The sequence below is a fragment of the Meleagris gallopavo genome, chromosome 8 (assembly GCF_905368555.1).
Source record: "Meleagris gallopavo chromosome 8, MGAL_WU_HG_1.1, whole genome shotgun sequence".
NCBI lineage: Eukaryota > Metazoa > Chordata > Aves > Galliformes > Phasianidae > Meleagris > Meleagris gallopavo.
Window position 1 is genome coordinate 8,173,342 of NC_139411.1, and position 422,985 is coordinate 8,596,326.

The 422,985-nt window shown below is 43.0% G+C and overlaps 5 protein-coding genes and 2 long non-coding RNA genes across 28 annotated transcripts; 5 read left to right on the top strand and 2 right to left on the bottom strand.

Annotated features, from left to right (window-relative positions):
* The first annotated feature begins 32,139 nt into the window (after window positions 1–32,139).
* On the top strand, window positions 32,140–140,639 carry ARID5B (AT-rich interaction domain 5B). 2 transcript variants are annotated; one of them, XM_085229319.1, is made up of 10 exons: window positions 32,140–32,299; window positions 32,533–32,793; window positions 41,287–41,512; window positions 72,187–72,417; window positions 103,055–103,167; window positions 109,262–109,466; window positions 111,747–111,799; window positions 119,138–119,235; window positions 130,546–130,744; window positions 134,827–140,639. In XM_085229319.1, the coding sequence occupies exons 1-10, from the start codon at window positions 32,279–32,281 to the stop codon at window positions 136,972–136,974; spliced, it is 3,555 nt and encodes a 1,184-aa protein (XP_085085445.1). In that variant the 5' UTR covers window positions 32,140–32,278; the 3' UTR covers window positions 136,975–140,639. The 2 variants fall into 2 exon arrangements, with proteins under 2 accessions (XP_085085445.1, XP_085085446.1); XM_085229320.1 differs by lacking the exon at window positions 32,140–32,299 and having other exon boundaries at window positions 32,458–32,793.
* Window positions 140,640–140,779: 140 nt separating this feature from the next.
* LOC104911910 (uncharacterized) lies at window positions 140,780–175,688 on the top strand. 2 transcript variants are annotated; one of them, XR_014884686.1, is made up of 6 exons: window positions 140,780–141,054; window positions 142,463–142,655; window positions 152,689–152,823; window positions 153,145–153,244; window positions 154,140–154,289; window positions 159,949–160,089. It is a non-coding gene; the product is annotated as an uncharacterized LOC104911910 (long non-coding RNA). The 2 variants fall into 2 exon arrangements; XR_014884685.1 differs by lacking the exon at window positions 159,949–160,089 and adding an exon at window positions 174,339–175,688 and having other exon boundaries at window positions 140,785–141,054.
* Window positions 155,868–345,675, bottom strand: RTKN2 (rhotekin 2). Of its 18 annotated transcripts, none has more exons than XM_085229327.1 (19): window positions 345,249–345,524; window positions 344,738–344,892; window positions 343,857–343,966; window positions 333,904–334,070; window positions 298,327–298,495; window positions 292,788–292,952; window positions 291,009–291,184; window positions 279,828–279,924; window positions 189,129–189,328; window positions 186,772–186,830; window positions 182,440–182,493; window positions 181,410–181,527; window positions 179,559–179,759; window positions 175,029–175,123; window positions 173,345–173,451; window positions 172,263–172,394; window positions 164,742–164,907; window positions 162,681–162,788; window positions 155,868–161,139 (listed from the first exon to the last, which is right to left on the bottom strand). In XM_085229327.1, the coding sequence occupies exons 9-19, from the start codon at window positions 189,305–189,307 to the stop codon at window positions 160,604–160,606; spliced, it is 1,755 nt and encodes a 584-aa protein (XP_085085453.1). In that variant the 5' UTR covers window positions 189,308–189,328; window positions 279,828–279,924; window positions 291,009–291,184; window positions 292,788–292,952; window positions 298,327–298,495; window positions 333,904–334,070; window positions 343,857–343,966; window positions 344,738–344,892; window positions 345,249–345,524; the 3' UTR covers window positions 155,868–160,603. The 18 variants fall into 18 exon arrangements, with proteins under 18 accessions (XP_085085453.1, XP_085085456.1, XP_085085452.1 ...); XM_085229330.1 differs by lacking the exon at window positions 298,327–298,495 and adding an exon at window positions 331,289–331,395; XM_085229326.1 differs by lacking the exons at window positions 298,327–298,495; window positions 333,904–334,070 and adding an exon at window positions 198,335–198,439.
* On the top strand, window positions 206,186–222,889 carry ZNF365 (zinc finger protein 365). Its single transcript, XM_010714250.4, has 4 exons — window positions 206,186–207,186; window positions 215,258–215,438; window positions 218,711–218,748; window positions 220,628–222,889. The coding sequence occupies exons 1-4, from the start codon at window positions 206,489–206,491 to the stop codon at window positions 220,872–220,874; spliced, it is 1,164 nt and encodes a 387-aa protein (XP_010712552.2). The 5' UTR covers window positions 206,186–206,488; the 3' UTR covers window positions 220,875–222,889.
* Window positions 345,676–346,008: 333 nt separating the features above from the next.
* On the top strand, window positions 346,009–347,224 carry ADO (2-aminoethanethiol dioxygenase). The gene has a single exon (XM_085229348.1). It carries the CDS (start codon window positions 346,374–346,376, stop codon window positions 347,088–347,090), a length of 717 nt encoding a protein of 238 aa, XP_085085474.1. The 5' UTR covers window positions 346,009–346,373; the 3' UTR covers window positions 347,091–347,224.
* A 1,748-nt stretch (window positions 347,225–348,972) lies between these two features.
* Window positions 348,973–353,572, bottom strand: EGR2 (early growth response 2). Of its 2 annotated transcripts, XR_014884684.1 has the most exons (3): window positions 352,722–353,572; window positions 349,566–352,486; window positions 348,973–349,461 (listed from the first exon to the last, which is right to left on the bottom strand). XR_014884684.1 is itself a non-coding variant. In XM_085229346.1 (2 exons), the coding sequence occupies exons 1-2, from the start codon at window positions 352,897–352,899 to the stop codon at window positions 351,270–351,272; spliced, it is 1,395 nt and encodes a 464-aa protein (XP_085085472.1). In that variant the 5' UTR covers window positions 352,900–353,572; the 3' UTR covers window positions 348,973–351,269. The 2 variants fall into 2 exon arrangements, 1 of the variants encoding a protein (XP_085085472.1); XM_085229346.1 differs by having other exon boundaries at window positions 348,973–352,486.
* Window positions 353,573–356,483: 2,911 nt separating this feature from the next.
* Window positions 356,484–386,009, top strand: LOC146543853 (uncharacterized). 2 transcript variants are annotated; one of them, XR_014884687.1, is made up of 4 exons: window positions 356,484–356,798; window positions 362,216–362,334; window positions 365,701–365,846; window positions 385,617–386,009. It is a non-coding gene; the product is annotated as an uncharacterized LOC146543853 (long non-coding RNA). The 2 variants fall into 2 exon arrangements; XR_014884688.1 differs by having other exon boundaries at window positions 365,777–365,846.
* The last annotated feature ends 36,976 nt before the right edge of the window (window positions 386,010–422,985 follow it).

Below are 422,985 nucleotides of genomic sequence, written 5' to 3' on the forward strand. Positions count from 1 at the left end.
GAGTGTAGTACTTCTCTGCTCATGGAAAAAATAGGCTATTGGGGTTGTGTCGATGTGGGATGCTGGTGTGGATGATGATTCAAGGCAAGAGGTTCTGGAAGTGCTTTGAAGAATCCTCTTGATGAGCCAGTACCTGCAGTGACTGCAAAGAAGGCCTCAGGATTTTGTGTCCCTCCACTGAGGTTGGTCTGTGAAAAAATCAGATTTGTAATTGAGCTCTATTTTGACCTTTTCTGAACATGTATCATACAACTTTTTCTTAAAATTAGAGCTTTTAAATTCCAGCCAAAGCAATTTTCATGTCTAAATAGTCTGTTTTTATGATTGCACTCATCATAGTGTAAGAATGGTCATGTTTAGAGAGAGCGGGATCCAAATCTCACAGGCTCCTTCCTTTGTCATTGTTTAGGAGAGATGCTTAGAGAAGGCTATGGGAATGGGGCACCCTCAGAGTGAGGGAGCCTGGCATGCCCTTCTGTTGATCAGTGCTTCAGAAACTTGTAGAACCGAAGCATGCACCCAGTCCAAACCGTGGTTTGAGTCAAGTGACATTTTCTTCATTAATTTGCCTAGTCTTTTTCTGAACCCAGTTGTACTTCTGGCCACCATACTATTCCATAGCAGCAGGTTCCACATTTTAATGTTTGTAATGATTAACATGAGCCTTAATGGATTAAAGAGGCTTGAGATTACTTGTCCCAGAGGCTGTCCAGTTCCTCAGTTTTATCAGTCACTTTTCTGTGTGCAGGTGGTCTGGGCAGTGAGCCGCAAAGTTGGTGATGCTTCGTGTACCCAAGGAGCAGCCAAGATCCAGGTAAGAGTAAGCGTGCATTGCTCTCTGCTAGGCTGAGCTTAAATTTCTGCCACTAGCCCTGGTACTTTTTACATTTCTTCTTGTGCCATACCTAACCCAGATTATAATCTTCCTGATCAGAGATGCATCATTCAATCTTTATCTGTGTGTTAATAGACATACATGGCCCTACCTGAACAGAGAAATACAGAGAGAGGAAAAACCACTGTGTTTGGTCTGTCAGGCGGACACTGGATATTTTGCTACCCTAATCATCGAAGTCACAAGTTCCTTTGGAGCATATAAGTCATGAACTACCATGCAGCTCCAAGGGGAAAATCTTGCCCTTTGATTGTTTTCCAAAGAAATGTTCTCAATTTCTTTTCTGCCAAATTCACATTACAGATCATACTAGCAAATTTTCCCAAGCCTTATTGACCTCCTCCCTCCTTCACAGTAGTAAAAGAAATTTCACTCATCACTGAGAGATATTGAAGATTGCTAAATTTTGCTGATTTAGGAACTGAGTGAATGAAACAAGCAGACAAAAATGTAGATCCTGCCTTGCAGAATGCTCTTAGCTCTGTTGGTAAGAATAGAGTTTGTGATGTTTCTGCTATTTCACAGTACGTTAGTAACTCGCCTGCTAAGGTGTTATTAAATAGGAGGTCTGGGACACTTTCTTATCTCAAGGCCAGAACTGTTCCTACTGCACTGAGATTTGAAAAGGTCTTTTTTTTTTTCCCCCCCCTCTCTCATCCCTTCTATCAGTAAACCTGGGCTTGGTTTTACCAAATCAATATGAAAGCGATGCTTACTGTGCTGCATTGAGCTGTGTCTTTCATTTTGATTGGAGTTGAGTTCTCGGTGTTCACTGCTCCTAAATCATTTGTAAGCAGCTGAGCATGTCTGCCAAGTCTTTAGTCTGAGTAAGGATTTGGGATTTGTTTTCTGAATGAGCAAGGTAAGGCAAAGCAAGCTGTACCATACTTCCTTACAATTCACATTCATAGTATGTATAATTGTCATGTGACAATTTTGCCACTAACACAGTTTTTCACATTTTGTATAAAAGCAGGGTTCAGATTTTGTGTTATTTTTGCTTTGAGATCATTCCACTTTTTTTTCTTTTTTGAGATGTCGCATTTCAATTTAACAAATTGCTGGTTCGGGCAGCTTCAGTGCCCCAGAAGTCATTTCCAATGATGTACTGTAAAAGCAGGACTGAAACAGATCTCTTGACTACATTTCAAAGACCTACCTTTGGATTACAGGATTGCAGATGAGACTTTAGTTCTGCAGAGAGATACTCATTTGCCACCAAATACATCTGCTTTTCTTTTTTTCTTCTACTCCAATTTTTTGTGAGTGATATGGATACAGAGGCTGATAGTCTATGGAAGCAGTTGAATTAATTATCCAATTGAATTCAGTTGCTGTCAGTACCAATACTTCTGTGAAATGATTGTATAGGGCAATATGAAGATATGTCTCAGTCGTATGTAACACCTTTTGGATATTGCCTCTCATAAAGAATGGGACTAATTTTTTAAGACCTTAATCTCCAGGCTTACTTCTAACTGTGGCAGAATACTTCTTGATCTCAATGGGCATATTAACCTTGGCACGACTCAAGTGTAATAGGGGCATGCTTGGGCTTGGGCAGCAGCAGCCTGCCATGGGCTGGGTGCAGGAAGGCATGGCCCAGCGCTCAGGAACTGGAGAACTGGTCTGAGCCCTTGCTCACCTCCACTGCATCGCTGCCTGCACCCTCACTGTGTGTGACAGGCAGGCGTACTTCCACATGGCGGTGGATCTCACATCCACAGAGGGATTTCTCTGTGTAAATACAGCACTTTGAGCATGAGGCCGTCGGTCTCAAAGCAGGAATGTGGATCTGTTTGCAAATCCTTGTGCCGTGCTCCTATCAGGTTAAGCATGTATGTATTTTACCTTATTGAGAAACATTGTGATTTAGATGGATGCACATTATTCCTCAGCTCTCTGTCAACAATCAAAAATAAGCTTTTGAATTTATTAGTTTGTTGTCTTACACATATCTTAAATCATTATCATATAATAAGAACTCTCTGTGGTGTATTGTCAATAAAACCTAATATTGAGAAGATTACTGATCATCTAGTGCAAATGGAGAGCACTGTAAATGATTTAGAGAATATGTGTCAAACGTTAAAGCTATCTAATACCTCCTAAAGTAGGTTGATACTCATAAATCTAAGATAAACGACCTGTAAAACCACTTAAGAAGAAATAATACGCATTTAATCAGGTCCCAAAGAAAAGGCTAGGTAGAAGAGAAATTCATAATTCAGTTCTAATTCGGTACGTTGTTGATAGGAAATGCAAACCCACGTTTGATAAGTAATTCTGGTTACCTAAAACTATAATTGTAATAGCACTAAATTATGATCTCACTGAAGAAAAAGAAAAGACCAAAGGGCATCTCTTTTATGGTTTAGTGAGCTCTCATTTTTCCAGATTCAGCACTGTGTGTATCAGATGGAGATAAAGGAGGTATTCATTAGAATTACCGTTTTGCTAGATCACAGACGGGGCAGTGTGCTGGATTGGTTTCTCTTGGTTTGGCTGTTCCTGCTCACAGGTAGCAGAATGGAAAGGCTCATTTAACACTTCTTCCTGGGAGGAGCAAGGCTTTTATTAGGGACAGGCTGCTTAAAATGATCATGGAACAAACTCCATGTTGTTGCATAGCTGAGTTTTCACTTACATAAACTTGGTCTAGTGATTTCAGTGTATTTTCTGTACTTAAATCCTGAAAAAAATTATTTCCCTTTCTACTTTTTCTCTTCAGATCCCTCTTAAAGGTGAATAAGTGTAGGTAATGGAAAAATTAGGTCATGATTTTCATTTCCAAACTTCTGATACTCCATTTCTCAGGCAGAAATCTTCTATTTTGTTCAGTAGGTTTTTAAGTCCACTTCTTAATTCTTGTTCATCCTCTTGGCTTTACAACTGCTCAGAGCTACGCATCACTGCCAGCATTTATTAGACTTTGACGCAAAGCTTTTCTTGAAGCAATTGCAATAGTATATTTAGCCATGGAGAAATCTTTTCAAAGAGAAGTGTGCTGTGACTCATGTGACTCTGCTGTTGCTCTGTTGACCTGAGCAGACTTACTCATCGTTTACATAGTGGCAGACAAGATTAGATTCTGGCTCGATGCCTTATTTTCTTTGATCCAATAAATGTGCAACTTGAAAATGCCTTTTACTCCAATTCTCCTTTTCTTTTTTTTTTTTTCCTTCCTTTTTACCTCCCTTTTTTCTTATTGTTGGACAAAATAGATACGCAACTTCTTTTCCCTTTTAAAAAATAAGAACACACATACTGCTTGGATTGAAATTAGTGAATGAAATGCAAACGCGTTTAATCCATTTATAACTCATACTGCAAAAATAACCAGGGAATAACATAGTTGTGGCCAGGCTGTGTTACTACCTGCTTTATTCTTGGTTGCTCTCTCAGAGGGGTAAACATACTCATGAGCCATTGCTGTGCGGTGGCTGTAGTCACGTCGTGTTGTACAGTGGTGTTTGAAATGGTTGTTTTTGTAATAGGAATGCAACCTTGGTAGTAAATTTCTGTTAGCTCTGAATTTTTGAGATACTGAAGCCTGTCTGAAAGAAAGCTTGTTGATTTACTTTCTGCTTTCCTTTCAGCTGGTATAAAGCTACAGTCGTTTCACTAAAATACCAACTAAACTGAGCATACGTTCAAGATGGATCATTTCAGATCCATCTGAAATCTGTCAGTCTTGAGAACATTTCCCTTCCATTTCCTGAGAATACCAGGGAATAATTGATTTTGCTACTCCGAAGCAGAGCAGCTGTTGTGTGTATAAGTTGTGTGTGAGCTGTGTGTGCTATGTTAGTTATTAGCTGAAAAAAATCAGAAGCAGCACCTGGACTGACTGTACCTGGTGTTTGGTTGTTAGAGGATCATGGTGTCCGGCTGTCAGAAGAAAGCAGGGAGCATTCAGACATGAACAAGTCTTCCTTTGAGAACTGGAAGCTGAAGCCTTCATCAGATAAATGGTTTGTGAAGGGAACAGTTGCTTGGAGATGATCCAGTTTTATTTTGATGTCAGTGCTTTTTAAAGTCAATGTTTTGGGTTGTTTATTTTTTAAAACAAATATTGAGGGATGATAGAAGATGATGCCAGGTAACCATTATTTTGTGGTAGTTGTCGACAAGTCTGGGAGATGAGGATAGCTCATACCAACTGGAAATGGAAAGCCTCTGGAATTCAATTAGGTATCAAAAGTTTGCACTGTAGAAGCTCAGCGGGCAGCTAAACGAGCAAACAGGACTGGAGGGCACATCTGTGACTTATGTTGGCTGTAGAACCTCCATCAAGGGGGCACCAGAAGGGCTGGTGCTGGCTGAGAATCTGCCCTCCTCCTCACCCAGGTTAGAGATGGGAGAGACCCTCGTTATTCACTTTATAAGCACCCAAATCACTCACACAAGCACACATACCTCTGTTATAATTAAATTAAAATCTCACTAATTTGGAGGCATACCTATCATGTTCTCTTCTAGGAAGAAGCCATTATTTCTTCTTTTCTTCTCTTTTGCTTGAATCCCAAGCTATCAATGGCTTTCAAAGAAAAAGGAGTTTTTCCTTAGAAAAAAGTCTATTCAAATTATTCATGATTTATATCAAGAAGGGATCTTTCCTCTTTCAACTAGCAAAAAAGAGGGAGTTTGATCTTTCTCAAAATCATTTGAGAATCTTGTACATTTCTTTCCAAAGCTAAAACTTTCTTACAAAGCTTTGGATATTCACCAGAATAATGACTATTACATAATTGAAGCTCAATACAATACCATGGGGCTAATAAATGGTCTCCTGGTTCTATAGAAAATGTAACAAATCATAATAGCACTTATTGGGACTAGGCCAGGCACAAATGACAAAGCTGCTTTTGAAAGCGAGTTCTGGCCAGAAATACTCTTGGACCAAAATCATTCTCTTGACTGTCAGGGGTACATTTACTCCCTTTAATTTTCAGCCCAGATTTTATGTTGATCCTGCAACACTGAATAAAATCAAGCCCAATAGAGCTGCTACTGCAGCTGCTCCAGATGTATATGTGAAGAAGGGCATTTAGGACAAGTCTGTTTCCCTGAATGTGTTATTTTGAAATTATGCAGATTATATGAAAAATAGCTTGATATGTCCTTATTGTGCCTTTTTAAAGGAAGAAAAGGATGCTACACTATTAAGTAGTTTATTAATGTTTCTGATCACAGTTCTTCTACTTAGAAAATAATTGTTCTATTGTGTGCTGCGAAGCTGCCTGTAAATAACTGGCAGTGGAGTATACTGCTTTGTGTGCTCCATAGAGAAAATATCAAATTCTATTGATTAATCAAAAAGAACTTTCTTTGATGGAAGGAAACCTTTGCAAACTTGATTAAAAATATTGAATCAACCATGAGCAATCAAAGTTCATAATCTGAGCTTCTGCTCTATTTTCTTGCTTAAGCTGGCTGCTGTATATACCTTCAAAAACCTCATAGAACAGAACTGAGATGTCTTCTGTAACAAACAAACAACAGCAGAACAGTGTATTCCAAAACCTCCGCCTTGATTTGTCTCTTGCTGCAGCTCTGCTGTTTTCATTGGAGTCACTCAGTGTTTCCACTGGAGAGACTGGTAACAAGAATCAAACCTCAGACTTCTTTTCAGTGAGTAATCCAGAAGCATCCTCACATCCTCTGTCATTTGAGAGAGAGTTTTCCCTCTGTTCTGATCAGAGTTAAGAGGAAAACAGAACTCAAACAGATGGGACTACCAGATCTTTATCTTGTTATCAACACAGAAATCATGGGCCGTATTTGAAATATTATGTGTAAAGCCATCATTCCATTTGAAATGAGAATCTAGTGGAAGTTAGCAAAGAAAGTTTGTATTTAGCAGCAAGAAAAACGTAGTATTATGTTTCCAGATATTTTGATGGAAAGAAAAAAAAAAAAAAAGGAAAGAATAATGGAAAATATATAGGCAAAGGGTGAACAAGAGGAACTGAAAAAACTGATCATGGTGCAGTAACCTGATGTTACTTTTGGATAGATCACAATGTAGAGTAAGCTCAGACTAAGCATTCATCAAGCACAAAGTGAGAGAAGATGTCTTCTGCGGCCACAAGGGCTCAGATGTGCAAACTGAAGTCAGACCTTGGGCAGGCAGTTCTCCCAGGAAGCTACTGAGGGCAGCCACAGCAGAAAATGTGGGGACTCGCTAGGCACCCTCTGCACTCTTGTTTCGCGGTGCCTTTCTGTATTATCTCCTCCCTGTCCATGCTCCAAGCAGAGGTAGCAGCACAGAGATGATGGCCATGCATCTGTCAGCACACAGCCCAGTCTCACATGGGGATTCTCACAGCTGTGTTGGACAAGGAGATGGAGTGGGCAAGGTGATAGCTTCCAGCTGGATGGTGAGATGCAGAGCAGAGCAGGGACACAAGTGTGTGAGAACCCAGCTGAGGCTGTCAAAAGGGAGTAATTCATAAATTCTTTAGAATAGCACCCCTAACCCAATCGGAAGAGAAAAAACACTGAAAGGGGTGTGTGGGTGTCTGCCAGTAAAGCCTCTGTCTCCAGTCGAGTCCTCCTTTGTTCTGGAAATAAAACCTGTTCTTGGGAGCTGAGACATTTTCAGCGAAGACCCTGCTCAGTCCCCAGCCAGAGTAATGCAGAAGCTCCACAACCAATTCGTTGATTGGATTGGAAGAGAACATATTATTTAGAAAGCAGCCTTCGTACATGCTGTCCATCACGTCCTATATAACACTGCTTATCCTAAACACTCCATTTTGGTAAGTCAACACATTAAAAAGAAGAAAAGACGCTTTATTAAGAAACAAACAAAAAACAGTTCTGTAGAGTGACAGATGAATGTTGTGACAGATAAATACAAATTGTAAAGCCTTAACATTATTTTCTGATGGAGAAAGGCTTCTAAATACAAATTCAAAACAAAAAAATGGCAGAGGAGAATCTCTGACAATGCCTTACACAGAATCATTTATTAGGCCTCTGTAAGTGATCATTTACATGAAACTTGCATTTCATCTAGTACTCAGCTCTTTCCTTTTATCTTCTGGCTCCGTGTGTTTGTGGGGAGCTGTGGTCCCACGTGCTGTCTCATCTCCCTGCCTTTACTGAGAGAGCAGTAGGGCCTTTTGGGTTGAAACACAGGGAAACAGTCTGTAGGATACAGCATTGTCTGGGGTGCACAGAAATACTGGCTTCATTACACTGCATGGCTGTAACTTTTTCAGATGTTAGCAGTGGCATGTGGACTAAATACATACAATATTTACCTATGCTGCTATTACTAGAGCACCTAAACAAAGTAATGCTGAATTAGTCCCACGAATCTGTGGCATCACTGAAGTTATTGCACTGTAAATTCAGCTTCATATCCTGAATGTCTGCTGAGATGCTGCACACCTGAGATGTAAAGCCATCTCTTGCCCACTCCAAGGGGTGACCCGCTCAGAGAAGTTGGCCTGGCTTATAGTTCTGTCCTCTCTCATGAGAATGTGGCTTGCTGTTTCTCCAGGCTGTGTTGACACCTTCTGACACATAGGGGTTGCGAGCAGAGGTATAACCCTAGCTTTGGAGATCTCCAAAAATCTGAGTGCTTCTTTCTGTATGTATCCCCCTGTGGCATGTGCCCAGCTGCCCTGCCAGTCTGCACCTCTGATTTCAGTGAGTGACAAGCAAAGGCATTTCAAATTGAAAGGATGTATTTAAATACTGTCAAGAACAGCAGATAAAATGACCTCAAACAATCCCGCATAAAGTCCTTTGTGATTTTCAAAGCACTTTCCCAGCTTGACACCTTTGCTTTTTCATATCCAATATAAAATTCAAAATGTTTTATTCCAATGCAGTCCATGAATATATAATATAAATATATCAAACTTCACACTGCCTTTTTTGTGCTGCTGCTTTGAAAAAGGACCTGAAGTAAACTCAGCATAAAGATCAAGAAAATTATTGAGATAATCCTACTTCTCAAACTTTTGTTCCCCTTTGTCTTGCTCACGTTGAGAACAACTTCTGTCCAGCAGGCATGCATACAGGAGTGAGGAGCTGCCTGGACCCAGAGGGCTGAGAGGACTGCAGCACAGAGCTGTCTGTGGATACGTTTGCTGAGGCATTTCAGGTATCTCTAGCATTGGGTACACACACATACAGACTGGCTTTCCATTACCTCCCCGAAAATCTCATCCTGCTGTCACTGCATTGCTCCTTCCCATGATTACTTTTCTTTACATGCACAGCTGCTGCCATACAGCAATTCTTTCCAATGCCTTGCCAAGCCAGAGGTTGCCCTTACACAGCCTCCCAAGGAGCAGTACCTGCTCCACTTTCCTTTGGTCCTTCCAGGCTCTGTATTGCTCCACTGTTTTGACCCTCAAAACCACTTCATCCATTATTTTTGCTGTTGCTTATGTTGTTAATGCTACTGAAGAGCTTAGATCCACAGTACTGCTGCTCTCCTACCTGGTGAATGCTACTGCCACTCACTATTTTACAAAGTTTCTTCTCTGTACATGGAAACAGCGCAATGATTTCTGCACTGTGCACAACTTGGCAAAATCGATCCTGTTTGTCAGGGGAAGGGGGGGAAGAGCTGAACTGAATAAAAGTCTCTCAGAAGAACATCTGGGTTTGAACAGTTTGGAACAATGAGAGGTGCCAGTAAGGGAGGCAGTGGCTGGCAATGCCTAGTGGTTTCCTGACACCACTTCTCTGGGATACAGGTAAGTAGAAATGGCTGTTGTGGTTATAGGCCTGGAAGGCTGGTATCTAATTTCTGCTTTCTTTTCTGCTAATTGCAGTGATTAAATGACTTTGAAATTACCTCAGAGTAACTGAGTACAGGTTTGGGGCCTGTGTGTACACAGAAATTGAAGTAAATCAGTTTGGAGATGTTTGGAATAGGCATAGCTGGCAGCATGTGGCGGAGTACATAGTTGGATGAATTTGCATCTTATTGAGTGTGTAAGAAAAAGTCTTAAGTTATGACTGGGAGAAGCCAAGCCAGGAACAATAAGCTTGTCTGGAGAATTCTGGTATTAGAAACTAAAGTATACGGAACCCTGTCCAAGGTAAATATTGATGTGACTCAAGATGAACTAGTAAAACATCTAATGAAGCTGAAAATAAGGCATCTGGGATAGATGTTTATTGTTAAAAATGAAACGTTTGAGCAAAAGTTGCACAGTGATGGTGGAGGTTATTCATAGGGAAGTCAAGCTGGGGAAACAGCATCTTCTGAAAAAAACTGACTCCAGTTATTTGTGAAACATGGAAAAAATTAGAATTGTAACAGAGCTAAAAATGTCAGTGAACTGCAAACCGTCATTACGGACATTCAGAGTGGATTTTGGAGACTGAATCATACCAAGGGACAAATTATTCAGGTGTCCAGAATAACTCTATTGACTTTGACAGATTTCTCAGTATTTGCCTTTGTGTAATTGAGAGTTTACTCCCTTATGCCATGTGAGGACTGTATATTAAGAGAGTTTGAGAAAAAATACTGACTTTCATTCATTCCAGTGTCATTCTCTTGATGATAAAGAATAAGTCACATTAACTTCATGAGGCATTTCAGGAACATGTTAGGAGTTTTTCCCTTTTATGCAGCAGGAAAAAGCCTTGCACAGTGCTGTGAAAATAATCAGAAAAGCCCCATTAAACTGGAAATGGGAATAAATTGTGCTGCTGTATGAGAGGCCTTACTCACATGTAAGTCTATGGTGTTATCGGAATGCTCTGTTGTAAAATGCACTGAGCCAGGTTGTGGTGAGCCAACATTACCTTCGTGTATTTACTCATGGTGGAGATACTGGGGAAGAGATACCAGAAATTGAAACTGTTTGCTTAGGAGTGTTCTGTAAACCAGCTTTATTCTACTTCAGTAATGCAAGGCTAATGCATCAGCACTGATAACATACAAAAGATACACTTGATCTGTTCACGTGCAGCATGCCTATAGTTGTACTGGTATTGCTACATTATATGTATATAGAAATTCAGTAAACTGTCCAGTGATTACATTACACACATGCAGCTGTTGTCTCTGAGGTGGCTTAGAACTGCAGTACAAAGACACCATATATCCTGCCCAAAGGCGCAGGATCGTGGGGCAGGAGGAACAGAGGCAGGACAGGAGAAGCAGCAGCAAGGGATGCCCAGGGAAGACAGTGATAAGGAGAGCCGCTGTGCTAGGGTGGTGCGTCCACACTTGTTTCTTGGCAGTTTCTGATGAGTGCAGGAAATCAGCAATTGTAGCATGTGGCTCTGCTCCACCTCTCAACACCTTTATGCTAGGAAGAGGTGAGTGCTGAGTTCGCTTTTTCCTCCGAACCATCTTTTGGAAAGCTGAGGTCCAAAGCAAGTTAAGACTTCAGACCTCATTGTCAGCTTCTTGGACTGGATTTAGAAAATCCACAGACAACCCATCCACATCTTTCATCTCCTGTTTATTGATAAGGTTTCCTTTGGCTAGTCTTGCTTTTGTGGCTGTGATCAAATCACAATTACCGGTAGATTTTATTACTAACATAAACAAATAGCAGGTTATGTTGTTATTCTCCTGAGCTTCAAAGCTGAAGCTGGGCATGAGTAGAATCTACCAGTACTGAAGTGCAATTGAAATACAAAGGGGATGTTGGTAATATGAAACATATGTTGCTTTTGTAGAGCACCAGTTAAATGCTCTCTGCAGAGTACCTCAGTATGTTAAACAACCAGCAACCTCAGACAAAATTACACTAGAATCTCAAATGCTTTGAGATGCTACATGACAGAGCAGTGACATCCAAAGGGTGCTTCTTCCCAGCACTGCGTGCACCAGAGGGGGATGTTGAGACAAGTGGCAGATATATGCAGTACTGTTGGCTTTGCTCTCTGAAACTCATGTTCAGCAAAGGTCTACTCTGGGCATAGCAAGAAGGATTTTACTGACATAAACATAGTTTAAAAAAAAAATGAAAGCTTTTTTTGTTTGTTTGATTGTTATTTACCCCCCCATTATTTTATCAAGGTTTTTTTGCTTGTTGCTGATGAGCTCACTACCAGAAATGCAGAGCTGCTATCTAAAAGATGTGTAACAAACCAGATACATGCAATGCCTTAGGAGCGGTAGGATGAGATTTTTCACTCTGCTTCTTCCCCTTTAAAAGCCAGCCAATATAATTGTTTTGTCATTATAACATTTGGTGTTATTCCCATATGTACAGATTGCAACGTCTGCAAGTTTTAAAAATTAATATAAAGCTCCATAGTTGTATAAGCCTTCCTTAATTTAACGGTCCTAAACAAGTAAGTTTGCTTTGATGCAAACCAAGACGTAGCCAGGTGATACAGCGCCCTGCTTGGACCAAGCAGCCGCTGAGTGGGGCCGGTGTGCTCATGTCCATGTAGCTGCTACTGTCACTGCAGCACGTGCTCTGGAAGTAGAGAGGCTGTAGTGCAAAGTTCTGCTCGCCAGCACCTGAGCTGGCAGCTCTCATGCACAAGTTTCAGGTACTGAAGAGCATCAGCATAACTGGCATTAAGGCAAACAAGAACAAAAGGTCTGGGCCATACAAAGATACTTCAGTAGTCACTGCTGATGTGTTCCAAGGAGGAAATCAGCAATCTTTTTTTCTTGAATTCCTGTATTTCTAAGCTTGGTTTCATTTTCTTTCATTTGAATGGTTTGAAAAGAACCCCATCTGTGGATGTGCACTTGACTTTGCAAGCATCTTACCGAAACCCACAGAAGGACCCAGTCACTGTAGATGCAGAGGTGTGGCAAACATGGCTCAGCATTTCCAGGCTTATTGAAACATAAACCTTGCTACCACCAAACGTCACCAAGCATCCGGCAAGCAGTTTGAGAAATGTTTCTGCTTTTCCTACTAGCTTATAAAGCTTTCTGACTGCAGCATACTTCAGCATAAGAGAAACAAGAAAATTCAGGCCCTACATGTCATGTGTTCAGTAATGGAGGACTGGAGCAGCAAGAGACAGGTGCTTTTCCAAGCAGAATGAAAGATCTGAGCAGCTGATTCATGGTGAAGCAGCATGCTTTCAGCTGGGAAGGTTTACTGTAGCTAAACCTCCTGCCATCCCTCTCACTGATAGCTCAGATGAATCAGCATCTTGCTATTTTTATCTTAGCTGTACCAATAGAGTAATATTGTTCTGTCAGTGCTATTTATACATCATCACATGCCTGACTACTCCAGGCTGTGCTTTTTTTTTCCAGTCTTAGATGATGTCATCATGAAGTAGGCATTTGTATTGAACAAAATCTTTCTTCAGAGTAGCAACAAATAAAGCTTATGGCAGAGTACCACACTAGGAGCCACTGAAATACTGGGATAAGCTCCCCAGTTTAAGGCAGCTCCGAGATGGGCCTTTGGTGCTTCCTGGGAAGTGGCTTGTGAGGAAGTCCTGCAGCTCTCAGTGCCCACCTGGCCTTTGAAACAGAGGCGTGTTAGGAGTGGAGTGCTCTGGAGCCTGGGAGTGCTCTGCAGGAGGACTTGCTAACGGTGTCATTATTCAGGGGAGGAAGAAAGGAAAGCGAGCTCCTCCAAAAAGATTTCCTACTGAAGCTATTCTTCATCTTTTTAGTTATCCACAAACAGAGAAAGAGTTCCTCATCTCTCTTTTCCTGCTTGAAGATGCACATCCACCTTAAACATTTTTGCCCTCTGGTGAGATTTTCACAATGGGTCTGTGCAGGCTTGGCCAGCTCTGAAGCTTACAGCCTTGCCCTGTGTGTCCTTCTGAAACCCATTGTAAGAAGCAGTGAAAGATCTACAAATGATTTGCAATGGAAGAATTTGACGTCCTCAGTTGATTGCCTTTTTGTTTGCAGTGTTTCAGAGAGCCAGGAACATCTCTGTTCCTATTCCCTAGTTCATCAAATGCATTTCCAGATGTTTGTCATCATTCCATAAGGCCAGCAACATGTCAACATCAACAGCTGTGTTCTTCTGATCTGCTACTTGTATCTGAGCTCTGAGCTGTAACTGCTGAATCAGTGCAGCTCAGGCAAATTGTACATAGCGTTTTCCTAGAAGTTGTTCCCCGGGAACTCTGTATGTCCTCCTGCCAAGCAATGACAAACATATCGCTGGGTCACAGTTGGAGGCAAAGGAAACAAAGTGTTACCCCCATGTTTGTGGTATGATGATGCTAACGAGGTTTATTTCAGAACTACTGAATGGTTGAGCACAATTGCCACTACTCCTGAGATGGAGCTGGAGCAATATTACACTGTGGTTATTGGCTTCCCTTGATTTGCAAACCTCATTGGAAAACAGAGGCTCAGACTCACGTGTGGAAAGCCAAGGCCTTCTGGCAGCAAGGCTGGGTTGTTCTCAGAGTGCCTTCACAGACTGTCCTGCTGTTCCGCAAGCACACAGGGAATGGCCTCTCCTAGGCAGGAGAGCTCTGGGGAAAAGCAACAAAGTGACCTCTGCACCACAAGCAGTGGACACTGCTAGGTTGGGAATGGCTCTTCCAACTGTTCTCATGTTTTAAGCTCCTTCAACGATTCCTTTCCACAGTCCTCTTCCAAAGTCTGGCTCTGCAGAAAACACATCAGCATCTGATAAAGGCTCAAAACAGAAACAGGATGGTATATATAGAAATTAAGTAAATTAGGAAGAGGTGCCAAAGCAGTGAAGCTCTAATGATAGCAGTGGCTGTGTGTACACGTGTGATGCAGCTTCCAGCACTCACCAGTGCCAGGCTGCCAGGCAGTATTCTTAGAAACGTATGCATCTGCTGTGTCACTGGCACTGCTCAGCCTTGGACAGGCTTCTGCACCTTCTTGCAGGCTCTTCAGGAAGCTTTGGTTCATGCAGATTTTGTGCCAAAGCTTGCACGATGCCCAACCAGGCCTGCAACAGCCTCACTGTGCCCAGATACAGCTGGTCAGTACAGCCAGCAATTCCCCTCCAGCCAGATCTTGTGGAAATTGAGGATCTACCTCTGTTGTCAGTTCAGCCAGGATACTGTATGTTTTGTTTCTCTCCTGAACCAAATGAAACCTAGGCCAAATTCCCAGCTGGTAAAAATCAACATGAGTAAGGTGAAGTAATTTGTACCACCTGATGGTCTTTGTTAGAGCCAAAGCTGGAGAGACAGAGCACGACATTTGCTGCTTATTCATTATTGATGCTGTTTTTCCATAAGGCCATTGATCACAAGTGAACAGGAGATAAATGGGTGAGAGCCATTCCCTGTAAGCAGCGTAGCAATGGTGGGCTTCAGGTTGAGATCCTTCCTGAAATGGGAGGTGGTTTTATGCTGTTTCTGCCCTGATAGCCCTGAGCCTCTTGCTCTGGCTCCAGCTCTCTCTTTACCTGGGAGGACAGCCTGCAGCCAGCGAGGGAGCATAGCCCTGGAGCTATGTGGAAGTCACCCATTCTGCCCTCTGTGAGCCTAGTTTTTCACTTCCAGTTCTCCTCATCCTGCAAATTAGGACCTGCATAGCTTTTAGAAGCATAGATTTTAGAAGATCTTAGACATGAGAAAAGGATAAGGTTCAGTAGGCATAGTGGTGATGGGTTGATGGTTGGACTCGATGATCTTAGAGGACTTTTCCAACCTTAATGATTCTATGATATGGAGTGAGGGGAAGAGGAATGAACCAATATGTTGCTACTGGACTGTTCAGCGTACACATCTGTTTTAGCACCTGCACCTTAGAGGGAGGAAATCTAGAAAGGGAGATTTAGTGGGTCTTTGTTTGATGCTGCCCTGCTTCCATCTGTGCTGATGCTGATCACAGAATCATAGAATGGTTTGGGTTGGAAGGGACCTTTAAGATCATCTCGTTCCAACCCCCCTGCTATAGGCAGGGACACCTCCCACTAGATCACCTCATCCTGAATGTTTGTTGCCTTCTGCTGTGTGCTGATGCCCCTCCTTGCCCTTGTGGGTACGTGATGGGGGAGCTCTGAGGCAAGGCAGAGATAATACCTGCTCTTCTCTGAAGAACAGTTGCTCTTCTCTGAAAAGCTGTTGGTCTCCTGAAATACAGGGCAACAGCCAAGTATGAGCACAGGGAAACCAAATATCTTATTTGATACCACAAAAAATAGTGACTCTGGAGCAGTGTTTTAGGGAAAGGTAGTGTTTCTGGTTAAACCAACCAATGTACTCCAAAAAAAAAAAAAAAAAAAAAAAAGGGTGAGCTTTTAGGCACGTGGTTCTGTGTAATTAAATGGAGCACCCTGAATGAATGGACCTAGAGTAAGAGAAGCAAAAGTAAAAACAGCCTTCTGTCAGCACGCTAATTTGGAGCCTCAGGTCTCAACAACTAAATGTCCTGTTTTGTTTCTGTACAAAATAGAAATAACAGCAGAAATCCCTGGGAAGGGGCACAGCTCAGTGCAATGGGCCTGACTGCATACACTCCCTTAGTGTGCTTCTGTGGCAGGTGAGGTGCTCCTGTGTGCATCAGGAGGTGTTTCTGTCATAAGAACCACCATCTTCTTTAGTGCTGTAGTGCAGCAGCAGGAACTGTCCCCATGACAGGGAAGAGACTTGGGGCAGCTTCACATTGGCTGAGTCTGCTGCCTTTGCAGGAGAGCCTAGCTGCAAAGCCTGCAATAGGGATGAGGCAGCTGAACTGGAGCTATTGGAGTTGTGAAGATGGGGTGCTTACATTACTTGAGATGTTACCTCCACAAGTGGTACTTGAACATTATAAATATCTATGTAACATGCATAATGGTTGATTTCATTGTCACACCACACACTGGAAACATCATTAATGCAGTGCTGTAGACAGGAGTTAGTCCAAATTAAAGGCAGGAAATTCCAAGTTACTGTTCTTATGGAAACTGTGACAGCTGAATTATATGGGCTTGTTAAGGAACTAAAGATAACCCCATTCAGAATAGATAAAACTATTACGTATGCACGAGGAAACTGAATTACAATTGTAGTGAGAGCAAGAAGTCTGAATATCTTGACTGTTGTGTGCAGTAAATGGGAACTCCACCATGCTGTCTTATTAAGTTGGCACTTTTTATTTAGGGACAAATCTTGACATTCTTCACCTAAAAACTCCACTGACGCTCATGAAGAGTTTGCAATCCAGAAGGATCTAGACATGGAGCTGCATGCTTGGTTCATACAGGTAGGATGAACTTGATTTTTGTCACAGTCTTTTGGCAGATGTACCTACAGAATGCATTGTGAGTTTTCTTCAGATTGAACAGGAGCAGACTGTGCAACTGTACCAGTGTCAGCACTGGGATTCATTTATTGCTGATCATAGTTTCTTTTTCTGGGACAAAAACCATGGCAAGATTCTGGAATATAAGAGCAATCTGGCAATGTCCATGGCACAGCCTCAAGGGCCGAGTACCCTTCCCCACCACATCATGCCCATGCTCACAGCTAGGTGCTCATGGGCTGTGAACAGCTTCCCTGCAGCTCTTGGGATGCCCATTGGGATGAAGGCCCCCAGCATATCTAGCTGCCATCAGCCATGCTGCACCATTGCAGCTCTCAGGCCGTTGGCTTGGTGGAGAATCTAGGGGGAGCACTTTGGCCTGAGGAGAGCATCCCCAGATGACTTCGCTGTTACATTGCTTTGGAGACCACTGGAAGACCCAATGGTTTGGCATCTGCTGCTCTGCCCAATATCCATCTCAAATGAACGATCTGGCAGCCACTAACCCTGTCTGATGGAAGCTTGAGGTAGGGATGCTATTTTCCAAATAGTGACTGAAGAATGATCAGCTGAAATGCTCACGTTTTTATCAGGTGTTTTTACTCTTAATCTGGAGGAGCAGTCACTCCGTTGGGCTTCTGCTCTGGGCTTGGCCTCAGCTCTGGCAGAAGATAGAGGCTGGATTTTCAATGGTGGCTACAGGAGAAGTTTTTCTGCGATTTTATTGCAACACCACTGCTTTACCACTAGTTCTGCTCTTCCAAGACAGTAATCGTTCCAAGTTTTGTTGCCATAACGTTACATGCGTGGAAGTTGAGACATTTTGCTTCTGCTTGGTTTTAATCAGGCTCGCTTGAAATGTCATATTTAAATGAGACTCGAGGAAATCTCATCCATAGACTGTCAGCAGTAGCTGCGCACAGAGCTTGGCACAAGGCACTCGGGACTACCTGAGATCCCTAATTGCCACCCATAAATATCAAAATATCAGCATGTGCATGGAAGGTGAATGCAAAGGATGGAAAGTAGTTTTACTCTGTGCTGTAGCATGATTCACGCTTTTAAGATCAAGATTAAAAGTCTCTGTTAGATTCCAAACTATGATTTTATTTTCATTTACATCAAAGGATTTAAAACCCTTCAAAAGGCAGCGTTTTAAAAATAACTTAAAACATACTGTCTGGCAACATGAGCTCAGCACAGAAGCAGCCAGGCTCTCCTCATATAAATCAAACAAGTGAAAAATCAGAATTAAAAAGATACCTTGTCCTGAATTTAACTCTGACAGCTTCTATCATATTGTTTCAGGAAAAAAGACTTCATGAAGCACGTGCCCTTGCAGCCAGGACACAGCCCTGGTGATAAGCCCTATGTATCAGTGAAACCGTGCTCCATGAACACCCGTGCAAAGGTTCAGAGCCCTGATTTGAATTTTTGGGCTTGTTTGTGTTTCAAAAGCAAAGCCACTGAACTGCATCTTGAAAAACATACTCCAGCGCAGGCTTCCTCCAAACACAGCCAAGGTTTGATCAAAAGGTTCTCAGGTCTGCGGCCCTTCTGACAAACCTGATGAATATTTGCACTTACAAAGTAAACCCCAAACCAAGGGAATTTGCATGGGCTCGCCATGGAGATTTCTTTTTTCCAGCTCTTGTGAAAATCCTATCTCTGCCCTGGGACTGGGCTTTGGCGGCCGGCGTTCTGCTATTTGTATTGATATACCTGCCAGCAGGCACAAAAAACAAATACCTACACCCAGACAAAAATACCTGACTGTGTTTGTAAAGCCCAAATAAGAAGCCATGTTGTGTTTCAGTTTGATGGCAATGCCCGTCCGTATGGATCAGGTCACGCGGTGTTCGCTTGTCCAAAACACTGAGATAATCCCTTCTGCACAGAGAAATACGTTTTAATTACGGAGCAATAAATACGGTGTCTCTTTTTGCTGGTTGCGTTTTCTATCAGCAGACAAAAGCTGACATTCGTTTCGCTGATAGCCTGATGTTCCCCCACCGCCGCTGCCGAATTTCCCTAGCCCAAGGAAATTGAAAGGATCAGAGCACATCTGATGTTCCATTAATTTAAAGCAGCTGCCAGGACTTGCATATTGTAGCAGCTTTAAAGTGATTGAATTTGGATTATTTCAAACTCTGCAAAGTCCTGCCTCGCCCGGCTGAGGCATATCGAGTGACAACATAAAATATGAGCCCGGCCGAGGGATATCTGCGAGCACACACGTTCTCCCCGCGCACGCAGCCCTGCAACAGGCGGATCGGAGGCGGTGGAACACGCAGCGCCGGGACAGTTGCGGTCGCTCTGCGGCAGCAGCGCAGCGAGGTGGGGACACCTGGCGTCCATCGCCGAGGGGACGCGGGCCGGGGCTGTGCCAGGTGCAGTGCCTTTGGGACTGGCGGCCACGCAGCATCGTGCGTACCTTGTGAAGGGAAGGTGGGAATTCAGCTCCAAAGGAAACGTCGGGGCTGCCAAGGCCCGTTTAGTCATAAACCCGCAGCATTATCGCCATCCATCACTGCCCTGCTTTCAGTGACCATGCAGAAGGAGAGGCTTCCAGCTGTTGGGGTGGCTGCGGCTGTCAGAGCGGTGGGGCTCCCAGATGCAGGACAGCGCTCGGTGCGCTTTGGTAGAGCCCTGCCTGAAAAACCCAAAAATCATCTGAATGAATCACAAAACATATGTTATGTTTTGCTGTAAAAGCCGTGGAGTTTGTGCAGCGCTCCATTATGGGGACTGCTCGGCTTTTCATGCATTCCTAAATTACCATGTAATCTAAAACCTTGTTTTCAGCTGCTCTATATTGGAAAGTCCCTCGCAATAATCAAGATGATTACAGACTGGTGCGGAGAACAAAACGTGTTTGTGTTATTGCAAATACAAATGCAGTTTATCAGAAATTTTACCTTTTCAAGGGAAAAAATAAAAATAATAATAAACTCTTTTTCCCTTGCTGGAAATATTTTAAGCGTGGAATTAATTTTGGCTGCTCTGCAACTTAAAAGCACATGGATACTCGGTGTAAAAATATGCTCCTTTCCTGTAGGGACTTGACTCTAATTGGTGTGCCAAAACTATCTCACAGAGATTTCATTGTCTTATCTACTTACATCATCTTAATGCGATTTTATTTTACTTTGTCAAAGTCATATTAATGTAAATGTGTTCTTGATAGCAAACAGAGTTCTTTTTTATGCTAAACGGGATTCAGCTGCCTCCAATAAAACAGCTTGCAATCCATTAGGCTATAACTGTAATATAGTTATTTTGTTTCCCAAATAAAGACTGTGTCAGAAAGCTGTATGAGGATTTTTGTCTTGTTTTTCCACAATAATTGCTTGGGTGGGGTCACATTCTGATCTTTAAATGAATAGTATCGCTTGGAACAAACACTTCATATATCTTTTATCTTCCCCTCGCAATACAGTTCTGAGTTTTCTTTGAAAATGCAAAGCTACTTTTCTAGATAAGTCATCAAAATGTTTCCAAAGTATTTTAACTGCCAGATTAACTATATCTTGAATACAAAGATAGATGGCTTACATTCTTTATGCAGAAATCCTGCCAATGCATAGCAACTAGCTACAAATTAATTTCTTTTGCAACAGAGAAGGAAAAAAAAAAAAAAAAAACTGCTTTGCTATGCAAAGCTCAAAAAGGTAAATAGATATTTAAAAAGAAAATAAGGTTACTCATTCTGAAAGGGTAATCTGTAAGCAAAGAACAGAGGATTAAACATATACTTGCTCTCTTTACAGAGTCTGTGTTCCAGCCTTCTCTTAATGTATTCAGCTAATTAAGGATTGCAGTGACCTTGTGGCAGATTTTGAAATCTAGGATATTTATTTTATTCTATTTTTTTAATGCCACCTCCCCCACAGAGCTTAATACAATCTGTTTCAGGTCAAAGTCTGTTTATGTCAGCAATGTTCGTACTACACAACTAAAATGTTTTAATGCATTTATCAACTGGAAAATATTGCAAACATTTCATTTCCTTTGATACAGACACAAAAAACCCTCTGCCTTCATTGCAAATTCTTGTTCGTATGAATCACTCTGAGTAATATTTGCTTTAACTTTCGTGTGGTTCTACAAACAGCCTTTATATGGCTGGACTTCAAAGCTGGTAGAAATAAAGGTTAGAAATGTGATAGGAGCAATCTATTATTAGGCATGAAACATTAAACCACTTTTAGTTATAAGCCTTAAAACCTGAATAATCTGGGTTTGTAACTTGCTGCATATTTATTGTGCTTGTAGTTACTTTGGTCGTGTAGTGTGGAGGGGCTGTTTTGAACAGAAATATTTTCCATAGGAATATGAACCACAATTGGGTTTAATTTTTCCTAATATTTAATTTAGAGAAACTGCAGTATTATAACAGACTTCTCAGATGTCAGAGCTGAAATAGCCTGCTCGCTGCTTCTTGCAGTGTAAAATTAATCTCTTGCAGCACGCTGACCCGAAAGGCAGGTTTTAGGAAAATAGGCACGGGGTGGGGGAAGGGGGATGGGAAGAAAGATAAAATCTCGTTCTTCAAATAGCAGGGAGGAAAAACATAACACAGAGGAATGTCACAGCCTGCCACTGACATCAAATGACAAAAAATGACTCAAATGCATGCGTGTGTGAGAAGTTTCTTTGGCCAAAAAAATAAAAAAAACCAAAACCCCAAAAAAAACAACCCCCGATGAGCTTTCTCTGTAGCTGCCTACCCAGCTGGAATGTTAATTGTTAAAATCCACGCTGTGGCGTTTCTTGTAAGCAAGAGTTGTGGCCAATACACATCATGTTTGCCTCTTCCCTCCCCTTTGTATATTTGCAGCACAAGGAACGTAGTGCTGCTCTGAAGGGAGTCAGATGGCGCAGGCAGATTTCTATAGGTTTGGGGAACTTAAAGTGCTCATCTCATAGGAGTGGGTAGGAACAAAACTTCACATTGGTAACATTTTGTTCTTGATTACATTTGTGTACTAATACTGTAGATTAAAAATAAGTCCAACAGTCAAAAACACGGAACAGTTCAAGCCAAACAGGTCAGCCAGAAATAAACTATCATTTGAAATTCAGAATGTAAAATCCTCATGAGCCTGGGAAAACACAAGGGCCTGGGCCTGGCCCTGCCAGAGCCAGTGGGAATTTTACCGTCAGTAACATGAGCATCATTCCTTTCCTCTGTTGGTTTCTCCAGGTCCTGCAGTGCTTGTTGCAGCACCCGCTGATACTGGAGGTGCCCTGTGCAGTAGTAGTGGGGCAGTCCCACAGCCTGGAAACAAGACGCAGCTCTCATCACCATCAACATCTCAGCCATGTGAGAAACAGGCCCAAGACATCATGCAAAGTGAGTGGTAGATATTAAGTGTGTGGAAGGCAGTGTACCCAGGCTCCCTCATTTTCCCATCAGGGCCACAGGTTTTTGAAGGATTTGGTGGCTTCCTTCACAACTGTTTGTGGGGTGGTCCATGGGGGAAGCAAGGGCAAGAGCCTGGGCATCACCTGTGCTGGGAGCAAAGGAGAGGTCCCTTGCACCTGTAGAGCGATGGACCACGGGCCCCCTTGGTAACAGCCTTTGGAGGGACCACAACAGTTACCTATTGTGTAGGGCTGGCAATGGTGCACTCAGAGGCCATTTGCTATTTATGTTTTGGTCAGTGACAGGACCGGGCCACACCTACGTATCTCATTCATGTAAAAAAAGCATCAAGAACACTGTAGTCTCCACCTTTCCTTCTCCCATGTTTCTCCAGCACTCCTGGTCCTGAGCCAGCCTGGTTTAATAGGTTACACTGCAAACACTGGGACCGTGGTACTTTGCAAGGTTGCACATTCACAGGAAGCATATGTGCACAAAGCCATAACGGTTGCAGAATAAGGAGCAACAGCCCTGGCAAGCAACTGTGAGAGATGTTGATATTGCTGGGGAAGGTGAAAACGTAATTGAAACCGTTTATTTTAGGGGCATGCAGGATTGAACGAGGAGACAGTTTCTGAGCAACAAATATCAGTAATTCGCTTGTCCTGGTCTTACAGACTTTTAATTTGCTCTACAAATTTGGTTAGTTGGAGAACATGTAAACACCAAGAACAGTACGTGGCAATCCATTAAACATTAACTTACTGTAGACTTAAAAAAAAACAACGCAAAAAACTCTCTTATGATATTAAAACCATAAGGGGAAGAGATGCCAGGCTGGTGAATGAAGCCAGCTGACTGCTGAGAAGAGGCTATGGTTTTGCACTATAGCTTTGCCGTTTTCCGTAATCTGAGTCACTGAGATATTTTTAGGCACAGTAACAACTTCCATGGTCAAGTAATTTTTCACTTGAATTTTCCTCAAATAATGCCGTCCTCCTGGCCTCCAAATTCCTTTATTCAGCAAGGCAACATGCTGCCCTCCACGCCCCGAGGAAGAAGGGGAGCCATGGAGGGCCCTGATGATTTGGAACACATGGTGGAATGAGATAGATCTCAGCATCAGATTGGCAGGATATTTCCCTTTCTTCAAAGGTCTGCAAAGCTAGCAAGCTTTTCTTTGATATCTTTCCAAATGGATTTATCAGCATTGGGGCATACATTTGTTTAGATTGTTCCTGTAGGGTGGGACTTTCAAAGGAGGAAAAGAGTGCCAAGTGCCAAATTCTCACCAAGTTCTCCATAAAGATTTCCTTAGTTTCCTTTGAAAATCCTAGCTGTGCTCCCCATCATTCTGTGCATCTCTGCTGGAAAGCTGCCCATGGTACCCTATGCAATGTGGGCATAATGGATACAGGAAAGATTGTGACATTTGAAAACACAGGAGGAAGAGCTGGCTCTAGGAAGAGGAAATGCATGAAAACGTGGAGGTTGGATAGGAAACAAGGAGGGAAGTGGAGACCAAATTCCCTGGGCCCATCTTTTTCTTTTTTTATCCTCCTTCTGTTTATTATTTTTCTCGTGTCTTCTGCTCTCAGTGCCTTCCTATCGCATTTTCTCTTCTGTCATTAAGCCTATGCTATCTTTTAGAATCACCGCTGTGGTACTCACGATGTCATAAAAACAACAAAAAAAGGAATAGAGGAAGAAGATAGCAGGAACTAATCCACTGGGACAGTTGGTTGTTTTTTTTAGTGACCTACAGTATGAGGCCAGAGCATCTAGCCACAAAGATGTCTGCTAGTTGACAGGCACTGCCTGATTCTGCTGTTGTTTTACTTTGATTTCAGTGTCCATACAGTGCAGCTGAGCATGGCTATATTCCTGGCACTTTTCAACGTGGTACTGCAGGTGTGCTTCTTCCCCCTTGAAGACACTACATGAGAGCATGGGGTATTTCACAGATGCGTCTAAAGTAAGAGGTGAGTGTACATTGTGTATTGAGAGTACAGAGAGAATCTCAACTCCAAAGAAAACTTGAATCATGCATTGGACCAGGTAGAGGTGACATGATGGTGCCAGGCATAAGTCTAGTCCTCTTCTGGGCCCCTAGAGAGAAAATGATGACCACTGTGTTAGGGGAAGGCTGCAGGGAGGTTAGAGATTTGGCAACTGGCCATTTTGTGTACTTTTCATAAAACGGTAGCTAAGATCTCATTAAATTCAATGCACTACCTCAGAAGAAAGAAAGAGATGTATAGGGGTTTGTATGGAAACATCTGGACTAGTAGGTACCAAATAACACATACTGATAGCCAACCAAGGCTGCCAGAGCTACTTGTCCTCCTGCCTGGGGAAAGGGCCTGCTGCCTGGAATTTTTATTTTGTGGCTAAGGAGATACAGAGGTGACTTTGGATATGTTATAGGTGCGTTAATGATTTGTGAGCTAAAGCGGGATTCATGGGTCTTCCTGTTTGTTCATAGACTGAGAAGATCCATGTTCTTTAATAGCACATTTGCAGTCATGCATCTTGCTGCCTTTTAAAACAGTTGGTACCTAGAGATTGCTGAAAGCCTTTGTGTGTCTTAAAACTGCTTTGTCCTGACTGCCTTTTGGTTTCCAGAGAGAATGTAACATGTTGATTTTGTCCCCGCATCCCCATGGCAAATAAAAGCAGTTCCAGGTTGGCCTTATGTCATGCGCTGAGTAATCCTCAGCACATCCCTTCTCGTCTCACATGGATCCAAGGATTAGACATTGGCTCCCTGATTCAGAGGGGCTGGGCAGAGACCTGCCTGGTGCTTTTGAGAGGGAAGAGGAGGGGGAATGCTGGGGCAACAGCACAGGGGCCTTGTCCCTCATGGAGAACGAGGGGGCAAAAGGGGCACCATGGGGGGAGCTCTGAGAGAGTTCCCGGCTTTCCACCAGGGGTGCTGGGCAGGGCCACATGTGGCCTGGGAGGTCCTCAGAACTTGGCACAGGATTTGTGTTTTGGAAGGCACTTTGTTAGGCACCCCTCAGGTGTAAGATCTTGGAAATCAGTTTCCTTTTGATTTATTTCAAACATGCAGCTACCAAGAATAATAGACAGGGACCTTTCCTATGTGTTTTGGAGTTCTACTAAAACACGCAACTCTGAAAAGCCCTTTGCCACGCGCAATCAAATCAGCATTGCAAATCTCTCTGAACATGGCATGCTGGCACTGGTCTCCAGATTGCATGTAGCGCATTTGCGGTTTGGTAGTCTTCATTCAAAATGTTGGCTGAAGAATTTTTATCTTCAGATTTATTTTTACAGTTTATGGTCGAAAGATTTCAGCTCTGGGCAGTCCTTCCCATAGCTTTTAGCAGTGACACTTGCCGTTGTGTTTCACATAATTAAACAGTCAACAATACTTAATGAAGAAATAAATAACATCAATAAAGTAGTAAATAATTATATGCAGGCAAACACCAAAGACATTATCCATCAGGCAACAGCTGTGAGCATTAGTTTTGATTAATCAATAATGTTATACAATAGGAGGAGGAATGCTGGCCAGACCTCTGGGGGAATCACCTACGCTTTTCTGAACAGCAAGCTTTGTTATTTTAAGCAGAAATTTCATCAGAATCCTTAATTAAATGTAACAGCCAAGAGCTCCTCCATGAGCAATATACCCCACTTTTCAAAGCACACCGAGCAGTAGGAGTTTAACCAAGACCGAACTGGGGCCTTGCCTGGTAGTAGGGAGAGATCTCTTGATGGGCTTGTGTCAGGGGAGATGCTCATGGCACCGCTGTGATGAGGGAATGCGCCGCCTGGCAGAGTGCTGCATGGCTCCGGGTGAGCTGCCCAGCAGAGGAGCACCTCTACTGCCTGTGAGAATGAGTGGGTGCTGCTGCTGCTGCTTCCTAAAGGCAGGGCTGGTCACTACGAAGTCCTCATCCCTGGTTGGCTCATTCTGAGAGCAAGCATGCATTCAATATTTTCTTTCAAAATGTAAATAGGGGTGAAATTTTGCACCCAAGCTGCTGCTCCATTGGAACTAAGAATGGATGGGTTCCTTCTGAAGTCAGAAAATCATAGAAACATAAAAGCCTGGTTCATCTTTGGCCAGGCCTCCTGCACCACACTTGCAGGGGAAATGGATGTCCTTCTGGGCACGTTCCTCCTCCCAAGCCTCCAGCACCGAGCCCATCAGTTCTACAGCACCGCTGACTCAGCACACAGCACCAAGAGTTTTGCTTAGAGGTTCCAATCCCACCAGTCAGTATGACTGTGACTTTTTTCCCCCCTTTAAACAAATGAAAAGCTTAAAAAAATGCAAACCTTTCAGAAAGACTGATCAAGACATTAGATCTCAGCACAGATAACAGGCACAAGATTTTATAGCCCTTAACCCATAAAAAAGGAAAAGAAGAGAAGGGACAGGAAGGATTTCTGGCCTGTTGGGGCACATTTCCTGAGCCCATGCTCACATCTTGTTGGCTTTTTCCCTATGAAGCCGATCACTGATTTCTTCTTGGCATCTGAATAAACAACAGGACCGCATTGCTCCCACTGTAAATCAAGCAGTGGCAATACCTTCCACCAGCAGGAAGGTGAGTAGGAACAAAAGAGAGCAAAGCAAAGGGCTTTGGCTGCTTTGGAAGCAGTGAAAGAACCGGTGTGCAAACCCACCTCTGAAGGGTTACTGTAATTCTGTGCAATGGCAGAAGCACCTACAGACTTCCCCAGCATGAGGCACCTGGAGCAGCTGAGCTAGGAGCGACACATTTATGAGAAGTGAGAAGAGGGGAAGCCCTCAGCACTTGTTTGAGAAATGGAGGTACACAGAAGACAACAGAGAAAGCGTGTGCTCCACTGATATACCAAAACACTTCACAAACTTAAATCTTGGAGCCTCATTTGCAAAACCAAATCAGAGGGAGGAGCAAGAAAATCTTTTTTTTTTTTTTTTCATGATAATTGCTGATAGCGCAACAAAACCCAAAGGGCTTCCTTACCCACTTCTAGACGTGCAGGCACTAATAAACTTCTGTGATAACATTAATATTCCTGATAGTCTCTATGGGCTCATTCTCCCTACTAGAATCTCATTACAATCTCTGAACCTGAAGTAAATTTGTGGGCGTTTAAAAGGTGTAGCCTTTAAATGGTGGTGTTGCTGCCGTTCACAGCACATCTTACTGCTGCTCATGATGGCTTCTGAGGAGTCCAAGAGCAGGGGCTCAGGAGCCCGAACATAGGTCAGAGCTCACATTTCAGAGCTCTGTGCTGCACGCTGCAAGGACAGCAGCTCTGGGCTCCTCAAGGTCCCCATGACCCAGCTGCGCCAAGCAGCCACAGGTCCCCTAAGAATGCACTGGATTTGCTGCAAGGGGACTAGTAAACTTGGTTGTTCTGGAAAAACTAGCAATGTTAGCATGGATACCCTACACGTCCCTTGTCAAAGCACCTGTGTTCGTGGTAGTGCTGGCTACAGTTCTGGATCTGTCCTTTTTAATAAACGTGAATCCAGTTTGATCCCACACAAATGATATAAGTGAAATGAAGGGAAAAGTGCTCGTGGTTCCCCTTAAAGACCAGAAAAGATAAGATATGATTAGGGATATCCTCCTTCACCAGTGAAATTTCTTGGGCTTACTTATCTCAGTGTTGTGCAAAGCCCGTTTAGTTGAACACCCCCCACAGTACCTCTTGCAAATCCAGAGGCAGAGGTCACACAGATACATTTCTCTGTGGACTGCAGGGCTGTTGGGGATGGATCTAATGTATTTCCTGCAAGATAAAACCTCAGGTCCATGGTTTTGAATAACGAATACAGTGTAGGTAGCCTACCAAATCCATGGTATTTCCTTTCCCTGTAAGGCAGGAAAGCATATCAATATGCCAAAGGTATTTTTTGTCTTTGTTTCTTTTTTTCCCAAGTTTTTGGTTAAATTCTTTCATAGTTCTCCCCCACTAGCTTCAGGGACAGTATTTATGGCAGGTATTAATTTGTTCAAAGAGAGATACTTAAAAAACACGCAGAAAGAGAAAGCTGTAAGATATGGATCTCTCTCCAGAAATCAGTGCATTAATAACAGATAATGCATACTGACATGACTTGAAAACAAATTCTTTTTCCTATAGGTTGAACTATTAAGTACCTTTTTTTTTTTTCCTTAATTGGAAGAAAGCCTGTGCAGGCTTTTTTTACAAGCAGACAAAATTTGTGTCTCATGAATGGCATCAGATCAGAAGAGAAGGAGGTGGCACTCAAGGAACTCTCTGCAGTCCTGTGACAGCCCTCTGCAGCTGCCCCCAGGGCCATAACACCACTGCGCATCGCTGCCACCGACTGCACTTTCATTCTGGGCATAGAGGGCAGAAGTTTTTGGAGGAATGCAATTTTCAGAGCCCTTTCTATCGAAAAGCTAGATAAAGCACCTCTCAAAATCATCACTCAAATGTGGCGTACATTTTCCTGTGAATTTTCAGTAGAACTCTTTCCAGTGATTTCCAAAACAAGTTAGATTATGCATAGTACCTTTTTGGTATGTAGCATTGCCTTCTCGGTATTACAGCCAAGCTTCCTTTTAAAGGCATATGCATGAGATTATGCAATCGTAGTATTCCGGATACCCAGAGCAATTAAAATAAATCAGAGTAGGTATAATGAAGATGAGCCAAAGCATCTGTTTCTCAAGAGGATTTGAAAAAAAAAAAAGATCTCATCCGCAGAGGCCTGGATCCATCATGGTTAGACCTCGGGGATGCTCGTACTTCAACAATGCATGCAGGGCTCACTTGAGCAGAGAAGGGAGGAGCTGGAGGTGAGGTAAAGACCCTAGTATGGCAGATAGCTGCGCTCTTTGGAATAACCCAGCATGTTATCCGCGGGGCTGCTGGGCATTGGGCAAAGCAAAGATGTCCTGAAAGTAACTTCAATATCAAAGGAGGGCAGGAAGATGTGAGCCTGGGGTATCCCTCACCTGGATTGGGCTGTGGTCTCCCTGCCCAGCTCCCCCAGCACTGGCCTGTCCTCCGCAGAGTGACGATTCATTAAAACCAAAGGCAGAAGACACACCGTGCTGGCTGAGGCATGCTGAGTGGAAGGAGGTCAGCTCACGTATTGAGATCAATGTAGGTCTGGCACACTGAGAGCCACAACTTGCTTGGGCTGCCGTGGGCAAACACAGGCTGGCATTCTCTGGACAGTATTTACGACGGCAGCTCCCCCATGTGAGGATGTGTGTGTGTATAGGCTGTTTTCACTGAAAGCAGCTGAGGTAAATGATCTGACAGGAGATGGATGTGGGATGTGTGCGCATGACCCGTGCAGCATTATAAAGCACAGCACATCTGAAGCCCATTCCTTTCCGAGCTTTACGATTAAAAAATAAACAGTTGGGTTGCACGGAGGACTGTTTCCACTGGAGAGATGCTACTCAGGATAAAGGCAGCTTTGCATGCGGATGGACTGGCACCTTGCTGCAGGACCACAGTGAGGAGGGACAACCGGGATGGGCACTGAAGTGTCCAGCCATGGGGCTCTGCAGCCCAGCTCTTCCTCCATTACACGGGCAGAAGGCTGCCACAAGCCATGGTCCATCAGACCTGAAAGACTGCTCTGTCACCGCGCTCCTCAGGCTGCGAGCAGAGTGATGGCATCGTGGTGACGCAGCCCACTTGTGTGTGCATTACACACGTGTAATGTCATTAGGGTGATAACATGGCTGTTTCTGTTAGCTCGGTGGTATTAATAAGGTACAACAGAGTTATTTGACACCATTTGCAGTCCCACATGCATTTTCATATTGCCTTCAGATGTAATTCAGGGACTTGATTTGTATAAGTTATGGCTCTGATGTCACTTGTATTCTTGCTGTAATAGGTCCCTCCGGAGCCAAATTCATCAGACTCAATTAATGACATCTGAGAGGTGCATCTCGGCCAGCAGCCGGGCACGCACTGCCCCAGCCCCCCCAGCCCTGCTCTGCGCAGAGCCGGCCCTGAGCAGCCCCACTGCCCACGGTGCCCCAGCCACTGCAGAGCCTGGCAGGGAGAGCCCTGAGTGGCAAACACCGAGCTGGAATACAGCAAATGCTGCTGCCTGCCCCTGGCCCCTGTGCATGCAAACATGAGGTTTGAGATTGGATCACAGTTGGGTTCCGTTCCAAGTATGAAAATGGGTTTAGAAGACTTCAGTTCAAATTGCTTCACGTCTCCCAACATTCTTAGCCACAAGTATTTTTAATTGTAAGGCACGAAAATGAAGTTATTTAATGAACTGATGCTTTAAATGCTTTGGGGTTCAGCTTTGTTGATTAGGAGCAGTCTTATTTTGGTTTTTATGTATTCATTTCCAGCCTCTGCTCTGTCTGATCCCGATCCCGTTTTCTCTGTAACCCACGATGTGCTGCCATGGGTGCAGCATTACGGCTGCTCACTGACCCTGCGCACCGGCTGCCTTCTTCCCTCTCCCCACTGAAAACAGCCCTTATGAGAAGCTTCAGCACAAGGTATGTTCCAAGGCGAGTGCAGAAACATGACGGCATTTTACACATTTCTTTTGGCTGGAGAAAAGTTAGAAAATATGCATATGAAGTTACCCAGCGCCCACAGAACAAAATCCAACTTTTGATTATATGCGGAATTTCAATTTCTGCTATAAACAAGGCGAGGATTTACTTTATTTCGGCTCGGGGAGGGGCGAAACTCGCGTAGAGCCGATGGCAGAGCGGTGACGGAGGCGGTGCCGCCCCGCAGTGTCCGAGCGCCGCGGTAGCACCGCAACGTCCCGGCGCGTGGTTATCAGCCGCGGTCTGGGGCAGGAGCGGAGGGATTGGGGTGCGAGATGGAAACCGCCGCTGGCGTGCGTGCTGTGTGAAGGAGCGGCCCTACCCACAGAGATAGCGCAAATGAACAAACAGAAGCCCGCGCGTGCCCACCGCATCGGCGCACCGCGAGTCCCGCACCGCACACCCGTGTGGCCCCGCGGTGCCGCCCCGCCCCGCACTTGTTGCTGCCCCGCGCGGCGCTGACGTCACCGCTGCCGTCATTACGGGGCACTGGATTATTTATTTATTTACCCATTCATTTATTCACCCCAGTTATTTATTTATTTATTTATTTATGTATTACTCCCCCCCCCTCCTCCCGTCCCCTCGGCTTTTCGCGGCGTTGAGGCCGGAGCGGCTCCGAACCCCCCGCGATGTTCCCCGCTTTTTTGCCGCGTCCCCTTACGGCGCGGGAGCATCACCGCGCGGGTGTTTATATAACCGCCCCCCGCCGCCGCCCTCCCGCGACCCCGCGCATCCCGCATCGGGGGGCTTGCGGGTGCTGGGGGGTGGGAGGGAGAGCGCAGAGCCCGGTCCTGCACCCCGCGCCCGGAGCGGGCCGCCCCGCCGGGCCGAGCAGCGCCCCTCGCGCCGCAGGAAATGGGCTTTATATTAGACATATACGCGCAGGTCCTGTCAGATCCGCAGCGCTCCCGCCCGTCCTTTCGGGCCCCCAAAAATCGGGGGGCGCCGCCGTCGCCCCTCTCTCCGCGCAGCCGCCCCTCCGCCGCCCCACCGCGCCTCGCCGCCGCCCCCCCGCATTTTTGTCGGCGCGGAGCCGGGCGGCGGGGGCCGGGCGGCGCGGGGCGGCGGCGCCGGCGGGGCGCGGCGGGGCGGCGGAGGGGCGGCGAGGCGGGGGGCGCGCGGCGGGGGGGCGGCGCGGGGCGCGCGGCGGGGCGGGGGGCGGCGGCGGCGGCGGGGCGGCGCGGGGGCGGCGGCGACGGGGGGCGGCGGGCGGCGGGGCCGGCTTCGCCCTGCCAGGACCTGCCGGGCTCCATTCACGCCAACAAGTTTGGGAGAATGTTGAGTTCAATCGCGCCGGAGCCGCGATGGAGCGCAGCGCACTGCAGGTACCGCGCGGCCCCGCCGCCGCCGCCGCCGCCGCCGCGCAGCCCCGCGCGGCCCCGCCCCGCCCCCGCCCCGCGCTCACCGCCGCCGCTGCCGCCGCGGAGGCTCCGCGCCGCTGCGCGCCCCCCGCCCGCCTGCGCCCCCCGCGCCCGCCCCCGCGCGCCCCCCCCCCCGCGCGGCGCTGCGCGGCGCGGAGCCGGCGCTGATGCCGCCGCCGTGTTGTTGTTCCCCGCAGTGGGTCGGCGCCCCGTGCGGCTCGCACGGCCCCTACGTCTTCTACCGGGCGTTCCGCTTCCAGCGCCGCGGCGGCGGCCGGGCGCGGGTCCTCTCCCTCGGCGACTTCTTCTTCGTGCGGTGCCGCGCGGAGGAGCCCGCCTGCATCGCGGAGCTGCAGCTGCTCTGGGAGGAGCGCACCAGCCGGCAACTTCTCTCCAGCGCCAAACTTTACTTTCTCCCCGAGGACACCCCGCAGGGCCGGACCAGCGACCACGGCGAGGTGGGAACCGCGGCGCCGGCCCCGGCCCACCTGCGTGCGGGGCTGCATGCGGGGCGGCGGGACGGGACGGGGGGCGACGGCGGGCGGGGGGCGCGGTGCCCGGGGCTGCGCGTGTGCGGGAGGTGGAGGGGCGCGCGGCTGTCACGCTCCGCGCGGTGGGAGCGCCCCGGGATGGGTCCCTGCGGGGCGGTGCGGGAGCGCCCGGCGCCCGGCTGTGCGCGTCGGTACGTGCGAACGCCGCCGGTGCCGCGCGGCGCGTGCCGCCGGGCTCGGGCGGGTGGTACCCGCGCCGCTCAGCCCCGCGCGGACGGTTCCCCGCTCGGAGCGCGGCACCGGGCGGACCCGCGTCCCGCGATCTCGGGGCCGAGCCGCACGCGGAGAGGGGCAGAAACTTTGCGCGGCGCCGTCCCGGCTCCGCGCCCCCGTCCGCGAGCGGAGCGCTGCGGCGGGGCCGGGCAGGGCCTGGAGGGGGCAACAGAGCGCCCCGCGAGCCGCCGCGCTCCCCGCGTCCGTTGCCCGCTGTGTGACAGCCCCGAGCGGGCCGGGCGGGCGGAGGGTGCGGGCTGGCGGGGGGGGAATTTGCGCTGCCGTAGGGTTACGGGGAGGCGCGTGGCCGCTGCCGCTCGGGAACGTCCGGTGGCACCGGTCGCCGGAGCCCATCGGCTATGCGTGGACGTGGACGTAGAGGCCGCTTTCGTTACACCGGATTTAAGCGCAGCCCCCGGCGCCACCGGCACCCGGCACGGCCCCGGAGCAGGGCCGTACGAACTGCGTAGCCGCGGTGCCACCGCGGTGCCCGTCCCACCGCGGAGTGACCTGCGGAGGGCTCAGCTGCCGCGGTGGGAACTTCGCTGCTGCTTTAAGGCCCGGGGCCGGGAGCTGCCCGAGGATGCTCGGGGTCGGGGCCCCGCCCGGGGCCCACAGTGTGGGGATGGGGCTGCACCCTCGGTCAACAGCCCCCTGCCCCGCGGGGCCGCAGAGGGATAGACCCCGGCAGAAGGGCTTCCAGGGCGAAGCGCCCGTCACGTTTTGTGTTGTCGTGTTGTAAAGCTGTTGGCATTCATTAGGCAGGGCTGAAAATACATGTTGAAGGCAGCTCTCATCAAATCCAGGGCGGCATTGGCTGCGAGGCGCAGTTCCTAAAAAGCCCCAGCCGGCGCTGGCCCGGTGCATTCGGTGCCATGTGACGCTCTGCGTCGCCCCGCGCCGTCACTGCCGCTGCCCCCGCCCCGCTGGGCCGCCCGCGGGAGCCCGCCCGGCGCCCATTCATCAGGGCCCGAGTTTACTACGAGCTCGTGTTGGTCGCAGCTGCGCTCCCAAACCGGGCTCTGATGCAATGCTTTTCGCCTTGCGAATAATCCTTACTCATGCAAGTAATTTACATGAGCAAGCATTGCTCATGCGGAGGAGAGGAGAGAGCTGGTTTCCTGTAATTATTTCCCTCGCAGTATTTTGCATTTTCAGACTAATTGGGGAAAAAAAACACTCTATGCGTGCATGCCATCTAGAACTGCCGGAGAGATTCTCCCAGGGAGCAGAGGTGCTGCAGGTTCATCCTTGGTTCCCTCCCTGTGGTGAGGGTCTCGGCAGGACTGCATGGGTGGGAGCTGCCCAGTCCTAGCATGTGCCCCACGCTTGTCCCCATCAGCATGGCAGTGATGACTTGGCTCACGGCCACTAAAGGGTGCCCTGAAAATCATGCTCATAGCGTCAGCCTCTGCTGTACACTCGCTCGGATTAATTCAGCTTTGAAAAATCAGGCACACCGTCATAGCGGTGCTGGAGAAATGGTATTTGTCATAGAATGCTGCGGGTTTGGTAACTGCACATCCACTGTGCATATTTTTACCTCTCACCACCAGCAGTGTATGCTGGCAGGGAAAGAGGGCAGCAGTGTCAGGGAGGAGCACATGTTGCTCGCCATTAGCCACAGCTGGGTGCGATGGGCCACTCGAGGCAGAACCCTCCCAGCACGTTTCTGTGTTCCTCTCTTCATTTCCCAGTTTGGGCTGTGGAAACCCTGCTCCCTGAAGTGGCTGTTCCAGTCCGATCTGTGGCACTGAGCATTAAACTCTTGTCTTCAGAGAGTAATGGGCCTCACATGGTACACCCTCAAGCGTGTTGAGATAGTGCGCAGGCTGGAAAATAAAAATGTTCTAATTGTGTCTTTTAAATAAGCATAGGAGTGAATTAATTAGACTATATTTTGTCTTTAGTTGCTTAGTTACACAATAGTATTCCTAAGCACAAGTAAGATAAATTGGCTCTTTTTGTGCCGCTTGTCCCTTAATCATAATTACTGTATTGCTCAGGAGAGCTACACATACATACATTCTGCATTTTTAATAATATTGCAGCAATATGCGTACAATATAGAAGTACCCTCTGATTCATGCGCCCTACGCCTCTGTGCAGGAAGAAGTTCTGCTGTTATGGGAGCAATATTTGCATCAGTTGCTCAGAGATGCAGTTCTGGGAAATACATAATTGAAATATTCTTGCAGTGCTTGTTCTGGCCCTTTCATTCGCATTCAAAATAACAATGCCTTAAGTCTCGGAACAGTCATCCAGTCTTGATTTAAGAGCTTTTTGCTTTGTGTGTGTGTGTGTGTGGGTTCACGCCCAGATTTAACCCTGCCGAGGCAGGATGCGTGCGTGATGCGTGGCGTCACACCAAGTTGAGCTTTTTATTTTTAGCTAAAAAGTCAGGAGGTCAGATGAACATCAGCATTTGATGGCATTAATCCAGTGACCTTAGTGCTTGGCAGGCGTCCATGTTTCTACGTGAAGGTGCCAGGGTTATGCAGATAATAAAATAGTTTGTTTTCACTTACTAGATATTCTAATCTTCCTTTGCAAAGTGCAGCCTGAGTTTCATGGGCTGAGGAGTGCTCCTGGGGGCCGAAACTTTGATTTTTTTCAGAGTTGTTGAGCGTTAGCTGCTAATGATGGGCAGATTGATACAGATACGGAACAATGGAAGATTCTGGCAAGAAACCCACTAGACATGCTCAGTGGATGTATGTGAAAATTGGCTCCATTGTTCTGCTGCATGAAAAGCAAGTAAATTATTTACAGATATTTGCTAATTAAAGCACATATTGTTTTACCAGTACAATAGAACACAATATAACAAAAGACAAAAGAATAAGCTTGCATAATTTAAACCTGCTAATGCAATGTACTCCCTGTTAAGAAAAATATAATTATGTAATCTACAAGGAAAGCTCTTCGTACTGTAACTGTAGTAGGCAAAATTAGGAATGAATTGCTTGTCAACTTGCCTGAACTGAAACAACTCTTCGAGGTCCGCAAGCTATCTGATGGGAAAACATTTTGACTGAAGCCTATTCTCTCTTTGGTCAGGACTTCTATCTGCAGTGACAGATATAAATTCAATTTGAACCTCTGCTCAGGAGCAGCGGGAGGGAAGAAAAAGAAATAGAGGAGGAGGCAGGCAGTGGAAATGCCAGGTCTGGCTGCTCGCAGCCATTGCCCTGAGGACTCCATCACCACCTGGTTTCTGGACCAGGTGGACCAGAACCCCACATCACATCCTGTTGTGGTGCAGTGTGCCTGCCCCAGGACGCTCTGCAGGTCTCACTTTGGAAATACTGAGCTACACAAACACACAGGGGATTGCAGCTTGTGGGGCTTCAGTTGGGCCCTCTGTTTTGATCTCTTCTGTTTGGTCTTGGGCACCAGTGGGTGGGACCCAGCATTCATCATCAATGGGATCTTCAGGCAGCCTGGTAGGGCTGCGCACAGTCTGGGAAAACAGTGCAGGAGGCTGGAGAAATACCTGTCACCTGTTTAATGAGATCATTACAGCCCTTTAAAGTAGTTAGCAAAAGATTAACAGACAAGACTGTTTCGGCCTCTTCCAAATTCTCCTATGTACCAGGTGGATTCCTGGATCACACAGACCTCCCTTTTCTGTCTCTCCCTGGGGTCTGTGAGTGCAGAGTGCTTGCTGGTCACCGTGGGTCCCTGCACACCAGCACCTCCAGAGCTGCCAGCCCAGCATCCAGCAGGACGCTTCCATCTAGCCTGGGCACGGGGATACATTACTACCTGAGGCACTCGGACCAGGGAAAGGGGAAAGGAAAGTTTAACCTGCCCAAGCTACACATGGGATCTTCCCATGCATCTTTCTGTGACAGTGATCCCATCTGTGGAAAAGGAGTAACCATTTGTGCCTGGCAGAAAGCATAGTGCCAGGACCCTGGGGCAAGCAGTGGGGTTGTGCGAGTTACATAAAGGATGTTTTCACCTAAATTGTGGAAAACTTAAAACAAAAACAAAACAAAACAAAAAACCTGAAATAATAAGGGGCCATTATGTCCCAATGAAATACGCAGTTCTATTATCTGCAGTGAATGCAGCCTGTAAGACTCACACTGTATTTTTTTTTGCTCCTGTGGACGAATGTGTTTTCATCAGCAATGTACTGGGTTGTAAAATATGCATCCCCAGCTATCTGCTGTGCTAAAAGTTTCTGTAAAAAGGCTGGAGATGTTTTCCAAAGCAAATCATACTGATCAGATAAATGACATGCGGTGTCTCCTGTAATTATTGGCAAGAGTTTTTATAGTGCGTCTCTCCTTTCTCTCCAGGCCACGTATTTGATGTTAGGAGACAGCCAAGCAGGTGTTCGGATCACTCTTGCCCTCCAGAATTCCTTAAATGACCTCTGGAAGCGCTGGAGTGAAAACAGTCTCAGCACGTCAAAATTTTGAGATATCTCAGTTGCCGTAATTCTTTTAAGGCTGCTCTGGCGTCTCTAAAGTACAAATCTTGCCTCATTATTGGAAGTGAGTGAGAAGTTGTGATGTAGCATATGCGGGTGTGGGGTTGAGATGTGCAACCCCCCCTGCAGTGCCCTGTGACTCCCTGCCTTGTAAGAGTTAATATTTCTTCTAAAAAATAATTATCCGCTTTAAGCTCTTCTAACTACCTGACCTCTTTCATTGAATGTAAGTATTCCAGCCATCTGCTGAGTCAGGCAATACAGCGGTCTGTGCTTGCAGGAGGCCGTGATGGTTGCTTAGACAACAGTGACATAATATTTAAGCATAACGGCTCTCAAGAAGATACTGTCCCTTTCTCCCTGTATTTCTTCTCTGAAAACGCTGATCTGATTGCATCGTTCAGGAACAAGGGAAGGATGAGGAGGGTTTGCATTAGCACCTTTTCTTAACCGTCACTCCATTTTCCACTTGAGAAGTGGAAGTATTCTGCTTTGCTCAGGAGCCTTGTAAGATACGCTGCAATGGCAGGCTGACTAGATGCTTGCTTTTATGGAAACAGAGGGAAAAGTGCTTATTTCTGTAGTCAGTATTTATTTCATGATTAAACAACTATGTGGCTAGGAATGGGGTTTCCATTGCTACCAATGTCTGTAAGGGGCACCCAAGATAAGTCCCACTCTTGAGTAGAGCTAGAATCATCACTCGCCATTTCCTCTAGTAAATCTCATTTTGGGGTAGCAGGAAGAAAGTGCAATTAAAGACTTTTCAGGCAATGGAGACCTCACAAACATATCCCTTCAGAGCACAGCTAATACATGAGTTGATTTTTCTTTATATATATATATATATATATATATGCATTGGATGCGGCGTGGGTGGTTTTTCATGTTTACACAGAGATATAATTATGAATGACATGAAGGCTATACAGCAGATTTCTTTAATCTTCTAAAGGTTTGTTAGTCATGTGTCACTGCGTACTTGGTTTTTATTTATTCAACATCTGTATGCCTTTGTCGTCTCATTGGAAGGGTTCCTCTAGACAGACTGCAGAGGTGGGTGCGCAGCTGTTTGAGTCGGATGGTGAGGGAGGGACATGGCTGGGTGAGCTACGTGCCATTCCCAGTTCACGTCTGAACACAGCGCTCAGGAGGGCTGCGTAAGTGATGTGGAAAGGTAGCAAGATGTGTAGACACGGCAAGGGGTTGCAGCAGTGAGTGCTCTGTTGCGGCAGGTAATCTCTTGTGTTAGCAAAGCACCTGAGGAAAATGGCCTGCCCTGGAGCTGCCTGGGCCTCACACAAGCAGGAGGACCACGCCAGTGGCTTCAGCATCAGGAGCAGCTCAGTGTTAGGGGTTTTGATGTGGGTGATCTGTAGCCTCACAGAGGGCACAGGGCAGGCCCTGCTGGCCAGCAGCCTGGGGCGCAGGCCGCCATTATGGCCACCTGAGGCCTGGCCACAAGACCTGAGGCCGGAGGCCAGCTGCTTTTCCCAGGTGTCCCTGCCCATCTGAGGCCGTAGGGATGGAGCTGCCACAGCCAGGGCCCAGCCATCCTTGTGGACATGGCTGTGGCAAGGTGATGGGGCAGCGTGTCCTCCAGCCTTGTTGTGAGTTCTTCATGCTGTGCGCAGACACCCAGCGCCATTTTGTGATGGGCGACCACCCCGGCACCCTTCAGCATTGGACTTCGTTTCTCTCCTTTGTGCACATCACATGCATGTGTGTGAAGGTTGTATTCTCAAAAACAAGTTTATTCATTGATGATGTAATAGTGATTGTACTTTTCTTTTGGTTAATAAATTGTCTGCTCAGCTTACTTTGTATGCCAGCCAGTATTAGTCATACCAGTTCTTGGAAAGGATGTGAAGAAACTAGTAATTGAAATCATAATCATTCGATCATGAGAGCTATTTGGAAAATAATATTTTAACCAAAAACATGTCCGATCTCCAGGTTTTTATTAAAAGTGCTGCTATGTAGATGCCTCTGGTGTTGAGCGTTCAGCATGGTGCGGTGGCTGTACGCAGCGTCCTGAAGGTGGGCTTATCCACAGGCTGCCTGGACCGTCTGCAGGCAGGCTAAGATAGATACATATGTATGTTTTTCATCCTGACATTTACTAGTCACCATGTAATAGCTATAAAATACACAGCAACTAAGCTTTTTTTTTCCTTAATTTCAAGGGAACGGTGTAATGAAATTGGGTGAAACCATCCATTGAAATTGTACTTTGTAGTACACAACGCTTGTTTACAAAGTATTGACGTCTGTCATAAACAAAGATTTAAAGCATCACCGCTATTGTTTGTTGTTCAGAGGAAGCTCTTATGCTTTGCAGTGATAAAAAGGAAAGATTTTATTACAAGCTTGCTTAGCATGCCTTTCGTTTCTGACCAAATACATGTTATTGCAGTAAATGTAATGAAGGCGCCTGCTTATGAAGGAATTTGGTATTATATGAGGGAGAGTGGAATATCAGGTCTGCTTTTTTAAGAGATCCTTCATGTTTTGTTTTGTGTTATGTCTAACTTATCACAATACAGCTTTTTTTGTTCTTCCTTTTTTTTTTTATTTTTTATTTTTCTATTGAACAGTATTTTATTTCCTGAGGAATTTGTTCAGTGGGGAAAAAAAACACACGCAAAGAGAATCAATCATGCTTTTCTCTTTGTTTAATAAATGAAAGCATTTCTCTCCCCTTTGCAAATACTTCTGTTTATTTGGGGGAAAATTGGATTCTGGTTTATTTATTTCAAGAACCTGTAACCTTACTTAGCAGTAGAAATGTGCAGAGTGCAAGGTGTGGTGGGCAGCCAGCTCTCATTACAACATAAATTATTTCTGCTATTTTAACTACAAAAATCTGGAGTGTATCTTCCTGGATATTTATGTATATATGTTTGTTTATTTTTTGAGGCTTTATGGAGCCAGTGCTTACTACAGTCAGCTTTAAAACATTCTGCTTATTCATCGCGACTGAGAGGAGTTGATTGTTTCCTGGAAGGATAAAATTCAGCAATTAGAGCTGTTTAATTCAAGTATATGTTCTGGAGGCTAAACTAGGTTTAAGTGCTTTTCTTAGAATGTATGTTTAAGAAGGGAAAAAAATTACAGTTCTCTTCTGATCTTGAAAAGGGTTTTCAGAAACATGAGAATGTGCAAGTTTCTTTTGGTGGGAAGCACATAACATTTATGTAGTATTTCTTTTGGGATTACATCACAGTTTTATTTAATTTTTAGGACAAAAGTTAAATTCAGTATTTGTGTATAAGCCAAGGGAAAATGTACCATAAACACAAGAATTTTCTGGTGAGTCAGAGTTCCAAGAATCTGAGATTTACTTAGTCCATTTATTTCAGGACTAGCTATAACCATTAGTCATCCAGCCATGAATTTTTACATTTGCAGCTAATTGCACCTAAAAAACAAACTTTCCCTCAAGGCTTTCGGTTATACAGAATGTGCTTTGGCAACCTGTATTTCACATGCCTTTTAGGATCATTGCCCTGGTCTTAGAAATTCTCTTTACATTGTATTTGCTTTGCGTAAACAACTAATATTTCCTACTAGGTGGTAGCAGGAATGATGAAGTATGAGATATTCTGCATCACAGGAAAATCAATCTGCCAACAACAGGACAGACTTTTCCAACAGCCTGTTGGGGGTGGTTGGCGTTAAGAGTTTATCAGCCACTGCGGAGCCCTGCATGACATGTATTCTTATTTGACTGCTTCTTGCAGGATGAAGTTATTGCTGTTTCAGAGAAAGTCACTGTGAAGCTTGAAGACTTGGCAAAATGGGCCCAGTCCGATTTCTCCAAGTGGAAGTGTGGTTTCCGGGCTGAGCCGGTTAAACCGATGGATGTGGGAAAGAATGGGCAGAAGGAGGCCTTGATGAGATACAGACAATCCACGCTCAATAGCGGCTTGAACTTCAAAGACATCCTGAAGGAGAAGGCTGACCTTGGTAAGTGTCCCTTGCTTTCTGCCCTGGGGAGGGCCTGTGTTTGACTTGCTTCAGTGGCAGATGAGCCCAGTCCTGCCTAACTGTTGCCAGTTCCCAAGGTATGTCTGCACTTTGGGCAGAGGTGTGGTGGTGAGGTGTCCCAGCTGGATGGGTAGGAGTGGTGGTGAGCTCACTGCAGGCTTGCTCACTCTGCATCTTGGCTTCCTGGAGATGAACGTGATGTAACTCTGTGCTACCTGTCTACTCTATAGAATTATAGCTTAACCATAAGGCTCAAATCCTGAAGACAGAAGCACAATAGATCGTCAAGGGTTTTCCCTGGGGCCATGCAGGCCTTGGGATCAGGTGAAAATTGTGCACAGTGGGAAAAGGAATTTGCCACATCTTCGGTAGGCCTCCTCCACATGGAAGTGGAGACTGAAGGCCTTTCAGTTTTTATGTCTCACCTTTTTGGAAGCTCAAGGTTCTCGCCTGCTTCTAGTGCTTATCCTGTCTCTGCAGGATCAGCTTTGAGTCTGGTTTGGTAGGGAAATGTCCACTATTTCCTTGGAGACTATGCTGTAACCTGGTGAGTTTTCTTGTGAGTCTGGTGTGTTTTGTTGTAATCTTCAATATTGCTGTACAGCTTAGGCCTCCTGTGAGTGCCCTTCTGTTCTCTGGATGTGGTTTGCACTTGGCAGACATGTTTTCTTTTTCTGGCTGTTGCTATGGAGAGAGGTGCTACCTCTGATACTTTGGATGGTTGCAAACAGGATTGCAGCTCTGGGACTGCTTTTGTATCTCTGTGATGATCAGACCTTCGAAATTGTGGTGGGGGCCCAGGGTCCAACAGGGTTTCCTGTTGGTAAACGTGCCTTTTTGTGGTGTTAGGACTTTAGATGCGTAATAGCTGTCATCTCAGGAATGTTTCTCTGCTGTACCAAACTTTTAACAAATGTTCCAAGTTTAAAGACAAATTCAGATGAGTTGGAAGGTAAGAAACTAAAAGTTAAGGCTGTTGCATGTGAGGAAATGCTTTTGAAACTACGTGAATAGGAGATATACGGGGCCAGATTCAGTATCTTACTAGCACTACTGTGTTGGCACCAAAGCCAAGTTACACTGTGCTGAAGATTTGTCTTGGAGGATTTATCTTCTGCATCTTGTTTTTCTGATCTTACCAGACGGTGAAGTGATTTTGTCGATCTTACATTCACCTTTAGATGTGTAGGCTGGAAGATTAAAGTACAACTGGAAGTTGATCATATTTTTCATTACTTCTCCAACAAACAAACAAACAAACAAAAGACCTATGAAATTCTTTCTCTTTTCCTTGGCTTTTGTGTGTGGTTTCTTCTAGTTTATGATTACATGCAGTGGTTTTCTCTGCTATTGCCCTGACATCTGCTTTACACACTGCACTTATTTGTGTTTGTTTGTTGTGTTAAAAGAAATTTAATGCTTCTCAGACAGAACTGTTGTGGGTTAATATTTTCTTGGTTTTGTCTTTAACAATCAAGAAGACCCTTGTGGTAAGTTGCGAAATTGCTGTTATCTACCCTAGGAGCCAAAGAAAATTATCTTTAAGCCTAAAGCTTATAGTTGCATGTTAAGCCTTTGAAAGTAGGGGTTATACTTTAAATGCTTATGGAATCTAAAGTATATGCTATAATTTTGTTAACCTATGTTCTGATGTTGCTTATTTTTGGTCAGTGGCTCTGGCTATATTGTTAGGCCTTTTTTTTTTTTTTTTTAAGTAGAAAAGGGTATTTTGGCTAATGTTTGACTGTGATCACTGTTTTCTTCATCACATCCTATCACTCCTATCATCACAGGTTGATAGGAGTAGTGAAGCCAAGGGTTCAGTAAGACTTGCAGCGTCAGGCATGTTGATAGAGAATGATCTAGCCTGTGAAATGCAATCCAAGAAACTTCTTAAATCTAATAATAAGGATATTTTTAACTGCTGGAAAAACTCAAGAATTTAAGGATATTTTGCTTCCCAGATCTGAGAAAAACTCAGAACAGTGATCTTCACTGTGAAGCAGCCCTGCATCCTGAAAGCTGCCTGTGAGCTCTGGTGTTACCCCACCAGTGAAGAACATTTACTTCTCATTCTGTGTGGTCAGTAGGTTTAATTCTGTGCTCTGAGAATTGCCATCTCTCCCGCTCTGGGTAAAGGCAGTAACATAATGCTCAGCATCCAGGGCATGGGGATTTCAGCTGCCTGTGTTGTATGTTCTCTGCTGTCAAAATGTTGGCTTTACTGCCTGTTAGGGCATGTGCCTGCAGACCTTTTCCAATACTGAACATCTTGCCAGTGTAGCAGTGCTCAGCTGCAGTGATCGAAGCTTTACTAGCAGTAACTTATGCATGAGGTCACCTGCACAACGCAGTGGGGTAGCTGTTGTCTGAATGGAGTGCTGTAAACTGTGAGTGAGTGTGGTAAGCTGTTGTGTGAAGGTCCCTCAGGTGTGAGAGTCAACACAGTCACCTTAGCAAAGTCAATCAGCCCAAGTGGAGTGGTCACCTCCTGCAATGGAGGTCACTGGCTGCAGTGGGGTCAATGGCTTCCCACTACCGCAGTTCTGTTCCCTTTCTGGTCAGGCTCTCTGTGCTGTGCCCATTCAGATGTTTTGCAGAGAGGTCCTTCACGATGCTGCAGTGGGGCGGCATCGTATGGAAGGTCTGAAGGCAACAGATCTGTTCTTGTGCTAATCTGGCAGGCCATACACAAAGCTGCTGGTGACACCCGTGTTTAACCCTGGCTGTAGACAAGGAAGCTGCTGAACCAGGTGTTGAAAAGGTATAGATAAACAGAGTGATCTTCTGGACCCCTTTTTTTTCCTATGAAATAGCATGTTTCCATTACAGAAAAATCCTATAAAATTAAGTTGATTCTGAAAGTTTTCTTAGTAGATGTTTTTGGACCAAGCTGTAGAGGAAATTATATCCCTATTAAAGTCTTTAAAAAAAATTTTACACAAGAAACAAAATCAGTTTCATGTAGTACCGAGAAGTGGTGAAGGGTGAAATAACCTGTATGAAATGAAAACATGACTGATACGGAACCAAGGGAGTGGCACTGTGAGAAGGTACTTAATTAAACACATTACTGGGGAGCAGGGCAGCTTTACACAATAGCCAGGCAAAGTGGGACCTTGGTGTATGAGCTCTACATTGTATGGTATGCTGTGTGGCACTTGCTTAGAGAAAAATTAGGTGACAACTGGTTAATCCACAACCCAGAGAAGCTGTGCACCTATAACTCAAAGTTGATCCTAATTCAAATTATGTAGCTGCGTCTCAATTTCTTAATTTCTTCTCTTATCTTTTTACTTTCCTTCTTTCCTAGTCTGTTTTTCCCTCATCTCTTTTTTCTTCTCTTTTTTCTATTTTCCTTCCTTCTTTTTTCTCTTTCTCCTTTTCTCCTTTTTTTTTTTTTTTTTTCCCCAGAAATGTTTTTCTCTGTAAAATGCCATTGTTTTATCACTAGTGAATTATGCAGAACTTTTCCTTAGGACTGAGTTAAATAAAGCAGATCTGTAATGGCTTTTTTTGTGAGCTTCAACATTTCAACCTGAGAAATTATTTTTAAGAATTATTTCTGCATTTTGAGCTATTTATGTTATACATTCTGTCCCTTTCTACAAATATGTCAATATTGAATGCTAGCAGTTTATGTCTTAAGTCTATTCATAGCTTTCTGAATATTTCTTTCAAATGTTGGGAAAAATAAAGAAAAACAATGCAGCATATAAAAATAGAGTTGCTCAGGAATGTATTATTCATAATGAACATGAGAACCTGTTTTTCCAGAAGAATTGGTCTGATTAAATCATTCACTACTAAGGTTGCTAGTTATTTATTTTTGTCTTCAGAATCATTTAGGGGATTTTTCTTTGTAATAAATGGACTTGTATATCCATATTTGGTAAACCAGTGGGAAGTAACCAAGTGAGGGATTATTTCATTTTACAAAATTTTTAGCAACTAAGCAATGTAAACGCTATCAGTTAAATATGGCAAAGTTGCATATTTGTATTCCTTGGGCTATAGTTTGACAAAAATTCAAATTATTTTATATAACACTGCTTCTTACAGACTTCCTTTAAGTGAAGTATGAAAGCTGCAGTGTAAGCTTTATTGGCCTATAAATATGTCATTATAGTTGGACTACATTTATGTGCTTTGGATTGTTGTTTAAGCCAAGAAAATATGTCTATACAGGTTGACTTTTCATTGAAACCCTTTGAGGCATACAACAGAATGTATTTTAGGCCAAGGTTATTAAAACAGCATTTTCATTTTTGCTGCAGACTCATTGTCAATTATGCTGCCACAAACTGTCTGTGGATAGGCAGTTATGAATGGTTTCGTCTCTAAATGTGTCTTTAGAAAAAGAAATAAAAGATAGAGGAGTCAGAGCTGAAATTGAGAGTAGAGACGGAGGGCAAATGGCTGGGTTTAGTGCTGGCGGGCCCCGCCGGCTTGGGCTGGGCTGGGCTGCAGTGGCTGTGCGGGATGGGGAGGTGGGAGCTGCACGGCCCCAGCTGTGTCACTGTGAGCCAGCGTTGGGCATTCCTGTGGGGCATGAGTCTGTCCTGACAGAGCTCTGGGTTTGGTCCTCATGCTGCTGTCACCTCTCTTTATTTGTCTTCTGTGATGCTTTATCATGCCAGTATGGATGATTGAAATTGGCACGCTGTGGGCTATCCTGTTCCTGTACTGGCGGCATTAGTGATGGGGATGAGCAAGTTCTGGTGCTTACTAAGGGGGTTTTGTGCAGTCTTCGTGTGTTAGTTTGCGTCCAGTGAGGGAGAACCAAAGGGAACAGTACGTGACCTTCTGATTTCACTTACCATTGTAATTGGCACGTCTTCTCCAGATGAAGACTGTCAGGACATAATATAGGCAATCTATAGTATTATTGGTACTGATAATCTACAGCCGAGCTGCATTCAGACACTCTTGGAGATTTCCTTGTTCATTGTCAGGTGCTGCTGAATTTAGGCTTGCCTGACTTAACTGGATGCAATAATTTCTGACCGGCTGATGATTGACCATTCGAAGTGCAGCTATTTTGCATATTTGATGCTTAAGTCATGCCTCCAACTCTCTTTCCTGCTTCTTCTGCTTTGTTTGTCTGCTCTTTTTGCTCTTCTTTTTGCCTTCTTGCCCCTGTTGTCCTGGCTGAATCCCATTTGATTTTGATCAAGCTCCTGTAAGTGTCCCATTATCCCATTTTCCCCTCTCTGCCTTTGCACACTCTATGTTGGCTTTTGTCTCCTGGGTCAGAGTGACCTCTCTTATTCATTTTCACCAGCCCAAATGATAGAGCTCTTTTGCTGCAGATGAGGCAATTAGTTGGCTTGGTGTTGTGCTCCATGCAGCCTGGTGGAAGAAGATGGCTCCTGGGGAAGGGATCATGCCTAGCACATGCCAGCAGTGCTGCTGCAAATCAAGAGCACCTGCAGGCTATGGGCAGTGCTAGGAGTGCTTGGCAGGGGTGTGATGAGTGGAGGCCTTGCTCTGCTCATGTGCCTCCCTTTGCTTTAGTTGCCATTTACCTTCAGTGTTGTTTGGCATTAGGAATAACCTGTGGTGCTGAGCAGACAGACAACTTTGGCCTTGCACAAAGAGGGTGAGATAAATGTTTATTTTTTACTCGTTAACCAGTTGGATGAAGATAACTGATAGGCTGCTGGCTGCTTTCTGAATGCTGGCAGGTGCTGCTGTTGGAAGGCCAAGTGTACTCCTAAGAGTCCCATGATAAGAGCTCACTTTCATTTTGGGTGGCCCTGTAGCATCTTTGGGCCCCCCTCCCCACGTGCTCCCTGTCTCCCCAGCCCTTGCTGCCCTCGGAGGGGTTGACAGGGTCCCTGGGTCTGAGCTTTCTGGTCCTTCTGTGACCGCACAACACTGAGACGATTTAAGTGCTGTTCATTCCTCCCTCCTCTGGGGGCAGCCTGCTTCATTACAGGGGAAGTGTATGAGGGTACCATGAACGTTTCAATACATGGTGCTAGCTATGGAAGATTTTCTTTTGCCACTGGCTTGTGTTGAACCTCATCCACTTGTGGCTCTTGAAAGGAATTCTAGCACCATGTATTTCAAACTCGAAGTGTGTTTTATCAGTGAGATAAAATTTGGATTTCTTTTCAGATCTTGACCTGACTTTGAACTCCTATGAAAGGGGGCTGGGGGCAGCTCGGAGTGGAGGAGGTGGTGTTTTGGTCATTGAAATGCAGAAGTCGTGCCGAGAAAAAGCAGAATCCCATGTAACTTTTTTCTGTGTAGCCCCCAAATGGCAGCCCTCACCCCACGCTTCCTGCAGCAGGAGCAGGCTGACACGGTTATCAGGCTGTGCTGATAGTGGCTGTCACTGTGTCAGCATTTTCAGTGATGTACTGGAATGACGGGGCACTTTGTCAGTGTTGTGGAGCACAGCCATCTGCAACTGCACTTTGGTTTGGAAGTGGAATGGAAGAAATTGCTGCTGTGGGACAGCGGTGGGGGAAGAGTTAAATTTCAGTGCCTTGCAAAGCTGGAGGAATTGCCCCGCGTTCTGCTGAGGCTGAAGATGCAGCAGTTTGCCCCATTAATAAGGGCTTGGTGCAGCTTCTCCATGGAACAGCAGAGGCCTGCACAACTGCAGAATAAGTAGATAAAAAATAAAAGGCCATTCACAGGCACTGTAAAGGCAGCCATTGTGGGACTGTGTCCCTTTAAAAATGTTTGACAGCTTTTTTTTATTTTTGTCTGTTTTTAGCACCGAGATTGACCTTGCCAGGCTGTGTAATAACCCACATGTGTCTGCTCTCCAGGATTTTTTCCCTTCTAGTCACTGTTGGATCTTGCATTTAATTCTTACTGACCATGAGGTTTTGTTCCAGTAACTGGAAACGTGTGCCTCTCGGTGAAGCGCTGCCGTGCTTTGCATCTGACTATATCTCAGAGTCTGCCTTCTTTTTTTTTTTTTCCACTTTTCATTTTGGAGGGTGCTGTTTTCCTCCCCAGCCTTCTCTCTGACTTCCGTCCCTGCCCTTATTGTTTCTGAATCCCAGAGGGCCGCAGTTTGGGATTTGCATTGTTTGAGTCCCTGCATGTGCCGTGCCCAGTGCCATGGAGGGAGGTGATTAGCGCTCTCCTCCTGGTGCCATGTCTGCTGGTTGGATTGCAGGTCTGACATCTACAGAGTGCTTTGATATGGTCTTGTGGGACAGAGGACATCCTCTTCTTCCCTCCTGGCTCTTCTCTTGGGCTGTAATTCTGCTGTGCCATAGCCAGGGAAGTAAAGCCTCACATTTGCCTTGACTTTGTGCACCCCATTCATTGAGGGGTCCTCACCCCACCGTGAAGTGCTTCCCTTGCTGCCTGTGCTGCCGTGCTGAGATGCTCTGGCCCTTCCACGGGCACTGCTACACCCAGCAGTGCTGGAAGGCCATCCTGTGCTGGGAGGGAGAGGACAGCCAGGCTTCATTCAGCTCCTTTTTACACAGGGGAAGAGGGCAGCTCTGGCATCCTTGCTCTACTTCAACCCAGTTTGAAGACTCTTAGTGTCAATACTGTGACTGCATAGTGCTTGTGATTAAGTTGGTTCATGCTCGCCTTTGCTGGCATGGCAGTGCGTGTGGGTGAGGCCACTGATAGCTGAGGGTTCCTGAGCAGGAAGGGGTTAAGCCCAGCATGTGTGTTAACAGGAGTGCACTTTGTGGGCATGGGAGGCAGAGAAAGCTGGTGTTTAGAAAACGTGTAACTGGGTAGGTTTTACATGGAAAAGCATTGCGGCATCACCTTTGTTTACTTGGTTCAGTACAATCTGTACCATGTGAAATAAGTTCCTCCTTAATTTTATTGCTAATCGTAATTTGCTTGTAAAAACGAATCATCGGCGCTGTAAACCTTGAGCTCGGGTCTTTCTTTCTCTGTTACATTGTGAAGGACAAATACTTAACACTATAAAGAAGCTTCTGTTAGTGATAGATAATGCGTATTATTTTAGCAGGAGTATATTTTAGCAGCCTGTGAAAAATCAAGGTGAATTTTTCCATATGCACACTGCTGCATAATTGATAGATGTGGAAGCTGAATTTCAAAATAAGCTTCTAGCAGAGCACACATTTGATTTTCCTAAACATTTAAATATATGTATCACACCCTCATTTTAAGATGCTGGTTAATGACTTTATGAGCATGTTGGCAGCCAGAGCATTACATGTGGTTTGAGAAATGTGTCTGGATATGCTCTGTAAGCAGTATTGTTCTGACAGTGTACTAAAGGCCATCTTCAATTTGACTGTGCTCCACTTTGTTATGCTGTGAGAGAAGATAATTCAGCGGAGCATTGTGCTGTCGGCTGGAGACGCCACTCTTCAGAATACAAATATTACTAAGGATAAATGAATCATTAAAAGAACAGTGGCGTAAAATATCTGATGAATGAACTCCAGGAGCCTCCGCTGAAATAAATTTAACATTCACGGACAGTACCATAATATGTGAAATAATAGCGTCAGTTCTACATTCAGTTGCCAAAAACATTTATGGACCTGGAATAATTTTGAATTGCAGGGCTATAAATACATGGAGGGGATTTGGTGATATCATAATAAGCCACGAGAAAGATACTAGTCTGGTTTCTAATGTTACCAGAACCTTGAGGTGTATTTACAGCCTTGTTCACACTCCTGCAGTTTTAGTGAGCGATCCTTCTCTCACAGCATGTTTGCCATTCCCATTAGTGCCAGGAGGAGTTACACATGTGTGCCACGAGTGGAATGGATCCCTCTGTGTTGTACAATCCAAGGATCCTATAACAGATTGGAAATTAAAAAAAAAAGAAGTGGGAAACATTCCCTCTCGTCCTCCTCCAGGTCCCTCACGTCCCGTTCTGGTCCTGTGAATGAGACCGGTGAAGGGAAATAGGTAAAGTACGACAAGGTAGCCAATGTGTTTCCAAACACTTTAGACACAGCTGCATCATTTTTCCACTTTTTATTACTGAGAAATGAAACAACCGAAGCCCAGATGTTCCAGTCCCAGGTTTCTTTAAAGTGTGGGCTCATATATTTTAAAAGTATGTTGTAAATGCTCAGGAAGGCTGGGACTGTCAGCCCGTCTGTGGAAAAGAGGTTTCGCTGTTCTGATGCCAGATCTGGGGCTGATAAGAGCGGTTAATTAGGAGCTGGGGCCCAGTCCTGACACGGTACGCCAAGAGCATGTTCAGCTTTCAGCATGTCCTGTGTCGCCTGTTTGTAATGAAGCCTGGTGTCCCCTGCCTTCCTGAACCGGGGCGGTGACAGGGCCTCCACAGGTACTTAGTGTCTGCTCACACATCCCAATATTAGATGGGCTGCAGCCCTGTTCCACAGGACCCTTCCCCTCCCCGTGCCTTCCTCCAGCCAGCTGTGTAGTGTTGCTAACCTCAGCCTTCTGGTAAGTCATCAGCAAAATATGCATGTTCAACATAGGGCAAAGCAAGTCTGCTCAGTAATTCCACATTCCTTAGTATTGCAGGAGGTCTCTCTACTGACCAAGCTATGGTTTCTGCTCATCCTTTGTGCAGACTGATGCTTCTGGCCTTGCATCTAGACCTTCTTTGGTGCGTTCCAGCTGATGGAACGCACTCAGCTGATGTCCCTCAGCATAGTTCCTGCTCTGCATTCTGTGTCTTGGTGTGCTAGTCCCCCTGACAGCTGCAGATGGGTCAAGACTTGGCGATGCAGCCTGGGCTTTCCACTCTTGCCAGCTGGTGAAGCAAAGCAAAGATAATAACAGGACCAAAAACATGACAACAGTGTGGTGGTCATCAGCAGGATAGAGTCCTTGTCAGCCTCGACGGTGATATGTAGGCTGTGGCATGTGTCAACAATAGGTCCTCACCCAGCTACTCACTGAGCCTGTGTGCATTTCCAGCACCCCCGGTTCATTGCCTTGTCTGTCCTTCTTGGACTCAAGCGTGTTCTTGCTGTGGCAGGGTCACGGGATTATTGATTATTTGGGTTTTAGTTAATTACTGATGACTTCAATTTGTTATTCTTAGCAGAATCTGGTGAGCTCTCTTGGCGAACCTAGTAGACAGTGTGTAATGCTGTCTTTATGCATGTTTTTCTCTTCAATTACTTTAAAACCACAGTTTCCACTTTTCTTTCACACAGAGTATTTCCAGATTAAAAGCTTTATGGGATAAAAATTAAATGATAAGGTGCTATAAAAGTCTACATCAAGAATCTCAAATGTTTCAGCTCCATTTTTCAATTTTCTTACTCCCTAAGTGACCCAATATATGTCAGTATATACATTTCCAATTTGGTTACATGGAGAAAATAGCTGAAAAAATCCTTGTGTGCTTGTGTTCTTAATCCCTTCTTCAGAAACTTACAAAAGTGGCCCCATAAGTTCTGTGGTATAGAGTAAAAAAATGAAGCAAAACGCAACCAAATAATTTTGGCAGTTGAAATGGAGAAACTAAAAATAATTTAATCTGCAGTGTGAACATAGTTTCGTATTTATGCTAGCATCTGGCCTCAGGAATTGAATACTCCATTCTTTAAATAGCTCCACTCTGGCTCTTGAATGCTTTGTGACTAGAACATTACCCTACAGTCATACACCTTGTTTACATATTTCTGTTAAAAGGCAAAAGAACTTACAGTACTTCAGTACAGCAGTACGATCTCCCCCTCCTCCCTCACCCTGGAAAAAGAAAGTTTAAAAAAAAAAGCAAAAATGAAAGAGTGGTCTGAAAATGCATTTTAAATTTAGTTCCCTCGCTTTGCTGCCGGGTACATATTTTACCATCATTTGTATAAAAAGTGGAAGAAAATATTTCCAAAGAAAACGTGTGCCATTTCAGCTGTCCAACAGTAGTCAAACAGAAATTTATGTACACTTTGTTTTTATGTTTGGTTTTAATTTGGCAAATGTCTTTGTCTTTAAAAATATTTTGCCTGGAGGCAGTGGATCTTTTTTTTTTACCCATGTGGTAGAAAGAAGGAGTGGGCTCCTACAACGGAAGTATATTAAAATAACGAAATAAACAGGTAAACACTATAAATGGGTGGCTAATGATTAGCTTCTCACGGTCTATAGGGACAAAGTATCTTTTTATAGTTTTATGACCCGTGCCCAGCCTGACTTCAGGAGGAATTGTATTTTCAGAATTATATATTTGAAACTTCAGCAAAGCTTTACAAATTTAGTAGATCCCTATTTAGTGTCTGTTGGTGAGTATAAGTCCAGCCTAATATTCCTGCTGCTATATTTTCATTCACATGTCTTGAGGTGAACCTAGAAGCAGAAGAGAAAATATCCCATTTTTAAACCTTATCCAGAATCCATTTGTATGAGTCACTAAAACAAAATCATAGTGGTTTGGCTAAAAAAGGCTTCATTTCCAAAGGGAGCGTTCATTAAAACACTGGCATGTTTCCCACAATGTTTCTCAAATGTGTTTTCTTTGTTGTCTCTGTGCTATTGCAAAACATGAAACATGGGGTCCTGTGCTTTGTGCCAGGCAGGCTCCTGGTGGTGCAGTGGGCTGGGCTGCTCAAGCAGCAGTGCTCAGCCCCTAGAGCCCTGCTGCCAGCTGCCTCCCTGCCCCCTGCCTCGTTGTGGAGGAAAGCCTTCCAGCTCAGGTGGAGAAGAGCTCTGGGCTGCCTGGTGTAGTGGTTGGCGACCCTGCCCGTGGCAGGGAGGTTGAAACTAGATGCTCTTTGTGGTCCTTTTCAATCCAGGCTGTTCTATGATTCTATGAGATGATTCTATGAAGAGTTGAAGGAGCGCTTCTTTTTCCTGACATAATTATTCAGGGCTGTACCTTGGGCTTGGGCTTGGTTCTGTGATGATCAGTAGGAAAACAATTATAACAGTGTGAGTGGCAGGACGGTGTGTATCCTCATGAGTATTTTTGGGACAGAGAGAGTTGCTTTGTTTCTCCTACCCAGCTATTATATTCCTCAACAGGAATAGAGCTGCTGGGATCATCATACCACTCAGTGCTGGGGAAGTCAGTGCCATTTTCTGCAGGTTTCAGGCTGGCTGGGGACACATGAGAAGCTTGGTGCTGAGGCAGTGCTCCATTGTGGTCTCCAGCTGTGGCTCCGTGGGGGACAGGAAGAGGTGAGGCAGCGTGGAGAGCCGGGGGGAGCACCGCCTGGGGCAGCGTGGGGAAGGTCGTGCGCTCAGTTTTGCCTGTGTTTAGAACTGGGTCCTCTGGCTTGTGTACAGTGACTGAATGGCCCAGGATTTTGCCTTCGGTGATTTCAGATGCCATGCAATTCCAAGGCACGCAACATGTGATTTATTGGGTAAAGCCTATTTAATATCTTAAAAGCATAGGGTAGGAGATCAGATGTGAACGTAACAGCCTTAAAATATATTCCCTGACAACATACTTAAGAACGTTTGGGTCTAAATGAAATTTACAGGAAATGAGGCCAATTTCGTCCCTGCTATTTTGAAGGTGGGGAGTGCAGGAGAAAAGGAAAGAGCGTGGACAAGAATTTGTGTGTTTGATAACATAAGTCCAGCATATTTGCACAAATGGAGTAGGAGCATTTTTCACCTGTTGTGGCAGAAACGGTAGTGGTTGTTTCTCTGCCTCATTGGCAGGCTTTTAACTGATCATACATTCACGAATACATATAAATGAATATGAAAAGTCTTTTCCTCATTTCTGGCCAACCATGCAGGGTGTTTGTACGCATCAGTATCTCATGGCTTCCTCTGTCAGCCTGGGGAAGCACAAGATGAAGAAAAGCTGCTACTCTGTTAGACCCTTCTGCCCCTCGTCACCTTGCAAAGTCAGCCTAGCAGTAACAAGTGGTTTACCTGCTTTTTATCTGGAGAATGCTTGGTGAGTATTGTCTCTAGAAGGAGGGACCCTCAAGGAAAGGGAAGAACAGTAGCTACTAGGAGGGTTTCTAATCAAACTAAGGACTAGCCATTGTCTTCCACTGCACAAGACTGTGACAACAGTACGTAGAAATTACATTGTTAGGGCTCCGAAAACATTTTGAGTCCAAAAGTGTCATTCATAAATACTGGGTATGTGATAAATTTCTTACTTAAATCATGGAGCACTTTTTTGGCAGAAGGTATTTTTTGTTGGGAATGTGACAGAGATTTTGCAAAGTTTTCATTGGGCAAGTAGAAGACTTGGAAAAAGATGTGGTTTAGTTTTATCTTAATAGTGGTTTTGTTGCTTGTGCTTCATATGGTCATCGTATTTCCATTGTATTTCAAGCTGTTGGGAAATGAAGTCCTGGGCACACGTTGTGCTGAGTGTCATAGGTAGGACAAGGCCAGAAAGAGTGCTTGTGTACCTGTATCTGAGCTCATCTATACAGCTTGTTGCCAAAACTTGGTGGTGCTAAAACTTCACTCCAAATCTGTGTTTGAGATGACTTCAGACCCTTTTAGATTGGTGTGCCTACCTACCTTTGGAAAGCGTAGTTGGCATCAGAAGGAAGGTAATTGCCAGAATCCTTTCCAGGATCAAAAAGTTGAGATGACAGTCACTGCTAGGCCATTTGAACCTCAGCCATCCTGCCACAGTGTGTCTGTCCTGATGTGGCTTTAGGTGTTACTGGCTGAATGCTGTACCATTCCCATTGAGCTCGGAGACCTGCAGCAGCACGGCTTGGCTCAATGTCCTGTAGCAGGAGCCCAAAGAGCAGCAAGGCAGAGCAGCTTCTCTGCAGTATCATCGCATGGACTTGGCTGCAAGGTCAGGCGGCAAGCCTGGAGAGTGTTTTTGCAATCACCGTGTAACTGACAGAGATAAAGCTTATCTGTCCTATCAAGTGAAAAGGTGTGGCTTGGCAGTCACAGTGAGGTCCCCGCTGTGACACATGCTGCCTTCATTGAGTAAAGAACAATTATTTGCCCTTCTTATTGCAGCTTTTCCAGATTTTACTCTGGACACATCTGTCCCAAGTTCTCAAAGCTCTCTGCTATTTCAGGCTTGAATTGCTGGTGGCTGTGGTGTCCCCAGGCTGTCCTAGTACCAGCACAGGAAAAGGCAGCACGTGGGCCAGGAGTGAAATGCTCTGTGCATCTCAGAGATCCCCATCTCACTTAGGTCTGGCATTAATGTGTGCTGCAGTTCAATGAGCTGATGACCACGAACCCCGTAGTTCCCAGGAGATAAACAACTGCTCTTGTGCATGTTCCCTTCTCCCTGGGTGCCATGGGTATCTGTGCATCAGTGTTGCACTGACAGGACTGACTAGACAAGGAAAACGTTATGGGCCATTAAACAAACAAGAAACCCCAACTTTCATTTTATTGAAGGTACATACAAATCTCATCAGTTTCCTTCTTTACAGCTAGTTGACTCGAGGATCTGTGTGAAAGATCAGGTTGCTAGCTCACAGAAGTTAGCTGGCTTCAAGCAGCTGCGGACTGGTTTTCTCATGCCACCAGCCTGTTGCACTCCCAGAAAGTGAAAGTTTTAAGCCTGACCTGAGTCTGATTTCTTGCACACGAGATCATTTTGCTGCCCGTGGCCTAGAAACCAACAATGAATGTATAAATTGCAGGCCGGAAGAAAATTCTGAATTGACTGTAAGGTGAATGGAAGTTAAATAATTCCCTGAACTTCAACTGAGAAAAGAAGAAAAGATCACTGAATTCTGAAACAGACTTCAATATAGACAAAGAAAATGTTATTTTAGTATAGATTAAACTTCTGACTAAGATATAGAGGGATTATTGTGTCTGTTTCAGATGTAATTTCATGCCTGAGAATTTACATTGAAGGAAAACTGGTCTGGAACACATTAGTAAGGGCCCTGTTTTGCTGTCAGTTTAATTAAATGGAAACTGCTGGCAAGGAGACTGGAGTGGGTTTATAGAAGCAATACTATTTTGAATGTTGGAACAGGAAACTGTTAGGTCTTCCAGTTTGTAAGGGACGCAAAAATGAAACCTGTGATTCATTCTTGTTTACAAACTCCCCGGCTAATATACAATAACCTTAGTGATAAATTAACTGCAATTACACATTATATGTCGAGGGCTTCACAATGGCTGCAGACTTTGTAGTTACGAAAACCGTGACCTTTGACGGAAAGGTTAGAACATGAAGTTTTTCCAAACAGCGAGTAGATCTTCGAAAGTATTCACTTTTCCTTTCCTGTTTCATGTGAGTAGATTGACAAGATGTGCAGTGGGTGTTCTGTTTGCTTGCCACAAGATTGTTGTCAGGCAGAAACCCCCCAAAACAAAAAAGCCCGCCCTTCGGGAACATTGATTTATCTGTTAACTGTGTCTGGCAAGCTGCCTTTTGGCTTTGATTTCAGAGAGAAACATATTTGGTTACTTTAATAGGCAAAAGCACTGAACCTGACTTGTAGGGAAAAAAATTGTTTTCTTTCCCTTTTCAGTTCTGTTTACCGTATTCTGACATTCTGCATTGTAACTGTACGACGATTCCAAGTTGGAGTAAAGGAAAGTAGGGCTGGATCTCAGACTCCATCAGCCTCATTTTTAGAGAGCCAGCTTTTCTGGGTGACTCAGTGGGACTGAAAATGAATGTTTATGCTGCTTAATAGCCACTCTGTGACACTGGCTCTGATGATATCAAATGTTTTTTTTTGTTTTCAAAAATTGTTATTTATACATCTTTTTATTTACATTTGTTTTTCTTTTAGAAGTTTTTCCTGAGGTTATGAGTTGTTTTACCTCCTGCCCCCAGATCTTCTGTTCGTTCTTTTTTGCTTCTTGTGGATGTATTTAAAGAGAACGGGGTTCTCTTCCTCTTACTTTGGAAATTCAGATCTTACCTACTTTCAGTTGTATTTCCAATTCTTGATGTCCCAGCACGTGAGAGTGCAAGCTGAGTATTTGACAGTGAGGTTTTTAATCACCTTCCAGTCACTGTGTCATATTTATTGTGTGTGCTTACTTGTCTGTGATGGAAGTGTGAGTAGGTGTGCATATACAACAAGCGTGTGTGTTGCTGAGCTCTGCTAGTCAGAAAGTGCTTGGCTAAGGGAGCATCTTTGTGAAAGACTGTGCGTTCTTCACAGAAGTATCAAAAGTAACAAAGTACATTGTTTGAGATCTGTGGAGATCACAAGAAAAATAAAGATAGTGAGGGATTTAAATGCAGCAAGAAGAACAGAACAGGAAAGATTATGGAGATCTCCATCCCTGTGAATTCGATGTTGTTTTTCAGTGAAGCTGTGGGAGGAATCCATGTTTTAATATTAACTTCAGTCATGCTGTAGCCCAGTGTCTCCAGTGAGCCTGAAATTCGGCATGGCTGGCAGGGGGGCAGGGATGAGATTTGGAGAGCCCTTGTGTAATGTGAGGTACTGGGAGGGAAGAAGGGCCACAGCCTGCTTCAGGGATTTTGCCTCTTGAAGAACCAAGGCGCAGTCTGTCTTGATCTGTGGCTGCTATGGGAAAGCTGTGGGGCATTGAGCTGCTTTGGGTGCCTGTCCAGGCTTTGTGGAGAGAAAGGCTTGCCTGGCTGGAGTGGTGGTGAGAGCTAAGGCCACCAAACCTCTCTGATCTCTAGAAAGTGCAGTGAGAGTCTCTACCAGCTAGTTTATTTTAATTTTTCTTTTTCTGCTCTGCTTCATGACAGTACTTCAAATAATTATGCTGATTTATGATTACAGGTATTTTAAAGCTGTAGCATGCTGTAACAAAGTGATGCCAGCTTATTGTTTCTGGCCCTATGCAATTATACAATTGAGTTTAGGCATGTAATAATGTTATAACCGAAATATCCATCATGATGGATTGAATTTCACGAAGTACAATACAAGAATATTTATAGCTCCATTCTTAAAGCCGCTTTTGGGTCAGAATATGCCTCCTTGGTACAGCCTTTAAAGACTTGGAAAAGCCTAAAACTTTTCTCAGTCTGGCCCCAAAGCTACCACAGCGCCGTGCCTACAAGGGGGAGTGTGCGTGTAGCTGATGGTAAACAGAATATGATAGAATAGAGTAATTATTTCCGCTAGAAAATGAGGATCCGGCATTATTTGTACAGTAACACAAAGTCATTATTTGGCTATGCCGCTGTAATGAAACAATAAAGATCATGCTTAATGTAAGTATCGTCTCCCGAGAGACTTCTTGTTCTCTTTCTAGCATTTTGGCTATTAAAACGCATTTAGATTGCTGGGTCTCATTTCCCACTGCTTTGCAGAGAGCAGAGTGGGCAGAGCCTCCCCTCCTCCCGGCTCTGTTTGAATGTAGACCTTTGGCATTCCAGAAATCTGACCTTGTTTGTAGGGAATGGCTCACTTTTCTATAATGTAATATGAAGCACTCTTGTGTTTTGATTCCATGAAGTAGAGAGTTTAATGTTCCAGCTTGCCGTGATAAGGATACGATCTGGCCAAGATAGAAACACTAAAGGAAATTAGCTATTGTACTGTTCTTTAACATATTGTTTGTGTAGCAGTTTCATTTAGAATAATTTTGAATAATCTTGGAGTACCTTTTAAAAAGAGATTTTCTTTTGTTTCTTTCTTGGCCCGGATAAAAAGTGCGGCTTTAAGATATTTCTCCTAAAATAAATTTCAGGCCGCCTCATTTATAGTCAGCATGCCTTGATTACTTGCAGACATACTGGAAATTTACATGCGCTTTTCTCCATTATAAAACACTGATCTGTTCAGATCATTAGCTCCCTCATGACTAGCGCTTGGCAGCAAGCCAAGGCAGGCTAAATCTGGAGCTGTAAATCGTGAGTTGAAATAGCAGAAAGTGGATTTGTAACTTAAAAAGTGTAAACAGTTTGGAAAATGAAGTAATTTTAGAGTATGATTGATTGCCTTAAGATTGCACTTTAAATTAGCCTAGGGTCTCCAATGCAGATATGTGCACTAACTGCTTATTATGTATTTTCACTTTTCTTCGGAACAATTGCGTTGTTGGTAGGCTTCTAAACAATGTATGCTTCTCCTAGAGTGACCTTTGAGGAAATGAATAGTTTTATTGTGTGTCCATTACTTTGCCTGGAACAACATTTTTGAGTTATTAATTTGCCGTGGTCTATAAATAAAGGAATCAAAATGCAAAGCAGCTGCGTTATACTGCATGTAGTTCATCAGCCTTGTGCTTAAACATCACCATTTAAGATTGATAATGCACCGCATAAATAATTTTTTTCCCTCTGGTAAATTAGTAATGTTTTGCATAGCCAATAGTTGCTGGAGATTGGTTCTTGAGCACCGGGGAAGCAAAAATTAAGGGTTTTTTTTTTAAGCTGAAGTGATGAGTGACTGCTGTGGGTGCTGACACTGTGCGTTCCTTTTCCCAGGGACTTACCTGTATGCATCCTGTGGAGCTCTGTCTGTGTTAACTCATGGCTACACTAGAAATTAAGAACCTAAAACCATTTATCTGACATCAGTGGTAGTCACAAGTCACAATAAACAGCCCCCAGTGCTTGAATAGAGTATGTAGCAAAAACTCCTACGTTTTTGTATCAGAGTGTTTTTCATCTCGCCTTGCCCTAGATTTGATGTCTGGCACTCAGTAGATACCAGGCTCTGTTTCATCATTCTTCTGGAAGCTCCCCTCCCAGAGAGTGTTTTTTCCAGGCTGCCACCCCTCTCTCTGATGTTCCTTCCCCTCTCAGTCCACATTTGAAGTGAAGATTTTGCCTTTGCGTCAGTGAAGGAGCACTAGTGAGTGGTCCGAGCCCAGGTCTGGGAGCCAGGCCTGCTGACACTGAAGCTCTGTGACTCATTTGGTGGCCTTAAGCAAGTCGGAACATTTCTAGAGAGGTTATTTCATATGTAAAACAGAAGAATAATACTTATCTATCTACCTGCCTCATAGGAATGCCCTGAGGACTAATTAGCGTCCATTAAGAGCTTTGAAACAGACACTGCTATCTATTATTAGAGCACACTCCAGACTAGCAGATACTATGTTGGGATTGTTTCCTACTTAGAGCCTTCATCTCTGCTGGGTGTCGGACCAGAGCCCGTCGGGAGCAGAGCACGAGCCGCTGGTGCTTTTGGGAACGTTGGCAGCCCTGTGCGGGCCCTTCCTGGGCAGATTCACTGGAACTTCTGCTCTCGCTGAAAACTTGGAAAGAGTCTGCCTAGAGAAAGGAGTGGGAGGATACTTATTCGTTCTACTCAGCTCATAGGCATAACTTATCCTGAAATCCTTTCTCACCCTGCCTCCACCTGAGGCCTCTTCAGATAATTCAGGTAGCGTGGCTTCTCTCCCTCGCCAGGAGTTGCTTCCTGGACCTACAGGAGGGGAAGAGAGATGCAGTGCTAGTTCCCAGGAGGAGCACGGGCTGGGCTGGGCTGGGCTGGCAGGTTCTCATCGCAGGCAGCCTTGCTTGTTCAGGAGGCTATTCCACTTTCTTGAGGAGCAGATCCTTCTCTTTGTCTGTTCCTTCTCTCCACCTCTAGGTAACAACTCCCCTGCAAAGTCCTTAAAATGAAAATCTGATCTGGGGCTGGGGCATCAAACCATGCAGGTGTATGTCTGCTGACGGTTGGGAGCCTTTCCACTACCAAGCGAGGAGGGTGCTCATCCGACCAGCAGCTCCTTTTGTTCTCGAGTCCATCTTCTCTCACCATAAGCTTTTCTACCTCTCTTCAGGTGCCTTAATAACCTAGTTCAAAGGGCCCAGCCCTCTTCCCACTGAAGCCCACAAGCCGGCTCTTTCTTTCAGTGAGACTAGGACTCCATCCAGGTTGACTTGAGAGAACCTTAATTTCTCTCTGTTTGCTCCTCACATGTCTCTCAGGCCATGAGTAATGTGCAAGGAGACGGGAAAACCTGTGTGAAATTTTCCAAGGGAATTTTCTATGTTTTAATAACATTAATGAAATTACTTAACACTTCATCAGATTTTGCAGCTTATGGAGTTGGGATTTCGATAGCTCCCTGCTTGGGTACTCTGACTTCTCAGGTATTCCTGAAGGTGTTCCCCCAGAAATGGGGCTAAATGTTTTTAGGAGCGTTTGGTCCGAGGATGGCTGTTGAGCCTTGTGGAGACCTCTTTGGCCCAATGTCTGTAGGCACTGAGGTGGGAGATGAGGCTGTGCAAGGTGCTGGGAAGCATGGGGACGCAGCTACGTCAGCGACCAGGAGCCAGGCAGCTCCCCATCAGCCTTTCCCAACGCTGACCCTTGTGCTGATCTGCCCTGGTTGCGTGGCAGTGAGGTTATCCTGATGACAGGTACATATTGCATTGTGATGAGATAAAGGACTGTGAATTCTTGGAAAAAATACATGGAGGTAGCATTTTTTGTAACCACAGTGTGGTTTTTTTCTAAGAAACAGCAGCATGCTAATTCAAATTCTGTGCCGCTCTCGGGTTTAGGCATCATTACACCACAGATGATAACTTAAGTTTATCTGTAAAATTCTTTAACTGTGTTTTTTTGTTTCCCAGCTTGACTTCTTTTGCTCTTCTTGCCTTTGATTGACTTCCAAAAAAGTTATTAACATGTTGCAAAACAAATACAAGGGGCTGCTGAAGCTTATTAAAAATGGTTTCTTTTGTTCATATCTGGCAGTTGACAAATTGTCTTGTGCTCTATCTTACCTGCTCCAGTGTGAAAGGTTACGTGAGAAAATGGCTGCAAATAAATTGCCATTGAATGTTGTCGAAGACTAAGCATACTGCTTCTCTATTAAAGACCTCTTTTAAAGCTCGCTATTCAGGCTCCCCCCTGCATGTCTCTCTAACACTTGTCTGTTATATTATGTTTGGCACAGAAGGAAACATTAAATAGAAAAGAAACGTCTGACTGTGGTGTTTCTAGACCCTATTATCCCTCTGTCAAATGTCCATATGAGAAGGGTACAATTTTTATCCATATTGACGATGATTTCTGAGGATTTTACTAACTGTCTTCGGAGGGAATTGCTAGAAACAAACGAAATTGGAAAGCACATTTTTGCAGCTTTGGAAATCTTACTTAAATCAGTGTAATGAGACGCAGTCAGTAAAATGTAATTATTCTCACTTCTCCATGTGTCAAAGAAATCAGCAGTATGGTTAGGGAGCGGAGGGTTACAGTGAGCTTGTTATTTTTATATGGAGCCAGATACCGCTTGTGTGTAGTACATGGTAAATAGTAGATAATGCAGTTTTTATGTGTACTAAATACCCGGCAAGAATTAACAGGGTTGTTACTTCATTAAGGGTTTCAAAGAGGGCATAAATGTCAGAAGCAGAGCTGCACTCTTTAAATCACCGGACCCGTTCCGCCCTCCGCCCCATGTGTCATGGCCCTGGGACCGGCAGTCTGCCGCTGCTGTTCTGAGAAGGGCAGAGCTCTTCTGAGTTTGGAGGATGATGGTGGAAGGCGCTGCGTGGAACATGGAGAAAAGGCTTTTGAGCTATGCATTTGGGGGCAATGGAAAAATGAAGGCGATGGATTATGCCCGTGGGATGGATGGTGTGACAGTCCCATAGGAGTTGGGCTGTGTCATGCACTTCTCTCATTTCTGTGTGAATGGTGCGTGAGGGAGGAGAGAGGAGATGACAGGAGATCTGTTACTCTGATACTAAGCCCAGGAACTTAGCTTAACTCTTAGTGGAATTCCTATGTCTTTCAATTTTACGTTCTTTAACATTTTCCCAAGCAAGGATGGATCTGCTGTGGACCACTTCACCTCCTCAGCACAGAAGGCAAGGAACAGAACACTAGTTTAGAAATCATCAGTCTGGAAAGTATCATCAGAGAAGAATATTCTTTCTTGAGCACTGGCTTAGGGAACCTGTTACTGCCTTTGTTTTGTTGTTCCAGTGGTTAATTATCATCCCTGTAAAACAGTGGGTGCCTCTTTTGCAAGTGGCTCCAGTTGCCCATTTCTCTGCAAGTGTAGAGTTTTTCTGTCCACAGTGTTTTCTCCGCACAGTGCTGTGCTTCAGAAGGAGCCCAGGACACATAGCTGTCATAGAAAAGATGAAGAGAAGGTGTAGGAGAAGTCCCTGGTTGTAAACCTGCTCATGAGAACTCTTCAGGGAGTGTGGAGCTGCAGCCATAGCGGCAGTGCAGTACTTGTGCTTGTTGTACTGTCTTGCTTGAGTATTTTCAGAAGCAGGTTTGCATGTAAGTACTGAAGCGTAGTACAGTGGTATGTTGGATGGTGTTCAGAGATTGCTGAAAACGGTGCATTAAATAGCACTTTGAATTGCAAAGTGCTGGTTCAGTTTTGTCTATGAGAATGATAACACTTATTATCTGATTGTTCCCTGTGCAAATCTCACCTCAGGAAAATTAAATTATGTTTGAATGCAGCTAAAGGAACGTATATCATTATTTCCTTTCGTTGTTAGAAGGGATTTTTACTGTTTGTTTGTTAAAACTGAAGCAGCTGCCATATTTGGTTCTTCGATGATTTAAAAGCAAAAAGGGAGGCAGAGCCATTTACAGTACAGTTGGCTTGTTTAATGTGATTTAATTCCTCTTCTTGGCTTCGTCATGTTACCAAATTATGTTTTGAGCTCCCCTCCCCTTTTTAATTCTTTCTTCTTTTTGTTATCAGCAGAATTGAAGCTGCTTATCAGTAACCACGACAACCAGGATAAATACTTGTTTTAAAGCTGATGCACATTCAACCTGAATGGTCCACATGACCCGGAACATTCAAGAGGACAGGCAGCATGTGCTCCCTTCTATAACCAATCTCCCCCTTCCCCCTTCTCCATCTGCTTTAGAAAGCTAATAGGGCAGTGTAAAACCATCAGAGCCATTTTCCATAGTGATCTGTGGTTGTTTGGCCACGGGCTGACCTGCTCATGTGCCCTGAGGAACCAGTAGGGAGGGCGATGTGGGTGATGAGGAAGAGAGAGGTTCTCAGGGCCCAGCCCTGACCTCAGCCATGTTCCTGGCACTGTTCCCCTCCTCCTCCAGCTGCTGTCATTGCACTCGTCTGTGGCTCAGCACCACGAACCTCTGTGCAGGGGTGATCCTGGCCGGGCAGCAGCGCAGGATGCTCCTGGCCTGAAGGAGTGGCTGAGGTGGGCGAGCAGGGCAGAGGGGAGCAGCGGCAGAGATGCCTCAGCACAGAGCTTCACCTGGTCCTTGCCCTGTTCCTGTGGAGGCAGGAGGCTGGGACGGTCACTTCCCTTTCGAGGAAACTTAGGAAAACTCTCCTTACCCAGAAATCCTTGCCAGTGAGGACTTCTGCTGGCTGTTTGCTGTCTCCATTGCTCTCTAAGTTGCTTGATGTTGTGGAATAAATCCTTTAAGCTCTCTCTGTCTCAGTTTCTCTCCCTGTGTAATGGGGATAATAATTTTTACTCATCTCCATAAAGCAGTCTGAGGGCTGTGGATGGAAGGGTTATATAAAACTGGAAATGATGATTGTCAGTCACTTTTCTTTGGAGCCTGGAAACACCTCATAAACCTGCTTCCTATGGCACAGGAGGGCCCAGGGAGTGCAGAGCAGGAGCCACAGTTATGCGGAGCTGAGTATTGCATCAGGGTATGGAAGAGGGCACTGGACATCCGTCTGGAAACTTTATTAAATTTCTCTTGTCTTCTTCAAAGTCAGACTTAGGGTTTAAACTCAAAGTGATTTGATGGGATAAATATTATGGAAGATTTAATTATATGGACCTACTTTCAGTCATTGATGAACATGCCCTGTTTTGTCCCCACTAAGCAGGACTAGAACAAATCCAGTCCAAATCACTGACTGTAAAATGTTCTTCAATCATGTGCTTTACATACACATGAGATGTTGCTGTCTTTTTCTTTTGTGTTTTTTTTTTTAATTAATGACTGCATTGCTGTCGGGTGGAACAGTAGTTAAAATCTCCAGTAGGTTTGTAAGTCTTCTCTTTCAAATGTTACACTAATCTTAGGAATTCTCTGAACGACTGCTGCTCTTCTGGCTCTGTGACAGAAAACAGAGAGCTGGGGAAGTGGCACAAAATTCTCAGAATTAGCTCTGACTCCTCCTTACAAGGGAAGAAATATCTGATATATGCAGGAAGACTGCCTCTGGTATTCTTTGTATTGGCAAAATAGCTTTTGCCTCTTGATCAATATGAAAGCAAAATCAGGCAGGCAGACGTCCATGTAAGAATTACAGGCAACTTGTTAACATCATCATTATCTGGTAAACATAAATGTAATCACTGTGTTCCATATCCTGCAACACGTTGCCTTTGTTCTTGATTGCATTAGCATTCAAATAGAGGGGGGTTCTCAAAGCAAGCGGAGTGGGTCCTGCTAACAAAACAGTATCTCTGTTGTGTCAATAATTTACTCAGGGTGTTTTAAACCCAAAAACACAGATTTTCAGTCCTGTGTCACAGGGTTAAATCATTACTGTATTTGTCTTTATCTGTGAGAGAAATATGATTCTCAGATTAATATTTTTAGATTTGTAACTAATTAGCCAGCCAAGGCACACTAAGTGGCATTGCTAGAGTGAACAGGGACTGTGGGGATGAAAAGACAGGTGACTTGGAGGAGCTGCATTTGGTAAGTCCTCCTGATCCCCAAGGAAAGAGGAACTCAGTGTGCCAGAGCACTCGGGAGTGGTTTTTTTGGTGGATTCCTGCTGCAGCTCTTAGCCTTGCCTTTATGCAGAGGATTAGATGTGTGAAGCGAGCAGGGGGCCTGCCATAATGCAGTCTTGGAGGTTATTTCTTTGGGGAACAGTCCTATCACTCAGAGGAGTACCCAGGGAAGTAGGTGACAGTTGGCATTGCTTCTCAGCCACATGCAGAATCTGGGCAATTATAGGGCTTATTTGGCAGGTTTGAGACTGGAGGGTGATCTGCAAAAGTGTTCTCGTTTTGAAATTTACCTTAAAGGTTTTTAAGTCATAAAGACAGAGTTTCTTCTTCCTTCTTGTATTCTTGCAGTGTTCTGCTAATTCTATTGCTCTTGGATTTTTTGAGGGAACTGAGTTGTGCAGTAAGCTTGGTCTGCCTGCTGGCAAGCTGTGTGGTGGCCTTTGGGGATGTTAGTAGAACAGGCATGCTTGAGATTCTCCTATCCGACCTGCTGCTGTTGCTTTTAGCTGTGCACAGGTTGAATACGAGGGAAAATTTATTGTTAGAGGGTGGTAATGCATTGAAACAGGCTGCACAGAAAGGTGGAGGACTTTGAAGAAAAGGGTAGGTATGGCTCTTAGAGATGTGGTTCAGTGGGCATGGTGGTAATGGGTTGATGGTTTGACTAGATAATCTTAGAGGCCTTCTTCAACTTGAATGATTTTATGTTTCTGTGATCCTCATCTCATCTCCCTGTGTTCTCATGCTCGTCCTGCAGGATGTCGTAGCCAAAGGAGTGGAATGAGGGAAGGAGAACTGGGTCTGTCTTAAGTGCTGAAGAGCAGAAGTCTTCAATCACAGATGATCTCAGCATTTTTATGTCTTGGTGGTGAATATGCCTCCTGGGAGGGGATGTTCTAGCATGCATTTGAACCATTGCTTTGGCATAGGGCAGCTGTGTTGGTGGCATTCATGTCAATCATTCCATCTGCAGGCCCAGTCTCTGGACTGAGCTAGTCATCGTCAATGACAAGGCAGTAGTAACTCCAGAGAGTGAAAAGATCTGAGCCTTACCACATAACAAGTTGTAAAGAGATCTGTTTGACTGTGGAGGGATCTGCATGTTGGTGGTACGCTAAAACTCTGTTATGGAATAAAACATGTCCGTATGGAATGAAATGCAGCCCCTCACATGTGCTCCAGTGTGTTGCTGAAGCCCCAGCCTAACCCCGGGCTTTGCGGGCAGCGAGCACTGCTCTGAGTGGGCAGGGGACCACTTGGGAGCCCTGGCTGTCGTCATTCAGTACTGCTAGCCCTTGCCATCCCAGTGCCTCCACGTAGCCAGATGCGCCGTCCCTCCCTCCCTACCTGCTGCATAGCGATGGTATGGCCACGCCATGCATGCAAGCATGGCAAACTAATTATGATCTGTGCGTCCTGTGGGATGCCCCCTTAGTAGTGGAGCTAATGGAAGACGGCAGAGCGGCTCATACTGCGAGCAGGAGGAAGGCTGATGGACACCACGCTGCTGCTGCTGCCTTCATTTTTGCTCTGCATTCCAAATAACTCCCCTGCTCAATTTGCTACCCACACAGCAAAGCATTGTCCCATTTTATCTGGTTCCCTTGATACTTCCATTGCTTATCGTATGAAGATCTGTGTTAACATTTATCAAAACAAATGGCAAGCCTGGGACCTTTTAAGTAGTTTTTTTAGTTAATAAAACCAATCTTCTACTTCTGTTATGTTAAAAGTACATTATCTTTTTATTACAAACTCTCTGCAGCTCAGTCTGTTTTCCTTCTTGGCAATTTCATGACTGCTCTGCTTGATCGCTGTATGGAGAATTACAAAATCATTAAGGGTGGGGCTTTACCAGCTGACTTACAGTACAAGCCATTTCTCAAAATAACCACAACACTGCAACGCTGATGTGTAATTTACGTCACAGTGTGTTTTTATGAAATAGTTTGCGGCTTGTTCATTTAGATTTAGAACTGAGTATCTCTTCTCTCGCTTTTTAATCACGAGCTTTCTTTTTCTTTTTTTTTTTTTTTACTTTTTAATATTTTCCACTCCTCGGCTTGGCTGGCCTCCAATTTAACAGCTACAGTCAAGAGGAAAAAAAAAAAAAAGATTTTTTTTTTTTTTTTTTTCCTTTCGCCTGCAGTTTAACTGCAAGTGTGTTTTCCTCTTTGATGTATACAATTGTGCTAACTGCCTTGGAAGAGATGGTAGATCTGGGGCAGAATAAATCGCACCGGGTAAAGCAGAGGGTTTATAAAATAGATGCAAAAGTTTGGAATTTCAAACCATAGCAAGCAAATGACGCTATTTAGTCTCCTGCTCTAGTACATTTCCTTTTTAAAAATGACTTTCTGTATAATGTCTTGTAATTAGAACAGGAAATCATTGAGTAACTGGAAGAAGAATAAGAGCACTTAAACTGAAAAGAAAATTACCTTCTGAGAAATTATATTCACAATTTTTTTTTTCCTCTAAATTTTTTTCTTCACGCTGCGGTGTTGGTAATGGTAGTAACAGATGTACCTACTCTTATCTGCATCATTGTTCTGCTGATTTTTTCTGGGAAAAGAAAGATGGTTTTCAGTAACACAAAAAATGAATGGACAGAAAATGGGAAATGCCTAATTACAAAAAATATTCCGTGTCACAACAGAGTAGCAATTAAATTGAAACTTCAATATAATTATCAATAACAGTCGAGCCTGGAGCCGTGCCAGGCGCGTAAAGTTGCTGCTCAGCCTTTATGTGGTTGCTAGGAGCACGGCGAAAAGTATAAAGCTTCGAGAAAGGAATGTCTAATGTAATAAAGTAACAGAAGGTAGCATAAATCATTGTGAGAGCAGTTCGTATTGGCATTATTTTACTTAAATTGGGTTGAAACTAGACATTTAGTCTTACAAGAGGCACAAATTCATATTTCTTCTGAAGAAATAACTCTCTGCTTTCTGAGAAGGAGTGGAGTGTGTGCTTTCCTAACGGAGCCGAATACATATTTGGAGCCTTCTAAGCAGAAATCTTTAAATGTTTGTTTCTGTTGGCATCCAAATGCATTTGCACTAATACGATTAAAGGAACTAAAGGGCAAAATACTTGGCAGATTTTGCAGTTGAGGTAATTAGGTACAGGAAGGAACATGCATAGTTTTTCCATCAAGCTCTATAAAATCATGGTGTGAAGGTCTTTCTAAAGAAAAAAAAAAAAAACAACTAGCTGATGTTGGGAGTAGATTATGGCGGTTAGCAATAACATTGTAGTCTGATGTTTCCGAAACAAGCAAACAAAAAGGAGTTACATTTCTGTATTTCACTGTTCTTTCTGTAAATAGTTCTGGCTCTGGATGGATTTGTTAGGAATGCATGCTTTTAGCAGGCTCTTTTTCTTTCGGGGCTTTTAATTGTCTTGCATTACATATTAAAAATGGTTGTACTGATTTGAAAAGTCAGTTCTTGCATAGATTCATTGTGTTTGGCATTTCATGCATCTCTTACTTACAAAGACAACTTGAAGAACATGTAATCCAACATAAATGCCAGGCTGTGCCAAATCCCGGCTCTCTTTACCCCTCACAAAGGGAACTGTTGGATTACATCTGTGCATATATAGGCAGTGCTTGTAACGCAGGGGCGGAACCATGTGCTGTAATTACAGTTGCTCTGTTTCCAGCTCTGAAATATATAAGTAAATGAAAAATTGACATTGGAGGGGGGTTATTAAAACAAGTAATTACGGTATAAGCATAGGATTAGAGTCATTTCAGTGAAATCTTACAAGCAGCATACTGTAGGTATTATCTTTTACCTTGTTTTCTCTACTGAAGCTACAGAGTGAGACACAGAAATAAAGCACCGTGGTTTGCTAAAACCTCAGCCAAATGTTTTTAGAAATCATGTTATTTTTCTGGATTTTAATGAAATGCAATCAACATTTCAGTCCCCCTAACAGTAAACTCCTTCTGATCATGTTTACCAAAAATATTCAGCAATATACACTAAGTCCACTGCTAAATGACGTGTTAGATTGTGCTAGAAGAGAAATACTTCTTTGGGCTTGTATTTTATTAGGGATTGGTCTACTTTGATTTCTCATTTCTTGTGTGGGTGTGGCTGAGAAAAAAAGTCTTTGTTCCAGGAGCACTGTTTGTCTTTCACTAAGCAAATCTTCAGTTTATTCAGTCTTTATTCATTCTTAGAGCTTTCTGTTGAACACAGAGTGAGCGAATAAGGAGAGGAAAAAATGCATCATGAAGTACTCAGTGTTGCACAAGCATGGGTAAAAGTGATCCAATGAAAAATTGCGTGACTTTAATTTATGCTGTGGGTTTGAGTTAAGATGCTGGTCTGCAGGGTTAGGAAGTTTGTGTAATTCTGTGCAGAGTCTTAGAGAAATTTGTCTAGAAAGTAATGGTTTACTACAAAGGCTTATGGAACATACGTTTATGTGCACCCTGTTTAAAAAGCTGACCACATCCTGGCTTGAGAAAAGCGTTGTCAGATCAACAGATTCAGCTCACCGCTATCTACACAGAGGTATAAAGTAGTAATAACGGTCAGGCAGGCATATATGAAACTCTCAGAGGAGCTAAAGGATGGATCGTGTTCTTGTTAATTCCTAGAACGGTTTTCCTGATCTGATTTTAGGGTTTGCTGATAAAGAAGAGACTGGCCTAATCGCAGGAGCAGTTGTCCCGTTGTTTTGGAGGCTCATGGGACACTTACTGAGATTGAGGCATGGCCACATCCTTGTGGCTGAGCAGAGATGTTAGAGCCAGAAATTTCTCAGAGAAGTAACGTAAATGTTGTTTACCACAATGTATTACTCTTACTTTGGTACACAAGTAGTTTCATCTTCCCACCTACCTCAGGGCTGTGGGCAAAGTTCTGCATTCAGGTGCTGTGCCCATAAAAGCAGGGCTTCCCCAGCCCCTTGGCTGTGCTGAGGTTTTTGCAGCGTCGCATTTGTCTACGGTGGTGACATTCTGGACAATCTGTCTGCTTCCAGAGACTTCTGAAAATGTAGGCTTTTGTGTGTCAACATTTCCATTGCCTCACGCAAATCAAGACGAGCTGTGCCTTTGTATTTAGCTGGAAAGAGCTGATCTGACATTTCTTTCAATATCTGAAGTGATTTTTACTTTAAGGCTAAGAAAGATGATTTCAGTATTAGTAATGGGATTAAATATTAGATCTTTTGTCTCCGTCAGAAGAAGTAGCTGAGTTATTCAGTAATCAGGATAAGCAGAAAATGTAAGCTGCACTCTTTTGCTTTGTCTTCATTGGCATGCAGGGGAAGGCATGTTCAGCTGCCCCACCTGAGGAGATAAATGAGCATAAAAAGAAGTGCTGTTAAGTACTGGCTGCATACCTGCAAATGACTAATTTCTCATGTTTGCATCTCTGGATTTTTGCTGTTAGGTTTCCTGCTGGTTGTCATGTGATGAAACTTGATTGTGATAGTTCAGCATCCGCCACCTTTATGCCCAATATCATGTAAAACTCAGGGGAACGGAAAGAAGTGCGCTCAGGACTGCTTTACATTTTGAGTGTACCTTTCAACAGTATGAGCTGCTCGGAAATTCATTTGCTCGCTGCCCTCTGTAGGTTTTTTATTGCTGCATTTGCAGTTAATATGAGGAAAGTTCACTCCACCTGTTGCGCCGCTTTGCACCACTGTGCGGGTCGGAGCAGCTCTGCTCCTGTCCGTGGCCCTTTGGTGGTTGCCAGTATCAGGCGCTTCAGAAGAGCCTTAGTTGCTCTGCTGTCTGGGGCTCACGTGTTATTATTTTTAAAAGGTGTTAGGTAGTGTCAACATGAGTTCAGTGGGGCTGTATAGAGAGCTGAGTGAAAATGGCAGATAATATTTCTATCAAAGCAGCCAAGTTGGCAAAGGATGGTGAGCACTTTGATTCAGGCAATTGGCCAGCTTGTTCAGAGTGGGGTTTCCTTAGTCAGGTGGAGTCCCTTGTGGGGAAGCATGACAGAACTGGACAGGAAGCCAGAGAAGAAGCTGTTCCAATAAGTGTTTTTAAATATTTCTATTTTTAACCTTTCTTTCAAAAACAACCATGTTATAAAAGATGGGTCTTGAAGATAGTGAACTTGGGGCCCTGGGTTTTCCGAGCTGCTTGACAACAGCTTTGTCCTATATTTTTTCTGATGTAATAAGAGTAATTCTCTCTTTTTTTTTTTTTTTCTTCTTCTTCCAGGTGAGGATGATGAAGATTCAAACCTGCTAATTCTCAGCTACCCACAGTACTGTCGCTATCGTTCCATGTTAAAGCGCATTCAGGACAAGCCTTCTTCAATACTAACAGACCAGTTTGTTTTAGCCCTGGGTGGCATAGCAGTAACAAGCAAGAACCCCCAAATCTTCTACTGTCGGGATACATTTGATCATCCAACCCTTATAGAAAATGAAAGTATATGTGATGAGTTTGGTAAGTCACTTCACAGCTATTTTCTTTTCACATGACATTTTTCTTCTTCTTAGGTGTCCACCAATTTTCAAGGGGGAAATGTGATTCCTTTAAAGTGAATCAATGCTATTTACTGTTTGAAGTTTTAAGTACCAAATGTGCTCTTTCCTCTGAGTCTGAAGGCTTCTAGCTACTGCTGATCTCACATTTGCAGCTTGAGTTTATCACAATCAAAGATAATGTTACATGGATAGAGTATGTAGCACAGTCACTCAGTACAAGTGAAAGGATCCCTTGTCTGGATTTGGAATTTATTTACCTTAACCATTAGCCTGTGGCCTGTGTCTTTGCAGAAGCTTTACAATGTGTGTTGTTTTGTTAAAGCCATTGTTGGTGCTGTATGCTAATAAATGCAAAACAGGAAAACTCCGTTCACATCCCATTCCTGCTGCAGAGCACTCATCAACCGTGTATCTGCTCTATGGGTCTTGAACAAACGTCTGCTACAGACTGTGTGTTTCTGGCCTTCCCGAAAGATGTTTTTTTTCAGCAGGAGTTTCAACTAGGAGTTTGATTTTCCATGTGCAGAGGCAGTTCTGAGAGGTGATCTCTTAATTCAAAAGGTATAGAGAATACCATGCCACTCCAGGGGAGTCTGCAGCACCTCACAGTTTGGGGAGAGGGGGCTGCAAGACGAAACTCCAATAGCTGCCATGTAATTTAATGCTTCGGTTTTGTTTTGCTTCGCGTTGTTGAGTCAACCCAAGTGCAGGGTTTGTACTGGTGAAATGTGTCAGAATGCATATTCTGCACACACACAGCTCAGCTCTAGTAATGGGTCCAGTGTAATTTCTTTAGTAAAGTGCCTATGCTGTGAGAATCAAGTTTTATTACCCTTACTACTAGGTGGATGAGCACCGCGAATCATGCTGGCGAAATCTCTTTGTGTAGCGGTGGGCTGCACCTTTGCTGTGGGCTCCGTACATCTCTGCGAGGAAGTTCTGTGGTCTTTTAGACAATTTTTTAAATGTGTTTAATCCATAATAATGGGAGCAAGAGGGAAGGCGCTCAGCAGTGCCTGTATTGGGAGAGTAACATCCCGCTTTGTCCTAACCCTAGCATGTTGGTTACTGGTTTTGTGCTCAGTCAGGCCTTTGTTGTGGTGGCACAGAGGAGCGCCAGCTCAGCAGGTTGGGCTGAGGCATTTCAGTGGTGTGGAAGTGCTCCTTTACCGTGCATAGAGTAGCTCCAGGCAGGTAGGAGAGAGCTGTCCTCCTGTACTGTTGTCACTGGAGCACGCTGCTACTGTGAAGAGTTTTAATTTTGTGGTGTTGAGCTATTACAAAATTAGGTCCAAATTGTCAAGTCCTCTTACATTCACACCAAACATTACAGGCTTTCAATTATGGTTATAAATGTTGGTTCCTCTTGAGGATGGGGAGGTGGAAAAAATGAATGAAATATCCGGGAAATTTGGTCCAATACCACAGTAGTATCATGTTGAGTTTTATTTACTCTGAGCTTTAGCTTAGAATATAAAGTTCAGTTTTAATTGACTACCCTTCTCATATAGGAAAGGTTATTTTAGGCTTGAAGGCGTTTGATGAGCATACCATCTGTTTTCTGCAGAGTATTTTATTCAGGGTCATTCCTTGATTACAGGTTTGTTGAAATAGTTGGATCCATAATGTAAGTGTATCATGGAATATTAGTAATAGATGAATCAAAAAGATGTGGAGTGATACAGAAACTATGCTCAGTGAACCATAGCAAGTGCTTTGTTCAGTCTCTGAAAGCTAACTATGCCATTCTCTTGACCTTTGCGAGGCAATTATCTCATTATCAAACCAGAGCCACAGAAATCTTTGCCATAGAAATTAATAATGTGTATTTAAAATATAGTTTGGTTTAAAAAGCAGATTTTCTGAATGCCTATTAAAAAATAAAAAATTGACTATTCTTTAAAAATATTTTTTACAAAAATAATGGATGTAAAATTTGCAAGCCCTACTGTGCTAGGAAGGAAAAACTAGCCAGTGTATGGTTCCATCACTATATTGCAGAGTGTACGGTGTCAATTATACTACCTTTGTTGAAGGCAATAGGCAAAGTGCCATTTTATCCCCTTCTTTGCTGGCAGGACAATGAAATGTACAACAGTTCATTATACAAACAGTTTATGTTGATATCATGCAGATTGATGTCACATGTGGAAAGTGATGACTGCTAGAGCTAAACAGAGGCAGGGTGGTATAGTAGATAAATGGATTACTCTAAGGCACTGGTATTTATCAGTCAAATCTGAGGGAGAGACCAGATTATAGAAATGTGGCTAAAATTCCAGCAAGAGAATCCAGACCCACTTAATTTTGAGAGGCTTGGCTATTTCTTTACTTGCAAATGAAAGAAGTGTGCAGAAAGATGAAGACGGGACCATGTGTGTTTCCCCATCGCCTGGAATTCCTCAAAATCCAAAGCAAACATAAAATTTGGGGTAGTGTGGATGAAAAACAGCTTTGTGAGATCCCAAGACTTCTGACGAGGATGCAGGGCTCCTTCAGAAACTGCTGGGTGAAGTGCCGCACCCTTTCTGAGCACTGTCACAGCATGCAAGAGATGCAGCTAATAGCAAGGGGACACCAGAAAAACCTCTACAAAGATCCCCATTCACTGTGGTGTGTAGTTGTTGTTCTTGTTAGGCAGTTTTAATGGAGAAAAGTGTTTTTCCAGGAAGTATTATCCCTGATTTTATTACACCTTTCTAACAAAAACATTTTGTTCTGCTCTGATTCCTTCTCATCTCTCCACCCTTTTTCCCCATTCTGAGGTTAACAAAAAAATAAATAAAGCAGGAAACGATCAAGTTTTGTTGACAGAAGTTCAGGTGGAAACTTCTGGGTTTTTGATGTGAGATTTTTGTCTCCTTAAATTGGAAAGGCCTGTAGATGCTGTGCATCAGCTCCCTCCAACATGGCTGGAGGAGATGGCGTGAGGTGTTCCAGGCCTAGCTGCTGCAGGCCATCCTGTGTGGATGGCCACTGTCCATCATGGAGCTCCAGCTGTGCCTCCAGCGTGAGCTGCCACCACAAATACCTGCCAAGGGGGCTGGCACCTTGGAGTCTCTGCCGGCATCTGCGCAGTCATGGTTTCTCTTCAACTCCATGTCATTGCTACAGACAGTTGTCAAAGTTGTTGGAGTTAGCAGCCCCTGGGGCTGCTGCTGTGGAATAACTTTTGTAAATACATTTAATTTACTAGCATTTGCTGTGTGATCTGTGTGAACTGAGGCTGTTTAGTCTACGGAAAAGGAGGCTGAGGGGAGACCTTATTGCTCTCTTCCAATATCTGAAAGGTGCTTACAGCGAGAGCGGTCTCTTACAGCGAGAGAGAGTTGGTCTCTTCTCACTGGTGACAGGTGACAGGACGAGGGGAAATGGCCTCAAGTGGCGCCAGGGCAAGTTTAGGTTGGATATCAGGAAATACTTCTTTACTGAAAGGGTTGTTAAGCAGTGGAATAGGCTCCCCAAGGAGGTGGTTGAGTCACCATCCCTGGATGTGCTTAAACCATTTGGATCTGGTGCTCAGGGACATGATTTAGCGGAGGGTTGTTAGAGTTAGGGTAGTATGGTTGGGTTGTGGTTGGACTCAATGATCTTTAAGGTCTTTTCCAACCTGAGCAATTCTATGATTCTATGATTCTATCATACATGCTGCAAGAGCAAAGGAATGAAAAAACAGGGGTTCTGATAGTTTTCGTTATAGATCAAAGAGACTAGCTGGAGACCAAGCTGCATGTGCGGTATCCAGAAGATGTGTTTGAGGACTCTGGGCCAGAAATCAGTGTGCAAAGTAGTTGCTACAACAGCATGCAACCTTTCAGTGCTTGCCTACCTGACTTGATCTTCTACCAGGCCTGCACCTACTCTGCTGCAAGAAAAGACTTCCAGGGCTCATTGGTGAGCGTGGCTTCTTTCCTCAGCCAGCTGTGGGCTGCATTGCAGAAGGCACATCAGCCCCTACTGTGCACAGCTGTGTCCCTTGGCACAGTCTCCACAGGCCTGGGACTGCACGGTGCTGCAGGAGCACGAGAGTCAGGTGAAGGTGGGTTTCTGTAGCTCCATCACCTTTTCCGGGTGAAAACCAACGCAGAAAGATTTGTCACAGTGCTTTGCTGAATGAATATTGTAAATCCTGCCCACAATGGATGAACCAGAAGCTTGTTGTCCATTTTGTGTGCATGGGTTTGATTGCTGTACAAACAAGAGTGTGAGGGAAAACACATACCTTCCTTCTTCTCATTTTTTTAAAAATACATTTGGTAAATTTTTTATCATTCTGGCTTACTTTTGTAGCAAGCTGGGTCCAGTGTGCCATTAATAAAGCTATTTGGTCCCTGAGGTGCTGTAAACACATGTTGGCCCCTGAAAGAAGGTTAAAAGTTTTATTCTTTCCTGTAAAGGCTAATTTTTTGTAAAACAATTCATACCAAAAAGTGAGAGAACTGCATCCTGCTGTTGTATTAATATCATTTTTTCTTCTGAAAGAATTAAACTTCTGCATTTTATTATAAGAGCAATGCAGAAAGAATCTTCTCTTTACATAAGTGATGCATTGAGGTGTTGCAGTCCCCACTATCCTTCTCTCCCCCTTCCTCCCGAAAAGCTAACAACATGTTGCTTGCATGGGGAAAAACCATCTACATTCAAAACAAAGCAAAAACAACTGTACCTTGACCAGCTCAGATCTCTCTGCTGAGCAATACAGAAAGCAGATCATCTCATTGCTGGGAATGAGTTGGAGTGAGGAATGACTTTCCTAACCTCTGGGGTTTTCTGGGATATTTTCAGGACTTACCTACTTTCTTGTCATAGGCCATGGAAACAGGGCTGCAAAGAAGAGAGGACTGTTTAGAGATAGGTCAAATACCACAGACAACATGTAGGATGGGAGCTGATGGCTTCAAGATATGGAGTGGTGTGGTACCTTTACTCCTGGAGCAGCTGAAATTTTGTCCTTGCTCTCATTATGCATCTGAACTATGAGTTTGTGACTCATAGTTAAAATACGTGGTTTAGGGGGTAAAAGATAACAAAACAAAACCAAAACAGGGAATGAAACTTAAAAGAAAGGAAAGGAAAGAAAAAAGAAAGAATGTTTCCAGTTTTACTGTTGATGACGCTCTTTATTTGTGTGAGTCAAAATAATCACCCTTAAGAATGAATGTTTGGAGTTTTTTATGTTTTTCAGCAGAAGTAAAATGTCAGCATTTCTGCTGTTGACAGTTTTGGTTACTTCCAAGGTAATGTATATCAGTGTAACTCAGCAAGGCCAGTAGGAGCTTCCTCTGATTCTGGGTCTTAGAATCTCAGTTCTTCTAAATCTTCTCCTATCCCATTAGGGATCACTTGTCCAGAAGGTAGGCACACTAATATTCTTACCTCTTCAAGATTTCCTTAGTCTGTATCCATCTGCTGCTTGAAATCTCAGCTGAATGTCTTTGTCAGTGTAGCTCATAACTACATTTTAACAATCAAGAATAGGTCCCAAGTTAATTTAGCCAAAATTGGTATCTGCTTGATGTGGCAAGCTTTCATTCTTCGTAAGAACGGAGCAAGCTCAAATTTAATCTCCAAAACTGGCTAGAAGGAGTGTTTTATCACTCGTACGTTTATAGTAACTTAACGAGTCATAGGGATATTTAATCAGCTGGTATTAGCTGTGATTAACTACAAGATTCCCATGAGTGTGCCATCAGTCCCCCACCTTTCGATATCAGCATCCAGCATGAAGTAGTGCAGGCAGCTCAACAATGGAAGAGCCTTTTTTTTCCTTTTCTTTTTTAATTCTGCATTTTTGGAATGTTGTATGTCTTGTGCACAGAGGGGTCTCCTATCCTTTGCATCTCCTAGGCAGATGGACACCCAGCTGGGACGGGGCAAAGGCTCAAGCTGGTTGGGCACTGCGCCGGCTGAATCTCATCCTGTGTGACATCCACACTGTAATGGTGGAAATGGAAGCTTGCTTTTTCTCCCTTTAAAAAGCACTCAAAAGCTCTAAAATCCTCTTTTTACCTCTACGCTTTCTTCAGTGGCTTTTTTTTTTTTTTTTTTTTTTTTTTGGTTTTTAAATAGATGCATGCAGGCTATCTTAACATAAAAATTGTATTAGAGTGGGACCACTGTTGATGCTCCTCTGATAAGAGTGGAACATTGAAGCAGTTACAAATGTGATGGGAAGAGCATGGAGACTTTCTTTTAGCATGTTGCTGGGGCCTCTTTAGATGGAGCTTTGTGGTGGCATCTCCAGGAATCTGAAAAACATGCAGAACTTTTCCTACACCCTGGGTAGTGTGGCTTAGCTAAATATTTCAAATTTTAACTCTCTCAAAACAAAAACAGGACGTAGCTGGAGGGGAAGTAGTGATTAATGTATAATAATGCTATATACAATGTAGATAGATAAATGTACATTTCCTCCCCCTCACGCCCCACCTCTGCAAACATAAGCTTTTAGCCTGAAAAAGAAAATCTGGAAATGTTCTGGATTCTGGTCAGACCTCTTTCTTATTTTGTTAATTCAACTGTAGAGTGAGATATTAATGGTCCCCAGATGTTGTTTATAATGATTGATTTTTCAGTTGTGAAAAAATACTTGCAGTTTTTTTAAACAATTGATATTTTCTAGTGTGCTCTGCAGCATTTGAATAAAATGTCTGAAGGCAGAGCTGTTTATATGCTCAACATAATTGCTTCTGTTAAGTGATTTCTTCATTCTTAACATTTTTAGCTCTAATTGCTTTTCCCCCATACATCTAAAAATAAATATTTGCAAGTTTTGCATTCTGTCACTCATTGAAATGCATAAAATATTTGTATACTCAAAGCAAAAAGCACCGATAGGGGGTCACATTCTGTCTCACTGAGAGTGGTGTAAATCCAGAATGACTCCCTTCACTTCAGCAAACGTTAGTCAGGTTTTCACCAGTTAACTAAGGGCAGAATCTCACCCAATGTTAACAGCGAGCTGCTAAGTGAGCATAAGTAATGTGTGGTAAAGTAAGATAAAATGCCTTCCTGTCTGTAAGAACTTCAAAACAAATGCTGTTTTATTTTTACTTTTTGTGTGTGTGTGTGTGTGTGTGTGTGTGTGTGTGTGCATTTTTAGTAGCAACCACAGCTGTAACCAGGATAAATACTAAGATAGACTATTTCTCACTCCATAAAACCAGAGTCAGAACTCCTGTAAGGCCTGCTTCTGCGGCACAGCTGGGGTGCTCAGTGCTGCTCCATCCCTGCAGGCAGCAGACATGGGACGTTGGGCAAGGGGGTACCTCTTCCTCCTCCCCCACCTTCTGCTGCAGCTGCTGGGGCCAGGCATGGCCAGAGGCTTGGCCTGGGGTCTTGGGCAGCACTGACATGGCTCAGGGTGATCCGTGGCAGAGCAATGGTGCTCCTACTTCCAGTCCAGTGCTTTTACGTGGAAGGCTCCTTTCCTTTTCTGTGTTTTGGTTGAGTAGTGGGCACATGACACTGTACTGGGGGGGTTGCGTGTTTCCTTAGTCTGAGCTCGGCAGAGGATGAATGCATCCTTGCAGCAAAACAGGTTTAGGGAGTGTGCCACTTTTCTGTGCGTGATCAATGTGAACTATCATGTGGGCTTTGCTATGTGTTGCATGCGCCCTCTTTCTTGGTGGCCATTCACCAACTGGTGGTAGATGTCAGCTGTGTGGCTAGTTTTATATTTCCCTCATCAAAATCACTTTTTGCCCTTACATCAAAAAGCAGCCCGAGCCGAATTCATCACAAGCATGAGCGTGATGTCGGAGGTGTGCAGTTGCAATGCTGGAACCGTCTTCTTCTCGTTATTATCATTTTGAACAAGCACTCGTGAGAGCATCCTCACGTGAGTGTTCTGTGCCCCAGTGCCCAGGGGCCATGGGACTGCGCTGCGGGGCTGGGTGTAGAGCAATAGGCCCGCCTTCCTGCCCTGCGAGCAGAAGGAGAAGTGGTTTGTGTCAGAATATGGTCACATTCTTCTGATTAAACCCGCTCAAAAAAGACAACATTGTAATATTTTCCAGCGACTGTTTATCATGAATTACGTCAGCCTCGGTTTAAATTGCTATTATTTCTCCTTAATGCTTCTTGGTGCCTGCATAATTTACAGCATTGGCAGCTGCGGGACTATGAAATAACCTTTCACAACCACCATACAATAGTAAAGAACATGAAGTTTTTGTTGTTAATTATTATGGGTCTCCTTTAACTTTTTTACAAAGTGACATAAAATATTGTTGAGGTATTTATGGTTAAAGCTACTTTTACATGGATCTATTTTGCTTCTGGCTAGTTCTTAACTAAAGCAGTCATTTGTGGTTATTATGCCTTGGGAGATATTATGTCAGAACTGGTTTAGGAGTATTATTATGTATCACATGTCATATATTACATGTCAGCACTTGAGGCTGTCTTTCAATAAAAACAAATGTAATTTCAGTTAATGGTCTTTTAGGTATAGGCCATTTGTAAACTTACCTGAGTTCATTTGAAGGTATACTAAAAAGCTTTGTTCTCTCGGAGTGCACTTGAGTAATTTCATTTTGGCTATGGATGGAATTTCCAAAATATTTGTCATTATTTCAGTCGGAGGGTACTGCCTCTAGAAAGCAAACAGTTTCCCAATCCCCAAGTTAATGTACACATTTAAGGAGCTGTAACTGTTACTCATTACTTTGTTTACTTTTCCCCCTTTGAGCTCCTGCTTCCTGGGTTCCCCAGTGTGGGGCTGGGGCAGTATCCCAGGCAACTAAGCCACCTAATGATGATGCTGTGTGGCACTGCCCAAATGAATAGCTTCTATGTCCAGAGATAATCCGTGGGAGAAGGGTGGCAGAAATTAAAGGTTGCAGGCAAGTTTTAAGTTTCCTTGAAGTTGCATTTCAAATCTAGAAAATGCAAACTTAGACAAAGCAAACTTTGAATCAGTATGTCATTCCCCGTGGTCCCAAATACTATGCATATTTTCCAGTACTTATTTGAAGCAAGAGATGAGGCGTACAGGGTGTGCCAGAATTATTACAAAGAGTGAAAACACATGAATGACTCATGTGAACTTCTTGTTGTTTTTATTTCTTTAGCATCTAATTAGTTAATTACTACTACACCAAAGGAAAAAAAAAAAAAAAAACTAACAAAAAGAGATGTGATTCCTCTCCCCCACCTATGTTTGAGCACCATAAAAATGATCAAAGCCTGTGTTTGTCCCTAGTTCCATTTTACGCCATGGGGCCACCGGTTTTGGTGGCTTCACTTTTGGGAATGGAAATCCTGCTGGGCAAAAAATGAGTCTCTGTCCCCGCACGGACAGGCAGGCGGATGGTGCCAGGGTGCCAGTGTGAAATTAGAACGGGAAGAAAAGAGCAGGGGGAGCATCTCGTGTGCTACTGGGTTGGAATTTAATAAGAGAGACATAAAATGGAGTGGAATTTGCCTGGACACTGCAGGATTTTTTAATATTAGGCACCATGCTTGATTTCCCTGGAAATGAGTGAGCAATCTGAATTTAGAGTTGTTTGGCGAGGGGAGAGTGCGTTTCTTTTTCTTTTTTAATCAAAGGCATTTCAGCAGCCGATCCAAGTGAAAAGGGGATCTATCATTACGTAAGAATGTAGCAAACTTTCCCGTTTAATGAATGAATATTAGGTATTTCTGAAGCAGATAAAAGATGGTAAAAGAGAGAGACAGAGCTGACGTCTTAGAGATTTTAATAAAGATTGAAGTTAGTAGTGAAAAGGTCAAAGTGCCATTTGTTGAGCCCCTGCTTCTGGCACGGTTTCAAAGCTTGCAGTGCTGACTGTGGGGCTGTGATGTGTGTTAATGAACAGTTGTGGCACTTAACTGAGATCATGGGTTGGTCACATGAATATATATAAAAGATAGGAGCGGAGATTTTTTCCCCCTTTTCGCTGCAGTTTGTCTGCTGGAAGGACTGAACAATTAGAAGAAATGTTTGAAATGTTTGAACACCATATAAGTCCCCTAGTCCGTAAGGAAAATGAGCTAGGAATAATAGAATACTGCTATAGTTAAATATAGTTATTCAAAATTGTTTTTAGCTACAGATGTTATGCCATTTTAGAAACTTAGACTAAATAATGTCAGATCTTGTTTGCTTTTTTAGTATGTTACTCGTTTATTGGGAAATTCAGAATTTAAAACAGCTGGGAAAGGGTTTGGTGTTCACTAAGTAATCTTTAAAATGTGTACATTTCAGTGTTACTCTTATAGAGCTGTTTAAAAATGACTGAATTGTATATTATAGTTATAAAGTTCTGTAAACATGCTCCACCGTGTAAATGACAGGGAAACGTGAAATGGGAAAACGAGATAATTCTGCAGCCAAATTTTATGTGTTACAGACTTGATAAAACAGCAAATGGGTTTCTCAGTTTAAACAATTTGCAACTTCCAGGAACGTGCGTGGAGGTTACAAACACTGTGTATAAAATAGCAGCAGAAAATAACGTTCGTTCTTCTCTGGTTCTCCCTTTGATGTTTATGTCAAGACGAAGGAGTTAATTTATCTAAGAGTTTCTCTGCGTGAGTTGGACTGTACAAAAGCAATCATGTAGAAATAATAGACTACCATTGGAAGTGCTGTACTATTGCAGTTTTAATAGCTCTTCAGTTCTGCTCAACAATTAGTCCATACATTTTATAGCTGTGTCTTTAAGAAACTGGCACACTCAGCAAAATCAGAGTAATTGGGAGATGATGCAATGTGGAGAGAAATCAGAGGAAGAAAATTAATTGAAAAATAGTGTTTTCTTTGTTTTTTGTTTGCTTTCTTTGGAAATTTTAAACACTGCAGTAGTAATTACCGGTTGGTGAGATTCCTGCAGAATGTAAGTTCCACGTGGCTGCATTTTTGTGAATTTATTTTTGTTTGTTTTTAAATTAAACTACAAAAGAGGCAAGCTAAGGCATTAGGAAGTTTTGCTTTGCTTTTCTCTTTGTGAAATTGAGTGAGGGCATTAATTGTGATCAGGAGGAGTCTTTTGGTTTTCTTCCACTCTACTGACCAGTGCTGTTGTAGGAAGTTCTCAGTACCTGTCAGCATCTTTGAAAAGTGATGAGATAGATCATGGAGAATATATGAATTAGTTCATATTTTCAGAGCTACTGAACTGAAGGGACTGCAGCAGTCTCTCTGTTCCCACGTCCACTGGAGAAAGTGCTGCTCTTTGCTAAAAGGTGTATGAGCACCCATCTTTCAGGGGTAGACAGTGGATTCTGGGACTTTCTTCAGATGGCTTTTTTTTTTCATGTATCACTACTCAGTAAGGAGGCAATTAAAAAAATGATAGTACCTCGCTCCAAAAAAAAAAAAATGTTGCTTATTTGTAGGTTTCTCATCAGCAATTAGGACTTTGTAATGCTTTTTAATGGATTTATTGTCCATTATGAAGCGAAGGCCAGTGAAGCAGTGAGAATTTACATTTCAGCTTAAATTTGGGCCTGGATAATATACATAGTTGTGTCTTGGTCTTTTAGTGATCAAACAAGCATTTCCTTGTGCCTTAGAGCTGCTTTGTTGGTCTTAATGCCATGAATTACTGAAGGGCAATGGCAGATAACCAGTTGGCTAGAATAGGAGGGCAAACCTGCTTCTTAGCTGAATAAGCAGGGGAACAGTGAGAAGAAATAGAGAGGTGTTACTGCTGCTGCATATAACACTAGAGGAAATCATTATCAGAGCCTCTAAGAGCTAACATTTTGGTTAGTCATTCAAATGATTATGGCTTTCTACAAAAGGACGATACTACTTCATGGGATAACTGCACTGCTAATGCTCCATTGCATTATTCTGTAGAATCACAGAATGGCTTGAGTTGGAAGAGACCCTAAAGCCCATCCAGTTCCAACCCCTTGCCATGGGCAGGGTTGCAATCCTCCAGATCAGGCTGCTGCAGGCCCCATCCAGCCTGGCCTTGGGACCTCAGGGGATGGGGCACCCACAGCTTCTCTGGGCAGCCAGATCTGTGACTGCAGAGGCCTCTCTAATTTGGTGAACAGGCACATAGTAGGACCGAGTCCTACAGAGAAGGAACAGGTAAATTGATGATGAAACTAAGGCACAATTATCTAGCAGTGAGGGGTAATTACCCAGGGGAACAGCTTAGCTAGAGGTAACATAGATTCCTTATTACTTCAAGCTTTTAAATCAAGGCTGCTTTCCAAACAACATGATCTCAGACAAGAGATACTGTCTTCATCCAGCAGTCACTCTGAAGTTGTATAGGCAGAAAGTAAACAAGACAATAATATCCTACTGTTTTCTTCTGGCATTGAAAACCATTACTGTATTAATATTAAATCACTTGTAGCATCTGGGTCAGCAGAGGTTAGGTTGTGTTGGACTGTTGCACATTCATTATTACGCAGTAAACCAAACCTTCCAAAAATGTGCTTCTTTGCTCTCAGCACCAGCCCGGGTGCTGTGAGCAGTGCCCGTCTCAGAGCATCAACCCTTGCTGCAGTCTTGGGAGCTCTGCCTGTTCTCCAGTGGGAAGCCCAGCTCAGGAAGGATCTGCCCCATTTTAGATCACTTAAATGATTGCTGCCAGGGGCTTGCTCTTCAGCTGAAGTGTAACTGGAAAATGTAACTTGATAGCATCTCATTTAAATATACTGTTACAACTACAAGATCTTGTACAGACTTAACCAACTCCATGAGTTTTCCCTGATGGGTCCTTTACAGACATCTTCAGTCACCTTACCTCTTTCTGTAGTAGCTTTAAAGAGCACATTAATTAAAAAACAGGTGTTTGTAACAAGTGAGTAATAGAAGAGGAGGAATTCATTTGAAATCAGCAGTTTCAGCCCTCAGAAAGGGTAAGAGAATATGTGAAAAGGCTAATGGTGATCATCCTGCTAACATGAATGACGTTCCCAGGCACTGCTGCTGCTCCAGCAGAGAAAGATGGTGTGACCTCCATCTCTATGACCACCCTCCTATGTTTCCCATGGGATCTGCAACTGCAGAAGAAGCTGGCCTCCCACTGAAAGCAAGTCTTGGCTATGAGTTACCGGGTTTACTTTCAGGAGGTGTTGATTCTCCTCCCCACTTCATTCATTAAATAAAACACTTCATCTTTCAAATCTTGCTAACCTCAGGTGAACTTTGGAACTCTGTTTAGGTGATCCTGTGTCCTTTACATGCTTCCACAGAAGTAGAGCACAAGTTTGAAAATCAGGCTGAAGATTATTCCTAGGGTATTTAGGACCCATTTGCTCAGAATACCATGTACAAATTCAGCAGTACCGTTGCCCCCGTTCCTTTATATATCCTGATTTTGCAATGAACCATAATCATTTGACCAATTTACCAAAAAAAAAAAAAAAAAAAAGATGGCTCTTCATGGGTTTTTTTGGTGTTGGTGGTTTTGAAAGGCACCCTGTAATTAGGCTGAATATATGTACATTGTGAATGTTTAGTTACGATAGAGATGGGTTTATTGTAAAACAAAAAAAGGGAAAATTACCTAGCTGCAAATCCTAGCAGTTGTTTAGTTTAGAAGTTTAAGTCAATTTATGGAAGTCTGTGTTTACTGTCTTCAGAACTTGATCATGACATTGGAATGTATTTTGGAAAAAAAAGACCCTATAAAATGAAATCCACATTTACGGGTAGGGAGCACAGAGCACTTAGGATCAGGAGTGAGACTAGAGTGTCTCTTTGAAGTGCAGCAAAGAGCAAAGCTTGCCAGTGCCATTTTGGGTTTGGAAGGCCGTGAACTGATACGCTCAGGAAGTTGTAACAGAGGACGGACCCAACACCATTAATTTCATGGTGAAAATGTGGACTGTGATATCCCAATGACAGCAGTATGGAGATAAAACTAGATCTGAAGCACTTAATTTAAAATAAAACTTTATTATAAAAGTCAGTTCTCCTAAGATGTTGCTTTTGTGCTGCGCTGTGAGTAATCGCCATGACTCATCTCGCCTCTGACATGCTGCAGCCATCAACATTCCCAGCCACGAGTGTTGCCCTTTATAAAGGAAATATCCTATTTTTGGTATGGCAGTGTCCTCAGTTTTAAAGAATTTTCCTCTTTTAAAGCGCTCAGACAATTAATGCCTCATGCATGTATTCAACAATAGTTGCCTAGCAACCCTCAGAACTATTTGAGAGAGCAAAGAGAGCTGAGATGAATGAACCTCAGCAGCTCCCATGCAGGTGAGCCAGAGAAGGCACATGGCTGTGCTGCCTCTTGGGGCTCTGCATGTGCCCATGGGGAGGAGCAGCCCCAGAGCAGCATTGCAGGCTCCAGCTGGAGCCTTGGTCAGGGGCAGAGATGGGGCTAGGAGGGTGGTCCTGTGGCCAGGTGCAGTTACAGGAGGGAGCAGTTTGTTGGCCTTCTTCATTTTGGAAGCCTATGCCAAAACAAGATGGATAAAGTAGTTAAAATAAATAATAGAAAACAAATGAATTCTGCTTAATTGCTGAGAAAAATTTTGTCGTCTTGTATTGCACTCCACCTGCAGCTAGAGTAGAATGCTACTTAGCTTATGGAGATTTCCAGGCCAAGGTCTAAATGCAGGACATTGATGTGTGACACTTAGCTCTGGCTCTTCTCTGGTGCTGCCACCTGATTCCTACTTTTTCCTTTTTGGTGTAACTTCGATCTCACGTGAAGTTTGTCTCACTCTTCTGGAAGATGCCATTTGAAGAAGATAGAAGTCTTTCCCCCACTATTTCTCTGCAGCCACCATGCTTCTGTTTCCACATTTTGATCTTTTTTTTTTTTTTTTCCCAACAAAAAGATTGCAATTAAATGGTTGGTGGGGCTGTAATGCCTTAACTGTATCAAGCTGAGTTGAAATTCGGCTTTGGAGACCCCTCTCAGCAGCGGGGCTGCAGGCGAGCACTATGGCAATGCTGGTGTGCGCCCATCCTGTGCCCATCCCCATCTCCACACCCCCATTCATGAGGAAAACAATGAAATTCTGGCATTTTCCTGTTGGATAGAAATTGTATTTTTGGCCATCTCAACTTCAAAAGTAAAGGTTAAGAGAAAGATTGTGATCTCTGTGGTGTAATTTAGATCAGAATATGGCATTGAAGCTTTTTGGTGTTTTCTCCAACACCCCATGACTTGTGTGCCTCTTGGCTGCCGACTCTGCTTTTGGTATGTATTGCTGTTATTTGCATGTGGAAGTGCCTCAGGAGCCCCACATAAAACACTGGTTCACTAGTTTTAGTGGCTTTTTTAGATTAGACGTTAAAATGTTGAAATCAAAATATGTAGGGGGTGGTAGGGAGGTAGCAGACACACAATGGTAATCTAAATAATGTGATTTTGGGGGTTGCTATCTTGTGACTTAGAGCTAAAAAACAATCACTTACATATCTTAGATGTCTGAGGCTTTCACTCTTTCTGATAATAAAAGGCATTTATTTCTGGCCTTGATGGCAGATGAGATTTCAAACTTAAAATATGCCATGATCCTATAGTCTGGTAGTGCTTTCTGGCACTGGTCAGTGACTAAATATAGCCATTTTTGAACTGCTATGATAAACCTGGAAGTAATGTTCAGCAGAAAATTCTCAGACAATTCCATAGACAAATGTGGAATATGAAATGACTTTTCTGGATTGCATCTGGTTTGTACTGTATATGCTTTTGTGCCCTGTTCTCTCTCATGCCCGCATTTTCCAACTGCTGTCGTAAAAAATGTTTTGTGGTACAGCTAAAAGTTAACTGAAGCATCTCCATGATTCTTGTTGGTTCATGCTAAAGCAACAAATAACATAAAGAGTTTTAAATCCCAGCTCTTTCACGCATTCCTTTTGGCTTTGTAAACCATTTTGCCTTGTTTTTATGAAAAGAAGATGCATTTACTGAAAAAAAAAAAAGGAAAAAAAAAAAAAAAAAAAGAACATGTGTTTCCCAAAATTGCCTTCAAATGAATATTGTCCAGGAACATGCAGATTCTTGCATTGTTATTGGATTAGTGGTATTCATCTATCATGCATAATGGGGCAGGTGATATGTATAGAGGGAAGACAGTCTAACATCTCATTTTCAAAAAGATTTTTGTTTTTTTCTTGATAAACCCTTCCCTTCCTTTTCCCTTTCCCCTTCCTCACTTCCCTTCCCCCCTTTCCTCTTTCCTCCTTCCCTTTATTTTCTTGTTCACGTACATTTCTGCCAGGCTATGTTTAATTTCAAAATGGTGTCTTTGCTAGAAAGATAATCAAATCTAATGTCTTCCACAACCTCTTCATATGCATGACTGCGTAAAGCTTGTGTAACAGTTTATTATTATAAAATTAGTATAGCATAGCATAGAGCAAACTGGGCCCCTGGCCAGATGAACTAGACAATGAATAGTTATATAAGGTTCTGAAGCACATGTATTAGAACACAAGCGCCCTGTATTTTTTTCTCAATTGTCTGCTGTTTGTTAATGTTTCCCTTTCAATGTGATTGCATCTCAATTTAATAGCACTTGCCATTTCAGGGTTTACTGTGCCAGCACTCACATGGTTACATCCCCTCTGTGCTGCAAAGCCTGCGTCTATATTAAAACCAAACTAGGCAAGGTTAGCTAATGGGTACTTTGAGAGATATGCACTTATAGAATTAAGTGATGTATGTAATTGTTAATTTTGTGTTAACAAGTTTGAAAAATGTGTTTCACCAATAATTGTAATGCTCCGTTCTGTGCAAAGTGTGACATTTTAATTCTTGTTGAACAGTTTCCTACCTCTGCTCTGTGTTTTCATGGCAGGGTATTATTTTGCAATCAAGATAAAAGCATTATTTATTAAAGTTCTAAAATATTACATTACTGGAAGTTTTAAGCTGCAGATCAATCTCCTGTTTCATAAAAGCATTTCATTGATTTTTTTTTTTAATTGGCCTTTGAATTAAACTTAAGTTCCACATTATGGATTGCATATGATTCCAGAACCAGGGTGTTTTTTTTTTTAGTGGAGACATTACAGTGTTTTAAAGGAAGTAACGTACCTGTCACAGAACTGTGGGAAAGGCTTGCATTTGGCATATGCATCTTTGGTGCTGTCAGCTCCCAGCCTGCTGCATTTTTGGCACAGGGAGCCAATTGACTTGGGCTGTGGGAAACCTACATTCAGCACTGTCAGTCCTTGTGTCTTTTTCCGCGTGTCCAAAAGAGCTTCTGTTACAGATTCTGCATCTTTGGGAGCTGAGTAGCAGCAGTGTGATATTTCAGGGGCATTGGGCAGCCTGGCTGCAGCAAGGGGCCGCTCAGCCCTTGCCACCAGGAGGAGCAACTGGTGCTGGTGCCACTTCTTTTTCTGTGTGCAATCCCAAGGGCCCCAGGAGCCTGGCTCCCGTGCTCCCCTTTCCTTCCATTCTCCTGTATCTCCGCTTCTCATTTCACTTCTTGCCCCTTTTGCCTCCAGCCTGCCCCGTTGCTGTCTGTGCCAGTGTAACTCCATTGCCCTTAGCAGCCCTTGGGTGGATCATCCATGCCACTGCAGGCTGGACACGCACCCAGCCGTCATTTGCAGAGATATAGTTCTACCATCCCGTGTAGGCCTGCCCACAGAATTGCAGAAGGTGAGGCTCACCTCACCCCATGTGCCCAATGGCTTGGCCCAGTGGTGAGGGAGAGTCGTCATGTCTACCAGTAAGTATAAAGAAAGGATATGGTGGGAAGGGCATAATAGGCTCAAAACACAGTAAAAATAGTAAAGGAAACAGTTTGTGCCTAATTTGAAACCAGCTGATCTCCATGGTGATTTCAACAAATGTGTGCTGTGCTCGGCTGTTTTGTGGAGACAAAGGTTAGAAATAGGAGCATGTACACCTGGTCACAAGTAAAAGGGCTGGCACCTTCCCATCCTCTGTGTGGTCATGTGGAGGTCCCCAGGGGATACAAGGAATGCCCTCACGAACAGCCATTGGGTTGGGGTGTCTGCCTTCCTGGTGCATCTCTGGAAAACCGGGCTTTATGAACTACCTTGAATCTTATATTTCAGCAGTGCTGTTCTGTGGAGAGTCTGTTGGGCTGTGGCTTCAGACAGAAATAGCATGGTAAAAACTTCAGAAAGGAGGCGGTAAACGTGAAACCTTAGATAAATAATAGGACTAATATACTTGCCACAGTAAATAATAGTACTGCAACTCCCCAAAGGTCTTGAGTGACACTGTCTCAAAGTAATTCCTTATGTGAAATAGAAGCCTGAGATAAAATTTCTGCCTTAAGTTACAGATATTTGAGACAGAGGGAAAAGGGAGTACATTAATCCTTACCAAAGAAGAAATTCCTGTTCGTGGTAGCCTGGAATACTATCATGTGATGAGTCAGAAAATTAATATTGTTCACGTCTGCAGAGGTCAAACACGAACAGTATGAATTGTTCATGGACCCTGAGCTTTGGTGTGCAGATGGGTCAGATGGCATTTGCTAACAGTCCCCTCTGCTGGGGCTGAGGGCATGGAGAGCTTCTGACTGCAGGAGCTTCTCCTCTTAAAACAAGGATTTTAGAGGGAAAGGAGCTACGCTTTTGAAATCCTTAGTCATAATGAAAAGATCTCCAGAGGCAGCTGATGAAGACATTCGCGTGTGTTACACTGCACCAAGATTTAGTTTCTTGAGTAAATATTGACTAGTTTAACCTTTGCTTCTCCTTAGTCAATATTTATCTCTTGGGACAATGAATCTTCATATTCACCTCTGCTGAAGCCCAGATCTACTTAATAATGTACTTGGAAATCTCTGAGAGGTGCTGGTTTGTCTTGAAGATACTTTATCTGTTTGGAATTAGATACACAGAAGCTTTGGCCATTCGTGTCACTCTGTCAGGTTTCCTAAACAAAGCTAAGTCGGGTCACGTCTGGGCGAGAGGCTTCTAGGAAAAACCCAGATCGCTGCAGTCAGCATGGGCACGGGGCGGTCCTGTTGTTGGAAGTGGGATGAGGATTCCTGGGTGATGCGAAAGCCCCTCCAGATGCTATTGGGAGGAGAAGAGTAACTGAGATTAGAACATAAAATTCTTGCCATGTATTTCATGCGGCAGTGAACTGAAGTTTTTGAGCTTTCTGAACCTCGTGCAGCCTTCCAGGAGCCTAATCCCGCTAAACACGTGGGAGGATTGTGCAGAATGGAGGAGCTGGAGCCCTTCCAGGTCTGTGCTTCCGTGGTTGCGGCAGTGGGAAGGGCGGTACGTCACACGTACCTGGCTGTACAAACCCAATTGCTTATCTTCTCAGAGGTTTGCTTTGCCTTTTCCCCGATTATGTTTTACATTGCCATATGTACTTCTTGTGATATTTCATTCTCATCAAATTAGGAAGAGAAAGCCTGATAATTAACTTAGGATATATAGCAACTGAAGCAATGTTTGTCATTTTTACTGTGCAATCAGTCACTGATATTACAGGTGGCCTGTGAGGCTCCGAACCAAATCAGACTTGTTTTTGTAATCTTATAACTATCGGAGGTATTTGTTTGGGGAAAGGGCATTGAGAAAGATGAGAATTTTAAAGTTGCACAATTGCAGCTGGAAATAAACAGAGCGGCAGCGTCACGCATGTCTGAAGAGCGTGCTGCTTAGTTTTATAGTAACAGTATTTTAAGAATGCTGACGGTACACAGGAAAACAGTGAATAATGCCTATTGCAAAACCCCGTTGGTCTGGTACAGTCAGAACGCTGAGGCTTAATCGGCCTGGATTGCTGGGAGGAAAACAGGACATTAAGGGGAAAAAAAAAGCCTGCTGAAGCAGGAGTGATTTATCAAAGCAGCATTCGAATAAAATGAGGGCTTGGCATCCTGACTTGGGATAGGCTGCAAAACGCATTTCTGTTTTCGTGAAGGTTTTTTTCCTGATCTGCCTGATCGACTTGTTTTAATGCCGGGGTTATTTACATTGCAGGGATGGGCCTCTACTATGCAGGAAATTGTCCAAGCCCCTACAGCTGTATTTTAAATTGAAATGATTTTTTTTTTATGAAGTGATTGTGCAGACTTAATTTAGTAATCTATTATTAAATTTATAGTTCCAGGCTGCATAAAGCCTTTATATAGAACGAAAAGGGGCGCATACAAAGATCTACGCTATATATACACCTGGTTCCGTATAGTAAATCTCCGACATATGTTGTCCATTTCCAGAAACAAATAAACCGCCGCTTTTGAAAACTCGGCTCCGTTTCCATATTAGGGAATGCGCGGGTCCCGGTGCCCGCAGCTCCGCGCAGGGCTCGCGGCGCTGCCGCTCCCGCCTATTTTTAGCCATGAATGAACGCGGCGGGGCGGCGGGCGGGGAGCCGAGCGGCGCCGGGCCGGGCCGGACGGGCTGGCGGGCGGGCGACGCTAGAGGGCAATGACGGCTGCGCTCGGGCCGCAGCAGCCCGGTGAGGGGCTCCTCGCCCCGCCGGCTCCGTGCGCGTCGCCCCCAGCTTCCGCCGCAGCGGGTAAGCGGCCAAATAGAGTCGTTCCGAAGGAAAGTACGGCGGGGCGGCTCAGAAGGCTGCTTTTGCCCAAATAAGGCTATATCGTAGACCCCGTCTGTTCGATAGCGATCGGCTGCCGGTCAGGGCCCGGTCAGTGCAGCGCCGTGTCAGAGCCCTGCCGCGTGCTGATGGGTCACTCAACCTTCTGGCTGTGTTTTCTTAGTGCTGGAGCCTGGCACGGGCCGTGGAGCGGAGGCGGGCTCGGTTCTGCACGTGTCGGGGCAGTTACGTCGAGTTGCCCAGGTTCGCGCTCACTGAACGTGGCCGAACAATGCTACCAGCAGGGCGTTACAGCCACGGACTTCCATCCTCTGGTGGCCGTGGAGATGCCGCTTTTGTGAGTGCAAAGTTACCAGAGTTACTACCACCACGCCTTACTGGAGGAAGCTGCCCGCTTTCCCCTAGCCTGGTGTGGTGGGCAGCAGCCCAGCCCAGCCTGCCCAGCTCCTCGTCCCAGAGGAGGTGGCAGCCCCAGGAGCTGTGTGAGAATGAGGACGGGACACAGCTCAGGCGGGATGTGCTGCAGTGAGTGTGGTGTCAGGGAGGGATGGTGCTCCGCAGTTGCTGCTTGTCACTTTGCTAACATCTTCATATGGGGTGGTTATGCCTAACCAGTTACGATTGCAGTGTGATGATAAAGTGCAAAGAAAAAAACAGTGTAGGATTCTTACACTAAAAAAAAAAAAGTGATCTTGATCTCTGATATAACCCACTACAAATCAGAAATGAGAGAGATTCGAATAATATATTTGTAATTTTCATTTTGGTGCTATTGGATGATCATAGCTTCCTGCTTGCTGTTGTCATTCCCCTAAGCAAGCTCTCTGGAAACGATCCATTTTATGCTTTCTGTCTGAATTTCTGCCTATTTGGATTCACCCCAGTGAATCCCACTCTCCACCAGTCAGTTACCCATCTCATCTGCCTATCTACATGGACGTGATCGGCTGCTCAGCCATTGTATTGCCGAGGTATGTAGGTCACGTCTCCATTGGGTACTGCTGACTCTGCTAGACAGCAATTTAACAAACGCTTTTGCAGGGGAGAAAGGGAAATATTGCTAGGGAAGCCTTCTTAACGTTTGCTGTGAGCTTTTATTTGCCTTCTATTTTCTAATGCACTCTAATGGGAAGTCTACTCTGTGTGTTCTGCTGAGTTCTGATGAGATTGGCTGACTTGCATGGGTTTGCTTTGCGCTTTCCCTTCTTGCTGCTGTTTCTGTACTGCTTTTGTCTTGTCTGTTACACAGTCTGCTTGTGCCTTCTCAACTCTTCCCTTTTTTTTTTCCGTTTTTTTTTTTAACCCAGGCTTGCATATTGTTGCAAAGCTCCTACAGAAGCCAGGCCCCCCCCACACCAGTCACAGCCTCCCAACATAGTCTCTAGAGTAGGGACCACAGGTTTCTGAGGTACTGCAGACCTTGAGGAACCCGTGGACAGCCCCAGTGTTGCTGCCTGAGCGCAGTGTTTCACCTTCAATCAGATGGAGTTGTGCTGGCTCTGCGAATTCAATGCTTAGCACCACCTCAACCTCAGAGACCTGAATAGCCCCTGTGAGGTCATCGGAGGTCTTGGCACGCTCCTAGTCTTTGCAAGTTAGGCTTGTGCTTTGCTGAATCAAGGCTGTGGCTCTTCAAGCTCCTTGTCCTGAACAGCACAGTACTCTACTGTATTCTAAGAGTTTCTCACCAAAAGAACCTTGAGTCATCTGATCTGGTATGAACCAAATAGTGGCTCATCAGCCAAAATTACCAGTGAATGCTTTCATCCAGCCCACCACCTTTTTTCTAAAGGAGAAGAGAAGCAGCTGTTGGAGCGAGGAGCACAGCCAGACAGCTGGACTCTGGCTCCTGCAGCCAGCTCAGCTCCCGCAGCACCGAGGCTGTTGTGGCAGTGCTGGGACTTGGCCAGGGTCGGCACCCAGTTCCAGCCCTCTGTGTGCCCGGTTCTCTTCTGCTGTGCCCGCCAGCACATGGCTGGCTCAGGCCTTCCTGGAAGGTCTGACAGTTGAATGTGTGCATGCCTGGTGTGCTGGCCTCAGCTCTTGTATATGTCAATGCCAGTGCCTCAGTGCGCTTCACTGCGCCTCATACATCCTGAGTACTTGCCTTTATCTCCTTCAAGGCACTTACATTACCTGGTTAAGTCATTTCTCAGTCATTTTGCTGAAACGCAGCACAGGCTGAGCTCTTGGGCTAGCTCCAGGAGGCAGGCTTTGTGCCATAGTGTCTGCTACCGTGGCACACTGGGCTGCATTTTGGGGTGGCCCGTGAAGTGCCAGTTGGGATTGAGCTTTCAGGTTTATGCTGGAGTAGTGCTAGGCATAGTTGGTTATGTTTGGCTTGGTTTTCCCACTGAATTTCTTGTGTGAATTAGCCTGCGTTAGCGTTGTACCAGGCCTGGCTGGTGTCATGGTGAATGTTACTGTCAGGGACCTCGTATTTATTTCACTGAAGAAAATGCTGAACATCATCAAGTCTAACAGCAACCCCTGTGGAATCCTAGCAGGAATATTTTCCTTTGTTAGAAATTCCCCACTGATGCCTGTGTTTAGATCTATCACTTAGCCAGTTTCTAATCTATTTAATTTTTGCTTGACTAAAATTATGTAGTGTTATTTTTTAATCAGAGTATTATCTAGCATTAAATCAACAGCCTTGCCAAAGTGCAGGTGAGTTCCCTGCATGCTGCTGGTTTCTCTAATCAAGTTTGCAGTTTCAAAGTATAAAATAAGGTGCTTTATTTGTTTTCTTTTTTGTTGCTTTAAGATCTAGTTTATGTAAAACTGAGTCAGTTGACTCGCTTTAATTATATTCTTTTGCAAGCATATCATCTGGCTTCTCTGCAAATATGGAACAAATATTTACCAAACACCTCTGCCTCCTTCTGAATCATTAATAACAATTCTGTCATCTGTAGCCAGTAATAGGCCTACCCTGGATTTTTTTAAATTATTGTTATTTTGATTTGCTCTGAGGACTACATGCATGTCGGACATTTGTCAGGCATAGATTTTTCTCTAAAATCTTCATCTTCCCTTTTCAATTTACTGTATTTTGTAACAGCTAATATATGCATAAAATTTGGCAAAGAAATATACCCTTTTCTGATTTTTTTTAAATCCAAATTAGTCAGCAGGACAAAACAAAGCCCTTACAGCAGAAGTCTTAATTAAGTTCCAGCCATGCTGAAATAAAGAAAACAAGACCAAGCCTCATCCTGAATCTTGTCACTGTCTTCCATGGAAACTAAAAACATTTTGGTTTTGGCACAATTAGCCAGCCTGATATTTGCAATACCTCTAAATTCTCTATTAAAAACAATACTGCTCTGACCCATAATCTGTGAAAAATACCACCTTTTTGCTTTTTTTTAGAGATTGTCTGGTCAAGAGGGGGGTCAAAACAACAGTCTGCAGCAAGTTGTATGTCTCCACATTAATCCACACAAGGAAGTGTCTGTTTCAGTTATTTCCAAATGAGGAATGTTTTCTTTAGAGAGGTAGCAAATTGATTTTCCCCACATGGAGCATGGGCTATCTCATTTCCAAAACAAAACTTCCAGGAATGGCTCCACAAGTCCTCCCTTTCTGCGTGTGAGTTAGAAAGTGGTGTGGATACTCTGTGCTCCTCACATGGTTGTTTGCTGTGTTGCTCCAGCATTTCCAGGTCAAGTCGGACATGTTAGGTGATAAATCCACAAAGCGTATCAATTGTGGAAAGGAATAAACAAATGTTTGTGTTTAGAAAAGGCTTCAAAAAATTCGGTTTAGTATTCAAATTGTTTTATGAACAGCTTGAGTAGGCAAGAGGCGTGTGTTTGTGGGGCCTTCAGAGGACAAGAATGTTAGCTGTTGGTAGATGCTCATTGCTTGCTGTCATAGATGTACTTACGAGAGAGTTTCTCCATATTTGATTGATAGTGTTGTTTTCTAAACAAAGGTCTAGGCTCTCTGATCCTTTATTTTTCAGCCACTGTAATTTTTGATTCTTTGATGCAGTATCAGGTTGTTTGCAGCTTGCGTCTCCCACCAGCTGTTCTCCATACCTGGGCTATTCATGCTCCAGGCCCTCTGGTTTGGATGCAGTTTCCAGGAAGCAGGAGCTTTTCCATAAACTTTGAGGGGTGAAAGGGAAATGAATGAAACACAGAGTCCTGAAATCAGGTTGCAGAAAAGGGCTTGAGGTGAAGAAAACAGAGACAGAGATGAAGAAATCCAGGAATCAGCTGAGACTCCAGAACAATATGCAAGATTAACTAGCCTTTGAGCAGTTTTTGAGGTTGTGCTTAAATCTAGCAATACGTATATTTGAACTTTCAGATACTGCAGAATGCCAGAAGCCCCCTAGAGGGATAAGTGTTAAAACCATTAAAACTGTTAACTTTCTGTTCATTACATTTTAAAAGGTGCAACATGCAAGCATGTTTTTCAGGCAAGAGCTAACTTTTGCCAAGCTGCTCTAGGGAAGTCCTCAGCAACCAGCTTTTTGCCACTTTCCAGCACACATGATTGGTTCATGGATGGTCTGGATGGCCCTTCTTCTCACCTTGACTTTGATGACCAGACTTCTCTGTATGGCACCTCCTTCTTTTGTTCAGCACTCAAATCACGACTAGCTCTATGATCTGACACTGCTCTTTTCACCTGAGTGGGAAAGTCTCCTAGTCTGTTCTGTATCTGCTGATGGTTTTGCAGCTGAAAGGAGAGAGAGAAAAGAGGGTGAGAGCTGCAAGGTATTTGAAGGACTGGCACAGTGCAAAAGGATTCTGCAAGTACACGGTCTGCTAGGTGTCCTGCACCTTGCAGAAGGAGAGGAAGCGAGACTGTTGATTAGAAGGTACGCTGCAGGTAGTGACTGGTGAGCACGTTTCTGTTCTGTATCCAGTATCACAGTGCCTCCCTGTTCATTAACTTCTTCCACCCTCCAGTGCTCTACCATAATCTTCGCTCTGTGATTGTCTCTCTCCAGTGCACCTGCATCCGTCACGTATTGGGCTGATCTGATTGTACGACCCACCTTACATGCATACCCACATCTTTCCCTGGCACTTTGCTCATGACTGTGAACAGTTTTGCAAGCTCATTTTCTTTTATGCTGTCATACTCTTGCAGTTGGGAAAGGCAGTCATGCCCTTTCCCTTTGTCCTTCCACAGGAGAGAAATGTGGTCACAGCAACAGTGGCAGCCAGAATTTGGCAGTGTAAGCTCTTTAGGCTGTTAGCAATGCTGAGCACCTATCCTGGTAAACTCCTCAGTATAATACAATGACCCTTTCCTCTCTCTTTTTCTCTCACTTTTGAAGTGTTTCTGAGAAGCGGGAGTGTCAGTAAACAAGAATCAAAAGTCATATCTGGGAATAGTTTCTCAGGTCAGAGAGACCTGGAAAAGCTGAGAACTTTGATCCTAGCTGTTACAACTGCATAGATGTTCTCTGGAGTAAGTAATGTGTAGTGAGCAAGAAAAAGGTACATGTTTCAGGCATGAGTACAGGACTGTTTACTTACATGGTTTGCTGAGCAGCCAGCAAGGTCCAAGGTTATTTTGGACTCGGCATGAGTAAGTGATCCAGGTATGACAAATGAGGTAATGCATTCCAAGCTCATTAAAGCCTCTTGGCTACATCACCAGTTTTGACAGAGTGCCAACATAGCTTGACCTCAGCTATATGAAGGCCACTATTTTTTTAACACCCTCCCTATAACAACACATCTTTAACATCAGTCAAAAAAAGTGTATCTAGAAAAGCGTATTATGGAGGAGACTGAGCTCATTTGGCTTCCAATGAAAATCAGATGCTTGAAAAGAAAAGGATAGCTCCACTAACCTGCTGGGTTACCCCAAGACCATGGTCGCTGTCAGTTGACTTACTTGTGCATCCCAGGATGTCCATGCACACATGGTACTTTGCGTTCTCAGCATGGGCATGGCTCAAGTAAGAGCCCCCTGACTTGATAACAGGGAAGATGGTATCTTCACCTGCATCAATCTGGGGATGCAAGTGGAAGGAAAAGCTAATGTATTTACTGGCTTTTTATGATGGTTTACACTCTTCCACCGTAGTTGGTGTTCAGTCCCAGCTGAGCTTTGCAGCTGACACAGATCTCATTCTCTGCCTTCCTGGAACTTGGCATTCCGTGTTTGACCCAGAGCTGGGAGTTGCGCTAGTCAGGGAGGCTTGGCAATGCTCCTGTCTCCTGCATCCTGCAGAAGACATCCTTTAGAGCTGGGGAGCTGAAGGTGGTAGTAGCAGAAGAGAAGTAGTGACAGGCATGGGAAGAGTATAATGTGAAGCTAGAGTATCTCTCGCTGGTGAGGAGGGCTGGTGGCACATCACCAGTATCTCCAGCTCTGCTGCTCCCTCTCCACTGGCATAGCCATAAGCTATTCCTGCTTTTTTTTTTTTCTGCCCAGCTACTGTGTCCTGCTCAGTTAACATTTCATGGCTTTCCCACATCCTTCCTGTCATATAGCAAGCAGTGTCACTACCTGTTCCCAGACAGCACCCAGGACCCAGTCAGATACAGAAGAAGAAACAACATTCCTGTCTCTGGGCAGGTTCCTATAAATAATTTTCTTTTCCCTGAGATGGCTGTAAGATATATTGTAGAACGGGAAGAGTGGTTGAGATACGCTTGTCAACATGGCTCATGTAGCTGATGATATTCATGGCGTATCCATTTCACGCACATTCACTTAATTGGGTGCACAAGTCTTTTACCAAATAATAGCTGAAAAACAAAGCCCAGTGCACATGCATGCTGGTTAACGACCACACGTTTGGTTCTTTGTAGTTGAATTAGCAATTTGTTCACCTTGAATTCGTGTTGTTGGGACAGCAGTGCGGTGGGCTCCGAGCAGCAGGCTTGTGGAGTGCCACCAGGCTGGTGCGCTGCTCAGGGAAGGAAAGCAACCCACTGACACAGAGCAGGCATTGGAGGAGTGCTAAGTGGTCACTGAGCCCTTCTGGGAGCTCTGCAGCACTATGGGCATTCTCTCCTACTCTGGTGATGTGCGACTGGGTGTGTTTTGCCTGCTCACACCTGGGGTGTTTGCCAGGACTTGCAGTGAAGTGGCTTTCCCTTCTGTGTTCTGGATTGCTCTCTTGGCTACAGATTTTGCAATGAAGATAACTTCATGCTTGCTGCCATTTTCCATGTGAGCCCGCCCTTTGGGATGGCTGGCAAGTGCGGGATGAGCTCAGCTCATCTCTGGAGTTTTCTCATCTGTGAGATGCATCAGGAAGTACAAAGAAAGAAAGGAAAAAAATCACAAATTGGCAAAAGGGAACACGTCAAATGTGCAGGAAGAAAAGTACAGTGTTGGAACTGGGAGTGTATTGTCTCCCTCGTAGGCCTGTTCCAGGCTTTTCCACTGAAGGGGTGGCAAAGAAAAGCAAACATTTTTCTGTACTTATTTATTCATTTTTTTACATTAGTTCGCATTGCTTTAGTTCTCACCTTCTGGGAACGTACGAGTTATCAGTTCTCACTGGCACAAGTGCTTTCAGAAAGTGAATTTGAAAGCCATATGCACAAACATGTAAAGAAGTTGAGTTGTTACAGATGTTCTCAGGTATTCCTGCCAGAAGTCCCTCTCCAGCAAGAAAGGAGGAGAAGCCAGTGCATGTTCACTTTGCTGTCCGGTCCGTGTTGAACATGCAGTTCTATCAGGAATGCTGACTGAAAGCTGCAGCGTGTTCATAAAGTTGCTTTAAGATCATTACGAATAGCAAATTCAGGAAATCTGCAGCGTGCTCATGAATATGTCATAAATGAAACAAAAATGAAAAAAAAATTAAAACAAGTGTGTGCCTTGTGAATTATTCGTTCAATCCTTGTCATATTTCCTTGCTCAACAGAACAAAATGCATCTGACTGAAATATAAATAATCTTCGAATAATGCATCTATTTAGAATGATTTAGGGAGCAAATGTTAATGGATTTGTTTCAAGTGTGGCTGGAGCTATTGCAAATGTTTTCTTCGATGGGGCAGTGGCAAGAGCTTTCTCTTTTGGTGCTGGTTCCCGTGGCACTTTCTGGTTCTGGTGCCCCGATGTGACGTGAGGGCGGTGACAGAGCCCAGCAGTGTGGTGCTGAGGGGCCACAGGAGGCCCCAACGCAAACAGTGTTTGTGTCCATGCTCGGTGTACCTGGAGTTCGGTAACAAATGCCTTTCTGCTTTTAGAGCTTTTAGCAAAGCGTGAGGAGTGCTTTATAGTGTGGTACAGCACAGTGCCAAAACTTGGCATAACAAGTGTGTTTGGAAAACACTGAGCCTTGAACTGGCTTCTTCAGTTAAAAAAAGAAAAAAGAGAAGAAAGGAAGAAAGAAAAAGTAATCCTCATCCATGCATGTTTGGCCCGTGCTGTAGCACCTCCGTGCTTGAGTGCTGAGGCTGGGCTGTGTCGGGGCCCATCCAGCTGAAGGCCAAGCACTGCTGGTATGTGAGCCAGCGTGTAGCACGTGGAGGAAGCACGGCTGTCTTCTGAGCACCCTGCCCAGCACGGCACAAGCACTGGTACTGCTGGCGTGGCCTGGGCACGGGCGGCATGTGGCAACTTGCACCCTGAGCCCCAAGCCCTGGCTCTGGCACGGAGCGGAGCGATGGCACGGCTGGGGCAGGGTGCAGCCCGGCATGGCTGTGCTCGTGGGGACAGATAGAAATGGGGCAGATGTTTGTCGGCCACAATGGGTAATCACTGCTTTATCTCTTTGTTTGATTCTGCTTGCTAGCCTCAGATGACATTTTCCAAATTGCTTTCTGCAGTACTTTTCAGTAAGCAGAATGTGCTTGGCTGCAGATAGATGGAGATATTTCTGAAGGACGATAAAGGCGGTTTTATACATGCACAAGTGGGGACTTGCACACATCCTCATACCTGCACTCACTATGTGCTGGTGCTGGGGAAGGAACAGGATCTGTCCGTCGGACTTCTGGTGGTAAACCCAAGGCTTCTGTTTTTCTCTGAGCAGACCAAATAGGGCACTGTTACTTGAGCTATAAAATCAAATTAGCACCCTTTATTGTGTTTGCAAACTAATTAAAATGTAAAATGTCCTGAAACCACTGACTTACTGTGTGACAAATGTAAGATTAGAAACAATTAGAAGGCACTCAAGAGGTTTGTGGTGTTTAGATTTCTGACATTGTTCTAATCATCCCTTTAAGTAATGAAAACAATGGTTACCTAGAAATTAAAGGTTTAAGGGAAATTATCTTCTTCAGTACAGTCATTAGTTAATGATTGTTTATCATTTTCAATGTTGCCAGAGTAGTTGGAGGCTGATTTCTAAATCCGAAAGCAGGCAGGACACGTAATAACGAGCAAACATCTGCTTCATCTCCTATTTCTATATGTGATCATAATTTATATCATAATATCGTTATTGAAAGATGAGCCTGGTATTTTTTACGAAGATCCATTTCCCACAGCATGGCCAGGATTTAGTCACTGTGTTATTTCAGAGCCGTTTTATCTTAAGAATTGGACAAAACTGAAAGTGATTCATGTTAATTTATACGTGTGGTATGTAACCCTTATGAAACAATCAATCACTTATTTCAGTACTTGTCAACTTCTAGAGCTAGTTATGTTTTTTGATCCGTTTCAGGACTCAGGGGTAATTTTATTTTTTTTTAAACTTTTTTAGAAGAACTTTGACAAGAATGACAGAATATATAAACATTTCTTGGAGCTGTAAGGAATTTTAATATTTCAGAACACTTCTAAAAACAGATGTTTCCCAAAGTTGGACGTAGTGGTTAGTACTCTTACTTGAAGATTAACAATAATAAATGCAGCAGCTCATTAATGCAAAGTTACCTATTAATATTCTACTTTGTTCTTTTTTGTACCATGGAGAAATATTTGTGCTTTCTCTCCGAGTCCTTCAGAGACCAGTGTTTGACTTTGTATTAATTAGTTATGTGAAAGTAAAATAGATTAGCCTTGGGGAATATGATATAGAAATGTATAGTGTGTCAAGATGTAACCCGTGGAGGACGGGAATCTCATAATAAGCATTTACTGTAGACAGATGTGTACATTTCTGTGACTGATTGTGGTGGAATTATTTATGATGCTTTCAGCTGTTAAGAATCCAGTATAAGACAGTGTACTCAAATTGTTCTCCATTAATTTTCAGCACCAAATCTTAAAGGCAGACCACGCAAAAAGAAGCCTTGCCCACAGAGAAGAGATTCATTAAATGGCATTAAGGATTCCAACAATAATTCTGAAAGCAAAGCTGTTGCCAAGGTAAATCACTTGATAATATTCCTTTCAGTACATTCTCCTTTTTTAGGTACGGCCCTGCCTTTGTTTCCCAGCATGTTGTTTCCAAATTAGAATGTAATTTATTTTCTTGGAGAGATAAATGTATTTTTTTTCAACAGTTTTATTCTTTACTTTAAATCTCGGCTGTGGTGGAAGTTACCAGGGCCTATAATCGCCTAACAACCTAATGCTATCAGCTTGTTGGTAACTGGTAGTGTTTAAGCTTTCTTGGCACCCGCTGTTAGTTTTCACATTCTGTGACACACAAACATAGTTTGTGACAGTATCTTCAAATTAAAAATAAACCAGGGAGCAGCTCACCCTGTTACAATGCACTTCTAAATATAAATTTGAAGATAAACAGAGTATGAAACAAGAGCTGCTTAAATAATGGTTTCTAAGAAGCACGCACAAATGAGATTACTCTGATGTTAAGATCTTGACTTTAAAAAAAGGGGGGGTTGAGGGGTGAAGAAGAAATTCAGTGCAAATGCTAAAAAAAAAAAAAAAAAAAGGACAGATTCTTTAATACTTCACGTTGAGCTGCATATTCATTCCAGAATCTGTTTTAAAGAGTCTTCTTTATTTGCTATAGTGCTTAGCCCGTGCTGAAAGTAAAAATTGGATCCTTGCTTTGTGTTTATGGGCATATCTCTTAGTTATTTTGGGTTTGTGTCTTTTACTTAAAAATGAAGTTTTTGTAGTGTAATTTACGTCCTATTTTCTCTGTTCTATGTGTGGTTTTAAATAGGAATTTGATTTTCTCTTAAAATAAAAGCAGCACAAATGTCTCCTTTCAAGATGATTTAATTTGAAACTGTAAGATGCAAAGATGGAAAATTACTTAGAGCAATACTTCTTGATTTTTATCTCTGTCAGAACTTTGTCACTGTTGATACTTTTGAGCCCCTGCTAACCATATTTGCATAGCCTGAATGTTTCACCCAACTCCTTGTGAGCCCATTGTTTCACTAAATTAGATGGATGTGTATCTGGAAAATGCTCCCATTGTTGTGACCATCTCTTTAGGAAATACAGTGAATCTATAGATCCATTTACTTTCGTATTGTTATAGGCAGTGAATGTCCTGGGAGATTAGGAGGTTAAAGAGGTCAAGTGGAAGTGTTCTGCTCTGGGTTTCTCATAGGAAGGCAAATTAAATTCCACCTCCTCCTCCTCCCTAGGAGTTCGGTTAAAATTGTGCCTTCTGTTGATGACGATAAAAGAGGCTGAAGTTCATGATGAAGCTCTGCCCTTAAGTTACTGTTTCTCTTCTCTTTGTGCCCTATTGTGCTCAGTTGGAGGCTGTACTATCGTGTTAGACAGGCGTGGTAAAAGGCGATGAAGCCTGGTGTGCTGAGTTGCAGGGTCCTGCCAGATTCTATAGAGTTTGCCTGAATGTTTTTGCTCTGCAGAAGAATGTGCAAAATCTGCAGCGTGAAAATGTCTCAATTTGCCTTAATTCCCCCACCCCCAGCCGTTTCTCATGTTAAAATATTACTAGCAAAATGCAGCATGTGCTGTATTGTCAAAGCACCCTGCTCTTTGGCACCTGATGCATAGGTACTAGATAATTAAAAACAACAGCAACACTTCATACCAAATTATTTACCCTCTCTGTTTATATTTGGGTTCACCCTCCTAGTCAAATGAGAGGATATTTTAGATAAGAAGTAATTCTGTCTATTTATCTAGTCATACTGTGCTCATCATTGTGCAGATATTAATAGCATTAATTATCTTGGCCAGCTTAATTTCATTATAAATAATAGACGTGCTCATGATATAATGTCCTTGCATGTAGTCACACTGACTTCACTCTGGCTCTTCACATCAATCTGTGTTGCAGAGTTGTGGAAATGCTTCAGTAAGAGGGGGGCAGTGAATCAAAAACCCTCCAAAGCAGATGCACTACACTTTTAGAGACCCTGCCAGTGGGTTCCTGGGGACAGTGGAAGTGTATGGGCAGGGGATGGAGGCCCACCTGCTGTCCTCTCCTTGTGGGAACACTGAGCTATGAAGTCATCAGCTTAGGCTCCATCTGATTTTCTTCTCTAGCCTTGCTCCAGATCTGATGAATGCTGACAGCGGGTCCGTAAAAAGCAGAGCTGAAAACTGCTAGAGTAAGTGGGACAAAGCCACTTGTGCTAGGTGCCAAAAAGTTTCGGTGATGGTCCTGGCCTTGTTCCAGCTAAAATCCCTTTCAAACAGAAGTTGTGCAGCTTTCATCCTCAGTTGATGGCACCCAGCATCTGACTGCAGCCCGACTTGAGCACAGTGGGCAGACGGCTGTGACGGAGACACAGGGACTGTAGGGTTTGGGCAGGGAAGGAGCAGAGATGGTGCCGAGACCAACACAGACCGCACGTTTGTATTGACTTGCTGCGTTCTGTGTTCTCAGCTGCCACTGACTAAAAATTGGTGGAAGGGGACAGACCTGCAGTCTGGGGCCTCCAAGTGCTGCTAGACAGTGGCATAGTCATGTGCCACCTCTTGCTTGTAATCTGGTGTCTGGGTGCTGCATCCTCCTCTTACCTATTGGGGAGGATCCTGGGGAGCTCCCTCATGCTGGAACATTTGGTGAGGCAGGCTTGGCTCTGCTGGAGGGCACCTGGAGGCTGTCATACTGCTCATGTCAGCACTGCTGGACCAGCTTGTGTGACCCACAGGCCCCAGCGCGACCCTCGCTGTACCTGCAAACATTTCTTACTCGGTGCTCCCAACAAGCATTCCCAAAGTGTGTAGAAGTGCACTGGAAGGCCTTGAAGAACTGGCTGATACGACTGTTCTGAATAGCTGAAAGGATTAACTTGTTACACATGGAAATTGTCCCCAAATGAATCTACTCATTACATCTCCTAGTGCAAATGCTAAAGTAAATCTCTCACTTCATTTATATGGCAAGATCTGGGAAATTAGTTTAAAAGTTGCCAGGATTTGCTTTTCCTGCGGCCACAGGTGGCCTGGCATGCTCTCAGACATGAAGATTTATTCTGAGAGCCTCAGACTTTATCTGATTGAAGCTCTAAAATACAGCTCTGTAGTGGTCTGCTGTGTGTGTGACCTCTGGCAGGAGAAAACAAACCCCTGCTGCACCCATAATGCTCACTGGCTGCCTGATCCTGGCTCGTACACCTCTGCCTGAGCATGCAGGCAGATGTGGCCAGATGTTTCCAGAGCCCACCGCAGCACGCCCCAGCCTCCATGCTGCAGCTCTGGACTGCCTTACAGGACCTTAGTCCTCGGCTTCGTTCTGGGTGTGTTGTGCACAACGAAGCTGCAGCGAAAGAGCTTTACCTCCTCTGGAAATGGAACTCCCTCTTTACAAGAAGTTCATTCTGCTTTCTGACTGGACCAGACAAGAGAACGAGGCCAAGCAAAATGCTGCATTTTGTACCACAGCTTTGCCCTTTAGGGAGATTCAGAATTGCATTTCGAGAGAGGGAATTGATTTCTGGTCCGTGGTGGAAATCTAGCAGAGTTCTGACTGCAGCGCATTTATACTGGATTTACACCAGTGCTATCCAGAGTGATGCTTGGCCCTTTTGTTTCTGATTAATCAGAGGTCACAGCACTCATTCATGTCTCCTGTCACCTGGGGGAAGTGCCAGAAATGAGTCTTTGCCTCCAACATGTGCAGGTGAAATATTTCAGTTGCATCAGAGCTCCTCTGAACCTGGCACTGCTTGGAGGCCTTTCCTTGCATTTTGGCACCTTTGAGGTCCACAGGTGCTTTGACCTCTCTTCTCTGTGTGCTGGAAAGAAGGACATTATGTGTAGCGTGGAGTTTCTCACTCCCAGTGGCTTTTTTTATGTGATCCTTACTTTGTTTCCTTTTGTCTCTTTGGGAGTAACATCCCTTACCATTAGTTTGCTTTCAGAGAAGTGAGCTTTCATTTGATTTAGCGTTTGTGCCCAGGCTGTCTTTGCAAGTGTAGTTGAATTGTCTGGTTTCAAATATTAAAACACAATACAAAGGTTGAGATTGACTGGCAGACAAACTGACTGACTGACTAACTGACTGACTTTACCAAGCAAGAGTGCTTCAAAACTTGAGAAGCTGTTCTCAGGTCCAGTGAATTTACTCCACGTGTTAGCTTGCACATACTTGCAGTTCAAATTAAAAATCCTATATTTAATGAAATTATGGGTTTGCACTGGAAGTGTTAACCCAGTCTTTGGTATAGCACTGAACATTCTGACAATATAATCTAAACTTTATACGGGAAGCTATTAAACAGTTTTGCAAGGAGCCAAAGTAAAAAAGTCAAGGGATTACAGCTCTGAACTGAAAAGTGAAGTGATGAAATCCAAAGTTCAGTTAGTAGGAAAAAATTCCCCTTAACTTCATTGAGTTTTGGATGAAACCCAGGATCTTTACCAAAGTTCAATCAGTGAGCATATCTATTACTAAAAGGCAAAGCATGGTGTCTTGTGCCATAGGAAGACAGTATCTCTTTGTAACATGCAACCAGAGACTATTGAGCAATACGGGAAACAAACTTGAGGAGGAAGGGATGAGGAAAAACTGTGCAGGAAGCCACTTTCCAGTACCTGGTGTGTTTCCTGGGCAGAGCAGGCATGTACCCTGCAGTGTTCTACAGGGAGAGCTTTCAGTGGCATCGAGTATCTTGGAAAAGTGCCACCACTTCTCCCCTCTAGCATTGCCTTGCCCAGTGTCTGTAGAAAACTGCGGAGATAGCTGACCTTAAACCAGTGCTTTTTGCAGAGTTAATATCTTGGAGCAATGCAGAAGAAAAGATTTTGTTTTCCTTGAGCCTGAATACAAGGTATTTATACTGAGATAAAATAAGCATATAGTTGTTCCAGTGGTATGTTTGTTGTTTGGCCACAGCACTTACCTCCAAAATGTCAAGAAGTGCCCACAAAGCACCTGGTTGGAAGCAGAAGGAGGATCAGTATTTTGCTTGACCATAATTCCCCTCTTGCTCTTCAAGATATGCTGCTCCCTCTGCTCTCCTCTCAAGATACCCAGTGCTGGCTCTTGGTACTCACTCTGGAGCACAAAGGACATCTCTTGGTTCAGGTGTGGAGCTGCAGAAGGCTCTTTGCAGCACTTGCAAGCAGTGACAGGACATTGCAAACCCAAAAGACAGCCTGTTAGCACTTCCATTGCCTTGCAGTGGGCAGCTTCTCGCTGGACATGCACTGGTCCCACCTTGGACAACGGAGAGTTTTGAAACATCAGTTTGCAGGGTTCCGCTCCTTTGGTTTTGCTTCACATAAATTATGGCAGTGCTCAAAGTGTAATTTGATTGATTCCATGTGAGGATTATCTCCAGGATGAACTGCAAGATGAAACCAGTTCCTAGGTTTGAATACTGATGAGAGGTTAAAGTGGTTGCAATATGTTGTCTTTCTCACTGACAAGTCAGCTGGGAAGGCCAGTGGGGGCTGTGGGACTCACGTGCACTAGGGCTGTGGGAGCCTAGTGGGACAGGCTGCTGTAACCAGTCTCTTCTTTCTGCTCAGTACCTGGGGCTGTGCTTAACTTCAAGCCCTTTTGACTTAAGTCTGTGCTACAGCAGAACCTCCGCTCATGTGCACGGAGGGTTCTGCCTGGGTAAGGCCTGCCAAGGTCTGCGTCTATTTTGGTGGGCCAGAGGAGAGAAAAATGAGTCTTTTCCGAGCTGGCTGCTGAGCGTTCCTGGAAGGGGCTGAGCACCCTCAACTCCAAGGGTTGTCTGCGGGAGTTGACAATGCTCAGTGTCAGTCCTGGAACAAAGGTTATTATTAGACTTGCTAATGGCAAGTGTATGTGAGAGATGGGAGCTGTCTGTGACATAGCAATGTATAGTCATAAAAATGCAGATCTGGAGAGCATTACCAATGGGTTATAATGATTTAAAGATGTGGCTATTTAAAAATGTTGTGACTAAGATTCAGAACAAGACATTTAGCTCTAAAAATAGCTTCCTTTGTTTCCCCTCAAACACAATTGCATGGTTTGGCCTCCTTTTTTTCAGCAATCCATTCTGCCAGGAGTGGGTATTTGTTCTTTAAGTGAAAATTAAAGGTTACCCAGATCTGATATGACATCTTCTTTTTTTCCCAGGTAAAATGTGAGGCTAAGTCAGCTTTGCCCAAACCCAAGAGTAACAACAGCAACTGTAAAAAAGGCTCAAGTGAGGATAAATCAAAGATTGCCGTAGGTGAAGAATGCAGAGCTGATGAGCAGGCTTTCCTTGTGGCACTTTATAAATATATGAAAGAAAGGAAAACACCAATTGAACGAATACCCTATTTAGGTTTTAAGCAGAGTAAGTATCCTTTTTCTCACTTTCTTGTTGATATTTTAGAATGGTTTGGCTTCTCTGGAGAAAGTATTTGCACACAGAGCCTGTTTTAAAGCCTTATGGATGGGGGGACCGTGCTTATATCTACACATTTTCCAGTCCAGGCATTTTACTGTCATATACCTAGATTTGCATCTCTTCCTTCTTGGGGTAGTTGCTGCTGGATATTTATAGGTTTAAATCCGCTGATTATGACTAGAAATAGGCATGTTGAAAACTCTTTAGTTTTCTGTTTTGTAAATCTGCAGCATCTGTAATGCCTTTCTTCTGAGTTAATAACATGACGTATGTTTATTGTGCCCAGATGTTCTTTATGAAAGGACAAATATTAAAGGAGGACATTTAAAGGTGGTCAAGAAAGGCACAAAAGGGATCAGATTTTTCAGCCCAGAAATGTGTTTATAGTTAATAAATTACTGACTTTGGAGAATATAAAACCAGACTGTATCTGTTTAATACAGAATGCAGTGTTTAAAATTGCTTTGGCATGTACAGTTTGTAGTGCCACAATCTGTGAAGCAATTGTAGGTGGAGAAGATACAGTTGTAACTAAATTCTATATAAATATTGCAGTGCAGTGTAGAGTTTCCAACAAAAGCTGTAGAAGGGGGTATTTTTTTTCCTTATCTATAGGCTGATTGATACTTTTTTTCCTTAAAGGGAGGACTCTATGGATTGAAATATTATTTACTCTAATTTATCTCGCAGATTAAAACCATGTGTTATTTTGATGAAGAATGTCAAACCTGTGTGTTTTACATAACAATTTACATACCTAATAGCAATTGGCACTGATTGCAACAGGCCTCCAGCAGCCATTATAAACTTATATAACTCCGAATGATTACAATGTTTGTCTGAAAACTGGCTGCTTGAAATGGAAGTAAAATTAATGTACTATGAACAGCTTCGTTGCATTATGCATTGATTCAGATTAAATCAAGGCCTAAGCAAAGCTCTTGATAGCTTTGAAGCAATACAAGGTTCAATGAGGCTTTCAGAACGTTTTGTGTTGAAGAGAGGATTTTCCTCCCCCCCCCTCCCCATTTTATTCTGTGCTCCCTCGCACATGGGGGCAAGGTGGGCTTGAAAGACAAGTTTAGGCATTATTTCTAAAATTCCCCATACAAGGTAAGGCCCTCTCCTAACATATAGCTGAAATACACTGAAAGTTGCCTGTCATTCATTATAAATTAGGGGCCTGATCCAGTAAATACTTAAATGCCAAGAGTAAGTACACTGAGAAGAGCAGAAATGTTTGCAGGACAGGGCTCTGTATTTGTCCAGCAAGACTTGTGCAAACATTGCCAATATAAATAGGTTAGTGGGAATGAGCAGTGTATACCCTGCATCAGAGCATCCCCCCGTGGAAGAGGAGATCCTGTCCTCCGTGTTCTGAAGCATTATTGCTGAGTCTGGCCTGAAGTGAAAACAGCGTGTCTTTTGGGAGCCACTGCTTCCTGGAGGAACAGTGCACTGACTTTACATAAAGCTGTGACATCAGTTTTTCTGCTGCCAATTAGCATAAAACAAAATAAGGCCAGCATGAGAAGTGAGAGGGAAGAAATTATGCAGGATGCAACAAGCATCTCCCAGCACTCCTTTTGAAGGAGTTACCTCTGTTCCTTTTACCCCACAGCCATGGGCAAGGCATGACCACGTAATTACTATGGTAATTTCATTTGTGCTCCCCCCGGGTTCATTTACACAGGATCCATTAGAACGCAGCTTATTGCTTATTGATTATGGAGGCCATTATCTGAGCTGCAGTAAATATTGGATATTGTTGCTTAATCGATAGGCTTTCTCTGTGAGCTAGTGTGTGGCTCATGCTTGCTTGCTAATAAAATCAGTATTAAACAAATAATTAAAAGCAACATTCTCCCCAATGAGTAATTTTTATTATCAAAGTTATGGAAACATGCTACAGTCTCATTGTAACTGTGCTTCTTATCAGCAAAGTCAAATGAGCCCATTACCTTTGTCTCAGTGTATTTTTCCAGTCCTGTTAAGGAATCTAAGTATGTTCTCTTATATGTAATTAAATATATATATATAGTACAGGCTAATATTTACTTTTCAGATTATGTAAATATCTCTTTGGAAAATGTTTCACAGGAGATTTTTCAGGGGCTGTGAGCTTTTTTTTTTTTTCTGCTTTTTAAAGAACTGTTTAATTTACATTTCTTTGAAATATGTTGGTTAATGCAATGCTTATCTAAATACTTATTGTCCCTCTAACAGTTAACCTTTGGACTATGTTTCAAGCTGCTCAAAAACTGGGAGGATATGAAACAGTAAGTGTTTAAGTAACTTAAATGAAATAATTGTGCAATCTGACTTTTCCCTGTTAGGATTAAAAAAAAAAAAAGATGTAAAAGCAAACAATCATTTGCTGCATTTTAAGCTAGCTGTACACATTGTGGGTTTATTGGGCCGTTTTTGGAAACAATCCCAATTAGTTCCAGGTTTGGCAAAATTGTAAACTTGTCGTAAAAGCTACAAGTGGAAAACATATGTAACTCTTCCCTGTCAAGGAAATTAGTTGGGTCTGTAATTTTTTCCCATGTTGAGAAAGGGCTATTATTGTACAACAAGCCAAGATTGCATAAAAGAAATTTCACTTGGCAACATCCCTGACATCTGTTCATGTCTAATATGGGAAATGTATTAAAGGCTTTCAAAAGTAATCAGCATTGTCCATTAAGGAATAGTATGCTGCAGTATCTTCTCTTATTCCAAGTGTAAAAGAACTTTATTAGACAAGGGTCAGTACCACATAAACAGGAAGTTATCAAAGTAATTCAGAAAAGTCTCTGACATTTTTTATCAGCTAACCATATCTCACAAGAGCAGTTTATTTTTAGCTTGCAGGAAAATTTGGAGGCCATGGATTTTACAGCATGTATTTTAAACCAATAAAATATTATAGCAACAAACTTAGATTAAAATCTTGAAAAGAGAAGAAAGAGCTGCATTAATATGGCACATAGAGATGACATCTGTAATAAAAGCCAATTGACATAGGAAGATGTCGTCATTGGAAATATTTTCTTTGCACACAATGATCAGATTAAGTTGTTCAGTTCCTGCCGCAGTTGGATGAAAGAAATTATTTTTGCTTTGTTTACGAAGTAATCTGGGACATATCTGTGCTGTAGAGAACTGACAAGAAGAAATGCACTATCAGGAGACTGAAAGTCACTTGAAGCAGAATACAGAACTCACTGTTTTCTTTCCCTACAATAAAGCATATTGTTCTGTAAATTAACAACCCGAGTTTATTAGCATGGGTGTAGCTAGGATTTTGTGAAACTCGGAATCTGACATTCTCAACAAAAACACGTGCTTGATTTGGCTTATGTTATTTCTATATCTTTCATTAACCAGCACATACCATACTTATGTACAGGAGCGTGCGTAGGTATGCTAAGGAGTATATATGCATGAATTGCTACCGTAGATACATCGTTCCAGAAATGATGAGCCAACAGTAATTGCTGTGAGTTGTAAAGCACAATGAAAGCAAGGGCTAAAATCTTGATCTTGATCCAGAGCCCGAGAGAAGGCTGAAAGGGGAATGAGGTGTTTGGAGCACTCAGGAAGGTAGCAGCATTTCAGATCTGCTTGGTGAGACTGAGGACAGAAGGGCTGCCAAAGTGGGGGCTTGCTGGAGAACGCTGAGTTCTAGTGCCAGAATGAGAGAGGGCAGGAGGATCTAGAGATGGTGAAGAAGGTGAAGCTCAGTGCCTGAGGGAGCAGGAACAGGAGGATGAGTTTCTGAACAAGATGTCAGAGAGCCAGGTTTACCGACAACAGCGGTCTATGTGAGAAGAAACGTGAGAGGATCAGAGGGGAAAGTTCACACACATCAGACTCATACAGGGTAGCATCAGTCCATCCTTCTTTCGGAGGGATTCTCTCCTGTCCTGGAGATATCCTTGATGATAGATGTTCCCAGTTGGTTAGGGGAATTTGCCACCTTTGATGAAAACAGCAGTAGGAGCTCAAGCTCTCTAACATACCTGGGAGCCCAGCATTGATTTGTGAGCATCTCTGTTGAAGTGATGGGCTTTTTCTACAGCTGTGAGTGGTTTCTGTACTCTTTCTGCAAAAGAGCTGAAGTTGGGAGGACCATGCTGACATGAATTGGGTTGTACATGGAGGCTGTTTGATGTCATCCTTTCCTGTTAACATCTCACCCTCAATATGGATGTGCTTTTGCTTTGTATTACCTGAATGTCCATTTACCTGAATGTTAGACAGTTAGCTGCTGCAAAACTTAGACCTGTGCATGCTCATTTTTTTTAGAAATTTATAGCTGGCTTGTATTCATTGAGCTTGCTGAACTGCATTTGTCTGTATATATTTCTTTATGGTGAGCATCAGTGAGACTCTTGTGTTTGATTTGAGTTTCATTCTTCAATAAGGCAACAGATGACTGGGATAATGTGGACCTCAGTTCCAGAATCTTAGGCAGGTTTCCGTAGTCCCATATTTAACATTTCACTCAAGTGCTGTAGTTCAGTAACAGTGAGATTCTACCACTCTCACAAACAGCTGTGATTGTGATTCATTTGCACTATTTTTGATGAGAAATTATGTGCAGAGCAAAGGCTTTCTTCAGTTTTAGGGTGACAGAAGCCTACCATGATTAGCATATTTATCTCTATGGACTAGACCCTGCCATCTGGCTTGGATGAGTCTCTTATAATGGTTTCATCATCTTTACCTTCTTTTTAAAATTTCACATGTCTGGTTTATGCATTCAGCTTTTTCTCTTGGAAGTACTGTAAATAAAAGAATTCTTACAAGTAGATGTTTGTCTTCAGCATGCAGCAGCTGCTTTCTGAGCCGGCAGTGAATTATGGACTGGTTAAAATCACATATTGGAACTTAGAGTGGTTAGGTGACAAGTTTCTTAGAAGTGAGTATAGAAACTTCCCTAGTTATAGCAGTTTATAACCTCATGTTTGGCAGAACAGTGCTACTTGGCCCATTTTCAGTTTCAACCCCTGCCCTGTCCACACTGTATGTGTACAGATGCCATTAGGAGATTTTAAAAATGAGAATCAAGCAGAGGCTATATACAGTGTTTTTCAGCTTCTGCTGAAAAACATTCACAGAACAATGTATGGCCTGTTGTTTAAGGATCTAAAAGCGAATGAAACTTGCCAGAAATTGCATTTGAAGTGCAGAGAATAATTTTCTAAACTGTCTGTCTTTCCTTATGTTTCAGATACTGGAATGAATCTGGTAGCAGAGACTATTAGCTGTACATACAGGATATTTAGTAGTGTCAAGTCATCATTGTGTGTCATATGTTTCTATTTAGTGGCTCTCCAGTTAGACAGCTTGTGAGAGTCATTTCTTATTTCTCCATTATCTGTTTGGTTACTAATTCTTAGTTAGTTGTCCTCCATAGCAGTGTAATATCAGAACAATATGTTGGACATAGTACAGCCTTAATAAAATTAGGATCCCATGCAAATTGGTCTAACCCCTTTACAGACAAAACTGTCTCTTTTGAATTGGTGGGATCATGTTTCTCTCCAGTGAAGTAGATGAAATAAGCATCTTTATTGCTCGTAGTAAGAGAGTGCATTGGAAAGCACTCTCTGCAGCAAGCCCTCACAGTATGAATGATTTAAAATGTCCCCAAATCCTTGGAAGAAAAGTCACATTCCAGGGGGCTCAGCTGCAGTGGCGTTTAACAACCATGGACTGGAATTTTGTCAGTCACCCTAAGTCAAGAGAGTAAAAGATGCAGATGTTCAGAGATGGGAAACTTCCAGGAATTATTTCAAGAGTTGTCTTTGGCAAGTCCTGAGGTGGCTTCTTTCCTTCTAAGCCAGCACAGGAGGAATGCCTTGGCATATTGTAAAAGACTGTTGTGCTGACTGGGCTTAACCTGCAGATGTCTTAGAAAGATAAAGAGTAAAAAGAAAATTGGATGGATCTTAACCGTTAAGTTTCACTGAAGGTCAGTGAGATCCCATTTAGCTGTTGCCTTCTGGAAGCAACAATAAATTGCTTTAGTTTTTAGAAATTAATGATTGATGCATACAAAAGTTCTGTGTCTGGGCAGGCCCAAAGGAACTGATATCTCAGTGGAATGCAAAACTCCTAATTGCCAGAGCTCTGTTCTGAAGAGCCTTACGAAGATCGTGTACCATGACCAGAAAACCCCCATTCAATTTGGAGCAAGAAGCTGGGATTGGCAGTGGAGAAGATCATACATTCCTCAAAGCAGAAGATGCCATTAAAAGCGTTTATATAAGCAGTCCTCTACTTTAATAGATAAGATCATTGCTTTAATTTGGTTGCTTTTGAGTACCACTCACAGCCTAATACTGTGCTTACAGGAAAAAGATCCAAATCTGCTCTCGGGTCCCCGCACTGAGCAGTCTCTTGCTTAACTCCAGATTCTGCTGACAGGGAAAGATGGCATGCAGGTTTTCAACGCCCCTGAATCCCAGTGGCCATGGTCTAGGACTGTGGAGCTGTAGGTTGGAGCAAACTGTGGGAAGGGTCCGCAAACCAGAAGACCACTGTATATAAAACGGAAGCCAGCATTGGGGTGGAAAGCTGTCAGAGATTAGACTGGCCTTTGCAATTGCCTTGATGGGTAGATGAGCCTGGAACATCCTGTGCTCTTAGTATTGTGGCAGACACTAAGAGAGATGTATATACTGGTGGGAGCAGAGAAAAACAAATTGGAGAACTAAAGCAGTAAAGAACTTTGTCCTCTGTACGTTGTCTACTGCAACAGGTCAAGTGAAGTCAGGAAACTGAAAGTGAATTTACTAGAAGTGTGAAAGGAAAGTGCTTAGGAAATAGTTGTTAAAGCTTTTGCATAATGTTAGTTGTCTTACTTTACTAAAGCTCCATGCCCCTAAAAATGACACTTGTGAATGAGTTTACAGGAAATTCTCTGCTCACCTAACTAAAACATTTTAATATTTTTGCACTTTTCTGTTACCTGCCTTTCTGTTTCTCATGTGCCCCAGTCGTGGGCGTGTTACTAACAAGGACTACATATGAACCAGTTCAGAGTAGAAAACCACTGTGAAAAAGCAACCAAGGCAGGTATTTTGGTACAAACAGTAACCATAAGTAAAGCATTGCCAAGCACTGCTCTTTCCTGGCTCCCCAAGAAGTTCATCATCACTGAAGGTGGGTGGGAGAGACTTCAATGAGAAAAGCAAGCAGTCCTTAATTTGAACATGGCCAGCATGAGCATCCAGCTTCAGCAGCGCTGCCCTGCATGGCAGTTGTGAGGTTTCCACAACGCTGCATTTTGTTCAGATTGTTTAAGGATGCAATGTATCACTTACTTTAGTCCTTTGAAGTTTATTAAGCATAAAAGCTAAACTTTCCAGGGCAGGGGAAAACTCATCTACAGGCTTGGTTAGAATAACAGTTATTTCAGGGAATGTCAAATTTACACGTGGGAGGGCACAACTCTGCTAATTGCCAAGGAGTTCTGATCCTCTGCAGAGGCGGAATTGGATAAAGCTGTGCAAATGTTTGTGTAAATACTATTATTTTTAGCAGCCTAGAGGAGATGGACACCAATAAAGGTCCAGTGACTTCAGTGGGATTCCCTTTTCACCTTAAGGAAAGTTGTGTTTGCTATTGTTCCAGCTTGAGTATCAACTTTGGATTCGGCTCATAGTTAATGAGACTTTGGTTCTGAGGCTGCTATGTTCCTTTTGAAAATGGACACTGTGCTTCATAGTAGCATGGGCATGTTTAAAAAGGGGACTTGCTGTCGTTCTCTTGCTGACTAATCCTTTGCTTTCATTCAGAGATTCTGCCACAGCCCCACTGTACTTAGCCAAAGATGAAGTCCTGGCCCAAAGCCTTGCAAGCCAGCTGAGCTGGGCTTGCTTGGAGGACATAGCACAGCTCACAGCGTAGCTTTGAGCGTTTTTTTTCCCTTAGCCTGTGAGGCTGCCAGGTTACATTTGATAAAAGGCCTCTTGCAACAGCCCCTGGCGGACCTTTGATTTTGGGGATCTATCAAAAGGCAAGGGTTTTCTGGCCATGCCTTATTCTTTTGCCTGTCCCGACGACAATAACAAAAGTGTGGGAGGCAGGACCAGAGGTAGCTTTCCATCCAAGCTTTCCTTTACAGCCTGGGACTTGATCCAGTGCTTTTTGACCTTTCAGGTTGCAGAAGGAGCATCCTTTAATATTCCCAGAAGTTACAGCTCATTATTCCTGTTTCTCGACCCCTTCAGCAAAAATAATAGACTGAAGTGTGGATAGCTTGGAGAAGATATGTTGTAAGGACTTGAATAGATTCAAAATGAACTTTTTTCTTCAGATGAGTGTTTAGTTTTATTTCATTAATTTATTTGTGCCAAATTTATCTGCACTACTAAATACTAGTAGTGAGTTGGAGCTGGTACTGATGTTTTCTGAGAACTGCACAAGCAGTGAACTTGGAGGAAAACTGTATCAATACCAAATGCTAAGTCTCCAGCCAGCCTTTTGGCTTCAGAGAATGATTTCAGCAAAGGAAGGATTTTCCTTTTATGTAGAGCTAGAAAGAAATACCTCTTACCCTGTAATATTTAATGATGGTAGCTATCTCCTCTTGTCTAGATTAAAATTACAGGCCTCAGATTGCAAGTTGTAATATTTGTTTTCTTCTGATTGCTGCCTTTAGCTCCTCAGTAAATGCCATTGACTACTCTGTGGGTAACTCCAAAGAAGCCTCCAGGGCTGAATATATTAAAATCCACAGCATTCCACAGAAAATGACAAAATTCTCCCCAAATTGCCCCCACAATTTTCCACTGGCCTTCTTTATGAGCTGCAGGCAAAAGAGGGTGATCTATTGTGCTTGTCCTATTCCTGTTTTTCTTCCTGTTTTAAATATAGCAGAATATATAAAATAATAAAGTGGTATTCAGAAACAATTCTTTTGCCAGGTCTTCCATCTGTTATTCTGTATAATCCTAATTTCTGTACAAAAAACAGAGCCATGGTATGCAACTCAATATGTTACAAGATGTTTATTTTCATCAGAATAGTCCAATAAAATACATAGCTCAAATATTAAGATGGGAGTATGTTAAGATTTCACTACTATTTGATCTATATATTTTACTGACATAAATGGATAAAAATAAACAGCTTGTAACCTATAGAGTTACAGACTATGCTTTTGTGGATTTACAGAATTCTGTGGTGGATTTGGGTTTTGCAGCAGATTTATTTTCTCTAATTCAGTTAAAATAACTACGTAATCATTATTTGTGCTGAGTACGGGTCTAGCTTCATTTTCATAATTCACCGTGGGATTTGTCTGCATAACTTCTTATGGTTAATGACCCTATATTGATTGAGATTCTCTTTTGTGAGGCTGGATTGCTTGTGACTTGATAATGAATCAGTCAGATCTCTCCATTTTAGAGCGAGAGAAAATAGGCGTAGTGTTAACTTACCAAAAAAAAACCCCAACACCCAGAGCTTTGTGTGCTCTATATATTCTGTAGGGGCTTTTATTGTTCTTGTAGTACATACTGTTCTGGAAGTGTCACACATGCATTTGTTGTTGTGAACTCAAACGCTGTAGAATCTGTAAAGATGCAAGATTAAATTTTCCATTGCCATTTTTACAGATAACAGCCCGTCGACAATGGAAACATATTTATGATGAATTAGGTGGTAACCCTGGAAGCACAAGTGCTGCTACATGTACTCGCAGACATTATGAAAGGTAAGATAACGAATCTGAAATGCTTGTTTAATAATGAAAAAATTAATTTGGAGAACCTTCAAAGCGTTTTATAAAGAACTAGAGAAAGAGAGAGAGAGAGGTTTCTTAAAGATACAGTAAATTTTCCCCCAACAGTTTAGCCAGATAATCCATTGTAATTTAAACCACAATATATGTCTCCAGTGGCTAAATACATAAAAGAAGCATCTATTTTCTTTGGGACATATCTTAATTTTTATAACAGATTTCCGGGTAAAGAAGCTGAAAAATTGAGCAAAAAATGAAAATTGAGAAATGAGCTAATTGATGCAGACACTTGTCTTCTGTTGGTTTTTAGGAATACCAATTAAGCAAATTGTGGTTGTGATCAAAATAATGGGGCGGCCCACAATGCAGGGTGCTGTTAATGTTGTAGGTCATGCAGAGCACTGCATTCCTCTTCTTCACTGCATTCCTTCCCTCCTCCCTGCCTGCAAGCTGCTGCCAAACACTCTTTCTCTGCAGCCATTGTTGCCGGTCAGAACTGTTGATTTCTTATTCTTTCCATGTAGATAATAACTTCCAGGGCTTGTGAAGCCAGCATGCACTGAATAAAATACTGGAGCTGGAATGTTGTTTTGGTTTACTTAGATTTTTAGAAGCAACCCTTTCCTTTCTTTTCTTTGTTTTTCTTTTTTCTGTAGACAAGAAAATTTTAGTGCAATCTCTGCAATTTCAGGCTCAAGTAAGGAAAGTCCAATATCTTGTTCCAGAGTGTAAACAAGTTATGGTGCTGGGCTCAGGAAAAGGCTGGTCTTGCTGTGCACAGAGCTGTGCGTGTTGAGCAATTTCTCACCCTTTTTTCGTGTTTTATGTGTTGGCCACTCTGAGGGAGATGCTGCTCACACCATGGTGAAAAAGGCTCATTGCCGTCCTTTACTGGTGGCAGCTGTGGCATGAGGGCCTGGGTGCACCAAGAAGTTCCATCTAATGCACTATAACAGAATTTGGAGCCAAACAGTGGGGCAGATTGTGTGAGTTGCTATACACGTCAGATGGGGTTTCCTCTGCCATTGCGTTGCTGACAGATGTTATAGATTGCCCTAACTGACTCATCAGATTGTCTGGACTCGGCTCTTCCCCTCCCTCATTACAGCTCCAAGAGGCTCAGGTCTTCCTCTTGCACCCAGGCCAGCTGATTGGGTTAAAGATGGCAGCCTGAGCTTTCCTTGGCCAGGTGTACCTTGCAGAACCCTGTTGTTGTTTTTTTTGGTCAGAGGAGACCCAGGCATGCTGAGAGTTTCAGGCTCTACGGGTTCAGGGCACGCAGGGAGCAAGTGTTCCCAGGCTTGGTGCTGAAATTCAAGATTCACTGAGAGAACAGTTCCTCGCTAGCTATGGAAAAATAAATGAGCCATTCACAAATACATGATGAACCCGCCTCTCTTTCTTCTACTTTCGTGCTAGTGGTTCATTATTTTACATGCAAAACCCTGGAATTGTGCTCTTCTTCTCATTGATGCGCAGAGACTCCTTCCCATGACTTACTCAGCAGTTACTTAGGGATACGCTACAAAGTACCACAATCTGTTGTGCTGACTATAAAAGCTGAGCAGATTCATCATGCCTTCAAGGTACCACAGCCTTTCCAAAGCCAGTTCTGCTTGCCGGGAATATGAGGGAGGAGACAGCTTTAGCTGATGGTTGAGATGAGTCTTAAGACATCAAAGTGCTCAAATGTGAGCCCTTGGGTTCCAGAGCCAGGACGTAATTCTGACATGAGGCAGGACCTATTGTTCAGGTCTCTGCGGCAGGCTGTCAAAAGATGGCAGCTGAAGAAAAGGTCTTGTAGGATTTTTAGATCAGTTCTGAGCTGGCATAAGATGTGCTTTACCAAATCTGGTCTGAAAGACTAAAACTCATATAGAAAAAACCTCAGTGACTGATCCAATCTCTAGATTTCTGATGTTAGACCCTCTTTTTCCACCACGGGAAAGCTGTATTGAGCCTCAGATTTAGAAAAGAAGTAAATGAAATTGTCATGGTTTGTTTCAGTTGGTAATTCTAACCACAGCACCTGTAAATGTAATGTTCATTTATAGCCAAAGCACTCAGATGACATTTAATCTAAAACTAGAACTGCAATGCAGGAATACACATTAATGATTCAGGACGCGCATACATTTTCTAACTTGAAGGTGAGCTGTAAAGCTAAACTGGAAATTGAATTAAGCTGGGAAGTAAATGTTGAACAAACCTCATGATTTTTCCTTTCTGGATCCCAGTGGCCTTTCCTTTCTTACTGGAGGCAGAACACGCAGCTCCCTGGTGTCGCTGGTGCTGCTGTTTGCGTCAGCCCTGCTATCCGTCTCCACAACTAGATGCCAAGGGCACCATGCTGTGGTAACTAGGTTTTCTCAAGTTGGTGGAGAGGCTACCAGCTGTTTGTACTGGCTTGAGCATACCAAGGCTGCATTGACAGCAGTGACCTTCCAGTGACAGCATTAGGATACTGAAGAGTGTAATGCACGTGGCTCTCACGTGGCCTCACAGACTCTCCTCCCAGCACCCGCTGCAGGCTGGGTTTTCACACCCTGTGCCTGTTCAAAGAAAAGAGAAAAAAAGAGTCAGAAACTGTACCAAGGTGGCAAGCACTAAAAACAAGCCAAAGTATAGGAGTGCTGGTGTGGTCGAGGGCAGGCAGCACTCTGCTCCCCAACACACATCACGGCAGGAGAGGCTGCGATGCCTGCCCCTGCTGGGCCCTGGGTGGCAGGCAGCTTGGGGAGGTGATGGCCTTGTTCCTCCTGCAAAGGGGAGATTCTGCATGCCATATCAACTGATTCATTTCAAGCAGTACGGTTTGCGTTTCCAGTAACTGTTTTCATTTTAAAACAAGGCAAGGTAGTAAGTGTTTCAGTAAGTGTTATTCGTGCATTAGTTAGACAACTTTTGTTTTATTAATGAGTGTAATAATGAAAGTGCAGGTTGCTGAGTAGAAGTAATGGGTGTTTTTATTTAAAGCGTAGCAGGTATCATGTAATGCCAGTGAATGTGTTATTGTCACTGTAGGCATGGCTGGTCCGAACCTGCCTCAGATTGGGTTGTTTCAGGTAGGCCCCAGCACTTCATAAAATGTCTTTGTCAGCCTGGTTTCCCTTCCAAACCTATCCATCTCTGTCAGTTTTTAATATTAGTACCAGGCTCTTGGCTATAGTCCATTAGTACTGTACTTAATTGCTCATGTTACAGATGATTACCAATATAAAAAGCATTAGTGTTTTCCCATTGTGGGGCTGCTGCTCTCTCTGTGGTTCGGGCTGTGCAGAGCTGAGGAGTTGTTGTTGTTTTGGTCATTACTGTTTGTGCAGGCAGTTCCCCTGCTGTCTGTGTCAGCTGCATTGGCCTGTGCCTTCCTGAGGAGTGTGAGCCCTTGTCAGTGCCCCATCTCCCTGTTATCAGCAAGCCCTCAGAAACGGCCGTTCTTCTGCGAAGCGCTCTGCTCCCCACCGCCTTCCTCTCCTAATGCAGATGTGGGTTTCACATGCAGGGGTTGAGGTTTCTTTCGCTTTTACACAGAACACATGATCATCAGCTTTAATTACCCTGTGTAAACGATAGGCTGTATTTCTGCAGCACCAGTGACGTTGCTCTTAGGGATTTTTCATAAATATTACACCTCCACCCCCTCAAAAAAAAAGAAAGAAAGAAAGAAAAAAAAAACAACACAAAAACCACCACCAACTTGCTATTTCGCAAGGTATAAAAAGTTCCAAATAAAATGCGAGCAATTGCATGTTGGGGCCTTTTTGCGCCTCACAGCCTGGCTGTTTTTCATCTCGGTTTCCTCCAAAGCAAGCCCTGTCCAGCAGCTACGGACAGATGTGCAGGGCTGGGGCACCTGCTGTGAAGCAGTGTGCAACATTGCCCCTCAGCTGTGCAGTGGCCGAATGTGTTGTGTTGGAAGATGCCATGGCCAGCAGTGAGTAGCCCCTGAGGGCTGTGGCCTGTCTGGGTGCTGCAGAGCCACGGAGGAGCTGGGCTGTGCCATGCCCTACTGTACCATGGGGTGGCTCACGGCCTGACCCTTGTGAGCCACCAGAGCCTTGGCCGTCCAGCTGTCCTGGTCAGACCCAGGTGGCAGGGGTCCATGGCAGGACTTATATCCCTGCAAATTCGGATAGCCAAACAGGCAGCGTGCTCTGAAGCCCTGGCTGCCAGGACACTGCAGGGATCAGGTGGTGGAGAGGGGACCTCGGTGGGCGGTGAGGCTTTGCAGCCCTGCATGGTGGTTGTGCCATGCTCTGGGGACAGACTACTGGGGTCTGTGGCCCCTGGGCTCCTGCAGTGCATGCTGCACATCTGTCCCCTTCCAGCAGACTGAAAACAGTGAGATACAGTGTCCAACTTGGAGTCCATTCTGACATTTTTCAGTCTTAATCATACACGTAAATATTATGTATTATCAGAAACACAAGGCAGGTCAAAATAAGTCCCTTATATGGTTTCCCTTTAAGAACCATGAAATTTCTCTACCCTAAGGATATTGTGAAGTAATTCAATATGCAAGGAGAGTCCTCCATTTCTTACAAATGCTGCTTAGTTTTGTTAAAGCGTTTGGATAATTTTGGTAAAGTTTAAGCATTTTGGTGGAGCTTTGTAGGAAATAGCAGCTGGTCATTTAGGAGGGGAGAAAAAATAGGAGCCTTTTCGAGCATATAAGTGAAAATGCTTATGGTAGTCTTCTAATATATGTTGTAATTTACCTGAGGTTTTGGTTTACATTGCTAAGTGTGAAAACATCCTCAGGCAAAAGTTAATCAAGTGTTATGTCACCTGTAAACTACAGCTAGCTCTTTGTTTGACCCAAAAAAACTTGCCAAGCAGTAGTTTTTTCTTATAATATCAAATTGTTTTATTTTTGTCTTCACCTCACTTTCCTGCCCCCCTCCCACTAGTAGTAGTAACAGACTCCCAGAAAACTTTTAAAGTTTCAAACTGTCTCAGTAGTTTTCCATCAAGCATGAATTTAAGCCTGAAGACAGATGAGGTATCGTAGTCCTCTTTTTCTTTTCCTATTTTTTTCGAGGTTTTTTTTTTTGTTGTTGTTTTGGTTATTTTTTTGATAAATAACAAGAGGTTTCTACTTGAGATTTTCTGCCCTCGGGGCTTTATCATTAAGATTAAATAACTGCACTCTCAAGCATACCACTGAACAAACATCTTTTCAATTATGTGAGTAACAGATGCTTTAACAAAGGAACTATTGAAAATTCAGAAAGCTTCCCCCCTCCCCAAAATTTAAAAAGTATCAGATGACAGAGGAATGTAATTGTTTACCATTAAAAAACAGATCCTTAACTGTCCATTCAGAACATCTGAGAATACGCTGTTTTTTCAAAATTTCTTCAGAACTGGTTTTCCAGCGTGTAGACTTAGTGGCCAGTACTAGAGTCATTGGGTGAGCACATCAGATGATCAAGTATTCTCTTCCAGAGACTGCAGGCTGATGGTCTATCTCCCTTGTGGGGAACTGTTTCCCCCGCCATATCTTCCTTTCCACCTGGGGTCTTGCCCCAACAAGGCTTGTGATTTTTGTAGAGTGATCTGGGGAAGCTTCTCTGTCCTCATCACCCTTCACTGTGCACTAAATCTGGGATGGTTGCTTGTTTCCCCTCACTGAGCCATAGGATGGAGAGTGTCTGAGCTTGCACCGCCTGACAGTGCAGCTAAATCAACAGCTGTAGTAATGTCACTAATTTCTAGTTTACCTAAAACAAAGTGCCTTTGAATTCTCTCACAGCAGTGCAGTTCCCACCTTTCAGCAGCGAGCTGTTCTCATTACCCACCAGCACTCCCAGTGGGCTGTGAGGAAAGTTGTTGATGAAAGGATGAAAGAGCCATTTCTTTAAGGAAGGAAAGTTCTTTGGGAACAAAATCGAACTCAAACATATTTTGCCTTTGCTGATAAAATACATACCAGTTTTGTACTTCAGACATATGCAAATAGTCCTATTGCTATTGTATTCTGCATGAAAGCATGCAAGGCTTGCTTTCGTAACCCCTGGATTGTACAATGCAGCACGGGGAAATCAGGCTTGATTTCCTCATTGTGTTTTATATTCCCATTTCAGAAAACAGGCTGAGATCTTAAGAGCTTGGGTTATTCCTCCTCCCCTGTTCTCTACTGGAAACTGGTCACTGATGCCCAGAGAGCTGCCTAACACTCCTGTCAGTCCTCACCAGCTGACTGCTGCTGAAGGTGACTTGTTTCCTGTGACAGCATTGCTCCAAGATTTATTCCTTTTAAAGGATAACGGTGTAAAAAAGACAAGCTTTCTTTTGGGATCAGAGCTAGGGTGTTCCTGCTGGTCCCTTAAAACAATCAAATGCTTTGCCGTTGGGTTTCCAGGAAGAGAATGAGCTTCTGCAACTGAGGTTATCAATGGGGGCCCTCTGCCCTGGGACTGCCTGCCTCTGCATGAGGACTGTTGCTGGAGTTGCCCCAGCTCAGTGCCGCTTTTCTTGGCTCCATGCTCACAGGGCTGATGATGGCTCTGCCTTGCTGCTCTCAAGGACCTAACAGAAAGATCCCTTAGTGAACCTGGCAGAACAGTCGTCTTGTCCCCAGCTGTGCCTTCAGGGGAAGGAGTCAAGACCCACTCACCTGTGACTTAGTATGTCCTGGAGGGAAGTGTTTTCCAATCTCTTACCAGCAAGGTGATTTGTTGCCTGTCCCTTCTCAGTGTTTCTGAAACGGAGCATTTACTGTTCTCATGATTTACATTAGCATCTAAACCTTGCATAATCTCACTAATCCCCTGGCCCCCAGATAACCACTGGCAGTGAGTTCCATGGGTTAACCGATGGTTGTGTTCATTCGGTAGAGCAGATTTAAGTCTTTTTCCATTCTCATTGCAAACAACTTCCTTAACCTTCTTGCCTGGAATGGAAAAGGGGCAGCGTCTCCCAAGTAATGGGCTCTGGTATTTTATGTGCTTCCAAGATTATTCTTGTGGCTGAGAGGCTCCCTTGCGCACTGTTTTGTGTTGGGCTTGGAGCCCTTGAGAAAGCAAGATGATGTCAATGGGAGGCATGTTGGAATATTTTATTCTGCCAGAAAGAAAACAAAAATAAACACTGAAACAAACGGTATAAAAATACTGTAGGGGTTGTGTTGAACTGCCTCCTGCCCTCCTTCCCCCAGTGCAGCCCATGGACAGAGCACTGTGTCACGGGCATATGGTTTCTCCCTGGCCGGAGCACCCCGTAATATCCACGCACAGTGGGGAGAATTAGAGAGGAAACTGGCAGCCTTAACATTTAATTTCCTTCCTCTTTCTGGGTTGGTCAGATCCTTTGCATTATTCTAACTACTTTTTTTTATCATGTCTATAAATAGATGTGCTCTCATGTGTTACCTGAAGCAGAGTTGGGCCAAAAAAGTCATTCATTCTTTATAATCAATGCATGAAAATGTAGTGGTTATTGGCTCAGATTAGATCTTGTATTGTTATTTCTGTAGCTGGGGGAAAAAAAATGTTGACTAATAAAGATTAAGGACTTTTTTTTTCTTTTTATGAAATGCTAATGATGAAGACATGTTTGATATACTGTGAAATACATTTCTCTAATGTGAAGTTTCTGCTTTTTGTTGGGAAAGATATTCAGTCTCTGGAGGATTTTAGAATTTGTAAATATAAAATTATCTGCTTCAGTGTTTTTTAAAAAAACGTTGGCAGAAAGCCAGATTACTTACATTACTGTAATAGATTTGCTGACCTCTGACATCTGCTGCAGAGAAGTACATTGAATTTTTCATAATATCAGATGATGCAGATCTGAAAACTCAGTACACTGCACCATTATTTAATTCAGGACTTAGTAAAGCAAAATCTTTTTTTGAGTAGCAGTTTATACGTGATTAAACTTAATATTGCCGATTGTAATAAATCAGGATTAGTATAGTACTGATTTGTTAATCTAACTTGTATTGATTTTAAGTTGTCTTTATTTAAAAAAAAAAAAAGGCTCGCTTTTCACAGCGACTGAATTTAATAAGAAGCTCTGTGATAGCAAAGACTCCCCTACTGTTTCTGCTCTTGGCTGGAAAATGTTATTCTTGTATTATTCCAGGAAAAAAAAAAAAAACAAAAAAAACCCCTCATGCTGCTAAAAATCTGCTGCCTGTGGAAAGATTTTTTAATACACTAGTGCTTACATATTCTATTTATGTTAATTGACTTATAAATAATACATTTTATTAATCTTAATATTGGAGTCTTGATCATGATAAAGACCCTTTTATTTGGTCTCCTCGCAGGCTTTACAAGTAAATATTCTTTCGACCACAGAACGGCCCCCCTTTCCTCCTCCATGAGTACTTTGATACTCCCCCCACCGCCGAAGACAGCCCCGTCCAAAGCGCTGACAGTGCGGGTGTTGTTTCTGAGCAGAGCACGTTTGAGGTGTCGAGGCGCATTTTTGTGAGCCCCGTCTTTCCTTTCCTTGTGCAAAGATTGATTAAATCTTACCTGCGCTGCAAATATTTGACAAAAATCCTGCGTTCGTTTCAGACATGTCACATTCTGCTAAGCTATTTGGATAATAGCAGATCACATTCTTCCTGCGTTGGGCAATATTGACCTTAACTTGGCTGTGCAGCGAGCGGTAATGGCATGTGAGCCGGAGCTCTAACCGTTCTGAGAGCTGCCTTAGCTTTATTACTCCTGTGCTATAAAAGCTTCTAATAATCAAATGATAAGATCATATCCTGTGGGTAATTGTGTTGTACCATGACAGGATAACTGAAAAAACACTCAGTGAAAATTGTAACCAGCGGAAGTCTCAACACGCAGAGCGTTCTCGTGCGGTTGGGCTCCGTGTGCCGCCTTGCGTGGGATCCCCCGTGCCCCCCGCACCCACAGCGCTCCGTGCGCCAGGCGGTGTGCTGGGAGCGAGGCGGAGAGCTCCTCCAACAAGCCATCCTTGTGTTTTGGTTCCGTTTTACCTTAGTCATGCCTGCTTCCAGATACAAGAAACATTTAATTCCAGATTTCCTGCTGCTGGCTCCAGGCCTTTGACCGGCGATGTGAAATGTATTTTTACTGCTGTCGTACTGCCAACTGCTGAGCTCAGTGAAAAATAACTAAAATGAAAATGTTGTACTCCCACGTGAACTCAGGATAAGAAAAGGAAATTTTAAGGCACAGTTGCTAATTAGCACCAAAGCTAATGAGTTCTGGTGAGGTGCACCACAAGGAGGAGGAGCTCTGGGAGGCCGACTGGGAGGCGTGCAAGTGCTCGCCATTGCTGCAGCCCAGACCCAGCTGTGCCTGGAGCCCCACATGTGCCATCTTTGCAGCAAGGCCCACCACTGGGCCACAACCACTTGCCCTCCTTGCAGCAAGGCACACCAGTGGGCCATGGCGCCTGCTTGCACAGCACTTGGACGCTCTGAGGGCCTGTTGAGGGGAGGTGGGGATTTGTAACGGGCAACGTGTTCCTATGGAAACAAAACAAAGCCAAACAGTCGCCTCGCAGCGCTAACAAGTATTGTCATAAAACGTGTTTTTATTAAAAGCGAGTTTAAATATTTAACACATGGCAGAGCGACATCAGTGTTGCCCTGTGTGAAGCCCAGCCTCGCCTCGAGTCAAGTCCGAAGCGCTCTGTGCAGCACAGGGAGATATCCAGTGCTTGCACGAATATTTGTGCTTTGTGAGTGAAATTCAGCAGCCTCAAGTATGAACAAGATTATTTTTTTCTGATTCTGCTTAGTTATGCTTTTTATTATATAAACATTAACTGTAATATTACAGTGGGAAACAGGTATTTGGCAACTACATATTATTTTGCTAAGTTTGCATAGAGGGAGCAGTTTCCAGTTTTAGCAGCTGTAACATGTTTAAACTCAGTTTGTAATGGGATCTGAAGATGAATATTCCCTGTGGGCTCTGCTTAGCTTCATTACTGGAGCCCTGCCAAATTCAGGGCTAGAAAGTATTATTCACGCCTCTTTGCACATACCATGTCAGAGCATGCTCAGTTAATGAATTTTGTTTCTAATATAGCATAAATTAGGTTTATATTTTAACATAATTTATGTTGTATTTTATTAAAATGTAAAATATTATGATCACAAGCAATCTAATTTCTGCTCTCTTAAGCCCAAACTGTGTTTGAACATCTAAGTATGTAAATCAAAATTGCATGCTTAGGAGCTGATTCTAGGATAACAAACGAATATCTGAACCAAAGAGGTTTCTGCCTTGGAGTCCTAGATTAAAGATAATTAAGGATTCCTGGTATTTGAACAGATTTATGTTGTTTATAAGCAAAGTACATTTTCCTCGCAGAGTCAACTTGTCTTAAAAAAAAAAAAAAACAAATTATGTTTGCTGTATTAAAGTTCATATTTTTAAAGTCTCAGTCTTGTATTAATCCCACAGTGAGTCATTAATCATACCAAATGCATTATAAAAACTTTAATCACTGAAGTTGAAACTGAGATTGTAATGCAATCCATCCCTTTTAATTATATCAGTTATTTTTCCTTTCAGATGAAGAATAGCAAAGGGAAAACAGATAGATTAAAACTCAGAGTGTTTGATGCTTTTGGGGGAGGATATTTTCTGTTTGTGTTTCTTTCTATTCTTTAAAGCGATTTTGTACGCTTCGTGGAGGAAGGTTCCACTGCTCAAAATTCTTTCACTTTTAACTCTTTAAAAGAAAAGACTCATTTGGGAAGGCAGGGACCGTGGTGACTGTCACCCTTTGAGGGTGTGTTTGGAAGGGTCAGGTTGGGCTGGCACTGCACCACGCTGTGTGCTGTGCCTGCTGTTGCAGGTTTCCGTACTCGGATGTCTTCCACCCAGTTTCTGGCATTTATCCTTGTACTCGGGGGAACCTCCAGCCTGGAAATTGTATAGCTGTTATCAGGTTGGCTGTGGCTTTGGAGGTGTTTCCTTGGGGTTTGCTGCATGCTTTTAAGGTAGGGAGAAAAAATAAAAGTAAATGGTTGTGTGTTTTTTTAATCAGTCTAAAACATAGTGGCTCTTATCCTCATCTGTACAAATTGGTGTGGCTGCGTGAACCACTACAGCCTTACTGACAACTGATACACGCCAACTCCACTCAATTTATGCCACACGGTAATCTTGCCAAATAAATTGATTTATCATACTTGGATTTGTAGATACAGAGTTTACAGTGATGCTTTTATGCCACGGAAGAAAATAGATTTATTAAGTAAACTGCTCACAGTAGATACATTTTATTCTTTGCTAGAAAAGCAAAACCTGATCAATTATTTGTTCCTTAATCCCCTAGATTAATCCTGCCGTATGAAAGATTTATTAAAGGAGAGGAAGATAAGCCACTGCCTCCAGTGAAACCTCGAAAACAGGATAACAGTTCCCAGGAGGGCGATGCGAAAACAAAAGTGTCTGGAACAAAACGCATCAAAAATGAAAACCAAAAGAGCAAGAAGGAGAAAGATAATGCACAGAAACCCCAAGATGCATCTGAGGTTGGTTGCTTCCCTGCTTTTCAACTTTTCAATTAAAAATGTGCAGTTTTAATCAATCAAAATTCAGTGATAAAATACATAATTTAAACTGGAGAATCCCGAGCAGTTGGCCTTTGAGTTTGCTCAGCAGTAGAAATTCAGTTGGTGTGGTACTGTCTCTGTTGTGATTTTGCAGGGTTACAAACAGCCACCAGTTAGCTCCGTATTGCTTAGGAGTGATGGCAGAAGACCAAGCTCTAGATACAACGAGTATCATTTCTGCTCATTGTGTTACACAGTGGTCACCACGAAAAGATCAGCATCTGCCAAAAGGAAACCACACAACTACCACAGTTATTTCCTAATCTTAAGTATAGGGTGCGGGAGCCTCTAATATTGCTGATAATGTTGTGGTAACTGGGTATAGCTGGTCTTTATAGTAGTAACATCTGGATTAGCCCTTCTGCACTTACAGATGTATGCACATATCCATCAGAAAACATATCACTCCTCAGGATTTTTATCACTAAATTTCTCTTTAGACTCAAAGGTCAAATTTTGAGCAAACACCTGCCAAGCTTTAACTGAGACTGAAGTCTCTCATGTACCACAGATGGTTTTCAGCAGAGATGCTGCTAACCTGCTTCACGTGGGCAGATCCTGGTTTCCACATAGAATCACATTATGTGTGCTCATGGGACAGCTCCAATTTTGTGTTCACAGCCCATGAAAGATAGATCTTTAGAGTGGAATTCATACTTGTCTGCAGATTAAGGGTAAGTTTCATGTGTTGCTTAGTGCTATAAAACCAATGGGCATTTTGCTCCAGTGTTTCTTAAGCATGTCTTTTGCCCATTTGAGCCACTCTAACTATGTCCTCTTGCACCTTGCGTAAGTGAGACCTTGAAGCTCCTTGCACACAACTAAATACATAAGATGTTGCTTTTTCTGTCTCAGTCTGCCAGATCGCAGCAGCCTTCAAGGTGTTGCAGTGAAAGTAAGTATTTAAAGAATGTTGAAACACATGACATGCCCGGCAGAGTACGGCTGCTCCCTTGCCTTCATTGCTGTCTGGCAGGTACATAAGTCCTGTTTCTAAACCAGTTTGAAATCAGTATTGAGTCAACTACCAACAACCCTCCTCCTTGTTGCTTAAAAAAATCACAGAACCAGTAAGCATGGATGCATTTGAGAATTTGCATGTTGTTTCAAGAACAGAATATTCTGATTTTCATGTCCCACTACCATTTTAAGTTGTGCTTACAGTGAAGAATGTCACCTAAGGTCTAAACCGGAATTTGTTTTCAATTGCCTTGATCAACAGCATCTTTAATGTCAAATGTAAGAGCACTCTACAGAGAGGGATTTTTATTTTCCCCTGCACTGTAATTTTAAAGCAGAGAACACTGCTGGGGGAAAACTCCTCTGCTTCTGATTGCAAATACCTGAAGTGCATATAACCTCCTTAAGTCAGTGGAACATTGCAACACAAATTGCCCAAAGCAAGGAAATGCAAAGCTAAGGCTTGTGCTCCCTTCCCCTGTCATTCCTTTGTGCCCACTTGTTTACTCTGGGGTCTTAGATCAGCAAGATAACTTACATACTGTTGGTACTGCCACAGTTAAGCACAGCATAACAAGCCAGCAACAGAGCATCAGCCTTAACTTTGAATTTCCTTGCTTTTGTTGTTCCCTATCTCAAACTTCCTGCTGCTTAAACTGCAGTTATTTTTGTATGTGGTTTGCAGGAAGAGTTCTTAGAGCTGCAGTTATCGGAAGCATAAGGAGCCGAGCTGAGACAATAAAAATACACAAATGTGGCAGTTTCCCACTGTAAAATAGTACCTTTTAAAGAAGAATGAATCTCTCATCTCTAGGGTGGATGATGGTTCCTGCTCCTGTTTAATCAGGGCAGGCAATTAAAAACTGCATCCTTCACACAGGTCACTGTATGGATGGTTGCACGAAGCAGAGAAGTGAGGAGGCCTGTAGGGGTGGACACTTCCCCCCTGCGTGGGTGCTCATCAGTGCTCCTCTGCAGATGGAGCTCTGTGCCTAAGGCATCATCCAGTCTTTCAGGGTGGAGCAGCCTCCAATCTGCTGTGGCCTGCTGGAAGGCCTCACACAGAATCATAGAGTGGCCTGGGCTGAAAAAGGCCTCAAAGATCATCTAGTTTCAACCCCTCTGCTATGTGCAGGGTCGCCAACCAGCAGACCAGGCTGCCCAGAGCCACATCCAGCCTGGCCTTGATTGCCTCCAGGGATGGGGCATTCACAACCTCCTTGGGCAACCTATTCCAGTGCATCACCACCCTCTGAGTGAAAAACTTCCTCCTAATATCTCAACCTAAACCTTCCCTGTCTTAGTTTAAAACCATTCCCTCTCACCCAGCACAGATTCCGTAGTTGTTGCAGGCCTCCTGCCAGACAGCAGTGGCAGCGTGTTGTTCACAGGGAGCCTTTATCATTGCGTGTGGATGTGTAGGCATGGCCTCAGCCAAGCCACCATTTACACCATTCCTGCATGTGGCTTCAGAGCAGGCCGTAGCTATGGGCTAACGGATAACCAAGCTACAGAAGAGCAGTCTTCTCTATTGCACGTTCAAATCACGCAGCACAAGAAATATGCAGGGAGAGAGAATATAACTTTAATTTATTACGATTGCTTTTGTCTTTGTGCTCTTCTCTCTTTTCCTGCCATTGCAATGACATCGTCTCTGTAACAAGATACCAGACAAAATGCTATTAGCCTTAGAATGCACATTTCCCCACAATAGCTGAAACTTCAATCAAAATGTTGCTTAACAGAAACAAAGAGCAGAATGTGCAGTTATTAAATATCATTTCTCTTTTTTTTTCATCCCTGCTTTGCTCATCTGTGTGGTATTTTCCTGTAATTTTATAAGCTCAAGAGACTTAGGGATAGTACTTTGTAAAGGACCTAATGATGGTATTTGGACTGCAAAAGACAGCTATTAGTTTAAAAAGAAGAAGTTACGATGACTAATGGACACTGCAACTAATAGACCAGCCAAATACACAGGAATATTTAAAAGCAGCTGTGAAGAAATAAATCTCTGAGATGATTAGATTTGTTAGGACTTTCTCTGGTCCCTCACTCCTGTGATAGACTGTAGAGCAGCATTTAGATAATAACTTTCTTGATGTGTCTTATCTTTACAACTAAGAAAGAAAGAAAACAATAATAATAAAGGGTTCACACAATGCTGCTGTTTTATGACTGTCTTATACCTTGACGTGTCAGAAGAGAATGAGAGCAGTTTTGAAAAAGGCTGTCAGTCAACTGGATCACAGATGGGACGCTCTGATGACCTCTGTGGGTCACAGTTCAGCCAGCAACATAATGGGATGAATAGTGTGAATTGTGAACACAAGCTATATTAATGGTGAAGCAGAAAGAGCTGCAGTCCCGTTGACGGTAACATATAAAAGCTATGTTTGTAATAGCGTGCACACGCACTTACGGAATGTTGACAACTTCATTTTAATCCGTTAATAAAAAAATGTGTGTCCTAGTTAAGCTGCAGCAGTGATTTGCTGCCTACAATAGGGATTCCTAGTATGCCATTTCTGTCATTTTCACACTTTAATGCAGAACTGGGTGTGAATGATCTCCTCTGTGATCACTGAATTTTAAGAACAATGCTAGAGAGCCTGCATTTTCAGCTTCATGTAAGAAAAAATGTTTGGATGTGTGTAGTTCTCATAGGTGAAGTTGGCTAGTGCGAAAAATCTTAATAGCCTTTTTGTTTGTGTTACAAAATCTGCTCTCCTGCATTTGCCTAATTAATTTTAAAAGACTAACCTCAGCGTTTAGTGGTGAAGCCACTGGTGCCTCTAGTCAGGCTACAAACATCTGCTGCTTTGAAATGCCTTATTATGACACTGGCAGCAATACTGTATTTCTAGGAGGTATGTTTCTTTGTTTGACTCCAATACCTGGTATTCAAGCTCTTGCATTCCAACAAGGTGATTGACAAGTACATCTCTAGCAGTAGCAAGCAGTGTACTGTATATGTTCTTCTGAACAGTCTGCCAAAATGTACAGCATTCTCACAACTGTCTATTGAATCATTTTATTAGGTTTCATCAGAACAAGAGAAGGATCAAGAATCAGCAGACCAGAAAAATTTCACAGAACATCCTATAGTAGGAGAGACGAAACAACCTAGTCAAGGCCCTCCACCTCTTTTGCCAGAGACAGCTCAGCCACTGCCAGTGGAAAAGACAGACATGACAGAAAACAGTTCAAGCAGTGAGAAAACCAAGGAGGAAGTTCCTCATTCGTCATCTTTCTCAAGTATATCTGTGCCCCCGGATGAAGATACCATGCTGGATACCACTGTCACAAAACGACTGCACTCCTCAGCAGATACTCTGGAAGACACAAAGCCAGAACGAAGGATACACAAAGCTTTTACTGAGAGCTTAGAAAACGAACCTTCAGAAATGCCCTTCTCGACTTTCCCAGTCCAGCTGCCCACTCAAAGTGATATGGAAGATGATAAATTGCCAGAGATGGCTGATTACATTGCAAACTGCACAGTGAAAGTAGATCAGCTGGGAAACGAAGATATCCACAACGCACTGAAGCAAGCACCCAAAGTACTGGTGGTCCAGAACTTTGACATGTTCAAGGAGAAAGAGCTGCCTGGGTCCATGAGCGACGACTCCTCTTTTGGTTACACACCACTACTCTACTCAAAGGGTAATCCAGGCATTATGTCACCCCTGGCAAAGAAAAAGCTGCTGTCACAGGTCAGTGGGGCAACCTTATCATGTAGCTATCCTTACGGTTCTCCTCCACCTTTGATTAGCAAAAAGAAATTGAACAGCAGAGATGAACTGTCATCAAGCCTATCACAAGGTCCCCACGTCCTTAATTCTGATCCCATAGCAATTAATAGGCCATCAGTCATACAACACGTGCAGAGTTTTAAATCCAAGGAAGAAAGGAAATCAATTAATGATGTTTTTAAACATGACATGCTAAATAAAGTGGATCCTCAGCGCTGTGATTTTTCACAACATCACCTAAGTTCTCTTGCTGAGTCGTACGTACCGAAGACAGATATGCAGGACTGCAAAGATAAAATGAATGAGAAAAGGGCACTGCAGCACTCCCGTGTGCCCAGTTTCTTGGCAGATTTTTATTCATCACCTCATCTGCACAACCTTTATAGGCACACGGAACACCACCTTAATAATGAACAGACATCAAAGTACCTCCCCCGGGACATGTTCAGAGAGTCTGAAAATATTTCTACTTTTACTCAACACAAACACCAAGAAAAACTAAATTTAAATTATCACCCATCTTTGCATCAGCAAGAAAAAAAGGCGGCAGTGGAAGCCTCCTCAGATGATCAGCCAACAGATTTGAGTCTTCCAAAGAGCATACACAAACAGACTGCAAAGGCTCCTGGCTCCAGTCTCTCTCATTCATCTATGGCCCAGCAAGAAGGCAAAGGTATCTCCCTGTTCCAGGCTGCGAGCAGCCAGGCGGTGAGCCTAGACTGTAACCCCAAAGCTTGCCGCGTGTCCCCCATGGCCATGACTGCCCCTAAAAAACACAGTGAGTTACTCCACAGGTCTGGGAAGCAGGCACAGAGGCTGGAGAACCTGAGGAAGATGGAGGGGATGGTGCATCCTATCATTGGCTGCAGAATGAGCCCTCAAAACATCGGAGCTGCTCGGCCTTTGAAGCGAGGCCTGGAGGAATTGGACAAAGTCATTTCAGAAAAAAAAGTCCGAGCTGTCTCTCCTCTGCACTTACCAAAGGAGACCTCAGTGAAAGAAAAGGTTCCCGATGTGGAGGGGGAAGGCAGCAAGTCGCTACACAGCCTGCATTCAGGCAGCGTTCTGGAGAGCCACAAATTTCCCCTCTCAGCCCCAATCTTCCCAGGCTTGTATCCAGGAACCCTGTGCACAGGGCTGAACAATCGCCTCCCGCCTGGGTATTCCCATCCTTTACAGTACTTGAAAAATCAGACCGTGCTCTCCCCACTAATGCAACCTTTGGCTCTCCATTCCCTCATGGTGCAGAGACAATTCCTCACATCCCCTGCAAATTCTCAGCAACTGTATAGACACTTAGCTGCAGCAACACCTGTAGGAAGCTCGTACGGTGACCTTTTGCATAACAGCATTTATCCGTTAGCTGCTATAAACCCTCAAGCTGCATTCCCACCTTCCCAGCTGTCCTCTGTACATCCCAGCACAAAACTGTAAATCCCCTCACTCACAAAAAAAAAAGTCTGAGGAGAACAGTTCAGTTAGCGACATTCCTCCCGCTGTGATGATATCTTGCAGATCTGTATTGCTGTAAGCCAGGATGCCGTCATATCCCACGTGGCGGAAAGCTTTGGATTGTGATCGAGACAGGACTACTTCTTTAATTCTGGCTCCATGCCAGTCCCCTCTCCCCTCACCCCTGCCCTGGCAAAACAACAACAACACACACACTCAAAAATTCTTTGGATTTTGCATATGTGTTTTCTGAAAGTACTTGTGTATGGTAAGAGCAAATGTTCAAAGGGAGCCGTGGAAATGCAGGCCCAGTCCTGAGCTCACTGAAATGAGAGGCGACGTTTGCATTTGCTTTTCATTGAGCCGAGGACCAGAGGTCGAGTGTTGCTGCAAACGAGTCGAGGACTCGAGATGAACTTGGCAAGGAGAAGAGGGCCGAGAACCCACACGATCGGTGGATGTGCTGTTTTGGGTAACTTTTCCTGACTTTTAAAGATTCAATCAATGCAATGTATAGTAAAACGGCAATAGATTTTTCATTTTAACACTATTAGAACAGAAGGGTAAACACTGATTAATTTGACTGTACATATCCACTTCATAAACTACCAATGTCACATTTGGTCACCATAATTTATATAGTTTTGTTTGTCCGATATATTCTGTACTCTTTATGTTTGTTTCTTGTTTTGTTTTTTGGGTTTTTTTCTTTTTTGTTTTCTTTTCTTGATTATTTTTTTAAATTAAACAATATCATTTTACCTGCAACTTTTTTAAAAGGCTGTGGCTGTCCTAATTTTTTTATGTTTTAATTTTTCCAGCTTCTTCATACTTCTGAGCAGTGTTTTTTTTTCATTTTTGTGGTAATGTTTACTGTTTACAAACTGAAGCAACTGGTTCAGATTCATCTTAATGGATATAAACATACTATAGGTAATATTATGGTGCAAGGGTGCAAACAAGGTTCCTTTCCCTATGGTCCGACCCTGCAGGTGCTGAGCACTTCCCACTCTCTTCATGTTGTTGTGGTGGCTCGTGCTGCTTTTCCCTCCCGCTGAGCTTTGCTTTCCCATATTGTGGTCCGTGAATTTGTCAATAAGTCGCACTTAGCTTACCTAGGCTGTGAAACCCTCCTGTGTACCAGAGAACCAATCTGGAAAACTAAACCTCACTGACACAAGATGGCAGATGGCAGAGGAGTCCAGAAGACAGATTTATGATTTGCAAGAATGGCAAGAATTTCAGCAAATTAGGACAGGAGTTTGTGCTGGTTTGAACTGGGGGTGTGCAGGTCCTATGCCATGGGCAGGGCTTGGTGGGATGGGTAGGGGTCATGCAGCAGATGAGCAGATGCCCTGCCATTGGGCACAGCTGGCACTTGAGGTGGCAAAGGAGCCATGTGACTGTTGGGATGGTCCTGGCACCACCATGGGGACCACATCCCTCCCTGGGCATCTGCCAGAAAGTGAGAGCCGAGCACAGGCTGGGTTTGGTAATGAAAGAGCTATCCTGTGGCTGCATGTTCACACTGAAGGACGTCACCACCATGTAGCTGAGTGTAGACATTGATAGAGGAGTGTGGCTTAGAGGCTTTTTACAATGTGAAAATTGGTTGCGATTCAGACCATCTCAGTTTACTGTTCAGAGACAGCATAATTGATGTGAAAACAAACATGGAAACTACTAAGAAACACTTTGCATGCTAGGCATGTCATTAAATTTTCCCGTGATACGAAGCCAAATACAATATATAATGTATCATAGTTAATATCCAAAGGTGGAATCCAGAATAATATACTCGTCTACTGTTAAAGATCCAGCTTCTTCAATTCAATACTTTATATTCCTGTGGTAAAACTATATTTAATTGATCAATAAACAGACTAGTAGAACTTAGAACATGGATGTGCCACTGCAGAGCATCCTGCTGCTCCACGGATCTTACAGGAACAGAACCGCAGGCTCAGCTGGGCAGAGGCCATAATGTCGAGGACATCTCTAGTAAAGTTGCACTAGGTCTGAATTGTGAGAATCAGGGGTTTGGGGATGGGTGGGAGGAAGGAGGGCAGGGGGACGAGGAGAGAATATGAGAATCTACAGCAAACACAAATTGGAGTATGTTTGGCAAAGCAAGCATTTCTCTTTCTTGTTTTGGTTAAATCTGTGTCCTGAGTTCGTGCATTTGTTTATGCAGTGTCCGCTTTCCCTTTGGTTACGTCAGGTTGGAGTTTGGTCGTAGCCTTTGTGAAGCAGAGCAAACGCGGAGCAGGGCTGGGGAGGAGAGCGGGGAGGGAGGGCCTTGTCTCCCCGGAAGGAGACCTGCCCAGACCCCTCCTAGGAGGGAGGCTTGTGTGTGCTGGGTGAGACATTGGGACAAATGAGAAGAAATGGTAGCATAAGGCCCCAGCAGAAGGGGTGCGTTGTTTGTTTAAGAACTCTTAAGATAAATCTTGGAAGTCTTTCAAAAGGCTGTTGAATTCTCCATTGGCTGAAAGACTTTTTTTTTAATGTCTTAAATGGGACTTTGTTTGTATTGTTTGAGTTCAAGGGACTTTATTATTGAATGAAATTGCACAAGCCTCTCTTTGTGCAATCAAACCATTGTTATTGATAGGTTTGTAAAGGAAACTGTGGAATCTAATTGGCAATAGAGTCATAAACCTATTTACCAAGAACCAGTTGCAAGAAATGTTGCAAGCCGAACGCACTATGTCCAGCATTCATTAGGGATGCTAAAGGTTGTGAGATGATGAGGTAACGGCCCAGCAGCTGCAGCTCATGTGCCTTCTGGCTGTGGGCTGGGCCTGCCTTCACCAAGTGGATCCACAGTAGCACCTGGCTGTCAGTGCAGCACACTCCCAGCAAGGGAGTAGGTGAGTGAGTGAGGACATTTTGCAAGTTGGCCTGGCTGCATGAGCCATTTCCCTGGTGTGCCAGGGCCTGGGAAGTCGCCTGTTGCGGCTCAGGACAAGCTGGCTTGGCAGCATGTGGTGGCTGCGGGCCAGGAGGGCTGTGCCACCTATGCTGCTGTGCTCCCAGGGCTGCCAGGATGCTCCTTCCCACACTGTCCTCCTGTGCAGTGCTCACCCAGTCATCACGATTTTAGTGAGAAACAGGAATTCCTGCCGTGGTGCAAGGCCCGCAACGTGAGAACTGTTACATGAGCACTTAACAGTGGTGTTTGCTGTAAATGTGGTCGATACTTCACTTGTTCTCTTCCTCTTCCCGCCCTCCTCCCCCGGACCCATAGTTTTAAATATGTTCTAATAATGGCAGCATACTCTACTAGCTGTTTATACTTTTTTAACTTTCTTTTGTTGTAAATATTGTATACTTTTTGTGATTCAAGTTATGTAGCCTATATGCTCTGTAAGGTGATGATTTGTATATATAAAAATGGCCCAGTAATATTATATAGTTTCCCATTTAAAAGGTTATTGAGTAACCTTTGTGTTAGTTTAAACACTACCAGAAATAAAGCTGAGCCAACTATAAACACTCAATTTTTGTATGTTTTCCAAATTGTACTTATTAATGCTTTTGATACTGTATTATGTGCCAATAGTTTCCCAATCACATAGCAGGCAAAAGATATTTTGTACTTTTTGATCCACTGTAATATTTAATAAAAAATGTTACTATCTGTTCCCTTTTGTGTTTGATTAATAATTCTGTAAACAGCCCTTATCACCACGGATTACATATTATCCCATCTGACCTTTCAGCCCTCTTATATTGGTTTTTCTAGAGAAAATATTCCCGCCTGCAAATGATTAGATTAAAGAAATGGAAGTTTGCAATTTCCTAGAGGAGGAAGAGACAAGATCTCCAGTTCCCCTCTATTTTCGCAGTGTGCTCACATTAAAGCGTGGCTCGGTCAGGCTGACTGCAGGAACAGCTTTGGATGGGACAACGTTCATACCTTCTCCAGAAAATTTGTTCCATTTGTATTTCAGAGCAGAGCTTTTTCCCCACTGGTGTGGCAAGCTCAAACTCATGGCTGAAAATCACACTCTGCCTTCTCAGCTCCACCACGAAGATTTTGCAGCTGGATGCTAACTGGTGAGTTTGTTGATGACAGTAAACAATCACTGAGTGAAATTGATTAGCATTCTATTCCTTACTGGGTCCAACACCCCCCTTAACATGGCGGTCCTTGGAGAAAGCTGTGATGCAGCAAGCTTTGAGCTCTGGGTTACTCCTGTCCTCCACAGCAGGAAAAATAATTTCCTTGGCTGTATTTCAGGAACGTGTGGTTATTGCCTGGCACACAGCAGGGGAAGATGTGCCCTGCAGGCCTGGGTAGAAGCAGTCCGGTCCCCAGAGGGCAGCAGGCAAAGTCACCCAGGTGGTGGAACCAAGGACCAGACCAGTGCTAACATCCCCTGCAGGGGACACAGCACCACTCCAGGGCTCAGCTGTCCCTCACAGTGACTCGCAGTTAGTGCTGGGTTTGTCAGCCTCACCTCTGCTCAGCACAGCTCTCACTAACACAGCTGGAGTCCACCCCAACCAGGCTGAAGAACAGCAGCTCCCTGATGCTAGTTTCCAGGAAAACGTTTTATGACGTTTCTGCTGCTGGGAGGAGCAGGCAGGTGAGGTTGGCTGGCAGCACACTCCTGCAGGCCTTCCAGGAATACCAAGCACCTTTCTGGAGCTAGGGCAAGCAGCCTGTGTCTCCACAGCCCCGTTTTGGTGGGCTCACTTGCTGCTAGAGCTTCCACTGCCTTTCAGTTGCTCTTCAATTCATCCTTTAAAGGATTATTAATAATAATAAGTATAAAAAATGTGACATGCTCCATCTAGTGTCTTACCTCAGCCATGAGCCTGAATTGCCATGGGATGGGCGATGTTGGTGCAGTAGGGACATCCCCCCCCCAGCCACTTGGGTACAGGCACTGGGGCAGTGGCACTGTCACAGTCACATCCCCACAGCCTCCTGCTATGTGCCAAGACGGGTTATAAACCTGCACTGTAATGTGGGAGCAGTACTGGGGCAAGAATGCACTTGAAGGACCTGGAAGAGTGTTCTTCAGTGCATACAGTTAATTTGAGAATGGATTATAAAACAAAATATTTCCCCTCTTCTGGAGACAGAGCAGCTCCACAGGTGCGTTATTGTCAGTAACGAGCACTGCAGTATGTAGCAGCTGAGGTGAGCCACTGCCCCACACAGCTGCGGGCCGGCATCTCATCTCACATCATGGCCACGGGCTGAGGGGCAGCATGCATGGAGCTGTCTTCAAGGAAGGAAAAAAGGTAGGCCAGGGAGCAAAAACCAGCCATTTTCCTTCAATTTGTTCTGAAATGTAGTTAGGAAAAAAAATCCCTTCAGTGGTGTCTCAGATGACCCTCAGAGCAGGGGTGTAGGGTGGGCGCTAAGTGTGCCTGCCGAACCCTCACGGCTGCCCCCTAGCTGAGGTGAGAGGACGTGCCCCAGCCACCCTGTGCCACCTGTCTGTGTCCTCAGCTGACGTTAGGCCTTGAGACGGCGCTGTCAAGGGATGCGGTGCTGTGCTGGGCTGTGCGGCCGTGTTGTGAGACGGCGCCAGGTTGTGAGACGGCGCCATGTTGTCGAGGGACGCCATGTTGTCGGGGGACGCCATGTTGTGAGGCGGCGCCGTGTTGTCGGGGGACGCCATGAGGCGGTGCCGCATTGTGAGGTGAGTCTGTGAGGCGATGGTGTGTTGTGAGGCAGTGCCGTGTTGTGGGGTGACTCTGTGAGGCATCACCGTGTTGTGGGGGTGACGCTGTGGGGGGACGCCATGTGGTGGGGTGACGCTGTGAGGCGGCGCCGTGTTGTAAGGAGATGCTGCAAAATGTCTTACACGAGCAGCAAGGGAGTCTTTCGCCACGTTAGTGCCGAAGTTGTCTATCTGCTCTTTAAAGCAGCAGGGCAGTACCATGGGCTTCCTGGGCCTTGCAGCCCAGCGCACATCTCCAGGCTCCCGAGCCCTGCTGATGCACACGCCCGTGGCTGCCCGCTCCCACATTTCTCCCTGGCGCCTGGGCTACTCCAGCACGAGGTTCCCAAGCGCTGTGTTCCCCTCTTAGCAAGTCTTTTCATGGCAGTATGTTTGCTTGCGAGGTCCCCAAAACACAGCCGGCAGAGAAAGCTCCCCCTTCTCCCACAATGTCTGTGGAGCTCTCAAATGAGGAATAAAGCCATTTGTTTCTAATTATATTTGGCACTCACACAGAGAATTTAGGACTAAAGCACGCTATTTTTTTTGCTCCTGATTAAAGTACTTGACCTCATAAGCAAAAGGCAAAGATTTCAACACACACCCGCAAGTAGGCTAGAAACAAACTGCAGAGAAAAGACCAAAAAAATGCTTTGCTTAGATACACAAAATAATTCATTATGAAACAAAAGGCAGAATATTTAGTGCGTAGCTTGAGCTTGCCTAGGGCTCATCTAACCACCCAATTACTGCTTCTGAAGCAGAGCGCATTTACTCCAATCTAACGCAAACACGATGAGGACCCACATGCTCCACTGAGTCTGCAGCACATGCGTGATTGACCGAAGCCCTGTTGCTGCCTGCAGAAGGAAAGCATCTCTGTGCTGGCAGGAGAGCTGTGGTGGAAGCCAGTGGCAATGGGCATGGGAGCTGCTTTATTGTCATAGGTTTTTCCTGTGTTGCTTGGGTGAAATAGTTCCTGCCCATCAAAACCTGGGGGAGGTAAACTGGTGGGGGTGTGTTTTCTGTACGTATATAAACTGTGGGACTGTTTTGCAGTTATTTAGGCCTCCTGAGCTCAGGAGCTCAGGAAAAGCCTCACATTTGCACAGTGCTTTCCCTTAAGCCCCATCACAGTGTCAGGTGCAGTGTTGCTCATCCCAGGGCATGATGGCCTGTTCCATCTCCTTTGCCCATCCATCTGGTTCCTGTGCTGGGCAGCAGGATGCCCAGTTCAGGAGCAGTCCCACACAAACCAGCCAGCTCCTCTGTGTCCGTGCAGCCAGCTCAGCTTTCAGCTCCCGTGTTTGCTGTTTGCCTGCTTGCTAACAGCACAGAGATGTGTCGCAACTGCAGAACAGTCAGCTGGCTCCCAACCAAGAGAAATAGCACTGATCTTGATGGCACTTTTTAAAATAGCAGAGAAACCAGCTCAAACAGAAATTAACTACCCTGCGAGGTTCTGTGGTCCATAAAATTCTTCCCCAGGCTCCACGGTTTTAAAATAACATGAAAGAAATACTTTCCATAAAATGTAGTTAACTAGCATACAGATTTTTTTTTTAGTCGTAATTCTGAAAGTCATACCCAAACAAAATAGTTATACAAGCATTAAATTATACGTTAAAGAAGGCCGATAAAGACAGTGAATTACAGAGTTACCGTGCGAGATTTCAGATATACAGATAGTAAGCATTATTAACATTTTTATTGAAGGTGACCTACAAAAGAAGTACAAAAAAATCAGTGCCACTGCTGATTTCTTGTAACGCAGGAAAACACGAATCTGTAGCAGCTCAAGCCCAGCGGCCAGCCAGTGCCCATCAGGTCTGCCTTCCTCCCTATCCTTTTCACAAGTATCAATGAGAGAGCAGAGGATGGCTTTCTGGGCCTGCAAAGTGCCACTCTTTGTCTGGGAAACTCCTTTGAAGAACTTAAAGTGGATGTTTTTCTCAGTGGTCACCTGGAACAGTAAGATGGTGAGTTTGTTGTGGAGGGATTTTTTTCTCCGTGCTTTACAGAGCAAGCAAATGTGGAAACAAGCTATGCAGGCTGCGGCAGGTCACTTTTTGGTGGGCTGGCTTCTCGTGATGGGTTTGTTCTGCCATTTCTGAATGTGTAGGCTCCTCGACACCTCTCTGAGCTGTGCTGAGGGTGCTTCCCCGTGCGCTTACCAGTCTGTAAGGCTACACTTGCACTGCAGCTCACCTGCAGTAGGTATGAGGTGTCCCCCTCTTGCAGCTGCCTGAGCACTTTCCTAGTGTCAATGCAACCTGCTCACCTTTGAGCTGTTGCCCAGCCCTGGGGCTGCAACCATATTATGTGGTTAGTGCTAGTTTCAAAATTTCTCTGGAGGAAACTGATGGACAAATTGAAATGCACAGACACACACAGAAATACACCATGACTGCATACGTCGCAGTTCCGCAGGAAGTCAGTCTTAGAAAATTTGGGTGGCCAAGCACAGCAGCTTTGTCCTGCACTATTGCTTTGTCCTGCAGCAGCCAGGCTTTGCTGCTGCATGCTGCCACCCTCCCAGCTGCATCCCCACACCCCTGCAGTGTTAGAGGAACTGTAGCTAGATGACAACTGAATTGCTGATGGAGAAAGCAATCGATAGGGAGTGGAAAATATTGATTTACATATGGCACTAACGCACAGGGAAGAGGATGTGTGTGCTCAGTGCTGCATGCATGGAAAAGAGCCCTGCACCTTGGCTTACGCCAGCTGGATGATGGGAAAAACCATTTTCTAAACATCTCATAAACAAGAAAGTGAGACCAACACAAAATAATGCAAAAAAGGCAATTTATGTTGACCTTTCAAACACTGAAGACCCAGCATTTGCCTTCAGGGAAATGAGGTGAAAAAGCCCGTATGTGTCTTTGCAAAGGAGTGGTGCAGCCGTGAGTGGCATCAGTCCTTCCTGTCTGCCCTACAAACAGAGCAGCAGTGTCCTATCAGAGGCATACCCAATTTCAGACAGGCCTGCCGAGGGCTGAGGATGGCTCTGTACCAGTTTTGTAGCAGTGTCTTTGTGCAGTGTGCAGTATTTGAGCTTTAACTTCAGGTGATAGAGGGACTCCAGATTTTCAGCTGCAGTCTGTTATTCTCTGCCATCAGTATCTGCTTTGTGTTGAGCGATAAATTTCAGACACTGTCATTAGTGTTTGTTTTCATCAGAATTTTTTCAATTACATCATTTCCAGATTGTCATCAGAATCTCCCAAGTATTTCTAATACCAAGATGGGCTCCCGCATAGACAGACTTGATGACAGCTCATTAAAGGTACTTTCCTCTCTCCAAGGCGGTTCTAAGAGGCTATTCCATCGCTGTGTGTGAAGGATGTGGGCTGTGGGCAGTATGGTATGGTAGCACACTCTGTAGCAGCCAGCAGTCCTGGCTCAGACTTCAAGTGTGCCCCCATGCCCTACATAGGCTGCTGCAGCTGTTTCCTCTGCCTTCTTCTCAGCTGTAGGCAGGAGACAGTCATTTTCATAAGGAAGTCATAGATCTCAGCATTTCTAGTCGTAGTATCAAAATCAAATATCAAAAAATCAAAATCTCTGTTGGGTTTTGAGTCAAGTAAGGCCCTGCACAGGAGCAAATCTCTGGTGCAGTTCTGCCCTGTGCAGCGGCAGTGTGTGCCCTGTGCAGCTATGGGTGGAGGTAACCTCTGTGCAGAGCATAAAGTGAAACCCGAAAGTGAAGACATCATTTTTGCTGAGACACATCAGTCTTTTGGTACTTAGAAGAAGTTCCACCTATCAGCAGAACCAGAACGTGCTGCTGTCGTTCTGTGCCTGAGCATCCAGCTGCTCTTCCATTACAGGCTTCTTGTCTCAGCACCTTATAATCTCACAGTAAAATTCTGTTTCTTGCTGAAGAAGGAGAGGGAGGATGTATGGAAAAGAAGTGCTGCACATTGCTTTTTTCCCTTATGGCAGCTTTTGTGCCAGGCAAAGCAGATCATTCCTTCAGCTACAGTTTTGTCTAATATGAAAGAAAGGAGGCAGTGGATTGCATTTTGTCACTTGAAACTATATTGCAACCTGACCAAATATTATTCAATAGCTGATATAAAACAAATTTGAAATAAATAAGGCCTGACAACAATCTACTACATTATGAGCTTATCTTGGTGAGATCAGTCACATCCGTGTCAGTGTGGACAGACTCCATCCAAACCAAATTCCTGACAAGGCTGCTGCCAGTGCTGATCCTTTTACACTTGTGCTAAACAACCATAAGGAGCAAAAGAGAGAGCCTGTCCTGTGGCAGTAAAGAAATTGGCATCTGAAGTAGGAATGGGAAGGCAGAGTGGCTAATTCATAAAGATATTATGTATGCCAACAAGATAAGGATTTTTGTTTCTAGTAACTTAAAATATGCCATGCAGTGCATCCTGATTTCACTCTGCTGTGTATGGCCAGAACATGTGGGCAGACCTGCATTCCCTTCTCGCCATGTTAATTTCTGCTGGCTTCCTTTGGCTGCATGTTTGTTTGTGTAGCTCCCCAGTAGCTGAGGCAGGATGATTCTGCTCAGAAGGAGCAGCTGTTCCTCATTGAGCACGGTGTTAAGCTACTTTTACAGTGGGATTGATGGAGGCAGAAGGAGGTCAAATGATTTACCCAAGTTCAGGCAGAGGGCCACTGAACAGCTCGCCTATAGCATCTATTGATTGCCCGTTCTGCCTACGCATTCTGTAGGAAACATGAATGAAAAGACTGGAAGCAGCAAGACAGAGACCAGCAGTTCCCAACACCTTCCAGCTGTGGCTTTCTGGATGGGCCCTGTGTAGCAAATATCCCTAGGAGGATAGCAGAAGCTGCAAGGTGTTAAATTAGGCTGGATCTCCTTGTGAATGACACAAAGGACTTATATCTGCACGCTGAGTATTTCTATCAAGAGTCAAGGTGAAATAGAGCCTTGTGCCAGCCAGTGAGGCTATGTTCCTGCCCTGCATTCCCACTACGATGGCCTGTGCCATGCCGGGCTCTGCCACTTCTGCTCTTCCAGACTGCTCTGGAGTCTGGAGTGGTTGCCTTTGGAGATGTGCTTAATTTTTCTTACTATTTTTCTTTCCAAAAACAACGTTTTTGTGTTTTTTTTTAATATTTCACTGCACTACTGTATGCACAGCTGCTTTGCTGCCTCATAGGAAGATCAACACATTCTCCATAGTTGTAGTCTGAGCAGCACAGCAAGATGCTGGTAGCCTCCGGATGCTGAGGAAGAGAGGGACAACCAAGAGCACAGACAGCAAGGTCATAGTAATAAATTGTGGTGAAATGCTTCGACAATGGAAAATAACTTGGCCCGGCTCCATCAGCAGTGACGATTTCTTTGCAGCGGTCACAACTTCCCCACACAGACATACTCTTGCAAAGTTTGTGGCTAGTACCAGTGAGAACTATCTAGCAGGTTTGTAGCTGGAAAGTCTCTTCTGTTCTTTTCTGGTGGCATCAGAGGCCAATCCTGTGCACCAAAAAATAAGTGCTCTCCGATTTTCCTGTTTGTTTGGCTTATCCTTCTCAGAAAGCCCTGTTGTGCTGTCCTAGCCAGCCAAGCAGCCTCTGAGTGTGCCACTGGCAGCACCTGAATAGATGGACACCAGAACTGGACTCTGTTTGCAAGAGGTAAGGTATTTCTGTGCTCAGGTATTAGATCTGTCCATCTCTGCCTGCTACAACCAAATCTTCTAGCATTACCCTGCAACACACCCTGTGAGAGAGCCTGTGATCCACCCTGCCCAAAGAGAGCTTGTGCTGTATAGAGAGATGATCATGTCACAGCTGTACCTAGGGCATCATGCGTTCTCTCAGCTGACACTTCCCAGGTTAACCAGTTTTTAACACTTGCACCCATCTACAATGTGTTCCACAGCAGGCAACATGGTGCTAAAGCTACATGTTCCAATGAGCCTTAATTTCAAGCAGACAGGGGCACCCTCAGTGCAGCTCAAGAGCCCAGTGAAGCTTCGGGGCTGCAGGGAGCACTGCTGAATGTGATCTGTTTGACTTTCCTGGTAGAACTTTGATTTATCCAAATATCAGCTTGAGTGTAGTGAGGAAAGAGAATTTTGACCAAGCCGTGGCTTTGGGTTTTGCTTTTTATTTCACTGTTTATCTAGTTCTCTGTATTTAGAAATAAATCTAAATAAGTATAAAGCCTAGAGCAGGCTTCCCTGATTTGGCTATTCAACAACCTGCCGAGCTGCAGCTGGGTGTGTGGAGGTACCTACCCCTCTAGCACTCCCTCCATGGCTCACTCATGCAGCTGAAAAGCCCCAGCTAACTCGCCTGCCTGCTGCGTGTCCTTCCTGCGGCAGTCCTGGGTTGCTGCTCCATGGGGAGCCTGCTGGGTCTGGGGTCCCAGCGTCAGCACACCTTGCCTCCAGCACACAGGCGGCATCGGCCCAACCATGGCAGTATTCATTAATGGACGTGCAGCATGCTGCAGCTTCTGTCATCCTGGGCTGAGTGAATGGGAGCCATCTTTTCTCTTTCACTGAGGTTTGTTGTTATTCTTAATTTTGTTTGCTTTTTTTTTTTTCTTTTTTTCTTTTTTTTCTCATTAACCGTGGTCTTGTTTAGAACTTTCCTCTCTCCGATGGGAGAGAATTAAAACACTGTTTGGCAGTGTGGATGAACCACACCAGCTGCATGCTAACCAGCATGAGAGCACTTTGCAGGCAGTGTGTAAGCACTGCAGCCATCCAATCCAGCTCTCAGCAAGCGGCCTTAGAGGAAAACACCTGCATCCACTCCTTGAGTGTAGTGCAGCTACTTGGTTGGGTGACCTGGTACTAGTCTGGGTTAAGCTGGTTTTGGGAATGTTTCTGCAAGCCTTGTCATGTTAGGTCACCTGCATCACCTGCCTCCAGCTGCTGGAATTGTGTGGTCACTGTATTTTATGTATATGATTGTATGATGATATGGTTTTATGTATTTATACATGTTTATGCGTATGGTTAAGTGATGAGTTGGCTTATCTGCATGCTTTTAGAAGGACTGGCACTTTGAAACCCTCTCTTTTAGGAACTGGGCTTGGCAGAAAGATGTATTCTTAGCAAAGAGGAGTTGTACTTAAAAACTTGCTTTACTAGCAAGTGCGTAGTAGCCTGTAGGGCATCAAGTGCTTAGGAAAAGCATTGATGCTGTCAGGTTGAGTTTTGCCTCCCTCTCGCCTCCAAAAAGCAAACAGAAAGGAGCAAAGTTTGCTCTACAAGCAGCAACAACTCCACAGGCTCTGTCTGTGTGCAGCAGCGAGGTAGCCCTGGCCTGGCCCTGCCCGTCATTGTGTGCCTTGTACCTTTTTTGCTGGTAGGTAGGTGGTTAATTACTTGAAAATTCATGCTGAAGTCTTATTTTTCATATGTGACTTAGTAATTAAATTCCTCCAGTTGGTATTACAGAATGTAAGTAACAACGACATAATTTTAAAATAATAGTCAAATCTGACAGTTTAGAGTAATTTCACTTTATGTTGGAGTCGAATGCTAAGAGAGTGCACAGAAAGCAGAAGGCAGCTGCCTCAAATAGTTTGAAATTAGCATGTGGTAACCAACAACTATTATTATTGTATTACTGCTGTAATTCCCAAATGGAGAATTAAATTTCTACAATAGATACAGCTTTTAACCAAAAAAAAAAAAAAAAAAAAAGGAAAAAAAAAGTGTGCTTTTTTTTTTCTTCTTTTTTTTTTTCTGGGAAGGAGCACTCTTTTAATAAATGATAGAACTGAAAGTACATTTCCCAAACGAAGGGAAGAAAAAAAAACAGCCTTGCAGGAGTCCTCATCACAGGGCTTCAGCTTCTCAGCAGCTGCTACTGTAAGGTTGCTTGAGCTTTGTTCAAAAGGACAGGCAGAAAGGTAGATTTAATATTTAAAGATAAGAATAAGCAAATTAATTCACTTTCTGAGCTTTAATGTACATCACTGTAACTGCGTTTAGCTTGGAATTCAGCATTTGCTTGCCAAGAATGAGAGGTTCTGTTTCTGCCACAAAATACTGAGCTGGAGCCCTCTGCTTTGCAGTGTCCTCCTTCTCAGCATGCATCTCACCAGGAGTGATAGGGAGGGCGGCAGGGCTGATGGTTGGTTGTCAGATGTCACAAGCTCATGGAGCTTATGGCTGGATGGTAAGTCTTGACCCTAATTCTAACGGGCTTTTACTTCTGCATATCAGTTATGCAGTAGGGCCAGCTCAGGCATGGGGACCTGTGCACTAACCTGATCTCCCATATCGACTTTAAAGTCACTCAGACAATCAGTGCATCTTTAATTTGAAATGCTTGATGGCTAATCTCTTGTTTTCTTTAATTAATGATCTATAGTTAACCATTATGAATGGTAAATAGCGTATTTCAGCATTGACAGCAAGATTTCCTATGGGAAAATCTTCTCCTATAGCTTTAATTTAAATATGCACTTTCACATAGCACTTACCAAATCCTTACCTTCGTGCTATTCTGTGATTACGGGTCCATTAACTAATCACATTTGACAAGTTGTTTATTGAGGAGAGCAACTATTTTACATCTCTTGCCTGGGAAAGAAAATACTCTAACAAACAATTATTCAGCAGCTGCAATCATGGAACATTGAATTAATTGCTTTGAAGATCACAGTCAAGAAGATCTTGATAAAATCAAAGAAAATGTGGTTTGACAGAATGCATGAATGGGAATGTTGGAGGGGAATCTGGCTTTGTCAGCCACAGCCGTGTTCCAGGGGAGTACAAAATGAGCCTCGAGACACCTCGAGACACGGGGCTGGGCAGAGAAGGGAGCCGTGGAAAAGCTTGTTTGCTTTAGTTTATCAGAACCAGAATTTATATCTGATTTGATGGCAGGATGCGAATGCTGCTTAAAGGGCAAGCAGACGAGCACGATCAGACCTTAAAATCACTATAGAGGCTGATACGAGGATATTTCTTACACGTAAACCTCTGTGGGCTACTTTTCCTGCCGTACGACAAATTAAGTAGGGGTACTGTGAGGCTGGGTGTTTGCAGAGCACTTCAGACTGTTTGCGTTGGAGCGGGACACAAGGCAGAGCAAGTGGTGTGCCTGGGATGTATGGGTGTGCAGGGATGCTCTGAGTGGACAGAAGGGAGTACGTCTGACTGCGTGCCCAGCACACCACCTCTGGCTTGAGCTCTCAAGGGGTACTTTGTGGAATATGGCCAGAGAAAATAATGGGATTGCTGCCCCAGTTTCGCTCAAGTACTGGGATCAGAAGCTCTGATCTCTCTTCAGCTCCTGTGCCTGTGGGGTGACACAGGAAAGGTGTTTGCCTATATAACTGCTGCTCTTGCAGTGTCTCAGACAAGGCAGATCCAAACTGCTCCATGGCTAAAAGAAGCCATCCTTTGGCTGCCACATCAGCACACGCTTCAGAAGCCAGCTGAAGGTGCAGTATGTTTCTGCCAGTAAAGATTGACTCCTACAGGACACCAAAAGGGAAGGAGAGCTCAAAGGTTCAAAACTTTTGTTGTAAGGGGCTTCAAAACAGAAGTATGAGGATGGAACAGGATAGTCTTTGAATACTGTCACTACAGCAAGCTGAAAAAGTTGCTCAGTAGGCTGAAAGGCAGTGAAAATGTCAGATGGCTTTTCTGAAAACATCCTGTTTGGGTTGCTGTGGGTCATGCGGAACTCATACAGTCATCTTTCCAAATCTGCCTTGTTCCTATGTTAAAAATACTTTTATTCAGTTAAATGCTGTAGAAATGAAAACTTCAATTCTTTCTCCTTTTAAAGCTTTCCTCTACCCTAAGTCATTTTTGGAGTCTGAGGAGGGGCAGGGAAGAAAGTTGGAGGAAGTTTGAGATGCAAGTGGAGCCCAGAGCTGCAGAGCAGGGTAGTAGCCCTAACTTAGAAGCAGCAGAGGCAACAGCAGTCACATGATGTGTAACTCCCACAGTATTCTTCTAACACGGACTGCTTTGTGCTAGCTCTTTCTAGGAAATAATGAATTTACTTTTTTTTTTTTTTTTTTTAGTTTGAAATAAGTGGAAAACACAAGCCTGTTGGACGTGGGGTTATGCTGAAACAGTACAGCAGGAGTCCAAATGGGAGAGGAAATCTTTGCATGATCAGTGCCACCAGGAGATAAATAAGCAGTGGGAACCAGGAGGTGAGTGCAGCTGCAGTTGAATGTCCCAGGCCACGAGGGTTGAAGCTCTCAAGTGCTGGGGAAGAGCTGTAGTGGGAGCACTGGCATTCCAGCTGTGCTCCATCAAAGCCTTGCTAATGCAGGGAAATGCTAGCAGTGACAGTGACAGTCCAGCCACCAGCCCCTCAGTTACACAGCCACTGCACACTCCCAGTTCAGGAGAGCCTGTGCATGTGACGCTATTTCAGTCTTGATGATGGAACATCACACTGCCACACCAAATGTAGCATCGCTAAGGAATGCCTCAGAAAGTGTGATGGAAGCTATTGTGTCAATTTACAGGAGGAGGCTCTGAGGAGCTGTGACCTTGCACTGCTCTTGCTCTATGTGGCCAACTGCCTGAACTGAACAAATATCCTTGGAACGCCGTACTCTGATTCAAGTAAGATTCTTTTTCTTGAGTAACCCTTTGGCTGTCCTCAGTGCTTGAATAGCAGATAGATGGAGCCTGACAATAATTGGAGGTATTTTTTAATTGTTTTTGCAGATAGAGGTGACAGAATTTGCCCTGCTTAAGAAAAAATGTAGAAAAAGGCAAGTAAATAAAACTTGCTGAAGTTTGTATTAATCAGTCTAGTGAGCTGTAAGAGTAACAGTGAACAGAGCTGTTCTGTTTTATTCCTACAAAAAAATGTAAATAGTGGGCTATGCAGTAATGCTTGGAAATTAACCAACTTTACTTACCAAGAAATTATACCATTACTGTAATGGGTAAATAGAAAAGTGTGCATTGGTCTATAGGCGTAACTGGCAACAGCAGGCACTGGGATAATACTGAGTTAGACTGAGAAAAGCAGACTGGTTTTCATTGAAGAGTAACAGCCAATCAGATATTTTTAAGACTTTCTCATGAGGTCACAAACAAATTGTTATGTATTAAACATACAAACTCTTAGTAAAATAATAAAAATTGCTAGAACTCTTGTACTCCTCACCAGCCAAATGGATGCTGGCAATTGTAGGGGCTCTTTCTGCATTGCAAGGGGGAGAATTGCTCTGGGTGCCTGCAGCCAGCAATAGATACATTGTGACATGACTGATTTGCAGCAGGAGTAACTGGGGGCCCAACAGAGGCCTTAACAGAAAATCACCCAAAGGTAACTTCTTCATCCAAAGGGTGCCACGCTCTCTGACTGTGAAATTCCTGTTTGAATTGTCCCTCCTGAATCCCTAGGCAAACCTGCAGCAATTAAATTCAGATCAATGTGAGAAAAGATGTCCACATCATGCTCATTCCCATCTCTTTCTTCTCCACGTTATGTGCTTCCTTGGAGCAGCCAAGAGAAAATGCATTCCCACGGTATCATCAAAGGAGCTGCATCCAGCACCAGATTTTCCTACCGACCAGACCAACAGGCCGAGTCTGGCAGCCCTGTACACCAGCTCTCGTGACTCCAGCTGATACATTCACATCATGAGAAGGCCCAGTAAGTCGCTTTCTTTTTATTTTAAATACTCTCAATTCTTGTGTACAGCCGTGAAGGACTAAAGAATAATGATCACGCAAAAACAAAGGAAGTACAGCAGCTGCTACCATCTGAAAAACAAATATTGTATGGACAAAGCATCTTACGTGTGACAGTTTTGCTTTCATATTTTTCTGAACGTTGAGAAATTTGAAAGTCAGATTTTAAGTTCATTAGAGCAGAGCTAGGAAACCCTTTTCTTTCCTAAGGTCTTTATTTAAGAACTATTGATTCCAACCATAGATCAGTGGAAACATTTGTTTTTCACTAAGGTGGAAAGAGCAGCTAAGGCATAGACAATAATTTGCGTAACATGGTGTTCCTGTAGCCCAAGAGTACCCCTGAGCTAAAGCGTGTTAAGCTCTTGGCACCAAATAATCAAAATATAACCAAATAATAATCAAAACCAAATTTTGAAACATACACTAATTAGAAAATTGAACATATAACCCAAAGAAAGATGGAAAGGACTGGTGCCATTTGCCTTCAGGGTAAAGAAAATGTGAAGTTCTTGGTATATTTGCTACGACCTTCGTACCTAATGATGAAACAAACCCCAACCACAGGTAAGAGATTCTTACAGACTCTTTCCCTCTCAGAAAGAAAATGTACAAATTTTAAAGTATGAAAAGAAAATCCTCTATTTTTGGTACTCTCTTGTCACCATGTGAAAGTTACAGAAATCTGAAGGCAAGCCACAATGGAGTGAAAGATGCTTCACTAGTTATGAATTTTCTCCCTTTGGGAAGGTATATTAAGAACACTTAGAAAGCTTTCTTGATATAAACATGTTGAAAAATTGCTTTTTCACTATGAAAAGCATTTTAATGTCTCACAAACAGATTTTTCTGTGAATCTATAAATACACATATGGAAAGATAATATAACCAATATAACCATTTGGTGCTGGTATGTGAAAAGATCATATCTTATTTTTCTATCATTGCTTAAAGCAAACTGCAGCATTAGCTGTACAACAATCTTCATTAAAACGCTCAACTGCATTTGGCTTGCCTCACAAAATTATCAATCATACTTTATTTTTTTCACAGATCTATAAATCAGTCAAATAGTCTACAATTAAAACAATCTAATAACTCCCTCTATGTTTATTACAGTTCTTTTATGATAATTAAAAGTATACCTCACTTGAGCAGCAGGTAGCTTTAAGCAAGCAGAGTTGCTCTGAGCTCTGTCCAGCAAGAACAGGAGTCACTGTAAGATTGCCCAAAGCAAGGGGAAAAAAAAGGCTGGTGTTTGTGATGTTGGTGGCTCACACACAAATCTCCTGGATACACTGTAATACTAGTTGAGCAAGTAATACACACTGCCAAATGCTTTTTCCTCTCCTCCTTCTGTTAATAAAACCAAGAGCAATGCTGTTTGCTGCTGCCCGCACTAGAGGAGGCCAAGCTCAGTAGGCAGGGTCTGATGTGAGCTCTTTGAAGGTAGCCATAGGTCCTCTGATTTGACAGCAGCCACCAGCTACGGGGAAAAGTTTCATGTAATTTAGGGCTGAAGGAAATTACACTGAAACTCTTTTTTTCTAAAAGCATCTTTAATTTCAATCCAAATACAGTACGTTTGCAGCACAACATTAGAATTCCTGTTCCAACATTTCATAATACATTAGTTTCCTGTAATTAATTACAAATCAATTCTGAATACTAGGACAGTATTTTTAGATATGTAAAAAGTACCATAAAAATAACTACTTACAACCGTTACTACAGAAAAAAAAAATTACAAATGTAAAAATGTAAACATTTAGGCTAAAGTCTTTAAAATTGCAAAACCAAGCGAACAGCACAAAACACAAGGTACCATCTAAAGTGACTAAATCAAATCTTTGTACAGGCAGCGCTGCAGAAGTTGTTTGTGCTACGTGAAATTCACATTCAGGTTTGGACTAGATTTAAGCTCTGCTTCCTAACAGAAAGGTTGGCTGTTGTCTTCACAATACTTCAAGGCTGCAATCCCACTACTTAATTGCTTTTAAGCAGAAATTAATTAATTCCAGCAAAGGAGAACAAGCAGGACAAATTTCAGAGCAAGCTTGCTGTGTTCTTTACAAAAGCAGCATATCAGTGCAGCTCAGAAGCAGCAAATGAACAAGATGCACAAAGCTACCAGCATCTTTGCTGCACGACAGTAGGCAGGTGGGGCAGTTCACTAGCAGTGCAGTGTCTCTGCAAGAATCCTGTTTTTCTGCAGACTCCACCACAAGGCAGCAGTGCACTGGTTTGCTTGCACAACTGTGAGAGGCAAATAACTGGGCTGCAAGGGCCAGGAGAAGCCACAGGTCTCATGCTGTCTTACCCAACCTCAGCCCAGCAGGAGGCTGCCTGACTTCTCTACACCCTTTGTGAATTAGTTCCTATTTCTGCACTGTTTCTAGATGCTAATCAAATGACTCAGCTATTGAGTTCCTCTGCTGAATATTTGCCCTTGTTACAGTCAGGCACACTTGAGGCAAAAAACAATGGAGAAGTTCTAATTCCTGAACGAGTCTTTTAATGATTAGAAGGGGACTGATGTCTTAGTGAAATATTTTAATTTGTCACTGCATGGAAAAGCCAAAAAAATGTAAGTTTTCCTCACAGATATATCTTGTAATTATACTCCTAAAATTTGCTGGCTTTATTACTTTTATTTATGTTCTTTTGAGTAGACAAAAGCAGAGTACAAATCTCTTCCCTAGAACTGACTTTATTGTATTGCTGAGATCAACGTTCACTGGTAGCCTGCAGTTTTTAATCAGTGAAAGCAGCCTGCTGAACAGAAGATGAGAAGGCAGTAATAAAAGGCAACACATAAGGGAAAAAAAAAAAAGAAAAAACACTAAGTCAGTACAATAAATATTAAAACCTGAAGTCAACTGATGCTTCATAACAGGGATTATACAGTGGTTGCTTAAAATAGCAGAAACTGCATTCGGTAGCAGAAACATTTCCAGCTGTAGGAGCCTAAACATGTAATTAGTTTAACAAGTCTCAGCAGTGTCATGACATTTTGCAGGACTGCAAGAACAATATTGTTGTGCAGAAAGAGGATGATCAGGGTAATTAATGGCCTCGTTTGCTTACGGTGATCAGGGCAGCACACTGAAATGGATGGTATGAGACTAACTCAAGGATAGATTGTAATGTCAATCAACACAGCCTCACAGAGAAGAGGTCTCAAACAACGGGCTGCATTTTTGTAAGCTGAGCTTACAAAAACACCTGCACTGGAGTGTTATCCTTAGGACCCCAGGGCACCTGGCACACACCAGACGAACATGTCATTTCTTTAAAATACCCGTCACAGATAAAGATCAATATAGACTGTTGTGCTGAAAACAGATAACTAATTTCAAAATGCAGTATTAATAGGGAATCAGCAGGATGCATAGAGGCTTGCCCTGAATTTCCATCTTATTCAGTTTTTAAAGGCACTTGGAAAAAAGAGACATAAACTCAATGGCCTGTTTGCTTTTCCCCACCCCCATTCATGTCACTGATCTAATAAAAACTTATCACCTCTCTCTACAAACCTTGCCTTGCATTCAATTTTAAAAATCAATGATCTGGAAGAAACTGTAAAAATCACTTGCAATAAATTTGCAAAGGACATGCAGGCTACTGGAGTAGTAAAGAATGGGGACAGGTCACTCATACACAGCAATCTGGATCGCTTCATAAGCGGTATTTTAAGGCTGGTAAAATACAGTGTATACTTCCAAGAAAAAATAAGTTAGGATAATAGGGGGATGAAGTACCACATTCCAGAAAGAGACTCTGAAGAGGACCTGAAACGTACAAGTCAGCATCCAAGGTAATGCTTCTGCAAAAAGAAGGATAATGTGATTTTTGCGGAAATAGAGTAGGGAGGTATTTATCAAAGTAAGAAGATCACATTATGTCTGTGTAGTCCTGCTGGATCACTGTTGACACGTAGCATCTAATTCAGAGGTCACACAAAAATATTTAAATATGTGAGAAGTACAGAGAAGAACGTGAAGATTAATTAGTCTTGGATAACATTCATTTCCATAGGAAAGTTAAGGAATTCAGTATATCTCATCAGAGAAAAGGTTAAAAGGGACATAATCATGATTTATAGCTACACACAAGCAATTAGAAAAGCTGATACTACAGAGATCAATATAAGCAATCAAAGGCATAAAAAGACCAAAATAACTTAAGGTGGAGCTAGAAATGCAAATAGAAAAATCAAGTGAAAAACGTACCTGGGATAATTAACTACTGCAACAGGAGGGATGGGTGAATGCTCGTCGCTTGAAGAATTTAATATTAAATGCCTGCCTAAAATATGTATGTTGTAGTTCAAAACAAAGCTCCTGAATTTAACAGGAAAACTGCTCATTGAAATTCAATGGCCTGTTGAATTTAAAAATGAATTCTCGTTATGTTGCCTTCTTGCCTCATATATTCAAGAGATTTATTTTGAAGTATAGCAGCTAAGTGGAAGGGGGTTACCACAAAAAAAGATATTCTTTCTTTTCATAGGAGAGTTACATTTAATGCTAGATTTAAAGCTAAATAATCTGCAGCTGCACCTTTTTTCCCCCCTCTATGTTTATTTTTTCCTATTTCTTGTTCAGAATTGCACAGTCCACTTAGTGACTGTGTCTAATTTACATAATCATGTCGTTATTCTTCAGTTTTTCTGTTCCTATTTATAAACCATTCACAAACCATCCACTTAAGTAACAGCATGATTTGTTGTAAGAATTATTGTGGCTGTTTCCAAGGGAAAATGGAATGTGATTAAATGAAGAACGAACAATGACATTTCTTAAACAGAGAGTTCTAATCCCACAAAGGGATTTGTAAATGAAACCTGCCCATCAAATTCCATCCTAAACAGCCAATGAACTACTAAGGAAATGCAGCAGATATCTTTACAACTTTATAGCCAAGAGCTTAGCAGAAGACAAAAAATAGATAAACAAACTAACCAACCATGCACACAGTATCTTCCAGAGAAATAGTAAGGCTCCCAAAGCCATCTGTACTTTCAAAAAAAAAAAAAAAAAAAAAATTAATGACGTGTATGTATACAGTTGCTGATAAAGACTCAACACAAGTCTGAATACTAAGGCTCTAGAGGAAAATCTGCAAGCAGACCTTTGCTCCTGGCTAAATTCCAGCTTCTGAGAGAAATGCATCAAGCAAGGAAAGGGCTGGATATTTAAGCTGTGGATCCAGGAAAAAGGAATCTTTTCTGCATGAAATAGATTTTTTGCAGGTGCCACAGGAACCATAATAACCCACGCTTCTTATAAAAAATTAGTGAACAGTGATATAAGAACATCAGAGTTCAATATTTTCAAGTGAAGAATTTGTTCTCTTATTTCAAAAATGAGTGGGGAAATAAAAAACCTATTTGTTTACCAATAATGCCATCACCTTTACAAAAAGCTGTCTACAAGGAACAGCTGAGAAGTACCATGAAGGAGGAGTGATGCGACAGAGCTTCATTCATCAAAAAAAAAAAAAAAAAGATTTAAAAAAAAAAATCCCTAATAGGTATTCATTGGCAGAACTGCTTTGACATGTTTGTATTAGTCCAAAAGTAAACCATACTGATGGATTCCATTCCTGTTCGTATGCAGACAGACACAGTCCATTGAGACGTGCATGCACCACAGAGGACCACAGAGATCCTGTTAAATTGGTGGAACTGCTTCAGAAACTCATCCAGAGCCATTCAGAAGTGTGCAGTAACTGTTCACAGCACATTATCTTATAAGCAGCGGTTCTTAAACATTGAGGGAGATATGAGAATATTTCAGGTGAACCCAAGCACAAAGCCCAAAAAAATCAGTTCTGGGAGACTGGTGTTGAATATGTGAAATTCCCCATTGAATTAGTTTAAGGATCTGCAGATGGGATCAGCAGAGGGACTGGGAGAAGCCCACAGTAAAATCCCTGCAGCACAGACTCTGAGATACCCTAAATGCTGACAGTTTTTCAAGGGAAAAGTACTGAAACATTGTTTCAAAAATAGCATCATTATTTGAGATAGAGATAAACCCTTCCTCATTATTTGTGTAATTATTCAGATGTTAGCAATAACAAGTAAATTAATAATGCAGCTAGTAGTAGTGTTCTAGATAAAAGACCAAAAACAGAGAAACAAACCAACCAACCAACAAGACTTTAGCCTCAATACTTAGAAACTACATGGCAATACCAATTTTCACTCAAAAGTTACGTATAAGGCTGAAGAACTTACTTAAAATTCCAGGGAATTTTCTAAGCCAGTAATTAAGTCTGTGGCTGTAACCGTGATCTAGGGTCTAGCACTTCTGTGATGTGTTTCCGTCTAGGGGATGGTACTGGTTTGCTTTCAGACTCTGTCTTAGTAACCAAAGAAATGGGATTCCTATGGTCAGCCAAACTGTTTTTCCTACAAGGACAGATTCTGCGAGGAGCAGCAGCGGGAGTCTGCAATTGTTGTGTTTCCATAGATAACGCTGAATCTAAAGAATTACAAGATGTACCATCAGGCCTCTCCCAGTTCTCCTTGTCCTGTTCCTCTGTGTTCCCACGTGCTTTTGCATTGTACGCTGGTTTATCAGAGGGTGGAGGCGGAGCTCTTCTTTTCTTCCCTCTGCCATCATTAGGACTTGCAATATGCATATTTTTCTGAACAACCATCTCATGAGATCCATCAAAGAGTGAAGCCCATAAGGAAGATGCAGGCTCTTTTTGCTGGCAAAGCAGGAACTCACCATCACTCTCTTCAATTTTTCTTTGTATGATATCAGCTAAGCCCTCATGTTTCACTGGAGAATCAATGCCTGTAATTTTAAGGGACAGCAATTAACTCAGATTAAAATGCTACCCATGACTTTACTCCTCTCTATTTTATTACTGTTCAGAATACAAAACTATTAACCATGTCTCATGAAACCTGGACTGCTATTAAGTGTATTAATGGAAGAAATGGAAAAGATTACATATGCTTTCATAAGAGAAAGCTGGGGGATAGAACTGTTTTCATGACAGCTGGTGTTGAGAGAACAGGGTAGAAAATTGATCCTTCTTTCCAAGTAAAAGCTGGAAAAAAAAATTACAAAAATATATAGACATACATACATACATATCTACACACACACAGACACAATCTACATAATAGATATATTTTGCTGTACAGCACTTTGAAATTTTCATTTTACACAAGGTGCGTGGAAAAATCTATGACTAAATATTCCTGTGCCTCCGGCCTGCAGAAAATTGAACGTCTTTACATATACCATTTTTCTTTATGTGCTTTAAGATTCTCTTGCCCCATTTCTGATCTCTCATATTGAATTTTCTAGGTAGACCGCAATAATGCTAGCCTTTAAAACAGAAGCAATATCTTTTCTATTTCAGGTCGCACGTTAAGGATTTTAAAAACAATTTTAAACACAGGATTTTACCTATGAATACTGTCAATAAGCAGAAAAACACTGGTAAATTAAGCATGAAGCAGAGTTTGTGTTCTGCTCCACACTGATATATTTGAGCATCAGCAGAATTATACTACAGCTTTACCTTCATGGAACTTCTATATAGTTGATTTACTGCCTTCCTGCTCTGTGTTCATAGCTGAGGTAGTGTTGTGACTGCTCGGTGCTCCGATGCACAGGAGCTCGATGACCCACTCAAAATGGCATTTTGAGCATCTTCACAATTCCAATCTCAAGCAGCAAGCAGTCAAGCATTTATAGTCATACAGTGTTTTTCACCCATTACTGTATTAGATCCATTAAAACAGTGACCTACTTTTTCTAGTCTGTAAATATTATTTCTGTAATGAAACTATTAAAATAATCCTGCTGCAAACTATTTTGCTCTGCAAAAGTAAGTCTTAAATACAAGCTAGGTATGTTCTGAGCATATTTTTCAACATTATTAAGAAAAAATCGTAGGCAAGTTAAGTTAGGTAAGCTTTTAAGTAGTGTTAAAAAGAGCAAATTTTTATTTAATTTTTTATTTTTTTAATAATTTCAATTAGTTAGATGAGATTATTTTGCCTTTACATTCCTTGAGCTTTATACTACTCCCACAGTAAGCATTTATTTCTAGTGGTGGCTTTGTTCCTCATGTTCAGGTCTCCCTATTTACAGTTCAGATCACAAATTTTTTGTTTCAAGGTTAAATAAATAAATAAATAAATGGCGCAATTACAAATTCAGATTTAACATGAACTCCTTGGTATGCAATTATGTTGCTCTTTCATTGTCTGAATTGCCCTTGAAAAAATCAGCGTTTCAACATTAACACCAGAAGCCATCTCAATGCAGACAATGTTGTTTCTGTTACCCTGCGACTTGAAAAGACAAATCCCACTTACTCATATCATGGTAGACAGAGGTCGCTTCTTTAGTCAAGAACAAAGGTGGTTTCCGTGGTGACATAATCTCAATTTTCATAAGTTCTTCACAACAGTGTTTCCACTGGCCTGAGAGAGAAAAGAGAACAGCGATTGGAACTTAAGCACTTCAGCTTGAAAAAACTGAAGTTGTTAAGTTTCCTAACACAGCCTATCTCCAAAGCAATACCAAACAGTAAGCACCTAGTCTTACTTAGCAGGAGAGCTCAGGATGCACTTTCAGTATTTTCAACTCTTAATTAATTATGACTTTTAGCACAGAAGTTGTGAGCTACCACCTTTAACTGAAGCATCCCAACAGTACTCTTATACCATAATGATTAAATATCACAGTTTGCCTTCTAACTCCCAAGCCCGGTATAAATTCATCAGAAAAAAAATCATAACTTATCAACGTACTGCAAGCTGGGTGTTACACAACCGCTATAGTAAAGGAACAGTTTTGTCTTTCGTAGAGGGTAACTTGCCTTTTATCTGCTAGTAGACAAGAAAACCTCTTTTACTATTAATAGATTTTGACCTTAAGGAAAACAAGGCACAGTAAAATTACTTTGTTCATTCCAATCATTCCAAGTTTTCCAAGCACATTAATTTTAAGAGATTTTTTAGAACCACTGAAGCAAAAAAAAAAAAAAAAAAAAAAAAGGCATTTAAAGGCTAAGTGACCCATTTTTTCTGAACCTAAGGAAAATGTCTTTAAAAAAATCCATCGGTATTCTATCTATAATGAATAAGTAGTAGTTCTTTTACCCCACTCCACAGCTAATTTAAAGAAGATGTCCTAGTTTGTGCTTGGTGTTTTCATTAATTGATAAAACCTCTTCTTGTAGCTCAGAGAAAAAGGAGTAGATCTACAAACTACAACACCCACATAAGAAAAGCTCAGTTCACTGATTTGTTCGGTGTGGCCTCTGATTAAACACTAGTATTTCATCAATTGAGCTGGTTCTGTTTTCTGCCCTGGTGAAAATGACTATCAGGATCCAACTGTATTTTGTCACTGACAGCATAATAACTGTCAGGTGTTCTCTGCTCCTAGTAAACCTGTGAGTCAAACTACTAAAGCAGAGGAAAAAACGAAGACAATCTATATCATTCCTATAGTTAACACATGGTGTTAAACAAGAACCATGGAATGCTACCTGAAAACCATTTTGCTGTCTTACATGAGAAGAAACTCATTTCTTCTTGTAAGAACAGCTTTGTTACAGAGGTTACCGAAGTCAGTAAGACAGCTTACTGGAGAAAGAAACAACAACAAACCCAAACCACTGAAGATCTTCAAACATTTTAGCATGAAAAATAAAAAATTCAGGGTACCAATTTACCTCACTTACATCAAGTTACAGCTGTCATCAGTTTCCAATAGGCAGTGTGTATTTGCTTGAATGGATTGGACTGTGGCTAGGTGAGCACATTCCCTTGTGGCAAGGGGTACCATACCAAAACCTGAGAATTACCAGCAAAATCAATCCCTAACATAGCAAACTGCAACTTAATTAATACATAATACTGCTGGGTAAGGAATATACATGTTTCTGCTCGCAAGGACTGGCTGAATCTGAATCCTTGCCAAGGCCCCAGATGGATCCTGCATCCTCACTACTTCCCACTAAGGATTCCAGGCCCAAAGGTTTCAGTCTTGCAGAATCTCACAAAACCAACAAACCTGATAAGGGTGTGCAAGCAGAAGCAGCCCCACTCAGCTACAGTGGAGGAAGAGATAGTGAGAGTTTATTAGTCCTTCAAAAATAATTTAGAATGCTGCTAACAGAGGCCAAGTTACTTTGGATTTGTGGACACATTCTATTTATTGTTTCCTGCAAAAAGCCAGACTGAACGTGCGGATATTTGTCTTCCAATAGCTATGACCACCACCTAATATTATTCCAAAGAACATTTTTCTTCCCATCGCTGCAAACAAAGGATTATGAGGCAATTGTGATTCAAGTTGTTCAAAGATTCCTTTGATGTTACATAACATCCTTCAGGAAGGGCACAATGCTAGCACTGCTTGCTTACTTAGATCATAGAAGTGCTGCCAGAAAGCCTCCATCCACTTCTGAAGCTCTTCCCTACTGTCAGTAGCAAAAAGTTGAGTTGCAGCCTCTCCAGGCAGGGGGTTGATAACAGAAAAGCCATTGGTTCTTCTTTTGGAGTCTTTATCCACAGGTCGAATTCTGGTTTCCTAAAAATGACAAACTGTGGTAATGAGTTATTGCTTCAGCTCAACACTTGTAAGACTATGGCCAGTGACAGCATAATGGGAGTATAATTTGGCCTTTTTATCTAATTCAGATTAATCTCCAATTAAAAAAAAAGGAAAAAAGGAACTAAGGTCAGGAATTGCTTATAAAAGTATTTTCTCATATAACAATTTAAATGATACAATACATGAAAAAAACAAAAAAGAATGGAACAGAATTACTGCAATTCTGAATTACAGAATGTACATTCTGTGTTTCCCCTCCCAGTGCTTTCACCAGCTGTTCTCATGCATCACTCTACACAGTTGTTGGGTGAAAAACCTAGAAAATAGCAAGCACCTCTTTTTCTTAAAAATCTTCATCTAGACAATCACTTTTTCACGGTTAGGTCTCCTCCTACACATCTTTCAATTTTTTTATTCTTATTGAATGCATATATTTTACTTGAATTTCAGAGACTCAGGACATTCAGGGCAAAGGCAACTGCAGCAGGAAATGTATTCAGATACTCATCATGTCTCCATTTAAAGGAGCATTTGTAGAAGTTGTCAAGAGTGCTAAGAAAGTTCAGGATGGCCTAAGTTGCATCAAGGAAGGCTCATATTGGATATGAGGAAAAATATCTTCTCAGAAAGAGTGGTGCAGTATTGGCACAGACTACCCACAGAGGCAGTGGGCTCACCAGCCCTGTGGTGTTCAAGAAAGTTGTGGAGGTGGCACTTGAGGACGTGGTGGAGATGGGCTCATGATTGGACTTGATCTTAGAATCATTAAGGTTGGAAAATGCCTCTATCATTTTAAGCTATTCATACAGTTCCACTGAACAAGTTTCACAGAATCACAGAATGGCCAGGGTTGGAAGGGACCTCAAGGATCATGAATCTCCAACTCCCCTGCCACAGGCAGGGCCACCAACTTCCACATTTAATACTAGACCAGGCTGTCTAGGGCCCCATCCAACCTGGCCTTTAACACCTCCAGGGACGGGGCATCCACAACCTCTCTGGGCAGCCTGTGCCAGCACCTCACCACTCTCTCTGCAAAGAACTTCCCCCTGACTTCCAACCTAAATCTTCCCTCCCTCAACTTGAAACCATTTCCAACATGAAAAAAAGTTTTGCTGTAATATCAAACATTTGTCATTTCAGAATTTAGTTTTGCCTTATTTAGGGCAATATAAATAATTAAAAACACTGACAAATATAGCATAAATCATTCAGAACTAATGAATCGTTACTTCAAACGTTCAACTAATATCAGAAATATGCAGCAGTACTGTTACAGCCAAGGTTGTTCAGGGACATAGTTCAACTGATTTTATCACCCGAACTACATGCTATGAAAATAAAACTGTATCTGGTTTCTTTGTTATGCCCTTACTAACATAAAAAGTAGCATTTGCCATTGAATGAAAAAAAAAAAAAAAACAGGTTTCATGTGTAAGACACTGAAAAATGTTAGAAGTCTCACAAAATACAACAGAAGTTTTTTCCAGAAAATAACTAGTCAACACTGCTGTTTGCAACAACATGGTGAACAAATGAGAGTAATTAACACCACTTTGTTTACAAAAATAGAAGCAGAACGTCTGCAATATCTCTGCATATACACTTCCACCTGGCCAAGCAAGCGAAGACCTGTTACAACACTAGCACATCCAGGAGAGCAGCCTCAGCCCAAATCTTGATGGGGTGATGAGTTCCAGCACCAAGGAACCGGGCAGCACTTTACTGGCTGGAGCCTGGCTGGAAAGGGGGCTGCCTAACATACACTGAGAACATGCAGAGGCCTTGTGCCATGCAAGGGTGTCCCCTGGCATGGGGAGCACTGTGCATTAGGAAGGAAGCTGACAGCTAAAGCCAGTGCTGTGTTCCGCAGCTGGATAGGCAGCAAATCTAATCTCTGAGTAGTTTCAGGACACACCTTAAAATACAGTGGGGACAGATCAGCCACCTTCCTTACTACAGCTTTCAACCAGATGTCAGACTTGCACTGCAGATGTCAAATAGAAACCAACAGAAATTAAGTTGAGACACGAGAACCCATGGGGATAGGTCTAGTTCTGATCGTCAGAAAACAAAAGTTATTCTCAAGAATATTCCCCACATTTTCAGTGCATTACTTCAGTAACTGTTTGAAATCCTAACAGCTGCTTGTAGCATTCTGATGGATATGCTCATTTAAATTCTTCTGTCTAAAAATAGGAGATGAAGTAATTCATCCATAAGTGCTCTATATCCCATTAACTCAGGTAACCATAGATACCAGCAAAAAATTAAATCAAATAGATTAACATTTGACAGGTAAGAACTTCAAGCATACCATACACACAAGTTTATTTAATGATGTTTGCTCCAGGTTTTATCCCATAACTACGTTATTATTCAAAGGAGATAAATCCTCAAGCAACAATCTGTACCTGATGTTTGAATATTTAAAGAGTGATACAAGATGCCATTACAGTAATGGGCTGATGAATATGCCAAGCTTGGGTAAATTACACCACAAGCCCACTTCTTCTTAAAAATAAAAAATAAAAAGTAAACTGCCTTAAAGTACCACGTTATACATAGCACTGCTCCACATTCCCCGATCTCACAGACTGTGGAACCAATTCCATTACACCCCTGTAAAGCCCAGAACAACCAGCCAACTGGAGTAAGAAAAACTGAGCTGAACCCAGAGGAAACTCAGAGGACTCCTTTGGAGAGGCTGAGGCCAGTTGTACATCCTTACTATGTGCAAAAGATTAATTTTCTTTGAAAATGGGGAAAATGTCTTTTTCTTTTCGCTAAAAGAATATGTCTAAATAAATATGAGTCTTCATTTATATCTGTATGAAAACTGCTAAATCACGGCCTGAACCTCCGATTGAGGTTTGCCACCTGAGGCGAGCAATGAGTCAGCCACGGGAGCACAGGTGAAGGCAATTCACCTGTGCTGCTGGAAGGGGTGGAGCCTGGCTCCACCTCTCCTAGACCCATTTAAGAGCTGACTGCCAGGGGGAAGGATCTCTTCTGGAGATCCACTCTGCTGGAGTTTCACAAGCGAGCCTAGGATATGCGTAAGCATCCTGTCTTTTCTGCTTTGGTGTAATAACTGCATAGCCAAGCTCTCCGGTATGTCTCATAACTATAATATCTGTACGTTCATTGATTGTACAATATCTTTCTCCTTCAAATCAAAAATTCTTTTTGCCTGATACAGCTTATCTGGAAAGCTCATCTGCTAAGCAGAGTTAAACAAAAACAAAACAAAAAAAGAGAGAAGCATTTTATTGCTGAGGCAGCCCCTTACTGCTGAGCTAGATCTGAAGCACTGAGGAGCAGAGTTTATAAAGATAATTTTAAGACATCAATACAAATTGCAGTTCTTGAGAAAAATATTGAAAAGTCAAAAATCCAGTTCTATGTATCTGTTCTAAGATGAAACAAACCAAATTGCATATAACAGTCTTCCTTTGTGATTTTACTACCAAAAAACAAGGCAAGAAATAAAAACAATAAGAACAATAAAAATTGGAAACAAAATACAATTGTTGGCTCCTACTGTAATTTGTTGTTTGTTTTAAGGCAAGCAGGGAAGTTTGATAAATGTAAAACTATGGTTTTCTAAAATATGAGTGCAAGTCTGAATCTACCATGTTAGCTATGTTTCCTCCTTTCATCTCCATCATTTTGTAAGCTTGTATCACCATAACATTCACGCGCTTGCAGGATGGTAAGTATAATATGGAAGAGTAACGTTAGGATCACTGCATCATCATGGCTGTCTTCAATTTAGTGCAGCAACTTAAAGGCAGGATAAGGGGGAGATGGGATTGTATGACCAACCAGCAGACTGAGGAGCACCAGGGAGCTATAAAGCATGGCTTCCTAGTGACTCAATTTGAGCATGTGTGTTACAAGGTCCACCATGTTCTATCCAGGCACTGTATCTGCTTTCCCTACCCGTACCCACCATCTTTTTCAAGCAATTGCAAAAGCAAGTTGAGTAACACAACAGAAGATGCCAGATATCTGGGGGCATTTAACTAATTTATGTCCTTATATATTTTCACCTGTGAAGGGTCACCTAAACCAGCCAGTAGGACATAAGTACAATACACAGAACACTGATTTTCAGGTCTGCTCTTGCTTCACCAGTGCTGGAGTTGCCTGACAGAGGTAGTGAATATTGCTTGCTCCCTAAATGTTCACATTGCCAAGAACACGATACCCTTCTGTTCCAGTCCCAAGATGAACTTCCTAGTTTCCCAAAAATACTGCAGGATCCCCTATGAAGTTATGCTGCCAGAGCCATCGCTACATTTTCCCATGAGTTTTCTCTACTTGACCTAGCCCAAAATATGTTCCAACAAGAACTTAGCAACTGAAGGCTGCAAACATTTGTTCCTCATCCTGCTCACCACCACAGCTAGTACAAGCACAGAGAGAGCTCTGGGCCTGCTGCACCGCGTGGCACCAGACCAAACATCGTGCTGGCAAAATATGCCAGGAAGGAAATCATGATAACTACGTTCTATGTTATGCAGAAACCATGTCCCAGAATTCCTGAAGCTTCCCTCATACAATGCACAAAGAAAGTTCTATAATTTATGAAGAGGATACAGTAGGGTACGTATTCAGGATACTGAACAATAAGTGTGAAGTGCTGGCACATACACCAATTTGCTAAACTATCAAGTGTAGGCAAAGCCTTTATCATTCACTTCAAAGAAAACAAAGAAACAAAAAAAAAAATTAGGAATTGGTCCATTAGGAATATTCCTTGTTCAGGTTGGATTCCAGCTAATTTTCTTTGTTAGAGAAAATACAATTTCTCTACTTAGTTGTGCAATATAATATGTTATAATCACACTTAGCTGGAACAATAATAGTAACACTTGCATAATAGGAACTGCAGAACTGTTATTGCTCAACAGTGGTAGCAGTGAAGTCATTTGAAGTTAAAGTAATGACTCTGGTGGTCTTAATGGCTTCTTCAAGTCTCAATTCAAAGGAAAGGGAAATAAGACTATCAGTATGATTATTTTCCAGATTTCCTCATAAATCCATATGACTTCATTACTTTCCAAAAAGCATCTTTCAATTACACGGAGAGGATCAGCTTCACATTACAAGTAACAATACCAGATGCAACCAGAAGAGATTTTAGTTGGAACATACAGTTTTCAGTCTCAACTTTGATTTTGAAATTGCTATTTCAGTAACAAGACATAGCAGATAAGCCCATGCGATTAGCTCATTTTCATTTATGTCACAAGTTTCACAACAAAAGAATCAAAAAATCCACAACCGTTATATTATTTTCAAGAGAAACTGTTTAAGTAGTAAAGCATCCAAATATGTTTTACATTGCTTTGTTTTCTTTCTGGCTTCAATTTAAATTAAAGAAGGATTCACGGTCATATTTTCCAACAGTTTGATACTTTGGCAAAATGGTGTAATACACATGATTTATGTACATTGTGTACATTACCTGTAAAGATAAACTGCCAACATACAGACAGACTCCTGTTAAAAGCTGGATTTTAGAATCTAAGTGTGCTGGTAATTTGGAGAAGCAAAAACCCTTAGGAGAATATGGTTATTTGAAAAGGAAAAGCAAAGTAAGGAAAAAGACCAAAACAGCAACCCCTAAGGAAAGAATAGATAGAGATTCTGACAGACAATTTTCAAAAATACTCCCTTCACATTTTAAAATATGGATGTAGTCGCTCTGTGTTTCACTAAACCTTACCATTTCCTCACAGAGATTGTGAACAACTGGAAAATACAGTTTCAGTGAAGTTCAACTGACGCAATTAAAAGTGACTGAAGAGGTTGCAGCTAAAACTGTTCAAGTATTTATCACGTCAAAGCATTTTTTTTTTTTTTTTTTTACAAGTAAATAAGTAAACTCGAAGAAAAAAAATGGCTTTGTTAGAATACAGGACACTAGGAGAAGTCTGTTTTTAGTTAAGGAATCAATTTAAATCTTAGCACATGAAATGTTAGCGCATGAAAGCAGGTTACGCTGTTATCTCTAGCTTAAATGTTTTGTTAATATACAAGAATTACTCAAGGTGAAAACGCAATCATATTTTTCAGAAACTTTAAAGCCAGCAAGAGCTGATACTGCTGTTGTCAGAAGCAGTTCTTTGTTACTTTATGGCCCTATACATCACCGGTCTCGCCCTAGCTCCTTCCTTGTACCACACGAGCACTCGTGTGGTCATGTAGGGATCTAGATAAAAGACTGCATTAAGGAGAAGCATGGTTGAAGCCAGCCGTCCTCCTCCTCCCCCCAAGATAAGCTAATTTTAACTCACTTCAGTTCCCTAGTCCAGCTCATCAGTCAGCTGCCCTGCTGCTTGCCCAGCATGAAGCAGCACAGCAGCCAGAGCAAGCAACTGGGTGGGGGGAATGCTTCTTTGAGCTAGTGCTGGCATCAAGCAGCCACAGAAGTACAACACCAGAATCCAGATCAACCCATGCTTAACAGTTTCCAAATGTTTCTGTCTGCTTATGAAAGATGAACCCAGCTAGGCCAATTGCAAACAACATTAAATTCCTCTGCTCATCCTTATGTGATACTAACTCTTGATGACTGCGCAAAAACAGCTTTTAAAAGCATCTGTTCACTCTAATGCTCTCCATTCTAGAAGGTCCTTCCAATAACATTCATAAATTTAACACGTAAATAGTTGTTTAAAATTAAATACTTAGAGCATCTTTAGTCAAATAGCAGAATTTTAATGTTAAGTTTTAAATCCAAACTTTGCCTATCAGACTATGAAAAACACAAGTAATACCATTACAGAGAACAGAACTTCCAAAGTTAACTGTGCCCTGTACAAAACCAGTATTAAGAAAAGCAGCTTATTTTAAGACACTAAAATATTTTGAGCAGTTTTCCAATTCTCCCTCTAATTAAGACTGTGGAAGAATAAAATGAAACAACAAAAAGCTTTTGTTAAAATTTCACCTTACTGAGGACAAAAGCCTCCCGGAATGTTGCTAAAGGACTGCAGGGAATGGAACAGTCATATAACAAGTCACGTTTTTCCTAAAGAAAACAGCATCCTTTTTACCTATATGTTAACCAGTTTAGTGCAACAGAAGGAACTTACATCTGCTGTAAGAAATGTAACACCCTTGCAAAAAATTTCAGTGACTGGAAATTTTGCTGCAACATTTCCCACTGACACACTACCTACAGAGCTTTTTGCATACAAGCAGCTTAGTGCCCAAATGTATGTGTAAAACAAAAATAACCTCCCTCACAATAATAATTAAGAACAAAAACACCAAAATACAAGCAAGCAGAAAAACCTACATATGATCATTTTTACCTTATTGATGGAAACTGTCAATGCTGGCTCCACTTTAGCCTCAATTTCTTCTGGTGAGTAATAACAAGAGAGCTTTCCACCTCTCAGTATGCAATACAGCCTCCTCCAGCTTGTCAGATTTCCTATCATTTGCTAAGGGGAAGAAGTAGTCAGAAATTGCCAGACACAAGCTACAAATTAAGAGCATATTGTGAGGTATATACACCAATCAGCCCGCGTGATCAAAACTTCTCCACACTGTATCAATTCTTTCCTAAAAGAAAGACCTTCTGTTGCAAGAACACTTCAGAATCAATGTTTTTTGAAATGTTACCAATACTTTTAAATGTCTTTTGGCATTTTACAGTTTTCCCAGATTCACTGTCTTATGACACAATACAGAATCTGCCGTTTCACACAGAACTAGTGTCTACAGTAAGGACAAAACCCACCTTTATTAGCTACATTAATTAAGCAACAGAAGAAATAAAAAGAGTATTTAACATTGGAAGCATGTGGTACATTCAAAGATATTTGTCTAGAATCTCCATGTTCTCAAAATAATTTTCTGAGCAGCATTCATAAATACATTTTAATTTCATGATGAGACCAGAGCCTACAATGTGGCACTCCTGCCTGATGGCCCTCTGCTCACACCTTCTTGTTTGCCTAGTTGTGCAGTGAATCAAAATAGAGAAGTAAACTGAGCTCACAGTAATTGCTTTTGGAGGGATGAGTTTAACTGCTGCTCCCCACTCAGTTCACCATGCTAAGAGAATGAGTGGTATATATGAGGGTAAAAGCCAAGAGACCGTTAGGACTGCTGCTATTAACTACTGGGCTAAACAGATTCTGAAACAACTCAACCTGTATCTAGCAGCCCAAATAGTTTTATTGATAAGTACACCAAGAAGACGTTTATTTATTGATTCTTAGCCACTGACGATACTGTTTGTAAACAGTAACTATGAGATGTCCTCCCTCGCTCTAGGCAGAACAGGTAAGAAGAAACCACTCTGGGAAAAACAGAAATGTTTTAACAGTGAACTGTTGGTGACTGCTACCAGAAGAGCATCTAAACACAAGCAAGACTTTTTTTTTACCTGTTGATTCAGAAATCCCGTCATCATATCCCTAGCCATGCAGGAAGGCTGAGCAACTAAACGGCAGCACATGTTTCCATACAGGGGGAGCCAAAAAGAAGATTCCTCTGGGGGAAAAGACCAGACAGGAGAAAAAAGAAAAAAAGAAAAAAAGAAGAAAAAAAAAAAAAAAAGAGGGAAGAAGGGAAGAAGGAAAGGTTAAAAAAAAAAAAAAAAAAAGGGCAGAGTTCTGAATACTTTCCATAAATAAATTAGAAGTTTAACTTCTAATACTCATCTTTACTTTCAGATCATGAATATGAGTAAGCATTCTTTACATGTAAGGAAAGAGATCTCGTCCTGTAGGATTAAAGTAAAACTGATTCTTAGTCTTCAGTAAGTTTTTTATTAAAAATCATCAGAAGTTTTAAAAGAATTTAAATAAAAAAAGAAATACTGTTCTGCAAGAACAAGTTATTCTTAAAACAAACAAACAAACAAAACCCTCTAAATCTCACTTCACAGCTTTGGAAGAAAATCACTTTGGCTACCTCATCTAAGTAGGATCCCTAAGCCCTTCCCATCATGGCATGACTTCTTACATGTAAGCATTTTGCTTCAGATTGGTTTTTAAGACTTAGAATTTGTAGCTATCTTGTCTTGCACACTAAAAAAAGCATTCATGATTCCAAGAAATTAGCAACAAAATACTTATCTTTGTCATGCAAAAAACATGCTCTTCTGTAATTAGAAGCAGGTAATGCAACGTTCCATTGACATTACTCTGTCTTTAGTTGTGGTTTAGAAATGCTTGTAATGAAACAAAATATCCAGGTATGTCACTCCTCACCAGAATGTGTTACGCAAATTAATGAAAGAAAAGAATTTGAAGTAGAAAATAGTATCAAAGATACACAGAATTATTCTAAGCTGTTGAGAAACAAATGCCCCATAAATCTTCAAATCTGTACTTATTCAGAATAATGAAGTGTAAATAATTAAATTTTCTTTTCAGGTCAAGTTTACCTATGTAAAAAAATGAAGTTACCAGAAGTGAGTGAAATACAAAGTCACACGTCTTAATTTAACGAGGTGGATTGAAGGGTGGATTGCAGGAAGGACGATGGTTTTGGAAAACAATGGATGAAGTACAAAGAACTGTACTTGTGTTTCTTGAAATATCACCTTCAGTTGCAGCATAATCACCAAGCTAGCATCCTTATCAACTACTACCAGCAGGCTGTGCTGTCCCAGAGCTGAAATACAGCAATCAAGGCAAATCGCAAGCACACGTTTTTGTCCGGTGTCTAGTTCAAATTAAGTTGCTTTTTTTTTTTTTTTTTTTAAATACACTTTTGTTCTGACTACAGAGGAAAAAGCTGTTCTTTGCTCCAATACCCTCCTTTAGTTGTGAGAAAGGGGGAAATAATTTGTATATATGAGTACAACTCACTTAAGATCAAGATGCAAATAACAGAAGAAACTCCCAAATGAATTGAATTTTCCTCTGGACTTGAAATTGTACTCAACTTATAGTTTACTCAGCTGTGTATAGATGCTTGTTTTAGAACAGTTAAATATTTTGTTTAAGTTGTTCTATATTAAGTATCAAGAAAAATAATCTCTTTAAACTCTTTAGTTTACAAGAGAAATGCAAAATGTTACTGGGTTTTTATTTCCTTAAATTGGTACCATATGTACTTACCATTTCCTGTAATGGTAAGGTTGTGGGTCCTGAAACTGTCCTTGGCACTCTCCAGCCCCAAAGTGGTATATGCTAGCAAACCGTACTTTGCTCCACTAAATGTGAAAGACAAGGCATGTTTTAAGTCATTTCTGCTTTGTATTGCATAGACAGTAATTAGAGGGAGCCTATGGATGCCCGAGATAGCACATCTGCTTACAGGGACATGCCAAGATGCAAGGCAGCAGCTGTCCGTGGCCACAGGCTGCCACCCCCAGCCCCTTCCCACAGAACTGCTCCCCAGCATGCTCAGCTGATTCCCACATCCTCACCTCCTGCCTCCACCCTGCGCAGCACCTCCGGTTCCCTCCCACCCCATGACTTCCAGGCCAATGCTACAGAGCGCCATCAGCTCAGTCCCTCCAGCTATCTATCTGCACTGGCAACCCCAGACGTAAGGCCTGTGCTTTCCAAGCCTCCTGCAGCCCAAGGACACTAAAAGCATCTCTCTTCTCTACTCAGACCCAAGTAGCTTTCGATATTTGATAGGTTTGCAGCTTTTGACCCTAGACCTAACTCAAAAATGAGTGCAAAAATGTATACTATAGGCAACAGAAAAACAGATCATGAACTTGATCTGAAAACACAAGTTTCAAAATTAAAATCTTTATACTGCTTTTCCAGGCTGCTCTGCTCTTTTGCTTTGACTGTAGACTTCATAAAAGTTGGTCACACACACACACACACACACACACACAAGTATCCAATAGTTTGTTTCTTTGCATATAGAAAAAGAAATCTGTAGAAATCCTACAGCCAGTTTTGCAGCACAAAGGACTCTTTCACTTATTGTGCTTACAGGTATCAGTGTTGTATCTTTGGTTTAGATTTTGCCTAGGGGGGGAAAAAAGCTGGAAAAAAAAAAAAATCACATTTGCAATTCAGCACAGTGCATGTGGAATGCAGCTCTTGGAATAAACCAGTATAAATTTGGTACATGTTTAACCTTTTTCCCCAAATACTCTTAAGACTAAGTAACAGATTTACAGTCTAGCAATGCAGTAAGAATTCCACCTGGCTAATGGCAGTTTAAACAAAGTTCACACGAAAACAAACCACTTAGAATCACTAATTGCTTTCTCTAGCAGAATTGAGCATAAAATCCTTTAAAAACCTTCTGTACAGCATAAGATATCTTAGTGGTATAGAAGATGTTAAGACACTACTGAATTGACATCACCAGAAAATAAGTACTAATACTTTCCAAGTGTGAATTTTTCTAATAGCAGAGGGCGCAGTTTTAAAATCAGATGCCTATCCAGCTCTGACCCTAATGAAAGAGAGGAGACAGAAGATTAGCAGGGAGGTCTGTTACACATCTAATTCAAAGCAATAAATAGAAAAGTAAATATGATATAGCACTTTGGGCAAAGAACCACCTCTGTAAGACATTTAGAGGGGAATGCGAACAAAAACTCATCAACATTTGTGTATATTCCCTGTAGACCGTTCCCTAACAAAAGATTCCCCGCTGATTATGTTTTGCTATTCAGTTAAGCATTACCACTCTATTTAAATGGTACAAAGTAGTTCAGTTTCTTCTCACGGATAAAACTTCTGTGCTGATTTAGTTATTTTTTCTAAAGCATGACTAATTACCACAACAACCTTGCCAAGAAAACAGCTACTTCACTTTTAAAATATGCTTCCCAGTAATACTTTCTTTCTAAAACAGAACAGTCATCCCTTTTAGCCAACTTCAATATAATTCAGAAAAGTTATCTGCATCTATATTTTATATTTAACAAGCTAATCAGGATTACTGAGTATGTTTTGCCCGTACATGTGACAGAATTAGCTGACTGCCTTAAATGGCAGCTTCTCTGAATAACAAAGAACAATCTGCCCACTGCAGCTCATACAGCGTGGGGAAGGCTCACAGTTCGACCTGTGGCCCATCCAGTGGCAGGAGCACTGACGTTGGAATGCAGACACTGGGGGGAAATGTAACTGTCAGTAGTTACCCCTGTCACCCCTCCTATCAATGCATATTGGATTCATACAGCTCAGATTCCCGAAGCTGTTCCCGAATATTTATGTTGGAAATCCCTATCTTATTTCACTCATCCAGATGCACAGAGTGGAGGTTGTGCAAGTCAAAACACCTTCCAGTTGCATTTTATATAATGAAAGGTAAAAACAAAAATAATCATCAGGCCTAAAAAAAACCAGCAATAAAAATGAGGCCATTAGATTAGAATGTGTACTTCTAGCAAAATTTCAGTGTGAATTTCCAAACACAGGATACAGAAGCCATATCCCCAGCTCAGCAGAGGGCAAATACATGAAAGGCCCCAGCAAGTCCCCCACATAGGCCAGTACTGCCAGTTAACAGAACGTGCACGTCTCCAAAGTGCAACTTCTGGAAATCAGTACTATACCTGCACTAAATGTCCTTCTCCTGTGACAAATGCAATACTAATAATAACAACAACAGAAAAAATGAAGTGGGCAAAAGACTGCATAAAAAATGAAAAAAGATAATTAAGAGCAGACAGTATCAGTATAGCTGATATTAACAAATAAAGCAACCATTCAAAACAATTTGTCATCAAGCTTTTATGAGAAGTTATGAAGCTGACAGGGAGCCTTCTAACTTCTAAGCTAAGAAATTTGGCACAGGAGGATCACAGAATTTTTGGAAAAGGGACAACTTCATCCCACGTGTGCTCTGAGAGAAAACAGCCAATACAAATGGAATCTACAGAGGAAAAGTGTTCATAAAATACAGCAAGTTCCCTTTTTATTGTTGTGGTTTAATTTCACAGACTGGACTGGTGTAATTCTTTGAGAACACTTGAAAGATGCAATCTCCTCACCTCTAAGGGCTACATTACCATGGTCTTAATAATATAAATCTCAAGGGGAGGCTATATTTAAAAAAGAAAAAAAGACAACTTATTTTCAGCCTGTAGTAAGACACTTGTTCCCAATAATCTTTTTTAATCACCTAGCAAAGCCATTAGTAAACACATCACTAGTAATTCAATTTTGGTAAGAAATTAACAGCCACGGTGAGATGATGACTTATGGTAGGGAAAAAAAAATAAAAATTACCTTCAAATGGAAGAAAGTAAAATACAACAAATTATAGTTGAGAAACCTAAAGCAAAACCCAAGCGATGGGGCAATAGTGAGGACTGCCTACTGATTCTTCTTGCTTAAAAGACAGGTGATCTATATTCAAGTGAGCATGGCCAACAAATAAGCCTGTGGTTGTATCTGAAGCCAACCGTACCTTATGGCAGCGTGTCATCAGCCAGCCAGAGCTTGAGGGAAGCATATCCACCTGACATGATGCATATTGAAAAACACTGCCATTAGGTGGAAGGTACTCTAATGTTAGCAGTAAAACTGCCTTGCTCTGTGGCTAAGACATCTTGGATGTGTGTTTTTCATTGAAATACTAATATTAGCGTATGGCAATATTAGCTCAACAAAGATAAACTATGATTTCATGTTCCCTTTTATAATCCAGGCAAATAGACACACAAAACAAGACTAAGACTTTTTCTCAAAATGTGGCAAAAATTATACACGGATTCTCTGCTGCTGAGCCATCAGGGGGAAAAAAAAAAAAAAAAAAAGCAATATTTAAAGTAATTTAAGTAATATTTACTTTCTTAAAAAAATAAAAATTAAAAAAATCAATTTTGCAGTAGTTACAGTTTAGGTACTTGGGCTGCTTAAATCACAATGAAATTAAAGTAGTTGGGAAATATTAGTAGGCAGTTCACTTCATTAAAAATACATGAAAGACTTAAGATCGTTTTTAAAAGGAAACACAGGTGAATTACTGAGAAAAGCATTTATTTCTATGAAAATGGAAAATCATAAGTCATTTCAAAATGTTCTGTGCTGAAGTCAATTAAGGAAACTCCTGTTAAGCAGCAAGTAATTGTAAAATGCCCCAGCCAGTCCAGAGACTTGCTGAAAAGCCAGAAAACAGAACAGCCCCCACGTACACAACACAGCACAACAGCCCTATCAATTTCATTAGGGGAAATGCTATAAGAGGGGCTTCCCCTGCCCACACACCTGTTTGTTACTTCACAGAACCTGCACCTTTTAGAAAGGTCTACCATTCTGAAAAGCAAAACTGCCTGGGTGCAAAATTGATGCATGGAGTGAATGGGATAGGGGAAGAGGAGGGGTAGATGGAGGGCCACAGACACATCACACAAGCTTGATTTTCTCTAGAGATCAAACTGAAGTATTTCTGAGTTGCAAATAACTGTGGATTTACCAGCTGTGTAGAAGAAAGACAGTCTACTCATGTGTTTAAAGATCAGAACTGGGCCCCAAGGCTGAGCTACATAGCTGGAATTCACACCTACTTTCTCATTTCCTATTTAAAATGTAAATTCTTTTCCACCTGGTTAAGTACATAAATAATCACGTTCTTGGCTATTTTCCAAATATTGACAATGTATTTGGGCTATTTCTATTAAAATGAATAATAAAACTAGAATACCCATATGTGTATCTTACTGGATGACAGGGTCAGGGAGCAAAATGGAGTCAGTGCCGTCTTCTTCCAGCGTAGCTTTGAGTTTCTTCCCTGTAGCTTTGCTGAAGGATGTTTTAAGCTTCTTTACTAGCTTCTTAGGGGTGTTTGCAACATATAAAGACTCCTCTGTGCAGCAACTATACACTTCAACCTTCACCTGGAAATCTGGTCCTGCTTCATCACTGAAGGGGGTGGGGAGAAAGTTTCACAGCATTTGTTAGTGAATTGAGCACCTAGCCAAGGAATGCAGTTGCTACAATATATTTATTAAATAGCATATATTGCTAATCAAGGGAAGGAATTACATCAGATTCAGGGAAAGACATACATTAAAATGGAATTAAAGGCTAGAGTACACAGTGGAAATTTAGTGTTGAAGTCACGAGATGGATGTTATAATTAAACCATAAACAATTGCAAACAGGAAATTCAACGTTTAGCTTAAAAACTGGAGAAAAAACCCACACCGCTCATGTGATGGAAATACACAGGCAAGACATACAAGCACACTTCAATCTGCCCTCTACTGTTATGCAGAAATAACACGACTGAAAACCTATCGTGCCTGTGATCCCAAATCAGACTGAACTGTCGCACCCATCCCCTTATTATTAGTAGAAAAGCAAATCCTACCTCACTCACAAGCAACAAATTTGTCATTCATAGTATCTATCTACCTGCTGCTGCGTTCTTCTGCCCACTCCCTGTTGTCTCTCTTCAGTTCTACTAGCTCTCAACGTTCTCAAGCTGAGTCATCAAACTAGAAGCCTAACCTCATCTTTCTGGTACAAATCCTTCACTACATATTCATAAGGAAATTATCCCAAAAGCTTTTAAAGAATTTCTTCTTTATCTGTGGGCACACAAGGGAATTTTGAGTGCTTTTGCTGCATTATTTTACAGAAAATCATAATGGTAAATTCTCCAAGAACAGATATATCTTTCAAGAAGCAGATTTAAATTCTTGCCCTTACTCTAAACTTAAGCAAGTGTTAAGAAAGAAAGTTTGATTTACAGATCTAAGCTCTCTCAACTACTCACTTTTTAAGATCTTGATTTAAAGTTTTCAGTAGTTCTAGATTTCCAGTCAGTCTTCCTCAGGAGACTGAATCTAAATTGCTAATATAAAAAATAAAGCAGCACACACACACACATAAAAAAAAACAACCAACACAACCCTCACAGAAATAATAAAGTGTCTCTCAAGACTCTTAAAAATTTATAAAGCAACAGAAAAGTATATGTGAACACCTTTCTATTCTTTTCTAGGTTATATTTAAAGATAAATGAATAATTTCCTGTCTAGTATTGAGGGTTGTAGTGTAGCATATGCTCATATGAGCATAACAGAACATGAGGTGTGGAAGATAAATGTCTGATTTCAAGAGAACAGTGACTTTGGGGAACATCAAAAGAGACCATAGCCTGCTCTACAGAGTAATAGTTAAAACACTGGGTGTAACACCCAGGCCTACAGAAGTGCATTTTTATAGTGCTTCCAGTCTTTAGCATTGATGTACTTTTGTCCTTGAGTTACAAGCTGATCTCTTTATTTAAAGAAAAATGTTTCAGCATGGCAAAAAAAAACCTGAAGGAAATAGTTAAATGATGTATCTACCACCGTGATCATCGTGTACATAAAAAAAAAAAAACACCCACAACCTTCCAGAGAGAGGGATCACCAACCACTGAAATCAACAGAAATGTTACAGATTCCTTTCGCCCACAGAAAAGTTTAGAGGACCTCAGCCAATCATATTCATAATCATACCAACTTTCAAAAGAAAACAGGGATATTTGTACTTCATGCAACACAGATAAGTTATACTCACAATATGGTTACGTTTTCAAAACAGATATCTGTTATTGCTTTATCCACAATTGCCACCTCTGTATCAAAAACCTCAGCTCCCATTCTGAACAAACAAAACACTGCATAGCGCTGTGATTCTGGGGAGAGTCAAAGAAGTGCTTTATTAGCATATTACACGTCACAATACTTAATGCCCCCAATAAACAACATAGAAGGAATGGTAATTTGAGCCTCTACAGAGCTGCCCTCAAATTATTCCCACCCTAAATTTCACATTATGGGATTTTACAATTGAACTTCCAAAGCTAGTGCGTAGGTTCGACATTCACACACCAACCTTCTCTCAACTTCTTCTTTTTTTTTTTTTTTTTTGCAAGATAACCTATGGCAGTTTGTGCTAACAGCATCAGAAATGTTAGTAGAAATGTAATTTTGTTTAATAAAATTGATTTAAGGCAAAAAGAGAATTGATCCAACATCTATATCACTTTATGAATGTACTATATAGGATTAGACCATTTTGCCAGCCTTAGCCCCTCTGACCCTATTGAAAATCAAACTGAAATCAATGCCAGGTGACAGCTGGAACAGATTTAGGGTTAATCTCCATGACATAGCAAAATGCATGTACTTGAAGACTATCCAATAATCCACTCAAAAGCAATAGAGAACTTTCATTTAAATTTCTCACTACAAACAGCCTTCAATATTACTCTCCTGAGCGTAGAGGAGAGAGAGAACATCATGTTTAATTGGAAGTTTCTCAGCTATTTAGTTAATAATGTTATCCTTACTCTTCCTCTGGAGGTTCACCTCTGGAAAGACAAGATTTTAAACATACTGCCATATGACTTTGAACTTTCTCAACTTGCTACAGTTGACAACTTCAAGTTAAGAGGTACCATGCAACATAGTAACTTGTACATACAACACAGGTCTACTGAAAGATCCAAAAAACAGATTAAGATCAGTACAGACTTCTCCATCCAGTTTTCAATTTACAGACTTAACTAATTGCTTATCATAGCAGTTCATTAGATCCTACGTACTTTCTTTATTGTTGAAGTGATCAGAGCCTTTCCACATTAATGGTATTCGAATATCTAAAGGGGAAAAAAAACAGGGAAATTAAGTTATAGGTAATACTGTACAACAGAGTGCAAAATCAAATACAATTTATTTTTTTTCATGTTGATCTGGAGACAGTAGGGCCATCTACACAACGAACAGTAGGACTATTTCAGTTTTATTACCAATGTCATATTCATCAATAATTTCTATTTGAAATGTCATTTTCTTTTATAAATTTTGCTAGAATAAAGACTTCTTTAAATCTCATTTGAAAGGATCTAAAAATAACATTTCAGAGTGGCTGTTTAACATAGTTACGAGAGGTATTTTAGTCCACGATCATGCAAAGACATAAGCTGAAACTCTGCTCGTCTGGTGCTGGAAACCACTCATCCAACTGCCAGAAGAAAAACTTCCTGTTTTAATGGAAAGATTGAGATACTTGTACTGCAAACACTGAAGTCTTGTTTTACTAACCACAGAGAAAATATTATTTGTAATCATGTTCCTAGTTAGAATTGTCTTAGTTGACATTAGAAAACTGCAGTTTGTTTGCTTACATTAAAAATATGTCTACATCAGGATCATAGTAGAGAGGCAATTACAGAACCATTAATTTAAGTCATCTGTCACTTTAACATAAGGAAAGTATCTTCTTCAACAAGCTATCCAATTTACCTACCCACTCCTGTACAGAATGGTTTTAAACTGAAACAGGGGAGGTTTAGGTTAGATATTAGGAGGAAGTTTTTCACCCAGAGGGTGGTGATGCACTGGAACAGGTTGCCAAAGGAGGTTGTGGATACCCGATGCCCCATCCCTGGAGGCATTCAAGGACAGGCTGGATGTGGCTCTGGGCAGCCTGGTCTGCTGGTTGGTGACCCTGCACATAGCAGGGAGGTTCAAACTAGATGATCACTGTGGTCCTTCTCAACCCAGGCCATTCTATGATTCTATGATATTTTTCCCCAGCTTTGAGAGCACAGGTTTAGACAAAGTTCCTTACTGGTCCCTTCTTGAAAGATAAATGCAGTGAGGCCTCAATAAATCCAAAGCTGGTTCCCAAATATACAATGCTGTATAAAAGCACATGCAATATATTAAATGACACAGGATGGCAGCAGTGAACAGCAACACCTCAGTTGTCCACTGATAAAAATCTTTAATATTGTTATGCGGGAGCTTTGCTGACTCCTGTGTTTATCTTCACAGAAGGCGAATGGAAAAATCCACATACAGTATGCAAAACAGTAGTGCTATTTTGGCAACGGATTATTCGTCAGGTATTCCTGCTGGGTTTTATGCACGCAACTAGTTGACTTAAGTAAAGCTACGTAAATGTAGTCCTTCTATTTCATAAGTAATATTAAATAAAATGTTTTAATTTAAGCTAATTTTGATTGTATTATGAACATCTCATTATAGATTAAATTTCAATTATGAAAATTACAAACACATCTAATTTTGAAAATGTTCACAGTATCTAATGACTTTTCAACAATAAACTGTTAGTATGTAGCATTAGACTGCCACAACTTCCTAAAAACAAAACAAAACTCCAAAAAATGCATTACCCTCCTCTGAAACTGCCTTTCTAAAGATGTATTTGCATAGCAAGCATTTTTTAAAGCCTTAAATATTTTTAGAATAGGGAAATAGATAAAAAATGCTTTCCTTAAAACAGATGCATAAGTCTCGTGAACTCCACATACATATATGTAGATGTAATAAGTATAAACATACGTCAGAAAAAGTACTGAACTTTTCCTTCCTAAAACATAAAAGGTCTTAAATTTGCATAAATGTGACAGTAAAGAAATTCAAGAAAAACCATTTTGCATCCTTGTTTATAGCAAACCTCAAACGACAATTTTAAGGCTCTTGATAGTTCTTGTTAGCAGTTAGATTAGTAGAATTAACATCACTTTTTTATCCCGCACTCAATATTATACTAACTGAAAAATCTACACCTTAGTGAAAAAACCACCAGCATGTAGGTAGACAATTGCATCTACAAGTTTCAGATGATACTTGTAAATCAGTTTTCCATTCATTCTTGGATTGAAAAAGCTGCAATTTATCAAAACCAACGATCAATTTTCACACTTCTTAATTTCAGTTACAATTAGCTGTAAAGCCCCATGGATTAAAATTGGATACATTCAAGCACTACAGTTAATTACTCTTAAAGAGAACGATTCCTTTTGACATTCATTAGAACTCCATGGAATAACTTTAAATTACGATTATGCTTTTTGATCAACATTGAATGGGCTGCCTTTTGACAAAGTAAATGATTGGTAAGACACAAACATCATAATTTATTCACAGACATGGGGGATAAGTATGAAAATTTTAGTCTTAGGGAATGTATTCCGCTTAGTATCTGACATACTGATAGTTGCTTCCTGTAGAGTATGCTCTTCAGTGCTCTTGCAAAGCTGCTCCTGACCTTTTGGTGTTGGCCACACGGTCACTCTTTGTTTTGCTAACAGCCTAAGCTTCTAACCTACACTAACCATGTGACACTAATATACGTGCATGGATTACTTCCCCTAAAAAAAAAAAAAAATCTATTCTCTATCATCAATTCTCAAATTTAATGCCCAGACACATTATTACCACCAACGCCTCATCTCCAACTTCTCCCAGCCAATTCAATTCTGTCTGTTGCAATTCAAGCTGTTTGTGCTCACAACTGCTCTCTCAGCAGGGCAGGCACACAAACATGCACGTGGTGGGCAGCTCCAATTGCAAATCCATGGAGGGCCACTACACAAAAGAGAAGAAGTGCAGTACGTTCAATTTGCTACAGAAATAATGGGGAAGACAGGGAATGATGAATTATGGAACACTACAGCTGCTGAAGCAGACAGAACCTGATCTGGCATGCTCACCAGGCACAAGATGAAGAGTCATAAGACAACGCAAGGAGGAAGCAGGGAGGTGTGTGTGCCATGCCAGCATCTCCCAGCTGGAAATCGTGCCCAGAGGCTCCTGCCGTTGCCAAATGCACAATCCCTTCTCATGTACCCTAGTTCTCTGCTTTCCAGACATGGAGTGGAAAACAAGGAGTTAATAGATGATCTTTAAAAGACATAAATCTCTAAGCAGAAATCACTTAGGTTTCTCTGATATAAGCTGTACCTAACCAGGGTCCCTGACTTGTAAAGAGGGATGAGGCATGGCAGCATCCCAGCACTCACAGACTCATGCTCAGAAAGAGGTAGCCGATACTCTTCACCACAATCCATGCTGTGTTCCTCAGGATCACAATCTCCAATTTAAGGACCACCATATTAGTAACACAACAAAATAATTAAAAGATCATACACACATAACAACAAGAATCCTCTTGTACCATCAAAACTAGCTAAACAGTTCACTTCCAAACAATTATGTAATTCTGATGTTCTGAAGATAACAGAAGTGTATTATCTTAAAAGCCTTCACAGCAGATAACTATAAATCTAGTGACAGGTACAACCACAGCACAGAAAGGCAGACAGATGCCTTCATCCTACTACCATAAGGAAGACACATAGACCTACACTCTGCAACAGCTGTGCTGGCAGAAAACATTACTGTACCATGTGATCATCACTCTTCTTCCACTAGAGGTTACCTTTCTTAAAGATATGTCAAAACATGCAGAATCAACTTAAACACTTCAAAGTAGGGAGCCCTTCTACACTGTTTTATCTTCAATGCAGCAGGTCATGGAGCACAAAAAGATCTGTTAGCCAAGCTACCAGAGCAAACATAATGAGTAACACAGCACAGATAAACAAAGTGATAAACTCATAGCGCAGAAGTCTGTTAACAGGCTAGGAAACTGTGTACCATCCTGCCAGAAATCACTAGTAAATGTTCTTTATTTGCATTGAAGCCATACTGCTGTACATTTATTGCAGGAGTTACCCACACTAACTAAAGAATATTTGCATAGGGGCTACAATTTTGTCCTTAGTTCATTAGGTCGTTACAAATTTGGGGCTGGGGAGGGCAGTTCAGCACATTCAGTTCATTTACACTTAGCTTTGAAATGTATTGAGTGTTCAATGATTGAAAATAAAAAGCGCTTCCCACTGTGAAAGCCCCTGACAGAAAATTAGAAATGTGAGGTAGTATCTTTATAAGCAAGTCTGTGACTTCAAAGCATAAGACACCTTCAAGTGCAAGAGGATTTATGCCCCCAGAATCACAATATAACTTTAAAAAAAATATCATCATGTTTGTGTAATTTTTTTACTACAAGCTACTACCCTGCCAATTCGCTGCTAGAGTGAAGCAACAACCCAGCCACTTACCTGAAAGAGCAACTTTTGCTCTACATGCCATCCGGTCCTTTGTCCCAGCGTCTGACAACCTGCCAAAATAGGAAAAAAGAAAAAAAAAGTCTGAGATCTGTGCATTTAGATCTCTGTAACTCAACCTTTTAAGCATTAAAAAACATCAGGGGTACCATATAATAGCTCATTTCAAAGTATTTTCTTTAAAGTTAAATTCGGTCTCTCTAGTTTAAGATACGAGTCATTAGATTCTCGAAGATAATACGGAAGGAAGGTACACCATCAATTTTCTTAATGCCCTAGAAGATTTTATTCCAAAGCTTATTTAACCTGTGCATTAGAAGTCAATTCATCTTTGATGTCTTTTCCAGCTCCAACAGAATCAAATACATTATTAACTATTCTCCTTCTGTACACACAAATGAACAAGCAGCTTCATTTATTGGTTCTATTGTTGGTTACAGAGAAATGCGTCCTCCTTTATTAACAGAGTCCAATTACAAAACGTTGTGTTGTTAGAATTGTGATTCTACACACAGGCTAGAACGGCTAGAGTGTAAATCTCAGTCTGAACCTTAAATTGAATCAAAATAATCTATTGATAATGACTAACAGAAATCCTTCTGTCAGCCATTGCTCAAAGTGCCTAGCCGAATTAGGTTCTAGTCACTACCTATCATGACTTCTTCAGATCGCAGATGTAAGTAGGAAGGACAATATTTACTTGAAATCCCAAAGCACTTCCAGAATTTTCTCTCTCAGACATCATCATCTTCTCTGGATTAAGTTTTAATAAAATTCCAGTACTCTATAAGTACAAAAGAAAGAACTGCAAGTGTACTATCAAGTGCACAATCAAAGATAAGATCTGAATGGTAGACAAATGACCCTATGACATGTATCTGTTCTAATGATCTTTGCTGACAACTGAAAGGACCCCGTAAAGACACAGCTCTAAGCTGAGCGAATTAAACAACACAGCCAACTTTAAGAAAACTCCACCAGGACTGTTTAGATTGGAGGAGGCACAGGAGAGACCTTACTGCCCTCCACAAATACCTGAAAGTAGGCTGTTGCAAAGTGGAGGTCGGCCTCTTCTCCCAAGTAATGACAGGACAAGAGGGAACGGCCTCGAACTGTGCCAGGGGAGGTTCAGGATAGGTAACAGGAAAAACAACTTCTCTGAAAGAGTGGCCAGGCTCTGGAACAGGCTGCCCTAGGGAGTGGTGGAGTCACTGCCCCCAGAGGCATTAAAGAACCGTGTAGATGTGCTACTAAGGGACATGGTTTAGTGGGCAATATTGGTGGTAGGTGGATGATTGGACAGGATGGATGATCTTGGAAGTCTTTTCCAAACTAAATGATTCTAAGTATCTGTGCCACGTTATAGACATGTGTCATCCTGTGGTCACAGACATCAAGACCAAGAGTTGTGTAAATCAGCACACATATATATTTCATGTCACTCCATCATTAAAGATATAAATAAAAGACAAATCACTATAAAGATCATCACTTCATAAGAAAAAGCAACACAACTGCAATATTTATACAAAGCACGATGCTAGCTTTCAAAATCAGCTTTCATGATCATAGTTGACAGTCAGAAAATGCAATTCTCTCCTTTAAAAAATTTATTCTGTAATAAAACATTTCTGAAAGCAAGAAACTAGCAGGTTATTCCTATGGATACAATTCACTGAAGCTAAGTATGTACTTGAGGAGTTTCTACACTGAACTGCAGTATAGTTATTTCATTAAAGCAATAACCTGAATGCAGTTGTGTCTCTGCTCCACGATCCATAATGTTGCCTCCAAAATCTATTCCATTGCAGAAAAAATAAAAAACTTATCCAAATAAACAGTGTATACTTTTGTTCATTCAAGAAATATAACATGAGAATATTGGTAATTAAACAGACTTTCCCTAGTATTCATGAAGTTGTACTTTTACTCTTTTGATGTAGTTAACAAAGTGACCAGCAGAGGGTACCAATCAGCCATGATAATTCTGTCATTAAAGAGACCTTATGAATAGAAAGAACAAAAAAATAGATGCACGTATTTTGATTGGGATAATTTTGTCTTGTTCCTTAAGAACAGGTCAGACACTTTTTTATATGCTATAGGTAATCAAGAAAATATGTCTATGACATTAGATGATATTCATAAGCTGAATTTGCTTAATGTCAATGATAAAATCTGTCCAGAAAAAGACGACTTATATTTAATTTTCTAAAATAAAAGGAAGATATTGAAATGGTCTTATAAAGCACTGACTTACAGCAACAACGTGCATGTGCACTGTGGAAGACAATTCACACACACAAAAACCCACTTTGTAATGGTCAGTTTGAATTAGAGTTTTTACTCACCACCTTCCAGTTCTGCATGAGACAGGCTCTTCCATTTGGTTCTGCAGCTCTGTCCTGTATGCATGTATCCGTGCATTGCAGACCATCAGGTTTTTAACTGCTTGCAAAAGCTGGTCTTTCTGCGTGCTCACTGAAAGCAGTTTACGGATGCCTTCCCGTATGCGGATTTCAAAGTTCATCTTTTCTTGGATGCTGTGTTCCTAGATATGCAAAACAACAAAGACTACACATAAATCCAACTGACAGTATCCTGACTTTTTAAGGAGTCCTATTTATTATACAGTTGGGATCCAAAGCCCTAGTTAAATTATATGCAGCCATTACAGTTATTACTAAACACAAAACAATTCTCTCTTTACACACAAAAGAGAATATTATCAAACTGATTTGATATATACATTATGCAAGCAGATTTCAAACCACGTGCTAACATAGTTCACCACAGCATCTGAAAGTTACTAAAAAGTATGTGGTCCAATGTATCATTTACAGGGTGACAGTATATGGCCCTCCCATATGGTCACTGTGAGGCCTAACTGAACAAACCTTACAGAATAACTTTTTTTTCAGTGATTTCAAGTAAAATAATCTTAATGCTCAGGACTATCATATCTATAATTTATTTCAAAATATCTGAAATATTCTACATCTGAAATTTTGTCTTATTACTTCTTTGGCTACCTTGAAAAGGGTTGAAAAACATGATTTTTCACTTCTGGTTGACATGATTTGGGTAACAACTAGATGTGAAGAAAAGGAGAATATCCCAATGTTTGATTGTCTCAGGTTGTGAACTGGAGATCAGATGGTTCTTGTGTCATGCTGAAGTTACAACTATATCTTGCCTGATGGCACACTCGTGCACCCAATGATTATTCATTCCAAAGTATGATTTGTCCATCAGTCACTGCATCACTTTTTCTGAAGGAGTATTTTTAATGTATTATAACATCATCTGCGAAATCAACTTCTTCCTGTTTCATGAAATGTTTATAAATTTGCATTGTTCTTCACTTGCCATTTCAAACAGCTCTACCCATACTGACCCAGAAGGTGAATGGCCACTGATTGCTTGCTGCCTCCAAAGGTGTGCTAGACATCGTGCAATAACTGTTTCCTCATGATGTGCCCTGACCAAGCACAATATTTCTGGCACATAAAAAACGACACATTATCACAGTACTACTGTACCCAGTACTTCTGGGTTTGCAAACACATTGCAGATCAGTGATAAGGTTTTTTTTGACACTGGGGAATTGTTCCAGCTACCTCCAGAATTGAAAACATCATCTATTTTCAGCCATATAGTGCTTATACATTTGAAGTCAAAACAAGTGCTCTGGGGATAGATCTATAAGCAATCGCCTGAAATTGGTACAATAATTTGAATTTGCAAGTTCAGTATTCCAGCTGGTAGAAAAGTACTGGCAACTGGCTCTAACCAGAACAGAAATAGAAGGGAATTAATTTCCCAACAACCCGAGTACCAGAGAAATCCACAACCCATGAAAGGGGTGAGGTAGATTTTCTACTTGATTGGGACTTGCTGTCATTAGCTGCCTTTGACATGAGAAAGCAACCCTTTATAGCAGTCACAAGCAGCAGGTGGAAGCTCACTGCACAGCCACCAGCCATTCCTTCCTGTCTTTGCAGGAATGGCTTTTATTGCTTTTGAAGGCCTGATGCCATCATCTAAAGAGACTTAATGTTTCAGCTGTTCTTCCATCTGCTCACAGAACATTTCTCTTCGCAAACCACCCCCATTTGCCAACCCTAAAGGAAAAGCAGCTCTGGTCCATAAGCCACATTCAGCACAGCACAGCCCAAGCTGTAATGCTCTATATTTCTAGCCACTTCAGAACCCTTCTGCAGTCTAGGCCTCTTGTTCTATTTACCAACCCTTCTGCTAGAGACAGCAGTTTCATTCTTGTTCAAATGGGACCAAGTGCCATACAGAAGCTTCTTCTCCCACACCTCAACACAGCAAGTCACTAAGCCTTCATACATAAGCACAGTTTCCTGTTTTCCTCAAGTAACAAAGGAAGTGTTTGTGTTTCCCCCCCGAGATGCTAAAGATCTCAGGCTTGTGTAATTCAGCAAAAGCAGGACAAAGATATGTTCCACTGAATTTGATTGTGCTTAAGACAATTAAGAGGCATGCTGAGAACACAATGATGACCAAGACACCACCACAAGGCACAACACTACAGAAAAGTAGAGGACTCTCCATCTGTGCCCCCAGGAGAAACAGTCGTGATGTGCATAGGTTACTTCAGCCTAGGCTCTCCAGCACCTGTGAACTATTTGGTGGTGAATGCCTTCCAAAGCTATCATCATTTTGGTGGAAGCTCTACTGGAATTCTCTACAACTGACAAAGGAAGACCTAGAAAGGCACCAGCAGACCATTCATTTTCATAGAATTGTGAGCTGGAAGGAACCCTTAAAGGTGATCAGGTCTAACTCCCCTGCAATGAACAGGGACACCTACAGCTCCATCAGGTTGCTCAGAGCCTGGTCCAGTTTGATCTTGAACATCTCGAGGGATGGGGCATCCGCAATCTCTCTCGGCAACCTGTGCATGCACCTCCTCCCTTATCGTAAAAAATTTCTTCCTTAAATCCAATCTAAAACTCCCCTCCTTTAGTTTGAAACCATTCCCCCTTGAACTATCACAACACCCCTGCTAAAGGGTCTGTCCTCTTCTTTCTTATGGCCCCATGTTAGATACTGAAAGGCTGCTCTCAAGTCTACCCAGAGCCTTCTCTTCTGCAGGCTGTACAGCCCCAACTCTCTCAGCCTGTCCTCCTAGGGGAGGTGTTTCATCCCTTGTATGATTTTTGTGGCTCTCCTCTGGACACGCTCCAACACGTTCATGTCTCTCAAGTACTGAGGACTCAGTACTAGGCCCCACCTGGAGTACTGTGTCCAGGTCTGGAGCCCCCAGTACAAGAAAGACAAAGCTGTATGAGAGAGTCCAGAGGAGCACCACAAAGATGATCAGGGGACTGGAGCACCTGCCCTACAAAAACAGGCTGAGGGAGCTGGGCTTGTTCACCCTGGAGAAAAGAAGGCTGCAGGGTGACCTCATTGCAGCCTTTCAGTACCTAAAGGAAGCCTACAAACAGGAGGGGAATCAACTCTTTGAATGGGTAGATAACAGCAGGACAAGGGGAAATGGTTTGAAGTTGAGGGAGGGAAGATTTAGGTTGGATGTCAGGGGGAAGTTCTTTGCAGAGAGAATGGTGAGGTGCTGGCACAGGCTGCCCAGAGAGGTTGTGGACATCCTGTCCCTGGAGGTGTTCAAGGCCAGGTTGGATGGGGCCATGGGCAGCCTGATCTAGTATTAAATGTGGAGGTTGGTGGCCCTGCATGTGGCAGGAGGCTTGGAGATTCATGATCCTTGAGGTCCCTTCCAACCCTGGCTGTTCTGCGATTCTGTGACTCCACATGTGGATGCAGTACTCCAGGTGAGGCCTCTCCAGCACAAAGCAGAGGGGCAGGATCACCTCCCTCACCCTGCTAGCCACGCTTCTTCTGATACAGCCCAGAATATGGCTGGCTTTCTGGGCTGCAAGGCCATGTTGCTGGCTCCTGTCCAGCTTGTCATCCACGAGTACCCCCACGTCCTTTTGGCAGGGTTGTGCTTTATCCTTTCATACCCCAGCTTGTACTGGCAGTGGGGGTTGCCGCTACCCAGGTGCAAGACCTTGCACTGAGATTTGTTGCAGCTCATCAGGTTCACCTGGGCCCCCTGCTCAGGCCTGTCCAGGTCTCTGAATGGCACCCGTCCCTCAGGGGTTGAGCAGATCACACCACATAGCTTGGTGTCATCTGGGAACGCACTGGATCCCAGAGTTGCTGTTGGTGATGAAGATGTTAAAGAGCACTGCCCCGTCTCCGTTCTCGTTCCAGAAGGAGAAGCAAATAGTTTACAGCAATGTTTTACTCCGAGTCCAACTTTGCACCGCCCAGAAAGGCTGAGCAAGGCCCGCGCCTGCCCCTAAGAAACCAACACTCGTTCCTTGAGCCTAAGCTAACGCACCAGACGTCACGAAGCCGAAACCCATCGCGCAAATCTCCCAAACGCACAGCGGTCTCCCCGCGGGCACGGCAGGCGGGCTGCCGCGGCAGCACGCGGACGGGAACACGCGTGACGCCCCGCAGCTCCCGACCCGCCCCGCTCCATCCCGCCCTTCCTCAGCGGCCCGGCGTGGTGCCCGCGCCTCACCCGCTCCGCGCCCGCAGCTCCTGACCCGCACCGCTGCATCCTCCTCGGCAGCGCCGCCGTTCAAAACTCCCGCCCTCCGCAACGGCCGCCCCGCCGCCCCGCCCCGCGCGTCCCGAGCAACGGCTGTGGCGGGACGGCCTCCCCGCGCCGCGTGCTCTGACGCCCCGGCGGCTCACGGCGCCGCACAGCCCGCCGCTCTGCAAAACGGCTCGCGTGGTTGCTGTGAAAGCACCGCGAAGGACACGCTGTGCCCCAGCTCATTTCAGGTCATCACCTGAAGCCGGTTTTTTTTGTGTGTGTTTTTTTATTTTTTTTTTTTTTGTACCGACAGCTCCCCGCAATCTGTGGCAGCTTTCCAAGAAGTGTAGATGCTAATTAAAATGATTTTGCAGTACAGTCTGTTCAGCAAATCCTCGCCTTAATAAGTCCCAGAATGTGACTGCTAATAGCGCAAGAAGCCGTGCCTGCAGCCCGTGCATATCTCTACAGACACTGAGCTGAATTGGGACCCTTAAGAAAGCAGTGGGAGTTACACGAGTGGCACTCGGCCCTAATTAACGCCAACAGTCCCCCAAGCTGGGTGCCTATCTGTTCCTGCACTGGTCCTGCTTTGCATTTGCTTACTAGAGGCATTGGTTTTTCTCCTTATAAAATCAAGCCTCGTGATTCATTTGATCTGCCAGATGCTCGATTTAAAAAATAATAGAATCACAGAATTGCTCAGGTTGGAAAAGACCTTAAAGATCATCGAGTCCAACCACAACCCAACCATACTACCCTAACTCTAACAACCCTCTGCTAAATCATGTCCATGAGCACCACATCCAAACGGTTTTTAAACACGTCCAGGGATGGTGACTCAACCACCTCCCTGGGAGGACTATTCCACTGCTTAATAACCCTTCTGTAAAGAAGTTTTTCCTGATATCCAACCTAAACTTGCCCTGGTGCAACTTGAGGCCATTTTCCTGGCTGCGTGTGTCGGGACACCCTCCCTGCACACAGAACCCACAATCAAGGGTGCCCTAATGCTGCTCTCACACCGACCTCAAGCAAAGATGGCTTTGTGCCATCTGCATTACCTGGAGACTCGGGAGCCAGCTGGCCGCTATTCTGCTCCCACAGTTTCAAAGTAACTCCAGCAGATAGCAATGGAAGCCCTGTCGCTGTGTTCTCCTCTCCAGATCACGCTGAAGGGCTCCAACACCGGAGGGCACAACGCGCAGAACTAGGCAAATCCCGACGCCCCAGCTGGGGCTGCGCCCCGAGCAGAGCAGTCCGGAGCGGGCGGGGCGAGCAAAACACAGCCTGCCTCCTGGGGTTGCTCAAGAGAAGGACTTTTTCAGCTGAATCCCGCTTTCACACATCCTTTATTTGCCATTCTATTTGCATTGCAAAGCATTTAGGTTCCTTCTAGCATAAGGGAAACCGGATAGCAGAGGAAAGATCATTGTCTGCCTAAATCACCCCTCCTCTTGAGCGTATTATCATCAGCATATTATTTTAAATGTTAGGCCCATCATTTTGGTTTAGCAGGTACAAAATGTCTACACCTACTCTCGGCAGCACTGCAATATTTTTCTTTATTTCTTGGTTCCCACAGCTTGCTACACCTACTCCTTGAATATCATCAGAGCGTGCCAGTAGAAATTATTCAATTCCTATTTAGATTTCACCTAGATGGAAATATAGGAAGATTTGTACTGGATGCCTGGAAAAGAATTTGCAAGGCTTTTAATAACTGGTTTCTACTGAGTTCTTTTTAAACTGAAAAGCAAACCACTGGTTAACCAGGCAGAAACTCTGGAGGTGTTTACCTGCACGTTTACTGGAGACAGGGCTAACCTAAAAGGCACAGCTGTTACTCCTGTTAATTCGTTCCCTCATTTCAGCCAGCTGAGGTTACTTAAAGTCTTCCCAATGATTTATCTGGACAGAAAGCCAACATTTAGTTCTACGAAACAACTTAAACAAGGTTACTACCTTATTGTCTTGCATTTCTGCTTCATTTTTACTCGTTAATGTGATAATTTTCACATTGTCCGGCCAACAGCAATAAGTTACCACCTAACCCCCTGCTAAGCTTTCACAAAAGCAAAGTTTGAAGGCTGCATTTCACCTGAGCAGTCTGAAAGCAGGCATCTTCTCTAGGGCAGTCATAGAGTCAGCCAATGAACATATCATCCTAAAATGTGCAAGTGCGTAAATTATCCATACCTTTCTCTGGCAATTAGACACAGAGGCCAAAGTAGCTAGCATAAGCACTTATTTCAGGTTTACACAGATTAGGTTTATCTTGAAAGCTTCTTTATCTTCTGTTCTAATTTCATTTTTAAACGTTTTGCAGCCCTCATTCTGCTCCTCTCGTGTTCCAAATGGCACTGGGGTTACCTCTCTGTGTGATGCTTTTCTGTAATATTTATGGCACCATTAACAAAACATAGATCCAAGGTGCCACAGTGAACTATTTTGGTGAAAACTTCATATTCCCATTGGATTTCCAAAAGAAACAGTAAAAGGCTGAAAAAGAACAAGGAATTGGTTTTCCTTTTTTCCAGATAAGAGTCCAGAAACCATCTCTGCCCAGTATTCCTTAAGTCAGTCCCATCTTGAAGTGCCTCCCTACTAAAATACTTGAGCCTCTTAAAGACACCATATGTGGGATAAATGCACTCCAAGTATGTTTTGTAGCAGAAATCACAAGTTGCAAAAAATCTACTGCCACGTGAATTTGGAAAACAATTTCTGAGTTCAAACCTGAGAACACTAAAAGCTAAATGACACCATGTGACTTCAAAACTGCCGTTTTGCAGTTTCGTGATCCTCTATGTTTTCAAGATGCTCATGCACAAACAAGTTATGAAGCATGGTTAGCTGAGGTAGACCACTCCCAGGTACTCCTCTGTTTCTGCCTAGGAGACCCACGGCACTGGTTTTGAAGTTGATTCAGCTGTAGTCTTCATGCAAGTGGCAAAGTCATGTTCCTCAGAAGCGTCCTGTTGGACAATGATCCTCACAGGTGGTTGGCAGCTTCAACTAGAAGCCTTCCTCCAGCTGAGAAGACGCTGAATGTGGGCACAGTGTCTAATAAAGCATAAGTTTAGCAGCCTTTCCTTACTTTTACTAATTTATGCCTCCTTTTCAGTATGATTTCCTATCTTCACAGAATTTGAAGCACGTAAATTATCTTTAATTCCTTTCAAACTCAATGTCGGTTGAAACTGATTACTTGGATCCATTGCTAATATGGGGACTTTTACATGCACACACAACTGTGGTCATAGTAAACTCAGAGAGGTCCTTTCTAAGAGATTCTGTGCTGTCACTTCCATATGATACCCAGGTTTCTTTGTTGGGCATACAGTCCTGCTTTGATTTCTGATGTATTTACTGCACGTGACATTTGGTGTGTAAAATGCCCTCTCTGTGACAGCTGCATCCAAACGTTGGCTGGGCAGCCTGCTGGTGAAGTCACCACTTTGTGCTACAGGAGAATCTCACACAGCATTTCATGTTCCACTTTTAGCATCAAGTTTGTTATGATTTTTCCATCTTGCATGTGCAAGTGAAAAGTCACTGGATCATTTAAACAGTTTGTCATGTCAAATTTGAAACAGAGAATAAGTGCTATGAGAATATTGCAAATCTAAAGATAAATTCCAATATGAGAAAATCGTGACAGAAAGCACTTCTTTCCCTTTGTTACCCACAGAACTACCATCTATTTCTGGGAGAACAGTTGTAAGCCGCTTCTGACAATAATCTCGCAGTAAAAAGGAGAGATTCTCCATCTAGTTCAATAGCAGGGCTGTTGTCTGAAGGTGCATACAAGCTGAGTATTTGCAGATGGTCTTCTATTTTTTTTTTAACACAATTTAGAGAATCTCTGAAGTCCACAACACAAAGCAAACGGTCTCTGCTTGAAGTGAGTTTGTCATTTGGTCTGATTTTTTCCAAGTGCCAGAGTACAGGCATCTTAGGAGCAAGCAATGGCAGAGCTATGTGATGTTGAGGCTGAGCAACATCAGGTACCAGGTGGGCAGCCACAGGCGTTGGAGTTCCCTCAGTGCTGCAGTACTGCTACAGCAGTAACTAGGCACTATCCCTTAGGCACGTTTTGAGCCAACAGCTGCCATCCCAAATAACTGAGGCAAAACAGCCCATTTGGAAGGCCCAGCAAAACCACAGCAAATCAGCACTATTTCTTTGCATTTCATACATTTCTAGATTGCTTTGATCCTGTCTCAGGGAGGATATTTAAAGGGACATGGATAGGAACCTAAGTTTACTACAAGTGTTTACTTTATCCTAAGCAGTGTTTCTCATCTATTGTTCTGTAACACTTCCTGCTACAAAACTCTCATTTCTTCTGCTCTTTTCTAACTCTTCATTGGGTACTGGCTACTTTCATCAAACTGATCAGGCCAACAAAGGGCCAAGACAGGAAGGATTAAGGCAAATGCTATTTCAAGCATGAAAACAACTCAGTTAAAACCAAAGAAACAAACATTACTACCAACATACATTTTAAAAGGCACATAACAACTGTTTGTTGGTGGAAATTTCTATCACAAGTTCTAAACCTCTGGTCCTCAAGGAAAACATCACTTGCAGTTATGTCCTATTTCTTAATGAGATGGAGCACAAGAAACCACTGAGCGATCATCTGCTCAGATGCTTATATGAAAGAAATAAACAAGGGAATTTAAATGTTTAGAAGCACCAGTTTCCCATTCCAAGTGTTCCCGGTTCCTTGTCTCCACCAAACTTCCTCCTAAACCCAAGTATTTTCTCCTGCCACCAACAGCTGGAGACAAGGTAGTGCTCTCCTTCAGCTGTACTGAAGAGTTAAGAGGCCAGACAGAGAAGGGAGAGGCTGTGCTCATTCTGTTCGTTTTTCCGAGTTTTCTTTGGGCAGTCTGGAGAGGGTGTTTCCCTCTCCCTTGTAGACTGTCACAGCAGTGTGAAATAACTTACCTCCACAAGACCTCAAAAGAGACATAATAGGAAGTATTTGTCACGTCACACACTGCAGATTCTGGGACTCATTTCAGGGACATAAGGCTCTTCTGAGGGACAAGCCTAGGATCAGAGACACAGCCTTTTATACAGGTGACGATTTTTTGTTGAATCGCTCAACAGTTAGATCAAAATTGTCCATTTTCACATAAGAGGGACTAAAACTTATTTTTCCTAGGTAGAGAGATCTACGGACAGACTGCAAAAGCAAACGAGGTCTTATTAATTCCTCACAGCCAAAGAGAGGGCAGGATGTCTTCTTCAAGTCCACTATGATTTTTTTTTTCTGTTACTTCAGCTTCCTTTGAAGTCAACCGAGAGGAAGGGAATGGAACTGGACAGTATCTATGCTCTCCCCAATGTGAGATGGAAACATTTCTTGCTAATAATGGCATTATTTGTCTAACAAGACAACCCATTTTTATTCAGTGTTATGAAAAAGCAGAGGTTGAATAGCAAATACGAGTACTGTATTTCACCTGAGGTTGGTTTGTCAGAGATTTCTATCATCCTTTTAGCCATTTTACGGCCTGTTAAATGAGCTGAGATAACATTTCGTGTCTCTGTTAGTATTTTAAATTGCAAATAATGGTAACAATAAAGAGCACCTCACATTTTTACAGACAATTTAATTGAGAAGAATAAAAATTACTAGTTATGCTTAGATGCATGTATGAGCTACACATGCATATATTTAATTACTTATTTTAAAAAGCAATATGAGTTGTAGGAAGCCATTTCTAGCACTTGATCCTGCATTTGTACAGTATCAACGAAGTGGAATCACATGGTTTAAAGAAAACCTAACAAACAGGATAAGGTTTCAAGAGGGAATGGGAAGCTGAGAACATGCCCTTACTCAGTTCTGAAACACTCATGTGAGTCTAACGTACAAATTAGTCAATGACCCAGGTGACAAAATCAAGCCCCATTTGGATGGGAGCAGTTTGTGTTCTGTTTCTGCTCTGTGCAGGGGTACCTGTGGCTACAAATGATATACCTGCCACCTGGGTGCAAGAAGTCTGAGGAAAAGATACAAAGCCCCATGCTGCACAACTCCATTTTTTTCCTTTAGTCAGGACATATTCAGTTTCCAGTCTCACACTGCACTAGAAGCATTGAATCACACAGCCTTCAGAACCTACTATCTCAGAGAGAAGTTATGTGAAAACATCTGTTTTCAGCAATCTTGTTTTATATCAGCTGTCACATCCTTCAAATTATGTGTTCTCACGTTTTCATTGCAGATGTGGCAGTGGCAGGAGCACAGCATTTTCCAGAGCTGTCTTTTATTTATGCAGTTTTGCAGTTTTTTCCAGGGATTGTTATCTTGCATAATTGGCCAGAGCACCATGCTGCCTGCTGCCTGCTTGCTACCTGCACCTATCTTTAGACCTCAGAAGTTCCTTGCACTTTTTAGCCCCAATCAATGAGGGCATCATCAACCTCAGAGCCTTCCTTTGAAAAGAATCTGCATAAAAACATCAGCTAAACCTGCTCGAGTGCCCCTGGTCTGTGCCTTCAAAGTGGTAAATACTAAAGATGACACCTCATGTTGTTCAGAGCATTGTGGATTTAGGATCCACTAAGGGTAGTATTCATTATAACAAAAAAACTGTCCTTTGAAGGACAATGAATGCAGACCTAATTTTGCACACGCAAGACTTTATTTATACAAAAACCCTTTGGCACAAATCACTGGATCTAAAAAACAGCCAGTTTCTACAGTGAATCAGGACTCCCACAGTTCATACCAGCTAGAGAAGAGCAGGGCTGCAATGAGACAAACGACACATTGCCCTTATGCTAGCCCCATGTGCCCAGGTGAATTTCACTCCATGTGTCTAACGGAGGTCTATCATTAACATACACAGTCCACTGTGGAAGAGGCAAAGGATTTCAGAGTGGCTGTGCAGCCATGTTGCTCTTCTCACTCACGGCCTGAGAAGGTACTTGACTATGACACAAGTACTCACGCTGCTCACAAAGCCAAAACAGCAGAGAGAATGTTCTTCCATTGCACTCACGCTTAGGAACTACTAAGTGCTCTCAACTTTCCTTTTTTCTTTTATGCCCACCCCTCCACTGCAAATCACATCCACTTTCTCTACATCATACAGGAAGGCTGTTGGCTTACATGAGTTGTTCTAAAAGCCCCATCGATTCCACCACTCAGTGTCCTGCTCACACAGCAGCCTGCAGACTACCTGTCCATCTGCCAGGGCAGCAGCTGGCCCCCCCAGACCTTCTTGTGTAATGCAAACTAGAAAATGAACTGTATGAAAACCCAAAAAGAGGAGTAAGGAGGAAAGAACACAAAACAAAACTGTCCCTGAGCATCCAATAAAATCAATAGACTTTCAGATTGTATTAAAAGTGCAGGCCTGAATTACCTTCTGCATTTCTATGTGATGTTTGATGTCTATCTTAGCAGACCAGGTGGAGGCATTGCCTGTTTGACTCAAGTGTTCGTTGTCAGCTTGTTCTGCTTTGTTTGCACATTCTGTTGACTTAGACTGTTCTGTTAAAACAACGTTCTGTTGATTTAAGACAGATTCCTGACAATTCTGATGTGAGCTGCTATCATATGGCCTTTAATGGATCCTTTGCCCATAAGAGGTGAAACAGTTCTGTAACATTCCTCCTGGAGAAATGCAATTTTCTCTTCCTTGGCATGTTCTCTGTAACAGGGGTACATATCTGATACAGATGCATCAGCACAGCGTTGGCACCCGCCAGGACAGTTTCCTACTTCTTGTTTGTATGCAGATAAAAACGCCCTGATTTCATCTTCCACAGCACAAGGGATCCTTACGCAAGGCTGAAAACAAGAGCCATCCCTGAACATAGCCACTCACCATGCTTCCTCTCCACACTGACAAAGAAGAAGGGAATGCCGCTGCTGTAAAAGCGACTGACTCCCACCTCCCTGACAACAGGCCTTGCTGCAGAAGGCAAAGAGCCCCCAGAGCAGATGGCAGGGATGCGGCAGAGGAGGGGAAGACAAAGTGCAGACCCACTGCTTCCCACAAGGCCTAGATATGGCAGAGGACTGAATTTGAAATTTCAATATTGTTCTTTTTATGTCTCTGCTTATGTAAATGAAAAAGACTTTAAAAATCGCAACACATAGGATTACTCACCAGACAAGCTAATTAAGTATTGATAGCAATTATCAGGCCTTTTTAAGACCTTTTTGGACACTTTTTTAAGTCAGGAAATAGGTGTGATTTATTTCACATGGAAGGCACTTGTATGAGCTTTTAAAAGCAATACTCCTTACCATCCTGTGTCCATTGCAGAAAGAACACCAGCAGAATGAAATAGCCTGAACTTCTACTTTGATGGTGTGCTTTGTACTTTCTCCCCTTTGAAGAAAACATCTGTATTTTAATAAGTCCCAATGAGGGAAAGGCTTTCTGTAGGGTGAAATGTTCCTTTAAAGCTATCCTGGCATGTTTTTTTACTGTATTTCACTCTGCATTTTTTTTTTTTTAGTGGGACAGCTTCATCCAAAAAGGACCCCTTCCTGCAGCAGACTGCATCTCACTTTGGAAGAGCCCTGGGAACAGCAGTTACTCCCCACCTCTTGGCTCTGTTCCATTATCTCATCACTCAATTCATAAATCTGCTGTCTAATCCTACAGTTACAGCCTGGACTGTACCTCCCTGGCTGTACAGAGCTGGCTTAAGTAAGGCAACTTAGCTGTGGCCACATTCCTACTGAAGTGCCCCCACTGTCACCAGCAATGCTGCGACTCTGCACTGCCGCTATCCATCCCCGTACCGGACCTGGAGGTCTCAGTGATGTTGCCAAAGGGCCGCTGCCTTGCAGAGCATCTCAAAAGGGCGACAGTGTGGGGAGCAGAGAGAGACAGCTCTGTTACAGGTCTGCACTCATTCTGGTGCTCATTCACAACTTACAGCTCAGACTGTCACTCCCCTAGGAAAAGGCAGTGGAAACTTCAGATGTTCCTGTCCCTGAGGGCCTCCTACCCAGGGCTATGGAGCCCTGGCACTTCAGCCTGCAGCAGAGCAGCCTTCATACAGCACAGAGGCAGGAGCAAGCATGGGGCTGCTACCAAAGCAGCTCACACTGCCCACTGGAACACATCTGACATAGCCCAGGTTGGGAGTCCCCATTTTTATATGGAAAGAGAAGCCTCAACAGGGAAAGTAATTTGCAAAAAAGAGGGCTGCATCAAGAACACAGCCAGGAGTGGGCACCCAGCCTAGCTCTGCCTTTACATTTTGCCAGCTTTTGAGCCCATACAACTCTTCCCCTTTATAATGAGCGCATTAAACCTAGCATAGCAACCCAGTTTCAAGAAGTTCCTCCAGCTCTTCCTTTCTCTGGAGGTGTTAGTTATATTTAATTTCATCTTCTAGCTAACCAAAGTAACTTTTTTTGAGGAATACTTAAAATGGCTGAAAGGCAGGCCATGCCCGCTGCTGACACTCCTCAATCTTCTCCTCTCTTTTGGAAAATATGCCTGCAGCCATCTCACCACATCACAGCCAAACCACCGTGAAGTGACAGCTCTCATCAGGTATGGGAAAAGCAGTGCAAATCAACCCACATGAAGACTGCACTGCTCTTCTAACCAGAAAAGCATGTAACAGTACAAGTGGAAAAGAGTAAATTTGAACAACTTCAAGCTCCAGAGAGGGCTGGCCTACAAGATCTCCAAGAAGCTCCAAAAGTCTGCTGGAAGCTGATGTCAACCTTGGCCCAACAAACTGCAAGAGCAGCCACACAATGTGCAGCCTCTGTTGTGACAGCAAAACTCATCTGAAAATGCAGACTTCGCTTTAAAAAAAAAATCAAAAGAAAGTAAATTGACATTCAGTGATTAGATCTAAGGCTTGCCTAAAAGAATAGCAACAGGCTAGCCAGCACTGGGTAGCCACAAAAAGCCAATGCGTATGTTCCTCTTCCTTTTGGTTCAGTGTTGCTGTAACTACTGTGCTGTTCAATTATTCCACCATAAATGCAGTGCAGGAAGTCTTTTTTCTGCTAGGTGAGTGTGGGTGCCTGTGAAGCAACATAAACTCTGTTGTATGTCTGATCCACTTTGAATTTATCTGCACACAAAGCTAACAAGAATCCCAGTCTGAGGCACCACTATTGTAAGAATCACTGAAGTATCTCCTACGGGTTTCTAAGGTCTTTCCTTAAATTTTATTCCTACTTTTCAATTAAAAAAGAGAGGAAATGATAAATACTAAATGCGGGTAAGTTTCAGCATCTCCAAGTAACATGTGCACGCACAGTTCATGCCCAAACACTGAGAAAAGCATTGCGCTTTCCAGCATCCAAATGAGGGGAAGTGGAAAGGTGCACCTATTTCACACACAGATTTACAGCGCAGTGAGGGGATATGGCAGTTGCCAGAGCCCAACTCAAAATCCCACCTGTATGCAGCAATAAAGCATGTGCATTTGTGTGAATGTATCTACATACCTACACATCGTTCAATAAAATGTCCATAACAGGAACTCAGTACAGATTCCTATCTTCTGCAATCCGGCTGGAGCAAACAGGGAGAGTGGGCATCATGAGCAGAGACTAATCTCTCTGACACTCCTCTTCAAAGCCAACCAGTGAACAAACAAGGGAGAGCAGAGGCTGATGAATGCAGCCAAATTGTTAGTAGTGAATCCAGCTCTACGCCACAAGAAAAAAACCCCTGCAAACATTTCAGCCCTGTGAGTCTGAAGGGGGAAGTGGCTACAAATAAAACAGAAGTGACTCACCTATTCTCCTCGTCTAGGATGGGAAAAAAACTGGAAGATAAACAACATGTGTAGCTATTGCAAAGCAAACTGGCTTCTCTCAGCCCCCTTCAGTAAAGTGGAATTGTCCACCAAACAAAATTTACTTCTCTTCTGAAGTATGATTTACATAGGAAGAGGTCTGCTTATCAGTTTTCACTCAAAATCAGCAGCTATGAGACCAGGCATGGCAAGTACAGATCATTGCCTGAAAAAGCTGAATATTGTGAATGTTTTCCACATTGCACCAGGCAGGCTGGGACATGCTGGCTTCACCTGAATAACGTTTATCCTTCTGGAAGTCTTATTGCAAAGTGCTTAAAGATATCTTGAAAGAAAGAGATGCATACAAATAAACAGGATAATGCCTCCCAGCACCTGGCAAAGTGTCAGAGGTGACTCATACATTATGGCTGTGTACATTTGAGGTTTGTGTGAGCGACAGTGTTGGGTTCTACCCACTCCAGATTTAAATCACAGGGGATGAAGCTCAGATGTGTAATGGATGATGTATGTTCTCCACAGTAGAACACGCACTTACTGTTAGAGCAAAGTGAGATTGCTCCTCAATGACTCCTAAAAAACAACTGAACTGCACATCCAGATGGGATCACCCAGGAGATGATGAATAGAATCCCAATCCAGCAAAACAAACACCTACAGTACAAGTTAACTCTGAGAAATCTTGGATGGAGAATTACTGGGTACTTCGGATGTAACTGATCCAGGCCACGTAGTTCAGCCTGCAGCTGACCTGGCTCCCTCACAGCCATCCATGTTTGCTATCCACAGGACCACAAGGGCTCACATTATAATAAGTGCTGCCAAGCATGGATGGGGCCCCAGGCAGCAGCCCATCAGGATGTGTACCTCACTTCCATCTGCATCTCTCAGCATCAGCACTGACCTGGAGAAGTAGTGCAAGATGGAGACAACAGAGGATATAATGGAGCAAGAGACAGTAGCTGAGAAAATCACAGAATCATAGAATCGTAGGGGTTGGAAGGGACCACCAGAGATCATCGAGTCCAATCCCCCTGCCAAAGCAGGTTCCCTACACCAGGTGAAAAGGGTGCCAAAGCAGGGTAACAACTGTGTGTTTGATCCTGCTGAAGTTCTCTTCCAACAAAGAAACAGTCCCCTTCTGGTGCAGGTGGATCTTGGTGTGCTGCGGTGAGCGTGACTGTAAGCTATCCCCTCTGGGCGTCCCTCCTCGTGCTTCTGTACCGCATAAAGACAAACTGAGCAGCCACAGCCAGTCAAGGTGATACAGGGCACAGCTGAGCAAGAAGTTGCAGCCGCACCGGTAGCCCACACACTTCAGAGATCATCTGAAGCACTGCAACGCTATATGAGGAGCTTCCTTTGATGTGCCATCTGGTGAATCATTTACTGGGAGTGTCTTATCACATCAAAGGCACCTATCAATGCAGTGGATTTCTCCGTGTTTAGGACTGCCTGCACACTGCACTCAAGGAAGAAATATATTAGCACAGAATTAAACTTCACCACGCTGCTCTCCCCCACAGTAATAAAAAAAAATATATCTGCATCATATCGCCCTAGGCAGCAGGTTTCAGAAGAGTATTTCAACACTAATCCAAAAAGGCTGTGACTTTACCACCAGCTTTGTTCGTGTTTTCAATGATTTATTACAACAGGCATGCATCTGTGGCATAAAACATCAGCGGAGAAGCATATCCACCGACTGCGGGGCAGCACGCCCAGGCAATCCTTCCTTCTTGGAATGAGAAAACCACCAGTGTCCGCTGCCTCGAGCCTGAGAGTGAGTGAAGGCACCTTTACAGGAACGGTCTTTCTGGCTACTAAACCTATGTCGGAAACGACCACAAGGCCAGACGCAGTCGCATCGAGCGCAAGCCCAGGCCGGGCAGCCCGTACCGCACGGCGGCTCCGTCCCGTTCCGCGCAGTCCCGATCACGGCTCACGGCCCGCAGACCCCCGTAGCCCGGCGCTGCCCAGCACCGCGCGCCCGAGCCCCGCAGTCTCCGCCCGCCCCTCTCCGCCCCTCCCCGCCCCGTGGCGGCGGGCGGCCGCGAGTGCGTGCGGCGGCGCTCGGCTGATTTACGGCTCTGCCGCAAACGGCTCCCGGCGGCGGCCCCGGCTCCGAGCCGGCTGAGCGCGGCCGCGGCGGCCACCTCGCGGCCGGGACGGGGCCGGGCCCCGCAGCCGCTCCGCAGGGCCGGGCCGGCGGCGCCGGGGCCCCGCGGCCGCGTTCCTCGGGGCCGACGGGAGGCGGCGCGGCCGCGAGCCGGAAAGTTTGGCGAGTTCGCCCCGCGCCCGGGGCCGCTTCCTGCCGCCGCGGGCCGGCCAGGGATGCAACAAGACGCGGCGGAGCAGAGCGGCTTCCCCTGGCAGGACGCGCTCGGCGATGCCAGCCTCCGCCTCCCGTTCCGCTGCCCGCGCTGCGGCGAGCGCGGCCGGTTTCGGAGCCTATCGGCGCTGAGGGCGCACCTGGAGTACGGCCACGGCTACGAGGAGCGGAGCGCCCCGCCCGAAGGCGGCCCGCCGTCCCCGCGGAAGGGCGCGGGCCCGGCCTCGCCTCCGGAGCCCTGCGGCCCCGGCGGCGCCGCGCGGTACGCGCCCCGTACCGGCTTCTGCGACGCCTCGAGCGGCGGCTCCGAGGGCCGGCGGGCGCTGGAGGCCGAGCGGGGGCCGGTCTGCTGCCTGGCCGGCTATGCGCCCGCCGGCTCGCGGCTCCCCTCGCCCGTCCTGCCCGCCGCCGACTCCAAGGCCTCGTTCGAGGCGCACGTCAGGGAGAAGTTCAACAGGATGGTGGAGGCCGTGGACAAAACGATCGAGAAGCGGATCGACAAGCTTACCAAAGAGCTGGCCCAGAAAACGGCGGAGCTGCTGGAGGTGCGGGCGGCCTTCGTGCAGCTCTCCCAGAAGAAGCAGGAGGTGCAGCGGCGGGAGCGCGCCCTGAGCCGGCAGGTGGACGTGGCGGTGGAGATGATCGCGGCCTTGAAGCAGCGGCTCACCGAGTCCGAGGAGGAGCTGCACCGCAAGGAGGAGTAAGTGGGGAGCCCTGCGAGCGGGCCCGGACGCCCTGGGGAGCAGCGAGGGAAGGTTCGGTCTCTCGCTGGCTGTAGAAGGGCCTGGCGGTCAGCAGCAGCCAAAGGTGGTGTTTCTAGAGCCACGGTCCCGGTGCCTGTAGGGCAGGTAGGCACGGCTGAAGCGGGTGGCTTCCGCACCTGGGAGGCATGGCCACTGACTTTGGCATTGGCTAGTGCCTGCGATGTGACCCTGCTGTAGTGGGGTTGAAGCATGCGAGCTGTCATCAGCACGCAGTCTGATTTATGCTGACGCCTCTAATCCATTCTGTTTTATGGGAGAGATGCTTGGATAAGCGCTGTACGAAACATGTAGCAAAACCAAGTAGCATCGTTTCCCTGAAGTTGTTTCACCACACAGGGGTGCCATGCAGGGAGCTGGCCTGTGCAGCAGCAAAGCCATGCTGGAGGCAGTGCTGAACTGAACAGCAAATTACAAAACTGGAGTCGGTGGCAGGACCAGGAACCAGCTGCCAGTCATTCTGACTAACCTGGTTCATCTAAAAAATGTGTTTGGGGTGCAGCCATTAAAAGTGTAGTGATAGCCGATACATTATTTATACATGATCTACTTAGTTTATGCAGCGCTTGATGAAGCCTTTGAGGCTTTTTGGAGCAACACAGCTTATTTTAGAGGAATGCAAATTAAGACTCTTGGTAATGGAATGCCTCTAGACCAGTTTACCAGCTTACAAAGAGAGATGCTAGTTGCCATGACGCTGATCTTGGGAGAAATAAGGAAGGTGGTGTAGGAGTTCAGTGTAGGAAGTTTGGATGGCTTTCATCGCTCCTTCCTGCAGCTTAATCTAAGGATTAGAAAGGAAAGGTGCTGATGGCTCCTGTATCTATAGGAGTCATAACAGAGAGTCCATGCCACAGATCACCTAGGAGAGTGGACAGCAAAGGTGGTGGGATTCAAACCCATCTTCCTTGAGGGGATATTCAGCAGTACCACTGATTTTCATGATCTGAAAGAACAGGTGGTCTTCACAGACAGTACATCTCAAGAACTCAAGATGAAGATAAAGATAATAGTGGTATTGAGAGAGGGATTTCAAAGTATGCAGAAGATGACTGTGAAGATGACTGTCTTAAGTAGTTCTGATATTCCCATCTAGCCAAGTTCCCCTTATAGGCTCACAGCATGATTCACCCTACTTGTTCTAGAGAAGTATCCCAGTGTGAAATTGCTCCATGGAGGTCCTTCTGCAGACTAGAGAGGGACCTCAGGTAAGCAGCCATATTTTAGGCTGGAATGCTGAACTTCACATACCCAAAGTTAAGTTATATATTAACTTATATATTAAGTTATATATTATATATATATATACACCCAAACTAAACACAAGGTATGCTGAAAAATGCATGACTTGTGCTTTCCAAGAAAAACATGCTTCTTGAGACAAAGCAAGAAGCATTCAGTGGTGCTGCAGAAGACAAGAACCCTGGAAAAAGAGCAAGTGGGGAAATGCAGGTACAATGAGCATGATATGAGGGGAATGACAAAGTAATTTCTGAGACCTGTCTATATATTCATTCCTTTCTGTTTTCAAAAATTTAATTACTCAGTGTGCCAAAAAGACCTTCTCCTTCAAAAAGGAGGATCTGAACTTTGATTCCTGGAAGAAGTCCAGATGATTAGAAAGCCAAACAGGACAGCTTAATGGAAACTGCAGAAGCAGGAGTTCTTGTTGCAGACTGTGAAAAGTCAAAGGCACCCCTTAGGGACTGCTCTGATACTTGCTGACCTTCAAAAATAAATGCTTTCAGCAGTTTCTTTAGACTTTTTTTTTTTTTTTCCCTATAAGCAGCCTAGTAAATATGGATAACTTTTCTCAGAAGTAGTACTGATGTTGAACCGCTGTAACTGAGAATTTATTCCTCTTTCCTCTTTGTAGAAGGAAAAGAAAATAACTTTCTCCCAGAAACATCTCTGTATCATGCTTTTCGTAAGGAAGAAAACCAGTATTTGATTTCAAAGATTGTCCCAGTTACCGGATATCATGGAATAGGCTAGATGCAAAAACCATAAGTCAGTTATTATTATCCACTTTTAGATCTCAGAGACTGAACTTTGGCTACTCTAAATCAGTCTGGGGGTAAAGGAAAATACATTTATCCACAAAGGGAAAGAAATTTTAACTCAAATCTTAGATAAGATCACAAAACAACTTTTGTGGAGGCTTTTCTAGAGGAAAAAGTTGACAACTGGTAAGGGGTAGGACAGGTGTGGGTACCACACTAAGTAACTAATACATTGTTAAAGCAGTATTATCTAAACACAGAAAAGTCTTGCAGCAGATGCTGTAGTCTCATCAAACTTAGAACGTTGAAAGGCCAAAGCTGCTTTTTTTCCTCCCTTTTTTAATTGTTCTTATCTGGGAGGGAGTGAAAATGAAAACTAGATCTTTTAGAGAAGCAGGCACAGCTACCAAAGTTCCAGTTCACCAACCTGCCTCAGTTGAACCCTGGGCAGTTCTGATGAAATGGCTACAGGATCAAGCCTTTAGAAACATGCAAACAAATGATTTAACTTAAAAAGGTGCCCCGAGAGGGGAAACTCAGTGTCTGACAAATGAGTGTGCAAATCAGCATGACTACTGGGATCTTAATGCTGAAACACAGAAGTTTTCCAAAAGGGATAAGGTTGTGTTGAATAAGACACCAAAAAAAACAAAACAAAACAAAAAAAAACAAACAACAAAACCACCATTCAAACTAAAAGCAGCTACAAACTCCTCCTGTAGAGGACAGCTGGAGGCTTGTTTCTGGAAGTGGTGTAAAAACAGTGAAACATTCAGTGGTGACTTAATTTCACTTTGTCTCTTAACAAGGGCATACATACAGTAAGTTGACATCTCTGACGGTACTTTCTTTAACTGGTCTAATACATTTGTTTTAAGACTATCTGGTCATGCCTCTGCTCTGGTCCAGCCTGCAATAAAAGGGCTATTTCAGGGTAGCTGTTGTGGTGATTACTTTTGCTATTGCCTTCCCCTAAAATTTGTGATTAATGAAACTTTGTGTAAATAACATTTTGACAGTGAGTTTTAGAGTTAGCTCTTAAAGACCACTGCACCTGATGCTTTCTCTAAAATATCAGCTTTCCTTTACGTACAAGCTTCAGTTGTACAATAAAAGTTCAGCTTTTTGCTTTAAGAATATGACCACAGCTAGATGTCGTTCTTCAACCCTTGGTTTCAAGGCATCCTGCTCCCTCTTCCCCACCTCCTTTCATCTTCCCACTCAGGAGATTACTTCCCCCTCCCTTGCTTGTTCTGGCTCAAGTGTCCCACAAAATGGGTCTGTGAATTAAAGCATTTTAATCTTCACAGCGTCACCCCAATAAGTTCAGGGCTCAGATCTAGACCACAACCCAGTGAATGGGTGCAACTGATAGGACAGTAACTCTCTGAGAGGAGGAGGTGTGAACCTCTTAAATCAGATGTGCTGATATTGGTGCAGGAATGTGAAACCACAGCCTAATGAGTAACAGATGCCAGCCTTCAGGCAGTAATGCCAATGGGATGATGGATCAGGTCAGCAGCATTGATACTTCATGAATGTATATGCTTTAAATATTTTCACAATGAAAACTTGCTTTGGTAGGAACTCTGTTGTCCTCAGGTACAATAACAAAAGGATTTGTTTCTCTGTCCACTTTAGGCAGAGATATTCAAAGTATCCGAATTCTGTAAAGGGATTTGATTCTTGGGCATGGAGTTGGCATAGAGCCTAGTGCTTGTCCGCCCACAGAGCAGTTGCAGGTGTCAGAGTTGCTGTAAATAGTCCCAGGACCAGTGTTATCTATCTGTAGGAGGGTTTGGTTGCAATGTGTGAAACCATTATCCCTTACTGTCAGTTGTTAAGGAGCTGGAGGTGCCCCAGGCTCTGCATCTACTTTGGGTATCACATGTTTATCTGCAAACACTAAGGGTAGCAGCAGAGTCCACGTGCCAACAACTGCCCTGGTAACACAAACCCCAAACTCAATAGTTTGTTGTTCTCTCTTGCTTTACTCACCCTAGGAAGGAGCACTCATTCCTCCTAAAAGATTTTGTCTGAGGGAGGTTGCAGCTCCTGAGACAAAGGAGGAAACTGCCCCTTCTCCCTGCTGCCTGGTCATAGCCCTTCAACAAATATTATGCTATACAATGTATGCTAATGTAAGCCTTGCAAACTATAGGCAAACAGACTCAATCACTCTGCTGCCTGCTACAGAAATTTACGTACATTCAAACTGCAGCATCATCTACTCCACTTGGAAAATGTTGTGGCAGGATCTAGACCTTACAGAGCTCTTAAAACAAGGGCTGGGATGCGGTGGAACGAAAAGAGGTTGGAGGCTGACAGAGTGGAGGAAAGTGAAGGAGCAGAGGAGAGTGGGAAAGAGGTGTCACTGAGGACAGAACGGTTCCAGGAGAGCTAATAGCTCTGCATAACCTTTCCTTAATACAGCAGTGGTGCTGCAGATGTACAACAGTCAGCCTAGGGTAGCAGAGACTTCCAAACAGAAAGGCCAGTGCTTCAAGTCTGAAAATGATCAGAGGACTGGAGCATCCCTCTGAGCAAGAAAGGTTGAGGGAGTTGGATTTGTTGAGCTCAGAAATTGCAGCCTTCTAGTACTTCAGAGGAACTTATAAACAAAAGGGAGACTGCCATCCTACAGTCCGATAGTGATAGGACAAGAAGTGACTTTAAACTAAAAAAGAGGAGGGTTAGGTTAGGTGTTAGATGTTCACTCAGAGGGTGGTGAGGCAGTGGAACAGATTGCCCAGAGAAGCTGTGGGTGCCCCATTCCTGAAGGCATCAAGGCCAGGTTGGAAGGGGCCCTGGACAATCTGGTCTAGCAGTTGGTCTAATGGTCAGCAACTGTGCCCATGGCAGGGCATTGGAACTTGACGATATTTAAGATCTCTTCAACTTAAGCCTTTATTTGATTCTAATGAAAGAGTAAAAGATGGATATCATTATGCAACATTCCCCCCCAAATTTGGCAGAAGCCTGGAAAAGTAAATTGAAAGTAAATTAAATAGTAAAAGCACAAAGTCATCACAGCTATTAGAAATAGATACTGGAAATAAAACAGAAGTTAAGAAAAGGTCTGCACAAACTACAAGAGACAATAAAGGCAATTAAGCTGATAAACAGTGGCTGCAGAGAAACTGAGTTCTTTGGAGTATTTCCCTATTGATCATGATGGGAGGAGTATAAAAATTCTTCCTTCAAGTAACCAAGGCACAGCAGTGGCGCAAAGTGAACTCTGAGAAAGAGGTCTTGGAGCTGGTAGACCTACCAGCAGTCACTCCCAGGGGCTTCTGCGAGGTTGGAATGAAAACAAAGAAAGTAGCTGAAATAAGAAAGGTGCTGCTTACAAGGACAAGACATGAGACTGAGCTCTAGTGGGTGGGCATTTTCTGGTTCCTGTCTTTATAAAAAGAACTTACAGAGTAGTTGTGCCATTTCAGCACAAAGGAAAATCTTTAGATGAAAGTTCTTATTACGATTCGTAGATTGTATTGGGGAAGCTGAACAGAGGAAAATGATGGAAATGAGACTATTGCTGCTAATAACAGTTCCTATAAATAATGACTTGTAGGATGCCAAGGATTACCTTGAATAGTCTAGAAAGTAAGGCAGGTGCTCAGGAATTTATCAAGTCTGTATGTCTGTTCTCTTGATTGTGATCTCAATCTTTCCCTTATTCCCTTATGGCACAGCTTATTAACTACGTATTTATGGAAAGGAAAATTTGTGAGTAACCTACTCATGCCATGGAGCAGGAGACTAATGAGTGCTTTTTAATTACTTTTGCTGACACAATTACAAATATTAGCATTCATGAAACTATCAGCCTTTTAAAAGCAAGTGCCAGGTCCTCAAATGTTTGTGGTAGAGGCTGGCTGCGTGGCCTGGTGGGGACGTCCCAGAGGTGTCCCAGGCTGGCAGGTTCCTGCTCAGCCCTAGTCAAAAGGCCGGCGGCCTTGCAGACCACGCACAGGTCTCCACCCTAATAAATTTCTCTCTTTTGAGCTTCCCTTCAGCTGCAAAGAGGAGTCTGTTGGAGTGCCATCAGTTGCATAAATCCAGAGTGGAATTGCAGTGCTGTAAATGAGATGATAATAAAGCCTTAAAGATGACCACTGTGAGTTTAGATGAGCTTTTTCCTAAGCATTCTTTGATGGCTTTTTATTACCAGGTCACTCTGAACAAGCACAATCGCAGCCCTAGAACTAGAAAGCATTGGCAGAGTTTGATGAACAGGCACCTCTCAGTTTCTTAGACCAGATTTTGTGGGTAAGTTAATATAAACTAACATTCATAGATGTTCTCATCCAAAAAAATGTGCTGGTTTATAGCTCACTCCTACCACTAGATCATCCACATATACAACTCATGGATGCTCTCTGCTGTGGTGCAGATTGATGAAGCTTGAATTCTAAATGGAATGGCAGGTTTGCATAGCTGACCACTTGTACTTCACAAGGCAAGAACAGCACACTGTTAAAATAATTGTTTACAATAATGCTGAGTTAATCTTTGATGAAATGCAGAGACGCTTTAGATTTATTATAAACAAACAAAGCTCTGTGTACAATCAATGGATGTACAGATGTTATAGTTATGAGATGTACCGGAGAGCTTGGCTATGCAGTTATTACACCAAAGCAGGAAAGATAGGGTGCTTACTCATATCCTGGGCTCACTTGTGAAACTCCAGCAGAGTGGATCTCCAGAAGAGATCCTTCCCACTGGGTAGTCAGCTCTTAAATGGGTCTAGGAGAGGTGGAGCCAGGCTCCACCCCTTCCTGCAGCAGGAAGGTGAATTGCCTTCACCTGTGCTCCCGTGGCTGACTCATTGCTCGCCTCAGGTGGTCAATCAGAGGTTCAGGCCATGATTCAGCAGTTCCCATACACTCTGAAAGGCTATTACTGCTATAAAACATTTCCTAGTTTAAGCTTAAAATGCTTTTTATCTCAGGTGCTGCAATTCAAATGAACATGAAGTAATTATGCTCTTTTTAATTTGACAAGCATTGGTTCTCCCAACTCCCACATCCTAAGTTCTGTACAAAGCAAAAATGAACATGGCTTCATTGGCAGACCAGGAGCTGTTTATCTAGACTTTATTAACTGGGGAAATCCTGCATGTCCACGTTTGCCATTTTTTATAATATGTAGCTCACTGCAACCAAATGTCTCCCACTCTGAACTCCTGAAAGAAGAGGCCCAAATGGCAGCCTATGTATTACCAGTATGCAGAGCACTTCAAAATGAACTCTGTTTCTGCACACAGCTGAAATCTTTCTGAGTCAGCAGTGCTACCTGTTGCTTCCAGTTGTGTTACCAGACAAGAAATATTTCTAAACTCCTGACCTAAAACTTGGTCTTCTCACACACATACTCCTTACCTGATCATCTCTAGATTCTCTCTTAATCTCCTATGCTCCCACTAGCTCCAAATCCCAACACGGGACTCAGAAGTACTTGCAGGATTGGAGCCAAAATGGAGCTCAATGGTCACAAGAGCTCTTTTAGGTTAGGAACTAGCACAGCAGCTACATTAAACTTCCATTGTAAGATTATGATGAACCAGGAAGATTTCATACACTTCTCTTCATGTTTCAGATCAGATAGGCACATTTCTAAATATGAAAGGAGAAGGTGGATCTGTTTTTCAGATAGGTATCCAGAGGATACGAGAGGTTATTGGTGATGCTTAATGATAACAATATTTCTGTCGGGTGGCCTGCAGACCAACAAGACTGTTTTCAAGAGATCTAATAACGGGACAGAAACACCCAAACCCACTGGCTATAAACTTGAATTCAGCATTGAGGGTTCCAAATCTTCACTCAGTGTCTGAAAAAAATACTGAAATCCCTTAATAAAGGAGAAGGACAGTAATTAGTCATCATGGGAAATCACCATGAAGAAACTTGGGAAGTATCAGTAATTCTTTGACAGCAGCAAGACCATCACCCCTCCCATTATTTACATCTTGCCTCTATGCAATATTTTTGTCTTACAGAGAAGTTGTTTCTTTCAACCACTTCCTTGAAGAAGCAGCAGAAAAAGAAGTGAGGGGAAAAGCCAGACTCCAGCACTTCATCGAGAACCTGTTGCAGCGTGTGGATCTGGCAGAAAGGCAGCTAGAGTATTACCAAAATCAGCAGATTGCGTGCAACCACACGGGTGGCAGTGACCACGTGGTAAGCCAGAAGAGTTCTTTCATTACTTGTCACCCACCACTCAGGGGAAAGTGCTCAGCTTTGACTGTGAGTAAGCTAATTGCTACTCCAGACAGGTTTGGATTTGTACAACATTTCTTTAGACTTATGTTTATTTATGTTTTAAATGCCACATCACGTATTTGTCATGCCACGCGTGGAGCATGTGTTAAGCAGTAAAAGGTGAGTTTCAAATAATTCTGTACCTCATAATTGAAACCCAAAAAGTCTCACTCGCGTGAATTTTGTTTGCTACTTAGAGCTCTGATGATCTGATGGGTGGTGTAGAACACAATCTCGAGTTGTAACCTAAATGTAACCAGATCATAGGATAGTGAACAAAGGCAGCAGACAGATGAGAACTCCAGCTTTGTGCCCTTACAGCTGCAGTCAGCTACTGATATCACAGAATCACAGAATCGTAGGGGTTGGAAGGGACCTCCAGAGATCATCGAGTCCAGCTCCCCTGCCAAAGCAGGTTCTCTACACCAAGTCACACAAGTAGGTGTCCAGGCGGGTCTTGAATATCTCCAGAGAAGGAGACTCCACAACCTCCCTGTGCAGCCCGTTCCAGTGCTCCATCACCCTCACCGTAAAGAAGTTCTTACGCACATTTGTGCGGAACTTCCTATGCTGCAGTTTCTGGCTGTTCCCCCCTTGTCCTGTCTCCACAAACTGCTAAAGAGTCTGGCCTTGCCACTCTGCCCCCCATACCTTAGATATTTATAGACCTGGATCAGGTTCCCCCTTCGGTCTTCTTTTCTCAAGGCTAAACAGACCCAGTTCACCTAACCTTTCTTCATAGGGGAGATGCTCCAGGCCCTTCACCATCTTTGTGGCCCTCTGCTGGACTCTTTCCAAGAGATCCCTGTCTTTTTTGTACTGGGGAGCCCAGAACTGGACACAGTACTCCAGATGAGGCTTTACCAGAGCAGAGTAGAGTGGGAGGATCACCTCCCTCAACCTGCTGGCCACGCTCTTTTTAATGCACCGCAGAATGCCACTGGTACATGAGGGATGGAAAGAACAGCGATAACTGTAAATGCTGCTGCTACACAAACCCACACAAAACAAGGCTGGTGCTTCCTTCCTCCTTACTGATACTGATGCTGCAACTGGCTGCTCGTGGATCCTTGTGGCCATACAGCAGAAAAATTAACCTGGCAGAACAACTAACCTGGTAAAGGGTGGGAAAAGTAAAAGTGGTGACAAGGCACTGTGCCACGTGTAAACCACAGTGCCATTGGTGATCAAACATACCGCATTCCTTGCCCTTGCTGTGGTTTCCTGCAGAACCAGCTGTGGGACTTTGATTAATGGGGTAAGACTGGAAGCAAAGAACTGGGAATGAAAAGCAGGGTAGGTTTTGCCCTGGCTTGGGGTGGCCACATGGGTAGACTTACTGGCCAGGGACCACTTTCTGAACTCTTCTCAGATCTGCAGCAGTGTGGAAAAGGTTGAGGGAACAACATATAGAAGTTCATCCCATAGTTCATCCCATCTTGACTCCACTGAAGCCAGACTTTATTTCCTTTTGAACAAAGAAAGAAACAGAGAGGATGAGAGCATCCAGAGATGGGAAAGAGAGAAGACAGTGATGAAATATTCACCAGATTGTTATTTTTTTCCAACTTGGGCTATTTGGCTTTGCTGGAATCACTTTCCCTTGCATCACATACTGACAGTTTTTTGGAGATCCCTGAAGATTTTCAGGAAGGAGGTGGATTCAGCTTGCTTTCCTGTCAGAAGACTTGTAAGAAGAGTGAGCAGATTCCCTGTCAGACTTCACAGACAAGAAACCACTGCTGTCTGAACATTGCTTTTAAGAATAACTATTTCTGGAAAAGTTCTCATTATTACTACTAAAACTCAGTATTTTCCTTACAATGCATCATATTTATGTGGCTTCTACAGTGAATTTCAAATCCAGTGAATACCCCACATTATCTGTGTTAAATAGTCACTGCCCCATGGAGGTGAGATGAGAGACATTTGATCATGCACTGCATATAAACAGGCACGTAGTGGTGAAAAGCAGAGGTTCCCCTAGCCACCTGGAAGACAAAGACCTATAGGCAAGAACCAAATAAATGTAGGTGTGCTGAAACGTTGCATAAGACATCTCAGGGAGTATCTGTGTGAATGTTGAGGGGGCTGCAGAGGTGGTCCTCAGTATTAAATCTCCCATATTCTTGATGTTTACCGGCATCCCTGGCTCAGCAGCGTTCCCTGGGGAAGGCAGTGATTTTTAAGGCAGCTGACCTGCTTTCTGAGTGACTTCAGCATTCCTTTAAGGTCACCCATCCAAATATTGACCAGCCTGACCTTCACGAGGTAATTACAGAAAAGCACACCATGGGATGGCTCCAGACTCCTATCCAAGACAGATGACAGCAAAGTCAGGCTGGGCACAAGTCCATCTGCAAAGTGTGGACAATACCAGGCACACAGGGAACATTTGCTTGGCTCAGTAACTTCATTAAATGATACTCAAAGGCTCAGTGTAGTGACACTGACGAGAGATCAACACAAAGGAGCCAGGCATTACCCAGACTGCTTTAGGCTAAGCTGGCACTAAATGCTTCCTTTCCTGACCCCCAGTGAAAGAGAGGCTAGATAAAGTGATACCAAGCTCTCAACCAAACTCTTGTAAGAAACAAAGCCCTGCAAAGTTGTGCCAGCACTGCAGCTATACTGTCCCTACTTCATATTGAGATTTGGGTTGGGAAGGGTGAGAAACATTTGTGTTCTTGCCCTCCAGCCTTGAGTGCAGCAGCCAAGAGCTCTCTTGCTTGGTAGCTGAAGTATCCTAGCTGTTCATGTAAAGGAAATGTTATCGCTGCAAAATTAAGGGCTCTGAGAGAAAATTAATTTAATACAGCTTATTCAAGCACTGTCCCTTGTTAATTATCTTCAACACAATAATTACTTTTTATTGTTCCATACTGTAATCTAATGTGAAACGTCTCTGTTCAGCCCACACTTGCTTAGCAGTTTACTGTGATTATCATTGTGATAAAAATAGCAGGGAGAAATTCCAACCACAAAGTTTTAAAAACTAAATAAGGTGGAGCAATATTAATCTGTAAAAAGGTTTTTTTCTAAAGTTTCTTTCTTGAATATTCTTCTAGAACTAAAAGAAGGTGGGAATAGAAATGGGATTTTGAAGACTACATTACATGTATTTTACCCCCACATCTTAGCTACTTGATAATTTGCTATTAATAAATTTTCTGTTTCTGTTTTCCTTGCAGTTTACAGACATTTCATTAAATAAGAAACCCAGATGCCTGTACGTATATCTTCTTATTCTTTTCTTACCTAAAGACGTAACATGGTGTGCTTACATTGTTGCTTTTGCATTTCAAATTGAATCAAAAGCCTGAATCAGGTTGGGTTTGATCAGATTCTGTACCTGAGGGTGGTCCATTATTACGTGATGTAATAGAAAAATAACAAATCACTGCTAAATCAGAATAAAATGAAATATTTTTAAAGGAAAAAAGAATGATTTTATGTAAAGTAAATGACTTTCCCATTGGACTCTACTAGCCTATTGCAACACTACAGTTCTGGAATCTGTTTGGTAAACACAGACCAAGCTTCAGCTGAAAATATCTTTAACATTCTGTAGGTAGGAGAGAGACAGTTGTCATTTCCTAACTGACAGTAACACTGTCAACTTAAAGATCACATGTAAACAGGCAAGTGTCCTCAGAAAATATGGGTGCTAACAACATCTCAAGTTACTCATGCATCTGTTCTGGGAGCAGCAGAACTAATCTGGGCTGTTTTCGTAAGGTATGGCTGACTTTGTATTTTCTTTTCAGGCCTGTAGATGCTACTGTAATCAAGGAAGATAGAAAGGAAGATAGACTTCCACTTGAGAAGTCTTTGGTCTAAATGTAATGCATTTTAGTAAAATCCATTAATTGCTGACAAATAGTAGGAGTTCAAAGGCATGTGTGAAACTGTTGAGAGGTTTCTGTTTAACTACTCATAAAGTTCTCCTTTCAAAAGAGTTAGGTTGGACAATACATTACTGATATCTGTTGCTGTAAATCTGGTACACCAGGAAAATGGCAGGGGGAGAACAAAGAGTGAGGTTGTGCATCCTTAAGGGAGAGGCTGTCACTGTGGTGCTCACAAGCTGCAGCTTTTTCCAAAACTGGCTTTGTCAGTGTGCAATATTGTTTAACTCCCAGGACAATTAATACCTGATAGGTGGTTTCCAGACATGGCAAACTAACGAAAATAGCCCTGTGGGAATCTTAAGAGGCAGCACATCTGCTCTTCTCGTTGATCGTAGCAGCTGGTGCCTACATCCATGGTACTGCTGTTACACTACATGTACCTGTTGTAAAACATTTTGAGATGATGTTAAAAGGGACTGTAATGTTCTTAGTTGAACTGTGGTTTAAAGATAAAATCACAGAGCAGAGGGCATGGCTTGACTTGCACAGCACCACACATTTAACGGCCCGAGCTCATCAGTTTCATCATCTCCTACTGGGTCTGAACCATCACAGAGAGAATAAAGAATTCAGCTTACTTTGGCCTTTAAAATTTTGTACCCATCTTCACACCAATTTTTTTATTCTCCTTTCCTCTTCTCCCCTTTCATATTGCAGCCTAAAGCAAATCTAAAGAGCTTGGAGCTGGGTGGCCAGCAAAGAGGCAGTTGAGTTTCCTGAGCTACAGAGGTATCCTGGGGCTTGGCCCAGGCAATGCTCAGATCCCACTAGCAGACCCCACAGTTCTTGCACCAGCTTTCTGCTGTCATTGGAGCCAGCGTGGTCTTCCAAAGACTGCAGGGACATCTGTTCTTTGCAGAGGGTTGCTTTGAATGTTAACATCCCTTTAGTTAAAGAGGATGTAGACCTGAGCAAGATGACAGTACTCCAGTATCAGCAGAATCATATCCTGAATGCTAGTCTACATGAAGATACATGAGGGGTCCACTAGTAACGTGTGGGAGCTCTTGTAGTGAGAGATGCTTTTGAGTATTGAGAAATGTAGTTTATATTGCAATTGTTTTTAACTTTCAGTCTGGCCTCGTAAAACAAGGCTGTTTTCTGCCTTCAAAATTATATGGGCTTGGGACATTCTGGACACCTTTCACATTGGAAGATTGAGTAGTAATTATTGTTAATCGTTATTATTAATTTCAGGAGCCGAGGAAGTCAGCACACTTCATATAACATCCCTGACACAAAGCCTCATTCCTTTCAAAAAGGAAGAGGCTTGCTGAAAAAAGCAAAGGAAGAGAAAACCAGCTTGCAGCCAGTCAGATGCTTCTACGAACCTGTTGATTGCCCAAGAGAAATATGGAGAGCACAAAAGAAGAGTGAACCAGTCTGCTCTGCCCGGAAATTGAGCGCAAAGTCCAAGATGGGTAAAAAGACCAAACAGCTATAGGAGCAGCTAAAGATACACAGTAACACAGGAGCTTGGCTTCGGCAGAACAAATACTGAATGAAGTTAATCATCCCACTTTTTCCTATCCGTCTGGCCACACCGGACATATCAAATAAAATATAAAGGAATATATACAATATGGCATATTTATATTATTTAGTAACGCCATTCCTTCTTTAGGCACTAAAAGAGAAGGGACATTTTATTCAGTTTACACTGAGGGTTTTCTATCTATTTATTTATTTATAGAGCTTATTTTAAATGACTGCAGTTATCTTGCGGGGCAATACTGTGGCTGTATGTTTAATTATTTTAGTGCCAGCATGTGGCTTGGTAATTTATTTTCCATCTATGCTGTTGCTGAAGTTCAGAAGAATCCGTTTAATCGGCACCCAAATAATCACTCTTCCAGCTTAGACAGGTATAAGATCAATGATTAACTGCTACCTGCGCAGGCATACTTAGATGCAAAAAGCTTACCTGAGTTGCTTGGTGGCTGTTAACAGCAGCAGATTGCTACCCTGCCTGTTGGGCACTTCTGTAGAGCTGGCAGTGCAGCCCTCACTCACAGGGAGCGCACTGAGCCCGGGCAGCAGCTGGCAGCAAGCAGCAGCAGCTGGAGGACAGCGAGTGGCAGACCAGAGCAGTACCCTGCATTGCATGGCACCTTGCGTGAGGCTGCGCCTGGTGTGGGGCACGAGAGGGCTGGAGCAGCTGTGATCATAAACCCTTCAGATCTTTGTCTCCATGAAGAATCCTTCCAAGGATAATAGATTCTGGAATTTCAACTGCAAACCCAAGAGTGAGGAAGACTGCAGGATGGGAATACCTGTGTTTACAGTGGTTTGTGCCAATTAAAAGGATCCTTATTTATCAGAGTATATATCAAGATGATTTTTCCATGTGTACAGTTTTTTGGTAACATGAACCCTCATACCATGTTTACAAATAGGAACATCCTGTCCATGTTACCAATGGGATTTGTTTTCTCAAGAAAAAGAATAGGTGGGACAAGTCTGCATAATTTATTTTTAAAAGCTCATATAACAGATGTAAATTGTTTTTGTGGAAGGTGATTTTTACAGTACGTGTCTAGAGATTTGTGAAAAATGTTTTTCATTTTTATAACTGACTGTAAGCAGAAATGAGTTTTAAAAGACAGCGTGTCGCTATGATTACTGCTGCAATAAGCACCTGAGCTGCAATATTTTTAGAGCAGATGACCAATCTGTTAGCTCGGATCAGGTAACTACAGATGTCATACATCTGTCAGTGCACAGAGCTCCCAGAAAGTAGCAGAGTGAAGAAAGAGTATTATTCCTCACTTCTATTTTAAATGGTGTTTGTGGAACAATCAGATATATGTTTAAAGATTCTCAACATCGTTTTGATAGAAAGTCACAGTGTGAAACAAATTCAGGTATTTTGTTTGCAATGACATTTTAATATTTAACTCTGTCACAAGGCCACACTTGGCCTTATTCTAACCATTGTGGTGGAAAGGATTTGTCAGTTGTGTTGCATGGGTTTTGGTCAGGTCATGCGTAATGAGAACATTCTTAGGCAAACCACATCACAGAAACTACCTTTGATTTCTTCTGCTTCCACTTTATACAGACATGAAAACAACACTTTTTTGAGGATAATGAAAGTGTTCCTTAGAAAGTAAATATGTTATTCCATTCCTTGATTCACTTCACACTGAAAGTGTTATTTTTACACGCCTATCTACTCTGTTTGTCACCAAAGTTAAGTGCAACTACTAGTTCACTAATGAGATATTTATTTTATTATTTATTGCGCCAAAATCTTGACTGTAAGTTGTCCTTTTTTGGGGGGAAGAGAAAAAAGAGAGTAAAAGAAGTTGCATGTTCTTAAACTTTTCAAATCCTAATTTATAGTTACTTGCTGAACAGATGTGGGCTAGTTAATTGGAGAGAAATTGGATTGCACTGTAACTCCAGATAAAAGTTTTTAGGATATAAACATTCTAATAAAGTTATATTTCTCAGTTACGGTGTTGTTTAACTTTGTGAAAATACAGTGTTTTTAAAAAAGCCTATCCAATAGCAGAGAAAAAAAGGTAGCAAAGAATAGTCCCCTTTGGACTTGGGCCTGCTCCTTGCACAAAGGGAAATTCAGTAGGAGCTGGATGTCTAGTTCCCAAACATTTTTAGAATACCTTGTCAATAACTAAGGCCACCTCAGAGCAGTATGTTGTGCAGGCTGGGCCCTTACAGGTGACCTTTGCTTAGAACAAAATGTTCTAACACATAACGTTATCAGCCAGGGAAACAAAGAGACTAATTGAAAACCAGACCTCTAATGAGAGCTCTTCACGCACGATTCTGAGATGCTCCTGCCAGCCAAAGAGAGTGCATTTTTGAAGCACTTGATGGTATCTGTCCCCTCTCCCCCCATCTCAGTAGTAAAAACAACCTTCTCCTGCCACAGCAGATCTAAAGACATTTGTTTTGTTTTCAAGAGTTACTGGAAATATTCAGCTAGATATTTGTACTCAGTGGGATGGCCACCAATTAGAGCAGTTACCAAGTCAAACAAATTAGCACTTGCATTATCTCTAATAATCTCTTCCAATGCAACCAGCTCTTACAGTCTCCTTGAGTGAAGTCCCACTATTCTCTCTCTTTATTCTGCGTCACCAAATAGTTGCTTCTATTTGTTCTTACATCAGGCTAATGCTGATTATTTCCATACATCCTATCTGAAGTGGTTGGAGTGGACTATTTTAGTGCTTTCTGCAGCAGGCATGGGCATCTTTTTTTTCTTTTTTTTTTTTTTTTTTAAGAAATAATAATCTCAGAAATGATTTTATGACATGAAACATGCAACAAACTCTTAAAAATAGATCCTGTTGTGACATGAACAAAATGTCCTTTCCCATTTTGCTGCTAATGCCACCCTCTAGCCAGCCGCATTTCGTAGCCTGGTCTCTTGAATTACCAGCTGAGTGTCTCTCCAAGGAGACACAAGCAGCCCAGGGTCTGCCCTTCTCCCTTGTGAGAAGTGCTGTGCAGGCACCTGTTGGGCAGAAGCACGCGCCAGCCTCGGTCCTGCCCGCAGCCAGGCTGCCCAGTGGCATCTGAGCCAAGCCACGCGGGGCCACCCCCGGCCAGGGGCCCTGTGCAGGGACCAGCCTGGGGCATAAGGAACCCGAATAACCCTCAGCTTAAAGGACCTGAACCCACTTCTGCACAAAGCAGCTCCTCAGTACATCTATGCCTGCCCCCATAGCTCCTCACTTCCCAAGGCTGCTCAGGCTTCTACCAGCAGTGCAAATGGTCTGGGACGAGAGGTGCAGGGGAATGCTGAAAAACTGCTGCATGCAGCATGTTCTGAAAACAGGCTTTAAAGGCACTGAGGATCTTCCTCAAAGGGCAGTGTTGGGGGTGGTACCCCTGTCTTCACCCGTCCTGTGGCCAAGGAAATGTTTCAGCCGTGCTGGGAGCTAAAGGACCCACGAGAGGGGCAGGGGCAGCCAGGTCCATCCACAAAGCACTGTGCCGACACACTCCTACAGGCTTCACATGCTGGCAAATAATTAGAATCGCCATCCCAGTTATAATGAAGGAGCTGTAACTCCTTTGTCAGTTCATTTAATTGCCATGGTGACCACACAACCACTAAGAACAGGCTTTATCACAGCCTTGCCCTACTTAAAGAAAAATTTGTTGGAAGCCATCACCTGTGTTTCAGCAGAGCCACCTCTCTGCGGAGGGCAGCTGAGGGCAGCGGGCGGAAGGCAAAGCCAGGTCCCAGCGAGGTGGGCAGAGCAATGGCTGAAGGACAGACAGGAGTTCATGTTTCCAGAACCATAGGTGAGGACAATGAAGAGGAAGATACAACTGGTGCAGTCAAAACAGATTAACGCGGCACATGCTAAAGAAGGAGGGAGCAGGGAGCCCAACAAGGCACATCATGAAAGCACTTACAAGAATGGGTTTTATTTTTTATTTTTTATACCTATTTTATTATTTATACCTAAAATGTTCCTTTTGTTGCAAGTAGGTGAAAACCTGCATTATGGATACACATCTTCCTGGGATGTTCTGGGATTGTTTTGCATGTGAACCAGGGTGGTGTAGAAAGCCCATCCACCTCCTGGGCAAAAGCTGACACCTTCCCATTTATCTGTGCGAGCAGTTGAGGTGCCTGAGAGGCACCCGTGGGGTTCATGTGCCAGGAGGGACGGCCCCATTGTCGTACAAGCCGGTGTGAGTTCAGAGTGAGCCCAACACACGTGAGCTTAGGCTGAAAATTCCCTTTTCGGGGAAAAAACTTGAACGGGTCAGCTAAGTTGGCAGGCGAACGGAGGGGGAGCCCCCGGCCGCTAGGTGGTGATGGCTGACAACGAATCGGCGCCGCACGCCGTGCCGGGCTCTGCCCCGCGCTGGGTTCGCTCGCTCCGCTCAGGCTGGGTACCGGGTAACGGAGGCCTTACCAAAGAGGTGCTGGTGTCGTTTAATTAAGAAAGCTAAAAATGCTTATTGAAGAGGAGACCAATGAGCGAAGTGTTACTAGTGGTCACATGCAGTGAAAGCATCAGCTGTGGCAGTCTCACCACCGCACAAACAGAACAAATGATCCACACTTCTTCTGCAGGGAGAGCCAGCCCTGTATGCTACCCATTGGCCGCTGGCAAAAAGCAGCGTTTTGCACTCTGACAGCTAAAGGCTGAGGAAGGGCGTGGTGGTGACACACCAGGATTTTAAGGCGCAGAGAGAAAAACACCGGTTTTCCTCTCCCCAGGCATACCGCCTCGGCAGCACCAGGTGCTGGGACGAAGTCCTTGGGCTGTGGGTACCCACATGCTGCTCTGCACCCCCTCCCTGCTCCCTTGTGTGCTTGCAGCCCCTGCCCCCCTGCTGAGCGCCTCAGTCTGCTTCTTCCTGACCCCAATTAAGAGACTTTATTCTTATTATAGAAATTAAGTCTGCTTGGAATAAAAAGGCAATTTTCTGTTATAAAATGATGACTTTCTGAAAGACATAAGAGGACTAATGCACTCGGCGACAGCTAACGACTACATGCCAAATGGCCCTTTGCTTTTAGCACGCACCCACCTGCTCCTTCATGGCCCGCTGTGCGGATCTGTGCCGAGGAACTCCCTGGCCAGCGAGGAGATGTTCTGGTACAGAGCTGTGGGGATGTGCCCAGGGTGCCAGGCTCTGCCCCAGGGAAGAAGGGCATGGGCAAAAGGATGGCAGCTGCAGGAGGGGACTTCCTTGTGGTCCCTGCTTGGGGGCTGCTGCACTGCCCATCCCGAAGCAGAACAATTCAAGCTATGGCGACTTGCAGCCAAGCAAGAGACACGGGAATCTGTGGACATGTTACATCCATCACTGTCACATTTACCAGTGCAATACACATATGGTCCTGATGAACTCTGCTGCCCCAAGAAAATTTCAGGAAGCTTTTAAGGTTGCAAATACGTATTTAAAAGGTGGCAGTTTTTCTCCCAGACCATGCTAGATGTCCTAACTATGTCAGTCCAGCTGACAGAGCACCACTTCCATGCTGGCAGTGACTCCCCCTCTCCCAAGTGGCTCCCCACCCCAACAAGCAGCACTCAGGAGCTGATAGCATGGGAGAAGTGCCCCACAGTAACATGAGAGCACACCCACAGACCTGCCACTCGCAGAGCAATCCGCAAGCAGAACTTTGTTTCTAGGAAGCAATGGTCAGTTCAGATAACAAGAAATCAGTACAAATCCAGTATTCAAACAAACACCAGCTCTGAATAGCTGACCCACTTTGTACATAATCTCGGTACAAAATCTTGACTATGAAATTTGAGGCAGGTTGGTTCCAGTTGGTCAACTTGGAAATGAAGAACATGTTCAAATGGGGGTTAGAGGAAAGCTTTCTTCCAGATTTACCTTCAGGCCAGTCTGCCTTGATTCTGACAGCGATATAGTGACTGCAATCTTCTGCAAGCATCCTGTTTAGATTATCTACAGTTTGGTTTGCCACGGAAGTACATGCTGTTGACAGATACAGCTCAAACCTAGCTTCTGAGCACCGTGCTATGAGTATGGTGCCACAAAAACAGCATCGCAGAGCTCTGCTGCGAGCCCTTCCCACCGGTGCGGATATTTATGGGGTAGTGCAGCTCCTGAAAATGGCATTGAGAAAGGCAGGCATACCATGCCAGGATATGTATGGGGTAGTGTGCAGCTCCTGAAAATGGCACTGACAAAGGCAGGCATACCATGCCAGGATACACACATCTTGTAACTAAAACCCCAAAGTATTTCTTATCCAATCAACCCACAGTATCTCTGGGCTGCAAGTCAAACCATGCTACCCAGCAAGTGTGCACAGCAGTTACACATCAGTGTGGGTTGTCCCGCTTGTGCGAGGAGCTGCAGCAAACATGGCTGCTTGCTACCGAGATGTGCTGCGTGCAGCATTTGCAAATGGAGCCATCCATTACCCCTCTCAGCTCCAGCTCCAAAGAAATGTACCACGAGACCACAAGTTGTCAGCACACTTAACCTTCACCCTTGCACTGAAGATTCAATTCAGAATCTACCTCAAAGTTGTAATCAGCAACAGCGCTCATGCTGTATGTAGAGAAACTTTGATTTCTAGTAACACACAAAAAAAGAAAGCTGTGAGCAAAGCCATAGAGTCACTGCAGCAGAACAGCACGCCTCTTTTACAAGTGTGTAATTTCTGGTTGGTAGCGAACTGAAGAGAGGCAATACAAGCAGACAACTGCCAGGTAACACAAGAGAAAACTACACACAGGATACGAGTCTAACGCTCAGGATGCCTGTGGACATGAACAACATAATTGTGTCACTAATTGTAGCTCCTGATGAAAATGGCAGCGGGGTTCTTGGGAATTGGACTGACTCACATAACTTGTTATTTTAAGTAAATACCATAATTGGCATGAAAATCCAGCAAATAAAATATGAAAAACAGTATGAACTACCAGTCTTTTATGGGATGGAAAGAATTATCCACAGCTATCCAAGGGCTAGTTTGGCTTTCATACACTTGTATATTAACATGAGTCACTTGACATCATCTTGCCTCCACCTCATTGCAAACACAGAGGTTTTGTTAGTGGCATTTAAGCAAACAGCAGGTATTCCATTGTGTGGAATGGAAAGAAATAGTAGCCTTTTGCTTAAAAGGAGGGAGAATTTCGACTCATATTGATACAAGACAAACAGGGTGAAGAAGAGTATGTCAGCAACTGTATGGAAATGAAATACTACAGGGGAGAGCTACGGATTATATCTCCATTTCCAACAACAGAAGCAACCAGTCCTGATCCTGCCAGCAGACCACAGTCCGTCCCATTCACAATACTCTGCGTAGCTCTGCAGGGAACAAGGTGGTTCCTGACAGCGGGATGCTCCCATAGGCTTGGCAAGCTTCATGACACATATGGAAATGACTGAGCAGCTGCCCTGACTTTGTGCTCCATGCCCTGATAGAGCTCCAGGGAGCTCAGCTGCCACCACGAGCTTGCTGTGATGGGGCACCTCCAGTCTCAGCTTCATTTTCCACACTCTAAAAAGCAGAATAACCATTGCTCCTTTGAACACCAAGCCCTCTTGATAGAGGTTGCTACAATTGCAGTTACTATTGCAGGACATCCAATAAACCTTACTGTCCTGTTGATGGAGTGTCTAGGTAAGTGGCTTGTCCATTATTACAGATAAACTGAGATACCAAGACACTAACATAATAAATTAGCATCAGAATGGAAAAAATGGGCAAGTTGTTTTCAGTTTCCTTCCTTAGCAGATACCAAACGCACATGGGAGTATGGAGGGCCCATTCTAGTGGCTGCATTAGATTTAAAATGTGCTAATTCATTTTAAGAAATTTCTAAAACCTCTCCATTAAACCCCATGTGAATCTTCAACTTCTAAAACTGACATCGATGCCAGGGCTCTGCAGACCTGCCAAGAGCTGGCAGCTAGCCGGCTGCTTCCTTTGCCGAAGAGGATTTACTCTCAATAATGTTGGCTGGAGGAGGGAGACCTAATTCTGTTTCTGGCTGTGCTGGTATAAAACCGGAGCAATGCTCTCTGCAAAAGACAAATGCAATGGTGTAAAGGGATTGCAGTGGGAGAGAACCTGGCTCAGAGGATCTGCTGGTCTATTTCTTTCAAGGACACACATGTTTGGAAACTGCTGGGAATACCAAGGTGGCTACAAAGATTTCCAGTGGAAAAGTAGCATTGCTTTCAATAATCTTAGCTGCTGTGAATAAATGCAATGAGGATACAGTTAAGTCTGCTTAATAGTCACCCAAAAAGGCTGTTTGCAGTCTGTAAACCAATATGCCCCTAAGTGTTATGGGTAGCACGCAACTGCTTTAGCAGCAGAACAGGCAAAATATATTGCAAGCTGAAATTCCCTTTTTTCTCTCTAAGCAGAGCTCTACCAAGCACTTACAATGGAGCCACTGCCATAGGAAAATGCCTCTCAGGTGTTTATTTGCATTGCGTTGGTTCTCAATTGGTTTGTTTTTACAGAAGGGAGGTATTTCTCTTTAGGCAAATGCACAGAAGCACGTTCCAAGTTAGCTGCACAGTTACATTACACTGTGAGGCCACTCCAAAAGCCTGCTCTGGGTGCACCCACAGCACATGGAGCAGCTGGTGGTGGTGGCTGGAGGAAGCACTTCATGCACTTGTGTCTCTCCCCAGCGCCTTGCTGCTGGCCTTGAGAAGGGACCCAGGCTGAAGGCAGCGGGGCCATCCCACCACAGCTGTGCTGGCCCCGACAACCGGAGAGACCACCACGAGGACAGAGCAGGACGTGAGACCTTCTGTTCCCTGCCCCGATTGCTTCCACTATCAGGAAATTAATAAAAATGAACACAATACAGGAATACACAAAGGACTACAAATGTCCTCTTTGTTGTATCTGATTTGGACCTGGAGTGTTTCCCAGCTTTGGTCTAGCCACTCGATAATCTGAAGCGGGGAATGCTACATAAATTACTCATTATTCCCACCAGATGAGCTGTCAAAGGCTGCGGAAGAGAGTTCATGTGCACTTCACCTCTCTGGTTACTCTGTACTCTTCCTTACTTTCCCCTCTGTTGTCAAACACTTCTGTCTCCAGGCACAGAAGGGGAGAAGAAGAGAGTGGAGAAACCCTCCACTAAGTGTCTTTGAGTTCTACTTCTGAACAAAAAAGCAGAAGGGTGCCATAAAAGCTGAAGCAGTTCTGCTCGTCACCAAGCAGCCTCCTCAGCCTCACTGCACACTTGGTGTTCCCAGTGGCACATCTGCAAAGCCCACACGAGAAATACAGATAGAGCTCCCCTGCTGCCAGAGGTGATCCTCGAGGAGAGCTAAGGTAGCTCTGGCAGTGTGTTTCTATTTATTTTCAAAGCAAATCACAACTGTCAGAGCACTGCACATACACTGTGTGTGACTGCTGCATGGCAGCAGCCAGTCTGCACAGCACACCCAGCAGCTCCAGCCTGCAGCTCTCTGTCCAGAGCTTTACCACCACTAAAAGAGTCTCTCACTTCTATTCTCCTCAATTAATCATCATCTTTTGACACCTCCAATCAGTCTCCAGAAGTTGTATTTCTGTCCGTCACCCACCCTAAGTGTGTCCTGTTTGTTGTTGCTCCCACATTACAGACTGCAAGCGGCAGAGAGCTGTTGGTCCCCAAAGCATGTTTCCACTCATGGCTCTGCCCCAAACACTGGGAAGCACTTGGAGCCCTGAAAAGGGAAGCCCAGAAAAAAGCCAAATGTCATTTCAAGTTTGTGAAAGCTTCCTGTCATCACTCTTGGGCCACGCCAAAAGCCCGGAGCGAGCTGTGCCTGGGGTTAGGAGAGATGAAGTTCACAACCCTGTGCCTCAAGTCACTCTTGTGTGCACCACCGACCACTCTGGCACTGCACAGCATGCTGTGTTTGCACACTGTGTGCCAGCAGGCCCTGAGGCCTTGACAAAGAGTGCTGGGCACAGTCCCGCACCACGGCACCCAGGACCCACCCAGCACTGCACCACCTAGGCACTGGAGCACCGAGGGGATGTTCAGCTCCAGAGAAGACCCACTATTCATCCCATCAGCACAACCAAAATGTCCAGGTGACAGCTGGAGCTGTGCCATGCAGCCTTCCTCAGTGCAGAAGCAGTGCAAAATGCAGACACCTGTTCTCATGGACTCCTCTGCGAGCTGGCTGGATGCTTGACAGCTCCAGACCATGCAGAACAGAGGAAAAATGGAGATGGGAAGGCCCTGCAGAGGTCATTGAATCCAGCCCTCATCCCTTAGGCAGGATCAATTTTCCTCTCATCATTCTTGGCACGTAGGAATAGAAAGAAACTGAGAAACCAAACTGTGTGGAACTGGGGTAGGCAAAGTGTAACTGTGAAAGCACTCTGCTTGGGAATTGGACTCAACACACTTATTCAAAAACACTGAGCCACAAAAACAGTATCAGAAAATCAACTTCGACTCTTTTTTGAAAACAAACAAATCTGGAAGCTTTAAAATTCAGGATATGTGTTAAGAACTATTTCATAATCCTTAGTCACCTACATAGTCACCCAACGCGGAAACGCATCATATCACACCCTAATATGCAGTATGCAAATATTTTTTGTAATCTAGCGCTAATGATACCAAATATTATTAATATCTAATTTGGCACACTATTGCAAAAATAATATTTAACAACGCATTAGCTGTAGTTGTACCAAGTGATGTATTTAGCTAATTGTATGCAATTAAGTTAGAATTAAAAGGGGATGTTTCATTATCTTCCCCACTTTTCGCCAAAAATCTAAGCAGGAAATCCAATAAATGAAAGCTGCTGGAAAATCCCACGAAGCATCAAGCACTGGAAGATGAATATGGCACAAGGCATCATGTGCTGTTCTTCCAACTACACTAAAAACCCCATCAAGGCTTAGAGCCACTGCATCACTATAGCCTGAAATGCAAAGGAAAAATCACACACAGAAGAAGACATGGCTGTGTCTGAACAGCACAGGGAACACAGATACAATCCCGCATTTGACTCTGTATAACTTTTCTCTGTATCACACATGTACTCCTTGTGCTTTCATCAAACCTGGCAACACAGGTGGGCAAAAGCCTAAATGTTACAAAAGGCTGCATGCTGTGTTAGGGGCTTGCTCTTTGCTTCAGCACAGCGATGAACAGTTTGAGAACATTAAATGCTGGGATGTGCAGGAGAGGAGGGCTGGGAACTCCCCCCTCACAGCTCCTCGCTGCAGTGAGGTACTAAAAGGATTTCTTTGTCGGCTTTGCTCCAACTTTGCACTTGCAGTACTTGCAGCTCAGTAACAAGGACTTCGTGCGTACAAATTTGGCCACTTAGAAAATATGCAAACAAGGTATCTGCACTCACACACAGACTGAAATACAGCTGCTCACACAGCACTGTGTCTTCGTTTTTCCCTCTGCTTTGGGAGCAGCACAGGCCCCTTAGAATGCAAGCATAGGAAGGTTGGGCTCTACGTTCCCTTTTTTCCTCCCAGGCCAGCCCTGGCCCAGCTCCCACGACAGCCACATGTGCTATCAGTGCTAGAAGCAGAGCTGGATTGACCTGACACGCTACACATTTAACATCACTAGTCTTAGCATAGCACTTTGGCAACACGTCAAGACTTTCCTGAAGACTCCAGCTGCTGTTTCTCCTGTTTCACTTAACACTCACGCAAACAAAAAGTTTTGGTGACACATTTTGGCTTCTGTATGCACATGGCTCTTTCCTTCAGTGCTTTGGAGTGATTCACGTCCACCCCTTCCCTTGGTCCAATGTGCTGAAGAAGCTGAGTTTGCTGGTATTTGGGTCCCACTGCCTGCCCCAGTAACTTCCCCAGGCATGAGGAGCAGCAGATGTCACAACCTACAAGCTGCCTGCCTGCTGCTGGCTGCTATTTCCAGCCTAAACTCATTGAAGACATTCTCCAGGTACACACTCACAGCCTGTCAGAGAAATGGGGTGTGATGGGGAAGTAGGGGCAGAGGCAAACCAATGCCCATCCCTGTCCTCACCTGCTGAGGCAGACTGCTTGGGCCTGTATGACTCACAGTGCTGAAAACCAAGTAAGTCTGGGGACAACCTCTGTGTTGAGCTGCACCCCGCAGTGCAGTGACCTGCCTGTGGCAGAGGGAAGCCCCCACTCACCAAGGCCCTGGCACTTGGCACCCCCTGCTCCCCTGGCACATTCCTCAGCACCCTGCCACCGAATGGTGGCAACTCAGTGAAGCGCTGCCACAATTTAAATAGTGATTTGCATTTCATTAACAATGACAACATTTATTTTAATGGAGTTAAATCAGAGTAGCATTTAATTTAATCTTAACAAGATAGTTATTAAGCTAACCAAATATCAATTGATCGTTGAAGAAACCACATTGTGAAACAAATACGTTGAGAAATAAATCTTGCTGCCAGGCCATTAATGCAAAACCACATAAATAATAAACGTCTAATTAGGTTCTCTCTTAATGAAGAGCTCCAACTGTTCGCTCTCTGGGAGGACCGCCGCCTCCTGACGTTGTTACGTGAGATAGATGCTGGCACTGAGCATTACGGTGACTGACAAAAACCAGCAGGTGCCTCCCAAGGGACCCTGGTCCCTGCATGACACTGACCCAGTCTCACACTACCTCTCCATCCCTGCTCAGGAACCCAGGGCTCCCCATCCCAGCCAGGGCACCAGGAGCAGGGCACACATCCACCTTGCTGGCACTGCCTTCCCATGCCCCAGCACAGTGGGCGGTACTGCTCTGCAAATCACCCTGGGCTGGAGGGGCAGGAACAGCCTGCTACAACAGATACTAACATTTCCTTTTCCAGTATGGCTAAGGATGTGTGATTTTAGTCCATTTGTACGTGTGGGTATCGTTTTCAAGGGTTTGTTTGTTTGCTTATTTAAACACAGATCTCTTACAGGGAGTTATTTTCATAGCTTTCCTGACCATCTGCTCTGTCCAGCTGCATAAAACAGACCAAAAAATTTCACCCAGGCAACTTGGAACTGAGCCTGAAACTTCTACTTACAGCATATTATATTACAGGCAGTCTTGATTTAAAGACTTTAAGTGATGGAAGATCCACTGAATCCCTCCACAAGTCGCTCTGATGGTTAACTATGCCCACCATGAAAAATGTGCACCTTTTCCTGAGCCCGAATTTGTCTGGCTTTAATGTTTATTCACAGCCTGTTCCTATGCCTTTTTGTGCCAGGTTAAAAAATCGCCAGCAATCAGAAATAAATTATTTAGTCCTGAAGCTACCAGAAGATTAAGGTATAAACAAATTGAGAGCAGACCACAGCCATTTGTCCACACAGACAACTTCTAGGCAGAGCTCAACAGCCCCAACCCTGGCTGCTGGTGTGGGAGAGGACAAAGGCTCCGCTCCTCTCTACCGGCATTGTTTTTGGAGGGACACTGCAGCAATTTCAGGGAAACGAGGTCAAAAAGCTGGTTTACTAAAGCATGAGTGTGCCTCCAGTAGAAATTTCCCTCTTCTGTTTAGAATAATCCATACCTTCTATAACTGCTAACATTATGGTAAACAACACGGCTTCACCAAGGGCAAGTCATGCCTGACAAACTTGGTGGCATTTTATGATGGAGTTACAGCATGGAGTGGATAAAGGAAGAGCAATTGATGTCATCTACCTGGACTCGTGCAAAGTGTTTGACGCTGTCCTGCATGACATCCTGGTCGCCAAGTTGGAGAAAAATAGATTAGATGGATGGACCACTTGCTGGATAAGGAATTGGCTGGATAGTTGCACTCAGAATGTTGCAGTCAACAGCTCAATGTCCAAGTGGAGACTGGTGATGAGTGACGTTGCTCAGGTATCGGTGCTGAGACCAGTGCTATTTAACATCTTTGTAGGTGACATGGACAGTGGGATCAAGTGGACCCTTGGCAAGTTTGCAGACAACACCAAGCTGAGTGGTGCAGTTGACATGCTAGAGGGAAGGGATGCCATCCAGAGGGAACTGAACAGGCTTGACATGTGGGCCCATGCCAACCTCATGAAGCTCAACAAGGCCAAGTGCAGGGTCCTGCATCTGGGTCAGGCAATCCCAAGCACAGATACAGGTTGAGCAGAGAATGGCTTGAGAGCAGCCCTGAGAAGAAAGATTTGGGAGTCAGCCGATGGAAGATTCAAAATGAGCCAGCTATGTGCACCTGCAGCCTAGAAGGCCAACCACATCTTGGATGGCATCAAGAGAAGTGTGACCAGCAAATCAAAGAAAGTGATTCTACCCCTCTATTCTGCTCTTGTGAGATGCCACCTGGAATACTGTGTCAAGCCCTGGGGCCCCCAACACCAGAAGGACATGGAGCTGTTAGAGTGGATCCAGAGGAGTGCCACAAAGATGATCAGAGGACTGGGGCACCTCTCCTATGAGGACACACTGAGAGAGCTGGGGCTCTTCAGCCTGGAGAAGAGAAGGCTCTGGGGAGACACGAAGAGGGCCTACAGGAAAGCTGGGGAGGGACACTGTAGAAGGGCATGTAGCAACAGAACAAGGGGAAATGGCTTCAAACTGGAAGAGGGTAGATTTAGACTAGATATTAGGAAGAAACTCTTTACTGTGAGGGTGGTGAGACAGTGGAACAGGTGAGATTGTGGATGCCCCCTCCCTGGAAGCATTCAAAGGCAGGCAGATGGGACTTCAAGCAACCTGGTCTAGAGGGAGGTGTCCCTGCCTATAGCAGGGAGGACGGGGGATTAGAACTAGATGATCTTAAAGTTCTTTCCAACCCAAATCATTCTATGATTCTATGATCATGTTGAGGCAGTAACTGTAGCTGTTCCACACCAAGGCACAAAGCCTCAGCTGTAATCATGCGTCTACCAGTGTGAGACAACCTCACCATAGGGTCAAAAGCTGACAGGAGAATTCTGGGGCTAGCTTGGTACAGCTTTGCTTTACAGCATTGCAGCAGCGAAGCCCTGCAGCCCAGCACAACCATGCCCCAGCTATGCCACCCAAGCCAGGCTGCCCCTGCCTCTTCTCACAGCACTGAGCAGCAGCAGCAGGGCTGCCGGCTACACACATCCTTAATCACAATAAAAGCAGCAGCCAGGGTTTGTTGGTGTTAAGTTACACTGATCAGAAGCTGTGATTTCTTAGAGGGAAGCAGGTGTTTTGGAATATGATCTATTTTTTCAGGAGGATGTGATAAATACTTTTGAACTAATTATTTTGTGCCAAATCATCCTGCTTTAAGGCAGATAGTCTCCAAGGAGGATTTCACCCCAAACTTTAGGCTCAGCGATGACCCTAGGGCAGGATGGGTGATGCAGCAAGGCAGCCATCCTGCAACAGCTCACTCCCCACCAGAGCTGCAGTCTCACGCACAGGCAACATGTGGCCACCTACACTTGTCTTTCCCTTGCTGTTTTCCAAATGGGAATGGGATGAAATGGGATGAAAGTTAAGCAAATAAGAAGAAAATGTTCTGGACTTTGTGCAGTATAAATAGCTGCTGATCACCGGCTGAAATGGCCCAGGGATGCATGTGGGCACAGAGGTGTTGCAGGCTGGGAGAAATGTGTGCCAAGGAGCAGGCAAACCCGTGTCAATCCGTTCACAAGGAGATGTGGTGTTCGTTAGACTACCTGTGACCTCTGAGATGACCAGCACCCAACGGGTTACAGCAGGGAGAGCCCGCAGTGCAAACACTGCCAGCATGTCCCTCATTCACAAAAGAGTCAATAATTAACTTCCTCTAATTAGGTGCCACTCCCATTCCACCTCTGTGTTTGGGGTTTTGAAGGGGCCGAGCTGGCAGCCTGCAGCTTTAACAAAGCAATCTCTGCTCCGCAGGACGAGGTGGGACCAGACCAGCTCTACCCACCCTTTGGCCCTCGTGGTGATGGCAGGTGAAAAATTCACTTCCGCTGTTTACTGTCCTGTGATAAATTTTCAATAAAGAAGAACAATAGGGGTTTTTTTTTCCCCTTCCTGTAACAGCAATTTAAAAAATCACCTACAAATCCTCTCCCAGTTCCTTGCCACACCCCTGAAAGCCCCGTCACCAGTGCCCATCAGCATAGGAGGGACAGGCAGGAAGGGAGGAGGGCTCCATCCCTTGCAGGCATGCTTCACCACTACACAGAGCTGCCACACCAAACCCATTCTCCCTCTGAAGATGTATTTCTATGTTTCCACTCGACTATGCTACTATTTTTTCCAGTGGCAACTCTAAAGACTGTGTAGGAGGGACAAGATAGAAAGCTTAAGAGGATCAGATCGCAGGCCCCCGAGGGAACAACTGAAGAAAAGGGTAGATGTGACACCTAGGGACGTTGTTTAGAGGGTATGGTGTGACGGGTTGATGGTTAGACTAGGGGATGTTAATGGTCTTTCCAAGCTTTTTGTTTCTGTGATTCAATCTCCCGCTGCTCTGCAGCTCACAGCTGCCCAGGAGCTCCACGGCAGCTCAGCTGTGCCTTCTGCCACCAGCAGCCCTTTGACATGCAGTAGCTTGTGGTATGTGCTGCAAGAAACTCTGCAAGCTGAGGGTACTGTATTGGGGCTTAGCAATCATCTTCTTTTTCCAGGTCTCCCTTTCAAGGTTTCCTAAAAGTTGCTTGGCACAGCATTTCATTTGCCAGGTATAACCAGTTTGGAAGAAAAAAAGGAGAAAAGAAAAGAAAAGCACAGCAAGTGTGCAACAATGTTACTGTGAGCTCAGATGTTAAATGAATTAATTTGATTCATTCTTAAATTTAATTGGCAAGATTTAATGGTTCACATTGAAAGCATGAATAACTATTTTGTTCAATGAATGACTATAGTTTAGTGACTCTTGATGTCAGTGTATTTTGCCCAGGGTAAAACTTGCTATATGAATTATTCACTGCTGGGTGGAATGAATGGGCCATGCTCGTAAAAAGAATGCCAACTGTGGTTATTTGACATGACAGGGCACACTTGATGCTGACAAAGGACAATAGTTAATTTACAGTGTGGTACTGGGGCTCAGTCACTCTCCTTAAGATCTTTATAGAAAGCATGGCACTTTTTGTCATGTACTCCACATTAAGATGGATTCTGTGTGCCAGAAAACACTGAAGCATAGCTCACTTTTAAAAATGTTCACTAGTTTAAAAGCAAAAACAAAACAAAACAAAACAAAACAAAAAAAACCCCTACCTTCCTGTCTTGTTTGGCTGAAACATTGCTCCAAAGAAAATGTGTTTAAGAGCAACTTAAAAATAAATGGAGGAACGCATCTATATATCACTGAAGCATCTTGTCATAGATGCAATAATTGATAGCTATGAGAACCTCTCCTTGATATGAAAGGATCTGGCAGTCTTGCACACAACAGGATCTTGGTCTGGGAACAACAGCACTTGCACCTAAGCTTTTATTTCCAAGACTGGGAGAGAACAGAGCAGGCAAAGTTTCTGCACTAAAGTATTCACAATGAGCAACCAGAGCAGGACATTTTCCCAGCCTTCTTAAAAAGCTGTTGTTTTAATGCAAGCCATTTGTAATCTGGAAAGACAGAACGCAATTCAGCCTGATCTGACAAATGGGCCACAAAAGTTTACTTACGCATAATAATGATACATTCATCTTTACTTTACACTTCCCAACTGCATGCTTATTGCAAACATCTGTGTTGCTGAAACGACTGGCAGTACAACTCATTTATATGGTTTAAAAACAGTGATAGATGAAAGCAGGAGGGGGAGGGCTGCGAGGCTCTGTTTCCTCCAGAGTTTCACAAACAAATATTTGGTTTCATCTTGGAGCTTTTTTTTGTGAATGGGCTGAGTCACTGCCCTGGCGTGTACAGAAATAACTGTAGAGTAACTTCCAAACCTGCAACCCAGCACAGATTCCACGTCTTCAAGCCCTGAGGTGATAACACACCTCATACCTGGAAAAAAAGCTGAAGGAAAGACCACCAAAAGGCAGCTGTTTCTCTCCCACCATGCACCATGCACTGAGAGCAGAGCCGTACCCTTCTGTTCCCTGGATCCGCAGCTCCCAGGCATGTTCCCCATCCCACATGTCCCCTACAGCACCTCAGCTCTCAATGCCAGCCTCAGATCCAAGCATCCTCTTGCCTCATGTCCAGCTGACAGGCTTTCTGTAGATTGCAGCATGCTGGGGATGGTGCTTACCCCTGAAACAAGCCTGCCAGATGGCCACACTTCCACCCCTCTGGACTCCGGATGGTTTGGCACAAATATTGCTACACAGTGCTGCACAAAACAGTGCAGCAAGAACTGAAAGGCAGTTTGCATGGCTAACAGTGAAAGGGGCCATTTCTCTGTGGAACTCTGACCCGCTTGGTATTACGTAGATTTGTTTCTGTGCCTGTGCCCAGATCTCACTTCCGTTTCACAGCAGCACACTAAGCATTGAATTTCTGCACTGCCATTTGGCAAGTGTATAACATTCCTGGGGATTTTGGATGCAGGTTAGCGTCCCAGCAAGGCTCCTCTCCTCAGACACCAAGATACATTATCTGACTGCCTTCATTTATGGCACAACATTGTAAACTCTTCGTAGTCACAAAGAATATTGCAGTGAGCCTCCAGCCAAGCTGACTGGGACATGTATTTCAAGCCCCACGCTCCCAGTAACGGAAAATGCAAGCTATGCAACTTAAAAGAAAAATCTCCCCTACTTACAGATCCCCCCACCCACGTGAGCTGCTCCTGGTCCTGCAGGGGCCTGCCTGCCTGCCACACACCTCCAGCTGCAGGAGAGAGGAGGGAAGGGGGAGGCAGGAGTGGGAGAGGGGAACAGCTCACAGAAGGAAGAATAGGTAAAAAGAATGCAAAGTGTAAATAAAACAAGCAGTCTGCTTTCCTTCCCTGGTTAATTTTGGTCCCCACATTCATTTAAAAAAAAAAAAAAAAAAAAAAAAGCCAGAACTATACAGCAAAGCATGAGATTGCATTAGGAGGAAGATCTGAATGAAATGCTGTCTCCCTGATGCTTTCCTGTGAGTATGCTCTGCTATCACAGGCCACTTGTAGGAGAGCAGAGGGAGAGCAGCTCGCAGTGCTTATGCAATGGTGTGACTGCAGGGTGCCCGAGAAGAGCCAACTCCTCTCTAGTCCTTTCAGAAAGAAGAGCCTGTGCTTCTCAAGCCTCCAATTGAGAAGTCATTAATTCGAGGTACGTTTTCCAAACCGTCCTACTTTATTTTGCAGGCTGACTGTTGCAGACTCACAAATTTTTCTCTTTCAGTACATTTTGGCTGTTTATTTTGTGTAGACATTGGTCCAATTTCAGATTATTTTGTCTGGAATGCCTGCAGAATTCAGCTTGTGAGGCTGTCACAAGGCAAAGCCAGGCATTTCTAAGGGAAGTGCTTCTTGACACCGAGGACATTTTACAGAGATCTGTACCCTGGTGTGTGCATATTATCTGCAAAGACTGACTGCAAGCCACAGGCCTGGATGTTGTTTGTTACAGTTTCTACCAGGCCTACAATCTGCCATGTGCAGAAAATCCATTTCTTTGGGGGAAAAAAAGAGAGCTACAGAGCTTTCTTTGCTGTCCCTCTGATTGCAGGTGTATTACCAGTTAATACAATCATATCATAAAATACAAAGACGGCAGTAATAGGACATGTTACAAACTAGTGATGCAGCAGGCTTCTGGATTGCTAAGCAGTAACTCAACAGCACTTTCTTGAAGCAGAAGCACAACGAACTCTGCCATTCCCTGCTGTTTCTCCCACTATCCCACAGAGCACGTCCTTAGACAAAACGTGGAGAAGGCATAAGAAGCACACCTTGCCATCTGTGCACATGCAATCACTAGTCAGCTGAGGGCCACCCAGGAAGAGAAAAACCCAGCTGCTACCTTACTTCACAGCCCATGGGGCCATTGCTTGGATTGGATTTTTTGGAAGGACACGAGTTACGTTCATCCCATAATTTAAACTGTATTCATTGCATTGCACAGGAACAACATCCCTTTCATACACGGATTCAATAGGTCTGCGCAGTAAGAGAATCAAGCCAGATTTCATACTTCTTAAGAAGCTCACTACACTGACTGGCAGAGCACGCTCAGATCTGTTTACCAGCTGCCTCACAGCAGCATGAGGTGTCTGTAAGTAACCGCAGCAGCGCTCACCGCACCGGTGTAATTGCGTGTGGTGCTCCTGGCAGCAGGAGCTGGTGCTGCTGACTTTAGCTCACAGCTCATCTACATGGAGATCCACATTCAGTTGCACACTTCTAGAGCATGTCCAGGTCCTCTGTATGGCATCTCTTCCTTCTGTTGTATTAACTGCACTGTTCAGCTTACTGCCATCAGCAAACTTGCTGAAGGTGCACTTGATCCCACTGTCTATCTTATCAATAAAGGTGATGAAGAGCGCTGATCACAAGATGAGCCACTGGGGGACACCTGGTGACTGGCCTCCAGCTGGACACAGAGCCACTGACCACAACCCTCTGGTTAAGACCATACAGCCAATTTTGTATCCACCAAGCAGTACCATCTCACTCCAATTTAGAGACAACAATGTGGTGCAGGACCATATCAAAAGCCTGAGGATGTCCCTCAGCATCCCCTCCTGGCTTCAGCAGTTGCTGAGTGAAGCTGTCAGGGACAGCCTCTTTTACTTCCTTATCAGTACAGGGATACCCATTTGGTTCAGATAAACCCAGGGGCTGGCCTGTCACTGGACACCTTGGGAAGCAACCCTCCTGTTCAGCTTATTAGGAAGTGAGCAGGGACACTAGGGGAGGTACCAATGCAAAGGTCTGTAACATGCCTGCATGTGTGCACACACACATGAAGTGTGAATTCCTGTCCCCCAGATTTGCTGATTCACTTGGCCTCTAAGAGGTGACAGCACTGGGAGAGCTGCGGCTTCTCACAAATTCCCTGCCTTTCCTACCTTGCTCCCAGCTGTCCCAGGCCCCTCGGTCATCCCCTCATGCCTCTGTCCCATCTCCCATGCATCTGCCTGGAGCACCAATGCCAAAACAAACACACAAGATACAGCAACATTTCTCAGACTGTTACAGAACCTATTTTAACAGATGACTGATGTCTCTGGAGTAATGTGTGTGGGAAACAGAGATACACTTCACACTTATAGGAAGCTTTGAAAATGTGATACTTCTAGGAATATAAATGACACGGGCTTAAGCATGTTAAGGAGTCTGTTTCCACCCTGCGTCATTTACTTGCACTGTATTTCAGCAATGCCCATCTCTACAATAAGTACTTAGATGGCTACCTGAAGAAATCTTCAATTATGTTCATGAATATTGATAGACCCTGGCTGCTGATTACAGGATTTTATTTATGCAGGCAAAGGACAGTTTGTTGTTGTTCACATCCACAGAAAATATTTCAGCTTTAAGCATCAGTGGGTGCAGTTGTACATCACATACTTAGTGTGGCCTCTGTGTCCAATGGCTATGTCTGAGCACCAGGAACCTCCCTCAGACAGATCTATAGGCTAGTTTTCTGCTATATTTCCTTTAACAGGAAGTGAGCCATCAGCTGTAGAAGAGACATTTGCAAGTGTGAAAGCAAATGAAACTGCGGGGGAGGAAGAAGGGAGGACAAAGAGTGCTTTACGGAAGGTGTCAGGAAAATACCCTTACTAGATAGGATTCTCTCAACAAAACAATTCATGCAGAAAGGACGCATCAGGGAGGATATGCATAGTGCTGTGATCTTCAGGAGTGGAGCTTAGAGATTATGTGGATTTGGGCTGTTTGCAAATATCATGCAACACACTCTTCCAAAGCTCTATATTTCAACAGACACCCTCTCATCAAGATAACATCTCCATTTGGTGAAATCTAATAAGTTAGTACTTGTCATTTGTCACTGGTGTTCAGAAGCCACGACAGTATTTGGTTAAATAAGTGCTGTTTATTTCCATAAATGCTTCTGTCCACTACTGCCTCTTTCAGAGCAGAACTCAAGGTCTGCAAGTGCAGACACTCATCTCTGCCATGCCCTGCATTCATGCAGGGAGGCCACTATACTGAGCAGCTACCCAAAAGAGTACACTTCTGGAGAAATCCAGAAGACAAAAAGCAGCCCGTGTTGCTCTCTCCTATAAAGAAGGGACACAGTGTATGAGAAGAGGTTTAATGTCATGCAGATTGAGAACTGCAGAAGGTGGGAAAAAGCATTCTCTAACAGACATATTCCTGAAGCTGCTGCAGCAAACTTCTCCACATGCAGAGCTTGCCGTCGGGGCAACTCGCAGCCTGCAGGGAAAGAGGGCTGGCCTGCTCACATGCCAAGATGAACACCGGGCAGGAAAACAGGCTGTGCCAAGGATCCACAGCTGGGATGTGCACATCAGCCCCACGGAGACCAACATATACACTGAGGATGCTGCACATGAGCATTCCTGCTCTAATTCACAAGTGTAAATATCCACCTGTGTGCAGATTCAGGACCTTTGCAATTTTTTCCCCAACTGCATAGAAACTGCTATGACTGTAGTGCAGGTGAGGGATTTGGGGCAGTTTCCCACATTGCCCTCCTGCAGGTCTGAGAGCAGCACTTGCTCAGAGACGTGACTGGTCCAGAGACCACGGGCTCGCTGCCCTGAGATTCATTGAGCAGAAGGGGCCTCTGATAACTACTCGTAAGTTCTTTATTCTAATGTTTCAATTGCTGCTAATGCTGCTTCTCATGAGCTTAAATGTACCTTTATATAATGGTGAATTAGAGTTCACCCAGATTTTACTACAGGTTAGTTTGTAACATATGGGAGTCATTGAAAACTAATCTGAATAATTACTGATTTTATTACTTTTTTGTCCAAATTACTAAAAATTGTTCATACTTTCAAGGGAGCATTTACCTGTGTGTTTCTTACTAAGCCCAGCTCAATCAAGATTCAACAAGAATTATGCCACTGTCAGGACATTTAAAATCAATGGGTTGTTACAAGTATTGAGAGCTTTTAATTTGTATTCTTCTCATTACAATGTTCACTTGTTTAACCCCATTTTTGTTACACTCCTTCTGACCTGTTGCTGAGCTGTCAGAACTGGAATTTGTAGTAAAATGGATTTAATGCTGTATGGCAAGCTATTCAAGCAACACTGGTCTTGATTTTCAGATCAAGTATTTGCTCATATTTTGCCAACTTCCCCTTGCAGAAGGATAATCCGCATGCTCTCTGGCCAATGTGTTGGTTGGAGTCACACACAGAGAAGCTGCCCAGCAGGAAGCAGTCTTCCTGGGCTCAGCTGATTGCCTGAACCAAGACCATTACTCCTGCATTGTTAAACTGAGGTCTCTTTGCCAATACTGCTGCCTTTTTGTAATCAAATGGAAAAAGAAAAAAGAAAAAAGAAAAAAAAAAAGAATGGTGAGGCTTGGATTCTACCAATGATTTGACTGAGCCACAAGCAAATCAAAGAGGAAGATGAAAAGAATTCCTGGGGAAGTATTTATAAACCCACAGGACTGAATGACAGCATCCAAGATTGCTAACAGAGCTAATAGAAGCAAATGCGATACCTTGAGCAGTGATTTTTGAAAGTTCATGGAGAACAGATGAGGTGCCAGAGGATTTCAGAGCAACAAAATACAGCACTCAACTGAGTTATAAAAAGGGGCATCCAGGAATTTACTAACCAATTCATTTAACTTCAATAGCAAGTAAACTATGGAAGGAGTCATAAAGGAGCCATTATGAGAACTTAGAGCAGTCCAGAATCGTAAATAATTGGGTGGGAAAGGGCTTTAAGAGGTCATCTACTAATCTCATCAGAAATCTCGTAACAGTAAACATTCAGCAAAATATGGTACTCGGATATGCACACGTCAGCTGGTCTTCCTACACATCCGAGGAGAGAAACCAGCCTTTATTTTGGGGGGAACATTCCTTGTGAAAAGCCCATTTTATACTAGGGAATTTATTATCTTTTCTTCATGGTTTTGTCTCATTATTGAGCTAAAATCCCCAGAGGTGACAGGAGAAATTACAGCAGCTGGCACAGAAAAAGAAAGCTGTTAACGCTGATGATCTTCGTTTTCAAATTAATATATTCTCGATAGAGAACCAGGTGACCTATCATCTAAGGGGTCAACTCTGATAACATGGGCAGGCAAAGGGGACAGCAGGGCTGGGAAGGGAGGGAGCTGTGGCAAAGGGAAGTCATAAAAGCAAGCTTCTCCTGCTGAAAAGCGTAGCACAGGTGATGAGGGCATAAGATGCCACTTAATTTAGGGTTTAAGGAAGCTCTTCACCCATTAATCAGAAGCTTCTAACACCTTTACTTCCACCTGCACTTCTGTGATTTCTCATTGCACTGTCATGTTAAATGATGATGCTTCTGTCTCGAGTCCTGTCCCAGTCAGGGCCAGACAACCTCCAGAGGTTCCCCCCAGCCTCAGCCCCGCCACGATTCTGACATGGAGCTAGCAGAGAAGTTCAGGAAACGCAGGGAACTTCAGAGCGACTCGGATCAGATTAGAAAACCACAATGGGTCTCCTGGTGCTCCCCAGAAGGCCGACCTGTAACTTGACCCCCAGCAGAAAACCACTCATCCTGCAGCACTGAGTGCAGGTGCACCTTAACAGCTTCACCTCTGAAGTGAAATCCCACTCCTTTCCTCCCGCTCACACACAGCTGCTAGAGCGAGCTCTGGAGCAAGCCAGACAAGTTCTGAATTTTGAATAAACTGTTCTGCAACTGCTAAACTTAACGAGGACTTTGGGCTAGCCACATGCATGTGTATTTTCTCTCTAAATGCAAAATGACACGAGGCCATTTTGAAAGGAATGAAAAAAAAGAACAGAAGTTTACTCACCATTAGATATAGATAGTAATAACCAAAAGCAATAACCAAACCATGTGAGCGAATTGAATACAGACAAACCACTATGCTAAATAAGAGAGGAACACCAATTATGTGCAGGAGAGCTCTTATTATATGGCATTCTGATTACCTTAAATTATATTTTTTAACAGACATCCGTTTTTATTTTTGCTTCTAAAACTGGTGAAGTTCCTTTCAAGTATTGACGTCAGCTAGCCTCATCAATTGTTCCTTTAATAGCTCAACTACCACTACAGCCACAAATGCCATGAAAGAGCTAAGTACTCTCTGCACAAAGGGGATGCAGCTTTGCCGTTTCGCAGTGCCTATGCACGGCCTGGTCTCTCACAGCATCGTAATTGATATCGATTTTGTGTGGTAGAGGTCCCTCCTTCCACGCGCGCTGGTCTTTATTTTCACAGAAGAAAGGAAGTTAAAGCCATCATGAGCCATCTTGAAAATAAATCTAATTTTTTCCCTCTTAAAAAAACGTAGTGAATTTAGCACTCATCAGATGTGCTGGATCGAGTCCCTGGCAGAACACCAGTAGGACAGTCAGCCACCACAGAGGTCTGCCCACGCTGATGGCTGCACTTCTGGGGTCCCTCTTTGGGCCAGCCGGGCAGCACAGCAGTGACTGCTCACCATCATCACAGCCCTCACTGATCCCAGAGATCAGATGCTGTGAGCTGAGAGCACCACAACCCAGCTCAGTCCAGAACAGAGCCTACTGGTTCCTTTGGCCATCAGCCAACAACACGACAGGTCACATCTCATCCCACTGTGCCCCGTCCTTCCATTATTTCCTGTCTGGTCTTCCCTTTATGTTTTGATTTCTAATTACTATGAAAGCTTCATCCTCTCTCACAGGAGTTCTGGATTGCACTATTTATTTATCATCGCTATTATTTTAAGAAATTCACAACTCGGACATTCATGTTGGGGGGGAGTGGATGCTACCATGAACGTCTGCAGGGGGTTGAATGGAAAACTTCAGGCTGTGCCAGGTTAAACAAGGAAGGTCAAGAGAGCTGCAAAGGCCAGCTGAGTCCACGGGAGCACATGAACTTCTGAGGAAGACAAGAAAAATCTTTTGAAAACACTGCCATGACACTTCTGCTTCCTTCCTGTTTATCTGATGAACTCAGCTGGGGATTTACTTCCAGGTGTGAGGAAGGTTTCTGCCTACAGGCAGTTTCACTTGAGACCACAGAGGAAGCGCTGAAGGCTAATGGTGAGCTGGCCTCTTTCGGAGCCCCCAGTGCCACCAGTGTGGCTCACTACAGCCTCGCAGCAGTGCACATCCTAGCAGCTTCCCAAAGCCCTTCACAATGCTTCCAACCCACTCAGCACAGATGCTGCTGAAATTTTAGCCCCTGGGCTTCAGTCCTCTTCCGCTCATCTTTACTGAAGTTTTCACTGCTCACAGGTTTCAAGTGCCCTTTGGTGCTTTTTATTATAGGTAATGTGTTCATTTAGGACAAGTACCTTCCATGTGCACAGGGATACTGGTTTCAGCTAGCTGATGGACACATCGGTGTTTGAGGCTCAGATGACAGCCAAATGTTTCTGAAGGCCTGTGGAAACGTGCTCTCCCATAAGATGTCCGGTACTTTTTGTTGCAGTCTGGGCTAAAAATATTACAAGTATAACTCAGAATTCTGTCATTCCCACTGCCCATGGGAGCAGGATGTGCAGAGGCGAGGATCAGCAGACATGAGAAGTTCATTCAGGAGTCTGTCTTTACATTCTTAACATGACCCCAGACACTGTGAGCCCTCCACTCAGCTTTGACCGGAAAGTTTAACTTTTTCCTGACCCCTCTTCTGGGCTAACGGGAAGCACGAGTCAGAGCCCGGCCATCACCTCAGTCCTGCTTTTCTGCCGTTCTGACAGCCCCTACGTTCCTGGACCAGGAGTGGTGACAATGTCCATAATTTGGCTGCGCTTTCCTAAAACTTCTGCCTACAAAGTTGAGCAGAAGGCTGCAGCAGGCTGAGATGCCTCAACTGGTCCTCTGACAGACCAAAGCCAGGGCAAACGGGCGTTCCCAGCTGCACCTGGTGGAACCGATACAGACTGTTCATTCATGTTTTCCAAGGATCTGTCTGCTTAGGTCAGGATATTAACCAAGCCCATCTCCTCTGAAGAGGATACGAAGCAAGACTCTGCACACATTCTTTCTGCTCATTTTTCTCAATCTAAAATTAAAAGCTCTTCTTTCTGAAGCCTGAAATCTTCCTGATAACCCTGAAGACCTAAACCAAGTGGCAGAATGATTTGGAATGAGATGATGACCGTGTATTTAAGATGGAGAAGATACAGAGATTTCATTTCCTACAAATTAATTCTCTACAAGCTGTGTAAACTTTCTTTAGTATAAATAAAGTCTTTATAGACAAAGATGCTTGGGTTTTTCCCCCCCTTTGAATTATTTAGAGAAAAAATAGGAATGTGATTTGCCATCTCTGCGCTACAGCCGGGACTCACTAAGTTGAGAGCTGTTCTTGTTGCCTTCTGTAGCAACTTCTGCAAGTGCCTAGCCATGAAACAAGTGTAAATAAACCTGCAAAGAAACAACTTTGCAAAGCCGGATAATACCAAGCAGTGTCAAGTTTCTACAACAGATTGACACCAGTCCCCAGTACAAATGCCTCGATCTCACTACAGACGGGCCATGTGCCTCACTGCAGCACTGTTTGTACCATTAGCGGGGCTGTGCCTCAGAGCTTGGGACATCCTCTTTGGAGATGAAGCACAAGCAGGGGCAGAGATAACTGTAAGGCCCAGGAGGGCTTGGCATGCCACCAGGAGAAGGAAGCACCTCAAACCAGCTCCAGTGGCGATGCAGCTGGTAGCTTGTCTGGGAGCAGGGGCAAGCTCACCGGGGCTATAAAAACATGGCGACACTGGGCTAGAAAACATGATTAGAGGGAAGGATCCCTTCCTCTGAGGGCCCTGGGAGACAAGAACTTTATTGTTCAACCTGTGTTTTCTACTTCAAAAGGCACCCTGCTGGAGCCTGTTTACTACTTAGAACAGTGCCAGGGAGTCCCTAGGAGTCTCCTTGTGTGCTTGCTTTCAGGAAACATGTAGGGTGTCTACCAAGGGGCCTGACTCAGCCTTATTAGAAATTGCATTGCCAAACAGACAAACAAGTCATTACAAACAAGTAAAAAAAAACCATGAGAAAGCAGCAGTGTCATCCTTTAAAAATAGTCCAGAGCACTTAATTCCCTCTCATATTCAACTGTACATAGGACCAATTAGAAATGCTATTTGCCGTTATTTGTTCTCCTTCATAGCATTAATTCACATCAGTACATTGCATATCATTTAAGAGGAAGAGTGCTTTCATACATCAGAGGACTTTTTGTCTCAGTAATGCCCTATTCCAAAAAATGAACCCAAAAGATTTAAAATAAACGTTAGTGATCACACAATTGTATAATTGTTTGAGTTGGAAGGGACCCTTAAAGGTCATCTGGTCCAACTCCCGTGCAATGAACAGGGGCAGGTTGCTCAGAGCCTAGTCCAGCCTGACACTGAATGTCTCCAGGGATGAGGCATCCACCACATCTCTGAGCAACCTGTGCCAGCATCTCACCTCCCTTATCATAAAAACTTCTTCCTTATACTCAATCTAAATCTCCCTTCCTTTAATTTGACACTATTTCCCTTGACCTAACACAACACACTCTGCTAAAGGGCCTGCCCTTACTTTCTTATGGCCCCCTGTTAGAGATTGAAAGGTCTCCCCAGAACCTTCACTTCTACAGGCTGAATAGCCCTAGCTCTCTCAGCCTGTCCTAGGGGAGGCGTTCCATCTCTTGGTGCACTTTTGTGGCCCTCCTCTGGATGCGCTCCAACATGTTCACATCTCTCCTGTACTGAGGACTCCACATCTGGATGCAGGTCTCACAACACAGGAGGGCAGGATCACCTCCCTCGCCCTGCTGGCCATGCTTCATTGGATGCAGTCCAGGATACGGTTGGCTTTCTGGGCTGCGAGGGCACATTGCTGGCTCGTGTCCAGCTTGCCATCCACCAGTACCTGTGATATTTACATATCATTCAAAAATAATAATAATAATAATAATAAATAAAAAAAAATTTAAAAACCACTCCATACCCAAATACAGTATTTCCCTACAGAAGTAGTAATCACCTCCTCCAAACAATGTTATTTAGGTCAAATAGAGGAAAAAAAAAAAAAAACAGCAGTGCTCATAGCCCCCCCAGTATGGGCCCAACTGCTTTGTTCCAGTACTCTGGAACAGCCCCTAGGTAGAGTTCATAGCATGTTGCAGGAGCTGAGTGCTTGAGGCTGGGGCCAGTAGCCATAGGACTGCCTGCTCCTGGACCTGCAGTACCTCCGGAGCACTTAGGGACACGATTTGGAGAGCCGTTGTCTCAGTGGCAACTTGTACAGGAGACAGTTTGCATCAAGAATAAAATAATCGGGATGTATTTTGTCAATACCAAAATCTACATTTGCTCTGAAATAACCTTGCTGGAAAATATTAGATTACCCAACTCTCTTCCTGTTAGTAATGTGTCTCTAATGTGTGACAGCCTCACACAACAGCAAGGCTGCCTCTTTTGTACACTGCTGCTCAGGACATCCACCAACAGCCCACAGATGAGGTGGCAGTTCACAGCTCTGCTCTTTATTTTGCTTCCTCTCTCTTCCCTGGCTGCAACACTTGGTCAGACACTAACTGTGGTCTCACTTCTCACCAGCAGTGACAATAGATGCTTCAATACTGTTAGTGCTTCAGTTCATAAAGCCAAATATGTATTGGAATCTGATTTCTCAGTTTTCTTTATTAGATACTTTATCATTTGGTCTCTCTTTTCCAACTTGATTTGTTACTACAACAACGCAATTACGCTCTCAAACAAGACTGTAGTGTAAGACTCTTGTCTGTTAAACCACAGCCCCCTGACAGACAAGGCTCAGCAGATGCTAATGTGGCCAGTGACAACAGATTTGTTATGGGTGACACTCAGGGCAGGCAGTGACCATGCCTGTGCCTCAGCCAGCGCAGCACTGCCTGTCTCACAGCCAGAGCTGCAAGAAATTGGGCAGCTTCCAAATGTTCCAAACTATCTATTTGTTTGATGGTGTCTAAACTCAGCCAGAGGGTTTGCGAGCTTCAAAGAAACACATAATTTCCTGTTTAAAACAAGATTAAATGCTGCTACACCAGCCACAGCAGCATTGCCTCGATGCCGCCACTCATTTCTCATAATGTAACCACTACACTTGCACTTCCTTTGCACCAGGGTCCCTTTGCTAAGTACCCCTCTCCATAACCAACAGCGATGCACAATCCCAAAATCCAAGCCCTGGGCAGCCCCATGTGGTGGCTCCTCAGCTCACTCAGACACGAGGCACAATGTTGGTTTGCGGCCGCCTGGCATCGGGTGCTCTCAGTGCTCAGGCTGCTGTTGGGCCCAGCTGCCTGGTGGGCAGCGCTGCATGTTAGGGGAGAGGCTCCTCGGCCCCAGAGTCAGGCTGGCCAGGAGGAGAGGCTGCTGCTGGCTGCTCGCCAGCACATATTGCACTGCCTTCAGTATTACGCTCCCGCTGTGCGTCCTGCTCCGCATGGAAGAAACGTGCCGGAGGAAATGAACAGGATTTTGCTTTTAAAGGTATTGCGTCAGGTACGTTAACAGCTCTACCATACATGTTACACAGCTCTTCAGAGAGTGCTTGGGTTTCATTTCTGCTGTAATTGTATCAGCATCTTGCTTGGAGCTCTCTTTGGCTTTCCTACCCCTTAATTTACTTTTCTTTGCAGTCATGTGCTGAGCTGTCTCCTGTGCTCCACTGCCTGCTGAGCCACAGCAAGCACATCACACCAAAGCCTCTTAGTGAGTCACCTATGGCTCTTGTTTGCTGTTTGCACTTGTGCAGCAAATGCCAACTCTGTGTTTAGGACCTATTACTTTAATGATCATTCTCTTTCAGCCCTAGCAGTTGCTGAGCACAGAGATAGTAAAATTGAAGACTTCTGTGGTGGAAAAGCAGTCATTTGTCAGGTTTTAACAAAACCTCTGCCACAGAGATGGCTTGCAGAAAGCGAGGAACTGCTGCCTAGTTATTATAATGGAGCAAAGTGAACATAAACCAGCTGCCATCCAAGCAGCAGCGAGTCATTAAGTGGGACAGCAAGAGGTACCAGATCAGCCTCCCAGTACAGGCAACTAGGGGAATGCTGCTCAGCAATTCATTAATGGCATTATTTATTCTGTGTTATTTATTAGTGGGATACGTGAACTTGACAGTGATCCATAAATGACAAGGAGCTAAGAAGTGTATTGAGTACTGGAGCTATACATCATAAATAGAGGATTTAACAAGTTGGAGATGTGTCAGAATGATGGGGTTTGGGCTGCACTGGGAGCAAGGAGCAAAGCCAGTGCCAGTCGAGCTCACATACCAGAAGCAGGAGAGAGAGGAGGCGGTGGCCACAGCCTGTGGGTGCACTGACTGCAAGAGGACAGTTCTTGGCTGGAGATGCACAGCACCAAGGCAACTGCAGGTCCGTGGGCTCAGGGCAGACTGCTGTGCAGCCACATAGCTCCTGGCTGGGACTGCTGTGGCCTCAGGGAATGGGACATGGGCTTCCTGTGCCCTCACCACAGCCACCGTGCTGCATGCCCTAAGCCCACCTCCTGAGGTTGTAACTCTTCCAGCTCTCCACAGCACTGCTACTGGCAAAGATGCAGCTTTCTAACTTGGGCATTACTCCATACTTTCCAGCCTTAAATCCAGGCACAATCAGTCTCTTAAGAGTAATTATTGACCCCACAGGCACATTACAACTGCCTTTATTCCCTCTGAAGCGATTATGAGCAAATAGTATGTTTTAAACATCAGGGTTATGTCCACACATCAGCTAAGTGACATTTAAACAATTTTGCTGGTACCTATGTAGAGATACCTTTTTCAGCACCGGCCTTTTTCTAACTCAGGTGCAGAGAAGGAGGCAGGCAGTGCAGCTCCCTGGGTCCCCATCGGGCTGGGGGCAATGCAGGGGCTCCCTGGCAGTGCTCCTGCCGCTGGCTCACCTCCTGTCTGCCCACATCGGTCTGCATGGAGGTGCACGCACTGCCAGAAAGGAAAATACTGTAGGTACTTCAGGTCTTGAAGCAACTTCTTGCCTGGGACATTGCCTACGTATACTTCAAGAACTTTGATATGACGCTAGCTAAAGCAGCCTGCACCAACAGTAGATTTAGCTTCACTTTAAGCGTCTCATAATTGGAAGGAATTCATGCTTAGGCGTACAGTTTAAAGACAGCTGGGACATGCAAGGCATGCCATGATACCTGGAGGAGGAAATCACACCAAACGGAAAATTCAGGACACCTTTAAGATAGCTCAAGTAAGGGGGCTACGACTGGCTGCCCCACTATCACTAATCATCCTTACAAATCTATACCTACAAGGATCTTGGCTGAAACTGGGGCAGCTGTCACAAACAGATCACATTCACCCTCCATTTAAATGCTTTGAGAGCCCTGGGTGTCAAGATAGTAAGACAAAAAGCTCCCAGAAGCCGGGCTGTGGCACAAAACCAGCCATCCTGGGGAGGGGGGAAGAGTTATTAAAAGTTAATTGCTCCAGGGAGCTAGCAGATGTTAAATACAGTAATTAATTCAGGCTGAAATGGGAGAGCCCTGTCATCGGACAGCAGCAGTCCATGAGCAGGGGATGGCCAAGGCCTTACGAGGTGCCTGTGAAAACACTTTTCATCAGGAAAAAATGTAGAACTAAAGAACAGGCGAGAATGCCAAGCAAGAAAGGAGGCTGCCTCTAAATGTATTTGCAACAAAGATCACTTCTTTGGAAAGAGACATAGTCCTAGCTGTAACAACTGCAGCAAGAGGTTTAGCGCTGAAATTTTATAAAACAGATGAACCTGAAAAGAAAGCAAGTTGGGAGCATCTCTAGACTAGAGATCCTTGGTGCTACTCCCCAGAGGACCACAGAAGGCAGCCAAGGAACCTGCAGCCCACCAGGGTCATTCCACAGAGCTCTGCCCTCCCACCAGCAGCACTCAAGAGGCACAATTCCATAGACACCGAATGCAGAGCGGCCAACCACAGAGAGTGGTGTGAGAGCACCCAGGACCTGCTCCAAATAGCAGGCGGGGAAACATCTGGGAATAGATCCCCTGTGGGTTCATAAGGGCAAATTCACATTAACAAAAGATCTCAAGAGGATCTCATGGAAGAAATAAGGGCCCCTCCCCCCTCGATTCTGGCAGTTTCCAGATGGGAAACTGAAATGAAACTTTTTTTGAAATGTTCGGAAACCTTTTGAACCTCATTAGTTTTCATTTCATGTGGCTCTGCACAGAAAAAGTATATAAACCTGCAGCTCTTTTAGATGAAATGATGTAACATTCAGATTATATCGATCGGAGCAGAGAGGGGAGCATTCATCTCAGTAATATTTTAACAAAAGAAGTCATTTTATGCAGTCTTCACAATGCTTTCTTATTTCAGAGGTCATGGGAGCTGCATAACACCAGGTCTTCACAGCCCCAGAAACCAAATTACTTAATTTTGAGGAAACAATACCTGTATGCAATTAGACTCTTAACTTTACTCATGTGAGCAGTCTGAATTAGTGCGCAGAGAATACTTGCAGGCACACACATGTGCACATTTTGGCAGGGTCCGGTTCTTAATCATGTTAATCTTGAAGCATTGCTTTCTTTATTTTCAGCAGCAAACGTAGCAAAACTATAACTACACCATCCTCTTCGAAAATCCTGTAAAATCAATTTTAGGGACTTCAAGGAAATCAAAGGAAATGTGATAAAATGCTCCCACTTAAATAAAATTTTATTTCCTTTCCAGTAACATATAATATTTAACTAAGAGTTTTAATAAATTCAGTAAAATACGAGCATATTATTAACCTCTTCAAAATGACAATTTACTGTAAAGTCATTACCATTCTGTTCACTCATGTCTGGCCTCTTTGTTTCAAGTCTGTTTTCCCAGCTTACAATATCAGGTCAACAGACTCTAACATAAATGAGTAATGTGTCTGGAATTTTTCCTTGCAACACCAAACCTCAGAGCAAGCAAAGCTAATAGGGCCACGCTGTGAACGGGACGGGAAGAGGCTTCAGCTGCACCTCCTCCGTCCATTCTCCATCCCCTTCCCACTTTCCCTTCAAGAGGCTCATCCACAGGCTTGTGTCTGTCCCTGACTTCATTTCCTCCTCTTGCAGCTCTCACATAGCAGCTGCACTTTTGGAAGTCCAGAAACATGCTTTCTCAGGGTGTAGCAGACAAAAACATTGCAATGCTTCCCACGTCCTCTTTCAAAACCTGCAGTAATGACCTGGGAATCTCAAGGAAAGCTAGTTACTGCAAAGTGGGACAGTGACGATCTACTCGGATAAAAGTGGTTGTGGTCATTTCTTGGGCACTGCCCAAGGTAACTCGGTGCAATCAGGGTGTGCCCTGCTGTTCGCTATCTGCTCTAGCTGGAAATAAAAGCCTGGCAAACAGCAGAGTTTTATTGACAGTGCTGGAAGTGTCATGGAATTGGAGAGGAACGTAGATTTCTTTCCTCAGCACTTGAAATTTCTACAGCCTTCAAGTCTGGGGAAGTAGGGTGTCCTTCTGAAGCTTTCTGTCAATAAATCTAGTGTTTTATACGGATATTAGCAAATAAAAACCAAGTTGTGTGAAAAATGTCAGTTCTATTTTTGCCAACAAAAATATAACAGGAAATTGTATGCTTAACATATGTGGAGAACTGCAAAACTGAACCACAGATATGTAACCGCTATTATTAAGATTGGTAAATACGGCTGTGGAGGTGAAATGGATAATGCTGCCGGGTATTTTCTTTAATATGAATTCCAGCTATGGTGTCACTTTGCATATGGAGGCAAAGAGAAGACCCTCACAACTTCAGGAAAGAGAATTTTATTCTTACATTTGAGCAGGTATTTCACTTTATCTAGTCCCTTATATTGCAGTGATGGGAAAACCGGTGTACTGCGGTATCCAAACTAAACAAATGACTTCCTGAATACACTAATTTCAGAAATGCACCAATAGCTTTGATAGAAAGGACATAAAAGACAAATGTCTTACAGACCAAAAACAAAAACGAAAAATCAAGTCAAGCTGCTCAGCCATGAGTTATTTTAAACCATGTCTGGAATTGGAATGAACTGAAGCCTATCAAGCCCCAGGTCTGAATCATGCGAGCAGGTCTCCTTTGGGATGCCCTGGAAAGCCCCATACACAAGCTGTGGCTGTGCTGAGCAGTGAGTCAGCCAAGCGTTCTGCAGCAGGCATGTGGCTCCCTGGGGCCACTGTGCCAGAAAGGAGGTACAATGGCCACCTCAAGCACGTCCACATGTCCTCTCCTCTGTCATCTCAGCCACAACACGAGCGGGAAGGCTGCAAAACACAGCCACCAATACTTTTTATTTATTGGAAGATAAGGGGATTGAAAATTCACTGTTTGCTCTTAAAAAGCACTTGTTTCTGTCAATAAGACTTGGCATGACACAGAGAATTTCTCCAAAAGCTACAGATTTCCAAGCAAAGAAACACTTGTGGCAAACCCATGCCTTCAGGCTGCACCCTTAAAAGGAAAAAAGGGGAATGGAAGCAGGAGGTATCAAAAGTCACCGGTGAGGACTTTGGCTCCAAATCCCCACTCCTGTACCATCGTGCAGGGATGGAGCAATGCTGAACCACAGCAGAGGGACACTGCGGTGGGGAGCTGGTAACAGGATGGCAGCCACTCCTTGAAGCCTCTGATCTCTGCTACTTGGCTTTAGGCTCACACTCACATAAAAGAACTTATTTCTAAGCTGACAAAAGACCCAGCAGCTCACCAGCCACCACATTTGCTCAGGTGCCAATTGCAGACGTGCACAAACGGAAGTAACTGATCAACTCCAGCAAATTCCAGCTGCCATACTTTGACATTTGCCACCACAATCCACAGGCATGTATAGTTGCTCCTGCCAATAACAGCACAAGAACTATTTAGTCCCTGAGCCTGGGACAAGGCCACGGCTGCTTCAGTGAGGCCGCAGGTAGCCACATGTGGCTGGGAAGGGGCCCCTCTCCTCCAAACATGGGAGAGGGCTCCTGGCGTGCTCCAGGCTGAGGGCTACTGATCCAATTCTTTTCAGATGGGTGATGTGTGACTCAGAGGCAGGAGGCTATTTTCAGGGACGGCTTCAGCCAGCTCCAGATGGATGCACAACAGCCCACTGCTTCCAGCACCCACAGCAACTCTGGCAGCCCTGCTGCCGACAGAGCAGCATGCAGCGCAGCTTTGGCCAACGCAACACAGGCAGAGGCTGCTGCGCAGCGTGCCCAGCGCTCACCTCAATCTGAGGGCCCCCCATTGCACAGGTCATCGTCAGCAACGCAAGAATGCCTTGGATGGGTGCTGGTTTTCACCTCCCTCCCCTCTCGTCAGCCATTCCTGGAGCCTCTCCCAAGCCACCGTGTTAGCAAGCAGAGCACCGTCCAGCACCGACCGTCTGATGTCCTCTGAGTCAGCCACAGCCGACGAGCCGCAGCTGGCCTGGAATCACTCCAAAGGCTTTTCGCTTAACTTTTGTTGCACAATGTCATCTAAATAACCAGTCCCATCCGATTTGTTTCCTTCATGGGTTTAAGGAAATCGTATTTCACATCGTGAGGTCTCAAGTTAGGGAAACATCTTAAGGTCAGTGTCCAAAACCAATTCAGACAGCAATACAAATAAACATCGATTGGAAAGAGAGACACGCAGTCAGGAAAAAACCCTTTTGCGACTAGACTATCGCTTTCAGTAGCATCACACTCTGGAATTTAAGTTTCATCTGCTTCTATGAAAAATATGAAGGAAGTAGTGTATAACCAAGGAATGAATTCCTCCCTAACTGTGCAATGTTTTCCTTCCTGCAAATTTGTCAAGGCAGTCTTTCAGCAAAACTGGCTTAAAGAAATTCAGAGTTTTGGGAGTGAGACTGTGTCATTAAACCTCCTAAGGTGTGCACTGATAACATGTCTGGAAGTCAGCTGTGACAGAGATTGCATCAAAAGCAGCCCAATACCATACCTTTCTCATTCATTTTAATTTTGCCGTGACAGAGCACTTCTTTGGGAAAGCTGGCATATTTAAAGCAGTTCTACCTTTCAACTTTTATAAGTGCAGCATGGTCTTAATATGGCCCTATTCCCAATGGCTTAAAATTTAAATAAAATTTCCAGTGACATGGAATTTTGCATTAAAATCACCTCTATCCAAGAGATAGCAAAACCTTACTTAAGACGCTCACAGAGCACGGAGCTACTTCCCACTCAACCAGCTTGTCTGCTCTGTTGCAGGGGACCTGAGTGACTGCCATCCAATATTGTCTTTTTGGTGCATGTTACACTTCTTTTTTGAGATTCCTCTCTGGAAAGTCTGCTAAATCAATAGACTGATTTTGCTCCTAATACTTGAGTTCATGGTCTGGGAAAACTGCATTATGCCACTTGCCAGGTGAGAACCCAGGCTGGTGCAGGCTACCTGCCTGCCTGCCCCCTCTTACTCTGCTGACTCATGTCAAAGCTCTCCTGTTGGCTGCCCCAGAGGAGGAGCAGGTACTGTCCTTTCCCCACGGTTACACCACTGCTGGTCCCCAGCACAAGGTTTCCATCCAAAACAGAGCTTCCATGGGTGACCGGGCAGAGAAGAAAGGCTAACAGCATATCATCCTACCTGGGAGTTTCAGAAACCAGCAGATTCCACACCAGGGTGGGAAGTGAGCTTCCAGTCTGACTGCTCCTCTTATTTGCTTGTTTTAGGGGCTATGCTGTCTGCAAACAGCGAAGAACTCCTTCCCTGGGCAGCAACATGCTGCCAAATGCCACAGACTGCAGTAGGGCACAAACATTGCCTGGCTCGCTCCACCCCCAGGCACGAGCAAGAAGTCTATTCAATACCTCACAGTAAACATCAAAATCTTTCATACCTCAAAGGCATAATTCAAGTAAGGAAAACAAATTTACCTCTTCATTGAAAATCCTACTTTGGGCATAGCCGACTGAATACATTTCCAAATAAATGGAGAGGAGAAACTCGCAAAGAAAGAGAAGTGCTAATTTGCCTGTGCCTGAATCAAAGCAGTTGCTAGTTGCAGCCATAGGGGCAGCAGCACGCATGGAAGAGCATGGAAGTGCATTGTTCAACAGAGCTCCAATTGTAAGGATAAAAGCCTGCACATGGTGAAAATGAGGTACAAAATCTTACATTCTCATCCTTATTAGCACAGTGGGACAATAATATCAGAGGTGTTAAGTGGCAGCTGTGTTTGCTCATGCCTGTTGTACAGAGCAGCAAAGACCATTCAGATTTAGAAAGCTATCAGGCACCAGGTCGCTTTTCACTGAGGTCGGGTCCTATGGCCATCATGTAGTATGTGGTAATACACGCTGTTCAAAAGCCCTGAAAAGCTTTTCCTATTGGACTTTACCCTTGAAGAAGCTCATTATGATTTCTAGAGACCAAATTCAGTCCTAAGACAAGAGGCGAGGCCGGCAAAGTCACTGCTGCTTGAAGCAGTAGGTTCCTTGTGTGCAGAGCAGTTGGTATGTGCAGGAAAGTATGGCTCACATCCTCAGGTCACACAAAGCATTGGTGTACACTGCCAAGCTGGGACCTCAATTGCCAACACCAGTAATAAGGGGAGAAACAGTTTTTAAGAGGTTTGTGGAGTCCCTTCCAAGAAGCATAGGCTTTCAGAACCTTACCATCTAAAAGCTCCAACAGATCTAGGAGGATCCACTGCAGTCAGTGGAGACGAGCACAGTCATCTCTTGGGAGACTCTCCCAAGGGCTGACCCCATGTGTTATCCCTCTGGATGAACCACTTTTTGGACAGCCAGACATGAACTTATCATTTTTACATACACAACAAGACCAGATTTTAACAATGTGTAAAAATAATAAGAAATAACCATGTTCAGTGACCAGCCCCAATAGTAATCAATTACACTGACCGTGGCTTTTCTTCTTCCAACCATTTGCAGCTGAAGTGTGACCACTGAGAGAAGTAAGTAGTAAACTGGTAGATGCTACAGTGGTCATGCTCATCATAAACTACTATTCTTATAGCAAAACCCTTTCATCCTGTTTATTACATTGTCTTCTGTCTTTAACAAGGCAATCTACAGTGTTCCTTGGAGGAACTGAGCTCTTTCAGTGCTCCTATAATCCATGTGTGCTCACCATATTGTGGGTAGGCTATTTTGACTAAGGGCCCTTACACTTTGTTTTCTTGCTCTGCTTCTTGCAGAAGACAAGGTGCGTAGAATGTCTTTTACCAGTCACAATATAGCATAACTTCCCAAGGTAGAGGAAATTGTTACCAAATTGACAAGTCCCTGCATCAGTGTCAGGACAAAATCTGACTCCAGAGTTTTAGAAACCCCAGGTAGGACAAGGACCTTGATGGACACTGTGGACTCCAATGTGCCAGGATCAGAGTGATTCGCTGTACGGACCGCTGACACCCCACAGTCAGCCACGCTCACCCTGACCAGTCACTGCTCTCCTGAGAGCTGGACTGGAACCTTTACTCTCTTCTCCACATATTGGCTGGAGGAGGAATGTTTTCAATCAGGATGGGATGGGAAAAATTAAGAGCCTTTTAGGAATAGCATATCCTCAGTTTCCAGAAGCTGTCTAGGTCAGACCAAAGTCTAGCCAGCTTGTGCGCTCATCTCCAGTATTTACACTGACAGTAGGAACAAGCCTGGAACAGCTGGAAATAATTACATCTGTGACCCTCTCAATAAAGCCATGTAAGGCTTCCATTCACGCTTCCGTATAAACACATCCATACTAAACTTATTTCGCTATGGCTAATTCATATCCAATTGAATTCTTTTAAAAGGTGTGCTTCACAATATCTGTTATCTGAAAGCTTCCCTTATATGGGGGAAACATCTGTCTTCTCTGCAGCAGGTTGCACATGAAGGTTTTCTGCCCCCCCCACACACACCAGCCCCATCCCAGAGACAACAGCATAAAACAAGGGGTCCCAAAGGCAGCAGCCGGGTGCCACTAGCAGGGACTCCCACCCCGGTCACACTCTTCTCCTCCTACTCCCACTCTTCCAAATGAGATCTCAAGTCTGCTTCCTGCAGCCTGTGCCCAAACCACAATTCAGCCCCCAGTTGCATTCCCCACACTGGATCTCTGCCTCCCCCCAGCCCTCCCCACCACATCTCTGCTCCCACGAATCACCTCCCGTACCCACACTGCCCAGGGCAGGATGCCTACGCTCCATGCAGAGCCTACCCAGTCCAGCACCCAGCTCTGAGCCTGCATCCCCAGTCAGGCAGCCTAAGTCCCATTCCACGTAGGATGGAGCTGCAGGCAGCCTCTGTGGCTCATTCCAACCTGGAGGCTTAGAAGAAGCTGCGTGCCTCTACACCTTATATGATTTAAGCACCACTACGACCCAGGCCTGACATCCACTCACTCACTCTCATCCTCCTTCACTACTCTAGCAGTACAAAGCAAGCCAAAGGTCATGAATTCTCTCAGTATGAGTGGATCTCAGCTGACATGAAAACAATTACCAGCTCCTCAGAGCAACACTGGCACAGGGCACACACAGCAAGGTGGTTTAGGAACAGAAACATGAAAGAAAACAGAAACCAGCAACCCTGCTGGCACAACAGAAGGCATCAAAGCAGAATCTTCTCGTATTTACAGACTCATGCAGTTTATGGGCACAACCAAATGTTTCAATGAGAAAAAGAATAAATAGTGGATTTGATGATTTATAATCCTTGACAGTCACTGAAGGAATGACTGGACCATGACAGCACAGTCATGTTCTCACTCTTCTGCCCTGAAGTTCAGTGTCTTTTCTTCCTCTTGCTGCTGGACTCCTAAAGCTCTTACATGGAACAAAGCTTCAAACAAAAACTGATAAAAATACAGAGTTGAACAGTGGAATAGCCTTGGACTTGGAGTCAGCAACTGGATCGCTCACATTCTGCTGTGCTCTTTGATGAGCTGACGACCAACACTCATGCAAGTGTTATTTTTGCCCTTTCATGATGCAAGCTTAAGTAATGAAAATGGAAACAGCACACAAACCAACTCTGGTTATTCTGATGACTGAATTGAAAAGCTTTCCTCTGAGGGATCTGATAATTGAGAAAGCAGACTAGAAAAAAAGTGGCATAAAATATTACTGTAATCTCTCCGAGACTAGAAAATGTATTACATTGACTAATAAGCAACAGGAAGAAACTTTACATTTCCCTTCACGCTTACATTTCCAGTCATAGAGTTACAGAAGAAAAGATTAGGAGGTCGCTTTATTTCTGGAGTTTCAATGGGGAAGACAGCAACCACAAGAATTTAGAGAGCTTGAATGCAAGGGTAAAATACAGGCAGTACACAGGAAAAGGTATCAGCTTGCAAGTGGCAGAAGGAGAGATCAAAATCAGTGACACTGGTGTTCACTACCTGGTGAAAGCTCACTGTAAATTTTTTGCTCCCCTTCACAGATGGACATACCTGGTGAAGGAGCTGTGTAGGAGAGCTCCATAACACACAGCACACACCTGCTGGGCTCTCCCTTTGACCGTTGGCTCTCTGAATCAACCCCTGCCTCTTTGCAAGGCCCAAACCACAGTTCGATATTAGTCAGAAATACAAATCTCTTAAGACAGCATGTATGTTACCAAAATATAACTAGAAGAACAACTAAAAAGTGTCTCAGCAAAGCAGTTCATTCCAGGAGCAGTGCACGGTACCAAAATAGCAGGATGCAGAACCACAAAAGCCAACAAAAGTATTTGTTTAATCAGGGAGAAATACCATCATGACAGTTTGTGAGCCTGTATCACCCCTGCTCTGGCTGCAGCTGCTCCCAATGAGGCATTCAGCACCAAACCCCAGCAGAGACAGCATGAAGCCCACAGTAGACAGGCAAGTGTGTCACAGACAAGGATTGCTGTGCTGGCTACTTTCAGCCCATCTTGTGTGCTCAGTGTGAATTCCTTTCAAGTGGTATGTGCCAGACTTCCCTCAGATTACGAGGAGAAGGGGAAAGAGGGAAAAATTAGCTGGTGAACAACTTTTAAAGAAAATGGTATTAATTCCATGCAATAGACTGAAAAGAATAAACATCAGCATTGTCATGTGTCTGTGTGGTGAAAGCAGCTTCTTTAGAGTGCCTATTTGAATCAAAACACACATCTAGTTTCAGTATTAGTGAAAGGGACAACTGATGTGTTACTCACTAGACTATTCTGGTGTTTTATTACTGATACTGAGATTTTACATGTCAGTGCTGCACTGTTTGGTCCTGCTGCTCACGAGGTTTGAACTCTTGGATGCGTTACATGGGAGGCTGCTGAGTTTTAATGGTTTATAAGCCATTACTAGCCAAAATAAACGGTTGACAGACCAATGTTATTTGGCTTGACACTGTCATAAGCATCGTAGGCAAGCGTGGTCCAAAGGAAATACAGAAGGCTGTAAAACTGATCAGAGAAGAGGCAGAGAACAGTCAACAGCAGTGCACAGATGAGAGGGAAGAATGCACTGTGTGATACTGGGCCCTGTAGCAAGGCCTTTGCATTAAAGACAGGCAAATAGGTTTGGACCTCACAGCTTCTTTTTTTTTTTTTGGCACCTGTTTTCCACCTCTGGAGTCAGTGGCTTCACAGCACTATGGGCAAACACAGCACTGACACAAACAGGCAGAGCCAGGAGCCCACTCTGCTCCTCAGGTCCCCCTCCAGGGCACACCATGCTGCTCCTGCCCATCCCACTCCCATTTCTAGGGCTGGGCACTGCACCTGATGAAATATGGAAATGACAGGACAGAATCCTGGAAACAGAGAGGATAAATAAAAGGCCAGGAAGTACGAACAAGGGAGAATGGAAAGAAGATAGGATTATTCCTAAAGATGAGAAGGCTAAGGAACACATGAAAGCAGTTGTTGTATACATAAAGGCTGCAGCATGGAGGAAAGGAAGAACGTACTTTCTAATGTCCATAACACATATAAAAGCATAGGAAGTGGTGGGCTTATTGCACAGCAGGGAAGGTCTGGTTCAGACATGAGATAAACCCTCCCAGTGCTGATGAGGAAGAAGAGCCTCAGATAACATCAAGAGGCTGTGAACTTTGCAGCATCCAAGACCACTTCAAGCAAGCACCCTTCAAAGCCAAGAGGGAGCACTGATTTCTGGGCCCCTTCAATTCCACAACTGCACAGAAGTGTTTCTCCTGGCCTCTGGTGAGCCACATTAGGCTGGATCTCATCTTAGGGCAGTTATCCAGAGCCCACCTGCTGCTATCGCTGCCCTCACCAATTCAAGAGGTATTTGCAATGGTATCTTCCTTTGTAGAGAATAATACAGAAATTAGTGAAATGGAAAACTGCAAATAACAGTTCCAGCATGCACTGGGAAAGACTAAATGTTCTTCTAATGTTATAGGAAACTATCATACAAAAATGGATATCTTTTCAAAAGGTAAAGAAATAGTGCCCTTAATGGCAAAGGTGGTTCTTATCTGCTTGGTCAGCTCACCACTTGTTACCCTGAATTACCATCTAGTTCAGCCTCAATACTGCACATTGGAGTGGTTTGTTTTGCTTTGGTCTTCAATCACAATAGCTCATCTCCTGAGAACCCAACAGCTCTCCCAGAGCAGCAGTATGCACAGAGCATGTCTGTGCCATCCCAAGAGAGATGGCAGTGCTCCTCAGGCACCCATTCCTGCCTCCCAGCAGGGTGGATTAACAGCGTATGGATGCCCATGGCTAAAGCAGACGAGACATGACCTTTCCCAGGGGATGCAATCATCCATCTGTGGGTATTTTCTCAGCCTATCAAAACACCATGTTTTGATTAGGCTACACCATTCACTTTTGTAGGATGCAGAGGGTGAATGCCAGCACCAGCACTCGCCCCATGAGAAACAACTCAGCTCTCAAAATTTACTTTTTCTAGTGAATCTGCCCATAAACTTGAGGTTTTTTAATATCCAAAAGTGCCTAGATTTTTCTCATGTAGTTCACTTCATGTATTTTAAATAAACTCTGAACTTGTACTTGCCAAAGGAATAAATACATCCTTGTTTTCATTCATATTTTAGTTCTTTGGATTTATTTTAGAATTATTTGCATAATGATTTAGCAGGAGATAAATACAGGTAATAGGAAAAACACTGAACATATTAAACACGTCTTGCACAGAGACATTTACCTTAGACAGTTTGTTATGCTGAAAAAAGTGAAAGCTGAATCACAACCTCTTCCAGCATTATCTTCTACACGCTCATCACTTACAACACCTAAACACTTCATTTTCCCACTAAAAATGACTGAACTGTTCTGCTGTCAACAAGGCTGGAAGTGGGACAGCGAGTGGCACTGGAGCCTGACAGCACCCTGTTCCACTGCAAGAGGCTCACTGACCACCTCCCTCCACACGATACATCAGTGCCTCTCATAACAGCAGCAACCTGTCACGCTGCACAGACTCAGGACTGTCCAGCATGTAGAAAAGAACATTTAGCTGGAGCCACAAGACAGAGCCACCCATGGCACTCTGTCACACTGGAGCTAAACAATGTTGTGGGTTTTGTTTGTTTGTTTGTTTTGTTTTTCTTTTTTATAAAGTCATCTCAAGTGCATCAACACCACCCTAAGGTGCAGCTAAGAGAAACAGGCAGGCCCAGCCCCTTGGGATACTTAATTCCATTTGTCCATCCAGAAATGGTTCCATCTACAGCATGGTCTTAGCTTCAGCTTTTTTTTTTTTTTAAGCAGAAATGTATCATATTTGAAAAATGAAAGGTAAGTAACACAACGAAGCTGTGTTAATATTAAAAAGAGTTGTGCATCAGCAGTTCATATTGAATGGATATCGGCATTATGTTCGCTGGTGCTAGGATACCATGGTGATGGGCCCTGAAGAATTACCAAAAATAGATTAAATGCATGTGGCAAGTGATAATCAGCACAAAATGTTTTCCATACAGTAAAAAATGCTGCAGGAAAGCAGAATAATACATTCCATAAATCATCTCAACAGATCATCAACCTTCCATGCACACTGCTCACGGATCTGAATGCATAGTTGAAGATGAACTCTAAACCCCAAATTGCCAAGAAACCAAAATTGGCACTAGCATCTGCACCTCAAAAAATTCAAACCTGAGAGACTGGCAGAAGATCTGCTGTTGCTAGCAAAAATGTATAAAAGGAGCTGAGAGGTTTGGATTTAAAGTAAGAGACATTAATCACTGGGTAACACCTACCACAGTAACCGTGCCTTTCCAGGCTGCTGGAGTCTCATCCCTTTTCGTACTGAGTCAATCAAAATATTAAAAATGTCATTCTTTGAAGCTGTGCTGAGCCAGGCTGCTTCTTCGATGCTGTAGAAAACAAATCACTCGAAAGTCTCAGCAGAGCGGCCCACTGATGCTGCAGGATGCTCTAAAGACTTGAGTAAGTGCCTGTAGCTCTTGTCTGGGGATGACAGGAGGCAGCGCACCCCACCTTCTCATTAACCACACCACTCTGCGTTACCACAGAGCGCGTGACATCAAAGGCCACACGCTTCAGACACAGCACTGCTATATCCTCACAGCTGTCAGCAGCACTTGACTCAACACATCCTTTTTTTTTTTTTTTTTTGCATGTTTCCCTATTTGTTTACAAAAGCAATAGCTACATAAAGCCGTATAGAGAATTCATTAATTGGGATGATTCACCTCTGCCAAGGTGACTTGCTGTACATACACACATACTTAGGTCACTGCTCCAGATGTTGGACTACCAATCAACCCAAAGGGACTGGAGTCTCAGAAGCAGCACTTCTCAGGCCTCCCATGTTTTTGGGTCGCCCAGTACCAGGCAGACTGAGGGAGAGGGACAGCAGGCCCCACAGAATGCTGTGGGAAAGGAAGGGCTGGCCTTGGGCACAGCCAAGTACACAGTGATGCTCCAGGGACATTCAGAAGGCAAACACTGGAAAAAGAGATGGTCAAAGGGGCAGCTTGGGGCAGGAGCAGGTCCCAAATTTCCATGGCTTTGGAGCTGGGGTCAATACAAAACATTCATGGTCTTTCAACCAGAGCAGTTCCTTGAAGAGAGTAAAATAGAAGAGTTCTCACGAGGCCAGTAGGATATATATATATATTTTTTAAACAAGAGTCATAGAGAGATCTAATTGCAAAGCCTGTTACTAGGTGACACACCAAGTCCTGACAAACTGTACTGGATGATATTTTGATATATCGGTCTATGCAGCAAACTGTGCCAATAATCCACCTTCCATCATCTCCACTCCTCTGCTTTCCTCTGAGGAAACAAGGCCTCAAGAGCCCATTAGCTGAAAGAAATCTTCTGAAAACCAACAGGTTAAGAACTCAAACCTCCTTGGACAGGCAGGCTTTTCTGTAGCAAATTAAGAAAACATCCAAAACTGCAGAGAGGGTGTCTCCAAAATTATTTCCCCTGCTGCTAATGAGCAGGACAGGCTGAAGGATTTGCAGGAAAGAAAACAACAACAACAAAAAAAACCACACAGTGAAAGAAACAGGAAATTACGACATTCTGCTAAAATGATGATTCAGAGCATACCTCATGCATCTTTTGGAGCACTTGATGGACAAGCATCTCCATTCTCCATGCAATACAGCCCTTTGCTTAAGCACTTCAACTATCAGCCAGACATATTTACTTTTTAAGCAGTTAAAACTCAAAAGCTCATTAGGATAACAGCAGAAAGCTTCCGCATGGTTCATGGATCCCACCTGGTGCTAGGGATGCAACAAATCAGGCTCTCGCTTGATGCGCAAGGGACATGGGGCTCAGTGGTGCCTCTTCCATCAGCTCCACCTCCCCGCTGAGCTGGAAGGGCAGCAAGAATCCCCAGGACTGATACTGCAACTTCCATACTCCAGGAACCTTGTGCAAGCCCACTTTCACTAACAGATCTCCTTTTCTCCTTCTCTTGCACAGATGGAGAAGATAAGAAAAAGCATAGGTCTCATCACCTTTCATGAGAGCATTGGATTTAAACCAAGTGCAAAGTTTCACTGCTAGCTGCTGCTCCTCAGCCACCATCATCCCTTCTGATGGAACATAGTGCTCGGCAACAGCAGTACATGGCCATGCTAACAATAAGACCCAAAGGGAGCGACTGAGTTATGCTCTGAAACTCCCCAGCACATGCACCTAATACGCTCAACACAGTGCTTACGAGAGCAAATTGCTGCAATTTTTGTTACCACAAACACTGCTCTGAAATGATGGGAGTAGTTTCACTTTGTCAGCCTTCAGAAGCATAGGAAAATTCACATAAGTTCTGGTATCCACATTAAAATTTGAATTCGGAAACAGCAGTATGAAGAAAACATTTTCTGAAATTAACATGAATAATACCCGCAACCACATACTATTAACTGAAACTTCAGGTGAAGTGGAAGGGCGGCCTGTAGCAGTTTAGTTTCTGGGTTATTGCTACTACTCAGCTCGACCTGACCTGCTCCCTCTCAAAGCATAGCATCCCTTGGGAGCTCTCCAGGACTGTCCCTCAACACATCTATCTTCTTCACATGGGTTTGAGAGGCTCTCTGTGAGCTGGTAAACTCCTCATTAGCAAAAACAAAGCTCTCTGAGGACAAGGCTTGCTTCTGAGGAAGAAAAGGGAAAAGAATCACACCATGAAGGACTTGTGTGGGAAATCCCACTACTGACTTCCCAGCAGCTGCTTCTCTGTTGTGCAGAGCAGCTTATCAGAGACCCAAAATTTGAGGTTTCTACTTCTTCTAGCACATCAGGTCCCTCAAAACACAGGGACCTAAAGACAATCAGACTTCTCAGGCGCAGCTGCCGTGCAAACGAGCAGGAGACGGATGTCATCCATCGGGCGATCTGACTCCGGCCCGTCTCCGGCTGAAGCGAACGCGCACGGCGAACCACGGCGCCTGGCGGGCCGGGCGGTGGGAGTCACGGCCGGGCTCTGGGGAGCCGCTCGGCCCCGCGCTGGGCTCGGCCCGCTCGCAGGCAGCCGACAGAGGGCGCCGGTGTCCCGGGGAGAGCGGCGGGACGGGGCTGCCCCCGGCCGCCGGAGCCCCGCGCTCCCAGGGCCGCAGAAGCGCGGAGGGCGCGAGGCGTTTTGCGGCCAGGCGGAGAGCCGGCCGGCTCAGGTGTGCTCACAGCGCCCAGGTGGAAAGGATGACTGCTGCGGGAACAGTGGTACTGATGGGAAAGCGGGAGGCAGAGAAGCGGCTTTGCTTTTTTTAAAAACTACATATATACACAAAGCTCTGAAGGACTACGCTCTCACAGAAAATGTCACATGCTGTAAAAAGACTTAAGTACACATCCAAGATGTGTAGGAAAGGACAGAGAAGCGATTTTCAAAGCGCAGTGCTTTGCTGTTTGTTTATCTCCAGTCGGCAGGCATGGCAAGCGGCCCTTCAGAAGCTCGCCTCAGCCTCGGCTGGGCTGCCCCAGCACGGCTCCTGCCTCGGGACTTCCCGCACACACTCCCGGGTGGAAGCAGGGATCCCGCAATAGGACGGCCAGCAGGGTTTGAGTAGCGTGGCTTTTCTGACAGACTGGTCTCTTCAGTTTCACACGAGGCAAGCTAACTGTTTCCTACTTCATGCAGCTCTGAAAAGCATTCCTCTTTTGCCAGAACAACTACTCACAAGTTTCCTCGAGCGTAACTAAAAAGCTGATTTTTGAAGTCCTGCAAGCTAAAGAGAAGCCTGGCACCCATACTCTGCTCTGGTGCTGTTCTGAATGTAGGTCACAGACAGGACTACATCTCCCCATCAGCAGGTGCTGCACAGCAGAGCTGAGGGCTGGCAGCGGCAGCCTGCAAGGGCTTTCTCATTTTATTTTTATACCAAAAAGCATCTTTAGACTACAGCTTAAACAAAACCCTGTGATGACTTCCAAGTGAGTTGGCCTAAAATACATGGATAACATGGTGCTCAGAGCAGAGCCAGCTTTGTAACCCAGCTTCAGAAATCAGGATTCATGAGGGTTTCTGCGCCCCCAGCAGAAGCTCTAGAACCAAAATCACCTGTCTCCCAACCCCCCTGCCCAAGACATATTGCTGGTTTGAGCCTAGATTAGGGCCAGGGCCAGAGATTTCTGGAGAAGAACCAGAGCTATGGCAGAGTTCACATGGCCTGCTAGAGAAGTGGAAGATGGGCATCAACAGATCTTCCCCTTCAGCTTCTGTCCTTAAACACATTTATGCTGCATCATCTACATTAGCATGAGGCTTCCCCAAAAAACAGCAGCTGCAAGAGTTATGACCAGCTTTGAATCAGAAGATTCAAGCATCCCAATCTTCATTTTGGACTCCACACATCTCAGGAGAAAATTCAAGTTCCTGGTAGCAAGCAATAGATCACCCACACATGTGGAACTGCTCCTGAGCACCACGTGTCCTGAGGAGGGAACCTCAGAGCACATGTCCTGAGGAGGGAACCTCAGAGCAGCACCAGCAGCTCCACACACCAGTGGCCTTTGCAGAGCACGTGCACTTACCAGCCTGTGGATCTGCCACCATCAGGTGGAAGTTAAAGGATCATACAAAGCTCAAGAAGGTCTTCAAGGGACCAAAATGTTTTCCATTTAATTTTGGTCTGAGATTATCTCATCTGTTGTCAGTCTCCAAAACACACCACTTGGATGCATGCAGCAGAGCCACAATTATAACTCACTCCTTAGAATGTAGCACCTTTCTTGATCCTAGCTGCCCTGACCCTGAGCCAGAGCTGCGGGCTGGGCCAGGCACCATGGCCTTCAGCTCCACCAGGGGCTGCAGAAGTGGAAGGGATTCACTCCAGGCCCCTGGAAAGGTGTCGGGACTTGGTGACAGCAGTAAGCATCACTTGCTGTTTCTTGGCCTCATGTCATAGGGAACCTGTGACAACAAGGCCACCGGGCAGAATTAAAACCACTCCCATGCAAGTGGGGTTTGATGTTGTCTTAATAGAACATTTGTCATCCCAACTGTGGAAGACTCAAAGGTAAAGAAGTGCCTTCAAAGGCTAGGCTACTGCCAGTCCTACAGACAGCTTTTACTCCAAGGTATAAACCATACTCAGCCAAGATCATATGAAATCCATCAACCTCAGCTGGTAACAGTGTTCGTTATAGCAGCATAAGCTCAGCAAGATAACTGCAGAGGAAGGGAGAAGTACCAGTGAAAAAGCCACAGAGTGAATGAGCTCAGTATTTCCCAGGCATTATCAGCAGGCCTAGGCAGGAACGAAAAGGAAAGTAAGATTTGCTCAGGGACGTATGCAGAAGGGAAGTCTGATGGATAAAAGGGCTGAAAGGAACAGAAAAGGCAGGAGCAGGTTGATCTGTAAAAAGAAAAGGTGCAAGAGGAAGGGCAAGAACCAGGACTATATCTGTCACTCGTCTCTCTCCGCCCACTCAGAGAGGCTTCAAAAGAGATCTGGAAAGAGAGAGGAAAAAAAACTGACAGATATTACTGTTCCAGCCACTGAGTCATGGCAGGAAACTACTGATACTGTAAACTAGTACTATAAGGTCAGACGCTATTTGAGTTTTACCAAGGCTCATTGCAAGGGGAACAATTATTCAGTGCTGAGGATTTGTCCCTTTTGTAATTACTGGAGTTACTGTGAAACTGTTTCATCAAGCTTTGTTTAAAAAAAAAAAAAATATCTGCCTTTATTTGAAAACATTTCAGATGTTCTCTTCTTCCTCTTCCTACATCTTTGTTTTTATTGCTACAGATGCTTAAGAGAAAGACATGGAGAAAGCAGAAGCAGCCTCCAGTCCTGAGGGTGCTATGGGTGCTTGGGCTATTCCAGCTCTTGCAACTGTTATGCCACAGAAAAATTGTTCTACTATCATCTTCTTATCCTTCCATCAAAGGAGTCACTGAGAGTTGCAACCATCTACGTGGCCTTTTCAGATAGTCAACATCAGATTTGCCAGTGTAGTACACATGCGGTGGGTGGAATTACTTGGCACAGCCATCCTAATTCCCACAGAAACACAGCAAAGAGGTGAAATGGATGTTTTTGCTGCTGGAGGCAAGGCACACTGAACTCAAAAGGGCTCATCAGCCTCCTCACAGCCCTGAGATGAGCACCCTTATGCTCCCCGCCTTGTCAAAAATCAGCAGGCCCAGCCACATCTGTCTTTTTTATTCCTTACCAAAAGCCAAGTGCTGAAAGCATCGCAGGATTCCCAGTTGCCAACCCCAGGCATATGCTGACCATCAAGGCAAATCACACAGTTGAGCTGATGAACTGTTCTGGAAAGGTGAAGTGCCACCTAGACCCACTGTGCTAAAGAAACAGCAGTTACTGGGGTTCAGAAATGACATGAGAAGAGGTGAGACAGCATGGGACATAGATACTCGAGGAATTGCTAGCTGTGCCCAACTCTTTGTTAACTAAAGATTTTTATTCACTTCAGTTTTGTTCCATTGCCCAGGGATGGCCACTACCCAGCCCAGCAGGCCCTGCCAGGAGGCTCCTGCCTTATTTCAGGGGTTAAGGCATAATGGGATGATTGCACGCATCTGCTTGCACTAACACATCATGCTAGCAACTTTCCATCTCAGTCATCTTAAGCTAATTACTTCCATAAGTCCTGAGGGTCTCTCTCCAGCTTATCTGAGTCACAGCACCAAGCCTGAATCAGCCTCGGTTAAGTACAGTTCAGGAGAAGTTCACATTCTCCAGAATAGCCCAGCACAAGTAATGCCTGCCAAATGAAGGAAGCGAGTCATACCAGTGAAAGACATCAGTGACCTCTGCAAGCAATTCCTTTCTTGCTCTGCTGAGAACACAAAGCACAGCCAGGCTTGCTACACAAGACAGGTGGGAAGGGCATTTAATCCAGTGGCACACTGAACAAGGGCTGCAAGGCAGCTGTAGGGCTGAAGGCAATGATTGCACCTCATGCCAAACACAGAGGCATTGGAGTTGAACCAAGTGCTGATGAACAAGAAGTGTTCACTCCCTTTTCCTGACAGTAGCTTTAAAGGCTGCTTTCTGTTGTAAGAAATAAAATCATTTGTGACATTATAGAAAAATAGTCAGAGGCCACAAGCAATGCACCACAATAACATAAAGCGTGGCAGATCTTCAAAGCACTTCTGTTAGAGATCATTATCCAAACTAAAAATAAATCTATTCCTTTCTCATCTGGGCTTACAGGTACTGACGATGAAAATGACATGATGATGGTTTCCAGCAGAGGGGCAATATTTGTCTCAGTTTCCACACCAAAAAGCAGCCACGGAAAAGAGCAAAGAATATAATGACTCAGTATCACAGGGCGGAGACTAATTAGCAGCAGATCAGGAGCAAGCAGTGGTCTCTGGAAGAAGGTGCTTTCATAAGCGAGCACGATCTTACTCATCTCCTGTCCTGATCAACTGCAGAGGTTCCATGAAACAAACGCTAACTAAGGCTGCCTCACTGTCACACACAAAATGATAAAAACTTTGGTTTCTTTTGTTCTGATTTTTGTTTGTTTCTTTGAAGTGCTTCTTTAAGACCCTTCCCGTGCTTTACTTCCAGCATCCCAATCACCCTGGCAGAAGGAGGTCCCACAGTAACCCAGATCTCCCTGTACAGCACAAGTGCTTATCAGTCAGTGCCTCGGTCAGCTCTCAGTTCGCTGAGGACAGACAAATTAAGAATGAGGGCAGCACCATCCCTTCACTCAATGCCAATAAGCTACAGGGCTATTTCAGCTATTGCTTCTTTCAAGACACGATACAGCACTCAGTGATTTCTGGACAGTCAGGGAACTGACAGCACCTACCTCTTTCCTTCTTCAAAGACACCACTAAAACATTTTACCTAATTAGCTACCACATTACTCCATCAGCAAGGTGAATTTTATTCCTGATGCTACAAACCTGTCACCACTGCGGGTTTATCAGAGAAGTACACTGTGACTACACAGGAAGATTATTCACATCTTATAAATGATCTAGTTGATTTGTCTAGGAATATATTGGAATATGCTGGCAAAACTAAGATTTGAATTTGGGCCTTCTGGGACTCCTGCCTGTCCTTACTGAGACTTACTGGACTGCCCTCTAGTAGAAACTCTTCCTTCTGAAAAATATATTGCTTACTGATGGAGGCTTAAATTCTCAAAAGCCCGAGAATTGATTTGTTTTTATCTAAAATAGCAAGCATATTTTTCAGAGACTGATGTTCACCCATTCATACTGGCAATTAGCATTTATCTTTAGCTTTGAGAGCTGATGGAAAGCATTGACTGTATGAATTCTGCACTCCTCAGGATAAAATCTAAGGTGAGGGAAGCAGGGCTCCTCCCACTGTACTCTGCTCCCAGGTGTGCATCAGGTTTTTCCTGCATTTTGTCCTGCTGCTGAGCAGCACCAAAACAAGACATGTGCTTTTCACTTCAGGATGCTATCAATAAATTAAATACCAACAATGCCAGCTATCACAGAGAGCACCTTTAGCACTCATACCAAAGCAGTTTCTAGATCTACAGTTCAGGAGTTCTTCCTGAAAGACGACTGGAAGAGGCAGGAAAATGAACAGGCAGCACACATGTATTTGGAGAGGTGGGCAACAAACCTCCGCAGGTGTCATTTCATCCTTTCACTCATAGAGCCTGGAGCTGAGAGGGCCTGGTTTGGCCCCGGCACATCTAGGGCTGCAGGAGAGTCTGTCAGGATGCTCTACGAACCAGAAATGCTGGGCTGCCTGACAAGCCCCGACCTCCTGGCTGACATGCACCCAGCACCACAGGGGTTGGGAGGCACTCCGTTCCATGATAACCCATCTGAACTCTACTGATTTGCAAATGTAAAATGAAGACGGGCAAATGCAAGACCTATAAAGCATTTTGAAGGGTCTTAACAATCACCTGGTTATTTGGTGACCAGGAGTTTGACAAGCAAAGGTGATAGATGCCACCCACTCACTACAGCTGAGGTCTGAACCATGCCATCAGTGTGACACAATGATGAGGCCCTCCGGCTCTCTCCTGCCTTGCCGGCCTGTCATTAGAGCATTTCCTCAAGGCAGCAAGAACACTGGCATGCTGTAAATCCTTCTCTCCTAGGCAACAAGCTGATTGACTTTAGTTTCTACATTTCTTTGTTTTATTCATTCATTCTAGACTGTATAACTGGTAGCTTCATCCATGAGGTTTTCTAGTTTTGCAGCTTACGACTGTTTGAAACAGCCAAAGTGATCTAGGAACTTGAATCAGCATGTCAGCCTAAGTGTTCCTGCAGCTGTGGCTGGGCAGGCTTTTGTCAGCCTACAAAAGACATGAACAGCACTTACTCTAACACAGCATGGTTTGGGTAACCCTCAGGAGTGCTCACACGAGCTGAGAGTACAATCCACAGTGAACTAAACTTAATGCCTGGCCCTCAGTTTCATATGCCTCCACAGCCTGTAAGGGCACATCAGCACTTGGGCAGTGACACAAGCAGGAGGCAGCAGTCACACATATAGGACATGCCCTACCACACAGCCCTTGCCTCTCCCCTCAGAGGACAGCACTGGTGAGAAGTACCTGAGAGCAGCTCAGGGTCCAGTCAGCCCCATCTCCAGGCAGGCCTGGCAGAACTGCACACACTGAGCACTGCACTGTGCAGAAGTGACTGTATGAACATTGCTCTCACTGTTGCCTCAGCCTGTCATCCAGACATGAAATCTGCCTGCTAACTCTCAAACATTGCCTCCAGTGGAAGAGAACTTCCCCACAGTCACAAATTACTGTCCTTGTGAACCATGGCTACAGAAATTACTATGGAGAAAAACACTATAGTATAGAGAAAGTACCATAATGCACACAGAGAGACATTTTGTGTGTTTCATCATCAGAAATAACAAGAGACATGACACAAGGGCCCAAGCAGCTTTCATGGATCTCACGACCTCCCTCAGCCCAACACAGCCAGCCACACAGCAGCCCACACACCTCCAAGCTCCTCACTGTCCTTATGCATGACAGCTCCAGCAGCCTTGAATCTACATGTGTAACTCTCATATACTACCTTCAATTATGTACAAAAAGACCAATTCATTATACTGTTTTAACTAAGGTTTTTTCCTATCTGCTGGCAAGATCTGGTTTTCCCATACATGTGAGAAGTTTTCCAAAGTGGAAAAAAATATTTTTCCTGAAGACTGCCCAAGTTACTGAGCTTGCAACGAGGGATACAGTAGCTAGAGTGTAACTAAGAGGACTGAGCTGTGCCTGCTTTCGGGGAGGCACAAGGAGTCCTTGTGAGGTGTCAGCAGATGGTTGTGCCCTGGAGGTATTTCATCTGTAGGAAACAGCTGGAAGAAACATAGGGAAAGGGGCAACTGCCTGAACAAATCACCTGACACAATTTAACCACCTGAGGGCACCTGCAGCATCTGCCTGGGACTCATAATGGCAAAGGACATTTGCAAGACCAGTGCTCTTCTGCAGCGCCAGCTGCACAGGCATCAAATGGCACTGGCTCACTGCACTTCCGTGCCTGAATCACTCTTCAGGAAACTGGGCTAAGAGCAATTGGAAGAGCTGGCAACTGCAAGGACTCAACTTACTTACTCTCCTGTCTGCAGTGTTACAATCTCACATTAAGGTCTGACACGGGAATATCATAATCTGACCGTTACCAAGAAGATAGTAAAATAAAGGGCAACGACACACCCTCTTTGCTCTGTTTACAAATGTCATGGTCATATGAGACACCAGTCAACCACATCAGGAGACTAAAACTAAACCACAATAAGCTATGTTGATAAATATTTATTTCAAAACACCATGGCCTTTTGCATGACTAATGTTAATGTGATTTCAGACTGAGAAGAAAACAACCAACACCGAGTGCAAGATAACCATATTGAGAGTAGTGAAACAGGTACCTACCAACCTGTTTTTTCTTCTCTGACTTAAAACCATAACCGAGTCTATCAGTCGCTGCTATCCTTGCCTTTAATATACTGTTGACTACTAATGCAGGATAACTATAATGCCTTCAGGTATCATCTACTGCAGCCATTTGCAAGCAGTAGGATTCATCTTCTCAGGACAGCGTAGGCTGGTTTCACACACTAAACAGAGCTCATATCATCCAGGCATTAGAAAATGTCTGCTTGGAGTTTTAAGAGAACTGTATTCCAAGTTAGATGATTATCAACAGTATCTGCTACTGAACAGCTGTTAATTAGTCAGTGCCACTCTCTCCAGCAAGGAGAAGTTACTGCAAAGACAGAATTCATAGGGGAAAAAAAAAAGTCCCAAAAGCCCCAATAAAGATTGCAGCCCTTTGTGGCCTATACCGTGCTTGTCACAGGGCAGGGAGAGGGAATCAGCCTATCACAGCATGTTGCAATCGCCACGGAAATGTCTTGCTCTTCTTGCTTCCTCTCCACCCTTGTTTGGAGAGTTAAGGTAAGGTGGGAAAAACAGCCGCAGCACTTGGGGCATCCTGCCTGGACACCCAGCACTACAGCAGCAATGCTCCTGCAGCTTGCTCTGTTGTTCTTTAGCTGTTTTCTTTAACTACCAGTTCTCTAACTGTTATGAATTAGGTGAAGAAAACCCATCAGAAATCATAAGCTGTTCCTGTAGTAGGTATAGGAGCTGCACAACAGACAATACAGCTAAGGATCTACTGAGGCAAATGGCTCTGAACTGAAAGAATTTGAAGATGTGACTTGACTTGGGGGGAGAGAGGTACATCTAACATTCACTGCTCTACAGAAGCCTACAGGACAACTGTTCTGACACTTCTCTCTGTACAACACAAGCTCCGAGTGTAAAAGCATAGCATCCATGTGAGTTTAATGGACTGGAAGGCCCACAGAAAGAAGCACAAAAGCCCCAGGAGGGCTGGAGTTTACATTTAGCTCTTTTATCTCCGTACACAGCCTGGACCCCAATTACCAAAGCATATAAGCAGCTTTATAGGAATTGCTCATCCATCGTTGTCCCAGAAGTAACTAAAAGGAAACTGCATGGCTGGGTATTTCTCCAACTCCGCAGTGAGCACAGAACCATACAGTGCAGGACGCTTGATAAAGCAGCATGCTTCAAATGAGACACCTGCCTTCTCCTGGTTGATGTACCCAGCATGTCCAAGGGCAACAGTCTACACTGCTCGCTGTGAACAGCTGGTGCACCAGCTCCTCTCTTCTACCTCCTCCAAACAGCACAGGCCCAGGTGCTGAAGACACTGCTACTTGTAGCAATAACCTCCACACCAGTAGCCACATGTATCTGAAGAGCCGTAGTGAAGGACTTGCACTCCAAGCTCATTATGGCCTCACTACTCCTTAAATGGCAAGGATTTTTCTAGAAGCACCAAGCGTGCAGGTCTATAAACTATTTTAGATATCACAGATCACAACACCAGCATCATGCGCACTCATCCCAATGCACTCAGCTCAGCAATTCACCAAACACACTTGGAATTTGAAGGGCCAACAGGGAAACAGTGCTAATGCTGACAGCCTGAACTTTAGCTGTCCCGTGATAAGAAGAGCTATAGAAAGTAAAACATCTCAATGCACACATTCATTCCACTTGTCTGTCATGAATATGCCTAACTTGCAATAATCTCCAAGTTTTTTTTCTCTAGAACTCGCATGACAGAAAAAATGTATTTCTGGTGAAAAATAATATACACAGCCAAGCACTGTGTGCATCATTCACATTCAGTGGAAAAGCATTCAGTGCAGTGGGAAAGAGTCATCTTATAAATGTTGCAAAACCCATAAACAGATAAGTTACATTCAATTCCTAATTATACGAAATGCACATAAAAATGAGACCTCCCACCAAGATGGCAGAAAGGTCAAACTAAAGGAGAGAGAAAGGACAGTCACAGATAATTGTGTACCTACTGCCTGAGAGCTGCCACAAGCAGACATTGCAGAGATACCCCCCATACCAGGACTTTGCCACATTCACAAATAAATTTCTCTTTCTTTGACAAAACCAGCCATTTTGGAAAGACTCTGATAGGCAGCCAGCAGGACAGTGTGATATTCCTGTGCTCTGCTAGCTTTTGATTATCAGAGAACATTTCCCTTATACAAGATGCATAATAGAAGCGAGCATGTATAGCAAGGCAAAATTCAAGCAAAACCACCAGCAGCATTTCAGGAAAAAAATTTCTTTCCAAGTATATGTTTGCTCTGCTAGTAATGATATGAGTTCAGAAGCTAGCAGTGCAGCATGAAGTGTTACCTCAAGAAATACACATATTTTCCACATTTGCACCGTGTGTAGAACATTGCTAAAAGCTCATGGACTTTACAAATTGCCTTAGCAGTCCTGCAGTGTAAATCTGTGGTTGAATCCAGAATAACTGAAGTCATCGGTTAGAAGGAGGGCAGTAGACTCTAATCCATGTGGTGGAAGAGCTATTTCAAAATGTGAGCTCAATCACATCCTCTTTGTTATCTACTCACCAACATTCAATATAGCCTTCATGTACCTGCGCAAAGTCTTAGATAGCTCCAAGAAGCATATAGTATACACTTCATCTTAAAAGAAAGGCTTCTTCTGAAAACCAGCTATAACAGTTAGTACATTAACACTGACAACTATATCTGCTTTCAGCCCTGGAACACATTTCTACTCAGAGCTCCCAGACAATGCAAAGGCTGAAGGAAGATCACCATCATTCCAGAACAGAAAACAGCAGGAATTAGTTATACAAGCTCCTAGACTTGAGGTTCTGGACTTCAAGTCTCACTTTCCCAAAAACACAGCAGAAATGAAGACACACTGGAATCTTGACTCCAGCATCTCACAACCATAATCTGTCTCCAGTACTTTCCAGGGTGGCAGATCTGCCTAGTCCCATCTACCGCTTCTGCCAGCCCCATCTCATCACACTTCCAAAACAAAATCAATTCCGTCCAGTGAACCTGCAGAACCCTTAAATAATGAAAAAGATTGTACCTGAATACAGCACAGAACTCAAAGTACCATCAAGCAGTTAACACAAGCAGAAAGCTCCTGCTCAGCTTCACGCTTTCCACATCACCAACATCATTAATCTCTGAGCTTACCTGTAGCAGCCATACAGTTGAGAGTTTGCAGTGAATTCATAGTCATCCAGACATTTCCATCACATGGGTAGCAAGTCTGAGTGCTGTTAACTTCTTTCTGGAAGCAAAGGGGAAAAAAAGACTCGTGAGCATTTACTGAACACAAGTTAACACATTTTCATTAATAACTAGGGGAAGGGAACAGAAAAATGAGAAAGAAAGCTTCAAATCATTTCAATGATCCTCAAGCCCATATATTTGCACGTGTAAGGGTAACATAAGGATACTATACCAACAGCTGTGGTCAGACCAAAGTCAGTAGAGAGACTACATGTCCACATGTGCAAAAGCTCGAGGAACTGCACTGTTGGAGCCAAATGCTTTGCTGCTGATACTCAATATGACATGGAAAACACCTGATCCAATTCTGATTTAGCTATTTCAATAGGCCTTTACAGTCAGCTCAGTAGTACGTAAAAAAAAAACAAAACTCCCATAATTTAGTGAGGAACAAAACATACTCCAGCTTTTCTTTTTCACAGGTTGCTTTATGGAGAAGCAGCTCTGGAGCAGATGCTTTCAGTAGTACGTGTGGTTTGGTTTTACTTTCAGACTCCCATGTACTAAAAGCAGCACCTGATCCACTCCAGCTCCTGCACAGACACTGCACACACAGCTGAGGCAGAGCTGCCCGGCAGCTGCTCCTGGCTCAGGCTGGTTGGTGCAGCCCTGGAAGAGCCCCTCTGCAAAACGCACCACTGACACAGTAACAAAACAATCGCAACTCAGCACCCCACAAGCCTACTGCTAAACTGCCCTTAGTAAACATTTTCATTTCTCTCAGCCTCCCCTTATCCCCCAAGAGACTACCCTCAGCCTTTTGGAGGCAGAAAGATCACAAATTCTGCTTATGTCCAAGCTTAGAAGTCCTTTTCCCCTCTGCACACTAGTGACCTTGCACTGGAAACCACAGATCCTGGGGGGCTATTTCAGCTCTGTTAAACTTAATGGCTCCTCAGCACGCTTCCTGCAAAGAGCAGCACAGCTCAGGGCAACACGCAGCTGTGTTTGTACAGCTAAACCGTGTACCTAAACTCCTCAAGGCAGATAGGGAAAAAGGGTGACCAACGCCACCTTAATATAAAGGAACTCCAATACCGTCGAGGTTTTAAAGCAGACATTCCCAAAAAAATCTCTGAGGAGAGTCACAAATCACGCACCAGCGTGACCTCCAACCGCGCCCGCCCTGAGGCGCAGCCTCACCACGCGCACCTCCTCGCGCCCCAGCCGGGGGGCTCCCAGCCCGCGGAACCGTTTGTAGCCGCGGCCCGCCCGCCGGGCCGAGTTGACCAATCGCGTCGCAGAACGGGAAAGGCGGCTCCCTATGGCTGCAGGAGGGAGGTCCCGTGCCCGTCCGCCGCGGAGCTGCCCGTGCTGGGCGTGGCGAGCGAGGTGGGCGCTGAGTGCGGGCAAGCTTCTGCTAGGTGTTGGAGGGGAGGCACAGAGCGTGCGTTGCCTGCAAAATGGCTGCTTCACCCTGCTTAAAGAAGCAGGAGACCTTGCTGGGAACGTTTCAGCTCCACCTAAGCGCCCACAGGGAGAAATCCGTGTGAAAAAATGAGAACGGGAGCTGCAGGAAGGCGGGGCCCCGGTCCCGTGCCCTCGGGGTGCTTCCCTCCCTCCCGCCCGCAGAGGCACCGGGGAGACCTCGCGGCAAAAATAGCTCCGTGTAAGATAAACGGGCGTGCTGCGGCTGTCTGGTGGCTGCTGGTAAAAGCCGTGGTGATGTTACAGAAAGCGGTGGTGAAAAAGGGGAACCGAGAGCCTCCAAGGAGCGGTGGGAAAGCTCGCCGCCCGCAGAGGAAACACCGAGAGCGGGCGGTGCCAGCGGGATGCGGGCGTGCGGCGGCACGGCCCAGAGGAGCCGGGACGGCCCCGGGCTGCAGCCACGAACATCGGGGCCGCGCGGGGATGGGCGGCGTTTTGGCTTAGCCCAGGAGCGGAGCCCAGCCTAGGGACGGTCCGATCCCGAGTGCGGTCGCAGCACGGAGACCATCTCTCACTTAGGAGAATAAATTCTATGGGGCTCCAACTCCTGCTTGTTTGCTCAAGTCGAACGGAGTAACTATAAACTAAGAATAAATACTAATTAACCGGAATCTTTCTTTGTGTCGTGATCTGAACCAGACACCGTGTCTATCTTTAACTTCATGCTGCTTTGAGATGCACCCTCTGTCTGCAGCAGGTAAAAATAAGATCCCTTTCTTCGATAAAGTTAATCACAGACCTCACTGTAGGACAGCATTTCTTGGCAGAGCTGTGTTATCTCTAAGTGCTGTGTCCTCACCAGCATTTGAGCAAACATGCGTTCTGCGTCTCCAGTGCAACTGCTTTCATGATCAAGGATCATTTAATCCCGTAACTTTCCTTGTCCTGACGGAAGAAGAGGGGAAGGTGAACTCACTCTTGAGTGAGAACATCTTTTTCAGTACATGCGACGGTTGTACCAAGGCTTTCTATAAGATACAGCTGAAGGCTGCTGAGATTTTTCCCTTCAAAGCTGGGGACAGCAGGGCAGAAGTTCTAAATTATCTTATGTTGAGCTACATGAAATCAATAGTGCTTTATACAGATTTTAATATCACAGAGAGAATAATAGAACAGGATTTAAAATGATTTTTTTTTCCTAAGTATATACATTTTCCAAGCTCTCTTGTTTTTAATTTTTCTTTTGTTGCATATAGCTTCAGTATTTTCTAAATATCTGTTGAAAGCTCTTATAACAAAATGTATTTTTTGTTACAATTGTTGGTGATTATGCAGGCAATATGCATAAAGAGGGGAAACTCTGTGCATGTTTACACTGTATAACAAGATCTTCCATAAATGCAGCTACATTCTCTTGTAGAAAAATAACTAATTTGAGGAAAATACGTTCAAATTACAAAAACCAGATAAAGAGAAATTTAGCAGCTCTTATCAAGAGCTATGCAAACTCCAATTCTGCCCAGTTCCACCTCTCAAGCACCTTCTGACACAACACAGTCTTGTACCCACTATGTAGGTAGCCGATATCAGTGACAGAATTTTCACATCACTTCAGCTGGGCCTCACTGTAACTCTGCAGGGCTGCGCAGGAATAAACAAAGAGAGAAAGTCTGCCCAATGATGTGGATACAGAAATTTTTAACAAGCCTGTAGGTGAAATCACAAAATAAAGTCTCCACCAGTTAAAAGTTGCACGAACACTACTTGAATGGTATAACAGTACGATTTGTTTGTACAGCATGAACGTCATCTGTATATAGCAGCTCAGCGAGCCCAAAGCTGGGTCTGGCAGTGCCATCTACCCAGGTAATGGTGCACCTGTCTGTCCCCAGGGCCTCCTGGTCTGCAGGACACACACCTCACGGCAAGGCCCAGACCTTGCCCACCCACTTGTTGCACGGCCATTTGAGGAGCTGCTTAGGTGTCAATTCAGGTGCACTGCTTTGCAACAGGCACCTCTGAAGCAGAGAGGATTGGGTGCCCTATGCACCTGACTTTGAGTGCCACAGCTGCCAGCACCTACAGCTGCCCCTTGAGAGGGTGGCCAGGCAAGGGAGATGGGCTGTGTGTGTCCCCAGAAGTCACCTCTTCTGCTTCTAAAGGAAAGATGGAGGAGAGAATACTCTTTCCACACAGCCAGAAAGCTTCAGAAAACTAATCCGTAATAATTTTGGTTTGTTAGCTCTTGACTGGAAATGAGAGGAAACTGTATAGCTGTGAAGAACTGGACCAATGATAATAGTTTTTTGTCCTCCTAGAGAAAAGCTCAAAAATGAAAGAACCACAGTTCCGTCCCCCTGAGAAGCAGGAACAGGTATTTGATAGCTAAAACTATTGGGGATGAAATACACTCCAGCCTCTTGGTAAGCCTAGCCACCACCTTCCTCCTCTCTGTACCTTCCAAAAGTGGCTGTGATTCTAAGGTCGTATGGCACTAAGCTGGCAGAGAAAAGCACAAGGGACAACCAGAAGTTGCATAATTCCTTCCCAAGCTGATGGGAAGGAAATGCTTTTGAGCATCCCACTAAAATGAATGCCAAAACGGTTCTTAAACTTTATTTCTTATTTTATTTAGGGTATTGGACAGATGGCTGCTGTCAGTAGGAAACACTGACCAGTATTTAGGCTACCTAAATAGAGTCCCAAGTGCTTGTGTATATTTTAGGCACATAAAGCAGCTCTCTGGTTAAGAATCCTGTCCTTGAACTGAAAAGTCATGTCTTTTGGTGCAGTCTCATAGCCAAAACTGCCATTGCAACAAAGGTCCAGGCATCTCCTTTCCTAGGTGTGGGTGGTTTCAACTCCTGAAGTGGTTATAAGAAGCAGTGCCCCATAGAACACGAAGCTTAGGAGGATGAGTAATATCTGAAGTGTGGAGGCAGTGAGAGATGACCCGCATATTATGTGCTTTTTATTTAATAATTTATAAATAAATATCAGCTTTCCCCAAACTGTCCCTCAACCCAGCAATTATATGTTGGCTGATTTCTTGTTAGTGCTGTTCTTTTCTAATAACAAACTGTTCCCAAAGCCTCACATACAGAGAGTTAGACAATCAAAGCACTGTGTGTGACTTTCCAGTTAATTCATTCAGTTAGCTGCAATTAAAACAATACAATTCAAAGCCTTGTGTGTTTCCCTGCAAAAATACGAAACTTTAGTCGTTACTATTAATATATACAACCTACAAGAAAGAGTTAACAGAGCCCCTTTGTCTTCCCTGCTGTAGTAATTTTTTTATCCTTTTCTGTAGACGTCCCAGCAGTCATTAATATTTCTTTCAGTCGCTGTTCTTCAAAAGACACACGCTTTTCATTCAATTGCACAGAAAGAAATGGAATTCAGTGGGCCACATTCCCTCTGTGGTCAGATCCATTCACTACAGCTGCCTGGGGGGGAAGCTAGGTGGAGGGGTATCGTCAAGAGGAAAACTGAACTTCGAAGGGAAGAGGTCACCATTTTTGCAGGTGCCAATCCAAATTTTGCTCAGATTTCACCTAGAAGTTTTACATAAATATTTCTGGGAAAGCACTGTCTTAATAAATACTGATTGCTGCTCATGCATTTAATACAAGTGGCATAAGTTTTAGCACCAATGTAGAGCCATTTTTGTTTTATTGGGCTTCACAAATTAAATTTGATGACAATCTAATTCATATTACACCAATTTCAGAGGTGCAAAAGGTAACAGAAGCTATATCCTGCCCCATGCTTCCGCATTCAGGTATACTAATAGAGCATCTGTGACTGTCTCCCACACTATCAAGCTCCTTAAACACTGGACAGATTTCCATATACCAAGAGACTGAGCATATAGTGTTCAAAAAGAGGTAACATCTCTACAGCTGAGGCTGCACTATGTTTGCCCAAGTCTCACAGTGTTTCCAGAGCTTCTACAAGCAAGGTGCAACACTTGCTTGGTCACAACACTGTCCTGAACAGAAGACTATATTCCTGACACACTATTATTCGGTATCTTAATTCAGTGTTTAAGCGCTAATTTTTGATAGAGGTTTTCATTCAACCTACTTCTGCAACAGAATGGCAAGCCACTAATTTTAATCTATAATTTTAATTATTATGAACATTTAATTTAAGCTTGGTTACTCAAAAAAAAAGTATTCTGCCTATTTCAGTAAGATGGTATGAAATTTATTCATATGTTTACTAGATTGTGTGAAGTTGTAGTGGAGGAATATGTTCTGAGAATTTGTGAACACAGTCCCCCAGGAAAAAGTAACACTAAAATGTGTGTCAGAACAGACTCTTGAAGTCTGATCCAAAAAGAATTCACAGTTTACTCAGTACTCACCTTTATTCTTTCCTTGGAAAAGAAAGTAAGATAGTACTGGAACTATTCTCCAGTTCCAATACTCAACAGCATGAAAAATGGGATTGCAAAGCAAAGAACCAAACCCAGCATTTCTTTTCCAGAAAGGTGAAAATATGCCAAGCCCAGTTCCAATTACAGAAATACTTTCCAGTATTTTCTTTCCTTCCAGTTACTGCAGTTCTACAAAGATGTTATTTGGTGACAGATGACAGGGAAGGCAATTCAGTGAACAAGATACCTATTCCAAAGATCTACTGATTAAAGGAAAGGCTAGTATCTTACTCCTCATACTGCTGACATGACCACAGGCTTGAAGAATCTTGCAATCTGTATATAATTTGAGTGAAGGAAGTCCAGTTGAAAGACTACATCTCTAACTGTTGATGAATGTTTCCAGCAACAGTTTAACAGCAACAACAGAAAAATTTCTCTGCTTGGAAGAGGTTTTTTTCCAAATGTGTTCTCTTAGCTTAAGTTGCTATAAGAGATAGCACTAGGCAGATAGCAACTGTATGTGTTCTATAATAAGTATACTTTTCATAAGGCATTTCAAGGCAAATAGATTACTAACACATTTTAAAAGTTAAACTGTGTATACCAAGGATCACATTATTGCAGTGAGCTATATACAGCAAGGCACTGTCCATGAAATCAAAGAGATAATTTATATCACATTAATACACTGACATTATTGCCTGACCTATAAATACTGATAATATTTTCATTATCATCTACATTTAACATTCTTTTTCCTTTCAAGTGCTCTTATGTCTAATACCTGAAAACATGTGATACAGTTCCACAGAGTAAGTCCAGAAATCACATGAACGAAATTCTTTATTGGTTTCTCTCAATGACTTTCAGATTAAATCTGCTCATTTTATAAATGCAGTAAAGGTTTTTGTTAAGTGTCTAGTCTAAAAACACATGGTTGAAGTTAGTAGGTTTTTTTCAATCCAGCAACAAAGGACCTTGCAACTAAAACAAAGTTAATAACTGTTGATGACACACATGCTAGAAGAAAAAAAACAAAAACAAAACAAACAAAAAAACCCACCAGTGCCTCACTCCTTAGTATCAGAAGAAGAAAATCATACTTCAGAACTGAAAGAAAATTATGGAGTACATAGAAGGAACAGGTTTGTAAACGAAACTATCAACCTTTCACCTACTCACCTTTCAGGCATTGGCTTCATTAAACTCCCAAGTATCAGTGCAAGAATGAGTATAAATACCAGAATGCCAAGGTAAGAAACACACAGACTTTGTAAATCTGTTCACAGTAGTGTTCCAGATTGGTGCTAAAATAAGAGTTATGAGCTACATTCATTTCGAGTAAATGTAAGAATATCTATACTCAGCCCAGGCCTTCTTTAGTCATCATCTATTTGTGAAGAATGGAAGGAATTATTGCTTCTCTAGAAGAGAATTCATCTTTCTCAGTTACAGAATGTGAAAGTGAACAAACTGGCCTTTCTCCAGTTCAAATCAAGGAGAGTTGCATGTATGAATCCCTGAGACTGAGATCTGTTCAGCCTCATGACCACACTTTTCTACACTGTAGGCTCCCAGGTCAAGAGCAGTTGACCGAGCCTCCAGAACAAGAATGGTTTCACAATAAAATATTCTACCCAACAGATGTCAGTGGCACTAACTTACCATCTCACCTTGTAACAAAACCTTATTTCCTTAAAGTTTGCTAGAAGATGTGATTTAAACCAGTCACACCAGGAGAGTAATAGAAAGTTACGGTGACCTTTCAGTCTCACGCACCTTGAATTTGTTATGAGTGGATAAGCGTTCTCCTGGCCTTCTAGATCAGGGAAATGAAGAAAGGCAAAAGAAACGTTGGAGTACTCCAGAACCTCAGCATAGAATCATAGAATGGTTTGGGTTGGAAGAGACCACCAATACAGTAGAGAATTTCTTCTTTATATCTAATCTAAATATACCTGCTTTTAGTTTAAAATCTTTATCTTTCATCCTATCACTGTCTGCCCTTGTAGAAAGTCTATCTTTCTTATAAGCCTCCTTTAAGAAAAGCTGCAGTAAGGTTTCCCTGGAGCCTTCTCTTCTCCAGGCTGAACAACCCAGCCCTCTCAGGCTTTTTTCATAGGAGAGGCTTTCGAGCCCTCTGATCATTTTTGTGGCCCTCCTCTGGATCCACCCTAACAGGCCCTTGTGTTTCTTGTGATGGGGGTCTGAGAGCTGGATGTGGTACTGCAGGTGGGTTCTCATGAGGAAAAGAGGAAGAGAAAGCATCTCCATCTAGGCTCCCATTCAAGTATTTCTGCCCTCGGTTATTGACACTAAACAAGCTCATGGATGCACTGAATAGTAACGCATTATCAGCAGCTAATAACATTAAACTAAGCTAGACAGTATTGCTATACTGAATAAAATAGATTCCTCCCTCGAACAGCAAAGACAATAGCATACAAAACAGCGGTGATACAGACCTTTAGCTAGGAACACAAATTGGCAGGCCTTGGCAGGAGTGTGTAAATTCTGCGGTTTGGTCCTGGAGGTTGTGGCTTCAGCCCCAGGTCCCAACTCCCTACCACAAACCACCAGAGACTGCTCACAGTAAATACAAGGCCAACTTCTCTTCAGCAAGGTTCCATCATATTCAAATATTATCATGCTAAGGAGCTTTTAGCTTAAACATCGTTCCACAGGCATGGCTACTGAACACAAGCAATAGGTAGGCATGAACTGGTCTGAGCATGAGCTGGCTGAGACCCATTCAGCTTGACAGCCAGGAAAAACGTTTTGAGTGCCTCATCTCCACATGAAGCCTGTCTTGTTGGACAGCCATTTGGGAACACAGCTCAGCTGCTTTCGCTGAATCAGACAGAGAGGTCTGCAGATGATGATACTGCCTGGATTCCAGGAGCATCCTGGGGACCCTAATCGTGGTCCAATGCCATGCTCCACTGGTACTTCCCATGTACTTGGCAAAAGGTCTGCATACCAGGAGTGTCTGCTTGCAGTGGTACTAGCAGAGCAGCAAGTGCTTTCGAACCACGCCATGCTCTGTGGTGGGATTTCCAACATCCAAACGTTATTGACTCAGCCCCTTTCTGAACACTGGGAATAAGGCCAACCTGCACTGGCATGAGTGGTCAACGCTGCCCAGCATGTTGACACTGGAATAGAGAGATGAAAGTCACACGTGGGGCAGCCCCTGCTTTGCATTTTGGTGCAGATGTACACAGAGAAAGGAGCGGAGGCAGAGCTGAGACGGTGGGAAACTTGGCGAGAAGGAGGGCGTCTGTTACTTGAAATCACTCTAAAGCACATTACAAATCTGTTAAATCATTGTGGGTTACCCTGTATTTCAGAGTAAATTAGTAACTTTTCAGAGGGAGTGAAGAAACTACCACTCTACTTTTAAATAATGAAAATGCTAAAAAACCTACACTTAACAGCTCTAAAACTGCAGCAAGTCACCCACCAACACCCACTCCTCTTGTCAGCAGGCTTTTTTCAGCTTTGCCTATTATTTGTGTGAAGTGAGAGATGTTTAATATTTGCTGCCCTTATCTGCTCAACTTTAAAGACCCTCTAATGTTACAGTATGTACCTGGGCCACTGACCTCTTTCCCCACAGCACTTTGATCTAAGTAACAAACACAGAGTTTCCAAAATCATTTGGATTCACTGGCTCTGAGTGCATAGCTGTAAAAAATCTGCTTTAAGATTAACATCCAATTTTATTCATGCCTGAGGCTTCACCACAGCATCTATTTTTGTAAGATTAACAGCAAGATCCCAGTTCTCCAGAAATGTAAAGAGTAACAGCCAGTTGTAAAAGAAATCTGATATTTCCTAATTTGTCCTGCTCACATTCAGGAAGGCATATTTTCCAAGACCTTCCAATGACGGGTGTAATTTCTACTTGCATTTTTGTACTCACAACATGAAGCATGTATATTAATCCTTCTGCCTCCCATTCACTGACATGCATTTCTGATGAAATTGTGAGTGCCAAAACACACTAGCGCAAATCTCACATGTGCAAAGTATCCCCTGAAAGACAGCTTTTACTCTGGAGGAGTTAAGGAACAGTCATCTTCCTGTATCTTGCACAGAAGCATCTTGGATCATCTAACTTGAAAATGCAAGTACATAAAAGGAGCACTTAATATTCCAGCTAATCCATTTTAAATTAATATACATGCAAACATTTCTTTTTAAATTGGAATCTGAGGACAAATTGGGGGCCATTTTTAACTTTAACAGCAGAATAAAAATTGCTTTAAATAGTGCCTTTGGTATCTGTCAATTAGAGCTATTGCACTGCTGTCAACTTGCGCTCCCTTAGTTCCAGCTTTGCTCCATCCTACACAGATCCGTACAAATCAGTTGTCTCTTCCAAACATTCACTAACCACTGGAAAGTGAAATTAATAAAGTGTGAGAAAAGCTGACTCATAAAGCTGACACTCCTGTGCCCAACAACTCTGGGTTTCTCCCCTCCAGCTAGCTATTTGAGATAGACAGGCAAAGTGGTAAGAGATTATCAAATTGCAACTGTCACTCCTGACAAAATGCATCTGAATGCTGGAAGGAATTTTAGGTTTTAAGCTAAAGCACCATCCCAAAGAGTTCCTCAGAGCCTGTCAATATCTGTACCTTGGATGGAAAGCTACCACTGAGTGCAGTGCGTCCAACATATAGAACCTGCCATGAAATGAAGTTCTTCGTAAGAAAGCTCATCTCAGTCTTGGTTGGTAACAATAACAAGGAGACAAGATGAGACCATCAGTCTCAATTGTGAAGACAATGTTTTCCTCCCATATTATTCTATCTGTCATGTTCCCTTCAGGTTCCAAAGGAATCCCTGTCTCATACATCATTATTTCCCACAAAGCTTGAAAGCCTTCAAGGGGGGCTTCTTCCTGCCCACTGTACCAGCCTTGATGTCTGAGTACCTTCAGAACAGTGACAGAGGCTTCCACCAGCAATAAAGGGGAACATCTGCATACCAATTAAACTGCTGAGCTCTGAAGAGTTAAAAAAAGAAAAAAAAGGAGAAAAAAGCCTTGAAAGTAAATCTGAGCCAAGTTCTAATTAATGCCCTAGGCCCCGATTCACCACAGCACTTAGGCATGTAGTTAACTTTAAGCACGTACTAAGTTCCATTGAAGTCAAAACACAGCATCGAAGAGGCAAACTACATTAGCACAATTTAATACTCTTCGGGGTAATTAATCAGCCATAAAAATTAACTGTGAGAGTGGCATTCCTTATTTTCCTTGCTGTGATAGTTACAGATAAAAATGCTTGGATGTGGCTGGAATAAGCAAAAAGCAATACCTTGTTTAGCTGTCTTGGGCTGCTAAGTCTTACAGTTGTAAAGACCAGTCCCAGAGAGCAGGTAGAGGAGCTGAGTTCTCTACACATTACAGTCTTGCAGTCTAATGTACGTATCATCTACCTGGCAGAGGCACGCAGGCACTAAAGACACAGTTCTTGTCCTGGGGAGCAGTAATCTAAGAAATGAAAAGAATTGGCAACAGATCAGCAAACCATCAGGCAATGGATGGCACATCAGAGACAGTTTTATTTTTCTCTATAAAGAAGTGTTTATTCACTGCTGTGCATCAATGTTATTTGTGATCAGAAGTGGCAAGGAAAGGAAGCAAGGAGGGTTGGGTAAAGCAGGGAAGCAGAGAGCACATGCAAGTTTGTGACTACTGGTGATGTTACCAAGAGAGGCAGTCAGGCAGAGCTATGGAGAGGGCAGCAGTGCTGATGTTTAACGGGTAGGTAGACTGAAGTCTGGTCCAGACCTAAATGTGAGCAAAGGCTTAACTCTCTTCAATTTCAGTGGAGTAGGACTGAATCCTGCAAAAAGGGAGCTCACAGCACTATCTCCAAATAGCTGAATAGTTCCAGGTACATCCAGACTTTTACTCCACCTAGTAAATACAGCACAGTGCATGGCTGCCAAAACTGCACCACAATGTGCAGGCTACGTTTGGACTGAACAAGGTCTTCAAGGTCAGTATAACTGATTTTTGAGCTCCTGCTGACTTCACAAAGGCATGTGTACAACAAACCATTCTGTAAACCAGGATGCAAGGAGAAAAAGTAATCCAAAAACCAAGGAAAGTTTCCTGAAGTATCACTAAGGTTGCACATGGACCTATGAAAGCTAGGAAAGTAAGAGCAGGGGACATAAACTCCTGACTGACAATACTTCTTTGTCTCATGCAGTATGAAAACAAAAAGAATAAAAACAAGCCCCAAAAATTAGAATGCCATGAGCCTAAAACAAAGTACCAGCGTGACTTTGCAGATTAATTTTGAATTTCCTTGCTTTCATTGGTTTAAGAGCCCTATTGTTACTCTCTTGTTTCTTTAATTGCAGACACTAAAAATTCTTTTATCTCTCAAAGTCCTTCAAGTCTGTTATATAAATATGTAATTAAAGCCTCTTTCAACTGGGTATAATTTACTCTATAGTTTACAACAGCTGCACTAGAGCTATTACAGTTTATCATTTAAAAGTCTAATTAAGGGCTTCTTAATTAGTGGATCCTTCAGTCACTAGACTGTGACTATGTAAAAGATGCTTGGCAGCTATCGCATGTTACAAATCTGCATGAAATGTTTGCCTGAAAACAGGGTATGTGCAAGTCCAGAAGCACATTAACTGTCCCAATAGGTCAGCACATCCTAATGCGCAAACCTCCACATTAAGGCTATGCTCTCATCTCCAAGTGCAAAGCTTGTTTGCAGACATCCTTTCCCCTCGTGCACATGTTGTGGGGAACCACTCCAGTGTCCAGCGCAGGGGCCAGACTGGGAGGCCATCCACAGTGGCTCAGTGCCTCCTGCTGCACCTCGCACACCTTCCCACGATTTGCTCTGCCACCCAGCTATAACTTCCAGCCCAAGCTGAAAGCTGATTCTGTTCCCTGGGCTCCTCATACAAACTCCTGAATGCAGGACAATCAAGCCTGGAAAGGACTACTCTCCACCTTTTCCTGCACCCTTTCCCACAGCATCTCTAGAGCAGTTGCCAGCTTAGCTGAGTTGAGCTGCTGTGCCAGTCCTCTCTGATGTGGCAAATATCGTGTTCAAACACACCCGAGAGGATGGGGCTGTGCCTGCTGGCTGCTCACGCTGGTTCTCACATGGCTTGTCAAGTGCTTTCTTCAGTGAATGCCATGTCTTGCTGTTGCCACGCTCTCCTCAGCAGCTGTGCCGCATTCAGTGGGAAGCTCCTCTGCGGTGCCCAGAGTACTCACATCACTAGGAGGAGGAAGGGAGATCCAGTTACTGCCTCTCACTTATAACCACCAACACACATTTCTCATTAATCACCACTAAATTAGCAGTCAGTCACTGAGATCTTAAGTGCAATCTCTGCCCAGGGATGGTACTGGAACTCCGTCATCCTTCACCTCTGGGTGGCACAGTGTGGGGGAGCAGTCAGTAGAGCTATAGTTCATCTTTACAGGAATCGCTCACTGGAACGAGCTCATACCAGCTCAGAGCTCTCAGAACCTACTGCTCAGTGAGCAAGAGCTGGTCCAGATTGTACTCTGGAGCACTGATGGGCTTTTTACGTTTTCACCTCCTTGTAACACAGAAGATCTGCTACAGAGGGTCAGATTTGGGGCCTGCAGTCTACAAGAGCATTGCTTTAAACAATACAGTGACAAAGGATGAGTTCTTATTGACTGCAGGATAATATAAATCAGCTATTGAAAACCTGTATCATTAGCACTATTGCTTTCCAGTGGTAGATAGCTGCAGTAACGGATTGGCCTCTCCATCTCATCCTCCCACTGGAAAACAACATACACAGGACCAATCAATAACCTGATCTGTAAACGTGTCAGGTGCAAATATCTCCCTTTCTCAGAGGTTTTAAAGACTGGATACTTTTGCAAAATTTAGGCCAGGCAACAAATTGCTTTGGATAAATTGTTATGGTTATGGTGGAGCACAGCATTACCAGATCCACCCACATTGTTACACAGAAGTTTTAAATAGACAGGGAATAAATTTATTACATGCATTCATTACTTTATGGGGTCAATAGCTCAAGATGCTCCTCTGCAATAGGAAAAGTTCCATTTGAAAAGCACTTTTTCTGGTATCCATGTTGTTCAAAAGCCTGTCTTCGACAGGAAATAACTAGATTATTTCAGCATGGGGGATTGCCACTAATTTCTATAACTGAAATCCTAAAATCAAAACCAAAATCCACTGTCATTGCTGGGGCAGGATTTCCTCCTGTTGTATAACAACATATTACCCACTTAATTTAGTGTTGCCAAATCTGAAATCAATGAAAACTTCACACGTCACGGCCTCTTTCTGCACATAGACCCAAGGAAAGGTTACAGAGTGGTGTATGTGCCTTCCCTATGCAAAGGTGGAATCACTTTTACTCCATCAGCATCATTAAAGCATCCACACACATTTCTTCCCCGACTCTGCTCTCATTTGCACAGTCACAGAAGGGATATATTTAAGACTCTAAAGCAGGTCAGAAGGAAGCTGAAGCACAGTTATGGCCTGTAGGGATAGCCAGGGACCCAGGAGGCAGCAGCTGTGCACTGAGTTGCTGTGGCACTCTGACTCGTGGCAGCCATTCTGAAAACTTGGACTTTCTGAAAGGTGAGCTGCCACCTTTGGAGAACCCTTTTTGCAAGCAGCCTACAGAGTCAACTGGGAACTTTACAGGGACAGCGTATTTTTTTGAGCTGACTTTCCTAGAAAACATTGTTCTCCTAATTCCTGGAAGCTCTGAAATCCTTAAACAACCTTTTAAACTGGTCCCTGTTGTACAACACTTAAACTACTCAGCCCACAGGGCACCGATGCCCATTTTCTTCAGTATGGAAGTTCAGTGGTATCCAGAGTGATGCTATTGAAAAGGTTTTCTCAGAATTCATTTCTCATTGACTTTTGTGACACAAAAGCATGGATAGCCCTTCAGAAGAGGAAAAGGCCATAATAGTGGAGTGGCTATGCTCAGGTGGCTAACGCCATATAGAGGAGGAAAGGCTGGAGAGAATTGCTGCCACAAGTGCTGAAAACAGAGGAGAAAATAACATTCTGCTTCAAGGCTAGCAGCTGACTTGCCCCAGCCCAAGGGCTGCTGCCCAATCCCTTGGGCTGGAGCACCTGTTGCAGCCCTATAAGGCTGAAGAGGGGAGATTTATATCACAACTGTATTTACTTTGCACCAAAAGAGCCCACAAGCCCTTTGATCCTTATGGATTTGAAAGATCTGGTGAATCAGGGGCAAATTTGGTGCGTTCCAGGATGCACTCAAATGGGGAGACTCCCTATGAAGAAAGAAATGAACCCCTCTGGCAATCAAGAGACCTCTTTTTGACGGGGGCAGGATCATGGATCATCATTTTATTCAGTCCTCAGCCATTCCACTCCCTGTTTTTGGGGGGTTGATAAATGAAAACACACCAGAAGAGCTCAGTATCTTTCAAAACATCTCCATTTCACCAACCTGTTCCAACCTCCATCACAGATCTTTCCTTGTCAGCAACTGTACCACCATGATATACCTCTACCCACGCACAAATGCACTGGTTTAAGGTATGCACTGGAATCTCTGTTGAAGGAACAAGCAATCATCCCAGAGACTGACACAGCTGCTATTTGCATGTAAAAGAGGAAAAGAAGGTGCATGACTGAGCCCAAATTAGCATGAGCAAAGCCTCCCACCACATTTGCAAACTACAGCTTGCACAGTGGTGCTAATAGAGGTGCACATTTTCTTCACAAAGAAAGATTTCTACCTCAGCTATATGGAAACTTACCTAACAGTGGTTCACAGAATTTAAGATCACATGAACTTCCAAATCCCTTTTTCTCTAAAATGTATAGAGTGCTTGAAAAAGAGGAACACGGTGGATGTAGAGTGAGCTGGAGATGCCCAGGTTTAATTTTGTCTCCGCTTCCAGCTTAATTCCTCAAGCTAGCTACAGCAATGAGAGCAATATTTTCTAAGGCCTCCATCATTGTACCCCTACATTTTTGAACATCTAGAAATATTCACAGTGCTCAGCACACTGAAAAATTAAAACAAACAGGACTGATGCAGATCAAACTCTCCATGTCTCACTTCTGTCCTTTGGGAAATGAGGACTACTAATTTCTTTTTCACAATCGGTTCTTTCAAAGGGATGCTGTGGGGAATCATTTATGTCTAGAAAATCTTGCTGAAGACACACACTTCATTAAGTGTAAGATCTCTGGATTTTAGCAAAATCTATGGCTCTTCCCATGGCTGTGTACACACGCACACAAACATCCATGCCTTTGCACATACCTACAGAACCATAAGCAGATAAGTGGCCTCAGCAGACTATTTGAAGCAGAGCACTTTTATTAAGAACTGTCCCCCAAACCGAGCTGCACTTTGAGCTCTCGTAGCTGAGAAGTTACAGACTCTCTTTACTTTATCATCATACTTTTATGGAAGCTGTTGGAACAGTTTGGTGCCTCCGCTATTTCCGCTATAGCTTTAGCTCCTCTGAGAGACTAGAAAGAATAGTAAATGCAGATGTTAATGGTAATAAAAATCAAAGCTAAGCTCTACATGAAGAGAAATAAATTCCAAAATGAAAAATTCGATTATACAGTACCTGTCTCCTGTCTTGACTTTCTCATTATACGTAGAAATTAACCCTGTCATTAAGTACTTTGATCAGGCTGTACATAAACAGCTTATAACGGCATGAAATCTACCACAGCAAATAGGCAAATGAGCAAGGGGAGAAATACTGACATTTGGGGCTGCTGTCAGACATCAAGTGCTCCTGCTCCCTCAGGGCCAAACTGCTAGAGTAAATGGGGTTACTCCAAGGATGAATTGCTCCCTCCTGGATTGTGCTAGTTCTAGAAAGTTTCAGTAATAATATCTAAGAGGCTATCATTTGGAGATTAGTAGCATCTTCTCAAGATCTTTGAGAGATGTTTAAATGTGGCTGTGGTAGCTGCTCTTAGGCTAAAACTCAGCATGGAAATTCCGAGCCATGACAGAACTGAAGCAGTACGTGGTCAAACTGGTGCAGGTTTCCATTGCTCAGAAATGAGGCATGGCATCATTTCATGTACTCCAGGTCCAAACATTTGTCACTTAATTTTGGACTATTTCCAGGCACAAACACATATCATAAACAAGTTTTCTGGGCAATTTAGTTTATTTTCTGGTTTCTTTGTTTGTCAGGATTCTGGAGCAGAAATTGCCTTCTTCTGGGACACATTTAATTCAGTGTAACTCTACTTACTTTTGTTACTACCTAGATTTCTTGCACAAATAGATTGTCACACCATTAGAGGTGGTCAGGCCAACAGGGTCTCTTTCTAGCTCTGCCACTGGCCTGCCGTAAGTCCCTTACCGTCTGTGAGCCCTGGTTTCAAGTAGTCATGTCTGCAGTCCGTTCTTCCCACTTCTTTTCTCAGAAGACCCTCAGGGTGGAGCTTGAGGGAGGGTGGCCAGGTACAACCTCTGCCCCAGAGCACCACCTGGGGGTACTCCATTTTGTTTAGAAAGTACAGCTGGGCTGCTCCTCTCTGTTCTCCTGACTGAGCCACTATGGGGCTTCTGGTCATTTGCCACGTACAACAGACACAGATGTAACGGAGAAATCCTGACCCATAGAGGAAAACAGTTTCCCACCATACTCAGTTCCAGACCGAAACAGCTCAGATAAAATATCATGGATGCTTTGTAGCTTCTAAGCATACTGTTCTCACTCTATAAACATGCCAGTTAGGTGCATATAAAAATGATCCCTTCCAGATCCACAAATACTCAGGTACTCCTTTCTGTAGACAACTGTGCAAAGAATACAATAATGCTACCCATATATATGGCTACATACAAGGCAAATAATAGTACTATTTGGGATGGAAATGGAGGCTTTGACCCAAGCTACAGTGGGCAGGAGTCAGGGAGCATGATAAAGGTCTGTAAAGGTGAAAGGATGAGCAGTCACTTGATAGCTGAGCAGAAGTGGGAGGGCTTGTAGTAGATGGGATGGTAGGAAGGAAAGGCACTCACAGCAGACAGCTGGCAGGGGATGGAGCTAGCTGGAGGCAGCATTTTTACATCTGGCTTTCATGTACTAGACCAAACTCCTTTAACACATGTGTAGTCCCTTGTAATAAAGCAAGAGACATTTCTTTTGAATTTGCAGTTACTGCTCAAATTCAATTATTTAAGTACTGCCAGGTATTTTGCCTGCACTAAAAGTTGCAGAAAGAGTGTACCTGAAACTTCTGGCAAATCTAGAAGTGCCTAATTATCTAGGCTGCAAACACACATTACGAATACTAACTACCAAATCATCATCATTTGACACTTTTACAATATATCAGCTTCCTTTCTAAAAATAATTCACTATTAATAGCACTTTTATGTAGCTAGCAGCAAACCAGGGATCTCTCACAGATCCCATCCCTGAACAATGCATTCATGCATCTCCAAATTTAGCAAGGAAATCAAATTTCAACTTTAAGTTTTCCGGTGATTACTCTTCCATTGACCTGCTCAGCAGTCTGTTTGCTCCTGCTGAACCCAGTGACTGAATCTTGCCTTCACTGGCACGCTGCAGTGTACAGAACAATTTAAGGACTGACTTACCTGTAAGTGTATGTGCTGCTTTGGTGATCAGTGGAACCACTTAAATGCACAGTCAAGGATGCTGTAAACGTCCCTCTGGTAGCTTGTGCCAGCACCTGGGAATGCTCCCTGGTACAGCTTTGGAGCTGCTCTAGAATAACTCACAGGTAATGCACCAAAACATATCAGCCTGGAAAAGTGTAAACAAGAGGAGCAGAAGCAGCTACAGTGGAACCGCTTTTCAAAACACATTTAATAGCTATTAGGAGGCAAGGCTGGCACCTCATTTTAGGCCTAAAACCAAACTTGGGAAAAAAGGCAGTTGCTCAGGAACCCTAGATGAGTAGCAGGCACTCACTGAGGGTATGTGAAGAAGCTGGCGTACCTACATGACTTTCAGGGGATGGTGAGAATTGTAGTTAAAATAAATGAAGCTTTATTAAAGGTTTGCTTTCGCTAAACCTTTCTTCCTGCTGTTAAACTGGATTTAAAGCAGTGTGATAACTTTATTTCACTAATTAAAAAATTCCAGCCAAGAAGAACAGCTTGTGTCTAAGTGCAACTGGATCTGCCAGGTATGAATGTCATACTGCTCCAGAGCAGGAAACGCACTAAGCCCCTCCTGGCAGAAGGTGAGGCCTGGGCCAAACAGAGACGCTCATGTACAACTGTGATAGTCAGCACCTGCAAGTGTCATTGATGCCAATGGTAATGGTTGGTGCGCAGCACCACTGATGCTTTGTCTCTGTTAGAATGATTTCTTAATCATGAACTCATTGATTACATTATCAGTGTAACAAAGCCAAGCCCTTGCAGTGAACTTGCTTTCAGCCCTCCCACTTGAAGTGGGGTACAGACGTGCGCTCCCCTGTATGAGATGATGTATGGACTCCAACCACACATCTGAGAAGCTGATATCTCACAGTACACCCTCAGCATTCCCTTCAGGGAAAACTTCTCCAGACAGCTGCAGATTTAGTACAGGTCACACCCAGAGAACATCGCTTTGATAAGTCCAGGCTTTCCTGTCTGAAGGCTGGGGCTAGAAGAATATAGGCTTACAGAAAAGCATGCTAAATGCAACTGCCTTCAGGAGGCAATAAATGTCAGGAAAGCAGTACACGAAGTATTTCCAAGCAGAACAATAGCATAAAGCTCCTTAGAACAAGGTCTGACTCCCTTGCATGTTTTCAGACCTCAAAGATGTAAAGGCGTGAGGCATGGGTACCTACAACATCCATTCTCATTAGCCATTGTCCTACTGCTCAGTCACTGCTCTCCACTGCTAAAGAACCAGAAAGTCATGGAGAAATATTTCTTTCCCATGTGCTCTCCAAAGACTCAATAATAAAACAAGTAGAAAGAAAAACAGTATCACCTTCAGAGTCTGTCCCTATTACAAAGTTCCTCACTTTATGAAAAGCAACATGGTGTAGCTGCTACAGCTACTTCCATGTACAGCCATTCTTGCTGAGGTATCTTCTCAAAGATTCAGGAATCAGTTGGAGATGGGGTCTGGCTGCCCTCTCATTTTCTCAGTAGTCCATTTTTGCATTCAAATTTTGTGATTTGTTGACTTCTGATTGCTGGCTAGGAAGAACTGATAGTGACATGGCACAGGTTTCTTTTCAAAATAAGACAATCTTGCATTTTGCAAGTCTCTCTTGGTACTCTTCTGCACCAGAGACTTCATTGCTAGTAACTTGAGGCAGTGACTGTAACTGAACAGTGCTCTGTTGAATTTCTTGGAGTGGCAGTGATTTACACCCAAAGATCCTGCACACCATTCCAGCCATTACTTTGTATATTGTGCACTCTCCTCCCCAGTAAGATTAGGTATTATGACTTGGAGAACAGAGTCGCTATGAACAAAGATGGTATTAAAAGAGGGATGCTTGCTTGCAAGGTGTAAAAATGATTCCTGGCTTGGGCACTTGGTTCTCAAGTAAACAGCCTGAGGAGGCTGTCGAGGGAGAAAAGCAGAAACTGATAATTCCTTTCTGCAGAATGGGATAAGAAAGAACTGTGCCTCTAGAAAGGGCTCGCTTGATAAGACTCTTCTTTCATTTCCAACTGCTATAATAAGCTGAACACGCCTAAAAGAACAGCTCTCAAAATCCTCTTGGATTACTCAAGAAGCACATATTAATAAGTTGTATCAAATCACAGAATCATGGAATGGTTTGGGTTGGAAGGGACCTTCAAGGTCATCTAGTTCCACCCCCCTGCTATAGGCAGGGACACCTCTCTCTAGACCAGGTTGCTCAAAGTCCCATCCAGCCAGGCCTTGAATGTCTCCAGGGAAGGGACACCCAGAGCTTCTCTGAGCAACCTGTTCCAATGTCTCACCACCCTCATAGTAAAGAATTTCTTCCTAATATCTAGTCTAAATCTACCCTTTTCCAGTTTAAAGCCACTGACTATGATTGCGGTCTTTTTTACTAATTGCATTTCCCAAAATCACAGCCACAAATGACTGGAATTATGACAGTAACAGACTCAAAAACAACACTGGAACAAATACTGTCAGCAGCCATGAGCCTCAGTTGGGTGAGAGAGCTTACAGCATGAGCCTGTCCTGTCCAGCCACTGCTGCAGCCAGCACTTGCTCCTACAGAGCATCACATTACTGCAGTTGACAACTTTCCCCTCAGCTGCTATTTAAATCTGGCTGTAGGCAAAGGAGACTAAATGAATCATTAAGAAAAGTAACTCCACGTGCCATGATTGCTGGTGGTCACTTTGATGAGGTTTTTTGTTGGTTAGATTTCCTCTGAATCAGGAATCTGAATAGTAGAGACTATTTCCCAGCAGAGAGGAAGTTTGTCTCTGTTACCCAGCAGCAGTTAAAAGGCTGCAGGTATGAAAGGAGCAGCTGTCCAGATAACACTGCAGTATTTAACTGGTAATTAATACAGAAGAAAATAAGTCTTGGAACAACTCCACTTTCCCTGTTTTACCATCATCACAAATCAAAAGCACATTCAGGTAACTTTTGTCATTGACTCCAAGTAAAATGGGAACTAAAGTATTTGCTGATCTGAAATTGTTCATGCTTAGCTTTTAAAATGCTCCTCAGAAAGCACCTGACAAGCAAACTTGAACAAAACTGCTTTTCGGGAAATCAGCGGAATGTTTTTTGAGTAACTGGTAGAACAGAGGTACCCACAATTTTCCTAGGAAATACATGAAAATGAATTAAATAGCTCCAGGAGCAGATGACCACTGCAGCCAGGTTCCTTATTCAGCTGTGCCCAGAGGCTGGATTCCTTGGTACCAAGGGGGCACAAGCCGTGACTGACATTTCCCTGCAATTGTGAGTGTCATGACATCTCTCTTCTCTCCACAGCCACTCTTCTCCTGGGCCTATCTGTCCTACGTGCAAGCACTTAATTCACTGATATTGGTCAGAAAGGTATTTCCATCCTTCTGCCAAATTTTGATGAAACGTGAGGATATTCAAAGTTACATAGAAGAAAGGGCACACTTGCTCTGGTGGCAGGATTTTAGCAGTGTGTTTAGAACTCCCCAAACTCTTCAGCACCTGTTTGGTTGTTCACCTGAAGAAGAACTTCATCACGCCTCCACAGTACTGAGTGTTCTGGCGTGAGGTCCCATAAAAAGGAGCAGGTTCCCACAAATCCAAGGCCCAGCCATGTACTACAAGCCATTGGGTAGGAACAACCTTTCTCTGCCAAGGGAGGCCCTCCTCCCAGTGCAGAATGGATCAAAAGCAAGGCACAGGGCACTTTCATATGGACAAAGGCAGAGATGACATTCTCATCCATCCTTTTATGCATCATGCAAAACCCAGCTACTTGTGAGAAGAGTAGACTCTATCCAGCAGCCCACTGTCTCCCTCCTGGCAGCTAAGCTTTTCTAGTATGGCAAACACATAAAATGAGATTTCAGTGTGGGCAAACGGGAGGCCATACACAAGTCTAGAAGTAAGGGAGTTTATTTCTTACTGACCAACTTGATAGCAGAAGTGCCATGGTCATTCTTTCTAATTTCAGGGTCCCTTTAAATAAAGTTCCACTTCAGAAGCCAAGCATGAAAGGAGAAGAATGAAAACTCTTTGATAGATAAGATATTACAAGAGACTGGCAGAATCTTGGTAGGAGAATGAAATAACACTCTGGATACTGTCATTGAAAACAATAATGAAAGAGTACACCATTTTCTTAACTGAAGTACTATCAAATCTATGTTACTGCCGCACAACATATTTTTCCTCCAAAGGTGCCAATTTCAAGCTATGACTATTGATCTCTACCTAACAGTCAAAATTAACTGCACTACAAAGGAAAAGTGGCACCAAATCGTTTGAGAACATCAAACAGTAAAAAGCCAATGGGGTCATATCAAGGTCAGAATTTGATGAGTAGGGTGTCAGAAATTTAATCCATTTTGTCTAATATAATGTATAGAGCCAGTATTGTTGGTTGTTGGTTTTTTTTTTCCTTTCTTTTCTGTAATTTTTTAAGCCAGCTTCTCTGAAAAAATATCACAAAACCAGACCTCAACTTTTTCATGAACTTTTTTCCATGACTGGAGAGAGAAAAGATTAAATGGACTGAAACACAGATGGCAATTATGCCTCTGTTTATTTCCTAATGAGTCACAAGATTATTTTTTGCCTTCTGCCACATCATTTCAGAATACAAGAAAACCTTATCTGAAGGAGACTTGAAGAGACGAAATAACACTGTTAAAAATCCCAGTCTAACAAGATTCTTATTGCATTAAAAAACCCAAAACAAAACAAAGAAAAAAAACCTTTAACCATGAGTAAAGTTCCATTCACTTAAAGTCACATTCAGAAATGGTGGGGAAATTTTACCATCAAATAGTGAACACAGTATCCATCCAATTCAACAGCGGTCTCATTACAAAATATTCAAAAACTCTTATAGTGACATGCTGCATTTATATTTCAGCATTTGGAGGATATTATGTTCAGAACTTTGGTTAGAAAAGGCTTCCCCTTTGCCTCCTCACCAGGTTCTACAATGTCCATTCGCTCTAGCAACCCTATTTGAGTCCATATTCCCCCTCAATGCCCAGAATATTCCACAGCCTCAGAAACTCGACTGAACTCACACTCAAATGAAACCTGGATCCAGACAGCCTGGCTACCTCCCATGCTAGAGGCACTGCAGCTATGAGCACCCTGACCAATCGCTGGTTGGCCTTTCAAGCTTGGCTGTGGTCACTTTCTTTTAAAACCCATTTTGAGTAATTGATTTGACTGTGATAACACTGTCTGCTTCTCATATCACAGTTTAGTAATTAGCATACTCATGATAGGAAGCAGAGTTTATATATTCATCAGGTCAAACCTATGTCTCTCACCTCCACAGGAGATGCTTTAACCACAGGGCTTTGGATAGGGGATTCCCCTCTTATCCTACTGAAATTGGGCAAGAAATATTCTGGCTTTGATGGTAAAAAGGTTGAACATTCAGCCCAGTGATTTGGAAACACAGCAGGAAGAGGTGAATCCTTTGAGGGCTCTTTCTATGTTTTTGTCAATAACTCGGGGTAGATAATAAGGATTTGGATCTTGTCAGGAAGAGTTCGATTGTGACCTCGTGCTTCCTATTGGAACACAAAATATGCAAAAGAGGATCCATTTTAATAGGAGAGCAAGACAAATGCTCCTCTCTGAAATAGCACAGCCTCTGTGCAGGAACGCACTGACTTTCTGAAGTAGTAGGTACAGGTACCTCTCCTCAGGACATGTGTGGTGCTTCAGAAACACATTTGCCCTCAGGATATTTCTTTCTTCTGGCTCTAGAAGACTTCCATTTCAGCACCTGGGGAGTCTTCACATTTATCTATCTCAAGGAACTTCAAAGATACGTACAACTGGTGTGGCCAACATAGGACAGAGATAGGTTGGATAATTTGTTACCTAAAAATCTTCTAACAACTTGGCAAGGCTGTTTTGGAATGCAATGAATAGAACAGATTTTGGAATGGTGTGCAATAGAGAACTGGTTTTAGAGAAACGCTGGGTTCCTATCAAAATGACCCTTTTCATCTCAACTGCCTGCTTTGCCTAAAAAAGGGAGCAGAAATTTCCAAAATCCAATAAGCATTTCAACTTTCCAGTGACTTACTCGAGTTACGGCCTGGATGTTACATCTTTTGCAGACCAATTCCTGCATCTGGACTTCAATTCCAACACGCATTATTGCCAGAGGTTCCCATGATGTATCACAACAGTGCAAGAAGACAGAAAGCTATCCTTCACATTAAAAAAAATACTTTTTAAGGAAAAATACCGTTTAAGGAAAAATCATAAGAAGGTTTGGGTTAGAAGGGAACTCAGAGATCACCTTGTTCCAACTCACCTGCCATTGGCAGAGACCCCACTATGGGAAAGAGAATGGATTTTCACCTGGAAGACTTAACTTATTTAAGTCTTAATTATAATAAGACTTAATTATATGAATGAGAGGTGGGAACTAGTCACTTTTATCTTGCTCTTTTTCCCCTAAAAAATCTGCCTTTTTTCACAGGAAATAAAATATTTCCAATCCATTCTAAATACCTAAGTATTCTCAGGCTATGTTCCTAAAGAAATGAGATCTAGTTGTCAACACTGTGTGTCTATTTATCTGTCTGTACTCAGCTCTGCATCCCTTCACTTTGTGTCCCATCAGTGCCTTTAGAAACTACCTGATACAGGGAAGGGAGCAGGAGCAGAGGGTGCCGGGTGGGAAGAGTAAACATAAAAATCCTTAGTTCTGTCCTGTCATTTTGCAGCCAAGATATATTTGTACATGGCAGGTCAGTGTCTGAGATTTGATAGGAAATACTGCCAAATGATAGTGTTTCTTTTCCTTAAAAACAAACAAACAAACAAAAACCAGTTGCAACAGCTTATTATTAGGAGTAGTATCACATGTGAAACTTTCAGTTTCACTACTTACTTATGTGACGTATATACCAAATGGAGAGGGATCTTACTAAAACCTTCCAGGATGACTACCCTCATGCTAGTCAGTCTAGACATATTTTAGCAAATACAAAAATGTGATTATAAGGAGCTGCTTTTCTGACTCAAATAAACAGAAAAAAAAAAAAAAAAAGAAAAAAAAAAACCTACTTGGAAAAAAAAAGCAACAGGTGAACATTAAAACATAAAAACAAGCATATTTTGAGATGGTGAAATGCTACAATATAGATTATTGAGGTAAAGCCACTGAAATTCCAGGCACTTTTTCACATGTATTTAAAGCATCTATTAAAATATATATTTGTCTTAAGAAAAGGTTTCTATATAATCATAAGTAAGAACCTAAGTTAGCTTTCTAAATTAGAATGGAAACCAGTCTCATTGACTTCTGCATAGTATTTAGTTTTCTATATTTCTAACTACTCAGTTATTGGGTTTTTATTGTCTGCTTAACTACTTAGCCTACATTATGCCTCGTTTTAAAAATGTTTCATTTAAGTGAGTTGAAAATCGCTGATTTCTGAAACTTTACTGCATAGCTTGGAAAAAGGATCACAGAGTATGTGGCACAGCCCTAGGGAGAGATATTTGAGTTAAATTATATACATTTGTCTGTCCAAGAAAAGATTTTCTATTTGTTTTGAATATATATATACATACATGAATACATTTAGTCCTTTTTCCCAATTCCTGGTAATTCTCCTGGCTTAGTTTTAACATATATATTCCACAGAAAAGGTAAAGGTTACTGGAGTATTAATTTTACTTCTGTATGATACTGTATGTTTTCAATTAGGCTCACTCCCACAGCCATTTCCATATCTAGCCACTTGCTCTTATTTCTTGATAAGTGATAGCCCTTATCAGGAAGTCGGGGGCGAGTCTGTTACTGCTTTGAGTAAACAGCCTAAAGGTCATTTTAGATGGTGGCTTTTGACGCTCTTGGTTCAATAGCCACCCACTAAGGTTGTCATCAGTAAGTTTAAGTTAACCTCATGGAAAAATAACCTTTCAGTGGGTCCTCTTGTCTGTACAGCAGAGCAACCCACCGTAGGCACTTAACAGTGGAACAAGGAAAATCCTATTAAGTTCATCTCAAGACTCTTGACAGAGGCATTTGGTCTGGGTCATGATCCAAGTGCTCTAGGTTTTCTCTGAGGTCTGCCAAGGTTATGGCGAAGTATTTGAGTTAATGGGGTCTTTCAGTCACAGTGTGTCCACATGGGTGCCACAGTTCTCCTAGCAAGTGCTCAAGGACCTCTTTAATGAGACTTCCCATCCCAGAAAGAAAACACAGGAAAGAAAAACATCCTTGCTACATGGACACAGATGATATCTGCAGGCATGGCTATGTACACTAGAATATGAAGGCAGAAAGCCCATGGTTAACACTGTACCCCCACCCAAGCTAGGCTTCTTCAGGTTTTGTTTCTTTTCTGCAGGTCCTGCAAGTAGTAATCAGAAGCAAGAACACTTTTGCCAAAATAGATGCCTCAAGTGCTGGAGGGTGTTGCCAGCACAAACAGCCAGTGAGCCTCCATGAGTGAAAGGTTGCTACACCAGTGACACATCTGGCCACCTTTTCCTACACACCTCTCCAGCATGAAAGCAGGAAGAACCCATTAAAAAGACCTAAAGATACTATCATCCTGCAAAAGAAGTATTGCATGACTAGGCCTAAGATCTAGAGTAAAGGCCAAAGTACCCACAGGGTTGATACAGCAAATACGCCTTGCAATGATCCCTCTACAGAACTCATGCATCTCCCTCAAGCATGACCACCATCCCAGGTAAAATCCAAATTTTTATCCAAAATAATACCTAAGACTCTTTCAAGAAATTTCTCATAAAGAAAGACTATTATCTTCTCAAAATTAGATACCTCAGGCACCAATTTATGCATCTGAAAATAAGCATTTCAGAGGTAGTAGAAGAGAAGTTACAGCAAGGTACCTCAGACTCTCTCCATATTCTCCAGAGGAAAAACAGTCACTTCAGTAACGGAGGCACTATGCTGGAAGACATGGTCTGTGTCCACTTTACAGAAGCAGAGAAAGTACAGCACAACCAAAACCTCCTTGTCCAGATGGAGAAAGGTAAGTCTGAGTTCCTCCTGATACACCAGTGTTGACTGTTAGTTAAAAATGGATTTAATAAAGCAAGGGGGCAGGTTGTGCTGATAAACTATCTCCACTTTCCAATTATGAGAGGTACAGGCTAGTACATATGTTCATAAACTTCTACATGAAGTGCACCACGTATCATCTTTACTTCTGTGAAGCTAAAAAAAAAAACAAAGAAAAAAAAAAAGAAAAAAAAAACAACAGAACCCTGAAGAACAGATGAGGGAAGATAGCAAAAACATGCATATTCCATAAAGATGTTGCTCCCTTTTCAGAGTCAGGCACCCAGACTACTGCACCCACCAACCCCTTCACTTCATGACATGCACAAGACAGTAGCCACCAGAATATCCTGTTCTTCCTTCAGCATGCTTTGTGGAATTTAGCTGCTGTAACTGTGGCCTCCAGCACCTCTCTCACTTCCAGCATGGGCTTTTCTGCTGCCTCTAGAGAGGAAATTCCTGTTTTTTACAAGTCATTCCTAGCACAACAATTCACTGTGGGTGGCATCACCATGTAGGGACTAATAGATAAAAAGCATGGAGAACAGATCCCATTGCAGGACAGATCCCATTGGTACTGCTCTCTTTCCCTCTCTCTTCTCCATGGCAAATAGAGCTCAAGGCTCCAGAGGCCTGGCCTACAGAAAAGCTGTCAAGCCCAATTTCCATTGAGCCTGACACGATATTGTATAGACACAGGGCTCCATTTTCTAGCATATAATTTTCACTGTGCACTAAACAGACAAGAGAGTGTGAAAACTCCCTTTTTTGGGTTTGACATTATCATACATACAAGAAAGCCATCTGTAGTTTTCAGCTTCAGTTTTTGCTCCAAGTTGGGATCTAACAGTTACTTTTCCCAATGTGTTCCTAGTTCAGTCTACTCCCTACTCCAGCTGCTTGCCTGCCTCTGCAAGCAACATCTGATTTCCAGCACAAAAGCGCCTGAGTGCTTATAATCCCAGAAGACGTGCTGTATCACAAAGCAGGGTCCTTGAGTCCAACACTTAACCAAAAAGGGTATCTACATGATAACTGCGCAGCCCCAGCACTGCTGCATCTAAACAGTAGAATAGCACAGCTGGGACTTCACGACAGTCCACTATCACAACCTGTCATATCTTTTTAGTAAAAAGAATCTGGATAATGAAAATATAGGCTGTATTTAAGCAATAATACCTTGTAGCATGTCTAGCAATGTCAAGTGTTTTGAGGAAGGGGTTGTGCCTCTGGCTCTTGCCCTCACAAGTCAATTCCCAAGAGTCAAAATAACTGCCTTAAAAGTCATAATTGCTATTCTCAACAGTAAAACAGATATTTTTCTTCTAATGTACCTTTTACCATGCTGTAAAGTTAAACATGGCTTGCATGTTACCATGGATATAATTTCACATTTATAAGATTGGTCTTCCTGGCAGCTAAATGTCTGCACAGAAACAAATAGAAGAGCAGGATTATATTTGGCATTTTGCTCCATTTGTGATAACAGCTAACTAGTTGTTTTGTTTGTTTTTTCTATCAACAAACTTCTGATTTTACTGGAGTTTCTGTAGGAACAGAGTTCATCTCACTGGCATGGAACACATTATGACTGATTCTCCAGTTAGTGTGAGCAGAGCACTGAACTCAGTGGCACTGCAAGAACCAGGGCCATAGTATCAAGGCCCAGCATGTTTACATATTTGCCATGGCTGCCAGAAGACAGCACATAAAAACATGCTTAATCTCTGCTTGGTGAAGAGTCCACTCCAAACGCAGAGTGCAGAGGTTGAGTTGGAACTTTTATTCAAAGAAAGATTGTGATGGATTCTTAAATTCAGGCACAGTGAAGTTAGGTTTTCACTTGAGGAGAGAGACAGTTTTATTCAGTGGGGTCCTAGAAAACTTTGCCCAGGAAAATGGAAATACTACATTCATATTAACTTGAAATCAGCTGCATTCAAGAAGAGAAGCTAACCGAGTGAGAACAAACTGCAGATTGATAGAAAGGTGAATGCTGCCAGCTCAGAAATCTCAGTGCCTCTTTCTCTCCCAAACTTAATTGCTTGTGCCTGTATCTACTTTAAAAAAAATTGTACATATTCCTAGCCCTAGTGAACAATTTCTGTGGCAAAAGTTACCTTTTCTTCAGTAGGACAAAATTTCACTCTGCAGTGAATAAACCCAGGAATAGCTTTTGGCTGTTGGTTGGTAACAACTCAGATGCTATTGCTAGACCTGAAAATAAGATGGAATTGCACAGACCAATCTGGGGATTACACCACATTATGCCCCTCCAAATCACGCAGCCAGAGTGTTTACCTGTGTCTGTATGTTGCTGTCATGAAAAATTCAGTACCTATTTCAGCATCAGATACATATCAGTTAAGCTTGACTTCAGCTTTTGAAGTGGGTGGAGAGCATCACCACCCCTTTCCTGTACTGAAGTCTGCAACAAAATTGCATTTTACTCACAAACAGATCTGTGGTTCTGTTATGTTGACTTTTTTAAAAAATAATCTCATTGGATAGACAGCACCAGCAAGTTTCTCCACTCGGTGGAGTGTCTTCACAGCCCTCCCACACAGTGAAAATGACTCAGACAAAACTACTAAATTAAGGGCATTGGTATTCTATGTGTTACGCTGGTGTTCATACAAGTAATGCCTTAAACAGTAAATTTCTGAATTAAGCGTTCAGGCAATCTTCTCCGTGCTGCATCTGCCACTGAAACAGAACTGCAACGAAGGTGGGCTGAGAAGGAGGCTATTTGGATCATGGTTTGGGTTGTGTTTTGGCTAGAGCTAAATGTGAATTTCAGTGAGGTTTTATTGCGTGTATATATATGCGTGTATCTATTGAACTAATACCATGATATTTGATCTTAATTGATAAGATTGTGCAAAATAAGCTGCCTTGGGAGATTCCCTTCGTCTCAGGCAAGAGACTGAAGGCTTTGACTCACAAACGGGGATGATTTCTCTTGGGATGACTACGCTGATTCCCACTTCTCAACATTCATCTCACCCATCTGCCTGAGGTTCCCCTACTGCAAGTATGGCTTGTGAAACAGCTGCTGAACTGCTAGTTGCAATTCCACGCAGTCAATTAAATTGGCACTTGTATAATTCAATATAAAAGTACATAAAACTACTGCAATTTCATAATTTGCAAATCACACTGTACCTTGCAAGCAAATGAGCCATCCCTGCAGCAAGGGCAAAGTCCTCTGTAAGAAAGCAGAGATGGAGAAATAAAGGCAAGAAGTTTTATGGCTGTCACTCAGAAACCAAGGCTTTGCAGTGAGGCCAGCCTTGTGGTCACAAAATGGACAGAAAGTCCCTGGCCACAAGGTAAGCAGAAGCAAGAAAAAGGAAGGAAAGGGAGAAGGAAGAGGATAGCTAAAGCACCTTCTCAGTTAGGACAGCCTTTCCTCTTTACTTGCCAAAAATTGCCAATGAATTTGTGAGATCAAAGTTAGGCCAGAGCAGAGCCAAGAGAACATGCTTTTTTTGGCTGACCACAATTCCTGCTGAAGCCAGCAAGAATTTTATGTGGGTATCTCAGGGAAGGATATAGAAGTACTGACTCATCTATTGATGAACTCTGGCTCTTTTTCTGTTTGTCAGTGGTCTGCAAAAGGGCATGGTTTTCTTAAATGCTTTTGTTTTTGAAACTGCTGTATAACCTTTACAAATATAGCTCATGATCTGTTACTCAATTAAAACCATGCATTGCCTAGGAGTGACCTGAACTGCTCACTTTCATTACATGCTCTTTCTTCATTCCTCACCATTGGAACATAAATCTTTAATAAAATTAAGTCGCAAGAAGAGACTCACAGATAATGTGTTGCAGTCTCTAGAAATGCTTACACTGGATGATTTGCACTATTTTTACCTGGAGCATCCGGAATCCTTGTCTGAAGTTCTGCAGACCAGAAAAAAATACTTCTCTTCCTTGGGGACAATGCAAAACATGTTTTGTATGTACACCTGCTCTAATGCACATTTCCACAGTTCAGTGCTTACCTTTGCCCTTATTCCACCTGAGAAGCAGGGGTCTTACAAGTCCTCCCAAAGTACTAACTTAAAAATCCATCCCTAGAGGAGATGTGAGGCAATTATTCAGTCTCTTCCCTTGCTCTGAGGCAGAATAAGTAACTTAGACCATATCTGAAAAATACCCGACATACTTGTTCTTATAAAAGTTCAGTCAAGAAGATTCCACTTTATCCTTAAGCGACCCGCGCCATGATTTTATTACTTGTGCAATTTTTCCCAGTTCTCAAACCTTGTCTATTTACCTCATCGCCTCATTAGGATATTTGTCCAACCAGGCAACTTTGACTGGGTGAAACTACCCAGTCTTACTATCTAGATTTAAATTTGTAATCTAGTCAGAGAATATAACAAAGATCAACAGATAGAAGTTGAGATAACAAGAATGTCTATATAATATCATAGAGTCATAAAGTGGCTAGATTTGAAAGGGACTTTAAAGATCATCTAGTTCCAACCCCCAGCCGTGGGGTTGAATATCTACTGTTATCTACCGCTCATTCTTTTTTCCTTAGCTAGCTGACCAATAAACTGGGAAATCTCATTATTTTAATATTAGTTATTCCTAGCAATTAGATGTGTTATTACTTTACAATCTAATTCTGTATAGACAATCTGACAGTATATTCCACCATCTGTCAAGGAATACAAATTGCGTTCTTAAGTAGATTTTCAGTTTTACTAACATTCCCCTCTTTAGACCCGCAGGTAAGCCATCCTTACTAAAACTAAAATAACTTCCTAGTAACTTCTACACCGTGATACATAATGCCCTCTAGGTATTTCAAGACTGTGGGACGCTGAGGTATTTGCCAGGCTGCATTCCCAACCATTACCTAGCTGAAGTGCCCACTGCCACCAAGGCTTGGCTACAAAGTGCATACTTCCAACTGCTCAAGAACTTCTTTTCATTCTTCCCAGAGAAGTGGCTTAAATTATACCCACCCATCAAAGAGACTGCTCTTTTTCTAACTTAGGTCTGTCACATTCATTCATCAACTTCAGAAGAAGTATGGATAATCTTCAATTATATTACAAACACTTCATTTCTCCAAGCCCATCCTTCTAGAATGAGCTGTGCTGGTACCCCAGTCCTATGACTTACCCCTGCAAATTTCTAACAGGCCAATTAAGTATTTGATTTGGTTCTATGCTAGAAGCTTAGGCTCCGTACACATTTCTCACATTTGTATTTGCATTGTCCTCTTAACCTTCCAAAGATACTACTGTAATCTTTTCCCTGTTGACTTTCAAATGTTGTTACTCTAAGTGTTTTGTAATTTTTACTTATCTAGGTAACTTTTGCACTGGCTTCTTTCAAAGTGAGCACAGAGCTGCCTTCTCACTAGGCTGATGAATGGTGCAGACTCCTATTTCTTCATCACTTGAATGCCACCTCTCCCCAGCAGGCCTGTGTAAGAACATCTGCTGTTATGTGGAAGGGGGGATTCTCTCCTGTCAACACTGAGAAATTCACACCCTCACCTTCAAACTCTGACATTAGCAAGTGCCAAAATATTTCATTTCCACGATTTGACGAAAAATGAAATGTTTTGGTAATCTTGAATTGAAACATTTCATTTCAATGGGTTGAACCAAAGCAGAACATTTTATTTCGACCCAATTTGACAAACGATGCGTCTTATCCATCCAGAATGAGGCTTTCTGACCAAGCTTTTTCCCATGATCCACCAGTAGTGCAGGTAAGAATACAGACTGCATTATGCTGTTGGTTAGGTAATAGAGAGCTGGGGGTGGCTGTAAGAGATAATCAGAATACAAAGTCACCTGTCCCAAAAACACCACAGCAGTTCAGGTAGATCGTTTAGGCTTAATGTTAAGCAACAAGCTGCAATCTATCTCAACAAACTGTTTTGAAATGGGTCATATTGACTCAAAGCAAAATATTTCAGTAATACCTTCCTTATAAGTCCTTAAATCACAACTTCACAGAAACTTTGCATAAAAGTCACTTCAACACCAAGTATTTTTTTAACATAATATAATTAGCAACTGTAGAAATAGATCACTCATCATGAGTTGCTGCGCAAGAAGACCAGAATACTGATTCATACATGCTTCACATACATTGAATTGCTCTAGGAACCCAGGACTTCTATATCTTCTTCATACCATGACAGTACAAAAGAAGGTCTTTTCTGTCCAACAACTTGCACATGATGGGAAATGATGCCAATCATGAGAATTACCAGAGAATTCTTTCGCAGAAATTAGATGGCAGCAGTCACAATGACATTAGTCATTCACTCCTCAATCTGAGAAGGAACCAAAATGATCACTCATTGACTCTAGAGGCTGCAAGAGACATGAGGGAAGTGTACTATTTCCCATTCTTATTGAAATCATCATCATACAAAGTGACCAAAGCTGCTATTTTCTGCTCCTGTTCTAGGAGGGTAGTGGTTACTCTTAGTACAGGTTTCAAGAGATTAATCTTGACCTCACTTAATTGCACCATTCTCCTTCTCCTGAACTTGTATGATCAAAATATGACCAAGAAGGCAAATGAGACTAGAAAATGCTAAGCAGTAAGAAATATATACAGCCTGATATCATCAATCTCTGCAGCTTCTATGGATGAGCTGACTGAGATGTGACTGCTGGATAACAATGACGGCACCAGAGTGGTATACAGTGGTATACTGCGCCTCCAAATACCAGTAGGAAAATCAAGAAAAGCATGATAACTAATACCTGACATGTGAAAGCACGCTCACAAGGAATTCTTTCAAAAAGTTGATAGTGAAGCATCAGGAGTGGTTATCTGCAGAAGGTTCAGAGTGGAGGTCTTTAAGAACAGATCCAGAAATGACACTGGAATGAAGAGCTAGATTGTGCTGTAGCAGTCAATCTAACAAACCATGCAGTGTTTGTGCGGCTGAGATCAGTGAGTTATGTATCACATGCTTCAGTAAGCTGAAGAGAAGTCCACGAAGAACTGATAGGCAGGAGAGATTGACTAGAACTTTTTTTTTTTTTCACACAAGATGATGGTTGGGACACAGACAGGAACCAGAGTACTCAGATGCCCTGGTCAGGACAGACACCGTTGTACATGATGCTGTCCAAATGTGAGAGGCACCCCTGAAATGCTCAATAGCTACACACACCTCCAAGGCACAGGCTGGCCAGCTCTGGATAGATAAGCTCTTGAAGTCCCTTCCAACACTTTGCTATTGAAAGACAAAAGCAGCAAAAAAGAGGATGAAATTTCAGAAACATCAACACTTTTGATAGAGGAGAAAACAGATCAAGCTAATTGCAAAGTAATATTGTAATAAATAGAATACAAATATTCCACTCAGTGGCTTAGGAAGTCCATAGGTCCCCAACACACCTGAGGAAACACTGACAAGGATTTTCATGGCAATTACTCCCCTGGGGTGATATTTTGGTTCACTGCCCAATTAGAGTTTGCTGTTGAAAGACTTCATGGGATAGAACTTTAGCTAGAGTAAATAAACAGTGTCACTGGTTTCTGGAAGCATGGCAGTTCTAAGCAGGAGAGGATTCTGCCACTCTTCTGCCACTTGTATCAGACTGGCAAGGAGGCTTTCTCAAGGGAGCTATATCTGACAGCTTCACAACGAAGCGAGATGTTATGAAAAACAGCATGAAAATCCAACTCAACAAACACATTTGATACTGACTTTAGAAGTCATGCTAACAGATGGTACCAAATCCATGTGTCAAAGATCACAATTACTTCTTTACATTTCCTATTTTATGTCATGTTTTTTTTTGTTGGTGGTGGTGGTGCTTTTTTTTTTTCTTTTTACTTTTGTACAACCCCAGAGAAACAGAATATAAGATCTGGAGCTAATTAAACTATAATATACTAAAAGAAGATTTGGCTGTGCTGAGAATTCTGGAGTGTGGTACAGCAAGACACTCCTCTGTAAGCACTGAGATACCTCCGCGTGATTCCTCATAATTACGAAATGATTCAGCTTATCTCTAGAATTAGTCCTAGATCTGAATGACAACACTACAGATACTGTAGTGCATGCTTGAGTTACATAAATCAGATAATCTAAGACAATATTTACATATGCATAAAAAGATGAGGAACAGGACTACTGAAATAATATCTGTGCTGCAGTTGTTACACATTAAATTACAACAGACAGCCGTACTGAATTCAGCTTCATTCTCTTAAGAAGATGATATCTAAAGCCCCCTGACTTATCTTTCACATTATGCATGAGAAATAACATGACCACGGTGGAAGAGGACTCACAGGAGCCCTCTTTTTTTTTTTTTTTTTTTTTTTCAGAGAAAAGAGATCTTGCATAAACTGTAAAGATAACAAGTAACTATGCTCCAGTGCTTGCTGATAACAAAATGCCTGTTTGCACCGTGCTAGCCAGGAACATAAACGGTCCCTTTAGCTCTGATGGGGGGCCCACTTTGCCCAGTGTGAAAAAGCAACAGTGATCTAAAAAGTATAGGTGTGTCCCACAGGAAGGAGAACAAACTTTCAGTCCAGAGTATATTCATACAAGTACATTTTTATTTCCAACAAGAAAAGTGCTTCAATAAGGAAAACTCCAGCCTGTAGCTGACCTAGATACACTGCTGGTGTAAAAAAGCCAGGAGTGAGGCTTCTGACAGATGAATCCGAGTTCACCTGAGTTCCACCTTGTACTAGATACTGATATTTCCATTCTAGCTGTCTAAATACATCCTGCCCAAACTAAAATTGCCTTTGCAGTCTTGGCAAAAGGGAATCTCTGTCTGTGCCTCGTCATGCAAGCAATGCTCACTGAAGATGTGGCAAAGAAGAGCATTGGGTATGCTTAAGCATCTGCCATGTATCAATTTCCCTGTGGGCAAAAGCTGCCATTAAAATATTTGGAGCACTCTAGGTGAAAATGAACATAAAGAGTGCCTGAACTTTGCTAACTGGAAATTGAACTTATACTTCCCTGGCTTTGAGCAAGAAAAACACATCTCTTTTAGCCTGAAGTTAATACCTAGCCAAGGCTAGTCATCTGAGCTCTCCTCATCACCAACAGAGAAGGACAATATCCCTATATGATTCACTGCCTTACATACCAGATGAATCACTCTGGCTATCTTCACTGAATAGAGAGAGAGAGAATGCAAGCGAGTCCAAACATTTTGCTTGGACTAGGTTCCTAGTCTACAGACAGTTCACGTAGGATGAGATACATCCTATCTAGATGGTCTTCTTTTTGAAGTGTCTTAATGGTCAAGATAAATGAAAAAGAAAAAAAATCCCTTTAAATTCTTGACACAGTAACCATATAAAACTAAGATGAAAGAAGTAATCAAGCAACACTAATATTAATGACCATAAAAGCACAGGTGTTCCACATGATACTCACATGTGCTAAAACAGCTTACCTGTGTGTGGAAATGTGTATCATATACACTCAGTGAGGCCACTGCCAAATATCATGCTGTGCACATTTTCAAAACAGAGAGGAAGAAAAGTAGCCACTGACCCAAGGTCTTGGATATCAAGTAATGAAATTTCTCCTGTGATCTGGCATGCTGCATGAAACTTTCTGTCTAGAATAACACCTGTAACCTTGCCCTTTCAATGCAGCTTTGATTTATTTCCTTGGCAGCACAGATGCGGAAGGGGCAGGGAAGAACATGGCTCAGCCAGTGTCAAAACAGCTAGACTCCCTTCTGCTAGTTTTCAAGTTCTTGAAAGGGGCACAGCACAAAAGAGACTGCTGGGGTACTCCTGGCAACAACAGCATTGACAGGAAGCAGAAATGACCAAGAGAGCCATATCATTATGCAGAGGTACAACATTTGCACCTACGGACCTTGTGCTATAGTGATCTTTCCCATTTTGCACTGTGAGTTTCTGCCACCTCTATGAGAGGGCAGTTCAAGCACCAGTGGAACAGGTTCAGGGACTGAATCAAGTTTGACTGGCTCTGAAACGTTCAGCTGTGCGGTGTGACATAGCCCTTTATCTCCTTGGGGGGAAAGGGATTTTCTGCATTTTCATTCTGAGCACATAAAGCAGGTAGCTAGACGAAATATGGCACAGTCAGCCTCTGAAAAACCTTATGGTAGGTGGTAGGTGTGAAGACTGCAAGAGACACACGTCACTCTTCATTTAACACTTTTGATCGCTAATTCATTGATTGTTCCCCTCTGAAAAAAATTTCTCAATATCTTTTTTTAAACAGAAATTTTGACGAGAGTTATTGGAATATCTTTAAGCATAGACTTGGCACATGGACTGCAGAAGTAGTGAGATACCAGTCTGGCTGAGCTTGTACCTACCCTGTGGCTGAGGGAGAACAACAAATGCCTGTCAGCTATAGTTGGAAAGATGAAGCATCTCCATTTGAGTCGAATCACTGTGCCAGTGCCAGCCAATGACTGCTCCACTAGGCACTTCATGCTGAGGAGAATATCCCTCACCAAACAACTTGTAAAAGAAGATCAGCCACATTCAAGTAGAAGTCACTAACTGAAATTGGCTTGTTACACAACATAAAGTGAACATTTTAAGAGAATACTTAAAGCAGTTTGTCCTGTACAACTCCTTATAGGATCCTATTTCCAAGACTCATAAATTACCCAGGCTGTCTGGAACAAGTTCTATATGTGATACAGATAGATACACTACAGAGCAAGAGCAGCAGGAGGACAGTCTCTTCCCTATAAGTATTACATAAATAATAAACATCAGTGCACAAAAGTTTGGAGAATATAAAGTACATGCAACGTTTGTGGCCTATGTTTGCACACCCATCAACTGACTTTCTTTTCTTGGTCTGCAACTGACGTTGTGATGTTCATTCAAATCACAGACTGGCTTCAAATACAAAGTTATCTTTCCAATGAAATTTTTCAATTGATAATATACTCCCCACAATTAAATTAACTAAACTTCTAACTACTCTACAACTTAGCTTTATTACATGCAAAACTGTATAAGTATAGTAATAGAATGGTAGGAAAAAGAAAACATTATTTATTTAACATAAACATTGATTTTAATAATGGACAGCAAATGCCAAAGTCAAAAAAATCACAGTGCTCAGGCAATGAAATGTTCCATTCCATGATATTCGTTTATTAATTTAGCAAACAGGAAGTTTGGGCTGCATTTGAAGAGGAAATCAACTACATTTTTCTCTAGAAAGGGAATGCATAAGACTGCTCAAGTTACCACAAAAGTAAATTTACTAAAAGTAGTGCCGTAGATTAAGTAGTTAGGCACAAAGAAGAATTAAATCTCTTCAGAATTTATTGATTTATGATACCACGTCAAGTTTGGGACATAAATATTTATTATCTCGCAGTTCTATTCCTTCAACACTTAGATCAATTTTATCCATGTCTTTCTAACAACAGGGTATTCAGCTAAGTCCACACAGCTAACAGTGAGAATACCCTGTTACCTTATCTCCCCACTGAGAAAAGCACTGAGAAGCAGGGAGCACATTTTATGTTATGTTATATCTATAATTTTATAAATTATTCCATACACAGTTGACACTGCAACACTGCTGACATACACCTGCACGACAAACTACTAGATTAAACTCCTGGAGTTGTCTAATAAATCTAAATGAAACTGCCAAAAAGTAGATGGGGGCAGTGTTTCTACATTTGCTCAGATCTGCTGAAGGGAATGTTTCCTTGTCTTGCAGAGATGGTCAGTCAGTTTTAGCTCTTTTTTACCAGATAGTAGGCCGTAGTTTTCATGCAATTGGCAGCAAGCATGAAAACTATCTACACTAGTAGCTCAGAACCCAGTACTACTGCTACCAACCTTCAATATCTAATTACACTGAACTTTCTGAATGATCAGGACAACCAGCTTATAAAAAAACAAGACAGATGCTTAAAAGAACAAAGGCATCTATTAAACACGTGACTTGCATTAATACTAGGACAGTGGTGCTTGCATATGTGTTAGACACTTACATAAATCATTGTTCTCTCCAGTGAATACAAACACATCATCCAAAAGAAGAGTGAATAATACATAGTGTGAACACATAGGACTTTGTGGTTGTTGTGGGTATTAGAACACTACAAAGTGCAAAATTCTATTTTTTGAAATATATTTGGAATACTCCGAGAAATTGAACTCTAAGAAATATGAAAAAAATCATAAACACATAAATACAGTTTAGCACAGCACTAATTCAGCATGGCATCTCTAGAGAAATCATTACTTCAGTTCATTGGTGAAAACGGTCTTCACCAGGCATGCATTTGAACAAAAAAATAAACAAAAATCACTTGTATTGAACTCATCCAGCGAACAAAGCAGGCTGAATACAAAGAGATTTCCAGCTGCATGACTGCCATGTGCAGGACTGAATTTCCCCAGAGGGCACCACATCATAGGGCAGCAATCTGCCAGGAGGGTATCAGTGCCAAGGGCTTCTGCTACAGTACAACTGGGCAATCATACATGCTTTTGCAAACACTGGCGAATGATGAGTAGAAGAGGAGGGAATGAAAGTGTCTCATGGGCTTTTCATGTCTCACCCTTACTACGTACAGGTTTTGATAAGTGCTTTGAAGAGGCAAAGCAGGGAATGTTTGTTCTGATGCTGTCCTTCACGGGCAAGGTACTTTCTCCCTCTGTTATGCATCTGCTTTATCACTAAGTTCTTCCTGCCAACAATCAAGTTTTCCTAAATACTAGAAGCAGATAGGTAACTTTGAAGGTTTAAGTCCCTATGTTCTTTTACTCTTCTAGCTGGACATCAGCACTGACCATTTCTTCACTCATGCACAGCATAAACAATTGGCGTTTTCAGTGCAAGACTATAATCTGACCTAAGCCAAGACTTGAGCCAAACCTCCTAAGAGAAAGAGAAAAAGGAGAAGAAATACATCTTCTCCTTTTTTTTTTTTTTTTTAATTCTTTATACAGAATATTATCAAACAGGCCAATATACAGTCCGGCTCACAAAAGTAATTTCTTGAAAGCATATTGGTGGAGTGTTTGTTTCCTTCTCCTTTCAGGCTGAAAAGGAAATTTTTCTGTGAGTTTACTGTAATGGTGTGTTTGTCTCTATCAGAAGCAGTCTGACCTCTCCAGCCACAAGACAAAATACCAGCAGCCCACTCTGTCACTAGTTCACTATTAGGAAATTACATGGGAGGAAAAACACAACACAAAATTCACAGGAAAGAAAAAAAAAGGAAAAAAAAAAAAAAAAAAGACATCAGCAGGGGTAGGAGTGAATGAACAGCTTAATAATGAAGCCAGTAAAAAGGAAAATATTCTCCAGCTAATTGATAATAAAAGGTTACTTGAGGCAAAGGGTCGGCTTCTGGGCAATGTGAAGTGGCCCAGCTTCTCCAACCTCAGCAAACTACAGAGATTTACAGCTGCTGAAAAAGAAAGAGAGAGAGAAAGGGAGAGAGAGAGAAAGGGAGAGAGAGAGAAAGGGAGAGAGAGAGAAAGGGAGAGAGAGAGAAAGAGAGGAAGGAAGGAAGGAAGGAAGGAAGGAAGGAAGGCAGGAAGAAAGAAAGGCAGGAAGAAAGAAAGGCAGGAAGAAAGAAAGGCAGGAAGAAAGAAAGGCAGGAAGAAAGAAAGGCAGGAAGAAAGAAAGGCAGGAAGGAAGAAAGGCAGGAAGAAAGAAAGGCAGGAAGAAAGGCAGGAAGAAAGAAAGGCAGGAAGAAAGGCAGGAAGAAAGAAAGGCAGGAAGAAAGGCAGGAAGAAAGGCAGGAAGAAAGGCAGGAAGAAAGGCAGGAAGAAAGGCAGGAAGAAAGGCAGAAAAACCCAGCTATAAAAATGGAATTGGAGGCCCACATTTTGAGAAGATTCCGCTCACTTTTAGCATCAGACTGAGGTACAGAGGTGACTCTGAGGGTTTGTTTCTGCGGGGGAGTTCCTGTGAAGTAAGCTGAAGTGTGAATTTACACTGTGTATACTGTTGGGTCTTTAAGTAGGCTGTAAATTCAAAACCTAGCCTACTTTGCAGGGATTTCCCCAAGTAGATAAAAGCCTTAAATTGGCCTTCTAATCACGGAGGCAGACAGAATAAACAGACATTTCCAAAATTCCAGACCCACACAGGAATGTCTCAAATGCAGGTGCAAGTACCAGATAACATATACCATAGTCCTGCAAGTACATGGTACCCTTCTTCCTTCTCTCCCAAATCCCACTTCCACCATCTCTCTCAGCATCCCTCCACTTCAAGATACTACCTACAAACCCTGTGCCCCTATTCCAGCTTCAATCCAGATTTCCATGTCTCGGTGCCTGGCTCTTCCCTTCCCCATTTTATATCTAGAGGTCCACATACTCCTTACCTACTTTGCCCTGAACTTCACAAGGGATGGTAAAATAGTTCTGGTATAAAGGTGTCTCTTATCAGTTCTTTGCCCCTGAACAAACCTAACCCTGTCCTGCCCATTCACACCACATCTGTTTCCAAAAGACGGGAAGGCACTGAATCCTTGGGCTACCGGATGCCCTTTAAAGCCTCTTTCAGAAACACAAGGTTAAAGCTAAGCAGGCAAATGCCATGAAGATTGCTCACAGTGTATTGGCTGAAAGATATTTCTACATGCTGCTAAATGGGAGGCCTGAGGCCTTCAGAAGGAGGAAGAGGATGCATTTAGTAGGGCCACGACTTCATCATTAAGCCTCTGCCATTTCCCCAGGACTTGCAGTGAGGGTGTAATACAGCAAAGCATTTATGCCTTGGCTAATCTTTACTGCCTCTAGGACCCCGTAGTGCTTTAACAGCTGTCTGTACTGTTCTGAAGTGCTGGCTCAGGTACTCACTGTATCAGGTAGTCACCAGTATCAACTTAGTCCCCACCTGTGGCTGTAGCACTCTAACACACAATGATAGTACTACATCCTCATGGATCCTTTTCAAGAAGTCTACTTAGTAACATGCTCTGTCACCTAATACAAATGCCAGATTTCTCAACAACAGTATGGAACACTTCCTCTTCAATGCAATCTCTGACTTTGCAAAGCATGAAGAAGAAATTCAATCAATGCTTACTAGCCTGAGCCGTAAGATTGATGAAGGAGGCAAAAAGGTATAAACCATCTTTTGGTGTGAGCAGAAGGAACCAGTCACAGTGAACAGCTATCACATACACTACAGTACCCTACACTGTCCTTATCTGCTCCAGCTGGTAATAGTAGTCTGAAGAGCAGAAAGCACTTGCAAGCAGGTGCAAGACTGGAAAGGAATCTGAGAGATGCAGACTGCAAACCAGTGACTCTTCCAGTACTTGTGTAAGTTCCATCTCAGATGTATATGAATATTCTGCATATTACACATCTCTAAGAACAGAAAGAGCTCACCACAGCACGAGAGCAAAAATCTACGGTGCTGACCGCCTCCTGCATTCTATTACCTCAAGCATTCCGGGTGCCCCTTTGTTTTGTACAACTCACAAATACTTGTGTAACTAAGTTCTACCAGCGAACGCACTTAAAGCCAGCATCTGAGCTTCACAGAGCAGACTTCAAAGAAAGTGAAGCTTACATTATCTCAGGACCATTTATTTGGAAATGCTTGTGCTTTGCCACCAAGTCTTTGCCACCAAGAGCAGCCAAACCCCATCAATCCACCAGTGTGATTAACAGTGGCTCACAAAACGCTGTTATGCATTGATAACACAGAGTTAAAAAAAAAAAAAAAAAAAAAAAGTTACAGAAATTATCAAACGTATATAAATCCCAGCAATTGTATCATCAACGTGATGCAAACAAGAAAGTTTAAACAAATTACCGTGTGTGAATTATTCACTTAACTGAAATAATTTCTTTTTCATCGCACCCTGTACAGGAAGAAAATCAAGACTACATAAGGCCTGACATTCAGAGGGAGGAGGAATATGCTGAAGGTTCAAGTTTCATGAAAATAATTAAGTCATTCATTTTGCCTAACATAACTGCAAGTCTCTCAGGAGCTGTCTACAAGAAGCAAGTAGTTTCCATGCAAACTGTCAAAGTTCTAAGAACAATATCTTGCTGCTAAACAGTTTCTTTTTGTTTCTGTTTTTTTTTCAGAAGAACAAAGCATATGATATCATATAACTTGCAAATAAAGCATGAACAAAAAAACTTATGTGTTTCTTACTGAGAACAAACAGATACACACTTTGCAACAAAACATTTTATAGCATCTTGCAAATATTATGAGGACTCAAAGGATTTTATGGGAAATTTATGGGATACTACATACTTGCAAACTGATTAACTTCATCCACATGTGGTACAGCACTTGCTCCCCACTCCGGGACAAGGCATCCAAACTGGACCAGACATATTGGAAAACAAAGTGTGGAAAGCTAACCAGCTGCATTTCACATTCTGGAACATGAAATTCTGAGGTTTCACAGGTAATTATGGATGTCAATTTGATCTTATATCACTGACTTCAGCAATGCAATCTATCATCAATGATTTCAAAAGCAAAGTAGCAAGGATGTTTACCTGCTTCCCTACAGGCACCACACGCAGTATGTGCACTGTGACTAAGCTTAATTTAATCCAAGGCTAAGTTGACACAGTGTGCAGTGTCATGTGCAACTGGATACAAAGCCACACATCAAGTCACAATGCAAGCAGCAATGGCTGCACCAGCTCCCTATCCAGCTCTCCAGTACTAGAAGGTTAAAAGAAATCCTACATGATTATGTAACGAAACCTTGTCTCAGCACATCTGCAAAACAAGGCTGAAGTTCCACTGAAAAGACAGCCTTAGTTCAGACACTTTGCAGTTCTCAGTCACCTTGTGATCTGAACATCTGTTAATCAACAGCAACGTTGTTAGCATACTCACACATCTACGTTCTGCATTTTGAATGATCTGTACCATTTTAAAAGTACAGATACTTGAAAGGGATACCCTCACACAACTGGCTTACATCAGACCACAGCCTAAGACAACCCACGCCGAATCAGAGGTACACAGTGAATTACTGGAGTACAGGGAAAAAATTACGGAGATAAGGGAGAGCAAAGTGAAAACACAAAGTAGACAACAGGAGCCAAAGTGCAAAGGAGCCTCTGGAATAAACCTGCACACATCTATCTTCCTGTCCATTGAACAGCAAAAGGATGCAGGGACAATAGTATAATGCTGAGTTTCCACAGGTCTCAAATCTGTTATAGAAGTATTTTATTTACCTGTATGATGTACCACTTGGGATAACGTATCTAGATAAATGTATTAACTTTTGAAAGAACATTTTATGCATTTAATTTCCAGTGTGCAATTTCATTAGTTTGTAGCTTTCCAAGGCTATGGATTTTCTGCCTGGCATCTCTCTCTTGATATTTAAAATCCCAGAGCAAGCTACTCCAGATCCCTACTGAACCTAATACCTATGCAATAACAGGGAAAACCACCAGCATAGGCCCTAACAAGGGCACCCCAGGAAACTCAGTCATCAAAAAACATCCAGTAAAGCAAAACAACAAGGCCCTTCGCATTAATTTAACAACCTATTATCCTCTAAAATCATCGTCAGTACCAATCCATTTATCTAGCAGCTAAACAAATGTGTATGAGCTTCCTATGTAATAAGACACTGATTAAACCTTACAACATTCCAAGCAGAGCATATTTCTAAAAAAAACAAACAAACAAAAAAAAAACCACCAAACAGCTCTCTCATTAAACCTCATAGGGAATTACATGAACACACAGCATCAAAAAACCAAGAGCACATAACGATTCTGCCTTTTACTCAAAAATCAATGATTCTTTTTAATTACTTCAATTGCAATGTCTTCAGAAGCATGAAGAACTGTTCTTTGAGAGAACTAACCCGTAAAAAGAGCACAGCTCTCGTTGCTCCACCACGTACTAGGGAGGCCTTTCTGCCCTGCTGAATGTAAAATATTTCAGAAAAACAAAATCAGGAAACAAACTGATATTTGGTCAAGAGAACACACTGAACTGAATAACTGTGGTTTTGGAAACCACTAGCTCTGAAGATGTGAAGTTTGGAGCCAAGAAAAAGGCATTAAATAATCGCTTGGCTTGAGGTTTTTCTGGTGAGACTCCTTGACATTTGAAACATGTGAAAGGCTACCTAAGGATTTGGTGCCTTGACTTTTTTTCTCCTAACCTTTCTTCAAGAACGGCCAGCAGTATGATCAGCATCAAAGTTTTTCATACTGGGTACAGTGAGAATTGTTTAAATGTCACTCCGTGACTCAACGTGTAGAAATGCTGCAGGGTCATGGCACTGCTTCTTCCCTCCCCAGCCTGCACCTATTGCCCTCTTATGCCTTTCCCCAGGAAGAAAAAAAAAAAAAAAGAATTCTACAGAATTCCACATACTCTACAGATTGAACGTGGCTGGCTTCTAAGTAGAGATCTCTAAGTAGAGATCTGTTCAGATTTCCCTAGGTTGCCTTTTGTTTTCTTAGAGCTTCCAAGGAAATATTGCTCAGAAGCAATGAAGGCCAACTGTTCTTGGAGAAAGGCATACGACAACCAGCAAATTTAGCAAGGCTGCACAGTCATTTTGAAAGAGGCTTGGAAAATCCTAACACTGCTAAAATTTATCTTCATAACTGCTGACAAGATCTAGTAAAAAGTTTGTGTTGTGCTCATGCATTTCATTGTCTTTCATAAGCCAAGATCTTATTAGCAAATAATTTTTTCCAAAGTTCAAAAGCCAAACTGTTATGCATGCTTATTGCTTGTAGCAAAGATAATAGCTCTTGTTGACAAAGTGTTTTCAAAGTACTGACGTACATAAACATGTTATACTCAGGTACATCGGCCATTTGTTAAAAATCTGTCACATTCAGGCTCACCTGATCATTGTATCTGTGGCAGTCTTCTTGACTGTGGTAGATGAGAAGACCAAGAGCCTCAACGAGAAAGGCAAGTAACTGCTGCAGAGCAGAAGGAGAACCAGCCCAGTGACTAAATATCATAAACCAAGAAAACCCAAGATCAGTTCTGCAACATATTTCCTTACACAAACTTACATCATTAATTCTCTCTGTGTCTCTGTTCTGTAAAATTGTACTTTCGTATGACAGGCTCTGAGAATAAAGATAGTATGAAGTGGCATACTGACAAGGAACGTGGAAATGAGTCTCTGATAACTCCCTGCTACCAATCAGTCATTTTTAGCATTCAGAATGAATGATCCCAGAGAATATTACAATGGAAACCACTCACAAGAGACTGAAGAATCAACAGATTCCTGAACTTAATTCAGTTTCATGAGCATAACCATGGAAGGATTCATTAACCACGATGATACCATTCGGAAAGCAGTCTTTCAAAATTACAAGCACAGCAAATCACCATCTAGCAGCAATGTTATTTCATGGCACCAGTCACAATGCCCAAGGAAGCTTCTCAAGTCACAAAGAACATATCGGGACGTCTTGGAAGAAAGACCTACAAAAGCAGCATATCCCAAACCTGAGACTCTTCTGTATTAGTTTTGCACACTTTTTATTAGTGCTGATGTTACACAGCGCTGCTAGCTCCTTCAAAAATGTCACGACAGAATCTATCCTGAAATACTGGAGTATAGTAGCCTCAACACAGGTGCCAACTTCCCTCGGAACTTCTTTACCCTGAAGAGAAGGCAGACACTGCAGAACTTACTGTTACCTTATCTATGTCCCTTCTCATGTGAACTTACTCACTGGTCAGCACTGTTTCATTAGACAAAACCGTCCCACAACTCTTCTAAGATGTATGTTAGGGGGGCAGCATCTTTTTATTTTTTTCAAACGCATCCGTCCATCCAATCATCTCCATTTTCTCTTTCTGAGAGTGATTACTGCGCAGTACAGATCACTGTGACCTCTTCACCTGCTGTATTCCTTAGGGCTGTATGTTCTGCCAACCTCTGTAACACAGACTAGTAGATTCTGAGCATTTCCTGCCCTGCCACCACTGCTGTCCTCAGGTTTCACAGGGTGCCTCTATGTTAGTTGTAGCAGGAGTGTGCTTTTTATGACAGCCCCTCAGTCTCTCCACATACAGTGCTGTGCTTGCATCAAAGAGCAGTCCCCAAGTTTCCCAGCAGCACAGGGGAATCACACCAGCTGCACACAGCATGCAGTCCAGGGCACCCCACTGAAACTACTGCTCTCCAGGTCTACTCCTTATGGCTGTGGTGTTTCTGGAGAAGCTGCATTAGACTATCAAACATTCATTCTTGTTCAGGGAGAATTAAGAAACCCTTTCTACTTCGCACACCACCCAAAATTCATGCCGCTACCTAACTCCTCACCATCCACCCACCAAAAAAAAAAAAAACCAACCAAGAAAGTGAAAAACAAAATAACCAACCAACCAACGAAAAAAAAACCCAACAAGCAGTCTGATATCTTTCCTCTCAGATAGCATCTCCAGTGAACCACAACTTTTGAACTGTTAACATTTTGAACTAATCTTTGTTAAAATCGTTATTATTTAGGTCCTTGCTCACCTCACTGTCATCTGAAACTCACCTCTTCCCTTTCACCACTTTCTACTCTTTCTCTCTCTCTTTTGTATCTTTCTGTTCTATTTTACAGTTTCGAATATAGCTTGAGCTCATCGCTACATCAAATCCATCTGAAATAACTCCTCCATCTTCCACGATTTCTTTGATTTTCTGAAAGTGAATATGCAAGTTTTACCAGCGCGATCTAGAACGTCAGGATATCTATACAAATTTCACTTCCTCTAGTTTTCAGCCAGATGCAGCATGGTTTTTCCTTTTGTGTGCCAACCCAAGACCTCAGCTGACTGCAACAGGCAGTCCCCTAACATCATTTAATTAAGTCACTTAAACAATTGATACTACTTTATGTTAAATTTCATGACTGTGTGACATTCAGAGATAACCACGTATGTTCTGTGTCTTTGGCAAATACACTTTTCCTATTATGCAATCTGAAAAAATACTGGTTTTGTTCTAATGTAATTGTAAGAATCAAATTTATATACAAGACCTTTAGAAAACAGAGACCCACCTTTAAATGCAAAGAACAAACATTTGCATTACCTATTTATATTAAAATATGCAGAAATTTCCAAAGTATTCAGTCAACTTATAAATTTTTATAACTTCTTCAAATTGTTAACATTTTTTTAACACACAGCATTATTTCAGCTTTGTGGAAAGCTCAATAACAATCTTTCTGGTCTGGAAAAAAGGAAAGAACATTATAATAGAGAATGCAGAATAAATAAAAACAAAACAGTACAAGCCGTACATCCACACATACAAAGACAACTTTCATGGTGAGCTATAAGCAATTATAATAACACAATGTGCTGCATGTTGATTTCACCAGTGAAAAGAATTTCTCCAGTTATTGAAGACTTTCCTGGCAGAATCTCAGAAAAAAAATCTGACATTCTCCCAATCTGACTTCTGTGCAATGCAAGTCATGCACATTTTAAACACTGATGAATAATGCTGCCTTTCTTCTACGAACTGTTAACAGCAGTAGAAACTATTATAGCCTGCTTATAACCATGTCTCTGTAGTCAATACTCTCCAGACACTTAGCAATACTAAAGCTATTCCTGAGGCAAAACTAGAATTGCTATGCGAATACAAAGTTTGATTTATGTTGAAATGAAACAACAAACATCTGATCTTTCATTCTTTAAATAGTCATTCATACAAACACGAGAATCAGCTGCATAACTAGAAAGTGATGTACCAAATTTCTAGAAATCAGACCAAGGAAGACCACCCACAGTTACCTTCAAGATCCCAGTTTTGTCAAAGGCTGAAAGATTGGTGAAGCCGTGGCTGCCCTGAAGTCCTCATGGTGAAGCTGTGGCTTATGAGTGATGCTTCAATCATCTAATTTTTCAAGTCTTCTGAAATACACCTATTTAATCAGCAGCTCAGTACTGTATCTCAGCGCTGCTCACCATCAGCTGCACTCAGACTGATCACAGGCTCAGTGGATTCCCTAATAAAATGATCCAGATGCATCCAAGAGGACCTTGAGGCCTCTATCTGCCAACGTTACTCTTGCCCACCCCGAAGCACAGGTGGGAGCAGAAGAAATGCTCAGCCATGGTTCTGCTGATGTTTTTGAAACGATGACCAGAAAGAGAAAGGAAAAGGCACATACGGAACAAGAACAAACACTGAAGTACATGCAGAATTGCAGACATGACCCACAAACTTATGCGTATCACTAAAATCTAACAGAAAACTGATGTGTTGAAAACCTGGATTTGATTTCTCACTCAAACTGCTATCGAAGTTCATTTACTTTTCAATGTATCTTCATCTTTCAATTAATGAAAACACGTATGTAAATATGATCAGATGTGTGGACAGTTTGTGATCTCTGACAGATAACAGCCTAATTTGACCAGTAACAATAATAAAGGGTAACTAACTTGAAGAAAAACACCCCTCCTCCAGGAGTATATCTTAAATCAGCCAGGAAGAGTGTAAAGATATCAAATTAATGCTTCAACATCTTCAAGACTAATTTTAAATTGTAGAGGAATGTGTAGCTGTTAAGAGTACCTAGAAAAGTAAAAGACAAGCTAATTGCTCAGTTCATTGTTAGTTTTTCCTCTTTTGTGAATAACCTTTTAAAGGCAATCCAGCGTTCTTTGTAATAGGAGTTTCAGCATACATCAGTATTTCCCCATGTAGCAGAGGCACACCTCCACCTTCTCCAGCAGATACACAAGCACCAGCATAGCCTGTCTGCCCTTCAGATGCCCCAGATTTTATCAAATAGAGAGCTGCAGATACAGCCCCAGCACTTGGCTGTAGAAAACTGCTGATACCTATGGCACATGCAGCATTGCTTTCCCAAAAGCCACCAAAATTCATTTTGCATGGCCATTCCTGACAGGTTTGGAAGAGAATACATCTGTTTGGTCTTGCATTTTGGCCACAGCAACCCCAGGCAATGCTACAGGCTTGGGGCTGGAAGACTGTGTAGAGGAAATGGACCTGGCAGTATTGGTCAGTGCTCGGCTGAACACGAGCCAGCAGTGTGAGCAGGGGCCAAGAAGGGCAATGGCATCTTGGCTTGGATCAGAAATAGTGCAACCAGCAGGAGCAGGGAAACTACTGTCCCTCTGTACTCAGCTCTGGTGAGGCCACACCTCAAGTACTGTGTTCAGTTTTGGGTCCCTCACTGCAAGAAAGACATCAAGGCCATGGAGTGTGTCCAAAGAAATGCAACAAAGCTGTGAGGGATCCGGAGGAGTGGCTGAGGGAACTGGGACTGTTCAGTCTGACCAAGAGGAGGCTCAGGGTGACCTTATGGCTCTCTACAACTACCTGAATGGAAGCTGTGGTGAGGTGGGGGTCAGCCTCTTCCCCCAGGTAACAGCAATAGGATGAGAGGGAATGGCTTCAAGTTGCACCAGGGGAGGTTCAGACAGCAATGCTGACTCTTACTACGGAGTCTTTATTATAAAGCATCTTTCATCCTCTGCTGCTCCAAATCCTCCTTCCTGCCTCTTTGAACAATCTCATCTTAATTTAGCTTCCATATCTTTGCTCCCTTTTTCTCCTTATTTCTTGATCTACAATTCATATTTGCTAATTTCGCCATACTTTGAAAGCTCCTTCAGGCAGAGTACACAGTTGTTGAGTTTTTCCTTCCCTTTTCTATAACATGGTACATTATTCAAAATTTTTCCCATACTGATGGAAAGAAATGATTGGTTTACAATACTAAACATGTAGAAGAAGAAAAACGTATGCTCTTAGAGTGGAAGAGGACCCATTACTTTCATAAATTCTAATAGGTACTCAAGAAATTGCTTATTTTTCAAAAACACTGACCATACACAATGCGGTAAGACAGACATCGCTGGATATTGTTTGGAAAAAAAAAAAAAAGCAAAAGACAGGTACCAAGGTTAATAGAAGCAGTCATATCTTCTAGTCTGGAAATTTCAACTCAACTGTTTCTTAGTTCAGCACAGCCACAAGCCAGCACTGCGATCAGAATTCTCCAGGGACTGCAGATGAGAAAAAGAAGTTAAATTCAAACCAACCAATTTCCAAGGTCGTGTATTTGAAAGCAGGGCAGGAAGGAGTCAAACAGCCTTACAAAACACGCCAAGTAAGTACAAATCACACTGCTAAAAAATACTCCCAGGTATTCTCTCAGCACTAGCTTGACTTCTTAAACTCAGTCATCAGTAGCTCTGTTGAGCAGAGTAAGAAAAATCAGGCTGTGGGTCATGAGGGCAGATAATTTACAATAGGAGGCTGACACCAGACCACATGGAAAATTAAGCAGCTTGGACTGAAGGCAAGCTTAGAGAGAGGGTAAATGAACGGCTATTTTGCCAATCCCTATTGGGCACAAAATAGCATTTTGCTACTGAGTGCAAATAACACACACGAAGCACACTAACAGCTGCAGGATGGGCAGAAAAAGCCAAAGAACCTTTTGCGGGGAAAAAAAAAAAGGAAAAAAAAAAAGATTTCAAGTGATTTCATCCATCACAAATGATAAAGAAAACTGAAAATTCTCCAGCACACAGGCGTGCTGCAAATATGAGAACAGACTCCAGAGTTCCAGAGAAAGATCTGACCCTCACCACTAATTCTGTAATGAGAAATCTTTCAGACAGGTTACCTCCTTATCTGTCTAAACATATAGAATCATGGATAATTGAAAAACTCTCAAGCAATATTCTGAGCTGCTTTTATGTTACAATAATTACACGTAGGCTGCTCAGAAGTTAACAGTATCCAATACCATTATCCTAACACATTTGTGCAGACATTTATTATGCGTTCATCATAGCAAGGAAGGATCAGGAATATGAACACACAAAGCAAACAACGTTGCTAATGCTTCCCATTTTGGCTGGTAATGCTGTGTTAGTGTAATCCACAGGCAGGTGCTGTCATTTCTGACAAGCCTGTTGGGTGACAGTGGCAGGAATCTGTCAGATGCTGCCCACACATGGGCCATGTCCCACATGGCATGTTGACCTCCAAGGAAGAATTTTCACTTTAAATTTCTACTGGGAAGTGTTACATATACCTGCTTACAATGTGTAATGTATTACAGAGAAATGGTGAAGCGCAACAGTCAAGACAAAACAATAGGAAATAGCCTCCAAAGACAGCAGTAGAGTTGCCAGGGCACATGCTGTGCTGGATCAGAGAAACAGGTTGGATCTTTGTGACTGAGGCGCGCTTGCATCATCCAACAAGGTAATAGGCAAAGGCACCTCCAAGCTGCCTGTGCAGCTCCCTGAACTTGTGGTTGCCAAAGGATTAGTTGGTGTCATAACAACTACTTAAAGCAGCCTCAGGCTTTGCCAAAAATAAACCACAAGTGCCTTTACCCTTGTGAAATCATGTTCACACTATTCACACTCCTTTTCCCCTAGAAAAAAAAAGCCCTGTGCCAATGCATAAGATGGATGTCAAAGACTCTTGATGTTACCTCAACACAACTAGCAACTACACAGCCTGTCGCCTGATTATCCCTTAAACCAAGCTGCTTACTCCAGCTTCCTGCCTACTTTACACCGCAAAGTTCATGGAGAATCTGAGCAACCAGTTACACTTCCTAATAGCTAAAAAAATATAGGAAGTTTTTGACTAAGTGTCTAGCAGAAGAACATTTGCACACCAACCCATGGCAATTCAGAGCGCTTCTGCCCCTGTGCAGAGGTGATCAGATCCATAGCAGAACAATAAAAGTGAGCAAGAGTACCTTGGATTCAAGCAGTCCAGTGAAATGTCCAGCAATTGAAATGGACAGCTTTAATCCAAATGATCAGACTTGCCACCTGAGAGCCTCTGAGACAAACATATATGTTCCCTCTCTTCACTCTGTGGTTAGCAAGCCTGCCTCTGCGGTGGAGGAAATGAACTGGATGGGTGGCAATAACTTCAGCTGCAGCACAATGGGAACTTGGTTTGGTAAGTCAGGCAATGAGATAAGTTCGGTACTGTCTCTTTAACAAAAAGTAAGAGGACTCTGAAATGATGATTTTTGCTTTTGGAAATTATATTAAGACCAGTGCAGAAAACGGTAGCAAAGAAATGATTCACGAACACCAACAAAGTGATTCACCAGTGCTTTGCTAGGAAGTGATATCATCCCCACACATCTCCATGAGAATGGCAGAAGAGAGGCATTGTTCCACAGGATGGGAAAGTGCCATATCCTTCAGAAGAAAAATATTAAATCTGCAGGTGTGTATGGCAAACAAGAAGGCCATATGGTCAGTGCTCTAGGTACTGATTCAATTGCCCGACACCAAGACTGCCAGATGCTTACAAGTACTGCTGAAGAATACCAGAACATTTCCAATATGGTCAAGGATCAACCACAAACTCTGGATATACTTTAAAATTACTCCAGCCCAACTAGATACTCCATTACCTTCCCAAACTGATCTATCACTCCTTGCCCCATTCCTCAAGCAACAAACAGTAAAATCCTTTCTGGCTCCTCACTTAGTGGCCCTTATCAGTGTGCTCCTGCATTCTCTTACCTTAGTCCTGCATCTCTCAGACCCACAATATTGCCTCCACATCCCAAAATGGGCTCTCTTGTGAGGGTTCTACATGCCTTGGTAGTATCACTCTCCAGTCCTTTGCTCTACCATGCATGGTTACGCCATTCCCAGGTGTGCCAGGGCTGCACACATGTATGCAGCTGCTGTGGAGGCAGAAAGCAAGGCAGTATTAGCTTTGAGTATGTATGCTGTATGCTGTCTTCAAGGGTGACATGCTTGCTAACTGTTTTTTTCAGCTTTTAAAACTCTATCTCACATGGGCCACGACCATGCTCTCCACAGTTATTCTGGGTGGTATCAGCTTGTCAGCACCTCAAAGTCCTAAGTACTCTGCTATGCCTTGTAATTCATGATCTGCCCTTTGCAAAGCAGGCAGCAGTAGGCTTGCAGTTCTATAACTACTGAACTCACGATGACAGGTTGACATTGTCTGGACTAAGAGGATTTTATTTCTGTCAGTCATTCCTTCTCTTCAGCCTGTCCTGTGTGCCAAGATGTCAGCGTCCTACCCCCTAGTTCACTTGATAGCAATGATTCTCCCTCACCCACAACCTTCTTCTCATAACACTTTTCCTTTCAGCACCTAACATCAGCAGCCTACGGCACATGAAACACAATAAAAGCAGTGCTGCTTTCCTCCCTAACCTTCTGCCAAGCTGTCCCTGAGACCAGGGCCAGATCAAATCCACGGAACTGCCAGAAAAGTGAGCTGTCAATTTGGGGGATCACTCATTTCTCCCAAACCTCTTGAATTTCCAGTAGGAAAGTTGGTGAACCCACTGCTGCACAGACAGCAGAGTCTACTGAGAAATCAAGGCTTTGGGATCAGAACGAAGCAGCATTAGAGAAGTTCATCTGCAAATAAATCACAGAATATCCTGAGATGGAATGGACTCATAAGGATCATCAAGTCCAAAGGCAGCAAAGGGAGAATAAGCCCTGTGCAATACAACATGAAAGCAAGTTGCGAGTATTTATTCTGCAGCTGCTCCTAATATCCTAGCAGGGAATGGCCTTTTAATGCAACCCATATCCTCCAGTCAGCCAAATCCAGCTTCCTGGAGACCACTGCTGTGGATGCATGCAGACAGGACCCAGAACTGAGTACCTGTGGGATTTCTGATATTTCCAGTCATGCTTAGTCTGGGCAGGATGAAGAATAATTCCTCATGCAGCCCACCCACATTATTGGTTTCACGTAGATAACTAAGCAAGCCATTCACCAGCCTTCTAACTCAGCCCTCAAAGTAGCACCCAAAAGAACAGGCTGCAAGGAGAGGCGGCTCTCTCCAGCACAGAGATGCCTGTGGCCTCACACACAGTGGCAGACAGCTTGAATCCCAGAGACTCCAAATCTAGGACAAAGCAGTCAAAGGGAGGAGACAGGAACTACGTTTCTCCTAACACACTCAAATGAGGAACTTGATTGCATGATTTTCCTGTGTGGTAGGGAACTAGGTTGAATATATTCTTGAAACAGCTTCAGTGTTCCTGTATACTAGATAAGATTTTAGAGGAACTCAATCAGCAATGGAAAATGGAAATGTTCCTTCCTCTGGCCAAACACACAAAAAGCACTGGGCCTGATTTTCCACTGGCGACATTCACTTAAGATCACCGCAATCCTACCAACATTAACAGCCACTTCCGATACACTTAAATAAGAAGAAAATCTGATTTCCAGTTTAGAGAGAAAGTTTAGAGAAAAAGACACTGTGTTTGAAGTAAACAAGCGTAAGTAACCTATTACCAAACGCTGGTAGAGAGAATTTCACGTTAGTGAACATATTCCTTCAGGTTATTTCTATGATCTAGATAAGTAGGAACTACTGGAGTCATCTCTTTAAAAATTACCATCAGTTAATCACTCCTGTATTACAGTGTTTCTATCCAAATAGTCTTCCTGGCACAGCACTTCCTCTAAGTCATGGAGGGATACTCCAGAGAGAGCAGACAGGAATCGTTCAGAGGTACCCACTTAATCCCTATTACCAAGAAAAGTGAAGGGTTTAATCTTCTGTGTAGTATAAAACCTCATGTACCACAGGAACAGAAGCCTAAAGGCCACAAAGTACTTTCACTTTGTGTGTGCATCTTCCAGTGATGTCAGCTGAATGCAAGCTTCTCCTTTTCAGCCAGTACAACTTTTTCCAGAAAGTATTTTCATAAATGCTCCACTGACTCTGGGCTTACATTTACGTCCCAACAAAATTTGGTATGTCTCCAGATCACTTGCAGAACCAACCGTCAGTTTTACAGACAGAAAAAAAGAAGAAGAAAAAAGGGAAAAAAAAAGCATAAATAAAATTTACTTCATCAAATTCTATGCGTTCTTTGAAAGGTGAAAGCATTTTTAAATGTTGGCCTTAGGAAATATGTCCTCTGCTCACACGAGCTTGAATAGGATGAAGACATTTCTAGGCTTAAGGACAGCTGATAAATTGTGGTAAGGTTAACAGTTGAAGAACTCAAGAACATGAAGGTGGCTTAGGCTAACAGGTATCATTTCACCACAGGACATGAGAGCAGAGTTCCTCCAGTTGGTTCCTGAAGCTCAGCTGAGGAGGGACAGAGTGCTAAGCTACTAAAACGTGATTGACCACAATTGTCTTTTAAGTTCTTGCATCTAGACTGTCCTTGTTCCAAAGGTGCAATACTGCAAGAAATGCACAGCATACAGCAGAACAGAAGAACGGCCATTTTCAACTTGTGCTTCTCATGAAGCTTTCAAATTCTGCACACAGATTCAGCTCATTTTATCTTTTTGGTTACACCACAATATCTTTATACTAAAACAACCAAATTCTTGTTATCAAGCCCTTTTTTTCACTGTAATCATATGTCACCACTGAAGTAAAATAGATTCACACAGGAAGATTGCGATGACCTAATCGAAGTAAAAGATAATTAATCAACTGTTTTTGTACACAAAATAAAAATCTGTCATTACAAAGCAGCTAATGAACTGTTTCTGCCTTCAGTTACGTTATAGATTGGTCTCTTGGATCCCAGGACTTATCATCACCTTTGCTCTCTCTGTCCCCGTCAAATACAGCTCAGTCAAAACGGAAGATCTGTGCTAACAGTTTGTATTCCTAATAATTAAATAATGATTTTCCTTTTAGAAGTCACTTAGGAGTCACACAATTACTTGCACGTACAGCCACTTCATCCCTGGACTCCTGCTTTCATTCCCAAATACAAAAATGTATTAGAGTTGACCAGATCTGCTCCCATTTGCCCTAGTGCTACATCTTATCACTTCCACCAAGAGCGACAGGTTGCTGATCTCTGTAGCACACGCGGGACAGCAGACTCAGTCAGGATACCTTGTCACTGAGCTAACTGCCATTAGCAGTGACTTGTTCTGTCTGCAGCATGGGTGGACTGCAGGGTTTCATTTCTGCAGCACACACTGCTCCTTCCTCACTGCCCTCTGACTCCTGGGGAGCTGCACGTGTCCCTCCAAGGTCTTGTTTCACAGACAGACTACAGCAGGCTGCTTATTCCCCTCAATTCATTTGATTTACAAGAATTAAATCATGCTGAGTAACACTGAACAAAAGACAAAATTGTTTCTGCAGTGTATTTACACACAATAAAATGAACCAATACAGCAAACAAACTGTACACAACGTGCCCTATTATTAACTGAAACCAGAAGAAATATTCTTCAGTACTTCCAGTGCTTATAAACATATACTTCTGTCCTGAGTAACCATGACACCCAGAGCTTCCAGCAATTACTCAGCCCTCAAAGCTCTGAGCCATGTTTTCTCCACTCCATGCACTCACAAGGGTTCACAGAAGGTCACATATAATTGGTCCCCAGCCCTGCTCCTTCCGAGCCCTAAGTGCTGAAGCCAGGCTTTCCTCCATCACCAGATTGCTCTGCTTAATTCTCCTGAGCTCCCTTCACCTACTACGCACCGTGGTCACTGCCACACTGCCAGGTATTGTGCAGTGCAGGGCCCAGCAGTAAAGGACAGGCATCTCGGTGCCAGAGCACGCCGGAATACTGCACCAAGCAGCACTCTGCTGTCAGTGAGGGGGCAACTACAGCGTGCACAAGGGCATGCACAGCAACAGTCTGACAACAGAAATCCTAATAGCACTACCCTTGTGTGCTCACGACAGCTGGGCTAGGAGCTGTTGTTCTGCTCCTTTAAAGGTATGTTTACAGCTTCGTACCCACTACTTTGTGCTTTTATTTCTTTTTGGTACCATAATAAAGCAATTCCCAGGTATAAAAAATGAGACTGAGCAAGACTGGGATGAGATATGCCAAGAGATATGTCAAGAGGTGCAGCTCTCAGTGCCTAAGCAGTGCTGGTCAAACAAGCTGACATTCCTCCCAGCATGCAGCCTAACCTCAGCTGGGATTCACACAGCACCCATGCAGGAGCACCCGGCAGGACTGCGTGTCCTTCTGCAGATGCATGTTTTCTGTCACCCTGCATAACATCAACAACCACACAGCCCAAGAAGCAAAATTCCCCAAATGCTTCCCCTTGTATAAAAGGAAACGTAATTTATTGCACAGGAAATCACCCCATCTTGGCTACTTGACACAGCTATCCATGTAAAAAAAAGCAACAACAACCAAGAGCCCTCTTATGCCACCCCTCCACTGAATGATAATTTAATTGAGGAGATAAACTTGTCAAGTCACAGCACATAGTTCTGATAGAAATTAATTTGTCTTATTTTCCCCCTACCAGAATTCATTGAAGTGGAAGAGTGTCATCGTTTTCAAGTAGGAGATGTTGAACTGAGTTTTAACTCTCTGATAAGCCTGGAAAAGAAGGTAAAGGGCCAGCTTCTCTATGCAGGAACCTGAAGAGGCTCAGCTGAAGCAAAAAGAGACAAGGTGAGAACCAAGAGACTCAGACAATTGTATGTATAGCCAGACTGGTACACAAAGCAGCTGGCTGTATAAATGGAAAAATAGTGTCTCGGTAAAGCAGCAGTATGTATGTATGTTGAGTATGCTCAACACTGCAATTCTCCAACAAAGCTAGGGCACAAGCATAGCAAACTTACAAAAATGGCTTCTAACAGCTTGGAAAAGACAGCCATCAGACTGCTTGGGCAGCCTCACTCGTGCCTGCTTGTGTAGTGAATCAGGGGCTTCACTCTGTTACACACTATTCCCCTATAATGTAGTAAGTGGGTAGCTTTAGATCTTTCTGTTCTGTCTCAGACACCCATATACTGACATGATGTACACACGCTCTACATGTTTTATCTAGCGCATATACACAAAAATAAGAAACTGTGCTGCAGTATTCACATCACATATTTATATACACACATACAAACAGATGCAGGTGACCTTTTACACACATAAACAGAGATTTTAAAATAAATTCTCAAATATTTCTCACCATTAATGGAATCCCTTCCCAGTGTTACTTTTCTGCCCCCACACAAGAGCAGCAGGATAGAAGATATTCTCTGCACTGAACCCCCCCTGTTGCATCAGGAGAAGGCAAATCCAAAAAGTCACATGAATGAGGCCCTTATTCCCCCTTGCGCACCAGGAAGGACTCTACAACAGGGCTAACGCTTTCAGCTTTGATTCAGAAGTCCCAACAAATATAGTCCATTGCAGAAAGACATCCTCACAGATTTTGATAGGTGAAAGAAGTACACGAAGTCCCTCAACTGTTTTGTGGACTTATGGTTCTGTTTGCATCTTCTTAAAGCATCATAAATTTTAGTGTACACATAAAAATACAAATACAGATACCACAATGCCTAAGTTTCATGCAAACAGCTCTCTGTAAGCAGTGGCAGTCCCTCCTAAGTTGGGCAATGTATACACAGGACTCATTGCAGGATTAGGCCTGAAAAGTACGTACCTAAATGCTGGTAAAATGTGCTTACATAATCTGTAAATAGATAAAGAAAAGTACATTCACACCAGCTACTGGGGAATGAAAACAAATCATTTTTCTACTGCTAGAAGTACTGAATCACCTACCATCTGGTTTGGGAGAAAAAGGACTCACTCTAATTCAGCCGTGAAGAAAATCCTGTCTAAAAAAAGTAATCACATGCTAAATCCCCCTACGTTCAATTTCCAGTCATTTTAACATGGAGACATGACAGCGTATTGTTTTCCTGGAGAAGAAAGAAAGAGAAAAAAGAATAGTAAGAAAGATGGGAAGTTGTTAGGCCCTGATCCTGCAAACTCCAAATCCTTAGCTTCAGAGAATAGTGGAAGCTATTTCTCAGGAAAAGCTGAGTCTATGTATCAGTTTCTGCTGGAAGGCATCCTAATTTCCTAGGAAAAACCTGACACATACTTGCAAGCATGCTGTGAAATACTAAAGTAAAATCTAGACAGCAAATATCTGAACTAATTTCTCTTTGTACACTGTTTTTTTTTCCTCAGTCATACAAGATAAATACAAATTTGTGTAGGGTAGCAGGGTGCAGAAGCACTATGTTACTGACAAGGGTATTACTGCAACTGAAGAAGAGCATATGGGCACATATGTGCTCCAAGTACTACTTTGTCTTCCACGTACTCAAGTCCTAGCTGAGGACCACAAGTCCAAGAGAGATCAGTACAGCTGTGTGGATGGCTTTAAAAGCCCTGTGGGGCCCGGCCTTTCGCCTCTGCCTGCCTCAGTCCACCTTTCCCTTGTTCAAACACTTGCACAGAACTTCCTTCCTCCATCCCAAGGTCTCAGGAGTTAAATACGGACTCTTTATCCGCAGGACAAAGACAGATTTCACTGGAAAACTGACTGATTAACCTAAATGCTACAAACATCTGAAAATATTGAAAGAAATTTCCCCACCCCGCTAAATATTTACCCACTAACTTTTACTGCTCACCTCTTTTCCTTCCACTAAAGTCTTCCATGAAAAAATATCTATTAGTTATTTAAAATAGAAAAAATATTCCTTGGCTATTCCTCAAATACAACTTTTTCTTTCCTTCTTAAATTTAGCACTATTGATTAACGCTGTAGAGATCTTCACATGGATCGATTTGATCTCAAAATTTAATAAGAAACAACAAAAGATCTCTCACTTTTAAGAGACTCTTAAAACAATGTGTTACAGCCCAGATGTACACCCAAGGGCGATCAAGTTACTGCGGCTTCATACGTTACTGCTTATCACCTGCATGACGACCGTACAGTCCTCACTCATGAGTGTGAAACAGAAGGGCTTAGCTTGAAGATAGTCTTTGCTAAAGCTTTGTGGTGGTGAGGGAAGGCTGTGGGTGAGCACCAAACAGGTTACAGGGACTCAGCTGCAGAGCAGGAAATCTTTAAGCTACAGATGTAGGATTACTTAAGGCCTTGCTAGTAATCCTGGGGAAAGCTGACTTGTGACCACGATCTTGTGTAGCACAAGCAGTGGTAGACCCACACTTAACACCCTCTGGGACCCCAGAGCTGGTAAATTATCTACTACCAGCTCATAGGATAAAACAGCACAGAATCACACCCTACACTAATATTAAAGCAATCGAATAATGCATATTATCTCAACGCAGGCAAAAGTAAACATGGTGCTGTAGCGATACTGGGAGGAACAGACATGCACTGAAACACAAGGCTTTCCTTGCAAAGCAACTTTCCCCATCACTGCCAGATGAGGAGGCCTCTACAGTCTCTGCACGCAGAGTGGGCCTTTCCCCTGGGTCACATGAACACAGCCTTCTCTTACCATTTGAAAGTCAGCTGCTGAGGGGAAGGCTAAAGGCCAAGAGAACTGCTTCCAAACAGAGATGACCTTGCAAGCTCTCTCCCACCCTCCGCTCTCTCACTGTGTAACCAAAACAGGACCCTTGGGATTCTCCTAAAAAGTCACAGGGAGAGAAAAAAACTAAGTGGAGTACTGATGTAACAGCGGCTGGGGGGGGCTCAAGGATCTGGCAGCCAGTGATGGTGAAAGAACTGAGTGGACAGGCATGTGGTTTCAAAAACGGCAGAGAGGGCCCTGCTCCAGCAGGCGGGTGTCACGCTGTGCCCCATCTGCCACAAGAGAGCGGGTGCCAATGCTCCACTTTGCTGCAGTGTTTCACCCACGCTGCACGGCCCCAGCTCGAAAGCAGGATCTTCCACACAGGAGATAAGCCCCACAGGCTAGGAAAGCATCAGGACCACAGCCAAGTATGGCTTTCATTCCGTATCAAGTACCACAGGAAACAGATCTCAACTTTCCCAACAGGTTTTGAACAGCACTTAAATTAACAGTAAATTGTATCGATAAGACAATACATAACTCATGCATTTTGCTGCTTTGGAATGTGTTTGTGTAAAAATAATACTGAAATTATTTTAATACAATCATATGTAAAGATACACAATGAAGAAATCACAAGTCGCTTTAAGTAAATAATGCAACATTTTTAACTGTGTCTCTTCTGCCTGTTTCTGTCAGTTGAAAGACGAAAAGCAATATTCCAAATCACAGTGTTCTGTACATTTAAAGTTTAACCAACATAATTAGTGACTCCCATTTGCTTCTAATTACATTCTTCTGAAAACAGTGCCCGTGCATCTTCTGTTGATACTTTGTTTTGAAAGGTATGCCAATAAAAAGAATGACAATTCTGGACTCAGAATTACACTTGCAAATTGAGCTGTGGGCTTCTTTAATCCAAATAACCATCAAAGGAATCTTCTACCTTCCTGCCTGTATCTGCACACTCAGCGTTATGGACACTTCAACAAAATTCTTTGCACTTATTCTGAATTTCAGACTTATAGGTCAGATTTGTCCCAAGTTATATAGTCAGATAATCTTTTGAAAACACTAAAGATACGTGACAAACAGCGATAACTCCCCACAGCCACTAGCAGATCTCTCCCTCTTCCCTTGTCTCTTTGAATTGCCAGGAGTGCATACAACTGGTGGAAGTACCCTGCAGCTTCACTGCTGCAGGAGGGCAGAGTGCCACTACACAAGTGGCTCTGGGCAGAGACATCTTCATGCAAATGACACATCAATAAGGGAACACACGAAGGAAAAGCAGTTTCTAACCACACCTGTAAATGTCTCCTTCCTCCTAAGGCAGGATTGGTCCTAGACAGTCACAGAGTTCAGAAGAAATGAGGACACAACTTCATACTTCCAGTTCATCACAGTCTAAGCTAGACATAGACAGGGACATCAGCATGGATCTGATTGGCACCAGCAGAAACCACGAAATCAGAGAAGCTCTGCTCAGATTCATACACAGGGAGTAGCACGCCACACAGCCTTTCCTACTCTGAGTCACTCCAACAGTTCCAAGATGTTCAGTAGCAACTTGTCAATAAAATTCATTAATGATGTATTTTATACAGAAATAGCATATTTAACTGACAGGCTACAACAAAAGAAGCGTTACAGCAAGGTGTGAATTGCGTGTTTAATAGAATAAATGAAATACAGGATAGGTGTCAGTAAAGAAGTGGTAAAAGTGAGTGAGAGTCTAATATTACATAGATCTGCTTAAAGTTTGCTACCTACATGAACCTAATTCCCCTCCTGATTTCAGTACAGTTACATCGAGCACTCCTTTGTGCTTCTACTGATTTACAAATTCTCTGATGAATAACTGATAACCAACTTTCTTTTACGTAAGCCATTATTACTGGAGAAACAGCAAATATTACAGACATGTTTGTCTTCACTCTTTCCAGTCTTGTTCTCATCATAATCATATCTGCCTGATATTTGTATTTCTCTCTCTGATTGGTGGTAACTTTATAAAACAAACAATTATACCCATGCATAACGAGTGGCATGAACAGTGCAAAAATTTCTCAGACACAGTCTTATTTTTTGTCCTATACACCTCTGCAGTCACTGGCAGCATTAAACCATCCTCTGTCATCTGTACTGCCTCACCGAGTTCTACACCTTGTGAAATATTCCAGCACCATGACAGAATGTGCTAACAGCCAACCACTGACCTTTTAGGTAGGCGCTTGTCATTATTCTCCATTCGAGACTCTTGGTTTACCAGTGATTACAGGTAATTCTAACTTCTCAAACAAAATCAAGAGGATCTGGGAAGCAGCTCCTAGAAGAAAGTGAAAATGAGTAGGGGATACTTCACAAATTAGGGGGAAAATTATAATACATAACAGTAACTGAGAAGCGAAAAGCTAAGCTAGTTTCACAGGAGAGTTGAGGTAGCAGGGAGAGGAGCTTAGAAGTGGTGGAGAGGGGGTGGAAAGAAAATAGATGTAACAGTTCTGAATATTCTCCATGTGAGGAAAAAACCAACAAACACAGCAGGAGGCCAAAACTGTAACCTGAGCCTGACCTCACTCTCGCTGGTTTTATCATAAAACCACTATGCTGAACTTTGGTCATTGCATCACCGATACAAAGCAGTCTCAAAGCCCAGCCAAGCAACTACACTGTGGTTGGTTTTTTCCTTCCCATGCATTCAAGATGGTAGATGTTAGCTAAGAACATTATCTTTTGAATAATAACAATGTCAGTACATTTGTTAGTCGGCTGGACAACTTGCTTTTCTGTGTTGGTTGTTTTGCACAGTTTTTTTTCTTATATATCACTGAACTGAAAAATGTGGGTGTGATGTAACATTTAGCTGGAACGTTAAGTGCCAAAGACATATTTTCGTCCACATCAAACCAGTGCAGTAGTTAAAAACATTGCGGATTGTAGGTTATGCAAAACATAAAGCTTGTCACCAACGTAATATGGTACCAGGAACTTTTGGATGAAGATATTCTTAAGATCTTTTAAAATCTTAATAAACATCCTTGCACAGAAGTGATTCATGGTTTACAGAGTGATAAGCACAAAGGGTCCAGTAACTCACCTCACATTAACCAGCAAGTCAAGATCAAGCAGAGATGCAGAGCTTGAAGTCCTGGTTTTCCATGCTGATTGTCCTTGCAACAGTATGTTAGGCAAACGCACAAAGTCCTACCACTACCAAGCTTTTCTGCTTCCACAAAACAGTTTATTTTTGTGCTGCACAGGAAAAGAATCAGTGTTAGAAAGTAAGCACTTTAGCAATCACTTCCAAGCATAAAACGTAATTGCTGAATGAGAACACAAATAGATGCCTAAGCCGATGCTGAGGCGATATACGATTATCGCTGACAACAATAACTGCCAAAAATTCCAGCCCATACCTCCATGATTAAACTGACAGACCCTGCACAGGGGGCTGTACAGAAAAGCAGACTAAACACTTAGACTTGGCAAACCTCTGGGTGTCTGTCAGTACCCCATGCCAGCCAGCACGGCAGCGGGAAGGCTGTGACCATCACCAGCATTTCCTCCAATACCCAGGGCCATGGGCTACTAAAGGCACTGCTGCTTACCCCAAAGCACATATCTCTGCCCCCTTGTCCCAGGTGTCCTGCCGGGTGCAGAAACACTCTCCAACACTGGCACTGGAGAGAGAAATGCTTTTGAAGTACCTGTGTCAGAACAGGCTGAGGGCCACATTGCCAATGGATTCGGGTGGAACTCAAAACAAGCAACTCGACTGAGCACTCTGAGGAAGAGAATCAACTACACCGCGACCTAAATTTGCGTTCTGTGCATCGCTTATGTATAAAGAGTGGGAAATAGGTTTGGGAACAGGGTTCCAAACCACTAACCCTTGTCAGCAGTGCCAGTATTTCAGCATGCCATATCTGCACTTCTGATTCATACGTACGAATGCAGTGTGTAATACCGCAAGGCCACATGCATCCTTCTTAAGTGCAACACACATCTGAACTCAGCTTGTCTGTAATCGGGAAAACACACCTGTTTGCATTGCTTTTAAATGATGTTAAATGAAGGTGGCTGCAGCGCCCTACCCAGCTGTTCGTCAGAACCGTTACGGGCTGTGCCCCCGGCACTGCAGCACCCGGGCGCCTGACACCTGCTCAGAGAATCGGACTCGAGGCGGCACGAATCTGTTCGCTCCCGCTATCAGAACGCGGTTTTCTAAGTTTGAGAACCGTTCTGACCGGCCGCCCTCGCGCTGCCGGGAGCCGCGGCGCACGGAGCCCCCGGAGGCATCGGGGCCGGCCCTCAGCGCCCCACGCACCCCCGCCCCAAGATGGCGGCCGCCCCTCACACCGCCTCCCGACCCCGCGGCCCCTCGCGCGCCGCCGGCGGAGCGCGGCCTCAGGCGGAGCCGCCTCTTCGCGCCGGCGCCGCCGGGAGCCGTAGTTCTCCTCCCGACCCCGCCGCCCCGCGCCCTCGCCGCCGCCGTGCCGGGACCGCCCCCGAGCCGTCCAAGGGGCGGCGGGCAGAAGCGCCGCGCGGCGCAGGGGCGGCGGAAGCGAGGGGCGGCGGACCGCGGGCGGGGAACTACGGGCCCCGTGGTGCACGGCGGCGCCGGCGCGCCTGCGCGTCGGGGCGGCCGCGGGAGGAAGCGGCGGGAGGAAGCGACGGGAGCGCCTGGCGCGGGCGGGCGCGCGGGGCCGGGCGGGAGCGGGCCGGGAGCCGCCATGCCCCGGGACAACATGGCCTCCCTGATCCAGCGGGTGGCGCGGCAGGCGCGCATCACCTTCCGCAGCCCCGCGGGGCCGGCCTTCGGGGAGAACCTGCACCGGCTGCAGCAGCTGCTGGACGAGGTGCGCGCCGAGGACCTGCACTTGGCGCCGCAGGGGCCGGCTCCGGCGGCGGCGGGGTGCCCGCGGGCCGGCGCCGTGCCGCCCGTCAGCTACATGCACATCTGCGAGACCGAGAGCTTCAGCATGGGCGTGTTCCTGCTGCGCGGCGGTGCCTGCATCCCGCTGCACGACCACCCGGGGATGAACGGAATGCTGAAGGTGCTGTACGGCACGCTGCGCATCGCCTGCATGGACGCGCTGCCCGCCGCCGCCGCCCCGTCGCCGCCGCCCGCCCCGGGGCCGTGCCTGCGCGCCCTGCTGCGCTCCCGGCAGCACTACACGCCCGCCTCGCCGCCTTGCCTGCTCTCGCCGCACAGCGACAACCTGCACCAGATCGACGCCGTGGACGGCCCCGCCGCCTTCCTCGACATCCTGGCGCCGCCCTACGACCCCGAGCACGGCCGGGACTGCCACTACTACCGCCTGCTGGAGGGGCCGCCGGCCGGCGCCGAGCCCGCGCTGCCCAGGGAGGTGTGGCTGCTGGAGACCGCGCCGGCCGCCGACTTCTGGTGCGGGGGAGAGCCCTACCCGGGGCCCCGCGTCTGCCCCTGAGGCGGCGCCCGCCGTGCGTCGGCCCTCGGGACCGGACGGAACGTTGCGGAGCGCCCGGCCGCGAAGGGAGGCGGGCGTCGGCGCGGGGGGACCCGCCCGACTCGTCCCGTCCGACCGCTCGAGGACGGCGCCCCGGGCCGCGGCTCGGCCCTCCGCTCGGATCGCGTCGCTCCGCCGGGGGAAAGGCCGCCGGCACGGGCTGCTCGCAGGGCCGCGCGCCGGGGGCCGCCCGGGGCAATAAAGTGACGATGTATTTATTTCTTGTGGCTGACGTGCGGTGATGGAGGAGTGGCGCGGTCCGGTTCTACTCGACTGAGCGTTCGGAAGAAAACCCAGCGCTCTGCGTGCGTCGCCGGGCTTCGGTGAAAGGGGAGAGTCGGGCTCCAGCAGAGCGAATGCAATAAGAACCCTCCCGGGGCCGCCACCCCCACCCCCGCGATGCTGGGAGCGCCGCACCGACTTCCCCGTGGGCTCCGGGACGGGCTCCGCTAAGAGATGTACCGAACTGGCAAAATCCCGCCCCCGGGGCAACTCGGGCAGGCAGCGCTCCGCGGATACGCAGTGGTGTGCATGGGGTGGGAGTGAAATGAGTTCCCCTCCCGAGGGACGGTGTCGGGTCCCGAATTACCATTTAACAGTTCTTCACTGCGTTACATATAAGATTCGGCTATTAGAACTGAAGTTAAAGAGCATTCCTATGCATGTTCCCTCAGCCGGGAGGAGACTCGCAGCTGCTAATTAACTGTGCTTGGATGTTCTCATATAGCAGTGGCCGAGGGGAGTGGAAGCTGTGGGCATCTTTAGAGAAGACCGCTGCTATCCCATGGATGCTGCTGTACGACACTACTCACTTGCCTGTAACCTATAGATACATATATCCATCTGTACACATACCCTAGGTTCAGATAGGATTTGACCCGATAACTCTTCTCTAAAAGTGGTCTGTGTTTTTATATGGACAAGTGAACACTGAGCTTTGGAAGCCTTGTGGTTTCCCTCTTTATACTATTTATAAAGATTACTTTTTTGTAAGGCTTTTAAATAAACATAGTGTAGAAGAGACGCAGTGCATTTTGCCTTGCTGTGCTGTAAGCAGCCTTGAGACACAGCGTGTGCTCAGCAGGGGATGTGATCTTTCTAGTGGGAGAAACTTTTCTAGAGGTGACGTACCTGTTTGTGCTGCAGGGAATGGCCCGGTGCCTCTGATGGCAGAGCATGCCGTGCCATGGGCTCCAGCCTGGGTCACCATGTGGGCATTTGAACACAAACCCACTTCCTAAGGGATGTTCCCAGCCTGCTCCAGAAACTGTCCCACAACCAGCCTTTGTGTTTCTTTGTGTATTTACAAAAGCAGACTTGTTTTTCCTGTACGGTTGCTTGGACGGGTGAATTTTTAAGTGATTCTGATACAGAATCTGTGGAAGAATGAATGTAAAACATCATCAGCGTTATGCATACACATATTAATGCTTTTGCAAAGAAAAATTGGTGGAAATTATCTTGCTCAATTTCCATTTATTTGTACAGCACTGTGGAGCGTCTGATGTTTCTGCAGCGGGCTTACCTGTTTTTCCTGGAATTCCCCTGCAGCTTAGCATTAGTTAATGTGCAACAATTCTCTATCAAGTGTAGTCATTAACTGTAATGCAGTGCCTCGGAATGGCACAGCCTGTGTTTCTCTCTCGCTCCGGCACTAATGAAGACTGTCATCCTTTTCCAGAAGCCCACAAAGACAGCGTGCTGCATGCAAACAGCGGTACTGGAAAAACAAACTGCAACAAAGAGCATTTTGGTTCTGTATCTCATCTCTCTATCCTCCCCTTAGGTCTCTCTTGTTGCTTTTTATTTTTTCTCCATGCGTAAGACCTAGTCAAGATATGTAATGGGATAGGATTTTAATGTACCTTTCCACAGAGGATGGCATGGTCCCTTACCCTGTGGAGTGCTGTTAACAATTGTGGCAAAACTCTTTTGTTTTTTTAAATAACGGTGTTAGCATCAAAGTATTAAAGTCATTGTGTCAGGAAAAAGAGAACCTGAGATGCATTAAAGAAAAGCCTCTTCTTGCTTATTCAATGATTGAAACTTACTGCACGTGTTCTGGATATCTCTAAGCAGAAGGTTTGAGTCTGAAATGCAGTGCCTTCTCTCTGCAGTCTGTTTATTGCGTTTTCACAACAGCAAAATCACTGTTAATGCTGAGTTACAGAATAAATACAGGATATCTCACCACCGACCAGTCATTACTTTCCTCCGCAAGTGTGCAGCTTTGAACAAGCGCGTTTCTTTTGCTTGGCAGCCCAAATGGTGCATTTGGCCCTTCAGACACATCCAGCACGTGTGGTACTGCAGCTTGTGAAGCCAGTTGCTACTGTAAAGCAAAGGCACGAGTTTAAGAGTGCTGATACTATTACACAGTGTAAAGTTTCTCACAGTTGTACGGTAGGTACTGGCAGTGTCCTTAATCCAGCTCACCTACAATTTCTGTGTTGACTTCTGCTCTTTGCTGGGGTCTCGATCTTGCGGCAGGGCTGCGCTCAGTAGTTTAGAGGCCGTGAGCAGAGCCTTGGATCGTGCACTTGGGTCGCTGAGAGGCTGAGCTGGCCCACGATGCTCTGGCTATGACCAAGCCATGGTTATCCAAAGCTGTGGTAGTGCCTGGGGGAGCCCAGCGTTGCCCGTCTGCCTTCCCGCACTGCAGACCAGTGATGCTGACCAAGGACACCACGACTCTGTGAGGTTGTGCTCCACAGCTGAGACATGCCATGTGCCACCCCTCCGCCAGCAGACTGCTGTCCCTTTGGGAGTCCCTTCGGGAATGTGTGGGACCAGGTGGCAAAGCTGCCCCTGCTGAGATGAGGGGAGGCTAAAGCTTATGAGAGCTGTGCGAGGAAGGTGGCGGGGTGCTGAGAAGCTCCTCAGCTTCTTTGTGCCCGGTTTTGGAGACCTGTTTCATTTCCAGCTCTGAAGAGCAGCTGCTCTGAGAGCCACCACCCTGGCAGCAGGGAAAGCAGCAGAAAGTTTCAGTGGAAAAGGCAGGCAGCGGGCTGCCGGTGGCTTCAGTCGGAACAGCCGTGCCAGGTCTGTGCCAGAGCTCACCGCAGTGCTGGGCTGCTTGCAGCTGTCCCAGGCTCCACAGTGCAGCCACGCACCACCTGCAGCCCCCGCCGGGTCAGCATCCTCAAAAATAACTTACAGAAGATTAAAAAAAAAAAAAGTAAGAAAGAAAGAAAGAAAGAAAGGGAAAAAAAAAAAAAAAGAAGAGGAAGGAAAGAAAAAATAAATAAAAGGAAAAAAAAAGCGGTGTCGCGGCCAGGCCACTGTGCAGGGGAAAGCCCGGCTCAGGCGGGGGGCGGCCCGTGCAGCCCCGGATTCGCTGTGCCGGAGCCCACTCGGGGCAACCGGCCCGGGCCGCGGAACACCGCGCTGAGTCACATCGCCCGCCCGCTCCCACCGCCGCCGGCGCGGCTCTCGCCTCCGACGGGAATCCCCGCGGCCGCCAGCGCGGCTCGGCACGGCGGGGCCGGGGCCGGCGGGGAGCCCCCCTCCCCCGGCAGGCACCTACGGAAATAACGGTGTCAGCGTGGCATAATTAAGAGATTTATTCGTCGTCGCTTATAAACGCCGTGAGCGCCGACCCTGCCGTCGGAGGGCTATGTACAGAGTGGCGGGAGGGAGCCCCGTCCCGCAGCTGCCGCCCGCGGCCGCACACGGCCGTGCCGCCGCCCGCGCCCCGCGACGCAGATCGGGCCGGGCCCGCCGGGTGCGCTCGTCCCGCCCGGGCCCTCCCCCTCCCCCCCGCAGACGCAACACTCTTCGGTCACCGAAAAGACAAAAAAAAAACAACCCCAACCAGTGCGTACAAAAATATAGTCTCTAAAAAAAAAAAAAAAATCCCAATATTAATAGGCAGAAATGTACAGCCATACTACAACCAGGGAGGGAAGGCAAACTTTCCGGTCACGGCGTCGCCGCTGTCGTCGGAGCGGATCGGTAAGGCACCCCCCACATGCAGCCGGGTACGGGCTCACACCACACAAGGCACCAAGGACACCTCACCACGACGGCACCGCATGCATCCGTCCTCCCGCCGCAGCCCCTATGTACAGCCGTCGGCCCCGCCCGGCCCGGCACCCCGCGCCCCCAGGGCTCCGCGCCGCCCCCGCGCCCGCGCCCGGCTCAGGGCGTCCGCGTCCGCGCCGCGCAGGGGCCCAAGGCGGCCCCGCTGCCGCCGGCTCCGGGCTGCGGGGCGGCGGCGGTCCCCGCGCCCTTGCGCTCCTTCTGGCGCAGGTGGATCTTGGTGTGCCGCTTCCTCTCGTCGGAGCGGGCGAACTTCCTCCCGCAGAAGTCGCAGGCGAAGGGCTTCTCGCCGGTGTGCGTGCGGATGTGGGTGGTGAGGTGGTCGCTGCGGCTGAAGTTGCGCATGCAGATGCGGCACTGAAAGGGCTTGTGGCCCGTGTGGATGCGGATGTGCCGGGTGAGCTCGTCGGAGCGCGAGAAGCGGCGGTCGCAGCCCTCGGCGGGGCAGGGGTAGGGCCGCTCGTGCACCGGCGTCTTGCTGGGCCGGTTGGGATACTTGCGGGGCCGCAGGATGGGCCGCAGCGGTAGGTGGTGCGGGCTATAGGCGCCCGCGGGCAGCCGCGCGCCCTCCCCACCGCCGCCACCGCCGCCGCCGCCGCCGCCTCCGGGGGCAGAACCGGGAGCGGCACCCGCCGGGGCCGCCCCCATGGTGAAGTTGCGGATGGTGGAGAGCGGCGTGAGCGGCGGCGGGACGCGGAGCGAGTCGAGGGGGCAGGGGAAGGGCTTGCGGTCGGGGCCGGCGTGCAGCTCTCGCTGGCACTGGGGCGGCGGGAAGAAGCCGCCGTACTCGGGGATGACGGTGAAGAGCCCGCCGTCGGCCGCCGCCGCCTTCGGGGAGGGGTAGGAGGGCGGCGGGGGGAAGGGCAGCGCCCCGCCGCCGGCGGCGGGCAGGAAGGCCGAGGAGGGGTCCTGCGGGTACAGCTCCCCGCAGCCCGAATAGGGCGGCGGCGGCGGCGAGTAGAGGTGCTCCAGCTCGGCCGGCGGGCCCTGCGCCATGCCGCAGCCCAGCGCCCCGGGCAGCGCGCCGGGGGAGGCGGCGGAGGCGGCGGTGGCCGAGGAGGAGGCGGAGGAGGCGGCGGAGGAGGCGGCGGAGGCGGCGGAGGCGGGCGCGCTGACCCCCTGCAGGATGCCCGCGCTCACGATGTTGATGATGCCCTCGGGGTAGCAGCCGGCGCCGGGGTACTGCGGGTCGATGGAGAACTTGCCCATGTAGGTGAAGGTCTGGTTGCGGGAGGTCGGGGCGCCGGGCGCGAAGCCGCCGCCGTAGGGGAGCTCCAGGGCCCGCTTGTCGCCCATGTCCACGCCGAGCATGCCGTCTGGGGGCGAGGCGAGGCGCCGGTCAGCACCGCGAGCTTCCCCTGCCCCGCAGCCGCCCGGGGGGCTTGGGGCTGCGGCGCGCACGTGTCGCGCCCCGGCCTCTCCCCCGAGCGGCGCCCCGAGGGACCCCGGCCGGGCGAGCCCCGGGGGACCGCCGCCCCCGCCCGCCCCCGCAGCCGCCCGCCGCCCCGGCTTCACCGCCCCGCACCTGCGCGGCCGCGCGGCTCCGCTTACCTGCGGCCACGCCGCTCATCTGGTCGAACGGCCCCGCGGGGTCGGCATTGGGGAAGATCGCGACCGAAGTCGGCAGCGTGGCGGAGATGTCGTCCGCGGGGTAGATGCCCTCGGGCAGCTGGTGCGGGAACCCGCCGAGGGGCACCGGGATCTTGTCCGCCGCCTTGGCGGTCATCATGGGGGCGGCGGGCGGCCCGGGGAGCCGCGCTCCCGGCCGGCGGCGGGCGCTCGGGGCGGGGACGGGGCTCTCCCCTGCCTCCCGCTACCGACGCGGGGGGATCGCGGGGAGCTGGCGCGGAGCGGGCATGTGCGGGCGGGCGGCCGCCCCGTCGCGGCGGTGCCCCGGGAGAGCCGCGCTCCCGCCGCAGCTCGCGCTGGAGGACAAGTCTGGCGGTAACTATTTATGGGGGCCCCCTGAATGCCCGGGACGTCACTGCCCATATAAGGACTGAGGAACGGGGCCCGGCGGTCACGTGGGCGCCCGCGTGCGGCCCCGCCGCCCCGCGCCCGCCCCGGCCCCCCGCGCCCCGCGCCCCGCGGAGGCGGCCCCGGCCCGCCCCGGCCCCGCGCGGCCCCCCGGGGGCCGCCGCCGCGCCGGCAGCGCCCCTCCGCCCGCCGCCGCCGAGGGGGTATTCCGGTGGCGGGGCCCTTGTCCTAAAAAGGCGAAGATCCGGCCCCGCCCCGCTGCCCTTTTTAGGGCTCGTTCCGGAAAAATTAAAGCTCGGAAAGCAGAGGAGGTCCCGGGGCCGCCCCGCCGGACCCCGCTCACTTTCTTAGCAGCCCGTGACCGCAGAGCGCCGGGTCGGGAGAGCGCCGCGCTCGCAAAGCCCCGCTTCTCCTTTTCGCTTGCTTTTTTTTTCCTTTTTTTTCTTTTCTTTTTTTTTTTTTTTTCTTTCAATTACGGATGGAAAGAGCCGCCGAGCGCGGCGGGCGCGGCGCTGCTTTTTTGGAAAGTGTCTGATCTATAAATACCGCCGCGAACGCGGAGCCGCGCGGCTGCCGACGAGAGCTCCTCGGCGGGGCCGGAGCGGGCCGGGGGCGGCGAGGGTGCCGAGCTCCTCCTGGAGTCCCCTGCCCCGCCGGCGCCCGGCTCAGCGCCGCGCCGTGGAACCGGAGCCAACTGCAGCGCGGCCCCGACGGCGGAGCGCACCGCACCTGCCCCGCCGCTGCCGGCCCCTCGGCCCTGCGGCTGCCGGGCGCGGACAGGAGCTTCTGCCCGCTCTGCGCGCAGCTCCCCTCCCGCTCGGACCTCGCTCCCTCTCCTCTCTGTCCTGAATCAGCCCATGGCGTTCAGCGCAGCCGCTGCCCCGTCGCCAGCGCCGTTTCTGCTCCCGTTTCTTATTTTCTTTGCACACCACCTCTTTCTGTACGACCTCGTCCATAAGAAGGGGATCAAACCAAAGAGTGCTTAAATTCTTGCTTTTTTTTCTTGCTTTTTTTCTTTTTTCCGAGTGCTAAAAATAACCTCCCCTGTGCCTCCCTTCCCAAGAGAAGCCAGTCTTTCATATGCTGTTCCCAAGCTCAGAGCTCGCAGCCCCTACATCTTCTTGCTGATGAGGGTGTCAGATGTAATTATTGTAGAAAGCCGCATCCCATGTTACATTCTTGTCTCTAATCTCATTACTTAGGAATATTTCATCTCCTGACTGTTTATTCCCACTTTTAGGAAAACAACTCTCCCGTATGATCTGTAGTGTGCAAGGCCCCTTTCCAGAGACATGCAGGAATAAAAAACATCAACAGCCCAAGCAGCACTAAGACACAGCCACGTATGAGATGCCACAAAAGCACACTCTTCCTCTGAAGCAACAAGCCAAAGCATACACTAAAAGGCTAAACAAATTTCTGCCTTGCATTTTTAACTGCAGATCAAAATATCTGTGGGCTTGAGCCCATTACAGCACATGCCCAGGTGTCTCTACGGAGCGCGGACTTACCTCCGTGGTGGTCTCAAGTACTGTCATCTGCCTCACAGGCTCCGCTCCAGTCCTGCAGCACCTTGTGCCCAGCTGAGAAAGGCTGTCTCAATTGCTCAGTTTTTGTTTCAGTGCCTTTGGTGATGTTCCAGTTTCAGTGCTTCTCCAGTCACTGCAGAATGCAGGCGAGACAGGAGCGTAGCTAAAAAAGTCAAAGTTTCAGGGCATTTGTCATTCTTGCTAAGGAACTACAGGCATAAATCTAGATATTTTCCTTGATGGGTGATCTGGGAAGTGCACACAGTAATTAGGAGATGCAGAGTTCTTTGTGTGTGTGTGTGTTTTTTGTTTTTTTGTTTTTTTTTAATATGTTAATATACAATGATTTTGTTACCAGTTCTTTCTGGCGCTTAACATACAGCCAATACAGTTTGGCACGTGAGACTTAACTGAAAGAAAGCTCGTGTTCCATTTCAGTAGGATTCTAGATACTTTCGTTTAAAAAACAATCTCAATTTAAAAGTTAAATTGTGACAGAGAGACAGAGAGAGAGAGACAGGTTCTGGGAAATTTGACTGAGAAGTAGGAGCAATTGTATTGTACCTTTCCATTACAGCTGAGCTATAATTGGCCTCATCGCTACTATGAAAGAACAAAATATTGGAATCTGTTGTGCAGGGGGACAAGTGACTTTACATTAATCTGAGAAACGTGTAGCCCTACATACAGCATCCTCTGTACTGAAAAACATGGTGGAGGTGTGAGATGCAGGTTTTAGTGATACTAGACAGCATCTTCCTCTATTACGTCCTCTGTGTCCACTGATGACACTCAGAGAAAGAAGAACCAAGGTTCTGCATCCTGCTTTAGCCTCTCTGTAGCTCAGCTTCACCTTTGGGCTAACATGGCAAACGTAATGTCCTTCCACTATTGCAAGGATTCAAAGACTGACATGAATAAGGAAACTGCTGTTAGTTGATGTTGGTGGGTAATTTTAAGAGCCTTCCTAAGGATGGGGTAAACTGTGCCTGATGGACAACTGAGTCGCTCGTCTTCTCTCAATGGGAGCTTTGTCTGGAGGCAGCAGGGTCTGGAGGTGCAAGGCAAGATGGAAACACAGCTAGTGCTTCAGGAAGATGTTGACAGATGAAACTCAAATGTTTCTGGTCCCTTTTCAGATATTTGTGCTGTAGTGCTCTGCATGTGTTTCGTGCCTTTGATCCTCATTTGGCTGATTATACTAGACTCCAGGGGTAGGCCATCCAACTCGCACTGACGTCAATGAGCCTTACACGCATAAAATCCTACTGATTCCTGTGGTTCCTACAAGCCACGTGGTTTCATATGACGGACAGATTGTTGGTGTAAATTGCCAAAGCCCCACTTACACCAAGAGAGAAGCTGCACTCCAGTGGCCCCATGTGCGTGCAAGTCTCTGGATTTTCCCTGGACCCTGTGGCTTCCAAAGGCAAAACTACCCAATTTGCAGCCCCCTCTTCTGAAGCCAGTCAAGGTATTTTCACTAATTGATTTCAGATCATTCAGCGATGAATCGGCAATGAACACAGAAATGCACACTGATTTTGTTTAGGAGCCTTCCATTTGGGGATTCTCCAAAGGACAGAAGGTTTACTCTTACATGGAGTAGTCCTGCTTTCTCCCTGTATCTGCATGACATGTCTGATGGACATAGCACTGACTAGAGTTCAGAGCTGAAGGGATGAACTTATTTTTCATTCCCAGTTTCTTTGAAACTTTCCCCCTCCTCACCCCAGATTTTTTTGTACTTGTTCTTTTAACAAGGTGCTAGCTGATGTCGCATTGGGTACATTTTCCTGCACTTCCCTATTGCAAGTACCCGAGACATTGTTCTTGTTGCTGCATCTGAGCTTAAGAGTGGCTGAAGAAGAAAAGGCAGCTCATCATCTGCAGGAACTGGCAGCACCGTTTAACCAGTTTAACTTCACACGTTTGTGTTGCTCCAGGGGGTTGCTATGCCTTTGTTGCAAAACTCATCTGACCTCATGCGCCAACAACAGTGATACCAGTAGGTCTGCTTGGGAAACACACCCTGCCTCTTCCACTGTGCACCTTGCTGCTTTAGGGGATGTTAGCATGGCCTCAGCTCAGCTGGGACCTGGGTCTTGATCTTCAATCAGAGGTGAGTGACCCTGACTTCTGATGACAGCGAGGGAAGTCTGTCCTAAGTTTGTGCTGGATTCAGGGTGGGGTTTGTGGGTGTATCTTTTGTTGTGGTGCAGGTTGTTTTGGGGTTTGTTTCATTTGTTTGGTTGGTTGTGTTTGTTTTTTGTTTGTTTGTTTGTTTTGGGTTATGTTTTTTTGCTGCTTTGGTTTTGTTTGTTTGTTTGTTTTTAACATTTCACATAAAAGAGAAGTTCTCGTCTCTGAAGCCATATTTCAGAGTTTCACAAATCTGCCCTCTTTCTATGAGTGTAGATAGGTCTGGCATGTCCACACAAGACGAAATACTTGTTTACTAATGCTTTATTTTGCCAGGGCTGTCTGCTGGATTCCCAGTCAAAAGCCACTTACCACAAGGTTGATACAGGCTCTCAGCCCATAGTGGCCGGTCACTGAAGCCCAGCACCAGGCAGGGAAACCTGGGGTAAACGTGAGCCTACTGAAAACTAGCTGCCTGACTGCTTGTGTGCTGAGGGCAGGGGGTGGTTAGGAAGTAGAGGAGAAGGCATCCTAGTCTACCCTTAATTACAGTACCTTAAAACCACACTCTGCTGTTTTCAGCCAAGGCTCCTTGTTGTCTTAGGATGCATGCCTGTAAATGTGAAATAAGTAAATGACTTTATTGTGAGGATTTGGCACAGGAGAGCCTTAGCAACATCCCAAATGGTTATTTAAATATCAATAACATTTTCTAATTCAGGCTACAGAAATTAAACAAACTTGTGTGGAATCAGCAAGTTACTAGTAGTATAACTGCGTGTGGCCATAAACAAATACACGTAACATAACAGAGAAAACTTCCAGTCAAATAAAAGCAACCGTAATCTTAGTCACCCCAAATCTATTTTTGTTTACAGACAACTCATTCTCGTTATTAAACACGCAGAACACTTCCTGGATATTCCCGTACACTCTTGCAAGCACACGTTATTAAATCCGTCCCCCTGTCTCTGCTCACCTCGCGCAGCCCCGCAGGAACGGAGCGGCCCGCCGGCCGCGGCACGGAGCGTGTGCGGCTCCACTGCCCTCTCCTGGGAGCAGGCAAGCCGGAGTTCCAGAGGACTCGGCCTGCGGAGCAGAAAGCAGCGTCTTAGGTCAATGCTCATGGTGTTTCGCTGTGAAACGCCTCTCCAGAGCTTAGCACCGCGGATGTGTTATCTGTGGATACACAAAACACAGCCTGGGTGGGTCGCAGATCCCACTGTCAGGGCAGCAAGGCTGCCTGATAGTTGCAGTCCCACAGCCTACAACCTCTCTCTTCCCATAGAATTAGAGTCAGACACCAAGTGCCCCAAAGAGGCAGTGGGAACACCACAGAGGGGGTAACCCAGCCTAGATGTCCTCCACAGCCTGTCCCGTGGGGCTGGGAGCACAGGGCAGTGGCCAGGAGGGCACTCTGCTCACTGCTACCAGGAGCCTGGCACCAACCATGCCAGAAGTTTCCCAGGTTGTCTGCAAACTGCACACTGCGCTGGGTCCAAAGATGGCTGCTCCTACTCGTGTATAAAATAACAGCTCTGTATGATGCTTGCTTTGAAAACAACAACAAAAGAAGTTGCATCTCATAACAGGGAAAACAGATATAGCTAATACAACATACCATCCACTTGACAAGACTCTCAAAATAATGATGACTTTGTCTTTGAATAGCAATAGTCTGACTGCTAAGCTCTGTTTTTCAGTCCTATCTTCCAAAAACAGCTTCATTTACTCTTGTATTTCCTGCTCTAATGCGCCTCCTGTATTTTGTGTAAATATCTCTTGTTAATAGCTGCACCAGTCCTTCGGTCCAGAGTGAGAGTGATAGAGCACATCCCTTAACAATGCAAGCAGCCTTCTTCCTTGAAGGACTGAAATAAAAGAAGTACAGCAAGTGTCACACTTTCAGCTCTGGTGGTCCCATTGCCTTGCATTTGAGCACTCAGAAAGCTTGTCCAGGCTTTCCAGATAAGCCCAGTTTATAAGAAATGGAACTGGGTAAGTCTCCTTAATCTCAGCTGAAGAGTAAGGTCATATATCACATCTCTTTTCAGCAAACCAGGAGAGAAGGAACTCTAGCACCGTTTTCCAACCTGTCTTCTGAGAAGAGAAGCAGAGCAGCTCTGGGGAATGTTTCTCAGAAACTTCCCAACCCTCCAGGGAAGCTAGAGCCATTCACTGGATTTCTGGATTGCCAAGGACTCCTTTGTGTTTGCCATGTCTGTGTGCTGTTTTTCACAACCTGTTTCCATTTATTCTCATGTCTTTGTTGCCTTAGTCTTAAACCAGTCTGCCGTGAGCCTCGAAACCCCTCATCTCTTTGCTCTGGGTAAATCAGTCTGAGGGTGGTTCTGACTTTTCCTGAGTTTTTATCATCATCTGTTTCCTGCTCCCGAGGGCATGCCTAGATGCTCAAGTCTCACCAGAAGACCATCCTGACTGCAGACTTCTGAGAAGAGCATTGATGTTCAGTGCCAGCAAATTTACCCAGTGGATGGTTTTCTGTCTGAAACTGCCAACAAAGTTTTTTTGGAGCAGACAATTTTTAAAAAATCCCACAAGAGATTAAAATAAGCAACTTGTTTTGCTTTAAAATTTCTAGGACCAGATCTTCAAGCAGTGTAAATTAGCATAAGTTTTCTGATGCTCTAACCCTTACAATCTGAGTGCAAGTCAAAATTGGGCATGGTTTTATTTAAGGTTTGGTTACTTTTCAAGGCTGAAACTCAAACAGCTCCTCGGGGTGGGCACGGTCCTTCTTTATTTTGTATTTGGGTTGCTCCCACCTCTTTTGCTGGAGTTTATTTCACTCTTTGATTTATTTTCTCTGCTGAGATGTACTGTCCACACTCTTTCACCTCTCCTCTCATTCACGTCTTTCTTTACTCTCTATTGTCCAACCTTTTCAGCTCCTTTTCTCTCTTCCCCCTCCTGTCTTTCCTCTTCCTTGGTAGTTCCTTTTCCTTCCCCCTTATCTCAGCAATCACTGCCAACAGCTATATTTGGAATAGAGTGGGAACAAGCTATTCTTGTGACTTTACTTTGAAATAACTGAGAGGAGCAGATGATTTTCTTTGAACAAATAGAGGATATATCGAGGAGAAGGCAGGCTAGTAATGTCAAAATTACATTATTAGGGAATACCTGCCCAGCAGGTTTGTTTTTCCCAACTCTCAGGATACCTCGACTAGCTGTGGGCTTTTTGTTTGCTCTGTTTTAGCTTTAAATCTTTTGTGCAAAATTCCTCTTTCCAGCTTAGTAGCATGGGGTCCTAACAAGGCCTAACTCTTCATCACAGCGTTTGGGCACTTACACATTGAGGGGAATGACTGCCACCTAGAATCTCAGATGCTACAATTAGCTGAAACAGCATATATACTTGTTTAGCATTTGAACTCAATGCTGTTGCATGTTCTAGTGTAGTCTCAGGATACAGTTACAGAGTCACTTTGAATAGGCTAGCACAGAAAAATGCTGGGAGGAACAACTTCCTATCATGCAGTGTGATTTCTCCATGTCCTCTCACATTAGCTTCTCATCACCACCTGTTCCTCATCACCACGGTCATTTAACCTGTTGCAAGCAATACATTAGCGTAGCCAACAAGATCCAGAGCTATATGAAGAGGACAAAACAATGTATTTCCCCCTGTACTCTGTATTTCTGTGTTTATATGATTAACTCCCACATTGGCAAACCAAACAAGAAAGGAGGCCAAATGAGAAATTCAGCATTATAGCTTAGCATTTTGAGCCTGTGCCAGAAGAAGACCCAAGTATATTTGTCTGCTCTGAAGAGAAGCAGGTTCTAGTAAAGCCATTCTGCTGTACATGCATTCATGTGTGAAACTGCTTCATACAAAGAAAGATATATTAAATTATACGCAGAAAGATGTAGGGAAGACATCTTTAGTTGCAAGTTAAAAAATCAAAGGTAGAAAGGCTGCTAAATGTTAAGACAAGAAGCTGGAAGGAAATGATTCTTCCATCCATTGAGGACTTTCTGGAATTTTATAAATCAGCTAACACAGACCATCATGCTAACATGGAGCTTCAAGGTTGTCTCTCCAATAATTGTTAATACATTCAGTTTGCCAACAGAAAATGCATCCACAGCAATATTTTAGGAGGGTAAACTTGGCAGAGTTGCAACATTTTTTTAATCAGACTATCTAATAGAAAAACAGGTAAACAGGCCCTTTTCCAGCTTCACGCTGCTACTTCCACCACCCTACAGATCCTGTGCCATGCCATGTGGAATCTAAGCATGGTGAAGAAGACTAAAAAGTTGTCATTGAGTTTCAGCACTACTCCAAGTCCTAGAGAATGCTGACTGTCTCTTTGGGCTCCCGCCCCTTAAAACGGAGCAAAGGAGAATTTAGCATATGCTGCAGACATATATTAACATTTCATATTGAATTAAATGCAAGTGCAAAGACTAGGTATGTTCCATCTGTATCAGGTAAGTTTTTTGCAGTTTTGTACTGCCATAGAAAGCAAATATATACATACAAGCCACATGTTGGCAGACACAGATGAATTCCCAGGTATTTGGAGAACACTGCTAAATCCACGGTGAAACTCAGAGAGGATTTAGCCTTCCCCTGTTGCTTCTCAACTCTTGTCTCATCCTCACCAACTTGCAAGCTTTCTTCTCTACCTCCTCAACTTTCAGCACAGCTGAGTAAGACAACCACAAAGAGCATCTGAAAAATAACCTTTAGGTTTAGGGCTCACAGTGGACTAGATAGGGAGCAGACCTCTGCTGAAGAAAGAGCTAGCCTACAGCTGTATGGATACCAACTAGTCAGCCGTCACTGGCCCTGGCACTGGAACTGCTTCCAGCATTCTCAGCACCCAATGTACCTTAGCTTTTTAATACTGAGCAGGTGCAGACATGACTAAAGCTTGTCAGTATCTAAGCCACAACTAAACACCATCAAAATTTGCAGAATAGGCTTTCCCCAACCTCCTTGGTCTGGAAGAGCTGAGAAGATGAACATTTTTCTGAACCTTTCTACTGCTACTCAGAATTGAGGGAATTTTCCTACCCAGTCACCCTCCCCCACAATGTTACATGCTGGATTCAGCCCCTTTTTCTGCCTGAACACATCTGAGCGCATTTATTCCATCTCATAGCATGGAATCCAAAATCAAATTTCAGTCACTCTGGGTTCTGCCTTGATCTATGACACAGATTTTGAGCTATACATTAAGTGAGCCAGCAGGACTGGCTCCACAGGCAGGTGAGGGTACCTGCCTGGAGAAGAACTAAGGTCCAGTAGGAATATGCAGCCGCTGTCTTAACTTCCACATTCTAGCTTCAAGCAGGTGATGAGAAGCGTACAGGCTGTGCATTTGGACGGGGCTAATGAGAAAACTAAATACTGCATTACAGGTAGATACAACCATAACCAGCAAGAACCTTCCAAGCATCCCAGAAGAGATGATCACTGTTGCCATAATGCTCAAAGAACCTGAGAAGAGAAGGTGTGAAGAAAGAGCAGCAGCGGAGAGGTAATGTTTTGTACTTTCATCTATAAGAAATATCAAAGAATGGGAAGTATTCCCCTGTGATGTACAATGGACTGTCCTTAAAGCTAGGCTGAATAATCATCATAATATGAAACCCATCTTGCGATTCAGGGCAGCACTTGTGTTGGAGGATCACTAAAACCACCAAGTGTGCAGTGTGCCTGAAGGGGCTGACCAGAGCTGATCTGGACTTTGCAGGCCTTCTAAATAGCACACCTTATTGTAACATGATTTAAAGTTGACAACATGTCTGAAAACACACATAATGTCAGAGAAGGAATGAAATGTTGCTTCCCTCTCTCTCTCTCCTCCTCAACCTCATTACAGGCTAAGGAAAAATAATGTATGAAGAATAATACTTCACCATCTGAGGAGTTTTTTTTTGGTTTCTAAATCTAGTGAAGAGTCATTGTATATTTTGACAGAAAAATGAATCAAAATAATAAAGTGAATACAAAATTATATTGCTGTCAATAATTTAATTTACACAAAATAGCACTGTGACATGGTAATTGTTATATATGATGCAGCATTCAGTATAATATTTGGAGAATGCATTATAGAAAGTCAACATTTAACTACTAAAATCAACTTACATAATCAAAGCTGTCAGGGAATCTTTACAGTTTTATATTAATTTGAATGTAATTTACTATAGATGTGTCATTCTTAGAGGTGCTTACAATAGTTAATGATCTCTGCTTTTCCATTATAAAATCCTATTTTCAAAGGCTTATAACTTGGTCTTAAGAACTCTCAGCCCTCTGGCACATTTTCCTTTGCCTTTCAAAAACTATCTTAGACATTTTAAACTTTTCTCTCAGAACAGAAAGTGTGGTTACTTTCAAAATTCATTTTGAGGATTTGCTAATTTGCTGCTTGCTACCCAGGGATCTCAGAAAAAGCAAGGTTCATCATGGTAGCTGAAGATAACATTTCAGTTACATTCTTGTCTTCTATTTTCCTGAATATTTTACCTCTGAGACCTTTTTCTTGCTTTTCTTGCAGAGTCTAAGTAAGCAGCTTCCAATACTCCATCCAAACCTACTTATATTTACATCCTTCCTTTTCTCCTTACTTTGCGAATAACTAAGATGACCCAGAAATTGCTCACATCTCTTAAAGGTTATCCATTCAATCAGAGCAACAGTAAAACTGACTAGCTTGCTGGAAAGTGTGTGTAAAGAAACTTTCTATCTGTGGGAACAGAGTGGGTTAAGACCACTGCCCTTTACCCTGGTCAATGTTGCCTCACTGTGCCCTTGCCCTTCACTCAGCCTACTTTTGTTGCTCCCCCAGTACCATGGATGGATCCCTCTTGAGTAGCAGCCATGTGCTCACTGTGCTTACACAGCTTCCTGCACTGCTGGGCCCTGGGATGATGACTGTTCCTGACTGCTGGCCACGGGCACTTTACCACAACACTCTGAGGCTCTGGATTTCAAGATCAGTTTGAACATGGCAGGGAGAGGAAAGCCATGGGGTTGGCAGCATTTAGTTGCTTCAGTGCTTTCTGCCCCAGTTACTGAAGACCAATTGTCCATAAACACTTTTTACTACCAAGGTCATGCTGTAACAGGTTATAATAAACTCAGGATTTGAAAGCCAAATTGACAACACAAATATATCATCTGTAATGGAAGCAAAGTCAATTATTAGCTTATCTTCTTTTGTAGACCAGGTCAGGCTCCTGTTTTCCTAAATCCTGCTCAGATTCACTTTTTTAAATTTTTTTTAATTCATGCCTGTTAGGTGTCATTTTGGGTTCCCTATCCCCTAGCTTTCTCTGACCTCACACATTAGAGTCAATGTGCACAACTGTATCCAAAAGCTAAAATCAACAATTGCCATGTAACCAGCTAGATTTGCACAGCTGTCACTTGTTCAGCATCCCTTCACTTTCTGCTTGAGGATAAGGGCTTTTTTCAAGCATCTGTGGTACTCCACTCTAGCCATTTCCTTGGTCAGTGCCAATACCTAGGCAAAATGCTTCCTTCCATTTTTGCAACATTACCTTCTATACAAATATATCACTTTCTAATAATTCGGTTATGCCACAAATCAGGTGGGAACCTCCTTTCCCTTATGCATGTTGAGAACAGCTCTGTAGCTTGGGACAAAAGATCTGCTGCTCACACATCATATTTTTGAAGCTGAAAAGTAAACTGTCACAGGCATGTTGTTCTGATGATGGACTTCACTAAAGAAAAATATGACCATATTTAGGCTGGATAGAACTCATAGCTGACTTAAGTACCAAGGCAGTGAGATTGCATAACTCTTATCTGGGGCAGATTACAACAAGAAAAATCCCATTGGGAAAAAATGTCAATTTGATTCTCTAGATTCATTGTTTGGTGGTACAAAGGAACTCTAGAAATGACTCTGTCCCCCCCTGTCATCCAATTGGACACAAGCATGGTGAGCATCTGGATAAACTATATTCTATATACACATTTGACACACTTACAATGTTTATTCCATTCTTGGGAAAAAAGAAAAAGAAACTACTGTAAAACTGGCTGTAGAGGGGAATACTGGCTAACAGTTTTTGGATGTTATTTGGATGTGTTGAGAAATCAGACCTAAATGATGAAACTTACAAATTGTCAGAGTAGTCAGTGACTGCGTGGATGTCTCCTTCCGCAGAATGAACAGGACCTGACAACACAGGACCTTAGGGGATGCTCTTTCAGATTGGCTGATGATTCTTGCACGTTCATTGTCTCTCACAGAAAAAAAATCCATCAGACTGGTTTATCTCCGTTCAATATTTTTACTCCTTGAATCTCAATGAAGAGGTTTTTCTCTGATGTAGGTAGCACTGCCCGCTCTCCTGAGGTTGACACCCACTTCATTCAAGTATTCCTAGTGCAACAGGGATGTTAGTGGCTTCTGGCTCTCAGCCAACATCCCACACATTTCCTCTGCAGCAAAAATGCCTTAATTCTGACCCACTGTCTTTCAAGTAGATAGTGAAAAAAATCAGTCACAAAGAGCTTTGCTTTTATCTGTGCTTCTCTTTCAGAGAGATCAGGGGGGAAAAAAAAAAAAAAAAGGAATCAGACGTTTTCCTTTTCTTTTTCAAGGTCTGTGATAGCAAGGGTGAGTTTTAGTGAGTGCTGCTGTTAGTATTAGAGCCCAAAGAGAAGCTGAAGGCATTCAGACAGTGGTGCTCATAGATCTGGGTAAAGGGAGTTTGCAAGCAGTGTAACAGCAGAGGGAGCGGATCACATTGCCTGCCAGTGACTGTATCCAGGACCTCTCCTACTCAGCAACTCTTCCACAAACCTCTCTTTCTGAATCAGTTCAACCACCAGCTACTGTAAGAGAGCTTGTATTTTTCAGGCACAGCACTGAAAAAAAGATCAGAAGGGACAAAATCTCTTCGGCTGCCAGCTGAACTTTTCCATCTTTGCCATAGATACAAAGAACACTGCTGATGTTATCTGATAACTACAGTGCAGCATGTTCTGAGCCCAGCATCTGAACAGGTAAGAAGAGAGTGTACAAACTTGTGAACTCAGCATATTATAGGCCTGATTCTGCCACCACTAATGGTTTCAAGTTGTGACAAATTCTGCAACACATGCATTCTTACACCCACAAAAGCCAAACCAGTGCATGAAGGAGAAAAAAAAAGGGCACTGTGGAACAAAGCTGCCCATTTCATAACTCCATTCCACAGAACCCTAGGGGAAAACAGCAGAGATAACAGGTCTAAGGTCTGACATTCATTACTCCAGCTGATCTTAGGTGAGGAGATGTACAGTGATGTTTAAAGGGAAATATGGAACCCAGGATTACAATCTGAAATACCAGAAGAGCCAAAATCAGAAGCCAGGGAGAAGAAAAGTGTTGGCAAACCATTTAGTTAATTCAACAATGTACACTGCTGTCAGGGTGAAAACAAAAAGAAACAAAACAGCAACAAAAAAGCCCTACCCTCCAAGGTAACAAGTTATGGAGCCACAAATATTTTGGGGAATTGGTTAAGAGAATAAATATAAATCAAAAAGGTGCATGAAAAGTAAACGACAACTCAGGAAAAAAAATCAACAAGTGGAAGGCAGATGGCCCAATCTTGTAATACACACAGAAGAATAATCTACCTTATTCAAGAGAATAATGTCTGGATGAAATAAGAAAGATAACTAAAATGGAAAAAAAAGGAATTAATTAAAAGAAACCATTACATTGACCTCTTGTAAATAAAATTTCAAATGTTGCACACATGCAGATTTGAGAACTGTGATGTCTGGAAGTTTGGAGACAATAAAGAAAATATTCAATTCTCAGTACCAGGGTAAACATGGATTTTGAATGGTGATAAGATGCACAACGTGCTGGTCCAGGTGATTACAATCTTAGAAAAAATGCATGGAAAGCTGAAAACTTGAGGAACAAAACCAAAACAGTAAAAAGAATGTAAGTTAAAATACAAGTGGAGAAAAATGACAGCAGGAATGATTTCAGAAAAAGAGTTTAGATAAATTGGACGAAACAGAGGAAAAGACTGAGACCTGTCACTGCCACGACACTTGCATTACAACTCACTTCCAAGTGCAGAGTCCAATTTGGAAGAAGGCAAGAAGCAGAATATTCTCTTTATGGGGAAAAAAAGCCTTCTTTCTTTTGCAAGTTCCTGTGTCAGTAGCCATTTTATGGGGCTGCCAATCATGGCAAATCAACTGAAAAGCCAGATCATTTTCTAAAGCATCTACCTTCCTAGAGAAAGATTTGAAAGTTGACTGTGTACAATCCAGCTGCTGCTTTTAATCTTTTCCTGACAACAGTAGTTGTTTTATTACTTTGACAGTCATTTTTAGCCCATGAATAGTACCACAGTCCTTGTAAGATAGGAAAATTCTTTTGATCTACGATTTCATAAGGTTTAGCAACGGACAAAGGGTTTTTCCGGTACACTTGATCACACACTTGCTGAAGCTTAGGCTTAGAGCCACTAAAAAGGCACTGAACCACCCTTTTGGAGGAAAACAAAAATCCTTTTTGATGAATAATGACTGCCAGAAAAAAATAATTTTTTACAAAAATAATATCTACCAATGGAAAATTAAGAGCAGGGTTGTTCCTGATATAACTGTGACACATTGCCCAAATCAATCATAACTTTCACAGTTTTAATATAGTATCATCTATAGGACAGAAAGTGTGGATGCAAGATATGCATTGTAGTAGGCATAAAAAGGGAAGGCATTTCTAGCTGTGCGTAGTAACTAAGAGAAACTGGGAGAAGGCTCAGGCAGTCACAGAGTAGTTTTCTAGCTTAATTGCTTGTTCTATTTGCTCTACAAATAAGAAATGTATGCTTTGTGCATATCTACCTATGGGAATATGTAGATAAGATGCTGAATTACAGCCTAATTTATTCGAGTCCTCTTCTCTAAAAAAAAAAAGTGCAGCTGAGGGTATATATATATATATATACGTACATATACATACGTAAGTATATATATATATAAGCTATGTAAAACCCATCGTATCTCTACGCATTTTTAGTAACTGAACTGATGAAGTTTGGCTTGATTTCCTTTGAAAATTGTACGTCCATGTTGCATACGGACATTCATTTCTAAAAATTCACAGCAAGTTTATTATTTAAGCAGAATAAAAAGAAACAATCTTCTCTTGCTTGGTGCAGTTAGAAATCAGTTGTCTTGATAACTAGACAAGGCTGGTCAGAAGGAGATTCAAGGAAGATTCAAGGAAGGACAAGATTTTCTCTTGCACTCCATTAACTGTTCAGTTATTCACTTATTTGCAGTATTTCTCCAACAAAAACACTGGATTTCCTACATTTCACTAGATAGCTTCAATTTATAATCTTTCAAAATTTCCACTGAATTCTCTGAGGTCATATTTTCTGGCAAAACACCATCCTGACCCCTACAGTCATGACAAAAATATTTTGCTCCAGTATTTTCAGACATTTTCAGACATATTACAAACTGCTCTTTGGTTTCACTACATTCTTTTGACAAAATGTTGATACTTCTCTGTATAATTATTATTTAACAAAAAAAAAAAAAGAAAGAAAGAAAAAAGAAAAGAAAGGAAGGAAGGAAGGAAGAAGGAAAAAAGGGGAAGAAAAAAAAAAAAGGTAAAAGTCTTCCACAATCAGCTATGAATTCACCCTGGTATCACATATCTGAAGAGGTTGGCTCTCAGTGCAAAAATAGAACTTCACCTCTGTTTCTCTAATTTTCCAGGTTCCTAAATGAAAGACTATTTAAAGGCCCAATCTTGTTCTAGCCACTTTAAGCTATGTTTTCAACTCCACTGTTTTGGGATAATGCAAAACTCTGAGCTTTGTTTATGCAAAATTTTCCTTTCCATTCCTTCTTCCAGACTAGGAAGACTCCAAAGAAATAACTTTGTTTCCATTGTTGTTAGTTCTATTTAGAAGTTCCTGCAGTACATCAGCTTCTTGCAGACTGTGTGCACAATGTGCCTGGGCGTTTGCCCACTCAGTTCTGTTAACTGAGTATTTCCCTTTCCTTATTGACTGTTAGAATTTCCCTTTTAGACTTCAGTTCACTGAGGAGGGAATGATGCACTTAGGAAAACACAGCGCTGTGTTTCTGCATACCTTCTGCCAACATCTTGCAGTGCTTTGGATAAAGTATTTTGCAATAAAAAAATGAATCAAAATTTGAAAGCAGAGTTGTGCTTTCATAACCTATTCAAACAAAAGAGTACATGTGGATGTACTCCTCTCTAAGTACTGTACATGATCAAGGGGAGCTCTGGCCCTACCAAAACTATTGCCCCAAAGTAACTTGCTGCTGTCAACTGTTCCCAGCACAGAAATGATTGGGGAGTTCTTGCTAACCCAAATTACAACCATTTGCCATTATGCAGCTGCCGGGATCATCCCATGTACAAGGCAGCAGCTCCAGAAAGCCTGCAGGAACTTTGTGGGAATGGGACTAGTTAAACTTCAGAGTGCAGTCATACTTATTGAACTGACAATTTACGTCTGCAAAAGCATCACTTTCTTCACAAATTATTCATCAAAAGATCAGCTCCATGCTTTTTGATTCACAATACTGACTTTCAGGATATTTAATCTAATAAATTTGAGGTAGGTATAAATGAACACACATGGCATTATGCTAAATTACTTAATTAAGCACCAAGTTACACAGTGTTGTAAGTATACATAACATTAGGAGCTTGTGAAAGACATATCTGTAAAAAGGACAGAATATTATTGACATGATTAGAAACTTACAGCTTTGCCTATTTTGGCTAAAAATGTGTTGTTATTTTTCAAGTTGTGATCAACTGTCTTAGAATATAATATCTCTATGTGATGTTTCAATGTTCTACACACTGTACATAAGAGCAATCTGCCTACTCCAGCGTTCTGTCTCTGGCAATTGGCAATTACAATTTTTTTTTTTTTACAGAGAAACATACAAAACTGCATGTCAGTGAACCATCCTCCCCTTGTATGGTCACTGACATGACAACAATCTGAGCTAGGGCTGGTTTGTATCATATTCAAAAGTTACTGACAGACAGCTTTGCTCGTGGGAGATACCCCTTGGTCACATTAGTACCTCTCATGCTTCAAATGCTTTGAATATACCATATACCACAAATATTAGAGTATGCAGTTTGTTGTTAAAATAACAATTTACTTTAGAATTTCAGTTGTAAGATATAGCAATTCTTTCATCAGTCTGTTTGGGATGAGAGAAACAATAAAGAGCTTTAAACCTTGGAAGGTGAAGAAAATAGAAAGAAAAGTGTAAGTTCCCTTCTCATCAGGAAATAAAGGACCAGTCTCTTGGCATCAACAGGCTGAGTCAGATCATCTCTTGCAGGAGACAAGTGTTCTCTTATGAATTACAGTCCCAGTTGAAGTTTGCCTGCGTCGCTGAGCAAATCATAAACATGAGGCCCTTTTTTAGCAGATACAGCTTTTTCAGGGATAGAATGCTGACTGGGAAATCACTTACTTCCTAGACATTCAGAGTTTCAATCATTGGCCTCAAGACAAAAGAAAAGGAGAGGCCAAGAGGCACTAAGCTGTGCTTATAGCTAATAATGTCCCTCTTGCAAAACCTCTTCCAAACGCTCATGGGTGTCTGCTTTTGTTCAGATTCAGCACTCACGCCTCCTTTCCTTGCTACTTGGTGTGATGGTAAGTGTTGCAGCAATCACATTCTCCCACATCTTTTTGGGGAGGAAGGATACTTGTTTTCTCCTCGATTCACTTACCTCACCTGAGCTATCAGCCAATATCCAGTACTGCTGGATCAGGGAGCCTGTTGCAAAATGTAGATTACTGTTCTCTCAATTTCATGATAATATAAAAAAGGAATTACACTGACATTAAAAAAAAAAAAGTTTAAACAACTAAAGAAGGACTTCTGTGGCCAATAATGCCCTCACACTTCATTTCTCTGTTGTTCAGCAGTCAGTCCTGACTGGGGGTGTTACAACACAATTCCAACAGCTTGGCAGAAGCACTGTCAAATCCCTTGTTTCCCTGTTCCCATATTCTCTCACAAATCAGAAACTACTTTGTATTATTGGAGTACGAGGAGCCATCCTCTAGAGTAACAGAGACAGAGCATACATAAGGAAAAGGATGAAATATCAAAAATAGCTCCGCAGCATTTGCATAGGTTTTACATGTATTGTATGAATTTACCTGTTATCCAAAAGTTCTTAAATAAGAGCATTTAGTTTGAAGACTGAAGGAAGTGGTATTGCATACAAACATATGAGGCTGCAGGAACCACAGATGTTTCTTTTGAACACACAATGCTGTAACAGTACAAAAATGGAAACCTTTTAAGGGTGATGCTGACGAACCTCCATATTTGCATACTGATGTTTCTAAATCCAAAAGACTCACCCCATTAAAGTTCTCAATTTTCTGTGAACAGCTCTATAAACAGAGGAAATGTCTGTATCTCTGACAAACTTAGTATTGATATAAATTAAAAAAAAAAAAAAACATTCAGAACATTTTCAATAAATGAGGCTATATTGTGATACATATTAAGATTTCTTAATAGAAAGGAGAACACATTGTTAATAAGTTCCTAAAGCTATATATGTAGGCCTGTTGATTTTCTTTTCACTATTAAATTTGGAGAAAATTGCAGAATTGATTGTAATCTTGCCCTTTAGCACTTCTTTGCTGAGAAATATCCTCACAGTCTGTTTAAATTTAATTTAACAAATATGCCTTAAAAATAGGGGTTTGGAAAAAACCAAGTGTCCTGCATCCTTGATACTGAAAGGTGAAGTGGGCTATATTTAGAATCACATTTGCAGAAAGTGAACACCTCAATAAATGCTCTGTGTGCCATTTGTGATGGAAGGATGTGTGTTTGCTAATGCAACCTTCATTTTTTACTTTAATAGTACAAGCCAGGATAACTATTGTCTCCACTCATGTGACAGCCTGTTGATAAAGCAGACTTGGCCCAGTTGATTAGGAATATGTGTCAAACACAGATAATGGGGGAATCCCTTTCACTGGTGTCACACAACCTCAACAACCATAATGAGACCAATTTAATGAGCCTTCTGTTTTACGAGAGATATTAATTGCAGTCCTGTCACATAACGTACAAATCAAGATCAAATATGTAAAAAGGATGGAGACTGAATTTCATTCCATTTTTGTCATGATTATTAATTTTCTTGTGGCATCATGGATCTCCACACTGCTGATCTAAATATTCCAGGTGGCTGACATTGCCATGGAACAATCTGTATTGTTATGAACACCAGAAGAATGCCAGGCTTTTTGTTCACCTTTCTGCCATTATGATTTTTATTCGACTCTAGGCAATTTTTTCTTCCTTTTTTTCCCCCTTATTTTATTTCTATCTTTTTAATATGTTGGTTGCTTGGTTGCTGTTGTTTTAGTAAGAGCACTTTGCAAAAAGAAGGCACCATTCCCATGTATTCATCCATGTGGCTGCTTCCTCATCTCTCACTAGCACGGTATTCCCACAAATGCTTTTCTTCAGAGCAGCTCAGAGACTTGCAATTAAGCACACATCTAAGTGTTGCACTGGACTGGAGTACAAATTATACTTATGCATGCAGATCAGAACTCTCCATTCAGTATTCCAGAAGATAGATCCTCATCCAATTACTCTTTATAGCAGAACATGTGCTCTCCATTTGTGTGTCATAAAATCTTTGCACTGCTGAAGCACGCGCTCTCAGATAGGACTCCTTCAATTGAGGGAAAGGATTGGCCTGCCAGGTGACAGATGCTCCTGGCTGCAGCACGGCATCAGGAATGCTCTCCCACACTGCATCCTCACCTGTGTGTCAGAGCAGCTGCAGGCTGATCACCTGTATGTGGCAGATGCTGAGCAGTGGGTGCTGCCTGCACGTGCATTACAGCACTGAACAGCTTTTGTTCACCAGATTGCATGCCTGCTTGTGTTGGTGATTTACTTTTAAACTTCATTTTAACAAACATATTGTCACTTCAGCAGATAATGTACTTTCTAACCATATCAGAGGTTTCTATTTGCAATGGGTACATCTGCAATGAAACACAGTGGCTGCAAAACCATGACTGCAATATACTCTGCTCCAAATTGTTCCCAAATTATACCAAAGTAGTAGGAACTTAGAAAAACTTAGTTCTTATTCCTAATTCAGTCATCAGGTTGGGACAATTCAGATTGCCCTGAGATACTGCAACAGCTGAACCTTAAGGCAGTTGAGAACCTTAAACCTTTTGTCCTAGCAGTGCAAGGAACTCCAAAAATGAATTACGTACAACCTGTACTCCCACTGTGATGGTCATAGGAAGGTTGGCTTTTTCTCCTGACTGAAAACAAGTCCAAAGATGGGCTATGATTAGCCAAAAGATGAGTTATTTTTTCTACAAAGTATATTAAGAGAGTTGCAGGAGTATTTAGCACTTAAGAAAGGCTTTACATACAAGACCAAGTTGCTATCGCAGACAGCTTGGGACATCATAACAGACAGTCTAAAGCTGCTTGCTGTAAGAGCCCAGGCAAGACCAAGGTGACCTGCTGACTCTTAAGGGACTTTAGGTGATGTGTCAGGCAGTTTCTAAGAAACTTTCATACATTGGTACCATGAATGAAGTCTGCCTTTTTTTTTTTTTTTCCCCCTCACAAAACTTGCAGATTCAGGAAACGCGGTGCTGAAATTCAGTCAGCTGCACACATGCTGTAGAATTTAAAGCATGGTGTAAGTGTCAGCCAAATGAAGTAAAACACAGAAACATACGCTTTCTCAAGCCTAGCTTTATACAGGAAAATATTTGCTTGTTTTAGGACATCTCTCTGAGAGACAGTGGTTCCTAAGCCCCATCTTCAAGAAGTGAACCAGGGTCAGTCTTGGCCCAAAGGTGCAATTATGTATTTTGGAGTCCTAATGCTTATTTTAAAAATCCCAGCTAGAGTTTATCTGCATTTTAAGTACCTGAGTAACTTCGTGAATCCTGTCCAAGGAGTTTAATTTGCCTCTGAAAATAGGTGTTTTAAAAATTATAAATATGCAGTTCACAATAGTAAGAGCTCAGCATTTGTTTCTATACTTGCTGGACCAGAAAGCAAGTCTGGCACTGAAAAGCACAGCTCTTTATTGCTCATATGGAAATCCTGAGGTCATTCCAGGTGACCCTATGCAGAGATAAAAGGATTGACAGAGTTTCTGTGAGCAGTGTTTTCTGATTGTAAGAAAAAAAGAAAATACAGATGTGAGTGCATTCTCTAGTAGAATTGTTGATTAATACTTCCATGATTATTTTATGATTTTTTAAACATTGTCATTAATTAAAAATAATAATATGGTAAGGCAGTGTGATGTACTACTTCATACTCTGCACATTGACCTTTTTTTGAGATCCTTCTTTTTATTTTTCTGAAAAGTATCATGCATGTATAAGCTACTAAATTAAAGGAAGTCATCTTCTAGGAGTACCCTTCCGCATTTTGAACATGAAAGAGTACACCAGAATACTGATAACTCAGTGCAGTATTTTAATGTTGGAAAATACAGTCGTTTTCAGTAATTGAAAAGACTTAACATATCCAATCTTTTTTTTCTTGATAACTAATTTTGTTGATTAGTCTTTTATACTGTCACATCATGAGCAGATAAGAAACTCAGGTACGTAAAAGCAGAAGTTGCTCTCTCCTGCAGGGAGATCACTTACCCACTGAGCTGGGACAGACCCTTTTCTGTGACCTCTGTGAAAGTTGCCCCAGGCTCCCCAGCACGTTCTGAAAATCATCCTTTGTCTCAGTGCCGCTGGTCACATACTAGCAAAGGACTCTGCTATACTGAAATCAATCAAATAAACTGCTCCAAGCTTTAATCTTTTGCACCACAGCCAAAGCAACAGAGAGTTGCTATCTCACGAGTCCCATATTTGTAAGCATTCTGCAGAAGAAATGTATGTGACAGATTGCCTTCTCTGTGATCAACATGTCGATTGATATTTTTACTTTGTTCTGTGATATCTGCTTCTTAAATAAAGTGCTTAATGAGTAAATAATAGCAAGGGTAAATTGGTCCACATTAACAGAATTTCAATGACTGTGGTAAAACTCGGAGTATCCAGAAAACAAGCCTTCCAATTTATAGGAAAACCCAGTTTCCCAACCATCAACACAGACCTGCCAGAAAAACATCTAGACTTCACACCTGCATTAAAATACCCCCGGAGTGGCACTCCCCAGCTCTGTTGCCTGCAAAAGGAATGAAGTACAGTGTTCTTGCATTTTTTAATGGCTTTTCCAGGACATCTGAAATGCCTCATGAGAACAGACACATGACATCCTCTGGACCCCTTGGTTTGCTTGTCCTACATGACAGTGGCCATTCAGCTCTGGGATTCTGTGAACAGCGAAAGCACCTGATAGCCCTCAATTCGAGGTGGCAGCACATCTTAGCCTTCCAGCAAACATCCCAAACCTGCAGTCCAGGTCAACCCCTTCCTCCCTTATTAAAGTTAAAGGCAATGGTTAATGTCCAGGTCAGCTAAGCAGAACATGTACGGTACCCTGAGGTGTGATATTTCGCATGAGTTGGGGAGAGTGCATGAAAAATGTCTCTAGCTGGTCCCCTCTCGGCTACTGTTAAAAGAAGATGCTTGTTATTCCAGAGGAAATTAGAATACTTTATGCTCACAAAGTATTTAAATTGCAACTACTTCAAAAAGACAGGCTACAACTGAAGTTTTCAGCAGTGGCTTTCAGAACCCCACCCTCAGCAAAGCAGAAAGAAAAGAAATGGGAGCTCAGCATTTCTCACAAATAGGTCTGTGTAAAACCCCCAGGCCAAAAATACTCTTCAGACATCCTCAGAAAGCATAAAAGATCAAAACTTTGGTCTCAGCCCCGTGTATCTGAATTGCTAATAGATGCTCAATACTGTCTCCATCTGCAGTGTCACACAATGAGGATTAGAGGTAATCGTGTTTTTAAGGAAAGGGAGTGTTTCACACTGCCAGAAGCACCTTCGAGATTCAGATTCAAAACTATGATCTAGCATTTTCTGGTTTGCCCTGCACCAGGTTTTCCAATCTCCAGTTAATGAACAGCTGCACCAATGCTGCACTGCTCTCTCTCTGCCAATAACAATGGGACACTGCAAAGCTACAAAGGCTCGTCCTGTCCATTTAACCAGCGTGTCACAAGGAGACAAAGCACAATGCAGGCCAGTGAAAAGTCCACCCACAAACTTCATTTCACACTATGGAATGAGGCACTTGAGTCCTCTGTCTTCCTGCTCACAAATGAGTTCACACGACAACAACTTGAGCAGTTTAGAGACTGCAGCATACAGCCTTTCAAAAAGTCATCTGTTTGTTTTTTTTTAAATCGTAACCAAAAATACTTTACCCCATTTTATTAATTCTTTCTTTTTTAAAAGTGTTGTGTTCAGTGCAGTTTAAAATGTAACACTGAACAATTAAACAGAGCTAAACAATTAAACAGAAGGGAAAAGCCATGTCATCTGACTAAAAAAAAGAAACACCTAACACTGTAGTTTCCAGCAATATATAAAATATATACAATGAATATAAAATCTGTTACCAGAAATACACCTTTTATTGCTACCAAAACACCGTTTGGTTTTGTAGAGTTTAAAAACCATTGTGCCTTTAGTTATCAAAAAGGTGATATTTATTGGATCCATTCAATTCACAACTAAACGTCCATTACAGTGGCCCAGAGCAACAAAAGGACTGGACTCCCTCTGCACACACACACATACAATCACACGCTCATCTTACAAAAAAATTGGCAGAATAACTACACCACTTCAAGAGGAGGGGCTAACAGAGCAACAAAATTAAGTATTAACCATCAGAAAAAGCCATCCTCCACGCAGCTATGTTTGGGAAGCAGTATTATGTTGCTACTGTGGTGTGTTGGTGGAATTGTACAAAAAACTTAGTATCAGAGAGAAAAGAAGCAAAAAGAAAGGGACAGTGAAGAAGACTAAAAACTAGCTTTATAGAAGTGTTTTTTCCCCAGACAGAGTGATGGAAATTAGTGAGGACTTATTCAAACAAAATATTCCTGAAATAAATTTGTTTTATAAATATTTGAATCTTTCCTATTTGTTTTCATTCCAATTTTATAAGCCCTCAAATAACCATTCTAAGCATCTGATTTTATAATTAATCAATTACCTTCATGGGGAGCAACGATGAACTTGGAACGCTTTTCTGAAATGAGGAATCAGGTGATGGCTCAGGTTTACCAGCGCTGCGCATCTTCAGCCTTTTAGAAAATTCACAGGCAAACTTCCCCACCAATGTTCTCCTGCAGCAGTCTCAGCACTATAAAGCACCAGCATTTACATTTGGTTTTTCAGCCAGATAAAATGGAAAATATCTTTCCGCAAAGCAAAAGGAGGTTGATTGTTCTGTTGGCTATTTTTTTTTTTTTTTTTTTTTTTACATAGCATGCAAGAAATAGGTCAGACTCTGCAACACCCTGAACGTTTTCCCCAGTATAAACTCAAGATGCAGCAGGGTGGATCCAAGGCATAGTTTGGGAGTCTTTTGCCTGAATATACTTCCTTCTGCTTATTATTCCAACAACAGTTATACCAAGAAACTTCTATAGCTAAGCATAATCAGTACAAAACACAATGTTGCCAAAAATGTTCTGAAGACAACTAACGTCATCTAGAACTTGCAGTCCTGCTATGTCACTCGTATAAATGTTAAGGATCCATTTTGTCACTTCATTTAAGTATAGACACTGCAGCTCCTTTGACTTGACAAGGACATTTCCCAGATTGAGGATCACAGGAATCATCAAACATGCAAGTCCTCATAATCAGGAGAAAGAACCATTGAAAGAACCATATCCTTATGATTAAGTGAGGGCATTAAAAAACAACTCTGACACACAGCTGAGCACAATGAAATTGTGTTAACAAACCTTGTGCAGATACAGCTGGAACAGGATATGGCCCTCAAAACCAGCTGAAAGCTCCACAAAGCCAGGCAAAAGATCCTCACATGGCCAAATCATATCCTCCTCTCAAGAAAAGAAGAGAAAAGATTCTGAAGTTCATTGCCTGTGCCAGTCTGCCTCAGTTGAAGTCACCAAACAAAACTGTAGGAACAAAAAACAACTTTTCTAGGAACTTCCTTAAAAAATCAGCTAAGGGATTGTGATGGGAGCTGGATAAATGACATTTCTGTTGTCTTCTCAGGAATTCTTTTGAAAAAAAAGCATGAAAATAGATGAACAAATTAATCACCACAGACTTTTCCTTGTGATTACATGACCTATGCAATTCCAGAGGGGAAAGTGCTCCTCTATAACCAGGCTGTTAAGAAACTACTCTGCAAATAAGATCTTTCTCTATTGTAATGGGTCTTGACATTGACATTGTCATGTTAATTTGCCAATTCAATCACGGTATTTGCTTGAATTGAAGCAGAGAAGACATATGAACATCAGCCACCAACTAAGTACATGAAGAACAAAAGCTACCCTTATATGGTCAGTGGCACTTCATGTAGTTTTCTTTCAGCAAAAGGAATGGTCAGATATAGGAAAAATACAGACTGGCTAAATTGTAACAGTTATCTTCTCGTTTCAGGAAAAAAAAAAAGAAAAAAAAAGAAAAAAAAAGAGGAACCTTACTGGGTGTGGGTGAGTGGAAAGATTCACTTAATGATTTGCCAGATGGTATCTCCCAAAGAAAGCAATCTAAAATTTTATTACTGCTGCAATTAACTGGCAGAGGATTTGGTTGTAACAAAGACACCTCTCCAAGCATGAAGCTTACCATTTCATGGCTACCATGGTTGTGTCATTGCCTGATCCCCATTTGGGAAGGGGTTTGAGGCAGAGGAGCAGAAGAACTGAATGCAACCTGTAAATCAGAACCAACTTGAATGAAAGGATCATGTGCTGCACACTAATATCTGCAGAAGATGCATGGAACCAGACTGAATTGGTACAGAGACACATCTGCCAACTCAAGAAGTGAAGAAATTGAGAAATGTAAAATATTTTGTACACTTTCTACAAGCACCTTGCAGATGCAAACCCCAAAGATAGAAAAGAGACTGATTGCCATCTCACTTTGTAAACAGAAACCTTTGTTTCTTTGGAAGAATCTGGAGTGGTCCAAAATCCTTGGAGAGGGCTTTCATTTACTTTATTTTACTTCCATCTTTCTCACATACACATTCAGTCTCATGCTGGGTTACAGTCAACTGCATATGTGCGGTGCTTGAGTAGATCTATAAAAAAATAAGAGTTTGTTTCAAACACAGAAAGAGTCAGACATGAAGATTCAATGCCAGGTTGCAAGGAATAAGCATGAGATATCCTGTGCTGGGTCACTTCATCTCATAGATCACACTTGCTCTCAGATGCCAAGCCCTGCTTTTTATTTCTGCAGTTCAGAGAGCTGGTCTTCCAGCGAAAGTATGCCATCAGGCTGCTGCTGTAAACCATCAGCAATCCCAAACTGTTGTTTTCAAGCACACCATTGCTGTCCCACATCCTTTCCTGGGGGAAGACATGCCTTTACTAGAGACAGATTGATTACTAAGAACATGAGAGCTGAACAATATAAACGTTTACATGTAATTACGTATTGTGCAAATGCAAAGCTTTGGTTCAATCCAAGGCAGCAATCTCAGAAGGAACCAGATGGGGACATGAATAGGTTGAAATTAATGACTCTTAGAGATAGATACAACAGAATTCAGCATCAAGTTGTATCTCTGGTTAAGTTCACAAACAAGTGTCTCAAGAAGTAACAAGTGTTTTAAGTGAAATAAGCATCACAGCAGTGGGCAAAAAACTTAACTGTAACCTGTAAATCAAAACTCAAAGGTCTTACAAGGCCACTGATTCGCAGGTGGATTTCCAACAGAAATGTGATTCTGCAGGCCTGATATAAAAGAACTCTCTTAATCTCTTTTTTCATGCATAAGTAACTCACACTGCATGCAAATGTCATATCTCTAGTAATCAATTCATTTAAAATCATTTACATACAGCAGAAAATGTATTTTAATAGTACTTTTCTAAAGGTCAGGTAATGCAAAGGAAAGCAGACAAACAGGAAACCAAAGCTTATCCAAGTGATAATTCAAATGTCCTGCTAGAAGCTTATATAACGTAACGCCGTTGAAAAATAACGTTACAAAATGAAAAGGAGTGAGCTGCCTGGCAGGATCAAGATTAAGACTTGGGAAATTCCCATTAAATCAGTTTGTCCCAAGTTTACTCTTGCTTACAACAGTGTAAGCGAGCATATTCTTAGATATAACCGTATATATTAAACAATATGAAAGTATAATATTCTTTTTCTAGTTGAAGTGTCCCAAATGATAGGACTGGGCTCCAGATCTGATTTTCACTCTCCCCACACTCTGGGAAAGACCATGCCATGTTTAGGCAAAATTGTTTTGTGGTATAAAATGAGAATCAGTTATGAATTTCTCTTTCCAAAACTCCCAGGCCCCAGAATTCAGACAGAATATGAACTGATGGGACTTCCTACATTCTCTAGCTTGCCAGTCCAGCTTTTCTCTAAGAGCTGTCTTGAGGCCAGGCCACGACAAGTTTGTTCTTCTGATTTATATATGACAGTGTCTGGTGTTACACTTACACTTATGTCTCAGATGGGCCACACTTTCCAAAAGTCAGCTTGCATTTCCCTCCATTTCTAGACAATACAAACAAATGCATACAAACACATTAGGTAAATTCAGCTTAGCAACAGAAACCAATGGACTATTAAAAGTAGTTATTATTTGCAAGCCCCTAAGAGCAAAAATGTCAACACCCAGCCTACCTAATGCCATTGTAGAATACATACACACACACATATATATATCCTGGGGAGCTTAGAATAATTTTAAGGTATATTTTGCCTTTACTTTCTATATTAGTGTGTTTCTGACCCACATTCTGAAGCCATTCATTCTAACAGTCCAAGGTGTTCTCCCCTTCAGGAGAAAAGAGCAAGACATTTTGAACTAGGTGGGCAGTGACTTCTCAAACAACAATATCCCATAATAAAGTTGTCAGATCATCCTTTTCACTTTTTATTTGACTGTGTCTACCATCTTGAGTTATTGTAGTAGGTAAGCAACACATCAAATTTCTCCTGCAAACATCAGTATGCTTGTGCAGATACAGCTATTCCCAGATTTCCAAGAATATTCCCAAAGAGCTGAATCTGAAAACAATGAATACAGTATTTTATACCACAAAAGAACATCAGTTGTCTGCTTGCAGCCTGGGCAGGTTCTAAAGATTAGATCTAGAGTCCTTATCTAATTGTTCTTTAAGCAAAGGGCTTGGACAAGCATCTGACAGCAGGAGTAGAAGGTTTCTACTTTGTCAGCTCTGAGGAGACATCAGCCTCCTGCAAGGGGAGGGTCTATCTCACCCCATAACTTCTTTCTTATAGTGCCATGCAATTTACCCGATATTGTGCAGACATTCATTCAGTCATCCAGAGGCTATGTACCAAACAACTTGGAGACCGTTAGAAGCAGACACTCTTACTTATTTACTGACTAGCCAGGGCCATGTCTGCACTGGATCTGCTGCATATGAATAGAAATCTTTACTAACTTAATGACATCAGCAGAGCTATACTGAGCTTATGCCATGGAGTTAGCCCACTCTGCACTGGCATTTTTGTACCAGAGGTGCTGGCTGCTCATACACCACATCTTTGACTTGTCCTGTCTCTGCAGATGGAGAGGGTATAGTCGAGTCACCTGAGAGGCTAGTCTAGATTTCTTAATTGTTCTATGGCAGGCCAATTCTTACTCATTCTCACGCCACCCACAGAAGCCAGAAATGAACGTTGATCAAGGTTTCTCCCAGCCAGCTCAGCTCCCTATCATGTCAGAATTGTTCATGCTGTAGACTTGCATAATTACAGATCAGATTTTAAACTTTCTCACAACTTGCAGTAGCACGTAATTGCCAAATCCTTTTGCAGTGAGAACCTTTACAAACTCAGCAGCTGCTGAAACACCAATCCCCTTTTATTATTCTGTTTGTGGTGCTTTAATATGCATCATGGACCACAGCTGTCATTCACCTGAAGCACATGCCATAATGTCTTGAGTCAAGGCATTGGGGTTCAGTAGTTCCCACTAATGTGGTCTGTCACACAAAGAAGCAAAAGAAAGTTTCTGGGGAGCCACAAGCAAAACAGCATCTTAGCAGGCAGGTTTATCATGCACTTTCTCAACTTGCAATGAGTGTCCAGACAACACTGGTGTGAGACAGGCAATGCCTCTAGAGTGGGTTGTGTGCAAGAGGTTTGAGTGGGCTGTAAGACATAGATTAGCTGGACTTGGGCTTGGTGATGAAAGGTCCTGCTGAGCCTGGAAAAATGGCTCCCAGCAGTCTGAGGAGCAACATGACAAAGTTGTGATCCTGTCCACATCAGAACTGATTGTGTATGGCAAAATAATGTTACGTTTTTCCCACCTAACAAACTATGAGAAGCTGAACTACTCAAATTCATCTAGCCTTCAGAATCAATCAACCACAAGAGGAACCTGTAAAATGGAAGTTTTTTGTCTGGGAAAGAGAACTGGAAAAGACCAATGGAGTCAGAAAGTCATTTCTGCACAAGCCAAACTGTTTCTCCATGCACTATACGTACCCCAGCCCCCTTTATTACTATCTGATGCCACTGCAGGGGCCATACAGGACATTTCTGTGACACTTTCTAATTTTGTGGCTTTTGATCTTTTGCACTAAAGGTCCAAATTTGGTTAGAGGCTCCTAGGAAGTGTCATCATTTGGGAAAAGAAAGAAGAAGATGGATGGATGTTTTGTGGACCAGTCTGAAGGAGAAGTACCTGGCAAGTCTGTCAGTCCAATGTAACACAAAACAGTATCATTTTCACTGAATTTTCAAATGTTATGTTGAAGAAAAAAAACCATACTTTGAAAGAACAACTCCAGATACTGCAGGAAAAAAAAGCCAAATCAAGTATACAGTCAAGGAAAAAATATCAATCACAAAAAGGAGTTTGAGTAGATTTGCTCAATGGGTCCATCACCCAAAACAGTGCATGAATTCTTTATTTGTGTATTACAAGCACATCAGGAAAGAAAGCAGGTAAAATGTTCTTCCCCAGAAATCTCCTACACTGAAGCAGTCAACAATCTTAGTTATTTGAATACGCTTTGAATCTGAGGTCTTAAAAATGATAGGGATTATTTTTAACAAAAGAATTAATGAAGAAAAGAAATTAAAGGCAGCAGCAGGCTCCTAGCTACCTATAACTCCAGGTGAAAAATCTTTTTGTCTTAGAAAGAATTCATGTTACAAAATGGGATTTGTTTAGTATGCTATTATAAGCTTTATGGTCTTTAATTTCTCTATTTGCTCACCTTATGGAGAAAGAAAATAGAAATTAAAAACAAAAGCTGATAGTAAACATACATTAAGAAATATGGAGAATCATGGGACCAACTGACCACTTCAGTGATTATGAAAACTGTAAACTATTTAAAGAGATTACTTTTCACTGCTCTTCATTAGGTTCTTATTACCTCGGTCATTAACATTTGGCTCTTATTATTATGATTGTGAAATACTGCTCACAGTAATGGACAAAGAAAGTTGACGTGGCTATCTTGATTAACTCATCAATAATCATTTGGAATAATTTTTCTTCATTCACTGGATGAATCATTCACATGTCCTTTTAATAATGCACATTGTTGCACAGTAAATTAGCATTAAGATTACCCCCCTTTGGGAGCTACATTCTGCTTCAAAGCCTCACTCAAAAGAGATAGGAAATGTGAATTTCACTTCAAAAAGAAGAAGAAGAAGAAGAAAAATAAAAAAAGAATTTTCAGAAAACAAAGACTTCTTTGTATGTTTTTAGTACAGCAAGACATGTAGCCCTTGGATTATGCAACTGAACTCAACCTTTAAGCCACTGTATACTCGAGAACATGTGAAAAACATATTCCCCATCTATTTTAATTCTTCTCAGGGGAATAAATCAAATCTCTTATTTCTCCTAAGGAAATATAAAACTGAATCATGAATTGAAATTACTTTTTTGTGCACAGATAAGAACATAAAAAGACATTGGTTGGCTGTGGATCTGACCTTGCAAACCTCCACTCAAATGGGATTTTATAGCTGGTTGTGACTGCACACTCTGACTGTACATGTGGAAGTAGGCCTAGAAAGATCAGTCTTGTCTCTGTGGAAAGCTCCGACAAGTCAGTTTCTTGCTGAAGTTCTCAAAGGACAGGAGGTGAACTTCTAGCTCTCAAGTCTTACCATGGTCACTGTGGCAGGTAATAATCTATATCGGCTCTTTGCAGCAACATTGCTCATGTCTCAAATACTATTTTCTGTGAAACAGCAATGAGGTGGTATTTTACCCACCTCTTTCCTGGAAAAGACAACACCAACAGCCAAGACAATTCTTGAGATACTCAAGTAACTTGCCTTTTCCCATCTCAATATATGTTGCTTTATCTAAATATTTATTGCTACATCTTTTCTTCCAAAAATCACAACATGCTTCCTCTCCGAAAGTGCATCAAGCAGCTGTATTACAAGTTACTCATTTGCTACCCATTTTAGCTCCGAGGAAAAGCAAGCTACTACTTTTACATTCCTGCTGGCTGAAAGTAACAACCACAAGTCAGGACACCAAGCCACCAGCTGCAGCCAGTGTCAGGTTATCAAAAAGAGAGTAAAACAAGATAGAGGAATAGTGCTCTGTCCATAGTACACTTCCTCACTCTGAAGTAATTTGGAGCTCAGGAGCTTCCTGAGCAAGGAAGTCCTCATATTTAACAGAGGGCTTTCTCTTCCATTGATTTTTCTAATTTACTTTCAAACCATACAAGCCAGTTACAATCTGCAGCATCCTGTGGTGGCGATTTCAAGAGTTTTACTGCACTCTGTGAGGAGAAGTAACATCTTTGACTTGTTTTCAGTCTGCAATGAATAAATGATAAATTTCTTTCAATGGCTTCTGGTTGTTGCATAGAAGGAGACGAGGAATTCCTTTGGCACTTTTTTCATGACTGACAGTTTCTTACAGCTTTCCATAAACTCTTCACCCATTATTTCTTTTCCATGCGAAATGCTAACCTTTCAGCTGCACTCATGGTTTTCTGCAATGACCAAACTTTTTTTCCTGTTTTCTGTTCCTTCCTCTTTTCCTAATTCTGTTCATGTGTTCTCTTTTCCTCCACTTCTAAGCACTGACTAAATATTTTCAGAATCTATGATAGTGCCATCATGATGGTAATCAGTTCTGAGCTTGCTACTGTGCATGCAGTGTCAATTGTGTTTCCCCTTCATTTATGCTAATTTGCTTTAATCTGCACTGAATTTCATCTGCCTTTTTATTTCCTATACACCCTATAGCAAGAAAGTGTTCTGTAAATTTTTTAAGTCCTTACTGTTTTGGTTTTACTGTTAGACTGTTTTATAATTTACTTGCCCTAAATAAGGTCACATCAGTGAGTACGTTCATTTTGCCACCACCCACTCCACAAGCAAGTATCTATAAAGAAGGAAAATAGTACTGGTTCCCAAGGAACTCTCCCTTGACATCTCTACATTGAGCAGCTCAATCATTTATTCTCGTTCCTTGTTTCTTACCTTTAAATAGCTCATTGATGCACGTGAAGAACTTCCTTCTTTTCAGTTCTTTCATAATCTTTCATTTTTTTCATCATCTTTCATCGTTCCTTCTTTTTTAGGAAACTTTGGGAAGGGGCCACATAGTCCAAAACTGGTGAAGAGAAGAAAGAAGAGGAGATCATTTCTGTTTCTTTATCTCCCACTTTTCCTTGTTCAGAAATTACAAAAAACATTACAAGTACAGTTTGCCATGAAAAAAATCTTTCTGAAGACTACTGAACTTTGTCTTCTTGTAAGTGGTCTTCCTGAAATAGCACTGTTGCCAGTTGTTGTTATATGGTTATTCTTATACCATACCAACCACAAGAATATTACCAGGAACCATCTAATTAATTCTCACAAAGAAAAAACTGTTTCATGAGAAGGAAGTTACTGTTGGGGATAGAGAAGGGGAATAACATTTGTTTGATAGTTAGGATTAATTGGAAAATAAACTGTGTAATGGATGCTTGTGAATGAATAAATAACACAATGGATTATTCAGGCCGTTTTCCTATCTTTATGTACAACAATCTATACCAATGCCCCACTCATAGAGATGGAAATAAATATTACATAAATATGAAAATACTTTTCATAGTCACAATGGGAACATCTTCCTGTACTTTACAGCTGAAATAGCGTTAATTTGCTCTTTTCTCTCCGTGCTTTATGTAGCAGCTATTTCGGCATACTGAATCTGCCTGCTGAGTGAGGAGGGCAGCTGTTCATCTGGTGCACATTTCCACTGCAACAGCTCCGGCAGGAACATTTGCACCTCCAGCCAACGCTATTGGCATCAATGGTGCCAGCGGGATTTGCAAGATTTCCGCTCTTCTATATACCTATCGTATGACAACACTTGAATTGTGTAGGTTTGTCATTTCAGGAGACACGATTCAAGATCTCTTGAACATATTCTCAGAGCTCAAAAAGAATATAAACAAAGGAAATGACATGTGGTTTTATGACCACTGCTATAAAATATTTTATCAGCTGAAGGACAGTACCCCAAACTGCGATGTACATTCACTTGAACGAACCTCAGTTCGTAGGTAATTCTCTTAATTTTGTGAGCTTCTATTTATTCTAGCTTCTATGTGTGCAAGCAGATCACTGTGCGTGTTGGGTTTGTGAAGGGATCTGGCCTGGCAGCTGAGCTTTTAAACATATGGAAGTAAAAATATTTTCCCATCAAATGCTACAATTTGCTGAATGAGAAATAATTGCATTTTCCCCTTCCCGCTGCCCTGTCACTGCTATTTTTTTTTCAGTTTGAGAACACAGGTGCCTTGAAAATTCACCACAGAGGAAAAAACAAAAAACAAATAATAACAAAAAGACAGAAGTGAAATTGAGACTTAAAAATGTAATCAATTGTTTTGTTCACACGACCCAATTCTTACATTTAAGAAGAAACTGAATTTTTTCCATCAAAAAATACATCCTTATCCTAATTTTGAACAGAATTCCACTTTCCAGTTGGATATTGTTTTGGCTGAGAAGCTTTCACTGATTTACTAGCACAGAAAGGAGATTCCACTCAGTGTCTGTTTCCCTTTGCATCATTATAGGAAGAAGTATTTATATAGAAATTGTTTGCATGCAGTTCAAAGTCTTTCACATTCTCAGCTTGGTATAATTTTTGGTTTTCACAATGACTGCATTTGCAAATATTTTTCTGGTGCATACTTTTGTAAAAACATTTATGTTTCATTGTTCTTTTGTTCCCAGAAAATTGTCCTCTTAGCTACCCTTAATTAAGAAGACTTTGTACTATTGGTCCATATTAATATTTTCATTAATAATTAATGTATCATAAAGATAATGATGCTCAGTGAACCAATTGTTTTTCTTCATTATGTGAGAAACAAAAGTTGCTCTTTGAATCATTGCCCAAGAATCAAAATTGCATCAACAGGGGAGAATGCAGAAGCAGAACTTTTTGAGCTGTAAGTAGTAAGAGTGTGGAAATGAACAAAAACTTTACTTTTCTGCTCCAGCACTCAAAACATGGTGGGTCTACTACACATAACAAAAGCTATTTATGTGCTGATGAACCTGATATGCATTAACAAGTTCACTTGAGGATTTATGTTGTTAGTGCTGTTATACAATCCTAAAAGACACTGTTGGAAATCATAAAAATAACTGCAAAAAAAGAAATCTTTTCCGTTAGTAAAATATGAATAGATAAATTCTTCAATTTATTAAAATGTTCCCACCTGTGAAAAATTCAGTGCCATTAAACTCTGTGCAGTTTGGCACAGAGGAAGTGGTAAGAGAACTGGATTGCTAGCTACAAAGAGGAAGACTCAGCTCTACAGTAACATACACGCAATGCTGACCCACAGTCACATAAAGTCAGCTTAATACCTCATGAAGTCATATCTCATGAAATGGACAAAAACAATTAAATACTATTTCCAGAAAGATACTGTTTCCAAAGAGCACAGTAAAAGAATGGTAAGAAATAATGAACACAAAAATTTACCTTTCCATTACGTACACATATTTGGCTTAATCATACTTAAAAAGAGAGGACAGTAGGATCATTGGCTTTTCTGCCATTTTGAAGCATGATACTACTTTAATATTCCACTGTTCTTCAGACATGGATTACATGCGACCAAATCAGTTCAGATTTCATCCAACGGAATGAAATCTTGGTCTCTGCTCTACAGCAAATATGTAAATGCTAAAAATAGTTGCTTGCTCTAGAGTTAATCACAGCATCACACCCCATTCCCAAAATGGCTCCAGTGAACAGGAGGTTTGAGGGAAGCACTGAAGAGTTTGAAAGGAGCTGGACTGGAGTGCACATTTATGTAAAAACTGGACACGGTATCAAATACAGCTGTACATTAATTTTGTATAGCCTTTGAACTGGTGCAGCTGTGCTGTTAACAACAGGGTAGATAGAGCTCGTGGTACAACACCAGGCATATTATCAGCACTAATCAAGTAACAAAAGCAATCACCTTTGAAATCTCAGTATGTACAGATTTTCTAGTATAAGTTAGAATAGAACTAGTTTCTTTAGTGTATTTAATGCTACACTATTTTGACATTTTTAAAACCAGCATCTGCTGCCTGCAGTCAGCTTGCTTCATTGATCTCTCTATTCTCCCTTGTTTATTTCAAGCATTTTTTCTTTTAAGTCTATTTTTAAAAAATTATTCATAATAAAATAATTAAAAGAATAATGTTACTTTTAAAACATATTCTTGGCAATTTAGGTGCCTTTTAGGGACAATACACCAATTTGATTTTCATGCTTTAAAAATTAACCTACTCTTAGGTTTAGCCTGTGCTTTCATTCAAAGTCCAATGAATTCTGTAACTTGGTTAAAAAACAATAACCGTAGTGGTGAAGACATATTAACCTAGTTTTATGATGCACTAAACAAAGCTTGAGTGAACAAAAATAATCACAATGGGAAAATTCTGATGTTGCAAACTTCTGAGCACCCAACACAAAAGCAATAATCAGTTTCTGTGGTTCTCCCAGCTCCTAAGGCTGCAGAGACTGCCTGGCTCTGTCTGGAGACCCTGCAGGAGCTACTGGCAATCACAGGACAGAAGAAGCAAACTGGCCTCTTGATGACAAGCTGATGCTGACCCCAACAGCTAGGATGTCATTTGGGCACACACCCTGGAGCCTTCTGCTTTGTTAGGAGAAAGAGGACACCGGCTCCTCCAAAGGGGAAAGGTTCCTTGTGTCCTAGGAGCCCCAGCCCCTGCTGTTAGCTGAGTACTGCTCCTCCACACTGGCTGCGGGATGACAAGGAAAGGGAAGAGCCATAAGGGCAAGGGGCTTTGAGATAGCTCCTCAATGTCTTCATCTTTGCCATTTTCTTATGTTTCATGACAAACAAATTGCAGCCAACATTGTGAACTTTATCTGAAGCACTCACATGAGTCCTAAAAACATGATCCAATTCTTTCCCATAGCACTTTCTTGTGAGTAAGTCTCTAAAAAGCTCAGTTACTCTTTAGACCTTTTCATCAGCTTTTTTTTTTACATACATCAATAAACAAGTAGTTGCAAAAGGTTCTGAAACAGCTGCGAAATAACATGAGTCACATATCAATTGGCAAAACATGAGTACTGCGAGTGGCAAGTGTTTAACGCCAGATTTTTCTTGTAATGCTGAGTAAGTGCAAAGAAGGGCCAAGACCAGAACTACCTGGTTCTGGAGGGCTCCTTTCTTGGTGCATCCCAGGCAATTTCTGGAAGAAAAGCCATCCTGATGGGTAAGACTTCTCTCAGTGCTTTCTCTTGCACAGCCTCCATTTTGGACAGTAAAATGACCTAGAGCTGCAAAAACCAAACATCTCCTGTTTGCATAGGGACACCTCCATCTGTGTAGGTACACTGTGATACCAGAATGGGTGCTGCTGCACTAACACAAACTGTAAGAGGGCTCTGCCTGTGCATTTGGGCAGGTGAGCCCTCCTGCACTGACAGCTAGAGGTATTACTGGACTTTGAGATGCCACTGAAAGCCACGTGCATTTTGGTGCTTTCCCTCAAAGTGTTCATCCCTCTTAGAGATGTGTTGTTGAGGAAAACTCCCTGCGTTCTTTATTTTAAGTGCTGCTAGACAGCAAATTTGGCCTCATGAGAAACGTTAGATGGACACTTTCCAAAAGCTCAGAGCATGAGCAATTAAACAAACAACTTGTTTCAAAATCTTCTGATTCTTAGGCAAATCTCCTGTTTTTCTTTCCCCTTCATCTGACTCCTGATTTCCCCAGAATTGAAGACATACTAGTAGTGCAGCTTACAACAGCAGTTGTTAGCACATTACCCACCACCCATGCTTGCATTCTTGGTGAGGACACAGGCCCGCGTACAGTCCATACATGCAACTACTGGCTTGTCTTATCTCTCTCCCTCCCCCGAAATGTCCTAGCTTAGGCCTTGGGACAATAAAGGGCATGCAGGCTACTTTTTTATTCTTTGAAACACCCCCGGAAAATCATTCCCAGGCAGAGGAATGCTCACTATGGCCATACCCAGTTGCGCTCGAATAGCAGGTCTGCATGACAAAACTGCTTAAAGCTATCTCATTCACCACCACTATTTGCTTGCCTTGGATTTCTTGCCTTTCACTTCCTGCATGTAGACAAGATGTGGAGGAGCGCCCTTACCAGGTGGAGGTGAAAAATACAAATAGAAGGGCCTTTTGCACAAAAACTGAGAAATGCTTTTAGCTAAATGTGCAAGCACTTAATCCCCTGTCTGCATCTTCTTCAGGTTTCAGTATATCTAGCTGTGCTTCAAGCTCTTTCAACCTACAGTTAATCACCCAGTCTCCCTTTCTTTCGCATATAATAAAACAAACAGTAAGTAAGCATACAAAAAAGTAGCCTTTCACTGTGTTGCTCAGAGTTACCCCATCGTATTAACGAACCTGTCCATCAGAATACAACTGCTACAAGTTTACCTGAATGCTCAGAGTTTGTCATTTCATGACTGGAGGCTGTGCACTGCAAATAATGCAAGTACTAAAATCATAGCCCAGTGCCAGCTGTCCTGTGGGAGGGACTATAAACTCTGCGGCCAGAGTAAACAGCAGGATACTTTGAGTGACCACTGCTTCATCCTCCCACACATATCTTATTCATTTCATCTCCTTTTGATGACATTAAAAGCTGCTGTAGCATAAAAAGAAATACTAATCTGCAAGAGAAATATGAAGAGCAATTTAATACTCAGGCAAGCTAACAGATCTGAAAGCATGGAATAGCTGTTACTGTCATCAACCAGGTTTCTAGCTGAACATAAGTTTTGGTAAGTAATGCTTGTCAAGAAGTACAGAAGAAGAGACAATATGTGGAATACTTAACTCTTTAGATATTGAAAAAGTTGCATTCAAATCATTGTGCAGAAGACAAAAGCAAAATTTCAAAGAGTTCTCTTGTTTACCACGGTTTTGAACGTTACCATTCCTCCTTCTTAGAGGTTATTCTAAATAATTATTACTTCATCAAAAAGTTGGTACAAATAAATAGAAAGGAGAAATGTGATACTGAACTTCTGAGTAACGTTATGTCTTTCATGAACAAAAGATCCAGGCAGGTGCTTTTGGACAAGCAGTGTAAAGCTCTGCTGCTAAATCCATAACAGGGTTAGTGTGAACACAGAACCAGGAATTCCTTAAAAAAACCTTCTATCAATCTTTGCAGAAGAGTTGATTCCTCCATTACACCAGCCCAAATCTGCTGAGCTTAACAGGTCTAATTTTCAGCATACAGCAGTGGGATACCCAAGGCAGTCCCGCAGTTAGCAGCGCAGTTTAATTCTGGTAAGGAAAAAGCCCATGCAGTCTTCAGAAGAAGCCCAGACAAAGACTCAGCAGCTGGCCATTGTGGCTTTAACTAATCAGAGAGAAACCACCTGCAGTAATACCCCCTTTTCTGTTTTCTCCCAGCAGAACCTTCCAAATGATGATTAATCACTGGGTAAACTGAACAACTGACAATGACATAACGACAAAGGGAAGGCAGAGAGGGGCAGCGGCACTGGTGGATGTGGCTCGAGTATGGGTGGGTGGAACAACCGAAGAAGATGGATGGCCTGAAAACGCTTGACACTTAAGTATCTCCTGTGTAGCAGGAGGATGGCTGTGCTAAAGCGAACTGCCAGCTTCAAGCAAATAATGCTCTACACAGCAAGCTGACACACTTCCTTCAGCTGTCAGCAGCAACGCAGAGGGGCAGCTTCCTCAGGAATGAACTAATGAGGCTTTTAATTGGGATGTGAAGCTGAGATAATAACAGAAATAAGAGATACTGTAAATGACAGGATAATCCATTACAGTGGAAAGCATTGAGAATGTTCTACTGATTATATCCACAGATTATCCTACCTATGTCCCTACTAATTTGAAAAATGATGAATCATAGGGTTCAAACAGGACTCAGATGAGTCAATTAGACTAAGTAGTGATATCAAAAACTCATATTTTCTACACTTAGGAATCAAGCATGTTTTGCCTAACAACAAACAAAAATGAGCTGTACTTCATGCTCTCAGTTGACCAAGTCATTAGCAACACGGAAGAGTGCTTCTTCAAGTTTTCCATATCTTCAGATATTCTTGCCCCACAGAGTCCTTTCTGGCAGACATTTATTAACAGGGAAAACATTTGCAGGAAATGAAATATTGTCTTGCAGCATTCTGCTAATTCCACTTCTAATTTTGTCAGTTCAGGGTTACTTTAGCTGTTTCACTGAATATCAGTGCAACGAGAAAACTTTAACTGCTATTAGCCAAACTCTGCACAGTCAGTGCTCAGACCAAAACTGAGTTCCAGTGTCCATCTGGAGCACTGCTTCTCCCCTTATTTACATCATCCTCTCCCCAGAGTTGAAATGCAAGTGGTGTAAGAGTAAGCCTTAGAGACAAATTCACTGTGCATTGCAGTTTGGGCACTAACCTACACTAATGCAGAATAATCAAGTATCTCCACCTGCTTAGAGATACATGGACATTAAACACCTTACTGCCTTTGAAAACTTTGCTGATCACTTGATTTGAAAGGTGCTTTCAACTGAACAAATAAGGGTTGTTTGGCTCAGCCTGGTGCTAGTTTTGCACCAGACAAAGCAAGAAGCAAAATGTGAATAATGTCAAGAGGAATCAATCCTCTGCTAACTAGTTTTGTTATTGATTTTGTTTCATGTTAGGAAAGTAGTACAGGTGAAAAAAAAAGACTTGTAAATAATTATATATGTATTAAAAATATATGTTGATGTTGTTTGGGTTTTTTGGGCGGGTGGATGTAGGGGGAGGGCAAATAAATCCTGTGTGCTTTTATTTTAGCTTCAGGTTCAGTTGAAACATTTTTCATTTTGAATTACTGAAAAGCAGGAATATCGCCATGTATTTGAAAACTGCTGTATTTTCTACATCTCAAAAGGCATTTTTTGTGGGAGAAAACATTCACAAATCACTTCATCTACTTAGAATATAAATTAACTCCAATTTCATTCCAATTATAACAATTTGCATTTTCTCACTGATTTAACAGAAAAGTTAAACAGACAATTAGGATGAGAAACACTGCAGTGATGCATCTGCACTTCCAGACTTTAGCCTATGTCAGTATTTTTATAGTTTACTTCTTCGGCTTGTTTAGGAAGGTTTCATTTTACCTAACATTTTCTATAAAAAGTCTCAGTCGCCCAAATGCAGCTTTAAAACACCTTAGCTTTGAAAAATAAACAGAAATAGACGTTTGAGGACTGAAAAATATACAAACCCCAAGTAACTTCTTGCAGACAGAACAAATTGGTCAGAAGCATTTATGCTACAAAACCAGAATCTTGTCAACTTGCTCAGGAAGGAACTTGCTCAGAGCGCTCTTCAGTAAAAAGCAGTGCAGAGACCACTCCTTCGGTACCATACACCTTCTCAGCACAGGAGGCAGATGAACTGCAGGCTACGATACACAGTTCTGTGCAACAGGCTAGCAGTTGCCATATGATGAAAGCCCTGTTTGGCTCTGTCCAAGACGCCTCCATCCCCCACCTCCACAGCTCAAAGCGCCTCCTCAGCAGTAACGGCGCATTCCAACTTTCCCATTTCAGCTACAGGACGGAGCCAGTGAAGGGTGACAGCGAGTATGAACAGTATCATAGCACTTAGAAAGGCTTGGAGTCCACACATTGCTCAAAGACTAGCTGGATGCTCTGCTTTCAGCTCAGAGACTGCTGAACCTTCAGTGGCCTAAGCCATTCTGAAGCAGGGTTCAGTATCGAGGCTCAGTCATGAACTCCCAGAAATGTTGTCTGTCTTTAATTACAACGTTGTAGGACTGCCAAACATACCCTGAGAGGGCTCCTGAGTGCGTGTGCACATTTTCAATTTTAGTCATCCACCCTGCCATATATATTTGCTCATTCTTCCACCATATCAAAATGTTCCTTATGACAGCTAGTAATTATGTGCAGGATAGCTGGACATCCATGTTTATGTTTCATGTTAACTGCTCTCATTCCTTAAAAATTACATCACACACAACAGATGGTCAGAATCTTCCATTAAAAAAAAAAAAAATCAACTCAATACTGTTTTTGCTCTTTCATTTGTATGGTCAGTACTAATTGTCGTGAAAGATATTCCACGTCACTCTCCTTCAAAGTCTTCCAAAATCTCCTGTCTCCTTGAGAAGTCTTACCTCTTCCACCAAGAATCAAGCCTCTCATCCAACTGGTCTAGGATTGGACCTCAATACTGTACACTCCAATTGTTTCACACAGTCCCTTGTTGAAGGGCAACAGATAATTTAAGGTGGTTGTTTAGGGATAGAAGCACAACCTTTCCTATAAAAAGGAAAAATTCTTTTTCAGCTCTGCTCAGACACCAGTAATCATTGCCAGATTTGCTAAATACTCCATCTCTACTTTGACATCTTTCTATTACAGCACAGACTTTTCCATTGACTTTTGGAATTTCACTCTGTGATCTGCTCTGTCTTCTCTCAAAGATTATCACTATTCATAGCCATGCTAGTGGGAGCTTCTTGATGCTATTTTTTCCTATGCATTTCTACTTCCACATCTGTATTTTTTGATAAAAAACAAACAAACAAAAACCACTGACAAAACAAACAAGAAACCCCAGTCCTTTTACAATGTCTATTGCCAACAAATATTCCTTTAAACAGGGCACATGTATTTCTTTTGATCAGGAGATGAAGATAAAATGCTTTGAGGAAAAGCTCTCTATCTGCATTTCTTCTTGCTTCATATTTATCAGAGTTCTCTTCACTTGCTCTTCACTTGCTCTTCAGAAATAAGTTCTGGTGGTCTTTGAAATGTGCAGATAAGAATTTTAAAAGGTTCAGCAACAAAAAAGGCCAGAAAAATTGTGAACAAGCAGGGAAGAACAGATAATTTACTTTGTTACTACCATTCTTCTTTTTTTTTTTTTAGAAGCTTCTTTTCTGAATTCTCACAAAAACATACACCCCAATGAGAGAGGAAGTAGTAGAAGAGAAATAGGAAAGCACAGACAGTGCATTTTCCCTTCAAAATGTTTAAAACATCTTGTGCTATTTCTTTGCAACAGTGAAGATTGATGTCTTTTTTAGGATAATGCATCAAGAAACTACATTACAAAAAATACCAGTCTTCTTTCAGCTAGTTCTCTGCATGTGGCAGGATACTGGTGAAAATCAGCAAATTTGGGATGTTAATGTTCAACCAGGTACAGTGAAGGGTGTAAAGCACTTAAAGACAGATCTGTTTGACAGACTCTGCACTCCAGCCTATTTAGCTAGGCATGTACTTCAGTTGTAAGTTGCCTTGTTTAATTAGCTGCTGTGGTGTTCCATCTTCATCCCTAGTGCCTCAAGTCTCATAGGATGCAGAAGCAATCACTGCTTGGGACTATGACAGAGCAGGGCTTGATTGTTCTACAAGATGTCCCAAGGATGGGGACCAGACACTGTTGATTAGTCATTAACTTGGCAATTCTTAACATCTTTTTTTTTTTCTTTTTTTTCTTTTCTTTTAGAGATTCTAAGACAGTCACAGACATTTTGGAAAGATCCAAAGTGCTGTGCAGAAGACGACAGATTGCTTTGTGTATTTTAAAAAGGGCTGATTTCAGCAGGCTCTACCACCAGAGCAATTTAAGAATGAGAAAAACATAGAAAGAGATGGTGGAATTTCTAAGAGGATTTTAAAAAATACATTAACACGCATGCATATTTGAAATGTACAAAGAGATGTCTCTATTGAATGTATTTCTAATACAATATGCATGCAGTATCAAAGCACGTCTTGCTGAAAACTCCTACAAAAACCAGTTTCTAGCAATTAGCAAAATTGCTCAGTTCATACATAGGTTTATGTTACTTGTACAGAGGAAAAACAAGAGACGTGTGAAAGAAAAAGAGGAGGTGGATGGGACCAAATAGCATAGGACGGGCTGCAAAAACCACCCTACAGTAAGTGCACTTCTTAAAAATGTAATTGCAGGTACTGTGTTCACTGCAAAACTGCCTGAATTTTTTTGCAACATCGATTCTTTCTATCCTGATATTCCATTCAGATGCTGCAAAAGGATTTCTAGGAGCTCTGCTGCAGGGTATTATTACTATTTTTAAATATATACAAGGTTAGGTTATGCATTTAGATTTTTAGTTAGTTAATAGTCTAGATTTTCATATCTTCCACTTGCTCCCAACTAGAAATGACTATGTAAGCAAGAAAATTTCAAGACTGCTCATGAAAACAACTTTAGTCCAGTGGTGGCTGGACTAGTACTCACAGTATGCATCAGTTCAAACAGTTCAAGTTAGTAAGCCCGTCCTCCTAACCTCTGAGCTTTCTCTTTCCAGTCTTACAAGAAAGTGTTGCAGAGAAAATCATAGCAACCAAGTCTTGCTATTACTGCAAAGCGTTCAGTACTTTTCAGTCATTTCACTTTGTTGTTGGACTCACTGAGAACACAGAAGAGCACAGACCTCTGGTAGAGATCTGCCCTTACATGCTGGTGGAGATCCAAGCCTCACAATTCAATTTACATGATTTTACAACATGGTGAAATTGGCACCTTGATTTACAACAGCCCAGATGGGGTGAATTCACCTCAAAGGTGACCATGAAAATGATTTTTTGACAAGTCTGACATCCCATACCTATTGGCCACAGGAATCACGATAGCACAGAAAAAGCACTCATCTACCCATGAGAGTCAGCTTAACTTTCTCAACCTAGCATCTCCCTTCCCTTGCTTAGCCAGATGGGGTTATGCTCCAGTCCCTCTCAGGTGCACCAATAATTGGCTATACAGTTGGGATGAAAACAATTTCCAGCTACCTATCTAGCACCTCTGGGAGCAGAAGCACCAGCCTTTCAGCTACCACAGCTCACACCATGTGTGCCCCCTGAAAGCAAACCACCAAAGGGCACTTCATTTACCTGATTTGCCCCGGAGGCCACTAGACAGCCGTCCAAACCTAGCAACAGCTGCAGGACACTCAGGAAGCTACTGCCTTCTGGCTAAGGCATACAGTGCCTGCCATGCAAGCACTTTGCACCCTTTGAATGGCAAGGACAGCCCCGTAACTATAAAGATCTGTGGTCACAGACAGACCATTTGCATCAGTTCTCAGACCCAATTGCCTTTACTCTTCCATTATACCTCCCCTGTCAACCACAACTTGAGTGCATTGAGTTTCAGAACCCAGCCAGTTACCAGTGCATCAGAAAAGTAATTTGGAAGGAGGTTCTTGGAAGTTTTTGCAAGAGACAGTAATTTTTTGCATTCCTTCTCCAAGTCCTTTAATTGACACGAAGTAAAAGTTGTGTGATTTACATGTGCCTGGAAAGGATGGAAACAGCTATTTTTAACTGTATCACTTGCTTTTAATTCCATCATTCAATTAGACATATATTTTAGCTTCAGGAAACTTTCTTTTCAAGAGGTGAAATGCCAGCGCAGTACACTAGCAAAACCATTAGCTGTCAAAATAAAACAGGCTTCATATTCACAGAACAACAAGATCAACTGCACACGACGGAAATAAGATGGCAGCACACTTTTACTTCTCAGCAGCCAGTGCAGTGTTTTCTGTATTAAATTTAATAGGCATTTTACATGGGATGTCAGATATTTTTGACTCTGCAAATAGGGATCTTTCTTTAGGGAAAAAAATTATAAAAAATTGAGGTTTCCTGCTGCTTATACAGGGAAATCATTGAGGAATAGCATGGAACTGCAGCCTTACACTAGCAATGACTAGGTACTCATCATTTTTAAAAACAATGTCACAAAAGCTATTTCTATGCTGTCACTCTTAAGAATAATTAGTTTCCATCAAAGCAACAGATTATCTGTTCATGTTGTCCACTGGGTCATTACAATGGGCAACCAATACAGATAAATGGTATCTAATCTTTTCTGCTCTTCTATTGGACTGATTGATGGTTATAACATCTCCAATATTATAAGGCAGAAAAATTATGCTGACATTTAGAAGCAAAAGCACAGAAAGATAAAACTAAGTACAAAGCACATCCAACACCATAAAAAAAAAAAAAGAAAAAAAAAGAAGAAAAAAAAAGAAAAGAAATAGCAAAAGACAAATAGAACAGAAAAACAAATGACAATTAAGCCAAAAGAGAATTATAGGGGGGAACAGTTATACATTGTGGGTGGCAAGGAGCTCAATTAATTATAGAACATGAAGGGAAATCCAGGCATTTCCATGAGATGTTATTAAAAGACACATTGACTGAGCTTTCTTTACATGTTTTGCCCTAGAAAAAGACAAAAGGATTTCCCTGGTATTGATTTGTTCCTGGAACTGGTCGACTTTAAGCCATGAAGAATAACCTAATGAGAAGTGGCTGGGCAGCAAACAAGAAAGAACGAATTGCTGCCACTGACGCTCACATTTGTGAGCTTCCATATATTACTGCCTTTTTCAATTTAGCATTTGTTCATATTGCTTGTCCATTAAACCACAAAATATTCTCTAAACTAAAAAAGGTAGCCTATCACTTATTCATCTACAAATATACAAATAATCACAATTTTCAGTCAATCTGCTCAAGAATATTAGCATTTTTAACTAACTGGCTGGATCTGCAGTCTTCCTGCAGATCAGCTAAACACTACGAGCTGCTCCCAGTGAGGAGGGAGGTACTCAACATCTTGGAATAACAACCTTTTCCTCCTAGCATTGAAGGCATTAATTCCATATTCATCTGCTTCATCCTCTGCTGCAGAAGTTTTGCAGCCATGGCAAAATGACCACAAGATCTTCTTCCAGCCAAAGCAGCAAGATGAGGATTAAGTGGGCTGGCTGTGTGACTGAGGACCTCTTAGCATCATCTCACCAGCAGAGATAACAAAAGGGACTGCTTTGCTGTGATGGCCTAATCCCATCCATGACAGAGCCACTGCACAGGCAATGAGCAGAAGAAATTCAGAGTATTTCTCACCAGGATTACACATTCTAATATGAGAAGAATACGCAGATCTATGCTAATAATTAGTACTGCACTAAAGCTGGCTTCTTTCCATGAGAGCAATGGTTTGCAAACATAAATATCTTCCCTTATGTACTTAACAATTGTCCTCATAGTTGTGATTCTTCAAGCAGTTCTGTACAGCATTCACAGATTGAAAATAATTTTCTATTATGATGAATATATTCAGCAGGAAAACGGCACTCAATCTATGCATCCATGGTCCGGTAGCCACCTCCAAACTTACACAATTAAAAGTATATTTCTTCTTACTTCCTAGTATTCACCTTTTTGATTTATCAGAAACTGTCCCTCCCTTCCACCTCTAAAATTCTGTCTATCAGCTGATGTTGTCATTTCTCTGGGACACACATAATATTGACTCTCAGGCAACAGAATGATTCAGTATGCAATCTTCCTATGGAGTAATAGCTTACAGAATATCAAGGACACCAGTGGATGTGGTATGCCTCAGGCAGGCATGAACCAAATAGGGTCTTGACTACACCAATGTTCAGAGATTAATACCTTTATAAAGAACTGTCTTCACATACGCTGTCATTGAGTTTTAAGTTCTCACTCTTACTCATCCAGGTCACAGCTTCTGGGCAGAATAAATCATAGAGTTACGCTTAATCCATTTATAATTCCTACTCAGAATGAAATGTTTCCTCCATAAACTCTAAAAAACTCCTGTCTCAAATGCAGCAAATGCCAAAATACTGACACACTGTCTGAATGAAAAAATACAAGGTTTCCATCACACCATTTGTAATATTCCATTAATTTCTAAAAACAGCAATAGTTTATTGTTATATTTTTACTTCATATTTGGTTTGGAATTGATTTTTTTTGTTGTTTTGAAAGCACAGATGAATTTTTCATTCCATAAAACTATTTTAATTTCAGTACACTAAAACATATTAATTAAAAATGAAAAATGTGTTCAAATCAAGCTATCACACAGATTCCTTTCCACTTAGCTTGGTTTTGAAAGGGAAATATTTTATTTAAAGCTTCATAACTGTCTCCTCTAACTACCTATTCAGATCTTTTGAAATGATTGTGTAAGTTGCACATATCATATATACCAGCCCTGAGGGACAATTACGGTACATATGACATGGCCTCATCCCATCCATGACAGAGCCACTGCGCAGGCAATGAGCAGAAGAAATTCAGAGTATTTCTCACCAGGATTACACATACTAATATGAGGAGAATAAGCAGATCTATGCTAATAATTAGTACTGCACTAAAGCTGGCTTTTTTCCACGAGAGCAATGGTTTGCAAACATAAATATCTTCCCTTATGTACTTAACAATTGTCCTCATAGTTGTGATTCTTCAAGCAGTTCTGTCCCAAAATTTCAAATCTTAGCTTATAAATATCAAGTTAATACTAATACCTGCAAATAAATAGCATAGTACAACCAAAATTTTACGAATAAACTGCAAAAATATTTGCACAAGTCCACAATCTATATTTCAAAACTGTCTATATCAAGCAACAACTTGAAAATGGAATTCTCCACTGCAGAGTTCTGCCTGAACTGTGAGGTGCTACAGACTCTAGAGTGAGGCATTTCATTTCTTTAAGCATCTCCCAAGGCATTAGGATACTCTATAGTCCTGTTTGTTTTTATCTGAATTGAAAATTTTCTCATCCAAGCCTCTGACATAGAAAAATGTAACACGTTATTTCTCCAATTCTACAATAACTTGGCAAAAACTTCTTTAACGACAAGGAATTTTGTATTAATTTATAAAAAGCAAAGGCTGAAATCTGAAGCTCTAGTGCTATTGTCAATTTTCTAAACGTTACACTCAATATTTTGTTTCTCCTTTGTTCTGTTTTTGTTGTTGTTGTTATTTTTCTGTAGGCTAACAGATAACTTCAGGGTTGAGCTAAGATTGAGATTGATAAAATCAATCAGTCTTTCATTTAACTGGTAGAAAACAATAAGGCTTATCACACTTCAAAGCAAACACAAGTCCAAAGCAGCTCTGAAATTTGCAGCTAATTTGGGAAGCAACAGGAAGAACCTCTAAAAAAAAAGGGAAATCTTTTCAGCTCATGCTGGCCAAAGGGGGCTTGTATCTGAATCTGTACATGAATAAGGAAATTGTCTTCTGATTCTTTGAGCTCTTCTCTTCCCAGCTAAACTTCCTGCATACATCGGATATTTTACTCTTACTGCTATGAACTAGAACTTGTGCAAAATTCTTTTTTCTTTTTCTACCTGTTAAAGAAAATGGAGTAATATAATTTCAAGTCTGAGGTATTAGCTCTTCCTCTCAATGGCTCGTATTATAATACTTAAGTTTCCTCAATATGTCCTCTATTTTTAGAAAATAATGGAATCAGAATAAAAAGATGAAACTTTCCACAAATGGAGACCCAGATACAACACAGATTAAGTCAATCAAAATCCTTCAAGATTTTTTAAACATTCCACTCTGTTTTTTTTTTTATATCAATTTAAATTCCTAAGTGAAAAGTCACTTGAACTAAAAATGTAACTTTTCATTTAAAGAAAATCCAAAGAAACATTTCCATAGTTTCAAAGCTTTTCTTCCATATTTTTTAAACAAATACTGTGTTAAAAATCCTCCTCCTCCTCCCTCCCCCTGAAATACAGCTTTGATTTCATAGCCTTATTTTCTCAGGGAAAATATTGAAGTAATATTGACTACCTTTACTGACAAACATGGGAACCTTTAATCCCATGAGAGCTGCTGGGCAAGAAAACAATCTCTCTCCTCGGAATATCTGACTTGGTGCAATTGTACAAATTAGGGGACATTGTCTACTTATCAATCTTGTGAGAAGTAGATTTCAAGAGATGATAATGCTCTGATGTTACATGTGATATAGCTGAGTGAATGAATGTAAAGTAGGAGGATAAGAAACTGTTTTATCTACTTTTTTCTTCCCTTCTGTTGTCTGTTTATGCTGTGACATTTTCTTGTTTTAGCTCTCTTCTGCTTCTTTGGAAATTAAATGAGATCCAGTATCTCAGAGACTACTGGCACTTATGGATTAGTGAAGCTAACGTAAGAGTAATTAGCTGGGAAAAAGAAGAAACTAATTGCTTGAATCTGAGTTTAAAAAAAAATCCTACCTCAAAAATCAGAAGTCAAGGTGAGGCTTGAGAAAGAAAGTCAAGCCTTAGAAAATCAAGGCAAAAAAGGTACAGGCAAAGTATCTATCTTACTTGAGAAGAACGGATGAAAGGATGGTGGGGATGAAATGCCACTGAAAGAACATTAGCCTTGTGCATTCAGCCTCACCAGCAATCTGCCAGCTGGCACCAGCATTTTCTAAACATATCCAAGACACTGAGAACGAGATGTTGAAAGCAATCAATTGTACTCAATTTATACCAGAGAACCACAGGCATATTCCACCTGATTGCCAGAGCAGTTAAGTCTCATGTGTTGTACATGAGTAGAGCACGTTTGGAAAACCATCCTAACAACCATGTTCCTTTTAGTTGTTGAGTGCCTGAGCTCAATTTTTATCAGCCTGAACAAGAGAGAATCTACCTAAGCCTCAATGAAAATAAGAGGGTATTTGTGGAGTTATGTCCCTCTGTCAGCAGCCAGCAGCTACACGTGTTTATCACATAGCTGTGTTCACTGTAAAATCTGATATCCTGTTAGAGAAAATAATTAGAGGTATACGTATGCACTTTCCTATGCAATTTGTTAAGCTAATCTGAAGCTCTAAGTTTTGACCTACTTTCTAAACAACTCTATTTACGTCTGTGATATACTATTGATTTTGATTAAACTTTATTTATTTGTTTATTTTTAATCTAGCTTGTGCTCAAAAGGCACTGCTCCACACTATTCTCTTATCAGGTTTGAAAGGCTGTCCTGCAGTTTGCCTAGAACAAGCAACTTCACAAAGCTCATCAGGACAAAACCACAAAAAAACACTAAAAAACTTTTCTTTCTTTTTCATGTTTTTGGACCTCTAAATCTAAGCCTGCCATTATGTCATATGAAACTTTCTAACCTGATAAAATACTCCTAATTGCGGATGAAAAAGTTATGTAACAAATTACAGGCAGAATTTCACTTCTTTGCATCTTGTAAGATGGTGAATAAGGCAGTATTATGCAAACAGAACTTCTGACAGCTGTGTACCTGGGAAAGACAGAGATGAAGGGGCAGCAGACTTGACAAGTCTCAGTCCTGTTGTTCCCTGGCAGACCTGATGAAAGACGACACACTTGAGTGCAAGTATCCATGCAGAGAATCATCTCGCCAGCCTTGCCCACAGGCTCGGGAGCTATTAGATTCCTATCATCCAGGTTTTCAGGTTGGTTTACAAAATAAAGAAGAAAAGGTTATTGAAATGCACAGAGAGTGTCTAATTTTAAACATTTGACTTAAGTACTATATATCATACTCTGAGGGCATCTTTCTTCTGCAGCTGAATATGCACAGAACTTGCCTGATCTGCCTTGGCTCAAACCTTGTCAGTAAACATGGATGGGAGGAGGTGTGTCCCTCAGAGTACCCTTAAGGAAAGAAAATGTCCCATTTAAAACTGTTAGCAGCTGGCCTAGTCACAGCCACAACATCTCTTCTTCCCTGAGACTCATCTGGGACAATGGATTGTGGTAGCACTGTCACGCCTGGCTACCTGCACCCGAGCTGGCAGGGTACGAGGATCTCAGAGTGTGAGTACTTCCCCCTCTCACAAGCACCAGTCCTGGGTCTTTCACATTAAGACCTTCCAGCTTTCTCTCTCATCTAAATACCACACAAACACATAGACACCCAGACTGCCCAGCTGAAGCTGGAGACAGTATCTCCAGCTGCAAGTACTCTGAAAAGTATACGAATTAAATGCTTGCAGCACAATGCATGAATATGGTAAGCCATACTGATTTTTTCAAGTCAGAATAATAAAAAACTGCAATGCAACTTTACCAACTCTGGCAGGGCAGTTTACAGGGTAGGTGGTTCAGACACACAGAGTCCCCATTACCTCACTATTTGAGCTTCCCGGAGGCCACGGTCAGGCAGGGGCCAGAAAGAGCCACTTCTATGATTTCCTTCTGACTCTGTGAACAAACAACCCTCTCAAGATCACCATTCCTGCTAGCACTGAATGTACTGCCATTTGCAAAAGGTCAAACTGGATTCACTGCTGATTAATGCAATGGACAGTTTGATTTTTGCATTTGCTGCCGCACTTCAAAGCGAGAACAAAGAACACACTGTAAACATAAATCTTACCATCAAACTAATTCCATAACTAATGGTTACAGAAAAAATAAAGTTCCTTATTCGAAACCAGATGCATTTTCAAAAGCTCTTCTACCTGATTATGTGCCCACACACTTCAGAGGTATCTATGTGTTACATGCTGAGAATAGCTTACGTGCTCCAGTCAGAGGGAAAAGAGTTCCTCGGCTCTGTACTAACACGCACTGAGCAAAACTTGAGTTTTCAGCTACAAAGGAGACAAATGATAGGAAATGATAGTTTCTGTGATAGGAAACTAAATGCTTGGAAAAGGGTTGTTTCATTAGGAAAAGGAAATCTAAATTCACACAGGACATGCCTAACCATATCTAGACCGAGACATTTTTGAGAAATATATTTTTGTTTTAAAATGGTGCATTTGAAAGTAAAGGTATTTTTATTCAGCCTGATCAAGTTTAAGATAAAATTCCCTAAATGGACTACTAAACCAAAGAGAGTAAATACTATGACACCTAAGGAACTTCCTCTGATTAACTAAAAGCAGGTCGGGGAAACAAATGCTTAAGTTAGGATCAACTGGAGCAGAATAAATGAAAACATTTATTACTTGTATCTTCTACTATATTGTGACTGCTCTTCACCAAGCCAAAAAACTGTTTACTGCAAGCACAAGCATCAGCCATGCGCTGTTCTTCCCTAGCAATACTCGTGTCAGTATAAGACCCAAGTTCTTTACCTGGAAATCCATCCCACCCCAGTACTTCTAAGCACACAAACCTTTTAGTCTCTGGGATACTGGAAATGCAATGGAAGTGTGAGAAGAGTGGTAATAAAAACTGCAGTAAGGTTATATTTCAGAAAAGTAAGACCCAGATCTAGTATTCTAACACTGAGTTAGTAGTTCTTAGACCCCTTGAAGAAGCTTTGTTGTTCTACTGTTGACAGACACAGACTCCAACTAGAACAACTGTCTGTGTACACTCAAGATGTTTCACAAAATGCCACTTAGCCACAGGCATGGCATTAAGCAGTATTCCAAACTGAGATCTGTATCCTTGCATTTCAATAACTACAATCCTACCTACTTAGTAAATCTGAACATGACAGAGCCATTAAGTTCCTCAGGAGTCATTACTGTTCTCCAGCTAGATGAGATAAGGGTTTTTAGTAATTATTTTTGCAGTGCTATCACTGGAACTTCACAGACGAGAGACAAAACCGACCTATGTAACAGCTTACTTAAAACAAGCTGTAACATGTTGGAGAGCACAGAAAAGACAAAAGGCTACATCAAAACATTTCATCATTGTTCCCTCGAGTAACAATATAATTTGGTATGTCCCAGAGCATATTGGTAACAATACATCTACACACAGAGTTTAGCCCACGCTCAATCTCAAACTTTTCTTCAAACCCTGCATAAAAGTCTTAAGACTTAAGTTACAAAGCTTGCTCTCTTGCCTGCTGGGAATACTGAGCCAAAATCCAGGACTGGGTGTCCTCGGTGTTCCACATCAGAGAAGGAGAATGTAAAAAGTCGCCAGACTTGAATTCTGAGCAGGAACTTCTGCTCATATTTGCTCATTTGAAAGTCAGTCCTAAAAGCAAGACTTACTCAAATGAACAATTCTACCTCTCTTTCCCCAACTGACCCAAACTTCAGTCTTTCCTTTGAAAGGCACTCCGAAGTCTAGTGGACTGCCTCCTCTTCACATCCACAGGCACTTACTTCTTTTTCATCTGCTTACTCCAAGTAAAAGTTGTAAGTACAAAATTACCTGCTTCTAAAGTTTTGCAGATGGATGCATAAGCTTTTCAGAGATGAATGTTAACTCATTGCACTGGCACATAAATCTGCTGATGTTGGTCTGGGAAATCAAGTGTTGACTGTTTCCAAGCTTCTTGGATACCCAGTGGCACAGCACATTTTGTAAGAGCTATAGAGCTGTGTATCACCACCCAGCTCTGAACATGATATAGAAAAATAAAAAGGAAGAAAAAGAACATATACTACAGAGAATAGGAAAAAAAAGTACATTTACGGTAAATCTAGTAAAAAATCTGTGTTCAATAGGGTTTAGAATGAGGTTGTGCATTCCACATATGCAGAAAATTATTCTTACCACTTCTCATGCGGATAAACTTTACCATAATAAGGTGTGGTAGAGGCAGGGAGACACAGTAAGACTGAAACTCAGAGAACTGGAAAACAGAAAATCTGTTCAAGACTTGTGCAGAATGTCTAGTCAGACATCCATTTATTGTGAGACAGGTAAAAGATACCAGCATTGCAGACTGACACATAGTGGGTTATAATTGATAGTCAATGGAGAATCTCACAATTAAATAAGAGAAACACTCAGGAAGAAGCAGAGTTTGACAGTAGTCACTTTTGTCAAAGCGTTGTATTTGAAGTAGTGGAAAAGACAGTGTCCTTGGGAAATTCTGTCCTTTCCACCAAGAAGGAATTGTAATTTTCCTGTTCTACAACTAAAATTCTGCAGTTACCTCCACTGACTGGCCAGTTAAAAGAAGCAACTCTCCTACTATAGTTAGCATTAATATGGCTTCACCTTTAATAGTGTGCTGTTCTGGTCTCCACAATGTAAAAAGATTGATATGCTCTTGAAAGTATCCAGAGGAGGGCAACCAAGCTGGTAAGAGGGCTGGAGGGCATGTCCTGTAAGAAGAATTTGAGGACACGTGGGTTGCCTAGTCTGGGGGAGGCTGAGAGGTGATCTCCTCACTCTTCATAATTTCCTGAGGAGGGGAAGTGCAGAGGGAGTTGCTGGGCTTTGCTCCTGGGAAACTACGACAAAGCTGCACCAGGAGAGGTTCAGATTGGACTTTAGAAACCATTTCTTTACCCTGAGGATGCTCAAGCACTGGAACAGGCTTTCTAGAGGGGTGGTTGTTTCCCCATACCTGCCAATGTTCAAGAGATGTTTGGGCAATATCCCCAACAATATGCTTTAAATTTTTCGTTGAAGCTGAAAAGGTCAGGCAGTTGGATTACGTATCTTTGAAGGTCCCTTCCAACTGAACTATTCTATTCTAATGTGGGTGCTACATCCTGGAAAGACAAAGAATATCTCTACGAGTGCTTTTGCCACTCCACCACTCTGGCATGCTGTTTTCAGGAGGCAGGGGCTGGGGGAGAAGCCCTGGGAAAATGGGAGCTGCTGCTGCTACCTGCCAGCTGACCATTTGCCACAGAGCATGCTCAGATTCCTGGAAAGCCACTCTGCAGCCCATTCCCCTGTCCAGCAGCACTGACATTCTATTCTCCTTAGGAAGAACAAGCAGTATGTCTCAAGTCCTTTGAAAGGGCTTCAGAGAAGAGGTAGGAGAGAGGCAGGCCTATGCTATCAGCCAGAGTGGACTTTCTTTAGTTGTCCTATATATAAGAAATAGTCAGGACTGCAAAATTTCCCTCTATGGTTTTGATTACATACATAAGAGACAGTTGTGCCTCCGTCAACTCACTGTGGTTTCTGAGTAAGTGATAAAATAGACAGCACTTTTTGAACACATAACATGAGCAAGATGCAGCCCCAGATACATGCGCATACATAGATTATAACAACATCTTTGCTGTCACCATATTCTGCAAAGCGACAAAAGCATTAAACCAAATAGGCCAAAAGGAAGCGTGTATGTGCTGTAAATAAAGCCAGCACCCAGCCTGAGTATGGAACAGGGCGTTGAGCTTGATTCAGAAGATCCTATTTTCTGCCCGTTTACGTCAAATGTATTTGAAAGGAGTATTTGCTCTTAGCAGTCAGGTGTGCACACGTACAGCATCAGAACAAACAAGATTCGCACAAATTAATAACTAGTTTAAAACCCTGCCGTTTTTCCCTATATAAGCCTAACATCCTGTAATGGGTTGAGCTGCTGTTATTACTGTTTTATAGTAATTCAAGTTCCAGTGGAAAGTATTTTTCACTCTAATCTCTTTAACGTTCTTTATACAAAGTGCCACAGCTTGTCTTAAACCTACTATTTACCGAAGTAAAAAAGATTTCCAGGTATAAGGAAAATGCAATATTATCTGTTATAGATCAAAAAATAATAAAGCTTATGATAGGATGATTTTTTATTTTTCAGATATTTAAGTCTATGTATTTGTCTAGTTTTGTTTCACTATTGTCTCATCATCAAGATTAACATTAAATCAAACAATGAATTATTCATGAGGTGTGAATAAATGGAATTAGCCTTTCTAGCATTCGCTCTGTAAATCGCATCTTCTGGATAAATGCCTTTTTTTCTTTTTTTAATGTCTGAACACCAGAAATAATGACCTGGCTTGCAGCCTTGCTAGATTAGCTCTTAGTTAGGGTGATATTTTTAGATGAACGTAGGTCTCATCAACCAAGAGATGTCAGGTCTGCTATCACTCCTGTCAGCTTCCTAACTTCCAACAATTTCCCTCTCCATCCCTAAACTCTGTGTTCACCCCTAGTAGCCATGGTACCTGCAGCTCAGATGATTTGTTGAGATTGACTCATTATCTACTGTGTTGTAACAGCAGTTAGAAACTGAATGACATTCAATTAAAATGATATTAGCAGCTCAGGAGTGATTTTGTTTAATTTACTCCTACTCAGATGTAAAAACATTAGTGACTTTTTTAATTGGACCTCATAATGTCTAACTCCTACTCAAATGCAATGAAATTAAAGACTTTGGTGGCTAAATACCGCTTAATTTACTCCTACCCATCTATAATGACATTAAAGATGCTTTGGGGTAGATATTGTTTCCAATCATTTATATTCAAAAGAAATCTGAGCTTATAGGTACTATTATTGAGCATATAATAAAATCATACAAGAAATGGATCTATACGGTAGGGGATAGTTGGTTACAAGTAATATTAAAAAGTAATCATTCATTTTTAATGCAGGGATATTAAAAAGTAATGTTAAACACAAGAATTTGTAAAGTTTTCTGCTCTTCACAGACTCTTCAAGGACGCAATCCTTTTTATATTGTGTCTGGTTTTACATGAAACGTTTTTATTAAATTGCACATGGTTTTAAAATCTTTCTTATGTGGTATTTATATGATAAATCCAATGCTGACTCGTGTCATTATGGGGATAGACAGCAAAACATGCATTTCAGTAATGGAGTTCATTTTGCTCCGTAACTGTTTGTAATACAGCTTAATGCATTCTCCTGAAGTTCAAACATTTTAGAGAAGTATGTGGTTCTCTATCACATTTACACTACATTGCCTCCTTGTTAAAGATGAAGTCTCCTCTACTGAGCTGACGCTGTTTGCTTCTAATACTAGCACCTGCTCCATGTTTGGAAACAGTCATCAGGCTGGACCATCCTTCATGCCTGTTTTACACGACAATCCCATTGATTTGGCCTTTGGCATATTCTTTTCTTCCCCTTTCCAGCTTTAAATAGCAAAATCATTATTAAAAATGCCTCCCCTTGCTCATCTAAAGTTCTCATTATTAAAATAAAAAGCATTTACAAAATTTCACTTATATTTGTATTATGGAGACAACCCACGCATATAACAGATTTGCTATTGAGATGGCAGAACAAGATTCCTTCTTTAGTTCTGTACTCTCATCTAGTGTGTGGCTATTGAAATGTTCAAATGGAAAGGCTTTCCAGCTAAGTAGCACGAAGCATTGCCAAAGGAGAGAGGAGAGGAGCCCTCCAGGGAGCACTGGCTGTTGGGCTGTGTGTGCTATAAAGTCCCATACTACAGCCACATATGTGAGCATCTGTTTCAGGGTTGCAGCTTCTCCTATTCTACCTTTGCTGACAGTACTATCCAAAACCAGTACGAGTTGGCACGGCGATGCTGTGTTGGGAAAGGGACACTCTATTTACAATAGAAGCTCTCAGAGTAAGAAGGCTGTTGTACGTTTGTATATGGCTCGGCTGTCAACAGAAAATCATTACAATTTTGTAAAACTAATCCACTTCCAATATTTATTATGTTTACTGTAGATATGATAAGTGTAATCATCTCTACTTAAATGGTTAACAGCGACCACTGTGCATTTCAATTTTTATTGTCACTCAATTTTTCTCTCACTACTTCTTCTGATACCTCCCTTTGTAAAGCAGACTCTGAATGACTTATTGCCAACTAGTACAATCAAATAGAGAGGAAGCACCATTACAACGTGTTGAGTAAACTGAACATTTCTGGACAATTTCTGCAATAGGCAACACCAATATGACTTTTTAGAAAAGGAGGAGGACATTGAAAGCAATATTAACTGATTAAATTGTGACATTCCAGTTTTACTGAAGTCTGAAACAGATACAAAGAAATACATCGCCTTCAATATCTCAAATATTAAAGGAATCATTAACAGAACAGAGTTCCAAATACCTTGCACATATAGTGAAAATAATCCAATAGAATAAATCCGTGTGTGAAATGACAGATTTCATTACACACAGTTTATTACATATTTGGCCGCGCCAAAGTCTCTCAGGATGCAGTACATTAAAGCACAAAGACTCAGATTTGACTGTAGGGTTTTGTGTACTCCCTCTGAAGCCAGAAGAACATTTAAGGCTAAAGATACTGTGATCAACATGAAGTCCTTTAATGGACTGAGATTGAAATGCCTACATTGTGCAGAGATGCTTCATATCAACAAGGCATTTTATACTAACAGAATTAAAGAGAATTTATACCTTCAGTAGAAAAAGAGAAAAATCTGTATAATCACCCTTTTCTAAGACGGGTGTTTAAGAGTCAAATTTAAAACACCACTTTGTCTACATTTAGTTCCCTTCCTCAATTAACGTGGGCTATAAGCAGAAAATTTCCCATCAGGTGCAGTCCTCGACAGCCATAGGAAAAGGCAGCCCCAACAGGCTACAGCACACCAGCTCTTTGTCACCACGCTGCTCATCAGGCAACCCAGTTCAGCCTTCACAGTATGATGGCAGCCCATTTCCAAGGCACCCTAATCCCCAGCATAGGTTCATGACCTATTACACAGAACACTCAAACAGTCTATATCCTCTCCTATCTAACCTCATTCTGTAAAGTCATTATTTAATACATGCACTAAGAAACCTCATACTTCTGTATTTTTCAGCTTTCTGGAACAACAACAAAGTTTTCTTTGTTTCCTATATTTCAACCAAATGAAATGTTTCTGTTACAATTCATTTAGAGCTGTTTTGGCAAAGAGGAAGATACTCTTCATTTCCATTGTGGAAATTTTAATAAACAGCACCCTCAAGAGGATTAGAATTCACTTCTCTCACTGTTTGGAAAAAAAAAAAAAAAATCAGTTGCTATGCTACCACTTTTAAATACAGCTAGAATCATTTCCAAGGGTTACTTAAGGTATTTAACTGCAGAACAAATACTGTGCGGAAATCCCTGTACACACAAATACTCTCAGTCATAAGTGCTGCCACAGTAGCCCTGAGGCACCTGTACAGCTGCAAAACTGAGGCTTACCAAGACCAAACAGGTAATCAGTTCCCATTATGAGAGGATCCTTTAAGGAGTTGACTCTGGAAAGGGATCAGGGAACTGGTTTCTTAGAAGCTCTCTGCTGCTCTCCAGATTTGGGAAGTTCCTTGTAAGAAACGTAAAGAGAGGTTTCTGATGTTTTGCTAATGAGGGTGATGAGTCCCATGGCCATCCTGGCTTTCTGGCTGAAGGCACAAGAGTCTGCCTGTACTGGTCCTTTATACTGCACTGGGATGAGATCTGGCCACATAGTATGGACATTTGGAAAGGAAGCACAGAAGCACAGCAGCTATACCCTAGACTGGGTAATGGGAGGACTGACTGGAAATAAGGGCATGCTGCAAGTACCCATGTTCCTCAGGATGGACAAGATGTAATTAGCTGGGGACAGCTTCCAGGAGGATTATAGCCTCTGACCCTGTAAATCTCAACTGGAGAAAGTCATCTTCAGAGACTTGGAGGACAGTGACTTGTGGGATGGTAACAAAGAGATCTGAAAAGTCGTGTTTCAGAACAGAAAATGGGTAGTCTAGGGAGAAAAAAAAAAAAAAAAAAAAAACAACAAGATTTGCAGTACATCAGAAAAGTCACCCTGCTTTATTCTACCCTATGATTGAGTGTATATATTTTCTATGCAGAAGTTACACTGTCTAGATGTCTCTCCTCTCTCTTTCACTGATCCTTCAAACTAAACATGTATTATACAAGGGCTGCTCCAAAAGTAGTGCCCCCTATTTTATTCTGTTGACCTACAACATCAGAGGCAGATGTTGGTAGTGCAATAGTAGGGGTTGAACCTTCTCACCAATTATCTGCTACGCGTTGTCTGACAAAATGATGCCTGACATGGAAGTGCATATGAAGCAAAGGTGTGGAATTGAATTCCCCCATGTGGAAAAAAATTTCACCCTCTGGCATTCATCGACACTTGGTTGTAGGTCTGTGGAGACCTACAGTGGATGTGAGCACAGTGAGGCTCAGTGATGTATTTCAGCAGTGCTGACAGTGACAGTGGGTCATTTCCACTGGTGCAGATTTTTATGACCACCACCATGGGTCACAGTGGTGGCTCTGTTGAAAAACAGTGTTTTGTAGCTGAGGATTTGCTTTACCTAATATTGTTATTATGCTCTTTATAGCTGCAATCACTTCTATGGGCGGGGGGAAAAAACAGGAGGCATTACTTTCGGAGCAACCCATGTATTAATATCAATAAAAGTATTTTGTTGGCTTCTTAGTGATAGATTCACTGACAAGAAAGATCTCCTAGTATACCAGATCATTCGATGTTAATGCAGCAATAATTTATGAAGTGAATACAATTGATTCCCATTTGGATATTTCTCTCCCATGTGTTGACAATGCTCACGTAGAATAAATCAGATCTTCAATATTTAGCTTTAAAAGAAGTTTGCAAAACTAACATAAAACACTGAAAATGAAAAGTCAATTAAATAATTCAGAATAATTATTTTACATTTAATTTAATGAAGTGATTTTCAAAGGCAATGCATCGTGTTCTCACTCTGATGCAAAACTGCCCTCAAAATTTATTCTACATGCAAATCTGCTGTTTCGCTTTTTTGTTTTAGTTATGAGCATTTTCTCTATGCGGATCAATTCTTAACGTAATTTGTATGGATTAAAAAGATATCCCTGCCATTTAAAAGTCACTGATCTAAAGAGGCCTAGGCCACGATAGCCTGCTGGAGAGTAAGCAGATTCATGCTTAGTGCTGTTTCAGAAGAACGTGAATTCCTAGGGAGGGGACTCCTAGATACAGCTGTGAATGGAACTGTCAGAGAGCCCATTTAATCCACTCGCCAAAAGGACGCTGCTTTATCAAACCAGACTTGACAATTCAGAACTGTTTTCAGTTACACTTTCATACAAAGAACTTTAAAAATATATTTTAACAAATAAGTATTATTACTTTTTTTTAGATGCCTTTATTAAAGCTAGAAATGAGATGATACTTGTATGCTGAAGAAAATTTAGGCAGAAATAACTTCATCTGATAATTCTTCCCTGGAACAACAATTAACAACTGCTTATCTGTGATCATGCTACTTGGCTGTAGCCTCAATTTAGATATCATATCTAGATTCATATTAATGTAAGCTCCACAAATTATTTCCTATACACCCATGAATGGCTTTGATGTTATTAGTCTGATTATTCTGATGTAATTAACTTCCTCTCCTTCTCCCAAGCTTTACCACCTTTTCCAAGCACGTCTGGCAAATTTTCTGGCACAAAAGCCTACTGAAACACACTGATTGCTTACTTCATTTGCCGTGTAATTTTGGTTAATTATTTTAAAATCTCTCTCTATATAGGCTCCAGATGAGTAAGAGAGGCTAATGTGTAGTCATTACCACTGTCTTTTAATTGCTGTACCCATTTTATTTGAGATAAAAATGGTCCTGAAATTTTTGTATAACTCTTAATTAAGACTTCATTATTTTTACTCTTCCAGAGCTGTATAATGTATTGGGGTGGAAATAGAGCTTAACCTACATTCAGACTCAGCCATATTCCTTCTTCTGCAGTAGGTAACAAAAGTGGCTGGTGAATCAGCTGAAAATCTCAACAATCCTAAACTACAAATGCCAAACAGGAAGAGCACATCTGAGAAAAACAAGCCTCTTAAACTGAACGAATGAATAACAATGATGTGTGGGTTGTGCCTTCTATGCAGCAAACTCTGGGAAGACCTTTCTGTGAACAGCTATCTGGTAACAATTGAAGACACTTTGGTGTTCCTACTCGCCTCCCACAGCCTTTTGTATCAGCAGCGCGGCAGAGGGAGTCTGACAGCAAGATTCCTCTCTCGTTGGAAATTTCAGGTACTGTAACTCAGCTCAGTGCTGCACAAAGGGACTGAGTGATGGTGTGCGAACAGGCGAGAAATTTCTCAATGGACAGTTCCAGAAGATGCTGCGCAAACTATTATCTGAGTGATGCCAAATAAATCACCTCCTGCTAAGTAACATTTTGTCACCTTGCTTTCCCTGACTTACACAAAGTAGTGCCCTCATTTCCAAACGAACAATCTAAAGCCAGAGAACACCTGCCTAGAGCCCTACCTATGCTGCACTCAAGAACCTGTGCTGTTTGCAGCTCTCTCCCAGTTAGTTGCACAGGTAAAGTGACAAAGCCTCCGGTATTAAAAGCACCATTAGGTTCTCAAATACTGAGCTGAAAACAATAACTTAAGACTCTATAAAAATGGAAAGGAGTGGAAGAGAATAAAGTTAAATCTTCACATCCTAAGCTTAGTGGAGGTGGCATTTCCCCATTATTCTCATAGGTCCACCCAAGAGATGCTGGACCCGAATATAAAAATTAAGCATGAACATCAGCAAATCATTCCTAACTTGCAAGATGCAGTCTGCTAGAAGCAACCCTCCCTACTATTGTTTCACATTCACAGTATTAAGGAATAAATAAAATTACTTGCAAGAATTCATTCATCATTTAGGAGAGTGCTGCAGTAAGGACAAGAACATCAGAACTGGCAAATCCATACTGCTCCTTTCCCTCAAGCCCCAAACAGTATTTACATATTCCAGCAACCAAAGAACAAGGAACTGTCAACTCTGACCTTCAGAGTTCATCCCAGAAAGTAATCCCCTTTGACTGCTAAAGGGCAGAGCTCCCTTGACTACCCAGAACTGCAGATAGAAGCAGTACAAAGCTTCTTACATCAAAGGAGGGCCACAGATTTTACATGGATGTAACAAACCCTTTTAATTGTGCAGAAACTTCCCTTCCATCTCAGCAGAAGGCCAGGTCTCAAATACCTCCTCAATGATATGAGAAACAGACTCTGATCTGCTCATTTTCCCTCTTGCCAAAACAGGCTAGAGTCTTTTTTTTCTTTTTTCTTTTCTTCTTTCCCCAAGCATTTAAAATCCCAGTCACTGGAATCAGGGTCTGACAACTGTTAATTTATTTGGACTCCTCCTACCTCACTGACACTGGAGCTCCAGGCAGTAGTAGTATCACTCCAGCATTTTCCACTCATGAAGGAAAAAAACAGATGCTACTAGGAGGAAATAACTTCAAGCACTCCAGAGCAATTGCTACATTTCCAAGGATGACCTTTTCTCAACCCCTTCCGTCAAAAAAATGACCTGAACAGAATCTTTTTATAGGCTTTTAGGATTTCCTGCCTGTGGCTTTTCATGCAAATTGGTGACACCATTTGTCCAGCTATAACTAAAGATCAAGCACCTTTTAGAGACACCAAATTCCTGAAGTGCTTTCTTCTAGCCCAAATCTGTGAATATGAAGGAGAAGAACATGCTTTACGTGAAGGATTGGAACTACATTGTAAGTAATTTAACCTTCACAGTGGTGAACAGCATTGCCCAAAAATTTACTAGCCATACAAGGGACACTTATATTCAGTATCCATCTGTAAAAAAATATGGACAAGTAACTGTTTAATAGAGATGTTTCAACATTCATTGCCTTTTTGCAAGCCATTTCAGGTCCTAGGCTGGAAAGCACTCACAAAAGCTGGAAATAATATTAGTTTAGATCATATTTTCTGCATTTTTCTCCTCTCGTTCTTAATTTTGAAGGACAACTGCAATTGCAGTTCATCCGTTTAGTCTTATCCTAAAGTCATTATTTGTTATGATGCTGTTCCTGCCTTCAGCTACAAAGAAAATGACTATCCCTACCCCCTCACAGGCAGGATTAACAGCCATAGAAAATGAGTTATGGCTAGTCTAACTGACAGGAGCTCAGAAGCAAATTTGTTTTCAGAAGTCCACCTAAAGCCCAGGAAAGAATTCTGCAAAGTGTCTTCTTAACACTTCTTCACAAATAGGTAACAAAATGTGTTTTTCTTCATCACCAGTCTGCACGCTCAAGACAAGTGCTGCGACCTGCGTGCATCCAGGGCAGGGTGTGAATTACATGATGTGAAGTAACTGGTGCAACACCTATACACAGCCTCTGCTCTCACAGCTAATATTTCTAAAGTAAAAACTATATTAAAAATTTTGTCAGAACGGCTGAATAACTTTATTTATAGGTGGAATAGTGCTTTTACTTACATCTTCATCAGTGTCTAAAGAAGCTGGCTAAACAGAGGAAGTCAGGCTAGTGTGAAGTAAGATTGTTTATGGATATATTAACACACAAATAGGTAGTAACTGGCCTCCTTACTTTTTTTCTATCCATAATTTCACCTTTCTTAGCAGAATTGGTGCCAGATGGAGCTGCATGGGCTTGTTTCTGCTGAATTTAGCTTAGAAGATTCATAGATCCTGGCCTGACTGTTTTTAATGTCTTTTATCAGTAGATGGATGAGTATGCTCATCCACCCTGCTCCAAACTAAGCTGTTATCCAGGTAGCTTATGACTGCTGCCAGCTTTTTGCCCAGAGCTCAGAATAGAGCTCCCGAATCAGCTGGACACAAGTCACTGTAGGATGAAAATACAGACTAGATGCTGATATACTGCTCCCTGCTCCACAGATTAACACCACGCAACGATGATCTCTGAGCAGCCTTCTAAAATGCTAATATTCCAGTTTAGAGATCAGCTTACGAACAGTGGTTTGAGACTATCTAGACTACAATGCATAGACCACGTGTTGAGAAGACATTGGGTAGAATTTTAGATTATTTGCCTGAAATCACAGACAGCTTAAAAGAACATGATAAATGCATGGCATCTGCGTTCTGAAAATATTTTGAAGGGATCTGTTTTTTGAAGTTATTATAGTGTGAAAACGTGTGCATCTATCTGCAACTGCAGCACAAAGCAATCAAGAATTGAAAACTTGATAAATACGAAATTCTTACAAAAAGTAAAAGAAGGGATGAGGCAAATAATAGCCTTTAAAAAAGCAGCACCTTATCAACAAGGATTCCAGAGCACAAAATAAGTGCACTTCATGTTCTACACGAGTGCCATAGACTGCAAGTCACTGGGAACATTCTGTACGTTAACCATATAGGGCTGAAGATCCAGGAGTGCGCTTCTGCCGCTACAAAGAGCTCCACAGATGATCCAGCTCACAAAAAAATGAATTTTCTACACAGATCCAGACTGCAGAATGAGGGTTCCTTGTCACAAAGATCAGGAAAACAGTGCCACATCTCTCAGTTTACCTGGACCTTACCTTCATTGCTTCATGTGCAGAAGCTTAAGGATTTACAGATTCTAAAAAAATTTGGAAAGTCTTCAAATGTTTATCAAAATACTTTTGAGCCCTAACTGAAGTCTTACTCTCTTCAACACATTATCTCCAAAGCTGGAATAGATGCTCTGCTAAATTAGGCCATACATTACCTTTATATATTAAAAAAAGTAGATGGAAATATTGCCTTACATTCATTTTAATACGATCATGTAATTTGAGGCTTATAGAGCCATGCATAAAGCATTTGTTTTTCCACCTATAACAAAACTGATCCATTAAGTCTGACAATATTTTCAGTACGTATTTTGTTACAAAAGCATTAAGACACATTATGAATCATTCTGGCATTATGAGAGTTAATAGAATACTACGTATTTTTCAGCATTATTAATATTTAGTGTCGTTCCGTAAATTAAAAAATCAAGTTTAACTAAGGTTAAAAATATCTGATGATACAGTACATAGATGATTGTAAATGTATATTAATGAAGCTTTACATAATTGACTGGATATCTTTTTGTTAATCACTCACAAAACCATGCCAAACATATATCAAAGACTTCAGCTCTTTTTTCATCCAATCTTCCGACATTTCATTATTATGGTTACCTGATTAATGGATGCAATAATATATGTGGCATGACATGATATGTTCACATTAAATTTTAATCAAATATTACTAAATTCAGAAAACATTAAGTAAATCATGACAGATGAGGCAATATTGCAGTTCTGTCATATTGATGGTTATAGAAACTCACTATGAAGAGTTACAGATTAAGGAGAAGTAAATCTTATGAGGAAATAGAAGTATTTCAAGTTTAACTAGTTGCTTCTTTAAAAATTGCCTTCCAGCCAAAGCCTGAATGTGAGATCCATCAAAAGTATTCCAATGTCTGTGATATGAATGTTTTGTTTCCTTCTACTGCAAGTTGTCCCGTTCTTTCAAAAGCATAGTTTAACATGCACTCTGCAGAAAGACCCTTCCAGAAAGATGATGGCCTAGGTAGTAAAAAAAAAGATAACATTATTCTTCACTGCAGTTGGGAGAAATATATCCCAGTTTATGTAAAACTGTGATCTAAGAAGCAGAGTGTCTGACACACAGAACACAGTTGGTCTGCTCAATTTTACCCAAATGATGCTGTTACAGTTTTGCAGAGCATGTACATGGAGATAAATGGTGGGTTAGTGCTCTTATGTTAGATGTGCAAATTTTAAATGGTTTCATCCTGGGAAACAAGAGAATGTGCCTCTAATGCTACGGGCAATAGCTTTCTTCTCAGCTTTAAGCCAGTAAAGAATCTTTTGATTTGAAAGTCTGGAACCCGTATTTAACAACGTTTTTGTATTGCTCTTTTAAGTGGCAGCAAGGAAACAAAATTCAGAACCAGCTTTTTACTGCTGCATTTCGAAATTGAAAAGCTGTTAAGTGTATTTATCTACTTAAACTTCCTGTCCCAATGAAAAGTTAGATAGGATTTGCTTTTGTTGTCCTATGCCTGACTTGGACATCTCTCTCTCTCTCTCTAAACAATTTAACTGGAGATCCAATTTCAAGGCATTATTCTTTTTTTTTTAAATGAGAGAGCGGTGAGGTGCTGGCACAGGCTGCCCAGAGAGGCTGTGGATGCCCCATTCCTGCAGGTGCTCAGGACCAGGTTGGATGGGACCCTAGGCAACCTGCTCTAGTACCAGATCTGGAGGTTGGTGGCCCTGCCTATGGCAATGGGGTTAGAGATTCATGATCCTTAGATCCCTTCTAACCCAAGCCATTCTATGATTCTATGAACATATTTAGCCAGAGAATGATTTATCTCCATGTTATGAGACTTAGATGATGCTTCAGAAGCAAGGCTCTGAACCCTAAATACCAACACTGGAGGGAAAAGTAGCGAAAAAAAGACGGCCGTAACAAAACAATTAAGCAAAAACTATAATGAAAAGAAACATCCCAAAGAGTGTAGAGTGCCTAAAAATAAATGTTCTTAGGGGTCAATTCTAAACTTTCAGTGCTATAATCCACGATTGTTTGTACAGAATTTTAATTCCACAGTAAAGAGCTCTCGTCTTTCACTTGTTTGTACCTTAAAGAATAAAAATGGAAGCATTCTTGTCATATGACCATCTTTTTGATACCCTCTGATATCAAGACATCAAACACCACTGGATCCTGTGATGAGTATGTGAAGTATTGTGCAAGTCCTGCATAACTGTTTAACTGACTACATTAGAAAATGTAGTGCACTGCCCTGGCAAAGTGACCTTTCCAAAGTTTTTTTTCTTCATATCTTTATTTCTTTATATCCTGATTTCACTTTCAATAATTCCTCCTGTGTTGAAAGGGGATGTAAGACTGTCTTGTGTTACGTGTACATATGGCCACAGGGGAACTCTCAGTACATACATTACAATAAAATAAAATAAAATAAAATAAAAATACTAAGCAATTCTGCAATTATACCCTGATTATTAAGAGCAATAAATATTTAACATGTTTAGTTAGAACTCTTTTTTTGGACCACTTATGTTTTGCTAAACTTCATTCCGTATAAAATATTTTAAGGGAAAGCATATAGGTAATCAGTGGAGAGAAAGAAGGAAATTAGAATGCTAAAATGGAGATCACCAAGTGGGATTAATTGGGAAGGAGCTCTGATGACCCATCTTGGTATAGCATCATTGGGGAAGCTCATACTGATGAGAGTTATGGTGCAAGGATTTTGGTTAAACACCTTGTTTCTGTAAAAAGGGAGTTTGGAATTTTTTAAGTGTGACTAGCTCATAGAACATAATGGGAACAGTTATGAGAATAATTAAAGGAAATCACTACGTTATCTTCCTTCATAGCCAGATAAGTTTCATAGAGTTAAAAGATTAAATAGCACAAAATTTCTGTGTGTGTAAGACCTAATAAAAATGGAAGAATACATCCAAACCCACAGCTCTTACCGCAGGCAAACTCCCACTGGTGTTGGCACCTCATATGATGCAGAGAAGAGTGCAGACACTTCAAACAAAATTGCCTGGAAAGGTTTGATTTGCTCTCACTAGATTAATTGAATGAGTACATTATAAGTCGGGTTTGCAGCTCTTGCTTTTCTCCGGAATTGAAACATATCAGGAAAAAAAGAGATAACTCAAGGTTGGCAAAATTTAGAATCAGATCATGATGTTATGGCTCAGGCCTCCAAAAAAAGTAAAATAAAATAAAATAAAAAGAACAAAAACAAAACAAAACAAAACAACCTGCTGGCCTCCTCTAGAGTTCTCTGTTAACATCAAGATCCATCCTTTAAATATCCCCCATAGCTTTATAGTCTACAAGGTTCTGTCAAATACCAGATTTCTCGTCAGAAAATCAACTTGAATTGGGCCTCTTCCTTTGTTTTTCAGTCTGGGAGGAGAAAAACAAAACAAATCAGAAAGATTCTGTGAACTTAAGACAGGCATTGCTCATTGAAAAGGATTTCAGAAAATATTCTTTAACAAAGTAAAGCTGCTAAACAAACCTACTTATGTCCAACATTTTTATCCTCAGAAGCCAGAGCTGAAGGGTGTTTTATTTTTGAGGAGTGGGCCAGCTGAGAGAAGCATTATCCAGCTGCCTGTAGCAGCATTTAGGGAAGCAGTAACAGAAGCAAAGGGGCAGCTGGCATGTTCAAAGACGGAATTGTAGATCTGTGCTGGGGAAATAGGGGCAGGCCTCCGTGTTATAGGTGAGAGGGGATTTGTGGCAAAGATGGGAAAGTGATGAAAGGGAGGGTGGTGGCTGTACAGCAGACCTGTAGGAGGGAGTATGTACTCTGAAATGTTAGGAAGACAGCTTAGGGCAATGGAGAATGAGCAAAATACATGGACATCCTCACATCCCCATGCTTGAATTCTTATCACCACTTTCAAACACCCAGAGTATGACACCTACTTTTGCTGCCAGTTGAGACAAAAGAAAGATTCGGTGTATCAACTCTTCATCATTATGCACTCACAAAGGATTGAAAATAGTTAAGTTTCTGCTCAGCTAAATACTGAGAGATTACAAATACAGAATTTTCCTGGTATCTTGCACCTGGACAAAGCACTGTAAAAGTATACTACTTAGCCTTTCACCATTCCCACCAGATCCTTTACCTAAATTAGTTATGCCGAGCAAAGAAATCACACTATAAATATAATTAGTTACTTGGAACCTGATCTAAAGCCTAATGAAATCAGTAGAAAGCTTACAGAGAGAACGAGCTATAAAGAAAATATTAGTTTGATTGCTGTGGGCAAAACTACTTTCAGATCTAAGCAGAGGATTTAGCTATTTTATTCTGCAAGCAATGAGAAAATATCTTCTTGATTTTAAAACTAAAATAAGACATTAATTAATTCTAGAACACCACAGTCATATACTTCACTTCTTAGTATGCAGGAATTCAATAGTTCCTTTTTTAAATAGTAATATTTTAAAAAAGCATTTAATTTAAATGGCTGCGGTTCCTCTTTTCAGTAAACACATGTGAAGGCATACATTGTATTTAAATATAATAAATACAGCTAAAATCATGCATCTGGGTCAATCCTCCGCATGTA

Bases quoted from the DNA above. Each gene is read 5' to 3' on its own strand.
- ARID5B (XM_085229320.1), top strand. From the start codon at position 32,503: ATGCCGCCGCCGTGTTGTTGTTCCCCGCAGTGGGTCGGCGCCCCGTGC. The intron at 111,800-119,137 runs GTAAGTGTTTAA...CCATTTTTACAG, and splicing joins AACTGGGAGGATATGAAACA to ATAACAGCCCGTCGACAATG. The intron at 130,745-134,826 runs GTTGGTTGCTTC...TCATTTTATTAG, and splicing joins AACCCCAAGATGCATCTGAG to GTTTCATCAGAACAAGAGAA.
- RTKN2 (XM_085229340.1), bottom strand. From the start codon at position 193,396: ATGCAGCGGTGCGGGTCAGGAGCTGCGGGCGCGGAGCGG. The intron at 182,494-186,771 runs GTAAGTGGCTGG...TTTCCCCTTTAG, and splicing joins AGCAAAAGTTGCTCTTTCAG to ATATTCGAATACCATTAATG. The intron at 164,908-171,895 runs GTGAAATTTTAA...TGTCATTTTTAG, and splicing joins AGGCTTTTGTCCTCAGTAAG to GAAACCAGAATTCGACCTGT.
- ZNF365 (XM_010714250.4), top strand. From the start codon at position 206,489: ATGCAACAAGACGCGGCGGAGCAGAGCGGCTTCCCCTGGCAGGACGCG. The intron at 207,187-215,257 runs GTAAGTGGGGAG...TTTGTCTTACAG, and splicing joins GAGCTGCACCGCAAGGAGGA to AGAAGTTGTTTCTTTCAACC. The intron at 215,439-218,710 runs GTAAGCCAGAAG...TTTTCCTTGCAG, and splicing joins CGGGTGGCAGTGACCACGTG to TTTACAGACATTTCATTAAA.
- ADO (XM_085229348.1), top strand. From the start codon at position 346,374: ATGCCCCGGGACAACATGGCCTCCCTGATCCAGCGGGTGGCGCGGCAG.
- EGR2 (XM_085229346.1), bottom strand. From the start codon at position 352,899: ATGATGACCGCCAAGGCGGCGGACAAGATCCCGGTGCCCCTCGGCGGG. The intron at 352,487-352,721 runs GTAAGCGGAGCC...CCTCGCCCCCAG, and splicing joins GATGAGCGGCGTGGCCGCAG to ACGGCATGCTCGGCGTGGAC.